The 458,585-nt window shown below is 41.8% G+C and overlaps 7 protein-coding genes and 2 long non-coding RNA genes across 22 annotated transcripts; 3 read left to right on the top strand and 6 right to left on the bottom strand.

The window, feature by feature from the left end:
• Nucleotides 1-20,451: 20,451 nt before the first annotated feature.
• On the bottom strand, nucleotides 20,452-43,831 carry SF3B1 (splicing factor 3b subunit 1). Of its 4 annotated transcripts, none has more exons than XM_075153607.1 (25): nucleotides 43,720-43,830; nucleotides 37,512-37,678; nucleotides 36,088-36,189; nucleotides 35,270-35,384; nucleotides 33,351-33,430; nucleotides 31,953-32,120; nucleotides 31,559-31,793; nucleotides 30,542-30,754; nucleotides 30,014-30,135; nucleotides 29,125-29,322; nucleotides 28,932-29,033; nucleotides 27,990-28,169; nucleotides 27,462-27,548; nucleotides 27,063-27,333; nucleotides 26,648-26,793; nucleotides 26,413-26,559; nucleotides 26,137-26,262; nucleotides 25,491-25,712; nucleotides 25,059-25,241; nucleotides 24,846-24,957; nucleotides 24,639-24,759; nucleotides 24,081-24,212; nucleotides 22,956-23,228; nucleotides 22,250-22,466; nucleotides 20,452-20,933 (listed from the first exon to the last, which is right to left on the bottom strand). In XM_075153607.1, exons 1-25 carry the CDS (start codon nucleotides 43,745-43,747, stop codon nucleotides 20,775-20,777), a joined length of 3,906 nt encoding a protein of 1,301 aa, XP_075009708.1. In that variant the 5' UTR covers nucleotides 43,748-43,830; the 3' UTR covers nucleotides 20,452-20,774. The 4 variants fall into 4 exon arrangements, 3 of the variants coding, with proteins under 3 accessions (XP_075009708.1, XP_075009707.1, XP_075009709.1); XM_075153606.1 differs by lacking the exon at nucleotides 43,720-43,830 and adding an exon at nucleotides 42,889-43,073; XM_075153608.1 differs by lacking the exons at nucleotides 35,270-35,384; nucleotides 36,088-36,189; nucleotides 37,512-37,678; nucleotides 43,720-43,830 and adding an exon at nucleotides 33,747-33,808.
• A 7,034-nt stretch (nucleotides 43,832-50,865) lies between these two features.
• Nucleotides 50,866-62,669, top strand: COQ10B (coenzyme Q10B). 4 transcript variants are annotated; one of them, XM_075153601.1, is made up of 6 exons: nucleotides 52,783-52,827; nucleotides 54,341-54,494; nucleotides 54,860-55,006; nucleotides 56,485-56,677; nucleotides 59,296-59,397; nucleotides 62,409-62,669. In XM_075153601.1, exons 3-6 carry the CDS (start codon nucleotides 54,885-54,887, stop codon nucleotides 62,574-62,576), a joined length of 585 nt encoding a protein of 194 aa, XP_075009702.1. In that variant the 5' UTR covers nucleotides 52,783-52,827; nucleotides 54,341-54,494; nucleotides 54,860-54,884; the 3' UTR covers nucleotides 62,577-62,669. The 4 variants fall into 4 exon arrangements, with proteins under 4 accessions (XP_075009700.1, XP_075009703.1, XP_075009701.1 ...); XM_075153599.1 differs by lacking the exons at nucleotides 52,783-52,827; nucleotides 54,341-54,494 and adding an exon at nucleotides 50,866-50,969; XM_075153600.1 differs by lacking the exon at nucleotides 54,341-54,494 and having other exon boundaries at nucleotides 51,163-52,827.
• Nucleotides 62,670-64,949: 2,280 nt separating this feature from the next.
• On the bottom strand, nucleotides 64,950-75,110 carry HSPD1 (heat shock protein family D (Hsp60) member 1). Its single transcript, XM_075153594.1, has 12 exons — nucleotides 74,862-75,110; nucleotides 73,839-74,014; nucleotides 70,677-70,929; nucleotides 70,040-70,122; nucleotides 69,254-69,349; nucleotides 68,853-68,946; nucleotides 68,274-68,442; nucleotides 67,816-67,915; nucleotides 66,657-66,902; nucleotides 66,225-66,399; nucleotides 65,441-65,619; nucleotides 64,950-65,349 (listed from the first exon to the last, which is right to left on the bottom strand). Exons 2-12 carry the CDS (start codon nucleotides 74,010-74,012, stop codon nucleotides 65,197-65,199), a joined length of 1,722 nt encoding a protein of 573 aa, XP_075009695.1. The 5' UTR covers nucleotides 74,013-74,014; nucleotides 74,862-75,110; the 3' UTR covers nucleotides 64,950-65,196.
• Nucleotides 75,111-75,208: 98 nt separating this feature from the next.
• LOC142083723 (MOB-like protein phocein) lies at nucleotides 75,209-94,202 on the top strand. 3 transcript variants are annotated; one of them, XM_075153605.1, is made up of 9 exons: nucleotides 75,209-75,481; nucleotides 77,434-77,598; nucleotides 87,730-87,792; nucleotides 88,316-88,416; nucleotides 89,993-90,035; nucleotides 90,290-90,376; nucleotides 92,013-92,092; nucleotides 92,920-93,031; nucleotides 93,958-94,202. In XM_075153605.1, the coding sequence occupies exons 1-9, from the start codon at nucleotides 75,479-75,481 to the stop codon at nucleotides 94,087-94,089; spliced, it is 786 nt and encodes a 261-aa protein (XP_075009706.1). In that variant the 5' UTR covers nucleotides 75,209-75,478; the 3' UTR covers nucleotides 94,090-94,202. The 3 variants fall into 3 exon arrangements, with proteins under 3 accessions (XP_075009706.1, XP_075009705.1, XP_075009704.1); XM_075153603.1 differs by lacking the exons at nucleotides 75,209-75,481; nucleotides 77,434-77,598 and adding an exon at nucleotides 85,386-85,534; XM_075153604.1 differs by lacking the exons at nucleotides 87,730-87,792; nucleotides 88,316-88,416; nucleotides 89,993-90,035; ... (2 more) ...; nucleotides 92,920-93,031; nucleotides 93,958-94,202 and adding exons at nucleotides 79,059-79,148; nucleotides 79,724-80,081.
• LOC142083724 (uncharacterized) lies at nucleotides 77,528-85,288 on the bottom strand. Of its 2 annotated transcripts, none has more exons than XR_012674152.1 (3): nucleotides 85,177-85,288; nucleotides 84,733-84,914; nucleotides 77,528-77,821 (listed from the first exon to the last, which is right to left on the bottom strand). It is a non-coding gene; the product is annotated as an uncharacterized LOC142083724 (long non-coding RNA). The 2 variants fall into 2 exon arrangements; XR_012674153.1 differs by lacking the exon at nucleotides 85,177-85,288 and adding an exon at nucleotides 84,999-85,169.
• A 1,866-nt stretch (nucleotides 94,203-96,068) lies between the features above and the next one.
• On the bottom strand, nucleotides 96,069-135,660 carry RFTN2 (raftlin family member 2). Of its 3 annotated transcripts, none has more exons than XM_075153597.1 (10): nucleotides 134,545-135,032; nucleotides 129,259-129,442; nucleotides 127,104-127,215; nucleotides 124,736-125,048; nucleotides 121,492-121,692; nucleotides 116,646-116,767; nucleotides 115,441-115,544; nucleotides 107,674-107,752; nucleotides 102,150-102,423; nucleotides 96,069-96,516 (listed from the first exon to the last, which is right to left on the bottom strand). In XM_075153597.1, the coding sequence occupies exons 1-9, from the start codon at nucleotides 134,681-134,683 to the stop codon at nucleotides 102,154-102,156; spliced, it is 1,524 nt and encodes a 507-aa protein (XP_075009698.1). In that variant the 5' UTR covers nucleotides 134,684-135,032; the 3' UTR covers nucleotides 96,069-96,516; nucleotides 102,150-102,153. The 3 variants fall into 3 exon arrangements, with proteins under 3 accessions (XP_075009698.1, XP_075009696.1, XP_075009697.1); XM_075153595.1 differs by lacking the exon at nucleotides 96,069-96,516 and adding an exon at nucleotides 135,140-135,660 and having other exon boundaries at nucleotides 97,300-102,423; nucleotides 134,545-134,748; XM_075153596.1 differs by lacking the exon at nucleotides 96,069-96,516 and adding an exon at nucleotides 135,140-135,660 and having other exon boundaries at nucleotides 97,300-102,423; nucleotides 134,545-134,691.
• A 15,239-nt stretch (nucleotides 135,661-150,899) lies between these two features.
• BOLL (boule RNA binding protein) lies at nucleotides 150,900-173,884 on the bottom strand. 3 transcript variants are annotated; one of them, XM_075153972.1, is made up of 10 exons: nucleotides 173,867-173,884; nucleotides 170,831-170,974; nucleotides 166,265-166,356; nucleotides 163,819-163,873; nucleotides 161,047-161,122; nucleotides 157,548-157,675; nucleotides 155,230-155,301; nucleotides 154,221-154,268; nucleotides 153,020-153,145; nucleotides 150,900-151,531 (listed from the first exon to the last, which is right to left on the bottom strand). In XM_075153972.1, the coding sequence occupies exons 1-10, from the start codon at nucleotides 173,882-173,884 to the stop codon at nucleotides 151,436-151,438; spliced, it is 855 nt and encodes a 284-aa protein (XP_075010073.1). In that variant the 3' UTR covers nucleotides 150,900-151,435. The 3 variants fall into 3 exon arrangements, with proteins under 3 accessions (XP_075010073.1, XP_075010074.1, XP_075010075.1); XM_075153973.1 differs by having other exon boundaries at nucleotides 170,831-170,971; XM_075153974.1 differs by lacking the exons at nucleotides 161,047-161,122; nucleotides 163,819-163,873; nucleotides 170,831-170,974; nucleotides 173,867-173,884 and having other exon boundaries at nucleotides 166,265-166,289.
• Nucleotides 173,885-179,941: 6,057 nt separating this feature from the next.
• LOC142083718 (uncharacterized) lies at nucleotides 179,942-189,307 on the bottom strand. Its single transcript, XR_012674151.1, has 4 exons — nucleotides 189,237-189,307; nucleotides 187,399-187,664; nucleotides 184,468-184,653; nucleotides 179,942-180,551 (listed from the first exon to the last, which is right to left on the bottom strand). It is a non-coding gene; the product is annotated as an uncharacterized LOC142083718 (long non-coding RNA).
• A 113-nt stretch (nucleotides 189,308-189,420) lies between these two features.
• Nucleotides 189,421-398,794, top strand: PLCL1 (phospholipase C like 1 (inactive)). The gene is made up of 6 exons (XM_075153593.1): nucleotides 189,421-190,034; nucleotides 354,393-356,864; nucleotides 358,985-359,188; nucleotides 369,813-369,888; nucleotides 373,786-373,895; nucleotides 397,032-398,794. Exons 1-6 carry the CDS (start codon nucleotides 189,762-189,764, stop codon nucleotides 397,212-397,214), a joined length of 3,318 nt encoding a protein of 1,105 aa, XP_075009694.1. The 5' UTR covers nucleotides 189,421-189,761; the 3' UTR covers nucleotides 397,215-398,794.
• The last annotated feature ends 59,791 nt before the right edge of the window (nucleotides 398,795-458,585 follow it).

The raw sequence follows: 458,585 nt of genomic DNA, 5'->3' as shown, positions 1-458,585 counted from the left end.
CGCCCGCCGCGGGCGGCACCCGGAGGGGCTGGCTGCTGCCGGGCCGGAGCCGGAGGGCGCCGAAACCCGAGCGCCCCCCGTCCCCTCAGGGCGAGCCCTGTCACGCCGGCTGCCTGCGGGGGAGGCCGTGGCACCCCCGTCCCCGCTTCAGGCTGCCGGGGGGTGCGCTGGTACCCCGATAGCTCCAGGCTTGTGGCACGGGCTTGGCTTCACTCTCATGAGGAGCGGCGTCTTCGGGGCCGCGTGGGTTCCCACCACGCTGAGGGAAAGGGGGGACGTGCTCTTCCAAACCTGTGTGAAAGGGGAAGCCGAGGCCTTTACCTTTACCTTTCCCCCACCTGTGCGTGCGTATGCAGAGGAACTAAGTGACTGTCAAACAGGCACAGCTGGCAGGAGGGAGGACAGACCTGACATCAAGTCTTTTGGGGTTTTTTTTTTTTTTACCTCTTTTTGGATTATACGGTTTTAACAGCTGCCTTGTAAGAATCTGGTAACTCCTGACAAGTCCAAGCCTTTTCACACTGAATACATGAGTGTAAACTGTACTTCTTTTGAAAGGAGCAAGCCAACAAGGCGCACGGTCCCTGCCCCATGCTGCGGAGGAGAATGAGCATCACCCTCCGTGTTCCTGTTGAGCTGACCGGGGGGAAGCCCCAGTCCCACCTCGGGTCTGGCTGCCGGCGTGACTCGAGCACCAGCGCAAGGCTGCACAGCCCAGCGGATAAGGGGCAGGGGGGAAAGAAGAAAAATCATGGAGGGGTAAATTCTTTCTTGCCCCGCAGGGTTGACGAGCCGAATGCCTGGAGCATGTCCTTTGATTAAAATCATTGGCACAATGCTCAGCGACAGGAGTTACAAACACGCTGAAGGTAACGAGGGTGATTACATTTTTCCAAGGACACAAAACGGAAGAGCAAAGGATTGAACATTCCCTCTTCCCCTCCTCTGTGTTGCACAAGAGGCCAGGTATTTCCCCACCTGTTAGATTCTGCAGTAGCAAGCTCCCGTACCCCACAACACATCCAATATGACAGGGATTTATAACTTTTCAACCCTTGATCACAGAACGGGGTGACTTTAAGCAGTTAAAAAAAAAAAGGGAAGTGTCTTCTATGGAAGAAAACCAATCCAAGAAGGAAACAGATGTTGGTTTCAGGCTTCTGAGGCATCATTATAAATGGGGATTAAAAATAACATACGAGTTACAACACATTTTGAGTCCATCTATTTTAAAGGGGTCTTAACGGAAAAACTGTGTTAATCTAAATCAGTCTTTTAAAGAAAAAAAATTAAAAAGCAGCAAGAGAGAATCCAGTACCTGTTAAGAATGTATGAACTCAGGCAGTTTTTCTTTTTAATATCTTCACCCCTTATGGTCTTCGTCATGCCAGAACACCTAGAAGCATTAGGCTCGCGTCAGCAGATTTGCTCTGTGTCAAACCACACGCTAAGAAGGGCAGTTGGCAGCGCTGCGCTGCTCTGCACCGTGGACCGGAGCCTTTCTGTGTGTCCCACTGATTCAATCCAGAAATTCTGCTTTGAGTCCACTCCCAGGCTCTGTCGAAACACACGCTCACCACACAGAGGTCAGAAGCAAGCAGAAGTTAGCTTCCAGCTGAGAGCAAGCAAAAAAAGGAAGAGGGAAAATGGAGAGAATTTTCAGCATTATCAGGAAAGGTCTGGTATTTTCCATTGTAAAAGCCTTTTTCCAAGACTTCGCATTCACCATACCTTTTTCCCTGCAGTTAAACTTGGTGGATAATAAAGAAAATGCTTTTTCAGATTTGCTCTGTGATCCCCTCACTTTCTGATCTAAGAATCTGGTACAAACCCTCGTACCTTCCTTGGGTCCCCCAACAATCTCCTCTCGGGGAGCTAAGGTGATGGTATGCCACCTGAGTGGAAATCTGCTGATGCAGTAGGAGCCCAGTTCCTTGGAAGTAAATAATGGGCTAGATGCGAGCTAGCTGTTAAAATATTTTTCTGAAGTTTTTGTTCCCAACAAGCAGAGTCTCATGCCAGCTCCTCCAGGATGGTGTCTGGGAGGACCAAGCCCCTACGATGCCGCTCCTTGGGAAGGGCCCCTTGGGGTATGCAGGACAACAGAAAGCGGTCGCATCCCCTATTAACAGGGCAGCACTCAGTTTAGAGAGCTCCTTTTACAATTATATTTACATTATCCATTTAAAGTGTCATTTGCATGAACTGCCAAGATTAGCCGCAGCGCTACAATTATTAACATCACAGTAAGGGAGTCCAAGATTTCTCTGAAAGCACAATGTCCTCCTCTCCTGTTCACAAAGTAGCACAAACAACCACGTTACAGGCTTCTGATTTGCCGTGCAGAACAAACTCTCTTTTCTGAGCTGTTTTACTCAACTTCTTCTTAGCCCTGGCTGGTACATAAAGGTCATTTCATTGCACATTTTCATGTGAAATGATGCAGTATGCTCAACCTGTCTTTTCTGGGAAGAAGCAGCAAAAAGACATTTGTATCCAGAGCTAATTTTTCAAGTAATGGTCATACCTACAACTCTCAAACCTGTAGCATTATGTGGACTTTCCATACTGAGACATTAACAAGTATCATCGAAACAGGTGTGCAGGCGCCTTAATGAGAATATGCTTGAGTTTGCCAGATATTGTCATCTTGGATTAAAGCTGTATTTGTAACGGAAAAAGCCCTAGGGCCACACTGGGCCTCTGACAGGGAAGTGGAAAGAAACCCTCTAAGGATGGCTGCTGCATTTGCTCCTTACTGACCCGTGCCCGGTCGTTAGAGGATTCTGTGCATCCAGTTGAACTCTTCTGTGAAACACAAACACACCCCCATTACATACTTTAAAAAGCAAAATAGGAATATGAAGCCTTGAACTTGAGCACTTAAGCAATTTCTAGCCAACAGCAAGGAAGAACAGAACTGTCCCAAATATTCTGCAGTCACCCATACTGAGATTTCTTGATCTTCTGGCCATAACACAATAAGGCTCTGTAGGATACGGGCCCACTATAACAGGCCTCTACCTTCTTTTTTTTTGTCCCCAGCAAAAATAAAGTTCCTCCAGTTCCATCTGAAACCGGATGAACGCCATTTGCTATTAACAGTTGTACGTGCATGAGCCACTTCCTCATTCGGATTTTGTGTCAGGAAAGCACTTAGCATTCTTATACCCAATTGGGCTCAGCAAAACTCCCAAGCATGCTTAGATTTAAGCGTGTTACTCAACAGAACTTAAGCATCATCATAAACCATCTGCCCTTTGCTAAGATCTCACATGCCACTTTCACATGGCGTAATAGTGCAAGTCTTGGTTTGGGCACTGACTTAGGACTTGAGAGACTCGCTATCAATTCTCTCTTGTGCCACAATGTTCCTGCATGGGTGCGGGCGAGCAGCCCAGTCTCGTGGTGCCCAGATTCCTGCTTGTACAAGGAAATTCTCCCACCTTGCAAGGTGCGGCACTCTGACACGGCTGGGGAAGGATCTCAGGTAAAGGCCACCGGCTGCTGCTCTGAGCATTACTCTGCCATCACGGACTCAGTGTTAAGTCTTTCCGTGCAGCATCAGGAAAACAATATCTGGGAGCTGCACCAGAGGAAAAGAAAGCAACCTCGTTGAAATAAATCCATTCACACTGTACTTAAATGCTACAGAGAACCGGGACATGGGTGGGAAGCGGGTGAACAGACCGAGCGCAGGAGCAAGGTCAGGAGTTCTCCCTGCACCACTGTTCCTCCTGCAGCAATACGAACGTGTCTGCAAATTATCTGCTGGATCCCCACAAGCGCTCCTACATCTCAGACAGACAGATCTCTACATTAGTCTGATGTTTCTGCAGCCTAACAGGATGTGGTCACTTTAAGGCAGCCAAAAGTCTGCACCACCACCCCCCTCCCTGCTCCTGCTCTGCCTGCACAGCTGAGCAGCAGAGGCAGGGAGAGGGCTCGGCTCTGTTTTGCTCTCCAAAGTCAGGTCTGCTGCTGTATTTAAGCAGGATGATCACTCACAGATGGAGGGTGCAATTGCTCCTAGACGCGTGTTTGACTCCTGCCTCGTGAAGAAAACTGAAGTAAATACAGTCAGCATATTCCTTAGCAGTGTTTATTTGCCACTGTTGAGCAAGATGAAAGACAGGACTGATACAGGAAGAAGATACTTTCGTTATCTCTAACCGTTTCTGATGACTTCAGATATCTAGCATACCTCTGGTCTCTACCTGTTGCCGATCCTCTAGCAGCAGCACATAAACATCCTACTGTGCTTTCTTCCCCCTTACAGACTCGGTGGGAGTCAGATGAGAGTGATGTATAAGCATTATTAGGAGACTGCGGCGGTGGAAGCAAGGAAAAACATACAGAGCTGTGTGAATTTGAAATAGAAGGGCAAACAGGCCACAGCAGGAGACTGGGCACGCGAATCACCTGAGACCATAACTAATTATTGCTGTCACCATCTCCCCCTCCTGCACTGCTACAGCACACAGGGTGATTGGGGGGTAGGAGGGGGGGCCGTCACCTCAGCAGATGCTTCAAGCTGCCTGTCATTGCCCTCTTGAAGCCTTCTCCCTTCTGTTTTAGTGTGATTTATTTTCACAAAGCGGAATTTATTATTTTTTCCCAAGGGAGAGTCATTAACTTATTTTTCCTCCTAGATTTACTTGTTTAATATTTACACAGGAGGGGGAGGGAAATGAAACAAAATGAATCAATCCACTGATAAGGGCAGAGGGGGGAGGAGACCTCAGCAGCACCTCCTCTTATGCAGACAGAGGCCTCCTCTCATTTCAAATACTTTTTGATTATACTTCTGCAGCCATGTAGTTAATGCACAGAGAGGCTTAGACATATGATACAATTGGAAACTGTGAATTTGAAGCTGAGATCATAACTATTGCAGCCTTCTGCTGTGTTAACCAAAAAGGAATACACACTCCCCCGTACGTTAAGGTGTTCTTACAGTTGGTCTCAGCTAGCACCTCTCTGGCAGATGTAACTAGTACTAGGTATTGAAAACAGGGGAGGAATTAAGGCAGATGACAACTAGACAGGCTAAGCTGGAGCAACTCCTTTCTGGTCACACCACTCTAGAAATGCGTCTCTGCAAAAGAGGATTTCACTGACAGTGGTAGCATTAGGCTCACCCCAGTTCTTGAAGAGATGTGTTAGCGGCCTATGCAAATACATATCCACCTTTACCATCCGTGACAAGAAACTGCAGCAAAATTTTCGGCAATTTGTCACACAGCACAGTGCTTGATCTAGAAACCAGATAAGTCAGCAGAAAGACACGTTGATTTCCACGGGCTTTGGACAAGGTTTCACGTGATGCAGCGAGGACAGGATAAAGGGGAAGAAAAAGCGTACGCTTTTTGCTGCCTTGTATCACATAAAGACAGCCAAGAGAGATCTGGGTTATTTTCCTGTTTGTTTAGGGTTTTTAATTTTATCTCCTGTCCTTCTTTCCTGGAAAATACCAAGTTATCTGATCCTGCTTGAAGTTTTCCAACAGACAAAAAAAAAAACAAAACCCAAAAAACCCAGAAAAACCCCCAACACACAACAACAAAAAAAACGCACATTGGACACCACACTATGGAGCTGCTGGCCTGGCTGTGGGGTCTGGACTCTTTACCAAAACAGACACACTAAACCAACTGGTGCTAAGGTACTGGAGTTAAAAAAGAAGAAAAAGAAATGAGGGGAAAAGAAAAGGATGAGCAAAAACAAGTTAGGAGAGGAAAGTTGAGTATTTAAATTTTCTGTTCTCAGCTCTATTCCATTTATGGGTATTTGCAATATCTTAAATCTCCTGTGTCATTAATCTTCTAGGGGAAACATGGAGAGAAAATAAGACATAGGAAAAGTACTTTTAGGGCTTCCTTGTGCACAGTGTTATGTATGAGTTTAAAGTAATCAGATTCTGCCCCCTCCCCCCGCCCCAACTCAGGACAACGGTCTTTGGACTTTAACAGCAGAATCTTCCAGTATTCATGATCTGAAGTGATTCACCAGCTTTGAAGTATTCTTTTTTAATCTAAATCCTCATTTTCCACTGACTTACATTTTGAAGTCTGCCTGACCTTTAAAGAACTCCGCAAATGGTCTCCAGGGGTACGATTCCTGTTACACTGAAACATCCTGTGTACCCCTCTGAGTGCAACATCAGGTAATTTGTACAAGTTGTATTTATCGAATGAGTCATACTCATTAGAAAGATATCATTGATAGCTCAAATGGACACTACACCAACCTCTCTTTCTACACTCACTTCACCTAACTAACCTACAGCAATTAGTTATTTGTAATCCCTAGCTTTGAAGTCTCTTTTTCACTTTCATCCTCAAGATCAAATTCATTGAACTGTTGCACTAACATAAAATACCAAATTTTAGTCTCAATTGCATCAGGACATCATTATTATTTTAACAGAAGATTTCATGTCCTTGGTCTTTTCGCTTCTCAGTACCTGCAGAGTTTTCACTTCTGTCTGGTACTAGGCACAGCCGATGGGACACTGACGGATGCACGCCAGCAATGTTGAAATCTACCAGCCGAAACAGAATAATTTTGGAAAGAAACAACCAGGTCATTTGTCCAAGGTCACGGTCTTGGAAGTGAGGAGCATTGCACAAGCTAAATTAGGTAGGAATCTATATCAAACCATTCTCAGTGTGCCGAGAGGAAGAAAGAGCCTCTGCCTGAGCCTCTGCCAGGACCTAACAAGTCCAACACCAGCTCTTAGACCCAGGTAAGATTTGGGACTGTTCTGCTAGCAAATCCCGTCTCCAAACTCAATTATATTTTTCACAGTGCCCAAAAGCCAGCAAGAGATTTCGTTTTTCAAGTCACACAAAGAAAGAAATTCCATCCCTCAAGTTGCATTTAATTAGAAGGGGTGTGGAAGCACACAGCGACTAACATGAAGTTGCCACCAAGGAGGGAGCAGCACTGTGGTAGTTTTCTCTCTGATGTTAGGGTTTAGCTCATAATCCAAAGGGAGGTTTTTTCCCCTTCCATCAGAGAAGTTACGTGGCCAAGAGCTCTGTGGGGAGAATGATGTGACAGAGGGTGTCAGTAACGTTATTTTTGGAGGAATGCTGGAAGCCTGGATTAAGTTCAGATCTGCTGGATGAAAGTTAACGGAAACAAATCAGCCTAACAGACTGTAGTCCATGTTGCTTTATGGTTAAATATAAAACATGCTATGTAGTACTATATATTCCCTTACAAAAGGGGAACACAAGACTTAGAACTTTGCAGAATGAAGGCCTGTGATGTAAACCAATTAAAATACCTAAATACACTAAAATATAGATGAGAATTTATGATTTGTTTTCAGAACAAAGCTGGGGGAACAAAGGGTACATACATTATGGTACTGGCTTACCTCAAGCTAGCTGGATCATCACAGGCCATGCTAAAACTGACAGACGTCCAAATTCTTCCTAGAAGATAAGTCAGAAACAGCCATTATATACCCTTTTGCTGTAGCGATGCTTAGAAACAGCAGAGAGCCCATATTCACGGTCCCAGGCCACAACCTAGAAGCTTGTCTGCAAACTGAAGGGGGTGGTTGGGCTCAGCTCCATGCGTCTACAAAAGGCAGAAAGCCAGAGGAATAGCCAGCACAGCTCTGAAAATAAGCAGGAACACCAACCTCTTTGGGGCACAGAATCAATGGGAGGGGCAGACTTGGAAAGAGTTTGTTCTGCATTCAGAAACAAAACTATCTACACTCTCCCGCAAATTTAAAACAAGATCATGTGTCATAGCTTATTCACGGGAGTTTCTTGTTCTTCTATCAGAAAATAATTCCGCCAACCCCAAATTTTATCCTGCCACTCATGCAATAAAAGAAAACAGTGTTTTGCTTCTAATGTTTCTAGTGCCTGGTCCAACTGCAGTTTGTATCCCAACACGTGGCCAACTGTACTAGCCGCTACACAGGCTGAAGAGGACAAAGTTCCTCCCCCGAAGAGCACAAACCTTTGGAACATGAGGAACAAAGGAAATCCAGCAGCACAGTTAGTTTAGTTTTACTAAATTTTACCTTACGTGCTTCACAACTGCCAAAGAGACTTGCATTTACTGACAGCATTCGTTCTGAAGTGGGTGGTCGTGGTCCTTCAGATTATACATTTTGAGATATTTTATTCCTCATTCTCGCTACTTCCTTGCTAAAAACTGGCATTTGACTTTTTACAATGGTTTATACTATAAGCCTGAGGGAGGAAAAATCCATTTTTCTTTCTGTGCTTCAGTTAAAGAAGGAAATAAGTAACATGAGCCATGAAAGGACTTTGATCCAGAACTGGGGAATGTAAATGCTTTACAGATGCCAAATAAGGATGTTTCCAAAGAAAAAGAAAACAAAGCCTTCTCTACCCCAACCCCTTTTCATTTCCAAACAAGGTAATGGAAGGAGAATTTTGTAAGATTTTGATGGAAGTTCCATTTCTCCAAGAGGTTGTTCTGTTTTTAATAATTACATACATTCATCAGAATAAACAACTGATTATTTTGACAGGGGCTTATTGTGTTCCTGGGAGGGAAAAAATTTTGCTTTAGATCAGGAGTGTCTCTTAAAGACCTTTAGTGACTGGAGAAAAACTGGCTAGAGGCAGGAATCCGTCCTGAACTGCAATGAAGTTAGTAAAATTACAATGACCTGCCTGATGGCCTGCACGGTGCATCCTAGGAAAGTCCACAGGACATACTGACACTGGTGAAGCCCATGCAGAAAGTGGCATGAATAGGAAGATCCTGTGGTTGACCGGTTTTATTCATACTGGATTTTTGGATAGCACATGACCTTGCTCTGACTTACAAACACAGCATCAACATCAGTTCATCTTGCACGTTTACCACAATCCAGCCTCTGTGGGTAAGAACTGCTGAGAGTCTTCAATAAACAAACGAAAAAGATCCAACAGACTAAAATATGAAGCGTTTCCAACTCAACCCTACTTTCCCTCTAAGAAATGAGGAGCCTGCCCTCTATTTATGTGAGTTGGAACAAGGTATCTGAGAGGAAAGTCATGACTCCAAGATTGAGTAACTCTGTTGCAGTCTATTCAAATCCCTTTTAAACGGATTTGTCTTTCACTGTTGAAGCCTTTTAGAGCTCATACAATGTGAATATCTGCTATATGTTTTTAAAAAATAAGGCGAAGTACCCTTTACGTATGCAGAACACAATAGTTAAAGTTCTTTTGGCATTGTATATTCTTAACCATGCGTTTTGCACAATATTTTGACTCAGCAAAGGATGGAATAAATAACGCTCAGCACACGTGCCTGGTCCCAAGATAAAAATCTATGGATTCAGGCCATACAGATGGGCCTTGCACTTGCATGATGCCTCAAGGACATGTGTAAGATTCTGCATGACTGCAGATGTCTTCCCTGATCCTCTTGCAAGATCAGAAGATTGGGTCAATGGCTGTGCTCCAGATAATGTCACTATTAACATCTCCAGACATAATCACAGATACAGCTACAAGAATAAAGCGGGTCAGAAATGAGCTCCTAAGCTTATGGTACAGCTGCCTTACTCCCCTCTAATTCCCTAAATCCCAGAGCAGAGTGAGAATGAAAAAACACCTTGCTGGTAGAAAGACAGCACCATGAAGCACCCAGTGTTCAGGTATGGGAGATGAATGTTGGAGTTCAGAAATGTCAAACCTACCTCTTTGGGGAATGGCAAGGTGAGAGCTCATTCCTTTCTCTCTCAAAACAAAACTGTGTGAATGTATCACGATATAACTTTTTTGATTGTATACTTCACATTAAAACCAAATTTGTGCTTGTATACTGCTAGTACTAATGATTTAATAATGCATTAACATCTTAACTCTGCTGTCCAGCTGCGGCAGAAGTAAGTAGGACTGACAATAAATAATGTTACAAATCACACCCCTATCACACAGCACTTCCTGGCAGGTTTTGCAGTTCCTTTAGCGCAGGAAACAACATGTTTCAGCACAGTATTTCAGCGATTCCGTGACTTTCTGTGTTGACTATGCAGGAAACTGTAATTTTCCAAACAGTATGTTATGGATTCAAACCCACTTATGTGGAAGTGGGGAGGAGGACACGGTCAGAGAGGCAGGAAAAGCTACGCCTGTATTACTAGAATGCTCCCCGCTAAACAGCAACATCTTGAACCAGTATGCCAAGTAGGGCAGACTGGTTTTAATCACGATGGTCTGCAATTCAGCGTGAGACTCCTTACTAAGTCCTCCATGTCACACTGCTGATTTGCTAGCAGCTTAAGAGAGCTGACAGCAGGCTGTACTCTTCCTTTCCAGCATCAGGACAGATGGCCCGAGTTCACTCCAGCAAGTCAGTTTAGCTGATACGAAAAAAGAAACACTAAGGAGCATTCTTATCACAGCAATGAGACACAGCCAAGTCCTGGAGAGGGAAGGGAACCTGCCTCCCGAAGGGTGGAAAGCATTGTTCTGCCATAGTAAATAGCACCAGCTGGGCTCTCGGATGTCTTCCTGTGGGCAGACTGCTGGGGAGAATCCACACTCTAAACGTGCCTTGCAATAATTTACCCCAGATGCAAGTAAATATTTAAATTTTCAACAGCTACTAAATTGCAGTATTTCTTAGACTGCTTGAATATGAGGGAGAATAAAATAGATCAATCCACTTCAGTATCCCTGGAAGAAGGAAGAGGAGGGGATTGCAAGCATCGCTGGCACAGTGCTCCCTCGCTGCACACAGCCCAGGTGCTCGAGCCCAGGCAGCTGGGTGGCCTCAAGCGACTCTCACAGGATTTAGAGTGGATTTACCGGCTCAGTCGTGGCTTGCAGACCTACGTCTCCTGGCCTCCTCAGAGGTCAGACCCTGGCACGCGTTCCTGCAGGCCCTAAAACTAGCACTAAGCCCATTGCTTCCCCAGTATAAATGCCTTCTTCCCACAGATACATCCTTCTAGAAACTGGGGTTAAAAGTGTCAGCTTTCAGGGATACCTGGTAGTTAAAATGAAACAGAGAAGTTCACAAAGTAACTACATACAATGCACACACAGAAAAAGTGCAAGAGAACAGCAGATAAAATTAATAATTTGCATGCCAAATACATTTTCCTCCTCTTCTCATTCTGGGACCAATGCTTTAGCCAGTGCCTCTTCTATTCTGACACCACCTCTTAGAAGAAGGTAACAACTGTCCTCTAATTTATCGTCAAATCCCTTGGACTCCCCTCAGACTGGTTTCCACAAACTGATACTAAGTGTCACAATTTCTGTTTTCCAGAAAAGTTTAGCAATGGAGTCACTGATCAAATCCTTTGGCAGAGCAGGAAGCCCCAGCATCCACTACTGTGCTTCAATCACTACGCACTGCTCCTTCTTTACACCCACGCTTGCCCGATTTCAAGCACATAAATCAAACTTTTGACGAGACCAAACAACACACAAGGTATGCTAGACAGTTCCACATTTTAACCCTAAATTAAAACAGCAAAGCAAAGCTGTTTGCTTGTTAAGACCCTTATCCTATGTAACACTGGACCAAGGACCCAGACCTTAACTCTCCATCCTCAGGAAATATACTCTGGGGTAAACAAGAAAGCACTTCAGCTAAACATGGTTGCAGCAGGTACTTTAGGCAAAGTCCAGGGCTACCAGCTTGATGAGGATACCTGGAGTTTTGTTTTGGCTTTAAGCCATATAAAATGGATGTGATGTAACAAGAAAATGATCCAATTAAAGAGGAAAATCATATGAGTAAAACAATATAAAAATTAAACAGATTAAACATGCTTGAAATAAAAAGTTAAAATAATTGCTCATCAATTGGGGTGTTAAAAGAGGAATCGAGTGGGGTTGAGGGTTACAACTTTTGTTTATCAATGGAAAGAGCAGGCATTCCTGAAATGAGGGAGAATGAATAAATAAAAGGACCGCATGTGTTTACAGAGAGATGATTTGCAAGCAATGGTAACACAAGTATTACTATCAGATGCCTGTTAATTCCTTTGAGGGGAAAGACTACAATCCATAGCAGCAAAACTCCAGAGGTAGGTAACAAGGAGGCCCCAAGAAATCCAAAGGAAGCAAGGAGAGAGGTAAAACCTTTAACAGATGTGTTGGGAAGTTCTTTGATAGCTGAACTGCACAGGAAGTCTCAAAACATCTCCCAAATGGCAGTATCTGTATCACACCGGCATCCCTCACAGCAGCGCGGGCAGAGACCCTTACTGGAGGCCTCTTCTCTGACATTGGAGAAAGCTTTAAAAGCCTCACTTGGAAAGTGATTAAAAATAACCCAATCAAAATGGATGCAATCCAAGCAACTAGTGATACAAGCTAAAACGCAAATGTGGTGGTGGTTGGATTTTGTTTGGGGTTGTCTTTTTTGTTTTGGGGGGGGGGATGTTGTGCTGGTTTGGTTTTTTGTTTGGTTTGGTTTTTTTGTGGTTTTTGGTTTGGTTTTTTGTTTGATTGGGTTTTTTGTGTTTTTTTTTTTTGTTGGGTTTTTTTTTTTTAAATCACTGCATATCCTATACTACATGAAAAATAAGATTTTTGAAGGGTAGATGACTATGGCATTACATTAGCACGAAGGGTGTCGAGCTGGCAGCTGACAAGCTGTCACAAACAGCAGACTTGCATTTCTAACACCAAAAGAATAACCAACGTATGAAAATGTAATAACTCCAAAAGGTTTGTACTGCAGGCCTGTCTCCAGTGACTGAAACGCCCAAGAGCTACCTCAACACAAAGCAGTAGAGAAAGAAACTGTAACTGGCCATAAGAGAAAAAGCAAGCTGCACCCAGAAGCATATACACGTTTTTTTACTTGCACATGAGCAAGTGAATGCATATTAATACTGGAAAGTTATTCTCCCATCTTCAGACAGTGATTCAGAGAAAAATCTTAATATATAAGCCATGCGAAGGCTAATGCAATTACTAATTGTAACTTCCTACAAATAGCGAGCAAATGATATGCATATGACAGCATCCAGTAATTAAACATCTTTGTTCCTGTCAACTCTGCAGGAACATTCCACTAAAATCTTACACACAAAACAACAAAATCAAAAAACCATAGGGTGGTGACGACTAGCAGGGAAGCATTTTGGACAAAGATGGACTTGTTCATTAAACTTCACAAGTCAAGAAGTCCATTTGCATCGTTAGTAGAAGAGCAGGTAAGAGTCAGCAAAAAGCTTAGGAAAAGTAAGGTTGAGTTTTTTGTATGGATCTTGGTCAGCGGCTGTCCTAGGCCTATCATAGTCTGTGTGCAGGTGGCAGAAAATGTCAAACAACATCCTGAAGCACTGTATAAGCACAGACAAGAAAAACTGTTCTTGGAAATATGCTACTTAATTAAGATAAACCAGGCTTTGAATCAACTACTTGAAAAAAGTACACTTTGCCTTAACACCAACAAGTTGTAGGACACGTTCAACAATGTGTTAGTTCGCACAGGCAAAAACACCCATACCAACAAGCACCTCTAGCCTTAATTCAGATACTACGCCCAGTTTCTTGGAGGAGAATGCCGCATGAGAAGCTTCCCAGCGACCACCTGAGCCTGCTTCTCGAGTCACAACGTGTGAATGATTCTCTTGCCACAGAAAAGCATGCGGCAACAGGGCCCGTGCCGCAGACCCCAGTCAGCTGGAGAAGTAGCTTTACACCTACAGAAGTAGCGGTCCAATACACTTCTCTAGCATCGTCTAGGCAAACTGCAAAGCCTGGGAGACAGCCTGCCACTGCAGGAGACAACAGCTGCAATACAGTTTTGCGGAGCTCTAACGGCAATTACAATTGTACTGCTGTGTGGGTAACAAAATGACCCTACAGCTTGTCACTATGAAGTCGTGTTCACCATTTTCAAGAGAACAAAAACAAGCTGATTTGCAAAGTGTGTTTTTTCCAGTTTTCAAAGCTTTAAGTGAAAGCTGTACCTGAAAAAAATTGTAATTGTGTTAAATGATAACTTGTCATTTTATTTTACAGATGCCTCAGGCTAAGTTTAAGTTACCATGGTTACATCTTTTACAATAAATATCATAATAAACAGGAGGGAATAAGAAACAATTATGCCCTTGATTTTGCTTATTTTTTTTTTTAAATGTCAGGGTGTTTTTTTCTTTAAGGTACTGACACAAGATTGCTAGTATCACGTAACTGGTAGTATTATTACTGCAATATTAACAGTAGTATTTGTATGCAGCTCAATGTCTAATATATATTGCACTGAGACAAAAATTTCTGCCTGCTCTCACTGGATATTATGTACCTTCCAATCTTGTCAAAATTAACTTAGAACCTAGTGTTACAGAAATCTCTAGCTGTATCTCAGCAGGGTTTTAAAGACAAATCTATTCATCATCGTGTTTGTTCTGTGGAAATACAAGATACATGTACAGAAACATCTGCAAACTAATGCAGAGAATAATTAAATTATTTTGTATGTATTTAACTTATTTTTATTAAATGAGGAAATAGCCTTTTTTGAAGGTCATTCCTTTGGTCTTAAAAATTCAAACCCAAGCCACCTGGTTTTCATTTCCTGGCCTATTCCTTCTGTCTCAGCTGCATACTGTGCTAAAAACAAAGGCTCCATTCTTTAATTGTGAATATCAGACGCCTTTAACCTTCATTCTGTTGCTAGTGCCTTGGAATGTGAAAAAGCTAATACACAATATCCTCTTTTATTAGCTAAAATAATAAATGGCCAGTTCCATTCCTTTTATCAGCTGGACTCAAAGATCCACAGATCCTTGGAGACTTAGAGACAAAAATGTATGGCTTTCAAAGCAAAATCACTGTATTTGAACACAGTTCTGTTCTACTCTTTTGGATGACAGGCAGGGATTGAAGGTCACTATTTCTAAAGTTACCTAAGAAAAGGCTGGAAATAAGTCACTTCAGACCCTTGTCACCCTACAGTGGTTAACAGCCATCACATCTGGTCTCAATCAAAAGCCAGGAATGAACGACAGCCAGCCTATTCAAAGGCTTGTATCATGTATGGTTTTAACACAAAAAACTGGTACAGAGCATTAGGACCAGTGAAAGACGGCACTCTTCAGTGAGAAATGCAAGCTGTCAGAGGAAACGGGACGGGGGCGGGAAACAACTTGTACAGCTTATTGAACTAGTTTATTAGCCAGCTCAGTGCAGAAGATGATTGCTGATAAAGCAAAGAAATACTTATCTATCAATGGAGAGGAACACTTAGATATTAAGGTGACCAAACTGCCTCCTACTTGTGAAAGGAACAGGAGATTCAGAGTGAATAAACAAATGGATGTAGACCCTGGAGAAGATCCTAAAAACAAGCAAACAAACAAACAAATCTTTTCATCAAAAAAGCAAGCTTTCAGAAAACCTGAAACTCTAATTATGATTAGAGGTGACATGGCAATTGACTTGAGACCCGTCAGACACAGTTTTGGGATAAACAGATCAAGTCCATTAATTTACTCCCTCATTTATTCACAATTCATAAAACATTTGTTGCTGTTTTGCCTGCAAATAAAACAACTTATTCGTAACTTCCAGAACGTTTGGTCTGGGGCTTGCGTTCGGTGTGACTGCGCATAACTGGATAAAGAAGAGGCACTCCTCACCCAGCGGTGCGCTGGATCTCTTAACCAAGTTTCTGGGAGGCCTTAACAAGCCCCAGATCATCCCACAACAGTTTCAAGGTGTACAACCGGGAGGGAAGCATAGGGAAGGTTGCAGTTTAAACCACATGGGCCAGAGGGAAAGCCGGCACTGGAGGCCAGGGGCAGCAGAAATCTCTTTCAGCTACTACTGATGAGCGTGCAATATCACATTGATGTACAGATTTATACTTTGGATCACAGAGTGTCACATTTACCTCTTCCCTTTTTAATCCACTGGCAAAGAGCGAGATTCTGCAGTTGGTTCACAGATGTACATTAAATAACAGGCAATCACTTTACTCACACATCAACACTTCCCACATTTAGTGAAGAACCACAAATTTGAAAGCTGTTTCCCGTCCCACCCCAGTCTATTAGTAACGAGGGTATTCATTACAGCAGCTTAAATAGAGGGAAAATATGTTGCTTAGCTTGGAGAAAAACGTGTAGGAGAATAATCAGTGTGATGCAAAGCTGTCTGAAACTTGATTTCACAACAGCCGTTGCACCAAAAGGCTTAACAAAGTGGCCTTAAGAGACAAACTTGTGAGAAGTAACCAAGAAAAAACTTGTACCATGTAATCTCTGGGAGTCACATGGATGTAAAACTGATAAGGAAAACACTTTGGTTTGTCTGTAAAGCTAGTGAACAGAATGTATGCCACAGTGATAACAAACATTCTTAAGGTTTCCTATTATTTATTGTTAAGACCATTCTATTACAACCATACCAAGTTCCAACCTTTTTTAACATGTTAGAAGCTACTTTGTAATGAACCATTTTTCAGAGAGCAAAATTCCTTCACTGACAAGATCAAAATGCTGGAAGTCTGTTTTGCTAATTTTTAAGGACTCTTAAATGCAATTTTACTTAAAAATCATCACATCCATACTTTGCTGCAGAATTCTTTGAAATTCTGTCAAAAAACCTCAAAACCTTATGTTGGGCATCAAACTCCTGTTGTTGTGAAAAAACTGCTACTCCTTAAGGAACCTCAGGGTCTCTGAAAAAAAGGTAAATTAACATTTACCTTATGTCTGTAATGACAATTGCCAATGCATTTCAGGGTTACTTGCAAACCTTTGTTGACTTAAACTCCTCAACTCTACCTCGAGAAGGCACTCAGGCTTGAAGTTCTGCTGTGCTTTGGAATAAGCTTTCCAGTGTTCCTTCTGGAGGTACACATAAAACAGCATCACAGAAAATCTAGCATTTCAGTAACCTTCCGGCATCCTGTTTCCTTGTCTTGACAGGAACACCTCGACAAGCTCCATCTGACTCCTACAATGACTCTACTATAGGATCAAGAAATTGAATGTAAAAAGCCACTGAACCGGCTCCATCTCCACTTTACTTGGCAGAGGAACAGCCCATGTAGCTCAGGCTGGGCAAGGAAGACCAGAATCAACCTTGCCAGTATAGATATACATGCACACTGTACTCCCTAGTCTTTTCCAAAACATGTTAGAGTTTGGCAGCTATATTCTTCACGTACCTGCACCTGGCACGCTCCAGCCTGAGAAGCAGAAGCAGAGTGAGAATTTTCCAGCAGTGACTGGTTATTTATGCATCCAGGAACCACTGCAGTTGCAAGTGCAACAAACAGAGGCAGGGAGATTCTCTCTTCAGTGCCCTTATTGCCACCACAGCTACCATGCCAAGACATGCAGGGGGGAAAAGAAGTCTGATACAGACACAGGGGGAGGTGTACAGGTTTCAGTGCAGAGAGCAAGAGGGGAGAGATGCAGATTAGATAGATGCCATGGAAAGATGAGGTATAAACGAAGTGGGTACAACTGAATCAGAACAGTAGGAGTGAAGGGGGTGTATGCGTGTGAAATTATATCAGAAGAGACAGAGGTATAGAAGTAAGAGAATCCAACTACAAGTGAACATAAAATCGAGCAAATATTAGATCATTATCTTTTGCTGCTCTCAGAAAGTAGCTCAGACAACACACACAAAAACAGTTCTCCCAATCTTTTAAGATTAGCGTACCTTAAGGATAACTGCTAGCCTTGGCTAATTTTAGCCCCATCAGCTCAGGCTACAAAGGGGGATGCTTTGATGGAGAGTGTAAGGAAATGTCAGTATATACAACTGTTGCATTCTTTTTTCCATTAAAAAGGACAAACAAAAAAAAATCAGTTACAATCAAGAGACACATTAAGTTGTAAAATCAAATATTCTAAACTAGGAAAAGTCCAAGGCAGTATTGCTTATTGCAGTATGGCTTATGCTCTCTTAATTCACTGCCCCTTTCCAAATGCATCATTGTAATTGATTTTAAAAAATAAATACAAAAATCACATACATTTTTGTTCCTATAGGTCCCTCCACCTCATTCTGCATACTGGATGAGCCTGTTCAGAAGAATCGGGGCTGTCAGTGCAGTTTTTGTCCATAGTTTCTTTTGCAATTCACTGATAAAGTTAGGAGCTGTATGTAAATCCAGAAGGGGGCAGGGGGTGAAGGGGGGAAGCTGGGAAGGAACACTTGGTTCCCTTTACAGAAAAATTTAAATAAGGAAGATGAGAGACTCTCTGGACATTGAGATTTTATGCTTGTACCTGTATTTACCAAACACCACACAGTAATTTTTCTATATTAATGGCACAATTAATTTTTGTCTCAATTAAGTCTAATTTTTTGTCTCAATTAAGTCTATTTTTCTATATTAATGGCACAATTAATTATTCATTAATGGAATTTAAATAGCAATGACCCATCTTTCCATTCGTTTTAACAGTTTGCCCTTTGTTGTCCAGAATCAGAAATCTACACATAAGCAACAGCCACAGCCTCAGCGTAAAACTTTCCCATTCATTATTGATTTTAATTTGTACTGGAAAAGAAACATTTGTCTACAGATGGATGGATGTCATACTAGTATATCTAGATAGTAACTTTACTTCCTACCCCAAAACTTTTTGCCCTTGGGCAGAATAAAAATGGAAGTCAATATTCTTAGATACTGCCCCCTTAATCTGCCTGTGCCAAATAGAACTTGGTATGGTTGCTAAAGAACATAGGCAAAATTCTTTAAGAGCTGCTGTAGGCTCCTAGAAAGTCACATCAAACAGTGTACGATGCAGAGATGGCCTTTTTAGGCAAGAGTTCTACAGATGCACAAAAGTCTCAGGAAGGAAAAAAAGGCCTACTGATGACACGGCGTATAAAGAATTGCACTTCCACACTGCTGTTTCAAACCAGATTTCATACCAGATACTTGGGATGGCAAAAAACCCAACAATGAATACTGCAATTTTATGTACAACTCTGTGTCATCAAACAGATCTCCTTCCCCTTTCCCTGTTTTCTCAGGAAAGAAGAAAAACGGTTTGTCTCTTCCTCAAAAAGATTTATGAAAAGACTTTTGAGAATTAAAGTGATGAGCTTGAAAGATACAAAAATGAGAACAAGCTGAAGCTGGTCCCCTCCATCTTACTAGAAAATTTTTACAATTTGACTTGTTTATAAAATAACTATTTTGCTAAGACACATCTAGCAGTCATGAGCCATCATCCATTCCTACCTGTTTCAGAGCTCTCTTTTGGCTAGTCTCTCAAAACTCAGTGGTTTTTTTCAGCCCTTCACCCTCTCTATTGGCACTTGCTTGGTCCTATCTTGCAGAACTACTGAAGAAATGAAGATGGCAGGCCATCTGTAATACAAACAGCATTATTAAATGAGAAAGCACTAGAAATAGACTAGAACGCACGTGTTACTCTTCAAGGGAACAGTTCAGCAATAAAGACTTCAAGAAGTTCCAGCTGTTTTCACCTACAGACTTTTAGAATAAAGCACACTGCTCAAAGAAGTCAGTTCTTTCAGTTCCTAACAAATTAGTACCTTCATGAACAAAAGGGTCCCAAGTTGTTGTTCTGCCACCCCAAGCCCCTAACAAAAACTTAGGCCTTGAAAGTTAGGGTGGAATTTTTTTGTATGCTGAACAGCTAAAGAACTGCACGTTTATGTGAAACAGCGGAGAGAAGTCAGCTAACAACATTGCATTGAACTTAGTACGATGGAACTTACTCACTCAACTTGAATCAAGGACTCTCAGAACAACATGCCTGATAGCCAACTACTACCTTTTGTTGTCTTATAAACACACGATAAGGTACAATAGTACCAGAACAATTTAACCTTGTGTTCTATGTGGTTTATATCATTATATCAAGACCTTTTTCTTTTTAGTACACGCACAGAAGGAAAAAAGCAAATGAGGAAATAAAATGCTTTTCTTATCTCAAGCTGAAGCATTTCCTATGTCACACACACACTTAGAAATTGCCTCTTCTCAGGTGCTGGGGACATTACTTTCCTAGCTCTTTATAGGAATTATAGCACAGCCCATAATATTTTTTTTTTTTTTTTTTTTTTTTTTTTACACAGCCATACAGGCTAACAGACATGCTAAATGTGATCAATATGCATAATTTGCTCAACTGATTTTACACATACCATTTACAATAAACTGCTTAACTTCTGAAAATTTAACAAGCTAATCCACTCCCACAACCAGGACACTGCGGATGAAGCAATAACAAGAAGCAATTAAACACTACTTTTTCCATGCAAATAAACTGCCACTACTACAACCATCAGCCAGACTACAGCTACATTATTGCATGACAAAGATACACACATTAACTACAGTTTGTACGTTTTTCTTATTTATTCAAAAGCTAGGGGATGACAAAAAGGGTTAAAATGTTTTATGCCACCTATTTATTACATGAACAAATACTTAATCCAAAGGGACTCGTTTTACAAGCCCCTCTGTCCAAAAACCACACACAAATTAGTTTTTATACACAAATGTTTATTTCTCAAATAAACTTCCCCTTTAAACACAAGGAATGAAATCTAAATCTTCATAAAGATGAATCCAAAATGAAATCCCTCCAGTACATTGTAATCACTGTTTTCTTGGTCACTACTGGCTTTAACTGTTTAACATCAAAAAACAAGGACATATTTAAAAAATCATGCTACTGGATTCCTAGCTCTGCCTCTGACCAGCTCTATACTGATCTCCAATATTTTAAAATTTTACATCATCAAATCTGAAGCGTTTAATTGAAGAACAGCTGTGCATTAAACACAAACAACTGAACAAGAAGATTATAAGATGTAATCAAGTTCATAACGAATATAGGTGTTCTTTTCATCGTTATAGATTCTTGGATAATGTGCTATCAGAGCATCCTGTGATCCGATGTAGATCGAATTATAAATCTTCCAATAAACGTCTCTGACTTTCCTGGCAGGGTGAAACAAACCCTGGAAAACAGAATGGAACAAAATTTATTAAAAGGTTAAGGTCTAAATGTCTGTTATTAAATTTAATCGTTTTGCAGAATAAGCATTTTAAAAAGCAATTATAGTAACTAACGCCACTTAAAACAAAGAAGGCACACTAAATGTGTCATTCCCAATTTTTGCAACTAGCTAAACTAGCAAGTAGTAACAAAGTATTATTTAGAGACAGATTTTCTTTTTTTCTGCAAGGAGAAATTTCCCTGAATGTCTTTCTAGTTTTATATTATTCATTTAAAATAAAAATTAAAACCTGCTGCAGTATATTTGGTTGGAACTGTGTATTATCTTTGGCTCTGCTAATTGTGACTTGTGCAGAGAGCGCTAGATAGGAGCTGAGATGAGCTGAAATAGGAGACGAGACAAACTATTATTAAACCTAAATAAATGAGCAGAATGTGAAAGCTCTAGAAAAAACAGTTCTATATAGTAAGAATATACAAGTAGTATTCGCAAAAAAATACACTGTGCAAGAGACTTCTTTCGCCTTCCTACTGATGTCAGTATCTTTGTGCTGAGGCCCCCCACATAAAAAAAACACACAGTGAAATTCCATATCTGCAAATAATTAATAAAATGCTGTCACATCTGCTCTACATTGATCTGCATTACATTCATCCTTGCTTCCCACCTGTTAGGCGAGTTTAGATTCTATAGCCAACGCAGCAAGAACTGTTACATGCAATTACACAGAAAAGGAGCCTTCAGATTTTACCGCCACATACACATTTACAGAAGCTGAACTGACTGGTATTGATGTAATGGTATAGATTCTGATCAAAGCACTGTTTTCTAGCGCTTCACTCTTACACAGTTTTAAATGTCTTACTGTTTTTCTTGGCTAATGACAAATAATGTTGATTTAATATTAAGCCTGTCTTCTCGTTTACTTCTCTCACTTGTTACTTGTTCTCATAACCCCTTGCACTATTAATTTATTCCCCAGTCATCAGTTAGTGTCCTTAAAATTTGTCAGATGCTTCCATTTTTGCCAATTTTCCGTATTTTAGCCAATTTATATTCTAAGTTACCTGCTACTTCTACGCAAGTTCCTTAATGTATTCAGCTATCTCACAATACCAAAATCTCTGTTCGTTGCATATTTCAATCACTGAAGTCCTTGGTACAGAACGCCACGTTTAAAGAATACTTTAAAGAGACTAAAAGCCACACTGTTTTCCTTTGCTGGAAACCATCTTCAGTTGACTTTTTTGTCTCCTGGAAAGAAGTCCTGCCTGATAATTGCTGTCTCTGCTATCCCAGCATACACGAGGACATACCTGTAAACAATACTGCAACATTCTGCAGGGACCAATAGCAACTCTGAGACCCTCCAGAGCCCCCATAACTGCCTGAATGACGTGAGGAGATGTTTCAAACACGTTAGGCCATACATAATTTAACAAATGATTAAGAGAATCTTCACAGCCAAACCCATAAACACCAAGAGACATATGTTGCACCACGGCACTGGCTGTTTGTCTGTGTACAAGATCCCTGCAAAGAGAACAAAGGTCTGTTAATAAATTATACTTAGAAGCAACATGATTGGACACGCATAGTATTTCTTTTCAATAACACTTTTTTTGAAAGCACTAATATACACTTTTAACCCGTATTTACTGACAGCAAGAGGCAGAGTAACAAAAATCAGTAAATTAAAACAAGAGGGAGTTTTCTGACAAATTACTGCGCTTTAATTCTACAGCAAAAGTACTAACAATAGAAATTATCAAAAGCAGTCTGAATGTAAGAAGCCTTGACTCACTTAAGATACTTGTATCATTTCAATCTCCATAAGTATTAGTAAAATAGAGGTATATAATCCAAATTATTTGCAGACAATGGCTTCCAAATTATGCTGGTCACTTAACATCTTTAGCAAACAAGGAAAATATGTGTATTTGCTACTGTTAAGACCCAGCTACATACTTAAAATATATGACTATGGCTAACTGTACCATAGATAGTAAGAAGTGCACTCACCTGTCCATTAAAGCATCTTCAAGCAATGGTGTAACAGCATAAATGTAATCTTTTCCCATTTCTCCAATGTATTCAAAGAGGAAAGAAAGAGATTTTAACACACCATTCTGGACATTCAACTCTGGAACTCTGTATTCATTCATGAGTGCAGGCAGCACTGTGAAAGGTGAGCATGTTTCAGCTACAATAGCAATTGCTACTGTAGTACATACTCTGTTCTGCCTTTCCTGTACTTTCAAGTTATTTAGCAGTGTAGCCAATACATCGTGAGGTCTGGAAGAGATAACATGGACGTCCACGTCAATAGATTCAGTGAGGATTTGGATAAAATTAGTTGAGTTTCAAACAGCAAGTGGCAGAAAAGCCCTTAAAAAAAAGTTTAGATAACTGGGAACAACATAAACCACGAAACTGTAAAATAGCTTAAGCAACTGCATGATCTTAAATTTTTTACTTTCTCTAAACTTAGCTTTTTTCCTGCCTTCTGTTCTGCCTCTTGTAAACTCTGGAGGATAGCAGTAGCCTTCCCACTATTACTCTGATCCTACAGGTAATTACAAACTTGTATAAAACCATGCACATTGACAGAGATAAGCAATGTCCTGTATAGGTAAGCGCAGTTATGGCATTCCTTGGTTGCTTGCTGTAAGTCAGTAATTGGTCACTTATTTAAGAATATGCATAAAGATGGGAATTGTGCTTCATTCTACAATTTGCTGACTTGAAGTATCACCTTAGTGGCAAAAAATCCTTTGCAATCACTAAAAGTATTGATCTGGGGACAAACCAGAGAAGAGAGATGGAGTATTTAAAGGATAGTTTATGACAGAATACAGAGAGGGTCTGAATGCATATCGCAGTATCAAAAATTCATGAGACAAACAGCTCTTACTACCAAATTATACTCTAACCTTGCTTGACTACAAATTTAGTTCAAAAATGCAGCACCCTATGTTAAGGAAGAATAAGTGACTGTATTCTCCTTCTACAAAATGAGTAAAGTCAAGTCTACACATTTAACATGTTAAATGTAGAGAAGTTTGAATTTTTCTCACCAGAAAACACACAATCATCACAATGTTAGGTAACTGTGTGTAGAAGTGGATAAGTATTAGAGCAACTTACCCAATAGCTTTCGCAATATAACCAAAAGTGTTCACTGTGGCTCTTCGGATTGCTTTCTTGTGAGCTTTTAATAATTCAAGCAGTTCAAAACAGATCCTCATCCATTCTCTTGCAGAAACATATTCTGCACCTCTGAAATAGAATAAAATGAGTTACCTCTTCAGTTATGTTAGAAGTTTTTAAATAAAACCACATAAATTGCAGCACCTAATCATCTGCTATCAACAGAGGGATACTGCTTAACCAATTTTCTTAATTAGGTATCTGTTAACATTAGACCTTCACTGGTTAACAGTGTACTCAAAATTTATTACGTTGCGTGCATTGTAAGTTTGCATTGGACAACATACTGCTTACAAAGCATTTGCAAAATAATATAATTACAATACGTTCAACATTGTCTGCTAAATATCTCATCTTAAGCTTTATGCACAACTTAAGAAATATCAAGAGACATGACAATAAATACCCAGATGCCAAACCTGATACTCAACTTTAGCTTTTGCTACAATAATTGCCCACACGGACGGTCAAATATTTTATCATCAGTCAGCTTACCGGTCTGCAATGCGCCCAACAAGATCAATACAATTTTCCTGTACTTTCTCATGTCTGTTCTTCAAAATAGGTGTAAGCCGTGGCAGCAGATCTTTGATTGGTGGCGTCATCTTGTGCATACCTAGTGAATTCAAAGAGGCGTATTTAGTCTTATAATGCCTTTTCACTTTGCTCTTGAACAGGCATGTAATCAATACACAAACGTACCTATAACATTCACAATAGCCTTAAGTGCTCCAAGTATGCTGCCCAGTACTTCAGGATATTCTTCACCCAGGTACTCATACAACACAACACCCAAGTGTCCCATCAGTTTTTCCTACAACCAAGTAAAAAGATTTAGAAGTTAATTTCCCCCCCCCGCCTTCTCATTACTATGACACACTACAGCAAATTTGGTAGGAGAACTCAATACAATACCTCTTGACAAGTCTTCATGACAACTGCGGTACGAGAGATCAGGTCAGCAGCCTGCTGCCTAACTTTAGCTGATTTGTTGTTCAAACGCCACAAAACTGTACCACAGATTTGTGGCAAGTAGGGTTTAACTCTTTTGCCTAGAGCATTAACGACTGTGCCAAAACCATTCAGCATCACAGAATCCTGAGTGTAAAAACAACAAAGGAAAATCAGACCAACAGCAACACTACATTTTAATTAAACTTGACATCATCTAAAATTGCTATTAAAATGCTAACATTCCAGAGCTTGTTTCCAGATTTCATCGATTAGAGCACTGACATCTAAAAAAGGATTCTAAAAATCTAACTTAGAAGCATACATTTCTGTATAACTAACAGTGGGGTAGCTTACAATTAAAGTGAACCGAATACTAAACACTCTTCGCCATACCTCTGTGGTCTGTTCCTGAAAGGCGTACAAAATACCATCAATAAGTTGTTCTTCCAGTTTATGATCAATGTCTGCTGCCCCCAGATTTCCCATTATCTTCTCAATTGTTTCCATGACCATTTTTCTGTACTGCTCAGCCTCATCTTTCAGATCATCCACAATTCTAGAAATAATTTCTGCTGCTCCAACTTTATTTGCCAGCTCCACAGTTGTATCAACCAACTGAAATACACAAATGTTAAGTAAGCAATTCAGTAAGCAATTCAGTATGCATTGTTAAAACCAACTTTCTACATCTTGAAAATAAATTTCCCTAGTCTGAAGAGGAAAAACAGCATCATGCATGTTAAGCCCACTATGAACAACTGTTTTTACCTTTAGAAATCATCCAACGTTTTAAACAACACAAAAGGGGTGAACTACCCCACCTTACAACTGATGTAGACTCATATTCACAGATGTAAAATGTCTTGATAGCCTCCTAAGAACCTGTGAATCTTCTATCTGTGCAACTTCTAAATTGCTAGCCCAAACAAAATTCAGTTTCAGGACATATAAGACAAAATTAAGCATCTAGCCTGAATGAACAATCTAATGTGAATTTTGTTCTACTGTAAATAATTTTCCAATTAAAAAAACAAAATACCTGTCTGTAATTTCTTCTATCCAATGCCATTCTGTGCTGCCAGAAGTGTTTGAAAAAAGGTGGCAAGATTTCTGTTTTAATGTAGTTTGCTTCAACACCATCCGTACCACAACACTGCTTTACCACCTGACAGGAAATAAAAATCCAACAATTTTAAATCTCTGTAGGTTTGGGTTTTTGGGGTGTGTGGGTTTTTTTGTTGTTGGTGGTGGTTTTTTTAAGAAAAGGAAAAACATACATATTCAGTATTAATGCTAAACAATCATTCTGACATACCTTCAACACAATTTTTTTCATCTCTTCATCAGGAGACTGGAACTCTCTGATAAGGATTAGCATGACTTCTCTGGTATAATAGTTTGCATACTCGGCATCCATGAGTGGAATCAGGTAACCAATAGCCTTCAAAAAGGCAGCCAAACCCTATTTAAATGCAGAAATATGCCTCTAATGAGTTACAGAAGATATACATACATTTCAATTCAAACTAAAGAAAGTATTTTAGATATACCTTTCCTCTGTGTTGACGTATACCCTTCCATAAAGGCTTCAGAACAGAATCAAATGACTCAATACCATAGGGAGTAGCTGCCTCAGCCAAAGCAGCAATAGCCAAAGCACTGATGGTGCGAACTTTCTGCTGCTCATCCACCAGACCTGCAAGAGAACAGTGTTTAGTACCACTTCTTGTACTTCTTGTGACTTAAGTTCAAAATAGTAAAAATAGAGGGGCAGTACAAAAAGGATTGACTTATTTTCAGGAAAACTGAACCGCTATTCCTCTTTCAGAGTCAGCTGAATTGTTTCTCAGTGTCAAAAGAACACACAAAACAAGGACCTTACATCACTATGCCTCACTAGGGTATGAAAATTTTTCCAAATATAAAGTGAATAAAAAAATCTTTGCCTGGGAAAGCAGAACTTACCATGTTCAATAATTTCAACCAAGCTCCTGAGATGAGGCAAGATAGCACATCCCATAAGAATAGCAATCTGCTGTACAATCTTGATGCCAGTATGCCTAGCCTGCCAGGATTTTTTGCTTTTACAGACAGCTTTCAAGAAGGGTAGCAGAGAAGGAATGCCCAAAGCAGAGGCAACGACAGCAAAGGCTCGAGCTGTTGTATTTCGAACATACTCATCCATATTATCAATATCAGGTCGCATTGTGGAGATCATTGTTGCCAAACCAGCAGCCTGAAGGAAAAACATACAAAACATACCAATTGGATTTAGGAACAGCACAGTTAATTCTTCTGCCATGCCTGTAAACATGCAGCTATAAATAAGCTAACTCAGTGCCTTAATGAAGGATGGAACTTTACCTTAGCCAAGTTTGAAATAATTTCTCTGCCTTCCACTCTAGCATAATAGTCTTCATCAATGAGCAGTGGTTCAATGACAACAAGGATCTGAAAAAGATAAACAAATTAATATTTCCTTTCATTAATACTTTTAGTAGTATTTCTGGCCCTACTAGATTCCATGAAACAGAGATGATTCCATGGATCCAAGCGTAAAGCTTTATGATGACCGGAAAAAATTTACATCTATTATGCTCTTTTTACAGCTCTTTGTCTCTAAAGGACCTGGCCCGGAGATACTACTGATAAGATCCCCTTCCCACCCCCAGGTGTGCATATATCATTTTTACATCATGCCTTAGTACTATAAAGCCCACACTTCGATCACACTACAAGAACTTAAAGTTTGGCTTAAGAAGAAATATGAAAGTCAATTATGTTAAAAGAACATGGTATCATCCTCTTCTGATATGCAAATAAAATACACACTTCTCCCAGCAATGATCAGAAAAAGCAAATCAAAGATGAAATAAGTAAACTGCAACAGACCTTGTGTACATACGGTCGGACCAAGTCATCCAGTTTGTAAAGAATTCTGTCAATGACTTTGACAAGCAAGTGACGCTCCTGATCTTCAAGCGTTGGTGACATCAGCAGAGGCAGAATCTGATTAAACAATGGCCCTGCTCCGAATTCCCGAGCTTTATCAGTAATTTGTCGCAACGCAGCCTAAAGAAAACCAAACAGCCTATCAGTTAAACTAAGGAAACAACACTGAACAGCTACAAAACAGGTAGATATTAACCGAGTTAAAATGTAATTCACTGTAACGACAGGCTTCAAAATATTTGCTCCTACTTCTGCAAAACTACTTCAAACAATTTTATGCTGATCTGTTTAAAAATGAATGCGTGAAGAGAAACACCCTAATGTTAGCTCCCAGATGTTCAATTTTCAAGAAAGGCATGCTCTTGGTCTAGTATTAAGAACGGCTCCATCTGAAAAGTAGCTTATACAGCACTTACTTGCGTTTAGGCAGCTTAGTGCCTTGGTCAATTTAGAGCAAAACTATGCAGAAGAGACTCCTAATGTTTTGCATAATGTGTAAGGCTGAAACTTAACTAAGAGCTACATTGCTAATTTAAGTGTAAGCAGCAAAATCCAGATGATGACGAAGTCCTGTAAGCAAAAAGCACTATAAATCTAGTTTCTCGTAATTGTAAAAAAAAAAAAAAAAAAAAAAAAAAAAAAGCACCATATACTATTTAGTGACTGACATTACTGTACAAAGAGCAGCAATACTAAATTACATTGAATGACAAACAAAAAGCCACACAGATATAGAAGAGGAAGAAAGCACTAAACAGATATCAAAGTTTAGGACATTATCTTAAAGGGAATCCCACGGACAACTGAAATTAAACCTGAAAACAAAAACGCAGATTTTTAGAAAAATGGAATTCCATAAATGCATCTGACAACTCATCTCACCTTTCTCATGGGAGGTGTGCCATTCTTTATTTTCAGAAGTAATTTCATTATTTTTCTCTCCTTCTGTTCTTCAGGACTTAGAGTTGATTCATCAACATCAACCTACAAATAATCCCAGACAAATAAATAGGCATTGCTACACATTCAAAAGAAATCAGGAAATTTTAATCAGCATGTGTGAAATCTCATTTACCAGCAGTTTATCAAAATATTGGATATCATCTGGTTTTAGGAATGGAAGATTGCCAGATGGTTGGTCATTAACACTCTTCATAGTCCGGTCTTCTGTCTGCATGTGGAATCCAGTCATACCACCCAAAGGTGTTGGAGTTGCTGTAAGCTTACGAGCTGGAGTGCGAATAGGTACATAACCAGCTGGTGGGGGAAGAACCTACAGAAGAAAGAACAAAATTCATCTTATCACAACAAATATAAAAAGAGGAAGACATCAAATACAAAACATTACTAAACTTATATCTTCCATTTTATTTGTTTGGGGATTTGTGCAAGTGTTATTGCATACATTAGATCCCACATTCACGGCAATACAAACAAATTCACCAAGACGGTTTGTATCCATGCTTATCCTGTACTGACAGTATTTCAGAAGAAAGCTCACTTCCACTGCTGAGAGCTTGGATAATAAACTTCGAAGTCTCTTTACAAAGTATTAAAGAAGCACTTCAGTATCTGTATCAACACAGCGTACATGCTGACTTAGAATTTGACTCTCTTCTATGTTTTTCTACATCTGGACTTAATATTTTTATCAGTCCATTCAGAGCTCATTTCTGGCCTGTCAGGCATTCCCAACATTGAGAAGCAGAATAACGACTGCCCTTTGAGATCACCTTTCATTCTCCCTTTCTAATGGATTTACAATAAATCAGTAACCAAATTGAAAAAACATCTGCAATCAATAATCAATACTTAATGTGAAACATTCTACTTCTGGAACAACTGGGTTAAAAAACAAAAAACAAACAAACAAACAAAAAACAAAACAAAAAAAACCCACACAATATCCCCTGGCAGAAAAAAAAACCATCATGGTCTGCTGCATTTTAATCCAGATTAATTACCTTATATCCTTCTGGAAACATAGCATCCAATTCTTCATCAGAAAGTGGTCTGTTTCTCTCATCAATTTCCCTTTCCCAACGCCAAGCCTGCAGCTGCTCAGGAGTCATGCTCATGATATGACCTATATTCAAATTAAAAAAAAAAAAAATAGAAAAGGATTTAAAAAAAAATCTTCTGTATGCAGAAGGAGATGACTTGTTTACTTAACCTTTCAGTGCACTCTTGAGCCAAAGTTTCCCAAAGTCTGTAGCCAGTAAGATATCAAACCTTTAGAGAGCCTTTCATCAACCTTTGAACTAAATTGAACTAAATTGAACAGGAACAGACATATAACCTCAGTCTTGATTCCTCTCCAGAACTGAGTAGCTGTGGGCATTAAAAATGGTAAGCAGAGGATATACTGACCGCTTTCATACAGGCAGGAGAACATGTCAGGCAGAAGTTTCAAAATTTCAAAATACAATATAAAGGTAAATGCTTCATTTCCACAAAAAAAAGTGAAACCTTAGAGAATGGACTGGGCTTACCTGGTGTAGGAGTTGCCATGTTCATAGCTGGTGTACCAATGGGTGTTTTGCCAGGTGTCAGAACAGGAGTGCTGCCACCCATCTGGCTAGCAGGTGTTTCATCCCATCGTGACTTCCTTTTACTTGCTCCTGGGGTTGGTGTCTCACCAATGGAGTCACCACCTCTATCCGTACGAGGCGTCTCAGCCCATCCACTGCCATGTCCCGGAGTATCTAAGGAAAAACAAAACAATTTTTGCAGGAAGCTGAACAGTGTACACTCCAACTATAGAATCAATATCCAAACGCATTTTCAATATCTCATCCTCATGTCTACACAAATCAACAAGTATCAAATAAATAAATACACTGGACAAAACATAAAAACTACTTTGGTGAATATTAAAAAAGCACAGGCATTACACTAAAAACATCCAACAGAGAGCTTCACTTCATGAAAAAAGCATGTCATCTTCTTGCTGAATCTTAGCATAAATAGGTAAAATTCTAAAAAATACAAAAGAACTCAGATAGTCTAGAAATTGGACAAAGTACTCCATGTACTCCCTTGATAAAAGCATTAAGGAACAATGGTTTTTCACTGTTCTCTGACACATGAGCTTCATTCAAATTAGGCAGGTGAGAAAATGCTTCCAAAACTTGTTTTAATGCTAACCTCTTAAAAAAAATTAGAATTCAAAACCAACACACATAAATGTATCACAAAAAGCAATTCAACGTGAGCTCCTTTACTACGTCCTTTATGTTAAAATCCCAGTCTGCAGCAGTCACTAGATATACCACAAAACTTTGATTCAATTTTTGAGCAAAGGTACTTTTACAGCCATGAGTTAAACTAACAGGCAGAATTCAATGCTACAAACTCAGACAAAAACATCACTTCACATCAACCACTAGATGTCAGAATATAATTACTTCTTGCCTGACTTCTGAATCTACCGTTTACTTAAGGTGAAAAAATCCTATACAATTAACCATTCAAACCTTATCACGCGCTTTCCAGTTCGCCATAAATACCTCTTTCTGTTTTAGGTGTTTCATCCCATCGATTTTTACGTGCACTGGAAGTGGCACCTCCATGGCCTGGTGTTGCATGACCAGGCGTGTCCCGTCCAGGTGTTGCAGCTCCTGCTGGTGTATGACTGGGAGTCGGATCCCATATTTTTGAGCCTGGGGTGGCACCAGGAGTTTCGCTACCCTTTGCACGGCCTGGAGTTTCATCCCATCGCAAAGATGGTGTATGTCCAGGAGTCTACACAAGACAAAACCGAAAGTATTAATATCTCTCATACTATACAGTAAAAGACTGCTAGTTACTCCTTTTTAGTACAGTAAGAAACTTCTGAAATTCCAGAGGATTAGCATTAATAATGTCTCCTGTAGATAAGCTGATGAACACTAGGATTATTACCTCTGCTTGATCCCAACTGGATAATTTTTTAGGTGTAGCACCAGGAGTCTGATCAGCTGTCTGATCCCAACGCCGTTTGCGTTTTGAAGGTGGCTGAGATGCGGCTCCGTTGACGACTTTAAGCTCTCCAGCTTTAGCTTTTTCAGCTAGTTGCTGCCTAATTTCCCTCTATTCAAGGGCACAAAAAGACAAACATAAGAAACAGATTTCTTAAGAAGGCCTCTTCAGATTATACCTTTAAAAGAGATTTTTCAGCTGTATCCTATCTTTTTATGCTATCTTTTGAGGTTTTGCTCAAATAACATGCAATTAGCTATGTTTTAATTTCAAGTTCATTATCTTTTCAAATTCTTCTATACTGACAGAGCAGCTATGTGTTCGGACGGGTTGTTTTTAAATTGATTTCTTATAAAAGCCATTACTACAACAAATGCAAATGCATGGAGAATTTTGAGCGCTATCAGTTTCTGTCACCTATATGTATGCCTTAAAATCATTACACATCTGTTTGAAACAAGTTCCACTTCAGTAAACTAACGATGGATGAGTTAGAAAATATATTCATGTGAGTTATATCCCACGACATAAAAAAGCCCCGAAATTCTTATTTAAAATTCTGAGATGACATTGTTAAAACAGCACAATAACCCAGACTGTTTTTCACTTATCAATGGGTCCATGGACAGCAAGATTGTCAAAATTATGAACTAATTCCTCAGTTAAGGTAAAACAAGTAGGGTAAATCAATATAAACCTACAGAGGTCACTGGAACTACAAGATCTTTCTCCAATTAACAAGATGGCACTGTAGGTATTACACAAGAAATTCTATTATATTACCAGGATATTCTTACCTATTAAAATGAATTTTTAATAGCCATGAATGAAGCATGTACTTTTGATTTTTTTTTTTTTTTTTTTTTTTTAGTATTTAAAAGCTAATGTCAACCTTAAACCAATTCTTAGTACTGCAATATCTGTTGTAAATGCTTCAACAAAAGCCTTTTAAAACCTCCCTGGATTCCCTTTACACAAAAGCTCATAAAACCAAACATCTCTGACACTGAATACCCCTCAGTGACTGTTAGTTTTTGTCTCTCATCCTCTGAAAGAAAATAAACCACAAAAAGTCCAATTGCTATAAAAAATCCAGATTAAAATATATTGAGACTATTTCTCCCTCCATTGTTTAGGTATTATATAAGAACAGAAGCTTTCCAAAACTTTCATCTTCAAATTCTACTGACTTTCAACATGTGAAGAACAGCATTTTCCAAAGAAAAAGACTTCTAAGCCAAGACAAAAAGTCAACAGAATTTCCATTCCCACTTTCTTAACATGCTTTCAAGGCTGTAAAATTAAACTAAGTTCAAGTGGAAAACCCTCCCCCACACACACCTCTTCTTTTGTTAGATGCTGTTCACGCATAACATCCATGTACGTTCTGGCATTCATTTTAGGATCTGGTGTCTTCCCTCCTGCGGAAGAGAACAGCAACAGGAATGGAGCACAATGAGTATAGGATAAGCAGAAACTATTGACTTCTTCTATTGTCCTGCTCTAATATTATATTATTCCATGATCATTTAATTTTACTTTTTGATTGAAAATTTTAAAAATTACATGTATCTTACGTTTATTCAGTTTGCTGATCAATTTAACCTGTTTGAACACAAACATAACTACTGCAGTTTCAAACAAATATTTTAAAGCCGATATAAATGATAAAATGACAACACAGTTAAGAGTCTTCAGAAGTGATGGGTTCCTGGGTTGCTAATCCGGAATACGTACACTTTCGTGCCTTTGTCTCCATCAGCAGTTCTGACTTCAAGCAGCAGAATAGAAGCCTAGAAAATTATCTCTTTACCATTAGTAACACTTTGGAAAGATATTTATATTCAAAACATTACCTTGTGTAAGCTGTTAAATCCTAGTTGTTATCTGACTATAAATAACTATTGCATACCTATGTTTAAAATGTTTTATCATAAAGACCCATCTATAAGTTTGACAAATCTGGACATGTCTCCCAGATCTTCTAGTGTCATATCATAAAAGGGCTTCATTTAAAAAAAAACAAACAAAACAAAAAACCCCAAAAAACTGTTTGATGACACTTTCCCCCTCTTCTCTTCTCAAGGTACAATTGTGATTGGGAGCTGAATGCAATACAGTACATATACCACCACAACAATACTCACAGGTAATGGGTTTTGTATACCATATGTTGTTTTATGCTGTGTATCTTGCGTTAATTAAACTTTTAAATACTTTACAAGAAGCCCAACTTTATAAAAATAAGACTTGTCAAGAAAAACACTTTTCTTTAAGAAAAATGTGCAGATTTGCTATACAAGTGGTATAGCATTATAATTTAGGGAAAAAAAATAAACTTCTTAAACATTTCTATGCTGAAGATCATTGCCCAATTGGCTGTGTCATTCTGACACTAGCTTTGATAGGACTTTCCTTTGGAATACTTTTTCACCATAATCTACACAGGATGTGTTGAACTGCACCCTTAAGAATGCAGACAGGACTGGCATATAGCAGTACTGCTGTAGGAAAGAAATTAAGGACAGTTAGTATGGGCCTGTGAATTCTGACAATACATGTTTATATCAATTACAATTAAGCAAGTAAAATAATTAATATCCCTATTAATTCATGCAGGCTGAAATTCTCATTTGTAAAACCTGCAAAATAGCTACTAATTTTAAGCCAACAGGCACCTTATTGCCACATGTGAAACTCACTCACCTGAAGAAAGTTTCTGTCAGACCCACTAATACCCCTTTTCCTGACTTGCATTCTAAAATTATCAGAACAGACTTGAACTATTAATAGTATCAAAGTCTCATATATGCTTTTGTTTCTTTTAGCTATACCACCTAAGTTTACATAGGATGGTAAGAATTAGGTGCTCTATTTTGAGAACTAGCATTTCAAAAGCAGTAACCCTGTAAATCTATGACTTGGAATGAAAACTTTCAAGGTACTGAAAGAATTCGAGCACTCAATACACAAGTTGTTCACAGTATAAAGCACAACCCAAAACAAAATGAAAAGAGAAACCTTTAACCCTTTGTGTTTCTATGGCAATGGCTCATTATTTTCTTGTCCTTCTACCTGGAAAGAAAACTTGTATTATAAAGATGAAGAATATGGCATCTAAGTTTTCAACCAAATCTCTATGAAAAGGGGATGTTTAAAACAAAACTAAGTTTATAAGCATGCCAACAGAAATCAAAGGGCTAAAGACAATTAAAGACAACAAATTTCATAAAGGGTATAGAAAAGTCAAAATAAATTACCATCTGCAAAAGGATCAAGACGCTCAGGGGAAATTATCATCATCCGCCTGTGCTTTTTGTACTCATCTTCCCGATCTGCAATCTTTTGAGGACGGTGTTCTGCAAAAGGATCATACTAAAAACCGAAAAAAGCCTGTTAGTCACATACGTATGAAGAACAATATGAAAAGTGTCTGGTGACCATAAGCCTGTATTCATTTTCAGTATTACTAAAGAGGCCTACTTTATTTTTAATCTCAACTATGCAGGAATGTCAAAACACTATGCTGATACAGATTTTACTTCTGTAACTGGAATTTTATTTTTTCTAACACAGAATTTCTTATGAAAATAACTTCTGACAAAAATTTGCTATTTTAAGAAGTTTATTCACTTTTTACCGAAGCATTTCATGCTGTCAACCTTTCCCCTTCTTTTTGCAGGGGGACTTAATGCTACTTCATATGCTTTTAAATTTCACACAAAAATACTCCAGGAATACAAAACCTAAGTGATTACATTTTCTTTACAAAAATAGAAGCATAAAGGACATTAAGTTTTCCAGTTATTTTCATTTTTGAAGTATCTGACCTATCAAAAAAAATTTTTTTATGGTTTAGTGTATATGCCCATATTGCCTTTACATGTGGAAGTGCCAATTTTTAGCACCCTGGGGAATTCTAAACTAAAGCAGTAACAAGCTTACAGCAGAGTAAAATACCATAGCCCTTTATATACATCTTGTATTTCCAGAAGACAAGACCTGGTCTCAACAAACTTTAACACTTCTTTCTCCTAAACCTAAACAGTATTTTATTGTGCCTTCAATTTAGACGTACCTGTTCAGTAGACTGTGGTATGTCATTAAGCAATGCCACTGGAGCATGGTACCCTGGCTTCTTCTGGCCAAGCAAACTTGTTGAAGGGTAGTCATCATCATCCTGTCAGTAAAAAGACATGGCAAATTTGTCATGTTGGTATTATATTTAGATAAAATAATGTCAAATTAACATACTGTGGTCATAGAAAAGATAAAAATGGACAACTAGAATAGTTAATTCCAAATTTTAGCAAGCTTTTTCATATAGCTTGTTTTATTACTCCCAAACTGCTGAATCAGATAAACTTGCCCACATCACTGAAAAGATAACTTTTTCTCTACAAGACTCAAGTATTCTGTAATATGCTACATTTAATCAAGTATGCTGTCTATACTAGTTATACACAAAAGTCTGTATTTCATATTAGCACTATTGATATAGTGCCCTATTTGGCATGTGAAAACTGGTGCATAGAAATTCAAACCATTTTTTCTTAAAAGCCAGCTAAATATAGAACAAAATTTCAGTAAATAACCCTATAAAAAAGCTTCAGAAACAGTGAAAAATTTAGAAATGTATTCATGTTAATTTAGTTATACCTTCTCAATCACAATGGCCATAACAAGTACTCAGAATGTGTAAGATGCTTTTGCTATTTCCTCATATTAGTAGCCAGTTTCTGTGCAATAATTTACAGCAACCCAAAAGAAAAACTGCTCTTAAAACTATGAACTGATTTCGGTGAGACCCTGTAATGGAAATTTTTAATAAAGGAATTCTTAGAAGTCTATAAATGACACATAGTACATCACTAAAAAAATATATCAACTAGTATAAACTGAACATAACAATCTTCCTTCATCTTAAAAACATAATTCACTCGGTGTAATATGTAGTTGCCTTTGTATTTATGGTCAGAATTGTGGTTTCTGACTGCTCCTCTGACTGAAAATGTGGTCAAATGTTTAACATTAGAAATTAACATAAAGTAATCTTACAAACAGGATACATAAGGAGAGCATAATACAGTGAAAAAGCCAATTCTCAAAAATGGCTCTGAAATTTGAAATGAAGTAGAAATAGAAATCTTAAAATAGTCACTTAAGTTTGTTGGCCCAAGTTTTCTTAGATTTTTTTTCCACCATCATTTTTCATCTTGGCAGTAACAACAGAACAAAGTTAATCAGTGTTAGCCTTGACTGGAATAATTAAGTACCAGACCACAACTTTTTGCCTTCTGCTTGGACCTACATGACTTTCAAAGCACAATTCATGAAGTACAAGCCAGACTTAGAACTTATGAGCTTCCCGCATAAGATATATTTAGCTTTAATGACAATAACTGCTTTTACTTCAGCAACTGCTATTAAAAATTACTCAAAATTAATTCCAAAATACTTAGAATGCATGTCCTAAACAAAAAAAGACATAAAATCACTTACATCTTCCAATTCAGTTGCTGCAATAGAAGTGACATATCCAGCAAATCTGCTGTCACTGCCACCATAAATTTCTTGATCATAATATCCTGTGGAATCAAGGCCTACTCCTTGGGCTTCATCAAGAGCAGGCTTTTTTCCTTGAATTTCTCGAATTTGTGCTTCAATATCTAGGGTAAAGACACACAGGGAAGAAAAAAAAAATCAGGTCTTTTCACACGTACACACAAAATGTAATACTTATGTTACTATGTGCAGCAAATTGAGTTTTTCCGCCCAATTTCAAAATTATCTCTAAAGAAATAAACAAATATGACACATAAAACTATGAAATCACCATGTTTGTAAGCAGCTTTTCCTTAAGTTGTAATACTATCCAGCACCGACTACTTCAATTGTGTGGCCTAAAGCAAACTATTCAAACCTGCTGTTAAGCTATCTCATCTTCCAACAGAGATAGCAGAGAAGGTAATTTACACCACAGTAATATTTCTCAACACTACACTAACACACCACTTTCTCAACGAATATAATCTTCTCATTAAAAAAGCCTTTCAAAATGTTATCACCAATTAACAAACCAATTTCGCTAACTTAAACAAATCTGGTCCAAAGAGCTATTGCACAAGTTGTCGGATCTGAGAACATTTAATAAAACAACACTGTACTGCGTTACCTAACATACTGCAAAGCTGTATTATCTTTGAACAATTTAAAAAAAAACCTCTAACATGCCACTGGATACCAAGTTAGTTTAAAAAAAAAAAAGTTAGGACCAGTTTCTTTTCACGCTGGCAGCTCAAATATTATTTACTCATGACTATTCCTGCCTGCACCACCATCTCTGAAGAGTCTAGTATTCTTCCGGATAACAAAAAGCTTACCCTTCAAACAGGACAAATGGGAGCTTTGCCATTCTTTTAACGTATCAGGGTCTGATTCTAATCAACTCTGGTGGCCATCTTCGACCTTAGAAATTTGGTACTTTCAGAAAGAACATTAACTTGTTAACCCAGAAAGCAAGGAACCATGCTTCCTTCCTACTTGTTATAATGCAACAAGAAAATAAGTTACAGTAATCCAACTGTCTTTAACAAATGTAATTGTGATGTAGGTATATTTTAAGGCACAGCTAACTCCATAAAAATTATTATTGTTTCCATCTGAATTTTATTTGATTCAATAGATATGTAAAGACAATTATCCATACAATATGGATTTCAGTAGATCAAAAAATTATTTTCATGGCCAAAAAAATACCCAAGAATTGCATTTCATGGCTGAAGGAATACCAAGGATCATGCTTGAGCAGGAGGATTGGACTACATAGTCTCAAAAGTCCCTTCCAACCTCAATGATTCTGCGATTCACCCTCTCCCATCTGAAGTGGTATTGCCTGCTATGTTAACTTGAGGGAAATTTGCCAATTTAGAAAAGCTACAGGAAATTCTATTCACAGATAATCTTAAATCTTGACTATTCACTAGTTTTTTTACTATTGTTGCTCATTTCTCTTTTTCAGGATGAATAAATTTCACAAGGTTTTCCCACCGAGTATCTTGCAAAAGACACTATACTACAACATCTGCTAACAAACCTGGCAAAAATGAAAATTAGAATACTTTTTTTTTTTAAAGGTAAGATTATTGCTAATCCAAATTATGGGACCTGAGGTATAAAGGGGGGGGTTGGTGATTTTTTTTTTTTTTTTAATGATTGAAAGACTGCAGATCAGAATTGCTTAGTTTAAAAGTTTAAACTGTCAGCCCTGTAAACTTCAAGACTTAAAGTCAAGGCTGGGTCCTTTTCTTATCACAAACTGTCACTAGTAATAAAAAAAAAAAAACCAACACTGTAAGCCAAATAATGCCTCCTGTACAAAGGCATGTTTTCTACAAAGGTAACTGAACACATAGTTTTATCTGACACATCTTTGCTATGTAGCTATGAATGAAAAACGCAGGATTCAGTGTTCATGTACAGCCTGCAGGACTGGCAGTTAGAAACACTGACTTCACTTCATCAGGAGTCCCATGCACAGAAGATGCATCATAGTAGCTGATAAGGAGAATCTTGCTCCAGCCAGTTAAGGGCTTCCATCAAAGTTCTGCAGATATCTAGAACAGGGTAACTTGGATGGGCACCTTTTCATTACAGAAACTCACGGTATCTGCCTTGAACTCACGAGAAGCTGAAACCTGACAAAAGCCTTACACTGCTGGCCATGATCACCTGCTGAATCCTGCCCCCAGGTACATCCAACTCCCCCTAAAATCCTGCACACCATAGGGGAATCCAGCGAGTCCAGAACTTGAGACACGTTGCTCCCCAATGCGTTACTTCCTGGAGAAGCAGCAGAAGCAAACTACTGCCGAATTAGGGATCCCTTCTTGCCCACAGAGGTCTCTGATCATCTTCAGAGGCATACCACACGTATCCTGTTTACCAGTGCCATCTCAAGGTATACCATTTTTGTAAAGTCGTCCTATGGCACAGTTATGGAACTGATACAACTCAAATACTTTTCTCACAGATTTTTTAGTTAATTCTGTTTCTTCCAAAGAGCTGATCAAGTTCCTGATTCCTTTTGCAGCCTGGTGCAATGCAGCACTGAGGTGAAAGCGAATACCTGAAGCTTCAGTTGCTACCAAGGACAACACTACTAGCACCGAATACTTTTACAGTACAATGACATTGTTTCTTATTTCTAAAGAGCAGTTACTAGAACAACACACTGCCTCTTTAGTAGCATATTAAGTCCTGATTGCACATCCACAGCTGTAACCAACACAAAAAAGCCTACAGATCTTGCCTACCATGCAAAAACCTTTCCATCAACTGTCCACTGAGCCAACCTGACCATATAGCTCAGCCAAATAACGCACCAGTAAGTACCCTGCCATGCAGGATGGGCCACAGAGATTTGCTTGTGCATGGGCTCCCACCACTACTACCATCAACAGAGTCTGTTGAAACAACTGTGGGATTTCTGCAGCAAAAGCGTTAATACAAAAATATTTTCCTATTAATAGTTCTTACCAACACTTTACATACTAAGGCCTTGTTCTCTTATTTTATCTTTAAAATAGCTGTATTTACTGAAAAGGGTACAGATCTCATTTATTATTGGCCTTCTCCTTTAAATTACAATGACTACCACTGTTTGCAGACTAAGGAGCATTCTCATTTTCTTACAGCAAAACCTGCTGGGTTATCTATACCAAAAAAATAAAGTCTGCATAAGGTCTATAGGGTTAACAAACCCCCACTTATGGCCACCATAATTTTCAACTAATGCCATGCAGTCTCTAAGTGCTAGTTTAAATGAAGCACTCTGAAGAGAACACCCATTTGACATGCCACAAAACCCCTTCAACCAGCAAGTCTAAAAGGTCTGCAGCCAAAGGTAGCCTGATTGCCAGTTTAGAAAGCATCACATATTTAGCTGGAAAAGACTATTTTGACATTAAAGATGTGTTTACATTCCTTGATCTAACTGGCACTTTCTTGAAAAAGCTCACACACTATTTAATAAAGCACTTAAATACAAATCAAATTAAGAAAGAGTAATCACAAAGCTTAAAAATACGTTGTGTAAAGCAAAGTACTTGTTGGATGATTTAGTCAACCAGGACATAAAAGTGGGATTTAAAAAAAAAAAAGGGGGGGGGATAATACCCTACTGATCATTCCTTTTTCTGTATTTTACTCTATTTAACATATTTTGGTATTTTAAAAGAAGTAACTTTAACATGCATAGTTGATTTGAAACATACCATAAATGATGAATATTATTAAAGTCAACAAATTTGAATTCGAAGTCACTGAAGATCTAGCTTATAGCCAGATCATGATAGCCTTTCTCAAAATATATACTCCATTACCGTACATGTAGTTTTACTTGCAATGTTTGGAGTGTAAGACATTATTCAGCATGCAAAAAGAAAGAAGAATCAGACCCTGTACTGTAGTAGTATTTTTACAACATAAATAGTTTCTATGTTTTCATGCCTTATCATATTTTTGCACATTTAGCTTGCCCCGTGCAGCTTTATTTCTAGCTACTTTAGCACTCTCATACATGTTAGGTCTATCACGTTTGGAAATCTCTTTCTTCTTTTCTAAGCAAGAAAAAAATGATGCAAATTAAGAACTACCTTCGACAGCATTCAAAACTCAAGCATTTATTGAGGCTTTATAAGCTGCCATTTAGAACTTCACTTTTCGGCCTAAAACAAAGAGTTCCCCCTTAAGCTATGTAACTGAAACAATCTCAAACTGTTTTGAGGCCTCTTTCAAGCTATGTCTTGAACACATCAATCAACAAGTATTTAACAAACAGCAAAGATGTGAAAAATCTTCTAAGACAATTTATTAACAAACAACTCAATTTGGAAAATCAGTCAGGAACTGAAAAAAGGAAGATAGGATAGAACTCAGAAGAAAAATAATCAAGCTGTTCAGCTAATACCTCCATGTTGGGAAAGACAGCATTATATGATCATAGCCAGTTGTACATAACTTTTTATTTAACTACCTACACCACACCCCCCCTTAAAACCTGTTCTGATACAACACTAATCAAAACACATGCAACTGGCAGCATGTCAATGTTTTCATTAAATTCCATGGACTACCATCTGCTTCAATAAATAAGCAATTTAACTTTAAAAAAAAACCAACAAAAATTCTACTATTTTATTATTAAAAGCTCTTTAGGTAATACGAAAGCACTGTGATGGGTAATACTCACTTGGGTAGTATCTCACACAAGCCTTATGCACGTCACAGCATATAAACAAAAGAAGACAATTTCTGTAATTCTACAAAAATATTCTAGAATGCTAAAAAATAAAATCAAATTAAATTAAAAAAAAAAAAATCAGACAACAGTTTAAGCCTTTCTTCATCCATAAACTCAAATTAGATTTGCAGTGTCAAAGACTACATTAACCTCACTTCCACGAGGGACGACACCTCTCCATTTGAAAAGTTTTTTCAGTGCAAAACTTACCGCCCCCAAAGGCGATGAATAGCTGGGCGCCCTGCCTACCTCACAGTGTACACCCACTGTCCAGAGGTAGTTTTTGATTAGTGAATTCCGGATGTAAATTAACATAAAACACAGCAGATCACCTATCATACGCAGAAACATGAGCAAAAAGACAGAAGCACTACAATTCTAAAAACTATTTCTCCTTGCCTGAAGATATTTAAGAGCAGGCCAAGCCACAGACGTTGTCCAAGAAGAAAGCTTTGATTCATGCCGTAAAGAGCTGGAAGCAGTCGTGAACACAGCCACACAGCACCTCCGAGAATAACAACATACTGCCTATGAAAGCCCTCACTCATTAAGCCGCTCAGAGACCAGTTTACCCACGTAAACACCCAGCCGGCAGGAAGTCTCCGTGCTCAAACGGCAGTTGAAATACTTGAGACCTCACACTGCTTTTTCCCCTCCTTCGGGGCATTTTTCTCAGTAAGCACCACGTCGACGCGATGCCTAGGAACAGCTCAGGCCGTGCTGGCGTTCTGCAGGCAACTCCCCTTCACCCTCCCGCTCTGGTCTCCTGTTTACTGTGGACCCAGGCCGAAGGCCTCGCTCAAGAGAATAAACGCGTGTTATCGACATTTATTTTTGCGACACTGAGGAGGCGTACAGCGCGATTTTTACTGAGCGCCTGTCGAGGGCTGGACGCGCGCGCGCCAGGAGGAGGCCGGGGCCGCGCCGGTGGGCGCAGTGATCGGGAGCGGAGGCGTGGAGCGGCCCACGGGCGATCTTCCGTGGAAGCGCTGCTCAGTCTCGGCTTCGTGCCGGCAAGCGGCAGCCCGGCAGGGACCCGTGCCCCAGCGGCGCCGCCGGCCCCGTCAGCAAAACCGGCGCTAACCGACACCGTCCCCTCTCACCCACTCCCCCCAGGCGTGCACAGCGAGAACCCCCCCCTCAAGTCAGGCTCCCCCCCGCCCGCCCCCGCAGCCCCACCCCCGCAGCCCCCGAGCGCGAGGCGGCGGCCCGGGCATGGCGGTGACACAAGCGGAGACGCCATTACAAACAGGCCCGGCCCGCCCGCCGCGGGGCGAGCCCGCCCGGCCCCCGCCCGAGGAGCCGGGCCTGACGCTGCCTAGAGTCGGGGAGAAACACAACCGAAAGGCAACGGCCGAGCGCGCAGCTACAGGGGGCGCCGCCGCGGGTGTTTTTCGGGCTTTTTACCTTCGTGGGTCTTGGCGATCTTCGCCATTTTGTCCACAGCGAACAACGCCGAGGCGGAACTGGCGCGGCCCCGCCACTTCCGCTACAAGGGGGAAGGCCGAGAACTCAGTGCGCAAGCGCGGCTGTGGGCCGCGCCGCGTCCAGCGAGGCGCTGGCGCCTTGCGCAAGCGCAGTACCGGCGGCGAGCAGCCGCCACTCTGTCGGTTGGGCAGTCCCTCGGGCCAGGGCCCAAGCCCCTCCCGCCTCGTGATGGATGGCACGGCCAGCGAATGAGAACGCGGCTGAGCGGCACGGAGGCGGGCACTGGGGGGCGGGTGCTGAGGTGCCCGGTAACGGTCCGCCCTGGACAGGGTGAGGCGGCAGCGGGCGCGGCTGGCGATGAGCCGTGGGCTGAGGGGAGGTCAGACCGCAGGGCGAGGCCCGGGATGGCCCTGGAGCGGCCCTGACAGCCCGGTGGACGGCTGACAGCGGGATGGGTGCCGGAGCATCCCCCGGTGCCGCAGGAGAAGGGACGGCTGGCGCTGCTTGCGGCGCTGGTCTGAGGAGAAGCGGCCGCCGGGTGTCGGGAGAGCAGGACAAGGCTCGGGAGGGGACTGAGCCATTTGCGGTGCCGGGCCAGATGTGCTGGTGGGGTGCAGCCAGCTCCACTCCCGCCGAAGCATTGTCCCCATGCTGATGCACATCTTTTCACACCATCCGGGTTTATCCGTGCAGACGTAGTGGTTCCCTCCCTCCGTGCTTTTCAGGCCAGTTCATAAGGGACAATGTCTTCTAGAGGCCTTCACACAAGAGTAAGAAGCTACCATGTATATGAAGGTACAAGCACTTCAGTGCTTCTCTGTTATCTTCAGGCCAGAGGAGAGAATTAATGGGACTCTTCCAGGATCTGGCTACAAGCTGTTTTCTTACCATTTGAGACACCAAAAGATGATGACATTTCCAGTATACTGCTTGGACGGTCAAAATGCAATCATCATGTTACTGTTTCCTGAAAACTTGCTTCTCACAGATACTGGTTTCTTTCTGAGGGCTGGTCCCACTGGAATTCGGATGCTCTGCTACATTTGCCAAATTGCTTGATCTGCGTTTCATCTTATGAGGGTAACTGGCCCAGGACCAACAGATGAATTGCTAGGTATCAGAATAAAGCATATATATGTATACTTGCCACAAGATGGGGGCTTAATCGGATGACAGCACTTCAGGCAGATCAAGTCTATTCAATATTTTAGTAAGGGCTTGAATGAGGGAACGGAAGCTCTGTTTCTAAAATAGACACCAAACTGGCCAAAACCGCTAGCAGGTGGAAGAAGGAATTCAGAATCATCTTATATTGATCCATACAAGAAATAATCTAAGATCAAGGAGGTGAACTTTAATAATAAAAAGCAAAAAATACTACATATTGCAATTCGAAATCAAGTATATGAATTCAAAATAGCCAAAATAATCAGAAAGGGATCACATGTGGATAGCAAATCAAAGCTAAATGTCTGTCAGTAGCAACATGCTGCTGCAGAGGAAGTAAATCTAATTGTAGGCCATTAAAAGTGGCATTGCATATAAAACCTGGAAAGCAATCATTTCACTTTACTTGGCACAGTCAAAGCTACTGATGGAGTATGTGATGGTGGAGTTCATTTTGGGACTCTGCAGTTCAACAAAGACATGGACAAACTCCTCGAGAGTAAGAGGGAATGATCAGAGGTTTATGAAACATGACCTAGGTGGGAATGTAAACAGAAATTGTTTAGCTGTTCTGCAATAACTGTCCTTATGCAGCTTCTGCATTTCCTTTGGAAACTAGGAACTTTTTTCCCCAGTTCTGTTGATGGAGTATATACATATTTCAACATCACTGTCTACAGTATACGTCATAACTGAATGGGATTGATTCGGTCCACATGCAAAGCCCTGGAAACACACTCTTACAGTCGGGTGTTGTGAATGAGCTAATTTTTTATTCTCTCAACTTTTAGTAGTAGTAAGCACAAACCTAAGTAAAACACCAAGGCTGGCCACACAACCTAAGTTCAAAGTCCATGATTGTTTAATCATACAACACATTAATGATATTTCATAACACAGTGTAATATGTAATCTTATATTGCTTATTTACTATCATGCAGTTTTTCTGTACAACTGCTAAGTTTCTAATCTCCTCAGAAGCCTTTGCAATAAGCAAAGTTGAGTGAACTTGAGAACTTCTGATAAGGTGAAATGTATAAATTATTTACAAAAAGGGCGGTAAATGCATGATGGCAAAACTCATATTCGCTACTCACAAATCATTCCCCTTATGAAAGCTGGTAGTTCACATTACAGCTTTTTGAGGATTGTCTTAAAGAAAATAAAGTCAAGGTTGTGTGTTTGTGTGAATATGTATGTTTGATCGATCAATTGATCTATACATCTGTCTGTCTTTTCTTTGTATTGCTTAGCTTGCAGAAGTTTGCTGAACAGGTCTGCTTGTAATATTTTACATAACTATATGTATTCAAATGTTCCTAAGAGCAACTATCATTTGAAGGTACAGAGGGTCTTCTGGTTCTCCTGTTAGTGTTCTTAAACTCATGTTCTGCATTTCTAGAAAGATGCACTTGCATATACCCATAGGCCACAAAAGGAGATATTTACTGAGCTGCCCAGGGACATGTGAGGGTAAGGTCGAGGCAGTAATTCCCTACTGCAAGAATTTAATGCATGTAACTATTTTAAGTAAATGTCACATGCTCGGGTTCACTATGAAGATCAATTTGCAGTAACTTTCTCTTGTTTCTTCAGCCTGACTTCCAACTTATATTAGGCAGAACAGTTGCAATATTGCATTTCCTCTGTTATTAAACTGAACTAAGCTCAGGGGTTGCGATCCCAATGAATACTTTAAAATAGTAGTTTTGGAATATGCCATTTCCCACAGAAAAGGGAGTTCTGTATTGTGAGAGCAAACAGGAATTGTGCTGTGATGAAGCAATGAGAAAACTGTTTTCTGCTTGTGTCTTCTCCCCTCCCCGCCAAATTCTGTATGCTGCCCCAGGTTCTGTGTGTCTGCTTGTCAAAGCCCTGAGTATGTACTTTTGCCTCCTGAACAGTATCTCTATCGCATAGCTTCCACAGGATATGGACAGGATAGTAACTTAGTGGTTTACCAGTCCTATTTGCCTGCCCAAGTTCCTGTCCCTTTCCCTGACATACACGTGTACATACACTTCACGGAGATTCCTGTGTGGATTGGAAACAGATTGGATTTAAGACCCCATAAGCTTTGCAGATCTGGAATCATACCTATGTTACAGACCTGTGAGGTCCTGCTTGACGTAACAGATTCAGGTCCAATTTCATGGCCAGCTGAAGCTATGACTAGCTGGCACTGCTGCTGAAAGAAGTATCCAGCCACTTTGCCTGTCCTTGATGGACCCCGTCTATTGTGCCCGTAGAAGTTTCTGGCACTGGTTCACTCAAAGAAGCCGTGCTTCTGACTACACCCTCCCGCTGACTCTTCCCAAAATAACTTTTTATTTGTATTCGGTTTTTTCCCCACACCCAACGCTATAAAGAATTGTACAATGAGCTGACATTATGCAAAAAGCCAGAAACCTGGTCTGAACTCCCAGTCCTTCGATTTACCCCAGGTCTGTGCTTAGCTTCGGGTGCCAGGGACAGTTTACTGACATTTATGTGTCTATTAAAGATAAGGGCAAACATTGTTAAAGAGAAGAAATATTTAACAACAGCAGCTATGTTTCAGCTCCATAGAAACTTAAAGTTTCTCACACAATATGAGCAAGAAAAAAATAGCATTAAATAAAATCTTCTCCAGTCCCATTTTTGCTTCTAATGTCAAGAATTAGTAAGGTAGAAAGGATCCTTTTTCTCACTGAAAAGCCAATAAGTTAAAAAAACACACTTTGGATTATAAACTTTTTGGAGGGGGTTGGATGAGAGCTGCTTTGTGTTTTGCAGCACAGTAGGTATGTGTGTAACCTGAACACAAACCAGCCCCGCTTTGTCTGTCACTGCTGGTAAGGACAGGCTGACAGACATAAATGAAAGAGGGGATGGGGCAGTCATCCGAGCTCCTACAGTACTGTGGGCTCCCCTGGGGGCTCTGAGGATCCTTTCGTAGATTTCGCCTCAAGAGGAAGCAGGCTGCAGGCCCTCGGGAGGCCTGTGTCACCGCTGGCACAGCACCCCGGGGCTGGCAGGGGGAGGTGGTTGGGCAAGGACTGCACCAGCCCCCCGGAGAAGCAGAAGACGCAGCCTTCCTCGAGCTGTGATCCTCCCCACAAGCTGGGGGTGGTATCTAGGTGGTTTAGTGCTATCCCGTTCTTCCTTAGCAGTTAAATCAATACAGCCTGTGTTGTTTTGGAAGCGGGACAGGGTACGAACAGAGCAGCTGGATTTCAAAACTGGCTATAAGCAAGTATGGACTGAGGTTTCAACCTTTTTTGGGTTTACAGGCCCACCAAAATCTTATGAAGGTGTAACAAGTCTAAGCCTTAGCACAACGGCTTTACAGCCACATACTTTAATTATTGCTATGCCAGCAACACCCAGTTCACTGGTGCTATATGAAATATAAGAAAATTCTCTTAATTTTAAATTGTAGCTCCTGATTAATCCACTTCAGTGTGAAATAGTAAATCTGCCCTTAGTTCCTAGCTGCATCATTTGCAGATATGTAACTAGCAACTTAATCATCACCTGTGCTTGTAGATCACCTCTCCCAGCCTAAATGAGAGACTTTACGATTTTGAGCTATTTCAATGACAAGTATTATTCAAAACTCATTTATAAATAGGAATACAATGGTTTTATTTTTGCTTTACTCAGCATACCTTTGGCTGCCAAAGAAACATACTAAACTAGTTGCCCTATTCAGTCACCTGTAGGAACACAGCGGAACATATTGTGTAAAAAATAGCCTACTTTTAAACAGGGATATGCTTGCCTCATCTAAGATTGACTCTGTCTCTCTGCCCACTTAAAAGGATCCTTAAAATTCTTAAATCTTTTAAAAATAGTATAAACTTCATAATTAGATTTAAGCTGAACCTTTTCTCATGAAGGTGGTATTACAAAAATAGCATTTAGAAAAAAACAATAAAGTTTCTTTTTGGTCATACAGCATGGTTCTTTCTGGTGTATCAGAAATGTCTTGCATCTCCCTGGTGTTAAATACTAGTTTGGGCCACTCTTCCTGTCAAAGTTTCCTGTCAAATCTCTTTTCCAACAGCAGATATCAAACAAGGTATAACGACTGTTATGTCTCTATTTCTGAGCCTACCAAGGGAAAAAAAAAAGCAAAAACCCTCAGAGTTCCTTCAGACATCCATCATCTTGTGCTTCTCAACACTTGACCCTTCAGTATTCTAAACACTAGAAGACATCAAACTCTCAAAAAGGTAATTCCTGATCCACAGAAGCAGGGTGGAACAAGAGATACAGGACACGCTCCCATGGCAAACACAGAAGCCAGCAAGTAAGAGCAGCTCTAATGGAAGTGCCAAAACACGCAGATGAGATTAGTGATAAGGATTTGGGCTTTTTTTGGGATTTCTGGCTTTGCTGGTTTTCTCCTGCGTTGGAGAACACGTTTTTTTACATGTTTCTCTTTTTCATCAAGTTCAATAAGAATACAGGACAGCCTATCTGTAAAACACCATACCCTGACGTGATAAAGTAGGAACTGCTCCAATTAGTTTCAGTTATCCAAATTGCTGGTGTTCTTGTTTAATAATGAGTGGTTTTGCTAATGGCAAGGACACTATGATAATTATAAGGGGACTTTTCTGAAGAGGATGTATATGTGGACTTATGTAGTTGAACTGTTATTTTGTCCAGAAATCTTCTCCCTTTCCGTGCATTCACCATTCAACTGCTTCAACTAAAATAGTTTAATTTACATCGGAAGTAAAATTCTAATTGCATTTGAGTGGGAATGGGTTCATCACATAGTTGAAGAGACATTGTTGACAAGGTATCCAAGCTGTTTTTCTAGCATGATACAGCCCAAACACATGTTCAAGTTAAGAATGTGTAAATACTATGAAGTGTAAGTATTATGTCCCAGTTCAAGATTCCCAGTCAAGAGCTGAATAGTCCACCAGGTACTAAATTACAAAAAGAAAAATTATGGATAGGTTTTGCAGACCTACTTTTAAACAACTTCTGTGTAACACATGGTATTACATATAATATGAAATGTATGATGAGACAAATGATATTTAAACAGTAGTTCTTCAATTGCAGGATAGTGGTAAAACTCGCTTTTGTTAAAGGAGGTTGTAGTTGAAAGGTGAATGATGAGAAACCGTAAGTAATAATACGAGTGTTTTTGTTGCAATTTGTAGTAAAACGATGCTCTGTGATTGCAGCCGGGTCTATGGCAGTGCAGGTAACTTGTAACGGTGTTGGTTATCCTAAACTTCAGCCTGCACCGAGCAGAGGCAGGCTGAGCACCGGACTGCCACACACCCGCCTGAGGGAAGGGGAGGCGACGCGCGGGATGAGCGGGTGCCCCGCAGGGAGCGGGAAGGCCTTGCCGCCCGCCCGGCTGGGTGGGTGGGTGCCGAGGGGCCCTTCCAGGCCGCCCCAGGGCGGAGGGCTCTTACCGGCTGCTCCGCAAGCTCCTTCCGCCGCGGAGGCTGCGCTCCCGCAGACGCCCGGCCCGGCCCGGCCCGGCGCTCCCAGCCGAGCCGCCCCGCCCCGCCCCCCGCAGCCGGTCTGCCGGCCGGTACTAACCGCCCCTCCCCCTCCCCCTCCCCCCGCTCCCCCCTGGTCACGCGCGCTGCAGGGCGGCGGGGGGAGGCGGGGGAGGGGAGGGGCGGGGCCGCGCCCGCTGCCGCCGCCGCTCCGCGGGGCGCTGTGGGGGGCACCCCGCGCGCACAAGCCCAATTATAGCCGTGCGCGGGGCTCGCGCGCCGCCGGGCCAATCAGGCGAAGGGCCTGTCCCCTCTCCCCCCGCGCGAGCCCGAGCTGTCCCGTGACTGCGCGCGCCCCCCCCGCCAGCGCCGGCCGGCGGCGGGGCCGGCCCGCCGCGCGTGACGCCGGCCCCCGAGCGGCGATAGGCGGTTGGGCCGTGCCGCGGGGGCGCGGCTCTCCGCGGGCGGCCGTTAGGCAGCGCGCGGGGGCGGGCGGGGCAGCCGGCGAGGAGCGGGGCCCGAGATGGCGCGGAGCGGCCGGGCGCTCGGCAGGGCGCTGGCCGGCGGGCTCGCCGCCCCGCCGTCGCCGCGCACGGCCGCTGTCAGGTACGCGGGGCGAGGCGCAGTGACCGCGGGGGTGACAGCCAGGGCCCCGCCGCGGCTCCTCCCACCGCCGCGGCGGGTGGCGTGCCGTCCCGGGGCCCCTCCGCCGCACCGCCCCGCGGCGCACCCGGCCCCCCTCCGCCCACCGAGCGGCCCCGCGGTAGCCCTGGGGCGCCGCAGCTAGGGCCGGGCCCGGGGGCGGGGTGGGGCCGCCTGAGCCGCGCGGTCCCTCAGTAGGCTCCAGAGTGAACGCTCCCGGGCGCCCGGCAGCCCGCGGGGCGGTGCTGGGCGAGCCCCTGGCCGGCCCGCCCCGCCCGCGGGAGCGTGGTGCTGCCCGGTGCTGCCCCGGAGGGAAGCTGATGGCTTTGGGGAAGGGGAGAGGGAAGGTACTCCCAGGTCCCCTCCGGCTCCGCGTGCCGCGGGGGCGGCTGAGGTGCCCTCAGCTTCGGTAGCTGTTGGCTCCTTTCAACACGGCCGGTGTGGACGGAAGAACAAACGGTTTTCAGATTATAAACTTGCCTCTTCTTTGCTTGAGCCAGTTGCATAACTTTGAGCAATCCATAAAAGAAATGAAAAACTGAGTAAAACGCCCAGATGTTTTCCACTTCAGATAACGCAACAAGTTCCTTATCCCCCGATCACATGTAAGGCTGGCTGGAACATCTTGAAAAACAAAATATGCTTTGGGAGAAGAGCTGATCTGGTAACTGGAAGAAAAAGAACAAGCAGATGAGAGAGAGTGTAATTTGAAAAATCTTAAAGAGGAGGAAAAAAGCTTCACCTGTTACTACTGTTATGGTAGTGCTGCTCTGTTTCTTTTAAATTCAAAGTCTTACTGTCATCCTCATAAAAACAGTGAAAAAGTGGAATAGAGATTGGTTCATTATGTCAAATTTCAAGCCATCATTTGACGTAATTGCTACTGTGCAGTGGTATAATCTGTCATCTTACTTGGACCACGTTTCTTACTATATATCCTTTGTGTTTTAATCTTTAGGATGTGTTTGCAATATTAAAATAGTTCAATCCTGGTAAACAAAATTGCCATTTTTTAAATAATACACTAAAGTCCTGAATTGAGGGCAAAATCAATTACTGGGAAGGGTATGCAATATAAGGAAACTCATTAAGTAACTGGTTGCAACCTAAGTTTGAACATGTTTCTAGTGTAAGCTGCAAGAATCTTGGCAGCTGGTTTTCAGCAAGTGCAAGCTGAATCCAAAACGGTGCTGTGTGATTTGTAGCCTTGAAGCTTGGGTATCCTTTCACATCTTGCAGTTGGTGTACGTTGGTGTACATTCTGTACCTGTTGTCAACTCAGCGGACCCCTTACTGTGCTGAGTAGCAAACTTCAAGGACTCAGGCGGTGAATTAGTCTCTTGGGCTTAGACTGAGATGCTAATGAGGACACTTGTTGGCAACGCTCATTTTCTGGGATGTAAACAGCTGTTGACAAAGAATTTGAATGAGATCAACTCATGTCTCGCAATGCAATAGCCATCAGATATCGCTAACCTCACGGAAGTAACAGTTAACGCAATTGCCCTGGCATGCTCTTACCGCTAATTTCAGTCTTTATAGTCAGGAGTTCGAGATCCCTTTTTTCAAAAATATGTTAATCTTTAGGCTTAGAAGGTTTTGTAGCTATTAAAAATAATCACTGAATATAGATCACTTATGTACGTATACCATACATCAGTAAATGCTTCCTTTTCAGGTCATGGAAGTCAGGTGATACTGTGATCAGTGCCCGAGTGTTTAGAGAGAAAGCAGCGAGTGGCAGGAATTGAATGATGCCAGTAAGAGCAGTACGAGCGGATACGGTTGTGTTACCGTCAGAGGATAAATACAGAGGTGGTAGGTGTGTCTGAATTCTAGGATGGACTTGGCTTTTCTTCTGTGACCTTGATCAGGCTCACAAAAACATGTGTGACGGTCCACTGAAACCTGTGCTTTTGTGATTTCTTGGAGAGGTATGCTTTCCTGAAGTGGGACTGAGCCCAGCACATTCTTATAGCATCTGTATTTCTGCAGGTAAAATCGGGAGAGAGATGAATTCTCACCAAGTTTGTTAGCATTATAACCTCTCTTAATCTTGCCTGCCTTGAATGGCAATATAATTATGAAAAGGACATCGTCCCAACAGCAGCTAAAAGATTATTTGTAGAGATTGTTTTTCAGCCTTGTAGCTGAAACAAGTCTAGATAAAATGGTATGAAACAATATACTGGCATAGCATTACAGTAAAAAACAAACCAAGAGAAGAGACCTGGCAACTCATTTGGACTGGGTACTATATGTAGCCCCAGAGGGAGAAAGTAATTTAAATCAGCTCTCCAGAATGAGGTCTGGTCTAAACATTTGAACACTTTCTATGAATCTGGTTGAGGCAGCTACAATGTTACTGGCACCCTTCCAGTGTTTCTGTCAAAGCAACGATTTTCCTTAACAGTCTTGTCCAGTCTGTGTGGAAAAAACTGGACTATGTCCACATCCCTTGTGATACAGTTGCAAATGTTTGCAGAGCTTGCTGTCTAAAGACTTTTAAAGTCAACCTGTTCTTTCTTAATTTCGACACCGTATTTCCGTCCCCTCTTAAGTAATTCCTTTTCAACTGCAGTGTTTACAATTTGTGTTGTCAGTCATCTTGCTTCGTATCACAGTTGCTTATTTCTTTTTTAAAAAGTCTGTACAGATTGTTTCTAATCAGCTGCTGTTGATGATTATTTTCCTTTAAACTCAATACCAATTTATTATTTGCCTGTCTCTTAATATAAGCTAATGTGGTCAGTTATTACTATGTTTCTTTAGAATTCAAAGTTATGTTGATTTTTAAAGAACTTGTTAATAATAATTGTTTAAAATTGGTAACTGTAATTTGCTAGACTACTTTGGTGGTTAGTAAAAAAGGCATCTATCTGTTCATTGTGTTTAAAAAAACACCAAAACAACCAAACCAACCACCAAACAAGCCTAATGCCAAGTGGGGAAGGTTGGTTCCATTTTTGACTATGTGAATCCAGAAGTACAGTCCTGATTATTTAATTAGAGAAAGGACAGTAAAAGACCTAGGTTGCTCTTTAGCTTATGTTTGTAGAATCATTGACAGCAAATAGTGGCATTTTTAACCTCTTGGTGCCAAAAATCAGAGCTTTTGAGGTAGCATTTTGCGTCCTAGCTGACTTGATCTGGGCAAAATCAATAATTTAGCAGAACAGACCTATTAATGAATATTTGTTAGATTTTAGAGTAGATGTTCACAAACAGAGAGCACTGAGGTGCAATCTTAGAATTACTAGCATTTTTAAAGGTAATTTGTTAAGTTTTATTTATGAAAACACTGTGTCCAAGGTTTTGCATGATATTTTCCGAAGGACATTTTGAAAGCTGGGTGAACAATGCACTTTCTGAAAGGACTTTCAAAATGAAACTGTCCTTTTAAGACAAGGATGGCAGCAGAGGGATTATAGCAGAGTTCAACGTTGTATCTCCAAGTGGACCCTTCTCTTCTTTGCGTATTCCAAAAGGGTAAAGTATTGCAGACTATGCCTTGATTTCACTATTAAGAAAGCCTGTTCTGCAAATTAAGTGCATATGAGGCTTGTACATGAACTCAGGCTGCCATGAAGCCAATGTTTAATGGGGGCCTTTGTATTTTACTCTGCCAGTTACTTTTCTCGTGACTGGGGGCTATTTTTAGTTTCTCCTAAGGAAAAAAAAAAAAAGTCCCACTTGTGTTTTTAACAGTTTGTATACTGTTACGAGCCTTTGTTTTTCCATCTGAATCTGACATTTTCTGGACTGTTTTACAACAGATTGTTTGCCTCACCTGAATGTGTTCTTATTTATTTTGCTGATATGAAACACATCTAAAAGCATTTTCACTGTTTCAGGCACTTGGCTTCTTGTGGTATTCTGATGACCAGAATTTCTCCTTTGCAAGTACCTGTAATGAGCCATACCTTTTCAAGAACTTTCTTCAACATTGCTGCTCCACTAGTAAATAAAAGAAAAGAATATTCTGAAAGAAGAATTATAGGGTTTGTATAGAAGTGTGGAAAGAGACTTTATACGCTTATCGATTTTGTGTTTGCTGTGATTAATCTGAAACGCTAGAATTTCAAAGACTGAGCATCCCTGAAGATACATGCCCCTATGACTCTGCCCAAATGGAAACTAGGAAGGAGTTTTGACTTTCAGAATTTGTAGAGATCAGGCTTTTCCAGTCTGAAATTGAGTATAAAAAACGTAGGAACCCAAAACTCTTGCCCCATAGAAAGAAACAGCAGAAATAACCCTTCTGTTCCATGACAAAACAAAAACAACCCTCAAAGGGAAGAATACACTATTAATTTCATCTGGTGAAATGGGAATAAACCAACAGATGTGAAAACTCTCAGTTTGTTCCCTTCTGTCCCAAATACATGCTAATGTTTGCACTTACATTATGTTGTACTTCTCACTTCTCAAGATTTTCTTCTTTCTTTAAAAGAAGGAAAATAATTAGTTGTTTGAGGAAGAAACTTAGGCACATAGAAAAAGATTTTGAAATCCTGTTTGCCTTAAAGCTAGTGGGGAAAATTCCAGTTAATTTAATGAGACTGGGATCTGCCCCCAGTCTCTGATCCACAGTAGAATGAACTATTTGTTTATTAGCATAATTTTTTGACTATGCTTAACATTCATTTATGTGATAGTTCTTGAACTGCAACAGATTTTGCATAGTCACTTAAAAAGAGCCTTTGTCCAATAGTACTCGCTGTTGAGTACTGTTGAACATATGCTTCATTTTAAACACAGATGGAATTAAGCATGTGCTTCAATTTTTTTCTGAGTCAGAAGTAAAAATTTAAAACCATAGCTATGTAATACTTTGCCACGTTACAGTAGAATCAACTAAAATGTTGCCATCATATTCTTTCATATGATTTCAATATCCTGCTTGAGCAGGGGGGCTGGACAAGATGACCTCCAGAGGTCCCTTCCACCCTCAGCCATTCTGTGATGCTGTGAGGTTTTTTCCATCGCATGTATTTTTTAATTAAGCTTTTTTATTTGAGCTAAAATAAGGAAAGTAGTGTTCCTCTATTTAAACTTTATGAAATAAAGTACTTTAGTTTTGATACACCTTTTCTTGGTAGCCATCAAGTGTGGATTCCTTATGTGGAATGTCTAAGATCTACCTAAATGAAGACAGAGCTGTGCTGGAAAAACTATTTTTCCATTTGAAATGTATGCATATTTACCTGATATTGCAGAAAGTGGCAGACACCAGGTTCACTGTTCACTAACTTTACTGCTGGATGTTGTGTGCTGTTTTGCATCTTTATGCAAAGACTTTCACCAGTTTATTACTTTTTTTTCTCTTTTTAATTTCCCAAAACAGTGGTAGTGTTTTCAGGTGACTGTATGTTCACCTTCCAAACTGCCCATGCCATTTATACCATCTTTGAAACTTTTTAATACTGAATTTGAAGTTAAAATATGTTATAACTAATGTTCTTATTTCTGTTTCCAGGTATTCTATGCAGGAAATGTATGAAGTTGTTGCTGTTGTGGAGAATTACAAACTATTTGTTCCTTGGTGTAAAAAGTCAGATATATTATCGAAGCGCTCTGGATACTGCAAAGCACAGCTGGAAATAGGATTCCCTCCTGTAGTAGAGAGGTATACATCGGTTGTTACCCTAGTGAGACCACATTTAGTTAAGGTAACTTTTTCTTTTTTTTTCTTCTTAGCTGTAACTTTTGTTTGTTGAAATTCAAATAATTCACTGGTGCTTCAAAACAGAACTGATGCTGGAAGTGCTTTGTGTGGCTCAAAACTTGTGTTGCTCTTGTTTAAAGACTCAGGTTAGCTGGAGAGAATTTGAATGTGCTTTTAAAACATAAGCTGCCAAATGGCGGGGGGGGGGGGGAATTGCCTTTTAATCTCCTTTTGCTGGAGAAACTAGCAGCCATTAATGAAGGTATACCATGTTTGTTTGGTTTTGGTATAATTTTGTCCAAGCTTCTCTAAATGCAAAATTAATACTGACTTAAAAGTTATCTTTGACAACCGTAGCTTCTGATGCCTTTGCAAAATTGGTATCTGTCATTACTTTTCTTCTGACAATTTTAACTAGCTAATATGAGAAGTCTTAAACTTAAGTGTAGGATTGGCTGAAGAGCTTGTTATTCAGTGTATTGATGAGAAGATAGAAGAGTGGATTTAAAGTCAATTTTTTAGAATTAATTTGTTCAGAAGAGAAGCAGTTGTATTTCTCCTCCTTTCAGCTTTTCAAGAGCAATAATTAAAAGAAAAATGTCAAAGGAGAAATTTTAAATGACGTCTGGATCTTCTAACTAGTTTGCCTTATACGTTCAAATCTGGTTAGGTTTATTTTGGTTAGGAACAGCTCAGAACAGATTCCTTGCAGCAAAACTGCCTCTCCCTTCATGTGGCAGATCTTGCCTGTTTCTTGGAATGACTAGTGGAATTACAACAGTTGATTGCTGTTCAAGATAATTGTTTGGATATCCTATTTCGCTATTCTTTTCTAGGCTTCCTCTTAAGAGACGCTGCTCAAAACTGGGTTTCTTAAGTACAGGGGAGACATGAATTGGAAAGGGAATATGCAAAGTGCCTTTAATTCAAGGTACTTACTGATTCTCGAAAGAAAAAAAAAATCTTTCTCCCTTTATTAAGAAAGTTGAACAGCTACAATGGAAAATCTGCATTTTACATGCTGACTGCTTTCCCTTTCTAGTCTTCCATGACAAGACTGGCTTTTTCCTTTCATATAGCTATCAGATTGGCTTACCAACACTTTTTACCTCTAATTCACTTAAAAGAGGATTTCTTGTTTCAGAAAAGATCATGAAAGTGGCAAGGAGAACCGTTTCTTTAGATTTCCTCCTCCCAGACTTATTAGTGTTTTCTCTCCTGGGATTATTTTTCCTAGAAGTTTACATTATGTTCATATAACTGTAGGAACATTTCTAGAGAAGCGACTGTGTGTTTGGACTACTTCACTGTCCTCAGAAATAACTCTGGGCAAAGGCAGCTTGCATGGCGGTCTAGCCTAGCGCGCTACTGGTGGTGACAAAATGAGGACGGATTTGTTGCTTACGGCAGCAGTGCTTGAGCAATGGAAAAATCAGACTGGTAGCAGCAGCTCTTGCCGCAGAGGAAAGCACGGAGTGAGTTTGCTACTTATAAGGTTGGGAGCAAAGGGGACACACTGGCAATTTTCCCATTCTTCCTGCCCTTTTGGCAGCAGCAGGAAAAGCAAGCCCAGCTCTTTGTGTCTAATCTTCTCTCTACTCCTCCCCTTTCTGTTGTAGAAGTAGCAAGACACTGCATCTCATTCCTGGGCAGAAAAATGTAGGCCTTTTTTTGCTGCTGATTAGTCTTTGAGTTGACTTACCTTACCATGGCTTTCAAACCACAAACAACGCCTATTCATCATGGGTAGTCTTGTTGGAGCAGAGCTGCTTGTGCTAACAGGAAGACCTGTAAAAAAAGAGTTTAAAAAGTTACAGAAATTCTCTCTAGCAATTCCAAGACAACTGAGATTATGTATTTGGATGATTTTGAAGTATGTGTCTTTCAATCGTTTTCTGCTATAAATATAGCCGTACAGAATTAGCTATATGTGCTACAAGCAAAGTGAGTGAAAATAAGGACCTTATTGTCATGAAAACTATGAAGCCAACTACTGCAAATACTTTATTGTTTTAAAGTAGGATTGTATGCAGGCACTCCTGAAATACTAGTTAAATATGGCTTGCTGGTAACTAAAAGCCAACATATAAGCTGACTATGAACTTGAGTGTCTAGTCTTACTGACTTTATGGTAGCTTTTGGTGACAATAGTATCTTGTGACAGATGATGTTTGGAGTTTGTCTTCAGTCAGGTTTGTTTTGATGCTAAGCATTCCTATTGCCCAAGACTACCAGTCTATATACCAGTATATAAAACATTCTATACATGGAATGAAAAAAAAAATTAAAACCAGTAAATATCCATATCCTTTGCTTAAAACAGTGTTGTTCAAAATTCTGGTATATAACATTAGCATTATTTTGGTGTTCTATACATCATGCTAGAGATCTGTTTTATGACTCTCAACACAAAAATTTTTCCTCTCCCTTAAAAGGATTCAATTACTTTGCCATAAATGACACTGTGCAAATAGGATCTTATGCTGGCTGCACGCTAAGAATAATTTTAACTATGCCGTGACCTCCACTCTCTAACAAAATGCAAATGCAAACTTCAGTAATACCAATTTGTCACATCTGTAAAAGCCTAATTGTAGCTTGATGTTTTAAACTTTCTTTTAGGCATCCTGCACAGATGGAAAACTATTTAATCACTTGGAAACAGTGTGGCGTTTCAGCCCAGGTATCCCTGGTTATCCAAGGACATGTACATTGGATTTTTCAGTAAGTGTTGTAATTAAGACTACCACATGCTTGGAACAGGGCATAGAAACAGTATCTTCAACTGTATTGTTTGTTTGTTTGTTTTAATAGCTGGTACTTTTTTTTTTTTAAAAACATATATGCATGGAAAACAAGTTGGTTTTAGTCACTACTATTAAAAAAAAAAAATTTGCAAGCATTACCACATGGAAACCACTACAGTCTCCTTTCGAGTCATGTCTTCTGTGAGGTCATGAAACAGTCTAGGCACTGGTATCTCTCACCGTATCTCTCGCTGTACAATTCTAAACCTGCTGAAGTTTTTAGACAGTCAAATACAGAGGGAGAAATACTAAACATACTTCGCAATTTCCTTTAATTACTCTACAGCCTAAGTGCTCTTGGTACCAGAAAGTAGGTATTCTCCCATCTGTCCTGTTTGGCCTGCAGTTTGGTCTATTTATTTTCCTGGCTTCCAATTTTAATCTTTCATGTATTTTAAGTCTTACTCCTTCCTTCTATAATACAGGTATGATAGATTTTTGCTGTCTTTCTACTCTATGATGGGATATCACTGCGGCTCAAGACTATTGCTCTTTAAATCCAGTATCTCATTTAGCCTGTTATTCCTAGACAAGTTGTTTTCCACTCAAGTTATTGCTTTTCCATTTTGTCCATTTAGCCTGTCATCACATTTTTTTCCTTATATTTTATAGTGTTAAGAGTAGGTGTTGCATTGAGCACGTAACAGCTGGGGTTCGGAACAGGCTACAAAATTACACAGAAATGGTTTGATTCCTGCTGCCATCTACTGGGATACTCTGCTTTAAAAATTATCTTCTGTAAATAGGAAAAAGCACTTTTGGAGTATTTGTAAACTAGCACATTAATCTCCTTTTTCAACTTATTGCACTTCATACAGTTCAACAGTAGCAATGAATCTATAGGCGCTCAAAAAAATACGTTTCTCATGGGATTTGCCAACAGTGTTTGCATGTTATTTGCTCATGGTATTTGAATTTCTCCAGGCACATAAGTGCCAGTTCCTGCTACTGACCAGTACATCAGCTAGCTTTTAACCTGAGCTGTAAACCAGTTGAGAATACTTGAATTAAGCAAGTGTTTAAACCCCATAATCTAAATACTTTCTGAGGAAAGTTTCTGAGGAAAACTTATCTCGCCCCCCCATCAAAGCCACCTTTTGAGTCAAGAACTTCAGCTAAAGGGAGACAAAACTGGACTTAAGATGGACTTTTTCACTTTCTTGGGGAAACGGAAACACTATCGATACTTCTTAATGCTTACGCCATTTTGAGGTAGCAGAGGCAAACGTAGCCAGCTGAGCAGGGGGTTGCCTCACAAAGGCAAGTCCTTAAGGACTCTAACCCTTGCTAGTTCTGACCTGCTGTGTCACTTGCCCCTGGGCCTGTGCAGATAGGGATGATAAGCATGTCACAACAAACTTCTCAAAACATGCTGTGCTATTACAAATATTTATGAGGGAAAACGCTCATTTGCTTCAGAAAATGTAATTTGAGTTTTGGGTTATGCTGGTTCCCACAAGCTACTGCCTCACTGTTTTGCCAGCCTGGTGCCAGGAGACATATACGTACAGCAGGGAACTTCTCTAGTTTGGTTTCAGTTCTTAAATGATTTGGTATATAGATTGAAGCACACCACCATTTTTACCATCTGCAAACTTCATAAATGCATACCATACCTCAAGTTTTTACAGTTACTGAACACCATGCAAAACTCGCTATCCCCGCTCTGCAGAACTCCACATGCTCTACATGACAACTCTCAGACTTGCAAAAGACACATTAATTTTACTGATGCTTGAGGTCAAGCAAATGTAAATGCAGCTACACCTGGCTTACTCTCTAAGTAGTTTAATTACTGTGCTGTGCTACTGTTTCGCTCTTAATATGCGTTATACATAAGCAACTTGAGAGAAGCTGTATTTGCTCCATTTGGCATTTAATCTGCCGATTTCTCAGGAGTGACAAAAATACTTAAATTTCAATCCAAAAGACATGCTATAGCAGGAGAGCAACCTGTTTCTTTTCCAGAAAATTCTGACATCGGTTGGGGAAGCTGTGTATTCCAAAACAATGTGATTCCATAGCCTTAGGGGAATGTTATTTAACTAGATGGAAGGCCAGCACAGCACAGAAATATATTTCAAGGCTATTTAACATAAAAGCGACCGTTTCTTTTGAGGGCAGAGAAAGCTATAACTGTGAACTACTACAGCAGCTTCAGTTTAACTGTAAGATTAGTAGCTAAAAGAAAATGTAGAAATTAGGTTCTGAGCACTGCAGCAGGAGGCCCGAGGGCTCGGTACGGAGGACTTCACCGGCATGTCTGTGCTGACACTGACTGCCCCTCCGGACAGCGAAGGTCGAGAGTGGGAGGTGTTCAGGGTAGGAGTTATGGCGCACACAAATGCAAATTTGTAACTTTAGTCAGTAAATTGCTCTTGTTTGAACATACCGTAACTACAGCTCCCAAGATGGAAAGACTGATTTAAAATGTTGGTATTTAACAGGTAACTATTTCGAGCTGCTTTTAAATGCCTCTTGAGTTTGCTCCAGCTTACCTGTAAGTCTGCTGCCTTGCCGTGCAGGATTTTCTTCAGACGAGTTTTGTCCTCAAGTGAATTCTATGTGCAAAGCAACTGAGTTATTGTTTGTCAGTAGCTTTTAATTATCCCAAATCTTTTGCTTATGTTTTGTGATGCATCATCTATTGAGTAAAATAGTTAGTTCAGATAAATGGAGATGATTTCTTCAGAGAACTGAACAAAATGATTCTTCTCATTGAAAAGCCCAGGGAGACAGTCCTCTGACCAAGGAATAAGGCTTTTCTTCATAGACACACTCACCCCTAGTTCAGTTTTAACTGTTCTTTCTCCCACAGCTCACTTGCAGACTATCTGGAGATTCTTTAATGAAGCTGTCTATTTGCAACAGCATTTTACCACAACAGTAGACACAGGAAAAAACATTCTTCTCTATTTTCTTAAACAGGTTTCTTTTGAATTTCGTTCACTTCTACACTCAAAACTCGCTACACTATTTTTTGATGAAGTGGTAAAGCAGATGGTAGCTGCCTTTGAAAGAAGAGCATCCAAACTCCATGGCCCAGAAACAAGCATACCTCGGGAGCTAATGCTTCATGAAGTTCATCACACATGAAAGGGAAAATTGTAACAACCTCCATTATAAACTTGTTTGTACACTTCATTTGTACAAGAGGTGCCGAGCTCCTCCTTTGGGGCATCTATTTCATATCTGAGCTTTGTGTGTGATTTTATACTGTACAAAACAGACCTGTATATGTATACATATAGATGTATATAGAGTGTTCAAGCTGCAATCAAGTGCAACTTAAAGCGTTATCAGTAACAGTTGGCAGCTACTGTAACATAAGGTATCTCAGGCTGCCATTTATTAACTTGCCAAACCGTTTGTGTAGTCACAGTGTAAGTTCTGCCTTATCCAAGCTTATGGTTTTTTTCAGCATTGTAACATTAACTCAAGTTTAAGTCGTGAGTAGTGCGAACATAACAGCATCAACTCGGCCAACTCTGGCCAAGCGAAGGGAAACTGACATTCTAGCTGCGGGGGGAATGGAACAGTTTGTCAATCGCATAGCAGGTGCTTTTAATCCAAATGAGTGACAAGGGTAAGTCAGGAGTCTCCAGCTGCTGTTGAATTCTGACCAGCAACTGCAACAGAAAAAAACCATCACAGCCTGAACACTCTTTTGAGTCTTCAGAAGGGAAATGTAAGGGGCACACGCAGTGCAGGGAGTGCTGTAATGCGAGTGCTGCAGTTTCAGCTCTAGCCAGTGGTTCTTGGCTCTCTGGGCTCCAGCCACTGACAAATTTGTAGCGTGCTTGGCAGGCTGGACTTGCCTACCTGCCCCTCTCTCACTGTTAGACCTTGCACTGGGGCCAGGGTAGGTACATCTCATCCAGCGCAGACAGCTCCCGGTTCTGACACGACTTCAAACCAACAAAACACACATTACCTCCTTGAGAGCGAGGGCACAACGTTCTGTACCACAGTGCTGTCCTCCCTGGAAGGAGGGAATGGAACAGATGTCCTCCACTTACTGCAGACGAGCACATCCAAGGCCAGTTGTCACTAAAAAACACACAATGGAGAGCTGAACTGTAGTTCTTGGGGTTTTTTCCAGTACCATACTACCATTTAATTATCAGTCCATTATGATGGTACCAACCATCTTGATTAAATTAATTTTGAGTAGTTCTATTCCTTACACTAATGTTCTCTTTCCAGTCTCTGAAGAAACAGAAGTGAATAGGTTTGAACAAATTTTAAATTCTGGCTATATGCTGCCTTGCATTACCAAATTCCTTACTGACATTAGGTGAAGCTTCAGGCCAGGTGTTGAAGCTGGTCCTTTCTCCAAAGTGTCCGTAATCCATGTGGTTACTACAGAACAGCGTATTAAATAACATAGGAAGGTATGTTTCAGCACAAAGACAGCCCTGAAGCAGTTTCAGACCAGTTTTAGGTACTTTTCCAGAAAGAGCAATTGAAATTTCACACATCCCATCTGCAAAGGGCAGTTCTTTAATTAAAGACAGGAAGCTGGGGAAAGTGACAGCCGGGTGAAGAGGTCCGTTTTAAAGCACCGAGAAGGTGTAAGGCAATTGTGTTTGCTGAGACAATCAGAGAAACATGCACAAGTTTGGGAACACCATTGTTTTGAAGTTTGGAAAGCAGAAAAGATTGTGCATCAATGTTATTAGCTGTGTCAGGTCAAAGAGTGCAGTAGGTGGCAAAGCAAGCTGTCATTTTTATGGGTAAAGAAGCATCTAGTGCAAAATAACCCAAACTAAACGCTGGAACCAGGAACCAGAGAGCTGGAAGACAAGGGTGGAAGCCTCAAGGCAAGGAGGCTGCATACTGCACCTGAGCAAGAGAAGCATTAAAAAACCCCACAGCCCTTTCTTAGCAGAGAACTTACCTGTTTCATACCCTCGGGGCACTTTCCCTCCCACAGTACTGCAAAAGATGCGCTGGGCCTGTTCCAGCAGGCGGAACGAGCAGTACAGACAGGGCAAAATAAAGTCAATGCACGTGCCTTGTTTTCATAGCATTGTTTAATACTTTAAAGAACTGTAGTGTCAGTCCAGCTTAGGTATTTCTTACCAAAATTAAAGTCACTTGTACTTCTGAGAAACATTCTAGACAAAGGAATGTTTCCTGGTGGGAAAGGGCCTGTCATTTCCAAGCATGTGTGTCAAACTTCTAGTAAATCTTAGAAGCAGCAGGCTGTCACGGTTCTCCCACAACTATGGCTTTGTGTGCAGATGAATAAGGTGATACATTTCGTAACTTTTGAGCAGTTTGTTTTATTACGTAAAGGTCACATCACTGTATATTTGCCTACTTTGTACATAATTGTCTAGTCTCACGCACAGTGGCTTCCAAGTTCTTCCTAGTACTGGCAAGCACCGATGAATTCTGAAACAGAATATCAAGTGCCTTAATTAAGTTTAAATCAGGACCTTGGTAGATGGATCTTGCACCCAGTTATCAGGAATGTACAAATGTCTTTATTCAAAAAATACAAAATAAATTATCTGTAGGCATGGACAATGACTGTAAACAATTACACGTGTGTTAAATGAAATCCAGTAACTGATGGTTACAGTGATTCTTTTAAACACCAGCCTCACTTCAGTCACTATCCACCCTCTTGCGCCGACATCTGAAGTTTTTAAAGTCAGAACTTTCAGTCTTCAACAGCACAGCTCATGATGCATCCCCAGCCCAGGAATCAGAACATGCCGCCCCCCATTCCTCCGCCCATCCCACCCATTCCTCCCATTGCCGGCTCTTTTTCTTCTTTAGGAATTTCAGTCACCACTGCTTCTGCCGTTGACAAGAGAGACGCAACGCCTGCAGCGTCCATCAGAGCAGTTCTCACAACCTAAAAATAGGAAAGAAACAACTCGGTACCTGCTGACTGTCACGTGAGCTGGGAGGAAGGGCAGCTGGGCATTACGACTGTTTTAGGTTACCTTCGTTGGGTCTATGATTCCTTTTTCTACCATATTTACAAAGTCCCCGAGCATTGCATCATAGCCAACTTCTGATGGGCTCTGCAGGATTTTTTCAACTATTAACGATCCTTCAACGCCTGCATTCTTTGCAATAGTCATTGCTGGGATTTTCAGTGTTCTCTTTATTATTTCAATGCCTATAAGAAAAAGGATGTTTAGGATTACACACTACATATGCTGCTCCTATTGCCAAGGTGTGCCTTCCTGTGCTGGAGATCAACACAGACAGAGAAACCCCTGAGCAAGAACATAAGCTATTTTTATCAATTCCAGGGAAAAAAGTTCTCTCCTACTTGACATCTGTCAACAAAAGAAATTGTTGCAGGATATTCACACACGTTTTAGTTTTCCTTCTGCAAAAGGTAGTCAGGAGCATTATTATTGTAGCATGGCACAAAGCCTTTTTCCATTTGATTTTCACATAATCTCTTCAGCGTTCTTAGATTTTATGTCTGTCTGCAATGGCTGTAACGGTCAGCACAACTCGCCTTTACCAGTTCGCAACTCTCTGCGGGGGGTACTGCTGCCTTACTGTTACTGGTTCGTTCGCATCCAAGTCAGGGACACAGTAAAAGCTCCTTCCCACTGTAAAGCAGACGCCACGCCAAGGGGATATGAGGTTCTAAAGATCAAGTAACTAAAAACTCAATGAAAGCAATCTGTATTTAATCTTACAAGGTCTCAGGACAGAAGAAAGTCTATTCTGAACACTTCCACATGCACACTCCAGTAATTTACTTACCAATTTTCTGATCTTCATTGGCTGGAGCTAAAGCATCTAATGCTGGAATGCAGCGAAGCAACGCACAGCCACCACCTGGAACGATGCCTTCCTCTACAGCAGCACGGGTGGCGTTCAGCGCATCAGTAACTCTGTCCTTCTTCTCATTCACCTCCACGTCGCTTGTGCCACCCACCTACAAGAAGCAAGCCACATGTCAAGGAGCTTGGGCAGGAGAGTGCTGCTGGCTATGGAACTGCTGCCGCAAAATTAAACGGCCAACTTGAGTCATTAACTGAAAAGCACCAGAAAGCTCTGGCTTTCTGCCATGCTCTCCCATACCGGCAGTGTTCTTCTGTACCCCAGCACTCAGGAAGCCTAAGCACACAGTTTTAGTTGTAGTAACTTAAGATTAGCAATAAAGGACTGGCCCTAAGAAGTTCAACTTCTCACCTTCAATACTGCTACTCCATCAGAGAGTTTGGCCAATCGCTCATTCAGTTTCTCTTTTTCATAGTCACTTGTGGTAACTTCTAGCAGTTCAATAATTTCTTGAATACGTTTTTCAATTTGAGCTTTTTCACCCTTCCCCTTTAGAAGCATGGTGTCATCTTTTGTCACAATGACCTCTCCAACTTTACCAAAGTCGTGAGGCTGAATATCTTCCACATTTAGGGTCAGGCCCTCTTCTCCAAACACCTGAAACAAATGACAAGAGAAGTTGGAATTCACAGCTTCTCCAGACACTAATTTTTTATTTATAGACACACGAACGTATCCAGCCAGCTAACAGTGCAAAATAATCACACTACTGCAGCCAAGTTGAACAAAACTCCTCCTAACAGAGCCCAGGCACGCAGGTACCGCACAAACCGGCCCTCACGGGATAGGGAGCTGCCAACTCCTCATTCATGACTGACTCACATAACTCACCGATACAAAGTGCCTGGAAAGCAGAGCTGCCTTACAGAGAACTTAGAGAGGTTACAAATACTGGCACGAAACTGACGGTAGAAGAGAGTTTGCTGGTTTCGTTACTTTGTGCTCCAGTTAGCTTAAACACTAAGTTTTATTTCAAGAACCACCTTTGGATCCCAGTCTCATGCTGTGATTTTGAAGTGTCCAGGAAAAGTAGCACAAAGGGACACTCATCGGCACATTAACCATTTGAGAAGTTGAGTACGAAAGAAAATTACCCCGTCTATTCCAAACAGTTACAAGAATTGTGTTTGCCATACTCGAGTCTGGGCAATTATGAGACAGTTTTATAAGGCGGCAAGAAAGCTTTGCTATTTCCAAGAAATTTCCTTGATATTCCTCCTTCCCCTTAACAACCTAAATGCTGCAAGGAAATCATGTGTAACTTCAGCCAGTTAAAAGGACACAGTACTCGTGGTTGGTCAGGGCTGCATGACACAGCAATGATCAATATCTGCATTTTAAAAAAATACGAAGATTCAAACATTAGTTACTGTCACGTTTTTGAAAGAACAGGACATAGCCTGTAACACAGCAAATACAAGCCATGGACCTAAAAATATGCATTCTTTTCCTCCTTAAATACCATTAGCATTTCTTAGAGCAAAAAGCCAATTAAAACATCATTACTTACAGCACCGCCAGTAGCAATTGCCATATCCTTAAGCTGGTTTTTCCTGTTGTCACCAAAACCTGGTGCTTTTACAGCAACAACCTGAAGACCAACCTTCAGTCTGAAGAGAAGAATTCAGACAGCAATATTCCACATGTGTTCAGAGAATGAGTCTAATTACTAAAACCAATTATTTCAGTACAGCTCTAACAATCAAGCAAACAAAGACACCCTCATGAACTGAGTTGATTTTGCTCAGAAAGGTAGTTAGGAAACAACTGAAATTCTGTCCCAACTGATGCAAAGTATGGCTATGCACAAAAGTTGCTGTTTCTTTGGTACTGATAAGAGAACGGACAACAGTACTACACTGTAGCAAATTCAAATACACACTTTTGTATGCATCCTTTTAAAAGGAATAAAAACGCAAAAAAAACCCCCAGCAGTATTTGTCCAAAAGTATGGATTTTAAGCCTCACCTGTTCAAGACTAGAGTGCTGAGGGCTTCTCCATCAACATCTTCAGCAATAATGACCAAAGGTTTGCGGTGAGCATTGGCAATTTCAAGAGCTGGAACTATGGACTGTACACTAGAAATTTTCTTTTCACTGATTAAAACATAAGCGTCCTGGAACTCACATTTCTGCCCTGCAGAAACAACATGCATTATCTGAACAACCCGATTACAAAAACATATCAAGCATTCTCTTAAACCTAAGGAGCTACTTTGGAGCAACTGTTGCGCTCTTCAACGGCATTAAAAGAGAGACACAAACTGTTTTCTCCAAGACTCCACTTTCACTTCTACATTGTTCTGGAGTGTTGCAGGGCGAGCTTGATGTTAACATGGACAATGTCCACATTTAGCAGAGAAGGAAAAAACCCCACAGACTACAAGTTTTTACCAAGAGTTAAAAGTTTCTGATGGGGAAGGACCCCACTGTCCTATTGCCATGGTACGTAGCATAACAGATTGTGGAGTCTTTGTAACAGGTACCATTATTTCTAACTTACAAGAGCCATTGTAAGGTATTTGACATGTGTTATTGTTAACTCACCTTTAGTTGTATTAATAAAATATGGAGAGATGTAGCCTCTGTCAAATTTCATACCCTCAATGATTTCCAATTCATCGTTTAGAGTTTTTCCATCCTGTTTAGATGCAAGAAAGTCTGCATTAAAGATCCCTTAGTTACTACCAAGAGCATGAGCATATTTTTAGCATACTACGCACAATAGAATGAAAGGCTCTGCACCACGCATCAGTTTTATGTGCTTCCCCCTTCAAAATAAAAGGATTGTAAGAGGGAACAGCAATCAAATCCTGATCTAAAGGAGCTGGGGAGGGAGGAATTATGGTGGGATACCACAGCAGCTACATCACCTGCCACAAAAGGCAGTCCTAACCGGAGACAAGACAGTCACTTTGCACTTAGTCCGTACGTTGGCTGGTTCTTACCTTGACAGTGATTACACCCTTTCGTCCAACTTTTTTCATCGCATCAGAGATTATATTGCCGATTTCCTGATCTCCATTTGCTGATATCGTGGCAACCTGGAACAGTAAGCCGTTTAATCTCGTTTCACAATACAAGTGATTTGTTTCCTCACTATAAAGAAAGTCAGAATAAGCCTTTTCAATTCTCACATCTCCTGACAAGACAGGGCAGCTGCCTGCAGCACACCCACACCAGGATCCAAGAACCCCGTTAGAAGGGCTAACGGCTCTTGGGCAGCTCAAGCCTGGGGCCAGATCCCTTCCGCTGGGCTCATGCGGCACACGCAGGCCATCTCCATCTGCGGCCGGGGCAGAAATACGCCACGAAGGCCAACATACCTGGTGCCTGAGACCCAGCCGGGCACCCACCTCAACCTGAGCCTCCCACAGCAGATCCGCAACACTCCCAGAAGTCTGCCGTCACCTCCCATCCACAAACACATCTTTGCTCTCAAGTACACAAAGTTATGTTTTAAGACCACATTTTGGAATAAAACTTGATGAGAAAAACTACCTACTTCTGAACTAACTTTTAGCAGTGTAGTTGAAGGCAGAATACTGGGAATTTCATTTCAAGAAAATGAAAGCGTTACCATGAAGATCGTTCAATGAAACATACTCTGAATCTTGATATATAAAGAAAAATACTCAGGTATCATATACCCATAACCTACCTCCATTAAACCCAACTTCACAAAACTTTTTCTGAAGAATAGCTATGTAAAAAGTTGGTTTAGTTTTTTTTACCTGTGCAATTTCTTCTGGAGTTGTAACAGGTTTAGACAGCTTCTTCAGTTCAGCTATGACAGCATCAACTGCAAGCATCACCCCTAGAGATGAAGGGAATACTTGTGAGTGAACAAAACAAGGTATACAGCACAGGGAAAAAAAAAGCCACAAACAAGTTAAGTTTCAAACCAAAGTCCACATTGCAAAAATGCACCAAGCTTGAACGTTCAAAAACAAGTGACTGGCAGTTCTAGCTCTATGCTGTCACATTTGTACACAGATAATTCTTTAGAATTGGTGTGACATACTTTCTGTCATGATCGAAATTTATGGCAAATTTATTTACATGGCATCAGTAAATTTATATGCTTATCAGAAATTAATTAAATGCAGAAATGGCTTTAAATAGAGTTTACCTATGACAAATTGAACAAGTTAACTGCATATAAAATAGTAAAATGATTAGAAAAATGAAGATTTGTTCAGACTAAAAGTAACAGAAACAAGTGAGTTCTCTATGCATCGCTCTTCATATAAAGCTTTATGTGGCTCTTCAAAAAGAAGGCAACTTATTCAGGAAGCCAGTCAAATTTGGGATATGAAAACTAAAAAGACAGTGATTAAACATTAGAAACAAAGGAAAAAAAAAAATTACCCCTCCTGATTTCTACTGGATTAGCTCCTTTGCTGATCTTCTCAAAGCCTTCCTTGGCAATAGCACGTGCAAGTACCGTTGCAGTAGTGGTACCATCTCCTGCTTCTTCGTTTGTATTGTTGGCAACATCTTGAACTAACCTGGCTCCAATATTTTTGTATTTGTCTTTTAAGTCAATTGCCTTTGCTACTGTCACACCGTCTTTTGTCACTTTGGGACTTCCCCAGCTTTGTTCAATAATAACTGTTCTTCCCTACAGTGACAAAGAACAAGTGTTAAATCAAAGCCACATAATCCACAGCATGTTACTCTAAGAGTTCAACTGAAGATGAAGATCCTTTGAGTAGCCACACCTGAGCAGAACATCACCTTGCACAGAGCTTTCAGCTGGGACTTTTTTCAAGCACACACATTACCAAGGTTTTGCGAAACTAGAAAAATGGCTCAAAGGTTTTATACTTCCACAGAATGAGGCTTCATTCCCCAGCCATAATGCTTAATACCACAGACTCAGAAGTCTGCAACTTCTGAGTTCTGCAAGACCTGCCTTACAGAGGAATATAATTGAAGAGATTCCCTCTAACACTGATATCTTCCCCTAAAATTTACATACAGCAACATAATGAAGTAAATTTGCAAAATTTCCATCAAATCACAATAAAAAGTCTATGTGATTGAAAAACAGTAATACAAAGCTCAATTCATTGCACATTCGGGGGGGGGGGAGGGGGAAAAGCAGAGACTTGCAAACTTTATTAGTGATGAGCAAAGAGAACTCAGAATACTTAACAAATTTGTGTTAAAGTGTTGCAATAATTTCTCAAACATTGCAAGTTAACAAGCCTTTCTTCTCTTAGCCTGCACTTGCATTCAACTAAAAAGCTGGACTACCTTACGCAACATATACAGGCACAGTTAATATGGGAAACTGTGGACCACACAGGGCAGATGCACCTGCACAAGAGAATTGTTTGTTCCCAGATGAATTCAATAGGTTGAAAAGCTGCCCCAATCAACCATGTTCCAATTTGAGCTGGAGGCAGCAGAAATGCAAGGAGCCATCTCTGGTCTGCTGCTGCCCCGGAACTCTTTAGCTATTCTGGCAGCTGGAGCTGTTGGAAGAGGGGAAGGGAGAGCAACTGCCCCACCTCACCACTGTCGCTCCCGGCTGACCCAGCACAAGTCTCCCGCTGGCCTCTCAGGTCCACCTCAGAGCTGACCAGGCTGGCTCCTGCCGAGACACCACCGCAGCTGACCACACAGCAGCACAGCTTCAGCTTCAACCAGTTTGGAGCATGTGCCAAGAAGCTGGCTAAAGACTCCCATACAGCATGCTACCGCTATAGTGCACTGTGTCCCTCGCTTGCACGGAGCCCGCTCACATCTGCCTCAATGATTTAACTAACTTGGGATTCCTGCCATGCATGAAGCTATACTGCTTCTGAAGTACAACTGGGCCTAGAAGCTGCAAAAAAACCCGTTAAGCTTCAGTTACTATTGCTGAACTTATGAGTTCACATAATTCCAACTCTGTGCTACAAAACAATTATGCCAATATAGTGCATAATCTGACTTCTTACTGCTATTTCATTTGACCTGCACTTCTCCTAAATCTAAAAGTGGTTGAAGAGTAAGAAAACTCTCTGGAGGATCCTGCTACTGATGAATTCTTCGTGTAGTCTCTCCTTGCTTTGCTTAATTTTATTCTCTATTTTGACATGGTCTTATTCCAAATGTTTGTTTGGCAGGCATGAGGAGAGCGGCACAACAACATCTACTTATATCTGATCACGTAAAAGGATTTATGCTCAACAAACACTTTTTACCTGTGTTTCTGAAAAAAGGAACACCACCGGTAAATACACATGCATTTTGAGTGGTCCTGCGTATCAAGAATCCAAGCACTCACATAAACTAGTTCTGACAAAGTAATCATCATGTTGGCAGCAATATCAAAAGATTGCATGAGACTGCAAATCACGTTTGTTTAAATATAGAACAGTGCCAAAGGGAAGTTTCCTCACCAGAGTGATATTTCTTAAAAATGCTGAAAGCTGAATTAGGCATTACAGTACAATCCCTAAATCTCTACTGAGAACAGCAGATAAAGTGACAACATTAGAACAAAAAACCCACAAGGTTACAGTAAGTTGCATCAGGAACTGCCCTTTAACCAGTGCATTAAAACTATGCTTAGGCATTCACAAAGTAGCCTGATCCAAAAAACCAAGAGTTAAATTAACTGACTACACTTAAACTTTGCTCCTTTACGGAAAACAGCCACAGCTTGTAGACATCTCTGTTCCTTAACCTTCATCTGCTCAGCTTATGGTGTTTTTGCCTTTGAATAAAGCTAACAGAGCAGAAAAACGTGCAAGAAATACATGAATGAATTTTACAGAGGCCAAGCAGCCTTGAGAAGAACTACCATGCATGCTGTTATTATATGGAACAGACATTCCTACAAGCCCCCCAAAAATCAGTGTCTCTTCCTTAAAAAGGAATCTCATTTCAAGCCTTACTGCATGTTGCATGACTATGCAGAATAGAGTAGCTAGTTTTCTAAATGACCTAAAACTTATAGGGAATCATACACTATGTTTTGTCCTATAAGCAGCATAAATGAATGCCACTGCCACAAAATTTCACTTCAGCTGGTAACATTTACCAGTCAGCTGAAAACTCAACATTACACTTTTAATGTCTCTTTCACCTTGTTAATACTAAATGGTGAAGTAATACAAAACCATAGTTTGTTTAAAAAAAAAACAAAACACATGCTAATTAACCCACCTTTTGATCTAGATAGTTAAATTATCTACTGCATTGTTACAGACTATCAACTGAGCCATGGTAACCTATTATGCACATCCCCTTAACCTTCAACATGTTTAAACAAATACACTGCACTTTTCACAATGATCCAATTCATTTTACTTTGTTACTATGAAAAGCACATACACTATCATGATGGTTCACGTGACAAAAATGAGAATATGGCTGCTTGCAGTAGCCTGTCTGTACCCCTACATCTTTGTGTTACAGATCTGCAGATGGTAATCATGCAGCTCTACTGAGGGAAAACTAACAACTGTTTTCTAGTATGGTGTTTTCAACCAGGTCAAAGCGTTAACATCAAAGAAACGCAAAATCTTCCATTACCTTTGGCCCCATGGTGACAGCTACAGCATCTGCTAGAAGATCTACTCCTTGAAGCATAAGAGCTCTAGCATCTGCTCCAAACTTGACATCTTTTGCATACGCTCGTGTTAGATGGGGGGCGAGTGCTCTGGACACTGGCCTTATCTGACGGAGTACTGTAGATAGACGGAGCATGTCTAAAAGATTAAAACAAATACAGAGGAAAATATAAGCATTATGTTTTTGAACAGCTACTTGTAGAATAAGAGAGGGGAAAAAGGATTCAAGTAGTAAAACAAGTGACCGTGAACTTTTAGTTTTTCGACTGGTTGAAATGGAGACGCACAAGCAAATGCAAGTAACAGGGCTGGGGAGCCCAGATCCTCGAGGCAAGATAAGGGCTGCAGCAGCTCCTCACTGAGCAGCCTCCAGCAGCTCCCGCCGGGCCTTCCCTGGCAGCAGGACGGGAGACCGCGAGGGCACCGCAGAACACCGGCAGCTCCGTTTGCCTCGTGGCTCCCCCCGGCAGCGGCTCGGCGCGGGAGGCCGCGCACGCCAGCGGCAGCCCGACGCCATTCCGATGGGCGCCCGGGCGAGGCTCCCGCGCCCAGCTCCGCCTGGCGAGGGCTGCCCACACCGCACGGCCAGAGGAGGGGAGGCGAAGGGTCGCAGCTCCGAGGCCCCGCCGGGCCCCCCAGGGCCTCCGGCCACATGTCCGCTTCCACCAGGACACGCGCAGCAAGGTCAAGAGCCGCTCGCCCCCTGCCGCCAGCCCCACCGCGCTGCACCGCCGGGGCCCCACCACGCCGGCGTCGCCCCCAGGCGGGTGGGGACCTCGCTCCAGCCCCCACACCCACCGCGCCGGCTCACGGCCACCCCTCTCCCACCGCGCCGCGCAAGCGGCCGTTAGCACCGCGCGCTCCGAACAGGCCCGGCCGTTAACTGCACAGGCACCCCTCCCCCGCAACTGTAAGCCCCGCCGCAGGGGGAAGGGGCGGAGGGGCGGCGCCCCCTGCCCAAGCAGGGCCGTGCTCCCGCGCTCACCTGCGGGCAGCGCGGGGGGAGCAGCAGGAGCCTCCGCCGTCCGGACTCAAAGCTGAGCGGGCAGGTCTGCGCGCAGGAGCGGGAAGGCGCTCGGCACTCACTGCCTCTGCCCCGCCCCTGGCCAGGCACCGGCCCATGTGGGGCTCCGCACCGCCCGGCCCGGGAACCAGCATAACCGCCGCGGCCCCGCCCCTGGCCCGCCGACAGCCCTCCTGCAGGGCTGGGGCGCCGGCGGCGCCGCGCACATGCGCGGCAAGCTCCAGTATGAACCACTCAGGTTCCGGGGCCAGCCAATTCCAGAACCTTCTGGAATGCTCATGCTCGCCGAAGGTCAAAGTTGAGCTGACCTCACTTCCGGGCGGGTGTCCGAGCCCGGGGGCCGGCGGGCGCTGGGCAGCGCGGTTCGCGGCGCCGCCGGTGTGCCAGCCGCCTCCGGAAGCGGGGCGTACCCCCGGGGACGAAAAATAAGCGGCGGAATTAAAGCTGAGCGGGGCCGGGGCGGGGGGCCGGGCTCCGCCCCGGGGCGGGGCGCCGGGTGCGCATGCGCAGGCCGTGACCTTTCTCACGTGTGCCTGCGGCGGCCCGGTCACTCGGTGGCGGGGAGCGCAGCAGCCGTCATGGTGAGTGCCCGCCGCCCGCGCCCCGGCGCTACCGCTGTCTTTGCCGCCGCTCTCGGGTCTGGCTCCGCTAAGCCTGCCACAGTGGCGCAAGGGCGGAGGTTCCCCCGGGGCCTGGTGGTGGGCCGCCGCCCGGGGCCCCTGAGCAGCCCGCGGCCACGCCGCCGCGCACGGGTGTTTCCTCAGCCCGCCGGAGGCCGGCAGTGGCGGTCCCTGTCGTGTCGGTGGGACCGGGCTGAGCCGCGGGAGGGAGGAAGGGAGGTGACGGGCCCTCGCCTGCGGGCGCAGCGGCTCGGCGCGGCGCGGGGCAGCCCCGCCGGGCGTTGGCAGGCAGGGTCTCCCTGCGGGGGCTGCCGGCAGCGGTCTGGGAGCGCCGCAAGGTCATGCAGTCCTTGGGTAGAAATGGTGACAGCGGCGAGCGCGGGGGCTGCGGGCCAGGAGGTGGCTGGGATGTCTGCAGGGGCTGCTTTGGGCTTCCCGGGCGCTCCGGGTAAACGTTCTTCCCTGGCTGCGGCCGCGGGAGCGTCCCGTTAGCAGTAACTGCGCGGGGCAGGGCTGCGCGGGCCGCGAACTTCGTAATAGAGATCTTGTCTTGAAGGAGGACTGGGTACGGGCAGAGCTGCCTGTGTTCTTATGATCCTGCTAACGTGAGGAATTAGCATTTCTGATAACTTCGTGTGAAATGCTCGTGGTCGTAAGTCTGGCTGTTTATTTCTGTTAAACACAGAACATCTCTGAAAAAAAGGGGGATCAGAGCTGTTATCTTCACAGAATGAAAATGATCACAACTGGCAGCCTTTTCCTTTGTTGTTTTTCATCATTGTGGTAGTACCATTAGTTGAGGGGACACACATCTTTCATATACTGTCTTTTGTTCATGCTCTGTCTGTAACTTTGTTTTCTCCCAATTTTAAAGTGTGCTTGTGTGTGTGCCTACTGGTGAGTGTCAGTAAAGGGCGCGTGGATGCCAGGCCCCTGTTTCTAGTTGTTTCTACGAGTATGGGCTCTGGGTACCTGTCTAGTGGAGCACTATCTCCATGTGACTTGGCAAGTCGCCACATCTTTCCCTCTAAATCAAAGCAAGTTCCTTCTTCCTGACCCCTGCTTGTTGGGACTCGGTGTTTGCGTTTATCTGGTGCATGGGAGTTAGACTGCTGTTTCTGAAATGCAGCCATGTCACAGTAGGTAGTTGCAAAAAAAACCCCAAAACCAACGAACCAACCAAAAAAAAAAAAACAACAAAAAACCCCACCCTAACTCTGCTTAAGCAGAGGCAGATATTGAAGCAGTCAAGGCAGAAGTATGCCTACCTTCCTATTTTTAGGGGCTTAAACCTCAAGTTTCCTGTAAAGTAGCAATCTATTTGTAGAAGTCAATACAAGTAACAGCACTCTTGCTTCAGACTTCAAACTTTGGAGGCGGTATGTCATTATATGAGGTGCTAAGGTTTGAAAGTACTCGAAAAAGACTGATACAGGGTACCTGGCTAGACTTCTGCTTGTTTACTATAAAACACTACACAAATAAAAATGCAACTGTCCCAAGAGGTCCTTAATCATCATGAAATCTGGTTGTGAACTGAATGAATATACTACATATAATCAATAATTATGCTCACCAAACTATAGTAACTGAGGGTTTGGAATTAAAAGTCTGCAGAGCTTTTCAGCCAGAGGAGGGGGCTGCTCCATCTGGTGGTGGCCTGTCCCCCCCGGATGGAGTACATCTTCCTGCGGCGGAACTGTTAGGATTGCCCAGCGTCTGCCTGTGTCTTTAGCAATTTCTGATGCAATCAGAGGTGGCATATGTTTGCTACTATGAAAAATAAATGCTCAGCAATTCTCTTATACTATTAATTTCGCTCAAAACAGAAATCACTTTTTTTTTAATAACTCTTTTAAATTGCAATTTTGTTGTAACGTTCCTCTTGTTACGATGTGCAATTACTTCCACAGGCAGGAAAAGCATTTAGGAAATTTCTTCCCCTCTTTGATCGCGTTCTGGTTGAACGATGTGCGGCTGAGACAGTAACCAAAGGAGGCATCATGATTCCAGAAAAAGCTCAAGGGAAAGTGCTACAAGCGACGGTAGTAGCAGTTGGATCGGGAGCCAGAGGAAAGGTAAATATCCTGAAGCATTACATTCAGGGAGAATTAGTAATGGTGTGGTGATAGCCGGAATATTATCACAAGCAAGGGATGGTTGCAGTATAAATGTAGTGATAGCTCACAAAAATGGATGATGGCAATGACTGAAGTTGGAAGTACAGATTCAAAGAGGAGGTAGAGATCTCAAGTTCTTTTGACTGGCTCTGACCTTGAATTCCAGCATTCCTTTCATAATCTGTAAAAAGGGAAAATACTTGCCTTTTAAAAATCAATATTATTTATTGATATTTATAAGCAGCTTCAAACAGTAGTGGTGTGGGTTTTGGTGTTTTTTTTTTTAATTGAATTTTGTTTGTGGTTTTGGTTGGCTTTTTTTTTTTTTTACTTTTAAATACGTAAACAGTGTTTTGGGGGATATCTTGTTTCATCTCTTCTCAGCCAAAACCTTTAAGGACCAGCAGCCTTTTTTGTTAAAAAGATTACGTACCCAAATTTCTGTGACTTGTGAGCAGGATGGAATCCCAGAATGTGGCATTAGCTTGTGCTACGCAAAATATCATTGTCCGTAAGGATGAGGCTTACTGGACAAAACAAAATCAGGAATCAAAAGAAATAACTGTTAAATAATTTTTTGTTAATTTTGCATGTTGAATACGCATCTGGGATCATAAAAAAAGACAGTCTTCACAAAAATGCTAGTGGCTGTGGGCTTCAACATCAGAAGGGTTTCCCCCCCCACCAAAGTACTGTTCAGTTAGTAGCAATAGCAGAAAACAGGTTAAATTTCAACTTGGGCATGTTGACTCGGACTTTTTCTTTACCATGAGTCCCTCCATACATACCATGCTGTTTTGTGTCCATATCTGATTTTTAAAGCTTTATATTGTGAAATGGTGCTAATATTTGACTAACATGCTAATATTTTATTTATAATACAAACATATAATTAAACTTTATCAGGTGTTTCTAAAAAACTGATTTGCCAGCAACAGTGACACGTTGATCAAAGTAACAAAGATGGGAAGGTGTTTTTAACTGGCACTTGGAGAAATTTGCCTTGGCTATAGAAGTTGGAAATGGACTTTCTCCCTTCATTTTAGAAGGGGGCTTCATGGTCTGACATTTAATTTCTCAGGTTTCTTGGGTGTTTTTTTTCTTTAAGTGAAGTCCTATTCAGTATGTCAAGCAAAGACCTCACGGTTGTATTTACACTCAAAATTAAATGAAAATTAATTATATTCAGAAAATCGCTGCAGTTCTACTGCCTAAATATTGCAGGACTCCCATGCCTGAGAATTGACTGGAGTGCTTTTCTTCCTAGTAAACCATATTCTAGTTTCACTGTACAATGAAAATACAGAGGAGTTGTGATTTCCTGAATGTTTTATATGTGGATGGATTATTGTAGTTTGGAGGAATTCTGTTACATCTGTCTATATTGTGGAAAACTAAGTATTTATTTTTTCTTTCAGAATGGTGAGATTCAGCCAGTGAGCGTAAAAGTTGGTGAAAAGGTTTTGCTACCAGAATATGGTGGTACTAAGATTGTACTAGAAGATAAGGTAGGTTTCCCAACTTTGTGAATGCAAATTAAGCTGATTCCCAAAATGTCATACTGACAGTGATAAATACCGTAGTTACTTCATAGTGTTAGCAGCATTCAAGAAATGCAGTTGTTGGTGTTCAAATGGAAGCAGCTGAATCCAGCCAGCTTCTGGTACCTGTAGTACTTGCTACTTCCACCCCTGCTTAAAAGGAAGTAACCAAGGAAAGCTCTGGCCTGACCTTTGCTAGGTGGACAAAGTGGCTCCGTATGCCAAGCATGTAGTAGAGGGAACCCTAAACGGCTCTGAAATTACTGGGGGTATCCTTGCTTTTGACAGGGAAAGCTTGCAGACTTGTCTTCTAGAAGTTCTTGCACTTCCTGCTATTAAAAATAGCAACTTGGTAGCTTTCCCAAAGAGTATCTTACGAACAAAAAAAAAAAAATCTTTTCAAGAAATCAAGAGGTAGAGCTAGTGTTGGTTAGCTCACTTTTGATTTTGTACTTCGTGACCGTGGTAGCCCTGACTTCAGAACAAGACAGTATTTGCAAAACAACTGATATGACAGGTACTAATGTTTCTTTTCTTTGCAGGACTACTACTTGTTTAGAGATGGTGACATTCTTGGGAAATACGTGGACTAAACTTGTTGCAGTATCAGTCATCCATTCCACTAAAATGCTGAAATTTTTCTTTCATCATGTAAATAATGTCCTTTATTTTATAATAAGCAGGCATTGAGTCTCTGAAATAACTTGTGATCTCACTGTAATGATGGAACACAAATAAAAATATGTACAGTCAGAAATCAGTTGCTCTTGCTTGAGTTCCATTGAACAGTGAAAGTCAGATGACCACCAACCAGCCTTAATTACTCCAAACAACACCATTTTATATCCTTATCTCTGTACTGAGATTGTAAAGGTCTTTACAATAAACTTCTAAAACTATTCTGCTTGTGTCTCAGTTTCTGCTATTGCTCAGTGAAACTGAGTCTCAATTGTGTAATGAACTAATCTCTCTGAAAAAACAATTCAATTGTAGTAATACATTATTTTCCCTAAACTTGTATGAAGTTGGGAGATGAGTTTAAAATGGTTATCACACAGATGCAGTGATGAAGGGGACTTTCAGCTTGTTCCCTTGCACATTGAACTTTATCTTAAGATAACGTGGTTTTTTTAACAACTTCTGTCTTAGCAGTAGCTAAGACACTGGTACACTGGAAGACTAATGCACACAAACCACCCTGCCGCAAACAGCCTCTCCCACAGCAAGCTAAAAGGAGCTTGGCACTAGTCTTACCTGTGCTAGAACAAAATCATCCTGTTCATAGATGAAGCAGATAAGAATTATAATGTTTTTTCTTACATATCTCACTGCATTTTGCCAACAGAAAACAAATAACTTCCCTCCAGAAGTTACTCGGGCAGAATTGGGGCTGATGCTGATCTTAAAGCAAGTTTCTTTACTGATTACTACATTGTCTCAGGCCAGATCTCCAACTTTCCCATAACTTAGTAAAGAGCTAATTTGACAAATTGTATTTCCTTTATCCTTAATGCAACATTCTTAAATAGCAAGACGTGTACTTGAGTAATGCTGAAGCAACAAGTTTGCATATCTTAACCACCTTGTCTTGCCTTGGAAAAGGATTCAAGGTTATTCACACAGGAGTACGCAAATCTGCACTTGATACAGTGTGTTCCTAATGATGCCTTCAGAGTTGGTATGCGTGTGTTGGTCTAGTGCAGCCTGAGAACATAGGCTGCCTTAAAATGTTTTGATGTAGACCTATCTGAAACAAATCTATGCTGGCTGTTGTTGCTGCTGAAACTTTAGTAGTAGTTAAATGGTACTTCTTTCTCATTACATTCAAGCTGTTCAAAATCAACATTGCTAGATACACTATAAGCTTTATTTTCTTCTGGAGATAACAGGAAAGGACTAATGAAAAATATTTTTCAGAACTTCAGTAGCTGCAATGGGGGACTTCAGCTTTGACATACTCTGAAACACTGCGTTTTCTGCCAGGGCAGTTTTGGGTCCCTCCTCCCCACAGCTAAACTTCAGCACAAAGGTGAGCTGGAGCCACTTTTTTATCTAGATGCCAGTTATCACTCAGTTATTCCATCAGGAGCTGCATTTGACAATCTTGCCTGTAATGTCTTTTGCCTCCCATCGCTGGGTGGGGTGCTGCTTCTTGGCCGGTTACCACCTAGTGACTTTGGAGGTGTAGGCTAACCAGGCAAAAGTTACACCATTCAGGTGGTTAAACTCCCACTGAACTGGCGTATGTACTGACAGGGAAGATGCTAAATAAGAAAATTGTGGCTTAGTATAAAAGGCCTACTTCTTGAAATCTGCCGTATGGCAGTTTTACTTTAGTAGCTACAGCAGTGCACGTTACAGCTGAAACTTAAGATTATCACACAACAAGTATCTTAAAAAGCAATTTATGGTGTAACGAAACAGAAACTCATTGAGAAGCATTATCTTCCACTAGAGCAAGCGTGCCTTTATCTTCCATGATAAGGTAGGTATTCTGGTGTAGTCACATACCAAAAAGGGGAAGGTACTTCACATATTTACAAACTGCTTACCTTATGGAAACGAGACAAGGTCTCGATGAGAAAAAGATGCAGTTGGAAGCAACTCCTAACAGAGAAATGCTTAGGTCTAACATTTCAGCGTTTCTTTCAATAGTATCTTTTAGAGACACACTTTACATAGGGTCCCTGCTCACAGCAAACAGTTTCACAATGTTTACAGTTCTTGTTTATGAGGAGCAACTACAATCGGGGGGGGGGCAATCTGAGGGCCGGTGACCCAGAGGTAGCACCCCCTTACGACTTGCACGACGGACCTTCACCCCCATGGTGCTGTACTCCTTGGCCACAGCAGCACTGCTGTATCAGCCCGCTCCCCTGCAGGGTTACGCTGAACTCGCACTGCAGTGTTGCCTAGCACACGCCACGCAGGTCTCTCTTCCCCCCGACCCTACCTCCAACCCATGCTTTCAGCCCCAGCAGATTTTCAGCAGCTTGGTATCATGCTTATTTAAGAAAATATTTAGCATGGCTGTATCTACTAGTGATTAAAAAGTGACAGTTTCATGAAAACTTTCATGGGAATAAGTAATTTATGGATGTGGGGTAAAAAAAAAGCACATTCCTAGGCCTAATCAAATGGAGGACACGCTGATAGAACATTTTATTCTTGCACTATGAGGCCATCACTGAAGCAAGGACAAGGTAACTATTACATAGCCAAGGTGATCCATCTGCTGTTACTGCTTTTTAGTCCACAACTGCATGCCAAATTCTATAACACCCAGGTGCTATAGGGGAGGACAGAATCAATCACAGATGCTCTTTCTTTGCTGTGTTATTCCTGTAGGAATTTAGACTTCTTTATTCCACTGTTTTCTAGACTATTTCAAAGCTCCAATTTTGGCAAAAATGTTACGTATTGCCCTACCTACTTTTTTGGGGGATATAGTCCTTCCCAGCCTTTCCTCATGCTGTCTGAATCATAAGGAAATAAGGTGGATTCCATCTACTTTTGCTACTTTCCTTTCTTAACATTTCAGAACAGCTTCCATTAGCAGCAGTTATACTGTTTTCAGAAAACGTTTATCGTCCTGGTTATGTTACCCTGCCACAGTAAGAAAAACATGAAACTTTTTACACACTATCACAGAAGAAAGGAAGGCCAGGTCCCTAACAGCACAGAAATGGTCAGTAAGATTTTGGCCAAATACTCCATTTTTCATTCTTGAAGGTCATGAGGCAATGAGGACCAGGTGAAAACCAAAAAGTGAAATTACTGTCTATTAGATTTTGTTTAAAAACAACTTGAAATCCAATAAAACAAAAACAATGAGCTTCCAGGAATATGGGGTTAATTATCGAGGGGCAACACAAGAGACCTACAGAGTTTAACATCCTCATTAAGAAACACTGCAGATTTCTTTCCTTTTTCTGCAAAACCGTGAGCCAATTGCAGATTGAACTAACAGATACGTGTTTCTCTGTGAGAGGTATTTCTTCACAGCCAGATTTATTTGCATTTTAGAAGCAAGATGTCCATGAAATAAAAGTCAGGGACAAATGGAAATGTCAAATACCCAACTCTTCTGTGCTTTAGATATCAGCTAAACCTTGAAAATGATGATAGGAAAAAAAACCCAACCAAAACCAAACAAGCTGCTGAACTTTAAGGGATTTAAACAGCTAGAATTGCTTTTATTTTGGGACTGGCTAATTATAATATCAATCTCGTAAAAAATTAATGTTGGATTACAGCTGATCTAATGAGGTATAGGTCATTTGTACCCTTCATTCTAATGCACTAATTTATCCCAATGGTTTCTCACACAAACTGCTAGAAAGTGCTGAGTTTCACTACGTGCCTCAAAGAGCTAACACCTCTGGGGCAGGAATGCTGTCCAGGAGTAAAAAAGTAACTCATGCAAACCCAACTCAGGTGCCTAAGGTTAGGAATGCCACCTCTGTTACAGTGTAAAGTGAACGGACTGCCATTGCTGTCAATATAAACTGCTGGTTAGCTGGGTGCGTGCGCCCGCACAGGAGATGACCCCGTTACCTATTTCTCATCGCTCGCACACTGTCCAGCTTTCAGCTCTAACCTGGCCTCCAGAACAAGGCAAGATCCTGGTTATGGCGTTGCCCAAGCAAAATAAGTATTCAGAATGCACTTTGCTTTCTAATGGGAACACCTAATTAGAGATTTTTCAATGTTTTCCACCCAGAAATGTTTCACGTATTCTAACTCTCATTGGGTAGAAGGAAGAGGTTTTAACACGGGGAAGCACATGTTATTTAGAGCAAATGAATTGAGCGGGGGGGAACCACACCTAGCATTCATCCTGTAATGCAGTGGAAGTAGGGGCAGCATCAGGTATCGGCGTTCTCCACTTTTAAGGAAACAACACACAACTGCAACCATTTATTTACTGATTGTATAAGGGGACGTATCTCGTCTCTACCTTGTTGCTCCATCACTCTTGCTCACAGACAGAAGCAATTCACCCTTACTTACCTATTCTGTACTCTTTCCTACCGTCTGTTCCCTAGAAACAGAGCAGCTTCCAAATAATTTTCTTCTCGCTTATCCTACAGAAATAGTATGAGCCACTCTAGTCTTCCAGAATGTCTACTTGCTTGTAACAGGGACCTATTTATCAGCCAACTATAAGCTAACAGTGCCTTTTTTATGTTTTCTTCCCAAATATGGTCAACACATATAACAGCCGACTTGGTAAACTTTGAAACCCAGACTAATTCTGTTTTCCATTAGCACAGCAGCCTGTGACCTCTGCACACCAAACTCACAAGTCTGTCAATCCCACCTTTGAAACCTAGAAAGGCTTCGTACCTACTTTGTTTGAAGTATTTTGCCCCAAATCGCGGTTGTTGGAGGGGTTTTTATTCCTTATTTTTAGCATTAACAACTATGTATCTTTAATATAGGAATGAAATATTTTAAAAAATTTACACCCTTATGATTTATACTGTACGAAATTTCATCGACTCAGTTGTGTTGTCCAGGGACTTGTACAGAGCAAGCGAGGACTGACCTTGCGGGAGAGCACGCACAGTCAGATGCTGACAGAGGGATACTGATGAAACGGGATGAAATCTGAAGAACGCATTTTCTCAAACAACCCGTCACCTGGTTAATCTCTGGAGACAATCTCTGGTTGTCGTGAAACCGGCCTCGCCGTGCAGCTCACGCTTTCTCGGGCGGGCACCGAGCGACCTGGACAGAAAGTGGCAGGGACCACCGTTAAAACTGTCCCCGCCTCCCGGGGACCCGGCTGTCCCTCACGAACATAGCGCTCACAGGAAAGCTCTGCTGTCCAAGCAGCTCCCCAGACAGCCCGCGGGTGCCCACACGGCGCTGCCCCACAGACAGGCCCGAGCCGCCAGGCAAGCGGCCGCGGCTACCCCGCGCCCCCGGCCCCGCACGGGGAACGGCTCTTCCGCGCACCCCCGCGGCCAGGAGAAGGAGCAGCACGTACCGCAGCGGCGGCGAGGAGGGAGGGAGGGGGCCGGGCCCGCCTCGCCGCCCCTCAGGGCCGCCTCCCCGCGCCGGGGGCGGGAGGGGCCGCTCTGCCGCCTCCCGGCTCCTCTCGCGAGAAGCACCGCCCCCGCGCCCCGCCCGGCAGCTGTTCCCGCTCCCCGCCGCGCGGCGGCCGTTGCTCGCCCGTGGCTGCTCGGCCCCTCCCTCCGCCGGCGGCAGCCGCAGCGGCCGTTCCTCCCCCTCGCCCGCCGCCCCGCCCGGCGCTGCCGCATCCGGGTCCTGGCGCCGCTGTCACTATGGTCATGGCGGAGGGGACGGCAGTGCTGAGGCGGAACAGGCCGGGCACCAAGGCCCAGGTGAGGCGCCGCCGCCGCGCGGCCCGCGGCCGGCTCGCGCGCGGGGACGAGCAGCGCCGCCGCCGAGGCGCCGGGCCCGGCTGGCCGTCGGGGCGTCGCCGCGGGCCTCGCCGGGCCTACCGGGGCCCAGCGCTGCGAGCCGGGGCGGGCGGGCTGGCTGTGGCGGCGGGCCCCGCTCCGCCGGATCGCTTTGTTCCCCGCAGCCGGGCCGCGGCCTGGGCGAGACCCGGCCGCGGGGGAGCGGGGCGGGGGCCGTGGCGGCTGCCTCTCCCGCGGGGCACTCGTCTGCCGGCCCGGGGAAAAAGGTCGCTGCGGCACCGGCTGCCCCGGCGAGGCGAGCGCCGTGCTTCCCCGGGGTTTCCGGGCTCCGGTGCGGGAGCGCAGTCGTGTCACGTCCAGTTCGCTGCTGGGAGCGAGCCGCGTCCCGGGGCGCGGTGGTTGTTACCGGCGGTGCGATCCCCCCGGTGCCGGGGACAGCGACAGCGTTGGCGAGCTGGCGTTGGGTATTAGCTGAGGCGAAGTGTTGCTTCCCAGAGCTTAGGCTTCCTTCAGGCACGGGGCTGTTTTTCTAATAGGTGTCAACGTATTGCTGTTGTTGCTATTAAAACACTACATCCATAATCACCTGAGTGAGATCACGGCGTGGTCATACAAGTAGCCCTCGGTTGGGAGTTCTGCATCGTCAGATGGACGATACCTGGCCTGTTCCTCTGGAGAGAGAAGTCATCCCGCCCTTGCGTAACCCGCGCTCCTCTCACAGTGAACCTGGGCTGCTGTCAAATCGTTTCTCTTAATCAAAATGAAATTGATTTATTTCTGGGCTTTCAAGGTCATCTTGAAAAGGCACATCTCAAACACATGAGCTACAGTTTTTAGATCATTTCAGAGATGTAATCTTCTGTGAGGCCTTTATGCAAGACTTTTTCACTCTGCTTTTATGGGGAGAACTCGTGGTCAGAAACAGCAGTATATGACACGATGTTGTAGGAAAATGCATCTCTTTTCTCACCCTATTCTTTGTCATAACATACAGGGGTAAAATTATTACACAACCCTGTACATCTGTTCGTTCTATACATGTTTAATCTATGAAGGAAACGGAACGTTGTGTGCCTTCGGTTTGATAAATTTGGGGTATTCTGAAAAACAGTAAGCTGGACATAGACCTAGATTTGGTCAAATATTATAAAGTATATTATAAAGTTCATGTAGCTTGAAGAATTTTGCTTATAGTGATGCAATCATATGATTTTTTTTGTGGCTGTATTTAAGTTTTAATTTTGGATGACACTGTGGTATAGCTATTCAGTATGTAAATACAATTACTTAATGATATTTCAACACTGGATATTCACTCCTTTCTCTAGAGATGCCTGTATTCTCTCAAGAACAGATCGCTAAGCTTTACAGTTGGAACATTTTCTTTGAGTCATTGCATCTACTAGGATGGCTATGGGAGGCTGGATAATAAGAGGGAATAGCGCTAAATTTTAGATGTGAAAAGTGCGAAGTAAGAAAATGCGTATGTCTGGGACTCTCATAGTTGCACCAGATGTGAATTGCAGCAGAACACGGCAGTACAGCTGGACCTGAGGTGAAACTTCAGAAGGGTTTTATCATTAACAATACTAAACACCGTGGGTTAGCAGAGCTGATAACCATCCAGTTATGCAGCGTGCTGGCCATACCAAGAGAATGTAGTACCAACTTAGGCCAACTCCGCATTATATTATCTCCGTTTAGAGACGATGTTTTCCGTGGTGTGTTATTACTAGAACATACTGGGATTTTTAGTTTAATAATAATTGTATAATGCTACTCCCTACAGACCTCTTTTCTTCCCCATTCTTACATGGTCTAACATGTAAAACGGGCACTCTATGCAAATATTTCATTTAAAAAATACAGGCTATATAGGTGTTACAGCAAGATGTGGGGGAGAGACCATGTTTATAATATGTCGAATTACACAGAACTTTCAAGATGTTCTACTATTGTGACATTAGGAGTGTAAGTCCCATTTCACCCTGTTCTTGCCAAGATCGCGTGCTGCTTCTGTTAAGATGTAGCTTCCTGGAATTGTGTAAACTACCTCTACATCTATTTTCCTGCATGTTCAAGCTTATTGTAGGTTGTGCGCTTGTCTTCCTCCCCTTCTATTATGGTGAAATTGGTTTAAATTTTTTTTTTAACAGGATTTCTACAATTGGCCTGATGAATCCTTTGAAGAAATGGATAGTACGTTAGCTGTTCAACAGGTATTCTCACTGTGAGAACAACATATGTGAAATGTTGTTAAGAAGTTCAGTTTCCCAAGTTTTGTATTTTGGTAAAAAGACAGGGAACAGGGCATGCCATTTATCTGCTTAGAATGTTGCTGCACAGGAATGAATTTCATAAGCACCCTATGTATATTAAAAAAATGGTAATTATTAATTGTGTATGCAGAAATAAGTAGAATTCCCATGTCTGGTTTAAACAAATCAGATTTAAGAAAATGGTGAGGTTTCCTGTGGGGTTTTCTTTTGAGAAGGATGTTGTAAAAAAGCTGTAAAATTTACTCATTCTTTTACCTTTTCTAATTGAGGAAAGGCATTTTTCAGATCTGTCATTTTTTATACCAATTTTCTTACTCTACCCATCTACTCTTTAACTTTTTAGTCCATCAGTCACTTCTTAAGTAAAGAGAAAAAGTCAGTCCCTCAAAGATGTAATGTCCTAAATATACTGTCTTACTATAATTACAACAAGATCTAGATTTATTTTTTCCCCCTCTCCTAGTATATTCAGCAAAACATAAGGGCAGACTGCTCCAACATTGATAAGATCCTTGAACCTCCTGAAGGCCAGGATGAAGGTGTGTGGAAGTATGAACATTTAAGGTAAGAATCCATCTTTTGTCAACATAGTGTCCCGATTCTAAGTTTTGTTCATTGATAGTGGTAGTGAGTCTTTTTGAATAGGACAGATCGAAAGTAACTTAAATGAAACTTGATATTTCTACTATTAAATATTTTTATACTTTGGTATTATTTTCTGAATTCCTTGTTCTTTCTAAAGATTTATGAGGCGTTCTGATCTAGTGTTTTTGATGTTTTTTAAGAAAATGTTTGTACCTCACTTCAAAAGTTGTACTAGCATGTTTTGAATATGAAAATACAGTCATGAATTTCCATAGCACTTTCTCCTGGTATCATCAGTTCTTCATCTCCACTCATTGGGAATGTGATTTCCAGATGCTCCCAGTGCTTTTTCTGGAACTTGCAGGAAAATAGGCTTTAGCTGGGAAAGCAAGAGTCCCTATGTCTTACAGTTCTTTTTCTAGTTGTAAGGAAACTCAAAACTTTTTGTCCTTCTCTCAGTTTGTTTTATGCAGTGTAAAAAATATGTTCAGCCTAGGTAGTTTGTGCCTGAAAGTATTTTTCAGTTGTAGGGTAGGTTTACACCCTGTTAATACATATGTATTAATCCTTTTTTCCTGCCATTACTTTAGTATCCTTGTGTCCAGATTTTTTTTCTTAAAGTGTGTCAAATATACTTTCAGGAATAAGAATAGTTCTAAGCTACCCCTAGATCTATATATCCTGACTTTTTGCCTCCCGTTTTCTTTTTCTCTCCTCTGGTCTGGCATAGTTCCAATAGATGTGGGGAATCCTCAAAGGAGGAAAAAGTGTATACATACAATTGCAAAAGACACATTTTAAGAATTTCCTGTCCTTTCGCATACACTGAAAGTCATTGCAGCTTCATAGAAGTGACTTGTCACTAAATAATTGTCACTTTTGGAAAATCTATTCAGATTTTTCTTGTAGGATGGAGGGGTGAATTCTCTTAAGTTAAAGAATGCACTTTCAGGTTCATTCTAGTGAAAACAGTATTTCTAGAAGTCCCACTCTGTTAATGATCTGTGGTGGGACTTTAGCCACTTAATTGATCTGGAGGAAGTATATGTTAGAAGGATGGAATGATCCAGCTATATGAATTTAAAACTTACACTCTTAAGGAATTAATTTTCTTGAAGTGTTCTATTATTTTTTTTAATCTGTATTTGTGAAATAGCACTTTCTTCCGTAACAAAGTTGATATCTTAAACACTTCCACTGAATTATTTGTTAAGCTCAGCCTCTACTGTCAGGTGAGAATTTAAAAATATAATTGTTTTGCTGAGTAAAAAAAAAAATGCTGGTGTGAATTCTGTCTCTCTCAACTTGTAGTCCTTTTATAGTGTGTAAATTCCTAGCCTATTGCCTTTTAGGTGTGACATCAGCTGAAATGATTTGGTGGTATTCTTTAAGTATGATTTTTTTCATGTTCTGATGTATTTTTTCCACTTTACAAGAATCATTTTCAAAAATGTTGAGAAATCTGTGAAGAATGTATAACCTTGTTTTGTATTAGATGTTTCTAGTGGGAAAAAAAATTGTTGATTTTGATGCTGCTGTGTTCAAATTTTTTTAGACAATTCTGCCTTGAACTCAATGGACTAGCCGTCAAGCTTCAGGTAATTCTTTTCTTGATATTTTTATATTGTATCAGGGAGGAGACCTTTTTTGTATTGTAAGATGCAGAGTTTGCAGAGCTTTCTTCTTCTAAATTTATACACATAGACTTAAGCAGTGGTTTGAGGTAAGAGTTTTTTAGGGTTTTAAAGACTTCTGGCAAATAACCTGGGGGACAGGGCAAGAAAGTGATTTGAAAAGATCAACTCATTTTTGCTGTTGGGTGGTTTTCATAACTGAACAATTGTTTTAACAGAGTGAATGTCACCCAGACACATGTACTCAGATGACGGCAACTGAACAATGGATTTTTCTTTGTGCAGCTCATAAAACTCCCAAAGAGGTACGGATGTTTTTTGGAAAACCGACCCCATTCATGTAGGATTTTCTTTCACAGTTCACATGTTCATAGGGAGACTATTATAGCTGGCTTCTTAGTCAGACTGAGAGCTTCTGTGGGTTAAGAATGTCACTTGAGGTTTCCTTCTTTCCCATTCTGTAGCGGTTTACAAAAGAACGGGGTGAGGTAGGAAGGAGCTGCTTTTCACTACAGTATTAGAGACTTTGCACATTCCCCTCTTCTCTCTCTTAATTTGTGTTGAGACAGCCTGAAACTCAATGGAAAAAGGTCTTTGTTCAATTGAAAGAAGAGTACATGCTGAGAACAGGCTGTCCTCTTCAAACTTTGGCGTCGATCCATGGCACTAGGCATATAAGCCTGACACTCTGAAAAGTGACCGCATGTGCACATTCTTAGGGAAGTTACTCCTAAAAGGTAGTGGAGTCATAAAAATACTTTATGTCAAGTGGGTTATCAGCATGGCAGTAGCTTGACTACCTGAGTGTCCAATTACTTTAAACTTTGTTCAGATCTCCTATTGAACCACTTGATTTTTATTTTTTTTTTTCCCCCTTCAGAAGGTCTTTCTCTGTTGCTGTTGCTTATGGTGATAGTGCAGTCTGTCAGATTTATCTTTGTATTTCACCTTCCAGAATAAGGTATTGGTTCTTCTTAACCTTATCCTTTTTGTCCTGTAAGCTTCTTTTTGTGTTTTTTTTTAATTTCCTGAGATGCCTTGATTTAGCTCGGAAGGCCAACTTCTTTCCCACTCCCTCCTTTAACCCTCATCACCATTCAGGATATTGGCATGCAGAAGGTCTGTTTCATTCAGCTAGACTGGAGAGCTTCAGGCTGCTTTTTCATCTCTGAACACGCATCGTTCATCTACTGTTTTCCATGTTGATAATAGGTATCAACTAATGGTCAGTAGTGGGCAACGCAATCTTGAACTGATGACAAAAATGTGTAACTGAGAAGTCTTCTTACTGAAATTGGGGAATGGCAAAATGGAGAGACATTCCTGCTCTCAGCCTGTCTCAGTTCATCTTTACTTTCTTCCTCCTTCTCTACGTGTACTTGATCGCAGAGCCAGGGCTTGGCTTGTTATACACCTAGCTACACTAATGATTTTGTTTTTCTTTGCCAAGGTAAAAAGCATTGATATACTTAGGTGCAGGTCTGGTTTGTGGTTTTTTTTTTTTTGGTTGGGTTTTTTTGGTAAGGTGTTAATTTAGGCTGTAAAAGAGAGTCTGGCAACTTGACTATGTGGGAAACAAATGAACTGTGAGATAACGATCACCTTTCCTTTTGGTGTACTTCCAGTATGTATTCTTATTATGCAGCTTTACTTAAGGAGACGCATGAAACTCACTACTCATGTGCATAATCACATTTCCATAGTAACTTTTTTCTTGAAATAATTTACATGGGTTGTGAAACAGAGAAAAGAAATGGCTCACTTAAGGAGGAAATGTAGTGAGACCTTCAGAGAAGCTATGTGAAACTTCTGGGAATAAAAATGACCAGCGAAGTTAAAAGCATCAGAAAACATAATTAAAATGTTTTTTTTTTAAACAAGTTATATGACAATATCATACAAGCACTCATACACGTGCTCACTCACTGTCTCTTTTTGTAGTGTCCTGCTATAGACTACACCAGACACACACTTGATGGAGCTGCATGTCTTCTGAATAGCAATAAATATTTCCCCAGCAGGTAAAAATGCCTTCTTTTGGGAGGAGGGAGAGAGTAGGTGGCACCTAAACACTTACAAAGCACATGGAAATGCATAATGCATTTTTCATGGACTACTACTGAAAATACCAGAAATCCTGCAGCATGTGTCACTTGTTGGTAGACCTGTTGTCACTTCTAAACCAAGGAAGAATTCCTACCTACTCAAATAGTTGCCATTTACTGGAGCTGACAGGTACTTTTTAGGTGGAAGCTGTTTTACTAATATCTGTTGGTGTCATGGGGCTTCCATTGGAGTAGTGCCAGCCTAAGTGACAGGATGGCCTTTAGAGAAATGGAGTGACTCAAAGGACTTAAACACTGTGCCACTGAAAGGCACCATAAGCCAACACCAATCTACTGGGGGACATCAGCGACCACAGAAGACAGAGACTAGTGTATTGAATGGGCAGCCCGCATATTGGGTCATGGAGACCTACCTGGGGAAGTCAACATTGTGCTTCTCTAGGAATCCGGTATTGGCAAGAAGGTACAACTGAAGTCTTTTTCCCTTTGCCCATCAATGCTAGAAACCAGAAATCCAGCCCTTACCAGAATAACTGATGATGTTTAAATACAGGCAAAACTGTTTGTGTAGTCAGAGTACAATTTTTAAATGCGGAGTATGCACCAACGTTTTTATCTTCCTTGCACAAATAAGCAATTGCAGACACAGGTATCTGCGATGCTTACGTCTAAATTTCATATGCAATTATATAGTATAATTTAACAACCAGAATTCACATTAACATGTATCTCGGTAGTCATTTCAGGTAGACCTGTTTTAACTTTTGTCCTGGTGCTTACAGGGTTAGCATAAAGGAATCCTCTGTAGCCAAATTAGGATCAGTGTGCCGAAGGATTTACAGAATATTTTCACATGCTTATTTTCATCACCGGCAGATATTTGATGAATATGAAGTAAGTAGTTTCAAATTACATCTTGAAAGAAGGGCATTTACTCAAGTTAGAGCTGTGATGTAATTGTATTACATTGTTTTCTTTTAATCCTACCAGAAGATTTGCATTCAAGTGAAGTATTGATTATAGTTTTGTAAGAACTGAAATGCTGTGTTATACATACATATATGTAAATGTAAATTAATTTATGTAATTAGTTTACCCACTTATGGTTTCCCTTCATTTGGATAAAAGGTCAGAATTTGAGAGTTTTTGTATAAACAACTCAAATTCATCGTTTTAAAAATTCCTGAGTGTATTCAAGCACTTGGTATAGTTAGTACTGCTTATGTATATGTTTCCTGTTTGTATATGTTACTCAACAGTTAAGGAATTATAATTGTAAAACTGCAAAGAAACAGTAACTGGTGGCAGCTTGTGCACCTCCAGTAACTTCCAACTTTTTTTATTTTACATGGAAAAGTAGAAAATAACAGGTAGAAAGGAGATAAGGGGTATAGCTGGATGTAACCTTTGCCAAATCCCACTTCAGGTTGCTGGAACGGCTGTGGAATGGTTGTGCCCTGTTCTGTTGGGGATAGCGTATGTAGGAGGAGTTCCACAATACGTTAAAATTCTTTTTCGCAGAGTGGATCAGGACTACATTCATTCTTGAATATATTCTTGTCTAAGTGCTGTTGAATTGAGCTGTGACTTAAGCCTGAACTTCAGTAGGGTTTTTTGTTAATTGCAAGTAACTATAAGCAAGCAGTAAAGCAAAGACTTAAAAGTAATATAAATTTACCATTTAAGTATAACTACTTTCTAAAACTTGTAAATCTAATGGGGCAATTACATATAAGCAGGGTTTTTTTTAGTATGTTCTCCTCCATTGTTTAAAATATTCCTTCTGTATATATTGTTTTTTCCCCTTTTTTCATCTCCAGAATGAAACTTTCTTGTGTCACCGGTTCACTAAATTTGTGATGAAGTATAATCTGATGTCCAAGGATAACCTGATTGTGCCCATTTTGGAAGAAGAAGTGCAGAACTCAGTGTCAGGGGAGAGTGAGGCATGATGGGAATGGCAGTACAGAAGCCTGTACTGAATATAAACAAAACATTAATTATGTACTGTATATACCATTTTAGACACTTCAATCACGTATCCTCATAGCTTTGTTTAGTATACTTTTTGTATGCTGTGTGCATTGCCTTTTAATATGGGAAATACTTTAAGTTATTCATGAGCTGTATATTCATCAATGTGGCACTCATGGTTTTTAAATAAAAGTAGTCGTATCTGTTTATAATGCCTGTTAATAAAAGAATTTACAGTTCTCTAAAATTGCTGCTAAACAATCATTGAATCACAATCCTGAAGATGTGTCCGACTGGGTGGGAAAATTAAGTGGGGAGATTAAGATTTCACAGCAAGCCATTTTTTAATGCAGTAGCTATATTAAGTCTTAGTTCAAAGATTATCACCTTAAATATATAATTCTGCAGGAAGCTTCTTGCAATATAGCTTATTCCTAATTTAGCTTTTATTTTTTTAAGATGGCTTCAAAGATTTACTTTTGGATGTGCATATTCCTCTATGTGTATATCCAAATACTAATAGGATCTATAGTATTAGTAATACCAAAAGGATAATTTCACTATGCTATTGAACATATATATATTCTTGATATACATCTAACATACTTTCTGGACTTGTTTTTTTGTTAACAGTGGAGGTTTGTGCACAGCAGGGGACAGGTTCTGTCCTGTTAAGGCAGACCTCTGCTGTTCTCCAGTCCACAACTTCTCTAAAGAGTAACTGTGGCAGAAAAGTCAATGGTTTATACCTGTGCATATTTATGGCAACTGCTTACAGATTATACCTCACATAAATATTCATGCTACACTACGTAACACACTAGCACAGTCTTTGCTTGTATTCCTAGTAAAAATATTCTAAGTACTTGAAATATTGAACCTGATTCTTCACAAGAATTGATCATATATTCAACATACTTTTTGTTTTTCTTCATTCACCTGAATTACATTCTGTGACAGAAAGATCTGGATTCATGCTTCTGTTCCCTATCAGATGTTTATTTCAAGTTGTGTTTGCAGATTTGCAATAACTGACAATTTCCATGAGTGCTGCTTAATTGTGTTATGTCTAGAATGATAGAATTAAATGTTTTAGAGATGAATATAGCAGACATACTGCTAAGCATACATGAATGCAGGGTCTAAAAGCACTAGCAGGGTTCTTACGTTAAATGAATTTTGCTTAGCTGTTTAAGAAGTTAGCTGGTTGTTTCTCTCTGAGGTTGCCAAGGGTCCTCTTTTTATTTCTTTAAGCAGGTCAGAATGGGCTAACTCAGCTAGTTTCTGTAATCTACACTTTGTTTTCTAAGTTGTACTTACTTGGAAAGAAGGGATTCCACCTATTTTTAGTAAGTCTTTTTTCATAATATGCTAAACATGCCTTAAATTCTGTTTTTCTTTATATGAATCAAGCACACCTCAAGCAATTCTACCACCTGGATGTAAAGGGAATTTAAACCATGAGAAAATAGAGAGACTAAGCTTAAGTACTTCAACAGCTGCATTCTGCAGCAGCTCTTTTTGTCTCATGTTTATCATTGTATTTAATTGTCAGCAGGGTAATTGCATGAGATGGTGTCCGAGTGAAAGTAGCTTTAGTTACTGTCTATACACTTAGCTATAACTTGCCTTGTATAGACCAGGTTACTTGATTTTTGATAGAAATCTTGAAGTTTGTACTGCAGGTAGGATGACTGTATTCTGGAGGTAGTAAAACGTATCTAGTTTTGTAACAGTCTGCTGTTGGACCATCCACAGTGCGGTTCTTTGTACAGTCACTCTGCGTGCTTATATTGCCCCTGGTGACGGAGACAGGCAAAAACATGTAACTGGTGTTGCTAACTACATTTCCTCTACAAAATTGAAGAAAGTGATGTGGTGCTCAGGACTGCATTAAAATTTCAAACCTCTTTTCTTCCTCTTATGCTTTAAGAATTTAACTTCAAAACAAACTCGGGAAGTTTTAATCCTGTTTATTGTCATTCAGATTTGCACTGTAAATTTGACTTGCTATACTAAGCTGATTTTATATAAGGCCTAAGTGAAACACTGCTTGTATTTTCCCTTGCTATTGTTTACATGAGTACTGTGTACACACATGTGCCTGAATGGTACCATAAAACTTCAGTTAGCCTAAGCAAACCATTGATTTGTCTAATAAATATTAACAGGTTTAATTTAGACTCTACATGATAGGGAAATCAAGACTGTCTTTGAATTATATTGTAAAAAAAAAAAAAAAAGGATAAAATTAAACTGTTTCTTTATCCATACCGCTATATTTTGGTAAGTGATTCTCATTTTTCGTGTCGTCCAAGAATGCAGGCAACTGAGTGCTTCCAAGAGAAAGTTCGGTGCTCTCCCATCTCTGCTACAAGGTGTGCTGAAGTGAAGTTGTATTTCTTCTTTCAAAAGTAGAAAAATACAATACTCATTAGCATCTTGAAGTCAGACCTCAAATTTATACATCCCTCAAGTTTATACATCTCTCAAATCAGAAAATGATGGTTCTGCAATTAAAAAGTAAGGGAGATCTAGAAGAGGACCTCTGAGATGACAAAATAAGCACATGATGACAGCATGTCACAGACGCAAGGGCATATTGTAAGCAAAGGGTAACTTTCAGATGATTTTTTCCTTAGTCACTGAGGTTTTTCCTGATGTTTGACTTAGCATATCTTGCAACAAGTCAGCCACAGTGATTTTGCTACTTTCCTTTTAAGATTTTAATTCTCTCAGATGTTGTCAAAGTTTATCTGCTTAAACAGATCAGAACATGTCACCAGACCCGTTCCTCTAAACCACTTTGTCTCTTTCAAGTTACACTTACCTGAAGTCAGGAATGTTCCCTTCTTTAATTCATACCAGTTGTCGAAACTCTGATACAGGAACTTGGCTTTGAGAAGTCTAAATCCTAACTAACACTGTTCTCTAAATTAAGCCATAGGGAATTGTCAAGACAGCAACCTGCACTTTTTACCTTCAAAAGATGAATATACTAAGAACAAGGAAAACCTCATCAGCTCTTCATAGCTGCTAAGTCTAACAAGCTTTGCCTTGTGAGCTGTATGGATGTACAGAGAAGACTGCAAAAAAAGTAATTCTGGCTTGAGAAAAGGTATACGTTGATCTAACCCATTTAATGTCAGTGTGAGACAACCATAATAAAGAAACTGGTAGCTGATTTGGCAAGTGCTTTTAATGGTGAGAAGCTTCCTATCGGAAATATAGAAAAGATCTTAGCTTTACAAAAAGAAAATAGTATGTTACAGACCAGAAACACAGAAGCTAAGCAGCAGTGTAGTGCATTTGACCAGGTATGTAAATAAACTGTTCTGACAATTAGGAGCACAATTTTTTTTTTTTTTTTTAACAGTGGATAGTTTCTCCCTGCTTGTGAACACTAGAAAAATATTTCCTCTCCAAACAATTTTAGAATCAGAAAGTATAAACAGTCTTTTGCAGAGGTTCATGAACAGCATTGGTTGCCTTCTCTGTCCTTTTTTAATAGCTGCAGGGCATTTCTGTTGTCATATAGAAGTAAGGGACTTTCCTATTACATTTCAGACACACAAGCTCCTAACTGAAGCCCTGTTATTGAGTAAGTACGTGTACTTATTTTTTTGTCAGAGAATGCATCCATGCTTTAAGTTTGATTCCAATTCTTTCAATAAGAAGTTGAGTACATAAAATACATTCTGGTAAAATGAAAACTGAACTCTGTGTGTGTGTATATATATATTTATATGTAAAATAGGAGCATACACAAAACATTACATTTGCCAGAGTTACTCTTTCTGACAGCTCTTCTGATTTATAAAATTAGTTTAATAATGGACGGTGCTGGTCACAACACTAATAGAGGCATACCTTAATGCTCTAGTTTGTGTAAGACCAGGTGATGTAACAAGTAGCTTAAATTAGAATTCCCCATACCCAAAATGCACCCTCCCCTTTTTGCTTTTCCAAGTAAGATAGAGTTGGCTTTCAGATTTTTTTACTAGAAAGAAAGAAATAGAAGATTTTCCATCATTTGTTTTAAAAGCATTTTCAGTTATTTCTGTTTTAGCATCCATGCCCTAGGAAGACGGGTGGTTTATTCTGTGTTCTTCAACTAGTGCATGAAGTCAGATAATTCTTGCGCAGTCTTCACACAGGCTGAGCAAGCAACTTACTCTCCCTGATTTTTGAAAGCAAGCCTTGCAGCAGGAGAACACTCAGCTATGTGCCCACCAGGGCTGAAGCACCGGTGCTTACAATAATCTAAAGAAGAGGATAAGCATGTAGTCGGTCAGACCAGCTTTCACAGTCCCCAACAGTTTCTGGTTCCGTGACTTTCAGAGAGAATAGGGTGATTTCTTTCCTTTCAGGAATTTTTCAGTCACCTTTTAAATCCATGTAGTTTTATAAACAGCATCCTGCAGCAAGGAGTTCTACGCTTAGCTGAACAGATACCTCGATTTGTTTCAAACCTGCTACTTACCACTTCCATGATTCCCTTGAGTTCTTGTATCAAAAAAAGAATGCTGAAGAATTTATTCTTTTGCTACCCTCTCCATGCCACTCAATTTACAGATCTCTATCTTGGCTCCTGTCAGGTTGACTTTTTTTTCCCAGGTGAAGAACTGTATTTTGTTTATTTTTTTTCCAATACAGAGCCTAAATGTAGCCCTGTGAGGTGAAAGACAATAGAGAGCTAGGAAAACAATCTAGATTAATGTTTCTACAGCAGGGGCAATTTTACATACTGTGAGACAAATGGCATTAAAATAAAAACAGCTGTCCTTAACTATATAGGAATTGCCGAGTGGATAAGCAGGAAGCAATTTAACATATTTACACTGAATTAAAAAGATGAGAAGGAAATTCACAGAGGTTTGCAGCACAGTCAACACCTGTGAGATTCAAGAGCAAGGATTAAAGCACAGTTAAAACTGTGGGCTACTGAAAAGGAATAAGGCTTTATTTCATTTTAAGAAGAAAAGCCTTTCTTGCTAAAAGTGGGGATATTTAGAGTGTACCTGTGGACATCCAGAGCATACTCAATTTCTACCCTTGTTCCAAAACAATCTCCCTTGTGTACATCCCATTAATCGTAAGGAGAAAAGTTCTTTTAAAAAGGGACTAATTTATTTGAACTTTCTGCATTCTTAACAGCTGATATGGAAAGATCTCAGTTAAAAGTTAAAGGATTCTTTTTATCCAATAAATGTATTCTAGAAAGATTAACTGCATTCAATTAAGTACTTTATACATTGTAACTTGTTATATAAATAGTTGTAGTTCAGTTTTGTTTTAGGATTCACTACTGTTAACCATCTTAAGCAGGGATACTGCTTTATAAAAGGTCAGTAATTTCTTTGATATACTTTAAAAGCTTTAACTTGGAATACTCAGAATTCCTAGGTTTTTTGACCAATTTTTGCTGCTTTTACAGGTTTGACTTGTATGGAGAACCACCAGTAGTTAAAATTACACACGCATGAGAATTTTGGCTAACTTGTGAAAAATACTTTTCGAAGTACAGCAACATATTCCAAGTTGCACAAGACCAGCTGTTACCCCATTTTTAATATGCTAGAGTTGGCTTTCTGCCAGAGACAGATGCAACATGTATTTTCATAATTTTTTCCACATCTGTGTACCATGAAGGAGATCCCTGCTACTGCGTGACCATGACCCCTGCTCACAGAGTAGGGGGCTGCGTGAGAAAGCGGCGGTTGGGTCAGGCTCTGCAGGGAACACCCAGCCCAGCACTCTCCCCGTTAGCGGGGCGATCCTCTCCCACGTGATGCCTCCAAACAGGGAATGAACGCGAGGTTCATGCCCCGCATCTGTGATGCTGGTTGGAAAGCAGGGAGAGAAGCCTTGGCACGAATGGATTTCTTACTGTGTCTACTATCACAGGTACTCCCGCGCTTCCATTGCTCCCTGTGGTGTGCACAGTCCCCCTGCTGCTCTACTGGCGTGTATTTGGCTCTTAAAACAGTCACAACTCAGAACTATTTTGCTAGGCTGTCAACGTTTTTCTTAAGAAATTCAAGTGAGAAAATAGAAGCTGCCCTTTTCAACAATGTGCAGTAGGAAAAAGAAGTTGAAGGAATGTCTCCAGCTCCAGGGCTGGGATTTTTTTTGGGAAAAACTCCCAAACCTGCTGCAAACAGTTGTTAAGAGTTGCTCTTCCAAAGTGAAAAATAAACAATAAGCCTGCCTACAACAATTTCATAATGAAATTGGGAAGCAGCTCCAAAGCAATAATCATTTCAAAGTCCCACGATGACCTTGAAAGTAGAAATGGTTTTCCCCCCCACCCTCCCCTTGTAAAAATAAACTGAAATAGCACTAAGGCTTTGCACTAATTTTGGTTATCATAGCAAGTGTAAGTTTTTTCTTTCATGAGTTACTTTTTGCTTATTGAAATAAGCAGCTTCAGCCAATGTTCTTTCTGCACGGCTCCCTGCCACAGAGATCGCAGTCTGACTTCCACCATCCTGGTCATCACCTAGGGCGCTTGTTTGGAGTCAGTTATTGGTGTTCCTGTCACTGCATTCATTTGCCCGCTGCATTTAGTGCCAGCATCTACCACTGTGGACAGGGAGACTCCCACGGCAGCTGGTAGGATACCGCTCCAGGGGACTGGGGTGGTGTAGTTAAATGTATTCACAACATTTCTCTCAGTGTTTGCAGTACAACACACAGAGGCAGGTATCAAAATCCCTGGGTGATGTGTGTGCTGTGCTGCAAACATTGAGAGAAGTGTTGTGAATACATTTGCTCAGTTCTGTTCTGATTTCTCATTTTGACCACATTATTTTCCATTAGCTTAAGTGTGATGAGCATTTATAGCTTTTACTTCTAAAACTAACTGAAAAATGCATTTTTCAGTTATAATCACATTTATCTTTTGGAGATGCATTTTTATTCAGTTTCTCCTCTGTAAAATGTAATTTCAAGACAGCAGCATAGAAATAATTCCTGTTCCTGCCTCTCCCCACAGAGCCCGGCCAGTGTTAACCTCCCTTAACGCAAGCAGCTCCTCCCCACAGTGAGGATGGAAGCACGGCAGCTTCATCCCTTCCTCTGAACATTCCTTCTGGTATTTGATGCAGCTGAATACACTTTACCCAGTGTGAGATACATTTAGCTGAGAAATTTTTTTTATATATATCAGCATATTTGTATATAATCTATAATCTAATATTGCCTATTAAGTTTAGCCTACTTCTTCCTCCTATATATTACCAGCATCATTGTGCACCTTGCCGTCAATGCTTCTTAGCGAGTTTCTCAAACTACTTTTTCATAGCCTGCAAGTCAGAGGGTGAGTGGTTCTTAATTTCCACTCATGAGTAAATTATGAATACGTCATTACACAAGCTATATGCTCAGATAGCTTTTGGCTTAGATGTACAAGGAACCCTGGTAAAACCTGCACAGGTGAAATTACATTACAGGAGTCTGCCTACAGCCTCCAGAGGTTTTCTGTACACACCAAGTCTGAACGTAGCTTAAATTATTAACACTCTAGTGTAAGACTTATATTTCTCTAAGCTTTTGAATTTATGCAAGGCAAGTAAAATGAAAATTATATTAAAACTTAACAACAGCCAGATAGTTCATTTTTCTTTTTTTTCCCCACCAATATTTACAATGTCCTTTAAAAAAAAAAAAAAAAAAGAAAAGAAACACTCCTCCAGCTTGTGGAAAATCCTGAACATCCTTGTTCTTTTCCCTCATACACAATTCAAACTGTCACTGTTTTGCAGAACTTGCTTTCTTGCTTGTCAAAAGCATTAACAAGTTAGCAGAGCACCCAGTCATGTAGTTATTCTATTAAAGAGAGACAGAAAACCAAATTATTTTGCAGTAGTATTATTACTACAGTAGGATTAACACAACAAAGAAACAGATAAAAATACAAAATGAGTCTGGGAGAAGTCAGAGGATTATACCAATGCATTTAAAGTAGTATGTTGGTTTTTTTTTTTTAAAACATTTGCATGAATTATGTACATGTCCATCTGATGCAGTTACTTACTTTATCACATACATGTGACCTGAGTGACTCCATCTTCTTGCTCAAATTGTCCATCATCCAGTTCCCTTAATACTCCGTCGCTGCTACTGAATCCTGGAAAGCCTCCATACTGGGAAGATCCCTCCTTGATCCAACATTGTTTAGAAGGAGATAGGTGAAACTCATCAGGTGGTTGTCCAATTTCTACAGGGCGAGAAGTAGCTGTGTCTAATCCAACACTTCTGCTAGAGACTTTGCCTTTTTCCTCCCCAATAACTTGTCTTAGGGATTTCTTCTGAAATACAAGAGGATGTTTAAATGTTAGCTTATTTAGGGAGGGAAAAAAAAAGCCAAACACTGCAATGAGTCATGCACGGATTTAATGTGAGCTGCATTTTAACATAAGGCAACATTTAGCACTCTGGTTTAAACTATGAACTCCTCTGGAGGAAAAAACCTCCAACAGATAAATTTTTGTTCTCTATAAATAAATATAAAGAGAGACAAAGAAGATACAAGACATAGTCAAGATTCAGGAAAGATCAAATGAACACTAAGAAAAAGTACTCCAACAAAGCTCGATTCTTATGTAGTGCTTGGCAGCTCCAGAATGATTTACAGGTCTTAACCCATGCTAAAATCAGCTGTTTGAAGAAAGCATGATTTCTGTGCCTAACATACACATCTAACATACCCTGACTCTGACGCTTTCTGCCATAGGGCACATGCGTGCACTGCCCTTTCTCGTGCTCTGCAGGGATGAATGCTTGAGGGTGGCAGAGCTACCAGCTTCCTCTCAGCTGCAGAGGTCCCTCCTGCCTGGAGCCGTGTGGGGGCCAGGCAGTGGCGGGCATGCAGCTCTCGCAGCTCCACCATCTCCAGCTACCACTGTAGGCATACGCTCACTCTCCTCCACTCACGTTTCTACATGCCACCATGGACAATGTCTGGCTAGTGCCCTCATCTGCAAGCTGCTCTGAAAGTCAGTGGATGTTGATCGCTTCCCCAAACACAGTTCTGTCTAGAAGCTTCAACAAGAGTGCAATATTTGATAAAGATGTGAATTAAACTCCAACATTGAGCCCTTAAAGACTGTGATCTAACCACTTGATAGGACTGAAGTTTTCCCACTGATCCATCTCATGGTGAGACTGCTATGCTCTCCCATCTTGCCAGTTCTGCCCATAAAGACCTTCAGAAGACCCCCTCAGATAACTGCAAATTATCCTGAGAATTGCATTCAATCCACATGGTGGATTTATGCAGATGGAAGCCAGAGGTTATCTCATACAGCAATTTGAGAGGGGCTCTAAAGAGACCTTGCACAGGAAGAATTCAGTATAAATACCGTCTGACATTAGTACTAGCATCTCCCGACATGCTGCTTCTTGAAGGTGATGGCTGCCAATGTCAAAAAGAAAAGTAAGCAGGTTGCGATTTATGCAAACAATAGACCTATCAGACAATGCTAAGGGTCCTCTCAGGCATTACAAATAAATAAAAGGTTTATTTTATTTTAGCATCAGAAGCCACCCGAGGTACTCAGATCTGTGATGATGCAGCACCTCCGGAGGCAGTGTCAGTGCCTTAGTCACAACAGAGGAGCATGGTCAGGAAGGCAGAAGTGCCTTGCTGTCAGTACACGCACTGCTAAACCAGGAGATGCTTTGCCAGGGCACACAGCCCTGTCCACAGGAGGAGGATAGCTAGCTAAGAAGGAATCCAGCCTCAGCACAGAACTGCGTTTTGCTGGGTAAAGGACACGAGCACTCTTGCAGGGGGATTTGCAGAAATGCTAACACTTTAAAAACAAACATCCCACAACTGTTTTTGTCTTGCTCTGACACGTTCTGTGCCCCCCTTCTATATATCGCGAAGTTTTTTCTCAAACCCTTTTGAAACAGTAAAAACAATGGCCCTTGTGGCTAAAGGAAATGTGTTTAGGGAAGCTGTTAAAGGAGACATTGGGAAATTAGACTAAGGGGAAATAGTGTTGCCTCAGGAGAAACAGAAGGAAATACGCTTCGCCTGGATGCCGTGGTAAGAGGATGGAGAGGTCTGCCTAAGGGAAATAAAGGAAAAAAGAGAAAAGAAAAAAAAAACAGAAAACCCTCAAGCACTGTGTGGTTCAATCTTGGATCTCCTCCTCTGAACTATTTTCTTAGAAAAGCAAATGGTAAAGCAAAGAACCCACTGAGACAGTACAGCCCTTCTAATCCAAGAGGCCTTGGAACCATCACATAAATCACAAGCCAGGTCATAATGCACTATCCCATGAATATACAAGAAGGCAGAGAGATGAGCTGTGAGGACATAAAATACACCCTCCTCAGAAAAGAGACGCTGTGGGAATAAGAGAACAGGTAATAGGGTTTTTCCCCCCCGATTCTTACTGAAGCAAAACTTCCTTTAGAAATAGCAACGCTAACGTCGACCCAACAATTTAAAAAAAAAAAAATCCCAAGTACACAAAGCAACCCATACCCTGTGTTGCCATTCTCCAGAACGCAAGTCAGAGGTCCAACAGCTGGAGCTGCCTGTGGGGCACAGCTCCTGCCACGGCCAGACCCTGCCACGCTGTGGGGCGCTGGACAGCGATGGGACCAGAGCTCTGCGGGCTCGATAGTTACGTGTTTGAGAAGGCCTGTGTGAGGCTGCTTTCTTATTAAGATTCAGTTAATGAAAGGGTCCTGTTGGTTTCCTGTTTTGACTCTCTCATAGTTAGCATTCTTCTGATGCTAAGGATATGCTTAAACAAACATAAATTGTGACGCAATTTTTTTTTTTTTGAACTTAAAACATTTTAGATATCTTAAGTCTTATCTGTGTTTCAAAAACATCCGAAGTCGTGGACAGGAAAATTTTTTGAACAACAGCTTTTATGTAATTTGAACATCAATAAAGATATGCAGTACAAATGAAAATGAAGATGTCATGCCCAACAATATAGTATCACAGGAATTAAGTGTTTTTACTAAAATGTTTGCATGGGTTTCATAAAACTGTACAGCTCTGTTGTCAATGTCCAGGGGACATTTCAAATATACATATTTATTAAAGTTTCTAGAGCAAAAGTTAATGCTTTCAAATTTCAGTAGCTTGTTTTGCACATGAAATCTAGCTACTCAATGCAAAGCTAGCATGACATTCTATATGAGTTATGTATTACTAATAAATCTATGAATTTAAATTGCAATGAAGGTAATATGCTGTTTGCCAATTCAGACATTTTGGCAAAAAAAGCAATGAAGTAAAAAGATTAAAATTTAGGGGAAAAACAAGATAATTGGAGAAACAGAAGGAAAATGTTACTTCTGTTAAACATTTCAGCTTCAGCCTGAACTACCTATTTACCCCATGCTAAAATGACCTCAGCATACTGAAATTTCCTGGTGGAGAAGTAAAACATTCACTGGTACTTAAGGAGCATGTTTAGATATTAAGTTTGTTCAGATTTTAAACACCATAATCCTGATGTAAATGGCTACAAATCAACTACTTCTTGTTTACTTCCAGTATGTTAATGCTTAAGTCAAAGGTTTCCCACTATCACAAAGTAAAACAATGGCTACAGAACACACTACCATTTTGTTTGTATAAAACAAAGAATGTAAAGGTCATTCAGCTACTGATCATCTCACAATTGGGTAACAATTTAAACCGTGAGCATACTACTTCCTATTTTTAATTTAAACCACATCTCAAAGATTCATCAGGTCCTCAGACTGAATGTTTTTACAGAACTCGTTTGTATTACGTCTTTTGAGAGAAGCCAGTCTTAACCATTCTAACTTGTGTCATGTAGTTATGCTGCCTTTTAGGAGATGCTTGTAGTTAGGAATAACATGCCTTACCAGGAAAATAGTGCTCATATCAGGAGTCCATGCTCTTATTATACAGAGTATTAAAAAACGTAGGGAAGCATGAGGAAAAGTATGACTTTATTTGATAATGACTGACATAAGGTTTTAAATATTTACAATACTGATATCAAAATTATGTTCCAAAATATACTTTCAGAAATGTATTAGGAAAGAATGTAAAGACTACAAAGTCAGGCATTGGGTCAGAGGGCAGAAGCTTTGAAAGCTAAAAGCTGAAGATGCTTGGCACACAGGGAAATTACAGGAAAAATATGTATGAGGAACTGGCAGAATTTAGAAGAGGGCATGAATGGAAGAAGAGATTAAGACATCAGCAAGGCAGACTACACAGAACACTGAAGAGGAAAAAAGAAGGAGCTCAAATTTTGTAAATGAGGAAATAAATTATAGATAGTGTACAAGAATAGCTGGGAATTGAGATGGCGGTAGAGACGAAAAATAAAACCGGATTTTGATTGTGCATGCTGAATGCAGTTCTTCCAGGCATGGAAGTAGTAATTATCAGGGGACACAGTGAGAAGGAAGTTAGGCTGGAGATAAGCAAAAGCCTGGAGAAGAACAAAAAAAGGGAGAGAATATTTTAGAAACACTAAGCAGAGGAAAATACAGATAATGGTAACAGTCTGGATAGAATGTAAAAAGGACAGAGAAAGATCAAATATGAATGCAAGAAGTTTAGAGACTCATCGAACTATTTATACAGATGGAGAAAGAGAGACTAGGTGTCATTGCCTTATAGTAGTATATAATACTACGAATGACAGCGATCGTGAAGTTACTACCCTGGTGCTGGACATGAGTGAGAACGTCCATAGTTTTCATAGCTGCTTAAGACTTTCACAGGAAAGCTGTGTCGATTAGAAAAGGGTTGAATGGCCATTGAAAAACAGAAATAACAAAAATTAAAAATCCATCACAGGATGTTGAAAGACTTGGCAAACAAGAGCCCACCAGTTCATACTTCTCTGGCCATAGCAGGATTTACTATAGCGCCATACAGGTGCAATAACTGTTGTAACCTTGACTCTGAGCAGAATGTGGTGCCTGCCAGTTACTTAATCCTCAAAGCACTTCTATACAACCACTATTATGGGAGCCTCACTCAACAAGGCCAAGGAGTTGTTGAGGTCCAGCTGCAGGAATTTTAATTCCTCTATTTCTGTCACACATTTTCATGCAGCAACAGCTAACATCCCTTCACCCTGTTAACCTCCAGATTACAGTATCCCTTGCACAGCTTGACACTTGTATTCTTCTACAAGTGTGAAAGGAGACGTTTTGGAGGTGAAGATAAAATGTTTTCTTTTTCATGTGCAACAGATCCAGGATTTGACTCAGAACATTTAAGACTTCCTGAAGACTTCTGAAGATATACTTAAAGCATAGCCAACCTCATCCACCTGACACACAGTAATTTCTTAGCACAAAACAGGTTTTTAGCATGCTTATGCTTTTCTCTATGGCTTAATGTAAGAGGTATACGTCTGAGAAAAAAATAACATACGAGTTCAGCTGCAAAAGCCCTCCACAAACTTGAACTTGTTTCAAGCGAAACCCTCTTCTGCCACTTTTCCCCATTAATTTTGAAGTCTAGTTTGTTTCTGTACCTAACCATTATGTGAAGTACTAATTTGTTTATATGAATACCATAAACATGTTACCTCTGGTGTCTGGACAGCAGAATTCCACATAACAGGTCTCTGAAGAAAAACGACTTGCTTTGTGGCCAGATTTCCTTCACTAAAATTTAAAGAAAATTGTTTCAGTATTTTAAAGGCAATAATAGTCACTGTAACACATTCATACCTTCAGAGTCAACTGTAAGTTGTGTGTACGTAAGTCCATGATTGAGAAGAGGATAGACTACCAAGCATTAACTGGTTTATTGATTCCTAAACAGTTCTATAATCACATTTAAAAAACAAAATAGAAACAAAGAGCTGGGTTAAGGTGTTGCTCATGAAAACAGGTATAGAACAAAAATTTGTATTTGTATGATTAGAGTTATTTAACATGTCTTCTCTTGAAAGTTTAAGTACCAGAGCTCCTACTTTTAATCAAAGTCTGTACTTTAATGTTTGAAATTAACCTGAGAGAGTCTTTCTTTCATCTAATCTTCACTGTCAAATATACAGCAACATATTAATACCTATTAACACCACAACAAATAGGCCCAATCTCAATAGATCCACAGCTTCAACAAATATCTCAATGCTTTGTGGTACGAAACTTGGGAAGTAACATTCTGTACTGCTAACTAAAAGGTGTTTTCCAGTTCTAACATGACATCTAACCGACACAGCGGGATAAAAGGACTCAGCTCAGTTTTTGTAAGCTCTACATCCACAATGAGATAAATGACACTGGCCATTTTGCACATGGGCAGTACATGCATAGGAAGGACAAGAGAATAAGTAGTAAGATAAATAAAGGAGGAAAGAAAAGGAGGAACTTCAGTTTTTAGTCCTGGAACTTTTACAAATGTTGGTGCTGTTGTGGTAGATATAATTTAAAGAAGCACTATTAATTTCTTTTTCAAAAGGAAATACTGTTAGAAAAATAAATTTGAAAAAACGAAGTTTTTCCTCAAAACCAAATCAGGTGTTACTGATATGATATTTCAGAAGTGTTTGACTCTTTTAGTACTGGTGATACATCCTCTTCAAGTTTTTATGTATTTATTTTCATCACCTTTCCATCAGAAATACAGGTCAGCACATTGATTGCGTATGTACTACAAAGCCTGGCTCTGTGCCACTGAAGGAGTGCAAGAATTGCAAGACCAGGGCTCTAGGATGGGAAGGTTTAAAAAAATTCCTGTGCTCTTCTAAACATCAGATACTACATTTTGATAAACTCTTCTCCTCCACTTCTACTTCTGGGCAGTATTCAAAGAGATCTTTATGCATATAAAGGAAAGACACTGAAATACTTTGGCAGAAAAGTGGCTACAGATTTAAGAGTGTGCTAAAGAAAAGTAGCAAAATAGAAACACAAGAGACACGTAGCGAGTTCATTTGAAGTGATTCTATCTCATCTATCAATCATAAAACAGTATTATTATGCACAACATTGTGGAAAGAACTACTAAAATAATGTAAGTTTGTACTTACATGGGTATGTCACAATCTTAACCACACACATAAAGTTGAGGTAACAGATTTATCTTTTATGCCAAGGCTAGGACTGATAGAATTAATTTATATTTAACATTAGGGACTCGCCCCACGAAAAATCAGGGATTAAAACTGTTCTATGAGATCAGAAGAGCTTGTTAACAGCATGCCCCAGTAGAGCTCCTGAAGTAAGCTCAGAAAATACACAAAACAGCACTGTTCCCAGCGTGCTCAACTACATCTGATCAACAGTCAGTGATGACAGTTCTGTCGTGGTGTTTGGCCCCTCACAATCTTCCTTTCAGTCCAGCTGAACTCAGGTCATGGCATATCTTTGCATGTCTTCCTTGGATGAGAATAGAGAACTACCAAACTCCATCTTGTGGGGAAAACAAGGAGGCAGGAGAACTCATTAGTGTCCTTAAGTTAACAAGGTTTCCTGCTCTGAGAGTCCTTCCCTCACTGTATCCCTCACCTGGCTCAGACAGGTGCACTCTTCGCTGGGTAAAGAACTGGCTGGACGGCCGGGCCCAGAGAGTTGTGGTCAACGGAGTTAAATCCAGTTGGCGGCCGGTCACGAGCGGTGTTCCCCAGGGCTCAGTACTGGGGCCGGTCCTGTTCAATATCTTTATCAACGATCTGGACGAGGGGATCGAGTGCTCCCTCAGTAAGTTTGCAGACGACACCAAGTTGGGTGGGAGTGTTGATCTGCTGGAGGGTAGGAAGGCTCTGCAGAGGGACCTGGACAGGCTGGATCGATGGGCTGAGGCCAACTGTATGAGGTTCAACATGGCCAAGTGCTGGGTCCTGCACTTGGGCCACAACAACCCCATGCAACGCTACAGGCTTGGGGAAGAGTGGCTGGAAAGCTGCCCAGAGGAAAAGGACCTGGGGGTACTGGTCGACAGCCGGCTGAACATGAGCCGGCAGTGGGCCCAGGTGGCCAAGAAGGCCAACGGCATCCTGGCCTGTATCAGAAATAGTGTGGCCAGCAGGAGCAGGGAGGTGATGGTGCTCCTGTACTCGGCACTGGCGAGGCCGCACCTCGAATCCTGTGTTCAGTTTTGGGCCCCTCACTCCAAGAAGGACATGGAGGTGCTGGAGCGTGTCCAGAGAAGGGCAACGAAGCTGGTGAAGGGCCTGGAGCACAAGTCTTATGAGGAGCGGCTGAGGGAACTGGGGTTTTTTAGTCTGGAGAAGAGGAGGCTGAGGGGAGACCTCATCGTGCTCTACAACTACCTAAAGGGAGGCTGTAGCGAGGTGGGTGTTGGTCTCTTCTCCCAAGTAACAAGCGATAGGACGAGAGGAAATGGCCTCAAGTTGCACCAGGGGAAGTTTAGATTGGACATGAGGAGAAATTTCTTTACTGAAAGAGTGGTCAGGCCTTGGAACAGGCTGCCCAAGGAAGTGGTGGAGTCCCCACCCCTGGAGGTATTTAAAAGACGTGTAGATGAGGCGCTTAGGGATATAGTGTAGTGGGCATGGTGGTGTTGGGTTGACGGTTGGCCTCCATGATCTTAGAGGTCTTTTCCAACCTTAAGGATTCTATGATTCTATTTGCATTCATTAAAAGAAAACGTGTTACAATTTTATGTTATGACAAGGAAATCAGCAATCCTGCAACCTTATTCCACTTCGCTACGTATCTCTCCCTGCCTCAGTTATGTCTGTTTTGATAATATCAATTGGGAAATCTCTCTTAAGCAAGAAGGCTGAGCACAATCCCTGGCATGGGGAAGAGCCTACGGCTTATTTTGTAACAGTGTCTGCATTCCTTCATAGAAAAGAAAAAACCCAAACATTAAGCTACAGCTTGTACAAATTCTACTAGAACAGAGAAAGGACACGATGGTGAGCAGACAGTAAGTAAATTAACCATTTTCTAAGTCTGACCTTATTAAAATGCTGCACACGACAAAGCAGCTATGAGCTTAATTCACAAAGAACTCAATGACAGTGGGATTTCCACAGAATTTAAATGAGAAAAAGTGCTTAGAGCCAGCCACTCCATAGCTTCCCTCACATTTCCACATTCCATCTTTGCCTCATAAATCAGGGCATTTTGAAAACTTAGATTAAGTAGTTTGTCACGATAAATTAATAACCACAAAGTCAGTGTTTTTGCACTGTATTTGCCTGCTTGCTTTCTGGCGCTCGTAGACAGTCTGCCTTGCCCATTTTCAGGGACTACAGTAATCAGTGAGGGGAAATAAAGGTCACTGCAGAGTAAGGCTGCTGAAGCCTTTTTCCTGTCTCTTCTTTTAAGAGGGATGAAGAGCAACAGAGACTCTCTTGTTAAAACACCAGCAATTTGCTTGTCTGCTTATGCTGTACGGGCAATAAATTCCTCCTCTTATTATAAATATATATTTAATAAGTCCCCCAAAACAATCATCAAGCTAGAAGCTAACTAGTACTGCTAATAGCTCTGAATTTTACAGGTCTGTTTTTTATGCATGAACATTTTATGTACAAAGCACTTAAAATTAAGGTTAGACAAAGTTTTCTGAAAAGTGAACAAAAGGAGCAAGATATGAAATTCTTTTAACCCTTTTTTTTTTTTGCATTTCCCAAAATAAAATTTTGCACTCCTTTGGAATTGCATAGCATCTAGACTTTCAGTTATGAGACACACAGCAGTTTGGGATAAGTCTCCTGGCTTAAAGGTTCTGTTTAATGAAAAAATTAAAAAACCCTTAGAAATAATTCTACTTTTAGACCACAAACATGTATGAAATTCTACAAAGTCATGATAGTATCGTATTAGTAACTGCAGTAGCACTAAGTTACCAGCAAAGTATTTTCTAACATTCCCTGCCCCCAATCACTAGATTTAACTCCTAGAAGGACTATTAATTTTAGCCTTGCTATATACCTTCTGAACTTGGCATAATTACTGTCAAACTCTTGTCTTGAAAAGATTTTTCTATCAAGTAAGAGTTGTATATAATGCAGGAGGCTCTCTGGGTTACTAATGTTATTTGTGGGTCTTTTATATTCTTTTTTTGGTCTGCTTTTTTGGTCAAAAAAATTCTTTAATGACTGCTGACAAAATTTAAATACCCAAGATATGGATGGATACAACAAACACTGTATCATATGCACTTTTTTTTCATGTTCTGTTTTCTCATATCCCTGGAAAAAGAGAATCACTGACAGAAGAAGGTAATTTCTGTGAGTTTTATAGTATGCTGACCAAAAAGCCCCCCAAAACCCCACAATGTTGCACAAAAAAGCAACTCTATATGTTTCAATAATATGACATCTACCATTGCTCTCTCTGTAACAGCAAGGATAACATTTCTCAAGGAAATGTTTCCTGCATCGAACATGATTTAGCCCTTGTGGTAGGAGTTAAAGGACTGAACAGGCCTACAGACTGCTGCCCCTGCCTGAAACGGGACAGTGATCCACGACATTCAGCTACCACGTGGCATGACATTCCACGCAACAGGACGTTTTATTTTATAGAGAGGAACATCTGTAAAAAAGAAAAACTTCAAATAACAACAAAACCATGCAAGAACAGACATCACAGCCTGGCGTTTTTTAAACTGTTTCAAGTCCTAACCACGTAAAAACCAAAAAAGGAACACATCAGTGCATGACAATCCCGTCACACCCCAGAACCTGTTAGCCTATTGGTGACACTCTTCGCCTGCAGACAAGCAGTGGCCATAATGGCTAGGAACAGATCACAGAAGATCTGAGATGAGGGAAAGTTTTGCAATAAATTATTAGAAGAGGAAAACAGAGACTACAGCAAAATATAAAGGTGAATAAAAATGGGGAGCAGGCTGCCCTGCTAACATATGTTATTCTTAAATAGAATTTTCTTTACATACTTTGTCCAAATTCTTTTTTTTCAAATAAATATGAAAACATGAATTTGCCAGATAGTCCCAAAATGTTGCTCATTTTGTTTGTTCAGTGTTTCTGAAGCCCGTTAAGATTCAGGCTGGGTTTTGAGGTCAGAGTTCCAAGTCTGGGAAAAGAACAGCTGTTAGGCAGCATAAAGTGTCGTCTTTATTGAGACATTTAACTTGCATTCCTAGGATAATCCACCACCACAGTAATGGCATCTTTCACATCAGACACATAGTAACCATCCAGGAATTTCTTCTCCTCTTTAAATACCAACATCAATGCCTAAAAATAGTATTTATCAATCACTACTTAGCCTATCAGCATAGAAATGCCTTCTTTTTTGGACTCTTAAGAATTCTTAATTCCTAACTAGGAATTCTTGTTCACAGGCTTTTTTTTTTTTTAAAAAAAAAAAAACAAAACAGAAAACTGAATAGCTGTATATTAGACACATGACAGGCACACAAAACGTGATTTATCCTATTTCTTCCAGAAGTATCTCACAAGCCACACCAGGACAACAAGTATTAGACAATTAATGCAGAGACCTACCCAACTCTTTAGCCCAGAAAACAAATGCTTTTCATTAGTCGAAATTATTTTAGTGTTGATACAAAATGAATCCAACTTCAGATTCGGCCGGATTACAACGCCCTTTTGCATGATCACAGCTATTAACGGGCTGGTTGTTTCACATCTGGGAAGCAATGCTACTGCAGACATCTAGTGCAACTGAAATATCTTGCTCATATATTGCCTTTTTACTAGTTCAAGGAACAGGTCCAGTCTAATGCATCTGTAAGCACTTCCTACAGCACTTTTTTCTATTTTTTTTTTCTTACAGCACTTAGCTTCTTTTAAATGGCCCTGCCCTTGCCCTGCAATCTACGAGGTACAAAATAGCATCATTTTGCCTGATGCAAGCACAGGCTGATACTCACAGAGTGGCTGACCCGCAGCTGCTCAGGACAATCTTGTCCCTGCTGTCCAAACCCTACAGGGATGGGTACAGTTACACTGCTTGTGGGATAGAAGAGGCTTGAGGTTAAAACCTCTCTCTCATCCTACGACCCACAGCGCACCATGACTACTAAAATCTTTCTCTCCTGTTGTCCACTCGCGTCCTTCAAGAAGTAGATCCGGATCCTGAAAGCTTATTCTCAAGCTCTAAGATTTGGCCAAAAATTTCAGCTGTTTATGAAAACCGGGCTCAGCGGTTCACATACCGTTAACAAGTCACCATGTCCAAAGCTAATACATTTAGACTACAAAATTTTGTTTGAAGAAATGAATTAAAGGATAACCATTTTGTTTCATGTTCTGAAAACTGCTTCTTCCTGGAGCAAGAGCTTTACAAGTTCAGAATTTCATAAATTTCAGAAGAAAACAGAACATACAGAGACCCTTAAAAAATAGCAGAACATGCCATATGTTTTACCACAATTTCTTCTGTCTTTGCTTTTAACCAGTTAGTCAAAATCAACTATTAAAAATCACAGCCAAACAAAAAAAAAATTCCAAACTACTTTCTGACCAGAAAAACCTCTCTCTCACATGGGTGAGTTGATTTAATTATATCACTTGAACAAAATTCCACTTTTCTGGAGCAGTTCTCTTAGAATCTTTCGTTCACATCCTTTTTCATGCTGTCTTGATTTAATACAGTGAGGTCTGGATCCAAAGATTACTAAAGTCACCCACTCTTTCCATTGTCCTTAATAAGCCCTAAGCCATGCCTCAGTACATTTCTTTGTTTTCAAACCTTGGCAATCTTAATCGAATGAGATGAGAACTTAAAAAAAAAAGTCTGGAACCTCATAGGGGATCCAGGTCTGCTATTTTAGCTTCTCCTAAATCCCCCTCAGTCATCTAAATAAATATTACAATAAGAGAACTGAAATCCAGTATTTTGGTACTGTATTTGAAATGAAACATAATGTCTACATTAAAGAAGCGAAACGGCCCAGTAACTTGCTGGATTAACACATTCTCCTCCCTAATTTGCAATAAATACTGCATGACTGTCTTGTGACAACATGACTTCTTACATAGTCTAAACCAGTCATTCACCAAGGTCCTAAATTAGTGAAACATTTCAACACTTGTTTAAACTTGAAGCATATGAGCAACCCCACTGCTGCACAATTGCTGGGGACTGGGTATATGATAAAAAGTTTCCTAAACAAAATCTTTAATGTTTAGATATAAACAATGTATTTTAAATTTAGGATTATTGGTCTAGTTTGAAGCTCACTGAAGTCAGCAGTCCTAAAGCAGTGTGGTAAAAAAGATTCCACCATAATGTTACTTACATCTCAAGTTTTATATGCAGTTGACATTATTAGCATTTTTTCCCCTGTTACATTTAAGTACACAAGTAATCACTTGATATTTTTCAGAGATGTATACACCAAATATGCTGTAAAAATGCTATTGTTTGGGTACCTGTCATGTCGTACGATAGGTGTAGGCAGGACACAGGTCAGGAGCCATCCAAACTCAGCCAGCGTGTGCAATAAAGGTCCATAATCTGTTTTAATTTCACACCCCTACATTAATAATTATAAAAAGTAGTAAAGAGACTCTGTACAGGCTTTATTTGCATTTCTACACATAAATTACAATAAGTCTCCTCTCATTTATAACGAGATAATCCTCTGAGATGACAAACCATGTTGTTTGGTAGAGATTCACTATTTCAAACTGAAAACAATTTGAAAAGTTCAAGACTACAGAAGACTAGGACAAGAGAGCATATTAACTTCAGGTATAAGCCCTGATTCAGCAAGACATTCAAAGCACATCTCATTTGTTAAACTGGTCATGTTGCTAAATTAATGCCTAAAAACTTTTTAAACACCAGAACAGGTGTCTCAATTGATATATTTAGGTTTTTACTTCACATCTGAATAACAAGCATTTCACCTAGCTGTATATGCGGGTTTTTGGGGCTTGGTGGTTAGGTTTTTTGTTTTGTTTTATGCTGTTTCTTTTCACATCGGTTAATGTATTTATCATTGAATATTTCAAAAGTAAGCCCTTAGTATCCTCCAACAATGATTATTTTCAGATGTCGTTAATTCATACCAATAATCTTATAATATTATTAAAAAAATTAAATAATTTGATTGCTGTACCATGCTACTGCAGTACACGTAAATTTATTAGAAAAAATGAAGTCTTTCATATTTAGCAGTAAAATTTTACTACGAATATACATCTGAAAACCATACTCAATTCATTCACTATCAGTTTTTTCTTGTTCTGTTTCTAGTTTTTGCTATTTTCTTGCCCTTTTTATTTAAAAATACTTCAGCACATTGTCAGTGGAACTGCACTTGCTGAAATGATGTCTAAATTGGTCTGAAACACATACATTTTAGAAAAATATTTTGTTTGGTGGTTGTATTTGTTGGTATGAACATTTGTAAATGTCAGGCCAGAATCCCTGCAGCATATTTTTTATGCACATTGACCAATGGCCACAGGCCTGACTTCATTTTTATGACTCAAGGCTTTAGTTTAGCTTATGCAGGTGGCTTCAAGAAACCATCCTAAATGTTTATCAAACACTGGTACAAGCATTCTAAAGAAAAAAACAAAGAAAACTAGAAGTAGGAAATTGCATTGCTAAATAATCACCAATTTACCTCAATGACTGTCCATTGTTCAACAACTATTGCATCATTTCCTTTCCTGTTAGAACCTGGAACCCCAGCACCTTCTTCTTCGTAGATAAATAATCCTTCTAAAGATTTGGGCACATAGTCCCCTGTGAACATAAAGACAAATATAAATGATAATATAAAGTTAGGTTGATATCTTACTGAGATGTACACATGGGCTTGTTTTTTCTCATTGAACAGTCCTCTAAAATAAAATGAACTGAGACAGCAAATAACTCAATTTTGTGGTTATTTCTGCATCTAGTTACAACTTGATGAAGTATGCAAGTCAAGTTATTATTCAAAACCCTTTTTCTATACAAATTGAACTATGAACCATTTCATTTTCTCAAAAGCATTAGCCACTTCCATGCTCAAGTCTGAATTCCATTTTCCTGTATTCAACATATCCCCCGCAGCAGATGGTCACAAACCCTCTTTATTCAACTTCAATATTGTACACCTGACAATAAATGTGGCTTTTGGTGTGGTGGGAGAGTGCATAAAGACAAATGAAGCATGAAGTGCAAAGCCTAGCTACTGTTACTGAAATAAATAAGTAAATGGCCCCAGGAAGAGCCTGAAACAGAAGTAATTGTAGGAAGATTCCTGATGGGAAGGAAGTTTCAGAGCACAACTCCCTGACTCACATGTTGAAGCCTGACAGTATCCGGTTGGCCCAAACTAAAGCTGTGCATCAAATATTGGTTCATTTTCTGGTTTTGCTTCTCCTAAGAGCCATCGGGAAGCCTTTTGTGCAGACAGCTGACTATCTTAAACTAAATTTGAACAGTAAAATTATGTAATCCTCAGCATATCAGATTTAAATCCTCTCCAATATTGCACAAAGAAATGTAAAGAGATGACTGTTTTTGCTACAGCTTCAGGGAAGGCAAATAAACTTAAAGGAAAAAAAAACACCTAGCAAACAAAGAAAACTTACGGAACACAACTGGTCTGGTTTTAAAAATTGACCAGACTGGCATGGAAGTTGTGCTATGTAGACCAGGAATTCCTGTTTTTTGAGCATGCTTGTTAATGTACCATAAAATACCAACTATTTATTCATACTATTTTTCACAGGTAGCAGATTTATGTAGTTTGAGTTATGATTATTTAGACACTTGCATGCATATATCTTCCACACATTTGTAGAGATATTGGACATATATTATTTTTAGATTACAGATAAATATAATGTGATTGTACATACAACTGAATATATGGGTTCTGGCACAAACATATGAATAGCTGCACAACTCCTAATAATTCATAAATACCAATCTTATAAATCCATGGACTTTGACCTTCCTTCAGTGTTCAGGCAGATACTTAAAATGGGCAGTCCACCTATAACATGTTAGAATATCTCTTTTTCTATCATTGTTCAAACATGATAGAATAACTCTAAATTTTAAACAGTTATTGACACAAGACACCTCCACTCAGTAGTAATTTGAGACAAACTGTTAATTCATAAAGCGTATCATGCCCAAATCACCTCTATTGAAAAAACTACATATGCAGCTAACTGGTTCACCTGCCCATTCTATCGATTACAATAGTTCATCTTTGTTAATATCAGTACTCAAAAAAAAAAAAAGCTGCATGACAGATAACACAAACCAGTAAAAGCAAAAATATTGCCACAGCACTTCTACGATCATGAGAGCCTCCAAGGCAGCTACAAATGGAGGAAACACTACAATGATCCAAATGGTTGCTAAAAGAGAACTTACCTGGATTATTTTTATGACTGCATCCTCTTTTGGTAGCAGAACACAGAAGTTGGTAATTATTAAGAACTCACAATGATGTTTTTTTTTTTTTTTTTTTTTTAGTTCTTTTTATGTTAAAAACTTCTTCCTGCCTTAAATTGGGTATTGCATTTTGATCCTGGTAGCAACAGAATTCTGTGACTCTGCAGAACATCTGTAGAGTCCAAACAGAGGAGGATTTGTGCAGCTGCCTGACTTGTATCTGGTGTTTTTATTTTTATTAATTTGCTCATTTCACTAAGGCTGTATAAAAGGACAACGACTGCTAAAGACACCTCACAGTCTAAAAGCAAACAAACAGAAGTGAGGTGAAGATGACAGACGTACATGCAGACATACAAGAAATAATTCTAGTAATGAGTGCAAGTGCTTAAATACTTCCTCTCCCCAAAAAAGCATTTTAGGTTTCCCTCTGTTGGATGCCAAACTTTTACCTAGTTATAAAACTCTCCCGTGTTCACCTCAAGAACAAACAGTTTAGCTTAAGAACTCAGTAGCTAAATTAATTTCTTACTGTGGTTACAGACACTTGATCAGCTGCAGAATTCTATCCACATAGTGAGCTATGCCTCTGAATATATCCAGCTTAATTCAGCGGCGTCCCACCCATGAGTAACTGAAACACATACCAGTCAAGTGGGGCTGCAGCAGAAGCACCAACTGCTGCAAAGAGGCAGCATGAAATCCCTAAATAAGTCATAACCTGGGTATTAAAGACGGGATAGTTATTCACATAGAGAAGAGCAGACAGATACAGGGGAATGGGAAGACTGTGAAGCTGTTGTTGGACAACAGCTGCAAAGATTAATTTCAACAGCTGCCAAAACCACCCCTCAAGTGAATTGTAACGTATCTCCAGAGAGTTATTTTCCAGCTCTAAAAAAATCTGTATTGAAAACTAGGAGTCTGATTTCTCACCTCTCCTCCCCCAAAGGAAACGCTGTTCTTCCACTGACTTCAATAGATAGGAATTAAGATTGAAGAGCAAAAAAGATGACCAATACAAGCTGCACCATTAGACTGTTTATGAGCATAAAATATGCAGTTTGAGAGGGACTAGCTGCCAAATTCAATGTGAGGTAAATACAGTGATGTTGATGCACTTGTGCTCCTCTGACAATCACTAAATTTATTTTATTGCAGAGCTACAGAAATGTAGTGATTCACTCAAAACTATAAACTACTGAGAACAACAAAAACTGAGAAGCTCTTATTATTTTCAGGGTTTGATTTTTGATGAACCCACATCATCTAACTTCCAAAGATTTTACGTTTCAAACTTTTTTTTTAAAATGTAAGCCCTTCACGAATCCAAGCCTTGCAAAGGGAATGCTGAATGCATATTGTTTTAAATCAGAATACCAGAAAACAAGCATTAAATAAGACATGTAGTAAATACAAAAACTACTCAAAACCCCAGTAATTCTACCCTCCTTGTGTAATTCATGTAAGAATCAGATGTAAAATGACTTATGAAAGCCACTTTAATACATTATTAAGTAAACTACTGCACTTGATAATCAGCCTGAGTATTGCAAAAATGGTTTAAGATCTCTGAAACCACTTCAAACTTTTTACAAGGCTTTTCTTCACTGCAACCCTGTGTTTTGCTTGCTTACACTGAACTGCCATAAGCAATTCTAAAGGAACACCAACAACTTAGAAGTTAGTACAAGCAAGACATGAACGGATCCAGCCAGAGACAAAGTATCACATTAGTGAAGTCTAAATTCTAGATCAAACAACAATTCTATCAAACAACATTTATTACAATAACTAATAAATTCTGAAACGATTTAGTATGTCAGACTCTCTTGGTCTGTTCCCCTAACACTAGAGTACTATCATTTTCTTCAAATTATTTTCAAGTAATTGCACAACAGTAGCTACATACTATTTTTTGCAACGCTTCTAATTTCTGGCCTTCAGACAAATTCAGTTCAAATGGAAATGAATCTCTTAATTACGTATTTTACCAACAGCGGAGTTTTAGAGTTCAAAATACTTCAGCCAGTGAAGAGCTTCTCCTCTTGCCAGCAGTGGTACAGCACTGTCTGACAGCTGTGCCAAAGTGCAGGATTTTGGGCTCAGCAGGGTGTGCAGCGACGGGCTTGGGCCAGCAGCGGCACTGCTGACATTGGGCTTGCATCTGTTCATCAGGAGGATGAAGGCTAGGAACTCTGAAAGAGCTAGTAGGATCTCTCCAGATTAAAAACTGAGCTGAAACTGAAACTGGCAGAATGAAGAAGAAAATTTGAAAATCCTGTGGCTTGAAGCTCTATCATTGTAACCATTTGAGTGTTAACTGAGCTGGCAGATTCCTGCACAAGAGCACAAGAAGCAGGAGGGACCAGGGAGGACCTCTCCCAGCTGTGTGAAAAGGTCCTGGAGGCTCTGCCTACGGTTGAGGGCAAGCACATAAACAGATTTCTCTACTCTCTGCATATGTCCGCATATATCCACATCTGACCAGAACAACCTGCAGAAACATCCTGAAACTTCAGGATCAACAGTCGAATTTTAATGCAATTTGGGGTTTTGGAAAGAATTTTTAAGCCCAGCAAAGAGCTGGAGAAAGCAGGAAGCACGGAAAGTCTGACTTAGGTTTAACGGTACAGTAAGCACAATGAGAACTCAAGGTGCTCTCTTGTCTCATTAGAAACATTCAACAGGGTGCAGCACAGTATCTACAGTGAGCAGCAGAATACCAACATCAGGGAAACATGTATCTAATGATTTCTTCCCATTATCTTTTCCTTTAAAAAAACAAAACAAAGAAAAAAGAACTAGCTCAAAAGGTTTATTTCATTATAACACTACACTACTTTCCTGCTTTGGAAATCCTCAAGTTTGGTAAAAAACAGAGTTATAACTGCCCAGAAAACAAGTTATTCCCTTTTCAGGTATCAGATTCTATAAATTTACAATAACTATCTGAACATGTTTACATATTGCCCTTCACATCAAAAAACACCATGTTGCAGAACATGATCTACTTTTTGCAAGTTACATAAACAAGTAAAAGCTTCATGGTATTTTGGGACAGTACTCACCTTTAGCAGTTTCCCAGTGTACAAAAGAATCAACTAAGGACAATCCTTGTTTATAATAAAATGTGGTTAATTCCAGCCAGTCTGCTTCCAGTGTACTAATAACTGGCCCCTTTCTTGTTACTTTCATAGACAAAATGCCTTCATGATAGGTCCAGCAGGCAGAATCATCATCAAAAACATTGAAGACTGTATATAGCTTGTCTAAGAAAAGAAAAAGGAAGAAGAATGAACCTCTCGAAGAAGCGTGTTCCAAAATAAAAATACTATTAATCTCTTATTTCAACATGATTTTCTAATTCTGAGCAACAGTTTTAAGAATGTTTCATGATGTGACTGTACTCAGCTTGAGCCCTAAACACACTCAGGAAAAGTATGAGTGGGGTACGCTCTGGGATATGAGAAAAATTTGAACATATTACAGTTGGGTTGTCACTGCACCTTTTAGGTAGGTGGGTTTTGCACAGAGAAAATATACTAGAGCCAAGAAAAACCCAGTGGAAACAGGCTTCATTTCTGCTACTCATGGAACTTCTGACTACAAATATTTGAAATTACTATAACTGAAGATTAAAGACAATTTTCTAAATCTTTAAATATTAAGAATGCCTTGTGCAGTATTGATTTTTACGTGTTATTTTTTGAAGATTATTGAAGTACTGGTATAATTAGCTGCCTACTGGGGTTTCCCACACAATACCTGATGAGCGTGTGAGTTAAGCACACAAAACCTGCATATCCTCAAGCGCTTTTTATAGTTAGGCATTAATACAGTGCTTTTACAAAAACAGAGTCATATACAAGCATTCATCAAAAATTAAAATTCACAAATCCATACCATTTTAGGAAATCACTGGTGACAAGTTATGAAGTCCTAGATATATAAATGTATTCTACGAATACACTCACATGTATGTCACTGCTGTGGAGAAATAACACAAAGCAGTTGCAAAAAAATGCTCTCAGGTTGTCTAATACTTCAACATTTGAGCAGCCTAAATCAATACAAACCAAACTCTAGAAAGCAGAAGTATTCACATTGCCTAAACAAAGGAACTTGGTTTAGATGGCCCCACTTAAGAACCTAGTCTCTCTAGGCTCCAGAAATAGAGGGAGATTTCCAAAGTAGGATTTGGACTGTACGTAGTCCGAATCAGTCTCTGGGAGAATGCCTCTCTGTTTGGAGAAGTGTTACCACACCCACTGCAATTGACCTCAGGTGCCTGGAATAAGGTAGAGTAAATTCAGGACACAATTTTGAACTTTATCAGTAAAAAATGACTCTCCTTTCTAACCAGTTTTATTTTATCACCTCCACTGGTGGTTGTGTTAGCATAAACATGTTTATCCTGACAAACCTGAATTTCCTTTCCCATATACTAGAGTGAGATCACTTTTATATGTGTTCTTCAGGAAAAAAATAATCAAGTTTCCTGATACAACTATTCAATTGCTCAAGTGTATCAGAAATTTGCCTCTGCAAGTGATGTATTTATAAATAGTCAAAATCCATATGTTATGACACCCAGATCTAGAATTCAGACAGAGTTCGGCGTCTTCAAGCAGACCTAAATAGAAATGGCATACTGAAGTAGCAGTATATACCTACATGCTTGTAGGTATTTCTTTGAAAACTCACATCTGTATTTTTTAGAATGATGGTTACACACAACATTTACAAAGAAAGATGGTTAGGTTTTCATAAGTTTTGTCTTAGGAACTCCAATAACTTTACTGAGTATTTGACTAGTAGTATAGAACCCTAGCATATTCCTGCCCAAAGCTTTTTGAAGAATTTCCTGAGAACACTGCATGTAGGGGATGCACTGGTTGCTAACCTACCTGGTGACACCAGTCTGCACAAACAAAGCTCCTTAACAGAACCAAGAGTTTTCCGTTTTTTGCTTACAGGATTTCTATTCTGCTACATATAGCAAACCCACTATTTCAAGCTGTAAGGAAAGAGTTAAGCTTTAACAGATGATGCTATAAAGGCTCAGCATGTTGTACAAGAACTGCTTTAATTCAAGTGTTAAAAATAAGGACATTGATTATCTCAGTGCTTGAGTCATTATCCTGACAGTCTACAAACTGGAGAGGGTGCTTAACTCTTAACAGGAAAGTGAAAAGGTTGCTTTTGAGCGCAATTAAAACATGTCTGGCCCATCAGGGAAGAACCTATTATGTCAAAATGCAATCTGACATGAAAGTTTCATGCTCCCTGCTTTCTACACAATACTATCTTGCATTAGTTCTCATGCTGTAGATTACTTCCTCCTTTTCAGCTTTTCTTCCTAACAAACCAGGAGGCCTTAGTGTTTCAGTATGAGAAGTCACTGTTTCAGGAAATCTCTCACACAGACTACACTAAGTATCTCAGATTCTTCTACAACTACGTTCTCTGCCACAGCACCAACATTTATCAATGATACTTTTCCTTCCTATAGAACTTCTTAATGCTTACTTTTCTCTAGTGTAAATTCATTTTGTAACAATTATCCTCTTTGATTTCATGGTCAATGCATCAATTTAAGTGATCTCTTTCAGGCTGCTTCTTGAAGGCATGTTAACCAGAAAGAATCCATTATGAACGGATTTGTTTGCTGTACATTATGTGAGTTGGCTAGAAGCACGTAAAAGTACAGCTCTAGCTGGAAGGAGATCTCTTTGTTGTCAGTTTTGAAACAGGCAGGAGAACTGGAATCATAACATTCTTGGAAATCCAGTACATGTTTATGATTTAATACTAAGAATAAGTGAAAACTATATGCATTTACAAAAAGGTTTTAAAACAACTGCACCCTTCTAAAATAAAACATTTTTACTGCCACATATTTGTTACACACATATCAAGCAAAAAAGCTATCTGTTTGCACCACATTTAAAATTGGAATTCACTGTGGGTCGTTTTTTGGTTTTGTGTGGGGTTTTTTTTTTCCTTTTTCTTTTTTTTCCTTTTTTACAAACTAGAATTTTGACAGTACATTTATAATATTCTATATAAGAACTGAAATATCATTTTAATATATTACCACAGTTCACACATATATAGAACAGAAGGTATTTCCTGTTTCCTTAACTGGTAACTTTTTTAGAAATACGTATGCATTTAAAGGAAGATGCATCTTCCAAAACCAGTCTTTGATACAATAGAACATACTGTTCTGTTATTTTTTTCCAACACCTTTTTGAAACAACAGCTCAATAAAATACCTTATTTCTGCAATAAACAAGCAGCATTTATTACCGTCTCCTTTTTGTGGTTTAACAGGGCTGACTTCTTTTCCAAACTGGAAATCTGCATCCTGTAACAGACCACTTTCTCCTTGCATTTCCTCCTCTATCCCACTCTCAGATGAGTGACCGCTCAATGTCCCTTCATTCCAGCTTTTATAGTTTTCATCAGAATTTTTTCTTCTGTGTTCCCTATTTCTTCTGCCCAGTGTTGATTCCAGCTCTGCACTTCCATCAGTGCTTGTTCCATTACAGGCTTTAGTTTGAGGAAAATGCTGCGTTACAAATCCCACAAACTTCTTTCCTCTCTTAGCAGCTTCATTAACCTGTATTTACAACAGAAATTTATCTGCAAAGTGATTTTAGAATTGCACGTAACTTTTTTTAAAAAAGCTTCTATATATACGTTCTGTTTAACTAAACTGCTGATTTTCAAGGACATAAAAACACAACACTGTACTATAGGAGGGTGGCTTGTCTTTATACACTGCCCATGTTCCAAAGTTAATGGACGTCTTCCAGCATGTCTTTGGACTGAGGCCAAATAAGGTAGCCAACACTGGTACCGACTTCGGTGTATACAGAATCCTTCATTTAGAACAAATCCAAAGTATTTTACTTGCTGTGTTGTAGTGACAAGCAGTATACTGGTGCAATAAATAGTACTGTTTCTCTAAACATGCAATACCAGTCATACTAAAATCACTGACCACTAATACTATAGAAATATCTATTTGTCATGTGTCATGATTCATTATCCCCTGGTTCCCTTCGAGGCTACTCAGCTTCCCTATTACTGAGAATAGTGAAGGAGCAGGGAAAGGAGGGAGCTATAAGCAAATTAAAATCCTCTTAACTCTGCTTTCAGCCAGGGTAGGTCTTTTTCCCTGCACTGAAGTCTCAAAATACAACTGTAGAATATGTGCCACCTGTGGGATGTGCCTGTTCTTGGAGGAAGTTTTTTTTTCCCTGGGATAAGGAGTGCTGCCATTTAGGAAGGTGATCCCACCGCCATCTTGTGCTACAAGCTCCCCTGTGCAATAAAGTATTTCCAGGAAAATACAGAAACCCCAGCCCAGAAAGAAGTCGCCTGGGAAGTACTGGATTAGGGGGGTAGAGAGAGAAGGATCTCTACCCAGTTAACTCACATAAACTATTAATCAAGAGAGTGAAAAACACTCAAATAGCTGATGGTACTACAATCCCTTTTTAGTACCATGATAGAGTGAAGTGTTACCACCTACCACCATTATGTATGTACAGCAATGATATATGTCAATCACTATGACTATACAGAGCTGCTGCTTCTCAGAGAACCAAAATAATTTTAAATGTCACGAGCAACATGCAGAAAAAGAGGTAATATGATAATCTTTTTCCTGAAATGCCACGAAGTCTTATGGGTTCAGACCTTTTAAAAAAAAAATTATACTGGATTACTGGCTCAATCTTTTTAAACATGGAGAATTTTTACAATCAAATTATTTTCACTTACTACTTCTGTTCCAAATTTGCTTGCAAGACTGAGGCACCGCTAATTTCAAATGTATTTTTCCCTTAAATGTTTGTCTGGTGTGCTATACAACCAACCTGGCAATACACATATAGTATAAATGTGTAATGGAATCCCATTTTAAATTCGAAACATCTGAAAATTTCAAAACAAGCCATTTAGAAATTTTGAAAAACTCTGTGATAATTTCAAAGATCATTAAAGATCTCTAATATGCTTTTTCCTCTTCTTCTTTCCTTGGCAACTAATGTAAAAGATATCACTAACTCTTGTAATAACAATAGTTTCCTGTTTCAGCAAGTCTTCAATTTTGCAGAGGAAGTGAAACACAAAAAGAACTAGAACTAGAACTTGCATTCCAGTGGATGTTTAGTTTTCTTTAACTATACAATATTTTCAAAAGCTGTGCAAAGCAAATATTTAATACAATTACTGTGTATTTTGTATTTCTGTTAAAGAATGAAAAAAATATTTCTTAGAAATTGCATCTATCCATGTTCATTAGGAATACTTTACTTAACCCAGAACAACATAAAACTTCAGATTTTTTTTTTAATATTAATTCCAGAAAAAGCTATCATACAAGCATTTTAAAAAGACTGACTGAGAGTTTGGGCCTGATTCTGCTTTCAGTGGTGTAAGCGGCCAGTCTCCCAAAACTTTACAGGGCTCAGTACTAAGTCCTAAATTAGAAAAAGCAACTAGTGAATAAAAATAACTCCTTTTGCATCAAGACAAGACTTTGTAGCTTCTATAAAATAAACCAAAGTTAAAACTCAAAACTAAAAAAACATCAACCACTAAATATAACTTACATGTATGGTAGAAATAAAAATCTCAAGAGAAGTTTGAAAAAACCCTCCGTTACCTTTTCCAACAGTTCTTTCACTACCTCATTTGTCAGTGTTTCATACATTAAAGGACATTCCTCAATCACCAGCCTGGGGTGCCTTTGTCCTCTGGGTGCTGCATGCTTCTGGCTAGAACACAGAAAGAAAGCAGTCTTTGTCAGGAGTTTGCTGCTAACTTGGGCAAATGCTTGCATATAGAATTCTTTTCTTTTGGAATAGTTATGAATGAAATCCTGGCAATGCTTCTTCATACTTTTATTTAGAACTCAGCGGTTTTTGGTATTTTGTTCTGTTTCTTACACAAAGTGGCAGGTACTGTGTATTACAGTGTCAGGGTAAGAATATTGATATTTAACAGGAATTTCATCTGAACAATGTTAATAGACATCTTTTGGAAACTGAGCTTTATTGACAAACAGCCATGCTTTTGTAATAAACAAACCCAAAAATCTCTGATAATGCAAAAACCCCCAAATTTAAGCTATAAATTCAGCAAGCACAAAACAGGTTCAGTTTTGCAGAAAACATACTATGAATAGAAATGGTACTTTTACACTGTTAACATGCTGCTGTTTAGTTTTTGTAACTAAAGCAGAGTTGTAGCTACAGTATGAAATACAGTGTAGGCAAATACAAAAAATACAATGCTGTAATAATTTTGTGTTAGGTAATGTTTAAATCACTTCCATTTAAAGAATAGTATTCATCATGTTTTATCTAAAGCCAGTTAGGTTATTATTCAGACAACAATACTTGGTGTATATCAGTAATACAACGGGATTTTATTTGAAGTTTCCTTCACACAAACTTTTGCGCTTTAGAATGAAACACCAATGAGACACACTCAAATATAAAAGGTAACTTTCCAGATAGTAGTCGGAGAAGATGTATTTGCCTATAGGAAAACCAACATAGGTACATATGGCACCTGCATAGGAAATTGGGAACCTACACCCAACAGTTTCAAATGTAGGCTGCAGGGTTTCATTCTTCAAGGGCCTAAAGGTTTTCAAACCACAACTTCATAAGCATCCCACATCTACAGGGATAAGGTGAATTGTGCGAGTCGTGCGCTGGCAGTGTCAGCTCTTAGAGGCCTCAGCTCCAGAGAGCAAGTATTCTGCTTTTCTTACACAAGCATTTGCCCACATGGACAACATTCACCTTGTTTGCAGATGAATTTATAAAGGTAAGTTGTATGAGCAGCAAATACCATGGGCAATGCTTGTTTAAACAAAGCGTTTGAAAAGCTCCCTCAAATGAACCATGTTTTACAGAAGTCTTACTGGAGTGGCAGGGGGTACCTTCCAACTCACACCCTTCTGGTCTTCCAAAAGAAAATGAAAGAACCTTTGTGCATCGCACTAGGACTTAAGAAAGAAGGGGAAGCATGACAGCTCCTAATGCAATAAGAAATCCACTTTTCTAGTTATTCAAAATAAGAACAAAAGGTTATCTTCTTAGCATTCAAAGGAACTAATGGTAAAATTTCTTTGTACATTTTCTTTATGATCACACGGTAATTACAATGCAGTGAAAACAAAAGTAATAAAAAAGACCACGGAGCTGGAACATATACACAAACTCTTGACTCTCCCTCAGTGTCAAAACCAAGCTTTTGTATGCCTCCCCAATCACAGAGTGATTATTTCCTTCTTATTAAGAAGGAAAAATAAACTATTTATCTCTGACAAACTAAGTAATTCACACTTTATAGGTCATTTTCCCTGAATAATGCTCTTATGGGAAAAGTGAAGACACAAAGTGTTGAAAATGAAGAAGGAAAAACAGACATGAAAAAGTTTAAAGCAGCTTATTACTCCCTAGTGTTTTGTTTAATCTTGTATCTGCTGCAGGTTCTAAGACAGATGATACATTATTATAAAGATGAATTAAAAATAAAAGGGTAAACTAAGAATTTATCTTCCCACAAATTATGGTAAGCAACTTAGGATTTTTGTTTCGACATTTACTAAGGCAAAGTAAACATTAGTCTATTGTGTGCTTAGCGTTAATTAAAAAAACATTACTAACTTGCTCACCTTTCTAGACAAGGAACAGTTATTTGATTCTCTGAAGTGCTCATTTCATTAATAATGTATGCGTGTTGAGCAATCCACTTACAAATGGCTTAAGTAACGGACCAATATATTCAAATTATTTCACTGTTACCTTAATTTTAATCGTGAAAGTACCACTCGATACATGTGACTTGCAGGGAAACTCCTCCTACGTCCAATTGGCAGTATAATAGGATGAACAGCTCCTACAACATATCCTTTGCTGTAATATCCTTCCACCTTAGATGCTATATCCAACACAGAACTGATCTTGATAACTTCTGGATTTGAAGAAGCTAAAAGCATTGAAAGCAGAAGAGAAGCACATTATACTGTGGATGTCCATATACTTTCTGGGTGAGTTCCTTTTATATAAACCACACAAAATCTACCCCAAGGCATTTACTAAAAAGCTACAGTTCTATTTACACAAGAAAAAGCAGATTCACAACTGATTCTAGAGTATTCAACTAGCTGAAGTACATATTTTACAAGTTAATATGATCTATTTTTAATCTATTTGGCAACACTTTCTGTTGGATCTAGCTTTGCCACGCTGATTTGAGAGCTGCATCAACATCTAAACACACAACAGGTCTGAACTTAAGAAAGCAACTATTTTGCCTAGCCAAAGCCTTAGACATACTGAAGCAGTGTCCTTCAGCCCTAGTTGTGAGGTATATTCCCGTACAATGAATTTAAGCCTAGAACAATTGGTTTGTTTTTCTTAAATACTTTTTTTTGGATCCCTTAGAAGCGATCTGTGCATTGCAGGTTGAAATTTTAACATAGTCCCAATTCCTTTTTCCAGTAGACCTAAGTACATGTCACCTATGTAAGCTATGTGCTGTCACTAACTTCTAAGGAGGACCCCTATGAATGTGTGCAAGCATTTCCAATCAATAGACAACAGCTAGGTGCTACATAGCTATTGGGGGAAACTACATAGATAAAGGGAAAACTTTTTGGAGAACCTTTTTTGAATGGTCTGATCCACAGCTTTTGCACAGAGAAAAGGAAGATTCCACACTGGTAATAGATTATATATTCTGCCACAGTAAGTCTGATGGTCAGTATTTCCTATTCCCCTGAACTCCAGCTGGAATTGTAGATGCTCTCAGAGCCTCCACAAAGCAGGAAATCAATACTCATATACAGACAGTAACTGAATTTTGCCAGCATATATTTGCCATCATCAAAATTTTCATCCTTTGCAGATATGAACTCTTATGACAAGACAGCTAGGCTTGGAATTTGGTGATGTTTATCAGTGACCCTGCTGCAAGTGACATACTTTTGTGTTCTGATGGGTTCCTCTCTTTGCAAGACTTTCAGTGCATTAAGACCAGTGTTCAACTATATTAAAGGATGCCTCAGTTGGAATTAAGCGTCCTCAAAACGCTTTGAGATACAAACATTTTAACATGCTGCTTTAAACATTCCCTTGCAAACCATACAATAAACTGAAAACAGTTAAATACACTAATTCTTCTTTGATTCTGTAATTTAAAAAAATGATAGAAAAGAAAGAAGAACAGATACATGCAATGACATAAATCTTACTTGCCACTTTGTAAACGTACTCCGTAAAGTTAATTTCATGTTCTTACATCCTCTTATCTACCTACCCTATATTGTAGGTAGGCAATGACAAGTAATTTAAGGACTTTATCAAAAACACAACAGGTCACAAAGTCTACCTATCCTACTGGTTTAAAGTATCATAAACCAGATATATGAATCTTTAGTTTGCCTAAATCTTTTATTCTAATAAACTGAATTAGAATTCTGCTGGTTCACAAATGATGTATTCTGTAAAATATCAATCTCTACACTGCTTTCCCACTATAAAATGGGGATAATACTGATATATATATACACTATGGAGGTTTTTTAAAACAAAACAAAAAAAACCAAGAAAAACCCCCCACAAAAACCCCCACCCAAACAAAAAAACCAAACCACAAACCAGAAACTAATGTTTTACAACACTCAAATGCTTTTAAATACCAACTTTTACTAAAGGGAAAAAGGAATGGAGGCCTGGTTGTTACTGTAAGAACCTTAACAGCTCAGAAAAGCTATCAGGAGAAACCAGAATAATGTGTATCATAGGAAATGCACACTACCAAAAACTATCACTAACATATATATTGACAGTTTATTGCTGATAACCAGCAAACTCAACCTATTAATGTAAACTCTGCCATTCTCAGTCATAGGGACAGAGTTGTTGCACTTTCTTGTGCTACCTTGCCTTTTTTTTTTTTCCCCCAGACAGTACGTCACAGCCCTCCCTTTCACAGACAGATGATATTTTGCCCTTAGTAACACCTCCATCCCATGATTCCACTCGTAGTAAATCCAGGAGATATTAAATACATATTGAAGAAATAACTGCTCTACAGCCCAAGAGCCAAAAAAGCAAGAACGTATGCAATGTGATCATCACTTCACTGATTTTGAAAATGTTTTAACCATTTTTCATTAAGAAAACTTCCTTCCTGATGTGCTGTCACCAGGTAGCCAAAATACTTTTACAAATAACAGAACTACAGCTAACTTGCTAGCTTTATAGTAAACTTCAGATGCACGATATTGAAGATGACAAAACAGCTACTTCATACATATTCATACTGTTATTCAGAGTGACAAGAACTTCACAGCATGTCATCTTAGTGGGTTGTTAGTGAAATACCCTTGCATCGATATTCCTTCTTTTCCCCAATAGGAGAGCTGTAGAAAAGGCATAAGCGTGCTTGAGTAGGAGTATTTAAACTATCCCTACTTTATGGTTAAACTGACCTCAAAATATAACAGCTGTTTTTGTAACTGAGATACGCCTCATGATTGAGACCGTAGAATTTACAATAATTGAAAAGCATTTAAAATTACACTTCAAAGTCCACTGCTCCCTTTCCTTTGTACTATTCAATCCCACAAAAATAAAAGACTGGCTGTAATTTTCTTATTTGGGATTCTCCTGATGCAAAAGAACCTCCATGGAACTCAAAGCTGATTTTTAGAGTTTACATTTCAGGGACCAGGAAGGGAGACGCCAAGGTACAATACACTGCTGATGACTAGTTAAGACGTGCAGGGACTCCAGCCAGCAAATTTAGGCTACAGCATGGTTGACCTAATCTGCATCATGGCTTCGGAGAAGATCAGGGACTCCTGAAAGCCTCCCCAGCAGGCTCATTTTGACTTCACATAGCATAAATCTGATGAAGCAGAGAATAAGGCATATTAAACTGAAATAATGCATTTACACTTGCTACATTTTTATCTTGATGCAGGACATAGCTTACTGTAGGATCTTATAAAGGATTCTAAGTGCAGATTTTCTGTTTTACTTGGTGCCAGATCCAGTGGTAACAAGTCACTCAGGCAAACAGAAATCTCAGATGTTGGGTAAGGTCTTGCTCTGGAAATCAGCAGATACAGAGTGCCATGAAGACGTAACATGCAACTTGACAGCAGTGTGAAAACTAACTTTGGTCTAAAGTGATAAAAGGCTCTCAACTTAGGTTTCATTTAGCCAAAGGATATTCAAGTAGCAACAAGTACGTGAGCGAGTTGATTCGGGTAGCAGGGAAATAACAAAAAAGCTCCACAGTATTTTAGCCAATCCTGCATTGCTTCAGAAATGCCTCCAAGACACTACATGCACCATTTTTTTCTGTACTCATGATCTTAGCTCTAAAGAGTAGAGACCTCAAACAAAAAATATTTTAAGGTCAAATACACACACAGCTAGAGTGTTTCAACAGAAAAATACCCGTGTTTACAAATCCACTTGCTCACAGTTAGAAACCAAAAGTTAAGCAACTATCTAAAACTGATCTCACTGTTATTTAGCATTCATAATTCCACAGTAAGCCACTGAAGCTAAGCACTTTTGAGTATCAGACTAAACAGGAGAAAATGAATCTTTACTGCTGTAGGGATAGGTTATTAAAATAATACAGAGATGCACCTTTATTTGCACTTGTTTGATGTGCTTTTTCTTTAAAGTCACAACCACCTTTACAACAAATCCTTTACACAACACTTCCAGAAACTTGTTACTTTAAACATAGCAAAACTAGTCAGAACACAGACTATTTAAGACCACTAAATGCTCTTCAGTCTCAAAAAACAATAAAAAAAATCTAGTATCCTTTTATTATCAGTAGATTAGTAGGTAATTAATGCATTAGGCAGCCTAGCTTTATTTCCAGTACATTACCACTACTACTTTCTCAACACAAAGTTTTGTTTCTTCAAAAGGCAGCAGCCAGTGAGAAACTCTTTAAATGTGTAAATAAACAGAACAACAAATACAGTCATATATCAAGTACTATAACTTAATAGAATGTGGCTTCTATTAGTATGTTGCAGTTTTTCAACGAACAGACTGATACATTTTAAATAAAATTATTACTGCAGTCCTTTCATTTAGAGTTAAAACTAAGCAGAGGCCAAGTTTTGTTTATGAAAAAGTTCCTGAAAGTGTAACAAGACATGCACTTACACTTTCTCCCTTTATCAAACCCTTCTAGCAACTGCCTTTACTTAAAATCCTTGTTATTAAGAATTTCCAGTAGATCGGGTTGTTATAAAATGCAAGTTACTACAAAGTGACTGCAAAACTGAGCTGTCTGTTCTCGGAGGGCAGCCATCTGGGCTTGTTTATGTTTTCAACTTGGTGGAACAGGGAGTTGCTCTGTTAGAGACGGGACACCCTCGGGAAGGAAGTATCCCACAGAGCACTGTCTGCCTCTAGCTATGCATACAAATTTTGTTTCATTTTGGTCATGATTTCAAAAGACTATTCAACAACTACAAATAAAGCATTTGGAAAAGATAGTAAGACGAAACTAAGACTCTTACTAAAATATCTACAAAGAGACTGGGGCGGGCGTAAGAGGGGAAGCTACTCCTGGTATACTAAGAAACAGACTTACTTCTGCATAAAGTAACAAGGACAATGACAGCCTGTTTTCAAAAGTTGAGCACATTTTAAAAAATTGTTATTCAATTAATGCTTAGGCACAGTGTATTTTCTGAACCGTCACACTGAATTCAGACAACCATTATTCAAAGCGAGTATGGATAGCAGTATCTGACTCACAGGAAACTAGGAAAATCTCTAACAGTCTTTAGCCAGCTTCCTTAACAAGGACAGTTGTGTAATTTGGAGGGTTTGGTTGTTAAAAATACTTCAGTAGTTTCCATTGTAATTTTCTCTAAGTGATGACCTTCGTCATGATTTGTGTATCAAAATAAAAGTCTTACGTTTTGGCTAGCTTTGATAAAAGTATCTAAGATTTACTGTAAGTCAAACAAGACAGAACTAAGTTAAATCCTATTCCTTGCCTTCTCAGAATAGTAAAGATACAACATAAAAAGATACCTTCTAAAGTAAAATCCAGCAATACATATTCATAAGCAGAATCCGTCTTTGTTTCAACTTGTGGTCTCTTCAATGTAGAAAAGATTTTTCCAGGGCTGCTATCATCTGGGTCTTCCAGCTTTCTCAGTCCGCACCCCATGGCAAGATCTGCAAATGATTAAATCGCAGGAAGAGTGGGGGGAGCAGCAAGATCTGTCGCTCTCACTACAGGGGGAAAAAAAAAGTAACCAAATAATTCCCTTCGATTTTGTTTTCTATTAGCCGTAAATCCAAATGCAGAAAAAGTCCGGTTCCCAAATCAAAAAGCAGAGGTACTTTCCATTCATTTTTTACATAGAAACAGTAAGCCCGTGATGATTTCAAGCCACAAACTTGGTAAGAGTAGGCTTGATTTCTCAGCAATATTTGAGCTGCTACAAACTAGCAGAGATTTTCCATGCCACGTCAATTTACAGCCAGCCCCCTATCAGGGCTCTCTTGCAGAGGACACCAATAGTGCTTTGTTTGTCCTTCTAGACTGACTGGGTAAGGGGGGGCTGTAGGGGGGAGCAGAACTGAAAAAGAAAGTTAGAGAAACTTGTCTGTAATTACTTACCTCCAAAAGTTCTACTCAACTGCAGTAGCAAGTCAGAGGGAAAAAAGCAAGTTAGTCAGAATGAAAGAATGAGAAAAGAGCCTCAACATGGTTGGAGACGAAAATCATTTCCAGAAAGGAAGTCAGCTTCAAGAGGAAATTGCTTCTGGCATCTCAAAGGGTAGAAAAGTAAATGAAAAGCAGTTTAGTCCTTATTTTAGATTTCAAAGTTTGGTTCCTATTTCCTTTCCACAGGAACTTTCTTCCAGGAGGGAAAAAAAAAAAAAAAAATGAACATAGTGTTATATATTGTAATAATGTAAAAATATATAGTAGAGAAATTTCTTGTCAAGAAAATCAGTAAGAATCTACATCGCTAAAATCAACTTAAGTAATTGGTTTTGATATACACTGAAAAATGACACTGAAATATTCCTCATTTCAGAATCAGAAAGACTTTTCCAATGTTATATATGAATATAGTTACAAGACTTTGTTCCCCATTTTTCAGGGTATTGAATGACTGAAATCCTCTCCTCCTCTGCCAGGCTGACCTTAGGTTAGTACAGCCACAGACTTTCAACACTGTTTCCTAAGCATATTTTTCTTTAAGTCCTGAAAATTTAGTATAATTTCAAGGGGTCTCATTACTCTTACATTAACGACTGCAAGTCACTTGTAACTGTATTACACCTGCTGCAGACCTCGATAATGCATGGGAAAACAAAGGAACAGTGACTGATTTTCTCAGGCCCTGTTACTGTCGGGGTGGGCGGTTAGAAAATTTACTTTTTTAATTTTAGACTGCATCTAGAGAAATTAAGAGTCACCTAGAGAAAACCAGAGATTCACAATACCATTTTGGATGAAAGGAACTGCACATTTGAATTTAAAAAGCTTTTTACTTTTTTTTTCTTCACTGAAAAATATTAATCTTATAAAAAATGCCCATATTTTCTATAATCAATCACTGCAAGTTAGGCATTAACCATTTGTGGTTTTCTTCCTGTTCTACTGCAAGCAAAGTGATCAACATTTAAGTAGCTTACCAGGAATGATAAGTCTGCAGACTATATCCCCTTGGAAATCCACATTATAGTTTAAAATTACTTTACTTTGGAAGAATTTAAAAATCACTGAGTGCAGAGGCTATGCAATAATTACGACTTCAATTCCACAGTCTTTAAAACAAGCTCCCAGGTGCTGAAACCAAGAAAAAACCCTCAGTGTTGTCTTCTTGATTAAAACCTAGAAAAACATACTAAATAAGCAGAATTCTTCAGCTTCCTGCATGTCTTACACAGAAATTGCTCCCAAACACTATTTTTTTTTTCAGTAAAGGTCATCCCCGAATTGTTGCTATACCAGACATACATGTAAACTGTCCACTTAACCTTGTGAATCCTCCTGCTTCATTCCGCACAGTCCTTAAGATCCACTGTAACTGCCTGTATAAAGCCATGGCATGACTAAGACAGCTGCAAGTAAAACAACTTCTTGCAGCACTAGTCCAGTTGCCAGCTAGTTGCTTTTTTTTTTTTAAAAAAATTATTTAACTAAAGATAGCTACATTTTTAATGAGGCCAGAATATTGTATTTTGAACTCTTTGTGACAAGGCTTAAACCATACTTCAACCCTCTCACCAAAATAGGATTTTTCATAGTATAAACAAACTCTTATGACACCGACACAGAAACTGATATGGATAAAAACAATGGTCCTTATTTTGGGTAACCCAGATTAGTTAAGTAGTTATAAGCTTCCAAGGTAGAAGTCAGTCAACAGTTGCCATTGCAGACTTGACTCAAAAGTCACTAGACTGAACCAGTGAAACCAGAAGATCCCACATGTCAGAATAAAGAAAACGAAACACAGCCAACCAAGAACTAGCATCACTCACAGGAGTTCAGAACTGCATCAAAGCACCTGAATGACTCAGGAGAGGAACAGGATCGTAAGATTCCTGGATTCAAAAGCTGCTTAAGGAACTGCTTGAATAACTATAGTATCCTGATGCAAAGTGGATATAAACTACAAAACAGTCCATTTCCAGCAACCCAAATGCAAAGGCTCTGGGAATTGGAATCAGAGAAGAACAGATCCCTAAAACTACGCTGATTCACCGAGGTGTGGTAGTCACGGCAACCCCCAGTGAAAGAGCACATGACTCATTCATTGAAGCTTGATATCATTTTTAGACTTTTAAAAAGGCAAACAAAGATACCCAAACAATGGACCAATTAATACAAAGCAACTATGTTGCTGTGGAATGCTTTCCGGATCCCCCTGCGGTTTTTTTTCTGATGAAATGGAAAAATGATACAAAGATGGCAAAAGAGTAGCACACCAACAGGCGCGTGGGCCCAGCGCTGGACTATCAACTGTCTTCTAGCAGTGCAGGATGAGAGGCAGCAGCAGTTCTGCACAGTTCTTTTGACCAGAAAGTGAGACAAGAAGCCTTGCTGTCTACCCACACCTCAGGGTTGTTCCTGTCCCTTGCTCATGACATACTTTGTTCCCTGTTGTCAGTGTCATGGGAGGTTTGAAAACATTTGTGCGGGAGGCATTTTTGTCTGTCGTGTTACATTATTAAACTTAGTGAATGTAAGGACATCATCTGATGCTTGAAACTGATGTTTTGAAATAGATGTCTCTGTCCCCGACTCCATGCTGATCTGCTCACTATTAACGTTACTGACATCCAAGGCAGGCTCTCTGTCTACAGAGTTGATACCAAATATAAGTGGTGTTGGCACACCTTTTTGACAAAATTTCTCTTGCTAGAATTAAAAAGACAACACTTTGGTTTTGGAACATCTATGATAAACCAACTTGAATACAAAGCCTACTTACAAGAATGCTTTCTCTTCTCCAAAACCAAATACGACTTGCATAAACCATTTAATAAAATAATACAATTTAAACTTTGCCTCCCCCAGTATCTTAAAACATCAAGAATGGGAGATTGTACCTGACAGTCGTATGTTCTTTTTTCAAGTCATCTGAGCTTTCTGTTGATTAAAATCATAAAAGGTAAGGAAAATTATGAAAACAGTGCAGGTACACAGAAGATTTTCCTTGTCTGTGCATGCACAATGTCAAAATAAAAGCTAAAGATAATAAATATTCAAGGAAATGGAATTATAAAGCCTTTAATTTTTAATGGATACCGAAACCCAAGAAAGATCATAAGCTATCAAATCTGCAATTCAGAGAGTCAGCTATACCAGGATCCATAGCAAATATTTCCTTAAAGACACCTCTCTCTTTCTCATTAGGATATGTGCTAGTATGTTAAAAGCAAAAGGAATCATACTGCTTTAATGCTACGTTAACTTCAAAAAGCTTCAAAAGCAGCAGTATTTTAAATTTTAAAATACGTATCAAGGATGTCGTAAGAAGGGCTGTAAAATTTTTCAGCAGTATCGCAATTACAACAAATGACTCCTGCTCAATCACATGATTTAGAACGGGCTGAAGCTTCTGAGAGGAGAACATCTCGCACTTCACAGCCTGTTAGACCACCACAGGGACAAAAACATCACTGGCGGTACATCTGCAATAAGGTTATGCACTCAAAACATTTTAACTGATGAGCTTATCTGGAATAAATTCACTATTACAAGCTGCACAGCCTTTAAATATCCATTCCTATTCTCGAGGTTAAAGAGTAGTGAGCATCAGAAATACAAATACTTTAAAACTGTGCCAATTACCTAAAGAATAAATTACTGCTATTTACAATGATTTCACTAGGACCAAAACTGACTCAGCTAACAAGAAACAGAAGGGATAACTCTTAGTTCCTCTGACAAACTCAAACCGTAAAATAGTATTTGTACCAAACATGTTTCCCACTTGGGGTCATAACCACCCATGTTTGCAGCTTAACAGCATATAAGAGCACCACTTAAAAAAAAAAAAAACAACAGCATTATTATCAGCTATAGATCAGTCATCACTGACACAGAACATTTTACACAACACAGACACATTAATAAGATACAAGGGAGCAAATTACAAACACAAGCTAAATTAGTCAAATTTCTCCAGAACCTGAGGCTATCTGAACAGCTAGAGGACTCAAAAACAATGCATTAAAAAAACCCCTAAATATTAATCATCTCAAATTGCAACACTTTTGAACTTCACAGTTCCTCTCTGAACTTCTTTTTAAGCTTACTTCCTTTGTTTTATGACTCAATGCAAATGTAAAGTTTTTGCTTGGGACAGGATAACAATAGAAAAAGCAGAAAAATTCCAGCAGAAAAATTCTGCAATTCAATTGTCAAATATTTTTCACATCCCCATCCTCAAGAACTACTACTTCAACTAAAAACACTGACATTTAGTTCTTCTTTCTGTGGAATGATTTGATTAAAACTGTTTTGTCCATAATTTAAAGATGTTAAGAAAGTAGCACTGTTCCATTCTGAAGGGTCCTTGGTTTGGCGGCAACTTAAATTTTTTTTTTCTTTGCCCAAATGTTGTTTTTTTTTTTTTTTCCTTTGAAGGAATAATTTTGTGAATGTAACAGGAACACAGTCTTGCTAAACATGTTAACTTGAGCAGAAAAGCCAGCTTTTCTGCAATAATATTGAACTCAGCATTCTAAAAATAATTAATGGAGAGATGACAACAGTTTGTTTTAATGACTGCAATACACAGTTTAATGATAAAAATTCATCAATTCAATTTTTCATACTTTTCTAAACCCATATTTAAACTAATCATCGATACTACAATTAAATAAACAAAAGTTACAATCCAAGCAGCAGATAGGGACCAATTTGAATTAAACTTTTAGTTACCAACCCAGAACTTCACTAGAAGTTACAAACTACAGAAACTTGTTTATTATTGCTATATTACAAGTAGTTTCAACCAAAAAAGCTTTTGATTTATAAAATTGCTAACAGTTGTCTAAAATAAGATCTACAAATTTATCAAGCTTTTACCTATGCACATCCACAGTATCTCACTTATCAAGGCTGCAGTAACTAGATCATCTGTATCTGCAATACAGTATCAAATAACACAGCCATGTGATCAACTAAAATCATGCATTCTAGAATGAAACTAGATGTTCTAGTTTATCTGATTAAAAGCAACAGGAAATATTATGAACAGTATTCTGTCTACTTTTAATGTACACTCTTATGTAGACTGCAGCTCCACTGACAGAGGTACAAAATGACCACGCGAGGCCCTCAAAATTACAGTTTCAATACTACTTTAAATTATTTGTGACTCAAAAAGTCTAAGAAGGCCTTACAAGACCTATGCTTTCCCATTACATCTTAGCTACATTATTAAACATTGTTAAAGTGAGAGCTACAGATTACTGTTCTGCTTTCTATATTTCTGTCTGGATTTTCTGTACAACAGCTTATAAGGATTTCTGTATAGGATTGTACACGTGTATCAAGACACTGGCATTATATTTTGGATCTTTAAAATACTGATTTAAGCCGTGTATTTTCTACTTACATAGGAAACAACTTTTATACCAGGTGAATTGAAACTACCGTAGTACTTCAACATTACAAAGCCTCAAACTTATTTTACTGTAATTTTTACTGTAAAACACTATTTTACAACCATACAACTTCCCACATTTTAGAACTATGTTAAACAGAGAAAAACATTTCAAGAGAGCCATGTGTTCTGCTAGTTTTTGCTCAGTTACTATTGGAATGCAATTTACTCATTGACCTAATATTAGCTATTTTGAAAAATGAATTTCAGAATACAAAGAATTGCCAATTTAATATGAAGAATGTAAACAGTTTTTCAGGGATGATGAATGGACTTCTGATGCTTAAGATTAGAAGTAGCAGGAACCAAAAATGTTAGTGAACTAGAGAATTCTACTTAATGCAAGAAAATCCTTGATCAAACACAAAAATACAGGATAGAAAACTTCGGTAACTTTTCTGCCTGTCTACAGGTTTTTATCCAGTGTTATCTAACAGAGGATGTTAGAACTAACATTTTGCCATATAAATATAACATTAAATAGACAACAGTTGCTAGAAATACTGTAAGAGCTAGCTCAGTAGAAAACAAAAGATACCAGCAGGGTCTCTAAATTCTAGGAGGTGGAAGCCAGAAAATTAACTTAGTTTGCTAATATGTGAATGTGACAAGCAGTGCACAAAGACAAAGACGATTATTTGCCGTTAGCTACTGAATGTCCATAGGGTTAGCCGTTAGCTACTGAATGTCCTAATCTAATGTGTACCCTCCTAGCACATGTGTAAAGCCTTACAACTACCAGTGGGAAACTGCAGAAGACCAAAGAGAATGTTACCCTTCTCCAACCTCCCAAAAGCAGTGAGGGATCAGGGTCTTAATATCTGCAGTTAACTAAATGACTTCTGTATAAAAGCACAGGAATTTCTGTATTACGGAAATTTTAAGTGGCAGGACAATAATACTGTGTAATGTAAGAGATTTTAAAAAGTCTTGAATGCTAGAACATCAAGATAACGCAATTTTAGGCACTACCTGAGGAAATGATGTAGTTCTTTTTCAGCGCATATCATTTGTGTATCCCTGTAACGAAATTACAGAAGTCAGTTATTGTGCCTCAATTGTGTCTAAGGAAGGATTCACCTACTGGAAGCTTAAAGGTTCAGTTACTACTGATTGATGTTATGCCATCACTCCTGGCAAGCATTCTGAAGATAGCTAGCTACAATACCAATGGAAAGCCCTCAGTATTTCAACAGCGACCTGTGGCTCCTGGAGGAAAGCCAACATTCAGAGCTTCGTCTTGGTCTCTTCTAGGTCTCTCAAATCAAAACGCAGCATTGTTAAGACCCTGTGATACAGTCCTAACCAACAGTACCTCCACTCCAGACTGATGTTACAGGCCCCACAGAAGAACACCGCAGTTTACTTCTGTGCCTAACACTGAACATCCTTCCAAACGATCAAGTTCACATGCAAGTAAAAACAAAGTAACTGTTTTTTGAAGCAAAGGCCATGGGATCAACTCATTATCAACAATCTAACATCTGTACCAATTAATGGAAAATAATCCACGTTTTGTGAGTATCTGGACTAGAGCCACAATCTGATGACATGTAAATGACTGCACAGTATTTGTATACTTTCAAGCAATTAGTTCAAAAGACTTTCCTGTAAGCATATGTTTTTTTAATATAATACTCACTGTAAAATTTACTCCTTGGATCTCTAAAGCATGCGAAGTCATGTTTGGTAAATTGTGAATTCCAAAAATAAGGACTTGGGACTGAATATTCTGAATCCTGGGTCAAATGCGTATTTGTTTCATGATAAAAGAACTAAGGCTCTAACAGAACACACAACCTTTCTTCGGCACCTTCAGAGACAGCACTTCATTAAAAAAATATTTACTACGTAAAAATTCTTCCACTGAAATGAATTATTGTTATAACGTGCCAAGATTTCTGTAATATATTTATACTGATGAATTCTAAGATCTAAAAATAAAACAGAACAACATCTGGACAGATGTTTTTAGTGGTACAGACGGGCTCAGAAACATGAAAATCTACAGCAGATAATTTCCCCCCTCAAAAATAGGCTGAGATCCCCATGTATCCAACAAATTGTATACCTTTTTTGATACTTATTGTAAAACAATCCCACAGCTGCTATGGCAACAAGTTTTTAAAACCAAACTATTAAGTTTTGTTTGTGTAGATTTTTTGACCTAGCAAAAGGTGGAAAGTCACTTGAGGAAACTTGCAACCAAGACATAGTACATGGCATCTCCTTTCACAACAATTTCAAAACAGCAAAAGAACAGAACCAAACTCCACCTCTCTTCCTGCAAATACGAAAGAATGCTATTGAGTGCTAGAATCATTTTTAAACATATTTACATATTATGCATGGATTATTTACTGACTATAATGCCCGCTCTAAGACCCCTGAATGAGTAAAGAAAAAAAAACCACCCACAAAATGAAACAAATTTCTACAGCGTAGATAAAAAAAATTGAAAAGCTCAAGGGTATTTTACATACATAAAATCAAGACCTCAGTGCTGCATAAGCAGTAAGCCATAGCTTGCACTACTAACTACAGAGGCTGTATTTTAACCTTTGAGGTATTTGACTTTTACAAAACATAGAAGGAAGACCTAGGGGGGTGAGAGAAGCAGCAAGGGAAAAAAAAGAAAATTATCTTCCTGCAGGTGAGGAGAAAGTATTCCATCTCAACTTGTGATACTGCCAAGGAGTTCCTAAGTTTCACACAGACAACAGAAAAAGTCAAATAAGCAAGAAGTCGTCTTCAATGGTCTTGTAATGGTAAGAAGTCAATTCTCGCCTTTTTCTATAGCTAAAAACATACCATAAAACTAAATTTATTGCTTACCATATGCAAGAAAAATGTCAGCCTCATATAAGGATAAGTAATTATTAAACTAGTGGTCCAAATTTTCTTTTAAAAAGTTTTTATTCCCAAGCACTAAAATGACACTTTATAAAAAGCAGAGAATACTGATTGCCAAAAAAAAAAAATTAAAAGTAGACTATCAGAATTGAAACAAAATGCACATAGATTTAAATAACCAGATTTTAAACCGCAGCACATAAATGCTGTCAATATGTGGGAAAACGGCTTTTACTTTGTAGCTAATGGATCTTTTCAGTTTACATAATCCAGAAATTAAATGATAAATTTTCCCTTTAATAAAAATATGCTCCTTTTCAATCTATGTTAGTAACCAAAGTTTATACAGTAGGCTGTGTATCAGAAATCACCCTTTTATCCTGTAACAGTATTTTTATTAAGAAAGGAAATGCAGGATAAAATCATGGTTTCATGTGTTTTTACCTGTCCAAACTACAGAATTTCATTTGATTTCTTTAAAAAAAGGAGTGGTATTTTAACCTAGGCATTTTCAGGCAAATGTTAGAAGTTAGGAAGAACATATCCTCCACGTGATAGGTATGTTAGCAAAGCTATTTTAGCAAATAGCTAAAAATCTGGTTTACAGAATCTGTAGAAGAAGGTGGTATAAGAATTTTATCTTCCATTCTGTAATCTTTTCTAGGACGAAAATGGGAACTTCATGTATATCGAGGTTTCAGACTCACAGGCGAATGATGTGAAAAATTTCTTCTCACAGAATGCGACCTCAATTCCTAAAGAGAGGGAAAAATGCTGTGTTGTTTCCTCTATTTCAAAGTGTGTCCCACTTACTACATTAATAATGTTTCAATGAGAAGTTACAGTCCATTTTGATATTGCATCAGCTAGACAGACTTAGTTCAAAAAGGAAAATCAGATTTCCATTACGTACATAGCTGAAGTCAACAGTGGCAAGAAATATCTTCCTCTATTTACAAGTACGGAATTTTAGAATGAGTTCAGAATTAATTTACTTTTAAAAAAAAAAAAAATAAAGTTTTGTTCATTGATCATATGGCCTTAGTAAAGTATGGCAAGTTATTAAAGCAATTGTGTCCTCTTTCTAATTGGACAGGGACAATTTATTTTTATAATACGTTACAGTGCAAAACTATTTAACCAATTCTATTCTTTCCACTTTTGCGTTCTCTGTAATGTAGATTAAAGCAATGCATTACTATGGGAATTTATAATAATGCTTACATTATTTTTTCAGTAGCTAAAACTCAGATTTACAAAACTTGAGATGAATAACTGATAGCTGTCCTATTTGTAAACTAACAAGTAGGCAATAGACTGTGATTAAGTAACTTGTCAGTGGATGCCACTAGCTGCTGACAAAAGGATGGCAAGATCCAGAAAACAGGGCTACCATTTTAGGTGCTGGGAAGAACAGTTTTTAGAATACCTGTACTATTCTGTTTATTCTTCCTAAGATCAAATTCTCTTACCGTCTCCCTTTGTATCTCAGCTGCTCTGTCTCCAATTTGTGGAACTCCCATCTGTTTTATTCTCTTTACTTAACCAGTCTGAGTCCTTTCTTCCCATTCCTACTATGCCATATGACAGACTCAAACTACCTTTGTTTTCTAACCTTATCTTCTTAGCTCAGGCCTTTTCAGCACTAACTTTTTTTTTGGTTAAACTTGCTCATCTTTTTACCCTCCCTTCTCGCTCTGACCACTTCCTAATACAACGAGCTGTAGTTCCTACATCCCTATGAGGATATTCAACCCACTTTAATCTCAAGATTTCAGTTTCTTTCCATCATCTACTAGCTCCACATCATGTCGTGCATTGCGTTTCCAAATGTCTAGGTTCCATGGGCATCTAGTGCCAGTCTCCCTGCCCACTTAAGCTTTCATTACATCAACCTCACAGGACTTCAGTCCCAATCTATTTCTCCTACTCCTTCTTTAGTTCTGACTCCTATTAGAATATGGAGGACACAAATGCATTTTTCTCCTCTCTACTGGCTGGTCCCAACAGGAAAGAACTATGCTCAGTTTCACACTGGCGAACTTCTAGTATTTTTTAAAAGCCACATCTGGGGCATACACAGACAAGAATTCACACCTTAACAAACAGCAAGCCCCTGCGAGAAATCACTGGGCTGTTTAAAGGCTATCAAGTAAGAAATGGACACAATTTTTAACAACTGCAAAACATGTATTCTTCCCTAGCTTCATTTTATTAAAATACTAATTTTTTAAAGTGTAAGCAACTAAAAGCAGCACCTTTTTCCACAATAAAAAACATGGTTAAGCACCTGCCGGAGTATAACCCCATGAATACAAACCACTGTAATTCACACAAAATAGGGAGAAAAGGGGAGAAACTTGAGTTGTCAATGAAGGAATTAAAACAGTTTCAGAAACAAAAATCATACATTAAAGTGCTGAAAATTTCCCTCCCAGTTGAAGGAAAATAATCCAAACACACAGAACTTGGGAAGTTCAACTAGAAAGCAAATAATGATGGAATTAATATATACATGATTATCCCAGGAATGAATGACATGGATTATATAAATTTTGTTTTACGTAAAAGAATTATTAGGAAATTTACAAACATGCAGGAAGCAACTAAGTAATATTGCAGACTATGCTAAATTCTATCAGAGCATGTTTTATTATTTACCAATTTGTAAACAGCAAGCATTGCAATGAAACAACTGACCCCAAGTTTCACAACAGGCAGCTGCTAGGTGGTATGTTGATGATGGATCTCAGCCACGTGGGAAGGACTGGACAAGAAAATCAGAACAGGTAGACTAGAGCTGCCCAAATGGCTTAATAGTGAATACTCCATAGTGTCTGTCAAGTAAAGAGAGAGAGAACATACAGATCAGAGAAAGCAGAAGAAAAAACCCACTAAACTGGAATGAGAACAAACTATTAGAATAGAAAAAGAGGAGATTGTAACAGAACATAGACAGAAACAATGCGAAAAAAGCATGCCATCTGCACCTTTCTATGTTAATATAAAATTAACAAATATTTTTGGTGGAGTTTAAAAAACCCCTCTTACAGGCAATAGACCTTGCTACAGCTGGTGACAAGCCTCTTGTTAATCATATATTATGACAACTAGAAATTTAGATTCGTGTCTCTGAGACTAAGGTAACTTAAAACAAAAGGTTTATTCTCTCTCTCAATTTCACTGCATGTGTAAATGAAAAAAATACTTACCTATTCAGAAAATATGTTGCAAGGTTTAATTTTTTTGTTCCAGATGGAATATCATACAATAGCATACAGTACTAGTATAAAATTACTATACTTCTCCCAAAATGATTACACCAGGACTTCCCCTTATAAAAAAACCACAATTTATGTATATACACATGCATGTGTATATATACAAACATGTATAAATACATGTATATTTATGTGTATTATACACACGCAGAACACAAGTTTTAGCTTAATACTCTTAATGGCAGAGAAAAATGGAGTGCTCTAAGTTCAGTTAAATTTACAGAACATTCACTACCAAAAGGCCAAGGTGTTAGCATCATACAGGATTACAATCTGAATGCATATATGCATGAACTATATTACGAACAAATACCCTAAATTCTGTTTTGACATAGGAAGATCCTCCTCTGCCTTTTCAGTTAGAGGCAATATAATTACTGCAAATATGCTGTAGACTGGAAATGCTCAAGCAAAGACTCTTTGACCTTTCTAAAAAGTATTTTCTTATAGTAAGTAGAAAATTCAATTTTCAAGCGATCAGAAAAGATTGTGGGTAATAGAGAACAAAGTAGTGACAAAAACCACACACGCAAACAAATCTGAAAACCAGGATACATTTCTATCATTGAGAGGTTCTTGTTGTTAGAGTTAATTGGGTTTTCAGAAAAAAAAAAAAGTAAAAATACTTGCTACGTTTGTACTCTTCTGTGCCTTTCCAGAACATCTTCTAAAGAAAAGGGTAAGCTTAAAAGAAGTACTATAGCTCTGCACTCCAATCCAGTGTACAGCACTTTTAGGTTCCAAGAATTGGATTAAGGAGGATTGTCAGACTTTGTCAGCTAAAACTAGTCTATTGTGGGGACAGGAGTGAAGAGTTCAGATAACATAAGACTGATTCCCCCTCCCCACCCCCCGAAGCTAAATGTCCAAGCTCAAATAAAAGAGAACACCTTCCCCCCCCCACCAAGGACCTAAAAAGTCCCCTATAGGAAAACACACTGTATGATCCCATACTGTTCATGTTGGCCAAAAAATTCTGTTGGATACAGACCATGGGAATAGCAAAAACTCTAACTGAAACTAGAACCATGCCTACCCCCTGACAGGTATACTGCAGCTGGAAAAGATGACTGAAGGAAAAAAAAAACCACAATACAAAAAAACCCAAAAACCACACACCAAAACAAACAAAAGCATGAAACAAAACAACAAACCCCACCCACCTCCCCACCTCCATGTACAAGAACCTTTTACACCTCTGCTCAGTTTATGTAGAGTGCGACTGTGTTGCTCAGTTCCCCAGGCCTCATGGGTCTCCCTCATGCACACACAATATCCAATAAACATTTGCCAGGCCAGTGCCTCAGAAGTCAAAATAACCATCCAGCAAAACAAAAATTTAACTCACAGGTATTTATCCCAGGTCTGAAACCAGAGAACACAGACTTTAATCTTCCCTCAAGCTTCTGCTGTAACTGTAGACTACACAGATCTTACTACCAAACACAGTCTCATACATGTCCTCTAGGAGCATTCAAACATTAATCTCCATATTAGAAGACAATTTAAGATTTGAACCACTTGCACAAGATCCAGTAGAGATGAAAGAAAAATCATACTTCCTAAAAAACAAGTGTCACCTAGCAGCCTTTGAGAATGAATGTCAACCTTATCCATTTGTATAGATGTGAAGATGAAATCAGTTCCACATACTCATGAACAAAACATGCTATAATCTCCAAAAGAAAACACTTTCAAGAAAATACAAAGGATCATTAGCAAACACATGATCAAGGGGAGGGGATTAGTATTTTTTGATTCAAATCTGATCTTAAATACCAAATTTGGATCTACAAAATAAATTATAGTTGGAAATTGGGGAATGTTTTCTTCTAATTTTCATTTAAGACTATTGCAAATTTTGTACTGAAAGTTACACCAACAAACGCTATTTAAGTGGTAGAATAGAGAGAATGAAAAGTAAGTTAAAGAATTGCCAAAACTGAAGCTTCCTTTGTTAACTGCTAAATAGTTTACATGAGTAATGAACTGAGTTCTCTTTTTTATACATCCACAACAGTAATGGAAACACTGGCTTACAAATTTGTGATTTTCTTCTTCAATAAAGATTTAATCCGTTTTGTTCGCTCACCCTTGTGACTTCATTAAAATATGACTGCAATGCATGCTCTGCATTTGAAAGCTATAAAAAGTCTACAACTGCCAAAATATCTGGATACAGGCTGTACCCATCCTACTCTCACTATATGACTTACACTCCTAGTATAAAGCATGTTTATTCCTAATGCAATTCCTAATCCAGTGCAGGCAATTAGCAAATTACCTTCAAGGCAAGCTCCTTATTTTAGACATCTGCTCTCTCTTACACAGCCACTACTTGGCAATTTTCAAGCAGCAGATACATTCGTTGGGATATTTTAACAAGACTACAGCCAGCAGGCAGTATTTTTATGCAGCTGGGGAGCAGGTGGTAATGACACAACCACTTGCTTAATACATAGCAGTCTGCTGTCAACATTTGCTCTCCCCCTGCCCCCCAATCATTGTTGAGTGCTCAGCCACAGTAATAGACACAATACAAGCTGATCATATTCATTACACATGGAATATATTCAAAACTTTAAGTGGGTATGTGAAAAAGTGAGGTGAAATGTGAAAAGAAAGAATTATATTCCAGAACTACTAGTTATGACTTAGCAAGCTAACTAAATAAATAAAAATTAAAACGTGTCAAAAATCATCTGGCATCATCCTGCAATTAATAAAATTATCAGAATTCAGCAAGTTTTTGGAAGGGCTTAACTATATCTGTGAATCCACCTGAGACCTGAACACAGCAGAGTTTAACTTATGGGTAACAGAAGACTTCTGAGAAAATGGGTAAGAATGAGCAAGAAATACAGTGAAAGAATGGACAGGATTAGCAATTTCATGCTCAGTTTCATCAAGTTTAAGTCTGCACTGCTAACACAAGTCTTACTTCCTCTATCCTATCCCAAACTTCTTGTATAGGTACAAGAGTTTGTGCAGTTGCTTGACAAACTGATCCGAGGAACTGATCCAAGTTTAAGTTAACTCTTCTTGGGTGGTAGGAGTGGGGTTTCCTCTCTAACTACATCAGTTCCCTGACGTGGTTTACGATATTACCTCACAAAAATCTCTACCAGCACAGGAAATGGGTGGTGTGGAAAACTGAATGAATTGCGGGGTTACACCAGCTTTGGCTGTGTGTGAAATCACTTCTAAAGCTATGAATAAACATAGAAAATATTATATCAGGAGATAAATAAGAGCCTGAATTTGCAGCTCATTTCCTATGCCACAGTAACCAAACATGGTTTTACCATGCATGCACATATTCTACTGTAAATTCACACTTTATCATTTACCACAGAGTAAACTACTTTGCCTTTGCTATAAGGTAAAGCACAGTATTGTGGCAATTACTGTAGAAGAGGAAGAGCTATCATGCTCTAGATCTACCTTGTAACTTACTTCACACTATCTTGTTCGTATAGCCTTGGCCCTAGGAAAGATAATAAAAGTCAAGTTTCAAGGTGAAAAAGCTTGTTTCTCTATTTGATACAGTAAGCATGCATTTGTATTTGATTCTGAGACTACTATTGTAGTTTTTTAAAAAGTGTTTTCATATACTGTTAGAAAATGGAATATAAACTGGGTATTATGATCACTGTGTTACACTCACTCCCTTTTAAGTATTTCTTAAAAACATGAATCACTCAGGATTAGTATTCTCAAATTCATATTCAGCTTCTATTTTTTTATTGGAGTACTTGCATTTTATTCCAAGACAACAGTTAATGTTACAGCCCCCTCTACTGGAAATATTTAGTAGATATTGTTACACAATAGTCTGGAAAAAAGATTGTTCTCTTAAAAGAAATGTAAAATGAATGAAAAAATACATATAAAAGCCTATAACGTGGCTTTGATTCATTCATATTTAGTCTGTCATTTGTAGTTGAGTAAGCATCTTTCACAGAAGAGTAAGTACTGTAATATCAGGTAAAACTACTGGTATCTTTAGTCCTTTGTTATCAGGCAAATCTAGGCTAAATCTAATTTAGACATTATTTCATATGTTGTATTAACAATCTTATTAATTTAGGCAAACTGGGACCCAAAAAACGCCAATAACTTGCATCAGGTGACGTGGAAGAATCACATTTTCAAATGGCCATTCAAAATCAGAACTTCACAGAAAAACACCCACAGGTGGCCAACCGGGACAGTTTTTCCTGTGTTCCAAAACCCACCTCACCACAATATGAGGTGCTTATCTAAGGCTGCAAGTAATGAATTCAACTTCTCAAGATCCAGAGACAGAGAGACAAGGATTTGTAACTGTAATTTCAAAGAACTGAACAAGGTTCACCATTTTCTCTCAAAACACAAAGAAAACTACAAATGAAAAAAATCTCTCAAGTTAAAAAAAAAAAACACGACTAGTTATTTTAAGTTTACCCAAATAGTTCCAAAATAAGTAATACTTATGTCCTCTGTAACAAAGCCTCAAGTAAAGAAAAATCTCAGTTTCTCTGCAATGTTTCTGTTTTCCTTATTTATTTATTCATTAATAAAAGATTTCTCCATCCCTGTCCCTCTTCTCTTATTGTCCCCCCTTCAAGAAAGGGGACAGTAGGACTACAGTGCTTACTTTAACTATCTTAGTTTGATACTCACAGGTGCAGGCATGGCTATGGCACTCTGGGCATAAGGCTGGTGATGTGGTGCTTGAACTCCATGATCAGAATACAGCTGGTAGGGGAAAAAAAAAAAACAACCCCAAACAAAAAATGAGCCTAAAAGCTTGTTTCACAATTTTATGTTCTTGCAAATCTTTCACATGAATTTAGATTCCTTAAAACTTCAAATTGTGGACTATGTTTATCTAAACTACTGACTTTTTAAAAAACAACATTTCAAAGTTTCAATATATGTTTTCCCCACTGTACCAAAGTTTGATAAATTTAGTTTATCTAGATCAGTGTCAAAAAGCACTTTCCTTGACAGAAGTAGCACACTTCTCTACTACAAATCCATTTCACTCAGCTCTAATTGAAACAGTGTTGAAATGTGCAGGTTAGAATATTGAAATGTAATTCCCAGCATTATCACACTTACAAGATATTTACATACAAATAACACACAGGCTTTTCTTTGAATTTTACACCATCTTCTGAATTTCCACATACTGCTTCCTTTAACGTCAACAAATTATGTACCTGTGAACTGAGAGCATGTTACATCCAAATATTCCTTAACTAATTTCATGTTTTTTCTTAGTGCTCACAGATTTCAAATTTCTCTGTATAAGGTAATATCTGATTTATGAAATACAAAAGGTAAAAACAATACTGATAAGATGATTTATGATTATACAATAAAAATACTGAGATTTATGCACTTTAAAGAAAGAAGAAAAATCCCAACAACCAAAGTCCTGTATTATTCAAGACCTTTGTATGGAAATTAAATTACTTAAGTGGGAAATCCTGACATACCTAAGATGTTTGGAATACCAGTTTTGAAACTTCTCTTGTAGCAATAAAATGCTCTTCAACTTTTGTAAAAATACTTGATTACTGTCCTAATTTACCACTTATTTTGGCATCCCTGTTAATTAGGATTGAATTATCAAAGAGGAAAAGTACCAATTAATCATAATACATTTTCAATTTCATAGTAAGTTTTTCTGTAGCCAATTATTTACTGTCATTTTTAATATCCAATTATAAAGAAATGGCCTTTCTTTAAGAATCTCTTAAGAAACATCAGAAATGCTATTGATATAGAAGCAAAAAAAATCATAAACAAAAAAAACTATTTAGTCATTCAATTACTCTTAATTCATTCTGATCTTCAGAACATTTGGAAACAAACTTCTACTCACACAGAAAAAGAATTACTTCAGGAAACTGTTATGGCTTGGGTAGACTAATCCAGCATTCTGAAGAGTTTGACTCCCATTTTATTTAAATGTTATTTGCAAAGAAAACAAATTGATGAGTCTTTATACTGCTGTCTGTCATACACTTGCAGCCCCCTAAAATATTTCAGAATCAAAGCATTCTCCTAAAAAACTGAGAGATACTCTAACTTGAGGACAACTGAAATGATTTAAGAGCAGCAGCATGGGTGTGGGGGTAAGTACAGGGAACAGGTGACGTAAGTGCTCTGAACTGCCTGTGCTTTTCAACTGCAGATAAATGCTTCAATTGTAAGTAAAATTTTTTATAAAACCACCTCAGGAACTGCAGCTTCGACTAGGAGAGGAGGAGGTATACATCCACTTTCCTGGGTAATCCCTATTGGCTGATAAATGACTTCAGATGGTTGCAGATACAAGAATGAAGGTGAAGAGGCAGGAGACTGAAATAAAACACATTATTTTAATAAATTTATTATTTATGCATTATAAATACCAAAGCTTATTTTACAGTTGTCTTTGCTACATATAAACAAAGATAAAGCTTTAAAAGAAAGTGTCTAATTCATCTTCAATAACCTAAAGTAACTAAGTGAGGGGGAAGTGCTAGAAAGATCAGGTAGTAGAACAAAATAAAGACGTCCTTTAATCACTTTTATGTACTTTTCAGATTTTATTTACACTTTGGAGAGCACTGTGAGAGAAATCCTAAACTTGATAAAATTGACACTTGCTCTCAAAGTCACAGAAACATAATACAGCTTAATTTTCTCTTGCGAAAATGTTACCTTAAAAACCCAAATATTTTAGTTTTAAAATAAACCCCACAGTATTTCTGTAATTCAGCACCGATTTCAAAGCAGCAGACTGACATCCATTAATAGAGTGGAACTGACCATAACTGGACCAGGCTGGCTACTACCAAAGTAATGAGGACGCATTATAACAGTGGTCCTCCTTTTAGCTTCAAACTCTTCAAGTTCGTTGAGTGGCAAAATTGCCATATTAAGCTCCTTCGCTACAGAGATCACAAAACCGGTAATGTTTCCCCCCAAAATTACCAAGTTAGCAATTTCCTTCTATTTCAAGGGTCTGGGTCCAATTTCACCGTACTTCTGTGTCTACATGCCTCTGCTAGCAATACTCCAACAAAGCACCACAGTTAGTATCAGTTAATGAGCTAGTCAATAGTAATTTCTCCTATCAGGTGAAATATAGCAGTTTTTACCTGCTTCTGAGAACTTATTAGATAATTTAATACAAAATTTTTGCCAGAGGGAGAGGGGAGGGGAAGAAGCTTTCTATACATCAGATTTGTATTTGATGTTTCAATAAATGCTATTTTACGCCTTCTATTGTATCAGCAAGTGTTGCAAATGCATTGCTAAAATATAGCAATTAATATTTATTTCAACAGTGTTGTGAATAGTGGGAAATTTCACTGTTAGATATGCACACTGAACCTTTAAACTAGATGCAAACTAATGGTAAAATGCTGCAACTGTGAACTGTATTCACCTGTGGAACAGACCACTGCCACTGACTTGGAAGACACTGTGTTGGCGCCTAAATTCAAACAAAAAAGGTATTACTTATGTGATTAAGAACATATGCATACACATACTAGAATCAAAACTATCTATGATAAATTCTTAATTAAAAAGAAGAAATATGATTTTCATATGCTCCCAAATAATTCAGGAACATAGTTTTGTCTACTTCCACTTAGTCTCTGACTCGGGCATTTCATAAGCTTCTAAAATACTGAAGCACCTAAGAAGCATGCCTAATTAGGAAAACAGAAGGTACAAAATGCAGTTAACTTTCCAATACACATTAAAAACACAGACATATTGCATAAATCCATGTGGGCCACCATGATGGTTAGGGGACTGGAGAACAGACGTATCAGGATGCTGAGAGAATGGGGTTTGTTCAGCCTGGAGAAGGATAAAGGTGGGAGGGGAGAATTCTTGCTGGCTACAGCTACCTAAAGAGGGGGTGGGGCATAAATATGCCTAACCCAGATTCTCGTCAGAGGTTTTCAGAGCACAAGAGTCAATGGACATAGGCTGGAACATTGAAAATTTTAACTAGTTTAAGGAAACAAGCCTTTTACCATGAGAAGGGTCAAATATTGGAAGAGGCTGTCCAGAAAGGTTATAGAAGCTCCATCACTGGAGATATTTAAAATTCAATTGGACAAGTTCCTGAGAAATCTGATCTAACGAGCCTGGCTTTGAGCAGGAATTTGGCTTAGATGATGAAAGTCAAGGATGGTACTAAGCCAGTTGTCTAGCAACAGCAAAGAAAAATTTAATTTATTACATTTCAATGTAGTTACATTGGCAGAATAAATTGTATTCTAGTAAAAAGAAAGCCTTCGATGAAATTAAAATGTTTTATATGACTATTTTGAACAGTCTTTTTATTTCCTAAGAATAAACAGACCTGAGACAGTGCTGCAAATAAAACTGCATGGCTGGAAGGAATACTGATGGTCTGAAACCCATTTTCAAACAGATACCTGATAATGGTATGTAGGAGACTGATAAACCGGTTGAGCTACCATCATAGGTGAACTGGAAACAGAGCGCGACTTAAAAAGAAAAAAGTTACAAGTCTTAATGCAGCAATTTTGTAAATTGTCACTCCTATTAAGGACAGTTCTGAAGTACTATAATGCTGAACCACCTCCCCTCCCTTTTGAAAATGGATTTACCAAGTTTTAACTTACGCTTAGATTCTTCAAAACCACTGTTTCTAAGGGCCTACATTAGACATGAAACAAAAATCTTTGGCATATTTAGTTAGTTCTTTCCAGAAAGCACTAGGCTATCACTATCTAGAGATGCTAAGGCCATCCAGTATCCTGACCATAGGTACATTTTTGTAAACACTTACGGCAATTCAAGTCGTCACTGATGTATTCTATCCTCTCTACAGCCCCAACCCAACCTTCCCTGTTCCCTTCCCTTCCTCACACCAGCCACAGCATTCATCTGATTTGGTAGTGAGCCAGTTTAGGGAGCTAAACCAGCTAGACACCTGCCTGGGTTTTTTGGGGGCCCAGTTTAGGGTCAGAGAAACACCAGTGAAAGAAAGGAGGGCAGAAATATATGGCCATGGTAGAGGACAACATAGGACTGTGAACGGCTAGTTCTGATTAGGTAAAGCTAGTGTGTGCAACTAGGATGAGAGGAAATGGCCTCAAGGGAGTTTTAGATTGGACATTAGGAAAAATTTCTTTACTGAAAGAGTGGTCAGGCCTTGGAACAGGCTGCCCAGGGAAGTGGTGGAGTCACCATCCCTGGAAGTATTTAAAAGACGTGGGACATGGTTTAGCGGGCGTGGTGGTGTTGGGTTCATGGTTGGACTCGATCTTAGAGGTCTTTTCTAACCTTAATGATTCTATGATTCCCATGTCATGAAATTCCCTCATTCCTGCAAATATTTAGGAATGCTCCACAACTACTTTAATTCATTCTACACTATATGAAAATGCAGAATGCAAAATGGAAAAAAAAAAAGACCCAATCTGCACTGTTATACACACACAATACACACCAAAAAGTACTAATATCTTTAATTTGATTAATGTTTTCTGTAACACCAAATTTTCAGGTTTCTTCCTTAACTTCTTTATATAGGTACTTTCCTAATGATGAAAATTAAGAATATGTAAATAACTGACACCAAAAGAGGCAGCACTATTTCTAATTGGAAAGATTGAGTGCTATTTGTTTGAAACACAGTGGATCTGAGTCAAGGCACCAGAACCAAAGTTCAGTACTACAACACAAAAAATATTTTTTTTCCAATAGGTAGGATTTGAGCAAGTTCTCTAGAACTATAGAGCATGAACTTCAAAAAGGCTTTCTAAAATATGTGAACAGGTGTTTATGCTTACCCTCTAAAGTTAAGAAGGCACTATGAGGCACTATATCATGCCTCTGTTAGAAGAGCAAACACCTTACAAGTTGAGAGAAGGCAGTAAAACAGAGGTTAAAGACTGAGAAAAAGATTCTACAGTGCCAAAATAAACAACAGAAAAGAATTTATTACTGCTTTCATCTCTGTTTCGGGAAAGTTTGTTTTATTAGTAATTCTTCTATTGAGTTTTTCCCCCCCAATATGTGATGGGATTTTCCACTTATTTATAGAGATGGTACGTACAGTCTCTGTGAATGCTGCTTTTACAGAAATTAGTAAGGATGCATTCTCTATGTAGGTCCTGTGCCTTATGCAGACCTCATCAGTCTTGCAATCCTTCCCTCTCGTAAAAAAACTGAAGCGATTGACAACTCCTTCCTGTACTTCCCAAAAAATTCTGACCAAGTTCCCCAAGCCTACTAAAGCCAAACAACTGATCTATTGCATTATCTTCCTCCTAAAACAAGCAGTATTCATGAAAGAGTATGTGAATGACTACAAAATTACCCAATTTCACTTTTGCTTTATCTAGTATTATGTTCTCTTTTCATCCTCAGCATAGTATTTTGCAGCCAAGAACACCTCAGTCATAGAGGAATAATAAATGGAGCCAATCAAGGGTCACAAGCACCAACAAGTCCTTAGTAAAACAAAACTTCTCCTGGGGTAGGGCCCACACTGATTCTCAACTACCCTGTCCAGTAGGTCACATCAAAGCGAAGTCCCCTGGCAGAAGAACAATAAACTTAAGTAATATTTTAAAAAAACACAAAATAAACAGACTAATATAAGGAACCCATTTAAACATCAAACACGAGGCATAGCCAAAGAAACTGGAAGCAGGAGGGACTTGAAAACACTGCACTCATCCTGGTCCACAGAAAAGCATATATACAAAAATAAGCTACTTACTGGCCACGGCTGCGGAACAGAAGCAACTTCAGACGTATGAAAATAAGCCACGCCATTATGGTAAATATAAGGATATCCACTTGAAGTAGTTAAGTACATTGTACCAGCTTCTGGTATTACAGTAGAACCTGGAATTAATATTTTCAAGTTTACTTACCAATAACTTTTTTTGTAGGTCATGTAAAAAAAAAAAAGAGGAGATAATTTCTGATCTTCAGAGAAGCAAAACACTCAAAGGAAAGAACATGGGGCAGTGTGCCTAGTGCCATCAATTCCCTCTCAAACACAAAATCATGAAAGCAGATAGTCACAGGATATCTCCAGAGGTAGATGGGAAGGGGTGCAAAAGATGATATGCATATAAATTACTAAACACAGAACTCCAGTTACCAGCAAATACATGTATGTTTTAATCTTCAAATATCCAAAGGTAACTTCACATTAAAGGAGATTTTCATTGGTAACCTTCACATATTCATATTTATCTGAAACAGCACTAAAAACAACAGAATGATTTCATTACAAGGTGCAGCCTGGTTTCTCAACACACAAAGACTGTCCTTCTGTGATGGCACATTGCCTGGCAAAAGTAAAAACTGGTATCTAGACGTCAGCAACAGGGACACTTCTCAGCAATGCTGACACTACAGCAGAGGCTATAAATGAACATGGTCTGATCCCAGAGCTGAGTTTCACCTACACAGCCCTCTAAGGGGTACTGACAGCAAGCATTATTTAAATAAAGGGATATCTATCCCTATGCAGAGGTTGTTTATCTTTTTCAAACACTACCTTTGAGATTGCCTAGGCTCCATTCTGTCTGCATTTTTTGGGGGGGGGGGGCATGGGACAGGAATTCATGTTTCTCTAGAACTTTATGTCAAACATGAAGACAAGTTTTCATTCCAAATATAAAAGACTTCTGTAAAAAAAAGGAAAATGAATTCTGTAACTGAAATTGAAATCTTGAAATCACATCAAGTAGTAACTAGCATGGAAAAACTCAGGAAGAACACAATATAAAGAAGATCACTGAGAAAGTTTTAGTTTTTCATCTCCCTTGCAAAGATAAGTGCTATAAGGAAGTGCCATTTTATGGACAGACACAACGCTACGATGCTAAGTGGAGGATCAAGAAGGGTCCCACAATGATTCAAGGGCCTTTATCAATGGTAAGAGTTTGACCAACTCCTAGAAAAGCCTGAAGACACTTGGATACAATAAAGCTGAAATACTATCCATAGACAGGTCAGGCTAAGATGGTTGTTAGGATAGTGTTAAACAGATATTAGAAAAATTAGAGGCTACTTTAGCTCCAGTAAGCAAATCTAGAACAGTAGTTACTGATATCTTAAATGAGGAGACCAACATGATCCCATGGCAAACAATCCTGTCCACTTTGCTAACTACCAAGTACATTGCACAGAATTTTCTGCTATTGTTGAATACGTCTCTTACAAAGGAAATGGAAATATTCTCCATTCTCCCAGCAAACTCACTGTGACAGAAAAAAAAAACCACAATCAAAAAACCACACAATAATTTAGGAGAGGTATAGCTATCTGAAATTCTTCCAGCCCACAACAATTCATCGTTCTTCTTCTAGTTGTTCGTGTTTCGTTTCTACTTTTCAACTTTTAGAACACCCATTTTCACAATACTTGTGGCTGGGGAAAAGCAAACTGAGCAGTCCTCCCTGTATGCTGAAAGTTCTTAGCAAAAGAGGTCCTATGATGAGAGAAGAGCTAAAAATTATTTCGCTTAATAGTAGAGAAAACAGGTGCTAGATTACAGGTGGGCTGGAGCAGACAGTGATAAATGCGCTCTCTTCAATTCTGCTAAATATAACAGAACCACAGCCCTATAGTGACACTGCGAGTCTAGGTTTTATGGCTTCAGGAACCTCAAGATGAGCTGCAGTTGGACAAAGTATCCTAGCAACTAAAGTTGGAAGGCTGAGCATGACAGCAGACACACTAAAATCAGATCCTAGGATATGTTCCTAGATGTCAATATGACCTTGTATCACAGATCTATCCTAGGCCTAAGGAAGAAGTTGTAGAGTCACACAGGGCCACAAACAGATCTCAGAAGGACACAGCAGCTTTCTGCACAAAATGGTTTTTTTTTTCCCCGCCCTCTGTTCTCCCAGGTCTCAGAATTGAAGAGATATGCCCCTCTTATATCAATACACACATTCAGCACAAGAGTCAGAAGAAGGAAGCACCACAAGACACGCAGTGCAAATGAGAAAGTCCAAGTCAAAGAGAAAGGGAAATAAAGCATGGCAGAAAAAAGCATAACCCTTTGATGATGAGCAAAGATTAAATAATTTCTAAAGCAAAGAAACTATACAGTTGGAACAAAGTATTCCATCTCCCCTGGGCAAACACTATCCTACACACTTACAGGGGAGAAGGGCATACCTATGCAAGAGGGAAGAGAGAGGGAAGTTTCCTGTCTGCAGAAAGTATGTCTGCACCAACAGTGTTAGTGTACATATGAACTACTTATAATTGATAACGTGACAGTAACAACTGAAGAAAGCTTTAGAATTAAATTAAAATTCTCTGTATCGTCCTCAGACAGAAGATGAGCAAAAGTTGTTTTTTTCCTCTTCCAAAAGGTACCATAGGACAAATACTGAAGAAAAGTTACAAAAGTACACTTCATTCCCTTATAATGCACTTACAAAAGGAATGTATTTTACATTTCTGACACATAGCCTTTACTGAGGAATAACAAAACAGCATGCCTTGCTACACCAAAACCTGACAGATCTTGTCTTAAAAGTTGGTGATTTATATCCTCATTTTCAGTAGCGTATTATAGAAATAAAACAGCCCCTGGCAGAATGGGAGGGCATCTTCTCTAAAAGAAAACCTGTTTTCTGTCATCCCCAAAAGAACATCGTAACAGCATACTTGCTCAAGATAAAGCAGTCATCCGACAAAAAAAACTTATCCATACTCCTCTTACGTAAGTGTTCAGTCTAAATAGTTCTTTGCCAGAGAAGGAACATACAGCATCCATTCCATTATCTTACAGCAAAGAACTAAGCAGCAAATGATGACTGCAACCATACATTCCTTACGGTTTCTACCAAAGCAAGATGCAACAGTCCTGATGCCAATTCTGCCAATATAAACAAATCGGGTAACAACCCAACCAGCCAGCACAGCCTGCTTTATCCTGTAGAATCTGTGAGGAAGTCTAAGTGTTTAGAGGTTCTGCCTGGCAACTGAGAGAAATTTCCATTCAGTTTCTTTCCAGATAATCTCTTCCGAGACAGAAAGTAAAAAACATATTAAAAGAGAGAAAAGAACCAAAGATCATCTGTCTGTTTATTTGGACATTTCCACTGGCATGCATTTACTTCCACTGCAAACCACTTCTGAGCATATTCCATGCACAGCATTAATACAATGCACAACCAGGCACATCTTGGTTAAAAACTTACATTCATAGATAATATACAAATGTAAATAAAAATACATACGAGGACTCCGTATTTGTTGTTTTCTTATTGCTGGACCAATATTCAACTTCTTATCCTTATAATTAAGTTTTTTAGCCTAGAATTAAAGAAAAAAAAAGACATTCAGTATGTGTATTTTCTACACATATTTAGGCATCCAAGAAACAAAAACCAGAAGTAGACAAGGTACTCGGTAGGTTTCACCTTCCCCTGCTTTTTATTTACAGTGCATCTCAAAAAACCAAAAGCTATACTAATTCCTTCTCAATCTAACCTTAGACTTCACATAGACAAAATTAATCATTAGTAATTTCAAGTATTACTTGCTTCTCATGGAGCTTCTTTACTAACAACTGATACCTATAATTGTCAGCAAATTTTTTTAGTTTTACCTTCCTCATGTATTTACTGCCTTTATAAAAGCACACGTGTACACAAACTGACAATTTCACATATAAAGATCAAATTTTTTTTTTTCATGATCATGACATTATTTTACAAAAGATGACAGGAACAAGTAAGTCTATGAAAAGGACCAGATTATAAGGGCTGAATGTAAAAAATCCCCATATTCACTCAGGACTGCCTTAAAACTTCCTTACATCCAGGCTAACAAAACATAAAAGAACACCAAAAGAGATATCTTACTAAGGCTAAACTATTGCAGAAAATTTTTTTAATAAAAAAGTGTTAGGTACAGACAAGTAGAGCTACATTCTCTTCCAACTGTTTTGCTTCCATAGCAAATGAGCATCAGGTCCATCAGGTAAATTAAAACCTTATCTTTGTTTTTAAATTGACACTGAACTCACTACTCGTTAATATAATGGAAAGGAACAGGGTAAATCAACTATTTTTTTTTTAGTTGTCAGCATCTATTTAATGCTGCTTTGCAAAACCTGAAATGGTTCTGAAGGCCTGCTTCCCTGAACAGTTACCTAAGGGAGAATGTGCACTAAGCACTACCACGTTACACCACAAAGTCTTCAGTTTTCAGAGCTGTAACTTCTCCAACGAGGAGATAATTACTTCTTAAAAAGGAACATAGAAAGAAATGCAGTTCTAAATCACATTCAACAGAAGGACAACAGTTAGGTAATCAATACATTTTCCTCATTTGAGCCCTACTTAGTAAAATACTTGAACACCTGTACACAATGCAAATTCCCACCTATTAGGTTTAAAGTTAGGAAGAGGCTAAACTATTTTGTTGAATTTGGGACTTCATAAACAAGTATTAATTATGACAAACATACCTACCTAGCCTATTAAACACAGAGCGACTCCTACAGAGCTGTGCATTTCAGTCAAACAGCATTCCACCACATACTATAGGAAGATGATTCTTCCCAATGCAATGTATTTCATTGATGTGATCCATCAGAAGTTAGACTTTCACAACTTTCACAGTTAAGAGAAATTTATCTAATCTATATGGACTTCTTCAAAGCATTTAATACAGTACTGCATGAAGAATTACACGTGATTCTACAGAAAGTGAAGACTAATAGGAAAAACTGGGGTGAATAAAAGATTACTTCAGAAAGATGGGAAGAGGTAGCATTAGTAGTAATATCATATGACCGGAAAGAGGATCCTGGTGAAACTCCTCAAGGTCCGTTCGCGATACTAAAGCAATTTAATACTTTCAAAGACTGCAATGCACAAAAAGAAATTTCTGGAGACATTACTCATGACAGAAAAACAGGATGCAAAAAAATCAGTGCAAAGGATGATCAGAGTATCATATAAACTTCACATGGAGCAGCCTTTCAGTTATAACAGAGGCAAAAATCCTAAGCCACATTCACGCTGGTACTCTGTACCATTGGTATTCTTCTAGTTCACAGAAATAAAACAATAAAAAAAAACAGAGGAAGAAAAGTAGCTGACTCAAGAAGTTCCTGTGTCTATATTATTTTGGCTCCACATAACCGTATTTTTTGAAAACACTCTGAAAATTTCTTTGAAAATGTTCCAGCTCTTATTTTGAATTTTAACACATGAATTTCCAATAAAGGCTCAATATTTCAACATGTTAACCTGCTTTATATTTGGGAGAAGGCAATTTGCAAGCCTTGGATACTATTTTCTGGGGTTCCCCCCCCCCCCCGACACCTTCACATGTATGAATAGATCCTGACCGACAGATCTCTCCAATACATTCCAACCAGAACATGGAGCACACATTTAAAAAAAAAAAAAACAAACTGAAGAGCTAGCATACAGCTGAAGAGCTACCCATGTCTCAAGGGAGTTTCTCTAAGGAGTGTCAAGACAGTAATGTAGCTAAGCAGAGAAGCAACAATTACATGACATAAAATGAGCTTCATTGTTTAAGACTTCAAGTGAATCTAATTATTCCTGAAAAGAATTACATCAGCTCTGACAATCAAACATGTCAGAAAAGACAGCAGTTATCTCTCCCGACTCTCCACAAAATCTTGACAACAATGGATTTTCTAGCAAAGCAAATTAAAGCAATTGTGAAGGACAGAGTCTTTATAGCTCTGTATGTACTATAGACCACATATAGACTAAGAAAGTAAAGACTATCTGTCAAAGTCAAAAGCTTTACTATGACCTGGCAACTCCCTTCCCTAGTTCCAGAAGAACTCAGTATAAATCTTGCCTTAGATCTCTCTAAGCCATCTTCTTAACTATGCAGACCAAACTTAACAGATCTTCAAATGCAAGTTGGCAAACAGAAGAGGACCAGACAACCACGGCTGTTTAGTATCTAATATGAAGTATTTCACTTAAGAGATAATCATAATAGGGACTATCATTTACCTCTTGTAAAATCTTCTGTGCATCTTCTTGGGTTTCAAAAGTAACAAAGCCATACCTAAATAAAAATTACAGAAGCTAAGTCTCTGAAGTTCATATTTACATACATTGCACATTATTACTTCATATACAGCACAAGTGACATTAAAAGGTAAATTAATTGGAAAAAAAAAATCAATCATAGAAATAAAGACTGCAGTAACAACTGTATCTTAATTTAACATCCTTGTTATAGTCTACTTACTAATATATTTAAGTACATCATCATATATTACTGTTTCTATGCAGTGAATGAGTAGCCCACATAGAAAGCTTGCAAAACTCTCTGTATTGTCCTTGTTACTCAGTGTACGTTTTTAGTTCCTTCATTTCTATTAAACAAAGATTTTAATCTGAAGCTCTCACTCGTTATGGGTGCGCAAGATGAGATACTTGTGGTTTTTGTTTTTTTTTTTAAATATACTATACTTCATAGCACAGCTCCCACCTACTTAAGCAACAACTGTGAATGCTCCACACTTCCACAAGCGATATCCAGTATACTGAGTTCTCAGAAAGAGCAGCAATGCAGAGATAGTGTTTATCTGAGAATTATTCTTGTCATTCTTGACATGACTAGCATTAAACAAGAGTTCTGTGGTGATCAAGGGCAAAGTTTTCTCATACTTTGTGACACAGTATGTCTCTTCCACCATACCTCTTCTAACTGCTGCAGCAAATCAAACGGGCTTTCTACACAGAACTCCTGCTGTACCAAACTCCCTCAATTCATTCTCAGAGAGATCTAGGCCACTGAATGTGGCACTGCCTGTGCAAAACGAAGTATCTGATCTTATAATTAAACTCTGTACCACCCACAACACGTTTACAAAAAAACTGATTTTTTCCAAAATTAACTTCAACATTCTGAACATCGACAAATCTTTTTTTAAAATCTTTTGGTAGTTCTGTGTCTGTAATTTCTTAGGCTCATGGCTCATTTCTCATGGTCAGATTTCAGAAGATACCAAGAAGGCCTCTGTCATTCCAGCCAGCAGATCAAATTTTGCAATACAACATATCATTCTTTGGGAGCATTTCCATGCTTATTTGAGTACAGAGGTCCAGTAAGTCTCTAACCAGCTATACTTTAAATTTGTGGGCTTTTCCCTCTATTGCCTTCTCTAAACAAATTTGGAAACATTTCCAAGTTCAAAGAACACTATTAGAACTAAACTAAACTAAACAGAAACTATTTTCCTAGCTTGGGACCTTACCTACACAGACTTTTCATTCTATGTGCTATCTAGACAATAAACTAATAGACATAATCAATCACACAAACTTGTAAGTTTCTTAAATCACTTGCCAACGAGAAGTAATGAAGCCTGTGCTTGGATTTCAACAGAAATCCCAACACCATTGAAAGTAACTATTTTCCAACATGTTTACTGTGAGATATATGTTGGCAATCCTAACTGCATAATAATTGGATATTCTCAGGTTATTGTATTATATGGACACATGTACTGCAAGTCTCAAATATTTCTTGGAATTTAGTAAAAGGGTAAGAGGTTTGGTGACAGATCTGGGACCAGGACCAAGTCCAACACGCCATGCAGGTGTATACTCTATGCTAAGACCTGCAGCTCAGTGTGTAATTTGCTGATATACATTAAGGGCTGACAGCATTACAATTATGAGATTCAGACACCACAGGCTTACTGCTCGGAAGACCAAAGTGAACTTTAAGTGAACTTTACAGGTACAAGTTCTCATGCATATTCCTTTTTACTTCAGCCCTCTTTCCACCCTTCTGTAGCAGTACAGTTCCCTACCTTATTTCCCTCACCATCCTTCGGGTTCTAGCAATAATTCTACTACCCACTCTTTCTCCAGATTTGCTCTTTAGCATTTCTCTTACTGTTGACTTCCAGTCTTAGTCCCCTTTTCTGCAATCATGATTCATTGTCATGTTTTTCCCCTATGTTCTTGTTCCAAAAATCCTCCCACAAAATCTGAGTTATTGCCATGCGCTCCAGCACAATCAGGTGTATCTCACCTCTTCCTCCATTCTTAGGCTCTTTTCCACACTGGCTTTCAGTAGTAGAAATATATGTGTTTAATAACTAAATTATCTTTTTAGGATTATCTACTTAAAGTATTATTGCCATTAAAAAAAAATCTGAAAGGACTACTGATTTTTTCCTAGTTGCACAGAGCCTCATCTTATATTATAACAACATGACTATGGAGTTTTACAGTTACGCAAATTACAAAGACATTCATGTAGATGTTGAAGGGCAAAAGCAGATTTTTGCATACATGGAATAACTGGGAACACGAATAACAAAATTAATAATATTCCAAGCTATGAAAATAATAATCAAATTTACTATAGTCAGTCAGCTTTCTGTTATATTTTCAATTCCCACAACTTATATCCACATGCTTATTGTACTATACCAACCCCTTTGATACTCCAGCTCTGTCATTTACTATCTTCACTTCTTTCACACAGCCATATTGAGCAAAAAACTTCCTCAGATCATTTTCATTAGTCTAGTACAGTAAATGAAGAGGGGGAAAAACGAGAAAAGTTTGTTTGCATAGTTATTCAATGAATATTTACCATAAGACTTTTAATGAATATACTTTGGCTAAAGTTTTCTACAAACTAATTATAACCGTGAATAAGAAGTGAGAATGAGCATGTATGAGCCTTACAGCAAGAGAACAGCATCCCTGTTTAATTAGTTTTCATATTCAGCAATAATGCTAGAAAGCCACTAAAATATTAAAATTCCTCTTTTAGTGGATTTACGTAACTGTCCCTTTACAGGCAAGACCACTGAAGGAGGTTTACTAGATCTGAATTTTAGTTTCTGTAAATTATATACTAGAGCACTGTTTACAATATGAAACATCACTGCAATGTTTTCAAATTTCAAAATGGCAGAGTACGTAGGCTTCCATAAAGGATATGCATAGGTCACACGAAAAAAATCCCCACTAAATCACAGTGACTTCATGGTCAAATCCATCTAATATACCATGATCCCTCTTTCTAAAGTATACTTAATATAAGACTCTGCAAATATGGATAGGCACACCACAGGAACTCCCCACTATAAATTAAGTAAGAAAAGGTCCCTTTAATGGAGAATGGTCTAAATCCACTTGGAGGAAACTGTTCCCTTTGAGTATGCATGGAAGAAGACAAGTTCCTAATGTAAAGGCACATCTAAGGTATGTGAACACTCATCTACCTTCTATGAATCAGTTTTCTTTTACAATGTAAGCATATATCAAATACGGTGCCCTACACATCACATTTCAGATTTTAAAGTTTTGTTCTACATGGGTTCTACATGGTCCACAGTTAATACTATACCTAATGCTGGAAGAAGTATGCTTATATGCATGGACCTCTACATGGCTTCAAGCCATTTCTATATTCATCCATACTTTGTTATTTTAAGGATGTGTACCAGAAGTACTATTTCACCTCTAAGTGAATGACTTTTATAGTTTTTAACTGTATGTATACAATTTAGTAAATTCCCTCCTGCTTATCTGCCTCATCTAAGTTTGAGAAGCAAAAAGAACTTAAAAGAAAAAAAAACTAATGTAAACAACTTTCATAACTGGAAAGAATATGAAGTTAATGCTCTTTTTGAATAATTCTACCCCCAAGACATATTTTACAAAAAGAAATAATGCAGCTTGCTTGCTACAACCTCTAAGTCCAGCAGAGAGCAATGACAGATAGAGACTGCTTTATCTCCCTCACTAATCCAAGTATTCAGGCATTAAGATATTAGAAAACATCCAGTCGCTCTGAAAGTGTGAGGAATAACAACAGATACAAGCGCACTGAACAGGTGTGAAATACTTCAATGTTTTATTAAAGCTCAATAATTGTGTCCTCTCCTTGGAAACTGCCAGCACTGGTTCTTGAGAAGATACCCACCATGGAAAGGTTAAAAAATTTCTGACTGGAGTCCAGAACCACTTTCTTGAGTAGATGATCACGCTTTGCACCTAAACAGAAGCATGAAAGCCTGTGTACATAGGAAAACAGATTCAGCCAAACAACTGATAGCTTGTATCAGAGGAGGTAATTCTTATCTTGGGAGGTGATTCTGTCCCTCTACTCTGCTTTGGTGAGACCCCACCTGCAGTACTGCGTCCAGCTCTGGAGCCCTCAGCACAAGAAAGACATGGACCTGTTGGAGCGGGTCCAGAGGAGGGCCACAAAAATGACCAGGGGGATGGAACACCTCTCCTGTGAGGAAAGGCTGAGTGAATTGGGGTTGTTCAGCCTGGAGAAGAGAAGGCTTTGGGGAGACCTTATTGCGGCCTATCAGTACTTAAAGGGGGCTTACAAGAAAGATGGGGACAAACTTTTTAGCAGGGCCTGTTGCAACAGGACAAGGGCGAATGGTTTTAAACTAAAAGAGGGTAGATTTAGACTAGATATAAGGAAGAAATTTTTTACAATGAGGGTGGTGAAACACTGGCACAGGTTGCCCAGAGAGGTGGTAGATGCCCCATCCCTGAAAACACTCAACGTCAGATGGACGGGGCTCTGAGCAACCTGATCTAGTTGAAGATGTCCCTGCCCATGGCAGAGGGGTTGGACTAGATAGCTTTTAAATGTTCCTTCCAACCCAAACTATTCTATGACTCTATGAAACAATTCTACAGCATATGCTAAAGTGTTCTCACATTCTTGAATAATGAAAAGCATGTACAAAGTAAGAAAGGCTCGCAGTGGAGATCTTCCTTTCCCTAAAAATTTTCTCCAATGAACGCCAAACTGTATGTGCTTAGAAATGAAAGTCCTATGGATAAAATTCCCCATTTCTGGAAGATTATTTCTTTTAAGCTTCGTATGTTACACACAGCTCAGTGCTTCACAAAGCTGAGAAAAAGAACCTATAACAAAATAGTTGAAGGCTAAAATATGCCAAGAAACAAATGAAGAACCTTTAAGATTGATCAGTTCTGTAAGTGTCATTCAATACCTGAAGGACATGAAGCATGCCTACACAAGACTATAAACTTGGAAACCCAAAGGTTTATCTGCAGAGCAGTGTATGAAAGGGGAATAAGAAGGAAACACTATCCTAAGATTCACAGTGAAATTTGCAAGTATCTGGACAAACATGGTATCTAGAAGCTTGCCAGAAACACATTCAGCACTTGCCTTTTCCTGCTCATGACAGGACAATGGCACTTGTCAGATTCTTAAGAAAGGCTAATGTTAAGCCTTCACTTATGTCAAAGATACATGGCATACACCACTGAAGAAAGAGCTCTTCAGACCAATATGAAAATGTACCCAGGTGTAACTTCTCTTACTGAATTGTTTCTCTACATTTAAGAAGCCAGATGTTTCCTCTTACAAACAGGAATCACTGCTATGGTGACAGACCAAATGGAAGCGTCTGGCAAAATAATAAAAGCTTGCTGGAAAGCAAATCATTTTTTGCTGATTAAATGTCTCCCTTTTTCACAAAAATAAATAGATAGCTTTTTCACCACTCCTCCCACAGTTAACTTGAATAAGACCTTTCAGGGAAAAAAACAATGCTTTTTGCCGTAAGATTCCAAATAAAAACCAAACCAAAACTGACATATATATCCTACGATTTGAAGAAATTTAAGGCTCTACTTAATATCAAGAGTCATAGTAAATGGAAGAGTAGCTAAAATGTCTACAGAGGTTTCATCCCTTCTATTATTTCCTTTCCCAATGAAATCCACCTTCTTTATGCTTATAGATACAAATACACTTAATTCCTCTCTTGTTGAAATTAAGATTCATCACAGATTTTGACCTATCAGCAACTGAACCAAAGAGTCAAGAGACCCTTCAAAATGAACAATAAATATGACAATTGACAAGAATATCGGTATGTTATGCAGAGAAGTGTTTTAACCTTTGAAATTGCAGTGAGGAAAAAACAGAGCGAGACAGATCTTTTTACAGCTCTAGTAATTTGCCTACTATTAATGCAAAAAGCTACTGTGCGTCTTTGCTAAAGCCCAAGTATACTGAAGACCTCATATAACATCTCTTGAATTATGAATGCCTCCATTTGAACTATCTCAGCCAAATGAGCCAGAAGATCCTGAAATTTCTTGTATTTATTATGCAAAATAGCCTGAGTCAATTGTCATTTTTCCTCCTCTTCATCTGAGTCAGTGCTCAAAAGGTCCTCAGCCTAAGAGGATTAAAGCAGAGAAGATACTGTTGGTGGGAACGAACAAACAGCTAAGCAGACCAACACTGTTTCGCAAAGTCAATGACAACTTAATATCTGAAGTGATAAGAAAGAAAAATGAGAGTAGCTGGTATAAAGGTCTGGTGCCTATCTCGCTACAAATCTTCAAAGTGACTGAACAATGTAAGAACGGCTCAGTATTTACTGCTATTAGAGGTTTTTAGGGCATATGCAAAGGCACAAGCATTCTAAGAATTAAGATCAGTACTGCAAATTGCCCAGAGAAGCTTTAATATTTGTTTTAAAACAAACACTTGCTTTTAAGAAAATTACTATGGTAAGCGAGGAATACATGCACTGTAGCTCCTTCTTTGTATGAACTCGAAAAAAAAAAAAAACACTAGAGGAACTGAAGCTACTGACATTTGCTCTGTTTGCAATCTGTAACACTGTGTTTATGGTTTATTAAATTACACTGTGTTATACATAATAAAAAAATCTTCAACATACTTTTCTACCATAAGCTCTGCTGATTACAAGAGCCACCTTCTTTGAAAAGAGAAAATTCTGAAAAACCAGTACGTCAAAAGCTTCTAGCAGGTAGGTGTACAAAGAGTCAACTTTGTAGGACAGTTACGTAAATCAAGGCTTAAAGTTTTATTCTCTATTGTTGATTTGAACATTATAGAGAAAAGCACTTACCACCTAAACAAACACACATGTGATTACATCTCACATTTTTTCATGCTGATTTTTGTAGGGTTATAAATTATCGTTCAGTAGTAAAATTAGGAAAAAAATACCTTAAAATCAATTCCTCCTACAAAGATGCGATTTGGAGTAACTGTTCCAAACCTTGGAGCATTGGTCAGATTATTTAATGGCACTGGTGACACAGTGTTGGGAGATGAAGATAAAGATTCCGTTTGCGTCTGGTTTGTGGTCTGCTGATTGAAAGAAAATATTATTTTCAATACCTTACATGTTATAAGCTATTAAATAAAAAAATTCTCAACAGAAAATACATACAGAATTTTTTGGGAAGCACAGCAAATGCTGAACAACTGAACATGAACCACGTATTTTTATTCAGAATGCAGCTCAGCAAAGTATTTAAATGTAAGCTTAGTTTTAAGCAATTCAGTAATTTAGTGAATACACTATGGTCTGAAGTTAAGACTTTTATTTCAATACCTTTCCGAATTAGGCATTTAGGGCCTAATCCCCCAATGTTAGTTTTTCTGTTTGCACAGCACCCTGCTGTATGAATCCCAAGTTATGAATTCTATTTCAGAGATTAATTTATACCTATTAGAAGCCCCTTAGTTTAAGCCTATATAGAAAGGACCTTTTCAACTCAGCCTGCACTCTCACACACATCTACTAAACTCTGCTCTCTGCAACAGCTTCTGCTTGATTTTCCAAGTGCCAAGCACCCATAATTCCACCACATAAAATCAATAAGCTCATTACAACTCATGAGAACAACACTTGAAGACTAGTCTTTTAATTCAACACTCTCTTGGCTTACAAACATGGTGCACACTGATCCTAACAGAAATTCTCTCTGCAAAAGAACCAGATTGCTCTTGCCCCAGTAAAGGAAAAGAACACAGTACGATGGGAACCATTAATTAGTGAAGTTTGCCTGTGTTTTAACTTCCACCATGCTTACACCTATGAATTGTGAAACAATACAGACTCACATTTCATTGGAAACCCTTTTCAGAACAAACTAATACTGCCTTAGTATAGTCAACCCTAACTGTGAGATGACAGTCGTAAAGCAGCCACATAGTACTGTTACTAACTTCTCTAATAGGAATCGCAGTAGAGGCTTCAAGACCATTTTTGCTGTTGTCCCCACTACCCACCCCCAACTAAATTTTACTAAAACCAATCCTCTGCTAAAGTGCCCTGACAGTAGCACTAAGGAAGGAGCCTGAAGTGAAAGACAAGCAGCTGCTGCAGGCTGCAGGTAACAAGACTAATAGTAAGCAGAGTAGTGAAAACTAAAGTAGGAATCTCGGGATATCAGCCTCCAACCTTCCTTTTGAAAGGATTTCAAGAGAAATGTATTTTTTCATACCATTGTGCAACCATTAAAAATTGTAGTGAGGACCAACAAAATATATTTTAAAAACAGAAAGCTACTGCATTTAGTAAAGTTCTTTAGCTTATTGTGGTATCCATATCTTTTAGCCTCTCAAAAACTAGAACAGAAGATGAAGTGCTCTTAAACAGTTCTCCTCACAGAATCCCCCTTTCATTTACACTGTCTGTTTTACTTCCTGATTTTGCTTCTCTCGCTTATTCACAGAACTGCATTTTCTTATCTGTGCCTTTAAGCATTCCTGGAGAAAACAAATCACTTATCTTCGGGAGAACCCACAAAAATGAAGGCTGACAGTTAAAGGTGCAGTGAGAAACAGTAGATCAATAACGAAGAAGAATGTTACAAAAAAAGTTGTCTTTTTTGTTTGCCCCGCAAGCCCTTCTAGGGCAATTTGATATTTCCTTAGCTACCTGAGAATTAGTCCTATTAACTCTGAGTAATGAGTTAATGCCATTGTTTTGGATACCTTAAGGACAATAAATCCAGGTTAGTCCATGCCTTTTTAGTTTTAGGGAAGGCAAAATTCCTTTCCAAATTTACTAAAACATACACATTTGGGGCAGAGGGAAAACCCAAGTCTTTAACCTGATCTATTCAGGAGAAAGTATATATTCCTCCTACTGGGAATACTACCCTAGAGTAGGGCCTAACCTGAAAAAAAAAAAAAACCAACAAACCCCTTTTGTTCCAAGACAAGGAACAATCATAATCACTACAGTTCCAAGGGCTTTAGAAGGCGGAACATTTTCTGCCAAGAACAACTTTTGAAGGATGATGAAACAGGTTACTTTTTTCATCTCTCACACCAAATACAATATTTGATTTGTATAATCATCTGGCAATTGTGTACAGCACTAAAATATCTGAATTTAACTATAAAGTAACAACTAACAGTTGACATCACAGCCAAAATGTATTCCTTACCTCAAAGATCTCCAATTTCATTTTCTCCAACAAGTTTTAAGAGTTGTAAATCTTATTAAAAAAAAAGAAACAAACCCAAACCCCAAATGGAATGAAGAATTAAACACATCGCTTGTGAACTCCCAATACAGTAAACCCAAATGAATTTTAAAACGTTAAATCTGTATTCTGATAGCTATCTCAAACATCGTTTCCTCTCTTTAATACCAGTGTAGCAGGAAGAAAACAGTATTTTTAAAAAAAAAAAAATCTATGTGCTAACAGCATGTCACTTGCCTAATCGTTTGTGTTTCTACAGGTTTTTAAACTAACTTTTTATCATTTTTTCCCCAAACAGTATGGGTATGTATATTCATCAGTATTTTTATGGGTTATTTAGCATCTTTGACAACTGCTCTTTACCAGAATTTGTAAGTTTTCATTTTTACATTGAACACATCCACAGCCACGCAACTGAACACTACAAAGGCCTGGTGATTAATCCTACCTTACTCCCTAAACAACTCCCTTTTTACAGCCCGTACCCTATAATGTCAGAAATTAGACACCCATCTTTCCCAGGTCTCATGTACCGCTCTAGACCCGAGGCAAGGGGAGCGGTTTACCAGAACTTGAAGCCACCCCAGAGGAAATGGCGGCAGCCCGCGGAGGTGGGGACAGGGCCACAACGGCCGCCGCCAGCGAGGGGCGCTCTGGCGGGAAGGCTGCGCTTCGACCCCCGCCGCCGCTCCCTGCCCTCTCGCCGGAGCGGCTCCCCGGCCCCCGGGAGGCAGCCTCGTCACCCCGCCGGGCTCCTCACCGCGCCGTCGGGCTCCATCTGTCCGCCGCCGCCGCCGCCTCAGCCCCGGCACGTTGCCGGCACGCGTCGCGCTCCTCGGCTCCGCCTCGCGCCCGGCCGACGAGCACTAGCAGAGAGAAGCCTGCAACGGGCGGGGGAAGACGCAGCCCGGCGGCCAGCGCTGCAGGCAGGGGCTGCACTGAGGGGGGGAAGCGGGCAGGGACAGAGCAGCCCTTCCTCGCCCCGGCGCCCACGCAGGGCCCCGCCCGGAAGGTAGGCGCCTCCGCCGAGTCCCGCTCCCCCGCAGCGGCGGTGAGCTCCGAGGAGCTGCCGCGCTCCCCGGCACCCCTCAGCCCTCTTTCCCCTGGGGAAGCGGCCCCCTTCGTAAATGTGCGCCCTCCCTTTACGGGATCCCTGCGGCGAGCGGGCGGCCGGGGGTGCCTCTTCCCCCGCCCCTTCCCCGGCACCTGCTGGCGCCGTCACTCACCGCCCGCCCCGCCTCTGGGCCCTGGGGGGCTGCCGCCCGCCCCCGCCGGCCTCCGGGCCGGTGCGATCTCCTGGGCCCCGGCTCCTTCCCACCAGTCCGCCCAGCTGCCTGTGCCCATGTGCCGGCGAGTCACGGGCGGCCCGTCTCCTCTCCCCTCCCGGCGGGTATCGTGTCACCGGCGAGCCCCCGCAGAGCAATAGCGCTCGGAAGGTTGGAAGAGAAGGAGGGTGCCGGCACTGGCCCAGGAACGGCGCTGCGAGGCCCCGGCGGGGGGGAGGACCTCCCTCCAGGTCTGTCCCCACCACCTGGGGAGGCAGGTAGCAAACTCCAGCCGTGTTTTTATCCCCTCAACCAGGGAGTGAAACAGGGAGGAAAATAGGGTCGTGCATTTCACCTGTTCTCTGGCCTCACCGGGAGAAACACAGAAATGCCCAGTGAGGCTGTTCCCCGGGTCTGACTCACCAGGCCACACTTGATGGAGGCGAAAACATAGTTTAGACTTTACGACTGTCAGCATGAAGAAGTGAAAGTCCTTACTTCAACTCAAAGAGACTTCCTAAGGTTTCCAAAGAGACACTCGAGTAGGCAGGCTGCCCTGAAAACAGCTGTACAACAGTAGGCCTGGGATCACCTTAGAGATGTAATTTGGGGTCTGCTAGCAGAGAGGACTAGAAAATAATACTCACCTTCATGACCACTCCTCAAAAACTCTTTTTCCAGCCCTTACCGAACTGGAGGAGAAGCACCAGTAGTAACACTTGTGCCAGGAGTACTTCTGTGGTCATTTAATGAACTGCACTACAACCTGTTCCCCTGTTCTGTCATTTCATCCTGTTTGCAAATGCAGATTGCCCTGAAAATAGCTCTGCTGCTAAACACGCTTGGAAAAAAGTGTGATTCAAATGTCAAAATCATAATCAATGTAGTTACAAGGTACAGCCTGACAAAAATGCTTGATTTAATGATGGCAAGACCTGGAATGCAGACAAACGTGCTGGGAGAACCATCCCAGTGGGAAAGCTGCTTTTCAGAGTGATCAAACATTGACAGGCTAAGTCACAGCAGCTCAACCCCGAGACACAATGTCAGGATCACTGTAGGGTTAATTTATCATCGGCTACTCTCCTGTTTTACTTTTTTGGGTGCTTTAAAATAAAAACTTCAAGGAAGATTATCTTAATAATGTCTACAATAAAATATATTATAGTTGAATTAAAATCTTTGTGTCTTGCTTAAGTTTGCTTTATGCAAATTATACCGATCCAACCTAAACCCAACAGCACTTTCCATATAAATTACATCATTTAACTCTCACTGAGCATAGGCAGGGCACAGACCTGGAATCCTTGTAGGACCATACATTGCTCCCTACTGTTCTGGTGTTGCTTCAGCATCTACCAGCTTCTGCAACTTTATTGTTACCACAGGGAATGAAAAAAAAACTAAAAGAGACTTTCTCATAATTCTGTGCCTGTAATATAAAACAATATAATGCTTAACTCTTAGTAGCGACTGTTTTTTAGCTGTCTGAGAAAATTGTATAAAAGTAAAGGCAATTTTAGTAGAGCTGATGAGATTTTTAGAAATAGTTACTTTGCGAGATTACAGAACTCTGCTGAATTGCATTCATTGACTTTCATGAATATTTATCAGACAGCAACAAAGCTTATCCTAAGAACAGCAGTACATTTTAATAATGAGAAAGGCAGAATAGGCCAAGCCTTTCATGTGCCTCATATCTTGATTTGGGGAATTTAAAGATAGAACAGCTGAAAGAATACAGAAACAATCAGAGACATGAAAGTGTATTTTGCATAGTTTTAATTGTTGGATCTTGTACATTACACCTCCTCTTCAAGTTAAAAAAACTAAATCTGGGACATTTACATTTAAAATAAGGCAGTTGTGACAAAAATAAGACTTTTGCAAATAAATTAGATTGAGCTATTTTTTATTCTGGTAATTTAAATACTGACCAACCTAGTGGCCTTCTATGATGGAGTGACTCCATCAGTGGACATGGGAAGGGCTTCAGATATCGTCTGTCTGGACCTCTGTAAAGCCTTTGACACAGTCCCCTTCTCTCTAAACTGGAGAGGTATGGATTTGATGGGTGGACTGTCCGGTGGGTGAGGAATTGGTTGGATGGATGCATCCAGAGGGTAGTGGTCAACAGCTCAATGTCCAGATGGAGGTCGGTGACAAGTGGTGTCCCGCAGGGGTCCGTACTGGGACCATCCTGTTTAATATCTTCATCAATGACGTAGACAGTGGGATCGAGTGCACCCTCAGCAAGTTTGCAGATGACACCAAGCTGAGTGGTGCAGTGGACACGCCTGATGCCATCCAGAGGGACCTAGACAAGATCAAGAAGTGGGCCCATGTGAACCTCATGAGGTTCAACAAGGCCAAGTGCAAGGTCCTGCACCTGGGTCGGGGCAACCCCTGGTATCAATACAAGCTGGGGGATGAAGGGATTGAGAACAGCCCTGCTGAGAAGGACTTGGGGGTACTGGTGGACGAAAAGCTGGACATGAGCTGACAATATGCGCTCGCAGCCCAGAAGGCCAACCGTATCCTGGGCTGCATCAAAAGAAGTGTGGCCAGCAGGTCAAAGGAGGTGATTCTGTCCCTCTTCTCTGCTCTGGTGAGACCCCACCTGCAGTACTGCGTCCAGCTCTGGAGCCCTCAGCACAGGAAAGACATGGACCTGTTGGAGCGGGTCCAGAGGAGGGCCACAAAAATGATCAGGGGGATGGAACACCTCTCTTATGAATAAAGGCTGAGAGAGTTGGGGTTGTTCAGCCTGGAGAAGAGGCGGCTTTGGGGAGACCTTATTGTGGCCTATCAGTACTTAAAGGGGGCTTATAGGAAAGATGGCAGCAAACTTTTTAGCAGGGCCCGGTTGCGACAGGACAAAGGGGAATGGTTTTAAACTAAAAGAGGGTAGATTCAGACTAGATATAAGGAAGAAATTTTTTACAATGAGGGTGGTGAAACACTGGCACAGGTTGCCCAAAGAGGTGGTAGATGCCCCATCCCTGGAAACACTCAAGGTCAGGTTGGACGGGGCTCTGAGCAATCTGATCTAGTTGAAGATGTCCCTGCCCATGGCAGGGGGGTTGGACTAGATGGCTTTTAAATGTCCTTCCAACCCAAACTATTCTATGATTCTATGAAAAACTGAAAATCCAACACATCTGTAAATTTAACAAGATTACTAGCAGAGCTGGCAAAGAACGTTGCCATGCATACAGGTTTTAAATACTACAACAAAAGTTGCTGGGCTGCCCTAGCACTGTGTGGCTGCTTCATTAAGGGAATAGTATCCTGGCTGAGGAAGTCACTCTCAAAGGAAGTCAGGAGTGTGTCTGTTTTTCCTGACTCTGCATGTCAGCAATATACGCAGCATGAAATGATCTCTCCTACTGTTCTCTCCCACAAATTAAAAGGCAGTGCTGGACAAGGACAAGAGTCTGATTGTGCTGGTTCCTGTAGGCTCTCGCCTTTTGTCCTTTTTTACAGCATCAGAGAAAGTCAGAGGTTAAGTGAGGAAAGATAAACTGAAAAAAGCAAGAAAGAAAAATAGGGAGAAGGGAGGAAAAGGCACAAAAAGACAAGGATGATTTTATGAGGAATACATGGGCGTGGCAACAGACTGCTATTTAACTGATTGATTCCCTGACCTTAGAAAAGACATGCTACCTTTTTCGCTTCCAGAACAATCAAAAAGTCAAGAGCTCTTCTGTATTCAAGGATTTTGAGGAGGCTTCTGAGAGAGTTAACAGTGCTTAGAAGCAAATGATGGTGGTCACCTAAGGAGTGCCACTGAATACAGGGTGGGTACTGGGGGGCTCTGGCAGGGTACTGGGTACTCAGGGTACTGCAGGACTTTAGAATAGTATTGGGAGGGCTCTGAGAGATACTGGGGGCACTGAGAGAGTATATAGGAGCTTTAGGTGCTACTGGGTTCACTGAGGAGGTACTGGGTAGCTCGGGAGTCTATTAGGAGCACTGCAGGGTGCTTGGGGGCTCTGTTGGATTCTGGGGGGTTCTGAGAGCTGGGTACTGGGTGGGTGAGAGGGGTTCCCACACTGTTTCCTATGGCTCCATCAAGCTGAGCTGCTCTACTGCTATCAGAGTTGCTCATTTGCTTCCTGTTTCACATTTTCCCTGCCCTCAGCCATGGATGACCCAGGGGAACAGGAGACTTGGATGGTCTGTACACTGGACTACTCTCCCAACACTATTTTCCCAGGGTGGTAGATTGTTACTACATAACAAAAGCATCCTCATTCAGTCCATCCTTGCAGAATATTAATATTATTATGGATGATTTCTAGCTCAAAATGTATCAAGGCAACGAGTGATTTCTTTCAAATTTGAAGACATACTTAGATTTTATAGCTTAGTTTAAAAATATATTATTTTCCAAAAGTAACGGTCAGCATGACACAGGTTATTGGAACTAAGTCACTATATAAGACTGACTTATTTTCTGTCTAACTTCAGAGTTCACAGCATATATGCTTTATTTATAAAGGCATTTGTGTGCGTTTTATTTTACATGTCTTCAAGGGGGAAAAACTTAGTGGAAACTGCTGCATAAAAGTTCCATTACTGATGGAACTTGTCACAATTAAAATATGAAGGATACTGTTACAAGTGCCAGATCTGGAAAAGTACTTAAAAATGTAGAGCATCTGTATTTGCACCTGAGTAAAATCGTAAAGCTTATCAGTACTTTAATAAATGTCCCTAGCAAATGGAAGAATTGTATTACAATCCTTTGTTAAATCTGATAACGTGGTTACTAATAGGAAATACTAAATAGGTCTACTGAGAAATCTGATTCCTTTATGTATTATAAAAGCATAGTCCTCCAACAAAACACCATAGATATGCATCCCATGGAAATATTAATAGATCTCCAGTTAGGTGGGTGAAGAGAAAATTATCAGACTCCTCATTTATTTTAACTTAGTGTGACAGCCTTGATTGGCTTTTCCTCTCATTTTTTCCCTACTGTGTTTCCTTTAGTCAAACAAAAATTTAATGCTTTGATAAATTTTCATTTTTTAATATTCTTTTGCAGTTGTCATAATATTATATTTTACATATTTCACTGAACTGAATGTAAAATCCTGCAGACAAAAATAAAAAGAGTAGAAAAGACTATAAACAATTGACATGTATTATGAAACAAAACTGGGAAAAAATACTTGCAAGAAAGATAAAGTATCAAGCTTTGCTTGCTCTGGAAGTGTAAAGCTACATGGACATAAGTGCAATTTAATAACACCTACACACTGCCATGATGTTAAAGGGGTCTTCTTATAAGGTAAACAGGTTCTTCTTTTCCGAATTCATTTGATTGCCATTAGACAAAATGGCTCTGGGTTCTAATCCCACCTTTTACAACTTGATTCTTCAATTGTCATCATATGTCTAGGTATAGATTCCAAATAAAAAAAAAAAAAAAAGAAGAATCTCACTGTAGATAGGATGTTGCTAATCTATTCCATATACTTGGGGAAATTTTTAAGAGTCATGTTGTAATTTTCTATGGTAATATTCTCTTCTATTCTATTTTTTCTTTATTGTGTTTTAAATCCAGTAGTCCAAAAGGCCAGGAGCTTTTCTCTCTATTGACTTCAGTGATTTGAAATAGAATGGCACACATAAATGCAGTAAAAGAGCCAAGCCATTTTCTTGTTGCAATTTATTTTTCTTTCTTTTTTGTGCATGTGGTAATTTACTCCTTACATGCAGTTTTTCAGATTCAGATAAGACAGCTGCTTCTGGTTTAGCAGGTACCTCATTTATGGGGGAATACTTGCATATATCCCTACACCTTTCTGTTGCTTTTGTTCTACCATCTGCTACTCAAAACTTTTACATGTAAAAGTGAAGGAAAAGTGTAACATAACATAATTGCTATTGCTTACAAACACTATTCTGAGTAGTTGAACATAGCAGTAAAATAGTCAACCTTTACTTCACTTGTCTTTCCCATGCTACACTGTATAGAACTGAATATAGAATAGAATGGAATTGAATATATACCAACCTACCACCTACCTTTCTCCTGTGAATGAAGAGCTACTGTAGTTGCAGCCCCAACCACCACCAATTCAGGATGGTTATGAAGATACCAAACGTATCAAGAAGTGTTGTCTTTTCCAATGTTTTCCTTCCACCTTTACATGCATTAAGTACCTAATAGGAGTCAAAAGAGAATTGAAATGGGATAAAGGCAGCTGAGTACAGGAATAAAAGTTTATGCTTGGTCTCATTCTATGCAGTATGGTTTGATTAACTTTCCAGGTCAGTTGATTGAAATGAATATGGAATTTAATGGTGAAAAGGAGAATTGCAACTGTAAAATACCAGTTTGCAGAGATGAAAGTAGTACATTTTATAACCTCAGACTTTGATATCCTTTTTTAAATAATTGTTTTCTGATATTTATTAATCAATTTTAGAGAAATAAGCCTGGCAAACTTTAATGGGCAACACTTCATCATAATCTACTTGTATAATGAAATAGAGTATTTTATCTGGAGATCTTAAATAACTACACAGAGAAGGCCCCTTCCTCTGAAAATTTCTATTATTTTAAAAATATTATTAGATATGTAGGAAGAACAAGAACTCAAAGCACTGATCTTTAAAAAGGATTGCTAATCTTTCCTTACTTGACTTAACACTAAATTTGAGTTGGTTTTATGTATCATGAAGAGATTTTTCCACATTAATGTTTCACTTAGAATCAAGCTTTATAAGATCACTTATCTTGCCTGTGTGAGTGATTAGGGGATTTTTTTTCTTTGTTTCTTTTTTATTTTGCTAAATTTGCAATTCACTCTTTTTCTGCATTTTGAAGAATATAATCTCTTCCTCTAGCATTTGTGAGCTCTGTAATAGTTCTACCTTTTGCCTTCCATTCAAATCAAGGCTTTCAAACTATTTGGACTGATACGTAATTTAAATTCAATTTGATTTACTTGTAGTGGCTCTTAGGAAATAATTCAGTGTAAATTTTGGCCCACACTATGAACCCAGGGATTTATAAAACAAGAGACATCATTCCTCCTTTCCTTCTTCCCGTCCTTCCCTTTGAGTAGTGATCTGTTCAAGTATGGTTCACTGAGCCTCTTTCGGTATAATATTTGCTCATAAAACCACTTCTTGGCATCTTTGGACATCACACTTGCAGAGTACATACGGGAAAAGTCTTGCTATCTTTTGAGAGCAGCATAGCCTGAAGGGTTAATACACTTTAGTTTTTAATCTCCCCAAATCTTGCTACTGAGTCTGACTGTACATCTGAGATTAGATGAAGAGAGGGTAACTGGTTAGAATTAGAGGATTCTTCCAAATCACAATGTAAATAGGTGTCTTTAAGTTTGTCCAACACAGGTATAATTTTCCACTTTTATTGTGGATTTTGTCTATAAATCTCTGCATTTGGGAGTAAAACTCTCCTGGCCTTTTATTTGCAGAATGCTTTGCTTTTGCTAATCCTGCTGTAAGCTACAGTGGGAGTTCGTATAGGCTACGGATTTTAACTAACAGCTTATTTAAGCCCACTCAGAAAAGATATAGATAAACAGTGGTTAACAACGCTTTCAATTTATGCACATTAGTACTGCCACAGTGGCAAATTTCAGGAAAATAAGCTTATATAGATTAGTCATTAGTCTTTCTTTTCCATGTCCAATATCTTCTAACCTGACATCAAGGAACAAGAGATTTTGCAATAAAAGATTAAGTATACTTCATCCCTGATGGAAAGTATTTTAAATCTTCTTAAAATCCTGTGATCCTAATACCAGAGGAATTCAAGTTATTTTGAGGATTACATTTTGATGGTAATTATATCTTTTTCTTTTTCCTTTGAGATTACTTTTTCTAATGAATTAAGAGAGATGGGCCAAATTTGCATGCATGAGAAACAACCAGACATAAATGTTTTTAGCATCAAGTTTTCAAATCCACCTATCTAGCCACATGTAAGCTTGTATTTGGAACTGGTATCAAGGACTAGGCCAAAGTCTGCCTGTAACTTTAGTTCCAGTATAAAAATGATAGACTTTACAGGGTACCTGTTCTCTGCTTGCACCTGCTACCACTTTAAGCCAGTGTAGAAGCGGTCAAAAATATTGCTGGGAAACACTGCCTTGACTTTTTTCATAGGAAACCAGCTTTCTTTGAAATGAGGCAGATGTGGGTCTGGCTCTTTACACTCTTTCCTTGGGTAGTCGGTCAGCCATAGGAGATCTAAAGGTAGCAATATACTTCCAACACTGACATACTTTGGGTGCATCTGGTTTAGCATTTTTGTTTGGATCAAGGGTGCAATTTTGAAGCAAATCTCCTGACAGTCCTAACTTATCTACTTGGTTCACATCACAGAGCAGTTTCTGAGTGTGCAAACTGACTTCTTCTCAGTTGAAACGAAAAGAGATGTTGTGCCCCAGAAGTGCCGCTACTGTACTCTAATGTGCAGCTATTCTATCCATGGGACGGGACTAGGGCTTTTCCCAAGTAGCCCCCACCCAAAACGCCTATGGTATGGATGTCAGGCTCTCAGCACCAATACTCTCCCTGTACAAATCCACTCTTATTAGATTATTTGATACTTTTCCTCACATCATTGTCAGGAGCTCCCTGAAAGAATTCCAAATGTCTTTTCTCCTGATGGTTGCGCTAGTGCATATCCCCTCAGTGATCTAGGCTGTACGTGATTAACTTGCTTATGACCAAACCTAGTTGAGCAATGCCAAATCTTTCAGAGAGCGCATGATAAGAAGAAGGTTGTGTGTCTGATTAACAGGCAGAAGAACAGCCTAAATTCCATGCTTGGTATACTGACCAAATTTCCTCTAAAGCCTTTAACTGCAAAGTAAATATGAATATGGCTACTGCTGACATTGCTAGCAATTTTCTTCTGAGGTGGCAAGATTAGAGACTATAACAATAGCTTTTTAATTGGGATATTACCAGAATGCTTTCTATCCTCAGTAGGAAGAATTCCTGGCTAACAGATATCATTTAACACTAATGCTGCTTCCCCAGCAGCTGCACAGTTCATGATAATCCAAATGTTCCCAAAAAAATTGCGTGTAAGTGCATGGGAACCATGGTGCCATGTATATTTCTAACACTGAATATATCCATTGAGCGAGCAAGGATATAAAAGGCTGTGACATAGTACGCTGGCATGAAATTTCCTGTTGATAGGTAATTACCAAAGAAAGGGGGAAATGGCATACACCTATTGGATAATACTGTTCATAGCAGTTAACAAGTTCACATAGCCTGAAAGGTAGCAACCACTACAATTAGATTTCTGTGCATGTGTCACAGCCAAAGAAATACTAAAAGCATTGATCAGAGGAGTTAAAAAGAGCTCTGTGAAAAAGACAGTCATTGGTAAATGTTCTCATTAAGTGGAATTACCACCTACCTTAAACGAGCCATTATTATTAAGTATCATTAGACTTGAATAAGAATTCATCTTTAAGACTCCTCCAAATCCTCAAGACAATTTGTGTTATAATGCATACAACATGCCTTCTCCTCCCTCCCCCAAACTTAAGCAACTAGCAACTAAACATGGGGAACTTGAGAAAGCTTCACTAGTTGCACAAATGAATAAACTCTGTCTATGTTTTGCCTAGGTTGTAGCACCACTTCTGGGATTATCTGACGCTGTCCATTAAAAACTGTATTTTCAATTATTTGTTACCTTCCTGAACTTCAATCACTTTGGCCAAAAATTTGAAGATGGGTGTATGACTCACGTTGTGATTCTTCGTTTATGTAAGGGAAATGGATTCTTGCCAAACATCTACCCTTGAAAATCAGAATAGGAAAAAAATGTTTTTTAATGATTTACAAAAACAAACCAACATGTGACATTTTACCATTGTCCCTTAGAAAAATTCTAATGTCACCTGATCTACCACTGATGCTAAACTTGGTAGAAGAATCACTTCCTTATCAGGGATGTGCTTTTTCCTGTCTACAAAATTTCCTTCAGAAGTTGCTACCTGCTATGCCCCTGAAAAATTTGCTTACAGACTCTCTGTATTTCAGATTTTACTCCCCTGTTCATGCCAGGCATTACCTAACCCAGGCTCCATTCAGTCTTCTCTGCAGCTGTGGAGCAGTTGTGCTGTACCATGGTCAAAGTCAACCAGCAAGAGCCATAAGCAACAACGTTCTCCCTCCCGCTTGCAGTGACCCATCACTACGCCCAGGTTCGGGGTGAAGGAAACTATATCGGTCGAATGCACAGTGGTAAGAGCTGACCCTGCAGGAGAGGGAGCAAAATGGGTAAAGCAAGTCCATAGCAGGAGCAATGAAAGAAGTACCCCCAACGGTGGCACAAAATGCCACAACCATTCTGGCAGGGGCGTCCAGTAGTCCTCTCAGGTCTCCTGTGCTGAGTGGTCCACGGCAGCTGGTGAGCAAAAGATGGTAGCCGTAACTAGGAGGAACCAGGTAGGGGAAGGAGGGAGAGAAGATGCTGAGTGCCAGAACATCTTGCTACAGCTCGGAGGCCAAGGAGGTGGGTGACAGTAAAATGTCATGTCTGGAGGAAGGTGAGAAGAACTGGGATAGGGCTCAAGGTGAGGAAAGCAGTCTCATTCACAGGGATTATCCCATGCGGTGAGAGGAGCCGCAGTCCTATTGCATTTCACATGATTGCAATGTTCGCACCAAAGGATATTAAACTGCACTGGGACCCCTGACCTTAATTCTGGTGTTTGCTAACTTTTCGGTGGCTCTTTGCAGTGCTAATGATCTTTTCATATGCACTGATCTCCATATAGAAATCAATACATTCCACTCCAACGGCTTGGGCCTGTGTCAATAGTAAGCAGTGCTTACAATAGTACGCAGCAGCTGTAAAATAGGATTAAACATGACCTAACCGAGGTTCTGATTTTACCCTTTCTCATACTTAATTGGCGTATCTGTTTGGGCAAACACTGCTGCTAAAATAAAGGATTATTCCTCGGAGCTAAGAATTGGCAGGAATCTTCCATAACTGCAGTATTCTAACTATTAAAAACACTGGATTAGCCTGAAAGTACTATCAGACGGTGAAAAGAATTCATCAGTGAATTCAGCTGGAACAAGAACATCATTAAGATAGAGGCATATCACAAAAGTACTTCTTGCTGAGTTAGAGAAGACACATCATTTATACTACCTAGAAAATAAAATAAGATCTATAAGTATAGTGAGGGTTTTTCAACAAAGTAGGAGGCAAGACAAAACATGAATTAACAAACAAATCAGGAGGCATTGAATCAAGTAGCGTAGATATTTTTTAAAATTTAACAAAAAGTGAAAACATACACAGTATGCTTTAAATTAAAGATTATAACCTTTTGACTATATTTGCTTTATACGGACTCAAATTTGCTTCTTTTTTTCCACCTAAAAACTTAATAATGGTTTTATAGGCAAAATATGACTTGGTTGTCTTGCCAAAACCTGAGTGAAGCTTAGCAACAAGTATATCTTTGTATAAATAAATTACGTCATTAATATGTTTTTTTGTTTTATAATATCATATTCAGGATATAACAGCACAAACAGACACAATAACCACTGAGACTTAAAAAAAAATCACTACCGTAAGAATTACCTAGCAATACATTTTCTCATCAATAGCTTTGCATAAGTCTCATCAATTCTAAAATGAATTATGATTTGCTATCATTGTGAATGCATACTTGAAGAAATTACAACTTGTTCCCTATTGCTCTTTCCCGGTCTTGCAAATTACATGTTCCTAACACAGGAAAAGATATCAGTTTTCACACTTCATCAGCCATGGTCAATTGGTACAGGAGCACCACTTTCAGCTCCCAGCAGAACACTTAATTTTAAGAGCTTCCCAAAATGCACTCTCTAGGTGGAAACTACTGGCTTATGTAAGCTATACTCCAGCACAGCTCCAAGACGACTGTACTTTCAGCTGTTTTATGACACAAAATACGCCCGTTAAGGAACAATTGGGTGCCTCGAGGATGGAGTAAGTTGAGTGTACAAAAAACCACATTAAAATAGACACTGCAGGCACTTGCTGACTCATGTGTTCAGACAAACACAAATAGATTTTTTTTTTATCTATCATCTTGCCTTTCTTAGCTTGAGTGAATTCCTTGACTGTTCTTGAAAATCTGTCTCTATCTCAAGTAATTGTAGACAACGCTGCAGTGTATTTGTACAGTGGGCTGCATCTGATCATCTTAAAACTGAATACTGAAACCTGTTAAATACACTTATCACCAAGCAATCTTGATTTTTTTTTACTTTCCGTGGAAGCACTTTTAGTGTAAAGCTTCCATTTGTTAACTCTTTTTTTAATAGATATTAAAAAGTATCAAAACCAATTGCTCTTTTCCTTCATAATTCACCGTTCTTCACATTTACAAATAGAAGCAGATAGATAAAGATGCCTCAGAAGCATCCAGAGATGCTTAGTCAGAAATATAGTACTAAAAAATAGTCAACCTTTTATTCTTTTATAGAGAGAAGTTTAACTAAACTCTCTTTTAGCTAAAAGAGCTAAATTCTAAAACCTCTGTATCTTGTGGACAAAACAAACACGATTTGTTTTGTGTTCCCGATAGGCTTAATGTTTATGAAATTAAAATCTGTAGGTTCCCTGTAGACCCTTTTCAGTTAAAGACTTCAGATGTCAAAAGTTGTAATTTAAGGTGAGAATTAAATTATTTGAAACTTTTGATCTCAGAAGACAAATGCATTTGACAACAAATACCTCTCTAATTTGAAATGTGTAAGAGAGATCCTAGAAAGGATAAAGTTCTTTAATATGTTATATGCATCTGTCTGTGCAACACGCTACAGACAATTTCTGGTAGATGCAGCAGATTCCAGCTATGAGAGTACTTTGCTGTTCCCAAATAATTAAACCAGTGGTTAAACTTACTAAGATTTCACAAAATGTATGAAAAAGCTGCAACATACTTCTACATGAAGTAATAATTCTCTCTATAACATACTGCATCGTAATTACCTTTTCCATTGTCTTTAAATTAGTCGTCTTAGGTCAGTCTGTGTGACAGTATGTGGATATGTAACCATAAGCTTTTATTAGGGTTTTTTTCCCTCTTTGTGGCAATGACTTGGTATCATGATCTCTCTCTTGTACAATGCAGGCTGGCGTTGAGTTCTCCACTCCCTTACCAGTCTTTTCTGTCCAGTATTTTTTAAGATAAGTGTTTCTTCAGTGTGACTATTTTGCATCTTCTTTTAGGGTCACTTATTTTGTGGCCTTTCTCACTGAAAAAAAAAACGCAAAACAACTGTTGTATTATGTATTATGACATATTTTTTAAATCAAATTTAGATGGAAGCTCATGAAAACAAGTTCAATGGTATTTGGATCTGTCCCTCAATTAGCATCTCTTTGTGTTGAACGTGATAAATGCCTCGGTAACCTTGACAGAAGTTCTGTTTTTTTTACGTGGAATTATAAATATTACATATTGTATATATATATATATAAAAAAAAATTCACATCCTTTAAATGGCAATTATGTTCTGTAGCTATGCATTTGTTAGTAGCTAATGACTGGCTGGGGTAAGGAGGTTACCTCTTACTCTTTCCTGCTTAATCACTGTCTGCCAACAGGTACCCAAAACATTCATTAGGAAATTACTTTAGAAACCAGAGAGAAATTAAATTTTCCACTAAGTCTTATTGCCTTTAAAGCCGATAGCTTTAATTGTGAATGGTCTTACATCTCCAGTGACTATCAGCTTGCCCAGACCTACCCCTCCTACTTTTCACCTTTCTGTGTAATCTTTCTCACCTGGCATGCCTGCTTTCCTATGCTTTTACCCTTGCTGCAGTCCCCTTTACTCCGTCTTTCGCGAGGTCTCCATGTGCGTAATCTCATTATAACTAAATACCATCTGAAGAATTGCGAAGGACAGCACCACGCTCGTGCTAACCCTTCATGGCTGACCACGGCTCTTGGCCTGGCTGTCAGGGGATAACCTTTCCCGGATGGCTCCTCTTCTCCGCCTCACGTTGAGACACCGCACCCGGGACCGCGCGGTAGGTGGTGCCGGGGCGGCAGCGGGAGCGGGAACCGGCCGCCGCTGTCCGCCGGCAGCAGCTGTTCCGCGGGAACCGGCGGCCCCGGCCCGGCCGCGCCGCTCCGCGCCGCCAGGGGGCGGTGTTGGCTCTGCAACGGCGGCCGCCGCGCGCCGGCGGCCCTGAGGGGCCCGGGGCTGTGAGGGGCGCGGCGGGTGCCGGCCCCTGCCCCGGGCCGGCGGCTGTGAGAGGAGTGAGCTGAAGGGAGAAGGCGGAGAAGCCGCAGCCCCGCATGGCTTGCCGTGTTTTGGGCTCATTTTCAAGCGATGGAGCGTCCCAACGTGAGTCTCGTCTTTGCCGTCTTTTACGAGACCCCCCTCATGCCTCGCACCCGCTCCGCTGGCCCGCCCTCACCCACCTGGCCCTGAGCGCGGCGTTCCCCTTCACACCACCAGCCCCGCGGCTGGCCGTGGCAGCGCTCCCTCGCTAACCGCGCGCCGCCGACCTGGCAGCGTCCCTGCCTCCCACCGGCCGCGCTCCTAGCGCGAGTGCCTCCGCACGAACGCCGCAGCTACGCGGGCTGCGGGCCTGAAGGGGAGTTAACCTAAATCCCCTTTCCTCACAAGCTGTTTTTACCCTGACACGGGCGCAGCCCGAACCTTCCTAAAATACGTGCGGGGAAGCATTCACCCGGCTGTCCCGGCACACACGCACACTCCCCGCGAAGGAGTCCCTCCCGCGCCCTTTTGCCCGGTGCTGCGGTGGGTGCGATGAGGTTTGACAGCTCCCCGCACACTCGCTCACAGCCCTACCTGCCCTTCGGCCGCTCGCCGCCGCGCACCGCCTAGACCGCCCATCCAGGCGTCCCGCGGACACGCCCCTCACTAAGTCTATAGGACACCGCGGCGCCCCCAGGGGGCCGCCGCAGCGCTGAGTGGCCCGGCGCCCCGTCCGTCAACGCCCGCCTGTCAAAACACGCCCGGCTCCTGTCACAACAGAGCGGTGCCGCGGCGGCACTTCCTGCGCGCGCGCCGCCCGCACGGCGCTCCCCGCGGCCGCGCCCGCCCCGCGCTCCGCCGGGCGCACGGCCCCGCCGCCCTGCTTCCCCCGCCCCTCCCCCCTCCCCTCCGTCACTCTCCCCGTTTCTCCGGCACCGCGGGGGCTGCGGAGTCCCGCGCGGGCACTCTCAGCTGCGGGGGTCGGGCATGCCTCCTCCGGGGAAAGTTGGCGCTGCCGCCGCCGTGCCGTGAGGGGAGTGCCGCGAGACGCCGTCCGTGTGTGTGTGTGTCCCCCGCCCTCTCGGCGCCCCGGAGAAGTTGACATCGCTCGGCAGGGCGATGGCAGAGGCTGCCGGCAGCAGGGAGCAGCCGGCGGCGGGCCGTGCCCCTCCCGACGCCGCTCACCGTGCCGAGGAGGAGCCCGAGCCGGCTTCGCTGGACGCCCCGGCGGCGGCCGCGGGCAGGAGGCGGGAGCGCCGCAGCGGCGTCTCGGCCGTCGGTGCCGCCGAGCGCTTCCCTGGCGGCAGCCTGGGACTGGCGGCAGCGCCCGACACCGACGCCTACCTGCTGGAGGCGGCCAAGGCCACCCCCCGGAGGAGCAGCATCATTAAGGTAAGGGCGGCAAGTTTCCGCGGGTCCCGCCGCCGCTAGGTTGCCCGGGCTGAAGCCGCCCTCCGGCTGGGGCGGTGGGGCCGGCAGCGAAGGGAGCTGGGGTGGGCAGAGGTGTGGTGGGAGCCCACCGGGGAGGTGGAGAAGCAGCTGCCCTGCCTGCAGCGAACAAGGGCGACGGGGCTGCGGCGCTGGCTCCCCGGAGCCTTCCGTCCCCGGAGCGGGCGGCTGCTGGAGGGGGTGGCCTCGGCCGGTCCCGGGGGAGCGGGCTCCGGAGCTGGTTTGCGGTGGGGTGCTGCTTCTGCCGCGGTGGAGAGGTGACGAGGTCCCGCCCGCACTCGTGCGTGACCCGCGAATTTCGCAGCAGGGCAGTTTCCAACGGAGTTGTAAAGTTTTTGCGTAGCAGCTCGTATCTGTTCCTATTTAATATTTATGAAGCACCCGGAGGCAGAATAAATAGCTTCTACAGCGATGGTTTTCTTTGCTCTTGAGTAGCAAAATATGCAGTGTCACAAATTAACAGAAGGCGTGTTTGGAGACTGAATGTCGTACAGATTGCTACGGAGCAGCACCGTGTGTTTAACACCCTTTATGTGAAATTAACAGGTCGGGCGTGATCTTAAAAGCCTCCGTCTTTGTTATAATCTCGTAGGAGAATAGCCTTATGATTATGTTTATCTGGTTTTTTCCCCCCAGTTTAATTTTTAAGAATAAACTATATGGTTTCGAATTAAATGGTATCTCCTTGCAAGTATGTAGTCTAATCGCTAGTTTCTGGGGAGACGATGAATGAAGTGTCCTGGGCAAACTTAATTTAGCATATGGTCACACGTGATCCTCTTGTAGTGATTTGCACTTGGAAGGCATCGAGAGAACAGTGGAAGGTGAGACTTCACTTCTGTAAATGTGTGAAGACACTGGGCAGGGCTCTAGCTCAAGGCAAGAAGCAAAGAACACATGCTTAGCTCTTAGAGCTTGGTATATCATTCAAAGGAGGAATGGATAAACAAAATACTTGCTTTTTGCATTTTAAAGCTTTAACATTCAGAGGAGACCGAGGTAGTTAAGTGCAAAAGAGCCTCCAGGATCCTTTGGAAGTTCCACCTTGAAATATTAACCCATTAAGTCCAACAAAGCATTGAAGTGTGGCTTTAGTCTTCTAAAGGCATTCCACTGACTGTGATGGGAATGCTTCCAATCTGAAGTTACATAAAGGCATAAATGCTTTACTAAATCAGAACCAAAGTGCTCTAAGGGTTCTGGTATAGAAATGGTATTTTCTCTTGGAATTGTGTGAAGGTTTCAAAAATTGAAAATACACAATCTTGGATTTAAATTAAGGAACATATAATTGTTTTCACAGACTATACCAGTTCTATGTGGTAGATATGTTTTAATGTCACAAATGGTAGATAAGTTTTAATGATCAGGTAGCATTTTCACTATAGGTTGATATTTAGCAATACTACTGAGAGTGATGACAATCTGTCTTCCAACTGGCAGAAATCTCTTGAGATACATCCTGGGATGGTGTTTATCAGCAGAGAGATTTCTGATAGAGATAAGAAAGTATTAATGTTGTTATCTAAGCAACTGGTAAGGCCTCATCAGAAATACTAGGTAAACTCAGTTTCCTGTGCTTAGGAATGGCACATTCAAACTGGAGCAGGTGCAAAGAAGGATAACTAGGATGGGCTGATAAGGTCCACGGATTGAATACTGTATGAGAGAGAATTTGATTTCTAGGACAGCATTGCCTTTAGAACAAAGAAGCCTATGCTTAGATCCAGTCTGGAAACTAGAAAATTATTCCAATCGCTGTAAGGGTCTGGAATGGTCTTATGATAGAAATGGAATGAAAAATACCATAATTCACCTTAAATTTAGTTGTCAAGCTGATGAATTAAATTAGATTACATAGTTATGTCTGATAGCAGGTATCTGAACATGAGAGTTTGCAGGCTATGCATCTCTAAGGCATGCTGTTGGGACCCCATACAGAGCATTACGTTTATTTTCCCACAAGGTTGTCTCAGTGGTGTATAAAAGTGTTTTGAATCACAGTTTTCCTTTGGCATTATACTAGTGAATAGAAAATACTTTTAACTTGGGATAGGAATTAAATAATTTATTTGTCTGCATCTTTCAGGAATTTCTCATGTCCTAGGAAATGTTCGTCAGGTGTTGAATGAAAATTTTAGATGGAATTAAGATAAAAAAACGCAACTTATTTTACCTTTTCTGTTTTTTTCAGGACTTTAATGTGGAGGAGTTCTGTTTAAGCATTGAACGTTTTGCAGGGGAATGAATTTTACAATGTTTTATTGTATTTATTTTACTCTAAAAAGTCTATATGTTCATATAAATCTATAGTGAGAATAGTATTCTGTCGCTTTCTGTAAGCTGATTTTACCAGCTGAAAAAGCGGGTTTAAGAAAGCAAGGGCAAGCTCTTATTCTGCAGGAATTGAACACTCTTGCCCTGTTTTCCCATTTCTCTCCCGATTATTTAAAGGTGTACTTTAAGCATGAGTGGTCTTGCTGAATTAAGCAAAAAGTTAAAATTCTGTAGATTTAGATGATCAAAGTATACTTTTAACAGCATTTTTTTCCCAGCTATCTTTTAGAACTCTGCAAGTTTCAAGGTTAGCATCTGAGAGCGCAATTCCAGTGGAAGCCAGATTTGCTTACATTGGAGTGTTTTGGCATCCACAGCGTAACTGTGAAGTATAAAGGACTGAACAGGGACTTGCTTTAAAAACCTTTCCTGCAGCAAATTACATTTGGCATATACTGCAAGTAAAATATGAACCCTTCTAGATAATCTTCAGTGCATTCATGTGCTCTATATTTGGCTTCAGAAAAAAGAGAACTCTTTTATTTAAAAAGAACAAAATGTAGCTGGAATATTTTTATTCCCATTTTCCTTTGCTAATGTTCACAGCTTTGTAGATTGAGGTAAATGTGAAATAGCATTAATGAGAAATAGTTGTAGCTGCTCTTGTGCTTTAGAAAATTTCCCGAATAAATGTGCATTAGTTGTTGTTTTTTTTGGGTTTGTTGGTTTTTTTTTTTTTTTTTTTTTTTTTTTTTTAATGCAAGGAAGAGGTAAATGGTCTTACTATGGAACTGGAGCAAGAAAGGGTTTTTGCCACGAGGAGCCTGAAGTCAGCAGAGTATAATGGTTGGGAGACAAAATTAGAGAAAGGGCAAGAGAGCATAGAACTTGATCCATTTTTGAAGAAGCCTAAAGATGGATAAATTATTTGCTGAGTGTTTCAATTTTTTTTTTTCTTGTGAATAATCCAGGGCCAATTGTTTGTGAATAAAATGTTAATTGCAACCACTTTTAGGTCAGGAGAAAGGAAGACAGTGCTCAAAGAACTGGATTTGTTCTTTCTTTGCATCTAACGCTTTGCAAGCCTTCCTGTGTGCAGTTCTAAACAGGGTTGACTGATGTTGTTTTCCTTCTGGCATGTTCCTTCTGACATTGCCATGTACAAGCATTTTACTAAATGGGTAGGAAGGCTGTGTAATTTGTTATGTAATGCTTACTGAAATGTTTTGTAACTTTTTACCAAAATATTTCCCTGTCAGTTCTTATCAGGCTTCTCTCTCTGCTTTGTTAGCATGCAGTGCAAACTTTTAGGACCATGTGGGTTTTTTTCTTCCAGGATCTTTGTGTCAAGATACTGTAGCAGATAACGCAGCTCTGTATTGCGTTAGTAACAGCAGACTATGCCCATGAAGTGAACTTGAAGTAGGAACTGCAAAGTCAGACTTCAACTTCAGTTACAGAAGAGCTATGAGACCTTTCACTGAAGTTCTTCCGAAGACTATTTGCTTCTGTTTCATGCACGGGTTTTTTTTGTTAAAAGCCAGTTGAGTTGTCCCGTCGTATACTGCTAGTCTAAGAACTGCAAGGATTAGGGTTTTGCAATTGAATTCATAGTGGAAATATATCAAGATAGCCAGCTGTCTTGTTTCAAGAGGTTGTATTTATCCTGGTGACATTTTTAGCTTTTAAAAAAACCCCAAACAAATCTACAATTAAAAAGAATGAGGCTTAGTTTCTTTCAGTTTGTGTTCTGAAGTATGGCGACAGAATTTAAGTGTTTTAAATACATGATACATCTGTCTATGCAACATAACTATTTAAGATTTTTTTTCAGAAGACAATAGAGTTTTTCAGGACTGTAATGATTCTCCAGTAACTCTTGCTTAGCTTTTTGCTGTGTAAGCTTACATTTAGATACTTGCTACTTAATAATCTAAAACTATGACTATGTAACATTCATTAAAGCTGATTAATTAGTTGATAGCCCAATGGTGATTTTACCACAACCGCATTCTCTGGCGTATTCATAAGTACCTTAGAAAAAGAGGAAAATATTTAGGTAGAGAATACATTAAAGAATACAGTAGAGCCTAAAAAGGTATAGAGAAGGGCAAGAATGACATGCCTAGCCATGGAAAGACTGCCACAAAATGAGAAATTAATCAGATTGGTCTGGAAAAAAGTAACTGGAGGGTGACATTTTAATGTATGTAAATTCACACAGATTGTGGAGACAGAAACGGGGAACTGATATTCACTGTCTTTCACAGGACGTGAAGTAGGGGAAACCCAGTGATAATTACATAGCAGCACGTTTAAAATAAATAAAAAGTGTTTTCTGATGCAGCATGTGATTAAATCATGCACTTAACAGAAAGCTGTGGCAGTCAGAAATGTAAATGGATTCAAGCAGGTTCAAAATGACAAATCGATGGAGGAGAGCTTCACAATGCACCAAAGGCATTTGGCTTAGAAAGTCCCTAAACTACAAGCAGTTGAACACTGGGAAGCTACAGCGGAGGATTGATCGCTTAGTACTTGCCTGCTTCTTATGTGTCTCCCCACGCGTGTACTCCTGTAGCTGGGATACCAGCCTAGATTGACCTTTATCTAACCTGGTATCTATTTGTTAAGAAAAACTTAAATACACTAAGAGACACAGAAGACTGTTTTCCATTATTGCTAGTGTAAAAATTTCTTAGAAATGAAAAGAACCTTCTGTGTTAATTAGTTATTTAGAATTAATTATACTTTTTTTTTGCCAGCTTTACAGAAGAGAAGCATTTTGGAGATATTTTTTGGATTGCCGCAGCATAGCTATTTGTAGTCTTTATAATATTTTCATAACACTGCACCTATATTCCATACACCACTGTTTTTTTCATAAGCATCTACTTAAGACAGGTTTGAATAGAACCTGTACTGGTTGTAGACCTGCTTTGTCAAATGAATTCTATCCAGTAGTTAGTATCACTGAAGATAAGCATTTTTTCTATGGAACCGTTGCATTTATCACTAAGATACTTTCTCGTGGAGGGCAGTAGGCATTTCAGACCGGGGTTTAACCCCCACCTCTTCCCTGAAAACAAAGCAACGTTAGTAGGTCCAGTATGGTTGTGCCTAAGAGGATAACATTTTAGGGAGAAGGATTTAGGTCTTGCGGAATTTTTTGTGTCAAGCTGTCAATAATAATTATCTGTAGCAATACAGACCGAAATCCACTGAAGACTTAAGTGTATAAAATGGGATTCAGGTGCAGGATCTAGGCATATGGGTCCCATGAAGCTGTCCTGAAGGCTCACCTAGCTTCTATGCCTTTCAGGGATCTAAGTTTTGCCAGAAAAGTTTCTTACAGAGATTTTTCTCTTGTGCAGGCCCGGAGTCACTTACACTTCCTGCTGAGCATTTTAATATGTGCCCTCATGCCCAAGTCAATCTATGAATAATAGGTGAAGGTTTATTTCCATTCAATTTCTTGGAAATTTTCATGTTTAATTTAGACTTTCTGATGGTTGGATTTGCCACAAAATATAATAATTCCGATTTCCAGCCATCTCTGCACTTAAGTAAAAGGTTATTTAAGTTAATTTCTGCTCAAGGAGAACTTGGGGCCTGGCTAAAAGTGTCTTAAAAATCTATGTGAGCCTTTACACTGACTTGTGTGAACTTTAGTTAGTACTTTCAAAAAAAAAAAAACAAAACCCCAACAACCTACATCCAAGGCAAACTGCTTCTATTAAAGTTTATAGCAAATTTGTCTGCTATGCTGACTATTAACTGTGGAGTAGTTTTCTTGTTAATCGGTTCCATATAGCACATAATGAGATCACTAGTCATGTATTACATTGAACTTGTGGGTAGAGATAGCTATCATTGTGTTTGTGGTATCTTTCCATACAGGATCAGAATAGTCAGGGTTATTTGAATGTCTTCCACTGAAATTACCTAAAAGTGACCTTTTTCAAACTGGTGGGGCAATATCCTTTCTGTGGGATACCAGCAAGTCCGGCGATCTGCAAACACAAGTTCTGGCAGATCTTTTCAGGAAGTCATTTGATAGGTTTTTCTAGGTAAGAAGTAGGAGCTGTCAGGAATAAGAGATTAAGTTGGTGATACTGGTTGATTTTTTTTTTTTTTTTTTTAAAAAGTATGTTATGTGCACAAAGACTGTTCTGCAGAAGTACATAAATAATGATTAAAAATAATGTTCTGTTGGAGTAATGGTGCTGGTGGGTAGAGCAGAGGCAGAGGAATACTTTCTACTGTTTTCCAAATATGTTAAGCAGCTATTAATAAAACTAAGTTTTCATATCTGTGCAGAGATGCAAATCCTGTTTCTTATGATAATATTGTATTCATTTTGTAGTTCCACAGAGATCAACTCCATCTGTAACAAAAATGTTTTATTTGAATTAATGGTATTTTTTTTTTCTGTCCTTCCCCACAGTAGATGTGAAAATGCAGGCAGTTACTGTATAACCAATAATGCATCCTCTGTGGTGAAACATTTAGCAGATCATGCTCGTAAACCTAATCAGCATGTTTTTTCTTTCCAGGATGCACCTGGTAGGTGTAATTTTTGGTAATACCTCGGTGATTTTTCTAAGAAACGGGGAATGGTGATTAATATAACTTTTTATTACACATGTATTCTAGCTTTTTTTTTTTTCTTTTAGCCAATATGACTTGGAGGTTTTGACATGCATGACAGTTTAGGAACTACTCAGACTTGATTAAAAAGTTAAGTTCTGCAAAAGGCTAAATGCCTTTACCAAATACTAACAAGTTCTGAAGACTGATATCTTTGTATGTATTGGAGTACAAGTGTATTTACAGTCAAAGCCTTGTGCTTAAATCTTTCTATATCATAAACATTTTTTGGTTTTGAAGCCTACTTATGTAGAATACTGTCTTCTGGGGGAATCTTTTTATGTCAAAAATTTGCAGTTTTAGTGATTATTGAGGCCCTTCCTGAAACGTGTCAAATTACTGAGATTATTGTAATGACTTCATTTAGTCGTGGTTCATTGTTAACACATGTTTATTAAGTCCAACCATTAAGACTGTGTACAGGCCCTAATTTACATATTAACTGGAATCAAACTGAGATAAAATATTCCTGTTAAAGAGCCACTTAAGTCAACAAAATAATCCTTGGGATTATTTTGGGCAGCATGCGTCAGGTAATGTTATTGTGACATGCCTGTTTAAAGGTGCATCAAAGTCTAAAAGGTAACTGACACCTAAGTATTACTACTTTGCTGCTGTACTGGGAGGATTTTAAAAAATATTCTTGTTGTAAATGTATACCGTGCTTTTTCCTCCTGAGTTGCATGCTCAGGGGAGTACTAACACTCACACCGTGTCTTGGATAATCCTAGCAAAAACAGCCACAGAAAACATTTATTATATTCATACTGATTATCCCCCAAAGGTTCTCCATCCTGCTAGATCTCATCTCTCCTGGTTGACCTATGTCATGCTGCTTTGGTACTTCTTGGAGGCACAAAAGGAGCATGTCTTTGCTGCCCAGTACCTTGTTCAGAGATTCATACAAAGTGGAAATCAGTTTGAGTTGTTATGTATTGATTTGCATGGGTGTAAATGACTACAGAAGAAGCAGGGTGGTGGATAATTAGGACTTCAAAATCATTCTTCACTGGAAGTTTGTTTTGGTAACTTGAATAGAACTTCTGAATGGGCAATAAGAATCTCTGATATCTGTTCAGTATGAAGCTGCCTACTTAATTACATACCTTTCAAATAAGTCTAAAATCAGATAAAGTATGGTGCTTATGGTTTATTATTTTATGTATCCAAACTCTGTCAAGCTAAGTTGAGCAGTGATCCTCCCAGCGTATTTTGGATCTAATTACTTGTATTGTATTATAGGTGGGCATAGCATGTTTTTAATTCATTAGACAGTTTTGATGGATTGCTAATCTGTTTTGATTGTAAACTACAAAAAGTTTTTATCTTACTTAGCTCTTTCAGATAGTTTGGGGGGAAAACACAACAAAAAAGGAGTTGCTTAAATAAAATGCAGGGTGCATTTGTGGTTTGAGAGAGGCCTGCTGCTTATGCATACAGGGCTATATCCAACTTGCTTTTGTGTATGTTGGTGTAACTTTCTCTGTGTTTTGTGTTGATGCATCTCCTAGAAAGTGTATCTGCTTAAAAAACCAAACCAAAACCAAGAGAACAACCAACCAAACAAAAACTTCTGCCAGGAGTATTGATGAAAAAGACCCCATGAATTTAAGAAATTCTGTAACATTGGATCCTGCTGCCAAGTCAATACATTTTGAGGAGTATGTGTCCTGTAGTGACCGCATGAGAATGCTAGCTACACCACGTTTGCAAGAAAAAGGTAGGAAGTAAATAGCAATAGGAAGTAAAACTCCTCGATCAGTAACCAGGGAAGCCATGGGGCAGAGCAGGGTGAGAGCATGTCTAGAAGCTCAAGTGAAATTCAGAAAATTGGATTATATGTAATCCAAACGCTGCTGGGAGGGGAGGCTGTCACGGGGAGCAGGCAAGGCTGAAATAAAACTGGGGAGCCTGACAGGGAGCTTGGGCAGTGGAGTCAGGAGTCAGCCGAGAGTGCACAAGCAGGGCAGGGATAAGGCGAAGGGCAGCGACCAGGACTCGAGCAAGAGCTTGGAGCACAGCCACGGGGATCCCATTTGCAGACCGAGTGCTGAGCTCCCCAGCAGGAAAAGTCGTGCAGGGCAGAAAAATAGCAATTTGTTGCCTGAGATGAATTGCTCTGGTGTAGTCGTCTCTTGGGCATGTACAGAGCTAGAGGTGTGTAGGTATTTAAGGGGAGTGGCAGCTGAATGATGTAAAGTTTTGGGGTAGGGTGGGGGGGCCTGCAAGAGGGCACAAGGTAGCTGCCAGGAGGCCAGAGGCTTTGCCACAAGCACTTATGGCAGCTCTGGTGGAGGGAACAAGAGGAGGACGAGCGAGGGCTGCCTTACTCCTGCTCTTGCCAGCTCAGTGGTTGAATCGAATTGCTTGCATCTCTCTCTTCCTAAGTGAAGCTCACCATCCATTCCGGGGCAACTCCAAAGCCGTTTGGGCATCTCCTATTTAGTTTCCACACCCCCACTTGTTTAGGCAAGTTTTACTATTGTAAGTTAATATCACAGTGATGTTCTAATTTTGTTTTTGTTGTCAGGATAATTTTTTGAGAGAAGAGATATTCTTGGTGGTTTCTGTCAGTTTAGCCTACTGTTGCTATTTGCATAGAAGAATAAAAAGCATCATGTTTTACTTAACATTAGATTTTATCTTAACACACTTGCAAAATACAGTATAGGCAACTCTCATTGTAAATGTAGATGAGTTCTGAGTTCTTGCATTAAAATTTTTTTATAAGCTGTACATTTGTTTGGAAGAGCCATGCTATTTGATTTTTTTTTTGTTCTTTTAATTTAGTTTTATAGCAATTTTCATAAATATCTGATTAGAAGTTGCATTTTGCTCAGCTAAAGTGACTGCTGATCTCTTCAAGCCAAAGCTATCAAAAGAGAGCACTATGAATGAATTACTGTAAGATCTCTTTTCTTTTTCTAAATGAGATTATGTAGGACCTTATTAAATTAATTTAACAAATGTAATAGTTCAATAAAAGAATTATATTCCATTGGAGTATGACACACCTCCAGGCTACCTCATATAAATACTATAATAAAAAATTCTGTGAGCACTGGCTAAAAAATAGACGTTGGAATTCATTAAACGTATGAAAAAAGACTTTCTGCAAATGTTTTGTGTTCTGTGGTAGATGGAGCCCAGTCCCGGAGACTGCCTGGAAGCTGTGCAACCTTCAGCAAGAACGCTGTGGGTGAGGTCTGCCGGGGCCGGCCTCGCTCTGCGGGTAACACCCGTGTCTTGGTGCTGGGGTAAACACAGATTTGTTCTGGGAAATATGTATGGATGTATCCTGAAGGAAGTCTCATCTTCTAGCGTTACATAAAATCGGTTGTACTTGGGTATGATTTGGAAATGCAAGTCATAGTATATATAGCTTGTGAATTTCTTTCTCAAGAGTGTTATGATTCACAGTGGCAGTTGCTCCCTAAAGCGATGCAGATTTTGAGTATAAACGTAGTTTCTGCAGTCTCTGAAATCAGTGGCAATTTTCCCATTGTCATCAATGGAGGAAGGATTGGGTTGAACACAAATACCCAATCACTAAACCCTCTTATTTTACTTTGAAATTTTCTTTTTCAGGCTCTTAAAGACTTAAAATGTTGTTAATTTTGTTATGCTAACCCTACTTTGAGCTAGGTCAGGTTTGCTTGGCAAAACTGTATTACTTTAAACCTGAACAACATTACTGCTGAAGAATGAATTCTAGGGGATTGTTTCCAGATAACAGTTGCTCTTATTAGAAACACAAAAAAAGAGTAAGTTGCTATTAGAGCTGAGGAAAAAAGATAGAGATAACTTAATAAACAAATGCACTTGCTGTGAGTTATTTGCTTGGCAGTGCTGCTGCAGGGTCTGTGTGATGAATGCATATGAATAATTCTGTTCATATTCAATCATTTTTTTTGCTACATCTTTATGGATGAGAGGGAGGCATCTTCATACATAGTGGTGAGATATATGAGTCTGATGGGCAGGAATAGTGCTTAGAAGTAATTAATTTCAATGGACTGATCCAAATCTTATTGAGATCAAACCAGAGCCTGTTCATAGACTTCAGAATGTTCTCCCAGTACCCCTGGTCGCCACGGAGGAGTGTTCCCTGCAGCAATACCTTCCACTTTGAAGACTTGCTTTTTTTTAACCATTATAATTACTTAAATTATGTTGTATTCTCGTGCTGAGCATAGATTACATAGACCAGTCCAAGGACTGTGGTGTCTTTCTGCAGAAGAAGCTGAGTTGCAGCAGTAGAGGAGGAGGATAAGTAAATTTTTTGGCTTGGGAGAGTGCAATATGACTGTGTTAAGCAGCATGCTTTGCCTAAGCTCAGTAGCTTTGCTGGGAGGGTGTGGGCAGCAGGTAAAGCTTAAGTGATAGGAAAAAAGGTTAATTTAATGAAATGGGGTTAATATCCTCATTTGCTTTGATCAATGTAAAGACTGTAAGTATTTTTCACTGTAACCATGTCCCACGTGCTGTGAAATCCTGACGTACAAGCACTTCTGATGAAATCTTGCGACTGTTGGAGAGTCATGAAGAGGACTGTGCCTTTGCCCGAAGAGCTCACCTTTCTGAGGGCTAATGCCCAGACTCACATTTAGATGTGAGCTGATGCTGGATGGATGATCCCATTTACGAAGAAGAGGTGAGACTGAAAGAGGAACAGAAAGCGTGTTAAGTGGGGTGGCTGCAGAGCAGTGCAGAGAAGTGAGGTGCTGGGAAGCTGCACCCTGTTGGTGCCTGCATTTGGCAGTGCCGATGATGTCTGGAGAAGAGAGCAATTTTGTTGCTTTTCAGAGAATCAGGACTTATATTCTGTGAGGTAAAAACCCCGAAGCTTAAGAGTACACTCGAATCCTATAGCAGTACCTTGCCTTCCAAATAGGAGAGGACCATACATTTTTCTTAGTTTTCTTGGGAGAATTGGCATATAGCTGGTGTCTGGCTTCCACATATCCCTTCTCTGCAGAGAGGGAACTGCATGTTTCCTTCAGACCAGCTTTTAACTTCTCCAAAGATTCTCAGCTTGAATAAACTGAGCTATATCCTACTGCAAGTGCATTTGGCATCGTTTTTAGAAATTTGAGGATTTGAAAGGAACAGTGTGGGCACAGTGTTCCATTCACTGGGCAACGAGAGGAAAGATCAGCTTTCTAATGTAAAAAGGTTGCCGCATTTTCTGTCTTGTTTGAACAATTGTGTGGCAAAAGACATGACCCTGCTGAGATGTACCATTTATGTGGTGTAGATGTAGTATAATCCAGAACTTTTTATTTCATTTGAAATGCCATTTACTTTGTTTACCTATCTGTACACCTACTCAGGGATCGCAGAACATCTCTAACTTGTGTTGTGGCATATTGCAGCCAGGAGCACATATTGCACAGTTCTCCAAATATCATTCAAGGAAAACATTGAAGTGTTTACATGCCTGGATATCTGTATGTTCTAAAGAACATAGTTCCACTTGCTCAGTGTGTTGTCTTCTCATCTATGTACCTATGTATGTATTGCATATACTTTGCATGCTAATAGAAATTCACAGAACATGTTAAATTGATTTTTTTAGGCTAAATTTTGCGTTATTACACAATTTTAGCAGTGGGAAATGGTAATGTTTAGTGAACCCAAGAGCTAAACTTGGTAATTATTGCAAAATACAACTTATTTTCAAAAAGAAAAAACCCACTATTTTAATTCAGCATTGCAGCAGAGATATGTGTATAAGAAGGCAAAGTATTATACTGCCAAATAACTTGCCTATATTGCAAGTACTTTTTTTTAGTTATCTCCTACTCTTTTTGGCCTACTGTAAATACAAGTTTCAATGGTTTATTCAAAAGGGTTTTTAAAAAAAGTTGTGTATAGATAAGTCTTGATTTTTTAAGCTGACAGTCATCAGGAGTTAGCTAAAACTAAAGCTGATACTAGGTTGTCTATATAGTGATTTGCATTAGTTCTTAATTAAAATAAGTTTCTGTGTGGACAAAGGCCAAGGGCCCTTTTCTTGGAAGATGGAGATGATGAAAAGCGTTAGAATGACTAGAAAATACAAAAGAGTAAACTTTGCATCCACAGGGCAGTGGGTTTGCTGGAAAACTGGTGTGCTTACCTTCAGCCTGAGCTGGCGGTTTCTGCAAAAAGCTGCTGTTTGTGTTGCTCTCTGAGGAAGAGGAGAGGTGCAGGCTATCTTGTGCTGCTGTGGCAAACTGCAAGACGGAGCACTCCCTCGTGCCAACAGAATTGCTTGCACAGAGGTGTTGCAGGCTTGAGACTTCGTTTATTCTTATTTAGGCCTGTTGCATCAAAGTAAGATTTGATCCATACTGTATCTAGGTAGGAAAGACTATTCAGGAGCCTTTGGCAAAACTTGTGATATCAGAAGTGAACGTTATCTTCATGAGTGCTGAATATTGGCAGTTGTAAATGAATGGCATCTTTCAGGATAGGACCAATGAATGCCCCCTGTGGAAAAATGCCAGTTACTTGCAGTTTGGACAGTGGAAATTGTTCTCTAATCTTTCTGGCTGTCTATATAAAATGTCAACTACATGTTGAATTAATAAAACAGTAAATGAATCTGTTTTTTTTTTTTTGGTGGGTGTTTTTTTGTTTTGTTTTAGTGGTTGGTTGTCATACCTATCTGTATTTTTAGTGGCTGTTCGTACTGCATTTTCTCTTCAGGAACTTTGTACATTTCCAGTTACGGGCTGATCTCTGAATCTATGGGCAGTGGTTGGGTATAACATTGCATTATTCCTTTGGGTTTATTATGCTCCAATAAGGTAATTAATGGATGAATGCGAATATGGAGGTAAATGATATGAGAGAGAAAAATATTGTAGAAAAGATATAAACATGCGTGTTTGCATAACTTGATATTACCAGTTACTTCTCAGTTAGGGGTCTTGGGTACTCATTAATTTGTACACCAGTTTTTGCTCTGTTGCGAAACTTAAGATTTCCTCCCTCTTCCATGCTTTTGAAAATACTGTGGGGTTTCTTTTTTTTTTTTTTTTTTTTGAGTTTTATCACTGCATGTATAATGCATATTTTGGTTGCTGTACGAAAGATTTTACTACGTCAAGAAAGTATTTGGGGTACTTGTCACACTGAGCTGTATTGGTAGTGGCAGTCCACTGCAATTATAATTTTAAATCCCTTCTAGAAAAGGCTGGAGAAGCAACTTCAGGAGCATTTAAGACTCCAGACATCAGGGAGGTATTAAGCATCCTTCTGGAAGGACCTGAGATGGCTAGACACATTACAGACCTGTTAAATGAGCTTCTAATGATGTCAGATGAGCCACTAACAGCCAAAGAATGCCAAGCTTTTTTTCTCTTTCTGTGATGATTTAGTGATCAATAGGAGTAAAATAATCCAGGCAATGCACTAGGGAGAATTGCTACTCTTCTCAAGTGGTTGTTTAACTTTTAAGATAAGCTTCATGGTGTTTCCAGTGATAATAATGATTAATGCTTCCTTTGCTGTTGATTGCTCTAGGTTTTTTTCTTTGTAGTTTGTATACTACATGAGAAGTTTACTACTGTCTCTCCCAGCAGGTCACTTCCAGCCATACCTAGCTGCTTAATTAATTGTCTTGTTACGATGATGGATTTGTACTTGGTTTTACAGATCTGTCTGAGTGCCTTCTTCCCTGAGGACACCACTGTACTTTGTTCTGGGAGGTGTGAAAAGCAAGAAGAAAAGTCTAATTGCCAAATAATTGCACCTAGAAGCATTCAAAGAGTCGGAGGAGAACAGCCTATGAAAGAATTCCCTTCTCCTGCTCATTTTAAAGTATGTTGTGCCATAGTGTGCTTGTAGGGGAAGAACTACTTGGCCAGAAGAGAAAGCAGAGCTTGTAGAGACTTAACTGCATGTAATCCTATATAAATATTCTGCTGGAGAAGATGCTGCTTGTATTAATTACTGTGGTGTATGCTTGGCTCCAAAACACAGGTAGATACAGGATGGTATTGGAGTATCTATTATTGCCAGAACACAGAAAGATTCAGGATGGTATTGGAGTATCTATTAATATAGACTACAAAGGTGGTGATGGACCTACAAAATCCTTCCCTTGGACTGGGGCACAGGGAAGGGGGAAATGTGTCATGAGTCCAGTTCAAATTTTTGAATAACATTTCTCCTGAAAATTTTTTCTGTAAGTAAGGGTAATTTGTGCATGAAAGCTTCGTCCTGTTTAGCCATACTCTGTCAATTCTGTGAAGCTGATGTCTGGTGTTAAAAGTCAGAGTTAAAAGTCAGCCAGAGGAGGCTGGCATCACTGAACGTGTCTGCCAGCTCAGGGGAATAGGCTGGATGTGTAGAGCAGGGCAGCAGTGGAGAAAGCTTGCAGTGTGACTTAATGAGGCCTTGACTAAGTATTTCTAACCTTTGCCAGCATCTGCCAGCCATTTTTAAATAGCTGCTTTATCTCATTTTACGACTAAATACTTCTGCTCTTTCCTATTTTTTCAATCTTATCTTGCCACTTAAAAATAGAATATTTTATTTTATTGCAAAGCAAATCGTCATCAGTTAATGGTGAAGATCATTAATTACATTGTCAAGTGAAAAAACATACATCTGCAACCTTTTGTCCACATAATAATGTTTTTTGCCCTGTATGTTGGAATTTAAATCTATGCTGCTTTGAAACTATTGGGAATGTGCTCACTGTTTTCCAGATGGCTGGTCAAGCCACAGCAGTGTTGATCAACCTGTGGATTTTGACTCAGACATACCTCCCCTCCCCACTGTCTACCATAACCTTGTTACTGCCAAGTCAGAATCTGCCCCTCGATTTTGATCTGTGGCCTTGCCTACACTGGGAAATTCTTGCAAAATGGAAGACAAATTGACTAAAGATGTAAAAACAACACATAAAAGCCCAGATTAAATCCCATTTGATGACTGTCAGGAAAAAATAATGCTTTTGGTTTACTGTCATTGTGATTCCCTGCTAGGGCACGTTCCACTCTCAGTAACATGTTTTGACTTCATGCATTTAGCTGGTAAGTCTTATTTCAGTGCTGTCCCTGAGTAGTTCAAAGCTAAGTATTGAACCAGTTCTTTCTGTGCTTTTGGGGTTCTGCTGAGATCACCTTGTACCACCGTTACAGTATCAGGGTTTGCCAAAACTTCTGGGAGTTCACTGTGGTGCTAACACTGGACTAGTAAGAGAGACAGTATCGTGTTGTCAACAGACTTGTTGAGTATAACTGTGTTTTGGTTTTTTTTTAATCATGCTTTTTAAAACTTGTGTTGTATTTGACAAAAGTATGGAGCTGTGATTACTCTTTCTGTAGTAGGCTATACTGAAGTCTACTTCTACTGAAGTAGAAGGATCTACTGACTTCTACTGAAGTCCCAAGACTTCAGAATATGGAATGATAGTTTCTGCATGAAAACTGATTTTGGATCACGTAGGAGTTACTGTGTTTATTTCTTTTACCCCCATAGTACTGTTTAAAGCTATTATATTTTTGTTGCCATAATAATGTAGTGGCGAGTCTTTAGTTCAAGTGTGTAACAATAATATCAGAAATGAAAATCCCATGCTTTGTCTTTTTGGGAAGGAATACAAGGTGTTGGACAAAGATGATAAAATGCTTGGTGTGCGTTTAACTTTAAGATGGATGGTAAGAGAAAGACAGGCAGACACTCTCTATTTTTAACGTTTACAAGGACGCTATGCAGCACAGTACAAGTTCAGGTTTGTGTGGTGTTGTGGTTGTTTTTTTTTGTATAAGCTTCTTCCCAAAAAGCAGTATGGTTACAACACTGATTAAAAATAAAAGGTTGGAGAAAGAAATGAGAAGGCACAGAAAAGACAGCAAAGAGATTCTTTTGCTGAATGAGAAAGGAGTCTTTGCGATGAAGGAGCATCACTCTCCAGAAGGGTGAGACTTTTAAACCACTGTGTTAGAAGAGAAATGAAATTTTTTTCTTCTCCATCCAGCTTTGAGGATGTCAGGTTTTTCTCTCTAACAGTGGGGTTAAAGAGGGCGCAATGTCTCTTGTGCTGGGCTGCTTGGCTGCAGCCTCAGCCTGGATAGCCAGTCTCCCTGCTGGCCACGGCTGTCCAGTCTGCGTAGCTGGGGGGGAAACATTGCTCCCTTCGCAGTAGCTTTTACTGAAGTTGATGTTAACACCTTTGTCACAAATATGACAAAATTGCTTGTGCAACAAGTTGTTACTTACTCTTATAGCAATAGTTGGTTTTAAATCTTAATATATTTATGTCTTGTTATCTTTCTGCAAATGATTCTTCCTTTTTTTGCGTATAAGGATGGAGATTATATATACTTTACTCTCCCAACTAACACGAAAAGCTGAAGAGTCTTGGATGCTGATCCTAGTTAGTATTCAGTATTCACGTTTTGCTGGACTGTGTCCTGAAGCTATTTAGGTTTCTTATTTTTCCAGACTGATGGAATCCCTTTAGCCCCAGAATTTTCCTTTCTCAGCTTCATTGTTCTCTACCGTTTTACTGAAGTCAGTTACTGGAAATACCTTTTTTTTTTTTTTTTTTTGGCAAGGCTGAAGCAATTTCACCTTGGGATTTGGTCGGCTCTGCTGGAATCTGTATGTTCTCATTGGGTTGGATACCTTCCCTTTGGACTTCCCCTCCCCTCCCAGAGCTGCCATACACAGTGTGGCAGCGTGACAATCCGGGCAGGTCATAAATAACTCTTGACAGAGGCCTTGCTAGAAACTTAATTTCTTCGCTTTTTGGGAATCTTTCACTCAGAGAACCAATCTTCTTCCTGTCCCATGGTTTTAAGTCTATTTCTCGAGTCTTAACAACTCAGTTTGTTGCTTTTAAAGGAAGCCCTTTCCTCCACGTCTTTTACTTTTTTTTTTTGAAGGATTATGATGCCAATGTAATATCCCTCTCTCTGTGAGGAAGATGTGCTGAAAACCACCCAAGGAAAGGATGGAACTGAGAGGAAAAGACATTTCACAGACACACTCTTGTTTGCCAGTTCCTGAAATCGAGACCTCCTGCTGCAGTGTAGGGAATCAGAACTGCCTGTCACTTCATTCTTTCCTGCTCTGCCCTGTAGAGTTGTATCAAAGATGAATTTAGCTGTCCTCCTACATTCCCTTTGGAATTTGCCAGCACTGTTAATACTCCATTATTTTGGAAAGAAGCCTCCAAATTGTGTTACACTTTATGGGTCCTATAAATTATAGTTTCTGACTATAAGAAAAATATTAGGCCAAAAATATTTTCAGATTTAAATTATCCATACTTAAATGGATGAGGAAAATAACTGAAGCATACAGGTAGTATTATGCTAATCAGTTTTATAGAAAACAATGGCAAAAGCTGCAGTGATGGAATAATGAGTTATTTGAATAATGTGTTTGACAAGTGATAAAAAAATCTCAACCTGCAGTTTTTAGGAGGGGAAATAAACTTTCCTAAGAGGTTTACTTTGGATATAAATTGAAAGGGATTTCAGAACGGTCACTTCTGCAGCCAAGCGAAAATATCATTCCTTAGAGGCTACTGTTACCAAAAGTCAGCAAGTTATTATTCTACTTAAAATCTGTGTAGTTCTGTTTTATTTTTAAAATATATCTTGTTTTATAAGGTTACAACCATGGGAACGGAAATCTGCTGTCTGTGAAATAGCTATTCCTGCTGTTTTTGCAAAATACTGTGACATATGTGTTTCTATAGAAAAGGTGGATTACTTTCTCAAAACTTTTGAGACTTTCAGGGTGGTGAAACCTCCTTCTCCCACAAGAGAGATCACCAAGAGAAATATACTTGGTGTTGGGCACCAAACAGCCATTATTCTGGATATTGCATATTATGTATTGGATACAAATTTATATATTGCCAGAATATACAGCCTCCGAATTGGTAACCTGTTTTATTCTTCAAAGATTCTTTTATCTATGAGAGAGTCTGGTCTACTGAAAAACCTTTATTTTAGTGAGTTGTCACATCTAAATAAGATCTCGTTGAAAAATAATCTCATTGAAAGGTGTAATTACAAGGTATATGAAAAGCACTGGGAGGACTCCGAATTAGTGTCGTCCAGGTTTCAATGGAGTTTGAGTGTTGAAGTGACACTTTCATAGCATGAACTGCTTGATGAAAGAAATAACTGTAAATCGTGTTCTTTCTCAGTTGTAAGTTTTCTTCAGACCTGTTAGTGCTGTCATCCTGCGAGCCCATCTTTTTCCTGCCATGTATCAGCAAGACCCTTAATAACGGCAAGCTAAGCATACATGTATCTAATTGCAGGGTTGTGGTTGAACATTGCTGTGAGCCAGATTCTGCCTAGGCCTCCTGGAGAGAGGAAGGATTCAGTACTGGGTTTTCCCTTGTATCGCTGCTTCCCAAGACATATAGGAGAGAAGTACGCAGTCTGGCTACTCTGCCTGAAGCCACTGAGATGTACAAAAGGGGGAATGAAGTGTCACACGCAATGTATTGCTCTTATTTTATTTTCTCATCTCTGGACTTGTTCGGAGCAGAGCTTGACAGAAGTGTCGACCAGGGCCTGTAGGACCAAGCGCTGAAACATTTTTACTGTAACAACCTAATTCTCTGTATTTATCACCTTGCTTTGCAGGTTTATTTCAGGTATAGACGGCCTTCAGTAGCAAGTCATCCTCTCTACGTACGCTGTAGGCCAGCATGCAGAGATGTTTAAACCTATGTGCACTTGCAACATGTGTTCTTTTCTCTACATAAATCAAAACCCAGGTTTGGAGGTTATAGTTTAGCGTGAGTAGTAGTGAGAATTGAAAATTCTGCAATTGCGCCTGGTTTAATTTCTTCCTGACGCTCATTCTCCAGAGTGTTTTCAAATGTAAAAGCTCTCATTTCTTTTTTTAAAAGGTGAAGAAATACCAGCTAAAACAACTCCCTCCCCGAAACACCCCCCCAAGTCTATTTCAGTAATGACATATAACTAGTAAAAATAAAAGTAGATTTCTCAGTTCTTTTTTCCTTTGAAGAAGCAAATGGTGTAGGTATGAGCTTAGAGCATATAAAAAAGTTTTAACTGCTACTTTAATTTGAATGACAGAGCCGTAACTGTGGCACTTCTTACAAAGATGAGTTATTCATAACTAACTTCCTATTACTAATTTTCGCCACCAACATGTTATTTAAGGCCAAGAAGTTCTCCAGTCATATCTGCAATTTCTAGTTACCAATTGATTTTTTTTTTTAAGTGACCATTAGAACAATTCAGGTAATTAAGGGGACATATTTTCTGGAGGCTTTCATTTTGGAAACTGTGTTTTCTCATTTCTAATTACCACACTTGGATCGTGTAAGGAAAAGCTGTGCAAGACGCATATTGCATAATATTCTAAGGAGGATTTTCTTGCCAAGGTCCGGTTGCTAACGCTGTTTGTGGCCGTCCTTTTGAACTCGCTGCCGATGCTGACAGAGAGGCGGATGCTGCGGAGTTCGTAACTTCTGGCAGAGTCCCTGTGGCTCCCCACTCCCTGTCTAGGGAGCTGTGTCTCGGTGCTCTCCCTCCTGTGGCGGATGGTCAGCCCTGCTGAGCATGAGGGGACGTGGCGGGGAGTTGAAGATATTTGAGGAGCAACTTCAGGCTCTCAGGAGTAGGGACTTGCAGTTGTAAGCAAAGAAGGACGTGGAGGCTGAGGATGTTGCAGTGGAGCTGTGGGGATATGGGGCAAGGCATATGGGACACTCAGTTGTGTTCATTCCTCAAAGCTTTTTGTTCCACACAGTGACTTAAGTGACTTCCACCTCTAATTTTCAGAGGATGTTTATTCAAAAGTGTCATTTCTTATCTTTCTCACGCTAATTTATTTTGCAGTGACTTATAATGACCGTTCCAATTGCCTTGATTTTCTTTTCACTACAGAGTTGCTATGTTTGGCCTCGCCACAGAGTTTATGTACTGAAGTGTCCTTTTGCTCACTGTCCCTCCAGATGCTTTGTTTTATGATAGTTATTTTCTGATGATCCAAGCCTTGTAATAGTTGAATCTGTAAATATTTCTATTGCATCTTTGTTAAGCAACATATTACTGCACAACATTTTATGACAGTCTTCCAGTTCCAAATGAAGGAAACTAATATGCTTTCCCTTTTTCCCTGGGAGCTACAGAATTTTGGATGTCAAATGTCTGTCCTACTATAAAGCAGTATTGTAAAGCAATGCACTGCTTTCCTGACTAGTGTGACCATTAGTTTAACAGAGTGTGATGGTTTAGAACAAACACTCTCCCTTGTGTTAGTTTACTGGTAATTCCTTTCCTGTCCAATAGAAACCATTGGGTCAAATGAAGTTTAGATGCAATTAATAGTTCTCTTACAGTTACAATTTGGGTAAGATGTATTTTAGCTTATTATTTCATATTAAGATATTTCAAAAATCCAATTAACTGAAAACACAACAAAAAGTTTTATTTCTGTTTACCTTGTAAATATCAATGGAAACTGATTGCTTCCTTTTCTGTAGCTCTGTTTTTAGAGGGGTTGAAGAGGCCAGCTTTTCTTGTGCTGGGTGGGACCTTCCTCTAAATACTGTCTCAGTGATTCTTCCGAGGTCTAGAGAGGTCTCAAAGCTGATGGATGAATTATTATTTCCTCTTCCTGTCTTCTTTTTGTCAATTTTGTTGTGAAAGTAGGAAGTAGAGATAACTGCAGGCTCGGTTACAAATGAAATCCTTCAGGTTTTTCATGGATGTTGTTTGTATTAAAATATTCTTATTTAGCAAAAACTTGGGTTTGGGCTGTTAATCCAAGAAAGATGTTTAAATGATTAGTTGGGCCTTATGAAAATGCTTTAACAAAATGTTTATGTTTTCTGATCAAGATGAATTAGAGATTGGGTTTAAAGGATGAGTTTTTCTGGCACCAGTGAAGGATAACTGCTACTGTGCTGAAGCAATCTCAGGATAACTAGCTGCGGAAGAAAAGGCTGGATCCACTCATTGTAATATGCTTCTAATTGATTGACTTTTAGTCTCCTCATCACTCTCTCAATAATAATAACGCTAACAGTTTTAAAAATGTGTGAAACCGAATAGTATAAGGTACTAAAGACCTACTGCATTGGCAGATGATCGTAGGCCCTACTGTAGTAGCAGTGTCTAGCCTTGGAAAGAAAGCTAAGCCTGGGGTATTAAATTGTGTTGCTATTATATAAGTTTCTATAAAAGTCAATTTAAAGGATAAATTTGGGGAGGCAACTATCTTATGGAAAGAAGGTGATACAATTCTCCCAAATGGTACTTCTCTGCTGAAAAATGTCGGTACCACATAGATCCAGAATTTGTCACAGCTGTGCATCAGGGATATGTGAAGAAGAAAACATTGTCATTGAGACACAGAGGTGTTAGTCTGTAAATACAAAAATAGCTCAGATTTTTATTCCTACCCAAGCAATTCATGTAATGTAAACAGAAGCTTAGTATGTTCTGCTATGGAGTGATACAATATGGACTAGAGTACTTTGAGAAATGAGGGGCTTATCTCTTGGATTATTCATCCTAATCATGGCAATGGACTTCTAAAGCACTGCTTCTGTACGTGTGGGTCCATTCTTTCCCTCAGTGTCAACCAGACAACCTCCCACTGAATTTGTGGTGTAAATTGCTATGAAAGTAGACTGAGCCAGATACTGCCTTTCTTTATCCACTGCAAACTTGTGGATGGGGCTTCATAGATATTAATGGAGGCAGCTTTTAAAATAAGAGTGAGACAGGACATTGAAACAGTTTGCCCACATGGACACTTAATGTCGTCTTTAGGTTGCTTACATCTCAGCTGTCTTTGGGCAGTTTTACTGATCAATTCTAATGTTGGATTAGAAACATTTGGTAAGCCTGTGGCTCTAGTGTCATGATGGTTCATGTTAAAAAGAGAGTCTTCTCTGTGAATGTTTGAAGCCCTGGTGAATGTTTGAAAAAGCAGGTATGTCTTTGATGCAGAGTCTGCACACTCAACGTTGTTTGAATACAGATCTTATCCTTGTGTGCTGCATCTTCTCTTAACATGTGCAAAGATCCTGTTTTAGATATGTCATCTTTATAAAATCTTGTGTCACTTACTATTGCTAGAAGCTAGTAAAGTCAGCTCTGATGTATGCCATCAGCAACAAACACTATGGATTCAGTAAAGCTGGTTTGTCGCTGACCCATAGGAGTGTTCCCTGTGATCTAAAGCCTTTGTATATATAAACAAGAAGCAAAAGGACCCCCCTGTTGTGTGCAGTTCCTTTCAGAAAGGGGAAGTAACAAAGATGGGATAACTTCTTTTCTATTTGTCATAGTGGGAATGATAATTTTAGAAAACAAGCATAAACATTTATATTGTAATCCCAATATATTATTATAGTTGGACTTGATGATCTTAAAGGTCTTTTCCAACCTAAGTGATTGTATGACTCTATTTAGACCTATCTTTGTGAAACCCATTTTCTGAGTTGGCAATTTTCTTGATTGGTGAAAAAGCGACTGTATGTGGACAAATATATACAGAAAATGCCATGTAAAGGATAAAAAGGTACATGCTTTCATGCAACTTTATAATCTTGATCTTGCACATATTTGGCAAGAAGCCTATTTTTCTAGAGGTAAAAAGTGATATGCTCTAGTCAAAACTGATTTGATTTGAGTGAGTTAATACTCTCAGGATAAAAAACCACAACACCCTGTGTGGATGTAGCTACATATAGCACACATTCAGCAGTGAAGCTGTTCTGTATGTGTGATGACTATTTGAGATGTGCAGTAAGTAAAGAAAGAGTGGGAGATTTATCTGCCTTACACAAACACTCATTTAAAAGCCAGTGTATTTAGATCTAAAAACAAGCAGCTGCATTTGTTTAGCCCTATTCTGATATCAACACAAACAAGTGATTTAACAGAAAATAGAACTGTGAAATGTTGTATGATCTAAAAGTGTCTTTGACATCACTTGGGTCAGGACGTTGCTTGCAGCCTTGTGAGCCCATGTGTAGCAGATCATCTGTTTACGATTCTTCACAGATCCAAAGTCAAACGGCTCAGTATGAGAGTAAATGAATGAGTCTGAAGAGTACAGACTCGATCAGCACTATAGAAATCACTGGCACTCTGAATACATGGATGGCATAAGTACCTTTGGCCCAGCCTCCAAGGTGTACTTGGGCCTCTCGCTCTTCCACTGAATGAAAAGACAAGCAAAAGACGTTCACCCATTTGGGGTGGGACCTCTGTAGTTATCCTTAAACTTTTAATGAGGCTTTGCAACAGGCAAGAGACATAAGAGAAGTAACCTTTTCTTTACGAATAAAAATAAATTGAATGATTGCTTCGGTCTCAGCTGTTTTCCACTGAGTGTTAGTAGTCTTAAGTGTGGAATAGGCTTGGTAAGGTAATTTAGGCTTACGAAAAGTTACTTTGCTCTTTTTAAAGAAGTTGTTTATTTTCTGTTTCACTGCACACTCTGGAGCCTGCAGACAGCTTTTAAGCTCAGAACTTACTATTATATTTGAAAAATTCAGAGTCAGTCATGGTAAAGGAGTGGAATTCTTGTGGCTCTGTGGGCAATAACTTGATTTTGTGAAGAAGTGGCATAGCTTTTAGGAATAAGCAGCAGGTTAGGATTTGAATTAAAGCAAAATCCATTTGAGGACCGAACTATTTGGCTCCTCTCCATACCAATTGCCATTATACGTCTTTGTCCCATTTTCAACAGGATAAAAAGAGTGAAGTACTGCAAGAGGAACAGTTTTGCAGCTCATCAGAAAATGGAGTACTAGGCAGATGGCAATGTTTTCACAAAGTAAAATTTTTTTCAGTCTCAAATCAGGGGGTTCATCACATACAGAAGTTGTACCTGGATGCATGCTTCAGCTGATGCATGACCTGCAACATTGCTGAGGTCACAGACTAGCATAGATGTCAAAATCTGAATGGTAAACAACCATAGCAGATGCACTACTGGTAAGGATGTTGCAAATACTTAGAGAAACTAATTTTCATCAACATTAATGATTGAAGTATAGTAATGGGCTAATTGTTGACTAGAATTTAGCAGCAGCTGCTGGCAAACAGGATTTGTAGATTTTTGTCCGTCTGTGGGCATTGTAAAAATAAACTGGTTTATATGTGAGACTCATGGTTCAGTAGAAAACTTACTGTAGTGCTAACAGCAAAGACCTACTAGAAACTGCCAGTAGTCTCAGGAGAGCTCAAGGTTTTGTGTGTCGCAAAGCTAAGGAGGGATGCCCATAAAACTCTTAATTATGGAACACCCAGTTAATCCCAATAGTTCTGTTCCTCAGGCTGTGCTCCAGCCTTATCAGCAGGGAAGCAAATCATCCTTGTCTCTTGATGGGCAGGGAGGAGAACATGCTGTGTCATACCCCAGTGAGAAAAATGGTGGCTTTACTTTCTGTTACCCTCCAGCTTGGTCTGCAATGCTCCAAAAAAGAAAAGTCAGTGGAGCTGAAGGCTGCTTAAAAAGAGCCATGTCTGAATTTGAGAAAAATCTCAGGCTTTGCTCATGCAGTTTCTGTGTCACCTCCCCCACTCTTTTTGCTGGACTTTCCAGCTCAGGAGGTGAGCCTGCAGCTCTCCTAATGCAGGGGGGTGTCTGTGTACACAGTGTCTGCCACAGTACATACTTGATCTGGAATAAGACCTGGAGGAGTGACCATAGTACTAATAATAAGTAATAATTCCAGGCTTTGCCTGCCTGCTCCATGCATATTTTCAAATAATTCACTTCTGCAGCAGTATTTGGATGGGTGCAAAGAGGGACTATGTTTTTAACAACACAAATACAAGGAGTTTAACAGTTTTTGCAATTATAACAGCTTTAAGTCTGCAATCCATTATTTAATATTTATTTACCATTTTAATCACATTTCCAGAGCAAAGTGACAATTAAAATTAGAGCTGACACAGTAAATCCTGCTCTATGACAAGCTTGCAAAATTTCACTCTCCCACTCAGCTAGAATGAGTAATGGGTTTTGATGGGTGTGTAATCTATCATTAGGGATTTTTTTCCCCCTTTACTATTGCTGTAGGGGTGTGTTCTGAGGTTGGATCAGTAAGTTTTCCTAAATGTTGCTTTACCATTAGTTACAATTCTTACTTATGAGAACCTGCTTTTTTATGGCATTAATTACAGAGTCATGGCCCCTTCATTTAGCGTTATTAATTTCCTATTGGAAAGGCTTTATTTCCCTTGCCTGATTTTAGAGATGCTTTTTGCTATCATGGGCATAGCAACCAGTTCAAAGTTACAGCCTCTGAGGGTGCTTTGCTCTCCCTCTGGGTCAGTCAGTACAAGTGGTGCACGGCCATGGACGATCTGCTCAGTGCTTCATCCTGAAGCATTAGGAAACCATATCTTTATCTACTATTAGATGAAAGGAAGAGTTCAGTGACTTAAATGCCAGTCTCTTGAAGCTTTGGTTGAAGAAAATGCCTAACGTATTGGATTTTTACAGAGGTCCTATTGCAGTGGGTGTGCATTGATTCCAGTAGGCAGGTATTATGGTTTGCAGCTGTGGGACCAGATTGCAGCAGGCACCCTGACTGCAGAGCGGATTGACTGCGGTGCTGTCCGGCCTTGTGGGAAGTGTGTGGAGATAGGCATGATGTGGGCAAGGGCACTGTTTGGTAAGGTCTCCTGCTGGTTCTTTTACTGGGTATGGTATGCCATGTTCTGCCCTCCTCTTCGCTTTTCTCCTGCTCACCCGGGTGCAGATGCTCTCCCACACTTGACTGTTTTTTTTTTTTTCCTTTGATTAAACTCGTTGATGCATATTGCTAGTGTAGCCAGCAGTGGGGCTGGTGAGACCCTGCTATGGCAGGGGACAAGAGGAGAGCTCTTCCAGATGCTCTCATTCCTTTTGGGGCTATGGGAGGTGATTTTCATCTGGCTTTTACAAGGAGCCCTTCTTTGAGTTCTGCATGTTACAATGAAGGCAATCTCCAGAAAAGCATTTTCATTAATTCTGTTGCATTTACAGGAGATACCAAAGATTAAGTAACAGGAGTGGTGGAATGTGGTTATTACAACATAATGCTGGGCTTTAATGAGGAGTCAGAAGGATATTATAATAGAAGCTATAACCATGATTAAGAGCCCACAGAAACCTCTTTGATAACAGTCAGCAGTCTGCTCCTGTTGCTGGCTGAAAGCTTGGTGCAGACTCTGTAGTGAAGGAAAAGTGGTAGGGGGATTGCTTCTCATTTGTCATTAGATCCATCCAGCCAAAAAAACTTTTACCATTTTATTTCAGATCTGGAAGCAAACGTAGCTGCAACAGATTTCATACAAGGGCTCTTGCTGTCATTAGGGTTTTGTGCAATATTTCCTTTTACATGTGTATGTGCAGACTGTTTTGTTGAACAGCATGGCAAGAGTTTTGGAATCAAAATTTATAGTACAAATTAAATACATTTTGGGAAGCTGACACTTGAAATGGAAATAGTGGAGGAAAATGAACATATTGAACCACCCACTTATTGCTTACTCATTCTGTTTCTTGACACACTCAGCTTCTGCTGGGTTTGCCACAGCACAAAGTTTAGGAGAGCTGATTCTTCACTTCCTTGTCCCTTGCGTTGCTGTTCATGCTTGGCGAGAATATCGTTTCATGTTGATGTTGGAAGACTGCAGGGAAGGGCGGACATCAGAGGTGGACTCTCCGCTTTGCGTTTTCTGGTTGTGGGTAGGTATCAGCTGTGTAACATGAATAACTAGGGAGTTCTTTAGCTCTGGGCTCTATGCGTAATAAATTTTTTTCAATAGAAACGAATTCCAGAAAGAAAAGATAAATGCTTCAGGGCCTGATTCTTACAAGCTTTCTACAAATGGGTGCCCCCCCTGTCGACTTCTATGGGAAAAGACAACTTGCAAGAACAGCAGCATATACTTTTCACATTTAAACTACAAGTTGAGTGAGCTTTACTGATGCATGACTTCCCATGTAACAGTATGTTACACACAAAAAGCTCTTTCAAATGCACTTTGGGCAAGGTCGCAAAGTCAGGCACTCGCAGTGTAGGTCCTTGTGTGCAATTATGTCTTTTAAACATTCTCCTGACCTCTCTTCAAATGTTGGCAAGGCAACTTATTTTTTTCTTAGCTTTGCTCTTGGAACTGCTGAATTATTTCGATACTTTGAAATTTTTTTCTTCTTTAAAGGCAGGCACCAGATACGGAAAATTTCAGCTCAAAGAGTTGAAAGCTGGCGAGTGTATAAGCAACTGAAAAAAGGCAAGCTCTTGCTAATGAGTAAAATTAGCAATAGATGGTTTCATCGGCTTGGCCTTCAATGTGCATGACTTCTGAACATACAGTTCAAAGAGAGCTAAAAACATTTCCTCAACACTCTATATTTAGTCAGCATTTACCTAACAGCAGTCTAATCTGCTGAAAAAATCTTGATGACAGTCTCAAGAAAGTCAGCATCCGTTTGTTTTCTCTTTCAGTTTGCTCACAGCCTGTGTAGGTCAGGCTGATACCCTTGAATTCTCACTTTCATGAGTAATGTATTTGCATTAACATTATAAAGCTTTTACATGATGAAAAGAATATGAAATAAAAAAACCTCTAAACCCAACTGCAAAAATCCTCTCCATCATCTCAGCATTAGGAGAGTATTTGTGGCTCCATTCGATCCTATTGCCTCTGAAAAATTCTGTTTCTTACTGAAGTTTTAGGGGTGAGCAGGGTAGTAACTTTGCTCGCATGCACACGTGCCTTTGCTATTTGATTCCTATTCTATAGGCAGCAAACTGGAGAAAACGTCTCCGTGTGAAAAATGCAAAGAAAACATGCTGTCGGGCTTGCAAAGTTGTCTTGGTCTTCCAGAGCTTTTCTGGGAACCACGGCTCTGTCACCAAGCTTTGGTTTACTGGGTCAGATGAATGTAGGCCCTCAAAGGTAGCATCACTGAGATAAGCTGGGTGGCTCTGGTGGCAGTGTATTGCGAATCAGGATGATACGTAGGCACAGCTCAGTTCTTTGTTCACAACAGAGAATGTCACCCTGTAAATGGAGCTGTCTCCCCCTTAAGGATAGAGCTGTTTCTTTTTAATGGTTTGGGAGCAAAAATAAGACTTCCGTACAGTACCTCATCACTACCCACTCAGCGTACCCCAAGGGTAGCGTATTTTCACAAGCATTTATTGTTTAGGTGAATTAGAAGTATTGTAAAGCTCTTACAGAATTTTCAGAATCTATAGCAAAGATAACTAACATGGAGACAACACATCTTCTTAGCACTAACACCTTTTTACAAATTTAAGCAATCGGATTAAAAAATAAGGGAGAATGCATTCTCTTTTTCCCCTTCTCAAAGCCCTAATGATTGGTTAAAAAACCCCCGACAACTGGTCACTATTTCTTCACATAGATAAACGTTGTGCTTAGTTTGTTGCACTTTCAGGAAACAATTAACAGCTTCCTCTGGGTGCATCTGTGTTAGCATTTCAGCTCCGAGCGAGAGTGAGTGTGCCCTTGGATCGAGCCCCTGGATTGTTCCCTGTTGCTGAGCCTTGGGTCTCACTGCAGAGCGGTCCGGGGGAGCACACGGGGCTCCAAGGAGGGCACGGGGGCGCGAGGATGCTCCGCTCCCTATTGAGTGTCCCGCCTGGGGCTGCGTTAGAGCTAGTCCCAGCAAAGGCCTTGGTATGTGTATGTGGAATGGGGGGGCCGAGGCCTCAACGCCAACTGTTTTGCTCCGCAAACCTATTCCAGTTGGGCCATGCTGCTTTGCTGATGTACAGATGGCTTGCGTTTGCGTGTTGAAAGAGATTTAAATGTTTGCGTGCCGAAAGAGATTTAAAGATGGGCAGAACTAAGAGAGACTAGTGTGGTATAATACATAAAGCAAAATCTTCAAATCATGTTTGTGGTAGTGTTTTGATCTTCTGTGTGTAATTATTTGCAAGAGCAATTTTTATTTTTCAGCATAGATACTTTGTAACAGTCACTGGTATTTTAAAAAATTAAATTGCACTTTTTACTAGTAATAAAAATCTGAGGTAATTTTGCCAGAGTGCTGCTTAACAGCTCATTTTTCAAACTTAGTCATTTGGGTGTAATGTAGTTATTTCTTCTTCAATTATGTAGAAGTTTTATTAAGAAGCCTGAGTTATGCAAAGTTCTGTTTTAAAATGGTGTTTATTAATAGATTTGCTTGTTCTCTTTGGCTTAATTCAACAAATAGACTGTTATTAGGCTGCTAACGTAGAAGACAACTATTCTGGAGTGCAGTATGGCTTGAGGAGATCTTAGACAAGCCACGCATACAAAGTTACGGGTACCTCAGGGACTTCAGTGCTTTGCAGGATATGGCTGTTGTGCGGTAATGTCTTGAAAAGAAGCAACACCAGCAAAGCGAAAATACTGAGAGCTTTACTCCGTGCTTGAGGTCAGTAGGGAAAGGATAATCGGGTGTTGATCTTCCCTGGTTTGAGACTTCGTCCCTGGGTCCTGGGCAGTCACCAAGATCTGAATTTGAGCAATTGGGTGAGTTTAGTTTGACTATGAGCACTTCAAAAGCGTAATCTTGTTTACTGTCCTCACTGCAGGAGCTCTAGGGAAATACATGCCACCATCTCCTCTGCTGAGACATAGTAGGGTTTTGCATGGTCAGTTATGTCAGTATCAGGCTGTCTTGCCAAAACTGTGGCTGGGCAACTGGGTATGTTAAAGCGGCTGCTGAGACAGCGCTTCAGTGTAAACCCTGCCCTTGGACTGTGCCTTGCACGCAGCTGGGAGCATGAGAGCCTCCCTTTACACAGGCTGTAGATCTGCCCGCCCCAATGAGCTTTGAAGACAGATTAGTAGGGTACCACAGTGTTGCCTTGCCTGGATATGTCCTTTCTCCCCTGGCATTTTCTTTCCTCATAAGAGGAAAAAAAAAATAATAATTCTGCTCTTTCTTTTAAAACCTAGTTGTACTCCCACCTCCACCCCCCGCCATGTCTTCAGACTGTTTCTTGGGTAGTGACTAGCTAACTGATGAAGAGATTGATGTGGTGGCTGCAATATTCTATTTTGTGATTTATAAGGAATAAATTTTCAATCTCAGGGAACTGTTGACTCCTGCATGTACCTTGAGTCCCTCTGCCAGATGAGGAGAAAAGAGGTGGATGGTGAAGTGAGCAAAACTATCCCAAAAATCTAAATGAAGAGAACTTGATTTTCTTCTGTGTAAGGGAGAGGTAGCTAACTGCTTTGGTGCAGATATCTGATAGTCTATTACATAATTTTATTTGTTCTGAAATGCTTCAAAATCACAGTAGAATTTAAATAAAAATTTGTTATAGTGGATTAAGCGCTAACGTGGCATAAAACCTGTTTTTTTGGTAACATCCATTCTGCTGACTTACTTGTATTGTACACATGGGCAAGAAACCTATTTAGTCAAGTCCTTTCTAAGTGTCCTTGATGGAAAAAAAGCCTTTAAGAGACCTATTTACTTTATTGTTCTTGGCCTGTCTTACTACTTTCTTATCCTTTAAAAGTGCTGGGATAGAAGCAAATTGGTATATAGCAATGTGTTGTCAGGGATTTCTTTCCTCATACTAGGAAAAAAAAAAGAGGTAAAACACTAAGGTATTCTCTCTGATTTTTGTGGGTTTTCTTGCTATCACTCTATCTTATTTGAAAATATTTTTTCTGCCTGCAAGCTGTGTGAAAAATCCATATACAGCAAAGGAGATTGATTAATGCTCCTCAGGGGAGTAGTTCTGGCTATGAACAAACTGTTGTCAAATCTAGAATGTAAACAAACTGAAAATTTAAGATTTCCACCTGCCTAATCGTGCTTTGATGGTAATGTTGGAAGGAAAACCTGTGATAATAGCAATGAGATCTTTCCCAAAAGAGGCAGGAGTTTAAAGCCGATCCAGCATTGTCTCCTATCAGTGCTGCACTAGCATCCTGTCTCTTATTTTCTTACTCTTCCAGCCCCCACCTTGGATATTATAAAGTTGTTAGGATGCAGCATGGCCTGGGATAATTTACTTGGGAAGTGGGGCTGCTTTCCCCTATGAATAGTGGAGTTCAACTCTTCCTACCTGACTTACCATTTTCTTTCTCATCAGAAGAGTGTCTCCATGTCTCCGTAAGGATTTGGTTGTGGTTAGTAGGCTGGGTGTAGACCAGGGATCTAAAATGTTATGTCGTGAGACTTCAGAGAATTTTTTTTTCTTTTGGTGTTTTCCCTTCCCAGGGTGGAAAGAGACTCTTCATCCTGCTGGAGGGAAGGAGGGAGGGAGGGATCTCTACTCCCTCCTCACAGCAATGTGGAGTTGTGGATGGGCAACCAGAGCTCTGTGCAAATGTGTTCCTCTGCCCAGTGCCAGCTCTGACAGCTTTCTGGACCTGGTGAGAGCCTCTGGGCAGAGTAGCACACCTGCTGTGGTTTGATTTTTTTGGATCCTTCTCAGCTGCAGAGGCTGTATTAGTATTTTGTTTGTTTGCAGTCTGGCAGAAGGAGCATGTATATTAAAGCGTGGTGGTTTAGGACTGGCTCCAAACCTGAGTGCAGTAACTATCCTTAATATTTTTTGTGGCTGTATTCAGGATATCTGAGGTTAAACTCAGTCAAAAATTGACAGAAAGGATTTCCAGCTCTGTTTGTTAAATTGGTTCTGTTCCCTTTCAGTTCTAGTTTTTCTTCCTTGAGGGCAGCAAACATGGCAAAGGTGAGTGATGAACAGTCCTTCCCTGAGACTGCTGTCATCTTCTTTGTGTCATTTGGCAGCGAAGATGCATTGACCAAATGGTTGATGTTTCTGGAAGTACCTTGGAGCCACCCGGGCTTGGGAAGCTGGACAGTGGTGAGATCCCAGCTTCTTCTGTGCTTCTGCCTACCTGACTGTGTACCCCAGGCTCCGTGTTGGCTCTAGCACAAAAATTAACCTTAGAATGGAAATTGTCTATCTGGGCTGACGGTGGAAGCATCAGGGCATTTGGATATGCAGAAGCACTGCCAAATGAGGTGCCCACTATGCGAGCCTGTATGGTCAGAGTCAAGTTGTTTACTGAAGATCTCTTAAAGAAACTCTTGAGATAAAATCTCTTCTAAAGAAGCAGCATCTGCTGCTATCACACATATATTCCTAAGGAACAAAGTAATCACTGTATACCTTATCAGATGCTGTTTCTTTCTCCAATTTAACTTGAACTGTGAAGGACTAAGAAAGCTTTTTGCTTGTTGGTTTTTTCTTTTTTTTCTTTTCATCTTGGGTAAAGGAAATACGGTTTGTAGACATTTTTTGGTTCATTGAAAGCTACGGATAAGAAAGAAATAGCATGGCACTGTCACATCTGCAGTCTTTGTGACTTCATCCCATACGTACAAAGGACAATATTCAAACCTGTACTGCTCTATAAATTACTGTGGGGGCAGTCAGCAGGAGCTGACCTGGACCATTCTTAGTGGTGAGGAAGGTGAATGGGAAACTAAGAACTTTTGTGGTAGCTTTGTTTGCTTCTCAAAATTGGAGGGACTGTTTGTATACTGCATGCTTCCTAATGACTTCTGCTCCCTCACCCCGCTAGGATTTAAAATATTTAACTTGCTGAAAGATTTCGGTTTGAAATCCTCTAAGTGGGAAAGCACGGATTGTTGGCGAGTTCAAGTGTAAAATTGGTTTTAAGTACTTGTGGGGGAACAATGCAATGGAGCTGAACAGTACACTGAAAATGGGAGTACTCTAAATCAAAACACATTTGTTATTTGATGTTCACTACTGGTTTCTAAGAGCACAGATAGTACATTCTGGATCCAAAGTCGATTTAAGTCAATCAAAAAATCTTATTGTAATTAATTTGGGCTGGATTTTGAATGAATTCCTTCTTCCAAGGTACTTTACCTTAAATTTCTTTTATAAGGTGTGGATCACTTTTCCTTGGATGTGTCATGAACATGATTGTACAGTGGTTTTATATGGCTGAAGCGAATCAGACTCAGATACGTATCTTAACCACTAATTAATATAAGCTATGGGAAGCTATAATTAAGTAATTTTGATTCTCAAGAAGGAACAGGTAAACGTGGATTCTTTTCTTTGCATCTACACACATTTGAAATTAACTTTCTTTTGAAGCTTTTAAAGAGAGGAATTAAAAGCAGTGGTTTGGGAAAGCTAAAAGAAAAGTTAGTATTGCTGCTTAGGGCTTGCTTTTGCCTGGTTGGGATTACCGGATGCTCAAATTAATTTAATTTATTGCCCAAGCTTTGTCTGACCCCTCTTTAGAGGTGAGGGTTAATCCACTGAAAAAATTACTCTGTTCTGTATTGTATGCCATTAAATCTTGCAGAACGGGCTTGGGTTGTTGATTATATTCCATCATTCCTGTTACACTAATTAAAGAAAAGCAGTATTTGAAGTATGTGGCAAAGCTGTCTGATGCTGTGCCCCAACATCATACCATATAGTATCGAGGCATTTTTCTATTTGCCTAGAGCTGCGCTGGGAGCGCTGTCTTGCAGCGCTGGAAGCTTGTGCCAGAACTGTTTTGCATCTTTCTCTAGAGCTCTCCACACAGTGCACCCTCTCTGGCTCCTCTCCCTCCCTTGTGAGTTGGAAGAACATGCTGTATGTTTCTCTCCTTACTGTTTCCATTTCATTTTTGTCTGCTTCGAGAGGGCCAGGAAAGAAGTGCTGCTGCTTCATCTACCCCGTGAGCAGGTCCACCCCTTGGCCTGGCTGGGGGCATGCCGTGCCGGGCAGGGTGCTCCGAGTTGGCCTGCGGCTGTGGAGCAATCATGATTGGCATTCCTGTTTGCTCAGGGAGGCAGTTCTCAGCCTCGTGGAGGGCTTGGACATGGGGCGTTTTGCCGTGTGTCTTTTTTTCTCATTAAAACTCTCCTGAAGAATTGAGGACGGATATATTTTTCTTTATCTCCCATAAACATACAGCTTTCCCTACGTTAAAGGACCATCACTGGGGTGGTGAAGTCAGCACTCAGAAGGAAGAAAATGGCAGATTTGAGATTGCCCAGGTAGTCGTACTATGGCTTACCATGTGCGTACATCTTAATCTTCTCCTTTATGGTCACATTGGCTACATACACTGTTTTCTCTGAGACTCCTGTTTATCCAGCACACAAGAGGGACTCTACCTAATGATCAGCTCTTCAGTATTTTGTTTTTGTCATTGTTGCCTGTGTACCCCAGGCTATATTTACTACATGCTGTTGAAGTGATGCTTTCAAGATAGGATTATTAACTAACTCAGGAGCTTTCCTTTGGTTCTCATTAGTATAATAGCTTAGCATTGCTCAGGCAATAATTACTTTGCCTTCCTCACCTGCAAACTGAGGGTGTATCTTTAATTTTATAGACAGAGTAACTGAGACATGGAGAAAGAAGTGTTACTTGGAATGGCTGATTTGAAAGGCTTTTATTTTGAAGAGTCCTTAGTATTACATATCTTCAGGAATGGATCAAAGAAAGGGTCATCACTTTTTTTGACACATGAAAACAAGGAAGAAGGGCTGGGTTTTTTTCCCCTCTAATGTCATTCTTGTAAATTGCAGATCTGTCTGATTTGAAATTCAGCTGGAGAAAGACAACATTTAATTTAAACAAAGTCACATAGTGGAGAGTGTTAAGGAACCTTAGAAGTAGTCAGTCCCATCAATGTCTGGGTCTTTGTTTTATCAGGAGGATGTTTGCTCTTTCTCTGCTGTTTGTGTCCGCTCTGAGCTAGTGATGTTCTTGTGGGCTCACTTGTGGCTGTGGAGGGAGATGGTTGCTGCCCCTCCAGCCCAGGCCAGAATTGGAATCCCTGCAGCAATGAAGTCTAAGAGATGGCATTGGGGTGCTTCCCACTTCTCCCTCCTCTGAACATTGTTTGCTGGAGCTCCTGCGGCTTTTTGGATGCATGGCACCAAGCAAGGCTGGCTAGCCCATGGTGTTGGGAGTGGGTGCCCAGGGCACCTCTCGGGCAGCCTGGGAGTCCCAGAGCATGATGCAGGATGGCACCATGGCCTGATGTTCCTCTGAACCGCATCAGGGGAGAAACGGTATTACCGTCTTGTTCCATGTGATCTCATACAGCTTTTCAGTTCAGTCAACCAACCTTAGCATTTTTGCATTGTTTTCCTGGGACCTAAAGTAAAATGGTAATAATTTGATTGCGGGTATTTTCCTTACAAAGCTTTCTTTTTTTAAAGGGCATAAGGACTCAGTGGCGAGGGTCTTTGTGGCTGTGACAGTGTGAAAACGGATGTTTGCATATAGATACAAAGCAGTTAAATGGGGACCAGTTAGATTTACAGTTGCTTTAATTTTACTTTTTGCAGCTAGAAGAATGTAAAGGGCTTTAGTGTAAGGAGAGCCATGCCCAGAGTGGTCTAGCTTGCCTAGTTATGAATGCTTTCTGACTACAATATAATACTCATCCAATGCAGAAAAATAAATCATAGTTCTCCTCAGTGAACTGTGTTGTGAAGGCCAGTGGATATGGTATTAGCATGTGTCCTTGTGAGTAAATTGAGAGATGTGTATTGCAGTGATATAAAGAATGATTTTTGTATGCATTGATACATTAATCTTTCATGTAGATTGGGCAGGTAAGGAAGGCTGTTTGCAGGGCAAAACAAATTAAGCATGTGTGTTTTGTTCCATCCATTTCCTTGCTTATATCCTTGATTTGTATCTTGTCAAGATTTCACAGCACCTGTACCTATGGAACTGTGTTGGATGTGTACTTAGCATCTGTTTATTCGGTGCCAGTTTTTGTAACTCACTGACATTTGTTCTTTCTATTCCTTTTTAAGCAATGAATACAGAAAAAGAAATTAATTGAAAAGACCACAAATGTCAAAGAAAAAGTACAAAATTCAAAGAAAAGAGAATCTAAAGTAAAAATGTCCATCTGAGACAAAGCAATGGGAAAAGGAGTGGTGTTTTTTCACTACACTATACTCTGCTGTGGTCCATCCACTGTTTGAGAAGAAATAGATTAAACCAAGAGTGAACTCGCTATATCTTGTTCTGTTGTCAGTGGCAAGGCTGAACCTGATGGGTATCTGACGAAGTATCTTGTTTTGGACTCCAAAGCTATTTTGCTATGGATCTCAGGACAAAAAAGCAGCACTGTATGGGCAGTGGCAGAGATGCAGCTCCTGGTGGAGGGGTGCATTTCTGTGGTGTTTAGTTTTGTCTGGGACAACAGCGTAGGAAGTGCGTACAACGGCAAGCACTGCTGCTGGTGAGAACTGGCTTTGCCCTTCTGGTAGTTGGGTAGACTGATGGCTTTGACTGCAGTCAGTCTCACCTAAGATTGGCAGAGGGGTCATTTAAGTTTTTGGTTTTTTTTTTTTTCCCCCAAAATGATTTAAGCAGTTCTCCAGCAGGTGAATTAAAATAGATTTTCTGACAGGTTAAATAGTAAATCAAACATTGTATTTATTAGGCAGTCTTTTAATACCATGAATTTAGATTTGTTGTTCTGTTATTCTTCCCCTTCCTGCATGGGTACCTCTGTGACAGCTTCGAGTAGAGGATACCGAAATTGGTGTATAGAGGAAAACTGTTACTGGGACACAGTAACGAGCGAACTATTTCACATGGCAGAAAGCGAGAAAGACATGAATTGCCTACCTACCGATTTTTAAGTCAGCAAAACGTAGTATTATTTGCTGCAAATGCATGATTCTTTAACACAGAAATTTATTTCTAAAGTGCTGTGCTGTGAGAGGGTGAGATATGGGTGTGTTAAAGTATGACTTTGTCTTGTGTTTCCTCTAAGCATTTTGTGCTCTCTAAGTGGCGTTTCCAGTCAGTGTTGCAAAAGCCATGCTGACCTTGACAAGGAAACCCACGGAAAGAAAAACAAAACGTGTGAATGCAAAATGTAGGTTCCCTGGTCTGATAGGTGTATTGAATAACAGAATCCAGGGATTTTAAGACAGCATGAACGAGTCAACTGTGCAGTGCTAGTGGGGCTTAAAAGAAGGAAAACTTTGTTCTGGGTATTAGCAGGAGTTGTGTAAGTAAGATTCAGGTGTAGCTCTGTGTGTAGTACTGTTGAAACCTCACCAGAGAGCTCTATTCAAGTTTTGTGCAGCAGCACGGTTAAAAAAAAAAGCAGATTGATTGAAAGTGGTTGAAAAAGAGGTTTTTGAGAGGACTGGAAGACTTAATTGTGAGGAAGATGGAGAAATCACTGGGTTTGAGTTGCCTCTGTCCTGAGTCTATTTGGTTTTGGCATGCAGTGACCTGGGAGCTGGAAGGCTGCTGCTGTGTCGCCAAGGGTTGCGTTTGCCCGGCCTTCCTAAGGGTGCTTGTGGGAGGTCAAACCATCTTCTCTGCCTTAGGAGCTGTCTGAGAAGCTGAGGCACTCCTCTCCCTTTACACTTGGGAGACCTCTCACTGAATCACTGGATTTTTAAGGTACTGAACCTTTGGTAGGAGTGTTGCTTCTGAAGTCACAAGCACCTTGGTGTGAAGCATTTGGGAGGCCCCGTTTCTTTCTGATGCTGCTCGCTGTCGCTCACTGCATGGTGTATCTTCTCTTGGCAGGCAGGATTAAAACTCTTCAGTGTGAGTCAAGTCACTCATTTGCATGAATACATCTCTTCGTAATCACAACAGACACATAAATTGCAAATATAAGTACCAAAATGAAACAAAATATACTAATGCACTTCTGCAGCCGCTGATCTTAATAGTAATTTACAACTGTTTTTTCTTAAGTCCCCACTCCACCCGCCTGATCCTCAGGGTTACAGTTCCTTCATGGCCCCAGTTCAAAAAAGCAGTTAAATATTGGTCTTAAGGATATTGTTATTCAGGACAAGCCTTTTAATATTTTCCTAGTGTGAACCCCATGAGAAAGGCACTTAATCCCCCGTTTGAACTTTAGCATGTCTTTTTCTATTCTGAATAGGGATGCTTTTTAAATAGGAGCCCGATTGGGTAACTGTGTGGGGAAAAAATATTACTTTAGACCTCATCTGATTTTTGTTGTATGAAGAGGAAAAGTAATCTTTAACAAGAAGGCTGTTTTTCCCATTTCCCAATTTTACTTTTTTATTACTTATGATGTTGTTGATAATAGTACCCAGAGATCTTTGCAGTACAGGTGGAGGTTACAATGCTAAAACAAAACACACCCAGATGAGTGTGCTTTGTCCTCCTCCCAAGAAATCTTTCTGAAGTGCCCCGGCCGGGGCGCGGGAGGGAGGCAGCGGGGCTGGCTGGGTGGGCGCGCCAGGGAGCGGGGCAGCAGGAGCTGCTGCTGCCCCGTGCCTGCCATGCACCCCAGCCGGTCCTCGCTCCCCAGGGCTGTGTCCCTTCGGGAGAGGACTGCTGTAGGCCAAGATCACCATGTCTCCCGCTTCCTTTACATCCTCTCTGCCCTATTAGTATTCAAGTCACTAGCTGTTCTGACGGGTTTTCTGATTTAAATAGGAGCCCTCTGTGAATTAAGTGGAAACCCTTGGTTTCCATTGCAGCTTAGGCTAGATTTTTTTTTTTTTTAAATGTCCTCTGTTGGTAAATGGGAAGGATGTTGCATTGTACCAACTAGCTCCCAAATAACTTAATGTGTTAATTAGGTGGGTTAACAGTTGGTCCTGTTGCAAATGCTCTCTGGTCCTTCTAGCTATTCTGGTTTTTTTTTTGAAACAAAGGTAGAAGTATTTGCAATAATTTTTCTCTTCCAAAGTTACTGTTTATGCGGTAAAGCTGCAGACTGTACTGTTCAGATTTTTCTTGGTAAGAAATAACATACCTCAAAGTTTCTTAATGTGTTGTGCACCCAATCAAGTGAACCAAAAGCATGTAGCTACACCATTTGTTACCATTCATTGCTGTTAAGAGTTTGAAGATGTTGCATGCAGGTAAGCGACTGCTGTGCAGTTGCTCACATTTTGATTAATGTACATCTCTGGCTGGAATGATTTTGCTGCCTTGTTTTTGGACTGCTTCCCTTTTATTTTAGACTCAAATACTGGAATCACAAAAGATACACACGATGGAGTTCCTGAGACTCGTGTAACATGTCGCATTTCCAGTGTGGGAGAGCAATGAGGATAGGATGTTTTGCTCTGCTGCTGTCACCCACCCAGGCATGCTATGTGGGCAGAAGGAAATTGTCCTTGCAGATTTTAAGCACCTTTATGCTTAATTTTTATTTCTCATTGGTTTTATTTCTCAGAAGAGAGGGCAAGAAAAAGGAGGGAAGAGGTGAGAGGATGTTGGAAAAGCAGGGGAATGGGGGCAAACTGACCAAGTGTTTGTTTTGTTAATGTACTGAGAAGCCCCATCAGAGGTGGCACATGGAGCTTTTGGTGGGGGGGGGAGAGCTTGGTGTCTTACCATAGGCATCCTATCGTCTAAAATAAGGAGGTGCTCAGCTGGGTGCTAGAAGGGGAAAACTGCTTGCAATATGGAGTCTATGTTATAGAGGAGCTTTGGGGAGAGATCTGAGTACTAAGGTGAAAAGGCAAATACCCTGTAAAATAGCTTTAGCTGATGCTGTTCAAAGAAGAGAAGAGACTCTAGCAAGGAAGGGGTATGCAGAAAGATACGTGGAAAGAAGGATAGTCTGGAGAGATGGAACTAACATGGGAGATAGAGCTCCAGGAGTGAGGGCTCCTGGAGATTTGCTATGTAGTGGGAGAAGGAAGGCACTACAAAACAAGTAAGTTGGATTTACTGATTGACAATTTTTTACCTCATGTCCCTTTTAAGTTCTACAAGTCTTACAAAATGGAAATCCAGAGGTAAATTGACTTCTTGTAAGGAAGAGCACGAATGAACGCACATCATGCTCTCTAACCAATTTTCTTTTCGGGGGAAAAATGCAAGATGCATTTGGTTTATAATCTTCAGAGAAGACAGCTGTCAGTGAAGACCTTGATAATGCTCTCACTAGTGTAATAGGAAAACTATGTATTCATAATCCAGGGAACCAATGCCTAGAGTCTACAATAAATGAGGCTTTTGCTCACTTCAGAGACTACTAAGTCTGTGCAAACTGGCAATTAATGCCATTAATGATTAATGTTTGATTGTGTTAGAAGCTGTATTTAATGATTAATAGCAACATCAATGTATATTTATGAAAGAAGCTAATGGCTGTAGAACAACTTACTGGCTGAGGAGAAAATTGGTTGCTTCCTGTTAAATATCAAGTTAATGCTGCTTTAGTCAGAGATATATTTGTAAGTAGGCAGCATTGTTTACTTGTAAAATTAACATAACTTTGTGAAATTGCCATAAACGCATTTCACAAAATTAAAGCTTGCTAAATAGAGCTGGAGGAGAACCTGAAATTTTTGTATTGTCTCTCTCAATATCTGTAAGTGAACTTAGTTTGGTATTAATGTTTTTCTCGTCCTTACCATGTCTCAATAAAAATGAGCATTAAAAAGTTCAGTAAGGGGGAAAATTGCTTTTAAGTTGGACACTCCCAAGTGTTTTGCTGATCTGTAGTGAAGAAAGACAGACACTCTGACCTGTGCTTTCTTGGCCTATGCAATTGCACGTTAGTTTCCTTCAACTAACTTAAACTGTAGATTTACTACTCTTAGATGCTTTATTTTATTCACATAGAGATTATTTACATAAGGATTATTCTTTGATTGTGCAACACAAAATGAATGAAATCATACATGTTTTGAGCTGATTTTCCAAAGCTGTCATTTCAGTAATCAAAGTTGGATTGCTATCCAAGGGACCCTGAGTTTTGTTTAAATGAAAATACCTAAGAAGCACAACTCTATGCAAGAGAAGGAGGTGCTGTGGTGAAGAAAATAGTGTGTTCGCACATTTGTTTAGCTTTTCAATACACACTCTTATTCCAGACAAAGGTAGTGTCTCCAGACATGTCTGCCTGGTTTAGCTTGGAAGGACAGGGTTTATATTACAGGCACTCTAAAAACTAGACAGACAGATCACCTTTTTGCTATTTAGGTTTAAGAGTTTAAGCAAGTTTCAACAATCTCTAAGACTTGAGTGTTATGATGGGCCTGAGACTGTATAGGAAGCTGCTGTAGGTACAGAGACTGCCCTTGGTTGTAATTATTCTTCTGAGCTTTATAAGGCAGCCAAGCCGTGGTTCTCTGCGTCGTTCCCCCTTGTTGGAAGCAGGATGTTGCATTGTAGCAGTGCCAGTGGAAGGAGACAGTTGACTTCTTTTTCCCTGAATTTCTTAGATGTAGTCTTCGCATCTGGCATATTTCTTCAGGAACTGCTTCCTAGGGAAGGCTTTTAGGCTCAGCATGGGCTAGTGTATGGGAAGCGCAACACATAAGCTTTATCTTGGGCTAGTCCAGTAAGTTCAGGTGGCCTTGGGTAAGTTGCTTAATATCGTCATGCTTTTGTTTCCTCTCCTACTCTTTGCCCTTGTTGTTTGTTTGGTTGGGATGGTATCTTTTACTGAGCACAATGGAAAGCTCATCTTAGATGGTCATCAAAGTATTATCTTAATGCAAATGAAAGAGAGGTTTTTTCCTCTTTATTTGTAGAACATTGACCATGAAACGTGCTAGCATTCTTTTGTTTTCCTTGTTACTTTTTTAACTCCTAGTCCTCCTCTTATTGGGCTTTTCTCTTTATTTTGGATCAGAAAGCATCTACTTCATGCAAATGCCTGATACTTCCAGTTGTTGATCAAACTGTGGGAATGGGGGAAGGAAAAAGAAAGTCAGGTTAGGCTAGTCTGACTAATATTCAAAGATGTTTTCTTACTGAAATGAAGGGAAACTGAATTTTTCATTTTAGAACAAATGCAGTGTTTCTGATGTGTCAAAATAGTTTATTGTGATCGATCTGAAGCTAATTGTGTTGACATTTGCAAAAACGTGTTGGTTTCCCTTACCATGGGAAAGTGAAGTTCTCAAAACAGGGCCCAGAGCTACGTTCCCCTTTGTGCGAAGGCTGAGTTGGCTTGAACTGAGGGCACCGGGCAGGGTTTTCATTCCTGTCGGAAGGGCTGTGGAGCCAGCTTCCAGCGCTCAAATGGCAGGCCACTGAGCAGCCACCATCCTTTATCTGGTTCAGAGCAGGAATTTAAATCAGGATTTCCAAGATTTCTCACGTGGAGGACAAGAGCAGTGCGAACAGGACAATGTGGATCCTCCAAAGCCGGGGAGGGGCCGGGGTCGTTGGATAGAAGGGAACAGTGGTTTGCAAATCTAACATTAATTTGGAGATGGTCAGATGATTACTACAAGAGCTTGAAAATTTAATGTTGTGGAAATGTCAGTATAGTTTATTCTGGAACTGCTGGAATAAACCATTAAGAGAGATTTTTTTTTTTGTAATGTTTTGCTGAATCTGAACCAAATAAGCCCAAAAGTTTGAAAACATTTTTTCTTTTGTTGCAGCCAAAGTGTGTGGCAAAATTCACCTGTATATACCTGTTGTTTTCGTTACCCTGGAGTACCAGTCCTGAAAAAATGAATTGTCTAAAACAAAAACTGAAAAATACTAAGTCTGGTTCTCATCTTATAGACAAATGCCAACTGTCTTTTCTACCGGCTATGCATTTTATAAATTAATTCAGTGGTTACATGAATTAAAAATAAGACTCTCTGTTAGCATAAAGCTTTGTGATAATATAAAAAAACTTTTCGTCTCCATTGCATTTCCTTGATTGTAGTACACACAGCACAGTAGTCATTGAACAGTAACAGTAGTGAACTGATTATCATTCACAAAGTAGTTGAGACTGAAGAATTAGAAATATGGAGTGGGAATGACATTTATAGTGTTGGCTGTGAAATACTCATGGAAATCCACTTCCTTCATAAATATTAATTTGACATTGGTTTAGCTTTTAGTGGAATTGCTCAAGATGATAAAGATGCTTTATTACATCTGGATAGCCTTAGGAAATATTTCTGTCTGCCATTTGAAAAAAAAAAGTATGGAAAAGATATGAAAAGGTTTTAAGTTATGAAAAGTAAGAGGGTTGAACGTCAAGTTAATTGGGGTTTAGAGTACATAAAGTATGGCCAAATTCTTCTCTACATTTACATAAATGGCGTCAAACCCCATTCTGAATGAAAAGGGAATGCAACTTGATTTCCTTCTCAATTTGTCAAATGTTTTCAAAGCATCATTGCCCTGAGTTTGAAAATGCCCATGTGTAAAGTACAGGCTTTGTTTTACTGTAGCACACATAAAAATGTCTTAACTGAGGGACCAAAATTACTCAGAGGTGACCTTTTGACTCCTTGACTGCTTTAAAGGCAAGTGATTTTCTAGCCTCTTGCTTTTGGGCTATGGTGGATGTTGCAGTACACAGTCAAAACTGCTGGTTATTTGTGTTGTTGTTAACAGTTCTCGTTATAAGGTAGACTACATAGTAAGTGATACTATTTTGTGGTATGCTTAAGAGAGAATCAGGTGGTTGCCACCACTAATGGGCTCCTGAAAGAGGACCTAAGAGTATTCAAGAAATGTTAAGCAGAGTTGTGAGTCTTTAATCATTCTGGTGTGCAAAATAATCCCAGTACATGAGTTGCGCAAGCATAAATGTCCTAGGCCATGAGAAAAGATAAAAACAAGAAAGAACATTAAGGGCAGAATAATAGTATTTAACTTTCCTGTTGTATTTTCAATACCCACAGCGTTCCAGAAATGCTGATCTTCGTAAGCTCCAGGGAGCTAACTTGAAGCAATGCTTTCCCCATTTTAGAGGAAGGGGACATTTTGACTACCCTTCTGCCCTACCTGATGGATCCTTTGTTCTGAGCAGCAAAACACAGTAGCTTCAGTGTGAGCTTCCTTTGGTGGCTTATCTGTGTATGTGGCTTCCTACTCTGTTCCAGCAGAATCAGAGGTGCCCTTTCAGAGGTTTTGCTTGCACTGTTGAGAAGTGCAAGCCTGGTCTGGCGTGAAATCTTGGTCTGCACTTGGAGTCTCTCTATAAACTTTAATGAAGCCACTTCATTTTTGTTTCCTTGTTAAGTGGACCTACAGATTTTCTGAACTGAGTTTCCTGAAAAAGGAATATTTCCAGAGAGAGGAATGCTGCTTTCAGAATTGTTCTTCATTCTTTGTCTCCCTTTGTTGCTTTTTCTTGCCGCATTATTTTATGGTATTCTCCAGGTCATAGGTTTGTTGTCATAGTGATGATACTAATCTTTGTAAAATAATAAAATGATTTAATTTTTTGACAGCAGGAAGAGAAAGTAGATCATAGTTGTTGATATGCAATACCATAAGCATTCTTCTTGGCAGGAAACTTGTACAGATGAGAGGTCTAACAAAAAACAGACTCTTATCTTCATGGGGAGATTTTAATCAAGTTTTAGATTAATAAAGGTTAAGACTGTTTAAAGCTGTTGTTTACTTGTCTATTCTAAATCCATGCCTCCTTTTTTAAGGTACATGGTACTATATTTCCTTTTTTAAAAAAAAAAACAAACACCAAACAAACAAACAAAAAAACACACAAAAAAAACCCCAAAACAAAAAACCCACCCACAGAATACAAAACCAACAAAAACAACCAACCCCTAAAAATCTGAAGTTAAAAAAAGTTCCTGCAGTGATCCTTGGTAGCTATTTTGGTTTGACATTTTAATTATAGCCCAAAGACCTCAACATCACTTTAAACCTGGTACCTATACATAGTAGAGGATTGTCTTTACTCCCAAGAGCTTGCAGTCAAAGAGAACAGGCAAAGCAGGTGTTGGAAGCAAGCATGTGGACTGGGGTCACTTCAGCTGAACCCGCACACTCAAAGCTGCCAGTATTGGCTTGTATCATAACTTCTACTAGCACAAGATGCAGTTGATCCTGTTGTTATAGATACAGTGGTTTAACCTTGTTTTCATATGGACTGTACAAGGCAGGCAAAGCTGGCTCAACCGGGAGATAAGTTTGAAAATTCACTGCTTGCTTGTTGTGCTTTAGTTGTATAGATTTTTTTTTTCTGGACTTTAACCTCTTGGGTTCAATTTCTTCTTGCTGGGCTCATACTTCAGGCCAAAGTTGTTTAAGAAAAGATTTTATTGGAAGTCCCAGCTAAAATAGCTGAATCTTGTGAGCATGCACAAGAGAGGTAACAGCTGCAGATTACTCCAGAAGAAAGATCCTTCCAGCTATCCCAGGACACTTCTAGTACAGTGGGAATGCCTGGAGGGGTATTCTACAACGGGAGTCCTTTTTAGCTTGTGAATTTATAACCCCTTTTGGTTTCTGACATATAACAGCTGGGAAAAGTTGATTTTATTTAAAACCCTGGGGGAGCTTCCTCTAGCAAGGTAAGAAATGTGATGATAGGAACCTCACTGTGGAATTGGCAAACCATTTGTATCACCATTGAAGGCAGCTACTAAGTTAGTCCTGAACACTCTCCTTATTTAGTTTACCTTGAAATAAAACTAATGTGACTCGTCTCCACAGACGTCACCTTGCAGGAAAACCTACCTTTGCTGTCAGTGAAGAGCAGCGGTCAGTTCTTCTTCCACCGCAGAGCCCAGGGCACGCTGTACTGCAACACCCAGGTCATTGCAGTGACTTCTTCCTGAAAGCATTTAACCAGTGAGTTCCAGTTGCTGTGTTGCCCCTTTACCCCTGAGGATATTATTTGTTGTTACTAATGTGGGAGAAGGGATTAGATGGTTTCCATTTTATTATGAAGTCTAATAATCTTTTTTTCATGTAGGGAAAAAAAAAGTTTTAGAATTAGCTGAGTTGTATTTTGAGGAAAAAAATGAGCCTCTCCCATGTTCCTCTCGGTTGTGAAACATAGTTGGCTGGTACCCTGTGCATACCCTGGCTGTTAGTGCTAACGATCTCTGGAAACACTGAAGAGGAACAGTTACTGCAGGATCAGAAATCCCAGCCATGCATAGTTTGGTCCTTGACTGATTGTTATAAAAGGCCTCTTTGTAGGAATGTGAGCAGGCTATACTCCAGAATGCCCATTTGTTGTATTTCTTTATCACATGCTTTGAATGGATGCTGAACTTGATAAATTTTTGGTTAGCATATTGGGTTTTTTTCTGGTTTTGCTCCTCGTTCTACCTCCACTGAAATGTGGATTCAGATATATTTGAATTTAGCTATTTAGATAACTTATTTCTCTCAGAACATCATCTCATCATGAAAATGAAAGTAGAAGCTATTTAGAGGTAAACTATAGTGCTAAGTTTGATCATACGCCCTTGAAAATATAAGAATTGTCAACTACTTGTTCTTTTCATAACATTGCTATTCAAATGTTAATGTGCTATCATGAATTTGAGAGTGAGAGAAAATACTCGTATCTTTTGTTTAATTTTGTTGGGTCCTGGACAGGAAGTGGCAATAGGTGGGTAATTCCTTGTTTGGGCAAGGTATAAAAATAACCACAGCTGCTTGTTCTTCTGGCTTAAATACACTGTTAAATAACATTTATATTTATTGTCCTTTTCATGATCCACTTAAGATACGCATGACTGAATTATTTACAAGAGGAGAACCCTAGGGATAATGTGGCTCAGAAGTGGGCCTTTTGTCTCTAGGTTGAAAGTTCAAATTCAACCCAGTTTGGAAGACTGTTTTAGCATATGGTAAACTGGGTAGTTAATGCTCTTACACGGCTAAAGCTTAGACTTCCAGCAGGGTCCCCAGGCATCCAAGAGAGAGCTGAGGATGGCCGGGGCACTGAACATTTTGCTTCTCTTGTTACTTGGGGTATATTGCCTTGGAAATGAGACTGGGGCAGTATTCTGAACAATTCCCACTGCTATAGCAGTGTATCTTGGTTATCAATCCAGTCGGAGCCCAGCAGCTGGAGGAGAAAGAGAGGCTCTAACTGTGATCACATTCACCCAGTCCTTGTTTTGATAAAGTAGCAAAATGGTATTTTAACTGTAACTGAAGGTGGGGTTTGCCTTCCCAGTTGTACTGCTCTACTTTCCAGCCTGCAGGTTAATTTTAAGTTTTAAAAGTATTTCTCAAATGAAGTCTGAATATGAAACCTCCTTTTAAGGGCCTCTCTCTTCAGGTAAAGTGGCAGAGTACTGTGTCCTTGCATGATGCTTTTAGTTTTTTCCCATATAGGTCTTTTTTTGTGTGTGTGGTAGTCACACTTATACTTTTTTTTTTTGACTAGTTTTATATAAACCTTTGCGGAGGCAAAGAGTATATTGAGAGGTGGCAGAAAGTGACTGTTTAGTATTAATCTTCTGGTTAATAATTAAAATATCAGGGAGAGCCAGTTGAAATAAACACTTATTTTTCTTCCAATTATGACTAGATAAAACTTTCAGCAGTATCAAGCAGTAGAGAAGACTACAGCATTTAGAACTTAACCACTCATCAAGAAAAGGCCTCGTTATTACTCAGACTGATTTGCCATCTGCTAGATTTTAATCTCTAGGTATTCATGTAAGAGAGCTGTCAAAAATTTGGCAATATACTTGTCACTACAGGGTTAGGTCTCTTTTTCCCTTTTCATTGCAATTTAGCTCCTTCAAAATAAAACCTAGTTAAAGTAAAGCTGGGGTGCTAGTCCAATAATATCTTGTGCCACTTCACTATCAGTTTGAAATGTAGTAATGGATTAATTCAATTCTTTGGATTTTATAGTCAATACAACACATAGTGGTTTCCATTCATGTGTGCTTAAAGAATGTGATGCTATGTGTGTTAATGGGTTCACATTACTGTAAATCTTATTAAAATCAGGTATGCTAGGATTTGCTATGTTAGAAGGACAACTGCCTTAAAATTAAGACGCAAAAATCAGTATTTTAATTTAAAAAAAGGCAATTGCATTATAATTGTATTTAAATTAAACTTAAAAAATATGAAGTGCCAGATTATGATAGAAGGTGTTTTCTTCATTCTTGTTCTGCTTTTATAGGTAGTAGGCAAGAAAGTGGGCTAAAACATTCACTCAGCTCTTAAAACAAACAAAACCCAACCAAACAACCCCCACCAAATGAACAAAAAACCCAAAACCTTTTGAAGACTTTGTGGAGACTACTGATGTTTGTGAGTGGAGACCAGAGAAGACGAAAGCAGTTGGTAACACATCTAAGATGACCCATATCTTGAACATGGAATTAAAATGTTAGTCTTGAAATCTTGTGCATTTTGAAAAACAGATCAGTGGAAAAAAGAAGTGGCTTGAGCCATGCACGCAGTTTGTAGGCTTGTCTGATTTAAAACGGCACGTACCTGTTAAAATAACTGAGAACCAAGTAGGCAGGGATTTACACAGATCAAAAGGCCTGCTAAGTAGAAAAGCTCTATGGCTTTCCTTATTGTAGAGCTGAAAAATGGTAGTGTAGAGATAAAAGGAGTTTACCTACTGCTGATTTTGCAATGGAAGGTTTATTGACTTTTCACAGACATCAAATCAGTGTTCACTTGCTTTTTAATTTATTGCCATGCTGATGAGCCGAAGGGGCCTCTATCTCTCAGTGCAGAGCCCACACAAGCTGTCCGAGTGCCTAGCAGTGCTAGGCTCAGTCAGCAGCCCCACCCAGCCTGATTCAAAGCTTGATTATTCTAAGTACAGCAATGGGCCTGGGCTGCGGCAACATATAGACTGCTCCAGCGAAGGCAATTAACTCTGGGACAGGGCTCAGGTTGTCAGTGAAACTCCAGACTCAGCAAAGGGATTGGCATTTATCCTCGCCATGTCTATGAACTCTGAGAGCAAGCTTGGGATGGCAGGTTTGCCGAGCTGCATGCATATTCTAGAGAAAACCGAGGGACTGCGTTGGCCTTGGTGGAGATTTGAGCACTGACAGTAGAAGCAAACTCTGCTGTGGAGAAAGAAAAATTTTTGAAGATCAGTAAGCCCTTGGATGCTTTTGCTGTTTAAATATTTTTGCGTTTCTCAATACCAGTAGATTACTAATACTTTTGTTTCGTTTAGGAAGATAACTCATCAGCATCCCTTAGATAAGTCTGTCTTAGCAAAAAAACGTATTAGGAAGGTATTGTTTTTAATATTTGTTTCTAATATTCCATTTGAAAGGAAGTATGTGGAGACTAAGGCAGTCAAGTCTACTTTGCAGGATGACAGCCTTGCTTTTGCAGCTACAGCTTCTGGTCCCATGAGGTACCTCTTTTGGTGAAGGTACATGCCATACTGACACTGGCCCAGCACTTTGAAACTAGTATAAACCACAGCTAGAAGAAGACTTCAGACAGAACAGAAATATTGCAAGTAATCTTACTTGCTGCACTTTATCTGCAAACTTGTCTTGTGTGGGACTGCCCCTGCTGGTTCTGGGGGAAGATAAAACTGAGAAATTTCTCAGAAATGTGTGTGCACTCACTTGTGTATACAGGGACCTGCATCAAATGGTTTTTCCATGTTTGGTGATGGAGTTTCTGCCAGACCATTTGGCACACATTTAATCAGGGATTAGAAAAGAAAGGAAATGTCCTTGAAAAAACTTAAGCAGTTAGAAAACACTTTGAAGTTACATTGCTGTTGCTTTCTTCTTTGATCTCCAGATGTACCAGTCATTTTTATTCCCATGCATGCAATTATTAATTGCTTTTATATTTAATGTTTTAAGGGGGAACACTGTTTTACCTTTAATCAGCAATAAAAGTGCTGTGATCCCATCAGTTCACTCTGGAGCAATAGAACTTACTCAGGTAATAACGTAATGAGCTTTAGATTTTTTCCTAGAGAATTGTGGCCCTGTAGCTGTCACTTGTAACAGTGAATCTTCAGCTTACATCCTGTTCCTTCTCCAAGGTTTTAACCTTAAAATTGTACATTACAGTACCTCATTGTTAAATATTACAATTTGTATTTATTTTGTCTATGGAGGGACTTTCCCACAGTAAGAGAGGAGAGCTATGGAAATATCCAGATACCCCCTGTATGGTTAAAAAGAAGGGGTGTGGGGTGGAAGTTGTTACTCATGCCCCCTGTTACAGTCACTTGTTTCCTGGATCTGCCATAAGCCACACTTGCAGCGTAATCCTTAAATATTTGCAATGTAAAAGGATTTACACAAACGTTTAGCACAAGGACCCAATTTTATAAACAGTTCTAGAAACCAGACCACCAAAGTGAAATCTAATTACTGTTTCAATCTGAACACTAAGTGTGTTCTATAGAAATCAGCCCATCTTGGAGAAGGAAACGGAGCTGCATTCCAACCCGTAAAATTCTCAAGGGGCTAATGTTTTGTGAGACTCCCCCGCTGTCACCCAGACTACTGACTCTAAGAAATACTGACAGATACAAATGGATAGTGCCCTTCACTCTACTTGGAACCGCTTTGGACTGGCTGTGGACTTGGGCAAATATTGCTGTAGGGATTACACACAGGTCACACTTTCAGATTTGCCACTTTGAGGGCTACAACATCATTTTTATAACTAAAAAGTGAGAATTCTTTTTTAAGTCATCACTATGAGCTGTGCTTAGATTTGGTCCTCCTACTCTCAATTTATAGTTCTTTGAAGTGATTTCTCTCCTGTTTGGAATAAAAGTGAAATGGTTTAAGAATATTTTCAGTAACATTTTTCGTACAAGCAATGCAGTTCACTTTGTATGTTGTGCTTAAAAGCCAGTAAATAGTACTGGCTTCTCTTTGCGACAGCAGAATGCAGCAGTTGGGGCTGTTTGCCCTGAATTATAACACAGACTGCGGGACTTGATAAGAAGGCACTGTGTGGGAGCAAGATAAAATTACATCCTTGGGATTATACTAAAAATACATTTGTGAAAACAGTGTTTTCATGGCACAGTTTGATTTAACCTGTCCTTGAAGACATCCCACCTCTTTTTGCCTGGTACTGTTTTATCTTGCTTCACAGATGGCATATGGGGAAAATAAAGCACAATGATAATGGTCAGTGTCCTGTGTATCAGAAGCTTTGCGAGCAGCAGTTGCACACTCTGTTTATAACCTCAGGCACTGCATGATTTTTATACTTATCCCTGCTTGTCAGACCAGGGTTCCCACTGGGTATAAAGGCTTGTTTGGGCTTCTCTCTTAGGAGCAATAGGGGAAATGATGTCTGTTTTTTCAGAGCACCTTGCTGGAGCGTTGCCTCTATACCTGTATTCTAGAAATGACAGTTGGCTTAAAGTTAGGATAATGTTATGAAAACAAATAGGCACAGGAGCACTCCAAAATAAACATAGTGTTTGTTTTGCATTAAAAAAAAAAGTTAATTAGAATATTTGCTGCTTGGAGCTTGATGTATAAAAATCAGTATGAAGTAAGAAAGATTTGACTCCTTTTCATCATAAATCAAGGTGCAAAGATTATTTACTCTTGTAATCGCCATTATGCTCAGGCTGTGGAGTCTTATGGAGTCCTATCTTAAGTCTCTCCCAGGATCTTGGTGTGTGTGTGAATTTGCTTACAAACGTTGAACCATAACCTAGTATTCATCTAGTCTGGGAGAGGGAGGAGAAATCTACGTGTCTTGCTCTGGCTTTACATCAGTGGAACATCTTGTATATCCAGATTACATTGTTTTTCTTGGTTAGAAGTGAATCATTTCATTTTTTTAAAAAGTGCATACCCAAATGCAGCTCAGTGCCTGGAACTGAATTACTCTTAGTGGAGAGAAGGATTCAGTCCCCTAAATGTGGTTTGTTGTTGCAGTCAGAACCTGAAAGCAGGAAAAAAGCACCAAAAGTTTGTGTTTCCAAGTGCGTTCTGGAGTGAGCTTGTGATAAAGAAGATGCTGCTTCTGACTGTGGTGTTGTTGCATCTGTGTCTCTTCAGGGCTTCGTGTAACCAACACCGTGAGCTGAAGAATTGGAGACAATATTTTACTGCAAAACTCTCTTTTCTTACAATAAAATTGGATAGATAGGGTTTTGTGATGCTGCAGACTTCAGATGGACATGTCAGATGGACCTTGTACATTTTAACTTGTAACACTGAACACATCATGGCCTGTGCTTGGATTATGTGATCTAAATGTTTGGAGCTAATGAAAGGGTTTTATGGACAGCAAAGCTATCTTGGGATCATTCAAAAAATTATACTTAGTCTGCAACATGAAATAAGTGTTAATATTAAATCATATCTTGTGTGTAGACAATGATAGAAATGGACCAGGGGTCTAGCAATCGTTCAGAGGAGATGTTGTATGGTGGTTGTGATAGTGACCAGCCAGTTTGACTTCTAAGAAATACTGCTGATGGTAAGACAGATCGACAAGGAGTCCTGTGTATACATCAGACTTCTGTAGGGCTCCTCAGTCACCCACCCTGCCTTGTGCATGATAAAGACTAGGTCTAGCGCTAAATGAGTATATAGTCTGAGTATCTCCCAATCTGCAAGAAGGAAACAGTGTTTGGTCTGATCTGCATTCAAGGAAGGCTTCCAATGGCTTCATCTGGCTTTACCTCAAAGCAATGAGGTTGGAGGGAGACACAACCGTGCTACAAGGAAAGAGTAAGATTTGGTGGTGCATCCCTTTTCCAGTTTGATTTTTGAGTTACTTCCTGTTCCTATTCATCCTCCTTCCACCTGTGCCAGTAACCATGAAGCAGAGTCGGTCTTCTATGAAATGAAAATTAAAGATTAGAAAGTTTAGTAGGCGACAATTATCCAAAGCCTTTCTAATGAGAGCCATAATAAAATTGAAACAGTCTTTTATGTAATGCTCTGCATCCACTGAAGTTACTCCTTTAAATAAGAAAACGGGGTATTACTGTAGCATTTGTTGAGCATGGTGAGATGCTGTGAATTTGGAGGAGTCCCAATGGGTCAAGTCTGTGATGCGGTACTCCCAGGGCTATATAGCTCATGAGAACTACGTAGCACAGGTTTCTAAATGTCGTCCCAGAGCAAGTAGAGTACATATTAATTAGGTGGGGATAGAAACAGACCTTTCAAATGTCTTTTTTTTTTTTTTTTAATCACTGAGCTATGTTATTTTATTTTACCCTAAGCAATGGTTGTCTTGCCTGCTGTGGCAAGAAGAGCTAGAGCAGGGGCTGGTGGAAATCGGGAACGAATGGCCTGAAACTGCCGAGGGGGATGAGTGCTTGTTGGGCTTGACTGTTTAAAAACATTGTAAATGTATTTCATTAAAGAAACAGTCAAAGCAGCATCCATTTAGGATAAACTACTTAAGAAGCAAGTCTTCCTGGTGTCACCACCTGCAGAGTAGCCTGGGCTGCAAGTCGTGACGGCAGTAGCCCTGTGGGACAGAGGGGTTAAGGGGCTGGCAGTGGGCAGAGCTGAGTGGGGCAGGGAGTTGGAGAGAGAGTGGCAGGCCAGGAGCTACCTTCAGCTTTCCCAGAAGGACAGAACAAATTTGGGGTGAGGGATGGACCACCTTCTTGTTGCCTCCTTCTTCTCCCTGCTTTTTCTCTTTGCTGCTCTAGCTGAATGAATAACTCTTTGCTTAGATTGAAGACCGGATTCCAGGCAGGGTAGCGTGTGGACCACAGACACCTGGTCTGTGGACTACTTCTAAGGGATTTGTGAAGGGTGAAGTAAGTTTTCTAGTCAGACTTAAATACATTTCAGAGCACTTCACACTGCCACTAGAAAATGTATAGGAGCCTACAAGTTGAAAAAAGTTTGGAAACTGCTACTTACACAAAGCTGTCTTGCCTGGTGCTTTCCTATCAGCATCCAGAAAGTTCCCTTTTCTGCTTCAATGAGACATGCGTCTGTGGGAGAGGAGTGGATATGCCATTTCTACGTGCTCCCTGCTGCTTGTCGTCTGAATAAATCTGTTCCTCTTGCCGAGAGGCTGAGTGGGGCACGTGCCAAGATGCAATCAGGTTTTGCTTCACTGGAATAAAAGATCAATCTGACTCAGCATTTTTGTTTCTAATGATATGCTTGCTCTCTCCACCCCCCAAGGCATCTGGTTTATGCTCTGAGCAATGTGATAGCTAGTATTTAGATTTAATTTCTGTGCTACTTAATTAAGCATTTAAGATGTTTTTGAACACCTATGTCAAACATTAAATTGCTCCACAGGCTAAGAATAACAGGCTTGTGGATGTGGTTGTCGCTGCTGGCACTGCCTTTGCTTCCTGCAGAATGCGACAGGTCATTCAAATGCTACAGTAAATGTCGAGAAGAGGCCTGAACTGTAATTCCTGGTAAATTTCCCCTCCCACATTCTGTGCCTTTTGAGATTCCAGTTTTGCTAGAAGCCATAGTTATTTACAAACTACCTTTATTCACACCAGGTAGCAGCAGGTGAACTGAAGTCAAAATGTGGCTGCGTTCAGAGCTCTGCCCCGGTCCTCCCGAGCCAGATCCTGCTGCTCATGCTGGAGGTAGTGCCTGGCTCCTCATGCTGGCAGGTGGAAATCACCCAGGAGCTCTTAGGTGTGCAGTGTTCCTGAGAAACAGCTTTTTTTGTCTGGAATCCTACCTTATGTTTTTGAAATATCCTCTCTTCATCCTAAATAATCTTATTCAATCCCAGAGTGAAGTTGAATTTCCCTCAGAACCTTCTCTGTGCTGTAACAGAAGAGGCAAAGGCATCTATAGGTGACCAGCAGTTTTGTCTTTTTTTTGGGGGGGGGCGGGGTGGGGAGTGGAGAAGCAGAGCCTTTTCAGAAAAGGATCAAAATTAATTTAGGTGGTTGGTCTATAGTACAGCTTGCAGCTTTTACTTTCTACTTACTTGTCTGACATCCTCATCATCTTGGTTGTCTTGATTTTGCAGTTTCAAAGTACAGTAGACTAGAATGATCCCATTCAGTGTTTACTTGGTTATAACAACAGTTTGTCTTTCATTCTAAAATCCCCATTGTATCATAATATGCAACAGAGTGTCTGCAGAAGAATTAATCATGACAAAAAGGAGACAAAAACAAAAGCCCTGGAGTACACAATAGGCCTAATCAATCCATGGTGTGGTTTTTCTTTGCTAATTTTTCCTAGGTTTATTTCCTCTTTCCTTTATTATTTTCTCCTTGTGGTTTGACAGAAGATGCTAGGATGGGAAGGATCCAATTTTGACAGAGCTCTATTTAATAGCCTTCTCTGAGTTCTTGCCAATGAAGCTGTAAATATAGTGTGGCCAGCACTTGTGGTATATTTCACACAAACTCAGTACCAACCATCTCTTTGTTAGTGTACTAGCCTTTGGTTTTTGGAGGTCTGCCTCCTTTCCTGGCACTGCTGATTTCATTTCACAGGCTGTATTAAACCCTTTTTTGTTTAGAAATATCTTAAGGGGTTAAAATGTTCTTGTATTATAATTCTGCTATACACCTTCTGAATAATGCATCTCTGACACAGGTTTGTCCAGATTTGTCTATGGAAGCAATCGAAAAACCACATTTCTTCGTAAGAGCAGTTGTAGTCTAGTTTAAACACAGTACGTAGCAATTTGGCATTTCACTGAATTATATGCAATCATGTAGGTGAAACTGTTTCTCTTGTGTGTATTTTCCACAGCCCTCTGGATTTTTTTTTTCTTAGAAAATCTGCCTCATTGTTCATTTGCAATTGCAAATAGCTCCACTGCAATAGCACCCAGAGGTGCTTTAATAATACCAATAGCAAGAACTTATTAAAAGATGACCATAAATCAGTAAGTCTCCAGAGTAGATTTAGAGGTTTGGTTATATTCCAACTGAAATTAAAATCACAGTATTGCCATTAAGTTTATTAAGAAAGTATGTTGTGGAGATGAGAAGCAAAAAAAAAGAATACATAAAATGTAGCCAAGAGATGAGAAACTGCTGTTATTAAAACGTAAATGCTTTGCATCCTACATTGGTAAGTAATTATTCCCCAAAACAGAAGTGCCAGAGGCTTCCACTAATGCATTAGGGACTATCCTAGCATTGATTTTTACAAGAAGATACTCAACTGCTGCAGTAAGGAGTGACTGTAGAAAAGAGGGAGAAAAGGTAATGCAGGTTGTATTGTGTGACACATGGATTGCTAAGCATTTATGGATATAATACAAGAGGCATGGCTGCTGGCAGCACTCTGCTTCAACCAAAGTTTCAGGTGCATGTGCTGCTGGGCTGGACTAACAAATTTCCTTGCCAGACTATTATTGTTTTGAGGGGCAGATCCTCAGCTGCTCAGTTCACTGGAGTTGTAATTATTTAAAGCATGCAAGAGTCTGGTTGGGATTTCTGTCCATGCTAAAAGAAGTGAGTAATAGTGATGGTGGCAGACGATAATGCAGGAGGTGCTGAAGACAGGCTGTGGAGACCTGAGAGTCCTGTAACGGCAGGGAGCAGATGTGGGTGCTCTCCTTGAAGGTCTGACCAAACACAGCTGTGTGCTGAGCAGCAGTGAAGCCCAGGCATCGTATTCTCCCTGGTGCTCGCTTGCGCTGGCGGAGCTACACAGAGTGATGGGTGCTGCTGACGTGGGCTGAGATTCACAACATTGGTAAATGAGGAAGTCTGGAAAAGCACAGCAAAATGACTGTGGGGGATTTAATGTTTTCTGGGTAATAGTGTTCTGAAGAATGCATCTGCTTGCGCTTGGGTAGAGCTCACTGTAGTAATACAAGTGCCTCATGGGTAGGTCAGGGGAATCCAAATTGTTTGAATACTACCGTCCCTTGGGTTATATCATACAGATATCATTGAGGAGGTGTTATTGCTGTACAGGACTTCTGCAAAAGTCATTCAGTCTGGAGTGGAGGTGACCTGCTGGTGGGGACAGCAAGAGAAATTTTTTAAGTTGAGAATGATTGCCAGCCTCTGCATGTGATGCTTGATCTCTGTTGGAAAGAAATGCAGACATCTAGAGTGGGAGGAAGCTGTTGTGTATCTTCTCCAGGTCCTCAGTCTGGCTGAGGTTTCCCACAAAGTCTCAAGCAAGCATGGAGACCTGCCTTGCAGACTAGTGCATCAGAAACGAGACGACTTGCAGACTATAGCATACTGACAGGAATTGCAAATGCATTTAAAGATGGAGAAAATAGCAAAATATGGCAGTTTGAAACATGAGGAACGTGAATAAGAAACAGTGAAATTCAGCCTTGTATGTAAGCAAGTCTATTGGGTAGAAGTAAACCAAAGCAGACATTTAACTGGGGCAAGACACTTGGCAAGCAATAATGGCAAAGGAGACTTAGGTGAAAGTTAAACAAGAGTCTGCCTGTAGGTTATGGATCTGCTTTGTAAAGCTGTGGTGCCTGCATTTAAAATGCTGTTTGATTTCTGTGTCTTTTCAGTGTCAGAATGATATAGACTAACTGGAAGGAGTTGAGATAAGAGAGCAATAAATAATTAAAATGCTGGAGGGGAGTCTGAAGAAAGAAGCAAGTACAGATTAAGTTTAGCAAGGTGTAGACTACGGAAAGCTATGAATCTACACCCCTTTAAGACTAACAGCAAGGCAGGGAGTACAACATTGCTATTGGGTATGTGTGAGCAGATTCTTCTGGCCATTGGGTATGACAAAGCTCTGTAGGCTTGGGTCTGCGAGCGTCTGCAGGGCTCTGCCTAAAGAGATTAGACTGCAGGAGCAGGGCCTATGTGAAGCAAGAGCACGGACAATCATAAAGGCTAACAAGATGCAAAGCTCAAGGGATACCAGCTGCTAGAGAGTGAAATGAGTCATTCCACTGTTAAAAATGGTTTAGCTTAGAATTGGGCTAGAGGAAGCATGATAAAGTACCAAATATTGAGAAGAATCATGTGGAGGGCATGAGGATTAAAAAAAAAAAGTAGAAACTGGGAAATGCAGGAGATGGACTGTAGCCTTTCTTTTTGCTCTTCTGCATGGAGACATTTGTAGATATGGCCCATGATACTATAGGAAATGCTACTTGGGGGTGGTTTTGGTTTTTTGGAGTTTTTTTGTTTGTTTTTTTTGTTTCTTTTTGTTTTTTTACAAGCTGGAAAATGGACAGAGCTAGATTGAATGTACAAAGCTGCAATTTCATTACTGAAATGAGCTGTGCTCCCACAGATTGAATGGGCTTTTCCTTAGGAAAGTAATTAAGGAAAGAAGGAGACTTGATAAAATAGCACAGTGATTTAAATCTACTTTTTAAAACTATTACGTTGCAGTAAATCTTGATTGAAATTAGTAATGTAAGTAATCTTGATGTTAAAACTCTCTGCTCTGGAGGCTGAGAGTTGAGGCAGTCCAAGAGGCTTTCTCTGTTTTGCATAAAGTTTGCCACTAGTAAGGTTTTTACTTGTTTCCTAACAAAACAAAGAAATTAAAAATTTGACTCCAGAGCAAACAAGCTTTTCTGTGAGCTCAAAAGACGTGTGTTGGCTGCACTGGTGGCTATGTAGGGTAGAGCCAAGGGCTCCCTGTGCCGTGCCCGGGGAATCCCACAGAGTCCTGCCTGTGCCCAGCCAGCCGGCAGCCAGCTGTCTCCAGAGACTGTCTGCGGACGCCTTTCGTCGAGCTGGGTTACAACCACATCATACCTCCTCTCTGCAAGGCACGGGGCTGGGATAGTCCCTAGCATTGTACCCACAGGGCAAAGGCACCCGCAGTTTCAGTAGGAGACAGAGGAAGCAAGATGTCCTCCATGATCTTCAGATAACCTGTGGTGGTTTATTGTATGCACGGTTCATGCCACCCTGCTCTTACTTATTATCTGATTGTAAAAAGAAGCGAAACCAGTGTGATAATCTTTGGTTTGGTCATACTGTACAGGGCTTGAGTAATGCTGCCTCACCTGTGGACTCCTGTGATCCCTGCTCTGCTCCCCAGAAGGATATGCGAACCTCAGAACTTGCCTCTTGCCTGCAGTCACCTGAGGTCAAGACAATGAGCTGCTTGTGTGACAGCTGTGGTCCTAGGCTGGAATGGAGCTGGTGAAAGCAGGGCTTGAAGTCTGTTTTCCTACCAAAGGCACTGACCCTGGGCTGAGCTGCCATACAAGATAAGATTGAGTCAAAGCCTGTCCATTTTTGGAGCAAACTGCAGCACCTCTCTGTCTGTCTGCCACAGGCCCTGCAATGTTGGCATCAATAAAGAATAAAGGGAAAAAAGAAGAAAATCAAGGAGCGTTTTGGAAAAACAGAGAGAAGCACTGTATGAATCTGAACACCCACATCGAGTACTTAGCTGCACAGCCTGACATTCTCTATGTACCTGTTGTCAGATATATGTAGAAATAAGACTTAATACTGTGTACTTACCAGGTCAACTAAAAGTAATGCAATCCACCACCCAATCCACCTGGGTACTTGATTGGGTGGAAGATTCGGAGCAGAGTTACTGACTTTGATCAATCATCTGTCCCTTTGCTGAGGCTGTGAAGGAGATGCTGGTTGTTCTAGTCTTGTGGGAACCTGACCTATAGAAACTGAAGTAGTATTACCACTGAAAATATGTCCTAGGGTAACAGCACTTTTGGGATTAATCTGGGGACAGTGTGAATGGGATCTTTAAAACTGATGGTGCCTCAACACCCACCCTCCTGGAAAAGCTTCCCAGTGAATGTCACAACCTAAAATGGCCCCTCTTCAGATTACAAAAATGGGGCTGCCTTGAGAACGCTGTGTTGTTTTAAATGCCATTAGCCACTAGGGACAGGTGTGTGTGTGTGTCTGTGTGTTTCAAATCCGGAAGGTGTTTGGTGGGGAACCACCCCTAGGTAACCCATGGATGTCTTCTGTGACTGTGATGAGTACAGTGAGTGACAGGGTAAGAATGAGGGGAAGGGCACCTTGAGGACATTGGGACACAGCTGCTGTAAATCCCAAGCACCTCAGCGTATTTGTGGAAAGATTGGCAAAATCTTAAGAATGTGATATTTGCTACCACCATTTAGTGATTCACAAGAGAGCCAGCAGTTCTGAGTTTAGGTTGCATCAGGTCCTCATGGCTTATAAACCAACAGGACTCTTGGCTGTAAGACAACATGCGGATCCAGTAGTCCACAAAGGTCACTGGAGTATTACTTGTCCTTTATGCACAGAGGAGAACTCGGTTGGTCTTTTCTGGAAGTTGCCTGTTTTTCTGACCTCCAGAGGTAACACTTCTTCAGTTTTCTTTGCTTATTTTGAAGTAACAGTTGCAGTAATGATTATATACATAGAGATTCAACAACAGGGAGCTTGCAGAACTGCATATCATTTATGCTGATAAATGATACATCATTAATGGCTTGGGTTAAAAGAGTTTATGTTGCTAGTTACCATTGTTTTGGGTTGGGTTTTTTTCCCCTCCACTTTTTTATTTTTATGAGAAGTAGCATATGCGTGCTATACAGGAGGTACTCCTGCTGTTTGTTCATACATTTTCTTCACATTCCTCAAAAATGGAGCAGTTACATGACCTCAGGATGTTGTTCACCCTGAAAGACTCTGCTGAGACTTCCAAATGTGTCTTGCAACTTGGCAAGCTCTAACTTGTTTAGTGGGTGTAAAAAGTTCAAACTGTTGAAACTGCTGAGAATAAACTCAAGATCTGAACATTTTTGTTTACTATAACTTCCCATGTTAGGATCAGCTTTGTTCAATTTGGTTTGCTGCATATTGCCAAGGAGAAATCTAGGGATGTTGGAGTATATGAAATGTGTATTTGGAGGGTGCATGTTCCAGAAAGGTTAGGTATTTGTAACAGATGTGTGTATTTCAGAGCATAAGAAGATTAGCTTTTCATGTAAATACTTTCTTCAGTGGAAGCAAAATAGCAAAGGAAGATAATGTTGGCAGAGACCAGAAGTGAACAGGATTGTATCACATTAAAATTATGCCAAATCTGGATTGGCTGCCTAAACAAATACTTGCAATGACAAAAAAAACTTGTGCCTGTTGGAACAGACTGTGTTCAGGCCTTTTTTGGTTTTGCAAGGTGATTGAGGGGAAGGAGGAAGAAATGGTTTATGATGTACTCTATTTTACAGTCACTTTTACTGTTATTGGACGGCGCAGGAAAAAAACTTCAATGCAAAAGCTTAGGAATTTTGCCCAAAGCAAGCCCCATAGAAAATATTCCATCTGTGTAGAGGCATAGGCATAGATACTTGTGCCTTGGTCCAATAAACTAAGCATGTGCATAGTTTAAAAACAGTTGTAGTATGTTTTAAAGTTATGCCTATGCTGATGGAATCTGCTGGACTGGGGACTTGTGCAAACACAGAGTACTGAAGGAGGCCACGTGGAGTGTAGCCCACCCACTGCTCTGCATTTGTGTAGGGGGAACCACAGTCCAAATCCTTTCATATGAGGGTACAGACCCCCCAAAAGTCTGAAGACAAGACTCTCTAATAAGAACAAGTTTGCCATGGCATTTGCAAGATCCAAGTACATTGCACACTGTCAGGGCCGTTCATTGTGGCCAAATGCTCTGGAGCTGTTAGAGGCAGCCAGAGCAACTCCAAGGCTTGCTCAAGGATTAGCCCTTCCCATCCTTCAGCTAAGGCTGTTAGCATTAAAAATCACAGCAAATCTCTTGCTTGCGGTGCCAGGTTGGAAAGGATAATTTATTAGCACTTATTATTATTCTTTAATAAAGGGAATTTGTTAGTTCACTTTTTGAATTTGCATAATTCAAATTATGCTTGTTGCTGAGATGTTTCTTATGATGTAGGTTTGTTTTAATTAGTGGTATCAAGTCAGAGCTCAGTGGCCTGAAGGCAGGAGCAGTTACCTCATTTTTTTTTTGTTGTTTTGAAAATGTCAAGCAGAAATGATGGCTGTTTAACTTCATGGGTGATTTGATTTTTTTTTTCCTCTTCTTGAAGCAATAAAATTTTCTAGTTGTTGTAGGAATTCATGGGGGTGCATATAATTTCCTTTGAGTTCCTTTAAAAGAGAAGAGTCACCAGAATTTTTTTATACAGGCAGTTCTTCCCTCACAACGCATACCACACTAAGTTATCGTTATCAGGCTAGTGAGAAATGAATAGTGATGTGTTATTAAAAGAAACTTAAGCGTTACTTTCTAGGTGAACATATAATTAGTTAATTGCAAGCCTTTAATTCAGTTACATACTGCTGGAAAATGTAATGAAGATGCTCTTTACCATTGATGAGCCTTTAAAAAGAGTTGAGTGACTGAAATTTAGGTCTCTGCGATGGTTTACAGAGATGCTCTTCTTTGGCTGAGCCTTGAGAAAGGCTATGCAGGAGGTAGTAGAGCTGTTCCAAGCATTAGAGCTTAGGACGTGGTTATATGGCTCTTTCCACAAGACGGCTATGAAATATAAAATTACTGTTTCAAAAGGAAACATGAGTGACTTCAATCACATAAAGGATTGGTAAATCCTAAGTAAATAGTTACTCTGGTTGAAAACTGCACATGAGTCTTTACTCCCTCAGCTGACTATATAACTCAGCAAACAAAAGTCCATTTTCATTCAAGGCAATGCTACGGGTAGATGTTACTTTGTTAATGCCATCGTTAAAATTAAATCCTATATCTTGGAGAAACCTCAGCTTTGTAGCAAGAGACTTAATAGTTTTTTTTTTTAGCCTGGCTTGCAACTCCAAGCTAGCCAGGCCATGGCTATTGCAGTGACGGAATAGATGCTTTGAAGTGGAAAGAGGTGCAGCTGAACTCACGTGAGAGCTGCGGTTTTGTTGCTGAAGTTGTGCAGGGGAGCTGCAGTGCTGCGCCCCAGGAGCGCTGGGCGGCTGGCACCGCTGCTTGCCCTCTGGTGCTCCCTGCTCTCTTAGGCAGACCAGTTGAGGCAAAGCTGACAGAGGGTCTGAATTGGTTTCGGTCTGGAATATGATGTGTTAGCCAGTTTTTCACCCCCAAAATTAGTATGAAAGAGAGTAATGCATGGCAATGAAACAATTTTTTCCTAACTGCATAGGTTTGAGAAAGCATTCGACAGATTCTATTGCAATTTGCTCTGGCATATTTCAAAGTGTTAGGATATGCCAATAAAAAAATAATTAACAACACTGAGGCTTTAAATCATTGCAACTTTCACATTTAAATGTAAGTCACTCAAATATGTGTTTAACATAAACACTGGTGTCAAAAAAAAGAAGCCTCCTTTCACCCTCCTATTTAATACTGCTCTTGACTCTATTGTAGAAAATCCTAGACAAACACAGCACACTTGTCACATAGCTTAAAAATGGTATTAGAAGATTTCTGTTTTGCTGATGGCACAATATGTGGCAACTCAACCAGTGTGAAAACAAAGATGCGCAGTACCCAGAAGATAGTGGGAATGGGGAAGAGCCACAACTGCTATAGGTTAAAAAAGTATAAGATAGGACATGTTTCTGTCTTCTTGCAGCTTTGTGATTCTCCAAGCTAAACATTGTGTCTTTCCCATCATGTTTGATATCTTTTGATAGATACTTCTTCCATGAACTTCTCTGATCACTTTTGAATCCGTTTATGTTTAGGGATCTAAAGCACCCAGGCAGTATTACTGAAAAGCAATGAGAGAGAGGGGCTGACTCTTAGGCTTTTCCAAGTGACGTGTGAACGATAGGAGGTAGTTGTAAGAAATAATGCCACTGACTGGCAATGATCAATCTGTGATGCTGTTTTCATTCTAAGATATGAATGAGTTAAAAATGGAAGTCTACCAAAAGGAAGGAAATAATGCTTAGTTCCATCAGACATGAGACTTCAGAAATAACAGGGTAATAGGTGAATTGGCTTATGTTTTTCCTTTGGAAAGGAGAAAGTTTCTAGGATGCTCAGGCAAAAGGTGGAATGTTACCTTATTAATAATAGTCTTTCACGTTTCCAAGGGTATGTCTAGTCTTCAAAATAGAGGGTACTGGATCAGATTTTAGGAAAAATACTTTCTTTTTTCTCCACCACCCCCCCCAACAGGGCAGCCCAGCAGAGGTGGGGTATAGGGGTATAGTAGGTACACACAGGTTTCTGCTAGAAAGTGATCGTGCTTATTTTTAGCTTTCTTGAACTTCTTTTAAAAGGTAGAAGTTATAAATGTGGTTTTCAGAAAGTTAAAGAATATTTAAAACCGTTGTATACTGAATGAATGTCATGCTGAAGCATAGAGGTACTGTGATGCTGCCTGTAGTGCAAACAGCTCATTCAATTTAAGAAGCTTTAGGTATGTTTAGAACTGTCTTGTTCATAGGATTTTCCCCATAAACTCCCAGCTATGCAGACCTGATTATTGAAAAGTCTTTTTCTGCATGTTTTCAGATAATTTTAAACAGCTAAGCAACTACGTCCAAGTAGTTCTGTTTGTGGAAGTTTATACAAGCTAAGCTGTTGCTGTTATTATGTGGTTAATCAATTACAAATGGGTTCAAGTCCTCCTGTGGTCACTGTCCCCGCAGCCCCCAGTATTGCCTCACGGTGACTGCAGAGGAGTTGCGGGGTGTTGAGTGGAGGCGTCTCCTCCTCGCCGTGCCAGGCCTGAGATGTACGCATGTGCTGAACACCCGAGCGCGCTGCTACCCTGGCCCAGAGATCAAGCCTGGGTCTCCTGCAGCATCGCATGTCCCGCTGGCTGGGCTGGATTTGGTAGTGTTAGCAAGCCTTCCTCTCTCTAATGGCCCATTCTTTTCAGTGGGCCCTCCGGAGGATGAGGAGTAAAAAAAAAACAATTAGACTTCATTAATGACTAAGAGACCTGCTGTCAGTGCTATTGTTTGCTGGAATAAAAAGCAAATCAATAAATACAATAGCAAGGCTGATGTGATCATCAAATGTATTCTACCCAGTTTATTTGACAAATATAGTTTGAAGTGTTTGTCTAGTTATTCTTCCTAAGCAGTTATTTATGGCATACTGCAGAGTGCCAAAATAAAGGCAAGCTCACTCTTTGTTTCTCTGCTTTATTGAAGCTACCAGACTGTGAGAGCTTACCAAAGCTGTGGGTGCAGAGGAGTGTCTGTTGGCTCCATTTAGATGAATCCTAGAACAGAAAGCCCTGAGGAACAAGGTCTCCGAGAAGTGTTTTGGGGTGTCTTCTTCTTCCCCTATTTCTGGCTTACCCTGTGTCATCCCATTTCTGACAGTTGCCTCCTCTTCCTGCAAGGAGAGGGTTCTGCCAGCATCCCAGCTGGCTGTGGCCTTTCTGGGAGGCCCATCACAGAGACCTGGATACCATGATAACCAGCTCAAAGTGGTAGCATGAATTTAGCACTGCACCATGTGGACTCTCTGTCTTGAGTCTCTCTTAGTTTGGGCATTCCCTGTAGACTTAGTCTGTAAGTGCCTCTAAACTGGCAAAGCACGGGTTAGTGCAATAGTGATCACTGAAATTCTTCCTATCAGCACAAAGTTATGGTTCTTGCTGAGGTTCTCCAAACATGTAGAAGTACTTGGCTATTCCTGCTCAAGAGCTTACTTCGCTCTCCTTTGAGCATTTATTATATAAAACACAGGGACAAGATGCTTACCTGAGTAGTGGTTTTCTGAACAGTGTTTGAATTGACATGCCCTGAAGGCAAAATGATGAAGTTTGAAGAAGAAAATCCAGGTCAGCATATGTGCGCTGAATGCATCACTATAGCAGATTTGGCAGTGACTTGTATGGTACAATAGACACTGTAAGCATAGACTATTCATCCAGTGCTGTTTCTGGATTTAAAAAAAGGAAAAAAGAAAAAAGAATGCTGTTGTAGTGCCATAAATAACTTCTACATCTTTTCTTGGCTTTTGATACAGTTTGCTTTTTAAATTTTTTTAATTCATATTGACAGCATTTAAAGGTGCATTTGAAACTGAGCGTAACTACGTTTTTGTTACTTTCTGATTTGTGGTCCTTGCAGATAGTTGTTGATTTCTTCTCTGTGCTCCCAGTGACTTTGATTTATGCATGAAACTGCAATTAAATACTTATGCTAGTGCTCGCAGGGCTTGGCTTAGAGGAAAAGTACAAATATTAGCTCAATTTTACTTTTAAAGGCTTTCAGGATCATTTCTTCAAGTCTAACGCGTGTTAAAAATGGAATGTATCCATTGAAAAAAGAACAATAGTTTCTTCTAGCTACAAAAATGAGGCTTTGATTTTGGTTGCTTTGCCTTTACTCTACGAATTTTACTTGTGGACTCCCTGAAGAATTATTTATCCACTTGAAGTATAGTATTTCATTTCAGTGACACTGTTTAAAAATGTGAATTCTTGTTTATGGCATATTTCATTCTGACAGTAGTTTACAGAGATTTCTGTAGATACTTGTCAGAAAAATATTGATATATATAGGTGAAATAGCTTTTGTCAGCAGTTCTTTGCTCCACTGGGTATTATGCATTGTTCTGTTTCTAATTGCTCCTTGCTTATAAAATTGCATGCTCTGCTGTATCGGAAAGCATGATGCATTTCTGGGGTCTGTCGGTTTGTGGCTGTTCCCCTGACAATAGGATTTTTCCTATGTGGAAAATGTGTGGCCCTTTCTTTTTTCCTTACCTCCTGTGAAGATTACTCTATCCCCTCTGGTGCGCTAACAGCTAATGACAAGCCCCGATGCTGGCAGAAGCGATGTGATCCCCAGACTGCAATGCCAGCTGCTTTGGAGTTGGGAAAAGATCCAATTGCTCAGAGCAGCCTGTTTTGCAACAACAGCAATAGTATTGGATTGTTTCGGGGTCTGGTACTGGTTTCATCTTAGATGTCTAGAGATAAGAGGGCCAACATGTCGATTCTCATTATCTCTCTTGCTTGTCAGCAGTTGCTTGAATGTGGCAGGTGGTCATAAGATAACTGGAGATAGATAAAATTAAGTTTTCCACATTTCGGTTTATAATTCGGAGCACCCCAGAACTACAGGTTGCTTATTCCAAATGCAGCCTTCTGCAGAGCCAGACTGGCTCTCCAATTCTTCCCAGATATGCGTGGAGCTGGCATCCGCAGGCATGAAACAGCATCCAAAGCGAGAGGACGTCAGGCTGGCATGCTGACATGCTGTGCTTATATGTTAATGACAATTGTGGTGAGGGGTTAATGAGTTAATGGAAAGCTACCCAAGAATTAGCGGAGAATCAGGGGACTGTGTTCATTGAGATTGTTTGCATGACCTGAAATTTTTCCACAGTGGCACACAGGTTGGACTCCTAGACTGTGTAGTATCTATCACAGGGTAGCAGGCAAGTGACCTTCCTAGTGGAGAAGCGGGAAAAGGGAAGGTTACACACAACCATCTTCCACTACCGCTTATTGGTAGAGTTTGGTTTGATTTTCATATTGTATATATTGACTGATTAGTTATCATTTGGCTGCGTGGTTCAATCTATATCCTACTACCGTTATTAAGAAATACTATCTTTGTGATTTTCTGTAAAGCATTTTACAGTTGTGGACATTGCTCTGTTCTGCGGAGAGGGGAAGTTGAGCAGAATGAAGATAACTGACTTTTTTGAGGCCATACCGGAGCTAGAGGCAGTGTTAAGTTTCCTCACAAGCTGCAGTTCAGTGCACTGACTGTTTTGGCTACGTGACTCCTCAGAAAGGAGCCTTGCCAAGGTGATAGAGGCAGTCTGGGAAATTAGAACTGCAAACATCAAAATTGAAAAGGTTTGCCACTTTTTCCCCAGCGCCTGAAGAGAGGATTCCACCTGGCATACAGTGTGGTGGGAGATGGGGGAAAAGGAGACCCCCTGCTCAACAAACAGCTCTCTCTTCCTGTCAGCAAAATTTCCATGCTAGTTTTTGTTTGCTCTGGAAACATTTGGCTTTCCAGGAGCCACTGAGTGACTTAAGGTAAGAACACGATGTGTGTCCTCTGTGAAAGACTACCTGTATTCAGTCATCTGGAAGATCTAATTAGGTCTTTACTTCTGGAGTAAACCCACTCAGCAGGGTTGTCAGGTGGCAAGATGATGACAAATTATGCTTTGTTACCTTGTGGTGACTCATGTCATGCATATCATGTCGTACTGCAATAGTGAAGAGCACAGAGGGGCATGCTGTACATCATTGACTTGCCTTGTGTGCCGCACTGGATGCGAGTTCATCTTTGGTAGTCCAAAAGGTTCTCTAAAAATGGGTCCAAAATGTTCCCTTTTTTAGGGGGGTAGTGGAGTGGTTATGGAGAGCAGTTCTCTGTATTTAATAACTGCAATATGATGATGTGGCTTATTGGTGAAAAACAGAGGTAACAGGTATACAAATGGGGATTTCTGATTTCTGAATTCCAAGTGGCTGTGATTTTAGGGTTTGTGTACCCCTGAAACTGTCACCTCTGACTTTCATATTTTTCTAAGAGATGACATCATTTTATAATGCATCTTGCTGCCAAGTGAAACAGTTGAGACTAATGAAATGATTGCATAATGCCATTGAGAACGTGCTGCAAAATACTCGGAAGACATGCCAAAAAATGAGCAGTCCGCTGTGACTAACTCTTGGAGCAAGAGCATTGGTTATTTAAAAAAAAAAAAACAAAAACAAAAAACAAAGTACCAACCCCACAGAATTTGCCTTTGAATTATTAAAAAATAAACACAAAAGAATATGGAATCCAAAGAACTAAAAGGTTAAGGGGGCTTTTGATAGCTGTAAAACTCAAGCAGCCTGCAGAAATACAGAGTAATTGGAAAAGTGGTGGTTGTAGCTCTGCTGAGAAGACTATGTACAAGATCAGGCTTAAATCTATTATTTGTTAAAAACAAACCTGATTGCCATGGGATTGGTTTTGAGGTGGAGAAGAGATTGTATCTTCCTCATCTTCAACCAGCTCAACTGCAAAAATGCACTTAACTTGTTCAAGAGCTTCTGTTTCCTACCAGAACTTGAGTGCTTCTGTGAAGATGAATTTAGATCATATGTCAGCTTGTGTTTGGAAGAGTAGCGGCACTGAGTGCTTCTGGAGCAAGACAGAAGAGCAGATCCCGTAAGCAAACGATCGCTGAAGAGGAGTGGGTTTTGCTGTGCCACCTAGCAGTGCTGTGTGCTTCATCTTGCTTTGTGAACCGACAGAAATACCGCCTCAGGCTTGCATTTGTCAAAGTGGGTTGTATCCTCTAGCAGAGCTGTGGGAAGGTTTAAAGGAGTTCACAAAGGTTTAAATGGATCAGGAAAGAGCAGATTGTTGTTAACTGTCTTCATCTGCTCCATCTGGTAGGAGCTGGGGAGTAGCTGCACTTGCAGCTCGTAATTGCAGGTGGCTTCTGGTTCCCTGCTCTGGAGGAACTGAGCTGCTGCCGGCTCTTTTGAGCCAAGGAAAAGGAAGAAGAGGTTGCACAGGGCAAGGAGTGGCTCAGAGGCAGAGGAGTGGGGAAAAAGTCAAGGGGGGGGGGGGGGAGAGAAGGAAAAACCCGACTGACTTAAGCTACTTTGCATGTGGATGTTGAATGTGGCCACACACTTATTTGGAGCGATGTTTGATGTTGGTACAGGCATTTACAGTGACCACTGGATTCAAAGATTTTTGTTTGGGGGGCGGGGGGCTTGCCTCAATAGTTGCATTTATCCCTCAGGGCAAAGGTGTATGTGCTTGGTTCGGTTCCTTCCTTTTAAAAGCTGTTCTTACTCCCCATCAGTAAGCTTGCCTGACGTGATAAACAGATAGTAGGTGGAATGAATTTATGGATGGTTTACTGTGCATCTGAAGAGAGTAACTAGTCATAAGATAATTAGTAATTATACTGGCTTTGCTGAAATAATTGCTTTCCAAGTAACTGCTATCAGCTGCCATAAATTGTTAGATTGAATCTTGTGATTCAGATAAATGTGGATTAGAAAAAGATAATATTCCAGGGAAAACTGTATTTATATGGAAATCGTAACATTTCATGTGATCCACTTCACTGTATAGTGTAAGCCAACAAATGTCGTTTTCATATGTTTTTAGAAGAAAATGACCATAACAGATGCTGTGAGTTAACTCTGAGAAAGCTATATGATCAATAGAGCTATGCGAGAGGATTGAGGAGATGTTTAGGACGTGATTCTTTTCAACAGTGATAACGCATTTGTTCTGTTTTGGTGTGATTAATCCAAAGCAATATACACTAACCAATAAAATATATGGCACAGCTAATGTGGGAATTTTAGCTGGAGTAAAGCTATATAGCTCCATTGGTTTTTACTGCGGATATGCCAACTTTCTGCACTCGAGCATTTGGCTGGTAATCTTCTCAGAAACAAAATAGAGCTCTGTAAAGATGACTATTTTGTGAAGAAAATACATATTCTGTACTAATTTTGGTCTCAGAAGGTGCTACAAGATAACCATGGAAAATAGTCCAGCTATTTGTTGAAATATTCCAGCTACTAGTTTGAAAAGCTGTTTTGTTTGAAATTACATTATCGTTTACTTAAACTGATAAATGAGTTTTTAGGGCTGAGTTCAGACACAGGGCTGAGTTCAGACACATGCAAATGGTTCTTGTTTTCAGCAGAGCCACGACTGGCAAGGAAAGAACTGAGAGGTGCTCCCTGTTATTGGCAATGAACAATCTTTCACGAGCGTGTCAATCAGGAAAAATAAAAAAGTGACATAGATACCATACTAACCTGACACTCAGAATGAGACACACTTAATTAGTACTAAAGTCGTGTATTTTGTGACATTACTCCTGGAATTATCCTTTGCAGTGTTTGTAATTTCTCTATTGGCTTAGTGTACTTTTTTTTTAAGAGCACTTTTAACCCTCTGAACAAGGTCACTTTTCCTTTAAATATGTGAACAATAACACTCATTGCCATCAGGAGGATTTATGTGCACAGTGAGAAAAGACTTTGCAGGGTGTAAAAGTTTACATTTTAGAGTCTTTCCCACACACACAAAGTAAGTTTTAACCAACTTAAAAATAATTTTAAAAATCCCCAGTGCAGTGGAAAGTAGTAAAAGTTATCACTGTCTCCAAATGTAGTTACACCCTGCACTGATCTCAGAGAAGAACTCTAGGAAAAACTATCTGTACCAGAAAATCCCTTTTTGCTAACAGTGTATGAGCCAGTTTTTAAACGATGCGTACTCTTTGGGAAGAAGGCTCTGGGCTATTTCACCAGTGACTCTACGGGAATTTGGCCTGCCTATAGAAAAATACCTAGGAAAAGGGTTAGCTCTCGCGTGAGCCAGCAGCAGCTCCTGGCAGTGCCCAGCCCAGAAGGACAGGGATGGGGTGGGGGAGGCAGGGCCGGGGGCATCGCCTGCTCCCGGGGGGCTGGCGGGGGTGCCCCCCATCCTGCGCCCTGCAGGGAGCGGGGGGAGTGCGGGCACCTTTTGTGAGCCCCCGTTTCCTGCTGCTGGGCTGGGGCCGCAGGGCGGTGGCTTAGCAGAGTTAGCTGGAACGAGCTAGGGGTAACCTGTATTTCCTCACTTCTTCACACAGGCCGAGGGGCAGTTTTGTCCCTTAAACGCGGGAGCTTCAAAGCAGCTGTTAACAGGCCCATGAATGATCTATAACCCAGTAACACTAACAGACTGGAGAACCCCTCCTTTTAAAAACCTGAAAAAAAAAATTGCCTTACGCAGCCACGTCTCAGAAATGAGTGTTAAACCACACTTAATATACAGAGCCAGATAAGAATTGGGTGAAAAGAAGGAAGAGGTGCTCAGAAAGGAGGATCTCGGGGGCGGGGGGGGTGGAAATAAAATCAAAGGCCTCAGAGTCATGAAATATGTATAGTTCTGTAGCGGTGAGGCAGTTTCTTGGCTCTGAGCTGGCAGGGGAAGTCTGGAGAAGATCAAGGAGCAATAAACAGCATCAGTTTATAAAGGACAAATCCTGCCAGGCAGATTTGATCAAAACTTTAGATCAAATTACACAAGTAGTGATGAGGTGCTTGCTCTATCTAGGAAAGGATGAAACTGCATTGTAGTGAAGGGACAGTCTTGCGGAAGCTTCTTGCCGTAGCCTTCAGGTTGGCTCGTATGTGGGCATGTATGACCCCAAGCTGTGGGATGAACAGGGCTGAGCGGCAGCTCAGGGGAAGGAGTGGGGAATAGTGATATGCAGGACTGAGAGGAGTATCCAGGGATCAGGTTTTGCATAAGGGCTTAGCTGAGGAAAATAAAAGCTGATTCTTTACTGAGGTTGTCAGACATGTAGACTTGGGATCCTCCTTCCCAGACTGACTAGCCTGTGTTGTGTGCAAAGCCCACAGTTTCAGGAATTGCCATGTGCTGTTTAACACTGTTACTCTATGAAGGTAGAGGTGAGCTGCAGAGGTGGTTAAACTCAGCAGTGGAATTAATTTGCTCACACTGCTTGGCAAGTCAGAGAAATAATGTAAATGGGAGAAAGTTTCTAGAGAGCTTAAAAACACACTTGAGAAATAAAATGAGATTCAAAGTGGAAAAATACAAGCAGAATGAAGTACGTCGGCACATTTGGGGGGAAATAATTCAAAACGCAGATATTCCATGAAAGGAGAAGACCCTTGGAAAGCAGTAGTGCTGGAAAGGACCTGGAGTTGATCATGGGAGGGAGATCAATAGTTTGGTGTGCGACAGGCAGCGTCTCTGTCAGATTGCCTACAGGACTCTGGATGACCCTGCTGTAAGCCCGACACTTTTCCCAAGATTAGCAAAGAAGTACAATTTTAAAATTAGGATTTTGCATATTTCAAAATATTTTTTAGCAAGTGTGCTGTGGTAGAAAAATTTCTACCGGCTGTGTTAAAACCACTTTTTTTTTTTATAAAAAGCTTTTTTTTAAAAAAATTTTTTTTTTTTAGTGTTAGCTTCTGTGTTGTAGAATCAGAACATCAGGAATGGAAGAGTCAGCCTTTGCCCTAAAACTGATTGAGGCAACTGAAAATACAGAGGTCTTAAGGCAACTCTTTGGTACTGCGGTGGGTGCACGCCAGTCAAACCTTAGCATGCTTTAATTTAGTATGTCTGAGGAGCTTTGTGGGTAAGGTCTTTAAAGTTCAGATGCTGATCCATTTGCAAACTACGTAAAGAACACTTTCTAAGTTTTTATTTTTATAACATATCTTATTTCTTTTGGAGAAATGTCTGCTCTACAGTGTGTGACTCTGAGGAAGGGGCCTCAGCTACATAAAGTATAGTAAAAAAAAAAGTGGATACTAGTGTTTTTGCATCCAAATTGCATACTATGTGGTTAGTGTGAAATAGGCATTAAAATAAAAGCATGAAGTAGTTAAAAACATCAGAAGCTTCTGCTTGAAAGACTTGTTATTTTAGAGCTGTAGCAATTCTAATTAGCAGACTTGTCCTTCAGAGAGAATATATCCAAAGGGCATGGCTGCAATCCAGCTGTAATTGCGAATGTTTCTTATATTCAGCAATCACAACTGTTGCCATTGAGAAGCAGAGAATGCATTCACCGTTCAGGGAAGGATTATTTTAGCGAACCCAGCCCTCTAATGAACACTTCACTATGTAAGTAATTTTACTATCCAGTGTTAAGCAACCCGTGCACATGCATTTCCAAGGATCAGGCACTTAGCAGCAGGAGGCAGGGGTGGTGCTGACCTTCTCCCAGCATCTCTGTGCAGCAAACAGCATTCTGCCTCAGTGGTCCCCCGAATTCTAGTTAAGTTTATGAAGCAGGTCGCATCATCGTAGAACGGCAAATATCTGTACTTCATTCATAATTTTGATAGTATTTGGGGGGATTCCCAGTGTAGTGGATATCCTTCTCAACATACTGGTGTGATTGTTTCAAGTTTGAAGTTGGTAGTGATGACAGCTTCTGTTCAGCAGCCCAAAGCAAAACCCAAACCAGTAGCTGCCTGCTGTTCTTTCTGCTGGGAGAGTAGAGGGTCTTCCACATGCAAATTGGGGAATGCCACTGCTGGATATAACCTCACAGAAACAGCTCTTGCTGAGCACACTCATTTGGGAATAGAGAGGGATAGATAATCTGCACTCCTTCCCCCCCGCCCCCTGTTGCTTTCTCACAGGAAAGAATCTGGGTCCTGCCCATGATCTGCTTTTGGAAATAAAGTGGTTTAGCCCAAGCAGGATCATTTCTCTGCATTTTTTTGGATTGTTGCTTAGATCAGTTTCATCATGTTCCAACAGCTTTTATGAGTGTGCGTGCAGTTTGAGAGCATTTTTAGAGTAATGTTATGCAAACATTCAAGTCAAGATATAAAACATCTTCAAGCTAGATTTTTAGACATAGCAATAAACAAAAGTCTTTTTTCTTTTTTATGGGGGTAAATGTGACTTGAGGAGACAGGACAGTCTATTATCAGTATGACCAGTCCTCTAAGTTTAAAAAAACAAACCGGCAGCTCTGCAGTACAGCAGGATGGGGGTTGCTGTGTTCTGAGGGAGGTGTTTCAACTGTTTTTACTTTGTGCTTGTCGCTGAGAAGAAGGAAGTTGCCTTAAACTATTAATGAAGGATAGTTTTGCCAGCCAGTGCGCTGATGCTAGAAATACGTTGCAATTTTACTCCTGGTAGTGAAGATGCGGACATGTAACTGTTTGTGGAACTGGACCATACCCACAGTGCAGGTTTGCTAACCATCTTGAACTGTGTTAGAGAAAGGGGTTTGAAAGATCACAGTACAGGGCATCCAGAGCTCTCCTTTGGTATTTGTGCATTTGGCACATGCAGGTTTTGTAGCCACGCTTCTGTTGTTAGAGCCTTGCAACTCCTCCTGTTTTATACCCACAGAGTTTAGATCTCTGGTGTCTTCCTGGGAGCTAAAAGGGCTTCGCCTTGGCACAGTCAGTGGACCCTAGTGCCACTAGATACGTGATTAGAAGAAGGGGATAAATACAGGTAAAGCATTTCAGATTGGTACTTGTGATCAAGCTTAGTTCTGCAAGGCTTTTGGGCAAAGAAATTACTGATGACGGACTTGGTAAGTACTACATGGAAAATGTTTATGATATTGAGAGGGAGATTGACAATTCCCATAAGCATGAGAATAATCCTACCCAAGGTAATGGAATGACTCAAATTAAACTTCTGTTAAGAGGCCTGTTGGAGCTTCTGAAAATATGAAGGAAATACTTCAGGTTATCCAGGTTTATACTTCTAATAAAATGAAAGAGAAAATCCTATACTTCTTTTATCCTAAAACCTCAGTCTGTGTTTTCCTATTAGCATGTATTACAAGTGATTGGCTTTTGAGGCAAATGTTTTACATCTGTCATCTAGGGCTGACGGTCTAAATGATGTGAAATGGAAAAAAAAATTCCATCTATTGACTCTGTGCAGCATTTTATCAGACTCATTGGAATTGAATTCACCATCTGTGCCTTTTTGTCAGGGTCAGTAATAGCTTTTCCTAAGCATTTATTTGTTAGAGAGCTCTGTTTTCCCTGCAAGGTAAGTGATCTTAATACATGTGCCAGTGTATGTTTTGAACAAAATTATGGGGTAGTTGGTACATTTTTTAAAAGGCAGGCTTATATTTTTTTCTAGTTCTGTCTTTACAAAGAAGTTAAAAAACTAATTTTTTGAATGACTGACTCTAACCATCTTTTCTTTGCTTCTATGCTATCTGAGACAGATAATTCCCAGAGCACTTGTGCTCTGTGAGGCTTTTTTAAATAGGCTTTGTTAAAGCCGGTAAACCAGAAATGTCACTTGCAAGTTATATTACGGGCTAGAGACACCTCTAATTGGAGCACCATGTTCCATGTTTACATCGGAAATAGGATATAGCTCCCTTGTGGTGTACGAGAAAAGACAACTTCAGATTATGTTGTGTGTGAATTTACCCCTGCTTGAATTTGGCAGTCTTAAAAAGGCAGCCGTTCCTTTTGGTCCCTACCAAAATAGCTCCCTCCGGCTGAGCAGTGGGGGTTAGCATTTAGCCCTGGATGTACCTGTCGATGTTGCACTTTCTCCTTCACTGCCTCCTTTTAAAACTCTTCTTACTTTAATCTCTTTAATGCACTTCCCCCTCCTCCTTTTCCCAATTTTGGGACAGTTCTGGATCTCCTTGAAGAGCAGGTGCTTCTGATAAACTTCAGGAAGAATAATCTCTGTGGTCATGTTCCTTCTCCTCAGCTCCAGCCAGATCTGGCTGCTGCTCTTGCTCATTAAGAGTGAGGATGCAAACAGCAGCAGATGCCTGTTGGTGGTAATTAGATAAAAGAAATGAGTACTGTGAATGCTGCAGTGAGAGGGGAGGTGCTTCCCAGACAGGTTGGAGAGGGATCGTTCCCATTTTGAAAGGCTGCTATTAGACTTTCCATAGCCCTGCTTTTCCGACTGTTTGCTAATTAAGCAAATGCACCTCCTATCCTCTGTCCTTCTCGTTTCTTTTTGTCTCTTTCTGATTTTTACACATCCCTCACTCTCCTCTCTTCCTCTTTTCATTTTGCATGGCTCTATTAGGTGTTAGTTGGTTATTGTTTATCTGCACCCCTGTGTATAGTGATAATCACTTGGAAAAACCAATTTCTTCCTGGCTTTCATTTCCCAGAGTGTGGCCTCAGCTGCTTGGGGACACTGAGGAGTAAGTGACCTTTATTGCAGCTTGGGCTGTGATAGCTGTGTTTCAGGGTGATTCAGCTGCAAGGTCATGGGCTGGCTCTGGCTTTTGAGACAGATTGTCTTCTCCTGTGACCGGAGGAGGTGGGAGATCGCTGCATAGAGCAGCATGGGACAGAGAGACAGGGAGGAAAAGCTGTTGATTAAGAAGCAGCAAAGGATGAGCAGCCTTATGCTAGTTGCTGTGCTGGGCTCAGGGAGGGCAATGGGCCTGGATGTCTCCTCCTTAACATCCTCAGTCACAGAAAAGTCATCCTTGGGTGTGGAAGGGCTGTGGACAAGTGAGCCTGGGAAGGGAAAGGACATGGTGACAACTTGCTTTTTAGGCCAGTGTTTTGACTGACCTGGTAGCCTGAAAATAGGCAGAGGTAGTTATAAATGCAGGAAGACTGTTACGGCAGGGCTGCAGGAAAGGGGTGCCACAAACACTGGGGAGCCTCAAAAACATTCTCTTGTGCTTTATCTGAATTGACACCTAACCTGTTGGCAGGCTTCAACCCTACTGTGTTCCTATCCTCAGGATGAGATGTGAATAGTTTGCGTTTAAGACGCATTTTTTTAACAACAAGCTACAAGGAAGTGCTCCGTTGTGTATTAACACTCAAGGTTCTTTGAAAACTGTGAATACGGTGCAAACTCCTTATATGTTTAATGGGAGTGTGCAAAGTCCACTCCAGCCAGCTGGCTTTGTTTTGCTATTACTTTGCGAGGTTCTTAGCTGTCAAGTGGACTTTATCAGCAGCTGTGTGTGATTGCAGTGTTTTATTCCAGCTGTGGCAAGCTCTCCTAATAAGCATTTTTGTGTGGTGTTCAATTTAGGTTTTTCCTCTTGTGCTCTTGCTGTACAGGTTGGAAATTCCTCATCTACACGACCAGTTTCCTGTTCCAGTTTGCCTGTTACAAACTGCCTGGCTGCTTGGGGTGCAAGCACTCCTCTTGCTTCTGTGTTGTTATCCAGGCGCATGCCCAGCCAACACGGCTCACCTGAGACCTTGTCAATGTAGAGCGGGAGCTGGCGTGTTCCAAGCTGGCGTGTTCCAAGCTGGCGAGTGCAGCTTAGTTGAGGATGTGTGCAGTGCTTTAGAGGACAGCATGGGACCCCCAGGCACTGAGAGGCTGTTTCAGCCCAGGTTTTAATGGCAGCCTTGCCCAGAAGGCTTTGGCAGTAAGCGGAAATCAACTGTACCTCAGAGTCGCTAGAAGGAAATATAGATACTTATTTATGAAGTTTAAAGGGCACAATGCTTTTACAAAGGCAGGGATAAACAGAAATTAAAAAGGCTGCACAATAATCCTGTTATCTACCTTTCTGTCTATTTGGGTTAGCTCCACAGGCTCCTCTCTCCTCGCAGTATGTTCAGGGCTTCCTGGTGGAGGCTTTCATGTTCTTTATTTTCATCCAGGTATTGTGCTTGCAGAGGATGATCTGGATCTGGGGAGTCTTGGCTCTCTTCTAGGCTTCCAACTCAGCTGTGGGCTTTTTTCAGATGCAAAACCTTCCCTCGGGAATTTCTTAATCCTTATTTTGATTGGGAAGATATTTTGGTGTCCCTCACAGTAGTTAATTGGCTGCCCTTTTTTGCTTTGGGAAATTATGAAGTCCCTTGGACGTGGCTGGATGAGATAAGAAACTGCCCAGACAGTTAAATTGAGTCCGCTCAGGGTTTAGCCAAGCAGAAGAGCCCTTCTTAGCAAATGAAGCAGAATGACAATAACTCCTTCTTTCCAGGCTATACAGTGACCAACCCTGGGAGCAGATCGCTTTTGCGTTATGAATCCTATGGCCCCTATGAACACTTAACTTGCCAATGACATTTTAGGCAGTTATGTAAGTGGGCTAAACACGGGCAGCTTGCTTTGGGCTCTTATCTGCGGAAAAAAAAGTACAAATCAGTATGTTGTGAGCCACAGCTCTCAGAAAATCAGGTGTGTCTTTCAAGGAGACTAATTTAGAAACACCGTTAGGTAATTGATTGGTCTGATGTATTTGATGTAAAGTTCAGTAAATAAAGATGCTAAGTAGGATGGCGTATCACTTTACAGTGATGGTAACAAACCAGTCCAGTAAATTCTTTCTGCGTTTCTAATGCCATACTTGGTTTGCAATACCCTACCCTCACATTATTTTCTAACTTTTCACAATAAACCATGAAGTTGCTAGTTATCACAGAGCAGTTAGATCTTTCCACAAATTGGCTTAGGGGAATGTTTTAATGCATCCGTGGCTGTATCCTTGACTGTCTCTCCTGATGCTATAATTCGAAAACAGATGACAGCTGCAGATAAAACATATGACATAGCATATGATTCATGTGGGAATGGAAGACAAACCTCTGAGAAATATACTTCCTCTTCAGAGAGAAACATCAACATATACAGTTCAGTACGTCACTTCATGAGCTTCCTTAGTCTGCAGGTCAGACCTGACGTTAACCAAAGTGACTTGGAATAATTTTGATCCGGTGGCTTAAAAGGTCATATGTAAATTGAGTTTTGTGGTCGCAGATGACTTTCTAATGGATTACAAGCTTTATCATGAAAGCATCAGGTACAATCAGTTTATACTTACAAGGGGCTTTGACTAAGGCTGATGAGGTAAAATTAAAAAAAGCAGAAAGCCAGGTTGAATTTCTCCTGGGGTTCATGGGGCTTAAGTTTTTCTTAGACACTGAGACCCCTTCAGTTTGGGGATTATCTCCCAAGCAAAATAAACACATTCCGTCTACGGGCATCTGAAACTAAACTGGATGAAGTACTGGGAAAAAACCTATCAAGAGCAATCCAGCACTAATAATAAAATGGACTGAATAACCTCAGACTGTTTGAAAAGGCCATGTTTACCATGTCAGCAGAGAGTACACTGCAAAGTCTGGCATATCATAATTATTTTGCTCCTAGTGTACAAAAATATTGCAATGCCTCAGATATCTCCTGATCATATCAGCTGATGTGGCTGTGCTGCATTACTGTCCCTTGGACCTCGTATTAATGTAGAGAGAGACCATTTTCACCCTGTATTTTTACCTTCCAGCTACCTCAGAACTGAGATATTCTAGCTAGTTGTACAGCTGAGGAGGACATGGGGTCTTGTTTTCTTTGATCAGAAAACAAGACTCTTTTTTTCATGTTTGAAACCCATCTTAATTGGGATATGCATGAACCTCTTCCTTCTCACCACTAATAGAGTTAAGGGAAAAGAAGCGTTCAGACAGACGAATGCAGTATTAGTGTAGTAAAGGACACACAATAAAATTCTGTGGAAGGGTTGCAGAACCTGGTTAATGGTCATAAACATTTTACATGCGTGTTAATCCCACAGATGCTGCTGGCTGGTTAGCTGCTCACGTCTTTGAGAAATGGGTGTTTGTGGAGGGAGTGGCTGTGGTGGATTTGTGGGCAGTTGTTTTATGAAAGCTCACTCATGGGAATGTGGCTGCTCTTGGGGATCCAGTTGATGTATTCTCCCAGACCACGGAGTGAATGAATGTGGTACCAATTCGAGTGGAGAACTGCATTCTTGAAAGTCAAACCTGAGTCTGGTTCCCTTTGAAGCTGTTTCAAATTCATATTTTCAGATTCCAGGGTTGACAGTCTTTGTTCTGTACCCTTATTTGAGCCTTTAGGTCCTCCTGGGTTGGCAGGCTATATAAAAGCACAGATGTTCACCCAGTGTTTAGTCCGCAATTGCTGAAATAATTGCATGATCTATGTATTTCATGTATTTATTCAGATATGGTATTTTTATTTACTATTTACTGTTCCTGCAGCATTTAGATCTGAAATAAAAATACTTCATAATTGGTTTGCATTACTAGGTAATATGAGGTGTGGGAATAGCTATATTTCAATCTAGAAGATATTTGGGTAATGTTGTTTTAAGAGCAAACGATTTCTTTTCTCTCACTTTTTGGAACAAAAGAGCTAATTCATGTTCATTTGAAAGTGATTTTCATTTGTTATGGTAGGTCATGTTGAATAGTGTGTGACAGTATGACTCAAGTTTTTATAAATTATGTCCATATGGTTGGCGTGTTTTGAAAAGCAGTTTGAAAAATAATATGGATGAAAGCGTAAGTCTCTACTGCTCCTTTTTCCTTCTTACTATACAGAGGAGAGGGCTTGTTTTTTGAATGCCTTAAATTAATTGTTATTTAGAATCAGAAGTGCAAAAGGTTGCATGTCATTTATACGTTGTAATTCTTTTTTTGTTTATTTCTTATGAGTGGTACTGAGAAGTGTGAACCAAACATTGAAAGCAGGCTGTTTCTGTAGAGGCAGATCATGGCTGATGAGCCTGCATTAAGAAACCCATTCAACTTTAGAGAATAATTATAGGGTAGTCAGTAAATGTTCCAGTCTTCCCACGTGGAGTACTTGTAGATCTGGCTGGTGGATATTTACTGAAAGGGTTTGGGATAATAGAGCATAGTAAATGAGAAGACTAATTAGGCAGAGGATACAATGAAACTGTAAAAAAAATTATGATGAAAAAAGCAAACAAATCTTTCTAATAAGCTTTTCAAACTCAATAGACATCTGGCTTTGACTCAGTAAACCACTGTCATCATAAAACTGAGGAGCTGCAAAGCTGCCTAGGGCACAGGATGGGGGAGATGGTTGGCAGTCTTTGGGTGAACATCTTTAGAAGAAAAATAACTTTTGCCTGAATAGATGTTCTTGGGAGAAAGTTCCCATCTGTGACAAAATACGGGGAATGTTTTTGTTTGTGGTGTTCCTCCCCCCCAAGTTTATTTAAAAGAGATGAAAATTTAAACACTTTATATTTTCCGTAGCCCAAGAACCAGACTGATCAGCATTTGGTCATCAAGGACTGAAAAACTTTATGCATGAAAATCTGAGTGATTTTGCCAAGCAAGCGTTCAACAAAAAAGCTTCATTTTCAGATTCTTTGAAATTCGCTACTCAGTGGTGGATGCATAGTAGATATAGTAGATTTCCAGCCATATCTAGGCATGAGCATGGTACAGCAGGTATGAACCTAGGGACGGAGAGAAGAATAAACCCCCCATAATCCAAGAGGAAGCAGTTTACAACCTGCTACGCCACCTGGACGCTCACAAGTCTATGGGGCCAGATGGGATCCACCCGAGGGTACTGAGGGAGCTGGCAGAGGAGCTTGCCGAGCCACTCTCCATCATTTACCAGCAGTCCTGGTTAACAGGGGAGGTCCCGCATGACTGGAGGCTTGCCAATGTGACGCCCACCTACAAGAAGGGCCGGAAGGAGGATCCGGGGAACTACAGACCGGTCAGCCTGACCTTGGTGCCGGGGAAGATTATGGAGCGGTTCGTCTTGAGGGCGCTCAAAAGGCATGTGTAGGCCCAGCCAGCACGGGTTCATGGAAGGCAGGTCCTACTTGACCAACCTGATCTCCTTCTATGACCAGGTGACCCGCCTCATGGATGAGGGAAAGGCTGTGGATGTGGTCTGCCTGGACTTCAGTAAAGCCTTTGACACTGTCTCCCACAGCATTCTCCTAGAGAAGCTGGCGGCTCACGGCCTAGACAGGTGCACTCTTCGCTGGGTAAAAAACTGGCTGGACAGCCGAGCCCAGAGAGTTGTGGTCAACGGAGTTAAATCCAGTTGGTGGCCGGTCACAAGCGGTGTTCCCTAGGGCTCAGTACTGGGGACGGTCCTGTTCAATATCTTTATCAACGATCTGGACGAGGGGATCGAGTGCTCCCTCAGTAAGTTTGCAGATGACACCAAGCTGGGCGGGAGTGTTGATCTGCTCGAGGGTAGGAAGGCTCTGCAGAGGGACCTGGACAGGCTGGATTGATGGGCTGAGGCCAACTGTATGAGGTTCAACAAGGCCAAGTGCTGGGTCCTGCACTTCGGCCACAACAACCCCATGCAACGCTACAGGCTTGGGGAAGAGTGGCTGGAAAGCTGCCCAGAGGAAAAGGACCTGGGGGTGCTGGTTGACAGCCGGCTGAACATGAGCCGGCAGTGTGCCCAGGTGGCCAAGAAGGCCAACGGCATCCTGGCCTGTATCAGAAATAGTGTGGCCAGCAGGAGCAGGGAGGTGATCGTGCCCCTGTACTCGGCACTGGTGAGGCCGCACCTCGAATCCTGTGTTCAGTTTTGGGGCCCTCACTACGAGAAGGACATGGAGGTGCTGGAGCGTGTCCGGAGAAGGGCAACAAAGCTGGTGAAGGGCCTGGAGCACAAGTCTGATGAGGAGCAACTGAGGGAACTGGGACTGTTTAGCCTGGAGAAGAGGAGCTGATGGGAGCTCTCTTACAACTACCTGAAGGGAGGTTGTGGTGAGGTGGGTGTTGGTCTCTTCTGCCAAGTAACAAGCGATAGGACAAGAGGAAATGGCCTCAAGTTGCACCAAGGGAGGTTTAGATTGGACATTAGGAAAAAATTCTTTACTGAAAGAGTGGTCAGGCCTTGGAACAGGCTGCCCAGGGAAGCGGTTGAGTCCCCATCCCTGGAAGTATTTAAAAGACGTGTAGATGTGGTGCTTAGGGATATGGTGTAGTGGGCATGGTGGTGTTGGGTTGATGGTTGGACTCGATCTTAGAGGTCTTTTCCAACCTAATGATTCTATGATTCTAACCTGAGGAGTGCTTTAACTGCTGGAGGGAGTTGCTGGGAGAGGACCCTTCAGTGGTGGCTGTAAGCAGCAGGCTGGGAAGAAATGCTGTCAGCCTCCCAGGCCTGGGGGCGCCAGCCCTGCCCTCCCGGGAGCAAAGGTCTGGACCCTTGGCATGCTGTTACACAGGCTAAGGGTCTTAACAAACTAACTGCTTTGTCCTTTAATTTAGGGTTGAAATGTGGAACCATCTAGCACGATTCTGTTGCAATATGGCATATAACCCTGAAAAGCAGGTTTTTATTTTTAAAAGAAAACTGAAAACACGTTTAAAGTAGAGGGCAGCAGATAGAAAGAATACAGCGGCACCAGAGCTTCCTATAGGCAAAAACGTTTGCCACTCTGACCTTCATTTACAGGATTCATTTATCACATTAGTGGGAGGGCTGGATTCAAGTCACCTTGTGGGATCCTTCAGACATTCATCTTACTGTAGGTAGTACAAGCCATATCAAATGCTTCTGGATTACAGGTCCCATAATAATTGCTTATAATCTGCATATGGTGTGAAACTCAAGATGCATTTCAGAGCTGACAAGCAGTGAGGGAGAAAACAAAGAACAGCAGCAAACAAAGGTTGAAGAGAGCCAGCAAGCACAGCCTGTAGATTTGTGCAGGTGACTCCTCTGTTGGTTCACATGTCAATTTGACCTGTTTTAGGACTGGATCACAGCAGAGATGTGGAGAACTTGTGGCCGTTTTTCAGCTGTCGTGCTGCCCATCTCGTACTGTGGAAAAAAGAGACAACACAGAAATTAGCAGTTATCTTACAATGAAATAGTTATAAAGATTGACAAGCAGACTTGCTGTCACCTTATGTCCCCTCTCTTACATGCTCTAGCTTGTCCATCCATTACCTCGTATTAGTAGGGCCAGATCCAGAGTCTGTTAGGCTGGGCTGTGGGGAAATTGAAATCTATATTTATTATACCCAAACCAGCTGAAATAGGCCAATAAGGTAGAGGCTAACTCCAAGAAAACCTGCAACTTAATATGATGACAGCAGTGGAAAACAATTCCACTTTAATTACAGACTAAAGAAACATCCTTATTTCTCTTTTTGAATAATGTAAAATAATTTCCAAATTTCCTCTGGCTTTAAATACTGAAATGAAGATCTGTTCAGTGGAGGCTTTCACAAATATGACACAATGTGGAAACTTGGAATATTTCATGTGTATAATAAGGTTGGTTTGTTTTATATGGAAAAAATGTTCACTGCTTCTGCAGTGGCAACTTATATTCCTGCAAAACTGCTCTCTGGATGAAGAATCAGTTTTGCTTGCAAGTGGAAGCAAGGGTTTAAACTGCCGGACCATCATCTTCGTATTACTCTTACATTTAATTTATTTGTAATATGACATGTACTGACTTAGACACAATGTAGATCTAACAAGCACTTCATTAAGAATTTGGAGTCTAATCCATTAAAAGCTTCATATAAGGCTTCCACCATATTTGTGGTGTTTCTGTATGTAACAAGCAGAGAAAAACGAGCAAGTACCGATCTGGTCATGTGGCAGTTTGGTTGTATCCCCCCTGTGACAGGGCATCGCATCTTTGGGGAGCGCTTTTGTCAGCCCAGGCTGGAGGCATTGGGGTAAATGGGTCTCGCTCTTCCTCCGCCCCATCCCTCCCCAGAAAACAGGCAGGTCTTCTGGGAGTTTGGGCTCCTTGTTTCCCTCTCCCTTTCTCACAGCTGGGCCGGGGAGCTGAAGGGAGAGGGTGCTGGAGGGCTGGTGAACTAGTAAGGGTAAGGGACAGATTAATGCCAGTTTTAATCCTTGAAAGGAAGAGTATGGATCTAGGAGCAAAAGTCTGCCTTGCACTGGTCCTGAGGTGGTGCAGCCAGGCTATCTCCTGTATTGCATTTGCTAAGATTTTAAAGGATGTTATTTTCCTTCTAAAATAGAATTATCCAGAAAAACTTATTTGAGGAAGAGGGACCCAAACTGCCTCTGTAGAAATGACTCACTAGGCATTTTAAAGCCTCATGCTCTGTGCTGTCTCTCGACAACTGGATTTAATATTAACAGAGAGAGAAAAGATGGTCTCTAATTTACTGCATTTTCAGCTGAGACTGAGGAGTAATGGGGAGCTGATTTACAGCGGTGAGTTGTGTGGAGAAATCTTGCGCTCTGTAGAAGACAACCCTCTGTGTGCAGAGAAGGCGCTGTGTGACTAGTGCTCCTTTGAGGGAGCAGCTGTAAATGGCGATGGCTTGCTGGGGTCATCCCTACTGTGATGCAGTCCTTGAGACAATTTATAAAAATATATGAAAAATGAACTGTTGTTTCAAATGACACTGGGGGAGGGGAAAAGGGAGTAAATGGCTGATTAAAATGATAGTTTTTAAAAGCTGGTTTCAGGGAAAACAAAACCCCTTGAACTGGAATAAACATTGTTTTAGCAAAAAATTGTATTATAGTGGGGAAAAAATATGACTTAAATATTTGTAAATGTTCAATTAAGCTTCCTCAATTCATAATTCTCTAAGATTGGTGGGCCTACTAGGAAAACTCTTCTTAAGCATGCTGGCTTTTGGGTAGGTTGATAGATCTTTCAAATAAGAGAAATGGGAAATTTAAGGTAGAAGAAAGAGTAATAAATTAGCAGTGCAAATATGTTCATCAATCTCAGTACAAATGGCATGAAAGGTATCATTAAATTGACCCTGGTGAGTAAAATCCTACTGTTCTAGGCTTTGACTAGTCCCAATGCATCCTTCAAAATCTGGCAATCTTACGAGCACTGAGGCTGGATTTCTCTTTAGTTGCTGGTGTTTATGCGTAGATGTTGCTGCTGTCGGGTACGTGAGGACTGTTGGGATACCTGTTGTTGCTGCAGGACCTGGCTGTCATTCAAGAAGGCGCTCAGTATATGGCTAAATTTCAGATGCCAAAACTGCCATTTGGAATAGGGATGGTTTTTTTCCCCTGTGTTTTAAGGTGAGAAGCAAGTGCTCAGGTTTTGCTATTAAGACCATGAAACAAAATTAAAGGGCTTAAAAACAGCCTCTCCTTTTCCCCTGATAATACGGCTATGAGCAGGAAAAACAAAGATGAAACTGGTTCAAAGAATTTACTGACTTCTGTCCTTGTGAACATGCAAGGCCATGGTGTAACCTCTCTATACAAGGTAATGGTCTAAACATCTGTTAGTGTGGTTAAGAGCCAAATGTGGTGGAAACATTTTGGAGCTATGATTGTGTGCTGGAAGTTTCCATCAGGATGTGGATAAAGGCAAACCTCCCTTGAAATAAATGGTACTTCCTCCTTCAATTCAAAAGTGTTGTCTGCTGAAGATGCTACTACCAGGAAAATGCTCTTCTCTCAAATAACTGTTTTCCTTTAATGTTAGAGCATCTCCTTTCTGTTTTTTCCCTCTAGCTGTGCAGTGGGTTGCACAGATGGCCTAGCATAAGGAAGAAGGAAAGTAAGGATGATGCTTTCTGATGGATTTATTTGTATACAAGTCCCAATGGACCTAAGTATTAAATAGCTTCAGTTTTTTTAAGTTGTCATGAGTATACAGAAGACTGGGCACACGTCACTAAAGCTGGATTTTTTTTTTTTAGTAGATAAAGTGGATTTTAGTAGATAAAGTGGATTTTTAGTAGAAGCTTGTAAATAACTGAACTTGAGTTTCTGAAAAGAGTAACATTGGGGGAGAAAAGGAAATGTTGGTTGAGTAGGAAATAATATTTAAAAAGAAATCTTGAAGCTGCTGTTGAGGCTAGTAGATACAAATCACCTCTACCTATTACTTTTTACATGCAGAATTGTTTGAACAGATGCTATGAAGTACTATTGGCTATAAAACCTGCCTGTCTGTCTTGTGAGCAAGTGATGAAAGTCGATGTATCAGAACCCTGGTGGTCAATACCCGCTGAAAAGCGGTTCTCAACTAATCCTCCATGACAAGCTTTGGCTGTCTGCTAGATGTCAGGAGGAACAGACTGAGCAGAAAGAGAGGTTAAAGAGCTCACCTCACATCAACATAGGTTATTACACTTTGATTTTTCACTTCTTTTTTGTTTCCATTGGTGTCAACTGCTCAGCTATCGCAGGGAGAGAGGGAGGTATCTTCCCCTCCAGTTGCTTACAACTCCATTTAAAATGCAATCACTGTTTATATGCTTTCTAATGCAAAGATGTCTTGGCTGAAAACTTAGCTGAAAGCCGTATGTTTGCATGCACAACACTGGAGATGAGCTCTGAACCTTTAAATATAAAGGGCTAGTCAATATTTTTGGCATTCTTATGGGCAATGAATTACCTCTGTCAGTGAGTGATAGTGGTTGAGATGCTGTGGAGTTGCAGCTACAGGGAGGAATGGCATGTGTTAGGAAAGTGTGGCCTCCCTGGGCTTGCAATTTGGGCATTTTAACTCCCTCCTTCAGCTACTGGAGGGGAGGATGAAATGATTCCTCTTTTCTTTGTTCTTACTCATCGACCTTGGAGACTCCATCCATAGTCATTTATTGTGTACTCGGGTTATTTCTAGCTCATTGTACGGTTACGTAAATGCTTGTGCTGGAAGAGTGCAGGGGGTGGGAATATGTTGCTAGAGAGCTGGGGCAAGGCAGAGGTCCTTCCCCTCTCCCCCTCCTGGCAGCAGTGCCAGCTGCAGTGGGAGTTGGTTTACAGTCCTGGAGTTTGGGAAAAGGTGCTACTCTTCCGGCTCTTCCTACTTTTTCTTTTGCAGTGTTTCCTGTGTCTGCCCTCACCTGCTGCTCACTGTTCTCACAAGCCACGGGTTGAAGTTGATGTGGCTTTTGTTTATTTCTGTGTGTCGTGTCCCCTCCCAGTGTTGCTGGATCCTGCCGGATCTGAATTGTAGACATGCCAGTTTTACTCTATTGACAAGGTGACAGGCAGTGCTGGAGGTACCGGAGATACCAGCATTCATTAACATTTGGAAATTGCCTGTCTCTTACCCACCAAGATTATTAACTCATGTTTTGTAGAGAGAGTTTAAATTCTGCAGAAATAAACAAAAAAATGCAGGCTTGCTCCAGGAAGCTTCCTAGGCATAGGTAATTGAGATGTTTTTTTCATACTTAAGGAATGCTTCTATTCAAGGGGACCTTTGTTGAACATGTGTCCTTTCTTTGTAGTCCACTCTGTGTACTTTGTGTATTTTTCAGTGTGAGATATATTTACAGTTTAATTGCAAACTGATGCTTGACAGTAAAGTTCCTGTAACTGAAATCACCTCTCAATAACTTAAAGAAGATATTGCAGTCTTGTCTTTCTGGGCATCTTCATGAACTGAAGCATGAAAGCATACTCTAGTGGTGTTTAAATACAGAACATAATTTCTTTAGAACTGCAAATACTGATATCCTCTAGAGACGTGTTTGGTTATTGTCAAGTTGTTCTACGCATGTATGAGCATGTAGGCAACACAGTTTCTGTATAGTGTCTACAGTATTCTTTCATATCTTTCATATTCTTCTAGTTCAAGACAGAGGTATACACAGAGGAAACTGGAAACAATGGTAGAGAGATTTTGGTCTTCTGGTTGCACAAAAGCAGTCTGGTTTAGAGTGGGGAGAATGAAAAGACTTCCTGAAAAATCAACAGAGCAGGTAGTGTAGTGTGCTGTGTGTGGGAAGTTAATTAAATGCTTTGAACACAGAAGGAGAAGTTTTAAATGCCTGGTGACTCCCAGATGGAATGGAATTGGTCCCACAGGTTTGCAAGTGGATCAACATCTTTGGGTATCAAGTCAAGGAAGCTGGTCAGCCCTTTAAGGAATGGAGAATGAGCAGTATGTTTGGTGGCACTGAAGGTAGACCGTGCGAGAGGCGAGTGAACAGCCCCAGCTCTGGATAAGAATTGTGTGGGTTCAGTGCCTGTGAGAATGAAGGTGGCTTTTGTGGTCGCCTTAATAATGAACTACAAAATAAACCCTGCAGGCCATTGAGGATGGAAAACGGTTATAAAAGATGTGCTAGCCTTTACTTACAAATATATGCAAGGAAGTACATTCTATTCAAGCTTTAATTTTAAGAGGTGCTGATAAAAATGAATTGTATATGGAAAATATTTCTATCCGTATCCTACTGTTCTTTTTATTATGTGTGTTTCCACATGTGTGCATCTCACATACTGATAAGTATGGTCTGTTTGCGTGTACACCTTATGCTGTTTAAAATCACAGCAACATACAATTTGAAAAAAAAAAACCTGAAGATGTGATTTGCTACACAAATAACCCTTTTGTCCCAGTTGTCCCAGTAAGTACTTTTTTCAAGTTTAAAAGTGTTGTTTGTTTTAATAGAGCACCTTGATTCAGAATGATCATTTTGCACAGCTAAGGTGTAAGTATGCTCAAACCTTGGCTAGTAATTAGCTTTTCTTATTATCAGATAGGAAACTTGCCTGGGGACCTGAGACACTAAATTGACATAATTGCCTTGTGATATGGAGATGGATATTTGTTTTTCCACAGACTTACCTTTCATGTTGTTGAAAATATATTATTGATCCATTTCCAGTGAGAGAACAGTTGAAAGAGCAGAGAAATCAGACAGTATGGGGCTCTACAACCAGATAATAAAAGGCTCAGGTCAAAGAGTTTGAACTCTAAATACTGTTCATTTTCATTGAGTGACTACCAGGGTCATGATGTAGGATGGTGGCAGGGCAAAAGGAAGAAAGAATAAGATACTGTGTAGAACTGTAGTGATGTATGTTTGTATTTGGTGTGAGTGGTTGAAGTGAAAAGGGCTGTAAAGCTACAATATATGTGGCCATTATGTTTTACTGAGAGATGCCAAGCAGAGCTCTGGTGCAGAAGACTGTGAAATAATTAAAATTCTCACATGGTGGTTAATATGCTTATCATCAGTATCCTTACTTGAGCTTCATGACTGTTAATCATAGGAGGCTACATCATGATTAAGCCCACTGGATTGGTTGTCAATAGCTCTCCTGCTTGAAACGGGAGGAGATGAAAAGACACAAAGGGATAGATGGCTGGAAAACATAGCTGGCAGTGGAATGAGGTGACAATTGAAGAGACAAACTCTTGGTTAATCTAAGCAGGCACAGAATTAGATTGTAGTCCTGAAAAAAGTCAAGTAGATTGTTAGCATGGCTGAGTGCCAGGCTGTTTGTTCTCTCCTTGCTTCGAAAACCATGGTGAAGTTGGAAACATGAGTGAAATGTTAAGACCTGTGAATAAAATCTCATTCTGTCAGCCCCTGTATAGCTGGTATTTCCCATCTGGAATCAGAATGAATGGGTGAATGGTTATTAATATGTAATGAGATCTTACGGAAACAGTAGCATTGCAAGCAAAGGAAAAGAGGGATTTAGAGAAAGGAATCATTCATGCGAAAGTTGGGCTTGCCATGCTGGCATGTTAGTGATAATAGGGCAGGCATGGTCCTGAAGGCTTGTGCCAGTGTTTTGAAAGATGGAAATAACAGGATGCTTGGACCATGGAAGTAGGTGCCCTCCTGACATTATGCTGTATCAATTCTCTTGTTCCACTTTCCTGCCTTTTACTATTCCACTCTAAACTGCTTGTGGCAGAGGTCATGCCTTTTATTTGTCTATAAAGTGCTGCTACTTGTGAGGAACATATTTTGTTGATTGCTGGAGGAACAAGAGCATTAATAACAGGGCCCTGCCTGCAAAATTCTTTAAGTCTCTGCAAAGATGCATCTTTCCCAATCTGTGTGGGAGCTTGTAACCCCTGGATTTCTGAAAACCGAAGGTATATGCTGGAGAAAATCTGCTATTTGCAGATTGTGTTAGATTTGTTTCCCAAATAACTTTTGCTGATTTATGGACACAAATAGCCAACTAATATATACATAGGAGAATATGTTAATGGTACTCTTAATTGCCTCTCGCAATACATTGCTGCATTACCTGCGTGATATCTTTAATTCTTGCAGCACCTTCGTGGGTGTCCATCCCATTCCCCTTCTGCAAGGTGGCATTTTTCCTTGCACGTCTGAACCATGTGTGTGTGGGAGAGAGCCCTGGAGGCTGTGCAGAGCTGCAGGTAGACAGGAGCTCTAAAGCCATGCCCAAATAGAAAGGGTAGAAAACAGGTACAAATGCGCTTTAAAAAAAAAAAAAATTTCTTTTGATACAGCTCTTAAATTTCAGCTGTCCTGCCCTCCATCCCTCAATGTGTTACCTTTCAAGTTTGCATGAGCTTCCAAGGTCATTTCTACTTCTGAGATCAAAGGGCTTTTCACACAGGTGAAGCTATGGTGGATTTCAGGTATTTCAGAAAAGCTTTATGGAAAGGAATTTCAAGAGCTGGATCATAAATATAATTGAGCAAAACAGATATGAAGGTGGTAGGCTGGCTCTTCAAAGTGTTGATGTGTGTGTCTCGCACCCAAACCAGCAAGTGAAACAGATTCAAGAATTAAAATGCACAATGTATACTCAGAAGCAGAGGAAATATAGATGCATAACTGTGTAATGAGGACTGCTTCTTGTAAACAGTGCGGCATGAGGGCAGAAATGCTAATTAGGCATGCAAATTGAATTTCCAAGGATTTCAGAGCAGGGAAGATAGATCTGAAAGCAAGCCTTGATTTTTCTAGAGGATAGCATGAATGACTTGCCTTTATTAGTTATCAGGATGCCTCTAGGAATTTAGATTTAATAGAGCTCAGAGCTTTTGAGGATCGTGAGGGGGCGTGCCAGGGAGAGAGTGGCAGGCGCTCAGGCCTTACTGAAAGGGCAGATATGTCCTACACACTCAGAGTTTTAAAAAAAAAGAATTTAAAAAAAGTTATTTAATTTTTTTCTTAATTATTATTAAATGAAACGTTAATGACTTAGTTGGTGATTGACATTCTTCTGGCTTTCTCACCCTGATCAGTGCTTTACCAGACTGTTACAGGATCTTTGCTGAGCTGAGAGTTACTTGCATGAAGCTGTAATTGTGGGTTCTAACTAGAGGCAGGGATGCTGACACACCTTACCTGCGGTTTAAAGAAATCATAGCACTTACAACTTTCCGAAGGCCGGCGGCAACTAGGAGAGTCTCAGCCACAGTGATCTGTCACTGTCGTTACCCTCCCATTCGTACAGAGCTGTGAGAGAGGGCTATTAATCATCCTGCCTAAGGCCTGGGAGCATGTGGAAATGCATGGAGAATTACCATAGCTTCTGAACAGTCCACACGGCAGGCTCTGACAGCTGCTCCCTGCTTTAGGTCTGAAGTAGTGACAAATTCATCAAAGTCTGTGTTTTCTTTCTCTGGCCCCCTTTTTCCTTCTAGGCTGGTGTCAGAGCTGCCATCTTTTCTCTTCTTGAGAAGACGACGATTGATTTCTTGCTGAATTCCCTCCAGGAGCAGTTAGTGTGGCACAAGAGCTAGTTTTGGCAGGAGGGACTACGGGATGTTTAGATTTGTTGTAGGCGTGGGCATTGAGGCAGTGCTAGTGAGGAGAGGGTGAGGAAAGAGCAGAGGCCCCTTTCTTCCTGTATCTTTAAGGAACCACCGGCGTGGGATGAGAGCTGGTGCTGGGGGTGAATCTGCCAGGTTATCTTCAACGTAGCTGCTCCAGCACCTTAAGGCTGGAGTTGGGGTTTGGTAAGGTTAAGTTTTGAAAACACAAGAGTGAGACTTTGTGTTTCTTGTTAAATCTTCCGTGGTCCTCAGCTTTAGGAATGGGTTGAATTGGGAAGAAGAGTTGTGTTAAACTTTGTGAAGTCAGCCATGATTAGTGATTTGGGCATTTATTACATTGGCATTATTGTTAGTGTTAGGGCTTGTTAAAAGAGGATGAGCAATTGTAAAAGTAACAGGTCTTAGAGCTGTGGTGTGGGCTGGCTTTGGCATGTTTGAATAAGCTTTTTTCATTTTTTTGAAGGTAATAATCACCTGATTGTGTTTAATGTTAGAAAACTTTTGCTACAATTTTGGGTGAGAGAATTGTTCAGTTTCTGTCAGTCTTATGTTGTATGCTAGGGTGGGTGAGGAGATGGCTGGCAGCCATGAATGTCAGATTTATGCATGAATGGCGTTTGTTTTCTTATTCCAGACAAAATTCGGAGTTGTGGTTGAGAAGATGAGGGCTTGTGGGGTATAAAAGGGATAAGCAGTTCAAAGTAATTTTGAATCCTGCATGGATCACATCATTGGTGATGTGAATACTAGTGACATCAAACACAAATGCCTTATGTATCATTTTGGAAAGGTATTGGTGATTTAGGTATCGTTAGGAGTAGGATTCATATTCCAGTAAGAGAAAAGGTGTGATAAAAGAAGCGAGGTGAAGTTTGTGTTTTTGGAGAAACTTTCATGGTTTGCAGGGCCAGGTTTGGGGGTGCTGTTGGCAGTGGTGAATTTGCTTGTGCTCAGACCTGATGCTGGGTGTGAGCTGTGCAGTGTACAGAGACAGCGGGGGTTAGGCTTAGGCTCAGGATTAGGAGAAGATTGTATGAAAAGTCTGGTTGATCGCAAACTCCTGAGGAGGCGATGAAGGTGGGATTAAGCCTGGTGCTGGTCTCACTGTGATGGGGATTAAAGTTTAGGAAAAGAGAGATAGAAGAGCACATGTTCTTGTTGAATCCTGTTGGGCTACAGGATTAGGAAGAACACTTTTGTTGTCAAAGGCAGGTAGATTATGATTAATTTTGTTGCAGGTTTTGTTTCATGTAGTTAATGGAAAGGCAACAGATTCCATAATGAAGTCCCGATTTTTAAAACATACCAACTGCATAGTGTTCATTGCACATTATGAACAGGATTTCACCAATCTTGGAAGAATTGAAAAGATATAAACCACTATGAAACAGTAGAAACTGTATTCTAAATATAAGCTTTACAAACTGTAGATTAAAGGTCCCAGAATTAGTATTAAACTTCAGCATATTTATGTTTGTCTGTTCTGAATTGTTTTTCATATGGCTTCATATCCATGAAACTCTACACTTCATATAAACTTTTGCTGTAAATTAGTTTTTCATAAACAGTTTTCATTCCTGCCAACCAAGGATACATCAGAAGCTTTCTCATAAAAACAAATTTATTACTTATCATACTGCTGTATTGGTTTAAAGAGATTAAAAAGTGAGTACATGACATGATTAACAACTTAATTGAGTGTAATAGGAAGCCTGATGCTTTCTAGTTCTCAGCCTCATTGCTGCTTGCTCTTGTGCTTTACAAGGCTTTTTAGTTTTTATTGTAAAGATCAAATCATACTTATTGTTTCAGCAATATCCATTAATTTTGCTTTTATGAAAGCTTAAAAAAAATCTTGGAGCATTAATGAATGTGTTGAAGTGAAATACTGTGGACTGCTTTTAGGCCAGTACTGAAAGTATTACTCAACCTGTTTTTTTTAATATAGTGGATTTTTTCAGCATTATTGCACAATTATTTGTGCTCTGTTTATGTAGTTATGATATTTGTGTGTATGTGGTGTCTATTTCCAGCAGGTAGCATATGACCAATGTCTACTTTGAAGGCCCTGACTTTCTTTAACATCTACAAATCAGAGGACAATATCCTTCTTGTGTTAAAGGGTTTCAGAAGAAGAAAAAGCAGACTTTCCCCTATCCTTTTATGTCATTCAGAAAGTCTCCTTCACTGCCAACTAGTCTCCTTTTCCACTTTTGCTGGAAAAAATCATGTTGATTTGCTGCTAATGAATTCACCTTAAAGTACTAGAAACATGTAAAGTTTTGGCAAGTGTTTCCAAAATTCCTTACCAACCTGATGAGCTGGGAGCTCCACTCTTCTTCCCCCATTTTGGGGAAGTCTCTGCTCCAGTGTTAAACTCTGCTGCAATACCCGCGCTTCCTCGGGGTGCTCAATAAGCTGTTCCTAAACCCACAGATGATGGGAAACTGTATTTGAGCTAAGCCATAGTGAAACCTGCCCATGCATATGCCTATGCATTCTCATGTCGTTTTTCTGCAGGGAGGGACAACATATGTCTCACCTTGAGGTTGCTAGAACGACAGTTTCCTTTCTCTTGTACAACGCAATTTCGTAAGATTCAAGACCTTAGTTGGTTTGCTCTTTAATGTAAACATGTGAAATGGCCTTTCGGCATTCCTGTCTTACAGCATGATATACAGCACTCTGCAGAAAGAGGGGCTTTGTCTCTATAGAGCCCTTGGCCCTTTTTTTAATAATGTAACAAAATCTATGGGCTGAATCTGAAAACTGCTAAGGATGATGGCAGTTTTTCCTCTGGCTCTGAGCCATGCCTTTTGGCACCTTCATTGTTAAGGGATATGCAAGTGCTGGCTGAAAATGCAGAAAAATCATCACAACTTATCATCTTCACAAAACGTGTGAAGCCTTAGCCTTTCTAGTTGATTCCACCTGCAGAGCTGAAAGTTCGTGTGTCCATGCAGAGCGCACAGGTAGTGCCAAAGGTTTATGTTCAGGCGTACGGGCTCTTTTGTATATTCAGGTTGGTCTGTACAGCAAGAGCAGAGGAGGGAAGGTGGGTGTGTGTTAGTACAGCAAATTGAATCATGACTGCAGAGAGGTAAGTTGGATTACTTTGCATCTTCCATTGAAGAAGCAATTGAATTTATTCCCTTGAATGCAAGTCTTCTTTCATTATATTTTTGGTCAACATGTCTGAATTATTGTCTTACGGGAGATGAAGGAACCCAAAGCGTATCTGCTCTGGTCACAGGCAAGGCAGAAAAACTTTTTTCTAATGGGACACTGAATTTCACCATTGGAGACTCTGCTGGGCAGAGTGAGTTCTGCCAGGACCCTTCACACTCCTCTGCCACCTACTGAAGAACAAACATCTGCTGTTTGTTCAGCAGCTCTTGCAGGTTAGTGTGAGCTAATGGTGGAAAGATAGTTATCGTTGCTCATCGTTAGTCTCCAAAATAGTAATTGGCAGACAGAGCTTTTGAAAAGGAAGCTTTGGAAGGTCCTTTCGTTCTATAAAGTGTGCAATAGCATTTCTTCTCCTATTAAACCAGCCTAGGGTTTGGGGATCATGTTGAAATGCAGTGTGGTGTGAGTTGATGCTTCTTTCTGTACAGTAGCTCTCTATTGTGAGTCCTTCTCCGCATAGTGGCTTAAATGTTATGCTTGTGAGTTTGTCTTGTAAAGCTGGTACAGTATAATATCTTCCTGGAGAGACTCTGCTCTCCTACTGCGTGTGCATATTTCGGTTTTGTTTTCAGTGAGGGTTGTGGATTTTGAAATTTATAGTGCTGGAGTAATTTCTGCTTAACAGAGGTAAGGCAGGGTATTGGCATATCTGACTGTCGCATCTAGCTGCTTAAAAGACAAGCATGTTGGAGGGCATAGAAAGAGACTTGCATCCGTTTAAAAATGGGAATGGCTATAAAATGCCAGAGGTATCAGAATGACTTATGTCATGCTCAGCTTGGAGAGGTCTTTATAATAATTAAAGTTTCCATCTTTCTGTACAAATGGTAAGTTTGAGCTGTCTATTGGAGCTGGTGTAGAAGATCTGACTTTAATTGTTTGTTTGAATTTGACAACCAAGAGTGATTAACGTTTTCCTAATAAATTTAGCAAACTGTGAGCAAGTAAAGCATTTGAAGGACTGAAGTTCCCTTACAGCGTTGTGAATACTAGGCTGTGATTGCTTTGTAAGATTTCTTCAGCTGGTGTCAGTACTGGTGGAAATGCTTATTGTAGGTGTTCCTGAATTATATTTTACCTAAATTATGGTCTCTTTTTAAACTAAATCAAAAGATGGCTTAAACGAGGAAAGCAGCTGTGTGTGCGACTACAAATTGGAAGGGGCCTGAGCAATTTGGAAGGTGAAAATATTTGAGTTTTGGAATCTGCTTTGTGCAGGCAAGTCACGCAATTTCACTGGTACTTCCTAGCTTATAAAAGACAAAATGAAGTAGGGGAGATAATCAATATTTTGCTGGCTACCCAGGTATAAGAATGTTTATTGAGTGAATGTGGGTGAAGTCACTGAGATGGAAACCGTAGGGAAGTGACTGTATTATTAGGGTTGTCATTATTAATAAGACTGACTAGAACTGCCCTTTTTGATTATCTACTTCTTTATCCAAAGATAAGGCTTTAACTGGGAAGAGTGAAGAGAACTGGAATTTATATCCAAAGTAGCGTAATACTAGTAACTTTAAAGCTGTCAAATTCCAGGCAGCACTGCCTGTATACACAGCCTGTTTGGGGAACATAAGGGTATTAAATTCTGCAATTACTCCAGAGATCGTTTTGCAGAGGTAATGTTCAGCTTCCACAGAGCATCTATAGGCTAGAATTAATAGGGGAAAAAAAAAAGTCTTGCTGTCTCCGAGTTATTATGGAAATTAGGCAAGGGGAGGAGTTCTGCTGCTGACAAGAGAGCGCTAGCTCTTCCTGGATCAAGTCCTGCAGCACTCACTCAGGCAAAGATCCCTCCCAAAACAGGATGAAATAATGATCCCACCGGAGTCAATGGCAGATTTCCCACTGACACTGGTAGAGGCAAGATTTCACCCTGCGGCAATTGGAGAAGTACTTGGAAATTTCTGCAGAGAAATATACGAAGGAAGAAAGGAAGGAGCAGTGCTTGTAAATAGAAAGTTGTACTGCATGGAAGATAGTAATACCTACCTTTTCTCTGTGCAGACAGTCTGTATTACCAATAGATGTAACTGTAACAGAGGGTTTTTTTCCTTGCTGTTTTCTCTTTTATGCTGCAGGACCTACCTTTTCCCAGGTAGTGCCAGTGACTCTGTACTGATTATGCTGCTTCAGCTCTGTGCGACTTCACGCAGACACGGTAAAACATGAAACAGCTTTTCAATCCTTTTCAGTTTGCAGACCTGTAACAGCTCTCCAGCGGAGAGGCAGATGTGGATAGTGATGGTGAGCTTCCTGCAGCAGGTTGATTTTTCTTAGTAACCTCTTGCGGACTCACAAGAAGTAGTCCATGAGGTCTGCAGACATGCAGGGAGAGGGACACCAAGCTTCCACAGCTACTCCCTCATGTGCCGAGCGTGCCCCTGAAATGGATTATCAGACACATTATGGCCCAAAGCCTACAAACACCAAAGCTGAATAAAGGAGGGGCAAATTATGTTAGCATTGCTCCTTTTGAGACAGAGTTATAAATTACTTCTATGCAATTCCTAAACTCAGGTTTTCCTTCATTTGTGCAAGCAGGAAACTGTTTAAATAATCCCTTAAATTTGACATGTATGTTACGCAATGTATACATGACTTAGCAGTGTTAGCATGCCATCAAGTAACTGAAGTGTAAAAGAATGATTTTTATGCCACTCTGAATATTTGTAATTTGAACAGAAAAACATTATTATGAAAAATGAGTAACAGCCTTACGTAGCCTGACTGTAAAAGAGGAAATAGGCTGGTGACAAAGTTACGTTCGCAGTACATGAACATAATAAGCAGTGGCCTGTCTTCCTAGTGAGTCTTTTTATTTAAAGGCAACAACTAACACAAAAACCCTAGAGAAATTTACATTTTAAATTGTTCCTCTTTGTATGGAGGGCATGATTGAATTTTGCCTTTTAAATGGCAGTTTTTATTTGTCAGCGTCAGTGCCTGGTGGAAGATGACTAGGCTGAGATTTTGGTTGTGGGTACTGTTGTAGGAGTACTGGTGGTAGCCCCATGTCTTGCACATTGCCACGTGAATGTTTTCTGCTGGGATAAGCAGGAGTAATGCAAATGTAGCTCAGGTGGATTGGGAGAATCAAAGGAGCTTATTCAAGGAACCCTTGGTGTCTCATGCTCGAATGTACAACCTCCTGTTCTGAACACAGTCAGCTGCCATCCACAGGCCCTGTCATGGAGAACTGCACACTGAGTAGTTTCTAAATGGTTTCCTTGGCCAGCTGCAATTTTTCTGGCATGACACCTCATCACGGCCTTGAATTTATTCCATTATAATTGTTAGATCTGTTTTATCCAGTGGAAATTCCAAAGGAAAACTAAGAACTGCAGTTGTTCCACCCCACAAACATCTGTTGTGAAGCCCGAGATGATGGATTCAGTTGAGTTTTCTTTACGCTTGCTTGGCCAAATCCTCAGCTGTTGTTTAAATTTTAAAGGTTGTCTAAAACCAGAACCTTTCCTTCTGTATGGGTGCCGCTAGCTTTAATTCACTCCAAATGTGCTTTAATATACTCCAAGGTTCATTGGTATTAATTGCAGCCCATTTATTACCCTGCAAGAGCTATTATAAAGCTAGTGCATTGTGCCGGCCAACGGGCTAGATAACTTCCCAGCGCTCTCACTTTTCCTTTGGTTTAGTTTATTTCAAGTGCAGCTCCTCTCTGGAAACTGTCTTTGTAGAAATGACACGGTAGCATACCAGGGCAGTGTCCTCGCTGCCAGCTGGATTCAAATACACTGTACAGACAGGTCACTTGCAACCTCTGCAGAAGTCTAAATCAGACCAATTTCATGTCTTCATCCGCCCCTCCGCCTTTTTTTTTTTTCAGCTGACTTGGCCATTTTCAGCAGTCACAGAGATTCGGCTGGCCCTTGCTGACCCTGACCCGTGCCCTCAGTATGGCAGGAGGCAGAGGTTGGCAGAGTTGCTCCAAGGAGCTTGTGCTGCCAGGGCCAAAGCAGCCAGGAGCAGCCATGGAGCCGGTCTCGTGGAGAAAGCTGAAATGTGCGTTAAGTTATTCTAGCTATATTCAGCATAATTTTTGCAGTTGGCTTGCTTTCTTTGCTGTAAGTCATTGTTCATACAGTTTCTTTCTGTCACATGGAGGGGTAAAAAAATGTGTGAAGAAGACCTACGTGAGTATCCTTCCAGTAACAGCAGCCTGTATTGCTGTGTCCCGTTTTAGGGCTGACAACATAGGGAGCTAATTTACAGGAGATACTTGGCACCTTGCACTTTTAGCTTCTTTGGCTTGTGTCCCATAACAGACAGGAAGTGGCAAGACATCAGGGGCTGGATGGGGCCTATATTTCTTCACGTCTTACACAACACAAACTGTGTATTTTGGGTGTTTACCTCTAGAGATAGAGCTACCACTTGTGCAGATCCCTTTAGGTCATCAGGCAGCTTACCTATACAGCTGGAACCACAAAGGCCAATGGATTGCATTAAAAAGGATGGCAGAGTGAAAATAGAGAGATACTCCTAAAGGCTAAGGTCTGCTTTTCTTTGCTGAAAGAAAGGGGCAGTTTTCTGTGTTCTGTGACACTAGGTTATTACTTGGAGTCGTGTTCCTAAAGCTTGTTCTTGCTGGCCCTGCAGGGCTCAGCAATGACCACATGCATTTCATTGTAGTGAGTTCTCTCCTAGACGTTGATAAAGACCCAGTTCAGTGCCTTTTTCCATAGGTATCTTGTCCCCCCAGCAGTGTCATGCACATCATGTGGCTCCCGGTAAAACTGCTGTTGATTTTCATGGGAATATGATTAGGTCCAGATGATTGAAGTCTTTGTTCAAGAGTCGTACAGCAGAACTCCACATATCTGGACCACTCTCCTCATCCTGAATATGATTTCTGAAATGAGGAAGGCTATTGTGATGCATATGTGTTTGTAAATTGGCCTCTCAGTATCTTTTTTTTTTTTTTTTTTTAAATCCAGCAAAAAATCCCAGTGAATTCAAGTGAATGGGGATTAGTCGGTGGTGCTAAAGGAGGCTGGGGCATCACCCTGAGGAGGTGATAGGGATGAAGGTGGTCAGCTCCACAGGGTCACGCTGCAGCAGGGCTGTGAGCAGAACCCATTGCTTGTGTCAGTAGGAGTTTCTGTTTTAAATCTAGTGGAAGGATTTCGCTTATGGGAATGAAATAGTGTTCTAAAAAACTGCTTTAAAAACTTCCAGTATCTGATGGAGAGTGTTGCTTTTTCAGCTGTCGAGTACAGTGTTGTAGAGCTCTGCTGGCTGGCTTAGATTTTCTTTAATCTTTTTTTAGAAGGGTTGTTGTGCACTGTTGAATTCTGCAGGATTTTTCTGTTGCGGGAGGACTGCAGATTTTGATCCAGTTCATTAAAAGGAAGTGTGTTAGTTCATGACTTGGAACTGGTCTTGCATTTCCATAGAAATAAAAGGATCCAAATAGCATGGAACTGAAATTAAAAGCTATGGAAGGACAAATTCAACCAACTTATTTTCCTGAACATATTTGGAAAACAGAGGGAAGGGATTCGTGAATTTTTAAATTTGAAGCAATATAAAAAGAACTTTGAACTTTCAATCAAACAGGCATATAATTAAATTTCTCCCTGCTCCATAATTTTCTATTGTACCCTTGTTTACCTTTTCTGTCATATCTGTTTGCATCTTCACAAATCCAAAATATCTTAATTTGAATAAAACAAAAGCCTATTCATGCTTGTACTATTCATGTGGTTTAATTGGTTTACAAAATACAAATGTTCTTTGAAAGAAACGGATTTGATTTCAAGAGGCTGGTAGCTGCCCGTCATATGTGGTTCTTCAGCTCACAAAAGACGAAGGAACAGAACTAGACATAAATGGCCTTGCTTCAACTTGCTTTGTTTCTGCTTCTGTTTTGGCTGAGCTCTCGCTGTTGCTCAGTGAATACAGTAGGAAAATATTCTTAGGGTTGTAGCTAATTGCACAAATGAAAATAGTTTTCCACATGTTAAGTTTAAATGGAGAACTGAAAATACTTTTGAAATGCTCCACTTCCCCGTTCTAGGTAATATCAGCATGATCTTAAAGACTGCAAAATTCATTACACTCTTGGAACACCTGTGCGGACTGTATTACAGTGGTAGAGGTAATAGTGATGTATACCAATGTCAGTCAGGGTTAGAATGGGGTTCCAGGTTGTCTTGATATTTATGTGATATGTAAGAGAGAGTGAGTAGCTGGGAAAAGGTGGTATGTTCTTGCATTCCAAATTAATTACGTCTAATTAAATTTGAATTGAATAACAAGTAAGAATTAGTTGAAGTTAATCTCTGATATTTCATATGGAATAATCTGTTAAGTAATGATTTGTTAAGATGGACCAAGATTTTTCACCCCACGGGTGTCAGTAAAGGCCAGGTGGAGCTGGTGACACAGGCGAGCGGAGGGCAGGCACCCCTGTCACGCTGTCGTGATCGGGGAGGTACTGCGGTGTTTGAGCACGGAGGAAGGATCTGTGCTGCGTGACCACCGGAGTGGCAAAGACTTTGCAGGATTAAGCTTCAAGTCAATAGGGCTAATGGAAACTGAGTTTGAAAATCTGGCCAGATAAATAACTCCTTGTCTAGGTGTGGGTTTCTGGAAAATCACATGGAAAATCACGATCTTTCGGTGCATCTGAATATCATCACTGCAGACATCTTTAGTGATCCCATTGCAGATGTGTTCCTGGTGGAGGGGAACTCTTACCCCTCAGACCGCACTTCTTGGCCAGCCCCAGGGCGTCCTGCCGTGCGGTGGCCCTGTGAGCAGGGGCTGAGCCTCTGCATCGGTCCCCAGGCATCATGTTCAGACACCCGGCCTCCTCTGGAAGCTGGAAAGGTATTCCCCTCACTGTGTCTGCCATGGTTATCTGGCATGGATCTCTGCAATATCTTTTCTGCAGCTGCAGGTGTGGGAGGAACAGCCCTCAGTGTCTTTCCATAACAGTTGTTCCTCATCCAGAAGAGGAAAATGTTCTTTCTCTCGGTCTCTGCTCCCAGCTGAACAGTCACTTCTTGGGGTACCTGGGAAAAGGAGGAAAGGGATGCAGCCCTGCAGGCTTTTCCATCGAGGGAGGGACCTTCTAGCAGTAGCTGTATAGTAGCAATAGGGCAATACAGCACAGGCTGAACACCTCAGTGTGCAGGATATCTGGTACAATTTGAATACAAAACAAGGAGTTAATGCAGAAAAATGTTAGTCAACTCATTAAACTGATCCAGGGGTTTAGCTGGAGAATTATATATTCTTCTGCAGGAAGAACAGCATTTTACGGTACGGCTAATTACTCGTCTATTTAAATTTGTTACATGTTCTCCAATGCAACCATACAGGGACCATCGGCTGAATAATACTCATGTTGTCTTTGGGGCGCATCTGAGAATGTGGGAATACATGCGGAGTATTTCGGAGAGGCTGCCTGCCACTGAGGCATCTTTAGTGACGTTGGCTCCTCATCTATGTGCCTTCATGAGACTATACCCAACATTTATAGGCTAAACTCAGAAAGGGAAACACGGGGAGCTGTCAGTCAAGTCTCTCTAGCTGTCAATATAATTTATGTTTAAGCACAGACTGAAGGGCACAAGAAGGGGCATTACTGGCAAAGTAAATCAAATCATGGTTGGCAACAGGTTGCAAATGCAGGAGAGAACTGAAAATGGATGGGCAATAGAATTACAAAGCAGAGGCAAGCCTCTGAAGGATACAGAGATCATAAAAATGGAAAATATTGGTTATTGGCAGCAATAATCTGAACCCATACTGTGTTAACTCAATGGGAAAGTACTTGCATGTCAAAAGAAAGTTTTATGCACAGCCTAATGCGGTAATAGGAAAAAAGAAAAATGTATTTGCACTGTCAGTTGTTACTCTGTATCTCCACGAGTTCTGAGGCTACTTTAAAGAAAATATTACCTCTGCTGAACTGCAGATTAATTAGTCAAGCTAATGAATAATTTAAGACTTGAATTTACCCAAAGCAGCCCTTCTCAGTGTATATACTTTGCTAATAGGAAAAGAGGAGACCAGCTTCTTATTGCAGTTTGAAGTTTTTCAAAGCAAAAGCCTCAGTTTATGCTTTGCTAAGATGAACTAGATCAGGAATTCATGGTAATGGATTTAGCAACTTGCTGAATAGGCAACCATTTACCATCTAATGCTTTTGTTGTACGAGAGATTCATTAGTTGAACTTCATTTAAGGTGTTTATCTCTTGACTTTCACGGAAGAAAAAAGATGTAACAATTATTTTTTACTTTTTCTTATGTTTTTATTTGCCACGTGAAGTGGCTTACTTCACCCTTTCTCTTTTTTATACAAGGCAGAAATCAGCCTGGAATACTTGATCAGTATAGATTATAGAATTATTTTACCGTGATGGAAGTAGAGTTGCATACTTGATATTTACTGATGGCAGGAAGAGCTGATCGCATCTGGTCATCTGCATGGGTGTAATAAATACTGTGCGTGCCTGTGGGAGAACTGGAAGGGAGCAGGTCTGTACCCAACCCAGCGATGCTAAGAAGGCTCTGCGTTACGCAGCTGCTGTCAGCTGCTGATAATCTCTGAGCACCTTTGTGTCCGTTTTCTCTTTATAGGATAACTCACATGAGCGTAAGCGGCAGTGGGCCGGGGCTGTCAGCCTGCCTGTCTGCCCCCGAGGGCTGACCCTGGGACACGTCCCTCTCCTTGACACCAGCACACTTCAGTGGGTGGTGAAGAAAGGGCTCTAGCAGGGTCGTTTTCTTGTGTGAGGGAGGCCGCTATGCCTTTTGGGGAGAAAAAGAAAAGGGCCAGCTAGGTGGAAAAAGGATGAGATTTGGCTCAAATACTGTGACTGCTGAAGAGGAGCAAATACCGTGTTTAGGACTTCGTTGAGCAGAGGAGGCTTTGATGACCTGAACCTCTGGTACTTTGAGTAGAAACTGCCTTCTGAGAGAGGTAATGAGTGTAATTAGTAATTCATGCAATCAAATAATTCTGTCCCTGAACCGCTTCTGTGCCATCTCTTCTGCAGGATGAGAAACTTCAGAGCCCACTGTGTGGCTGGACCCAGCTGCTGCACAAGTTCATCCTGCAAAGGACAGAGATGGCTAGTGCTGATGGGATGACTTAGGTTTTAAGTATTGATCTGGAAGAGTAAATCTTTCTTCTGAAAGGCTGGGAACCACCCTGGGTTCATTGGTAACTTGGTGAGCCCTGCTTTTTTTTTGGGAGGGGGGAGGGGGGAACTTAGGTGGTTGGAGTGGGCTGGTGAAAAGCTGTGTCTTTCTGCAGCTTCTCTGAATGTGGCATGTACGAAGTAGCGCTCTGCAGAGTGGAGAGGAGTAGGCTTTGCACATCTGAATTTGATTTGACCACTGCCAATGAAAAATGGTTAATAATACTGTCGCTGCTCAGTCTTCTATATAGACCATTCAGAACCAGCTTTCAGACATCTTCTAAAAGCCCTTTTCTGGTGCAGGCAGATTTGCAGGAACATAAGATATTCTTATTCCCTAAAGGTTTTCCTCCACCTGCTTAGGTATTGTCTTCTGATGTTATAGAGTTGCTATGGAAATAAATTACATCACTGTCTGGGGAACATGGCTTCATAAGAGAAATCAATAAACTAGAGCAAATGAATTGTCAGACAGCTATGTTTCCTCCCTGTCTTACTAACATGGAAGAAAGGAGGTGGATGGATAATGAGAAAGTGATAATTTTTTTTTTTTTCCCAAGGAAGTATGTGTTTTCTAAGCCAAATGTCTGTCAGGTCTTTTAGACGTCAGAAGAGCTATCGGTAGTCCCCTTAAAAATGTACGGGGAATTCAAGTCAGGGAGTTGATAATTTCCCGCTAGTTGCATCGTATCTTGTGTTCCAGTTATTTCCATTTCATTTTCTGTTTTTGGTACCAGTTGGACAGTAGAATACCATATAAGGAGCTGGGAGAGATGTAGGCAACTGACTCTGCGAGATAATTGGGACTCCTGCAAATACACCATTGCCTCCGTCTCTCAGCCTGCCTCCCGTTCCCTTACTCACTATCCTCCCCTCATTAGGTGCCTCCGTCGCTGCCTCTGCCATCAGGCTTGCAGGCAGCGCGGGCAGGGCATGCACAGAAGCCGCCTGCTTGCACAAAGCTGGGTGCCACTGCCACCCCCCCTTATCCGGGGAATTCAGTACAGCCCCCGCTGAGCCCAGGGTGCGGGAGGTGTGTGATGCTTGGCAGCCCTGCTAAAGCCCAGCCCGGTTATCATGGTGATTTTACATATAAGGTATCTCTTCCTAGGAATGACAGGGCCTTCCCTGTTCCAGGAGTAATTATGGGCGGATTGCTGGAAACGTATGAGAGAGGGTAAAATCTGCGCTGCGGTGTCATCTGGGTAGTGTCAGTGCAATAGTCCTCAGGAAGAACACAAACGAGTGAAGGTCCTAATGTAAAGCATGTGTTCTAAATAGCTATTTCTGACACAGTTCATAAATTAAGGAAATTAAATTGCAAGTACTTTAACTACCAGAAAAAAGCCTCTAGAGTAAACGTTAACTTCTGTAGTTAAAATAAAACTCCAAATTGTTTAAAAACCTAGGTAAATTAAAGTCTATTTTGTTTGTCATGTGTATGAAAACGATTATTATCATCAGAAGTAAAGCATCTAATATTTTGCAGATGACAACATTTTTCGTTGTAACAGCACTGGTCCTTACTAGCCAACATGTGGTGGACAGTCTTAAAAGGATTAGCAACAAATTCGCTCCTTCACAGGAAGGTTGAGCAGGGAGGCTGCTCTTTAGTGGATTTGCTGTCACTTTCTGAGGAATTAGCCCGCTCTTGTTGTGACTGGAGCGCATTTGAATCCTTGGATAATTTCTGAATGAATCAGCCATGCAAGGACAGCACTTTAAGAGGTGGAGTATACCCATGTTTTATGTACCCATCTGTACAGCAGTGGGCTGTTGTCCAATATTTACTTAAACAAAAAAGCAGGCCTGGACTAAAATATACGTAGAGAGGGACTCCAGCTCCGACAGGGTGTGGCATTACATCTGAGTTGTCAACGTAGGACTGCTGTGGTTTATGGCTGAATGGAGGAGTTCAGCACTGCCCGCTGTGTGGTTAACCTCTTTGTTTGTAAGCATTAGATTTATCACTTACCAGTTGTACAAATGCAAAGGAAGCAGTAAGAATATTGCCCAAGCGTGTCCACTGCGGCAGCCTGGGCTGGCAGTAGAAAGGAGACGTTGCGTATATGTAGTTTTGAACTAAGACATTTGAAAAACTGCCAGGTATTACTTTTATGTAGGAAGTCATGCACTGTGCAAGACACAATGGCGCGAGGGTTTGGTGTAAAACCTGGTTTTTCTAACACCCCTTAAGAGACTGCAGATTTGCCAGCTGGTGTGATTGGGCTCTCCTTAGAGTTTCCCTTTTGCGGTAACTTCCCACCCCATGTCCCAGTGCAGCACAGCGATGTCTGCTGTTCACTAGCCCCAAACTGGTATGGGGAGCCCCACACGAGAGGGCTGGGTTTGTAGCATTCTCCTATTTTAAGCATTGGGAAGAAAAACAATATGGGGAGAAACTTGTCTATGCAAAACAGGCACTGAAACGTGGTAGAAACATTTTGTTAAGAAAAAGGTCTTATGTTTTATTGTCTGCTGTTCTCTTCTGACTCTCTTCTTTAGAGTTGCATATGATAGCAGGAACTTGTTTTCTTTAGTGTCTTTCTGTTTAAACTACTAGTACTTTAAAACTTCCTCATGTGAGATCACCAAAGTATCAAGAGCAACCTGCAGGGACATGGCATGTAGTTATTGGCAGAGGTCAAGTCCTGTCTGCTTCGCTCAAATAGTTCTATTGAAGTCATAAAACTATTTGTGTGACCAAGGCAAGCAAGATTTGTCTCTCTTGAGACATAGCTTTTAATAGCAGATGTTCACTAAGAAGCAATGATCCTGTTGTCTACAAATGTCCTTAGTAATAAAGAAAAAGAGAACAGAAACAGAGGAAAGGTCTCGAGGAGCAGGATAGCTCCCGAAGTGTATGTTTTTAATGAAATATCAATTATTTATGAGGGTTTTTTTCTGTAGCATCCAGCTAGTCCAGATGAGGAGCATTCATGCAAATATGATCAGTGAGTTCAGAGAAACTGCCTAAATAAATAAAACGGGCACAGTTTTGCTTATTAAGTACTGACTGGTTTTCAGCTCTACTCCAGCACATCAGGGAGTTTGAGTGTGCTCCTCGAAGTGAGAGGAAGGAAAATAATAGGTGAGGGTGGAAAGTGAGAAGTATTAGAAGGCACAGATTTAGCTAGTGATAGCAGTAGGTGCAGGCTACTTGCCATCTTGGATATGACAGATATAAATAACCTTAAGTTTGTAGGCAAGAGCAAAGATTTAGAAAGTTTGTGCTGCAGCTTTTCAAATTTAATTGTATACTCCTTACTATTTTGGAGCGTGGAAGAGAGACTGGAAGTTTTCTGGAACAAGAAAGGAGTCTTGTTGCTTACATAATGCAAAAGATGGGTCTGAAATATGATACACTATTTACTATATTTATTCCTGTGTCTGTAAAACTAACAGAAAGGCGTCTGTTGCCCCTTCTAACTGCCTTTAAAATTTTTTTAGACCACAAATGACCATTAAAGGCATCAGGCAGCAACATCTGTGAGCATATATAGCTGTAGCTAGTGCAGCTGTACCCAGGGGAGGAGGCACAGTCAATTCAAAATAGTTGAGCAGGCAGCTCCCACTTAGCTGGGCAAGGTCCCTCATCCCCTGGGGAAGATCAGCCCCGTGCTGGCTCAGCTCTGCTCAGTGATACCACAGCCAAGTGCCTGACGAGGCAGCACAAACAGACCTGGCAAAGGTGCAGCTATTGCAGTGATCGCAGTGCAGTGGCTTAATGTCCTTTATCAAGTTACCTGATAATGCATGCAAATTCTTCTGTAGGATGCGTGTGTATCCCCACGCTTAGAGATTAAAGCTGTCTTGTGCAGAGAGCAGCTTTCTGTTGTGATGGCAAGAGGAAGTGATGTTAATTAAATGTCACGTTTTGGAAAAATTAGATGCCAGGTCATTGAATTAAAATACTGGTGCTGTGTAAAACAGAAAACATGAGTCTCGCAATTATTCTGGTAGTTTCTGGAAGCCCCAGTCAGGATGCAAACTGCATTATGCTAAGTATGTTTATGAAGTACTTCAAAGCAGTCCCTTATTTAACAAGCATTGGGTTAATCTCTCTTCCATATCCATATGTGAGAAGCCACAATTGCCTGTTCGTATTTGCACAGGACTACATATACACTCACAGATTTACGTGCCTACATAAGAAGATGATGTGCCAGTACACAAGTAGCTGTATCTGTGAGGTAATATTTATAAAAATTACATATTGAAAACTATTTTGTCTGCTGTATGTTTAAGTAAACACATGATGGAGATGGGAATTTGTTATAGGCCACTCAATCTCCGGAGAGAACAGGCTAAATGGCACTTTCCAGAGAGCTAATTAAGATGTAAGGGAAGATGCTTGGTATAATTATAAACAATGCTACAGAAGCAGCAGAGATGCTCAAGGGTTGTTTCTCTCGGGCACTCGAGCTGGAGGGCAGGACGTCTCCCCCTGTGCGGTGGGGTGCGTGGAAAGGGAAGGTGGTCCTGCATGGGAGCAGAGGTGGCGAGGCAGTGTCCGCTCCACTGAAATCCTCCAGTGCTGAGAAGTAACACCCAGGAAAGCTCAGGCAGCTGGCTGCAGCACTCTCTGAAACGATGTTTTTTAACAAATCTTGGAAATTGGGGAAATTATGAAGGCCCGTGGGACACTCAGGCCCTTCCAGTGTTCAAAAAGGGCCTAAAAGCATAACCCTAGTTAGTAGGTCAGGTTGATTTGATGTTAGCTACAGGCTGACAGGGGACGGTTTGTTTGGGACTCCGTATTAATTTAATACTCCAAAGTATTAAAGGCTAAAAATGTAATTCCTACTTAGTATGGTTTAACCACTTGTAGATTTGTCAACTTGTTTTTTCTTTTAATAGGGTTATATGCTTTCATGATAAAAAAAAACCAGCGATTATGTAATATGCTTGGATTTCTCTAAATCATTTGAACTAGTCATATGTGTCTCTTTGATTAAAAGCAAAATCCAGAAAACTCGCATTGTGTTGAATTAACCTGCTAAGTGGATTTAAAACCTGAGATTTTGAAATGAACTTGTTAATATGTACATATGAACAATGAGACCCATTCCTGTCTTCCTGTACCTATTGTTGATAGTGCAGGGTTTTGTTGGTAGAGTTTGCATACGGAAGTGCAAGCGAGTAATGAGGATGTCAGCTTACAGAATTATGTAAATCACTTTTGTTTTCATTCAGCCAAAAGCAAGGTAATATAACAAGGAACTAAGAGCCCCACTACATAAGGTAAGAAATTCTGCGATTGTTATACATTAATATTCACCAAGCAGGTTTTAGGTCTAGCTTGAGCTATTATAAAAAAATCGACTCCAAGCAATCCAGCAAGTGAAGCCAGAAGTGCAAACCGAAATGCAGGGAGAGAGGCACTGAGGTAGAAAAGGCATCACATCTGTACCGTATGGAAATGCAATAGTATAGAGAACCGTGCAAGTCAATCCTAATGTGCAAGTGGTTCAATTTTACCCCCTCCTTGGAGCAGCAACTGAATTGCAAAGACCACAGCAGCACAGGCAGCATGGTCTCACGGCGTGCAGAGGCTAATGGTTGGCAGTGCAGTAGTGGTTGACAAGGTCAAGATTCCTTCACCTCCCCACCATGGCTCCAAAGGCATGCTGACCAACAGGCGTGTGTTTTGTGAATAGAATAGCTGTGAGGGAGTGCAAAATACATTGTTTGTTATCTCAACGGACTCAGCTTCCATGGGTTGAAATGCTTCTCTTTGTGCACAAACTCTGGGGAAGGTGTTTAGAAAACAGTTTATCATGTAAATGGCCATTTCTGAGGCCCTGCTAGCAGTACTCACCTTCTTGGAAGGGCAGCATCCTTTTGTGCCAGCTTTAATGAAACACTTCCCTCCTTCCCCCATTTCCTCTCTCACTTCTTATGCGAGGGAGTTTCAGCTTGCTGCCCTGGAGCAAAATGGTCACAATTTTCTTGGTGTTTTTTTTTTTTGGAAATCTGCTGGCCTCGTTGGCTGAGGACAGCTGTGAAGAGTGTATGTCAGCGTCTGCTCCAGAGCAGCTATGTGTGCCAGTTAGCAGGGCAGCGGGGAGGTGTTGGCAGGCTCTTTCCATCCCGCCCGCTTGGTTTGGCAGCTGCGTGACACCACGGACAGCGATGGGGTTTCAGTTGCGGGAAGCCAGTTTAACAGAGCGCAGAGCCCAGCGTGCTGGTGGGCTGCCATGGATGCAGTTGCAGCTCAGTGGGTGCCTGGCTGGCAAATTATATCTTCCATTCTTGGGCTCAGCGCTGACATAAAAAAAAAAAAAGGCGAGAGAGAAGAAAAAAGTGGTAATTCCACCCTGTCATGACAGCTGCATTGGGCACCAAAGTACTAAGATGTGCAAACACTCTGACTTTGCACACTCTTTGCCAGAATGAAGGTTTAGTCAATACCTTTCTAAGAAATCATTAAACAGAACAAGCCAGACTGTCACGGGTGTCATTTTATTAATTGAGCTGGAACTTTACATTGGGAGAGGATGTGGCCCTCAGGTGCTGGTGGATGCTGATTGCCTCCAGCTTATTAGTAATGGCCACAAGGCATTTGCTAAATGTTGCTTTGAGGGATGTGAAGTGATTTGTCAGCGCTCACCGTGCTTTAAAATCTTCCTAAGCAGTGACTCAGTCTGTGACCATAGCTGACCATCTCATCTCAGCCAGGTTGGACTAGTCTTAGTGGGGTGGGCACAGTGTGGGGTGACAGGAACGGTCCCAGGTATGGGATGACTTCTAAACAACTACAGACTTCCAAGATGAAGGTTCTTCATCCCAGAAAACAGACTACAGAAAGGAGAAGCAGAGCTCTACAAACTGTGAGCATCATGAACGAAACAGATTGGAAATAAACGCTTATTTTTACTCATAATAAAGCTAAGGTACCTCAAAGGAAACTGTCAGGTGGCAGTTTCAGGACCAAAGAGTATTTTTCATACAAGAAGTAATTAAGCTTAAGTACGTTGCCAAATATATTTTGATACGAATGTCAAAAGCAGAGCTGGTTCCAAAATAGCAAAATCATGATATAGAAATTGTTTGGGAGCTATTAAACACAACAATGCCATTGCTGGCCCAGGAAGTCTCTCAGTCATAGTATCTAGAAGTTGTCCAGAGAGCCTGTACTGGAGAGTGCCACTGGCCACCACCTAATGCTCTCCTGTAAGTCTCCCGTGTTAGCAGGTGTCAAAGAAAGCATGGCAGGTAGGTGGACCTTTTGTTTAACCTACTTTGGCCATTGTGTTGTCATCATGTGGAGATTTCTGAGCGCTTGAGAAGCTTGGGTATTTCTTTTTCTTTGGTATTGCCTTTTCCCTCCTGATGTGCACTGTCATTAGAGAAGAACCTACTCTATTTGCTTGTGTGGGCCTACACGGACATGAAAAATGAAATCTATCCCGAGGTGTAAGCATCCGGCCCTCAGGAGAAAGGAAGCATCCTTCTCTCTTGTGAGGCCTCCCACTGACTTCAGTGAGATGATCATCATGACTAATGACTTAAAGGCAAACTAGGTGATGCATAGATATTGGAGGTTGAAGGGAATGCATCTGAACAAAACACGTCCTGGTTTTTGCCTTACCAGCTGGATTAATACAAATGTTTTGGTCACTACAGGTGGCCTGAAAAAAGACCCTAATTGTAAGAGGTGAGCATTTAGATCATTGAAGGAAGAAAACAGAAAGCGTGACACCAGAGAAACTTGGTATGGCTGGTTTTTTTAATACCGACTCTTATTTTTTTTTTTTTCCTGGCTGCATACTTTTAGGGAGGAATATTTTCTCCCCCGTTGTGGAGCTGTATTAGTTTTTCAACAAAAGGCACAAGGGGCCTGAAAATGCACAGATAAAATCATACTGAGCTGTGCTTCCTGGAATGTGGCACATCAAACAGGGCTTTGTTGGGTGGTTAAAGAGCCTGTTTCGTTCGGATGCTATTTTGACAGAACGCATTGTTTTCAAAGACCCTGGGAATTATGCCTATAAAATGCATTCAGCGGTTACATTTATGAGGCTCAATTCAGCACTGGTACGGGTGTTGTCTGGGGACCTGTAAAGGCCAGACATGAAAGCAGCACCGTAATCCTCACGTTGAATCTCATCTGTTGTACCGGGCTGTCTCTCTCGGCGCAGCACGTCTACCGCTGTGCGAAGAGGGCTGGGGGGTGGGCGGGGGTCCAAGAAGCCCCCTTCGCCTCGTGCTGCCGGAGGCAGGGAGCTTGTGCTCTGTTCGGGGGGTTGGCTGGGGGCTTAGGGGTGGTGGGTTGTGCTGGTCACCCATCCAGAGGAGAGGCTGCGGTGGTGGCGAAGGGTAGAGGCTGTGTCCCCCTGAACAGGGCACACTGACGTGCAAGGCGCCAGCCAGGATTGCAGCCCCCTATTTTGGCCGGTGCTCCAGGCACGGTGCCCGGGACCTGCAGCTAAGGACAGCAGGTCTTTCCAAATGCTGCCAGGCTGGCAGGGCTCAGCACCACAGCCTCCAGGGCTTCTCTTGCGCTGGCTGTGTGTCTTGTCGGGTGGATGGTGGTAGACCTGACCAGCAGGGCCGGTTCCTGGGCAGCAGAGAGGAGGAAAGAGATTGGTCTTATATTTAATTCAGAGTAGGCTCTCCCTTTATGGATGATATTTTCCATAGAAATCCTCTCTTGTCCTCACTGCCTTCTTCCCTAGGCTGTGATGGGGAGTGTGGTTGAGGGTACCAATTTAATATTTCTATATAACACTTTATAATAATAATTATAATTATAATTATCTAAGTCATGTATAGTTGTGCATTCAGTTCTGAAACTCCTAGACTAGAAGTTCTGTTGATTCTGTGGGATAAAGCGTCCCCTGATACTCCTTCAGGGATGTTGCTGACTCTTATGTACAAGTCTGCACCATCATATATATTTTAGCACACACTAAACTGCCAAAGATAAGCTTTCACCTGGATTAGTTTCCTGCTTTACTATGTCGCTGTAGGATTGCACTGCTGACACAAGAGAGTGTGTGGAAATGTTTGGTTTGGGGCTGGGGAGACACGAGCATGAGAACACCCTATGCAGGAGGAGTTTGGGCTTGGATCCAGTTTAAGCTATCCATGGAATTGCACCCTCTGCTTCTACGGTGTGCCACTGCTCTCAGGCACCACCAGCTGTTCAGAGCCTGGGGAGAATAAAGCCTTTCCCTTCTCCTCTCCAACATTTCAGAGCCTCTGAAGTCCAGGGAAGCTCTGAACTGAAGAGCATCGCAGGCCTCTGAAATTAATTGACACTCTCCTGGGTTATGAGTGAAACAGAAAACTAGCAGTATGTGCTGATGTATTTCTTACAAGATTTTGACTATATGAGTCTGGTTATACCAGATGAAGATGTGCAAACCCTTGCTATATTGCAGCTGTTGGCTGCATATGCGATTATTTTCTTTTTACTTTTGACATTTTTTGACTGGCAAAACTGTCTTTAAAAAAAAAAAAGTTTAGCTAATATGGAGCTATACTTTCAAAGAAAAAATAAAGTTGTCTTGTTCCTGGCATAGCTTTCTTCATTACCTGAACTGATACAAGCTACACTACTTATTTGCAGCTGTACGCTGTATCTCCAGTCAGCACGGCTTTAATGGTGCCCCTACTCGGAGGTATTTCCCCAGTGTACACAAAATATAAGTCTTCCTTATCTCTCTGTGTCTATGCATTCTGCCCACATGATTTGACTAAATTTCACATCTTCCTGCTTACATTTCTTTTTCTTTCTTAGGACTGGTTTTTTGGGTGGTTGTTTTTTTTGTTTGGTTGTCTTTGTGGGGTGTTTTTGGGGTTTGTTTTTTTTTTTGGCTTGTTTGTTTGTGGTTTTTTTTTAAGGCAGGTGATGTAGTGTAAAACCTCAGGGTTTCAAATCTATACACGCAATTCCTTTAGCAGTGGTGAGAAATGCAGCTTATACTCTTGGCAGGGTGAGTGTTTGGGCTCTGACACCTGGAGATGCTGTGTGTCAGGGCATAGTTTTCCTACCAGGTGTACGTGATGAAAGCCTGCAGCCTGGAAACTGGCTGTCCTCTTGTGAATACTGAGGATTTAGTATCTGTGCTCCACCAAAAAGAGGAGGAGAGCTCTCTGGATGCCACACTCTGGAGCACAAGGTAGGCTTGTCGTATGGTACAGCGAGCCAGCTTCCATGCTCAGAAACACGCAGTTGAGAAGGAAACGAGTCGGTCGGGATTTGAAGAGGAGCATTGGGTGTTTGGCATAGTGCGCCCTGAGCTCTCCAGCGTGACCTGCAGTTCGGGCTGGCTGTTTTGAGTCACGGCAGGGAGGGATCTCCTGGAGAGAGGGTGAGTGGTACTTCATGAAAATCAGGCCCCTCCGGGGTGTGGCAGGGAGAGTATCTTAAAATAAAAAGCCCAAACTTGCCCAACTTTTGAAGTTAAGGAACTTGATTAGTTTATATTAATTTGGCCCCACTTCTTAAAATGTGTAAGCATGTGCATAAATACATTGTTATGAGAAGCCTTAAAGCTAAAAGTAAGCACTATGTTTTGTAGTGCTAATTGGTGAATGGCAGCATGGAAGCGCTGTGTCTTGTCACCAGGGCACGTCTTAGTTCTGGTTTTGCAGTAGAGTCTCCTTCCTTTTCTGCTGGTCGCCTTACTCTCTTCAGATGGTGGGGGAAAAAATACTTCCTTCTCCCATCTGGTGCTGCAGTCCGATGGATTTGAGGTCAAGCTCAAGGTATGCCTCCTTTGGGCGTGAATTAGGTCTTGGAGCTGCCTAGAGCTTGCAGAGTGGCCTGGAGATGCTAAGCACTGTTACAGCACTTGGCCTATCGTGATGTGAACACGGGCAGAAATACTGAAGTTCTAGCTGGTTCCTCATGGCGCTGTTGTTCGCACCATTACACTAAATGACCTCTCTTACATAGAAATCCTGTAAAATGACCAGCTCCAAAATACTTCGAAACTTTGCAGTCTCTTCACTACCAGTGGCCCAACACAGTGCTTCTGTCTATCTGTTTGTTTTGAGCTGGGAAGTAAAAGGCCATATAGTAAGATGGAATCTTTTAAACTATAGCAAGTAGGTATTAGGGAAAATGAATGATGAAGTCTGTAGAAATCCTGAATGAAAACAGTGACAAAGTATATTTTCTATTGAAGCTGTACGGGGCCAAACAGATTAAAAGTCAGGTTAATAACTTGCTTTCCAGAGGACCTTACTTGCAGAATTCTTGCTTTTCCAAGGTTTTTTTTTCAGTGCCATACTCAGATTTAGTGTTGCTTCATGTTAAGTGTGTAATTTTAGATCTTCTCAGCTGTTTGTTGTGTCCTTTTGGCTAATAGAAACAAAATGAATCATCTTTATCTATTTTAGCAATGCTTTCTCTATCTTAGCTAATGAGATTTCCGGGTAGATAATTCTTGAATTAGTTAGCAGTGTTTACAAACCACAGGCCTGGGTTGGATACTTGAGAAGATAATGAGAGGAAAAGGAAAAAAACCCAATGTACTGAAAGATAGATTAAACAGCTCAGTGTATTTTGCAACACCTGCATAAAATGGTCTGGAAAAATGTTGGTGCTGCACAGCAAAGCATCCTATGGGTCAGGAGGGCCTGTGTAACTAGAATTCAGCACCTCTGCAGTTATGTATTATGGTACTGTCGTTTATTACATAGTTACACTCTTTTTTCAGTAAGAATCTCGCTTTTTCTTTTTCCTACCATAGTTTTATGTTGATTCCTGCTGCTTTAATACTTTACTGTCTGCTGTGGTACTAATGATGATACAAGCGGTAATTTGATAAATTTGGATAAACAAATTCATTTCTCTCTGGCTCAGTTGATTTATCTCTAAGAGAAGTTAATCATGTTTCTCAGCAATGTGATGCAGTTTACTTGAAAGAGCTCTCTCGGAGGGTTCGCCACAAGCTTCCTGTCACCTGTGAGTAGAATGTGGACATCTGGAGCAGCATGAGACACCAACCTGTTCACAAAACCTCCCAGGTTTGTTGGGGAGAAGTGAGAGGTGGACCACGGTCTGATTTGCTTTGCCAGAGGAACTTGAATTGCATAAAGAGATGGTGACGCCTTGTGCCCGCATACAAGAGACTTCTTTAATTAAAAGTACAATCTATTAGCATAGGGATGCCAGGAGAAAACAAAGTTATTTTTAAAGCTTCCTTTCATTCAGAAATTATTTTTGAAATGCTAATGGTGGTATATTTGCCTTGTGCTGCTGTATCATAAGCAAAATTTGCAAATGTTTAAATGCTATCCTGTTTTGACACTTGGCAACTTCAGCTCAAATTCTGCTGACATGTTTTTACAGCTTGTTACTGCACGCATTGAAGCTCCAGCCTGGATAAATACTTAGCATCGTGAATGCACAGGCGTTTAATACATGAAGTGTCTCTTTAGAGCCCAACAGAATGGCTCAGTTGTCACTGATGCAAGATGCCTGTGGTCTGCAATTGCAGTTTTAGCAGAGGACCATTGGACTGTGCCCTGTGGTGTTTGTTCTGGGAGCAATTAGAAGGACTTATGTTGAATTTTAGCCTGGAAGAAGACTTACAAAGATGTAGTGATTATTTTAAGAGTTTTTGTGCTTTGCTGATTCTGGGCTGAGTACAGAATCCACTCTGAACTAGAACAACCTAAGTCCCTGGGGAGTTAGGCTTTGCAGTGGGCTGTTCTGCCAGGGTGGTGGCTTCTGCACCAGCAGATGAGAAGTCGTCCTCAAAAAGGAAGTTTTGTGGCCTGTTTTAGTGTCTTTATTGGAGAACCTTTCCCTGGCAAAACCAGGAAGTTTTCAGTCTCTGTGGAGCTCAGCAAACAGGAGATTTGCTCCCCCTTTGCTCTGGAAGTTAGAGGTTGTTTCTGGGGAAGCACTAACTTTTAGGAGAGCGAGCAGCCCACTGAATCACAAGATGCTGTGTGCACAAGTACTTTACTGAGTTAGAGCTTAAATAGCCCTGACTTGGAAACCAAGGTACATTGACTCTTACCTACAGTTGCTGCAGTCTGCTGATTTTGAATTTGCACAGCTGAGGCTTCCATTTGAATGGCAAGAAAATTGCGAGAGCTTTCAGCATCCTATCAACCTCTGAACACTGGCACAGAAATTTGTCTTTTCTTTTGAACTGCCCTATGCTAAGTCCCTGGTAGTTTTTATGACATTACTGCCAGCATTTAAGCCTTTCTCACCAGGAAAATGTACAGACAGATGTGTCATAAGGCACTTCATATTTTCCCAGCTTTCATGGCCTTCTCCTCCACCAGGGAGCTGACGTCCTGGGAAAAGGATTAGCAGAAGTGCAGCTAAAAATGATGATAATTTGATGATAACAGTAAGTCAATCTCTAGTTCAATTCCATTTTGCAGATCAGAGTTACTCTAAGGAAGAATCTGGCCTAATCTATCTAATATCAACAGGAAGCTTTTCCTGTCAGGGACCATTTTTGCCATGCATATCTGTCATGAATGGTGCAAGCACTTCCAGTGAACAGAGATGCATCTGGGCAGCAGTTTCACCTTTACCTGGCAACTCAGCTATCTACCATCTTTGGCAATTGTTGGGCTCTGCCAGTTAATTCAATAACAGTAATACAGAAGAACTTGCGTGTGGAACTGAGGGATGGCATGGTGATGGGGAACCCAAGTGGCTTTTGAAGAACCATCTCTGCATGGCTCAGCTGATAGTTGCAAGGGCTGTAGTTACAAGGGCTTTTATTGTACAAACCAGTTGGGTTGTCTTCGTACCCTTCAAGGAGCAGCTGCTGAATGCATCCTGTATCTGCCGCAGGGATCTGGGCTGCGAGGTGTTTGTATCCCATCCATGGGTCTTTCCAGCTCTCCTCTCACTGTGGGGGTGGCCTAAAACTCTGTGAAATGTTTTCCTGGGCAGTGCTTTTGCAATTAAGCAATTGCTGAGCATTTTGCAGACATGGAAGAACTCAAGTAGGTGAGGGGAATGGTCAGAGCGTTCATGAGTTGAGGTTGACAGGAGCCCACAGGAGATTTTGTACGTTAAGCTGCAATCACTTCCGTGGAAACCTGGGAGAGCCAGGTTGTGTAACTGTGGGCCGATGGACGTGGGAAAGGCAGAGGAGTATTGAGTGGGGTGGATAGAGGAACAAAGAGAATTAAGTGCTTGCTGGTGAGTATTTCCTAATGTGTGTAAGATCTAAGGAAAAGGGTGGTACAAATGATGTGATGGGGAGGCAAGGGAAGATACAAAAACCTCTCAAGCCTTTGTTGAGATGATAGTGCTCTGTGGAAAACCAAAGGTTTCTTATCTTCTTACTTAGTTAAAATATGTAATTGTTCAAAATTCACACCGCCACTGGAAGGTGAGTCATAAGATAATTGCAGTTGATCCGCAGGATAGCTGACACTTTAACATAAGCAAAGAATCCTGCCATCCTTTAAAAATACTGCTTTCCAATACACTGAAATGTAAAACTTGTATGGTCTGGCCGGCTTTCCAGCTGTAATAAGGAATACATACTTCTCGTATAAAGACATGGGGACCGCAGAAAGGCAGCTGTCCTTTGGCATTGCATCTCCCCAGGTGGGCTCCCTGCTGTGAACGGAGGCAGCGCTGTTCCCCCAAGGAGCAAGGGGCAGGGAGCGGCAAAAAAACAGGAGCAAAAAGTTTTCTAGTGTCTGCTTGTTCTGAAAAGCTTTGCCCACCTGCATGCTAAAATAAAAGCTTCCTCTTCTACCGAGCACGGTAGCATCTGCCTGCCGCAGATAGACAGTGCCAGCGTCCAAATTATTGTGAATACTCGTTTGTTGGGCTGGAAGAATAGTTAAAAATGTTCTTAATGTACATAATGCAAATAGGAGGAACGTTTGTGGATGATCAGGAGAGCACAGGACTGCTAGGGATGACAGTTTGAAAAATGTGGCTTTGTGTGTGGGTTTACTGAGGTTCTGGAGCCAAGCTCTGTTTATAATAAACTGCGAAGTGAAAAGCTCAGGAAAGGATGAATGTGAAGCATTTAGCATCAGGATGCTTTGTCAGTGATTAATGGAACTTGGCTACTTTTGCTGCTTGGCAGTTTTACCTCTGTGCAGTGCCTGTTACCCTGCGGACCAATCTCACTGTCTGTAGCCGTTTGGACCCACAGCACAAACCAGGACAGAGCAAACAATTCTGGTGTCCCGCTGGTTGGTCAACTTTTTAATCAAGTACATACTCACTGTGACAAAGCAGCAGGTATTTTCAGGGTTTTTTTATGGCTTAAAAAGAGCAGATATTTTCAGGATTTTTTTGTGACTTAAAAAAGGCGTCTTTTTGGAGGTACAACATCCTTTTGGACTGTTATTAATCACTGTCATTATCTTGGAGGAAATGAGTTTTGGAGTTCAACTTCATCCCCCTGAAGGACACGGTTTATTTAGGGTTATCCTGAAGCTTACCTCCATTTTTAGCCTGGTGTAAATAAGGGGAACTGCAATGGCTTCATTCAAGTTGGGCAAACCTCCAGCGAAGCGTTTTGAAGAAGTGTGCAGCGGGACACGTGAGCCACCGGGGTGCTTGTCGCGGCCGTGGCTGGAGGAGCATGCTGGCTGCACAGGGAGGATGCACCTGGGTGCAAGCAGAAAGTGCCAAGGAAACTTGCGGGGGCCCAAAAGCTGGGCTGGGCTGTCAGGAGAGCGCAGGTTCACCGTGCCGCAGGACCTGCCTACCCTCGCTTCTGTAAGGGAAGGAGCGGCGCTGGCTACCAGCTGGCTGGGGAGGCTTGGGCTGGAGCAGCAGGGAGCCTGATGGGAACAGCCGTCAGCAGGAGCTGCGGCAACGTCATCTGCCAGAATTTTATTTTCCTGGGGAATAGGGATTCCCCAGTAATGATGGTGGGGTGGTCCCACGCTTCCACATCCCTGCCTGGTCACGAGGGCTTTCCTGAGTTTCCTTGTTTTTATTTAGTCCTTGCTAGTCATGACTGTTAAGTACAGATGAAGCCTGGTTTTGCCATCACTTCTTGACAAACTTTTCCAGGTCATAAAGGAATTTTCTCAGGATTTCTGGCCTTGATTACCAGAAGCAGCGTCAGGATGTGGAGAACCAGTCAGATTTTGCACCCCTGCCTGAAACAAAAGCGGCATTTTTGCAGGCATGCATCTGTGGAAACAGCTGTATTTGTGCTAGGAGAGAACATTTTTCCTTCTTGCCGGCTCCCTCCAGCAAAGCTCTCTGCAGCTCTGCCAGCCTTTTGTGGAAGAGGAGAGGCAGCTGCTGGCAGGCTGCCAGCTGGGCTCCCCGTGCCTCCTCTGGAGGTTGCGGGGATGCTCCTGCTGCCCCAAGGGAGCAGGAGGGCGGCTGGGAACCGAATCAGTCACTGCTGGTTGTTCCTGGTATGTGCTGGAGTAAATCCCTCTGCAAGTTTGAGGCTGCATGGTTTCTGTGGTTTTCAAAACTTTGTGGTTCCTCTGGACTACAGAAAATGTGCATAATGAGGAAAACCAGAGGAGAAAAAGTAACTGCCTGCCATGCTACCTTGCAAGATGGTTTATCAGTCATGCTCGTGTTAAGAGAGCACCTGGAATTGGAGAGGACAGGCACCCACATCTGCCAACACACCTCAACCCCAGACGGGAGACCAAAACTGTCAGCATTGCATCGTCCTTGCCATACACCAGAGTTTTGTCCAGATGCTGGAGGTCGACAGCTGGTATCTTGGGTGTTGCAGTCCTTTAGGGAAAATTTGTGTCTTTCATGTTCACCCTGTGTCTGTCTTATTTGCCTAGGAGCTACATTTTGCATTCTCCTTATTCGACATGTATAATGACAGGGTTTAAACAGCATATCAGATAATTATCTCTGAATGCATAATTTAAGTCCACTGCTATAAGTATGGGAAAGTGCCTTGCCCTTGCTTAATTTAGTAGGTGAAAGGCAATGTGTTAAACTCAGCATGGAAATAAATGTCTTTGTCTCAATTCAGGTTCATGCGAATGTTCCTCAGAGTTCGCTCTGCTGTCACCTGCCAGTTTGTACCATACTGGTGCCGTTTTAACCCCAGCTGGCAACTAAGCCCCACCCAGCCACTCGCTCACTCCCCCCTGGTGGGATGGGGGAGAGAATCAGAAGAGTAAAAGTGAGAAAACTCGTGGGCTGAGATAAAGACAGTTTAATAGGTAAAGCAAAAGCCGCGCACGCAAGCAAAACAAAACAAGGAATTCATTCACTACTTCCCCAGGAAAGCAGGGCTCCATCACATGTAATGGTTACTTGGGAAGACAAACGCCATCACTCCGAATGTCCCCCCCTTCCTCCTTCTTCCCGCAGCTTTATATGCTGAGCATGACATCATATGGTATGGAATATCCCTTGGGTCAGTTGTGCACCCCCAGCCTCCTCGCTGGTGGGGTGGGGTGAGGAGCGGAAAAGGCCTTGACTCTGTGTCAGCACTGCTCAGCAGGAACTAAAACATCCCTGTGTTATCAACACTGTTTTCAGCACAAATCCAAAACATAGCCCGGTACTAGCTACTATGAGGAAAATTAACTCTATCCCAGCCAAAACCAGCACAACTGGGTATAATGGATTTTGCTACAAAAGTTCCTGTACAAAAGGAATAGCAGATCAAAGTCCTAGTTAGGGCTTGGTGGTTCCAGTTACTGCCTGTAGTGGTCTGAATGGCAATAATGGCAATAGATACATCAGCATGCATAAATTACAAAGAACCATCATGCAATATTGAATGGTTTGTCTAAGAGTGGGCGCTGGCATAGTGTCAAGTGTATATGTGGTGTGTCTGTGCCTGGGGCACTGGTGTGGTGGAGCCCAAACGTGAAACTACAGGCTCTACTGACAGACTAAGGAGCAGCTTGGTGATAATTTCCTCCCATTGTCCTGGTGACTGAATAGTTTCCTGTAGCATCATTTGTTTCGCGATGAAAGTGTTACTGTTTGTTCAGTGATGCGAGACGGTGAGAAAATACTCCTGTGTTTTGTTTTTAAGCTGATTAAAAATGTGGGGGAGAAGCTATTCTCTTCCGGTTTTGGCAGTTCCAGAAATAACCGTGGTTGAAATCTGCATGGCTCTCATGTTGCCTCTTTGAGGTTTCATTGGCTCAAACAGTTGAAAGCAATAAAAATAGTACCAGGGTATAAGCCTGACTGAGTATGAATAGCTGTGCTTTCCAACCATGGTGGCACACGTCTCCTTTCTGAAGAGACATGCAGCTATTATTCAACGTAGTGCTTCACTTGTGTTTTTTCAGTCCAGGTTGCTTTATTTTTGTTTCTAGAGCTCTGGACACAGTAGGTCCTCTTGGCTGGTCTACCAGCTTAGAGGCAGAAGAGTTTAATTTGCTTCCATTTGAGTCAGAAGCTGTCCTGACTTCAGTGAGAAGAGGATCCTGTTCTGTAGAGGTTTGCACTTCAGTGGGATAAATACAACATTTAGGCACTTGCAAACCGTACAAATCCTATCACTTTTCTTTGTGAATAAACAACATGCTGGCTCTGATTCAGGGCCAGAGTAGCTGAAATAGTATTTACTGTATTTACAAATGAGCTCTGCTGTCTTCATCCACGGTAATAAGTTACCATTTACTGCTCTAGGCAGCAATTTTCTCATTAGGTGTTTTAATGAACACAGAAAGGTTTAAATTTATTCTTATTTCCAGCATTCTTGTGGTAAACACAGCTCCTAGATATACAGGAACCATGGCTTCTAGAGCCGGTTTTGGTTTTGAATGTAGGCTGCATTAATGAGTGTAGGAATTACAATACCAGACTCATCAGTTGAACTAAAATACCATGTAGACCAAATGGAAAAGGTCTTTATTTCTAAAGCTTCTTAAAAAAAAAAAAAAAAAAATTATGTAGCTATGAGATGTCGTGGGGATTTGCGGTTAACAGAGTGATTACAGTATCAGAACAGACTTGGCAGCTGCTCTGCTGCCATGCTGAAAAAATGCTTGTGGGAGAGCTCTTTTGGGGATGTGCTTTGGGTTATAGGGAAGACCTCCTCCTATTGTTGTTTTCACAAATTAAGCTCCTTTCCATATTAAGTTAAATTTAAGGAAGGTTTTCCCTGTCTCCTGTATTTCTCTTTTAAAAATCTTCCTTCCTTTCCATATTCAGTCTTCCCCTATCTTCCATATTGAAGTTGGAACCAAAGGAGAAATTTTTGTGGGGCAAATTAATGGAAATCCCATAAATTTTGAGATTTTCTGAAGAATAAATTGCTGTCTTCCAACCCCTTGGTGTTTTCCATGCCAGAGGGAGGTGTCAGGCTTCCCCAGGTGACAGCCCCAGAAGGAGCTATGGGAGGGACCTCTACAGCGTTGTCCCTTCACCTGTAGTTTATTTTTTGGTAACAGGGAGATTCTTGTGTATTTTAACCTGATTAGTGGTTGGTGGTTGTTTCCTCTCGCTCACTCTCCTTTCACTGCAGCCCTTCAGTGGCCAGCTTTGTCCTCTCGCATCGTTGTGATTCTCCTTCCACTCTTCCACTTTTGCCTTCTCTTCTCTCACTGCTGCTCCTTCATCCCTTGCTGCCTCCCTCCCACCACCCCAGGACCTGGGTGCTGCTGGGGTGGATGTGGGAGGGTGGAGGTGTAGGGTTAGGTACCAATGCGCTTATGTGCTATAGCAGGGAATGGGATTTCATGACCCAAGGGAACAGCTTGAGGCCCTGTGTTCTTAACTTCACCCTAAGTGTGGGGAGGAATGTTCAAGAAAGTGCCCTGAAGATGAATTTCTTAGACCCGTATGCAGTATCTGTTAATCTGTTTTTTTTCAGAAAAACTTGAGCTACATTGTGTTGACCGGAAAGTAACTCTGTGATGTTTTGTACAGGTTAGTCCTAGTACAGTCTCCATTTGTGGCCTGATGTTCCAGTACTGTCGTCTGTGCTGCACCACACGATGGGACTAGTGATGTTTAATTATTTTGGTTCTCCCAAATGAAGCGCGTGTGCTCTTTCTTAATCTTTGTTTAAACACCTCAGTGCCTAATGCAACTCGCTCTTAATCAGCCAGCTTCATTCAGTTACTCTTAATCCAACTCAAATGCTTTTGAACACTGCAATTTCACTTAATTTCTGCAGGAGATGAACAGATTGCCCTTATTGCTTGCCAGCTGGGTAAACTGAAAAGATAGATCACATTGACCCTCTGTGCTCCACTGAGGGCTTCCTTTGCCTTTCGGTGCAGCATCAGACTTGTCCTGGTTTATAAAGGTATGTGCGAGTTCATTCTATCCTACCTCTGCAGTGCCTCTTCTGCTCACCTACCTCCGTGGTGCTGCTGTCTCTCTGCAGTGTTGCCATCCACTGGAGCAAGAGCCATCCCTGTGCCGCTTCTGATATCAGGAAGGGGATTTCTGTATCACAGAGAACTTGATTGCAAACTGTGTTGTCTATGCAGCAGAGCTTAACCATAATGTGCCAACTTTGCTGCTGCACCAGGATCAGCAGGGAGAGCAGAGGGGTGCAGGGTGCAGTCCCCCACTGTTTGCATCCCTCTGGCTGCTCTGTCCCTGGGTGATGCCTGCCTGGCTGCGTGGGCTGCAAGCGGCCTTTGTCCTTGTGTGCTCTTCACTGCTGAGACCGAGATCAACAGCAGTTTGGCCAAAATGAGGTTTGAAACTTGATTGCTGAACCAGCGCTGTTCCTCTGCCTGGGCAAGTCTTGCTTTCAGTGCAGAGCCACCGACGTCAGGGTGTTGCAGGTTGATTGGGGAAGAGATTTGGTCCTTTCTGTGTTTGGCGTCTTTGATTTTTCATGTGTATCAGATTAAAATTAAGGTTGCTGACAGTGAAGGAAGGTGGACCAGCAAAAAGGAGAACAGTGATTTTATTGCCATTTTACACCATTTCTTTTTCTGCATTCATCATGGTGGAGGGAAGGTGGGGGTGCATGGCTTTAATTCTGCTGAAGCGTAATAGGAACATTGCAGGTGGTGGCTGCTAAACACAGAGGTTACACCTCTGAGATAACCTTGGTACTTTCATATCGCTAAGCATTTTCCTGTAGTAATTTCAACGTACAACGTATGCAGAATTAGTAATGTATATTCACTTCATGTTGGTTTTAACAGAATACATTTTCAAAGGTCTGCCACTGTACTTCTGAAATATCGAATACAGCACCCTAAGAAAGTGTGGCTGTCCCTTCCGTTGTCACTTGCTCACCGTGGCTAGGGGATCGTTTAATCAGGATTGCTCGGGCACCTGATGGTGTAATGAACCTTCAAGGGTAATACTGTCATTATTTATTTTCCATTTTTGTGGTGTTTTTAGGGGAGGGAGGCAATTGTCAGTGAACAGGAGCCTCATTATATCCCTGGTAATAAGGGCTCAGTGATACTTAATAAGTGAAACCAGAGGTTTTTAGAAGAGATGCAGATAATGAGATTTCACCTTTTCAAGAGACCACATCAGAAATAAAGTTACTGCCACCACTGCTGCCCCACAGATCCTGTTGAAGAGAGATGTCCTGGATGTCCTGAAATCCAGTGCGAACCTTCCACTGATTTCAGTGAGGTCAGAGCTGCACCTCAGTACTAATGGAAATTTCTGCCATAATCAGCAGTGTGATTTGTGAGTCATCTTTAAACACTTAAGGTCCAGTCTTAGCTTTCTATCACTTTTTCTGCCTTTGCTGTGGTTGCAGAGGGTGGCTGGAACAGAACTGAGCTCTATAGATTCAGGTAATTGCTATGTTTCCAGCTTATTCGCCTGGTTGACATAGTAAAAAAGTCTTTTTTCTTTAGGCCAGAAGAAGGAATCGGGTACCTGTCAACTGCAGAATTGCTTACTGGTAGCTATTTAATGGCATATTTTTGTTTACCAAGTGGTGCTATAGAGTGCATCGCTATAAAAAGTGAACACGTTTTAAATCATTCCTCTGTTGACACAGGCTTTTGTTTCCTTCTAGCAGCAGCCCGAGCAGAGGCTGGATGCTCAGCCTCTGTGGCTGGTTGGGACTGCAAATTTCAATTATCTTTGTGCCGTTCAAGTAAGAACTGGCTTTGCAGGTTGTTGTTGGGAGAGTGATACCCAAAGAAGCCTCCTTAACATGAATAGGCAAGGTGCTATGTTGTAGACAGATGTATGGCTTTAATGGGTTATTAAAAGTGGTTTAAAAGGCTTCCGCTGAGGGAGGGAGAGGGGAAACATGAGAGCAACATCCTGAAGGTGGAGAGGTTGCTGGGGCATGATACCTTTGCAGCGGGCAAAGGAAATCGGCAAGATTAATCCCCCTTTTTTTGCCTTATGTAGCACTCCTTTAGCCAAAGGTATTAAAACTCCTATAGGTAAAGTCTCTGTGAGGCCCTAATAGATGAGGGTTTGCGTGAGTAGCTGCGCGGAGGAACAGAGATGTTTGTTATGTGGTGAGCTTAAACCGTGCAATAAGGTGGGAGAACAGTAAGTATGGAGCAAGAGGTATTAACCTGTTATGTCCCCACACACCAAACTGTGTCCTGCAGCCAGGTTTATTTCAGGGGGGTCTTGCTGCTGCTGACTGAACACAAGGCACAGTAGCCATTCATTTTCAGATGATTTCTAGGTTAAGTTCAATTTTCAGAGTCACTTACACACTTAATGTATCTGAATTAGGGTGTTTCTTGGCTGTTCTCAAAGGTTTGATTCAGGTTTTTCTACAGCCTCAAAACACTTTTAAATCTCTCTAGATTTTTGCCCTATTTTATGATACCTGTGCTCTGCTTTCAACCTGACAGAGGGAAAACAGTTTTCATGGCTTCTGCTGTGTAGCAATCAGTTTTGGTATCAGAGAGGCTTGGGGGTTGCTGTGCTGTGAGGAATGACTTCCACTATTTCAAAATGATGACAGGGAAAATTTAGCAATGTTGAAAGAAGCGAAGAAATATTGGCAGTCTTTCCTCCGGCAAAAATTAGAAACTAGTCCGCTGGCATTTCAGAAATGTCAGCTTCATGTTACAACTAGAATACTTTTTCTTTTGCATATGTTGAAAATCAGATACTTAACCTAAAATGAAATTTGGAAGAAATTCTTTATTCGAGCATCAATCACCATGCTACCTCAGATAAGGTTTATAAATTAGAAGAAATGTTTTATGCCAGAGTGTAATCATTTCATGCTCCTGGACGGATTGGCCATGGGATGGACAAATTTTCAATCGTTCTGTAGTCTTAGGTATGTGAGCGGAGCCTGAAATAAAATCTAATCTTAGCTGAAACAGTTTTTTAAAACAAATTCTAAAGTGTTGTGCAACTTTGGTAAATCACTTAAAAAGGGGTTTAGAACATGAAAATGTGAAAATTTGGCTCTGTGAATAAGTGAACTGATTTCTTAAGGCTCTGAGTATTTGCAGCTCCAGCTGTAGACTGTGGTTTTAATACAGACATATAACATGGGCTAAGATGCATGGCTTTGGCGTTCCAAATGTGAAAATGTCCATCTTAACTCTTTTTCTGCATTTGTGTAAAAATAAAACAAACTTCAACTAATACTAATTTTTGTGTTGTTGGTTTTTTTTACTCCCCAAAGCTGCAAAATTCTGTGTAGTGAACTACCTAGTTTACCTACATGTAAGTTCTCCAGAAACAGAGTTAGGCAAGTATTTGTGGTTGAGACCGGTGTTCCTTGTTAACTGAAACATGGTTTTTGTTCCTTTCTATTTCTAAATGGATGGGGTCAAGAGATTAATTTCCTGTCAGAAGATCACATGAATGAGCATGGGAGAACAGGCTTTTTCTATTCTTCCTTTTTTCCTGTACGTGGGTTAATCTGTTTTAGAAGCAGCCCAATAACAGACCATTTTCCTCCTCATCTGCTCAAGATACAAGTTGCAGCTGTCCAGGAGGTCCCATCCATCCCAGCCCTGGCAGGGAGCCTGGTGCCACCGGCAGCGTATCTGAGAGCGTGGCTGGCTGGATGCTGGTGACCCTGTAGACACCCATTACACGTGCCGAGAGCTGCACTTACCTTGTGTTTATTCTGTGCACTGCCACGTCCGCATTTGCCTGCCTCTAAGCCCTCCGTGGCGGCTGGTGCTTATGACCATTTGCTGATCTTTTGTAGCAAACACTTGGCTCATTTTACACAAACTTTCCTTACGTATCCGTTAACCTCATAGAAAGTTCTTACAGATCCAAACTAGAAAAAAAAGACCATTCAAAATGAGCGGCATTTAGCTAATCAACACCTCAGTGCAAGATTTTACACCAAGCACATTTCTCCGAAAATAATCTATTTGCAAGCAATGAAATTCTTGGAAAGAAATCCTGATGATGTACTAACCAGGGGAAGCTCTGTGTGTGTGTGTGTGTGTGTGTGTGCTTTGGAAAAGTGAGAACAGTCTTTCTAAATCTTTCTTTCCTTGGAAATTAAAACCATTTTAATGCCTTACAACTTGAACTCAAGCAGAATTTAAGTAGGTGAATGTGTCTCAGAGGCAGTAGTGGTGAGAAGGAATAAAAGAGCAAGAGAGATGAGTCTGTGAAGTGTAGCTCTGAGCAAGCGATGACACGAGGAATGGATGCCAACTCCGTTAGCGTAAAGAAAAGCTTTTCTCCCTCCCTTCTACAGACGCATCCTGGAGGGTGCGTGCAGTGAACAAGAGGAACCTGCAGCATTAAGAGCACATAGCAACATTAAGAGCACAGAGAAAACACTAGATTGTTGTTGTTTCCTGTAAAAATAAAAATGCAGGGAGAATATGCCATGGGAATAGGGAGGAAAAAGGCCAAACTACATTTAACTGAAGTGTTCCACAAAAAAAAAAAAAATTAGTTTTCAATTTCTTAAGTTTTGGGTTCAATAATACTTTAATACTTCATATTCTCCTGTCTTTGAGAAGGAGGCTAGCTGAACATTTGGAAAATGATCCTATGAATATATGGTTTAAGGGTAGTGTGATGACATCTTGCAGTGTAGGTATTGGCAAGAATGAGGTAAAATAACTCTAAAAGCTTATGCTAATTGGAAGGAGAAAGCCCTGATTAATTTGGTATCTTTGTTGTCCGCCATATGGATGTGGAGTAGCAGGGCATGAATGTGGTAGAAAATTCGGAAGTTGGAGTGAGCTTTGCCTTCATCCAGCCGCGGCAGCATCACGAGGGGAAGGGGAGCAGCAGCCAGCTGCCCTGCCGAGTCCGGGACACGGCGCTTCCCAGGTGAGAGGGTGGGAGAAGGGGCCTCCTTCCAGGCAGCTGGAGGAGCAACGTGAGCGAGCTGAGCTCTGGAGGGAACTGCGGTTTCTTCTCTTTCTGGCTCCTCAGAAGGTTTCTTTGACATGAGGGCTGAAGATATGCATAGGAGAGGAAAATGTGATCCTAAGCAGAAATCCCTTGAATCTTTATTTTCTGTGAGATATTGAGTAAAGGTCAGAGGTTCTGGGAAGAAATGTCCAGTGTTTTGACCAGTGACTGAAATACAATTTATTTGTGGGCTTTTGTTTCATTTCCTGTTTTTGAGATTACTAAGGGATTTGCGATTAGGAGATGCATATTCCAGCTCACTTCGTGACTTTAGACCCTTGGTGCTGGAGGTAGGCTCTGTTTACAGAACTGCAGTTGACCTCTTTTGAATAAACTAAAAGCCCTGGAAATGTATTTCTGGCTTGCAGAATTCAGGATGACCCATCTGTAACATGCAATCACTTGGGTAGCCTAACAGTCGTAGTAATAGCTCTTGTTTTTCAGCTTGCAGCAGACGTGTTCTTTTAAGAAGGGTTTTTGAGGGAAGCTGGACCTCCAGAACCTGCCATCACAACAAAAAACCCAACCAAAAAACCAGCAAACCAATACTTGCAAAGTTTATGCCTCAAACCTGAGTGTCCCAGTGTTGAAGTGGTTGGGGACAGGATGTCAGTTTTGTGTCCTCCTGTTAGCCCACTGCAGGTGTCCGGGACCTACAGCTCTTGGCCGTGGGCCGAGACCACTCTTCTTCTCACAAGGGCGTAGCGGCCCTTTCCAAGGAGAGGCAGTGGGGTGGAGCAGTCAGCCTGCGCCTCGCACACCTCGCCCCTTGGCAAAGCGAGGAGCTAGAGTAAGGTCCTTGACAAGATGTGCTGCCTCTGCGGTGCTGGCCCTGCCTTGTGTAGTAAAAACTGCATTTACAGAGAGCGGCAACTGCGTCTCAGCGGAGTTTGCAGATGTGCCCTGTGGGTGCTTATGGTGCCTGCTGTGTTTTGAGGTAAGGGGACCATGGCGGCGAGGGAGACACGTCCCAGAGCATCTGTGGGGAATTAGCTTACGGTCGTGCTAACCAAAGTAGACCCTTTGGCAGGGTGGGGAGCAGCCCACGGGAAGCTGCAGGGTCACGGGTGGGTACTGGTGGCTCCCGACCGCCAGCGAGCGCTGCACCGGCTGTAGGAGAAACGCGCTGGGCAGTGCTCCTGCCGCGAGCCCGCTTCACAGAGCGCCCTCAGGCCTCCCTTTCCCCAGCCCCTGTGGGGCTTGAGGGAGCAGGCTCTGGATGTTGGCTCCTTGGTTCTCCTCTTCTCTCAGTGAAATCTTTCTAATAAAATTTGTCAGTGAAGTCCCCCTACTTTGTAGCTTTTTCTTTTTGTATCAGAAAGTAGCTCGTGGTAAAGAAAACTCTTCCTGCTCTGCTTGATGTCGCCTTCCTGGGTCTCCTGTTCCCTCAGCGCTGGTCAGAGGTGCAAAAAATGGCCGATTCAAAGAGCATTCAGAGAGTGGACTTTAGGTTTCTGTAACTGCTAGGAGTTACCTCTTCAGCAGATTATCAAGAAACGGATGTGTAGTTCATTGAGATATTTATTGAGTGCCCCTTCCCTTAAATGTTTCCAGGTGAAAAATTTGTACAAAGTTGTAAAGATATTAGTAAGTCATCTGATAGAAATCGCTTGTTAGAAGAATATGAGTGGTGGATTTTATTTTGCTAGAAGCAAAACAAAAAATTATGCTGAATTTTGACTGTCATGGGTTTTCTGAGGCTGCTGGTGCCCTTACATCTTGGGTTTTTTTTCGCAAAGCTCCTGAGAATTAGGTGCAAGAAGAGTAATTCTCCCTCAAACTTTGAAATAAAGGACTTGAAGAGATATTTTTAACTGACTTTTTTCCACTTAAAAGTATTTTTGTTGTATGCTGATCTGTTGAAATCAGCAGAACTATGAAGATTTGCACCAATTTGGAGACAGAGCATTTTCTCAATGCATTTTTAACTGCAAACTCTTAAAATTTTATGTACTTTTTTAATGGGAAGGAACCTTTCATTTCAAGGTGTATGTAAAGACTTTGTGTGGACAGTTAAATAATCTAAAGTCACCTGGAATTCCTTTCCTAGTGATGTTTTACTTAACAACTTTCCACATTTTAGAGAAAAATGATGCCTGCAGATGAACAGTCTCTTTCCAATCCCATTGAATTATATGTGGAGGTGTGAATATATATAATTAGAGACTTGGGGACAGGCTGTGAAACAGAAAATGAGAGAGGAAGACTTCTCCATTTCCGAAACCATCTCAGTGTCATCCGCTAATTAAGGCGACCTTCTTGTACACGGGATGTTTTGCGGCTGTGGGAGCACTGCAGCAGCTCCAGATAAGCGTGGGGCAGAGACAGGTTAGGGGAAAGTCTCTGCTTTTGGCTTTCACGGGAATGGAGTGCTGACAGATGCACGGTTCAGGAGTTGCTACGGCTGGTTTCAGTGAATCTGAAGTACATTAAGTATAGTAAGTATATTAATAACACTACAGCTCTTCCCAGAAGGTGCAGCTGAAGGTGGAGTGCATGGCAGAAGAAGATGGTGTTAGGCAGAGGTAAAACAGACCCTGTTAGGGTAAAACAGCCCATTATTGTGGTGGTGGGAGGCCAAATCTATTGTGTCACACCTGTGCAGTTCAACAGGAGTTCTTTTTATAAAAGTATGTCCACAAACTATGTTGATCTTCATTTCAAACCAGCAGCAATATGCTTAGCAGACTAAACATGAATGGCCACTTGACAGCTGAGAAAGGCACCTCTGTTGTGTTTTTAACTGTTCACATAGGCTCCTGCTGTGATCTGATGCTTTCTGTTATGCACGATCTTGAAATAAATTTTAATAATCTGACCTCAGGGCTCAGATGTTGTACTTAACTGTCATGTGATAGAAGCTTGAATCATATTGAGAGATGAAAGTTTCTCTACAGGGAACAAAGTTCAGAAGTATGATCTGTAAAGAATTTACAGTAAATGCAAAACCAGGTGTAAATATATTGAGGCACCGTGCAGGGGTATAGTAAGCAGCAGTTACAATAGAGATGCTGTAGATAGGAGAATGTAGATTCTTATCTTTCTGTTCTCTTGAGACTCGTGGTGCAGTAACAGAAACCTCAGGCTGTGCTAAAGGGAGTAGGGGTTCTTGGGGACTATACAGCAAATGTTTTCAGTGCATTAGAGGTATTAACCTATCAGTTATTCAGCTTGAAAAAACAAACTGAATGCTTTTGAAGAGAATCCTGTAACACACTATTTTTCATGATTACAGTGCATTTCCCTAGAAATCTCATCTAACACCCACAAAATCTTGATTCATTAAGTAGCTGGTTAACTGGCGTGTTGTAATTAGTTACCTGGTATGAAGGGCTACACAGATGTTAGGCACATGGATGTGAGAGTAGGTGTGCATGTTCCTTTGCAGACCTCACCTTTTAAAAATGTTTGTGCAGATCCGTACCTGAGGCTTGATCCATGGATTCCCTTTGCCAGGTTCCAAGTGCTTTTTGTTGATGCAGACTTCAGCTGGTGGTGCTCTGCAAATATTAGGGAAGGGCATAGCCAATATGGACTTCAGGTACAATCAGTAATTGGCTGGCTGATACATGATGTTGCTCTATCACTACTTTTTTCTCTTTTATCCCTTCTGATGGAGAGGTTTAAGGGATATTGAGCCTTGAGGAGTTAGCTTTGCCCTTCTTGAGGAAGATGGGAACGCTGACATGATAGATGACCATCACTGGAGCTTGGGTAGGTCATGGCTGTCCTTGGAGGAAAGCAGTGTTATCTTGGCAGAATCTCCATCTGTTGCTCTCACATCTCAGCTGAGTCTTCTGGCTTCCTTGTTGCACTATTGACAAAGTTTAACAAGGCGCGTCGCTAATGCTCGTCTTGTGCTCCTTTGTCAGTCAAAGCCACGTTTGCAAGGAGCAGAGAAAATCTCCCAGTCTGGACCTCCACAGTCAGTCTGGATGGACTCTCTAAATGCCATGGAAATGATTGTTTAGTTGTGTGACAACTAAATGCTTTTAAAATTATTTTTATAATCGCTCATTTACACTTGCATTGCAGCCTATGGGTCTGTATCCCTGCCGCAGCAGGAAGCACACTTATCCTGTGGGAATGGTCTCGTGCCAGGAGGATGAGTACGGAGGGGGGGCGTGGGGCCTCCTGGGCTGTGCCCCTCTCCGTTCTGGCTGCAGCTGTCCCATGCCTCCCACCTGGGCAACCTGGTGCCTTCCGATCTGGGCCAATTTACAGCCTCCTCTACTGAGTGGAGGAAGGCAGAAATTAATCCGGAGGGAAAATTGTTCTGCCTGAATGGGCAAATAGAAGGAAACTGACTGTGTTGCTTTAATCTCTTTTTATGAGCTACCTGGAGCGCAGAGCTCTTTATCTGACCCACCATCAGAGCTGGCAGGGGCCCAGCAGGATCTCTGCTACCTTGAGCCGAAGGATTTACTGGCTTTTGCCAGCTGCCTTCCCCTTGGCAAATCTCCCCGTGAGCAGAACCAAGAGCAGGGTGTCTTGGTGCGTGCAGCTGGATGCAGCCCCCGGGAAGCCCGGCAGCAGCTGTTCCCCGAGTGCTGCACAGTGCTTACCCGGGCTCCTGCTTCTCCTTCTGGTCTTTGAAGGCCCTGAGCACTCCATGGCAGATGGGTGGGCGCGATGCCCACGTTTCCCAAAGGTGCAATCCTGTAGGCCCTTCTGCGGGCCAAGCGCTGCTTTCCCCTCGCTGCACCCTGGCAATGTGCCTGGTGAAACTCTGCTTTGTGCGCAGGCTGCGTTTATTCCCGTATGAAGGGAAACGGTGCATCCTTGTCTACCTTTCACCTCCCTCGGTCCTCCTGCAATTGCTCCCTCATCGCTGTCGAACTGCAGCCCTTGGACTGGGACTTGCCATCGGTCTGGCAGCGGTGTTCCTGCTGCAGCACAACCAGCTAGCCCGGCCCTTCCCTTCCTCAGCCTCACTGGATTGATAGGCTTCCTGCTCCTTCCCTTGTCTCTTCAAGGCATGGGAAGAGGCTTGGATGTCCTTTCTTAAAATACTCACCTTATCGTCCTTGGCTATAACCACTTATTTATAGTGTGTGCCTCAGCTGTGCCATTTGACCTCCACGCGTGGCTGAGTGAAGACTTTCTGTCCGCCCAAGAGACTGACTGTGGGCACACTCGGCTCGCTGAAGAGACTGAGTTTTAGTCTGTAATGTAACGGGTGCATGAAAAGATTAAAATGATGTAATGGAAAATCAATTACAGGTTAATATTCATAGCCAAATTCATGGTTTAAACCCTTACTTTTTGTATCTTGCAAATGAATATAAAAATTTGCATGTAGCAATCGGTTTAAAAGGAGATCTTGAACAATCTAGTACAAATGTTAAATTTAGCGTGAACAGCGTGTAGGGAGATCGCTGCGAACGGTCACGTTAAACACTCTGCTACTCAGATGAGCTGCCTGCAGTGAGAGGTCTCAGCCGCAGGCGCGGGTGAGGCAGGCCACCTCGCTCCCACAGCCGCAGCGCTGAGGGGTTCATGGGAAAACTGAGGACATGCACCCTTCGTGAAGTCCTGGTGGGTTTGTTACTGCTCCCGCAGAAACCTTGAACCTTTTGTTTAGAGTACATCAGTGGGAAGCTTAAAGGCACTTTAAACAGCTTCCCAGCCGCTTTCCATTTTTGTTGCTGGTGAGAATTACAGATGAATGGAGCCTGATAAGATTAGCTGATCTAATGCACATCTTGAGTCCATTTTGCAATTAAATATACTTTCATTTTTCACAAACTCTTTTCCAGTTCAATTTAAAAATGACTCCTGGCTAACATGGGAAATGTCTTAAACCCTCCGCCCCGTTTGACAAACAGTGCATGTAGGGGTACGGATAAGAAAATCACTGCTATTTTTAGGCTTTATCTCAAACTATATCATTTACTGTTACTGCTCTGAGTAATTTGTATTTATCATTAACACAGTATTTATTTTTGTTTATTATTAACACCGTTATTCTGTGTTAATAGCCTGACTGATGGGACAATGTGTATTCTGAGTGCCCTTAAAAATTACCTTGTGAGTAAGGTTTTTTCCCAGAAATGAGCATAATGCAAGCAATATTAACAGTCAACCCTTTAGGCCAATTATTGCCTCTTTTTATTTATACGGTACCTACCTGGTGCTGTCCAACTCCCTGTTGCGACATCTGGATGCTGCCATCACACAAATATTTACTACATACTAATTATAGCAGTGAGCAATAGAAAAGAAAGTTTTAAGCATACTGTGTTGGCTTTTTTTAAGGGTAACTAGTTGTTTTTGTTTCCTACTACTCCTGTAGTTGCATGTTCGCTAACTTGCACCCCAGTGTGTTCTGCCAAAGATTATTTATTTCTCCCATGCTGATGTCTTGTCACTCTGTGGTTAAAGTTATGTTTCTGAAGACAGGGCTATAAATTCATTTTGAATTGGACAGCTCTAGGAGACAAAAACCCCACATGTAAATAGTGGTCTATAGACGGATGAAGATTTGGGTTTGAACAACAACCATCATAGAATCATAGAATCATTTAGGTTGGAAAAGACCTTTAAGGTCATCGAGTCCAACAGTTAACCTAGCACTGCCAAGTCCACCACTAAACCATGTCGCTAAGCACCACATATACACGTCTTTTAAATTTGTTTGTGGTTTTGTTTTTAATTTAATAAAAACTCAGGTGTGAGCACAGACCTTTCCGGTAGGGATCTGTTGATTGCCATCACACCATTTACTGCCTGAGCACTCACTGTGGTTAATAATTAAATTTTTAATTTAATAAAAACAAAACAGAACAGGATTGAGCTTCATGCTTCTTTAAGGAAGCCACGTTTCAGCACAGGTGAGTTACTTGGGGCACTGGAGGTTCATAACTTGAGTAAGTAAAATCTCTCAGATCAGTCCTAAAAGCCTCCAGGCAGCCACTGGGAGAGCTGGCCACGTGCAGCTGGAGGGGTGCAGTCTTGGTGTCTTAAAAGCACATCTATGCTAACCAAGTCACTGCGTTTTGTCATATCAAGGGTTTGCCAGTGGACCCTCACGGCAGTGTGCTGTTGTGTGCTCACACAAGGGGCTTCTGTGGTTTTGTCAGCTTTTGCACCAAGAGACGGGCTGGCAGGTGAGCATGCAGCAGCCGGCGCTCGCCCTGGGCTGGAATCTGCTGTATGCAATTTCTGCCACGCTTCCCCTCCCTTTTTTGCATAGAGCAATGAATTTGCACATTGAAATCAATGAAGGTTTAGTAGTTAACTTTTGTTACTGTCAATTTTTGTAGGAGCCAAGGGCTCATTAAAAACAGAATACTCCCTCTCCATAAATCACCCTCCTAAAATCCCTGGAGACCTCAGTAACGTAAAAATGGGATTTGCATGTAACTGTTCCAGATCAGCTTGACTTTTACAATACAAAGAGGATGTTCATGTGCTGGGACAGCTGATTTGGGAGTTGTTTTGGTAGGTGGGTTTTCCTTATTGCCATATGTAAACAACCAAGATAATGTGTATCGTGAAAGTTGCAGAGAAGATCTGCAGCTGCCCGTGCAAGCTCAGGTGCGAGCGCAGACCTTTCCGGTGGCGATCTGTTGATTGCCATCACACCCTTTACTGCGTGAGCACTCACTGAGGTTAATAGTGCCTGTGAGACAACAGCAGTCCAGCTGTGAACTCCAGAGGGATAACAGATCGGTCTTGGTTTCTAGCAGTGGCAGCTATAATGGCATTATGTTTCAGTGGTTAGCTCAGCCCTGTACCTGTAGACTTGGAGTGAATCTTCCTGTGGAGGTTGAATGGCACAGGCCTGTGCCCAAGTCCTGGGCTGCCGTGTCTCTCTCTTTAATCCTTCTTCTTAATACTTTTGTAGAGGAGGACTTGCTGGAAACATCTTCCCTACAAAGAGGACTTATGAGAAACATTATGTGCTTTCAAATAAGGCACAAAATGTACTCGCTGATCAATTTTCTGTCCTCATTAAGTCTCTCAGAGGTGAGTTCAAGGGAAAAAATGAAGATGGGAAGAGCTTAGAAATGAAGTCTCTTTATTTACAATGAAAAAAAAGATGAATCAAGAATACTGAAAAAGGCTGAAACTCAGTGACTTGAGAGGTGGAGGACAGACTCAATTATGATAATGTTGTGCAGCTGTATTACCACGTGTACTATTTTCACTTTACTTTGAGATACTTAATGTATGTGTGTAGCCAGTGTTCTCTTTTTGTTTCTTCTAAATATTTCATATGTGTAATGCAGTATAAGATGCAGTTCCTAATTGTTACAACAGAACAGAGATTGATAGGGCAAAAAAACACCCATCAGTGTTTGCACACACTACAAATTTAATGACAGATACAGGTTAATAATAGAAAGTTTATTCCTATAATAAAGGAAAGGGAAGAAAAAGCAAGCAAACTCACACCTTGAATCTGGAATTACAGTCTAAGGAAAAAAAAAATAGTAGCGATCCACTTTCAAGTATTTAGTTGTCTGGACTTTTAGACCAAATTTGCATAAAATGTGCAAGGTGATTCATTCCCTCTTGTTCCTGGATACACGCATGGCATTATTTCTGTATTGCATTCCTGGAAATTACGGGGGTGCACAGAAGAGCATCTTTCTAGCTTCTAGCATGCAGGAAGGTGTCTGTAGCCAGCAAGCTCCTGGCTTCTCATGTGTCTGGGAGGTTCAGAGTCAAAGCTCTGAAACTCATTTTTTCACCGTATAAGGTACTCTGATGTGGGGGTCCAGGGTGTTGCATGAATTTTGAGTCTTGAAGGGAGGTTAAGCTACATTGCTCGTTGTTTGAGGTGAGGCTTGTTTTTTGGATTTGAGCTCTGTCATGCTGAGACAGGGAGAAATAGGGTTAATGCTCAGCTGTATGTTGTCAGTATGTGTTTCCCATTTACCTGACAGATGAAGCTACGCTGGTGAAGTTTAATGAATGAAGGAATGAATCATGCATTATCCTGTGATGTAGTCCTTGCAAGAAAGAGAAGTACATAAATCTATAAACTGCATAAAAGAGGGAAGGTGGGGGAAAGCACTCGGATAATTCTGCTGGTTTTCCACAATGATGCACTATTTGCTATTTTATTCTTCCCTAGTAATGTTAAATTTAAAGATACAACCTTTGTTAAAGCAATTCTTCTTCCATCAGCAGTTTCTTATGTTTGCAGGTGTTTCAGAAAACATGTAAGATAATGGTAATTGTTGAGTTTAGGGAAGAACAGTTTACTCTCCCTCAGTTTATTGTCTGTATTTTGACAGACATAGCATACATTCATTTCACTCTTCCTTCTTGCTTAGGATTTTCACAGAGCAAGAGGGGAAGGGCTAAACATGGGCGGGAAAAAAAGAAAATGGGATAAAACATCCTTTATAATGTTTGCTGTTGGGGGAGGACAAAAGGAGCATTCAGTATAACAGGCCCCGGTTATGTATGCACTATTGCACAAGCAATTTAGTTTTAGTTGATTGTTTCCACCAGGAAGTACCTTCAGTGTGAAGAGACTTCTCGGGTTTTGCGGGGAGGAGGTGGCAGCCGCGCGCCGGTGCTCAGGGCCTGGGAAGCAGGACATGAGGACCAAGCTCTGCTTTCCACCCAGTCTGCTGAGTGTGCGCGGACTTGTGGAGATGAGTTTAGGTTGCACATGTCCCTGAGATTGTCTCAACCATGGCAGGGACAAGAACAAGCCCTGGCTATCTCCAGGACATTTAAGATGATGCACGGTCATCTTTGCTCATTTCCTTGCTCTTTATCAAGCTCAGGTCTCCTAATCTTGACAAAGGCACCTCAAAATACAGGTTACAGGTTAGTCCTACTCAGTGATGATGTTTTTTCTTTGTCAGTCAACATCAGGGAGGTAAGGGGCAATTGGATTGATCCTTAGGCTCTACGTGCAATGAAAGGTCTACCCCTTCCCTCATCTTCCTCCTCTCAGTAGGCCTGTGGAGGGAGATCAGTGTCTATATGAGGGAGGAGTGGGACTTCTTGTGAGAGAAGAGTGGTGGTGTTACGGCAGAGTGGGAAGGTGAGTGCCACCTTACACCTAGCTCCTTCCTGCTCTGTTCTTTGTTTGGAGTTAGCAGTTTGGTCTGTGGGATGTTTGCACGCAACTTATACATTGGAAGGTGCACACCGGAAACCATTTGCATTGGGAAGACAATTACAGTTGAACACATTCATTTTTCCGTATGCTTCATTGTGAATATGCACAGAATAACACTTACTGCTTCTATATAGGCTGCTTTTTGATTACAATAAGTGTCTCAATATTTGTTGGAGCTCAAGAACCAAGTAATTTTAAACAGTGGTTAAAATCACAGATAGCTGAAGCTATTTAACGTGTGGATTGTGATTTGGCTTTCCACAGCCTTTGTCTTCTCGCCCAGTTTTATCCATTGCAGCGCAGCGGCCGAAAAAGGGCTGGGGTCGTGCGCTGTGCGCTCTTTGTCTCGGCCCTCAAGATGCTGACTTCCTCCCTTCTGTTTCAGGAGGTCATTAGTGCTGATGACATTAGAGGTTTATATCTTTAGGTCCAAGTCATTATTCCTAATTTAATCATTGCATTTGAAAATGTTTCCTCTAATAAAATTGTAATGACTTTATGTGATTTGTCATGCTTATCAAAAACATGGTTTTAACATTCTCATATTTAGAGGCACTGAGCTTCTGGAGAGGAGTATACATTAGTACATCATTGCTGGGCCAATTTCCTGCCTCTCCGTCTCTCTCTCTCCAGTAAATCAGAATAACCTAGTCAGTGTAATCACGGTGATGTACAGCCAGCGTGGCACTGGAGTCAGGCCTTCGCAAACAGCTTAAAATCCTGGGAGAGGTCCCTTGCGCGAGCAGGATTGCTTCTCTGCCGCCGCCTTCATCATTCAGCTGTATGTTTTGCCTCCATATGAAATAGACTATTAGCGGGCTTATGATAAAGGAGAAAATAACCATCTATAATGTAGAGGTTTGACTGGAGAAATGGCTTTTATGTTGCAGGGGGAATGAGATAAATAGCACCCCACAGTGGGAACTGAATTACTAAGGCGAGGCGAGAGCAACGGTGTTACAGCAGAGCTGGGTGTTTGTTCAGAGGCGTTTGAATAAAATTAATCCAAATGCTCGGTTTTCAGGAATGCTCCTGGAACATGTTAGGACTACTATTTAATCCGAATTACCTCTGTTTAAAAACAGTCTGCTGTACGCATTTGCGTTCAGGCAGGCGAGGAAGGAGCAGGGGACATGAACTTGCTGTGTGCCAAGTTCCGTAGCCCCCTGTTTGAATACACAGCCGCTGCCATTTCATGTGTCGCTCCCACAGCTCGGCTTCTGCAGGGGGAGGCAGGGGTGGAAATCACCCTGATTTTGATCTTACAGGTGATGAACTGATGAAAGGAGGGAGAATTTGGCTGTGTCTAAGGTCAGATGAGGGGATCTGTGGGAGGGCTGACATTTTTATCAGCTTTCGGGGGCCTTCGTTAGTGTCCCAAAAGCAGGGTGGAGGAGATGGAGGGGTGGATGCAGTCGTGGTGATGGAGGGGCCGGTGCTGGGCAGTATCTCTCTGAAGTGCTGGCGGAGGGGTGTCAGCTCACTGGGATTCCCCACTTGGACCTTGGGGGTGTTGGTGCTCCTCGCTGCTCCCGGAGAGGAGGAGCCTACCTGTATGGCAACGCTTGGGATAGAAATGACAGAGTCCTCCTGCCCTCTGCCTTTAACCCTAAGCCACTCGCTCCTCCTCAGGCAACAGTCCAAAAGCAGCGTGCGGGTGAAAACGCCGAGAGGGGTTTTTGTCTGCGTTATAGTAGCGCGGTGGCGGCAGCGCGGTGGCTGGTGATACGGCAGCGTAACTGGCAAATCGCAGTAGGCAGATGGCAGGTCTCACACTAAAAGAGAGGATGTGTAAACGACCAAAGATAGGTTTTAACAGTCTTTTTCAAAGCCAGAAGTTTGTCACTGTATGAGCTCTCAGTCTAAACATCCCTGTGAAATTTCAAGCTTGAAGTCTACTAGTGTTTTATTAAATAGTTCTGGCAACTGAAATGGATGCTGTGAATCACTGTGTGCATGCCTGAGTGCGGGGTGTCTTGGATGTCTCAGGCATTCGCTGTTCAGCGCAGGCCAGCCGGGCTGTGCCCGCTGCCTCTGCGCTGGCTGCCGGACTCTCCCCAGCCGGCCGACCCGCCCGGGGTCTGCACAGGACGGGCAGCAGGAGAACCGACTCTGGGAAACAACCAAGCAAAATGCTTGGTTAGGGCAGAGCCATCGCTGGTGAAGTGATGGCATGTTGGGTCGCTGTGCTGCCTGGCTGCCCTTGGCAGGTCTCTGCCTTCCACTGGGGCCCCCTCGGCCACTGCCAGAGCGGTTGGGTCATTTTGGCCTTTGGTCTCAAGGATGAGAACTGCTGCTCGCCTTCTGCATGCCTCGTCTTTGCCATGCATGGCTGCGTGATGTGCAGTGCACCAGCTGGAGGGGTTAGTGGGGATGTGCCTGCGCTCTACAAACAGTTGAAAAGCTGAAGCTGGGGTTTTTTCCATTTCAACACCTATTCTTTCTTTTTTTTTCTGGCTGTTTTAACAGCAAGACTCAGTTAAGGAGAGGAGTATTTCCTGTGCAGCACAAATTGCCATGTGCAAATATGTAATGTAATTCAGCTCTGTGGAACTGCCATATGCTGTATGAACAGCAGTGCTGGAGCTGCCTATTAGTAATATCCATTTTCTTTTTTCAGCCATTTTAATACTGCAGAGAAATAATTTTCTGTTCTCAGCACCTGACAGGTGCAGTGATGTTAGATACCTCAGAAATGAGGAAAGGGTGATAAATGCAGTCACTGAGAACACAGAAACAAATTGTCAGAAAATTAGGCTCAAACCATTAGCAGCTTGAGCAGCAGATCCTCATCAAATCAGTAGTAACCCAAAACTAGCTCTAGTGATTAAACTACCCTCCTTTTATCGATGTCAGTAGTGCAACTCTTGGTAACATTTGTTGAGAAGTAAGTGTGCTCCCTGGAGAATGGAGGTTTCCTTTTTCAGGTGCTTTTTTAATGAGGAGGGAAAGTTGGACTGAGCAAGGTGTCAAAAGCCCTTCAGCTTGTCCACTTCTGCAGTGTGCTGCCCATGCCGGGGCGCCGCTTCTACACGGGCCTCTGTTTATGACTTTTCTCTTGTGTTTATAATTTCTTCACCCCCTTTGGGTATCAGTATTCTTTTTCCCTTTTTTTCTTTTGACTTGCTTTCTGTGACTCATGCCTTAATTTTTGTTTACGTTCCTACTCTGCTTAAGGGCTCCCCATTCATTGTAAGAATACATTGCAATATGCAACATTTTATTGTCTCTCTTATTTAAATTGAAGCCAGAAAATGAAGTTAAGCCATGGAATGGGCTTTATTTGTGGAATCAGAGAAAGTGTTTCCGCGAATGGCCAGCAGCATCAGTTGGGCCTGGTTGCATATGATGACAGGCCCAGCCAAACCATGGTGAATTTAGAAATTCAGGCTGAAGTTGGTGGCTAGTTTGAGGCAGATGAACAAGGTTTATAACTCTGACTCCTTTGAAGCAAACAGAAGAACCTCTGGAAACATCAGAAACAGCAGCTTTGGAGAAAAGAGCTGCAGGTCTCACTTCATGGCAGTGAATCCTGTGGACCTTGAATGTAGATTGAACAGTCTGTTGTTTAAAACAGTTGTGAGTTTGATGGTAGTAGCAGGGCCAAAAGGGACCTTGGGGAATGCCCCGTGGAAGCTGTTGGTGAGTGCTGGTGTGTCAGACCGTGTTAGCTCAGAAGAAGTGGAGTTAGGCTACATGAGAGTAGCGGCTCTGGAAAATGGGTGTCGCACTGCGTGGCTCTTCTGTTACCACTTCTCCTAGTGAAACTCACTGGTGAACGTTTTCGGAGAGGCGGAAGGTAGTGTTTAGCCATTGCATTTGAGTCCTGCCCAAATGCAGGGCTGCAGTGCCTGGGGTGGGGGGAAGCTGAGGCAGAGGAGCGCGCACCGGCGTGTGTCTGCGTGGGGTGACGTACCAGTGGCGGAGTTCAAGGCTCCAGTTTTGCCATCTTTTGTCTGATGAGTGAAAAAGCTATTTGGAGTTTCCTAAGTCATGCATTAGGCACACACTGATATACTGCATTTAGGAGCTATTTGCTTTTACATTTCCCTGCTATTTGAATAATAGAATGTAGTTGGGTAGTCCCTGATCCTGCAAGCATCTTGTAACTGGCAGCAAGAGGTATATTTAGAAAGAAAATGCAACCATAGGACTTAATTCAGTGGTGCTCAGTCCCTGATGCTGGCTGAGCAGAGTATCACTGGAAACTTTTGTTCTTAGGTATTTCCTCTCTTTTTTATTTACGTTAGGGAGAAGACAAATCTGTTCAGCAGCATCTGTGCATCACCACTGACATTTTAATTTTCAGTTAAAAGTTTTTAATTAAAATCTGACATCATTTGGTTTGAAAAATGAGAGTGAATCGAAATTATACATGCAGACTGAACTAATGTCAATTTATGTATCGGTTTCAAGAACAGCTCTATCTGATTCATCCAAGCAGTAGCAATGTATGCTGGAAGGGGCTCTGGTTGCTCCTTTTGTATAATTCTGCCATTATTCTACCAAGGTAATTATAAGGAGAGAAGTTTTGTGCTGGTTTACCCAGTTTCTCTCTGCTGGAATTCTTCCTCTCTCTTTCTGCCTCTCTTTCCCCTTCTGGATGCTGCGTAATCATCCCGGCAAGAAATGATTGCTCTCTGGGCTTCGAGGAGATATTTGTGTAGGAGAAAATGTTTGCTCTTGGAATGGCTCAGAATGTACCAAGTTTTTTATAATTTTACGGAATGCACTTGGAAAGGAGGTGGTGAAATCCCTTCACGGCTCCGTCTTCGGTGTGTGTTGGTGCGTGGTGTGTGCTCCACAGCTGCACGCCTGTGCTTGTGCCTGTGTGCTCATACCCACGTGTCCTGGCTCAAGCCACAGGACTTAACGCAGCTTTATTCTCAATTCCCGATGTTATTCACAAATGGAGTATAAACATGTCCAGGATGTGTATTTAAAATGCATTTATTTGCCAAACGTTGTCTGTCTCTCTGCACAAGCTTAAATAGGAAAACAAGAAAAGATTTTCCAGGCCTTTTAGTCCCATTCTTCCCTGTAGCATAAACACCTGCATCTCATAGATTTAAGACATTTTCTGTCTCTGAAAATTCTGGTTAAGCTATGGGCAGCGTGTCATTTTCTTAGTGAGGCTGTGCATATGGACTGTTTGTGAACTTGGTTTTGCTTTTGCATTGGACCAGCTCTGCACAAAACTCTGCTGAAATAAACATTTTTCGTGTCATCACTGTTTAAGCGTATAAAAAGGAAATGGCAGAGGTAATGGGGCACTTCTGTGTATCTTTTCTGGTATTGCATGAACAAGAACACTCAAATACAAAAAGGAAAAACAATTACACTGAAACTTTTAAGTAAGAAACCAGTATTTGGTATTATCCAAGCTGAACTGTTGATTTAATTTATTGGTGGAACTCATGGTCAAAGGAATATGGTTTAGGTTAAGAGGTTTCAAGTCCATTTCTCCTACTTGCCCTCAGATCATGTTTATGGTCAGAAATGAAATGGATTATCTTTCAGATATGTAGTCTGGTTCTTCTGAAGATATCCCAAGCAGTCTAGTTGAAAAAATGTTTAGGAATGGTGTGCAGTGTCTTTTCTGCACTTGCAAAGAAACGCCTTATTTTACTAAGGCAACTGTTTGACTTACTTTTACTGCATGCTGATGTATTCCTACCACGGAGATGTGACTCTCAAAACATGTAGGTTTGATACAGAGTTAGAGCAATCTCTGAAAACAGAGGGGTGGGTTTGTGGCTCCATATAACAGCGTGTCAGCAGCATTCACGGCTCCTCTGCCCTCTACTTCCTGCACGTCTGTGGGTGAGTCTCTGAGATCAGCAGAGTGCTAAAATATCTTTTAAGTTTCACTGAATACAGTAGATCTGTGTTTAAACATTTCATTGACTCGGTGAGAGCTGGGGATGTATCATCATGCAAAGCAAAGTGACTGAACTTCTGCCCAAGTGAATGTTACTCTGGAGTCGCATCTGTTGCTTCAGTGGTTGATATATACGTACCTCTATCTCTATATACAATGATATGTGACATCTCTACTTGAGCTTTTCAGAAATGGGATGCGAGGAAAACCTGCTTTATACCCAGTCTTGTATGTTCTCCTACTTGGATTTCAAAATACGATTTCAAGCCCTGTGTTTTCAGGCAGCAGAGAAAGAGAAAACTCTCCAAATTTAGCATTAAGGTATCCAGAATGAGTGTGCCACCAAAAGTAAGCCATCAACCCTGGAAAGTAACAGCCCAGCTCAGTTAATACTCTAAAAATCCTCTACCCTTCAGTTCTTCACAGGTTTATTTACTTCGTTTCTACCACTTCCAATAGCCATGTTGACCCTGACAGCAAAGGATGTATTTAGAACCCTTCCAAATTTATCATTTGTAATTTAATATTTTGGCTAATTTCTGGAGGTGTGGTTTTCGTAGTTTCATACACTTTTCTAATGTTGCATGTGAGTTTATTCTGGGGCATGTTGTTATTGACAGGAGAAAATTATGGGTTTTGTCAGGGTTTTTTGTCAAGGAACTGATGATTGAGGTTGGGTTGTGCCAGCCTTTTAACACAGAAACAGCACAACCAAAATCTCTCCATGTCGACATGGTGGTGCACAGTGCTTGCCGAATGACCACACTTCACTTGGAGCACTTAGACTAGTGTTTGCATTTTCAGATACCAGCAAATGGTGGCAGGATGAAGCATTCATTTTTCATGAGGGCATTAATGCCATTTCAATTTGTTGAGCTACAACAGTGTGCTTTGATCAATAGAGAACATTCAGCAATTACAGAGTATGTAACATGCCTCAATTTACCTAGTAGTTGAAGAACTCATTGACAGATAATTTAATTGGCTTTGGAAAATGAGTTAGAAATGTGTTATTTTCCAAATTACATAGTTAAAAAATGTTTGCCACTTTACTGCATATAGAGTTGATTATTTTCCTTCTCTCGGTTCATAATGATCCCAGCTGAAAACATTGTCTGGCAAAAAAACTTTAATTCATTTTGTTCATGTACAGGCAGAAGGAGGAAAATATTTTCCATAAACATCAATATTGATTCAAAATTGGAAAACAGCAGAGACAAAACCCACGGAAATTAATGAACTATGGAGTTTACTGCCTATGGTAGTTCTAATAGATTTTATTTTTTTTAATCTACCTGTAAATTATCTGGTGCTACTACAGTGTTTCATATTGTTCTCCTGACTCCAAATATACCTTAAAATTATGTAGCCAGTAAATATGGTATAATTAAGAGTGGGATTTCCATGAACCTCATTGCTCCTGTGGGCTAGATTCTGCTTTCATTACATCCAGGTAAGTAAAGAACAATTGCTTTGTGTGAACTAAAATAATTTAATCTGATTTAGATTAATAATAGCACTAGGGCATTCATATTTTACTGCTGCCTCCCCTGCTGAACTACAAGACTGAAGCATATGCATACCATTGAGTATATACAAAGACACTGTCCAGACTGTTTTCTGTATTTTCTATATTTTTGTTTCAAGAAGCATGATGATAGTGTAAGAAACTGCACTGAAAAACAATGCATGTCATATGCAGTAAGTAGAGCTGTTGTGCAATTATATAAGGTAGTTCAGATGAAAGAGTCACTATGTTCTGCATCTGAGAGAGGAGACTTAATTAAGACCGACAAATTCTCCTGGGTACAACAAAGCAGTTCTCTGGATACAGCCCTGATTATACTGTAGTTCTTTTAAATGCATTACCAAAGTCTTCATTATTATAATTAAACAGATATAAAATATGTCTGCCCTTCATTACATAAAGCTTTGCTTTAGGGTTAAGACTGGAAATTTCATTAAGAGCTTTGAAATTGAAAGCTGACAGGCAAAGCAAATGAATTGTATAATTTTCTGAAAACTATATAATTTTTAAATTATTGTCCTTTTTAGTCTTCCATTAAAAGACAGACACATTAAAAAAATAGCAAAATGGTATATTTACAGCAGTATGATTTTCCTGAAGCCACCAGCTAGAAAAAAAATACAGTGTCATCTGTAAAAACGGAGCTCAAAAGTTGGCTTCTCCCAAGTATGCTGGATTTGGAGCAGTCCAGCCTGAGAATGAGTGCGTGTTCCCTGCTCCCCGGGGCGTGGGGCACTCACTGCTGCCGGCTCCCTGCCAGGGCACTTTCATGCCCGCCTCTGGTCTCTTTTTCCAAGAGTTAGCAAGTCCTGCAGCTAAACGGAGGTGTGTTCTTTTACCCTCTATTTACCTTGGAGCAACATTGGGGAGCGTTCATTGCTCATACGCCCACGTAAAGGAACTAATGAAAAATAACAAGAAAGAAGAAAAGAGGAAACTAATTCTTTTAGAGCAAGAAAAAGGCTTTTCCTTAAGATTTATCTTTTCACCATCTCTGCTTATGTAAAAACCACACTGACAAACTCAGAATCTGTGTTTCCCTGGTGGGGGGCATTAGCTCTAAAAGTCTTGAAAAGCCAGAGCACTGATGTTTAAAAAGGACTTGAGGAGATGTTGGATGAACAAATGCACAGGCACACCTCTTCTATGCTGAATAGCATATTAACAAATGAACAATGTGACCGTGGGGACTAAATGTGTCTGTAAGTGTTCGTAAGATTAAAGCTTAAAGAGCAACTGCTAAATCACACAGTTGTTGCAAATCATAATCTATTTTAAAGGGTCCATTGAATGGACTGTGAGTTCTGACCTGATTTTTGTCCATGGAAAAGTGGTTCCTAGTGGTTAGCAGCCATTTCCTGTGAATACCTTTCCTTTAGGGTTTTTACACTTGTTTTAAATAGCTTCCCTCCTTGTCGTGACTGTGTAGTAATATAGAAAGTGTCATGTTTGCTTGGCAGGCATGGCTTTTGCTTAATTCTCTGCAGCATAATTATAATTATGAGGCGCTTAGGGTCATGGTGTAGTGGGCATGGTGGTGTTGGGTTGACGGTTGGACTCGATGACCTTAGAGGTCTTTTCCAACCTTAATGAGTCTATGATTCTATGATTCTAAGTCGCTCATTTTGTCCTGGCTTTTTGAGCTGTAGCTCACTTATGCCACACTCCTGCCATCGTTTGTGCACACTTGCAAAATTAAACATTGCCAGTATTTAACAGATGTCTTTTAGGTCATTCTCGAATTGCTTTGGGGAGCGTGCCTGTTGGTGTTAATGGCAACTGTGCAAGATGATAAGGGAAGCTTGTGGTTTAGCAATGGGGCCTGTGGCTTTCTGTCCTCAAGAAGGCAGGTACGAACCTCGGACCTCCCAAAACAAAAAGCTTCCCACAACACCTGGCCCAGCTGCTCCCATCCCTGCTGCTAAATGCCCCCTTTCCTTCCATGCATATCACCCCCAGGCAAGGGGTGCTCCTGCGGCCGTCCCCGGGCTCCTGCAGCGCACACCACGGCTGGAGACCTGTGTGCCACGCAGCTGCGAGGGGGTGAGTGTGAATTGGGGTTGTTTGTCCTCAGTGTGACCAAAGTCTAGTGGTGACGGCACCCCCTCAGAGAAGGTGAGCCTCGGCGATGGGGGCTGTGAGGAGCAAGGACTCGGAGCTCTCGTGTCCCCTGGGGAGCACAGCGGCTGCTATGGTGGGGACCCGTCCTTACCCCGTGTGCACTGCAGTGCCTGTTTCACACTTCCAAACGAGGGGCACAGCATCACCAGGAAGGAATTAAGGAGCTGTCCTTACAGAGTATGTGAAAGATGGTGAATCAGGCCTTGCTTTTAGGGGCGTACGTGCTCTCGAGCAGCAATAAACCCAACTCCCCTGCAGCCTGGGTGCCCACCAGAGAGTCCTTGCAAGAAAGGTTTTGCTGTCACTTCGGTCTTTTGACAGAGGAGGTGACCCTTTGCTTGTCTTTGAAAGAAATGTTTAGGCATCAAATTTGCGTGAAGTTAGCCTCTGATTCTGCCTGGAAGAAGATTTCTCCTTGTATCCATAGTAATGAAGCAAACACCTGAAGAAAGGTGGGATTTAATTCATATCCTGGCATTTCTCTTCAGATATGTTAAGAAGCTCCTGCCCAACACCTCTGCTTTTGTGGTTCCCCATCTAATGCACCAGCTCCTCCCAGGTGCTGCAGGGAGGGATCAGTCGTCTGGCGTGGATGTGAGTCCTTCCAGCAGCTGGAGAGATGCCGCAGTGCTCTGGGATAAAACCTGGCTTACCTTCATGTGTCTCGCCACAACAGGTGACCTCCTGTTTAATAAAATTTATATAACATCTGCAATATCGAGCTGGGTGTGTTAAGCACAATATTGCAGTTGTTCTATAATGGTGCTGTTTGGCTGAAAGCCTTGAAGTGTTTATACATGAAACCAGAAACAACAGACTGGTGCTTGCCAGCGGCAGCAGCTCAGCAGGTAGTGCAGGACAGAGGGGCGGTGGTGCGTTGTGGTGCCATGCTGGGAAGGGTGGAGACCCTAGCAGAGACACCCATCTCTCTGAAGGTACCGAACTTTTTGCTTCAGAAACATTTCTGAGTCTTATAGAAATAATGAGTCCAAATCTGGAGGAGATAGCGTTTCCTGAGGGGTCTTCTGGGGGTCGTGAGCAGAACTAGAAGCCAGGGGGATTCCCACTTTTCTGGTAGCAGACCCAACATTTTTCCTCTTGCTTAACATTTTCTAAATCTTGCTAGTGTACAGGACTGTTGGGAGATTTGAGGTGTTACTTTCTTCTCATAAAGTACTAAGTTATGTTGCAGTTACAGTATAATTGTACTGTGGTTAGATTTTTTTTTTTTAATACCCCTACTGCCACTAATTCATAATGTTTAAATATTAGCTGAATGGAAGCAATTACGCCAGATTGGTGATATACTTAAACCGTAAAAATGCATGTGCTGTGTGAAACCCAAGGGACCATAATATTCAGGCATGCAGCTAATTTACTTGTGAGAAAAAGGAATTATAATTATTTAGCAAAATATATGACCAGAATAAAATTACATTACAATTGCAGTCCTGTATTTATTTAAAAAAAAGGATCGACCGATTTTTCTCTCCTTAAGACTTGAGCCCCTGGAAGTAGGAGGGCTCTGCTCTTGAAGGTGGATAGTTTTGAAGAAATGTGATAAAAATTATAACACATGACCATAGCAAATCAGTTATTCTTTAAATAAATCGGATGTTTATGATGCTGCAGTTTGCTGTGAAGGCTTATCAAAGCACTTGTAACCTGCATCATTTACTCCTGATTTTGATGAGTAATGCAAACATTCAGTCTGCATTGGTAAAAATTTGGAATACGCCTACTTATTAGATTCACATAATGATTTAATGATGCTACCACAGCTGTCTCTTGAGTACTTATTTCCTTTGTATTATTGGGCAAATCTGTGTTTTGCTTTTAAGGGAGACGTTTAATTTGTTACACTGTCGCTAAGTAGACCATTGAAATAATTGTTTCACTTGTATGTTGATTTTAGCCCTGTCAACTCCTCTGTCAGTGTAGTGGCACATTTCATGGCTTGATGCAGTCTGCTCTTACATCAGCAGGCATAATTTATACCTGCAACCTAGCTTTTCAGCCTAAGGATGTTGAAGGTGAACATATTGTATGCACTGTGCACTTAGTTGCAAAGCTAAAAACTGTAGATAATATTTGTGCTTTCGCAGCTTATCACTCCCCCATGCCACTGGGGTGGTGGGAGAGAGAATTAGAAGGGTAAAAGTGAAAAAACTCGTGGGTTGAGATAAAGACAATTTTTAATAGGTAAAGCAAAAGCCACACACGCAAGCAAGGATGAGAGGAAATGGCCTCAAGTTGCATCAAGGGAGGTTTAGATTGGACATTAGGAAAAATTTCCTTACTGAAAGAGTGGTCAGGCCTTGGAACAGGCTGCCCAGGGAAGTGGTTGAGTCCCCATCCCTGGAAGTATTTAAAAGACGTGTAGATGTGGTGCTTAGGGACATGGTGTAGTGGGCATGGTGGTGGTGGGTTGATGGTTGGACTCAATGATCTTAGAGGTCTTTTCCAACCTTAATGATTTTATGATTCTGTAACCAAAACAAGGAATTCATTCACTACTTCCTATCAGCAGGCGGGTGTGCAGCCATCTCCAGGAAAGCAGGGCTCCATCATATGTAACGGTTACTTTTGGGAAGACAAACGCCATCACTCTGAACATCCCCCCTTCCTTCTTCTTCCCCCAGTTTTATACGCTGAGCATGACGTCATATGGTATGGAATGTCCCTTGGGTCAGTTGGGGTCAGCTGTCCCAGCTGTGTCCCCTCCCAACTTCTTGTGCACCCCCAGCCTCCTCGCTGGTGGGGTGGGGTGAGAAGCAGAAAAGGCCTTGACTCTGTGTCAGCACTGCTCAGCAGGAACTAAAACATCCCTGTGTTACCAACACTGTTTTCAGCACAAATCCAAAACATAGCCCAGTACTAGCTACAATGAGGAAAATTAACTCTACCACAGCCAAAACCAGCACAATGAAGTTGAGGGATTGTTTACTGAATCACAGTCCTGTAAATAGGTCCTGACCCTTGTGTTTCTAGATTTATGACCTCACATTTTGGTCCTTATTAGAACATGTTGGGGTGTTTTTTATGCATTGCTTGTCAAGCAGTCTTTTGACTTTTGATCACTGAGCCATATTCTTTGTTATTCATCACTGTTCAAATCTTGGCTTTGTATCATCTCCAGAGTCCATGTATGTTGATTTTATGCTTTCTTCCAGGTCACTCTAAAAATGCTGAATAGCATTGGGCTAAGAACAGGTCCCTGCAGGATCCCATTTGAAGCATATTTACATGATGAGCGTTTCACATTTACCGTTGCATTTGAGACACATAATTTATCTCGTGTTTGATCCATTTAATGTCTTCTGAGTTTATTTTTAGTGCTATATCTTCTTAATCAAAATGTCATTCAGTACCAAGTCAAATGCGTTGCAGAAACCATAATATGTTACAGAGTCTAAGTATATTACAATGACTTTATTATGTGTATCAACCAAACTTTTAATCTCATAAAAGAGATACCAAGCTAGTCTGACAAGCTTTGTTTTTCATATTGTTGGAAATAGTTAATGCTAATCATCTTTTTATTCTTTCTTAATCAAATCTTTTTTCAGCTCTTCCATTATTTTGACAATGAAAAACATCCCCTCACAGATACGCTGCAAATCCAGCATTCAGAGGTGTAATGAAGGGGAGTACTGGTGGGGCAAGTTTTTCCTTAGGCAGATCTTTTTAAACTCATTTGGCTTTTCCTCCTGAGTTACTACTGGAATTCTCTTACTGTCATTTAGTGAAAAAATGCTGTTTTGTACTATTAACACCACCAGTGTTCCCGCTCAGTGATGGACTGCTAGTGGGATTCAGCCTCTTCCTAATATTTTCAAATGAACTGTCTGGACCGCCTCTGCTATAATTGCCACCTGCCACCAAACCCTTCTCCTGCTTGTATCAATTCCTCTGGTTGCTGTTTCCTCCTTGGTCTGTTTTCTTCCTTTGCTAATTTCCTACTTTTCCTTATTTTACTTTATAATCCACACCAACAACTTCTCTTATTTTCAGTGTGTGATGTATTGCTTTCTTGTAGCTGTTTTTCCTTCCTGTTTAAGAGACATTTTTTAACCAGCATAATCATCTTTCTGGCTTGTCTGGCTCAGGTAGTGTTTTTCCATGGATTGATTGAAAAAAGTTTAGATGATTTACCTACAGGTTATCCTCTTTTGTCAGGTTTTAAGGAGGACTTCCCACAGATGCAATGGAGGTCTCTTTAAGATTAAAAAAAAAAAAAATCTTTCAAGTTCAGCTAGGTCAGATTCTTGCAATTCCCTCTCACTGAAAGTCCTTAATTTTAGTTGTTTGTTGTTTGTGGGTTTTTTTCCCTCTGAACAAGGGGTGCAGAGAAGGTCTTGCTCTGATTTAACATCCGTGTCTGAATAACTAATTTCTTCAAAATACTTAAAGCATATGTTGTTTCAAAGAGATGCAGAAATAAACAAAATCTTTTCAGGGAAAAGCCCGCAGGAGGGTGTGCACATAGTATGTGGTGTTCACATTTGGGTTTTTGCATCGTGGGATGTGGTGCATGGTGCTCTTCCCCAGGCACCCAGGTGACGTGGAAATAAGAAGTCCATCTTCTATAGTTTCAAAGCCTTCAAGCCCTATAGGTTCTTTCTGGTTTGAATGCTAGCACTCTTTGAGTCCTGTGGATCGCTGGGGTCACTGTCACGGTTTATGCTACACAGGGAGTGCAGCCTGTGCAGTCACACCGGGACTTGGGCACTATGAGTAGGGTGGCCGTGGCAGCATGCACAGCAAGCTGTGGCTTCCCTGCTAGCAGGACTGAGGGTGAGGACCCTGAAGCTGGGTCAGGTATCTCGGCGTTAGGTCACAGGTGTAGGTGTGACTGCACCCACCCCCTGTGCTAACGTACGGAGCAGCTTCTACATCTTGTTTCAGCTATGGACAGTGGGAAGTTGCTCCAGTCTCTGTTTTGGAAGGACATTGTGGCAGTGTCCTCTGCACTTGCTGCTGAGCTGTCATATCTCTGACTAGCAAAAGAGACGAACGTTAACGCTGTGCTGAGATGTACAGATATTGCAGTGCTCGTTTTCCTACTCCCCGGGGCCACGGCAGCCCTTATGTCAGGGTAATGCTGTAACTCTCAGTGAGCCTGTACAGTGTTTGCTAGCAATATTTTAGAGTCCTCCTGGTCACGGTGCTCAGGGCTGTTGGGAGGATGCTGAGACGCTCTTGATCTTGGATCTTCATTGTTTCTGCTGTAGGTTCAGACTGGTTACATGCCCTATGCACTTGTAATGCCTTTGCTCCCTGTCTGTATGAAGAGTGGATGTGTATTTTTTAAATGCAAGGGCTGCATATTTCAAAATACACTGTTTATTATGCCTGCAGGAAGAATAACCCAGCTGCTCATTTAGGTTATCTGGGTACACCAATGAATGAGATTCACGTTCCTTGCAATGTGGCCCCACGAATCTGTCACCAGAATAAGTTTCACTAAGCTTTAGGGTACGTCCTCCTACTCAGATTTACAAATGTCCCGCAGAGCAGGGCTCCCTCTCCGGTGTGCCTTGTCCAATGACATGGCCTCAGCAGTGGCCAGGAGCATGGCTTCCCATCTGTCCCTTCTGTGGGGCATCTGGCCATTTTCTTCAGATGTAGCTCTTTCTACCATGAATCCAGGCTGTGCTCAGTACGAGGCCCCATCACTGCAGTCACCTTTGTAAACCTGAAATCAGTCCAGAAGTTTTAAGTAGGTATAAATGGGGGAAATTCATGTTGCCTGAACTCCACGGGTTACTCTTGGTGCTGGCTTGTCTCCAGATTGGATTTAAGGCACAGATTTGATCTATCATATCTAAGTAACTTGGGACCTTCCGACCTGAGAGACTCTCTTTTGCTGTGCCACCTAGTAAGAGTGGTGATCGGCTCAAATACTCAAAATGGGTACTTAATAAGGACCCCTGGTTTGGTTACTCACCTCTCCTCCCTGGTCTGGAACAGCAGACTGGGCTCTGGTGCAGACTGCTCCGTGCTGATCTGCAGATGGGGGCTGATAGGAGCTGTGGTCTGCTTGGCGTGGAGGGAGGAGCTCTGCAAGGCAGGTCTGTGATTGCTGTAGGGTTAGCTGCTTTAAGTAGGCACTCCTTGTAATTTTTGCCTCAGATGCATTCAAAGGAGGATCTGTAAAAGAACGAGGGTTTGTATGACGGAGGTCTCCTGGGAATGCTGCAGCCAAGATCTCATTTTCCCAGGGCTTGCTGTTACTGCTTCTGCTTGAAGACAGAAAGTGTCTTTCTGTCTTTCTCAGGTTTATATTCCCTTAGAGCATGGGGATAAATTGAATCCATATCCAAGGTGCCCTCAGAGACTCATAAGCATTACAGCCTGCAAGCAACCGAATACTTGGAAATAACAGAGCGGTTGTGAGTGGCATTGGTTGGAGACATTACGTTCAGTGGGCTGTGTCAGTCCCTTCCAAACTAAAAGCCTCTCCCAACTGGAAGTAGATCTGGCACTTTGGGGTGTCATAAGTGAAGGGAGAATGAAGAGGAAACATGAAAAATCTTCTGCATCAGGTGGGGTCTTCCATAGGGTTATACAGAAGTGCCGTGTGTATGTATTGAAGTGTCATACAGCAGTTTATTTCTCACTGTAGGTTGTTGCTTAATACATAAAGGGACAGGTACTTGCACCTTTATTTAAGGGATGTCCTTGTGGAAGCCAGTTGGATGATGAAGTGTAAAGAGAAAACTTCAGGAACAATGATGGCAAAAGGAGACGTGAAGTGATAGCCTCATTACAGGCATTGAAAAGTTGTTCATGTTCTTGTGCTCATTGAAGCTTCTTGACTTTGGCTTTGTGGCCCTAATTGTAAAAACAAGTTGAAGTAGTAACTTCATTGTCCTACCATGCTAGAAAATAAACCCTTCTTGCATTGCGTGGATTTCATTTCCAAAGTGTTTCCAGATGGAGCCTTTCTGTGCTGCTGCTTTTTTCTTTTGCTCTCATTTGTCATTTAAACAGCAAAGGTAAATTTTCTTCAAGGTAAAATTGAATAAATTTGGCAATGCTAGTGAAAAAAAAAGAAAGGGGGAAAAAAAGGCAAACACATAACAAAGCATTTTGGTTCAGATGTTTTTCTCAAAGATTTCCTCCAGACATTCTTCTCTATCTCTCTCCAGCCTCCAGTCCAGTATTTGAAAGGGATTTTTAATAATGGAGGGAAAGAGGAAAGGAGACAAGTCGTTATAATCTTGCCTCCTTTTGAACTTCTCCAGCAGGGATTATTCAGCATCACAGAATAGTTAAGCTATTGTCTTCACTCTGTTTTCCTGCCCTCGGGGTGCCCATTTTGCAGGGTAACATTTCCTCCCCTTTTGATGAGAAGCTGACTGTAAAGTCATTTTTATAGGTCTTGGTGAGAGTCCACTACCCGTACCCAATGTCTGGGTAATCCTGGGGAGAGGAGAAAAGCCCACTGTAAATGCTGATATTACTATTCCCCGTGACACTTTTCTTTCCCCTGTGTCTGAGATCCCTTAGTCATTGCTTTCTCATGAATGATGATAGTGCTTAGGCTTCTGTGTGGACCTTGAGCTTGAGTTAAACTGCTAGTTGGTGACAACGGGCTGCATTTGCAGAATGCCAGCGTGACTATTTTGGTATTTGGAAAATTGTTGGACGCTGCGTTCTGAAGCTATTTCTCATGTATCTGTCCATGTCGTATTTTTGGTCTGCCTTAAATTTTCTGTTTATTCCATTACGTGTGTATCTCAGCTTTTAAGAGCGCGTGTGTCGAACTTTGGATCCAGTCTTTATTCCACATGTGCTCAAATCCCTGAATTAGTAGGAATTTTGCCTTGAAGAGGCTACCGAGGTCGATCCCACAGCATTAACATCTGCTCTCGCAATCTGTTGAGCTGTGCGGTTAGCCCGAGTGTGACTGGCAGCATCCCTGTGGCTGCCTGCGCCAGTGATGAGGTGGTTTGGTTGTTCAGCCCCTGTGCAAAGGTAGCTGCTTTGTGCCGTGAGTTGTCAGCCTGGATGAATTTTGAGTAGGTAACCTTTTCTTTGTTGTCCTGTGAGTTGTCACAGTGGATACCCGATATATCCTACAGGCCTTACCAAGAAAGATTAGAGGGAGTTCAGCTCATTAATTTGTTGTAATAGGAGAGGCTGTGAGGAGAACCAATAAAATCTGCAAAATGGGCAATCCTGGGATGCTCTCTGAGGATGGCCAGAACGTGGCTGAGATTCACAGAAGAAATCTTTGTGTCCTAGTAATGAATACCGGTTTCCAGTGATCATTGCTACCTGTAGTAATCACGTACCGGTGCTGTGGCTTCAAGCTTTGAGTCCTATCTCTGATCAGATGGACTAAGTCTCACACATGCATGAGATCCGGTTGCAGCTCTGGCCCCAACATTGACTTTCTGTGTTCTCTTGGATAGTTTATATAAACCTTCCCTGCTCTGACTTACTTCATTACAGAAAAATGACACCATCATTTGTCAACCTGCTACATGGTGCTTTGAGTGTCACTAGTGACTCGCTGACTTTGTTTAATGTTTAAAGGCACATTTTTCCCACCACAAGTACTGTTAAGCTTTAAGATTTTTGGGGACTGGGATTCTCTCTGTATAGAACTGAAATACCTAGAAGCATCCCAAAAGAGCAAAATTATTATCCTTACACTATGGCACTCTTTTGCGTTTAAAAAAACCCACCCTGTAGAGCTAATTAGTTTCCCCTGGGGAAAAAAAAAATCAGGTAATAATTTGGCCAATTAAGTGGATCATCTGGAGTTTCCAGAGCAGATAGCTTTTAGGATGTACCATTTATCACAATCTATTTGTGAGGACAGACTAAGCTGTCTGTTATTGATTTCTTAGTGCTAGGTTCATGGGAAATGGCAAAGATCAGAATAAAGCTTCTCTTTTAGCAACAGTGATACTCACTGGTGAAAATGCGAATTGGTTTTTGGGGAGATGGCTCTTAACCGCACTTAACAAGTTTAGCTCTTGGCATCATCACTAAATTTCACATCCTTTCTGTGAAGCCCTGCAGCTCTTTAAGGGCTTTTGGTGTCTTCAGGTAAATGATGCTTTTTGCCCTTCGCATCCTCCTTAGCAGAATCCTGGAAGGCTGTCTGTCGATGCTTTAGAGGCCCTTCAGGTAACTTAATTTCAGACAAATAATAATTCATGAGCTTGACTTCTATGTGCATGGTTGCTATACAGCTCCTGTTACTGCCCTGTTTCTTAACTTCAGCTGAACAATTTACGTCCTAGAATTTTGACAAAGGGGGTGGGATGAGGTGGAGAGCATGTTTATTCATATTTTTTTAATCCCACATATTTATTTCTGTTAGCTCTTTGATTTAAACAGCAGAAGATTGAGTGGTCAAAGGTCAGGGTGGATGGGGTGGAGTTTTCCCACAACTGCTGATGGCTTAGTGATCCCGCGGTTTATACATCCAGTCCCTCTGACGAGGATGATGTGTTCAACAGGAGAGCTTCTCCTATTTTGGGAGTGTGCTTAGACTGGAGCTCTAAATCCCTCCTTCAGAAAACAGTTATTTGCGATGTTAGGATGCAGTCAGGCCAGCACTCAGGTATGTCTCCTTGGTGTTCACTGATTTCAGAGCAGCTGTGTGTACACTGAAAGCTAAGCACACATTGAAGTAGTCCTGTGGTTGAGGTCTTGAGGTATTTTTGCATAATGGATATTATGCAGGCTCAAGAGCAGGAGATGGAGTCAGCCAGTTAGGTCACCTCATGGCGGATGTCCAAAGACCCGAGGGAAACCAAAGTTTCAGTCGCTTTGAAAGAAGTGTCTTGCCTTGGAAAGCACAAGGTTTCCCATATAGGTAGAGTTTTTCTTTTTGTACGTGTACATTGGTTGTGTTTGTTTCCAATAACAGTGTTTTGTATAGAGCTATGTTATCTCTGGTAGAGAAGGTCTTAGGGTGGAAAATTTACAAGTTAGTTGCTTGTTTTCACACTGATGTAGATTTCTTTTTCAGCAAACATCATCCTTTCCTTTCCTTCTTCCATTGCCACAATAAATTCGGTGTCATCAGTTCAACTGACTGAGGATAAAGAGCAGTCCTAGGCCAGTTACTGTGTGGTAAGATCATTTTTGATGGACATGGCATCTTGGAGAAAGATAGACTTCTCACCTCCAAGATTCAGGGGTACATCTCATTGTGCTTTGGTTGACGAAGGGGAACAAGTGCTCCTGTGTGAGTGAGTACTGTAGAGAGTTTTTTTGATAATTTGCAGTGTGAATGTTTTTGGCAGGTAGCACAAGAGAGCAGGTTTGCTATTTATTCATATAAGATGGTGGCAGCTTTTGAGTTTGCCAGGTAGCTGTACTTGTTCCTGTTCATAGTCTCCAGTGAAAGGTAAAATGCAGCAGGAATTTAGCCACTAGCGACACTGCAGCACAGAAGTATTCTTAGCTGGATGTCTTGTCTTAGAAGAGCAATGTGTAGAAATTGGATTAAGGTAGAGACTTAAAGAAAGACAATAGCTAAACTAAAATTAGGAACCTAAGTCTGTAGGCTCAGCTGAACTAAACTCAGCATAAGATCAGTGGGGAGGCAAAGTATGTTTAAATTGTCTTCTCCAGGCTCTGATGTGAGTGGAGCCCAGTGGAGGGAGGACACTTCTTGAAGAAAACACTCCTCTGCTCCCCAGGGTGATCCCTTGGACCTGGAGGTGTGTGGCGTGGCTGAACCCTGGTGTCAGGATCTGGAGATGCTTGTTCAAGCAATGTGAATGTGGCAGAACAAAGGCGAGTGCCTGGCTTGTCAGGCTGAGAAGACAGCATTTGAGCTTACAGAAACACATCTTGAGTTTTTGCAACACTAAAATAAATAACTTCTTGATAATTATGAATGAAAACTGTCTCATTAAATCTAAATTAGCAGCTCTCACTTTGAAAGACTGAGTATGTTCCTATTCTGTAAAGACCAAGAGGGGAAGAGCTGATGCAGTAATAAGCTCAGTTAGCAATTGCAGTTTTGCAGGCTTTGTATATATCATACAGTAGATTGGGGGGATTGTTAGTATCAGTTAAAATAATCCTATCTATGTCAATAATACTCAAATCTTGTTAATTTTAGGCAGTTAGTCCATGGATTGGATTTGAATTCTATTCAATTGGTAAAAGATATGGGGAAGTCCTACTCAGAGACGAAGAACTGCTGTTGTACAATTCTGATGTTCCTTACATACCACCAAGTACGAAACCAGAAGTAACCTTCAAAAATAAAAGCAGGGACAGAGGACACAGAGGATAATCTAATTCCCTCCAAACCCCTGAGAGGTTAAGACTGAATGTTAAAAGGCAACTTTTGTTGATTCTTCATGAGGCCAATTAGGTTTTTTTCCCACCTTAATACCCAAAAAATAGCTGATCAATTCCATGGCTTATTTTCATCAAAAAGCACAGGTATCTTGGGACTAAAAATAAGTGGCTTTTATTTTTCTGCAGGAAGAAAATTGGTCACATAACAATTCCCGCCTCTCTAGCAAAGACGAAATGGCAGACCTGTAGCTAAATCAGTTCTGCTGCTCTCTTGAGTTTTCCAGGTCTGACCCTGAGGAACCACTCTGTCAAGGAATGAAACACTGCAGATTCAAAGGCCATTAATACATTTTCCTATATGAGAAAAATAATCTTAATTAATCATCAATCTTAAATCTAAATATTGCTCTTGTAAACCTAAAGAAGTAAGAAAGAAAAGGCTCTTCTAGAACCCGTGGGGTAATCGGCTGCATTCGTTTGTATTCATTAGCATCTATTGCTTGAAGGTTTTCATGGCCATAGCTGTGTATTAAAATGTAGTATGTTAATGCAGGAAGAGAATATTTTGGCAGAAAACTGTAATTAAAAAAGTAGCTGACCCAAGGCACTCGCTTCATTCACTTTCTTCCTATTTTTTTAAGACTAATTCTCATAATAAGTACTACAGTAAATGGCTAGAGTAATTCTTCTTGTCAGTAGAAGTTGCTGTATCAGTTTAATGAGAAATCTTTAGCATAAGAAGTTTAGAGGTTTTGATTTTGTTCCCAGCAGATCCTTTAAATCCAGTTGTTGAGGGACTGGGGTTTTGGAAATACTTCATATGTTATTGAATGAAGTGAGTGAATGACAACAGCAATTTTGTAGAAACGTTTATACTGACTAATTTGCTGAAAGTATCTATACAAACATGGAGACAATGAGTTGGAGATGTTCTTACAAGCACCGGGACTGATGTTCTGTGGCTGGAAGAGCTACACGGGGTCCTGCTTGGGCACGGACAGTGCGGAGCAGCAGAAAGACAGTGATGGATGGATGGGGGGCACTGCTAGGGCAGGGGTTGCCTTTAGGATTTGCAGGGGCGTATGACTTGAGGAAGGGTGACTAATGCAGCAGATAAATGGGAGCTGCAGGGAACCAGCTCCTGAGGTAGGAGAGGGTAGTCCAGGCTGCAAAGGGTTTGGGAGACAGGGGTTTTGGTGTCTCAAAGCAGGTCCCCTGGGGCTGTCGGGAAGCTGATCCCTGGTGCAGCTCTCATGGCTGGGCCTGAGGGCAGCGTGGTGGGGGGCTGTATGCCTACACCCACAACAAAATTTCCTCACGTTGGGACCCCTCTTCGACTTGAAGTTCAGGCAGCAAAAGTCCCGTCAACAGCAGAAGTCAGAGAACTGGGAAAGTATTGCTGGTGGCTAGGAAAATAGGAGGGAAAGCAATTTTAACAAGTGTTTCACTATTAATTACAGCCTTGAATGATGTTTTAAAAATATTTTTGGTAGCTGTTGGATAGTTTATACACTAATGGAGTAGATGGAAATCATGCAGAGAAAAAAGAATGATTTGCAATTTATAATTATTGTGAAATGTTTTGAATTGATAATATGTGGGAGAAGATTTAAATTTAGTTGCTGCACTAAAATTACAGAAAGCTTTGCAGGCAGCTGGGTTTAAATCCAGCAGCAAGTAGGTAGTTGATACTGAAAAGACAGTCACACGTGTCTGGCTAAGTATTTTCTCAAGAGGAGTTAGAATTTATGCCCTAAAGAAAAAGGCTTTGGGTTTCTTGCCTGGTTGTCCATTTTCCCACAGCGTTTTGTGGTCCTGGTACACAGAAATGACCAGAATAGCTATTTTCCAAAGCAAATGGGGAGACAAGAGAGTGTGAAGTAGGTTAGGGCTGAGCAGAGAGGTACATGGGGCTCCCACAAGAGCAGCCATGAGAGCCATGTGGTTGTGCCTGCAGCAGAGATGGGCTTCTCAGCCTAGTGAGAACATCCTTTGGCAAAGGACACTAAAACATACAAATAAGAAAGCCCAGACTCTCCTGGGTGTGTATCTCGGGGGTCTGACTCATGACTGTTGTTTAGTTTTGTTTTAGTTTTGCTTGAGGTGTCCAAGGTTGCAGAAAAGAGGCAGAATTGAGGCAGGACGCTCATCTGCCGAGCACCAAGCTGTCACGTGTGCCTCACAGGCATGCTGACCTGTCCCAGGCTCTCCTCCCAGCACTGCTTCGGAGACTTCTTCCTCTTCTCCTCCCACATAGGCTGAGACTCTTTTCTCATGCCTTTTTATCCCAAAGTTCCTCCTTTATTCATGATATATCTCTCAAATCCTGGTGAGATCCACCCCGCTTCTGGTTATGCAGACCGTAGCAGGTGCTGGAGCTTTCCATGAAACCGCTCTTCCCATATATATATCTGTTTTGAAGATGTACGTGACACAACCGGATACCACCTCCTCACAGCTGTATCGAGTTGCTGAGATCTGGAAGGCAGTTTAATAGCTGCAAATGTCACTCATGAAAACTTGATATCTCTAATGCTGCAATCAATCAAGTCACTGTATAGCTCAGTATATTTTATAGCTCAGTAGGGAACTGAATTGTGGGAAGGGATAATATGTTGTGTTTTGAGGTTCAGAAGAACATGAACTATCTTTACATAAACATATCTTCTCTATTATTTATGCACTTGTGGAATGGCCAAAGAAAACTTACTTATTCTTTTTTTTATGTAATTATTCCACAGGATCCTTCAAACCAAAAATGTGGAAGAAAGAAAACAGTGTCCTTCAGCAGCATGCCATCAGAGAAGAAAATAAGCAGCGCCAGTGACTGTATCAGCTTTATGCAGGCTGGGTGTGAATTGAAGAAAGTTCGTCCAAATTCCCGGATTTATAACCGTTTTTTTACTCTGGATCCTGACCTCCAGGCTCTTCGTTGGGAGCCTTCCAAGAAGGACCTTGAGAAAGCCAAACTTGATATTTCTGCTATAAAAGAAATCAGACTAGGGAAGAACACAGAAACATTCAGGAATAATGGACTTGCAGACCAGATTTCTGAGGACTGTGCACTGTCGGTAATTCACGGTGAGAACTACGAGTCCCTTGACTTGGTTGCCAATTCAGCTGATGTGGCCAATATTTGGGTATCGGGATTAAGGTACTTGGTTTCTCGTAGCAAACAACCCTTGGATTTGATGGAAAGCAGCCATAATACCCCACGGTTTGCCTGGCTAAAAACTGTGTTTGAAGCAGCAGATGTTGATGGTAATGGCATAATGTTAGAAGATACATCTGTGGAGCTAATAAAGAAACTTAACCCCACCTTAAAGGAATCAAAGATTAGATTAAAATTTAAGGAAATCCAGAAGAGCAAAGAGAAACTGACAACACGAGTAACAAAAGAGGAATTTTGTGAAGCATTCAGCGAACTTTGCACAAGACCTGAAGTTTATTTCTTGCTTGTGCAGATATCTAAAAACAAAGAGTACCTAGATGCCAATGACCTCATGCTGTTTTTAGAGGCTGAGCAAGGGGTGACCCACATAACAGAAGAAATGTGTCTAGATATTATACGCAGGTATGAGCTTTCTCAAGAAGGGCGGTTGAAAGGTTTTCTTGCAATTGATGGATTTACTCAATACTTGTTGTCCCCAGAATGTGATATTTTTGACCCAGAGCACAAAAAAATTGTCCAAGACATGACACAGCCTTTGTCACATTACTACATCAATGCATCCCACAATACATATCTAATAGAAGACCAACTCAGAGGACCAGCTGATATCAATGGTTATGTCAGAGCTTTAAAGATGAGTTGTCGGAGTATTGAACTAGATGTCTGTGACGGCCCAGATAATGAACCCATTATTTGTAACCGTAACAACATGACATCACCGCTTGCCTTTCGAAATGTTATTGAGGTAATAAACAAATTGGCCTTCTTTGCTTCAGAATACCCCCTTATTCTCTGCTTGGGGAACCACTGCTCAGTACAACAGCAGAAGGTAGTGGTACAACACATGAAAAGGATCTTTGGAAACAAACTCTACACAGAGGCACCTTTATCCTCGGAAGTCTACCTCCCATCACCCGAGAAACTGAAAATGAAGATCATTGTGAAGGGGAAGAAGCTGCCCTACGACCAGGATATATTGGAAGGAGAAGTCACAGACGAAGACGAAGAGGCTGAAATATCCCGGAGACTGTCAGAGGACTTCTCAAGGGAACCGAAGCTGATCTGGCTCTGCAGGGAATTGTCCGACTTGGTGTCCCTATGCAAATCTGTCCAATACAAAGACTTTGAGACATCCATGAAAGCTCAAAATTATTGGGAAATGTGCTCCTTCAGTGAGGCAGAAGCCAGTCGGATTGCAAATGAATACCCTGAAGATTTTGTCAACTACAACAAAAAGTTTCTGTCCAGGGTATACCCGAGTGCTATGAGGATAGACTCCAGTAACTTAAATCCTCAAGATTTTTGGAATTGTGGTTGCCAGATAGTGGCCATGAACTATCAGACCCCAGGGCCCATGATGGACCTACACACTGGCTGGTTTCTACAGAACGGGGGATGTGGGTACGTTCTCAGGCCTTCAGTGATGCGTGAGGAAGTGTCTTACTTCAGCGCAAATACCAAGGGCATTGTGCCGGGGGTCTCTCCCCAAGTCCTACATGTCAAAATAATCAGTGGTCAGAACTTTCCAAAGCCCAAGGGTGCATGTGCAAAAGGGGATGTCATAGACCCCTATGTCTGCATAGAAATACATGGGATTCCTGCAGACTGCACCGAACAAAGAACTAAAACTGTTCAGCAAAACAGTGATAACCCCATTTTTGATGAAAGCTTTGAGTTCCAGATCAATCTACCGGAGCTGGCCATGATCCGTTTTGTTGTTTTGGATGATGACTACATTGGGGATGAGTTCATAGGACAGTACACCATCCCGCTGGAGTGCTTACAGCCTGGATACAGGCACATACCGCTGCGCTCTTTTGTTGGTGATATCATGGAGCATGTTACCCTCTTTGTTCACATTGCAATAACCAACCGAAGTGGAGGCGGGAAGGCCCAAAAGCGCGGCCTCGCGGTGAGGATAGGAAAGAAGGCAAGAGAGTACACCATGCTGAGGAACACCGGTCTCAAGACTATCGATGACATCTTTAAGCTGGCAGTGCATCCGCTACGAGAGGCTACAGACATGAGAGAAAATATGCAGGTATGACACTTTCATCATGCGCGATGCCGTGTCCTGAATGTGGAAGTGAAGGTCCTGGTGTGAGCTGCTGGTAGGGCAGACTTTCTGAAGCTGGTGGAAGCTGGTGAAGCCTCAGACCCACAGCTGTTGCCAGCCTTTAACTGGACGTTGGAAGGCTGATATTTACAGGTGTTAACTAACAAGAAATTGTGGGATTAGGCAGAAATGTTTTAAAAATCAGTATGTCTTCTCCAAACACATGCTTTGCTGGTGGTTTTTCTCTGCGAAAGCAGAACTGAGGGTACGTTTGTGTCCCCAGGCCTCAGTTCTCAAAAACTTCATTTCCTTGCTGGTCCTGGAAAATGTCAGCAAGCTGTTGTTTTGCCAACTGAGTGAGGGTTATGCTCTTAATTTTCTTTGGGTAAGTATAAGAAACAGTCGGTGGATGTGTCATTAAGGTCTTGTCTACGCCAGAGAAACCCACTGTGCAAAGAGCAGCAGGTTTCCCTGAGCGTGTGTTGCCACCGTTTGCCCAAGGGCTGCAGATGTTCAGCGCAGGCACCGAATGCCACTTGGATTGCAATTTCCTCCCTGCTAAGTAGCTGTGTGGCCTCGCCTGGCTGAGCGCTGGCACAGACACCGGTGCCGTGTCTTGGCTCAGGCGGGCTACCGGCACCAGGGGCGTTGGGGCCCAGGTGCACAGCACCGTCACAGCTGCCCAGGTTGGACCTTCGTGGTCGGCAGGAGGTGAAGTGGCAGCGAGGCCAAACAAGAACCAGCCTGCCCGGTGCTCTCTTCCGCGGCAGGGGCGGCTCTGCGGGTTGATTAAAGGGCAGCTGAATTCAGAGGTCCAGGCGCTGCCTAGGAACAAAACTGAGTAGCATTAAACAATGAGTTTTCTTTCATAAATAGCTGAAATCAGCCATAACTATCTCCTTGGTAAAGATACAGAAACAATTCATTTTTCTTTCTTGAAAACAGGAGAAAAACGCATAGCACTTCATTGACCCTGCTCTTCTGGACAGAGTCTAAAGCAAATTAAATGTTGGCAGCTGGAAAAGTTTACAAAATGACATAAGTTTTAAATCACTCCCAAAGGAATAGTCTAAGCATATTTTTAAGAATGGGAAACTCTTCCCAGCCTTTCCTTTCCTGCAGGCCTTGAAAGTAGCTAGTTTGAACCGCTGACTCCACCTTCTGTCTAGGTCAGGCACTATATGTGAATATATAAGAAAATACTCTGAATCTGACTCAGAAACAGCATTAATATGCCTTCCAAGTGAAATTTCAGTACAAGGTCTTGTTATGGGGAATGCTTCATAAAGACACATTCATTAAATTTAACTGCATGCTAATGCATTTGATTAATGAGAAGAGCCTCTATTAATTAGCTGGGCATTTTCTGATGACTTTTTTCAGCAAGATGTGGGGGGGGAACATTTACAAGGTATGGGTGGTTGTAATACTCTCTTACTTAAATTTTAGCTTTCTTGACTCAAGAAGCGAAATGATGAGGGCATGTCAGCCGTACATCCACTGACTTGATAAATAAATCCTGGCATGTTAGTTTGGTTTGACCTGTATATCCAGTATTGATTTTCTTACATGTGACCTATGAAGGGGAAAGAGTGTTTGTGTTTCTTTATGATGTGGTAATGCAAGGCTGAAAACAAAGTGGTTTTTTCCTGCTTGCCTTTCCCATGGGAAATATGAGGTCTGTCGAACTTGTTCCTGCTGGAGGATGATAATGACGGGAGAACGAGGCGATTACAGCATCAAAAGCAATTGGAGTCTGAACAGTTGGGAAGAGAAATAGCATTTTAGGCTGATGGTTTAATATGCTGGGGACCAGAGCTTGTCCCTGTTGGGGCTGGTTTTGCAATGCAGAGTAGCTGGAGAGCTGGCAGCTGGGATACCTGGGCCTGGAGGAAAGCTGGAGCTGGCAGGATTGGGGAGGCGAGGCTTGGCTGGCCGGGAATTCCTTTGTGTGCCAGCACCCCAGGGTCCATGGGGAGCCCAGGGATGGCAGGCAGCGGGGTAGCATTGCCCCACATCACGGGGGAGAAGCAGGCACTGGCAGGCAGGGGGGACCGAGTGGCAAGCGGCAACGTGTGCTCAAGTATTTCTTTTCCTTCCCCCAGAATGCCATGGTGTCTGTCAAGGAGCTGTGCGGGCTGCCGCCCATCGCGAGCCTGAAGCAGTGCATCCTGACCCTCTCCTCGCGGCTCGTGAGCAGTGACAATGCACCCTCCGTTACCCTTTGCATGAAGGACGCGTTTCCTTACCTAGAGCCTCTGGGGACCATGCCCGACGTGCAGAAAAAGGTCGTGGCGGCGTACGACTTGGTAGGTGCTTATCACTGCTACCTCTGCCTTTCCTCACCGTCGTGAACATGGCAGGCGATGCTCCCTGGCTTTTATGCACCCAAGTGTTTCAGTTAAATGAATGAAGCTCTTCAAATTACTTAAGCTATGCAGAATTGTCCTTTAATCACCAAAATCGCCACACTGGGCTTTTTGTCGTTTTTTGGGGGTTTTTTGTTTTTTAAATAGGGTTGTGGCTAGCACAGGTTGGCACTTGAGAGGAACTTTGTTTACAAAAATAGCAGCAATTCAGCATGTACTGGCGGCTGTGAGTCGTTGTCCTTGAGAAGTGGCAAGATTTGTGCGCTGCCCTTTGCTTGCCTCCCCGCAGCAGAGGGCAAGGCCATTAGACAGGGAGCTGCAGCATGGGAGTTCCCGGGCAAAGCTGAGCCGTCCCCTTCCCAAGGCCTTTCAGCAGCACTGTTAAGTAGCGCCTGTGTCCCTGCCAAACCAAGTCAGTGTTGCTCTTAGGAAGCACATTGCAAAGTTGGAAGGGAAGTTTTAAAACACCCATTTTTTCCAATGAGGAAGGAGAGGCCAGTATGGTACGGGATTCTTACGAAAATGTAGATAGATGAGCTAAAGTCATTCCAGGTGAATGCTGCCGCTCAGCCTCGTATGACGTATGTCACTGCTGTGGGTGACTGAGCAACAGCTGTGTGTGACTTCCAGCAGCAGAAGTTGCTGTCACTTTGTGCCTCTCTGCCCCATCCTTAGTAGATGGTCTGCAGCAACGGATAGCAAGCCGCAGAGTTTTGCAAAGCCTGACTTAAATATTACACAGTGGCAACCAGACTAAATCACGATGCATGTTCAGTGCACGGCAGTTATTTCTGCAGCTTATGTTTGTAAGGAATAAAAAGGTAAATAACTTTGGGGGTATCGAATTGCTTCCAGAGACCCTGAAGTGTTGTGAAGAGTGATCGCAGCTTTGACCACCTATTCAATGTGCCAAATGCTCGCCTCCTTTCCGTCTCATTTTTTGCTCTTATTACACGCTTTTCAGGAGAAAATCAGCTTGGGGAGAAGAGGGAGGTACTGATGTTGATTAAAAGAGAAATACTAAAAATACTCTGAAATAACCCTTCCAGAGCAGTTTATATTACTTGAAGGTGCTTAAGTTGTAGTAATAAAATACCAGCTGTAACAATACCAGAACAAGGATTTGTAAATCTAGTTGATAGCCATATTTTAGATTGGACTTTTTTTGGATAGATTTGTTACGTGGTGTGATGTCTGTCTGAAAGAGCAAATACCACATAAATAAGAGATTCTTCTGTCTTTGGAGGCCTGCTTAATGGAGTTTTACCAAAATGAATGTGTCACCTCTTATCTTTGTAATTATATACTGAAGAGTACACATGGGACGTTTCAAGGCCTCCTTGTGCTTTGGAAACAGTTTTTCAATTTAAATAGGTGAAAGGCTTCTTTCAGATGCAGACAAAACCACTTGTATTACTGTTTTAAATAATGTTTGCTCTCACATTTGTCTCTGATGGAGGAAGATGTACCTCGAGTGTGAAGAGACAGTGCAAGGAGTTTAAAATCAGAGGGCTGAGAAAGAGAAGGGAATTCTTCCATGCCTATGTAAGGGTTGATTTGAGATCTGGTTAATGAGAACATGGTACTTTAAATTATCTTGCCTGCTTTGTCTGGCTGGGACTGCCTCTTACTTTGCTAAAACTATTTGCTTCTGAAAAAGCAAAAGCCAGATTTAATAAATGTTTTTGCTACATTTTGGATATTTGCCTTTTGAGGCAATGCCAGCAGCAGAATATTGAAATCTATTTAGCCTTTTCTGTGTTTAAAAAAAATGAACTGTCTTTATCAATCTTGATATTTGAAAATACAGTGTGGGGAGGGGTTTGCAGTTTTAACGTTGAGAAAGGGCTGTTCCTTGCTATGGTGTTTGTAGTGACTTGGTATAATCCAGGGTGTGTTTCTTTTTAACATAAGTTTTTTCTCTTTTTTCCCCCTTTTTTTTTTTGTGCAAATGGCAGCACAAGGAGGTGTTGGTGGAAAGCAATATAAAATATTTTTGCTTTTTATTTATTTACTTATTTATATTCAAGATATACCACAGTTCAGCCTCTTAAGTTGTTGATAAATATGGCTTCAGGGAACTGGATCCACAAGTGCTTGCTGCATGTCTTTAATTCCCCAGAAACGTCTCTTCACTTCAAAGCACTTTTTGGGTGAATAGGCCTGAGAGCAATTTTAAATGCTAAAATAAAAGCTGTTGATGCTGGCCTCTCTCTTGTATGAATGGGCTGTACTTCTTAATTCCTTTTTCAGTAGAAAGGAAAAAAGTCTGGCCCTATATCTCTATAAGCTGTGATTGTAGGTCTGCCTCACTCGCTGGGCTCCACAGGTAGCACAGGTAGTGTGAGTGCTGGGCAAACCCTTCCTCACCACCTCTGAAAACACCACGTATTTCACATTCCTTAAAAAGTCTGCTTTGAAAATAATCTCTGATAAAAACAGCCCTAATGTGTTGAATATTTTCCCCCTACTGGAAATTGCCAGCTGAACTCACCTTCCCCCCCGCCCCCAAGGAAAGTATAAACTCTGCCCGTGTGTTTAATGGGGCATAGACAGCACTGACAGTCCAGGCAAATGGACGTGCAAATGCTCGGAGACCTGCCACGATGATCTGGAAAACAATTAACTGTCTGTTCCCTCCTGCTCAGCCTTTGTCAGCAGGCGTGACAGACAAAGACCAGTTTGTGCAGTTTGTTTGTTTTTTCCTGGGCAATTAATTTTACCATCGTGTTCCGCATTAAATATTTTCTTTCGAGAGAGGCCTTATTAGAATAAAATTTAATATGCTTTGTTTAAGGAACCGGAATGATTTTTCAAGGCTCTATTTTTTTTTTTTTAATGGTCACATTGCAGTGGTTTAGTGGAACTCGACTGTTGCCATGTCTCGTGGAGGAAGAGGCTTCATTGATGATACTGGGTTGTATGGGAGTTTCTGCAGAGGAGAGCAGAGAACGGGATTTGCTGAAAACAAGAAAATAAGGTGGACTGTTGACAATACACAGAAAACATTTTTGAAAAGTATGTCAACTACCAGAAATACAGTTTAGAAGGGTTTATTCCAACTTACAGCTTTGTTTCCATACATAGACTATGATGAATGGATTCTGGTAATGTTGTCATTGATTCCCACACATACATCCTAGGATAGCGTAGTGTGTCACTTACAGAGCTGTTCTTCAGACCTTTCCTTTCCCATGAAGGAGGACTCTCCCTCTCCCCCTCCGCCTCTATGGTCCCCGTCGTCGGTGGCCGGGCATGGGAAGATGCTCGCTCAGGTGGGCAACACGCGCAGTGCGCCTTATAACCTGTCAAATTGATGCCGGTGTTCATTGATCACACCTAAAAAAAGGAGATATTCAATGTGAAGAGAAGAGATAGGGCCCAGCTGGGCCTGACAGATGGTTGAATTATTCACTGCAAACAGTTTTCCTGTGAAGTGTTAGGATTTTTTTTGGTTGAGAATTGGTCGGAAACAGATTGTGGTTTCTCTGTCTGCACGATATATTCATGTGCTGATGCAAGCGTGCATGAACTCAGGGACACTTGTGCGCTTCGCTTTTCAGTTATTGGTTCAGCATTATTTTTCCTCCAAGATCAAATGATTGAATCATTTGCCAATCAAAAGCAATAAACAAGTGATTATAAATGTTCTTGGTTTTACTCAATCTCCTGGCTCATGTGCATACAGAAATTTTTCTAGAAAAATAAAAGCAGCTCCTCAAGTATCTTTACATGTTTTCAAATCATGAACAACAAAAAGTGTAAAAAAGGTTGGACAGAGAAACTATTTGTTGTATAAACTCATGTTGACATTAACGTTTTTCTCTGTATTCAAGCCTCTTTACTGGAACTGATCTTGTTATTTTGGAGCAGACAGGTAAGGAAGGACAGTCTGTAGGTACTGCTGAGAGATGGCAAGTTAGTTAAAAATGTCTCAGCCAACACGGAGATGGATTGGGGATTTTTGAGAAGAAAAGTAGTATCTGTGACGCAGCTGGGGAGTAAGTCGATGTATTTAATGGCAGTGTTTTTGTTGACACAGGTATTGGTCCCTGCACGCTAGCCCAAGTCTGCTGAGGTATGTGCCGAGAGGAACTGCTCTTTGCCTGCTGTTCTTTCAGATTCAGTCATTTTGCATTTCTGTCTTGATGCAGGCGTGACAGCTCTTTATTCCCAAGGAGAAAGTCCATTTTCCCAGCTTATGTCAATGCAAAATGACTAAATAGATTTTTGTGAGCTTTGCCACTGAAATTCATATTTCAGCTGGGACAGAGTCATCCCCAAAGGAACGTTTTTCACAATTCTCTGAGCAGCTGAAGACAAGGGATATTGCAGAGCAGAGCATCCACTGCCAAGGAAGTGTCATAATGCACTCATGTCAAACACAGTCCAGTACATGGACATTGTCTTGAATTTGTATCTGTCTTAAAGAGTTTCCGTCCAAAATTGGACTTAGATTGGGAAAGAAATTATTCTTTTTCTTTCTCCTCTTCTTATAATTCTCTCATTTACCCACCACTCTCGCAGTTTCTCTCTGATAGCCATATCCCTTAGTCCCATCTAAAATAGGACCTGAAAACCATCAGATCAGAACTTTTCTTACAAAATGAAGTTCCAGGTGGGTACTTTAATTACTCTGTTTTAGCATAAGCATATTGAAAGCTGACCCCTTCCCCTGTTCCTCCACTGCTCCTTTTTTATAGAGGACTGGTCTTCATGCAGCAGATCACACCCTGCAACACTCTGACACCATATTTCCCCAGAAATATTTGTAAGCAAAAACATGAAATTGGAATTTAAGGTGAATTTTTTTCAGTTCCTTCTGCAGTTTGTGTCAATAAGGTATTTCAGATGTTTCCAGCTGCTGTAACCATCCCTGATAACTGTTCCTCTTATTGGGCTGTTGCAGGAAAAGGCTCCGATATAGAAACCTGGCTTGGAGCATATTGGGACAGAGACAAGGCGGACTGGTGGCCAGCGTTCCTTCCCACGTCTGGGCACCACATGCACATCCTCCCTTTTTACAAGGCTTACTGGCACACGATTGATTGCCTGTCTGTTTCTTGTCCCAAATGTCTGCAAGAAATGCTCAATGCTAAAGAGGGAATCCTGTTCAAATTTTCGTGAGCTCAATTTGCGCTTCCGCTGTTTTTCTAAATTGGTTGGTTGGGGTTTTTTTAGCAATAGAGGCGCGATATGGTACTCCTTACCCAGGCAAAACTCTTCGTTGTCAATGAAAGGCATAGGAGATTGGGACAACGGCCATGAGGAGACACCTGAGAGAAAGCTGCTTTTTAGTTTGATGTTCAGTCAGTTTCTGTTCTAAACTTTGGAATATTTATGAGAGGATTCTTTGAACTGTCCCTTTTGTATCATTTATCTTCCCACCAGGAGCAGTGCTTTAATTTGCCACCAGGAGTTTTTCCTGTCTTTTTTTGTCTTTTTTGGTGAGACTCTGCTGTGTTAATTTCCTCTCCCCTTTTCAGTTTGTAGAATAGTTTGTAATGAAAAGAAGAAATTGCTCTCTAGCACAGGAGATCATTAAAGTAAAAAGAAATAACATTTTTTGTTCAGTTTGTACTGATCCTATGATTAAACTGCCTTTAGTACAGACAAGAAATAAGCCTGTTAATTTCTTCTGAGTAAAAATATGATGCCCTCAGTGTTAAGATATTTTAAATTTCACTTAAAATTTATTTATCTTTGTAATTAATACTTAACAGAAGTGACAAAATAAATCATCGTTCTTTCTGCGAAGCAGTGGGATTTTAAATTCGATATTGCATGCTATATTTGGACACTTAAGTGAGACAGGTCAGTTATATTTTCAGCCTGTAGTCTGTTCCACTTTCTGGGTCTCATATACCGGACAAGAGGGAGCTCGCGGGTTTGTGCCAGCTCTTGCTTCCTATGCTTGTGTGAGAAACCAGCATGATTGTAACAGGGTGTTTCAGGTGGATTGAGACGAATCGAGTTTAGGCTTCTTGCCTTCAACATTTCATATTTAAATTAAAGGAGCTATTTTGTGGGAAAAACCCTAACTTATGCAGATAAGGTTTTGTATTCCTCATTCCCATTAGTTTATTAAACGTGACATGTACTTCTGGGACTTGTGCCATGTGCATCTTTTGTCAGACTGAACAACCCCTTATTCACTTCTTGTTGTGAGAGCATTTCTGGCACTGCAACCTCTCCAGGAGGGTTAGCACCTCCAGGACTCGCAAAAATCTTTGTGTCCCTGCTCCCATGGAAACGTGGCAGGGGTCTCCGATGGGAAGAGCGGGGACGTCCTTTGTTCCCGCAGAGCTCTGCACCGCTGCAGCTGCTGAGCGAGCGAGAAGAGACCCCACGCCCTCCCTGCAGGTCCCGGCCCTCGGGATGCAGAGCCCGGTACTGAAATTAGCAGGATCCCAAATGTTGTCAAGGTGTGTGGTAGTTTCTCCCATTCATCCTTCTTCCTTTCTGCTTACTCTGATAGGTATACACTGTTCGTCAGCAAGGTAGCTTTTTAAGTCCCTGTACCAGAATCAGGTTTTGTGTAGTTTTACTCCTATTTTTGTCTGTTTTTTCCCCCTGTAGTTATATTAAACACATCTCTCAGTAAAGTTTATCATCATCTTTCTGACATGGGGAAATGCAAGTTGTCCTGAGCAATCCTGCCAGCTTCAGCAGCTGCTAAAAGTTTCCTCACTGACTCCAAGTGGACCCGGATACCAGCATCCATCCTCTAAAGGTTGCTTTTTAGTATATGTTGCTTGGAGGTTAATCCCTTGAAGCTCAGCGTTCAGGAGTTAACACTCTGATGGAGCACGAGTTTCCTAAGGGAGTAGGACGTCTCTCGCTTTTTGAGAGGCACTCACGGAAGCGAGTTGCTGTGGTGGAGCTGACGTTAAACAGCAGCCTGATGGGCTGCAGGCAGATGGTGGGACTTACACAACTGCCCAAGAGCGCTGCTCAGCGCGCGTCTGAGCAGAGTAAAGGTGGATGGAAATTCATGCTGCAAAAGCTCACTCTTCTCATTTGAGACAGGTTGGTGGATTTTGAAACATTCTTGGCAAAACTGGGTTTGAAAATCTCAGGCTATATCGTGTGATTTATGGGGTTACCTTCTCAGCAGAAAATCTCACAGCCCTCCATGTTGTGTTTAGGACTTCTGGTTCTTGTCTTGGCACCGCGAGAAGTAGGTGACATCCCCAAGCAGGGTTTCAGATGTGATGCCAGCTGGAAAAGCAGGGAACCATTCAGACTCTGAGACGGTGGACCCATTTCAGAACCAGTGTCAAAAAAGAAAAAGGGTATCTAGATGCCATGACACAGGACTGTGAGCGGGAGCTGTTGATGAGCAGAGCCACCATAGCAAAGTCTCCCAGGGCAGAAGGACAGGACCAAGCAGAGGTGTCTATGGCCAGTATGCTGCGGCCGGGAACTCTGCCAAAACTTCTGCCTGCTGTCCTGTGGCCAGTGTGAAAGGATGTGCGGGATGCCAGTTTGTAGCTGAGGCTCTCACCTGCTTTTACCTGCATTAGATTGAATACTGACAAATTATTAACATTAATTCCAATAAACAGTTACTAGTAACTTAGCTTTTTAGGTGACCTTTACAATGTTTACTTAGTAAATATCCCCCAAGGTGCTGCCTTGTGTGTAAATGGGTTTTCAGATTAGTTTGGCTATTTTTTGAGGGTTGTATGAGTTCTGTTGCCAGGATTTGCACAGAATCCTTTCAAGAGCATCTACTGTGATGTGCTTCTTGTGCTTGCCTGTTATACTCTTACCAGCGTGAATCAGTCTCTGGTTCTTCAAAGTGAACACCCAGGCTTTGTCCTTGCACTAGCCCGTTGTTGCAGTCTTTTACCGCAGCATTAGGAAGCGTTGTGTCTGCTGAAACTGCACACGCAGAGTCTGGCCTGTCATGTAGAGATACCAGGTCCTGCACATTGTGTTATCACAAGTGGTGAAGACACCATAGGCCGGCCAACATCATATATTGTGTATATCATATATCGTGTATATCATATATCATATATATATATCATAGTTGGCCCAGGGGGGATGCCAGGTGGTGCACTAAGGGCATCCCCTAACCCCAGTCACTGAGCTGAGGAACTCTGAACCACTCTCAGGATTTGTCGTGGGACAAAAGCTGCTTAATTTTGTCAAGATTACTGCCGAGCAGGAAGACAGGAACAGGTTAAATTCTGCTATATGATCGTTTTTAATTGTTTGTTCTTGCTGAGCTGAGAGCAGTGAGACTTTGATGTCAGCATCAAAGGAGCGGAGGGCTGCTCTCCCTACTCTGCAGTAAGGGAAAATTGACATCCTATTGCCACTTTTCTCTTAAAAAATGAATGTAATACCTTCGTCTCTGAGAATCCTAAAACAGGCATGCCAGAAACTCCTGGGAGTGGGTCCAAGTAGTTGGAGGAAGATATGGTCAAAGTTAGATTACCAAATTGCATGATTCTCAGGCTTGCTTTTTTTGTGCGTGGTAGAATAATTTCCTATAGCCACATATATATATATATGTATGTATATGCATATATATATATATATATATTAAAAAAACACTCTTACAGGTCAAGTTCTGCTTTAGAGATCTGGCCACAGGAGAGTCAGCCGCTTTGGATATACTGTCCCAGCTTAGATGCATCGACCTCGCTGGGCAAAACCTTGCTGCTGGGTAGGAGGTACAGGCACAGGCCCACGGGGGGCCAAGCCCAGGGCGATGGGTGCACGGGGTGCAGCAGCGCCTGGCTGGACCGGGCAGTGCAGGCACTGGCTCACGGGCCCCGTGTCTGCATGTGCAAGAGATGCGCGTTTGGCCTCTGGATGCCTCTGTAGTGAATTGCGTTTTTTTTTTTCAGGATTCTCACTCTCTTTACTGCTCAGACTAACTTCACCATTAATAGTTGGCAGCCGAAACGGCTCCTTCAGCGCAAAATGACTATGTGCTGTGGTACAGAAAAGCCAGAGGGTGGGTAGAAATTGTCATTTCTTTCTCGATGACAAGTGAAACTATCAAAGAGGAAAAAATCAACATGATGCACGAACAAGCATAATAAGAATGAAAGGCAAAGGATACTATTGAAAGTAATTTCAATCTCAGGCATATCCAGTGGGCATGTTCTGTTAAAAAACAAATTTGCACTCTGTAGATGTATCAGGCTTTTTTCTCTCTGCCCATGAAGCTGCGTAATGGATTTTGTTTTTCTCATGTTCTTATTTATGTCAAAGCAAAGGCATAGGTATTTTTATTAAATGCAGCCTGTCTTAATAGGTTTAATTAGAAATGAAGATGGCATGAGGAGCAAAATTTGGATCCGAATTTCTCCAGAATTTGGAAGTTCGTGTGTGACAAGTGGAAGCATCTCTCCTCCCTTGTATCTAATTAAAACAATAAGACATGCTAATTTGCAAGTGTTAATTTAATACCGTTATACTGTCTTCCACTAAAATCATTGAAACCTACTGGTTGTGTTTTCATATTTAGTGTCTTTGAAAGTAGGAAGGCTTTTAGCAGTTGTAGCATTTTGGCAAAGCTTTCAGATGACGGCTTCTGTAATTTCAGGATGTAACATTAGGCAGTATTCAGTGTGCTTCATTTTTAATTGGCACTGCTCTCATGCTGCTTGGATTTGATTGGGGTTTGTGGTGTACATCCCGGGAGAGTGAGATTATTCTCAGGCATAGTTTGTTATACAGCATGTTCTTGCCTTCTGTAACAGATGCATGTGCCACCTTTTGCAATTTCACAGAGTATAGCATTGGAACAATTTGCTTGCTTGCCTGGGCTTCTGAAGGGTTTTGGAAGGTTTGTTACCACCAAACGAGGATAGCATTTGCAAGAAGGAAGGGTCTTGTCACGTAGTGGACACTTCATGTGTTTGCTGTTAATGGGCTACTTTAGGAAGGTGTATAAACATGGATATCTCTTGAAACTTGTGAGTAGGCTTGTTGAAACTGCCTGCCTTTTTTGTTTTTGTTTTTGTTTCTTTTTTCTTTTAAACTTCAACAGAAATGCTGAGGATAGGGTAGGATTTGGATCTGAATTTCTCCAAAGAAGTTTCTCAAGAAATACTGTAGCTGTCTGAAGCGCTCTAGTGCATCAAGTTCAGCACAGGCTTAAGTACCTCTTGAAATCAGCGCTATTCATGACTTGGTAACATTTTTGATAACCACTTATGTCAAGGACTATACTTATTTCTCCTTTTGTTTCAAGAAAAGTACTAATTAGAAAGGGCTCAGTTTCACGTAAAATGAATTTTGGTTGTCTGCTAACTCTGCCTTCTTCTGAAATCACTTCTGTTTCCTTCACGTTATTTGCAGTGGTGTCTCACTGATGTAAAACAGCTGTTCTTTAACTTCTGGAGCAAAACATTTTCTGAGCAACTGTCACTTAGCTTGGTACAGATCTGGGAGCCCTGACATGAAGGAATGATCCAATCTTTATAGTGTTGCTTGCAGAGCAGAACTCTTTTTAAGTTTGAACCTTTGTACTTTTCTGCGGACTAGATGTTGCAGAAAACCCTAGTAATGCTGCTTTTTTCCGCTTATTTTCTGACAGATGATTCAAGAGAGCAGGGTTCTCATCGAGACGGCAGACATCACTCACGACAAGATAGTTCAGTGCCAGAAAGCAGGTAATCCTTTTTTATTGTGCAGTTCTGGATGGGAGAGGGGAAACGATGTGCCATAATTTACTTACAGTTTGTGACTAATGCAGCATCTTTCACCTGGTGTTTAACTGAGCATCCTGGTCTTTCCCTGGCAGACTTCACCCTGCTGAAGGCTCATCCTCTGGTAGGAAAGCAGGCGTGGGATCAGGGAAAAATTCTCAGCTTTCACCTTAAAAGCTATTTCTCCATCTGCTCTACAGCTCTGAAATGCCTGACAGCATTTAAATTAGTCAAATGAACTAGAAAGCCATTCAGTTAAAAAGAGGGAGTGAGAAGGTGTGCTGCCTTTACTGAGCTCCATTCTCTACTGCAATCATTCCCTTAAACACAGAGGAGGCAAGAGGTTTTGAAACCCACAGGACCAAGCTCTGTTGCCTACCTTTACTTTTGCTGATTAGGTTTGTTTTAGACCTTGGAAACTTATGCTAATATAGTTCCATTGTATCACAGTGAATCTGTGGCTATGCATTATGTACATCAGATATATGGGCGCAAACCACTATAAGCAGGCTTCAAGTAGGTCATATGTTGCTGGTGCATTTAGTCCATTTAGTGCATTTAGGTAGTGGGTGTCTTTACCTGAACTAGGGCTCTGTCTCATGTGCACCAGTAGAAGGGGAAGAGGTGGTTTCACAAGTGGGCACCCACGTGCTGTCTGCTCTGCTGCAGGTTCACACTCCTTTTCCAGGATGGTAGAAATCACCAAAGTGTCTGTGATTCACAGTTCAGCTTATTCAGGCAAACCCCTCTTCATCTCTTGTTCAGGATAGCAGGCTAGACTCTGAACTGGGATATGTCTCTTGTAGTTTCCACTGATACACAAGAATAAGCCTTGCTACAGAGCTAAGAGTCCACGTTTGGCGGAGGTAATCCTCTACAACTAAATCCATCAGCTTTCATGTATCAGAAACCATGCTGAATAAATACACCCAGTGTATTTCTATTAGGGGTTTACACTGCAGAAATTAAATCTGTTTTCAGTTCGTTTAATTGTACAGCTGCACCTTTCTAACCTGTAGCAAGCCTTGAAGGTCAGTAATGCAAACACTTGCTACTGCATTTAATTTGTGTTCTTGGGCATAGTCTTCTTGGGACCACAACAGTCATAAATACTGTTGTTTCTGATAGCATTTTTGGATTTGGCAAGTGACGCAGGCTACAGCCATTTGCTTCTATAAATCTAAATAATGAAGGAAACTGATGTTTTGTAGTAAATCCTTTAATTCATCTTTTTAATTAGAGGAAATTTGGAAACTGTTTCAACAATCGCATTTAACTGATTTTTACATGGTGCAAGAGCAGTGTGGAACCTAGTCCTTGCTCTTTGAAATTCAGAGCTCTGGAGCCATGCTGGTGCTGTGGTAGCAAAGGGAGGAGAGGCAAGCAGCTATGTCTTGCTGGATTTCATGGGCCTCATCTTGTGTCATGCCTTGGCTTCTGTGTATCTGCATAAGCAGCATAAATGTCCTCAGCCCAAAGCCTTCATCAATGCAGAGGGTTTAGGAATGGGACAGTGACAGGAAAATGCAGCAGCGGCAGTCTTTCTAGATGGTATAATTTAAGAGCAATACTTTGCACTAAATTATGCAGGCCCTCAGCAGCATCAGGCAGCATTCTGCCCGCCCTGCTCTATGCACAGAGAGAAGAACCTGCGACACTTGCCTGGGCACTGGCATCTTTGTGAGCAGAGGGCTGGAGATGTGTGCAGAGAACACGATGCAGGACCATGCCACCACGCTGATGTCCAGACTTTCATGCAGTTCCCCTGTCCTTCCTTCCCCCAGCAGAGAGATTAATTTCTCAAGATTGTTCTCTTTGCTGCTGTATCTACTTGTATTTTCCTTTGTTTTGCTTTGTTAGCCTTAAAATATCATTTCTGATTGAGAAGAAGGCTGCAGAGGTCTGAAGGGCTCTTCTGAAGCCTCAGGATTTAGACAGAGGAAAGGAGTAGGGGAGAGAGGATCCCTCACCACGCTCAATTGCCAATTAGTTTCTTGCAAATGTTATCCAGGCAAATTGTTAAATAAGATTTCCAAAGTGGCAAGATGAAGCACTCAAAATTAAGAGGTGTCAGAAGTACAATTGCCTGTGACATTGTCTTTCACCCCACCCTAGTTCTGCCTGCTTTGAACATTTGTTCCCACCAGACCTCTGCTTCACAGCACACCCTGTTTTGGTCCGGGCTCCCTGTGCCACGGGGTCCTGCCCACTCCCTCAGATGACTTCTCAGGTGGCTGGTTTTGCTGTTTTTTTTTCATGGGCAGTCTCAGCCCTGGTCAGCAGTAGCTTGGAGGACCGAACTGCTAAATGTTTTCATTGGTGCTCCTAACAAATGTTCGTGGCTCCCTCTCTCCAGGGCAGCAATGTCTCCAAGTTACAGGTGGGGAAGTGAGGTCCAGAGGGAAAAATGCCTAAAAGTGTGCTGCATAAAGGCAGGGCTGTCCAAGTGGAGCTGAGCAGCATTAGCCTTCATACTTTTTTGGAGGACAAAGCGAGTCATTTGAAGGTTTTCTTTTACTTACTGAAGTGAAAAGATTTGTAAGTCAGTTGGCACGAGGCACGCCTGCAGGGGAATCTTGCTTGGGGTGCAATTATTTAGACTGATTTCCAAAGGACATGCTGCAGGAGCTCTGTTACCCTAGACAAAACTTGTGAGTGGGCGAAGTTTTGGAAAATAAACAGTAGAGAAATCTTGCATTGTGTGGGGATGAACTGCCTCAGTGTTACTGAGTTCCTGGAGTCAGTGCAATGCGAGAGGAAGCCTGTTGTTAGTCTTCCAGGAGTGCTTTGGGCAAGCTACACCAAGTGCAAGCCTGCCTTGGGCTGTCAGAGGACCGACTCCTTCAGCAACCTGCTAAACAGCCGTCTGCGTCTACTCTGTGCAGGTGTTCTCTCGTCGGGCATTTCTTTGATGTCATTTCAATGAAGCTCGAATTTGCAAGTGACGTTTGCCTTAAAATGTTAGGGGAGGGAAAGCTATGAAACAACTAGAGATGGAACTTGGTTTGTTCAGCCAGGATAGGCTTCAGGCGTTTTGGAGTGATTGAGTGCCAATTTGGCCTTTGTAAGGTACAAATAAAGGGAACACAAACAGCTCTCTCTCCATTTTGTCTCTTAATCCTCACCAGACTCAGAGAAATGTTTGCATACACTGTGAAAATCTTGTGGAATTGGTGGGCTAATTGGACTCGTTCAGGTTTTTAATCTGCTCCCAGATTTCCTGAATTCTAGTATCCAGCAACAGACTTGCAGACATTTGCTGCAGAAACTAGCAATGAAATGTAACAATTCCCAGGGCTGTGGTTGGAAGTCTCAGTTCTCTAGGCTGCAGGAATAGCAATCCTGTGATTAGCGCTATGCATTTCTGACATAATTTATCATCGTGAAGTACAAGGGCTTTTCTGTATGACTGTGATTAAGATTAATGAGGAGCTGTGCATTTGAGTCTGTATTTGCTGTGCTGAACAGGTATCTCCCACGTCTGTCAGACTGCCTTCCAAGGTACAAAATCATCTATTCAAGGAGAGTGACAAGCGCTTGCCTTTTGTCGCAACATTGCCAGCAATGCAGCCTGCAAGCAGAAGCGCTGGAGGAGTGTTTGTGCGGGGACCAGGCACGTGCCTGTGTGGGACCCCAGCACTGGAAAGGAGAGTTACATGCAAAGTGGAAGCACAACAGCAAGATTGCACATGACCCTTTTATTCTGGAAGATGCTCTCCAGGATGGGGTCGTAACAGGGAAGGGGGAGAAATACAGAAAGAGGTTGTAGGAACCACCAGCTGCGAGACTGAAAGTGCTCACTGAACATTTCATAGGGGAAATCAATCATGCACTGGGTGATGTAGCAATCTGTATTTTTAGGAATGGAATTCCACGAAGAGCTTCATAACCTCGGGACAAAGGAAGGTTTGAAAGGAAGAAAATTAAGCAAAGCCATAGAGAGTTTTGCATGGAATATCACAGTGCTGAAGGTAAGCACAGAAGACACCATCTTATGTCTCCTATTAACTCTATAAGCAAACCTTTGCTCTTTTAACTCATCTATTTGTACTGTCTTACTAATACTGAAGCAACATTTTGTTTTAATGGGATGTATAAATTACCCCAAATTATTGAGATTTATCAAATATATCTAATTACACCTCTGATTTGGAAGCTGTGGACGGGAATTTATCTAAGCCTGAACAAAAGAGGAAAGATAGCTTGTGGTTTGTATGCCCACAAGCATACCCAACCTGGTTTTGGTTGTCTGTTCTGCCTCACACTGCCTGAGTGTGACCTGTCTGGGGTCACCGTGTCTCAGATACTTGTTTTGTAAAATGAGGACTAGAGCATCTCTTTGAGAAGGGATGGGGCTGAGGGGAGCATCATGAAAAAACACGAGGAATATTGTAGATCTTGCAGAAATGTCAGAGTTATGTTTCAAAAGAGGAGCATTATCCAAACAGCTAAAAAAGGGAGGGATGAAAATCCCTCCACCCTGGCTGCGCAGTGACACGCTGCTCAGTGAGCCCGTTACTCACCAGGCTTTAGCTACTGGTTTGGCACGGACCAGCCACAAATTGCCACAGCAGCTGGATGTCTGAGCCTGGGTGAAGTTACCCAGGGACAGCCGAAGATGGAAAGAGGAGAGGATCTGGTACAGCCATAGCAGACGGCAGGGAGAAGACCTGAGCCAAGCATTCAGGTTGTTAGCATTCAGCTCACGCCTTCTTTCACAGGCTCATTTCCCACCTTGCTCTGATAGATCACGCTTTGATTTCCCCTCGTTCTCTCCCTGCTGCTCCCTCCCTCCAGCTTCCATTAAGCAGATTGCCCTGTCTGACAGCATCTCCCTGTGACCCCCCCAGTGCCTTTCCCTTCGCTGGCATCCCAGGGTGAGCCAGCTGATGACAGGGAGTTTTTACAACGTACCTCATCAAATATACACCTAAACGTAACATGCAACAGCGGTAGCAAGAGTAGTAGGAGATGCATGCTTCAGCGTCATGGAGATGGAAAGAACACTAACACGTCCTGAGCAGGACAGGGAAAAAGGAGTTGGGAACGAAGAGGCTGAGGGGCAAAAATGGGTTGGAGAGGCCGTTGGTAGTAGAGAAGACCTCGGGGACACCTGTGGTTCCTTGCGTACCTTGATTCACCATGAGAGAGGGGGAAAGCGAGTGATGGAGTCAGTGTAGGCTCAGTTAATAGGACCTCTGATGAAGAGAAAAGGCAACCAATTCAAACGTGATGGAAGGGACCGGCCTTTTCCTCACAGCGTAATTGAGGCATGTAGCTAAAGAGGACCAAAAAACCCCAAACCACTAGGCAGTTCCTGAACATTAATCTGAATACCTTTAGCTGTGTTAGGTAAAATAAATGTCGCATGCTCAAAGTCACTCTAAACATGGTCAGGAGTACTCTAAACTTTTCCATTTTTAGATGTTTGTCAAATGAGAAGTTCAGACCTCTGAGGGTGACCTATGATTAATGAAGGTACAAGTAGGGTATCAGAGAAACATTTCCCATGAAAAATAATTGCTGCTTAGCACATATTGTCAACATACTGAAAAGCATTTCGAACATCTAGTCAAGGTCAAGGAATAATTGACATGTTTCATTTCTAAGCCACAACTTCTTTTTTACCTTTCTCACATAGTAAAATATTAACAGAGTTTGTGGCAACCCGTGGCAACTACCCACGGGTATAAATGCGCATGAAACACCTTTTCATTCTGACTGACATCCGACTCAGCAATGACATTAGGCAACTGGGAATGTGGTTGTCAAACCTCAGGTGTCTGATATGAGACCGTCAGTCATTATTCTTATTTTTAAACTTCCCCCCCCCCCCCCCCCCCAAAAGAGTACTGTGTTTCAGTGACCCTGCCTGTAACAAACCTATTTACTGGTTACAGCTGCTTCTCATGTTTGGCACTGACTCCCCTCTGTGCTGGTGAGAGCTCCCCAGAGGATTTGGTGAGGAGAGACCAACAACCCTGCCCCACTCAAGCCATCAGTCTCCTCCGTATGTCTAATGTCAGGGTGGTCACTACAAATGTATTTCACTAGATGTTGGTATAGTGATGTAAGAAAAGAAAAAAATAGCCCATAACAGCTCGTGAATGCATCGGCTGCTTTACAGTAGATGAGGTGAGTGAATGGCGCGCCGACGGGAGAAAGCCTCTTTGTGTGCTCGGGGTTGTTGGAGGCAATTACATCATGCGGCAGTAGTCAGTTTGTGTGAGGTGCACGTGAGCAATAGCAGGTATTATGTTGTGCTTGTGCCTGCCAGGTGATTAATAGTCTTTTCCTAGGCTAGTGAAGCAAAGGCATATTTAATTAATGTATTTCTTTATAAAGACTCATTGCAATAGGTAAGCTTTGAATACAAAGAGGGGATGCAATAAGAAATTGCTACTGGCAAAATCATTAAATAGTTACAGAGTGCAAGATTAAAGTATATTTTATAAAAATCGTAACTGTGGGCATTCTTCATGTTTCAAAATGCCCTGAGGTACTTTTAAGAGGTACCTAATGAGAATGAATCACAATAATATGTCATTTTCTTCCTTAGTTTATATAAACTTAATTACCTATTAGTAATACCCACTAGAAGGACAAACTGTTTGCCAGAACGTAAAAATGTTAGTAAGAACAGGCACGTTATAACTTGGCGACAGTCAACTTTGACATATATGCATATTTTTAAAATTATTTGGTCCCGTGTCGTGTAAAATACTGTCAGGCTCGCAGTCAGTAATATTGAGAGGCACAACATCAGTACAATAGACAAGAAGAATCATGTTCTCACAGCGACATTACAGGAATGGTTGTGATCCCAAATGTAGTCTCGCTTTCATTTTTATTTCCATGCACCACCATCTCTGTGCCTCTGTTTTCCTTTCTGTATTTAATTAAGTGCCAGTAAAATGCAAACGTAGCAAAAGAAATTTTGTGTTTACCACCTCACGGGGACCATCGTGCTAGGAACCATTCGTTTCTTCCTAACAAGCACGCAAAACCGCTTGGCGTGGCCGACCCTCTCTTTTGCATCAAAAGTTCACAATTAATTTTCGTGAGATATTTGCCCATTTTTGCAAAAGGCGACTGTCCATTTGACGGAGTGAAGGGGTTCACATGGGTGCTGGGCTCGTGCTTGTTTCTCCCGAGGTGCTGGTGTTCCTCCCAGCTTGCCCTGGCGAGGTCACCTCCTCCCCGGCACCTGTGGCTGTTTTTGCAGGCAGGCGTGAGCTCCTCCTGCCTGCCTGGAGACGGCGGGGTGCTGGGCCGTGTGAGGCAGAAGCCGAGAAGCCTCGTTAGGGCAGTTCTGGCTTCGAGCTAACGAGTCCTCCTGAGATCTGGGACGTAACCACTGGCACTCGGTGCCGCTGCAGAGCACTAGATGGCTTTCAGCTCACGTACGGATGGGCGGCGTGCACGCAGGGCCAGCTCGGGTCTGCTCCCAGCCCTCACGGTGCTGCCTCTCCTGGAGCCCGTCTGCCCGCTCCGTCTGCCTCTCCCGCGGGATCTAGTCCCAAGCGTTTTCTGGTGACTGAGGCACTCTCAGCATCTGTCACATGTGCAAACCACTGATTTAATGACTGCTTTATGAGTTTTGGGGGGAAAAAAAGTTATAGCCTGCAAAACTGCTGTCCTTGCTGAGGCAAAACTGTCACGGACTACCAGGAGGTGTTTACTCGGGCAAAGAATTTGTGATCCGCCTGAGTCCCAAGAGCCTGGCAAGTAAGCCAAGCAAAGTTTGAGTGTGTTGACTGTGGTTCAGATTTATTGCTCTTACGTGGACATGCTTTCTCTGTCTGCAGACATATTTTGCTGGGCTCTCTGTGCTTTGGTGGATCAGCACATACAAAGTCTCGGAACAATACCACCAAATACTTGCCTGCATGTTGACAGTAAATATCTAGATAATTAATACACCAACATACTGACTTATTTATAGACAAAACATGGGAAGGCAAAGATAAAATGGCATTTACTGTTTTGGTCTTCTACTGAAGGGGAAAACACCCAAGTGTTTGAATCTAGTCTCTGCTCTGAAATGCATTCATATTTTTTTAAATCTTTTTGCTTGCCCATGACAAGATTTCGCCTCTGCTGCCATGAGTGTGTTCTGTCTTACTAGGACTCCAACTGTTAATGTGTGCTACAAGACATTAAGTGGTTAAATTTTCAGGGATCATTTCAGCACCCGTCCATGAGTGTATCTGCTAATTATCCTGCATTTAAATTAATGCTGATTAGATGTATAAAGAGAGAGGTTGCTGAATGCAGAAGGCGTACAATTATTAAATTGCTAATGCAGTTCACTCTTTGGGGGAGAAATCCACAATTTTATGATGTAGTCATGATCAATGTTAGCTCTGGTGTAAGTGGTTTTATGCAGCAAAACTGTGCACAAATAGCACTTTTGGAGGATCATGTCCACAAATGACCTGTTTCTTCATCACAGTCATTTGTGACAATCAGCCTACAGTTGCTTGGGAGACCTGCAGCATCCAGACCTCCCACTTGGGTAGCAGAGCCCCAAATGTGCACTTTGAGGCTACTTGGAGAGATAACAGCCAGATTTCTGAAAGGTATACATACAGACAGCCATATACTTATCTGGCTTCACCTAAACTGAGCTGAATTTAGCATCACTACAAGGTATCGGTTTTCTTAAGAAAGAAAAGCAACGTATCAGACTGTGATTGTTATTCTAAAGCACCTTGTGCACAATGGTACCACACAGAGTTGCTGATGATCTTTGGAAGAACTAGGTCCATTCACAGCCTTAATTTAAGGATTATTACTGTGCACTATGGGAGTGTTTTTGATGGATACTCTACAGTACTCTGTACCATCTTGTAAGTAAGGGTTATTTGGGTCTTTTCACATTAGTCCTCTTTCCTGTAGTTAGGCAAGAACCATGGCTTCGCTCCTTGGCATGCTACAGAGTGGACAAAAGAGCAGCATGGCAGTATCTTGGGGACATTTTGTGTAATTAAGCACAATGGTAACGATATATTCTATGAGATGTCATATAATTGCTGCCAAAGGATTTGCACAATTTACACTATCTAGATCTTAAGCGAGAGCACGGTGAATTTGTGAGCCCCGTAAAGCTGCTGCATTCCATGTACCATATTTCTTTCCCTGTAAGTGTCAGTTAGGCTTCCGCCTGCTCCCCGAAAAATTCCTCATACTTCACGTCCCTCCTTTTCCCAGCATATCTTTGTGGACATAAGCATTGGTGCTTAATTTGTGAAACTGCGAAAATAGATGAAATATAAGCCATAGTGGCTTAGCAACAAATTCTTGTGATTTGTTGTCACCCTGTGACAGTGATAGTCCAGCAAGAGCAGTAGGCAGCAGTGGTTTGCGTGGCATGGAGACTTCACGCTTGTCTCTAAATGCAGGCTCGTTGTATTGTCTCCAAATCTCCCTAGGTAAATATGGTTTGAATGTGGTTACCCCAAAGGCTCTTTTTCCGGAGAGGTTAAATGCCTCTCCTGCTGTCTAGTCCCCGCGTTGTTTGCATTTCCTTTGTTGATGCACTTCAGAGTGGTGTTCCTAACTTTTAAACCTCTCCAGGCTCTGTGCCCTGGCTACATTTGAAGGATCTGCTGCCTTACTCTGAGGCCGGCTCAGCTGCAGCTGAGAGTGGCTGAGCCAATCAGTCTTTGATGAGACGACAGATTTTACAAACATATGAGGAAATGCAGAGCTGCTCTAATTATTCACGTAGTTACTGGATCAGGTTGATCTCTTACACACGAACTGAAGGACAGAAAAGAAAAAAATAACACGAAACAGCTGGGTTTCTGAGAGAGTGCTAAAGAGAAGGTGAAAAGGTCCAGCAAGGTCAACATCCCTTTATTGTTGTAAATACCAACCTGCTTAGCTTGAAGCAGTTTATTTAAAAGTAGAGGGAAAGGTGAGGAAGGAGATAGGTTTAGGTTGTTCCTTACTGAGCGTGTGAAGACTCTGGAGGAGCGGCATGGGAGTGCAACTCATTCCCGGGCCCTTTGCGTGCCCTGAATGCGGTGGTGAGTGCGGTGGAGGCTCCCAGCTCCAGAGCTCGTCCGGAGGGCAAAGCCTGTGCTCCTGGCCCTCAGGCCATGCCGCAGGGCTCGTCTGTCTATGGGAAGGTGTTTCAAGATTTTTCTGGGAGAGGGGGATTTAGAGTCCTTTAAATGATACTGAGTTACAAGATAAGGTGGTAAAAGTGTGTGATTCACACGCAAAGCTGTTTTGATCAGTATATTTTGTAAACCAGCAGAACCAAACCGTGTAACCAGATCCTTCTTGTACGTAGCAGAGTGCAGTTCCCTGCCGATTTGGTTGGTGAATGCCTCCTCGAGCTCTCGCCTATACTGCTCACACCGCTGGCTTTTGCCTTTCTCGCCCAAGCCCAAAGGCAGGAACCAGAGCTTTTTAAAAGACACTTAGTCTCGGTGGATTTTGTCAGTTTTATCTGGTGATGGAAAAACTTCTCAAGTTACTTCAACAGTGTGTATCAGGGTAAAATGAGTGTAATCCCAGTCTCTCAGCGGTACTAGTTAATCAACTGGAATATCCTGTTCTTCTTGGCCGTCAGCCACACTGCCGAGCATTGCTCCGGGGAGGATGTAGTGAGCAGTCTCAAACAAGTATGGCCAAGCATGGCCTCTCCGGGTACTGCGAGCTTTTGAAGCCCTAACGGTGTTTCTGACAAGGTCTCTGTTTTCTTGGCCAAGGAAAATTTCAACACATGAATTGGATTTAGAGCAAATTAAATATTCATGTGTGTTTAAAATATACATGAAGGCCACCCAGGCAATCTTAAAACTGCAAGTACCAAATGCTGGCAACAGCAGGGGCTAATGGGGGAAGAGAGAGCAACAGCCAGCGCGGTTCACAACTCTTGCTCCTTCATGATACCGTGAGTTTCTGAGGGGATGTGATAGGGCATGGAGTCCCAGGATGGCTTGACAAAGAGGAGAGGCTTTGTCCCGTATTAGTCAGTTATTCCTGGGTTTTTGTCCAAGACTGGCACAGCAGGAGCGCTTCACTGACTGGCAAGAAGTGATTGTCCAGACATTCGGATCAGACAGAGTCGGTGTTTAACCGTCCCGGCATAGGGATCCACGTGCACCTGCACTCGCCTGCCTGCAGCGCTGGTGCTTGTGTTGAGCAGCACTCACCTCCCCACCTCACGCGGCCCCCGCGGGACCAAACCCAATTAATAGTTTCTGTTCATTCAGGGAGCACGCACCATTTTCTGACTTTTCTCCAGCCTTTAACAGCTATTTTGGTGCGTAGAAAATAGGCCTGGAAGGGCCTGTGAGAGGCTATGTAGTTCCTCTGGTTGCCCCAATGCAGGATCAAACTGAATATTTAGCTGCTGTGGATCTAAGCCCTGCTTCAAATACTTGGCATGGAAGGTGCTTGGTATGAGGCTGTGGTGTTCTCCATGGTGACACCCAGTGTCCGGGGGACCCCAGGACCTGGAGTCACTGGGCCCTTGGGGAAAGAGCTGATGGCCAGAGTCATCTGAGCAGAAATGTGGGTCTCTGCCATTTTTCTGACTTCCCTCTTCCTCCTTCAGCACCAGGGCTTTGCTCCCATGGGTGTTTCGCAACAGTGGGTTTAGGGACAAGACCCTCTTGCAATCAGTGTGGGATCCAAGTGTAGGACAGACCAAAAATGGAGGGTCACCAACGTTCATCCAGAAAACAAGTGCTGTGAGCTGCCTTCCTTTGGTGTAAACCTTTTTTTAAAATTTTTTTTTTTTGGACTGCAATCCAAAGTTCTGCACTTCTGATGTAAATATTATTCCTTCAGTTCCACTGGGTTGGGTTTGTATGTGTGCTAACATGCATTCATGTATGTATAGAGGAGGTGAGACAGGCCATCAAATATATATGCAGAACAACATTAACTTTGGGACAAAAAGAACACATTAGAGAAATGAAAGATGGTATGAAAAGCTTTGAGTGATATCTTGCTTAGCCCATTTTCTTTGTATTTGACTAAAATAAGCCAGAGAGAGATGGCAAGCAATCTTGTGGTGTGCCTTTTATTTTGAGTGATGTGACAAATTGCCAAAAGCCATGGATCCGATGCTAAGCCGCTGGCCGTGCATGCAGGGCGAGGTGCTTCGCATTGCAGCGATGGTGGTGGGAGACAGGGCCAGGAGCATGCGGGGTCACTGTGCCTGGCACCCCTTGTGCCAAGGCCACCTTGGCGGCATGGGCTTCGAGCCCGACGGAGGGTTGGCACGCTGAAGTGCTGTGTGTAGAAAACCAATTTTAGCATCGCTTCACAAATGGAGGCTTGTCAAGATGTTTAAATAACGCTTGTCTGCCAAAATAGATGCCTATCTCTCTCCTTGCGTAGGCTGACTGCTCAGCGAAGCCCCCTGCTTGGTCGGCTGTCCTGTCTCAGGTACCCCCTGTGCCTCACTGTCGTCTCCGTCTTTCCTGTCTCTTCTCCCCAGCCTCAACTCCCCCTTCCCTCTGCGTCGCCCCAATTGTGCGTATCATCTAGATCATGCTAAAGCAGCGGGAGAACCACCACGTTCTTTGTCTTACCCGTGCATCCGATTCTCCCCCATCCTTGATCTGGATTAAACTTCTCATGACTCTAAAGCTGTCTCTACCTGTGATGCGGTTCGCACGAGTTTATCGCTCCGTATTCGTGCCGACTTCACCCTGGGTGGGATCTGGCCCTCTGCTGTGCTCCTGCTGGTGGGGCAGACCCTGTCACAGCCTGAGCCCCAGCTGCGCTGCTGTCGTCTCTCTTCTCTACCAACCTGGCAGGGATTTTAGCACCTGGGTGTGAAGGCCAGCTTCTCTCGGGGGTGTGGGTTATCCGGTCCAAAGACTGTGCAACTGGAAAAGTAATTAATAACATTCAGGTAATGATGTGTGAATACAAAGAGAGTTTGTTCTCCGAATGCTGCTCTGAGCAGTAACAAGATTATCACCTATGAGGAGGTTATTTGAAAAATCAGCAGGTAGGATTACAAGTTCCCTGAGGGAACTCATCTTTTGAGGAAAAGGAGCTACTCCTGCACGTATGTGTGCCTGTAATGGAAAATGGGTAGTACTGGGGAGGGGGGGGATAACTGAACGGAATAATGTTTGTAGATTCCCCACTAAAGGAAGACTTCTTGGGTGTAAAAACTGGGTCAGTGTCATCTCCCATCCCTTGGAGGAGGATACAGTGAAGGCGGGAACTGCAAGTGGCATAGGAACTTCAGCAACTTCTGCCACCGTCCCCTCCCCTGCAACAGTGACATTTTCATCTGAGACACGGATATCAGACTGCTGTATCCGGCGGCGGAGTTAATTAACACAACCCGGAAGACATGGAAGTTGGGAATCTTGTTTGTGCCAATCTGACAACATGACCTCATTCAGAGGAATTAAAAGGGCTGGAATGAAAGTATAAGTTTCAGCAGAAATTGCACACATTTCTTGCTTTTATCTGTCAATGGCTGTACTAAGAAAGAAAGAAAATGAGCAGCTGTCTTTGTGAGGTGTTGAAGATTGTATTATAACCCAAGCCGAGCCGCCAGCCCTGCCACGCGCAGCTGAAGCAGCGAGGCAGTGTGCCGGAGGGGTGGGAGCCTTTCCTCCAGGTCCTTTCCCGGCCCGTGGGGTGGCACTGGGCTTGGTGGCCCAGGCAGCGCTCCTGCCCCAATGCCTGGCACTAGTGAGGGGCTTGGAGAGACCTTTTCCTTCCCGGGTTGGCAGTGTCCCGTGGTGCCTCGCCTGGATGATTATTCACGACACTGAAGACCTCGGTGATCTTTTCCTTTGCTCCCTTACATTCACTGTTGATGTTGTTTCAGGGGTCAGTTAGGCAGCACGGTATTTCTCATGTGCCGAGACACACAAAATGGATGTTTTTTCTTGGACTCAGGGACTGACTATTGCTTAGAGAACTCCAGTTATCTCTTTATGCAACTTGGAGGATTCCTGATGTTCCTTAAATAATATATGAGGAGATTCAGTTGCATGGTTATTTATTATTGAAAAGACATGTTACATTTTTAAATAATTTCAGTTGTATTTTAATCTCCATTATTTAGCGAATTCACTTTACAACCTAGAATTTGCTTTTACTGTGCTCATCTCGTCCCTCCCCGGATAGCACACGTTGCCGCTTCTGGCCCGCGTAGAGACGACACTGATGGTGCCTGCCAGGGTGTTTTGTCTTCCTCGTGTTTTAAACTGCCGAATGCCGTTGTGAATCAGCATCGTGTGTCCTGGTAAAGATCTGGCGGAGCTGTGATTGCTTCAGGGCTAACGAAATGCGGATAGAGAAAACTCCTTTTGTTTTCTTCCGAACGTGGAGCTCGAGTGTGTCAGCTCAGCGCCCTGCCTGAGTCAGGGTAACCCACAGGCTCTGGGAAGGTTTTTACCCAAAGCAGTCGTGTTCCTACACTGTTAAATTCCCCGGTTCATTTAGACACGGGTCTTTGTGCCACCGGGGAGTTTCTCCTTTCGGCAGCCTGTGTGTGCATTGCTGTCGTACGAGGGAGCACGTGTCTGAGCGAAGGGCTCTGTTTCTAGGTGGCCCACGGTGAGATGGAGCAAGAGGGAGTTGCTGCCTGAAGCCTCCACCCACGGTCATTTTTTCTGAATGTGTGTAGGGCTGTTGAGTATCAGGGAGAAGCCAGGGTACTGATTTGTACATGGCGGGAACATTAAGAGAGCATTGCTTCTACATTGTTTTTTCTCCAGCATTTGCTTATTGTTAAATCTGAATTGTGCCGTTCTCTGGGAGCTGTAGACTGGTACTAGCCTGAAACGGTGACGTCTGAATGTAAGGTTTGGTGTGTGCCAAGAGATTTAACATCTTCTAAAAATTACCTTTGTGGTATATTTTGAGCTCATTACAGCTACTCTCAGAGGATCACATACAGTTTCCCAGTGCTTATAAATGATGGGAAGTTGACTGCCCCTTTTGTTATGTGAATTACGTGCCAGCATCTGCAAAACCCCGCTCCCTGTGGGGGAACGGGTGTCTAATTGAAGCTCATTCCCTGGGGGAGCTCGGGAGGCAATGAAAGCTGCCAGTTGCTCCATTGACACTTCCTCCTCTCCCATTGCCGAGATGGTGGTTGGGTTTTCCCTGGCACTGTCAGACACCTTGGTCAGATCCAGTAACGTACTTTATAACCGAGCGATACCTGGCCCTTGTGCTTTGCCGAAGCTAGGGGCTAGCATGTCTGTGTATGAATGCCGGGTCTTCCCCCTCTCCCTCCTGAGCATAGATAGGAATCCTCTCTCCACGTGTCGGGATGTGCATAATACCATCGCTAGCCAGGACCTTTGACGACTTCTGCACTTTGTGAGTACAGGAGTCAGGGGAACTCTGAATCCAGCAGGCAGCGATTTGCCAGCATGACCTTCCCCGTTTCATTCTGCCAGTCCAGCTTCCATTACTGCCTCCTGACACTGAAAAGAGAAATTGTTCATCCACCCCGCTAACATATTCCAAGGGCTGCGGTTAAAGAAATGAAACGCTATTTAACTCAATGGCGGTATTGATTCATTTTTGTAGTCTGGAGCCACCAGCACTAGAGGGCTGCGGAGTAAAGACTTCTGTCTTAACATATATGGTTATTGGCAATATGGATCTGCCGAGAGGACTTGGACAGTTAGTTGAAAGCCACAAACTGCATTAAGTGGAAGTTGTAGGTATTCAGTGAGACCAGGCATTAGCTTTGCAGTTATTCTTCCCCAGCAACCCTGGTAGATCCCATAAGCCCTAAATGTGGCAGGTGTTCCCAAAAACTTGTGCGGGAGCTAGGGAAATCAGAGGCCCAAGTGCTTGCGGGTGGAAGTAAGCTTTTCCGTATGAGCAACGGATTGGGAAACTGCGATCTTTTATGTTGTATTCTTGTCAGCTACAGTCTTCTTTTACCTGGGTCATATGAAATCAAGTACAAGATGATGAACCCTGCAGGAGCTAAAGGACCCTTTCTTATGGGTCGTTTCCCCAGGTACAGGTGGGAATCATTTGGGGAGAAAAACTGAGACAAAACCAGTGATTCTGTTGCTGTGGCAGCTTCTGTTTATTTTTAGATCACAAAAAGAAAAACATGGCATTGCTTATGTCAGGCTGTGTACGTGAGAGAGCATGCTAAAAAGACACAACAGTCAGACTTAGAGGAGTAAGTTAAAAAGGCCCGTATAGTAGGGTTTTTTTCTCCAGCATCCTCTGCGTTATGGATCAGACATTGGTCCCGTATTGGCAGGAGGAGCCTTACTGAGACGCTGTGGTCGCTCTGAATTGACCGAGCAGGGAGTGACGATAATTGCAGTTCAGTGCTCTGCGTGTTCTCACTCGGTGTCACCTGGGCTCCAGCTCCGTCGCGCCAGTGACCTGGCGATGCTGGTGTGCCTTGCAGCGGGGAGGAGGTGAGCTGCGTGAAGGCACTGAAAAGCACCTGAAAAATTTTTTACGTTTTCAAGCGGTGACAAAAGTGGTGAGAGTTGCACAGCTCAGCCTGAGGGCCTAATTTAGCAGTCTGGGACGAACGGGCTGAGGCTGGAGGCTGCTGGCAGCATCAGGAGAAGGACAGTTTCCTTCAGAGGGTGGCTCGGTGGTCTGAAGCTGGGTAGTCTAAATTCATCCTTTCCAACCCTCACCAGTAACTGTGGAGGTATTACTACAGCCTTCTGTATCAGACTTAAAAATGGAGTTCAATTTTGCCAAAAAGCCTCTTAGTTTCTGTGGCATGGCATCGTAACGGGTTGGAAATTACGCTTGTTCAGTTTCCCTCATTGACATTTTGAGGCAATGAATGTGTAAATGAATACTACTGTCCTGCACCACTTGTTTTTGTGCTTGGCTCACTCGGTTTGCTTTGTGTCTCCATTCCTATCCTTCACGGAGACTTCTCATGTCCAGCCATGCCTGTTTCTGACCCCTCCTGATTTTCTCCTCCCCTCCCAGACGCTTCATTTCGGTAGCTCTCTGCCTGCTGGGTCAGTGTACTGCTTACAAAAATAACCGTACCCGCTCCTGTTTGTGCTTGGTTTCACATCTGCCCTGGGAGGGCGAGGCTGGGATTCTCCCAAGGTGAACAAGCCCTGTTAGCGCGGGGCCCATGGCCGCTGCGCCCATAGGAGCCTCTTTGACCTCTGGCTGGGGAACGTGAGCAGAGAAAGTGGCTCAGCTCTGCTTTTACCGAGCTCACTGGCTGGTCTCACCAGCAAACCTGCCTTTGACTGCAGGGGACCAGAATGACAGGGCTGGTCCCTGGACAGGGAATGTCCCAGCCGACTGGGACGAGGTGGATCAGAGCATTTGCTTAGGGATCTTCTAAAAACCTGTTCCCTCCTAGAAGTTAGACAGCGTTTTGTGTTATTTTTTTTGTTTCTTCACTTAACCTTTCATATGATTTGGAGTTTTTGGTCTCAGCTTAAAGCTTTCTGCTTCAGCGTAACCTTGTTTGTGGTCTGAGCTGCTTGTGAACAGGTTAGAAACTGACTGCCCACAGCACCTCGGATGAAGGGAGGAGAGCAGCCAAACCGGAGGGGTGTCATGTCCCCTCTGGGGGAGTAGGAATGGGGAGCTCAGGTGCATTCTGCAGACTCCTGCGCCCCAGTCAGCTGGTGATGTTTACCAGCCGCCACCGCAGCAGGAGGATTTGCAAACCATATAGATGCTAAGAAATTAGTGTTTGTGCCAGGCAGTTACTCAGAGACAAGGAGAGCGTAAGGAGCTGTGTGCAGGAACAAGCACTGCATGGGTATGCTCTGCTACCTGTCCAGAAACGCTGCGCTCCGACTGGCGTAATTTCATTTCATCTTAATTAGATTATTTCAGTTAGCATGAAGCACAGCTGCAGGTATTTTTTTTTTTGTAGCTGTTGTCCTAAGCAGTAGTCTAAGGAGAGCAGTGAGTGTTTGTGCTACATCTCCTATAACACTCCCCCCTCCCCCCCCCCCCCCCAGAAAAAAAACCCCAAACCAGCACAGGTGCCTGTTGTCTTCAGCCAAAACAGAATCAACTCAGAGATGGTCAGTAAACCCTTCCAGGTTCTGATGAACTTAATGGACATTTTGCTGCCAACGCTTGCGATGAAGGACGTGTGGCTTGCAGCCTGGGTGACTGTGAGTCAGCATGGAGGGCACGGGGGGAGCAGGGAGGTGGGGGGGTGCCAGCTATTCCCAGCCAAATGTTTTACTCAGGGGTTGCTTTGCACAGGTGTTTTGTTAGATACAAAACATACCTTTTCCTGCAGCTGGTCCCTTTACTCAGAAAAATGAAATGCAAGAAAATTCTATGCTTTCTGCCTCATTTTTCTTCCCCTTGTTTTGTTTTTCTGGGACTCTCTGGGCTTTACTGGAGTTACCAGCTGGTGCTGGTACATGTGGGGAATTGGGTTTTGTGACCAAAGGAGGACTAAGAAATAAATGCCTGGACATACAGCTTTGATTTCCATCTCATGGCTGTGTATCAAAAGTAAATAGTGCCCTAATTTCTTCAATGATGTGGGGTTTTCTTGGTATTGATTGTGCACTCCTGGGATCCCGGCCAACCCTTTGATTTCAAACTTATAATTGGAAAAAAGGCAGGCTCCTAGCGTGGAGGGGTTGACAGCAAGAGTCCATACATTTGTGGCTGTGCTTGTAAACTGTCTGCTAGATGCAGTGCCTGAGAGACACACAAGCAGCTGAACTGCTCAGCACATGGCTAACATCAAATTAATGCCATTATTTCTGACAACAAATTCCTGCTGCAACATAGTTACAGACAGTCGATGTTCACATTCATTGTTTTTGACAGCTTGATATAAGGTAATTTAATTTTAACGCCCAGATGAGAGAGAAGCAAGAGGCATTTTTTAAAAAAATGAAAATAAAAGCCCACTCTTTTTGTATGTAAAATGCCTGCTTGAAGGAATAGATTAGTAGCCGTACGGTGCGATTGATTTGCAAGAGCTCATGGATTTCAGTGGAGAGCTCTGTTTAAAGATCAATAGGGAAGGCTACAGCATGAGTGCTTTTGCCACTTAGGCGTTCAAGCAAATACTTGATGTTAATTCCTTCTCAGACTTTGGTCTAGGGCCAGTAAGGTTTAGGAGGACACTTGACTGTGTTTCAGGGAGCAAGCTGGCCACGTATGTCCTTCGCCTTTATTTCATTAGGCAAACCCTGTAAGAAATTACAAATGCAGACCCTCTTTCCTAAGTTGCCATGGCTGCACAAGGCAGCGATATACTTGCGCTGGCAAGGCCAGCAGCCAGAATCAGAAGTTTTTCTAAGTATTTGCTTTTTTGCTAATTGCATGACTGTTTTTGAGGTTCTCCTTGTATGAGAGAGGTGTTTTGTTCATTTCCACCTCCCAGGCTGCCCTCACGGTTTGCGTTTGGCTGAGTCCCACGATTTGGGAATCTACAAGTGATGGGCTGGCGGTTTTGTGATAAACTGGGGAGCCTTGCCGAGTGCGGTGCTGAGGGGGCTGTCTCTCGGTATCCAGCATAGCCATTTAGATTTTAACTGCACCTTTCCAACAGCTGGAAAAGAAGGCGAAAAATGCCACGGGTGTTTTTCAAGGAGGTGCCACTCCAGCTGCTGGTGCCACACCAGCAGAGGCGTTCCCTCTTCCCAACCACTCACGTCGCTCCCTTGTGCTGCGGGTTGACTGCTGGCTGTGCAATGGACCGCCACTAGCCTCCTAGAAAACCAGCCAGGCTGATGCAGAACACCTCTGTAGATCCCTGTTTAATCATCTTCTCCAATGCAGACCTTTGGGGTGAGACCCAAATGGCAAATGGAATCAGTTAAAAAGTTTTGGGGCTTGCATGGGACAGCCTAATAATGAACAACTGGCAGATTGGTCTAGTTTGGGAGTTTAAATATAAGTAGTTAAAATCAGATGGAACTGGTAACCCGGATATTGTTCTTAACGCACCACATTTACAATTTTAGCATCAGGCTCCATCCCTGGGTCGGAGTACCCGTCTGCAGTCATAAAACCATTGTGTGTGTTAAGAGTAGTCTAGCCTGTGGCCACCGTGAGTAATCACACTAGAGCCACGAGTGAGGTTAAGATTTTATCTGTATTACAAGTTAGGGCCATTCTGAATCCTACTTTACTCTGTTTGTTATTTAATTATTCTATTTATTATTTATGTATTCTTTTTTATTAACCTCTTCTGTGTCCCTTTGCTGTGGTACCTGAACACCTACTGTGGTTGCAGAGATCCGTGTCTCGAAGAGGACTGGACTAATATACTGGAACCTGCTGGGTGCTCAGGGCGAGCCAGGGCCGAATGGGCTCTGCGGAGGGGCAGTAATCCCGATTCCTGCCTGCTTTCCCTTGAACTGCTGAGAGCCCCTTCTGCTTTTGTACAGGGAGCTCCTGGCCAGGTTGCTTTGGAGTTGCCACATGTTGGAGTTTACCAAGCACCTGGAGTAATGCTGGGGGTGTTCTCTTGCTCTTACAACTGACTGCACAGGAAAAGAGACTGTGCTTTGTAAACGGTATTTGCAGAGATGGTTACCCCTCAGCTCTTCACCCAGCAGTTGTCCTCAAGTTAGGTGCTTGCTGGCAGGAGGCTGCTGGCTGGGATACGTCACCTTAGGGCTGTGGGTCTTGGCAAGTTGGTGAGCGCCCTCGAGGCTGCCAGTGTTGCTTGCAGGTGTGGTTTCATTTCCAAGACTTGCGCAAATATCAGGTGCGAACAGGATTTTTTATCCTGCGTAAGTAGTAAAACAGTTGGGAAATACAGTGCAGCCAAGGTCAGTCTGCGCTCCTGGTGTTTTTCCTGGGCTTTTCCTGAGTTTCTTTCTGCTCTCTGAACCCGCTCAGCCCCTGTGTAATGAGAGACAGGTAGGAAAGCCTGGAGCCAGCATCTGTATGGCTGGTTCATGAAGTAAATGGAGAAAGGATGAAGTAAGGAGTACTCTAGATAGAGAAATACTAGGAGGATGTTCCTGGTAATTATTCCTCCTCCTTCTCTCTGTCTTCCTCCTCATCCTTCCTGTCCTAGGTGTCCCAGCTGCTGCCTACGGTGAGTTGAGCAGATCATTCCGAGAGCTTTTGACCTCGTTGCTTGGCACAACCTTTGACTCAATTTTAACGTTCATCTGAAAACTCATGTTCACCTTGTTTTTATCACGTAACCTTGTGTCAAAGCTGCACATGTCAATCTATTCCACAATATTTTCTCTTTCCTGCTCTTGCTTACAGAGATTTAACACTTCATATGATGATGATTGCCTTTCCCGGGGTGGATATTTTATTTTTCATACATCTCAGATCTGTTCTCTATGTGCTATAATTGATTCTCAGCTCTGTTTCCTTCTTGCAAATTTTTGCTAGACCCTGCTTTGGGCAATGGGAGAGAAGGTCTCTAGCTGCCAGTAACATGCTGATACACCAAAATGAGATGTTCAGTTTGACATCTGAAATTACTAGCAAATACTGAGAAACATGGTGACTCAGACCCCAGAGAGGACTCGGTCGGATCGCCCGATTTACTCAGTGGCAAAGCCGGTGCTGGCTTCAGCCAGGTGGAAACAAGCTGTTGCATTTGGTTCAGAATTGGGTGTGTGGGAAGCTAACCCCCAAAACCCAGACCCTAAATGATAGACCAGTGGCACAAGGATGCCGTTTAAGTACCATCTTTTATATTCGTGGCCTTTTTATTTTCCTGACAGGAAGTGAATTTCTCCTATGCAAGGGTTTAAAATAAATTGGCAAGTGACGGTTGGCCCCTGATTTTCCTGTAGGGTAACGCATTTTTGCAATCCTTTATTTTTCAGTGTGCAAGAAGTGATTATACGCTTTGTGCATAATCGTGGTGTACAGTAATTTTTCATGCCAACATGTGCACTATGATCTCTATCACAGAGAATAAAGCAAAGCTCTTGACAAACAATATGCAGTAATAATGAAAATGGTGGGGTTTTAAAGTCTGCATTATTACAGAAATAGTCTGTATGTTTTTGGAGTACTCTGTTCCGAAATGTGGATGTATCATAATCAAATTCATATCAATTGTTCCCACATTTAACTTTGAAGGAGGCATGGAAAAATACCTGCTTTTTGTAATACGTCTGATCATTTCATTAATGATTTCCTCCTCAGGATTACATTTTCAAAGCCATGTGCGATCATTTAATTGTGTGCCTCCTTATTATTAAACACGATTAAAGTCCCACTATGAACTTCGAAAATGCACCCCTGGTGGTAAATGCCGCCTCCAAACAGAGTATCCAAATATCACAGCAGCTTTCCAGCATTTCTGCTTTCCGAGTCCCTCGGCACTGACTGCTGGTGCCGTTACCTTACCCGTGTTATCTCTGAAACGTGGAGCGACGCAATGCTTGTGCTTATTTTAGTTGGCCGTGTCTGGCTTTTTCAGCCAACCACTGGCAGCCACTGGCAGCCTCTGGAGATTTTACTTTGTGATTAAATAATAATGTAAGAGCTTGTTTCTTTGAGAAAAAGTTAAAAAATAACAGTAATATGAGTGTGATGTGGCATGGGCGGTAAGACCTCTGTTATTTATTGTTTGTTTACTCAGCCCTTGAGGAGCAGAGAGGAAAGCTCCCATAATGTGCTGTCAGAACGTGTCTGCCAGGAGATAAGCAACCGTCTGCTCTAGCAAGCAGCAGATTACAAAAAGGCCTTCGCAGCCACTGTTTCAGCCTCCCTGAAAACACGGCCAGTTTTGAACACCGGGAAGGCCCTATTGCTCAACACGGGATTTTCCACTTTGCCGGTAGCAAAGCCAAGGCACTTGTGTGGGGCAACCTGTTGGTGCAGTTCACTTCTGCATAGGCCGAGCGGTGGCCTTCAGGGTCCTCCTGCAGCCCCCTGATGCTGGTGCGGGCAGCTGCCAGCTCGGGGGCTTCAGGTCCTGCCTGTGTGGTAGCTGGGGTCCCCAGTACCGGTGGGTACCCAGAGCTTGTAGTGTGTCATGACCTATATGTCGCAGGGCGTTTCCTAGAAAGAATAAGAATAGAAATAGCAATTATTTATTAATGTACATACCCACGCCCATATATTTATGTTTATGTAGAAATATATATGCAACATCTAAAACAAAAAAAATATTGTGGAGTTGAACACAAAATGGTGCCACTTACCTAACCCCCCTCCTCCTCTCACTTCCCCAAGCTCAGAGTCTGGGTTGTTGTTGGATATAATGAGCTGTCGTCTTAATTCATAAAAACTTATGAGTTTGATTTGGCAAAAAAATTAAATAATAAAAAACAACATACAGAATTCGTCTCATCTGTGGCCATTGCCAGCATCTATCTAGAACTACTTATGCTTCTTAAAGCCTTTCATGGGTTGTCACTGAAACTGAGCATTATTTCAAGCCATGTCAGATTATCCCTGTTTTCTAAGTAGTATTAGCCTGTCAAGGTAAGGGCTTATAATCTTACACTTGCTTGACAAGCTGCATTATTTGTACTGTAATGCTAATTTGTGCTGAGGCTCCGCAGTTAGTTGTAGTTACGTGTATGAAACCTGACATTTAATGTTCCCTAACTCTAAATAAAAATGGTCCCCTTGATCAGTTTTTCAGGTAGAACACTTGATCAATCTCTTCTGGCTTAATTTAGTGTCCTGCCAAATGCTGAGTTTAACCTTTCTCACCAGTATTTATTTTCAGGAAGGGTGATGATCTCAATAGCAGAAGGGAGGTAGATGGATAGATGCCGATGTGGACCGTTGTGATCTCTCTTTGTCTGGAAGAGAGATGCTTTGTTTGTAAGAGCGAAGAGGATTGTTCTGTGCACAGAGATGATCACAATGACTGATTTAGAAGATTGTTTCAATGCGATCATACTTTTGAAGTTTACTCCAGCTTCTATCCAGTATTTAGTTCGTTAAGGTGTTGACACAGTTTTGCTGACATTTTTCTTAAGTGGATTATGCTCACAGCCAGTTTTTCAAAGCAAACAGATGGCTTTTCAAACAGAGCATGCCCACAGATTTTTTTTTTTTTGATGGTGTCTCTAGAAATATGACAGCTCTGTCAGAGGGGGCTGGTTTGTCATTAATTTTCTTGTGACAGATGATTCAAAATCATTTTTGCTCCTTCCGCTTGCTCAAATGAACCAGCTGTTTAAAAATAAAAAATATAAGGAGCCTAAGACATAAATCAATTGGTCTGCACATGAATGGAATTGCACTATTTTGACAAGTCCATTTCTGTTTTTAGCTCACTGTAAAATAAGAATGTCTTCAAAATATTGGAAGTATGCTCAGGAGGAGCGTTCTTCTTGGAACCCGAAGACATGTCATGCATTGCCTCAGATGAAACCTGTAATCTGAATTGCCTGGTTACTTAAATGTGATATCGGAATATGCATAAGGGAGAGCGGGTAGCTCAGCACCCTCACACGGGGTGTGAAGTCCCTTGGCTCTGGGGACTTCAGATACGAGTCTTGGCGGAGCAGACTCAGGCTGTCATCCTCCAAGTGGGGGTGTATCAAATCCCAAGTAGCTTCCCTTAAATGAGTGTCTCGGAGAGTCCCTAGGCAAAGACCCAGTTTGGGGGCCACTCTGAGAAAGATTTCCGTGCTTTGCCCTCACTCTGAGAAGGAAGAGAATATGAAGAAGGTGACATAGACTCAGCTGAAGCTCTTTGTGTCAGCTTAAGGAGCTGTATCCATCTTGTGCTGCTGCATGACGGGAAACCCTCCTCCTCTGTGCACGGCGTGGGCGATTGTTCCTGCTGCCCGGGGAGATGATGGCCATGCCACAGTAGAGGACATGCTCCTGGAAGTCTTTCCTCAGACACCCCAACTAAGATGATGCCAGGTGCTTCAGGGGACTGGGCCTTCATCATCATCATTTTACCTCTTTGTTGCACTTGCTCTCCCAGATTTCAGGCTTAGTTGTTCTTGGTGCTGTAGGGATGTCTATTTTGAGTTGTTTCTTGTGCTAAGGGGCTTTTTATGTTCTTGTGCATGAATACATAGTGCCAGGTTTTGACTTAGAGAAGTTGAGGCTGCAAAGCATCATCACACCGATATTGTCTGCACGTTGGTGCAGCTTTTGGTGTCTTCAGTTCCATATGCATGATAAGAAGCAGCAGCAGCCCCACTGCAGCTGGGTCTATTTAATCCTAAAAACAAGTTATTTAAAACTGCATCTGTGTAATGAAGAATCTACCACCCTTTTTGATAACATTATCATGTCATTAATGATACTGCTGTTGGATCTCTTTGCCTATGCCCTGTGCCGGTTTGCAGACAGAGAGGGAGACCGGGGCGTGACGGGCACTCGAGGCAGCTAGGGAGCTCCTGGATTCCTGCCTTTAACCATAAGCTCAACCTCTGTCCTAAAAGTAAGATCACAGCTATGTGAAATATGTGCTGCGTAAATTATTCTTGTTTTGTTTTTTCAAACCATGTCTGCTCACTGGATCCCAACCTATTTGTCTGTGTATTCCCATAACTGCCATGCTGCGAGATACAAATCTCTTCAGAAGAGCTTCATACCAAACAGCACAGAGCCGCTCGCGCAGTCCCAGTGCTTTTTGTTACTCTCGCATTGAGTTGGATTCCCAGCATCTGGGTAGCGATTTGCATTGTGCAGCAGGGACAAATTCATGCCACCAGGAGATGAGGCAGTCACGTTCCCGGGCGCGGGCTGCCGTCCCTGGCTGATGTGGTTTCCCACGTGGTGTTTACCAGTGCAGCGGGACTTGCAAGCCACCATTGTTTCTTCGTTGTGAACATTGTTTGCGGGGACTCAGGCGGTGCAAGTCCGGTGCCAGGCGCTGGCGAAAAGGGAGCTGTGCTCATTGGTGTGGGATAAATCCTTCCTCTTACCTCTGGGGAAAGGGGGAGCAGAGAGGTGCTCCCACTGCTGGAAGGTGTCACGCTGTGACTCGTCCAACACATCTGGTTTGTTTTGAGAAGCGAAGGAGGGTCAGTGATCAGTCGCCCCTCCAGTGTGCCCCAGCTCCTGCTGTAATATCTGTTGTCTCCTCTGAGACCCCGCAAAGCATCTGTGGTTCACAGGAGGCCAGCTTAGGTTGCAGGGATGCGAATGTGACATTTCAGTCAGCGGAGGTATATTCCTTCTGAATATGCGTATAACCGGCTGCAGCCGGTGGTGTGCTTTAAGCTGTACTTCGGGTGACATTAGGAGAAGAGCAGCTCAGGTTCTTAGTGGTACTGAATTTTAATAACCAGATGCATCTCCTGGCTTTTATTTATTTGTATCCTCTAGCACCAGAACCTTGTCGCTTCACGGCACTTGATATATCAATATTGCATAAATATTCATTTTGGCATTTCTGAACACCAACTCCGTAATACAAATTTCACGTAAAACATTTTTCCTGATAGTTACAAATCGGATTGACATCCTGTTAGTCACCTCACCTTTACATGCTCTGAGAAGATACAGAAGCAGGCTTTTGCTCATCAAGTCTCTCATTCCCATTCGCCTGCTCAAAGGTCCCAAACAAAATGGTTCAGATGGATTCGGCGTGGCACTGCAGGGTGCTCTGCTGCTTACAAGTGCGCAGTTTGGCCTGCCTCTGCTAAAGGAGGGCCCAAGGCTGGGTACCAAATCCAGGTGCAAGGAGGGGTGGGTAACCAGGGTCTCGGAGCTCATAGGGGACCCCCGGCTGGGGACATACTGTCATTGCCATGTGGGATCTGATGCCAGGGGTGTTCCTGCAAGGACGTAGCAGTGGCACGGGGAAGGGGGTACCACGTGCCGTCGCTGCCCCGTCCCTGGCAGGTCCTCGCTGTCGACTGTGGAAGAGGAAATGCTTTCCCCCATGGGGCTGGGCCCCTGGGAGTGCTGGGCTCCTCAGGACCAGGCCCAAATTACCTCCCAGGGGGTCCTGGAAGGGGATGGGAGTCTGGTGCCTATCCTTCTCACCTTTCTCCCTGTGCCGGCTGCTGCCTTCCCCACCGAGCCAGGTGCCAGGCTGCAAAAGGGGCTTCAGTCCCTTCCCCGGGAGCTGGCATTCACGGGGGGCAGAGAGGATTTGAGACAGGACCTGGATCCTGTCCCACGGCACCGAATAATACGGCAGAGACACGAGAGCAGTATTGCCGCTTTTGGTCCCGAGTGATGTGTGTGATCCCTGACTCTCTCCTGCATGTCTGTCTGTGCATCCTCAGGGCCAAGGAGATCTCCTGAAGAACGCCAAGAACGAAGCCCTGGAGAACATGAAGCAGATCCAGCTGGCGTGCCTGTCGTGCGGACTGAGCAAAACTGGAAGCGGGCACGCAGACGCCAAGTCAAAACGGTGCCTGGAGGCAATACAGGAGAAGGATACCGGAGATGAGAACGGGAGGCTGTGAGGGGAGGCAGAGCTGTCGCATTTGTCACAGATTTCAATAACTCTAAACTATTTTTTTAAAGCATTTAGAAATTCACACAGGAATGCCCTCTACAGGGTGTTGATAGTATTAAAATCCTCACAATGTCAGTATTTTAATGCAGTTTATTTATCTAAGTTAAACTCTGGTAGTGAGATTTCTAATGAAGCCAAGCTGTCTGTATGCAAGTGCGTGTGTGTGTGCGCACATGCAAATCCTGTAGATGCCCTTTCATGCATTACGTTAGTCATTTGCTAATTTATTCCTTTGTCATCTTTGAATAGGCCTGTTCATTCTGAAGATCAAAACAAATAGAGAGTACTTGTATCAGTTTTGTGCTTTATTTTACTCTCTAGCTTTTATCATTTAACTTATAGGTTACATTACTGTTACGCTGTTTAAACAAACAAACAAAATACAACAACAAATGTCACGGACAGCTGTTTTTGTGAGGGCAAAAACAGTGGTTTGCTGCAGATCCTGAACGTGATTTTTAATGAACAATTCAAACCAAGTAAATGAGATATTAGATGGTCAGAGTTGCTGGATAGATTATGATTAGATTTGAGGTGTACATTTCACTGAATTTTAGCAAACTGCTCTTCAGGATACACCCAGATAGCACGTACTAACTTAAGAACTAGCTGATTTATTTCATTGCAGTAAATCATTGCTACCTTGTAGATCTGCAGGACAGCTACAGTCTTTGCTGATAGGCATTAACTCGTGTAGTAATGAACATAGCTAGTCAGCCCCGTAGTTATGAGGAGAGCTGTGAATATCCTTCGGTGATCATGAACTCTGAAGGTGAACTTCAGGCCGTTCTGAAACACCCAGTGGTGCCAGTATCGGAAGGAAGGTTTTACAGATTTCACAAACTGTGAGCTTTGCTGCAAGAGGTGTGAGAGGTCAGACCTCGCTTGCCACCTTCTGCTTAGATGTTGAAGTCAGTTGGATGAAGCAAGCAGGATCTGGCCTTACGTTGCTGCGGTTAAGAATCATGCTGTGCTAGAAATTTGAAGCAAGGCTGCAGAACTGCTACAGATGTAGGGAAGAGAAATAGCTTGGGAAAAAAACAGGATACCAGCATTTCTGAGCAGCAGTTACAAATATCCTGACACATGTCAGTTGTTTAGGGTAGTTATGAGAATTGGATGCCTCTTTGTTCCGCTGTAGAAAGGAGACGCAGAATGTCACGAAGCAATGCATCCTCGTCCCTCCCAGTGTCCAGCTCATGTATGCTCAGAGCATTCATTTCAATCGTTTAAGTACTGTGCTTGAGTGTAGTATTTGTGTTACCTTTAACAGGACTAAGTGTTTTATGGTTATAAAAAAGACTATATTTATTTAAAGCATTGCTTTTATTTTGAAAAGCTACTTTTTAAATTAATTTGATTAACAAATATGCTAATTTTCTGAACTTAACAAAAAGTAATTGCTGAAAGTTTGACCATTGGAGAATCTTATATAGCTATTGTGTTAAGTTATTTTTGACTTCTTAATAACACTATTATGTTCATGTTGCACATTACTGAGAGAGTAAAGCTATGAAACAACTTTGACCCATGGTTTTAAAGTGATTTAACACAGAAGGTAATCAGCGAGACTTGGATAAAGGTGGGTTAGAGTGGGTAAGTTGCTTGAGAGGAGGTCCTGCTCTAATAGGGACTGTATTATTGCAAAGGTTATAACTCGGATGCCTTAAAAACCATTTCAGTAAAACTTGCCATACTTGTTCAGATCCAGCCCTAAATGCTCTCTTTCTCTCTCCATTAGATTATGAGTGTGTATTCAGCCTTCGCTGAGGTCTGGAGAGGGGTTTCAGGCAAGGCATAAAGCCCAGATCAATGGTGTAAGTGTGCGCGTTCACGTTTTGCCTTCCTGGGTTACCTTCCTGATTTCATCATGGGTTGTGTTTATATGAAAAGCAGCACTTGGCCTTCAGTATTTACAGTTGGGGAGGATGGAAATTGTCAGCCTCGCACCAGCAATTGTGAAGGATCAGCCTTTGGAAAGCATGTCTCTCGGAAGGGAGAGATTGCTTCAGGAAGGGTGAGGGGCTTGCCTCTTGGGGCTTCATTTAAACCTAGAAATAGCTTGATTTTCTCAATTTGAAAGGCTATCCTAATGTCTGTAGAGGAACTGCTGGCAAAATACCTTCTAGTCCTCCTTCCTTCTCTGATGTTATAAACAAATGAACTTAAAATTACATAGAGAAGGGGTTGCTTTCTGTGCTCACATGGAAAGGGGTACCACATAGCTCTTGCTCTATATGTATTTGCGGAACCAGAAGACAGTGGCTGGATGGAAATCCCATAGCATGCATGCCCCCACCTTTCATGCCATGTTTAGCATTCGTGTCACGTCCTGTGCCAAGGTCATGCTGTGTGGCTTTCTGTGCCAAAATACAGGGAGCAGAAGACCTCGGGTACCCAGGATTGCCCCAAGCGGCTGGGACTGCGCCTGGTGCTGGCACCCACGGCCCTGCAGCTGGAGCAGCTCCACGCTCCCTCCCAGAGAGAGCTGGCGGCACAAGCTCATCTCACCTTCCTCTGTGCCCCTTTTGAAGTCACTGGGAGTGGAAGTGGATGCTAAAGTGGCAGTCGGCATAATAAAAATTCAGCCTTAAGGAGAATACATGGAAAAATCATATCCAGCATTGACAGCAACAACACACGGGGGACTGACAGCCTGGCCTTTTGGGGAGGGTTTCATGGCACGCCTGGCTTCTTGCAGTGGCACAACAACCTTCTCCGGGCCCTGTGCTGGTACGATTTACCTGATGTCCCACCTGAATGGGCAGATATTATCTGTATCACTTCTGGTGATGTCAGGAAAGGGTTACAGGTATTTGCAGTTGTTTACAGTGTGGTTTAGCAACTAGAAATCAGAGCAGCTCTCAGGGACTGGCATGGGGAGGTGTATTCCAGAGGGAATACAGGAGTGAATCTATCTGGGTTCTCGTTCCACCTCTGCCACCGAGTCCTACATCTTTACAGTATCTATTTTCCCTGTGTCGTTCTCTCATCTGTAAGATAAGAGTGATGATGTTTTCCTTCCCAGACACGGATTAGGTGACAGATTTCTGAAATGCCTTTGAGTGTGCTGGTGCTCTCAGGAGAACACCCAGGCACTGTGTTTGGGCTGTCCTGTAACACCAGTGTCTGCCAAGTCCTCCCACCGCTGGTGAGCGCAGGTGAGCCAGCGCGTGCGAGGAGGACTGATCCGCGACCTGCTCCTCTCTCCCGAGGGCATCAGTTCCTTCAGCGCTCAGGGTACGTTGTCCACGTGCTTGTGTGTCTGGCCCCTACCAAACTGCACCTTTGGTCAAGCATGGCAGAGGGGCGGCCGCCTCCAAGGTGTTAAGTTCCTGCAGGTTTCCCAAGCAAAGACAGGGAGGGTGGCTCAGAGAGGCCCCGGCAGCACCTTCCCTGGGGCACGAGGCTGCAGCATGACCTCTGCTTGTGTGTTAAGCACCAGGGCCCACAGGAGAAAGAGTGGATCCAGAGGTTTCAGTCGGATTTTGCTTCTTATGTACATGAAGGAACACAGCCATGAAGCACGGGAAGTGAGGCTGAATTAGTCCAGCTGTTCACGCACCTGGTAGTCCTAAATCAGCAGGAACAGTTTTTACCTTGTTTTTTATTTCATGTGCTGGCGTGACCAACAGGACTGACCCTTTCCTCCTCCCTCAGCACAAGTTAAAGCACCATGATGTTCTGCTGCTTTCTCTATCATTTTTCATGCATTCTATTCCCTGTTTTTTAAAGGGATAACGCAGCTTCCCAGTGCAAACAAGGTGAGAGTTTTGCATGTTCTTCTTTCTGAAATTCATCTCCCAAAATAGATCATTATCAGATAATTGCATGCACGGAGAGAGCTTTCCTGTATAATAATCCATCTCTTCCATCTATCTGTTCAGACCAAAACATTAGGTCGTAGCCTCCTTGGCCTCCATCCCGCTCCTATAGCGATAGACAGCAGCCTGGCGCAGGGGACTAACTCAGGAAGCTTCAGAAAAGAAAAAGGTGAGGGGGTCGCAGGAGCAATCTCTTCTCGCCTCCCCTGCTTGCTGTGGGACTGAGCCTGGTGGCCCTGGCTCATATTGCAGCAGCGGTAGGTGATGTACGCGTTCAATAAATCTGAGATTTACCTCTTATAAAGTGCAGTGCTTAGCAGGGGAAAGGTGATTGTGAAGGGAGAAAACATCTGGGCACAGTGAATGTGCACTTGGGAATGGACCAAACACCAGGCGCCCAAACGCCCTCCCGTGTCAGCCCCTCTCACCTCCCCGGGCAGGCATGAAAATCCAAAGGTTTCCATAGTATTGTACCTGTAAAATTGTCTCCAAATTGCCACACCAAGCACAAGGCGATATGTTTCTCCGGGCAGCTGGTGAGTACTTTTGGGAAACATTTCCTGAGTCCAAAGCACAAGTGCTCTTTGACACGGTCCTTTTGCTTCGCCTTTGCACAGACTCGGGCTGAGCAGTCTTGCATTTCTTTCCACAGCAGGTCCCTGAAAAAAATGTTTCCTTTTTAAAATAATGTTGAGGAATATGTGAGTTCAGTAACCGAGATGTGAGCGACCGGGCCAGAAATGTGATACAAGCGCTGTCCCACCAGCTGTTCCTCTGCAACAGAGAGTACTGCGTGGACATGCACCCCATCAAATGGGTCATGTTTTAAATGAGGATTTTCTACTCTCTTTCATTATTTTAAACAGTTTATGAATAAATTGCTTTTGCAGAAAATATTCATGAAGTAATTTCAAGAAAATGTGCAGAAATCAAAATCTCGGCAGACAACACACGAGCAGGAGGCAGTGTTACGTTTGACAGCTGTTTGCTGTGCACAGTCCCCACACCCTACTCTGGGAACTGGAAGAAAAATGAATGATTGCAAAGGCAAGTCTGAGTATTGGTGGTGTTTGTTAGAAGTATTTTCCCTGTTAAACTGTGCAGTGGGGACTCATTCATTAAGATGTTAATATAGTAGGGTGGGGAAGCAAACGTGATACTCGAGGCCAAAAGTAAGTGATCATGGAGAGGAGGCAGCATGTCGGTATGTGTCGCGGGATGCTGAGTTTTGGGGTCTGCGTGGGTGAGCGCTGGCCAGGAGTCCTCAGGAGGAGCCATCACCCTCCCTGCAGTGGTGGTGAAGGGCTGTTTGGGCAGGGAGCACGTTGGTAACTGGTGGGGTTGGTTTCCACCAGCAGAAGCTTGCACAGACCTCAGTAAGGTCTGGGGGCACGGTGGCCGTGGCGATTGGTCCCATCCCTGCCCCATGGATCGCCGTGGCTGCGGGATGGCTGTGGGAGAAACCCTCAGGGGACGGGAGAGCCCCGGGACCTAGAGGCATTCCCACCAGCAGGAGCCCTCGCGGCGCTGGGCGGGTTCGCGGCGGCTGGGGCTGCGGCACTGATGGCACTGGACGCAAGCAGCTTGTCGCTGTGGCGCAGCGGATAGGAGTGCTGTTCAGTGTGGTTTCTGGCTGCAGGTGTCAATCAGTTTTAAGTGACATCTCATTAAATCACCTAATTTGACTCTGGCATGCAAAATCATAAAATTGCTGTGCTTCAGTGATATAATGTGCCACCAAGAGCATCGTAGATATTTCTGCCTGCATTGATGTATCAGGTGTTATTTTTTCTAAGACAAAACTGATGATCTTGGGGAAGAGTGGCTGGAAAGCTGCCCAGAGGAAAAGGACCTGGGGTGCTGGTTGACAGCCGGCTGAACATGAGCCGGCAGTGTGCCCAGGTGGCCAAGAAGGCCAACGGCATCCTGGCCTGTATCAGAAATAGTGTGGCCAGCAGGAGCAGGGAGGTGATCGTGCCCCTGTACTCGGCACTGGTGAGGCCGCACCTCGAATCCTGTGTTCAGTTTTGGGCCCCTCACTACAAGAAGGACATGGAGGTGCTGGAGCGTGTCCAGAGAAGGGCAATGAAGCTGGTGAAGGGCCTGGAGCACAAGTCTGATGAGGAGCGGCTGAGGGAACTGGGGTTGTTTAGTCTGGAGAAGAGGAGGCTGAGGGGAGACCTCATCGCGCTCTACAACTACCTGAAAGGAGCGTGTAGCGAGGTGGGTGTTGGTCTCTTCTCCCAAGTGACAAGCGATAGGACAAGAGGAAATGGCCTCAAGTTGCGCCAAGGGAGGTTTAGATTGAACATTAGGAAAAATTTCTTTACTGAAAGAGTGGTCAGGCCTTGGAACAGGCTGCCCAGGGAAGTGGTGGAGTCACCATCCCTGGAGGTATTTAAAAGACATGTAGATGAGGCCCTTAGGGACATGGTGTAGTGGGCATGGTGGTGTTGGGTTGACGGTTGGACTCGATGATCTTAGAGGTCTTTTCCAACCTGTATGATTCTATGATTCTATGATTCTATGATTCTATGATCTTTTTTGACCTGAAAGTATTAGTCCTCAAAGTCAACCTGACTGAATGCCTATAGTTCATCCTCGGACTCTGAAGTGAATTTAATCAAGAGTTTAGAATATGAGAAGAGATTGAATGTGCCAGGTAAAGCATTAATTTTGGATGGCAGCTGAAAATGCGGCTAAATAAGATACTAGGTATACAGGATGGAGATGAGATTAGAAGTAGACAAAGACCGGTATTAATCTGGCTTGTCTGGAAGCACATATGGGGAGAATGGAGGAATACAGATGAATTATTTGTATGCTTCGTCAGATAGGGTCTGGTGGACCAGCTACACATAATACAATTAGAAACGAGATACAAATTATGATTCAGACAGCAGGAGCTGCTATGATTATTTATGATGCTGATGGATGGAGAAGGGTACCGGCAGCAAAGCGCAGCGGGAGTTTTGCAGCTTTGCAGTTGCAGCATTAGCATGCCATGCGCAGGGGAGAGGGCGAGCGGCGCTGCTGCTCCCTCCTACATGAAGCAAATAGGCCAAAGTATCGGTCGCTGCTGCGTTTCGTATCTGGGTTCTCCCAAAGTGAAAAATGAAGAAATAGTGTGCTGGAGAGGCAGAAACAAAGTATTGCTTGCTGCCTTCCTACCTTTGCCTTCGGGATTCTCGGGCCCCGACTCAGCCGTGCTCTGCTGGTTTGCAGCAGCCTTCCCGCACAAGGTGTTTCCAAAGCCAGGGCAGCACAGCTACAGCTGAGCCGTGCCACCAGCTCCCCCTCAGCACCGCAGGAAATCTGGTTTGCTACTTTCTTGTGCATTTCTTGGTGGTCTCATCCTTCAGAGGCAGGATGCATGCGAGTGACTGCCTGCAGTCCAGCAGGCGGGGAGGATCAGCAAACCCAGGTGTATCTGTGGTCAGGAGCTGTGAAAACTTCCAGCATTGTCATGCTCTGCCCCTCTCCGGTGTTTTGGACCTGTGCCATATCGACTGTTTTGCAAAGGAAGGCTTTTCCCTGGGCCAAGGCCCTCTGCAGAGCTCAGCCCTGGGGCAGCGTGGCAGGGTTGAGCAGGGAGAGGTCTCCAGGAGCAGCCTTTGCCTCGTCCGCGCCGCTCCATCTGCCAGCCGGCGTGCTGGGATGGAGGTGTTACCTGGAGCTATTTGTCAGCGAGCTGGGCACCGTCTGTTGGCACAGTTGACCTCTTTGCTGAGATACAGGAAACCACATGTAGGCTTCCATCTAAATTGTTTGCCATTTGATACTTGTATTTCTCGTCATGGTTTGCTTGGCCCCTGCCACTGGGAGCTTTGAAAATATTGTGACTTTTGTTTCAGCGGTGTTCTCCCATCGTGGGATGTGTTAGACGAGCTACAGTGAGCGCAGAGAATTGGTGTCATTGAATGGTACTACCAAGTGCGATGCTTCTGCTCGTGCCAGGGTGTGTCAGTTCCATAGAAGAGGAGAATTTTTTTGTTATTGTTATTGATTCTTGATATTTCCTAGCAAGGTGATTGCAATAAACCTGCAGCTGTGATTTTTGGAATTGTCTCTCCCAGGTCTCGAGGAGAAGTGTTATGCGAAAACTGACACTATGGTCTGTCACACTCTGTGCATAGAAGCTGTTGCCAGGGGATTTTTTTTTTTTTTTAATGCTTAAAGGTCATAATTAACATCAAATGAACACGAATGTCCATAGGAAAAAACATTTCCACCAGGCAGCAAATTAAGGACAGATGAAAGTCTCCAATGTGGAGTCTGACGACAGCATTAATGAAGACAGAATGGCACCAGTTTTGATTCCTCCCATTATTTATATGAATTGGATGTGAAAATTTACTAAATAGTATTTAGTAACAATGTGCATGGGAAAGAGCCTTAGGCGTGGTGAGGAATTTTTATTGGGTGGCCTTACACGCTGGGGCCTCTGGATCCCCGCTATGCTGCGAGAAGAAACAGCTCGTGTGTTCCTAGTACCCAAGGCAGCAGGTAGCGGTAAGACCTGTCTTTTCCTAGAAGAAAAGCAGGACGCAGATGGTGCTCCGAGCCGTATCCCGGAGAGGCTCGGTGCTGCAAGAGGCTCAGTGCATCCCTGTGCAGTACCCTCCAACCACTGGGAGCTCCCCGGAAGGGGGCCAAGGGGCTCCTGCTCGGAGAAGCTGCACAATTAGCAGCGTCTCAGCCTGATGAGGAGACCAGGGTGGGCTCCTGGGGACAGCGGTGCTGGTCACTGCCTGTAGCAGCTCCTCTGCGCACAGGGCTGCCAGCCATCTCATGCGAGGCAGATTTCCCTGGGCAGCTAAACTCTCTCTATTGTCAGTGTTGAAATAGGTATTTTTAGGCAGCAATTTGTCCCACCTGTTTTAGCTGTGCACTTTAGGAGAGGATTTAGTTTTATCCTAACAGTGCCTGCTTCGTGCTGTTTCCTGCAAGTATTTGAAGAGAAACCAAGCCTTTATCTGCATAAAAGGCAGTTAGCTGTGTCACAAGGTGTACACTTATACAAGGCCAAGTGATGTATCTCTTTGGGGTTTTTTTGCATTCTTTGACCAAGAAAATCCGAGAAAGATGATGGTGGGGTTGTGGGGGTTCAGCTTACCCTGTAAAGACATAGGGGCAGATACCGCTGCTGTTCTTTGCTGAGAAATGTTTTGTGGTACTAAATGGTTTGAACCCTCACATCTGCAAAAACTAAAGGACGAGGAGAAAGGGTGGCTTTCAGTTCCACAGACCTTGTGCTCACTGCTTCAGACATCAGGGTCTGAGGTGGACCACCACCAAGAGAATCCCCTGTAGCAATTGCCTGTCCCAAGCAGAGCAGCGCTTCTGGCAGGAGCAAAGCCACAGGGAGGAAATGGAGACCTGTCAGGAAGGTAAAGTGCCACATCTTGTTTCATATGGTACTAACATTGCAACCTGGCCTGATGGGAACATGAAGATAATCTTCAAGAGACTGAAGCGGGCACAAGGACAGTGTCATGAAATTTGGAAGGCCAGCATCAGGGATCCTAGGGTGTCTCTGCTGCTCCCGCATAACAGGTTTCAGCCCCCTCAGTGAGGCAAATTAACCTTTTCCCTGGGACTGGCTGTGCTTGTATAGCACATCATGAATCCTCTGTTTCCTCCTGCACTGAAAACAGTTGCACCTTCTCCTGGGAAAGGCCAATTGATTGTAGGGAGTTCAAAGGACGAAAGCTGAGCAGGTGGCTTTCCAGATTATACACTTTTCTTGGCAAGAGCTACTTGTCTGAGCAATGTGCCTGCCTGCAAGAGAGAAACACAGAGAGCACTGTAATTCCCTGGGATGGGAGCGGCGGCAGCAGCTAGAGAGTGAAGGCTCTGCAGAGTGAAGCTGAAAGAATGAATCTGTTTAACTGCACAGCCCATTAAAACAGGCGACTGGACAGAAAATTGCCTCTTAACAGCATCCAGAACGGCTGAGACGTCAGACGGGGATTTAGTGCCATTGCCCGTGTGGTTACGTCTGCCAGAGAGACCCAGTGCGAAGCACAGCCATGCCTCTGCCTCCCGCCGTGGCAGAGGGTCAGCCCTTGTGCACGGGCAGAGCGGGGCAGCGGGGCCTGGCACGCACCCTGCTCAGCGCTGCGGGATGGTGCATGGGCACAGGAGGGCTGCAAGGACGCAGGGTGGCGGGGAGGAAGGTGTGCAGCCTCTGCTCTCGTGCTATATTTTATCAAGTGAATGTCTTCCTCTTGGAGACGGCACCTCAATCCTGCGAGGTCCCTGCTGAGTGGTTGGTTTGTGCCAGATGGCAGGGAAATAGGCCATGAAATCACTATTTCCCATTCGAAGAGTGGAGAGGTCTGTCCTCTTTTCCTGGGAGGGCTCCCGGGGCTGGGACTGGCATTATTTTAATGCTATTGCACCCTGCAATATTTCTGCTTCCCGTGTCCATCAGGCGAGGCGGTGTGCCCTCACTGGACACGTGAGGGACATGGGGACAGAAAGCGCAGGGGATCGGCTAACGGGGACCCGAGGTCTGTGGCAGAGCAGGGAACCAAACTTCTCCCTGGGAATGCAACGCAGCCCTCGCCTTCCCCGTGCAGGCCACAACTCCCTGTCCTCCGTGAACCATTAAGTCCAAGGAAAACTTTTAACTGGGGGGATTAAGTTTTTCTTTAAGACAGATGAGAGAGATATAATGAGGGATAAAGGTAATTAATGGCATCAGTCTGTCTTTTGAATGTAGGTTGTTCTTAACTGATTGAACAGAAATTTTTGAAAGCAAAGTTTAAGCTGGCATAAGATTAGGCAAGATTAGTAAGGATTTCTGCCTGGTAGCCTAAATCTAATGTCTTTCAGTTAGTAATCCTTCTTTCAGGTCAATGAATCTTCTTGTAAGAAGGAAAAAAATATAGGTTATACAAGAGAGTTCAGGGGTTTCACTTGTCATGTGAAAGGGATTTAGAGCTGTTTCCAGCACCTGAACTGCTTCCAACATTTAAGGGAGCCCATACTGTCCTCTCAGAGGAAGCCACAAAGCCATCTTCTCTTGTGCTATGCTGATGTGTATATGGAGAGTTGCCCAAAATGCCTCAGTTACAGAATTTTACTGGTCCCTTCATATAATGGTATCTGAGCCCAACATTTAGGACAAAAGATCACGGGTACTTTTTTCCCCAGAGATTGTTCTACCTGGGAACCCTGGTCTGCATAGCATGAACACAGGCTGCAATTCAGCAAAATCTATGGGGGCTGAGCAACACCCTTTGCTTCAGTGAAACTACCTGTGTGAGATGGTGGTGGTGAGAGTTTTGTGCTGAAGGGGAGCACTGAAAACCCAAGGTTTCCTGCAACCAAAGCACTTTCCCTCTCCTGCCACAGGTAGGACGTCCTTACGAGGGCTCTGCATTGGCAACGGTGTGCTGTGAGCCAGACTACACCAGCTGCATTTGCACCTTGATGCAGGCTGAGAGGACTCGGTGCTGTGCCCGGTTGCAAGATGTACAGCACAGTCCTTGCTATGAGGCTGCATCTCACCATTCCTGCTGGTTTTGTTTATCCACCTTCTTCCAGCTCATGGTTTGCAATGGTTTTTGAGCAAACAAACCTTTTTTGGCCCTATTGGTGCAGGCCCGTCCTTCTCAGCTGTTTCTTTTGGCCATGATGGGCAGAGGCCTCCCCAAGGAGCCCCGAGCTTGTTGTTGCTGCTGTGCCGCAGTCCTCTCCCTTGTCTCTGCTCTGCTGGTGAAAGGTTCCCACTGAGCTGCGTGCCTCAGGCAGCACCCAGGACATCAGCAAACGCTGCGCAAGGTGGTCATGAGGGGGTTTCCAATGAGCATGTCAGGTCTTTTCAGAGAGCTTCTCCATCTCTGCTTGCAATTAGCTTGGCTTGAAGAGCCAAAGGCACTTTAAATCTCTTCTGTATTGTCATTAACTTCACTGCAGTGCACCTGGCCACCGCGTTCAAAATCCTTTAAAGTGCTGTACGAACGGGAAAACAAAGCCTTTGCTGTAACGACTCCAGGTGCTGCAGCAGAAGAACAACTGAGTTGTTTAGAAAATAATTGCCTTGAAGCCCTTGCTTTGCCGGTCTGTCCTTCTCGTGTGAGTTTGTGCTCAAACTGCTCCCTTGGGCTGCGCAGCGCGAGCAGAGGATGGGGAGGCTGTGCCCATCCTTGCAGGCAGGGCCAGTGCGCCTGAGAAAATGATGAAGGCTTTTTCCCCTAGTGCTTGGAGCACCCCTGAGTGTGTGTGCGCGGGAGATCAATTACGAGCTGCCACAGCTGCATTTAACCATTATCACGCTGAGGCTGAGAACGTCTCTGTGTGATAAATGTGTGAGGTCCCACGTGTGAGCCTGTGGGGGTACCGCAGAGTGGCCTTCGTGATTGTGTCCCCCTTCCCGGGGGAGGAGGTGAGCCAAAGCCTGATGCCACGTGGACACTCGCTTCATGGAAAAGAGGCTTGTTTCAGTGTAGATGAAGCGATCCCCAGCTGACTTTGCTTGACTGAGACAAGAGTGTCCTTTCTGCAGAGCGTACACGTCATTTCATCACAGGCATTTACTGGGGCCATTTCTCTATTCACCCTACAGGCCTATCTGCGTGATCAAGTTCTCCTTTTTCCAAGAGCTGAGCTAATGCTGCGGGTGCTCCTGCCCCACAGCAGCCGTGAGGCAAAGCCTTCATTTAAACCTCAAGGAGAGATATTTGTGTTAACACGTCAGATGTCATGTTTGTGAAGGGCTGCAGTGTGAGCACGAGCAACTACTGTGACTCAGCTGGTGTGTTGTAAATTGATTGTCTGTTTGTACCCCAAGAAAAAACCTGAATTCAGTTTCCCAGTGGTTGAATGGTGTTAAACATATATAGACAGCTAAAATGGCCTAGATTTGAAGGTTAATTAAGATCAACCTAATTAAGGCTAAAGTAGTTATGAATGTGAGTATCCCCAACAGTGTTTGGTGCAGTTTAACAAATTTGCCTTAAATTCAGACCTTTAGTTAATGGAGACTAAATTTCTTGTTTGACAAGCATTGAGCTGGAGAACTACCCGTGGGCACGGGGCGGCTCCCAGCAGGTTAATGCACGGCTGCTGCTCAGTGATGGAAAACTGGTGGCAAGGTGAGAGAACAGGGCAGCTAACCAAAAAGCTCTGAGGTAAAGTCTGTGAGGCCATATTTTGTCATCATAATGCCTCCTGCTTTGGCTGAGCCATATGGCAGTAGTTCCTTTCACAGCTCATCCCCGGGGCACAGGTGATGCCAATCTCCCGCCTGTAAATGAGCGGGTACATTGATAAATTGGACGGCTGGGTGAGCTGCAGCAGATTATTGCACAGGTACTCCCCAGCAGTCAATGTGGTACTGCGCTTTCCTCGCTCGCATCTTGCCAAAAGGAAGAGAAGAGCGCAGAGGTGCTGGCTGGCAGTCGGGGCTCTCTCAGCGTTCACCACCCACCATCCTCCCTGCACCCGTCCTCTGGAGGAGCTGAGAAGACCCTGTCCAAGCCTGGCCCTCATCGAAGGGCAGCATCTCTCCCTCGCAGAAGGGCTGCAACTGAGGAGGTTGCAGCAGCAAGGACGCAGCCTGGGGACCTGAGCCAGCCCATGGTCATGTCGAGGGATGCGACTACCTCAGCCCCTCCATCTCTTCTGGCACCAAGGTGAAGGCAGTATCTGCCATGCCTGTCAGGTGAACCTGGCAGCTTCCCATCGCCTCTGGGGAAAAGCTTTTCTTGCTTTCATCTTGGAGGGAGGTTGGGGGTAGTATAGATGCACCTCAGCCTGGGAAGCCTCGCTCCAGGTTTCTTGGGGAAGCACGTCGTTCAGCCTGGAGTTTCTAGGTTTCGTGCGTTGTTCAGCCTGGAGTAAGTCTCTGACCTGCTGCTGAGCTGGCAGCCTGTCCTCTGTTGGCATAAGCAGCTGAGAGATTTTCTGTGCTAAGTGAATGCCCTCCCGGCTTGGAAGGGGCTGTGCTGTTAATTCCTCTGCTTGGCAAGGCTTCTGCACTCGTGTTTTCGTCTGAATCGCAGAGTTCAGTGGTGCAAACCGCTCTGTCGCTGTAACTGAAACTCCGGCAAGCTAGAGAGCCCATACCACATAAACAGGTAAGGTTTTAAAGCGAGCTCTTTCTATTATCTATGTAAAGAGATGTCCCTAGGAATTGTCCTCCACTCTTTCTCTCAAATCATTAGGGCATATGAATGACTGCTGACGGACGGAGGGGGAGATGAGTAGAGACAGGAGGCTCCTGGAGGCCTGGAGCGACCACAGTATGTTTCCATTTTGGGGGAAATAACTTCTTGTGCTGTGACTGTGGGGGAAGCAAGGAGTGAATTTTTCACCTTGACTTCCAGATTGTACAGAATGAAGCCTTCCTGGATGAGGGAAAGCTGAACAAATGTGGCTACTTCGAATCAAAGCTGCCTTTTCATTGTACCCTGATGCAAACATGAAACAAATCGTACAGCTTTGGCATGATCCTCGGCCTGCTGTTTTTCAATATTAATTTTACATTGTTTCAGACGGATTTCAATGAATATAATTTATTCACCACCCATTTGGCATCTTTATCTGAGCTTAATATTCATCTGTGGCTTGACTAAAATGAGTATTTCAGACCTTAAATTATGTATGCACTGCAGCATTGCTGGCATCTAAGGCTTAAAGACCTTTGTGCAGTTATTTGAGTCTCACCCTTTTTTTTGGTGTCTCCTAGAAAATAGTGGGGAACTTTTGCTGGCCTGCCGGAGAGCGGTGCCCGGCTGCAGCAGACTGTGTGCTGCGGGATGCGGATGGGGAGGCTGGCGGAGCTGCCCCGTGCTGGCAGCTCAAGAGCCTCCTCCTTGGACGCCAACACTGAGCCCTTTGCTTTTCCCCTTCAGCAGCAGTGGCCTGCGCTGCTCCTCTCCCACCTCTGTTTTTCCCTTTGCTGTGGGGTTCTCCCTGCTAAGCGTTTTCTTGGCCATGCTTTCATGCTTTTATTCTCCCCTCTCCCTTTCTTCCCTCTCCCCGGGTGAGCATGGTGCAGCTCCCTGGCAGTTGCCATAGAGATAACAGAGCCTTATCTCTACCTCTGCTTTTCTCTCCCTCTGCGAAAGGCGCTCCTACCCCTCTGTAACTTGCCTGGCTGAGCCAGCTGCATCATCCCAGATGTGCCAGCCTGCCCTGCTCCCCGCTGCACGAGCAGGCTGTCCTGCAGACTGACGAGCTGCCTACCCCTGTCCTGGGATGGACGGCTGAGCCATTATATTGGACTTCAGGCTCCCAGTAAGTCGCACTGATCTGTGCACAGCAGTGGAGGACACTGAATCTCCAAGTAGCCCCATGGGACGACTGGATCCGATGATCCCGCAGGCCCTTTCCAGCTCTGTGTGCCTAAATCTCAGTCCCCCTTCTGCCTTCAAGCTGCCGGGGACCCTGGTCCTCCTCGGGTGCAACGGCCAGAGCAGCGAGAGGGGCAGTGCCTATGAACACCGGGGTGCCACAAACCCCTGCTCGCCTGGGTGGGATGTGCAGGAGAGAGGCAGATGGACAAGGAAGGGGTAAGGGACTTCACCACGGTCGGTTCTTTCATCTCCCTCCCTTTGTGCCCTGGCCCTGACTTTAGGTTGCTGCAATCTATAGCTGACTCAGTAGCAGCGCTGCGAGATTCAGTGCTGATGACTGGTTGGGAGATGCGAGGTAGCTAGTTTTTCTCCCGATCTAGGGAAGAGATCATGTGGAAACTAAGCAAAGTGCTGAGAGTTAGTGGCCTCTGCTGACCTCATGAATATGATTATCTGAAAGGATGACTTTTACTTGGCAGCTTTGTACATGCTGTTCCAGAGCTATGATCTTGTACGTTGATTCAAAGTGATCAATATGCCTTCAAGGAGCTTGTCCTAAATCCTTCTGACAAATTATTAATGGAAATCATTTGATCAGTCAAACCATTCAGAAAACTTAGACTTTTTACTGTTCAAAAGCTTGGCTGCTGGGAATGCAGTATGCAAAATATTAATTTTGCTTTACATTTTTCTAAGAAGAATTTCTGACAGAAGAGAAGCTTCGTTCTTTTGAAGTGCAGTAGGAATAGCACATGACCACTCCGAACTCAGAGACTACATTTGATCTGATGCAAACAGAGGTACTTGAAGGGTCTGTATTTTCCTCCTTTGTTCGCAGACATTTAGAGGAAATGTTGTGTCTTTATATGGCAAAAATGAACAGAACAGCAGACAACTTTGAAAAGTTCAGAAAAGGGAGTGTATTTGAACAGTTTCTCAAGCACTGCAGGATAAAACCTGTCCTGCTTCCACCTGAATTGGAATAAAGGAGGGAGATTATGAACTAAGTGAAACTCCTAATGTGCAGTACCAGTTCATTGTTGGATGTTACAGAAAATATTGTCTTTGTCACCTTCAGTAGGGCACAGGGGATTTGACTAGAGGTGGAATCACAGGGAGATGACTCTGTCTTCCCTGCAGAGACTTGGATGGAAGAGACGCTTTAACAGGGTAAATTAGATGCAGGACAAAGACCTTCTGATCGCAGCTGGTTTCAGTGGGCTTATTTTAATGGGAAAACTCTGAGCTGAGGGCAAGCTCCGCTGATGACTCAGTTGTGTATTGCAATAAAGGAGTTGTAGGTTTTTTATTTTCACTACGTTTGAGAATTCCTGTTCCCTATTGACACCACTAGTAAAATGTTAAAAGATCTCCATCTGAAAGATCTCCATCTGAAGGGATGGAGAACAGCCTACTTGTAGTGTTTGCTTTCCTGCCAAGCGGCCACGAGCAGGGCAATTTTACCAATCAGTCAGAACCCAAAGAAAATTTTGCTGCAACTTTGTAAAATCTACCTGTGTCATTCAAGAGAGGAAGAACTGCCTGTAAAGAAAGCGCTGACTTGGCCCTCTCAGCCCAAAGCTGAGTTTGAGACATCCCGAGTTGTTCTGGGGAAGTGCCTCATCCTTGTTCACCCCTTTAAAGTGTGACTGGTACTTTCCTAGCGAGGCTGGGCTGTTTTTGTTGCAAGCCCCTCCTGGCAGTGAGAATACTGTATGTTCGAGGTCCTGCCACCACAGGATCCTGATCTTGTCTGGAGACTTTTTGCTCCAACTGAAGGATAGCTATAAAAATCAAAATGCAGGATGTGGAAAGTACAAAACTAGTTCATATAAAAACAGCTTCCGTCATCAGATTACTCTCCAGTACATTGGATTATTCAGCCATGTGCCAACTGACACTACCTCTGGGTTTCAGGCTCTTGCTGCTTTTGAAGATGCTGCTCGTCCTGTGGCTGATGGATGAGTGTTTTAGGCCTCAAAACTGTCCCAGCAGCACTTCTGAGCCGCTGGGGTTATAACTATGAAATAGTAAAGAAGGTCGCTACTTTCTCCCCATGCTGACTCGAGAAAATAGATCAAACAGCAGCTTTGAGATAACCCAGATGTGGATATGTTTCCCCCAGAACTGGAGCCTTGCAGGTGTTTATGATCGCAACAGCTGTACGTGTGCACGTCCCCTGCAGCGCGGCCAGCCTGTTACCCAGCAGACCAGCCTGTCTGGCACCCGCTGCACGGGCTGCAGCAGGGTAGAGGGTGACAGGTTTAATACTGTTAAGGCTGTGCTGAACGATGTTGCTGGATTTGAAATAAAACTGCAGTAGTTGAAGCTAGCGGCTCTGCTGGCTGGGTGAAGGATGTTCCAGCTGTACCGATGACTGTGTAGTTTCCAGAAATATATCTGTTGTTTCTTCTCCCAGAGTATTCTGAAAAATGCTGCAGGGCAGCAGCAAGGGACACAGGTGGCCAGCGGCTCCAACATAGCCCCAGTCCTAAGGGGAAAACTAATCTAAACACGTAGAAGTCTGTCTGTGTGCATCTGCGTCTGAAGCAGACACTGAATTTTTCACTTCTTTCTCATGCCACCGAGCCAGCGGGGCTGCCTGCTCGCCTGGCTCACCATGAGCACTAGGCGAGCCTCCGGGGCAGCCTGAGCACCAGCTTCTTGAGGGCTCTTTTTTGGGAAACTGGTGGTGACCTTGCCTTTGCAGGTTGCCCAGTTATTCATGCCTGTGGTGTCTTCATTGCCCCCGCCTTGTGGTGCTTATAGATACAGCCCAGCACAGCTGAATGTGGTACCATTACCCTGGTTGGATGAGTGCGCACAGTGTCTGCTTCTTCCAGAGACGGGTCAGAAAGCAAACAAGATGAATATGTCCCATATTAACACATCATCAGTAACCAACTATACAAAGGAAGAAGATGGTAGCCTCAATGGAAATCATCTGAGTGAAGCCAAAGGTGCTTCTAAATTTCCACTTCTTCTTGCCAAGATATTCTTTGCAAAAAAAGAGTTGCATTTTGAGCATAAACTCTGCCTTGCTTTAGGGTTGGAGAATTCTGGGGGTGTTTTTGTTTGTTTGTTTGTTTTTCTTCTTGCACTGATTTCCCAGCTATTCCTGTTTGAAAGCTTTACTGGACAGTGACTGAATCCTTTTGTCTTGCCTGCCAAATAAAGCAGATCATCACAAGCAAAACATGTCATGTATCACGTTTTGCAGACAAACCGGAAAAGAACTTGGATGCTTCACTTCCTCTGAACTTGCTGCCAGATCTCATGGGCTGTCATATTCAAGCTATATGGCAAAAGCCTGCTTTGCGGTAACTCCACAGGAGCCTCACTGAACTATCTTTAATAAAGATTGGACCATACTCCGAGCAGTAACCTGAGTCGTGCTGCCCTTGCGCACAAAGGTTGTGGTGGTTCTGTTTCGTGAAGGGTCCCACAAAGTTCAGTGGGATTATCTGGTGAGTAGAAGGGTTTGTGTGACCAGGGGTGCAAGGCTCAGCACTGATGTTAAATGCACCCTTTGTACCCCGTGTTTTATGCCCCAAGAAACAGTGTATTCCAATGATTGTAACAATAATCTGTGTTCTGCAACAAAAATATTGGACAAGAATTCAGATCAAAGACATCTTTTGGACCCAATTACTTACAATTTTCCTTCTTTTGAGACCACTGAGTCAGAAACAAGATTCTCCTGGGCACTCTGTGCACCCGGCAGCCGGATGTCCATCATAGAATCATTAAAGTTGGAAAAGACCTCTAAGATCATCGAGTCCAACCGTCAACCCAACACCACCATGCTGGTTCTTCAGAGGTGACATCTTTTCTTAGCTCTGTCTCCAAGCATTGTGCAAATTCTCTAGGTAAAATTTCCTGAGGAATGTCTAACCACAAATCAGCAGAGGTGGTGAAAGGGAGTGGGTAGGAAAACAGTCTATTTTAATTATATGTTGTGAAATAAGGGGGCTCTAAGTATGCCAGACAAGTATTCTCAGAAGAATAGAACTATCTGCGTGTTTTATGTTCAGTAAGACTGGGGTTTTTTCACCTTTCTATAGGGAATTAAGCTGCTGCTTCATGAGGCAGCTCTGGGGCAGTGTGTGCCTGTGTCCCAAATTCTCGTTAGAGGGGGAGCAGTTACGTAACTGACAGGAGGAGATCAAAATTCCCAATACGCTGGGCTCACTCAGTAGAAATGGTATCAGGGGAATAGACCTGCCAAAGTAGGCTTAAATAAATAGAGCAGAGGGAATGGACCTGAATGACATACGGAAGGGTTACGGGGAAGAAGACAGTAGTTTTACTTGTGATTTAAGAGATTAAAGGGGCAGTGGGAGATTAGGGGTAAAAACAATTTTCATCTGTAAACAAAACAGCTGATTATTGTTATTGAAAAGTTTTTTCTTTTACTTTTGTTTTTCAATCCAGTCTTAGCTGTCTTGTGTGAAATCTGGCAGTCTGTGTAGGATCAGAGCCCGTTCCCACTGAAACCAGTGTAAAGGCTTCCACGAGCTTGTCAGCTTTCCAGGGTCTAGTCAACTTTGCAAATTTGGTATCAAGCAGATACACTTTTACAGCAACTGATTCTAAATCATTGAAGTTATTTCTTGGGAAAGATAAAATTTGTTAAGAAAAGAAACCCCCTTAAAATTTCTTAAGAGATAGTACTCCTATCACCACTAGCCTCCTAAATGCCAAGCATAAAGGGAAGAACAATGTGGCATTTGATTTCCCGAGTGCCAAGAAACTAGCTAAGAACAACAAATATTGTCCTTGTTTGGTTTGAAATGGAGCCATGCACACGCTGGCGCTCCTGCGTAGTCTTTGCAGTTCTGCAGTGTTTTCCCACCGTGCTTGCAGCCTTTGTACAGGCTCTGTGTGTGTGTGTGTGTGTGTGCACGCGTGCGTGTGTGTGTATATATATATTTGGAGTAGAGCTTCCCATAGGGGTTCACACTGCTCACCTTCCCCCCCACTCCTGAGGTAAATCTAGATGGGCTGTAGTTCCTTTCTAAGAAAACATGTTTGGTTTTACCAGGCATTTAAAGAGTTGTTCTGTTATGTCTGGAAAACCAAGGAGCCTTGTCTTATATTATTGTTCACATATTACTGCTTATTCATGTGCGCTCTGCTTTCTTGCTTTCTCAGAACTTGGTGTAACAGAGCTACATTTTCATTGTTCAGATCCCTCTCTCTTCCTTAAGTCTAATAAAAGCTAGCTATAAAGCAGCCATATAGTGCTTTCACAGTGCTAGGGCACACCCAGAGAGGAGGGCTGATGGGCAGATGTAGTCGGTAAAAAGCCAGACTAACTTGAAGGAATTCCAAGTTAAACAGAGACCCTTCAACAAATTTCCATTGGGCTCTGAAGAGGTTAGAGCAGGATGTGTGAAGGGCAAAATAATCTCTCAGCACTCAATAGGAGCAGAAGGTCTATAAACCCTGGAGGATCATTGACATTTCTTGCTCTTTGCCTCCCATTTCTGGTCTGAAAATCATCAAGGGCCCAGTCTCTTCAGAGCATCATCACTACAAAAGGTGCTGTGATGACAGCCTCAGCTGGCCTTGGAACAGAAGGATCCACTGGAAATGCCCCTGGTGCACCCCGATGGTGATACGTTACTACACACTGATCCCAATTTCTTAATGTCCCCTGCAAAATTGAGCAAACACCCACCTTCATTAAACGTAAATGTTTTCAGAGAGACAGAAGGAGATACCAAAGGATGGGAGGAGATGGGAAAGAGAATGTTGCTCACTTTTCCATTTGGGATTGGGATGGCTGAGTCTCACTGAGCTCTTCCGAGTCCTGCCTCTCTGCTTGGTAATGAAAAACAGGGCTGGAAACGATGGCTTCGCTATAGCAGCGCTGTAGCTGGGAACTCTCATTACAAACAGCCTGTGCCAAAATGGTGTTGTGGAAAAACTCTTCAGTACCTCTGCTACCTTTCGAGCGCTCCTTATTTTCCTTCCCCCCTCTCTGCCTGCTCTTGCAGTCTGCTGCTAGGAGGCCTCGTGCATCCTGGTTTGTGTTTGGCCTCCTACTCCTGGCTCTTGGCTCTTCCATCAGCTGTTTTCAAACAACCTTTCGTGCCAATCTAATAAACACTAGATGTCTAATTTTAGAGAAAGAATGATCCCAGATGCTTTTCTGACTTGTATTGTAATACATTTTTCATAAACAGAAGTTTTGTTCTTCATCTTCCAAAAGTGATATAGACTTGGAAAAGCAGCCATGTCTGGGCCTCTCTTACCTGCTGTTTCTCATTTCTGTGAAAAGAATTGTTAAGTAAAATTACATGACAAGGTCTTTAATCACAATCTGAAGGTTAATACCAAGGGCTTATGCTCTGCATTTCCCTCAAAGCTTAGCAGAAATACTGTGCTATGCCAGCTATTGCCTGGTTATTACTGGCTTCATAATAAAGAATCACATGGTTGGAGATAAAGCTGAGCTGGGATATAGCAATGCATGACTGTGGAGTTGTGTAGGGGAAGCCTTGATAGAAAGCCCCATTCAATTACGTAAATGCTCTCAAAATTCGCTTTAGGAAACTTCTTTTATCAGCCTGAGAGGAGACACCTTATGGGGAATTTGCAGAGGAACTGGTTCTCAGCCCAATAAATATTTGCATGCTTCCAAGTAAAAGGGAACTGGCATTTGCCTGAGTGGTTGCATGCGGCAGGGACAGCGCCGTGCGGTGTGCTGGGCTGCCGGTGCGAGAGCAGGTGTTCGGTTCAGCTGGGCAAGCGAGCCCTGTTGGCAAGCGTCGCTGGTGTGGCAGAGCTACCCGTGCTGTGTGGCGTGCAGCTCGGAGAGTCACCGGTTGGGCCAAGCTGATGAAGCCCATTTTATTATGATATGAAGACTTGAGTCTGTGACCAGCTGAACATATTCAACTCCTGGTAGTAAATATAAGTGTAAACACCCTGCACAAATGGCCAATGACTCCCTTATGTTTTTCCTGGAGATTTCTTACCAGAAGAGAAAACTGGAGACTATTCACTTTGCCTTCCTCAAAGGAATTTGTCCCTGTGCATCTTTGATCTGCTTATTTGGAAATGTGGTGTTCAAGGAGATCAGTTGGCTCTAGGCAGAGCTGTATATGCCACTTCTGTAACTACTTTCTATGCACGTTTCAAGACCAAGGAGCAGGAACACCAGCTTTTTATCCTTACACCCGCTGCCCAACAACAGATAGAGGAACAGACAGACGTACACACACTTACCGTCCAGTGCTTCATCTCTGTCTCTCTAATGTCAATAGTGCAAGTTTTTCTGTGAAAGAGAACAACAGTTTAATTACTAAAACTGTATTACTTCTGTTCTTTAGCTCTGCCCACCCCATCGTAGATTAAAAAAGAATTAAAGCCCCTGGCAGAGGGGCCTGGCCTGCCATTTCATTTTAAGTTTGGCTGCTAAACGTGGTGGAAGAGCAGGGAAGAGGGTTGTAGCTCAAATAAGCCCGACAATGATTAGACAAGTGGTGTTGCTGACCAGTATTACTCATCATATTGGCTAATACTTCTTGGCTATGCCTGCAGGATGTGATGGAGGTGTCTGGGCTAGCTCTGAGGAGAGCAGCTTGAGCATTAGAAGCTGTAGCAGGAGGCCAATTACACCAAGTGACTGCTCTCCTTTGGACACCTTAGCTAGTTCATTGGGAACTAGCATTGCCCTGTCTCTCTAGGCACACAACATTTCTTTCTGCTTGCCCATTCATCTCCGTCCTCCTGTTGTCTCGTATTTTACAGTGAAATTGCAATGCTTTCAAGCAGGAATGGTCTTTAGTTCTGCTTTTGCCTCAGTAAACACAAAGAGATCCTCGACCCAGGGATGCTACTGCAATAGCCATAAATGTTCTTACTGGAAGCCACAGTTAAACCAAAGGTTTTAAATGTGTTTGTTGAGGTGTGATTGTCTTGCCAAAATCCATGGTAGCTTTCACATACTCCGCTGGCTTTGCTACTAGGGTCTATATGAGCACCAGTCCTAACCTGCTACCACGTTGTTTGAAACCAGACACCAGAGACTCTCTTGTGTGGACTCCAAGAAAGTGCATTGCTCGCTGTCTTGAAATGTGAAGCCATGATGGGAAGGTACGATGCAAGAGTTGTTTGGGGACTGTGCATGCTTCTGGTAATGAATTCTGGGGTTCTGCCTCACTTAACCATGGGCTAAAGAGGAGTTCATCCCCATAGGAACTTGGTAAACCTTGCTGGTAGTTTCTTTGTTGTTCCCACTAAGTAGCAACATGCAGTGGTGGCGTAACACTATGAAGTTTTAACTCCTTTGTACAGCAGTTTCTACTCCCCATCAGCAAAAAGTTTGAGCTGCCACCACCAAGCAGAACATACCACTTTCATGTTCTGTGAAGGGAAAAGATTTCAGCAGCTGTGAAAAGCACACCCAGTCGGTATTTCATATGCAAAATGAAATAGTGATAACTATTGTGATAGCCGATGCAATAGTGATAACGTGGAGGAATGGGTTACAATTAACAGAAATGTATTCATAAATTGCTTTTTTGATGGTTACACACACACAACATCCGTTGGATGCCAGTAACTGCTGAACATCGAACTTCTACCTGTGCCCAAGATAACAAGACTTTCTGTAACAACTAACTCCCAACAGTGTGGAGAATGCAATTTGAAGCTTGCCAGGTCACGGGCTATTCGTGTTGTTCATTCTTGTCAGACAGAAGCATGAGGCTGAGATCTGACAAGAGTGATGATTTCATCCTTTGGATACCAAAGCCACGTATTCCAATTTTGGAAAAAAAATTACACCATTTTATAGCTGTGTGGGATGTAATTGGTACTTTTTTTGTCTCCTACCTGAACTCATGCACCTAAGGATTATATTTATGTTGTTGGCTCCTTTTTCTCAGCTGAAATTACAGCATCTGTGCTGAGCCCTTATGGCTTGATCCAAAATCAGCACAAAGGGGTAAAAATCTTTTTAGAAAACTTTTTCTTTATTTTAATGTCTGTGGTGTCTTTTCACAATGATTTAGTAGTATTCTTATAACTAGCATGATCTAGTTAGCTTTGAAGAGATGTAATAAAAAGAAAAGACAAAATTGCAGAGTCTTGGGAAAAAGAAAACAAAGGCTCTCAAGCACACAAGAAGGCTGGGAAACTTCTGTTTCTTCCCCATTAGATCAGCTGGTTTAATAAGAGGCATAACTTCTCTAAAACCTCTGTCTTGGATATAGTCACTGCAACTTTACAGAACAAGACACATGTTTCAGTAGGATGTCTTGGAACATCCCTTTCCAGAACTAGAATTTCCCATTCCTTTGTTTATATGCAGTATCCCTGTGAAGGAAGAAGCCCGACCTTCATTTACAAACTAGTCATTGATGAAGTGTCTGAGCAATGGTTTAAAAAAAAAAAAAAAAGGCACAGTGCATATTTTGATGGCTAGTCAAACAGAATCCAAAAAAGTCTCTCTTGCCAGGTATGCATCGTTCTAATTTCACTCTGCTGTCACCCCAAAAGATCAGTTGTAAATGTACACAAATATCAGGGAGTGGCAGACTCTCTTACAATATACAGCTCCTCTAACCCCTTTGTTCTCAGTACCTGTCAGCCAGGATCAGCACAGAATAACAAGCCTTTTCATTACCTTCATTTTCCTCTTCCATTTCAGGGTCCTCTTTTAAAGCCTTTTTTGGTTTTGCGGTCATGTGAGGCTAATTCTATTATAAGTCAAAATGTTGACAGGCGTATGCTTCCTCTGTAGGTTTAGAGTTTGTGGGTGAATAGCATGTCTCTGTGCCACATTTAGCTTTGCACTTTGCTGGAACAGACTGTTCGAACACGTCAATTTTTTTTCTCCCAGGCCTCACCTTTCTGCCCATATGAAATGCAAGCTGCTTGCTATTTCGTATCTTGCTCCTGTATAATGAACTAATTCTTTTCCTACACTGTCTTCCTTCTACTGTCACGTCTTTTCTACATTGCAGTGATCCTTCAAGCAGGAAATGGCTCTCTTGAAGCCAAGTGCTGTGCTTGATTGCTGCTGTGTATTTAGGGTAACTATGGTGCTCTAGTGGCCCGGGGTCTCTGGAGGAGACCATGGAAGAAGATAGTCATGGTTCCCAGGGAACTGAGAGGCATTGGATCTACATCCTATGTTTCGATGCCAAACTGTGCAAGGAGATTCTAGACATTTCCTAATGTCTCTGTTTTCTTGTAAGCAGGAGCTGCAGTTGCCATGGATATGTGTTGTGATCTTAAATGGAAGGGGAAGTGGATGAGAAGGCACGCGCCACGGTGCAGCCTGTGCATTTAGACAGCAGTCATTTCGGACTGTTCTCGCCAGTTAGACCCAATGTGAAGTCCAGCTCGTCTACTAAATGGACAGAAAGAACCTGGGCAACCAGCAAAGGACTGGGTGAACGTGACTTGCGAGTGCCAGCCGGCAGCAAACCCAACTCCAGAATCAGGAGTCAGTGGACCTGCTGCTCAGCAGCAACATGCAAAGCTACTTCCATAACCGTTCTGTGCTGGGAGCGGACCCCAGGCAAATACCTTGAATCACACTCAGCGTGTGCTGCTACTGAAACAGGGAGCACAGGCATGTAAAATGAAAGAGCACCTCTGAATTTTCTCTCCCTATCTATAATTCTGTTCAGAGGGACAGAACATTTTTCCTGGAAGAGGACCGTCTTAAAACTATTGGGCAGAATAAGTAAAGTGCATGTGCGCTTTCCAAACCATCTCCAGATTCAAGTGCTGATGTGTGAAGTAAGTTTGGACTAAAAATACCTGGGAATTTAATTTTTGGCTGGCAAAAGGCAGCCAGCTGAGGGACAACATAGGTGGTTAGGGCTCTTGAAGAAGTGCCTGCAGTCTTGATTGAGAGGAGGGTTGTGCAGCTGGCCAGACCATCAGAGATGTATACATTACTACAGTTTTCCCAGTAGCACTAGACTTTTCAGTGCTTAGCGCTCTTTTGTAACCATGTTTATAGTTGATGTTCTTAGAATAAAAAATGTTCTTTGAAGAGTTAGACCTGCACATCTTTAGATATGTTTTCAGGCATTGAGCAAGTGCTTGAGTAAATAGCCATGATTCTTTTCTTAACAGGTGTATTGATGTGCTGAGAGTTTTAAGAGTTTTCCTGGTTTTTCCACAGAATGCATTCACATTTCTTTGCCTAACTTTTTATGCAAATACCTGCCTTGCCTATTCTCTTCGTGCTCTGAATTGGGAACACATCTCTGCAGGAAACACAGGTTTATACAGAGGAAGTTATTGATACAGGTGTTTCATGAGAATTACATTCACATTCATGTTCTTAAAAATGAGAGGTTAAGGCTTTGGGTTTTTTATCTTCGCAAGCATTAAAGGAAGCATTTACTTCTCACATTTTTTTCTTCTGTGAAGAGCAAAATCTCCATAGGATTTGCAGTAGTGTTTTTCTTTTTTTTAATGGTGTTTGATGCCCTGTGTGAAATTCTGGCTTTGCTAAAATCAGTCGTGGGCACCCAGTCTTTGATGACAGTGGGGTTTACCCCTGCTGTGTTGGGATTGTTAGATGTTAGCTTGATAAACAGCTTGTGTAATTCTGAGTTGCCCGAGCTCTTGCTACCAGTTAGGGCTTCAGGTTTATATGGCTATCTTCTCTGCAGGTTTTTTTTCTAGAGAAATACAACTTCATGTCATGACAGTTGTGCCTTTTCCACTTCTGGACTCCTGCGGATGAGCAGTGAGGCCTGGCAGGAACGTCCCATGGCAGCTGGTAGGCTCTTTTTGATAGACTGGGTCCGGCTTCCTAGTACAACCTTTAAAGTTGAGGGCACTTGGTCTGGAAAGCCCACCCTCAGTGCCTTGCTGAGATCTGTTTTTTTTGGTGAGTGGGTACCTCTGAGATACCCCAAGTGCCAATGATGGCTCCGTGCTTTGGAGAGTGTTGACTGTGAGCCCTGGCCACTGGTTTCAGATGAGCCTGCCAGATTTCTCTGTTTTGATTTGGAATGGTGCCTCCTTTGGCATCAAGCATTACAAAAGACAGTTTTCCGTTAGAGAACCAAGCTGTCCCTGGTACACTCTCCTGCAACTGTGCTCATGCTGATCTTTCTTCTCCTCTTCCATTACCATGGATATTTGGCAGGCCCGTCAAACCTCTGGGCCCTCACTCATCAACTTATCCTGGAACACTACTTCTTTTTGTGGTGCTTTGGGAAGGACCAAAGCACCCAGGGATCCTATAGACACCATGTGTCCCTGTCCCCCTGTCCCTCCCCATCTCCCCAGTGTCCTCCCATGACTTCCTCTGTCCCGCATCCCACCTACTGCTCCTTCTTGACATGCTTTAGCCACTGCTGCAGCATTACCTGGGTGCCCCAACCCCACCATGTCCCTGTGCCCACCTCGGCTGTGCAAAGGTGACGTGGAAGCTGGGCTCATCCCACAGCAGTGAGTGCAGCCACAGCTGGGTCCAGCATTACCACCACGTCCTAGAGGCAAGGACCCTAGTGTCCGGGAAGGCTGAGGACCCTGGCCACTGGGGTACTGCTGACCTGTGGAGACTCCCAGGAATGAGGCATTTGGGGATGCCAGGGACCCCACCATCTGGAGCACCCACCAACCCACAGGGACCCAGGTGTCTAAGAGACCCACCGACCTGTGGGGACCCCAGGGACCCAGTCATCCAGGGCACCCACCCCACCCCTGGGGACTCAATTGTGCAGCTCATTTTTAACAGTGTGTCTTTTTCTAGAAGAACTTGATATTGCAAAGAAAAAAGGGATATTAGTAAATACTGTGTTGGATAGTGTTTGGGTGTGCCACATAGAGTATATATTTAAATTGACTCTCTGCATTCAGTAACAAGTTTTGCCAGCAAATGGACAAAATCTTCTGTGTGAAATAGTTCAGTTCTAATAGTTAAAGACCTGTCAGACTTCCATCAGATGAATAGTTATTAAATTAAGCAAGGATATATGCACTGCACTATTTAATACATAATGAAACTCTTTTGATGAATATGTGAGCTGAGATTAAGGCTGCGAATTTAATCACTGACGGCAGAGTCCCTGTATATGGAAAATAATGCTTTTGCATTGAAACTTTCATTGCTGGTAATTTTTCCATGTGGTTGTTTTACATGCAGGGATCCAAAAAGGCCATTTTCCTGGACGCAGAAGCAAAACTGCAAAAGCTTTAGAGGCAGCTGGGCAGAGAGCCGTGGGTCTGACTTTGCTGACAGAAAAAAGTGATTTTGGAGGGGAGCACAGTCTGTGACCTTTTATTGGAAAAACCAGTTAAGTGGAAATCTCTTGATCAGTCATACTCCAGTGTTGCTTCAGCTGGTTCTGACCATCTTATTTCCCAACCCTTAGTACCAGTTTCAGGTGTTTGGGGGAGAACTGTGGTTCCTTGCTGGGAAATGGATGGCTGTCATCGTGCTGCTGGCTGGTCCTCCGCCCCCAGCACACCGATGGCTTCTTAAAATTACTGCTGATTTCTCAGGAACAGATTGTATGGTTTTGTATGAGTGCTGCATCTGCTGAATGTTAAATAAATTTTGTGTGTACCGGTGTCAGGAGACAGAAAGAATAAATAGTCCCTAAGCAGGCAGAGGCTATATTTAGGTCTAGGCTGAGTATGCCCTCTGCCTGCCAAATGCAAAAAAACAAACCAAAATGCCTCTTCATTTCCTGCTGGAGAGTTATATATAATTTTTTCTTCATTGTGTTTTAAAACTTTCAAATATGGATACAGTTTAGTGTCAGGCAGCTGCATGGTCCTTCCTCTGTGACAGCCCCAAGAGCATACAGTGTTACTTCCATGCTGTCGGGGCCATGGGGCGCTAACACGGGCCCTCACTGTCCCCGCTCAGCCTGCCCTGGGGCTTCCCCTCACCCCAGCCCATGGCTCAGGGCCCCACTTCAGCCCCTGCCCCAGCGGTGCCATAGGAAGCTGATCTCCAGCTCTGCCCCAGCCCTGCCCTGCGCGGCCATGGGCTCTGCTGAGCCAGACATCTCGGCCTGGCCTCAGCCCATTTCCATCACCAAGGCCCTGCCCAGCCATCCTGGGGCTGTGTCTGATCCCTGCACCAGGCCTGAACCTGACGCCCACCCATGGGGGTATGTCCTGGCCTGGCCTTGTCCCGTCCCCATCCCCAGGGAGGTGCCTGATGGCTGGGGCTGCTCCCAGGCTGGGGTGGTAGGACAGGCCCTGGCTGTGAGGCCCTGCCCTGCCAGCCCCGGGGAGCCCTGGCTGCTCCTGGGCTTCCCAGTGCTCTGACACATGTGGTGTCGATCTTCCAAACATGATTTCAGCTACTATGGAAGATTAATCCACAAAAGTCTTAGGCTAAAGGAAGCACAAAGGACTTCCATGATTCCTGCTTTACGATTTTTCATCAAGAGCACACGAGTTCCTTTTAAAGAGGCATTGTGTCTTTGGGACGAAGCCCGGGGAGTGTGCCTGTGTTGCAGTGGGGTGTAGAGGTTCCTGAGCTAGTTTTAAATGAAGTGCACTGGATATCACGGAGTCCAGCCGTGGGACTCAGCATGGGCTAAATTTACCCTGCTTCTCTGCACTGTGGCCATACTCTGGTTTAGAGGTTTGACAAATGGTCTGTAGGTCTGAAAGCTTCAGGAACAGCCTGGCATTAATCCCAGTTCAAATAGGAAGCAAAGAGTGCCAAGAGACACTGGAAAAAGAAAGAGAGCTGCTTGTCACCAGCACTTAGAGGACTTTAGCCCTTCAAGAGGAGATTCTGAGCTCCTGATGAGAGTAGACTTTCATAAACTGCTTTCCAGTTTTACAATTGTACAGCCAGGCTGGATCTTTTGTTCCCAGCACTTCTGAAGTTGCTAAAAAAAAAATGCCAGTTATTGAAAGCCTCTTTTTTTGTCCCCTTTTGCCAAGACTGACTCTCATAAGTAATGCTGAGCCTGTGCACACTGCTCTATCAAGAATGAAACTGCAGCTTATCATGAAATGGAGAACCACAGCGTACACCTTTGTGGGGAAGACAGTTGAAGAGATAGGAGAGCAACTCTTATTTTCTTCTAAATCTTTTTTAGAGCAGTCTGTCATCCCTAATTTTCCTTGCTATATATTGCTTCCTTCCATGTGCAAACTATGCATAGATATGAGTGGAAAACCACTGACTCCATGAGCCCAAAGTGTTTTGGAACACGTTGTAGCATGAAAATCAGGTTGCTCAGGTCCCACTTAATGCCCAACACAAAGTAATGCTTCATGACCTGCTGTTTCAGGAAAGGATAGTTCTATTTTAAATCTTTCAGTACATGATTATGACTCACTGGGTCATCTGTGTTTTGAATGCAGCAGATTCTGTTGTGTGGGTACGTATGTATGTGATGTACGTATCAGTGAGAAAAAGCTAGGGTTGACTATCTAACGACTTCCACTTCTCATTTCTATAAATTAGAGATCTTGATAGTTGCTTAACCCGAAGCTAAGAATGCAGTAAATACTACATGGTGGGATTAGGAGCTTTCTACACAACCCATTGGAGAAGTACAACCAAATGCTTATTTCTGGTATCCAGCAGAATGCAAAGCTCCTAGCTGAATGCAAATTCCAAATTGACTATGAATGACCAAGGGAATGATAAACTTTTTTTAGCAGCCAGGTAACACACTCAAATCTTTGATCTTGGTCTGCGGTAAAAATGCTGCTCTGATTCAATTGTCACTTAAATGGGTATAAATCAGGAATAGCTCATGTAAATCTTACGTCTGTACTTTGCCTTCTGGTAAGTCTCATGGGCTCGACAGTGATGTGATCTAATTTAAAGTGTCATTGAGGATTTATTCAGAATGAGTTTTACAATAGTACTCTGGAGCATTTCTCTATTTGAAAGGAGAAAGTAGGTTAAAAGAAAGATAATTTACAAGGAAAAGTTAAGGCAAGAACACTCAGCATGAGGGCCTGGTTAGACACATGGCAATGTTTAATCCTTACTGTTCCAAATCCTTCAGGCCAGGCTTGCAACACTGGGAGCTTTTCTGTTCTTGCTCCTGGACATACTGACTGCTTAGAGGATGGAGCAGTCCCAATCTCCTCATTTTGTGTCAGCTTAATAGGAACAGTGTAAAGGACAAGATGCAGCATATGTTAAAAGTATATGCCTATGGGCTACATATGTCAGGCAGCTGGAAGGCTGCTGCCTTGTAAATCTAAGTAACCAGGAAGAATGAAACCAGAGCCTGCTGGTGACCAGTAATAAGGCCAAGAGACAACCATTACGATCAGACATATGGGCAGCCAAGTGAATAATGCTGACAGGAGGAATACCTACAGTGCAGCAGTTGGGAAATACTGATTAAAAAGTCCTAAAGTGGCTGCTTGCCCCTGACAAGTCATTTCTGCTGAAGCAGGCATCTTTCCAGGCTGATAATTTCTAAATGCGCTTTCAGGCTTGAGCATTTTGGGTGTGTTTAGCTGAAGCTGGTTTGTTCTTCCTATCTATATCTGTAATGCCTCCTATCATACCCATCATTTCAGCTTATCATCACCCTCCTGGGAATCTTCAGTTCCTCAACAGAACTGGCTGGAAACCTCCCCTCATGCATCATTTCCTGAAGAATTCAATCAGCTTAGCAGGAAAGGCTGAAAGCCAAAAGCTACAAATAAGCTAAGCTTTATTTTGGTAAAGGGAATGCTAAATGTATCTGCTGCTTTTCTTCTTTTTTCTTCCTTTTATTTTTTTTTTCTCCTCATCATCGTTGTATGTGAAAGGTGAGGATGAAGTCTGCTTCTGTCAGACATTGGATGCTGGTAAAAATAGACATGTCTCTAGTAAGATGTTTTGGTGTGTGTGTGATAAGGGTTTTTTATATTATAGTTAAGAATATATTCATGTCAAATTGCTGGCAATCTGATCAAAGCTATCACTTTGCAATCTTTCACTCTCCTATTTTTCTTTTTTTCTTTTTTTTTTTTTCATTACGTGAATGCGTTGTTGCTCAGAAGTTTTATTCCTTATTTTAAATAAACTCTTGGTACAGTAGTACCAGCAACCTAAAAATAAAGCAAGTTGTTATGCAAGGGTCAACAATGAATATATGATCTATTTGTTTCATTTAGCCAATATTAAAGCTTTGTCACAGTAATGTTTGATCATTGTGAGAAAAGTCATATCAATAATATTTAAGATAAAATGGAAAACAGAATTTAATAACATTGATGTTTGTACAAAACCATGTGTCCTGGTTCCAGCTGGGACAGGGTTAACTTTCTTCCCAGTAGCTTGGGGGGTGTGCTGTGTTTTGGGTTCGGTGTGAAAGGAGCGTTGATGGTCCATTGATGCTTTGGCTGTTGCTGGGTGATGCTTGCACCGGGAGGGGGGAGCACAGCCGGGGTGGTGGACCCAGCTGGCCAGTGGGGTATTCTATACCATGGGACATCATGCTCAGTATAAAAACCAGGTGGGGGGGGGGCTCGCCCCCCGTTCGTGACACGCGGTCGGCGGTCGGTGAGCGGTTGCGTTGTGCATTGCCTGCTTTGTGTATTCTGTTATTGTTGTTGTTCTCATTGTTATTATTACTGTTCTACTTCGTTTTATTTCAATTATTAAACTGTTTTTATCTCAACCCGGGAGCTTTCCTACTTGTGCCCTCCCGATTCTCTCCCCCATGCCACCGGGGGGGGGGGATGATCGAGCGGCTGCGTGGCGTTTATTTTTGCTGGCTGGGGTTAAACCACGACACCATGTCTGCTTCAAAACAGCCTTAGGATCTTGACTGCATCTCATTCAGCCCACTCATAATCTTGCTGTGGGCTCCTGAGAGTTATTTTGTTGCAACCAAGAGTACTGGTGCTAGTTCTACCAGCAGTCTGCTCAGCCCCTCGCTACTACCAGAAGTGTCTGTGAGACTCCTTTTGTCATGTATATGGCCTTTTGAGGTCTCCAGGTAAGAGAAGTATTAAATCTATATGATATTCATAGCTGTTGACAGCTACAAGGCATGTTCCTAATGAGAATAGGCAAGTTCAGAAGATGGTTGTTACTGCTGCTGCTGTTCTTTTTTAAACTTCCGTATGGTAATTGTGCCAAATAGAATGTCACTATTTGAAGAAGGTGAAGGAGCTGATGAAGTTAAATTCTGAGATTGCTTCATCATCATAAAAGGGTAAAGAGTGACTGCAAATGTTCTTAATGAAAAAAAAATGGAAGGCCTGAGTTTCTTCTCCCTGGTTTTGCTTGAGTGGAGTAAATCCCAATTCATGGTGGCAGGCATGAGAGAAGGGCAAGAACCCTAGGCAAGAACCCCAGGGAAAACGTATACCAACGCTTAAAAATGAAATAGGTGAGAGTTGGTTCCTCCTTGCAGAGACTTAAGGCTGGAAGTTAGTGACAATTAATGATGAAAGCCATTCTTTCCCCAAGCAGCAACAATGCCCTGCTTTACTTTACGTCTTTACTGACATTTACCTATTCGGGATTGTCAAGAGTCTCTCCTGGAGTCTGAATGACACTACAGCAGACAACTGCTAATATCTTCTACTCTGTCTAAAAAGCTCTTCCTCTTCCACTCTTGAGGTTTCAGAGTGGAGCTTTTCTAAGCTAAAAGCACAGAGTTTTAAAGAAATGTATATATGTTAGTGTGTATATCAATACACACACATACATAGAGAGAGATATATATACATACATATAAACATAAACTCATCTTTTATTAATGTTCATGTGGCTGTGAATGCTGATGATATAGGAAGTTGTAATATGACCTTATAAAAATAATTTCTTGTAATTATTATAAAAATAATGTATTATCTACATGGTAGAGTACAGGCTCCCCTTGCAACTCAGTTGTTATTTGCTAATTAACAAAATTAAGTTTCCCAGACACAAATGGGAATTAGTGAGGTTTAACTGTATCTTGATTTTTGGTTGTTTAAAAATTTCCCTGACTAATCTCTTCATTATAAGTATCAGATATTCTTCAAGGTTAGCTTGTGTAATGCAGCACCGAGAGCAACTGAATCTGCTCACTGGTGCCAATGACTCTAGACCCCCTGCACATCTTCAGTGTGTAGCTACTGCTTTGGAGCATAGGTACCTGCAATTGTGTGGCTTTCATTGACAGGTATATAAGAAATGAGATGGCTTAAATATGAGTTTTTAATGTGATTGGCTCAGTTTCATTTTGGGGGGTTTACAGTGTTGATCTCAGATCTCAGCAGAGTTTATACAACGTGATCATACTGAAATGCAATATTGGACAGAAGTGAGTAGTACGCTTACTTGGAGATCCAGCTGTCAGATGCTCTGAAAGCTTCTCTGCTGGATGTGGATACCACTGCTGGGAGCACAATAAAGAAGAAATGTTTGTGTTAGGAATTATGCTGTCTTTAGTCAGCATCTCTTTGTAACTGCATCATGAGCTAGAACTTGCTCAGTTGCTGCGTGAGCTCATGAGTGGATTGGTATTGCAGTATTGAGTCTTTTTTTGAGGTCAAAATATTGCAGTATTGAGTCTTTTTTTGAGGTCAAAACATTACAATGCATTTAGAGTTGCCCCTGGCTAAAGCCATTTTAAAAGAGAGAGAGAGGGAGGGTATGAATGAGATTTACAGCAAAGGTCCTTTCTTCCTTGTAGATCACTGAGGGATGGAGATCCTCCCCTTGCCTGCCTATGTGAACTGGGCTATTGATCTACATAACAGGACCTGGGGTTCTTTGCAAGGTAAGGGCTTTGAAGCTGTTTAAGCTGTTGAATGCACGTGCATGTCCATAGACAAGGGGGTAATTTTATGCCTGACGGAATAATCTCAAAGTGTCAAGAATTGTCATACATGACAGAAATGAAAGATGGGAGACAGGCTCATAAAAGAGTGACGGCAAAGTCTCTTTTAGACCTCGTGATGATATGAGGCTCCCAATGGGAATGGTGTCACTTTAACCACTACCTCTTCAGGAACAGATTTCCATTCATATCCCCCCATTTGTCTCTGCAAACGGGACCTTGTGGTGGTGCATTCTGCCCCCCTTCTTTTCCTCTGGGCTACGATACGATCTCAGAACCTTCTGTTAAGCTTTACCCATTGTGTATGAGTTGGGTGGTTAAGCGTCCCTTGACTGTACCAAGCGCTCTTGCATGGCTAAGGTGGAGAACGACACTGATCGTACCAGGGACACTAGCTACATGATCAAGGTAGGGAACAGAAACGAGATAATTTGTCATCTCTGACGGCTCTGAAGCATTCCCTACCTGGATCATAGCTCAAGGGGAACAATACCATTGTTACCATGAAACAATACCATAATTACTACCCTGGACCACCTCGGATAGTAGCCAAAATGGAAATTTACTGATGACTAAAGCCAATCATCTTGCAAACCTATGAACAGTGGTACCGAGTGAGACCCTTTGAGCTCTCCTGGACCGCAGCGGGCTGCATCCAGAACCTCCCTCTGAGTGGGACGCTTCTCAGAGTCCGCAAACTCGAATTTGCGATACTCGGAGGATCACCGAGATTTTGGGCTGAGACGCTCCTTGGGACTCAACTCTTCACCCGTTGGGAAATGCCAAAGCATTTAACATGAGTATTTCACAGTACTCAAGGGGAATTTTTAACAGGTATACCTTTATAAATTAGCTAATCCTAGGCCTTTCATTTAGCTTTGGTACCATATTCATATGCATATATATACACACCTTTATAAATTAGCTAATCCTAGGCCTTTCATTTAGCTTTGGTACCATATTCATATGCATATATGTATACGTATTGATTGATCTAGATCTTTTTGTGCGCTTATCTGTACAGTTATTAACAAGTATAATCTGTAGTTAAGTTGTTTTAGTATTTGTAGTAACTTGACTAATTCTTTGTATAGCTGTCGAATTGATTAATGCTTAAGTATTGTTAGACTCTAAGTTGCTGCTAAACACCCTTAACCCTTTAGTCATAAACCGTTGCCCAGGTCTGAGACTAAGGGTAGATCCAGCCACACCTAGGCTCCTCTCTGAGGAGTTTAGAAAGCAAGGGGGTCTACTCTGAACCTCGTGACCCAACAGGAGGGCCTTCTTATCCCCTTTTGTATTAGACACAAACCGTTGTCCAAGTCTGAGACTAAGATTGGGTCCAGTCGGATCTTCTCTGAACCTCGTGACTCAATGGGAGCGTCCCCCTTACCCTTTTGTCCTCAATCTCTGTACAAATCACTCCAACACAGTTCTGATATGATTTTCCCATGTGTATACTTAATCCATGTAATAAGTAATAGAGTGAACCTTGCCATTAAATTCTGTTAAGTCACGTTTCTATAAATTTCTATTAAAACCACCCATTCGTGACAGATCCCTTTGTATGGAATAGCTACTTCTGGAGAGCAGGATATGTTGTGCTGGTATCAGTCTTCATACCAGGCACAATGCATGAAGAAAACCAGTTTATGCTAGCAAAGCAAAGAGTTAAGTTCTGGATTACACAGATAGGGGCACTGCTTACTAAAGAAAAACACAAAAATGAGGAAACTCAAACTTTAAGTACATCTGGCAGTTATCCCTTGGTTCAGAGGGTATCTGAAGCATCTCTCAGCTTCAGAAACCTTAAGAGACCAATTCAGAACTTCTCCAAGATGGTGTTTTTCAGTGGGCTTCCATCCACTTCTCTTCTTATTTGGGACAGAAGGATGTTCTCCTTTTTGTTGAGTACTAAGGAAGCTTTAAAACCTCTCTTGTTCAGAAAGTAGACAACAAGTGGCCACCAAGGTAAAAATACTGTTGGCAGCTCTGTGGCCATTGGAGAACATATTTGTGTTCTGCACATTCTGCAAATATTGCAGCTGATAAAGAAGATGGACTCCCTTTTTTCAGCCCCATCTATCAAGCTGTTACCTGTTACATAAAGGTGAAGACAGCACAGTTTAAGATCTGGTATTTTAGATAGGCTTGTCCTTCTAAAAAGCCACAAGACATCAATTACAATTATTATTGGAGATCTTGTAGTTTGCACAAGAAAAGCCACAGGATTTAAGTTTATACTGAAATGCAAGTATGCAAGTATTCTGCATCATCTTCTGAAGGATAACACTCTTAACTGTCTTATAATTAAAATCTCCTGTGCTTGGTGGAAGCAGGAAGGATAAACTGGTTACAGAGATCTTAGAAAAATAGCTTGTCTTCCATGTAAACCATTAGGCATGCCAGTATCATCTTTAAAACTTAAAATACACATTTGTAGATACTATGCATTGCTTACACATCTTATGCTATAACTAATATGCCTTAGTCAGCTATTTAGTGTTATGTGACCCCTTATTCTTGCATTCCAATGTCACCAGTGTCAGATTGTTAAAGATTAATTCGACAATTATTTTGAAAAACACAATCTGACTTCATTAACCTTTTGTAAGGACACTTGATGTTAAAATATGCCATTACCTAGTTCTAAGCCTAGCATGGTGATGCACTTCATGCTTTATTGCTCTTAATGCTCTATTAGCAGATACAATTTACCCTTTCTTATAGTAAATGAAATCATTTATTTATTTGACTCTTGGGTCTAAGGTCCAGGTACTCTGATGTTTATTATAGAAGCTAATAAGAAGTTTTGGTGGGCCCTTAAAACCTTAATTGCTTTCTGTTTAGAGATGTCCATTAGCCATTACTGCTGAAAATGCTAAAATACCAACAATAATTCCATATCCCCAGTGAGACCAAAGCTGGGCGGTTCCCCATGTTTCTTGCTAATACTCAGGAGAGGTCTTCTCTCCCATAGTATGTTTGCCTGAATAATTGGTCTCAGCCACCTAGTTTGGCCTCTTAATAATTTCAAAGGTTTTATGATTTAATAACAGAAATTAATAAAATAAGCTTGATACCAATTTCAGCCTAGGGCTTTCTTTCCTTCACTGTGCACCAGTAGTGAAGATGATTGCTTTTCTAGCAGTAATATTCTTCCTAGGCATCTTTTCTAGGGAGTGCTGTAGAGTTCATTGCTGAGCTCTGAATTCCTCTTATTCGTCTAGGGACTTTGGGTTTTGTGGGTTTTTTTTGTTCTGTTTTGTTTTTCTTTTGTTTCGTGCAAGACCTTAGCTCTAGGCTAAAGCCATATAAAAAAAAGGGGAAATTACAGGGGTTTTATCTCTCAAAGTAATTTTACTTTATTAATTTTTGGTGCTGATGGAATCCCAAGCAAACTCATTATTTGGTGAGTGGAGGGGAAGAAGGAAGAAGTAAAGAAGAGGCACCAGCTGTCAGATGGACAGAAGAAGCCTTTCCAAAAAGCTTTAGACCAAACTTAAAGGAATAGCCAATGTAGACAAGAACAGTATTTCTCAGTAGGTGCAGTTCTTTGATCTTTCCTGAGATGTCCCCCATGACAGGAGTTTGTGAGAAACTACTCTGCCATCAGTTGTCAAAACTGGATCTGAACAATGAAATGGAGAGGGAAAAGCTCTCATTATCTTGCTGCTCATCTACATCTCTTTCTTTTTCCTGTAACTCTTGTTGTCTGGCTGAGCTGGGGTCACCAGTGAAACTTCTGTCCTTGGTCTGGAGATGGGCAATGGGTTCTGTGTTGTGAATTGCATTGACTCTGAAAATGACATCAGGGACAATTAATCCAGTGATCTCCCATAGTAAAGCCTTGGATGACAAGGAGAGCTTAAAGGTCACACAGCTATGTACAGACACCCAAGCTGGGTTTGCTTATGGTATCTAAGCCATATGGCACTGCAATGTGGTGCACAGGTGTTTCCTCATTCTAGGTATATCAGAAATACAAAGCAGGCATAAAACTAGAGAGGCAAATTATCTCTGTAGAGTGCTAATGAAACTTCCTCAGAAATTCTGTATCTGCTTCTGGTAGGCTTGTTTTTAGCCTACCAGGAGTACAGACCTTGAAAAATATAAAAACTCTTTTGTCTCTCAGTCCTGGGGAAATATGTTTGTCCAACTGCCTCCTTTATGTTCTTTATGTACAGAATTACCTTACTTTCTGTCTTCTTCAAAGTATCCAGTTAAAGCATGACAAGGGACTGTGTCAAGGAGGATCTTGCTTTGAAATCATTAGATAAATCAGATTCAAATCATGCTGGTAGCTCTGTAACATACCTAACTCTTTCTCTTCCCGTGGCCTCTTCCTCAAAGAGAAATGCCCTGAATTAGAATAAAGAGGTTTTTGCTTAATCTGGAAGAATAATACGCAGACCTGTTTCTTTTCAGTGTAGTTCTGAGCCATATCTCAGGACTGGAACGCCAGTTCCACTGCCTGTGTAAGCTAGGAAGTGACTGCAGCACACAAACAACAGAATTTTTATGCATCTAATTCTGTGATTGTTCCTTTTATCTCCTAGTGTTTAATGATGGGAAACCTTTTTTTCTCTCATGCATATGCTATAATGTTTGCAGGTGACTCTGTGGTGAAATAGAGTGAAACTTCCAGTGGCGTAGTACATTTGTGTGTGTTTGGATTCTGCTGGGAATATGCACGTTTTCTGGATGTCATTCTCCAGGTAAGATATCAGGGTGTTATACCTGCTCTCTTTGTTCCCCCATTTCCCAACGTATTCCTGTATGACACAGCGCTGGGCAGAGTAACCCAGGCTGATCAGGAACCAGTTGCCAACCTCTGCTATGGGTATTGACCTCCAGAGGAGCTCACCAGTCTCTGTTAGCAACAGGGATGTGTGTGGAAGCAGAGCTTGCTGCCAGTTCTGAGCAGGCTGACAGCTACATCGGTGACAAACAAAAAACTCAGTGTCATTTCAGATACAAACCTTGCTTAGAAAACAATTCTCAGCATACTGAGCTCACAAAACACTCAAGATTGAGACCCTAGAAATAAGAGCAGATATTTCTACACCTTCCACTCCCATTGCCAAGAAGGATTCAAGCTTTCTGGGGAACTCTCCAAAATGATCCAGATAGTGTCTACAGAGCTGGGCAAGCAGAGAAGGTGAGTGGTGTTGGCAGCCGGGCAGAGAGCCAGCTAGCTGTTCTCCTCCAGACTTTCACGGCTGCACAGAGCATAGCGTCTCCCTGTACCACTTAGTAAATTTATGACATCACCAGCTGTTACCAGGGAAACCCAGAAACTACAAATTCAGATCTTGGCAGCTAGGTGTAAAGAAGAAATACCTTGCTCTTCTGGAGGTCGAAAAGGAAAGGTGAAACAAATTCCACAACAGCTTTGAATTGGAACCAAGTTGGGGTAGGTTAATAATTCCAAACCAAACAATTATAGCTGCTAAAGTGCCAGTGTGGTCCCTGTTATGTCACTTATAGAAAACAAACATAGGAGATCAAATGTAGGTCCTCTGACTTCATGCCGCTTAAACATATCCTTCAGACAAAACCATTACTGTTGACTTACAACTTCAGTTCTGTCAGTAGATTTAACAAGTTGCTTATAGAGATGTGATACCCTCTGACCAATGATTTTTCAGAAAGTGCTGATAATTGCTGCTTCTTGAGAAAGAGTTTGCTTGTGTTTCACAGCAAAGAAAATATGTAGTGTTGAGTTTTGACAAAATTGTGTGCGAATACCATTACTGTTGTGATGAAATATGTGCTTTTTATAGCTTTGAAAAATGTGGGGTTTTGTGAGGACTGATGTCTTTAGACATGCATTTTATGGCTTTTAAGTGCTTGAGATTTTTGAAGTTATGGAAATCACATTTTTGTCTTTTAGTAACATTAGCTGACGTTTTATTTATGTTGCATGTTTAAATGAAAACACTGCTTTTAAAATGGATTATTATTGAAGTATTGAGTAGTTGAGACCCAGCTAATATTAGCTCTTGCACAGGCCTGTTTGATTTCATTCACATTGCACAAGATGTATAGGTTTGGTTTGTACTTGAGTTACCCACAAATGCGTGCATCTTTGCTGCAAAGGCAGATGGAGGAGGCTTGAGTGAAGACTCGAGCTGAACTCAAGTCTGGAACTGTAACAGCTATTTTGTCTCCATTCACACCTGCAAGGCTGTGGGCTGTATGTGGCTGTATTTCCACCTGGAGATCCCATGTTAGAAAGGTAGAGGTTGTTATGCTCACCAGATGTGGGGGAGATCTGAGATAACCTGTATGGAGTGTTAAAGACCTGTGGACTCACCCCGTTTGGCTGTGTCTCCACTAAGGAGCAAAATTATGTGGAAAAAATCCCCATGTTGATAATCTGGTGTCAAATATATCGATGATGGAGGTTCTTATGTAGACATTGAGCGGCATTTCTAGCACCGTTCCATAACTGTCTTAAACAGCACAGGAACATGTTTAATCTGGTTTGTGTCCTCCATATCAAAAAACAGACAAGATCTGCTTGCCAAACAATCGGTCTGTCTTTCCCCTGTTTTGTTGGTGGCCTTGAATCTTTGGATTTCTATGCCACAAGAGCAGTTTGCGTAAGGTCTGGATCTTGTTATCTGGAACATGGTTCAGGGTTCCCTGTTGTGCCTTGTTTCAGTGGGATAATGACCAAGGAAACTGCTGAGCCATGAATGGATTGCAGGGATATGTCATGAGAAAGCTGTCCAGAGTCATTTGCCCACATGCTGTGATGCTGGCGCACATTTCCAAAGCAGAATTGCAGACAGAGGAGATCATGAGTGCTCCAAAGAACTTAGCTATCTATGCAAGTTCCTTTTTTTATCCTTTGTAGTGAGTCACTTTGAAAGGCTCCTTTTTTGGTCCTTTTTAGTTAGACTGCTGGTTCCTCTTGCTTGCATGCCCAATCACAGTCCTGAGACTTGTGATTGGGGCTGCAACAGCCACTGGGGCTGTTGTCATGGTTTTTCTCTCTGGAATGGTGGAAATGTCATCCTTCCCCACTTTTCTTTTTTAAGGGTATGAAAGATGCTTCCAAAGAGGAAGGAATTTACTCCTTTGGAAAAGTCCTGTTCAACCAGGATGAGTCCCCCATGCAGACTTTCAGGCTGGAGGTATGCTCTGGAATTCCCATGGGGAAGAGAACATTTTTGTTTGAATGGTAAATTCATGGTGTTTGCAATCTCTGCCATGCTTTTAGAACTAGGTGCACTCCTGTGGTCTGTGCATCCATCCCAAGTACACTCTCCAAATGCTGGCTTCTCTGGAGCTACGAGTACTGTGGCCCTGCGTGAACCCCACGCAGGCCTTTAGGAAAATCACTGAATATGACAAGCTTGCATTAATCAGACCAATATATGGTATTTATTATTTCATATACACTGGCATTTATAATTCTAAATTACTGCAGGGCACCTTCACATTTGTGCTGATGCTCTCCCTACATGTGGTGAAGTGGAACAGGAGGGGCAGTTTAATAGGGCATACAGGGACAGAAAGACAAGGAGCTGCTATATCATGCTCTCTTCAGCATAAACATATTGATCCTGGACTCAGAGAAAGGAGAGTGAAGGGAACTCAGTGATGAGTATCCTCAGACAATAAACTAATTGTCTTTCTCATGTTTTCACCCTCCTTTTTCTCAGGAGGCAAATGCAAAGAATTTTTCACATCTAAACCTGAGAGTTATTCGTACTACACATCATGTATTTATCAAATCCAACTGGAACCCTGTCCCCTGAAGAACACAGTTGTGAAGAGCCAGAAAATAGATCATTACATCTGGTAACTGCATTGATGTGAGCTGGTAATAGCAATGGACACGTGCAATTCTCTCCATTCCTTCTGGATTGCACTGTGATGGGAGAGATGATAAAGAAAATTTCTGCTATGCGGATTGTGATTATGATAGATGAAACCCTCTCTAAAGATGACACTTCCTTGTTCTCTCTCTTGACCTTCTGGTGTATGCTGAATCTTGGTTGCTGACTAAAGTGGCAACACAGATAATCAAGTTTTTAAAGGCCCTAATTCATAAATCTAATAACAACGCTAAAAGAAGCTGAGGTGTATTCTCTTCTGACTAGTGAATCATTAATGGAACTGGTATCACATTTTTCCCTGTAAAAAAGCTGATTCTGCAGTAGGGTGGAAAAAAGGATCTGAGCTGACTTTCAGGCTCCAGTGGGCTGACCATTAGGAAGGAAGGAAGCCTTCCTGCTGCCTTCGTTAGGAAAAAAGGGACACTGTGTGAGAGACACTTTTCAAAGCAGCCCCTCATCTTCAGCCCTGTGTTGAGGGATTTGGTGGCCTGCAGCTAGGGGTATTTAGCGGTGTCATTTAGAAAGGGGATGCACTGTCTGTGAGCTGAGTTTTGAGTTGCTATGCTCCTCAAAAGGGACTTTGCCAAAAAAGGAGAAGAATTCATCACCTATTAGAACATTTTTTGGCTGTACTATGCAAGCAATTTAGTAGGGTCTCTGTATATGAGTACTGGCAGTCTTTGAAATGGAAGTAGGGTTGTTTTGTGTGCACTGAAGAATTTTTGCTACTGACTTCACTGGAGCCATGATTCTTCACCAGATCCATACCCTGAAGGCCTAAAGTGCCCTTAAAAGGGCTACTGCAAATTTATAAATCATAATCACAGTCCCCAGTTGACATGACAACCAGCACCACTCCTGCTTAGGATCTAGCCCTGCAAACCTGTAACCCTCTGTCTATACCACCCTCAGTACTCACTCATGAGACTCCTTTGTCCCTGCCTTTTTTTACTGGAACTTTTGTTGACCATAAAGAGCACCTCTTTTAAAAAAAGTGTTTGAAGGCAAATTAGACTTCTGGGTGCTTAGTATTTCAATGTTTGGGCTTCAAACACGCTGGGACATGCTGATTTGTTTAATAGCTACAGTCCTTGCTGGAATGTTTTTAAATTGTGTAAACATTCCTACTAGTTTTATGGGTTTCTAAACTGGTTTTTTATGTGGGTACAAATTTAAGTTGACAGTGTACTTTCCAAGCTTCCATTAAATAGGGCCAACTTGCTATTGATAGAGGAGTATCTCTGAAATAGCTTTATGATGTCTTGCAATGGAAGACTTTTCATTAACTCCGATTAAAAAAAGAAAAACAACCTACCATGTATTCGTAAGTCTTTTATCGGTTCTTACTGTGCCCTAATGTCTGTGGGACTCCTGCTGGTGAAAAGAGGAAGAGAGTGAAAAAGTCCAAGGATAATTTAACGGAGAAAGGAATGTATTTTCACTGTACATTGTGTTACTGTTATCATGCAGCCATCAAAGATCTCAGTGCTTTGAAACTTCTCACTTACAGGTTGCAGTATGTTGGTGCTTTCCTTATGTAACTATGTTTTACCTCTCTTAAGTGTGTCAGTGCTGCTTTAAAAGATCGGTATAGAAAACTTCTGCAACTGCACCATCTGGTTTCAGTTTTCCTTAATAGGGTGTCAGCCAAGCTCCTATAATCCAGATGATTAAAAGGGACAGAGCTAAACCTGCTGCATTTTGGGGATTTGAGACTACCTTTTCCCCTTGTAAATTTTGACCGTTTCAAAATGAGCTCTTTTTTTTTTTCCCCAAAAATGGAACATAAAGCAAATGTTTGCTACTTTTATCAGTGTAGCCAAATTCCATGCATTCTGGCTGCTTTTCACTGACAGAAAAATTATTCCAGAATAATTAGAGCTTGTAAATGACACTATATGTCACTGTAACAATAACAGCTAACTTGGCCTTTTGCAAAGTATATATTTTCTCAAGAAATTTCAATCTAATAGGCAAAACACCAATTATGATGACCTTGGGAAAATATAGCCTAAAGAAAGTAGTGGATGTCTGTGACTGTTCTGAAATCTCCCGACTGGAGCAGTTTCCCGTTGAGGAACGTTGTGCTTGTGTTACATCCCGTGGTGGGGTTGTCTCGCTTGCCCTGGCTTCAGCCTGGCTCCTGAAGGCTCTAACGAGGGAGCTGCGGCAGCTTCAGTCCCCTCTGCTGAGGAGCTCCCTCAGGGAGGGAAGGAAAATGTGCTGTGCATAAAAATCGGTGTAACCGTTGTCTGATTCTCTGCCTGATTATGGAACTAAACAGAGTTGGGGTGGGTACCAGTATATGCCGTGTACACTCTGTTCCCAGTAGCATGACTGAGCCTTGGAAACAAGTTACTTAGTGGGATCGTTGGGAGGCTTGATGAGCTGCTGAATTCTTCCTTGTCTAGTTTCCCTTGTCTAGGTTGCCTCAAATTATCACTGAACTTTATTGTTTTTACACACACACAACTTTTAAAACCATATAGATGACAGTTTTCATGCTGAAAATGCAGTTACACACTTCTCAGGCTTTGCAGCTGGTTGAGCACCAGTGAAGGAAATTAATCTGGTAACTGAGCTGGGAAAGGAAAGAGCTTGGAAATGCAGTTTCTAATGCTGTCTTGCAGATACTCCCATCTGACCATGCAAAGAACTCTTCCCAGCTATATTATGAAAGAAACAGGAGAATATAAAATTTAAAAAAACCCGTCTTTTAAAATTAAAGCCTTTGAGAGCTTAATTAAATGTACTGTGAGAAAAATGTGCGGTTTACTTACAGCTATTGATTTGAGGTTTATACATTATTGCCAAGTCCTGGAATGAATAAAGCTTTAATCTTGAAATCAGGAACAATTGTTTTGTGCATTTTTTATGCTGCAGCATTAAGAAAATATATACTTAGATTCCATATATATACTAAAAAGGAAGTGTTTGGATTGTAAGTAATGAAGCTGACTTGTTTAAAACTTGCAGTCCTCTTAAGAGAAATTTTTCAATCAATCCTTGAAAATTCCTGCATTTTCAAGGGACTGCGTGGGTTTTACATGAAGAATGGCATCTTATTAAATCTACATTTTGGTTGAAATCCCAAAACATATAGTTGAGGTGTGGTCGTTTCAGCCTCACTCATGCTGGATGCTGCCTTTCTGTTCCGCAGAACACATGCCTAGCCTTGCTGCTGGGTTCTGCAAGAGGCACACTACGGATGCCTTAGCAGAGCTTTGGTTCATCGTAATGTGCATCTTTCCTCTTACAACTGTAGCACACCTGCTTGTCCACTCATTTGTATCTGTTCATTTTTTTCCTGCGTACCCTAAAGCGCTCATTCTGAGGAGGAACCCCCATACTGCCGCTGGCCACTGGCACGTTCTCAGCAGCGTGCCTTCCCCGTGTGACTCCGGGCCTTAACCCCGCGTCCGAAGGGGAAGCCGCCCGTCCCAGGGCCGCGCGCCGCGCTGCAGCGGCCGCTTGCCTCGCCTGCCCTCTGGCGGCGGCGGCGCGCACGGAGCGCGCAGCGGCAGAGCCCCGGCCGGGGCGGGGGGTCCGTCCCTGCGCCCGCGGTGCGGGCGGCCGGGCGGCAGCTGCTGGCTCCGGGAAGCCTTGTCCACACGGCTGCGCCGGGGGCAAGCAGCTGCCGCGCCAGTGGCAGCGTGGTGCTGTAGCCCACGCCTCTTTCCTGGCCCAGCACGGGAAAATGCTTTCGGCCTGGTGACGTGGGGCCAGGACGCGTCTAGCCCGGGTGGCACACCGAGGCGGGACCAGAGGCGGGCATTGACTTCCCACCTTTAGCTCAAGTAGGTAATGCCTGAGCTGTAGGTACCTGCCCTCCTGCTGCAGGTGAAGGAGAGACTTATGCTACCTGGAGTCCTAGACCTTCGTAAGCGTGTGGGCCAAGCCTGAGGTGAGTTGGATTCGCCCCTCTGGCAGCTAGGAAACAAATGGTGATGGCTGATTTGGACAGACTCGTCTATGCCGCAGCTACCTGAAGTTAGATGAGATGGAACCCAGCAATGCTTTGCAAGTTGCACCTTGTAGGGTGTCACGAATGAGTGGTTTAGAGGCCGCTTAAAGAATGACTGTCAAAGGTATTAGCAGAAAGTGATTTTAATAGAAATTTATAAAAGACTTAACAGAGTTCGATGGCAAGGTTCACTCTATCACTTACTACACAGATGAAGCATACAAAGGAGAAGAGCATGGGAAGCTGAAAAGTCCTTGACTAGTGTAAACACTATTTAGCAACAGCTAAAACATTAGTGTATTATTATCAACATTAGTCTCATACTAAATCCAAAACGCAGCACTATACCAGCTGCTAGGAAGAAAATTAACTCTATCCCAGATGAAACCAGGACATCATGTTAGAATTGAGTTGCAACGATTTATACAGAGGCCGAGGACGAACAGGTCAAGGGAGACCCTCCCGTTGAGTCACGAGATTCAGAGTAGACCCGGCTGGATGCACCCCTAGTCCTAGACTTGGTCAGCGGTTTATGTCTAATGGATTGTATGTGTTTAACAGTAGTCTAAGGTTCATGCCCAGTCTTAAGATAGATCATAAGATTTTAGTAGACTATATTTGCTAGTGGGTACCTCCATCAATTCACACACGCACGCACACAGACACAAAAAATAGATAAATATACGAAGGTAGACCTTTTAAAAATTCCCCTTGAGTTCAGTGAAATACGTCAATGTCTTGGCATTTCTCAACAGATGAAGGGTTGAGCCTCGAGGAGTGTTTCGGCCAAGGAGTGTTGCAGCCCAGGTCCCATGCCAGTCAGCCACGGTCCTCCGAATATGGCAAACTTGAGAGTTCGCGAACTCTGAGAGATTTTGGGCGCAGCCTGCTGTGGTCCAAAAGAGTTCAAAGGGCCTCACTTGGGACCGCTGTTTGTAGGTTAGCAAGATGATTGACGTTAGTCATCCATCAAAACTCTCGAGATTTCAGTAACAATGGTATCATTCCACTTGAGCTACGTCTCAGATAAGGGTATCAGGGGATGACAATTATTCCCGCTCTCGTCCTCCACTTGGGCCAGGCAGCGGAAGTTTCTGGTACATTCCCCAACCTCAGCTATGCAAGAGTTCCTGATGATACAGTAAAGGGACACTTCACCGCCTGACTCATTACACCAAGGCCAAGGTTTAATGGGAATTTCTGAGATTGTGGAGCAGCCGAGGGAGGCTGGGGAGGAGTGCACCACCAGACAGGGATCTTGATGGAGCAGCTTATGTTTCAGGGTGGAAGAGAGGAGGGAAGACTGAGGACTCATTTCTCATGTGCAAGAATATGATGTTTGCTATTCTTTCATGATCAGCATAGGTACTTTTATTAACATGTTTAGTTTTACAAAGACACACAGTGTTACCCGCAGGAGCACCACATCTCCAGCAACGGGTACGTGGTACTTCACAGAAGTTTGGGAGTAGCAGAGGTAGGAATTGAGAACATACAAAAAGGGGCTGCAGAGGGGCAGCACTCAGAAATGCAGGTGTTGCTGCTATCATGTACACAGAGAAGATGTGAAATAGATGGAAACCAGAAATATTTCAAGAAAGAACAGAACTATCAGTAAACGTGTCTGCAACTCCAGACAGATGGAGATATTTTCAAAACAAGGTGGGGGAAAAAAAAAGAGCATAAGAAGAAAGCTGAGCACTCTAGTTCCGAGATGTGACTTGGGGAACATTACACAATAGCCCCAAACTGAAACAGAAGATGTATTAGTGCATGTAATGAGGGAGGTTGGGAAGAAAAACTGACCAAAGACAGAAAAATATATCCAGAGAGCTGGGGCAGCCAAAATCTCCAGGGAGAACATCACAAAGACTGACCTTGTCATGGTCTTCGGTAGAACGCAGAGCTGGGAAGATCTGGCAAAGATATTTCTTCTTTTTTTTTTTTTAAACTCGGAGGCTCTGTATGGAACTATTGTGTTGGAAATGCTAGAACACTTTAAAACAAAATTAATTTTAAACCTTGTTTAGATAACATTTAAAATTATTGCTACTGTGTTTCAGTTTTCCACACGTAGAGATACTACATTCATGACCTAAGCTTGTTCTTTAGGAATGTGCCTATTTATTTGTCACTAATAGAACACGATGTCTTTCTTTAAGCATTGAGCTCTATGCATACACGTCAGCTATATAGATGCCTTGGATTTTCAACATTATTTTTCCTATTTTAGAGCCATACCACCAACAGGAGAAAATACACATCAGTGCTCAGCATCTCTAGTGCTAGTTGTATTTGTCATTATTTGAGAGTAAAGAATGTGTAGGTATGTATTTCTGGCATATCCCAGCAGCACTTTCTGTGAGTAACCAAACTGGAAGCAACGTATTTCTCCTTCTGAAGAAAATATAGTTTCTGTCAACAGGTATGCCAATAGTTTGCCCTTCCCAGTTCCTTTTTCTGTGACTGTTTGTCTTGGATGTCTTAAAAATTTCCAGTGATTTTAAATCTCTAGCAAAATGATTTGGGCAAAGCTGGCGGGGAGGAGCTGACCTCAGAGAGGATGTGACAGCACGGTGAAGCGAGGAATAGTGATCTCTGGGCCATGGAGCCTTGCTTTGGTAAGTCTCTTCCCAAAAGCTGTCTACCACAGAGGACTTAATCGCTTTGGGCTAATACTCCTTGGCATGTGACAGCAGAAAGGTCTCAAGAGGTGGAGGGTTAGCGGGTGGGATTAAGGTCTAGCTACCTTATGACCATCTAAATCAGTACTGATCTTAATTTTACAAGGGATACAGAAGCATCAAAGAGTTCCTGGTGCCTTTAGGAATCAAGAATGATCACTGCCTGGGAAAATCCATTTTACTGGTCTCTGTTGTTTGCTACTGTGTAGTAGATCTTCAGATACTTATCTTGAGTTTAACCTGTTTTAGCTAACTTTTCTGTTTGTTTTTAAGCATTCCAATTCTTTGGAATTCTCATAGTTTACCTAAGAGGCCAGATTATCAGACAGAGAATCTAAACTGCCTGGCTTTCTCTCAGGGGACAAAAGAGATGGAGAGCAAGAAGGAGGACTGTGCTTGAGCAAGAACACGCTGAGATCATTCAGGCTGTGTTATGCTAATGTAGCTTTCAGACAAGATCTGACAACATAGGCAGGTTTGGGCAGCCTCTTGGAGTTTGTGAGGCTCCCGAGTGTGGCTTCACTCCACAGGGCACCTTGAAGTGGGAACCTCACGCAAGAGTCCAAGATCCTGAAACAGTTCACCGAGACTTTTCCATTCCTAACCCTGCAAACCACTGACACTATTCTCCAGATCTTCCTTTGTAGGCACAAAGGCATTTTTGTTTCCTTTATTTTGCTCATTCTCTGCTGGGTGCAACAGGCTCTGGTGTCAAGCAACAACCAGGTGTCTTCTGACCTGGTTCTGTGCACCTCTAATAGCATGCTAAGCACCTTCAATTTATGTTGGCATCTCTGAGAGTTTCAGGTTGTCAGAAATGTTGGGGCTCAGACCCTACCCAAGTCCTCATCTGAAGACAGCATACGATCCCTCAGTTTCTCTCCCAGCAAAGCAGCATGTGTTTTTCAAGGGCACATGCCAATAAGGGCTACTGCATTTGTTCCATCGGCATGACCAGGGAGACAATCTTCCTTTATCATTTACTTGCCATTAACTCAAATTTCTATTACAATGGGAGAAACTCCCTTCCTGGGAAAAGTTCTCAGTGAGCCTGCAGTCTGTCTGGTAGACCACGGTAGATTTTTCTGCTTCTCCCCATGTTGTGACGTTCTACGGCCGGTTTTGCCCAGTGTTGGCTAGAATTATATTATGCAAGATAAAGAAGAACGGTGTGATTCCCAACCGCCAGCTCACACCCTCTCACCATCTGTTTTTCTGGGTGTTTATGGTAAGGCTTTGCTTTGCTACCTGCTGCACAGTGTCATGATTCCTAGCAATGAACAACACTTGTGTTTTCCTGTTCACCGAGTTTTCTGCCTGGACTGAATTTTAATTGTGTGCATGTGTATGTGCATGCACATGTATATGCACACATGCGTGCATGCGTGTGTACGCACGCATGCCTGCGTGCACCTGTGTGTTTTAAATTAGCCTCACTAGCTCCGAAGCCATATGAAATAATTTTCCACGGATAAAGTGTTTCTGGTTGCCATGAACAGGAGAAGAGATAATAGTAAGAAACAGGTAACTGAGCTGGGCACAAAACTGGAGTGAAGAGAAAAGGTAACTATAGAGACAGGATTTCCCCTGGTAAAGAGGAAATAAATTAGCACCATGTCTCAATAAATTTGGGCAAAGGTTCCAGTCTGGGATCAATTTTGAAGGTCCCTGTCTATATGACTTTTAATTGATGGCCTAACATAATGATGCTGGTGATTTTCAGCATGAGTACACCCCCAAGCACAAGAGAAATAACAGGCACAGGAGCAGCATAAAATATGGATTGATTCATCCAACGAGGGCAATTGGACTTTGAAATAGACTTCATCCCTGTAGGAAAAGACGTCTCCTGTAGGGTAGCTCCATTAGATGGAGGAAGTCTGGCAAGGAGGAATTTGACCATTCATTTCTGTAATTATGATGAAAGACTGACATTGCCTCAGGGAATCAAATCTGCTCCATTAGTGTCTTCTGAATGCCTAAGAAGAAGTACCCAGCTCTCATAAGCTCCATCAAAGCTCTGAATACAGCTTCTGGCCCCTGTGGAAAGTCCATGCTTTCAAGTACTGCAGGGATTATAGCTGAGAGGAGCACCGACTGCTATGGAAGGTGTGAGGGGCAGATAAGAGGCATCCTGAGAGCTCCCCACAGGGGCATAAACTTATCTGAGCAGAGACTCTCACAGGGAAGCAGCTTGAGAAGCAGGACATGAAGTAGTCTTATTTTTGCTACCTGGAGGTGAGGCCTGGGGAAAGACCCAACAGGGTTGTTAAGGCAGGCTCACCAAAAGTGGTGAGAATCTGAGTTCCCTACCAACTACTGCAGTGTGAGCCTTTGTGTTGTTGCAGCCAGGGTGAACCAAGGACTCAGCATTTTGGAGGTGGAGGTTGGGCATGCTTTTGGAGATGTCACTTTCTCCCTTAGACCCTTGGGAAAAAGATGAGATCTGCTGTAACTGTTGGATCCACTGGAGAACACTTCTGGTAGCCTTCTGCCAGGAAAATCCAGATATGTAATGGCACAGGTTGCACCCAATGCGAGACTCTTCTGTTGGCAGGCTGGAGCCAAGATGTCTGGCAAGGCTGGTCCGGAGCGAATGAGTGAAAGAGAGCCTGCCTCCAAACTACAGCCAATAGGGAGGCCATAACAGCTCAGATCCCTCCAGTGATGGCAAGTTGTGCAGAGGAGACACTGGCGGTACCTCACAGATGCGGCAGGCATCACAGCTCAGAGAGTGATTGATCTCTGATTTTTAGGGACTTGACTAAGTTGTAGCAGTGAAGCTGAGTGGAGTCTTGCATCTGATCTGTTGATGTGCTATGATAAACTCACAAAGCGTTAAAGTGACCTGGGCTCCCTGTGGAAGGGATTTTGTTCAGTGCATAAATAATAAGTTCATTTGTCATACTCTTCCCAGAGAGGAAAGCTGACCAGACCGGTCAGTTGTCAGGACCATTTTGCCAACCTGCCATTTCTCATTTATAATTCCTGTGGCGCACAAATGTCCATAACATCAAACACTTGCTTGATGGGTTTTTGCTGGGTATCTGCAGCAGAAAAGCCAGGGTTGCAGAAGCATGCATATCAGTGGATACCCAGGAGAAGTGCCATCAGGACCCTTCATCATGGCAGTTTCTTGCAACAGGGAACACTTGGATCCCTGAGCTTGCTGTGACTCATGTTGATTACAGAAATAGAAGAACTATGTGCATCAGTGCACACCATGTTCAAGTGAGCTGCTCCTGCAGAGAGGCTGTGTGTGCCTAGGTGGAGCCCCAGACCACCATAGCTACCTCACTCTTAGTACCTGGGCCGTGGTGGTACACTGGTGAGTATTGAAATCAACCCCACCACGATGCAGAAATAAACAGAATACCCCCAAGCTCTACTCTAATCAAATGAGTGAAATACAGGCAGGACAAAAAATTGTAACAAACCAGCACCAATTCTTACTGTGCAACGTTTTTTTGCTGTGGATCTGGCTCAGTGGCACATCTCTTGAACTGTGCAGCAGGGGATGAGATTTAGATGCTAAGAAATAAGGTATCCTTCTTGGTCCTTAGAGCAATAAAATCATACAGCCGTGCTTTGTCACTTGAAGGTGAATGCTCACAGGGTAGGAGCAGGCATTAGACCAGCCAGGAGCCATAGGAAGTAATGCCACAGCTTTAGTAAACCCCATTTTAGACAGTTTCACTTCTACTGCCTGTGTCAGTGATCCAAGCCCATCGCGTACCCACACGGGAAACCTGCGGGAGTGGCAGCGCTGTTTGATTCACTTCTGGTGGGTTTATGTGAGGAAAGGATGGGTCCTGTGCAGTGATTGACGTTATAGATTCAGATACTGATGTTTCAAAAAAAGGATTTCTAGGCTTTTCCACCAGTTCGAGTGAAAATCATCAGAAGCTTAGTCCTTTTTTTTTTGGCAACTCTGCCTGTGGTCCAGGTGTAATTGGCATAGATGATGCTGAATTTTTAACTGTACTGCACAGTTACCAGGTAATGTCTTTTACTACTTCAAGGAATAATAATGAAGTTGTCAGTATCTGCTGCAGTGGCAATGGTGCAATGTTGTCTTGTAAAAATATGTTTGCCAATGCAAGTACTCCAACATTATTATGCAGACAGCGAACCCTTGAAAACGCCACTTACTATCCTGATTTTTCTTACCCAAACTGAGGTAAATCTGGTGAGGCTGAACAGCCTGTATGTGAGGGCCGCTCTGCAGAGTTTCTGTGTTGTAGGAGTACCGGTGGCTCAGCGGGTGGCTGCAGGCATTCGGGTGGTTCGTGTTGCCTTTGGAAAGTCGTGCTGGCCAGCTCGGGCCGCCCCAGGCCGCGGCGGCGGTGGGGAGCGGGCCTCTCCTCGCCCCGCGCGCCGGGGCGGCAGCGCAGCCCCCGCCGCGCGGGTAACGGCCGCCTGGCGAGCGGGTAACGGCCGCAGTGCGCGCGGCCGGCCGGCAGGGGGCACCAAACCCCTTCGGGAGCGCGGCGGGCCGGGCGCTCCGGCGGGCCGCGGCCGGGGGTGCGGGGGAGGCGGGTGGCGGGGGGTGCGAGGCGTTCCTGCGTCCCGCTGAGCCCTCAAGCCCCGAAGTTTCTGGCTCCTGCCGTGTGCTCCTCCCTGCCTCCCCGGCTCTCAGATAGCTCCGACCGCGCCTCAGCTACTCGCTCCGAGAGTGTTTAGGGGAGCAGGCCCCTCAGCCAGGAGCCCAGCGCCGGGGATGTCCCTCAGCCTCCGGGCACGGCAGGCAGCAGCCGCGGCCCTCCTTCCCCTGGGGAAAAAAGCCTTGCTGTTTTGTTAGCGAGACCCTTATTTGGGAAAGTGTTAGTGCCGGGGCTTTGCTGCCCGGGACGTCGCGGGGCTGAGGCCGCGGGCCGAGGAAGGGGAAAGGAGGGAGGCGCGTATGGCTGCTCCTCCGTTTCCCGCTGCTACACCAGGCCGGGGTGGCGGTGGGGGGTGAGCCTGCACCCCTCTGATCCCGGCCCACACCTGAAGCCTGCTTCTCAGCCACCCTCCCAAGGAATGACGCTCTTCCTAGCGCGGGGCCCTTCTCCCCCGCTGGTCACAGCTGGTTGAAAGAGGGAGGCCAGGAGATGGCAGCCTTGTCAGGCGGCAGGGAGCGGCACCCCAAGGGGAAGGGCTGAGCGGCCGCGGGCTCCGGCGGCTCTCCCCGGCGGCTCTCCCGTTTCGGGACCGATAACCCCCCCGGTCTCAGCAAGCCCGTCACCTTTGTGGTCCTACGTGGGTCGGCATCGTTATCAGGCTGCCGACAAGCAAGGTGTCGACTGTATCCAAAACACATTTAGATTGCCGTCGTAAAGACTTTGTGAAGAGTAAAACTCGGACGTTGAGTATCCTACTGAAAATTGTTCTTACTGCAGGGGAGTTTCACACTACTGTCCCCAGTTTATTAAATGCACAACAATTAGCTGATATCGTGCCCAGTAATTTGACATTTTTGTTTCTTGACAACTTCCTACATCTCTTTAATAGGTTTTGTTTTGGACAGAGGTTTTCTGTGAATTCATTGTCTCTTCTAAACCGAGCGCTATGTGTAATATTCAGACATATTGTGAATAAGCAGAATTTGTTAGCTTGTTAAAATGAAATTATTCCTAGTTAGCACAGGATACAATCCTATGCTTAGGCTTCTGACTCTTACTTATTTGGCAGGACAACTTTTTATCTTGGACGCGCACTTTCAGTGCTACAAATTAATCTCTGAGGTGAGACACCGCGTTGCCGCTGGCAAAGAAACCTTGCTTTTGTAGTAGTAGTGACTAATTTACACGCCTGCCCCCACTCTCTTTCTAGCCTTCTATTCATAAGCAATATATCAAGGGTGGATGAATGCCAGCAGAACAGCCTGTCTTCGGGAAAGATACTAGCTTTTTTTTCACCCTTGCTTGACTCTCTACTTGTGCTGGCACAGAATGCCTGTCAGTACAACCTCCATCGTTACCTTATTTTTCCTTGTTTCCTTTCCTCCCACTCCAGGTCCCTCCAACCCTTCAATTTCTTCCTGATAAATATCTTGACGCTGAGGAAGGTGCTAACAGGCGTTTGTGTGTGTTTTAATTTAGAATTAATTCTTTCTGAGATTGATTTCGAGGAAGCAAAAGCCTCTTTGTAACCGTCACCTGAATATTTCACATCTGATGCAACTGCCTTGTCTTTTTTGCTCAGGTTTATTACAAGCTGCCCTGTAGCCACCGAAGCACCGGAGCTTCTTGCTGAAATCGCCATCCCTTTCCGCAAGGCGAGGGAGAAAGGAGGTCTGCAAGAGTTCACATTAATAATGACTCTAAATGCCCATTTCCCACACATCTTTGCTAGCACAAACAACGAAAATAGTCCACTTGCAGAGAACCTGATTCAGCTTTCTTGCATTCCGCAATAACAGATGGATTGCTAGACTGTTTACTGTTGCTTCCCACAAACTTCCTGTTAGTAAACTCCTGTATTATTTATGAAACAGAAAAATTACAAAGAAGTATCTTAGCTGATTACTGCCTGCTGGTGAACCACTGCCAGAGAAACTTTTTATACAAATATGTGTATGGGAGCAAAGATCACTCCCACTGCAGTTTTTTTTGTATTATTTTTACAATTGTTTGTTTCGCAACATATGGTGACCCTGGCTGGACTCGTGGCCCTGTTGTGCTGCACTCCAGAGCAGGTATTTCCTGCACCCAGACATTTACAGTTGAATTGAGATATCTGTGAATGTGTGAAGGAGCGAGGGGGAAAAAAACCCATGCATGCATGTTACAGAGATCAGCTATGAGTAAGAAATGTTTAAAGCCTTTTTGTTTTACAATGACAATGATAAATGAGATGTTACTAATGTGATATTAATCTCTGCTGACCTAGCTTAGGAAGCCGACTATCTTGGAGCTGTTGGCAGAAAACAGAGAGAATAGTGCTGTTGAAGTGTGTTGAAGGTTGATCACCTTCATGCTACTTCTGACATAAGTAGATAGTAAACGTGAAGAAACTTCATTTTCCTCTCAGTTTGGCTGTTAAACTCCACAAAACACACGAGCTGAGACGAGCACTTTGTTTGCACTGCATACCGTAGGTTAGACTGATTTCTGACTCTTGGTGTGAGAGAGGAGGCCAGCCTAAAATCTGTTTGTACAACAGAGCTAGCGAATTTTAAAAATAGCCTGTAATAAAAAAGAGCAAAATGTAATGCAGAAATATGAATCTTGTCTACTACCAAAAGTACTTCTAGTGATTTTAGAAATAACACTTTACCTAACACAGTCATTCTGGTTTTTTAAATGGTTGCTATTATATTTCACTGAGTTTTTATTCTATTTATGTATTCTGTATGAACGAATTGGCTGCTCCCCCTGATATTTATGATTGTAGACGTGCATTATATATACGTACAGAAACAGAATGAAAATTTTCCTGATCTGAGACACAGATAAGTTTTCTTTGAGATTTTTTATTTGATTCCCTCGACTGAAATCAAAACTCAGAACAGCACTGCAGATTGAGCACTTTCTAATGTTAGCCCTGCTACCACAGATCACTCATTGCATAAAGTTTAACAAAAAAAGCTGCTGTGCATTGTAGGCAACTGCAGGATGCTGATTAAATCATCGTATACCTTTATAAGATCTGTATTTGCAAAGAACTGATATCAGATGGAACAGGGGCATTTGCTGATCCTGGGGCAGAGCTCGTTTCTGAGTGTTTGTGTGAGACAGCATCACGTAACTGATCACTCATTTCAAGTAATAGTAAGAACGTGTCTTCTCTGATCAAATTCTCTCTTTTCTCTGCCTCCTGAAACACCCTCACTCAGAGCTCCTATTGACAGAAAAAGAATCCAATATTATCAAGGGCAGATGATTAACGGCAGTATCTCCTGATGCTTCAATCCACCAACAAGAATCTTGTGACAGATGTTTCTGCGCTTTATGCAAATAGGAACTTCATGGATCAGTTTTCCTTTCCTCCGTGGAATATATGCAGCTGGAAAATAGAAATCCAGCTCCACGGCACGAAGCAAAAAAAAATCATGCCACTGACCAAACAGGCAGCCGAGAGAGAGCAAGCCGTAGATGTGAAATCGAAATAATTATACTGCTGGTTCTTAGGATCACTTCTGGGTGTCTTAATCAAGCAGTGTACGCGAGGATATAGGTTTTGTGGGCTTTCTCTGCGACGACACTGTTGCTCACAAGTCGTTTCTGAAAGGGGAAAAAAAATCATTCCCGGGTCGTGTATAATGTTTCTTCACAAATCTTTTTTTTTTACCATTTCTGATACGCTGTTTTCAATTCTCAGAGTAGTTGTGGATAGCTGTATTAGATATAATACAGAAGTGTATTAAAAATAGTGAAGTTGATTTTGCACATGAAGAAAGGATTTCAGCTTCTTATATGTTATAAATAGGGTATAGACATTTATATAAACTGTATGGGTTTAGTTATGTTCTTTATAATAGCACAGAAAGCTGGATATGTGAAAATGATTGATGAAAAGAAGATGGAAAATTTCCTTCCTATTTATTAAAAGAAAAAAACCCCAACCTTCAAACTTAGTGAATTGGTGGAGGTTTAAAGGAAATATAGTTTTACAAATTATTCTATAGTATATAAAAGAACATTTGTATTTAGTAATTTCTATAATATCATGCAATAAAGATGGGTTGTGGAATCTCACCTATTATTACCCTAGAAAATCATGAAAGGTGGTCATCCTAAATGCAGTTATTAAAAAAATGCTATTTTTATTACTATTATTAAATAAAATCATTACTGTTATTTTAGAGTGATTTGGCCTTCTTCTAATTTTACGTAGTTCTTTCAAGATTTCTGTGCAAGTATTTTTTATCATCATACAACAGAACAAGTCTCATGAATTGTTAGTCAACATGTCTGTACCTTATTTTCTCGGTGAGGTTTTTGTTAATCTTGTGTATTTCAGGGGTTTTAAAATCTATTGTGGGTCACAAAAATTTTTTTCCAATATTTTAATTTAGAATTTAATTCAAAGTCTGTATCTGGTACTGTGTAAACATTCAGTCGGGAACTATGATAAATTTTCTTTATATATACACAAAGCCTGGTTTTGTATCATGGTATTGTGTAGAATCTTGTCTCCATTTCATGACTAGTCAAATGCTGGGAAGAGATCTTTATTCAATTCAGATGTACTACATAATTTTGTTCAAAAGTCCCTTTCTGTACTTCTTTTTTCTAGTTAGATTTATAATAAACATCACTGATTTTACATAGATTTATTTTAATTGAGTTTCCTTAACAAAAAAAAAACCAACACCCAAAGATATAGTGCCAATACTTGGGAAAAGGGAAAGAAAGGGACTGCATGTGTAAATGACTATCATGCTATACTGAATCTAACTCAGATGAACAGCAAATAATTGGCAATATGTTTGTACATATTATATCATGTCTGCTTTTGCAAGTAGCTGTGCAGCTAGTGATGTTCTGCAGGTAAGGTACAGTTTCAGCGAAGACCTGTGTCTGAAGAGTCAAATACCATTCTAGAATCAAGTATTAATAGAATAAACTTAATTTTAGTTTTTTATAAGTGCAGCTGCATTTTCTATTTAATTATAGGTTCCCACAGTAGTAATTTTTCCATGACCTGCTCAATCTCAAAAGTCAGAAAATTGCTTCTTTTTTAAAGCTGACAATAGCACGGTATGTTTCCAAAGGAAAAAGACAAATTACAGAAAATCATTACTTTAAGCATATTTAAATAGCCAGGAAGAAATCCTAATTGAAAAGTTTGCTAAAATGTGAAAAAGTTAGCAGTGCTTTTTTTTTTTTTTTAAAAAAAAAGATTATTCTCATGTTGTTTGTAGCTTTACGAGCTGCTTATGATATGATGCCTTTCCTTTCTCTGCTCACTTTCTACCCCCCTTCTTTCCTCTCCAATAAGGTTAGACAAAATATTTTTAGGAAGCAAAGATTTTAACTGGAGAGAATTAATTTGTAGGTGTATTTAATAATCTAAATTGATTATTCATTGTGAAGTTGATACAAAGGTATCAATGGGAATCTTTGTATTTCTTCGCATGGGCTTCAGAGCAGTCTGTGAGCCTTTATTTTCCAGTAGTAGCTAGTTTCCCTAGTATTTTAAAAGAATTTTGTAACCGTATAATTATCGTAATATATGTACAGGTGATATAGTAGCATATTTATGTTAAACTTTAACATGATTCAGGTCAATAATTGACCTAGAAATGAGCAACGTTAGAGCAATCCTTAAATGAGTATGTGTTTAATGAAGTCGCTTGGCTCGTGGGGTGGAGTGTGACTGCAGCAGGGCTGGGGCTGCCGGGCAGACCCGGCGGAGGCGCGCAGCGGAGCCCTCCCCCCGTCTGTGGGGGGACACGGGGGATTTACGAATGCTGTTTGCAGAGGAGTTAGGCGGTGTTGTGAGGAACCCAGTGCCGCTGTTTGCAGGTGGGGAGCCCCGGGACAGGGCCGTGGGGCGACTGCAACCGTTGGCGGCCGGTCCCTGTTGTGGCCCTGCTGCTGCCCAGCGAAGGCGGCGTTTGGGCAAAGCCACTCGCCACGCGGCATGGGGTGCACCCTGCGGTGGGCAGGGCGAGGAGCACCGCCATGGTGCCTCGGCTCTCTGTGTCCCTCACGCTCCTGGCCAGCTGCCCGCATAGTTGCCAGTTACTAGTCATTAACTTCATTACTGCCAATTAGGGTATTTCTAACCACAGTTGTTCAGAAAGGAAAAAAAGAGGTATCATAAAATAGACTTGACAATCATGAAGTGCACCCCACTCCCTCCGGACGCCTCCTCCCCAATAAACCCGTGCTCTTCCCCTGTTTCTTCTCCTGCTGTTTCCCGCCTCCGAGCTTTCCCCCAGCGCAGCAGGGCCCAGGCCCTTTCCCTGACAGCCCCCCGCGGCTGTGGTGGGGTTCTTGGTAGCTCATCTCCAGGGTTTGGCCAGAGCAGTGGAGAGCAGCTCCCAGGGAGCAGAGGCAGGGCACCCCGGTGCTGTGCAGCCCCTGGTCCACAGAGGGTTTTGGAGGGGCTGGTGGGTGCAGGCATCGCGGGAGGAGGTGGGCTGGCCAGCGGGAACCGCCGCTGGCATCTCCTCGTGGAAGAGAGAAGAAGAAGAAGAAAGCCTTCACTGGGGTCCCTTCTGCTGCCACAAAATATCTGAAAAAAGAGTTGTCTGCTGAGGTAGGTAGCCATGGTAATGTGTCTTCAGACAGAAGTTGCTCTCCTTTATCTGCTGAAGCCCTCAAGCTCTTCCCCATCCCCGTGTTCTCTGTCTCCCATCTCTGAATGACTGCAGCTCTTACAACTAGGCCCAGACCACGGTCCTGAGAGAAAGTGGCGATTAGCGTGGTCCTTGTTACATAGAAGACAACTGTTAGAGGAGGAATTTGCTGTATTTTTGTCTTATTTTCCATGAACCAGCAGGTCAAGTTTACCCAGGTGGCTCTCACTATAAGATACACAGAGTAAGTTCAGGAGAGTTCATTTGTCTCTGCACAAAAGCTGGGACGGTTCCATGGTGATAAGGACAGTTGTAACTCTGTCAAAGCCCGTTTGAGCTTATATTCCATGATGTAATGATCTGACCCAAGCCATTTCCAGACCTATTTGTTAGATTTAAAAAAAAAAAATCTAATTTTAAAACTTTAGATTTAAACTAATGCTTCAATTTTTCGCTCTGGTTAATCATCCAATACATTAGAGACAAAATATTGTTTTCAGTTCCTGTGTTGACCTAGACCTTATACCATATACCTTAGACCTAAAGCATGCAACAGGACAATGATCGGGCTGGTTCCCGGAGTAAGGGGCGATCGGAAGCGAGCAGGAGGCAGGACCGCGTCCTCCGTTTGTAGTCGTGCTACACCCTGCCTGGGTGTCCCGAGCTGTTCAGAGCAGGGATTCCCCGGTCGGTCTGT

Source organism: Calonectris borealis, chromosome 6, assembly GCF_964195595.1.
Source record: "Calonectris borealis chromosome 6, bCalBor7.hap1.2, whole genome shotgun sequence".
NCBI lineage: Eukaryota > Metazoa > Chordata > Aves > Procellariiformes > Procellariidae > Calonectris > Calonectris borealis.
Note: the sequence above shows the minus strand (reverse complement) of the source record. Positions and strands in the feature narration are given on the sequence as shown.

What these genes read in the sequence shown, in the direction of transcription:
- PLCL1 (XM_075153593.1), top strand. Translation starts at nt 189,762, where the DNA reads ATGGCAGAGGCTGCCGGCAGCAGGGAGCAGCCGGCGGCGGGCCGTGCC. An exon ending in GGAGGAGCAGCATCATTAAG is followed by an intron (nt 190,035 to 354,392) that starts GTAAGGGCGGCA and finishes ATTATTCCACAG; the next exon opens with GATCCTTCAAACCAAAAATG. An exon ending in ACATGAGAGAAAATATGCAG is followed by an intron (nt 356,865 to 358,984) that starts GTATGACACTTT and finishes TCCTTCCCCCAG; the next exon opens with AATGCCATGGTGTCTGTCAA.
- SF3B1 (XM_075153606.1), bottom strand. Translation starts at nt 42,979, where the DNA reads ATGCCCCGAAGGAGGGGAAAAAGCAGTGTGAGGTCTCAAGTATTTCAA. An exon ending in TACGTCAACACAGAGGAAAG is followed by an intron (nt 26,560 to 26,647) that starts GTATATCTAAAA and finishes GCATTTAAATAG; the next exon opens with GGTTTGGCTGCCTTTTTGAA. An exon ending in GTTGGGCGCATTGCAGACCG is followed by an intron (nt 24,213 to 24,638) that starts GTAAGCTGACTG and finishes ATTCTATTTCAG; the next exon opens with AGGTGCAGAATATGTTTCTG.
- LOC142083723 (XM_075153605.1), top strand. An exon ending in TGGAAGTATGAACATTTAAG is followed by an intron (nt 88,417 to 89,992) that starts GTAAGAATCCAT and finishes AAATTTTTTTAG; the next exon opens with ACAATTCTGCCTTGAACTCA. An exon ending in AATAAATATTTCCCCAGCAG is followed by an intron (nt 92,093 to 92,919) that starts GTAAAAATGCCT and finishes TGGTGCTTACAG; the next exon opens with GGTTAGCATAAAGGAATCCT.
- HSPD1 (XM_075153594.1), bottom strand. Translation starts at nt 74,012, where the DNA reads ATGCTCCGTCTATCTACAGTACTCCGTCAGATAAGGCCAGTGTCCAGA. An exon ending in AGGGTGTAATCACTGTCAAG is followed by an intron (nt 68,947 to 69,253) that starts GTAAGAACCAGC and finishes GCATCTAAACAG; the next exon opens with GATGGAAAAACTCTAAACGA. An exon ending in ATGGAGTAGCAGTATTGAAG is followed by an intron (nt 66,400 to 66,656) that starts GTGAGAAGTTGA and finishes TGCTTCTTGTAG; the next exon opens with GTGGGTGGCACAAGCGACGT.
- RFTN2 (XM_075153595.1), bottom strand. Translation starts at nt 134,683, where the DNA reads ATGGGGTGCGGACTGAGAAAGCTGGAAGACCCAGATGATAGCAGCCCT. An exon ending in GCTGGATTTTACTTTAGAAG is followed by an intron (nt 129,443 to 134,544) that starts GTATCTTTTTAT and finishes CAATGCTTTTAG; the next exon opens with CTTCTTCAAATCCAGAAGTT. An exon ending in TGAAAGAACTGTTGGAAAAG is followed by an intron (nt 125,049 to 127,103) that starts GTAACGGAGGGT and finishes TTGTAAATACAG; the next exon opens with GTTAATGAAGCTGCTAAGAG.
- COQ10B (XM_075153599.1), top strand. Translation starts at nt 50,887, where the DNA reads ATGGCGCGGAGCGGCCGGGCGCTCGGCAGGGCGCTGGCCGGCGGGCTC. An exon ending in CCGCGCACGGCCGCTGTCAG is followed by an intron (nt 50,970 to 54,859) that starts GTACGCGGGGCG and finishes TCACTGTTTCAG; the next exon opens with GCACTTGGCTTCTTGTGGTA. An exon ending in TCTGAAAGAAGAATTATAGG is followed by an intron (nt 55,007 to 56,484) that starts GTTTGTATAGAA and finishes TTCTGTTTCCAG; the next exon opens with GTATTCTATGCAGGAAATGT.
- BOLL (XM_075153972.1), bottom strand. An exon ending in TAGGAGGAATTGATTTTAAG is followed by an intron (nt 166,357 to 170,830) that starts GTATTTTTTTCC and finishes TTACTGTACTAG; the next exon opens with ACTAATGAAAATGATCTGAG. An exon ending in AGAGCTGGAGTATCAAAGGG is followed by an intron (nt 163,874 to 166,264) that starts GTTGGTATAGTA and finishes ATTTTTATTTAG; the next exon opens with GTATGGCTTTGTTACTTTTG.